This window comes from Schistocerca nitens, chromosome 4 (genome assembly GCF_023898315.1).
Source record: "Schistocerca nitens isolate TAMUIC-IGC-003100 chromosome 4, iqSchNite1.1, whole genome shotgun sequence".
In the NCBI taxonomy this organism is placed as follows: Eukaryota; Metazoa; Arthropoda; class Insecta; order Orthoptera; family Acrididae; genus Schistocerca; species Schistocerca nitens.
The window spans coordinates 940,236,403-940,813,118 of NC_064617.1; the positions used below are offsets into that span (position 1 = coordinate 940,236,403).

The 576,716-nt window shown below is 42.6% G+C and overlaps 2 protein-coding genes and 4 non-coding genes across 6 annotated transcripts; 2 read left to right on the top strand and 4 right to left on the bottom strand.

Moving 5' to 3' along the window:
* Positions 1 to 36,131: 36,131 nt before the first annotated feature.
* On the bottom strand, positions 36,132 to 36,205 carry Trnas-cga (transfer RNA serine (anticodon CGA)). The gene has a single exon. It is a non-coding gene; the product is annotated as a tRNA-Ser (tRNA).
* A 1,134-nt stretch (positions 36,206 to 37,339) lies between these two features.
* Trnas-cga (transfer RNA serine (anticodon CGA)) lies at positions 37,340 to 37,413 on the bottom strand. The gene has a single exon. It is a non-coding gene; the product is annotated as a tRNA-Ser (tRNA).
* An 833-nt stretch (positions 37,414 to 38,246) lies between these two features.
* Positions 38,247 to 38,320, top strand: Trnas-cga (transfer RNA serine (anticodon CGA)). The gene has a single exon. It is a non-coding gene; the product is annotated as a tRNA-Ser (tRNA).
* Positions 38,321 to 108,231: 69,911 nt separating this feature from the next.
* Positions 108,232 to 445,082, bottom strand: LOC126252696 (homeobox protein EMX1-like). The gene is made up of 3 exons (XM_049953599.1): positions 444,138 to 445,082; positions 176,499 to 176,671; positions 108,232 to 111,075 (listed from the first exon to the last, which is right to left on the bottom strand). The coding sequence occupies exons 1-3, from the start codon at positions 444,799 to 444,801 to the stop codon at positions 110,746 to 110,748; spliced, it is 1,167 nt and encodes a 388-aa protein (XP_049809556.1). The 5' UTR covers positions 444,802 to 445,082; the 3' UTR covers positions 108,232 to 110,745.
* Trnat-cgu (transfer RNA threonine (anticodon CGU)) lies at positions 377,491 to 377,565 on the top strand. The gene has a single exon. It is a non-coding gene; the product is annotated as a tRNA-Thr (tRNA).
* A 38,430-nt stretch (positions 445,083 to 483,512) lies between the features above and the next one.
* On the bottom strand, positions 483,513 to 484,295 carry LOC126252697 (eggshell protein-like). The gene is made up of 2 exons (XM_049953600.1): positions 484,155 to 484,295; positions 483,513 to 483,815 (listed from the first exon to the last, which is right to left on the bottom strand). The coding sequence occupies exons 1-2, from the start codon at positions 484,293 to 484,295 to the stop codon at positions 483,513 to 483,515; spliced, it is 444 nt and encodes a 147-aa protein (XP_049809557.1).
* Positions 484,296 to 576,716: the final 92,421 nt, after the last annotated feature.

A 576,716-nucleotide genomic window follows, 5' to 3' on the forward strand; every position in this document is an offset into this window, starting at 1 on the left:
ATTCTATGTATCCTGAAACTGGGTCAAAATTTTTCAATCTTTTTTTTTCGATTTCCATGTTTATTGCACGAAATAATAGAAATAAAAAACCGAATGTCGGTTATTTCAGTAAACGGTCACTTTGAGCGCTTTTAACAGTCAGGTAAAACTGGCCTGAGATAAACGATATGACCGAAAAGCGATTCTTTCAGAGATAACTGCCATGCCTATTCCAGGAACGAGAACGCGCGCGATGGGTTGGCTGTCGTGTTCCAGTTCTTAGCGACTGCTCTCGCCATTCGCATGTGCCTCTACAATATGTTTCCAAACCGACTTACCAACTTTGAAAATACTTATCGCTAACCGTGCGACAGCATCCTTTCCTAATATGCTCCCAAATAGCGCGCATATAACGGGATTTTCCAGTGTTCATACCTCGGGTTCTATTGGCGACAAGAAAAGTAAGGTCTTTTAGAATAGTACTGCGCGGTGTGGGATCCTTACCAAATAGGATTGACAGTGTACATCGATAGAGTTCAAAGAAGTGTAACATGTTTTGTATTACGTCGAAGTAGGGGAGCGACTGTCACTGAAATAAAACAGGGTTTGGGGTGGACGCCATTAAAACAAAGTAAAAAAAATGTGTGTGTATTGCTAAGGGACCAGACTGCTGAGGTCATCGGTCCCTAGACTTACACACTACTTAAACTAACTTATCCTAAGAACAGCACACACTCCCATGCCCGAGGGAGGACTCGAACCTCCGGCGGGAGGAAAACAAAGTCATCTTCTCAAGAAATTCCAATCACCGACATTCTCCTCCGAATGTGAAAATGTTTTGTTGATGCCGACCTCGATAGGAAGAAGCGATCTTCATAATAAAATAAGAGAAATCAGGGTTCGCACAGAAACATATAGGTGTTCGTTCTTTCCGCGCGCTATACGAGATTGGAATAATAGAGAATTGGAAGGTGGTTCGACGAACCGTCTGTCAGGCACTTAAATGTGATTTTCAGAGAATCCTTGTAGGTGTAGAAGTAGAAGTGTTTACACACTCCTTGTACTAGGGGCCATTTGTACACCCAGCAGAAAGATTGTCCTAGTATCACTGCCCTACAATACGGAAAGATCGTCCTAGTGATGCTATACTATTGTACAGGATCAAAGTATGGATATTACACATTTCCACCTGCTTAGACAATTTATTTATTTATTTATTGCAAATTTGAAGACCTGTTATTTGATATTTTAAAAGAGGTGGTACATACTACAATTTGCGTTTGTCATCTCCAAAGGGATCTTTCATTTAAAGTAGGGGACGCAAACATCAAATGAGCACATGTTACACGCTATATTGGAGTGCACAGAGATGAGAAATTGAATTTCAGACAGTACAGACTACTTCCACCAGTCATACGGATATACCAATGGGCGCTCTTCCAGTAAGTATTCAGCTTCGCAGCTAGCTCGTGGCCACACAGACTGACCCTGGTCACCAACAAAAGCATCAGTCAGACGAGGGCCGTGTGCAGCCTTCTGCACCATCTCGGTGGATGCACTGTGTGTGGTGCTCGGAATATACCCCGTAGATATCACGATTAAATACAGAGCTGCAAGGTACTCGTTAAAGATGGTGAGACTAGATAAGGTACGCAGAATAAATGATGTACCGATAAAGGGTTGGCGTTTGGATACATGGCAAGGCGAGTGGGATGTAAGTGATAAGGGACGTAGATTGCTCAGCTTCCTCCCTGACATAAGGGACCGGTTAAGAATGAAACATATCAATCCCAGCAGCAGTGTGGTACGTTTCTTAACCGGACACGGACCTTATCCCATGCACTCCAACCGCGTGAGTCTGAGACAGACACCTCTTTGCACATGTGGAGAAGAAGGTTCCCCAGAATGGTCTTCTTCTGCGGGCAATACGCGAACAATACACATACGCTACACAGAATCAGACATGCATATATACGCGGCAATAACAGACGAAGAACAATGGGCACAACTAAATGCATTGACAAGCAGTATTTAAAAAACAACACATGAAGAGTACCTGTGGACACGACATAACAGACATGCCTATGTGCAATGTAACAAGTCTCCAGAGTGTGGACAGCGATACCCACAGTGACAGCGAAAACTGAGACTCTGAAGAGGAACAGGAGGGAAATGGGCTGTAACAGAAAATAAAACACCTAGAATTGTATATCAGACATGACAGGCCAAAATGCAATGAAAAATTCTAGATATCAGTCAAATAATAGTTAAGGATAACGGATACTAGAGTAAATGTAGTGTAAGGTGCTGCCAATGAAACCAAGAAAGCAACCAAAGTTGTATATGTATGAGTATCTGATATTAAGGCATAAGATTAGCGACACTGTTTCTCTACTACTATCTAAAGAGTATTTCGTTGTAACAGTCGGTCAACAGCTTGAAGGTGTTCACCGCCAGGCACAGTCGCTGATGGTATTAACTGTTCTCTCCTCTATGCTATCATCTTTTTACTTTCTTCTTAAAACAAAAAAATTTTATTTATATTTAAATTATCATTACTTTAAAACAACATTAGTCTTTTTAAAATGATGTAGATAAACAAAACAAAAAACTGTAAAAATTGAAAAAAGGGAAATTGCTTAGGAAAATGTAGCGAATCGGCTGATTCTTTTTGCGTTTGATGTGGTCTGCAGTGGGTTTGGTGGAACTTACAGAGGCATCATTAGTTCATGGTCGATTCCTCAGAAAAGCCCAAGGAAAGTGTTTCTTTTCACCGTCACCAGCGTACCAAAACCCAGCCGAGGATTTCAAGACGGGCTATGCACAACAAAAGGCTGAAATTTTTACGATATATTCCAAAGATCCCGATCTCGAATAAAATTGAAAAAAATTTTGATTTCTTTATTCGTTTCCAAGATATAGATGTTCAAATTTATCCGACTTGTAGACGTAAAATACGGTGTGAGGCGAAATCGTAGTCTATAAAGTGAGGTAGCACGGGGAAATATGCTGTAAAGTGTCTCTGTTATCGTCTGAGAACTCCATTTGGAGTACTGCAGCACTTGCAATTTTTTTGCACTTAAAATACTGTGTAAAATTAATTCTGAGTTATTTTAGTTTCACATAGGCCTGGCAAACGGAACTCTTCCCTCCAGATGTTGATTCTACAGCTCCTTCACTCCGCCCCAGGTCAAGAAGCACAGCAACACAATGGGACACAGACTGCCATCATCCTCCATCTCACAAAGAAGTTTACTGTCATCAGTCAGCAACTCTCATAAAAGTAAAACTAAAGAACCTTTTTTCTAATACAAAATTCTTATGTACACACTTAACATGCTATTCCTGGTAAACAAAACGTAGTATCCTAAATAATCATTAATAACCACAGTAAAAATACATATGCTACTTTACTGATCTCAATGCATGTGGCACTTTTTGCACCAATTCATTTACAGTTTCCCATATACTCCTCCACTTCTTTTGCTGTTTTCCTTGGGTTTATTCGTACTACCAATGAGATGGACTCCAGAGCGCATCTGAATGGTCTTAGGTGTAGAAGATGTGCTATTGTCGACATCATCAGCCACTGTTGACTAATTTTGGCTGGTGATGTGGTTTCTGTTATGTGATAAGGATCTTGGTTCCTTGGCACAAATCCTTTTGTCTTGTTTTTCAGTGTATAAGCACTAGACATCACCCACAGTCTACTCTATGCTGCTGTAAGCCTACTGCACATTAACACTCCTGTGTCTCCAGTGCCTTGATGTTTGGCCTCTGTACTCACTTGCCTATCTCTCTCATTGTTCTCTCGAAGTCACCTGTCCTTGTCTCTTTTTGCTTCAATGATATCAAATGGTAGTGGCAGTTTCTCCAACACACCCTCTTGTATGGTGACAACCATTTACTATTGTGGACATTTGAATTTGCTGCACACAATAAACGTAAAAGATACTTGTCCTAATCTTTGTGGCAAGAGTTCACATAGTAACTCTGCATTCTCCTGATCGTCTGAAGCACTTCTTCCATCTTCCATTCGACTGAGGGTGAAATCGACTAGTTCTTAATTTCTTCACACATAATAAATTACACAATTCCTTCATTCAGTCTGACATGAAATTCGCCCTTTGATCTTTAACCATCGTTTTCGGTACTCAAAATAATTTTGTATCCACATGCCAAGAGAAATGATTAATCAGTCTCAGCATTAACTCTAAATTGAAGTCTGGTTAAATGACATAATACATCTGAGTTTTAAAGCTTACCTCATTAGTCTGCTGGATGGGTCCTCCAACCCTAACAACCATTTCAAAGCATAGTGATAGGTCGCCACAATGAATTCTTCCCATAAAGGTAACATCGAAAATAAATGGCTCTGAGCACTATGGGACTTAACATCTGAGGTCATCAGTCCCCTAGAACTTAGAACTGCTTAAACCTAACTAACCTAAGCACATCCCACACCTCCATGCCCGCGGCAGGATTCGAACCTGCGACCGTAGCAGTCTCGCGGTTCCAGACTGAAGCGCCTAGAACCGCACGGCAACCGCGGCCGGCATCATCGAAAATACATTACTCCATGTATGAATCTAAGCATTTCTTTCTCTGAGCTCATCTAGTATCTCTCAGCCCTACTAAGTTGTTTAGATGCAAAGGCAATAAAGTGTTAAAAAATTAGAAAGCCGCCTCGATTGCGAAAAAAGCACACAGTGTTAACCTAGGTTTCGGCTTAGATAACTACACCTTCTTCAGAACAATAAAACCCACAAGTGCCTAAGAAGACCTTTGTCAATGATCAGAAGAACACCATAGCTATACATTTATAAACGAAAAAAAGAAAAACACAAACAGTACATATGTACAAAGTCAAAACCACTACGTAACTTAATAGTGTACGTTCCACCTCACACCGGCCTATATTACTATTACTCACTTCTATTACACCATAAACCAACTGCCTATTAATGAACTCCTCCATAATCAGGTGCAAATACCAAGGTATTCTATACAGTTTGTGGTACACGAATGCTTCAACCCTTGTCGCAATTCAGGAGCAGGTATAGTGGCTAAGCCAGGGGAGGCTTGGGCCAACACTTTCATAAAATGGAAGACAGGCGCAGAACATGTCCTGACCGGTAGGGCATCCATTAGCCATAGGCAGAAAACCGCTCATAGCAAGCTATGGTGTGCTGTCCCACAGGCCAGCAGCAGAATTTTTTACGATTCCTTTTACTGATTCCCCATGGACCAGCGCCTGCTCAATTGATCTCAGCCAAGAAGAGTGCATTACTCTGATTCTGCTGATGTCCTTATTATGTTTCTTGTGGACCTTCCTGCGAGTTCGGTATCTTTTGTTGTTGTTGTGGTCTTTAGTCTTGAGACTGGTTTGATGCAGCTCTCCATGCTACTCTATCCTGTGCAAGCTCCTTCATCTCCCAGTACCTACTGCAGCCTACATCCTTCTGAATCTGCTTAATGTATTCATCTCTTGGTCTCCCTCTATGATTTTTACCCTCCACGCTGCCCTCCAATACCAAATTGGTGATCCCTCGATGTCTCAGAACATGTCCTACCAACCGATCCCTTCTTCTAGTCAAGTTGTGCCACAAGCTCCTCTTCGCCCCAGTTCTATTCAATACCTCCTCATTAGTCATGTGATCAACCCATCTAAACTTCAGCATTCTTCTGAAGCACCACATTTAGAAAGCTTCTATTCTCTTCTTGTCTAAACTATTTATTGCCCACGTTTCACTTCCATACATGGCTACACTCCATACAAATACTTTCAGAAACGAGCTCCTGACATTTAAATCTATACTCGATGTTAAAAATATTTTCTCCTTCAGAAACGCTTTCCTTTCCATTGCCAGTCTACATTTTATATCCTCTCTAGTTCGACCATCATCAGTTATTTTGCTCCCCAAATAGCAAAACTCCTTTACTACTTTAAGTGTCTCATTTCCTAATCTAATTCCCTCAGCGTCACCCGACTTAATTCGACTACATTCCATTATCCTCGTTTTGCTTTTGTTGATGTTCATCTTATACCCTCCTATCAAGACACTGTCCATTCCGTTCAACTGCTCTTCCAAGTCCTTTGCTGTCTCTGACAGAATTACAATGTCATCGGCGAACCTCAAAGTTTTTATTTCTTCTCCATGGATTTTAATGCCTACTCCAAATTTTTCTTTTGTTTCCTTTATTGCTTGCTCAATATACAGATTGAATAACATCGGGGAGAGGTTACAACCCTGTCTCACTCCCTTACCAACCACTGCTTCCCTTTCATACCCATCGACTCTTATAACTCCCATCTGGTTTCTGTACAAATTGTAAATAGCCTTTCGCTCCCTGTATTTTACCCCTGCCACCTTCAGAATTTGAAAGAGAGTATTCCAATCAACATTGTCAAAAGCTTTCTCTAAGTCTACAAATGCTAGGAACGTAGGTTTGCCTTTCCTTAATCTTTCTTCTAAGATAAGTTGTAGGGTGAGTGTTGCTTCACGTGTTCCAACATTTCTACGGAATCCAAACTGATCTTCCCCGAGGTCGGCTTCTATCAGTTTTTCCAGTCGTCTGTAAAGAATTCGCGTTAGTATTTTGCAGCTGTGACTTATTAAACTGATAGTTCGGTAATTTTCACATCTATCAACACCTGCTTTCTTTCGAATTCGAATTATTATATTCTTCTTGAAGTCTGAGGGTATTTCGCCTGTCTCATACATCTTGCTCACCAGATGGTAGAGTTTTGTCAGGGCTGGCTCTCCCAAGGCTGTCAGTAGTTCTAATGGAAAGTTGTCTGCTCCGGGGGCCTTGTTTCGCACCAGGTCTTTCAGTGCTCTGTGAAACTCTTTACGCAGTATCATATCTCCCATTTCATCTTCATCTACCTCCTCTTCCATTTCCATAATATTGTCCTCAAGTACATCGCCCTTGTATAGCCCCTCTATATACTCCTTCCACCTTTCTGCTTTCCCTTCTTTGCTTAGAACTGGGTTTCCATCTGTGCTCTTGATATTCTTACAAGTGGTTCTCTTTTCTCCAAAGGTCTCTTTAATTTTCCTGTGGGCAGTATCTATCTTACCCCTAGTGAGATAAGCCTCTACATCCTTAAATTTGTCCTCTAGCCATCCCTGCTTAGCCATTTTGCACTTCCTGTCGATCTCATTTTTGAGGCGTTTGTATTCCTTTTTGCCTACTTCATTTACTGCATTTTTATATTTTCTCCTTTCATCAGTTAAATTCAATATTTCTTCTGTTACCCAAGGGTTTCTACTACCCTTCGTCTTTTTACCTATTTGATCCTCTGCTGCCTTCACTATTTCATCCCTCAAAGCTACCCATTCTTCTTCTACTGTATTTCTTTCCCCCAGTGCTGTCAATTGTTCCCTTATGCTCTCCCTGAAACTCTGTACAACCTATGGTTCTTTCAGTTTATCCAGGTCCCATCTCCTCCAATTCCCACCTTTTTGCAGTTTCTTCAGTTTTAATCTACAGTTCATAACCAATAGATTGTGGTCAGAGTCCACATCTGCCCCTGGAAATGTCTTACAATTTAAAACCTGGTTCCTAAATCTCTGTATTACCATTATATAATCTATCTGATACCTTTTAGTATCTCCAGGGTTCTTCCATGTATACAACCTTCTTTCATGATTCTTGAACCAAGTGTTGGCTATGATTCAGTTGTGCTCTGTGCTAAATTCTACCAGGCGGCAATCGACGCAAAGAATGACGCAAGAATAGCTTGCATTGACGCATTAGCAGCATGGAAAGAGGCATTAGTTGCGAAGAAACGCGTGAAGCAGCCAAAAAACGCAGTGTGTCCAACTAAGAAGGTGCTAGCCACACTAGAGGAACATAGGAAGAAAATGGTAAAAGAAACACAGGAAGAAATATCGTAAAATTCGCTGACGGAAAGTAAACTAGAGCAACAGCATGAAGGACTGACAGAACAGCGAATGGAGCAGCAAGAGAACAGGGGAGGATCGTATTCTGATATAACAAAATCTGTACATACAACAGAGTCGCCAGTGTGCCGATCATGTGTTGCGTGACCACCACAAATAAGCATACCACCAGTCGCATAACTGTGTACCACTACAGAGATGTGTGTCACACATACGTGACAAAAACAGTGCTGGAAGATTTATCTCTCACTAGCGTGGTGGTGTCACACACTAAATTGAAGAACTATATGTCTCTCAAGCAAGGGAAACAATGAACAGAAATAATGATATGGGATTCGACCATAAACATTTTTATCACTGTTCAGAATTTTCAGAACCATCTAAACAGGCCAAATCCTCCTTCTTGTTGTAAGATGGCAAGAACTATACCCCTTACATGAAGTCATTAAAGATCACCAAACTCACATTGAGCGAACAGTTGGGCTGAACAAAAATGACTGACAAGGCACAATGCATCTTGAACAGGGTATAGTATGGACGTATTGGAATAATTAATGTTGGGTGATGGTTTTAAAGTAATTCACATGACATGGAAACTTTATGGAAATGCGTCCATTTACTGGAGGCTAGTTTATCCCAGGGAAGTATTCACAGTTGACCACGGCCGGGTGGTGGCGTGCGGCTGGGGAGCGGTGAAGGGAAGCGACAATAGGCAGCTTAGGGCGGCTCAAGCTCTGAGAAAGTGGTAACGGGGCGCGGCCTCCAGCCGCCTTAAGATGAGTGACAGTGAGGGGGTGGTTGACCACATGCTGGTGTACCGGGAAGCAGACGGAGAACTTGTACGCCTGTCGATAAATGACCCTCGTCCCGTTTTCAGTGAAAAATGCGAGAAAGCCGCGCAAAGCTACGGTGGAGCGGTCAACAAGAGGCCGAAATATGCCTGTTCGTGACTACAGCAATTTCGCACTGAATTCACGGTCCGCAGAGTCTGAAGTAAATCAATTGAAGAGCGATGGAGTGAAATACGCCAGCCTCCGATGGAAACGTAGGACTGAGGAATTTGAAGTACTCTCCTGGGAGTGAGAATTTCGGAAAAATTGGTGTTTTATGCAGATGCTAACCTTGATGGGTGGTCTGGGAGGAGCTAAGTAGCAGAAGTTGAGAGGAAGGGAAATTTTGTGGGAATTTGTTAACTTCCCAGAGCAGACATTGGTCAGTGTGTGGAAGTAACCAATAATTAACACGACTTGCGCTGCAATTGGCGTAAGTGATTTTGCTGGAAGGGAACCTGAGGCGAAGAGCAGACTGGGAGAAGTCTCTGTAGTGGTCTTCCATTCCCAGCTTGCCTAGAGTGCGGACGTGGCGTTCTTTACTCAGCTTGCCTGACAAAGATTGAGCATCTCTGCAGTTTAGGACTTAGCAAATGGAACGATTGAGCTTGGAGATAGAAAGTTTTGGTTCAGGTATGTACTGAGCAAGACAGCTAGGAGTGAATACAGCACCACGAGGCCAGCCGACGTCCTCACAACGACGCCTCCCCGCCACGCTCAATTCGGTGATATTGCGCCCGCTCTGGCTTGAGTTAGGCCACTGATTAATTTGTTGGATCACGTCGGCAAAGTTTCCACGAGGGTTTCATGGGCTGTGTATTGTAGAATTTTTCTCGGACTTCGCATTATGCCTGGGTCAGTCGATAGGAATTAATTTTGATTTATCGCGCTTTACTCCACGTAAACGCAATTTATTCCCACTGCCTGTTAGGAGAGTCATGTAATGTGATGATTGAAGGTTGTGAGTTAAAATAAATTTGTGCTAATCGACTGCATCTGTTTTCAATCAAGTAGTTGAAATCCCGAGTCACTTGCTTAATTAACTTTATGTTCAACATTTGCATCTGGTGTTCAATAGCTGATAACATCAACGTGCACCCCTTTTTAATTAAAAGGGATCAATTCTGCATCAATTAATGACAACACTGCCACCACAGTTCAATCAGGAGTCATAGGGTCTTATTACTTTCTTTGCGTTATCCGATATTGCGGCAGCTTTGCACTCTTTGTCGATCTGTTAGTCAATTAGCTGGGATGAACACACGCCAAAACCAGATAAGTGACGGGTGGGGTGTTGCAGTGTCTATTGGGATACAAACTCGAATTTGTCTGTGGACGTGTGATAACAGAAACGGTGAATCGTGGGGGGGGGGGGGGGGGAGGGGGCGCACAGCCATGGGCAACAGCAAGCAGAGGTACCGCCATTGGAGACAAGGAGCAACTGGATTAACTTTCACGGACGGAGTAACAGTCAGTGTTTCGAATGGGACCAGAGAGAACCAGATAGGAGGCAACAGCCGATAAAAATTGTAAATACAGCCTCCGAATCCAGCAGTTATATACCATAATAGACACCTGTTCCGTGATTAACAGAGAGAAGTGATGTGGATTCAAATTAGGATATGATTACTTTGTTTAGGCTTAGATTTTTGCTAAATAAGAATCTAACCTAGGTGGCTGCCTTTCACTTGCAGCTTGTGTCATCTGAGGGTTGCAGTAATTATTGTGATATCATTCAGCTCAAAAGTCTTGCTTGGTTGTTTTAAGATCGCTGCTTTGAGGAACAAGACGGGAGAATGTGGTGCAGACTCTACGGAGCAATTTTTGTGGTAAAATTAAGTGACAAGGTTAGGTGGAGGTGTGCTTCATGTCACTGTCACTCCTATTTGTCTGATAGTGTCGGAATACTTTTTATCATCCTACTCCAAGTTTGGAGTGTTCATGTTGCTTACCATCTATTCACTTGTTGTTAGCTTCATTGATTCTCGCTTGCGTTGCTGTGATTGGCCATGCCCGAGCTGCATATTTGCGGATGTTGTGTTTTCGCTGGAGTTCATATTGTGTCCACACAGTGGATGGGTATCTAAGAGGATCTGAGCTGTTGAGCTAGATTCCTGCTAGTGTAACGTAGGGTCCCTTCGTAGTGTGTTTGAAAGCCCCTCGGTGCAGTACATGCGCAAGACAGTTTCTTTTTTGAGGATAATTAATTGATATCACGAACAGTGCAAGTCATTCAGAGGGGCGATGCACCATTCAGAATAAAATGACTAGGTAAACCAAAAATAGTTATCTTACAAACCACACATTATGAACGACAGGAATGTATTTTATCATGTACCAACTACCTGTGAAGACCTGAGCGCACCATATCACAATTTTGTATGAGACGGAGTCTGCCGCCTGTTATTAACACTCAACCATGAGTTTCAGAAAGCCAAATATGCGTGTGGAATAACACAAAAAAATGCACATGAGTTACCACAACCCTCAGAATAATCTAGCCTCACGGCAGGCATATGTATCTATTACTCCAACGCATAAAAATATAGTTTATCATTACGAATTTTTTAGTCTATAACAATACTCTGGTGTGTCTAGCATCACACGTTATACGTTTATGTAATCTTGATATTACTTTGTAATTTTTGCTATAATTTTTTGTTTTTTATGTGTGACAATATGTACATGGGTTGTGATGCTGATGACCGACCGCGTGCAACACCAAAGTAAAAGTATTAATCAAGACAGTTTTTGAATACCCTAGTAGGGTATCTGGACAGATACACCACCTATGTCCATGTCATTCATGTCTTTGGAAATAAATGTCCATTCGTGAGGATGGTATGGATTTGGTGTGAAATACTGTGATAGCAAAGAGAATGTAAGATTTTTTTTTACTTGGAAAAGTATGTCAAGTCAATAGAACGGTACAGATATTTCTATTTCCACAACAGGCAGCAGGTCGTATTTACGATACTTCGTTCATTGTCGAATGTCGTCAAATCGAAAGGATGATTTGGAATGTGTTATAACACCAACATCAGAATCCACGAGTGGAAATATCAGTTTCCTCTATATTTTTTTTTCGAGTTTTCATGTAAAGGTCTTAACAGACGAGATACGTTTCTAGTTACTCAGTGGTTTACAGCACCCTCCACCTCGCTAAAGTTCTGGGTTTCTAGAGTAATAATTTCCAATATATATCTTCAGAACTATACTGCGCAAGCGACTGCTACGTGCTTGATATCTTGAAGTATCGCGAAAATGGTATGATATTCTGGTAAACCATGTGAAAATACATATGTTTTTGTAATCCCAGAGTCTGGAGATGCGTGTACAAAGCAAGCAAGCAAGCACGGTAGGGCCAGAACCAGTGAAGCATTTATGCCAAGGGGAACCAACCCAACCTTTGTACAACACTTCGAAGACTGACCTCATCTTCTGAGGGTGCTCTGGTCATGCGTAAGACCAGTGTATGTGCAGCAGCAGATGACTTGTGACCTACCGAACTCGTGGCAAATACACTACTGGCCATTAAAATTGCTACACCAAGTAGAAATGCAGATGATAAACGGGTATTCATTGGACAGATATAATATACTAGAACTGACATGTGATTATATTTTCACGCAATTTGGGTGCATAGATCCTGAGAAATCAGTACCCAGAACAACCACCTCTGGCCGTAATAACGGCCTTGATACGCCTGGGCATTGGGTCAAACAGAGCTTGGATGGCGTGTACAGGTACAGCTGCCCATGCATCTTCAACACGATACCACAGTTCATCAAGAGTAGTGACTGGCGTATTGTGACGAGCCAGTTGGTCAGCCACCATTGACCAGACGTTTTCAATTGGTGAGAGATCTGGAGAATGTGCTGGCCAGGGCACCAGTCGAACATATTCTGTATCCAGAAAGGCCCGTACAGGATCTGCAACATGCGGTCGTGCATTTATTGACTCAGGGATCGAGACGGGGCTGCACGATCCGTTACAGCCATGCGCATAAGATGCCTTTCATCTCGACTGCTAGTGATACGAGGCCGTTGGGATCCAGCACGGCGTTCCGTATTATTCTCCTGAACCCACAGATTCCATATTCTGCTAACAATTTGTATCTCGACTAACGCGAATAGCAATGTCGCGATACGATAAACCGCAATCGCGACAGGCTACAATACGGCCTTTATCAAAGTCGGAAAAGTGATTGTACGCATTTCTCCTCCTTACAGGAGGCATCAAAGTAACGTTTCACCAGGCAACGCCGGTCAACTGCTTTTTGTGTATGAGAAATCGGTTGGAAACTTTCCTCATGTCAGCACTTTGTAGGTGTCGCCAACCTTGTGTGAATGCTCTGAAAAGCTAATGATTTGCATATCACAGCATCTTCTTCCTGTCGTGGTGTAGAAATTTTAATGGCCAGTAGTGTATTTAGTGCTATGAGGACTATGTACGGTCCACGTGTTTATGCTGTCTGTGTCTGCAGTATATGTATGAGTGTCTGATGGTCTATAGCTGAATGCAGGATGCAGAAGTGATGATTTTGTATCGAGCAAGATATGAACTGTGTGTTTACAACATCGGTATGGTATGTGGTGATATATCGCCGGGTTGGAGATCAGTTTCATGCTGAAATATTCAAGCTTTCGTCGTTAGTGGCAGAACAGTGTAATTGAGGAAGTGTGTTTACGTATTTGACGACCTGTAGACCACTTTTGCAGGGTTTAACTATCAGTGCAATATGGCGATCTGTGCAAAATAGTTTTGCCAGAAAAAAAGGTGGGCAGTGCTCTCACACCGGCAGCATCAGTAATTTGGCAGATAAATTCAGTAAGCACCAATTAGAATGCTCCATTCATGCACAAGGCATCCTTCGTGCTGGGACATAGTAACGTCTACAGACCAGTTTGAACATGATGAGGGCAAGGTATCTACAGAATATTCTGAGAGTAATTGATGTCTTCTTTCTTCAAGTGTTCAAAGGCAAGTGGAATCAGACAATCCATCTCTGGTGGAACGCTGTCCTTCATCTGCCATTGAGACATTAGGATATATGCAGACCAGCAGCTGTAGGACCGAAAATTCCAGCCATTTTCCTCTTTTGCAGCACAGTGCTTCGAAATCTGTTTGCGTAATTGCTTTGATTTTTCCACCTTTGCTTAGGCAGTGCTCTCTTTCCAAACAACAAGAATGATTTTATGATTAACGGTCTTTTCGCAAGCATGCACAGACATGATGAAGGATTTTGGCAGTGAGAAAGTTTACCCTTTCGGAGACGTTTGTTGAAAGCAGAATGTTATGGTATCTGGGACGGACAGGCTGTACCATTAGCACCACCAGGAACAATGCAATCTGTGTTATTCTGGGCTATTTTAATAAATAGGTTCTGTTGGGACAAGAATTTCCATGCAGACAAGCTGTGACAGCACAAAAGCTTCTACAACAACAAAAGCGACCGCTAATTATTCCTGCGACACTTTACGATTTCCCGAAGGGAGACTTGTCTCTTATTTATATAGACATGTGACGTCAGTATAACAGGTACAATCTTTTAGCTGCCCCTGTGAGGGTGAACCGCTACGCAAACATCTCGCTCGGTACTGGATCCGCAGCTGTGAAAGCAATGTCAGCCACGGTGGCTAGGTAAACACGTTGTGGTCAGATGCATCTCGCATGTGGGACGAGATGTCCTGTTAGGATCACTAGGAAGAATGCATCCAGCCATCATCCGGCCTTGGAACTCTGTAGGGAAAAGTTCTCTGATATGTCATGGTCGAATTTCTTAATAATAGTCCGAAAGCGTTTTTACACACAATGATTGTTTGTGCACTGTATTATTTCGACTGTTTAAGCGTTGTGAGAGTGTCAGGTGGTCTTCTTGGCCGCACCCGGAACAGGTCCGAGGCTTACCATCGTATATAAAGATTGCAAGACATCCGCCTATCTGTAAGTATGACGGGACATGGCTTCGGAGATCACTGGTGACCTGCCGGACGCCGTGTTATGTACATGACTGTGCCGTATGGTCGGAGTGCCGCGACGAATTCTGAGCAGGAAGTACGAATGGCAATTCGAAAATGCGTATCGTGCGCATTCCTAAGACCGCGTGGTCGACAGTTACCGCGCCCACACTGCCATCAGCATGACAGACGCGGAGCCCCTGTTTGGTCCCACGAAGGATGCCTTCGCAAGCCGCGTCGTGAATGATTTTAACATAGACCGTGCTCATCACGATCGACAAATGTATCCCGATAATATCGGTCGCCGAGATTTTCACTTCCTCTCGCAGAAAACGGTCCACCTCGAGTGCTTTGGGTCGGGCATAATTATTAGAGAAAGTAAGTCGGAGAGTAGACTTACTGTAATGGTTCGCCGTGTATCGTAGACGGTAAGCCGGCACTTACGTAAGGGCCGTCAGAATGTAAACAAGGCGAGCTTGCGCTCCGCACACGAAAAATGTGGACGTGTCCGCTCTGTTGCCCTGCCGAAGGCAGACTGACGGGAAACCCCGTTGAACCAATTCTCCAAAATAATGAATAATCTTCAACTTCTCATCTCTGAAAGATATTTTCTTGTTGAGAAGCCGGCCCCTGAGCCCGAGCTGTTCTAGGCGCTTCAGTCTGGAACCGCGCTGCTGCTACGGTCGCAGGTTCGAATCCTGCCTCGGGCATGGATCTGTGTGATGTCCTCAGGTTAGTTAGGTTTAAGTAGTTCTAAGTCTAGGGGAATTATGACCTCAGATGTTAAGTCTCATAGTGGTTAGAGCAACAATCTTGTTGACAATCTGAATTTGTTCCAGAAGTCCACCCCTGCAACTGGCCGAACAGCTTGCTGAAAGCATCTTCGCAGTTAACAGGAAATGGCGTGAAATCTGGACTACGAATACCCACATCTGAAGTGCAACATATGAAGCTTAGTGGAATATTAAACCTTTGTGCCGGACCGAAACTCGAACTCGGGACCTTTGCCTTTCGGGGGCAAGTGCTCTGCCGACTGAGCTACTCAAGCACGACTCATGACCCGTCCTCCGCCAGAACCACATTTCCTCTTTTCCAGACTCAGTGGGTAGAGCAAAGGTGTCGTGTTTCAGTCTCGGTTCAGTATACAGTTGTAATCTGCCAGGAATTTTCTCAGCAGCGCACAATCCTCTGCAGAGTGAAAAATTCATTGTGCGACTTGTTATTGATTTTCTGTGAAGACTCTCGTGGCATGAGCAAAAGAATATAACCACATCCAAACAGGACATCAAGTGTCCGTAGGCAACCTGAACAAATGGGGTAAACAGTCCAGCCCAAGCTGTGATTTTGTAGCAGCGAAGCAGACCATTCGACACATTGTAGAGGAGTGTAAATTGAGAGTCTATCTGGGCGATCCAAACCTCTTTTTCGTGGCTACAAAAGTCTCGACGGGGTAAGGAGAGTGGGTATTAGCATATAACAACTGTTTGTTAGATTAATGTATCATTCGTAATTATTTATTTTTGCATTAGAGATTATATTTCATGTGTAGCACTATACGCTAGATAAGTGAGCCTTTGAGTGACAGACAGGGCACATGCTGTCTCTTCTGTGTAGAAAAAATGCAGCTATTGACATGATTTGTCTAGCCACTACTAGACTGTTCTACCGGTCATGATTGGTAGCTAACCATATTGATCATACCAAGAAACATTGTTTAAAATTAAAAACTGAAGTTATTTTATGTTATGTATTGTGTGAACCTCTAATGACAATATGGTTGTGAAAAATCTTGTTGTTTGTAAAAGAATCTAAGCTTTTCAAAGCTTGTTGAAGATTTTAGTTTATGTAACATTGTTCCGGCGTAACCGCAAGCGCCGGCACGAAGACGAGGAACGCAAGATGAGAGAAGGCGGTGAGACGACGTCAGCCAATAGTGCATTGACCAGGTCGTCACCACGATTGGAACGGGATCTAGACGAAGTGAATATAAGAGGTGCTCCTGCCAGCCTCGGCTGGACAGTATTAGGACAGCAGTGATGTGTGACTCATATCAATTGCTTACATGCACCTTGTATACAGCAAAGGACTTAGAATGTTCGCATGTCGCCCATCGCTTGCGACATCAATGTAAATCAGAGTTAAGTAATGTCAATCTGCTTTATTGAAGTAAAACTACTAATGTTATTTGCTCGAATTGTCTTATAGCATTCCGAGAATGCGGCATCCTTTAGGCACCCTATACGAGACGAGTGGGCAGGATTCCACAAACATTATCAGTAAAACACACACGAAAAGTGTCGGAAAGTCACTGGCACAATTGGGCATTAAGGACTTTGAAGAAAGAATCTGCGGGAATATGGACACATGTAATGTACGTCTTAATAGAAAGTGGTGCTAATAATGTGGCTGTTATCTGATGTGGGCTCACAATATTTACTGTGGTGGCTGGACGTTTGCGGGAATGATTCAAAAGAACTTAAATCACAAGAGCTCACTGTAACACAGAAAAAAGATCACTTACGCATGAGGACATACAACTGGTATGTTATGTAATTTGCTGTAAGCGAAGGATTTCCTAGTTATTCAACAAGTGAACTGTCTTAAATATTCATAAAAGCCTCCAGAGTGGTTAAAGTAAATAGCTCTGCTCTCTCAAAGACTAATTGTGAATAATTATAATAAAAATTGTTTATGAGAAATTTACCGAGTTGCAGTACATTAATAGAGACTAGTTTCAGATTTTCTACGAGAAGAAGGAGTTTAATTGTCATGATTTAAATATGGAAACGAGAGCTTGTTCATTTAAAAAGAGAATCTTGTTCACTTAATAAGCTTTACTCCAATTAGGAAACTTACGACTCGTGGCTCAAAAGTAAATGCATGTTACACTCGCTTAAAGTGTTAAAGTGACTGCAGATTCTTGAACACCTGTTCTTGATACAGTGCTTTCTAGATATAATAATTAGACAAAGTTGTTTGCTATTAAAATCGAAGTTTGTCTGAAGCTTAAGTTAGTACTGCTTATTGCAATGACACGGTTGTCAATCGTTTTCCGTAATGTTACATTTGCTGCCATTCTTTTTTTTTATATTGTTAGCACTAGGATACGTCGAATCGACTGATAGTGAATTAACATTCAATTCACTTTACATGTGACTCAATCACTAGAATATTATTTCAGAGATTATTTAGTGATTATGTATTTTGTCTTGATTTATTTCAACACTCATTGCCAATGGTATTGTGGCTAACAGTAGATTATTTACTTTTCTTTGACTGTGATTGTTACAGTTAAGAATGTATCCAGTCAGGGGTACTTATATATTAGCTTTTCTTTATTGACTAAAAGCTTTAGAGAAACAGTAAATTTTGGACTTAACAAATAAAAATTGACGCTCTTAACTGTTTCCAAAATAATTTACCTAAATTATTAATGTTGTGTATGGATGAGTAATGACTGCCCCAATTATAATCCGATTGTCTTAGGCTTCAATTACATTTTAAAAATATAAGAGGATAAAATACAGAGCTACTATAAATAATTCATTCGTTTTCGAGGTTCTATATTTACCAAGGTATTACATATGCAAAAGTGATTGATGCACGAATAGGAGCTAAGCTCACTTTGTTCCACATCTAAAGAAGTCCGTGCACGGTGTACGTAGTAATAGTGAAGCGTTACAGGTTTTGCGTAAGGTAGAAAAAGATACGATAATGCGTGTGATGGAGGAGGCAGAAATATATACCCATCCAAGGGACCAATCTCATTGAGTTCTAAATGAACAAAGAGTCCTGTGAAATGAGAAATTTCTGAACAGCTTTGCATCTATTATGAGACGAGGCATAGCAGGGTCAAAGGACGCTTAGTCGTCACTATGGTGAGATGTGTGGCATAATATGGTGGACCATATAGCCATATGATGAGAAGTTGTGGTAGTTTTACATTTTTATTTTATTACACGGCTATAAGAGCTGAGTTTATTGCGTTTTAGTTAGTCGACTTGAAAATTATACATCTACCACTTTTATTTTAATTTGACCTGTCTTATCACTCCTAAGTTCACATTCGTGTTTCCCGATGCGCATCATTTAAATATGTCGAATACACTGTCTTTGTAGGTCTGTGTATACTCCCTCTCCTCTCCCCCCCCCCCCCCCCCTGCCGAAAACTCATTAACCACGAGGCCTGGACGGTGTCTTGACAAACGCAGACACAGCACCTGAAAAGCTACAGACGTTTTCCATGCTGCCCAGCAGAAAAAGATCGGTGCGCAATCAAGACTGGGCGATCATTTAAACGCTGTCAGACTGGAGACATTCCAGGAACAGCTTTGGTATGAAATTTGGTACCGATGCTAAGACCCTAACTTATATCGATATCTCGATAACGATGGAACTAAGACAAGGACTGCTTTTTTTATATAATTTTAAGTTCTCTTCGAAACAAATGGATTTATTTATAATGGAAGACGTAATACAGAAATTACGTTATGTCTGCACGAACCAACTTCAGTATAAAATCAAATACGGACGCAAGCAGTAGACAACAACTGTTCCAACTGTAAACAAATTACAGGTTTTCATATGAATCATGCGCTACACGTAGAATACGTGATATGAGTACGAAGCATTCTAATGAGTTTTCTTTAACACAAAAGCTATCGTTTATAAGAACCTTTTTAAAGACACATTCATTTATAATCAAGACTAGAATTGTACTATGTTTGTTTTACCCGTCTAGATCATAAAATCAAATATACATTTAGGCGGTAAAGCAGAAATACTCCAAACAAGAATTAAAATATAGGCCTTCATGCTACGCATTCGTGTCTCTATTACAAACAAAACTACTTTAAACTGGGGAACAATCAAGAATGGGTGCCGCAAGGTTCGGTCTAGGGTCCCCTGCTGTTCTTAATATATATTAATGACTTGCCATTTTATATTCACGAAGATGCAAAGCTGGTACTTTTTGCCGATGATACAAGTATAGCTATCACACCCAACAGACAAGAATTAACTGGTGAAATTGCAAACGATGTTTTTCAGAAAATCATTAAGTGGTTCTCTGCAAACGGGCTCTCATTAAACTTAAAAAAAAAAACAGTATATACAGTTCCACACAGTAAATGGAATGACACCATTAATAAATATAGACTTCGATCAGAAATCGGTAGCTAAGGTAGAATATTCAAAATTTCTGGGTGTATGCATTGATGAGGGGTTGAACTGGAAAAAACACACTGAGGATCTGCGGAAACGTTTGAGTTCAGCTACTTATGCTATTAGGGTCATTGTAAATTTTGGCGATATACATCTCAGTAAATTAGCTTACCACGCCTATTTTCATTCTCTACTTTCGTATGGCATCATATTCTGGGCTAACTCAATCATTGAGTAAAAGACTGTTCATTGCACAAAAGCGCGTAATCAGAATAATTGCTGGAGCTCATCCAAATTCATCCTGCAGACACTTATTTAAAGAGTAGAGATCTTCGCTGTAGCCTTACAATATATAGATTCACTTATGAAATTTGTTATATTATCCGAATGAATTCATAAGTAATAGCAGTGTACATGGCTACAACACTAATAGAAAGGAAGATCTTCACTACTCAAGGTTAAATCTAAATTTGGCTCAGAAGGGGGTAAATTATGCTGCCACAAAAGTCTTTGGTCACTTACCCAATAGCATCAAAAGCCTGACAGATAGCCATATAGCATTTAAAAGGAAATTAAAAGAATTTCTTAGTGGCAACTCCTTCTGCTCATTAGATGAATTTTTGGATATAGTAAGTGGGTAATTTCCTCAACCCCCACAAAAAAATTAAAAATATTAAGTGTCATGTAATATTTTGTGTAATGTAATATCTTGTATAGACACTTTTATTAACCTGACACGTTCCACATCATTACGAAGTGTCGTATTCATGATCTATGGAACAAGTACTAATCTAATCTAATCTAGCATTAAAACTGTACCACCAGTATGGAAAGAAAATACCGAAATTTAACTTATCGTGCATGCATAGAATGGTATGGCCAATAGATGTTGCAGACTCTTATTGTTCCTGTAAGTTGTTTCGCCTTAATTATTTGAAATGCAACGTCAGTGGCCTGAAATATATATTATTGACACTTCCCATTAAACCAGTCAAGCGATATAAACATAACCAAGAGAACTTGCTGGCGTGAATATAAAACACAAACATGTCTACTGCATCACCCCATTTACTACGCGATATTACGAAGCAATAAGCAAACAACGAGAAGATCATAAAACATTTAAGGAGAAAACAAAGACCGACAACTTCTCAATTACAACACCCACACGCTACACACTCTGCTACCAGCGACGCTGTTGGTAGGTTGGAAATGTTTTACGCTTGACAGTGCTCGTAAATTTTCAGAGGTGTTTTTTTTTCGATTTTGTTTATTTATTTTTGAGTATTGTGTCGTAGTACTGGCTAGACTTGGTAATGAACATTCCCCCAACCTGAAATCTTGGCTGTGGTCCCAGATTTATGTGTAGCGTATTCGAAGTCGAGGTTAGGTTCCAAGGTGATAATTTGGTTGATGCTAAGGCGACGAATGTGAATGCGAAGTAAAAGTCGTGGTAACAGTCTGTGTCCGTTCAGGCTATATTTAAAGCACTTAGTCGTATTTAACGTACTTTTCGATGTAAAAAGTAAAATTGCCAGAAAATGTCAGATAACCTATTAGTTTGGTGCAAAAGTTCGTAGCGTTTTTGTTTTGCGTGTTGGTATTCCAGTTATTGTGGGTTTTTTTTTGTTTGTTTGTACTTAACTGTTGCTGTTCTGAGTTTACATTTTGTCATTCGGAGACAGTGAACGGAGCTGTGGACGCTAGAAAACGGAGTTCCAAGTGGAGAAATCGGTTTTAAGAATGAAAACATGACCCAGGTTGGTTTTATTCTTTTTAATATCTATGCTAGTGGCCTGTTTCAATCTTTCGTCATTTTCAAGCACGTTTCCGACATATCCTACTGCTTCAGTTCAATAAAGGGGTGACAGCAACGGAGGAAGCCAGAAACATTTGCACCGTATATGGGGACAATACCATTCGTGAGAACTTGGATAGAAAATGGTTTCCTCGTTTTTAAAAGGATCGTTATGACATTAATGACTCTCGACGTTCAGGAAGATGATTCAAATAGCTCTAAGCACTATGGGACTTAACATCTGAGATCATCAGTCCCCTAGACTTAGAACTACTTAAACCTAACCAACCTAAGGACATCACACACATCCATGCCCGAGGCAGGATTCGAACCTGCGACTGTAGCAGCAGTGCGGTTCCGGACTGAAGCGCCAAGAACCGCTCGGCCACAGCGACCTGCTGTTCAGGAAGATCTTCGATGTTTGGTGAATCAGTCCACAGTAATCCACGTCATTGTACTAGAGAACTGGCAAATGCTATGAACTGTGATCATTACTCCATCGTGTGACATTTGCGTGTGAATAGGAAGTTTCAAAAATCGAGTGTATGGGAACCGCACTCTCCAAGACAAAATCACAAAAATCAACGGGTGGCCATTTGCGCTTCTCTGCTTTGCTCGTCGTCAATTGGCGACTTGAAATGGTGTCTTTATGCTAACATAACTAAAATAAAGGAATGGCTGAGCCCAAACAAAGCAGCAACTCCCCGTACATAGACCTGTGCGCATTCACGAAAGATAATGTTGTGCATCTGGTGGAACAGTGACGGTATACTGTACTAGGAATTGCTTCCCCGAAGTGTAACCTTCTCTGCTGTTATTTATTTCAACAACTTAGTGTCTTGCAGACGCAGTCCAAGAACAACGACCAGGAAGACCACGTGAAGTGGTGCTACTCCACGTTAACGCCCACCCACGTTCTGCTAGACTGACGAAAAACACTGAATAGGAGTCAGGTTGGGAAGTCGTTCCGCACCCACGTCATTCGTCTGATGCTGCACCCTCAGATTTTCACCTTTTCCGCTCTCTACCAAACAACCTTCAAGCAACTTCCTCTTCGGAAGAAAATGGGCTCAGAACATGGCTGAACGAGTTCTTCGCCTAGAAACGACGTTTTTTCAACGAGGGGCGTTTGAAAAGTCCGTACAAGAATAAAAACTACTTAAGTGTTTGTGGTAAACCTTTTTTATTTTTCCACATAGTCTCGTATTAGACTTTTAGACTTATACACTTCGTCCAACGCTGTTCTAATTTGTTGATCCCTTCCGAATAATAGGAATTGTCCAAGTCTGCAAATTCTGGAGAATAGGGGGGATGTGAAACGAGTTGGAATCCTATTTCCATTAATTTTGCGACCACAACTGCTGAGGTGTGTGCTGGTGCATTGTCGTGATGGAGAAGGACTTTTTGCGGTCCAATCGCCGGCGTTTTTCTTGCAGCTAGGTTTCAAACGGTAAAATAACGATGAATAATATTCACCGGTAATAGTTTTATCCTTTTTCCAGATTGTCGATGAGGATTATCCCTTGCGAATCCCAAAAGACACGCCATAGCTTTTCCGGCCGAAGGAATGGTCTTCGCCTTTTTTGGTGCGGATTCTCCCTTGGTAACTCATTGTTTAGATTGTTGTGTGGTCTCAGGAGTATAATATGTATCCATGTTTCATTCACAATGTCGAAACGACGATTAAAGTCCTGCGGATTTTTACTGAACAGGTGCAAACCATCCTTGCAACACTTCACACGATTCCGTTTTTGGTCAAGCGTAAGCAATCGCGAAACCCATCTTGCGGATAGCTTTCTCATGTCCAAATGTTTATGCAGAATATTGTGTATCCGTTCATTCGAGATACCCACAGCACTAGCAATCTCATGCACCTTAACTCTTCTGTCATTCATCACCATATCATGGATTTTATCAATGATTTCTGGAGTCGTAACCTCCACATGGCGTCCAGAGCGTTCAGCATCACTTGTGCCCATATGGCCACTCCGAAAATTTTGAAACCACTTATAAACTGTTGTAATCGAAGGTGCTGAGTCGCCTTAATGTTTATCAAGCTTCTATTTAGTCTCGTGTAAGGCGTTTAGACTTTCATAAAGTAATGCTTAATCACCGCACGAAATTCTTTTTCGTCCATTTATTGACACTCACTCGACTTCCTTGATGCACACGAATACCAAACACAAAGAAATAGACCAATATGGCTGAAACTTGGGAAACTTGGTGTGAGTTCTGCTGCTAACTAAACATGACCTCGACACGCGCCGATGTGCCATCTCTCGGACTTCGCACGGACTTTTCAAACGCCCCTCGTACACTCGCGGAATAGTACAGTTATACTAGTGTTGGCAGACTGTTGTAAAAAGTGAACGAGAATACGTTATTTGAATAAAATCTCTGGCACGTGCAGCTGTTCTTTATAGAAAAATACTACTAACCCCATATGTTAAATAACGGCCTAGTTTCTATCATATTATCTACATACAGCGTACAGAAAGTACGAGAAATGCAACGTGTACCCCACCTACCTAACTTTTACCATACTGCTTTAGGAAAGTGATGTCCGTGTACTGTCCTTCATATCTTGTAAGTACACTACTGGGCATAAAAATTGCTACACCAAGAAGAAATGCAGATGATAAATGGGTATTCATTGGACAAATATATTATACTAGAAATGACATGTGATTACATTTTCACGCAATTTGTGTGCATAGATCCTGAGAAATCAGTTCCTACAACTACCACCTCTAGTCGTAATAACGGCCTTGATACGCCTGGGCATTGAGTCAAACAGAGCTTGGATGGCGTGTACAGGAACAGCTGCCCATGAACCTTCAACAGCATACCACAGTTCATCAAGAGTAGTGACTGGCGTATTGTGACGAGCCAGTTGCTCGGCCACCATTGACCAGACATTTTCAATTGGTGAGAGATCTGGAGAATGTGCTGGCCAGGGCAGCAGTCGAACATTTTCTGTATCCACAAAGGTCCGTACAGGACCTGCAACTTTCGGCCGTGCATTATCCTGCTGAAATGTAGGGTTCCGCAGGGATCGAATGAAGGGTAGAGCCACGGGTCGTAACACATCTGATATGTAACGTCCACTGTTCAAAGTGCCGTCAATGCGAACAAGAAGTGACCGAGACTTGTAAGCAATGGCACCCTATACCATCAAGCCGGGTGATACGCCAGTATGGCGATGACGAATGCACGCTTCCAATGTGCGTTCACCGCGATGTCGCCAAACACGGATGCGACCATCATGATGCTGTAAACAGAACCTGGATTCATCCGAAAAAATGACGATTTGCCATTCGTGCACCCAGGTTCGTCGTTGAGTTCACCATCGCAGGCGCTCCTGTCTGTGATGCAGCGTCAAGGGTAACCGCAGCCACAGTCTCTGAGCTTATAGTCCATGCTGCTGCAAACGTCGTCGAACTGTTCGTGCAGATGGTTATTCTCTTGCAAACGTTCCCATTTGTTGACTCAGGGATCGAGACGTGGCTGCACGATCCGTTACAGCCATGCGGATAAGATGCCTGCCATCTCGCCTGCTAGTTTTACGAGGCCGTTGGGATCCAGCACGGCGTTCCGTATTACCCTCCTGAACCCACCGATTCCATATTCTGCTAACAGTCATTGTATCTCGACCAACGCGAGCAGCAATGTCGCGATACGATAAACCGCAATGCGATAGGCTACAATCCGACCTTTATCAATGTCGGAAACGTGATGGTACGCATTTGTCCTCCTTACACGAAGCAACACAACATCGTTTCACCAGGCATCGCCGGTCACCTGCTGCATGTGTATGAGAAATCTGTTGGAAACTTTCCTCATGTCAGCACGTTGCAGGTGTCGCCACCGGCGCCAACCTTGTATGAATGCTCTGAAAAGGTAATCATTTGCATATCACAGCATCTTCGTGGTGTAGCAATTTTAATGGTTCAAATGGCTCTGAGCACTATGGGACTTAACATCTATGGTCATCAGTCCCAGCAATTTTAATGGCCAGTAGTGTATGAAAAAAGGTCGAGTTGGTCTAGTTCGCAAGCCCCTAGTGTGGGATGACTTAAGTCCATTTGCGACTCGCAGACCGCACCATGTAGGACCACTCCCGCTGTCGTGTTCTGTGGACCAGGGAGCGGGCTTCCCATGCGCTGTGGTACGGACCGGCAGCTGCCCGCTGCCCACTCCCGACCGGCCATCCCGTCCTGCAGGTGCGTGAGACTGCCGCGTAAAACTCTCGCCGCCTGGAGATTAGTATTTATGCGCTCGCCCCGAGCGCCGAATGGCCCGTAATCGCCGTCCAGATTGCGTCGCCTTAATGCAAGTGTAAATACGGACACGCCCCGCAGCCCATTGACACGGATGACTTACGGCATCTTTTATGTATTTATAAATAATCAACTTGTCTAATAACAAATTATACTCCCGAGGGAGAAGAAAAGGGCATCTCGTCCGAGGAGCGGTCCCATAAAATTACCGGACGTTATTTCATAAATGGTGGAAGCCGTCACGTATTAAAGTGTCTAGGCTGCAGGGCTGTCCATCAGATCGGCGCCACGTTTCCACGCCTCTTTTTTTTACCTCTGGTGTATAGAGTCTGCTACAGTCACCCGAGGCGATAAGTATAGCCCTGCGGTACGTGGAGTAGTGAAAACATGATGTAGAATAGTCGATCAAGCCTCCCTGCTGCTATTTGTAGAGGCGCTAATGGCAAGGTCTGTATACTCACTGACCATCTTTGGCGTAATGTTGTCGTTAGTACTTGAATCTGCTCGTCTGTTGGTATCCGTACCAGACAGTACTGTCAGAACAAATAGAGAAGATCCGAAGAAGGGTAGAGCTTTCGCTTACAGATCCGTTCAGTAAGGACGAAAACGTCACGGAGATGTTCAGTGAGCTCCAGTGGTAGGCACTACAAGAGAGGCGTTCACGGTTTTATCTACTGCATCCTACGACTGCAGTATCAACGCGTCACAATTAAAAAATTATAAGCTTATATAAATACACTCCTGGAAATGGAAAAAAGAACACATTGACACCGGTATGTCAGACCCACCATACTTCCTCCGGACACTGCGAGAGGGCTGTACAAGCAATGATCACACGCACGGCACAGCGGACACACCAGGAACCGCGGTGTTGGCCGTCGAATGGCGCTAGCTGCGCAGCATTTGTGCACCGCCGCCGTCAGTGTCAGCCAGTTTGCCGTGGCATACGGAGCTCCATCGCAGTCTTTAACACTGGTAGCATGCCGCGACAGCGTGGACGTGAACCGTATGTGCAGTTGACGGACTTTGAGCGAGGGCGTATAGTGGGCATGCGGGAGGCCGGGTGGACGTACCGCCGAATTGCTCAACACGTGGGGCGTGAGGTCTCCACAGTACATCGATGTTGTCGCCAGTGGTCGGCGGAAGGTGCACGTGCCCGTCGACCTGGGACCGGACCGCAGCGACGCACGAATGCACGCCAAGACCGTAGGATCCTACGCAGTGCCGTAGGGGACCGCACCGCCACTTCCCAGCAAATTAGGGACACTGTTGCTCCTGGGGTATCGGCGAGGACCATTCGCAACCGTCTCCATGAAGCTGGGCTACGGTCCCGCACATCGTTAGGCCGTCTTCCGCTCACGCCCCAACATCATGCAGACGGCCTCCAGTGGTGTCGCGACAGGCGTGAATGGAGGGACGAATGGAGACGTGTCGTCTTCAGCGATGAGAGTCGCTTCTGCCTTGGTGCCAATGATGGTCGTATGCGTGTTTGGCGCCATGCAGGTGAGCGCCACAATCAGGACTGCATACGACCGAGGCACACAGGGCCAACACCCGGCATCATGGTGTGGGGAGCGATCTCCTACACTGGCCGTACACCACTGGTGATCGCCGAGGGGACACTGAATAGTGCACGGTACATCCAAACCGTCATCGAACCCATCGTTCTACCATTCCTAGACCGGCAAGGGAACTTGCTGTTCCAACAGGACAATGCACGTCCGCATGTATCCCGTGCCACCCAACGTGCTCTAGAAGGTGTAAGTCAACTACCCTGGCCAGCAAGATCTCCGGATCTGTCCCCCATTGAGCATGTTTGGGACTGGATGAAGCGTCGTCTCACGCGGTGTGCACGTCCAGCACGAACGCTGGTCCAACTGAGGCGCCAGGTGGAAATGGCATGGCAAGCCGTTCCACAGGACTACATCCAGCATCTCTACGATCGTCTCCATGGGAGAATAGCAGCCTGCATTGCTGCGAAAGTTGGATATACACTGTACTAGTGCCGACATTGTGCATGCTCTGTTGCCTGTGTCTATGTGCCTGTGGTTCTGTCAGTGTGATCATGTGATGTATCTGACCCCAGGAATGTGTCAATTAAGTTTCCCCTTCCTGGGACAATGAATTCACGGTGTTCTTATTTCAATTTCCAGGAGTGTATCTATGTGTAAAAATTTGTGGTGTCACAAAATGCAATGATCATTAAGCTGCGTTGTAAGTAAAGCAGGTGGTAGACTTCTGTTCATTGGTAGTAGAGTAGGTAAATGCCCTCAGTCTACCCGTGCGACGCATCATAGAGTATTGGTGAAGTACTTGGGACCCGTACCAGATAGGTTTAACAAGGCAAACTGAACGTAGACAAAGAAGGGCAACTCCAGTTGTCACACGTTTGTTTGACCCACGGGAAAGTTCACGGAAATGATGAAAAGGCTGAACTTGGAACTGATGAAAAGCCTGAACTGGAAATCTCTTCATGTTAGACGCTAACTGTCATGGGAAAATTTGCTCACAGTGTTTCAAGGATCCGTTTTTAATGAGGAATTTGGAACTATACACAATCTCTTACATATCGCTCGCGTAGGCACGGCGAAGGTTAGTGTAATCACCACGCTTACAGGGACATTTAACCAGTCATACGCAAAAGGAACGGCGGGAAGAAATTCTAAAGCGTGGTACAATAGGAAATACTCTCTGCCGTGCTCTTCACAGACGTTTTCTGAGTACGGATGTGGATGTCAATTCCAGATCGTGTTCTGTGTCTAATGCATCCACACAGATCGCTTTACTCACGCGCAATATGCTGCGATCGGGTAGGTTGCGTCGTTATGTGTTCCAGTATCGCAATGGACATGTTACCAGACTGCCGTCTGATAATCAGTAAACTAGCATACAGAGTTTCTTCAAAGGTATCTAATTGGGGTTGAAGACTGAATAATAAATTATTAATAAAACTGCCGTAACGTAATAGAACCTACTACGTTGTAGTCGACGGCCAATATTAAACAGGAATGAAATTAACATGAAGTGTGCTTGCTGCAAGCAACGGTTGTAGGACCTCTCGTGTTCTGAAAATATGTAAATCATTCATCAGAAACGTTAACAGCACTCACCATCATAATGTTCTCTAACATTGCTGACGCCTGCAGAGAGAGTCACCGTTGTAGGAACATAAGGTAAGTGTTGAAAGATTTGGACAAAATGTCCACTTGGTTTAATGAAAAGCAGCTTCTTTTAAATGTAGATGATAGCTATTAACAAAGAAAAGGATCAGCACACTCATCTTCCCCTTCGCATGTTGTGTCCTCACGTCAAGTTTTCTATCAGTGCAACGCTGTTGGAAGAAGTGGCTCTTGGTTGGTTTGGTGCGCATTTCCAACCTTTTTTTTTTCCTTTGGGGTACATCGAAGTACGTTTCAGACTTCCGCGACACCCGTAAGTGGATTTTTCCCCATATGCAGAAGAGCAAGCACATAAACTGCACTCGTTCTTTTAGTATCGTGCGAGTAATCACGTATAATGACAGGCGATTTCTTGGAAATTGGGCTCCTTGGGCGACTTGCCGATAATCTTTTTTATTTTCTAGGTATTTTAATAGAATATTGGAAGACATCAAAAATCTCACGACACGTCGGTTGAAAAACAGTCGTCAAGGGAAGCAGCCGCACACGGTCGCACTGTTTCACTCAAGTGCGACATTTATGCTTCTAAAATACATGACTATTAAATTATAGGAAGTCAGTAATTAATAATATTAGGAGACAAATGAGAAACTCTGTGAAGTTCCGTTTAAAAAATTCAATTCGACAGCAGTAAATGTCGGCAGTTTTTTGCACAGAGTAGTCTAGCATAATATTGCTCAAGAGATACCAGATTAAAGATGCAGTCCGTTTGTAAGTAGGCTGTTTAGGTTTTTATGTTGGTAACGCCACGTAGCGCTCTGTTGTCTTGTGACAGCCAGAGCGAGAGCACCAGCAGCAGCGAGTACTGTTTGTATAAAGCGTTTATTTTGCATTTTGTTTACGACCTTCCACTAAGGAAGGGATTCTATTTGTGTTTATCTGCTCTGCATAGAAACTAACAGTTCTTGATCGTTAGGAGAGAAATTTATTTTGTACTTATTTGCTGCGCTTAGGTTTTAAATAGTTTTTCTGGGAAAACCTAGCGTAGTTTTCGCGTCTCGTATTTCAGTGAGTGTTTCTTGATTATCAGAGTAGCTCATCAGAAGATTATCTTGGGAATTTGTCACCGTATAGAGTAGGGTAAACATAGTCATGTGTAGGGACTGTGGTTGTTGTGAGCGGACGCAAGGAGAATTGGCCACTCTTCGGGGGCAGGTGGAGGCTCTGTCTGTTAGGCTCATCGAGCTCGAGGCGCAGGCGTCGGCTCGTAGTGGCGTTGGGGCAACTGTGGTGAGACCTATGCCTACTTCGGTGGCCTTGGAATCACAAGGAACCCCTGATGTCGCTGCGTCTTCCGGCAGTGAGCATCTTACCGGTCAGCCATCACTCCAGGGTGAATGGCGGACAGTGGTGGGCTCGCGCGAGCCTGGCCGAAAGACGAAGGTGGGATCTGGCCGCGTGGCAGCTGCCTTACCCCTTTCCAACAGGTACGGGGTGCTTCCTAGTGGTGATGACATCGTTTCCGAGCCACCACAGGATGCCTCGCCTGTTGGGCCAGTGGCCGATTCTCCGGCAAGGTCCCGACAGTCACAGAGGGCGGGCCTATTAGTTATAGGGAGCTCCAACGTTAGGCGGGTTATGGAGCCCCTCAGGAAAATAGCGGGTAGGTCGGGGAAGAATGCCAGTGTGCACTCGGTGTGCTTGCCGGGGGGTCTCGTCCGTAATGTGGAGGAGGCCCTTCCGGCAGCTATTGAACGCACTGGGTGTGACCGGCTGCAGATAGTAGCACATGTCGGAACGAATGACGCCTGCCGCTTGGGTTCTGAGGCCATCCTTGGTTCCTTCCAGCGGCTGGCTGATTTGGTGAAGACAACCAGCATCGCACGCGGAGTGCAAGCTGAGCTTCATAAAGTAATGTTTAATCAGCACACAAAATTCTTTTTCGTCCATTTTTTGACAATCACTCGACTTCCTTGATTCACACGAATGCCAAACATAAAAAAATAGACCAATATGGCTGAAACTTGGTGTGCATTATTTCGAAAGATGCTACTGGCTAAGCATGACTCCGATTCGCGCCGGTGGTGCCATCTCTTGGACTTTGCACAGACTTTTCAAATGCCCGTCGTACCTCCATGTGTATATGTACTATCGCAGGCGTATACGAACTTTTCTAAGTTTGAGGAGAGAGTTGATGACAGTTTCATTCAAAATTTAGGTGAATTATCATGTTTCAAGAATGAAATTAAATAGATCGATGAGTGTTCTTTTGAGAGTTTCACTGAGGTGCCACATCATGTTTTAAAGAATCCTGTGGTGATCTGGTGACGTATCACGTGCAACCGAGAATGCCAATGCAACTCCCACATTGAGAAAGGGCGGCTGTAAACTTCACCGTTCATCACCAACTCTCTCAGCAATCGTTCAATCGACGGAGAGCTGGGTGCTGTCAGACGGTGTCAGCTATGTCAACGAAATGTTTCGTTGTAGTATGGGAAACGTCGAAACAAGGCCCCGGCAGTAGACAACATTCCATTACAACTACTGACAGCCTTGAGAGAGCCAGTCCTGACAAAACTCTACCATCTGGTGAGCAAGATGTATGAGACAGGCGAAATACGCTCAGACTTCAAGAAGAATATAATAATTCCAGTCCCAAAGAAAGAAGGTATTGACAGATGTGAAAATTACCGAACTATCAGTTTAATAAGCCACGGATGCAAAATACTAACGGGAATTCTTTACAGACGAATGGAAAAACTGGTAGAAGCCGACCTTGGGGAAGATCACTTTGGATTCCGTAGAAATGTTGGAATACGTGAGGGAATACTGACGCTACGACTTATTATAGAAAACAGATTATAGAAAACAAACCTACGTAGACTTAGAGAAAGTTTTTGACAATGTTGACTGAAATACTCCCTTTCAAATTCTGAAGGCGGCACTGGTAAAATACAGGGAGTGAAAGGCTATTTACAATTTTTACAGAAACCAGATGGCAGTTATAAGAGTCGAGGGACATGAAAGGGAGGCATTGGTTGGGAGGGCGTGAGACAGGGTTGTAACCTCTCCCCGATGTTATTCAATTTGTATATTGAGCAAGCAGTGAAGGAAACAAAAGAAAAATTCGAAGTAGGTATTAAAATGCATGGAGAAGAAATAAAAACTTTGAGGTTCGCCGATGACATTGTAACTCTGTCAGAGAGAGCAAAGGACTTGGAAGGGCAGTTGAACGGAATGGACAGTGTCTTGAAAGGAGGATATAAGATGAACATCAACAAAAGCAAAACGAGGATAATGGAATGTGGTCGAATTAAATCAAGTGATGCTCAGGGAATTGATTAGGAAATGAGACACTTAAAGTAGTAAACGAGTTTTGCTATTTGGGGAGCAAAATAACTGATGATGGTCCAAGTAGAGAGGATATAAAATGTAGACTGGCAATGGGAGGGAAAGCGTTTCTGAAGAAGAGGAATTTGTTAACATCGAGTATAGATTTAAGTGTCAGGAAGTCGTTTCTGAAAGTATTTGTATCAAGTGTAGCCATGTATGGATGTGAAACATGGACGATAAATAGTTTGGACAAGAAGAGAATAGAAGCTTTCGAAATGTGGTGCTACAGAAGAATGCTGAAGATTAGATGGATAGATCACATAACTTATATGTATTGAATAGAATTGGGGAGAAGAGGAGTTTGTGGCACAACTTGACTAGAAGAAGGGATCGGTTGGTAGGACATGTTCTGGGGCATCAAGGGATCACCAATTTAGTATTGGAAGGCAGTGTGGAGGGTAAAAATCGTAGAGGGAGACCAAGAGATGAATACACTAAGCAGATGCAGAAGGATGTAGGCTGCAGTTGGTACTAGGAGATGAAGAAGCTTGCGCAGGATAGAGTAGCATGGCGAGCTGCATCAAACCAGTCTCAGGACCACAACAACGACAACATGGGGAATGTCTGCTTAGTTGGTCTGGAGAAGTCCTTTGTTTATTACAGCAGCAACTGGCCGTCTTGCACCTCTAGCTGACGTATTTCTGAGGGTCTCCCATGTCTTCGACAGCTTAGTGGAATTGTCTATCAGAATTTAGGAATGACTGTCACTATCTTTTCTTGCCCTCTTTGATAGCACTACGGAATTTCGCTCTCGCAATCCGAATGGCTGCGAGCTTTTCAGCTGCTGGTGTGAGGTAGAGCCTACGCAGGACCGTGCGCTCCACGAAGGGACGGGCTGTGTTCTTATAGGTCCATAGGACTTAGGAGTGGACGCATCGGCGACACGTCAGATCATGTTGGTGACGTGATCCATCCATTTCTGGAGGCTGTCGCTACGTTCAAATGCAGCAGACTGGCTGTAAAACATCCAGTTTGCTTTCCTGAGCGCCTATCTTGGCGGTTTTCTTTCTGGATCTACTCTTTCTGCTAAATGTCGCTAGAATGTAAAGCACCGAACACTCCCCGCAGAGCAGTGTGCTTGAGTGATGAGGAATATAAGGAAAGATCGAAGCAGAGAACCATCCAATAGGAGTGCTGAAGTGCATGTTCTCGCCCTCGTTCAGAAGACAAAACTTTTCTGGTAACTAGAGCCTCTCAAAACTTCGGTCCTGGGTGCAGCTAGCCACATAGCACATCGTGTGTATTAAAATTCTCCCCAGTTACATTGTCATCTCTGTAGAGGATATAACGCTTTGGCACAGGAACGTCAGATGGCTTGAGAAATGCTTGCACAAAATTCTTGAGGGTATTTTTGTTCTGTAGTTGCAACTACAAAAATGCGTGATTTTTCAGCCAGACGCGTTTCGCTTTGTTGAGGTAAAGCATCATCAGTGGCCTGTAATTAATTAATTTACATTTTGATTTGCTTTTAGATCGAAAATCAGTTCGTTAACAATAGGTGCATTTGTACTTACGGTGATTTTTCGTCTGATTTCTCGCTTACATCGGGAAATGCCGTCTGCTAGTACATCGTTGTTTTTATGTATTAGACAATGATCTAATTTTTAGATATTCTGCAGCACAATGCATTTCTTATGTTTTTCACAACACACTTTTATGCACACCATTGTATTCTGTTTGTTTTTGTAATTCAAGTATGTGTTGTTGTTTGTGTTTTGTAGTGTTGCCAACATAACCTTTCCACTACTTTGTCTTTGACCTACAACTTTTTTTAAAAAATTCAGACTATTGTATGTGTGTAATTTTACGTAATTATGTTTCTGTGTGTTTATGTACTGTGTAAGAGTAGAGAAGGAATAGCGATGGAAGGTTTCTTTTTTAGGGGAGGGGAAACCATGATGAGTGGTCATAAGTATATAGCAGTGTGATGGAGCGTGAGTTAGAGGAGAAGGTGAGGAGCGAGAAGTGAAAATGAAACTGTGAGTGAGTGGGGGGGGGGGGGGGGGGAATTATGAAAAGGAGTAACGAGATGGGATATATGAAACGGAGTAACGAGGAAATTTGGGATGGACTGTGTTGAGCAGTAGTTCCGTAAGATCTTCTCCTCTGTAGCACAGAGCAAACGCAACGAAAATGTGAAGAGTTTATTTTGCCTTTGTTCTTTTATTTTGTTGCGGATTTGCATTCATGGAGAATGAAATAACGAAAAAGGAATTGCGTTACCGTTGCAAGCAAGGGGGCTATGGACTGTGTGTTTTTCAATGTTTTGAACTGTATCACCCGTAAGGTTATTGAAATGTGTACCGTTCACATCATTGCAATGATACATTGATCTCAATAAACAAATAAACAACCAAAGAAACGATGAGGATTAAAAAAAGTATTTCGGGTGGGAGAGAGGAAAAAGGGGATGAAGAGTTGAATTTTGTCCATTTTCATCTAAATACTCGAGAGTGATTACAAAAATCTGTATAACAGTGAAAGAAGCATTAAGAAAGCAAATGTGATCCCGCTAGAGAAGAATTTTTTTTATTTTTCTGGTGACGTTATCGTTTTTATTCACAAATTAAAAATTTTAGTTTGTGTACAATAATTTTTTGATCCGTACTATAATTTTGCGGTCCTGAACACGTCATTCCACCTTTTCAAACTGCCAACATTGATAACGGGTAGTGGCTTTAAAGGAGTAGGTAGGTTTAAGATATTTGAAGAATAGCTGCCGAAATCGTATCATTTTAGCGAAGGTTTTTGTTTGCTTTCGAGGAATTTCGAAAACTCAGTCTGGAAACACTGTGGAAGTGTACGGTAACAGAGCACCATCATATGACACATTGGTTATATGGCTTAAACGCTTCCAGCGTAGTCAAAAAGGACTGAAAGACGAAGAACGAGGACCGAGCGAGGTGGCGCAGTGGTTAGACACTGGACTCGCATTCGGGAGGACGACGGTTCAATCCCGCGTCCGGCCATCCTGATTTAGGTTTTCCGTGATTTCCCTAAATCGCTCCAGGCAAATGCCGGGATGGTTCCTTTCAAAGGGCACGGCCGACTTCCTTCTCCATCCTTCCCTAATCCGATGAGACCGATGACCACGCTGTCTGGTCTCCTTCCCCAAAACCAACCAACGAAGAACGAGGTGGCAGACAGTCTCACTGTAGACAACTTCGACCTGCAAAAGGACGCCTCAGTGCTCGAGGACGAGCGTATTGCAGTTCAGGCGACAGTGGAAAAAGTGACAATGAGTCTTGGATTTCTTTGCAACGTCATGCACGGCATTTTGAACGTGAGAAAGGTCGGCGCCTGCCCTCTTACACGATTGCTCGCATCCATCCAAAAAGCCTGGCGAACCGATACAGCAGCGGAAACGTTGAAGCTGTGTGAGTGTAGGGCATAAGACTTCTTTAGCCGCCTAACTATCGTAGACAATTGGTGGAAGTGTTGGCTGGATCAGTGCGACCCTAACACAAAGGAACAAAGGGAAGAGTAAGCAACTGATTCATCAGTGTCGACAAAGGCAAAGACCAGCTGTCATCGGGCAAGTTGTTCCTGGTTACTTTTTAGGACTGGCATGAGATGGCGCTAACACATTACCCTTGAAGGTCAACTGTCCCTGGAGCATCCTACTGAAATCTTCTGACGAGGCTATAAGAGGCTATTAAGGCAAAATATCGTGAAACTTCCTGGCAGATTAAAACTGTGTGCGCCGACCGAGACTCGAACTCGGGACCTTTGCCTTTCGCGGGCAAGTGCTCTACCAACTGAGCTACCGAAGCACGACTCACGCCCGGCCCTCACAGCTTTACTTCTGCCAGTATCTCGTCTCCTGCCTTCCAAACTTTACAGAAGCTCTCCTGCGAACCATGCAGAACTAGCACTCCTGAAAGAAAGGATATTGCGGAGACATGGCTTAGCCACAGCCTGGGGGATGTTTCCAGAATGAGATTTTCACTCTGCAGCGGAGTGTGCGCTGATATGAAACTTCCTGGCAGATTAAAACTGTGTGCGCCGACCGAGACTCCAACTCGGGACCTTTGCCTTTCGCGGGCAAGTGCTCTACCAACTGAGCTACCGAAGCACGACTCACGCCCGGCCCTCACAGCTTTACTTCTGCCAGTATCTCGTCTCCTGCCTTCCAAACTTTACAGAAACTCTCCTGCGAACCATGCAGAACTAGCACTCCTGAAAGAAAGGATATTGCGGAGACATGGCTTAGCCACAGCCTGGGGGATGTTTCCAGAATGAGATTTTCACTCTGCAGCGGAGTGTGCGCTGATATGAAACTTCCTGGCAGATTAAAACTGTGTGCGCCGACCGAGACTCCAACTCGGGACCTTTGCCTTTCGCGGGCAAGTGCTCTACCAACTGAGCTACCGAAGCACGACTCACGCCCGGCCCTCACAGCTTTACTTCTGCCAGTATCTCGTCTCCTGCCTTCCAAACTTTACAGAAGCTCTCCTGCGAACCATGCAGAACTAGCACTCCTGAAAGAAAGGATATTGCGGAGACATGGCTTAGCCACAGCCTGGGGGATGTTTCCAGAATGAGATTTTCACTCTGCAGCGGAGTGTGCGCTGATATGAAACTTCCTGGCAGATTAAAACTGTGTGCGCCGACCGAGACTCCAACTCGGGACCTTTGCCTTTCGCGGGCAAGTGCTCTACCAACTGAGCTACCGAAGCACGACTCACGCCCGGCCCTCACAGCTTTACTTCTGCCAGTATTTCGTCTCCTGCCTTCCAAACTTTACAGAAGCTCTCCTGCGAACCATGCAGAACTAGCACTCCTGAAAGAAAGGATATTGCGGAGACATGGCTTAGCCACAGCCTGGGGGATGTTTCCAGAATGAGATTTTCACTCTGCAGCGAAGTGTGCGCTGATATGAAACTTCCTGGCAGATTAAAACTGTGTGCGCCGACCGAGACTCGAACTCGGGACCTTTGCCTTTCGCGGGCAAGTGCTCTACCAACTGAGCTACCGAAGCACGACTCACGCCCGGCCCTCACAGCTTCATATCAGCGCACACTCCGCTGCAGAGTGAAAATCTCATTCTGGAAACATCCCCCAGGCTGTGGCTAAGCCATGTCTCCGCAATATCCTTTCTTTCAGGAGTGCTAGTTCTGCATGGTTCGCAGGAGAGCTTCTGTAAAGTTTGGAAGGCAGGAGACGAGATACTGGCAGAAGTAAAGCTGTGAGGGCCGGGCGTGAGTCGTGCTTCGGTAGCTCAGTTGGTAGAGCACTTGCCCGCGAAAGGCAAAGGTCCCGAGTTGGAGTCTCGGTCGGCGCACACAGTTTTAATCTGCCAGGAAGTTTCATATCAGCGCACACTCCGCTGCAGAGTGAAAATCTCATTCTGGAAACATCCCCCAGGCTGTGGCTAAGCCATGTCTCCGCAATATCCTTTCTTTCAGGAGTGCTAGTTCTGCATGGTTCGCAGGAGAGCTTCTGTAAAGTTTGGAAGGCAGGAGACGAGATACTGGCAGAAGTAAAGCTGTGAGGGCCGGGCGTGAGTCGTGCTTCGGTAGCTCAGTTGGTAGAGCACTTGCCCGCGAAAGGCAAAGGTCCCGAGTTGGAGTCTCGGTCGGCGCACACAGTTTTAATCTGCCAGGAAGTTTCATATCAGCGCACACTCAGCTGCAGAGTGAAAATCTCATTCTGGAAACATCCCCCAGGCTGTGGCTAAGCCATGTCTCTGCAATATCCTTTCTTTCAGGAGTGCTAGTTCTGCATGGTTCGCAGGAGAGCTTCTGTAAAGTTTGGAAGGCAGGAGACGAGATACTGGCAGAAGTAAAGCTGTGAGGGCCGGGCGTGTGTCGTGCTTCGGTAGCTCAGTTGGTAGAGCACTTGCCCGCGAAAGGCAAAGGTCCCGAGTTCGAGTCTCGGTCGGCGCACACAGTTTTAATCTGCCAGGAAGTTTCATATCAGCGCACACTCCGCTGCAGAGTGAAAATCTCATTCTGAAAATATCGTGAAATGCTGTCTAAGGGAGTGTTTTCTACTCTATAGGGACGTCCAGGCCCATTCTTCACTGGCCGCTGCTTCTTTGGACTGTCAAATGTTACCCAATCTGCATCCACATCTACATGGTTACTCTGCAATTCACACTTAAGTTTCTGGCAGAGGGTTCATGGAACCATTTTCATACTACTTCTCTACCAGTCCACTCTCGAATGGCGCGTGGGAAAAAGGAACACCTAAATCTTTCCGTTTGAGCTCTGATTTCTCAAATTTTTTTATGATGGTCTTTTCTCCCTACGTAGGTGGGTGTCAACAAAATATTTTCTCATTTGGAAGAGAAAGTTGGTGATTGAAATTTCGTAAATACATCTCGCCGCAAAGAAAACCGCCTTTGTTTCAGTGACTGCCACCCCAACCCGCGTATCATATCAGTGACACTCTCTCCCCTATTGCACGATAACACGAAACGAGCTGCCCTTCTTTGCACTTTTTCGATGTCCTCCGTCAATCGTACCTGGTAAGGATCTCATACCGCACAGCAATATTCCAGCAGAGGACGGACAAGTCTAATGTAGGCTGTCTGTTTAGTGGGTTTGTCGCATCTTCTAAGTGTTCTGCCAACAAAGCGCAGTCTTTGTTTCGCCATCCCCACAATATTATCTTTGTGGTCTTTCCAATTTAAGTTGCTCGTAATTGTAATTCCTAGGTATTTAGTCGAATTGGCAGCCCTTAGATTTGTGCGATTTAACGTAGACCCAAAATTTATCGGATTTCTTTTAGTACCCATGTGGATGACCTCGCACTATTCTTTGTTTAGTGGCAATTGACACTTTTCCCACCATACAGAAATTCTCTCTAGATCATTTTGTAATTAGAATTGGTCGTCTGATAATTTTACTGGACGGTAAATTACAGCGTCATCTGCAAACAGTCGAAGGGGCCTGCTCAGATTATCACCTAGATCATTTATGTAAATCAGTAACAGCAGAGAACCTATGACACTACCTTGCGGAATGCCAGATATCACTTCCGTTCTACTCGATGGTTTACCGTCTATCACTACGAACTGTGACCTCTCTGAGAGGAAATCACGATGCCAGTCACACAACTGAGACGATACTCCATATGCATGCAATTTGATTAATAGTCGCTTGTGAGGAACGGTATCAAAAGCCTTCTGGAAATCTAGGAATATTGAATCAATCTGAGATCCCTTGTCGACAGCACTCATTACTTAGTGGGAATAAAGAACTAGCTGTGTAGCACAAGAACGATATTTTCTGAATCCTTGTTGGGTTATGTATCAATAAGACATTTTCTTCAAGGTGATTCGTAATCTTAGGGTACAGTATATGCTCTAAAATCCTACTGCAAATTGAGGTCAGTGATATGGGTCTGTAATTCAATGGGTTACTCCTATTTCCTTCCTTGAATATTGGTGTAACCTGTGCTACTTTCCAGACTTTAGGAACAGTCCTTTCGTCAAGTGAGCGATTGTATATGACTGCTAAGTACAAAAAAAAAAAAGTACAAATGTGTGTGAAATCTTATGGGACTTAACTGCTAAGTTCATCAGTCCCTAAGCTTACACACTACTTAACCTAAATTATCCTAAGGACAAACACACACCCATGCCCGAGGGAGGGCTCGAACCTCCGTCGGGACCAGCCGCACAGTCCATGGCTGCAGCGCCTAAGACCGCTCGGCTAATCCCGCGCGGCTGATTGCTAAGAAAGGCGCTATTGTGTCTGCATACTCTGAAAGGAACCTCATTGGTATACCATCTGGACCGGAAGACTTGCCTTTCTTAAGTGATCTGAGTTGTTTCGCAACACCTAAGGTATCTACTTTTATGTCACTCATGCTAACAGCTGTTCTGGTTTCGTCTTATTTCGTATTCTCCTGACATGGCAGCCAGTGGCTTCATACTGTTTCTTCGTGTCAAGCATTTCCAGAATGACGACGAGGTGAACAGCGGAATAGAATGTTTCCTGTACACACAAAATGCACATTTCTACAACTGTGGTCTGCGCCAAACCATCCATCGTTGGGAAGAATGTGTCACGTTGGTAGGTAAATCGGTAGAAAAGGATTAATCCATTACCAAGTTTCATGTTCACAGGTTGTTTCTTTTCGAGGTGATAAGTACCTCTCACTACTCCTGGTACATCCTCGGGTGCACAACCTGACGTAACACTTTTAAGTAGGCTGTTTAGGTTTTTATGTTGGTAGCGCTCTGTATGAAAATCACTGACTGTGCTGTGTGCAGTCTGTGGCTGGTCTGCATTGTTGGAATTAGCTATTGTAGTGTTGGGCAGTTGGCTGTTAACATCGCCTAGCGTTGCGCAGTTGGAGGTGAGACGCCAGCAGTGGTGGATGTGGGGAGTGAGATGGCGGAGTTTTGAGAGCGGATGATCTAGACGTGTGTCCATCAGAGACAGTAAATTTGTAAGACTGGATGTCATGAACTGCTATACATATTATGACTTTTGAACACTATTAAGGTAAATACATTGTTTGTTCTTTATCAAAATCTTTCATTTGCTAACTATGCCTATCAGTAGTTAGTGACTTCAGTAGTTAGAATCTTTTATTTAGCTGACAGTATTGGCGCTCGAGAGCAGTGAAAGACCTGAGTCGAAACAAGGCCCCGGGAGTAGACAACATTCCATTAGAACTACTGACGGCCTTGGAAGAGCCAGTCATGACAAAACTCTACCATCTGGTGAGCAAGATGTATGAGACAGGCGAAATACCGTCAGACTTCAAGAAGAATATAATAATTCCAATCCCAAAGAAAGCAGGTGTTGACAGATGTGAAAATTACCGAACTATCAGTTTAATAAGTCACAGCTGCAAAGTACTAACGCGAATTCTTTACAGACGAATGGAAAAACTGGTAGAAGTCGACCTCGGGGAAGATCAGTTTGGATTCTATAGAAATGTTGGAACACGTGAGGCAATACTAACCCTACGACTTATCTTAGAAGAAAGATTAAGGAAAGGCAAACCGACGTTTCTAGCATTTGTAGACTTAGAGAAAGCTTTTGACAATGTTGACTGGAACAGTCTCTTTCAAATTCTGAAGGTGGTAGGAGTAAAATAAAGGGAGCGAAAAGCTATTTACAATTTGTACAGAAACCAGATGGCAGTTATAAGAGTCGAGGGACATGAAAGGGAGGTATTGGTTGGGAGGGAGTGAGACAGGGTTGTAGCCTCTCCCCAATGTTATTCAATCTGTATATTGAGCAAGCAGTGAAGGAAACAAAAGAAAAATTCGAAGTAGGTATTAAAATGCATGGAGAAGAAATAAAAACTTTGAGGTTCGCCGATGACATTGTAATTCTGTCAGAGACAGCAAAGGACTTGGAAGAGCAGTTGAACGGAATGGACAGTGTCTTGAAAGGAGGATATAAGATGAACATCAACAAAAGCAAAACGAGGATAATGGAATGTGGTCGAATTAAATCAAGTGATGCTGAGGGAATTAGATTAGGAAATTGAGACACTTAAAGTAGTAAACGAGTTTTGCTATTTGGGGAGCAAAATAACTGATGATGGTCGAAGTAGAGAGGATATAAAATGTAGACTGGCAATGGGAGGGAAAGCGTTTCTGAAGAAGAGGAATTTGTTAACATCGAGTATAGGAAGTCGTCAGGAAGTCGCTTCTGAAAGTATTTGTATGGAGTGTAGCCATGTATGGATGTGAAACATGGACGATAAATAATTTGGACAAGAAGAGAATAGAAGCTTTCGAAATGTGGTGCTAGAGAAGAATGCTGAAGATTAGATGGGTAGATCACGTAACTAATGAGGAGGTACTGAATAGAATTGGGGAGAAGAGGAGTATGTGGCACAACTTGACAAGAAGAAGGGATCGGTTGGTAGGGCATGTTCTGAGGCATCAAGGGATCACAAATTTAGCATTGGAGGGCAGCGTGGAGGGTAAAAATGGTAGAGAGAGACCAAGAGATGAATACACTAAGCAGATTCAGAAGGATGTAGGTAGCAGTAAGTACTGGGAGATGAAGAAGCTTGCACAGGATAGAGTAGCATGGAGAGCTGCATCAAACCAGTCTCAGGACTGAAGACGACAGCAACAACATTGGCGCTCGCTGTATTGCAGTAGTACGAGTAACGAACATTATTGTGAGGTAAGTGATTCATGAAAGGTATAGGTTATTGTTATTTAGGGCCATTCTTTTGTAGGGATTTTTGAAAGTCAGATTGCGTTTCGCTAAAAATATTGTGTCAGTTTCCAAGCACCGTCATTTATAATTTTTCTAAGGGGACGTTTCATACACCCACAGCGTCGACTGTGGCTGCGCGGAGACTTTTCGCCGAATAATGTATGCTCCACTGGAGGTCTGGAGAGTCATTTTCTACGGACAAGACGCGTGACGGTGCTGACCACACGTAATGCGCGAGTGTTATATTTGTCTGACACCCCGTCACGAGGATTTCCTCCCGGGCAGCGAATCAGGGGAGGGGTGGGCTCGGGGGGCGCGAGGGAGGCGACGTAACGAGCTGCGGGCAACGTGACACCGGTGCGATGCGCGGAGTTTATCAGGTAATTGCGTGGCAGCGGGCACGCTGACGGACGAGCTGCGGCTAGGAATGTGACGCGCGCGAGGGCTGTCCAGGGCGGCGCGGCGCCGCCAGCAGGTAGCCCGGCGCTGCGCGGCGCGCCCTCGTGGGAAGCGGCGTGGGCGCCCGCAGACGGCCGCTCCGCTGCGATGGGGCGTTTTTGCAGCGCGCGGCCGGCTCGCCCGCTAAGGAGCGCGACAGGGGGCTGCGATTTCAATACGGGATCGCGGGCTGATTGCTGGCCTGTTGCGGTTTTGCTCTCGCTCCCACACGAGTACGCCTACCCAGTTGTCTAATGAGAGTCGTTCCGCCCGGTATTTACCGGTGACTGCAACACAGCTCGACACTGTTCATCAGTCACAGTGGCTCCTTTACAACTCTCATTAGCACCAGAGACCTGAATTATTTTTCACTTTATGTGAACGTTCCTTCTTCTCCCTTTCGGCCTGCCGGAGTGGCCGTGCGGTTCTAGGCGCTGCAGTCTGGAACCGGGCGACCGCTACGCTCGCAGGTTCGAATCCTGCCTCGGGCATGGCTGTGTGTGATGTCCTTAGGTTAGTTAGGTTTAATTAGTTCTAAGTACTAGACGACTGATGACCTCAGAAGTTAAGTCGCATAGTGCTCAGAGCCATTTAAACCATTTTTCTCACTGTCCCCCTCTCTTCCACCCCTACCCCACCCTGACGAACGTGGATGCATGAAAACTACGCCCAGTGAAAATTTCATCCATACAAGCGTTTCTGAAGAAGAGAAATTTGTTAACATCGAGTATGGATTTAAGTGTCAGGAAGTCTTTTCTGAAATTATTTGTATCGAGTGTAGCTATGTATGGAAGTGAAACATGGACGATAAATAATATATAAGAAACTATACAGCCTCGATTGCGGTAACGAAACCAACCTTTATCTAGGTTTCAGCCCAAATAATTGAGCCTTCTTCAGAAGATATACCTGAATCTATAATTTGTCTGAGAGGTCATGGTCTAGAAATAAAAACTAAAACAGCCTGAATAAGCGTGGTCACATTTTAAAAATGCGGTACCACTAGACCATGCCATCTTAGACAAATTATAGATTCAGGTATATCTTCTGAAGAAGGCTCAATTATTTGGACTGAAAGCTAGGTAAAGGTTGCTTTCATTACCACAATCGAGGCTGATAGTTTCTTATATATTAGATTGTCACGATTGCTGACTGGGTTGCAATGTTGAAAGTACAAAAACACGGACGATAAATAGTTTAGACAAGAAGAGAACAGAACCTTTCGAAATGTGGCGCTGCAGAAGAATGCTGAGGATGAGATGGGTAGATCACTAACTAATGGGGAGGTCCTGAATAGAATTGAGGAGAAGACGAATTTGTCGCACAACTTGACTAGAGGAAGGTATCGGTTAGTAGGACGCGTTCTGAGGCGTCATGTAACCACCAATTTGGTACTGGAGAGAAGCGTGGAGGGTAAAAATCGTAGAGGCTGACCAAGATATGATTACACTAAGCAGATTCAGAAGGATGTAGGTTGCAGTAGTTACTCGGAGATCAAGAGGCTTGCACACGATAGAGTAGCATGGAGAGCTGCTTCAAACCAGCCTATCGAGATGACTGGGTGTTTGCGTGGTCCTCATCGTTTCGTCCTCATTTATAAACGTGGCGAGATTGGACTGAGCAAAGGTTGGGACTTTGTACAGGTGCTGATAACCGCGCAGTTGAGCGCTCCAGAAACCAAACATCATCATCATCGAACCAGTCTCTGGACTGAAGACCGCAACAACACAACCAGAATCTCGTAACTATTAAACGTAACTCCAGCTTGTAGTTATGAAGTGTGGGACTGCGTCTGGTTGATGAATTGTAACGATAACAATTCAACAGCTTTTTATTTAGGCTATCAGTTCCGACTTCTATATATAGCCATCTTCAGCACTGGTAATGTGACCGACAAAAAGCATCCCGTCATACATGTGTATGAGCCTGGTTACCGTAGCAGACTTCACGAGAAATGTACGCTCTTGTTACATGTGTCAATGGCACACATTGCTCGTGAAGTCCGCTACAGAAACCAGGCGCAGATACAGGTTCCGTGTTATATACATGTACGATGGGATGCTTTTTGTCGGTCAGGCCCTCAAGATAACTCTACTGAGGAGCCTGAACTGGTAGCCTAAGTAAAGAGCTATAAAAATAATGGCTGTTGGAATATTATTGTTACAATTTACCAACTACCTATTGAAACGTCCCCATTTGAACAATTATACATGACTGTGCTTCAACTGACACACAATATTTTTAGCGCAACGCAATCTGACTTTCAATAATCCCTACAAAAGAATGGCCCTGACTAACATTAACCTATACCTTTCACAAATCACTTACCTCACAAAAATCTTCGTTACTCGAACTACTGAAATACAGGGAGAGCCACTACTGCCAGCTAAATAAAAGATTCAAACTACGGCAGGCACTAACTACTGATAGGCATAGTTAGCAAATGAAAGATTTTGATAGAGAACAAACAATGTATTTACCTTAATAGTGTTGAAAAGTCATAATGTAAACAGCAGTTCATGACATCCAGTCTTACAAATTTCAAAACTCCGCCATTTCTCTCCCCACATCCACCACTGCTGGCAGCTCACCTCCAACTGCGCAACGCTACGTGCTGTTAACATCCAGCTGCCCAACACTACAATGTCAGACAACAATGCAAACTAGCCACAGACTGCACACAGCACAGCCACTGATTCTCATACAGAGCGCTACGAAAAGTTGCCAATAAGAAAACATAAACAGCCTACTTACATAGCCCCCATGCTCCCCACAAAAAATTTTACAAATTGTTTTGGGCAGTGGCCAATAATGATTTGATAAAATTTTTCATAATTACAATAACAAACATATCAAATGCACACACTTATCGATACAACGTTAGTCAAAAGCTAAAATTTTCTCACAGTCCATAAAGACAGTACTGATCGTTCATCACAGTAAAATTGCAGTGTTTTTCTCAAAGTCTGAGCAGTAGAAGAAAATGCACACGGAAATAGTGGATTTCCATGCAGTCTTGAAGAAGTAGTATTGTCCTTCCAATGAAAAGACAGTGCTGACTCTTGACATGCAGACAGGTAATGGGCCACAACAGAGCAAACCCACCGCAGAGTCAGTCGAAGTTTTGAAGAATATTGGTAGGTAGGTCATCACAGAGTAGACCCACCGTAGTCCTGGTAGAGATTACGGTATTGGTGGGCCACCAGAGGTGCAGACCCACTGCAGTCCTTGTAGAGATGGCCAGCAGCCATCTGCTGCGACTGTGCATGTGCACAATCACCTTCGAAGAGTCTTGCGGAGAATATAGCAAATCCGTAAACCACCACTTGTGCACTCACACAGTTTTTGGAATTGTCCTTAGAACCAGCAATGCTGTTATCCAGTCCCTTGCTGAATTCTTAACACATGTGCAAACACTAACAGTCCCTACTTCTCACATATTGTCCATATACTATGAATAACAGAAATGCGTGCAGTGAAATGTAACTTACAAGTTACTTAATTTGATGACCTGGTGACAATTAAAATTTTATAACATAAAAATACAATAACAAAGGTACAAAATACATAATTAAAGAACATAATAGTACAGATAACATTTGTAGTAAAACAGGCTTTACAAAAGAATAGAAATAAACATGCACATCAGTGTTACAAGAATTATGACATAAATACATACATAAAGATCAGAATAACTTTTGAAAAATCAACTTCACATATGAGCAACAAAACAGAACAGATAAATAATGTCTAAACATCTTTAAAAAGTAAATAACATAGTATTAGAAAAATTCTACAATATAACTCATATCAGCTAAACACATAAAGACAGGAAGAACACAAATATACAAGAGTACACAAACACATAGCGGAATAACAGAAAGGGAAAGGACAGGGTTTGTTTTACTGCAGTATCTTGCAAACAAAACTTTCTTTACTTCTTGGAGATCTCCCTTCGTTCTTCATTATTTGAAAAAGTGCTATCTATACCTGTTTTGCCGGCCGGAGTGGCCGAGCGGTTAAAGGCGCTACAGTCTGGAAACGCACGACCGCTACGGTCGCAGGTTCGAATCCTGCCTCGGGCATGGATGTGCGTGATGTCCTTAGGTTAGTTAGGTTTAAGTAGTTCTAAGTTCTAGGGGACTTATGACCACAGCAGTTGAGTCCCATAGTGCTCAGAGCCATTTGAACCATTTTTGATACCTGCTTTCTGTACTTTTTTCGTACAACTTCTCAATGCATTTCTTCCAATTCATCACAACTCGTTCTCTTATATAGCCTACCCCATCTTAAACTAACTTAAATCTACTGAGCTCAGATGCTAAACTAAGTGACGGGGCAATGCAGCAGCACAAAACAATTACCACAAACAGCAATGACAAAAAAAAATGGAAATTGTCAAAGCAAGCTGCAGTAAATCTAAATTACCAAGCAATGCAACATTACAACTAATATGAGCCAATGTGCAGGAACAAGAAAAATAAATCAGTAGTAAAACTAGCTTAACAGAGTAATACAAAGTGAAATTTAGTAGCACTATGCCTGGCAAACAGCCGCAGCAAATGCAATAACTTATATCTAAACATGACAAAGCTCAAGCAGAAAAAATATTACAGTAAAAATGGCCATGTCTAATACCTATGTCACATCTTAACACTACAGTGATGCATCACTGTAACTTGCTCTAGCAGACAAGTTACCAAGTCACTGACAAAAATTATGTATGCAATTCCTGTGAAGTGGAAATGTCTTATTGTGCTCCCTCATTTTTTTGGAGTACATCCATCATAAAGTTATTTTTTACTGGATCTGTAGGCATAAAATATCTATATTAGTACATCTATAAAATTTTATTTTAACCAATGCTGCAGTGCAGCTAGGAACTAGATATTAAACAAAATAGGCAAAGCAAGGAGTGAAACGTCATTCACTAGCCATATGGTATTTCATAATGCAATAAACAATCTTTCACTAGCAAGACAATAGACACGAAATGTTTCTCATCATTTCATTTCAGTAAATATCATAAATTAAGAACCCTACAGTGTAATCATGTTTTGAAGTTTGAGGGTGTCGTATTTACGATGCTTTCTACAAAGGAATATCAATAGCGAGGATAATGGCTTCTTTTTTTTCTCCACCTGTGCCTATGGCTTCTTTCCAGGCGTCTGTATCGCAGCTGGCTGCCCACGACGCATTACGTGAAGGTGGTCACTTAACTTTCTTACCGAAATATTTACGACAGCAGTTTCCACTACAGTGACAGTCTCACATAAAAATATTTCACCGGTCAATAATTTGCGTTACAAATCTGTAGAAACAAAATCCTATTGATATAACAGTGTCCAAAAAATTTTCGTTGGCATTGTAAAACATTCACGCATTTACATACATTTCATAACTCTTAAAGTACGATTCTTGGTTTCCAACATCCTTTTTCACAAACCATAGTCCCTAACCACTACTCATTATTCCTTACCTTATTCGTCGACACTTCTTCAATATTTCATCATAACAGACACATAGCATACTAAAATAACTCATATAGCATCAGCTTATTGATCATAAACATACCGCAACAGCATAATACACATAGTCATCGTAATAATAACATCATAACAGATCAATCACATCTCAAAATCGTCGTAGCTTCCTCCAGTAATTTCAAAACCTAAAAAAATTCCCTGCTCATTTAAAAAGTGTCATCTACCTCTCCAGGTTCGAATCCTGGCAGGGTCGCCATATGAAACGTCCCCTTTTGAACAATTATACATGACTGTGCTTAAACTGACACACAATATTTTTAGCGCAACGCAATCTGACTTTCAAAAATCCCTACAAAAGAATGGCTCTGACTAACATTAACCTATACCTTTCACAAATCACTTACCTCACAAAAATCTTCGTTACTCGAACTACTGCAATACAGCGAGAGCCACTACTGCCAGCTAAATAAAAGATTCAAACTACGGAAGGCACTAACTAATGACAGGCATAGTTAGCAAATGAAAGATTTTGATAGAGAACAAACAATGTATTTACCTTAATAGTGTTGAAAAGTCATAATGTAAATAGCAGTTCATGATATCCAGTCTTACAAATTTAAAAACTCCGCCATTTCTCTCCCCACATCCACCAATGCTGGTGGCTCACCTCCAACTGCGCAACGCTACGCGCTGTTAACATCCAGCTGCCCAACACTACAATGGCAGACAACAATGCAAACAAGCCACAGACTGCACACAGCACAGCCACTGATTCTCATACACAGCGCTACGTAAGGTTGCCAATAAGAAAACATAAACAGCCTACTTACACTATGTGATGGCCTACTTGCACCCTGAAAGTCCTCCTCCACCAGAAACGCTCCTAGCGCCCCCAATGAGCTGTCGTGCGGCTCTTTCCTAGCCGCCTCGACGCCGGCAGTCAGATGACCAGCTATGTAAACATTCTGCTGCCGGAGAAAGAGTGCCACCAATGGTCTAGATAACATTCTACTGTATGCCGCCTTACTTACGCGCGCTGCTCTGGTTATACTTGTGTTGATGTCTAAATTCAGTTTTTCCGCCCCGGTAGCTTAGTGGTCGCCGGCACGGTAGCTCAGCGTGTTCGGTCAGAGGGTTAGCTACCCTCTGCAATAAAAAATACTGAGTGAACGGATCAACGTAGAACCTGAATGGGTGTCATCCGACGTCCGCCCCAAAACGACGAACAATATAGAACAAAATGAGTTCACAAAATAAAAAAAGTGGTCAGTGCGACCAGCTGTCATGCCATTGGGACCGGGTTCGATTCGCGGCTGGGTCGGAGATTTTCTCCGCTCAGGGACTGGGTGTTTGTGTTGTCTTCAAACGAGATGGCAACACGAATGGCATACCGGCCCTTCAATTAACCATGCCAAATCCGAGCCCAACCATGCCGACCCTGCAAAAATGCTGGACAAAGGTACAAGAAAAAGAAGAAGATACTCTGTACCGGTATGAAAAATCATGTTATCCATTATATTACTTATAATCCGTCTTGATTGCAATTTTTTTTATTCATATGACCGGTTTCGGTTCATTCAGAACCATCTTCACATCTGATATTTCAGTTACAGGAATAACCCGTCCAAAATTCAGCAAATTTCACATGCTGCGTCACCGGTCATATGAATAAAAAAAAATTTGCAATCAAGACAGATTATAAGTAATATTATAAAATCACTGATTGCTGTTATCCCATCAGACATTAGGTATGTTTTTGCAATGTTATCCATTGTCACGTTAGTTTAATTTTGTTTTTTGTGTAAGTTATTTTATAATGTATTCTCTGTTCTGTTGAAGAATATCTTACTTAATATACAATCTTATATTGTCCACTTAGCTTCCACTTCACAATTGTGGCAAAGATATACAGAATTATAATACTCTTAAGCAAATTGTTTTCATGTTTTGAAGTGATATACAGAGGATGCACTAGGCGTGGAAGGAGAAACTATATAAAAATGGCTCTGAGCACTATGGGGCTTAACTTCTGAGGTCATCAGTCCCCTAGAACTTAGAACTACTTAAACCTAACTAACTGAAGGACATCACACATACCCATGCCCGAGGCACGACTCGAACCTGCGACCGTAGCGGTCGCGCGGTTCCAGACTGTAGCACCTAGAACCGCTCGGCCACTCCGGCAGGTCAGAAACTATATACAGTTATGGCAATGACAGAGCATCTTGCGTACATCACATGCACCATATGATGAACCACGGGTGTGGACCATATTTTATTTTATACTAGCTGAGAATGGAGGAATTGTCTGGGTATTTGTTTTGTAAGTAGGCTGTTTAGGTTTTTATGTTGGTAACGCCACGTAGCGCTCTGTATGAAAATCACTGACTGTGGTGTGTGCAATCTGTCGCTGGTTGGCATGGTTGGAATATTCGCTAGTGCAGTGTTGGGCAGTTCGATGTGAACAGTACGTAGCGTTGCGCAGTTGGAGGTGAGCCGCCAGCAGTGGTGGATGTGGGGAGAGACATGCCAGAGTTTTGAGAGGTTACTATGAGCGGACGATCTGGACAGGGGGTCCGCCAGAAAAAGGAAATTTGTAAAGATGTTTGTCATGAATTGATAGATATATATCATGACTTTTGAACATTATTAAGACAATACACTGTTTGTTCTCTATCGAAATCTTTCATTTGCTAACTATGCCTATCAATAGTTAGTTTTATTTAGCTGGCAGTATTGGCGCTCGCTGTATTGCAGTAGTTCGAGTAACGAAGATTTTTGTGAGGTAAGTGATTCATGAAAGGTATAAATTATTGTTAAAAAAAAGGTTCAAATGGCTCTGAGCAGTATGGGACTTAACTTCTGAGGCCACCAGTCCCCTATAACTTAGAACTACTTAAACCTAACTAATCTAAGGGCATCACACACATCCATGCCCGAGGCAGGATTCGAACCTGCGACCGTAGCGGTCTCGCGGTTCCAGACTGTAGCTCCTAGAACCGCTCGGCCACCCAGGCCGGTGGTTATTGTTAGTCAGGGCCATTCTTTTGTACGGATTTTTGAAGGTCAGTTTGGGTTGCGCTAAAAATATTGTGTGTCAGTTTAGTGATGATCAGATAAGTAAAGAGAAAACTGAAACAGTACGTTGCGTTTTGCTTAGCTGTTTGAAAATGAAACAACGTAGAAGTTTACCAACACAGTCATTCATAATTTTTCTAAGGGGACGTTTCAATTTATTCCAATCTTCTATTAGTCCACACCTCTTCCCGCCTCTCTCTTTCCAACTTCTCCTTCACCCTCTCTCTGTCCATCTCCTACTCTCCCTCTCTCAGTCCATATACTCCCCCTCTCTGTCTATCTCCTGATCCTCCTTCTCTGTTTGTCCATCGCCTCATCACCCCTCTCTCCGTTCACCTTCTCCGTCCGTTACCCCTTTACTGCCGCCACCACCAACCCAATGGGAACCTGGTGGTTTTTACCTCCATCGTATTCCTTTCGAATAATACACTACTGGCCATTAAAATTGCTACATTACGAAGATGACGTGCTACAGACGCGACATTTAACCGACAGGAAGAAGATGCTGTGATCTGCAAATGATTAGCTTTTCAGAGCATTCACACAAGGTTGGCGCCGGTGGCGACACCTACAACTTGCTGACATGAGGAAAGTTTCCAACCGATTTCTCATACACAAACAGCAGCTGACCGGCGTTGCCTGCTGAAACATTGTTGTGATGCCTCGTGTAAAGAGGAGAAATACGTACCATCACTTTTCCGACCTTGATAAAGGACGGATTATAGCCGATCGCGATTCCGGTTTATCGTATCGCGACATTGCTGCTCGCGTTGGTCGAGATCCAATGACTGTTAGCAGAATATGGAATCGGTGGGTTCATGAGGGTAATACGGAACGCCGTGCTGGATCCCAATGGCCTCGTATCACTAGCAGTCGAGATGACAGGCATCTTATCCGCATGGCTGTAACGGATCGTGCAGCCACGTCTCGATCCCTGAGTCAACAGATGGGGGACGTTTCCAAGACAACAACAATCTGCACGAACAGTTTGACGACGTTTGCAGCAGCATGGACTATCAACTCGGAGACCATGGCTGCGGTTACCCTTGACGCTGCATCACAGACAGGAGCGCCTGCGATGGTGTACTCAACGACGAAGCTGGAGCACGAATGGCAAAAAGTCATTTTTTTGGATGAATCCAGGTTCTGTTTACAGCATCATGATGGTCGCATCCGTGTTTGGAGACATCGCGGTGAACGCACATAGAAGCGTTTATTCCTCATCGCCCTACTGGTGTATCACCCGGCGTGATGGTATGGGGTGCCACTGGTTATACGTCTCGGTCACCTCTTGTTCGCATTGACAGCACTTTGAACAGTGAATGTGTGACGCCCATGGCTCTACCTTCATTCGATCCCTGCGAATCCCTACATTTCAGCAGGATAATGCACGACCGCATGTTGCAGGTCCTGTACGGGCCTTTCTGGATACAGAAAATGATCGACTGCTGCCTGGCCAGCACTTTCTGCAGATCTCTCACCAATTGAAAACGTCTAGTCAATGGTGGCCGAGCAACTGGCTCGTCACAATACACCAGTCACTACTCTCGATGAACTGTGGTATCGTGTTGAAGCTGCATGGGCAGCTGTACCTGTACACGCCATCCGAGCTTTGTTTGACTCAATGCCCAGGCGTATCAAGGCCGTTATTACGGCCAGAGGTGGTTGTTCTGGGTAGTGATTTCTCAGGATCTATGCACCCAAATTGCGTGAAAATGTAATCACATGTCAGTTCTAGTATAATATATTTGTCCAATGAATACCCGTTTATCATCTGCATTTCTTCTTGATGTAGCAATTATAATGGCCAGTGGTGTATGTGTACCTAGTTTGGTTGAATTCGATTCATATGCTTAGGGCCACATGTTAAACATATGTGTTTGTAACATATAAGCCTAATGCGCAGATAAATATTTGATTCTTCGCTGTTATACACCATACGAGTCTAGAGAGTATGTTAAATGTAAGTGTGGTATGCAGCCATGTCGCTTGATCTTAGGTCCTGAAACAGGTTGAAAAAATAATTGACTCACTGCAGCACTAATTCCCACGACCTAGGTGACGCACTGAACAGTATAAATAAGGCACAAACTGCACTTCTCACTTTTAAAAGTATTTTAAGTCAATCAAATGTAGGAAATGTGTACCAATTCTCCAACATGTTTACATCATCTTTTCTCATCCACACCCTCACACCCAATGGCAGTGCGTAACCTCATTCCTTTAGTATTTTTATACAAGAAAATAAGCCATTAGGCTAACACGTTTCGTTGAAATTGCTCCAGGTTTTCCTGAGTTGTGCTTCAGTGTCATCCCCTTCTCATTCTCACCTCTATGGAATGTAGAAAAAAAGCTAGTAGAAGCCGACCTCGGGGGAGATCAGTTTGGATTCCGTAGAAATATTGGAACACGTGAGGCAATACTGACCCTACGACTTATCTTAGAAGCTAGATTAAGGAAAAGCAAACCTACGTTTCTAGCATTTGTAGACTTAGAGAAAGCTTTTGACAATGTTTCCTGGAATACTCTCTTTCAAATTCTGAAGGTGGCTGGGGTAAAATACAGGGAGCGAAAGGCTATTTACAATTTGTACAGAAACCAGATGGCAGTTATAAGAGTCGAGGGGCATGAAAGGGAAGCAATGGTTGGGAAGGGAGTGAGACAGGGTTGTAGCCTCTCCCCGATGTTATTGAATCTGTATATTGAGCAAGCAGTAAAGGAAACAAAAGAAAAATTCGGAGTAGTTATTAAAATTCATGGAGAAGAAATAAAAACTTTGAGGTTCGCCGATGGCATTGTAATTCTGTCAGAGACAGCAAAGGACTTGGAAGAGCATTTGAACGGAATGGACAGTGTCTTGAAAGGAGGATATAAGATGAACATCAACAAAAGCAAAACGAGGATAATGGAATGTAGTCGAATTAAGTCGGGTGATGCCGTGGGAATTAGATTAGGAAATGAGACACTTAAAGTAGTAAAGGAGTTTTGCTATTTGGGGAGGAAAATAACTGATGATGGTCGAAGTAGAGAGGATATAAAATGTAGACTGGCAAGGAAAGCGTTTCTGAAGAAGAGAAATTTGTTAACATCGAGTATAGATTTAAGTGTCAGGAAGTCGTGTCTGAAAGTATTTGTATGGAGTGTAGCCATGTATGGAAGTGAAACATGGATGATAAATAGTTTGGACAAGAAGAGAATAGAAGCTTTCGAAATGTAGTGCTACCGACGAATGCCGAAGATTAGATGGGTAGATCACATAACTAATGAGGAGGTATTGAATAGGATTGGGGAGAAGAGAAATTTGTGGCAGAACTTGAGTAGAAGAAGGGATCGGTTGGTAGGACATGTTCTGAGGCATCAAGGGATCACCAATTTAGTATTGGAGGGCAGCGTGGAGGGTAAAAATCATAGAGGGAGACCAAGAGATGAATACACTAAGCAGATTCAGAAGGATGTAGGTTGCAGTAGTTACTGGGAGATGAAGAAGCTTGCACAGGATAAAGTAGCATGGAGAGCTGCATCAAACCAGTCTCAGGACTGAAGACCACAACAACAACAACAACATGGGATGTTGGTGTTTCTTAACTCCACTGCGCCCCTTTCCAGATAGTAAGTAATTATTAAACCCCGATTCTTTAAATAATCGAATTCCCCCGTATAAAACATCTTCAAACTTGTGATTACTTCTGATTACAGTAGTATAATGGCTAACAGTCGAAAAGCGTAATGGATAATGTAATGGCTATGTCTCAAACAAAAATTATATATGTTTTCATGCTTCGTTGAATTAAAATTTAGTCTTGAGAAACTCGTTTGAAACTTGTCTGCTGTTGCAGTTGCATATATTTGAAATTGGCATGAATTTGAGTAACTACAGCACATTGCTCAGTTACTGATTAATTCACTGTTAATGGCGCGCCTTCGGCATCACAATTTCACATTTAGAATTGTGGAGCTGTTGTGTTCGAACACCCATTGAGTAGTATTGGGATTCATGTCTCGATGGCAGACGTCACGTTTGCACATTGCCACGGGCACTTGACAGAAATGTCTTCACTACTCGTTTAGCTTCAGCTGCACGCCCTGCATACTCGCGTTCTTTCGTAACGAACAGCACAGACGCCCACAGAATGTAAGCGGACAGGTTCACGTTACACACATCACCAGTGGTTTACTGTCTTTTGTTATTCACGAAGCGTCTTACCGTTGCGAGCTAACCGCAGTGCTGTGCTGCGAATCACAACGGTAACCAGCAGCCGAATTACTCGGTCGGAATTGGAACATGTCAGGAGTAATGGCAGGTTTTCCTTACAATTTATCATCACCGCAGTTCCTCGTTCTTCGCTACAGAAAGATCTTTTCAAGACATTTACACACATCAAGAGCAAACATCAGACATGTCTTTGTGCTGTTGCTTCCTCTCTCCCACGAGGTTGTCGATTAAGATACACCAAATGACTCCTACCAACCAGTTTCCACCATTTTTTCCGTTTGTATTCCCCGGTCTACGTAATTCTTGAGATTAGTTTGATGTCCTTTCTGAATTTGTTTGGTTACTAAAAACTACAAGGGTAACTCTCTAAACTCTTTATTCCCTTTGTAAACGTACTCGTTTCTTATGAACTTGAGTAGTCAATCACAGGTAATCTTTTGCAGAAGTGCTTTCTTTTGTTGTTAATGCTCCCTACACTGATATTGTTTGTGTCAGACACAAAGGCTCGTGAGCTTGTACGAATGTGATGAACTGTATGCTTGTCTTCGAAAGTTCACTGCACAGTCCAGAAATTTAATAATATACAGGGTGTCCATAAAGTCCCTTTGCAGCTTCAAAATTTTATTACAACGGCAGTTGTTGAAATATTTTAACAAAATTTCTTTTATTGTAATCACTGTTTACTAAAGTTTTTATATATACTAAAATTTTGTGTTTCAGATACTCTGTTGATGGAAGGAACTGAACTTCTATAAAATGGCAACTCCTCAAGAGAAGGCACAAAGTGTGTCCTGGTTTATTGAGGCAAAATCGGATGTTCAGACTCAACGATACTTCAGAACGAAGTATGGAAGAGATCCACCACCGCGCCTTCCAATCCGTGCATGGCACAAAAAATTTATCGAGATAGGGATATTGTTGGATATAGGGAGAAGCGGGCGACCAAGAACATCCGAGGAAAACATCGATCGGATTTTAAACGTCTCCACTTGTTCACCTACGAAGTCCATCCGCACTGCTGCCAGACAGTTGCTACTACCACGTTCAGCTGTGCATAAGGTCCTCCACAAGAACTTACTGTTGTACGCTTACAAAGTGCAACTGTTACAGACACTTGAGCCAAATAACAAGCCAAAACGAACAGAGTTTGCATGCTGGAACGCCTTTCGGAGGATGAAGCATTCCTCAAGCTCAAAATGGCTCTATGGTTCAAATGGCTCTGAGCACTATGGGACTCAACTGCTGAGGTCATTAGTCCCCTAGAACTTAGAACTAGTTAAACCTAACTAACCTAAGGACATCACAAACATCCATGCCCGAGGCAGGATTCGAACCTGCGACCGTAGCGGTCTTGCGGTTCCAGACTGCAGCGCCTTTAACCGCACGGCCACTTGGCCGGCAAAATGGCTCTGAGCACTTGCCATCTGAGGTCATCAGTCCCCTAGACTTAGAACTACTTAAACTCAAATAACCTAAGGACATCACACACATCCATGCTAGAGGCAGGATTCGAACCTGCGACCGTAGCAGCAGCGCGATTCCGGACTGAAGCGCCTAGAACCGCTCGGTCACAACGGCCGGCCATTCGTCAAGCGAGTTTGTTTCAGTGACGAGGCAACTTTCCATGTTTCTGGGACATTAAACAGACACAATGGGGAACTGAACACCCCCATTTGACTAGGGAGCTTCACCGGGATAGTCCAAAAGTGAATGTGTTGTGTGGAATCATGTGCAACCGAATAATTGGTCCATTTTTCTTCAACGAGTCAACAATTACTGCACATGTTTGCTTCGACCTTCTGACCGAATAAGTAGCACCACAAGTGATTATGTTACAACCAACTATCGTTTCCCAGCAAGATGGTGCACCACCACATTAGGGACTGCATGTTCGTCGGTTCCTCAATGAAATATTTCCAGGCAGATGGATTGGGAGGGATGGGCCAATTCCTTGGCCACCGCGTTCGCCAGATATCACTCCCTTGGACTTTTTTGTGGGGGTATGTAAAAGATACCGTCTATCAAACACAGATACGGGACATTGCTGGCTTACGGAACATGACATAACTAAAATTAAAACTAGAAGCAAAGGATTCGTAATGCCATTGCCACCATTGATGACGCTATGCTACAGCGAACATGGGAAGAAATCGAGTACCGTCTTGATGTGCTTCGTGCAACTAAAGGCGCCCATATAAAGGTGTATTAAACACTGTCAAAAAAACTTTTATAAACACTGATTACAATAAAACAGATGTTGTTAAAATATTGCAACAACTTTCGTTGTAAAAAACATTTTGAAGTGGCAAAGGGACTTTATGGACACCCTGTATTTTAATGTAGTTTTGTTCTTTTTAATTTTCGTGTTTGATATTCACAATTACTTCGTTTATTCTTAAAAGTCAATATCGCAATTTTGGCCATTGAGCCGTTTTCGAGCGGAGCACAAATATATTTTCCATGCGCTGAAGCACCAATATTTTCTTCTACTCCGTTTGAAAATGACTGAAGTCTAAAATTGTAATAACGGATTCTTTAAATAAATTTAAAAGTGAAAGACGAAGATGATGTCTTCCAAAAAAATTGTTCCTTAGTGCTCACAATATTGTGATCCACTTAGAAATACTGATAGTTGCCTCAAACTTTTGTCTCCAAGACTTTTTGTTAAGCATGTGGTTGTCCGGAATAATTGACAACATTAACTAAATGTGTATTGTTGTGATGTGTTGGTATGGATGATTATGGAAACGGAAGTGTGAGTATGAGTGAAAGTGTGCAGACACTTCTCTTCAAGAGTACCAAGTCGAGCTGCCGTCCCCGATGGTCTGTCACATGTCCTAGTCCCACGAGACGCTGCGTAGTCGTCTGTTCTGTAACGCTATACACTGCTGCGCAGTCTGCACTCTCCCGCCTCTCTCCTCGACAGTGCAACACAGATGGTGATGACATCTTTCACCATCGTGAATCCAACTAACTGTGCATCGAGAGTCACAAAAATAACCTGCGTTATGACCTACCGCTACGAATGCAGATATTTCGAAGCAAGGTTGGTGAATTCAAGATATTCCACAAAAAAATTAAACTACAAAGCTCTGGAGTATGTGAGCAGAAGAATGAGTGAGACAGTAAAGTGAGACAATGACGAATTTCCTGACCGAATGAAAATGAACTAGGCAACCAATTGATCCTTTAGCTATCCTCAATACATTTGTTGACTAAATAGCCCATGGATGTTCTGCCGGTTTTCTGTGTTCAATAGGCACGACATTTCGGTGAGCAGCACTGTCGCCATAGTGTGATGACGAACAGTTCGATATACATGTGTGGGTTGTTCTGCAGCCAACCCATTTGCTTCACAATAGGTAACAATCGAAGGAAGGAGAATGAATCATATTTTTAGATAGGTTATGTGTTTTCATATATCAGAGAGGGGTGTGATACATGGTATAACTATATGATTATGCAACCTGACACGACAGAATATAGGGCCGCATTAGGCCATTATCTGTGTGCACATGTTCAACAAAAAAATAGTCATTGGCGATGTGTCAGAATAAGCAAAACTGAAATGAATACTGCTCCAGATTAAATGGTTCTTGTTTTTGTTGTTGTCGTCTTCAGTCCAGAGACTGGTTTGATGTAGGTCTCCATGCTACTGTACCCTGTGCAAACCTCTTCATCTCCGAATAACTACTACAGCTTACATCCTTCCGAATCTGCTTAGTGTATTCATCTCTTGGTCTCCCTCTACGATTTTACCCTCCACGCTTCCCCCCAATAGCAAATTGGTGATCCCTTGATGCCTCAGACCGTGTCCTGTCAACCGACTCTATCTTCTAGTCAAGTTGTGCCACAAATTCCTCTTCTCCTCAATTCTATTCAGTACCTCCTCATTAGTTATGTGATCTACCCATCTAGTCTGCACCATTCTTCTGTAGCACCACACTTCGAGACCTATTCTCTTCTTGTCTACACTGTTTATGGTCCATGTTTCACTTCCATATATGGCTACACTCCGTATGACTACTTTCAGAAAATACTCCCAGATACTCGATGTTAATAAATTTATCTTCTTCAGAAACGCTCTCCTTGCCGTAGCCAGTCTACATAATGCCCTCCCTACTTCGACCATCTTCAGCTATTTTGCTCCCCAAATAGCAAACCTTTGCGACTGATGGTCTGTGGGATATGTTCCTCCTGTAGTACAGGCATTAACACTTTACACTGGTCTGTGTAATGGATCAACACCTGTATATTTAATAGTATCGCCACATATGCTCGATGATTGCTTGCATACGATATTTGTTTTCGATATATCGGAAGAGACAGATGCAGAAAAAATCTTATCGAGTTCTACATTGTATGAAGTTAGCGAAGATTTTATACTTCATAATTTTTTTCTGTTGGATGGTACACAATAATGATAGAATGTTGGGGTGATAGACATAAATGGACCCAGAGGGATGCAGATCTGCTTCATACTGCGGTACCTGGATGATGTTGAGTCTATCTAATTTTGCCGATAAGGAACATCACTGTAACTGTTTGTACTGTCTTTTATACTACCTTGTGTTGCTGCAGTTGGCTTCGTTTGGCGCTGACCTTACATATTGTACACAGTTGGCGGAGCAATGATATCGTGTTCCCATTTCCACCAAATGGTCAAAACAGGGTCCTATCGCATTAAGTCAGCTTAGCTTGTTTCCACACGGATTGCATAATGTCGTAGTTATAGCTCTCGCAGTTGTAGCTGGTTTAGTATGTGGTTGAATGGGAAGACTTGATTCCAAATCACAGACAGCATTTCTACCATAAAGTGTAAGAATAAAGATATGAAGAACCTGTGTACATTTCTTATGCTCAATCAGCACGCCATCTATCATATATGATAATTCTCAATCAACCATCATCTATAATCCGGTGCATATATCACAGAACCTCTGACATGGCATCAGGATAGAATGCGTTGCAAATACTGAAGAAATATCTAGCGGCGGCATGAGGCAGCTACAAATACTGGCTTCATACCACGTTCGTTCGCCGAATCTTTTTCTAAATTTGGTGATTTTATTGCGAGCTTACACTGTCGGCGACGTATAACCGCACTTTTGGTCTATTAATACACACTCTGCTGAATACCGTCTATAATCAGTGCCCTGGTATTTGCGTGGAAAAACCCATTCATTCGGAGGTAATGCCATATCTCGATTTTTAAAGCTTGTATAGTTTTAAAACGGATATCATTAGCGATACTTGTGAGCGTCTGTAGAACCAAGATCGATTGCAATAGTAACATGGTCGTTGCAATCGTGTTTTTATCGTCGGGTGGCTTGTAAGACGATTACGCCTCTTCTTCCAAGACACAGTGGTACCACTCACAGCAAAACTTATATGTCCACCAATCGTTGATTTTCCGACAGTATTGTTTCGTATCGCCAGCATCCAGTTATTGGCGAAGTATTACGCTTAGCAGTAGGGGATGCGTGTTAGATTCGCCTTGAGCATCAGGTTTATAAAGTATGTGTGTGGTGTACAGACAAGTGCAAAGAAAATGAATATGTCCTGTCGTAAGGGAAGGTGTGGATTTGATGTGGAAAAATGCGATAGCTGCAAAGAAAATGAAAAATTTCTTTTATTTGGAGAAGTATGTGAAGTCACAAGAACAATTTCTAATTCCAGAGCCACAGCCGTCAGGAGGGGGTATTTCCAATACTTTCCTCATTAGCAAATGTCGACCGATTGGGGCTGCAATCGTTATATTTAATTGTAAGTACAGTGATCAAATATGCATGTGACTGATTCCCTAGGACAATTCTGTCTGGGGGTGCGTGGTGGCAGTGGTGGATATGGTTCACATTTCTGGCTAACGGCAGGAGCCATCCAAGTGGAAAGGCTGACTGGGGTACAGGAATAAAGCTGATCTAAGCATGTTATCCTCTAGACACTTGAATAGCAAACTAATAGCATGTGTTGAGCAGCCTTCATGATCGCATTTGTTCTCAGTGAACATTTGAGGAGATTCAATATGAACGTGTGTATGTGCTGGTGCATGATTCCCTCCCATGTAAATTGTCTGGTTGACTGCTTCTGCGCATTTCCCATCTTTATTTGGTTCCCGTGAGATCACCGAAGTTAAGCGCTGTCGGGCGTGGCCGGCGCTTGGATGGGTCACCATCCCGCCGCCACGTGCTGTTGCCATTTTTCGGGGTGCACTCAGCCTCGTGATGCCAATTGAGGAGCTACTCGACCGATTAGTAGCGGCTTCGGTCAAAGAATACCGTCCTAACGGTCGGGAGTGCGGTGTGCTGACCACACGCCCCTCCTTATCCGCATCCTCCTCGGAAGATGACACGGCGGCCGGACGGTCCCGGAAGGGCCACTTGTGGCCTAAAGACGGAGCTTTTTTTTTTTTTTTTTACGTAAAGGTCTCCGCAGACGAGATAAGTTTCTCTTTCTCCATGGTTGCAGCACGTTCAACCTCGCTGCTCCTCGCTAAAGTTTCGGGTCTCTAGAGAAATTATTTGCAGTCTATATCTTCGGAATTATAGTTTGCAAGCGATACTGTTACAAAAGCGATATTGCTATGTGCTTCATATCGAGAAGTATCGCGTAAATTGTCTGACATTCTGGTAAACCATTGTAATATAAATATGTTCTTGTAATCCCAGAGTCTGGAGACGAGTGTAGAAAGCAAGCAAGCAAACAGGTCTGGGTCAGAAACAGTAATGCCTTTGTGCTGAGGGGAACCGACCCAGCCTTCCAGTGTTGCGAGGAGTGTATACAGTGCATGTTCTTATGGTATCTGTCTTCGTGGTATATGTCGATATGATATGTGGTGATATAGCCAGGTTGAAGATCGACTTCACGCTCAAATATTCTAGCATTCCTCAACAATGGAAAAGTAGTGTAATTTAGGAAATGTCTTTCCGTATTTCACGAACTGAGAACCTCTTCTGCAAGGTTTAACTGTCAGTGCAACACGGCGATCTGTACAAATCTTTTTTGCTGCTGAAAGTCTCGTCTGCAGGAAATATAGCATACAGTGCTCCCATACGGGCAGCAGCACAAGTCTGGTGGGTAAATTCAGTAATAGCTAATCGGAATGCTCCATTTATTCACAAGACATGCTTTATGCTGGGACATAGGAGCCTCTACGGACTGGTTCAAACAAGATGGGGCCCAGGTGTCTATGAAAAGTTCTGAGAGTAACGTGATGTCTTCTTTGTTACAGTGTTCAAAGACAAGTTGAAGCGGACCATCCATCTCTGGTACGGTGCTGTACCTCATCCGCCATTGTGGCATTAGGACATGTCCAGATCAGCAGCTGTAGGACATCGAAAATTCCAGCCATTTTTCTCTTCTGTAGGACAGTGCTTAGAATTCTGTTTGCATAATTGTTCTGAGTTTCGCGTCTGTGCCTAGACAGTGCTCTGTTTCCAAATAACAAGAATGTTTTTATGGTTAACATTGTTTCCCCAAGCATGTACAGACATGGTGAAGGCTTTCAGCGATGAGAACATGATCTAACGTTTACCGTTTCTGAAACGTATGATGAAAGGCGTAAGTTGCGATCTCCAGGAAGGGTAACATGTGATGGACGGGTGTGCCTCATTAGGACCATCAGAAAGAATGTATTCGGTGTTATTCTGAACTATTTTCGTAAACAGGTCCTGTCAGGACAAGAAAATCCATGCAGACAAGTTGCGACATCACAAAGGCTCATACATCAACAAAAGCAACCGTTAACTATTTCTGCAGCATTTTACGATTTCCAGAAAGGGACTGATATGTAATGGACGGGCTGTCCCGTTAGGATCGCTAGGAGGAATGCATCCTGTATTATACTGGGATATTTTCGTAAACAGTTTCTGAGAGCACTGCAAAATATTTCTGTAGCTCTACCAGAGGGCTGTTATTTACATAGACATGAGACGTCAGTATAACACTGACAACCTTATAGCTACAGTTGCGAGGGTGAGTCACTAGGCAAACATCTCGCTGGACCTGCAGGTACGAAGGCTATGCATCATCGAGCCAGCAACAGTACCTAGGTAAACATGTGCGCACAGCCACAAGCGTCTCACATGTGTGACAGTCTGGGTTGGCGTGCACACCCCACATATGCGGTATCATTCCACCTTGGAACTCTGTCGGTAACAAGTCGCTGATAAATCGTGGTCGAATTTTTTAACGATAGTTCGAAAGTGTTTTTACATCCAGTGAGTGCTGTTTAAGCGATGTGAGAGTGTTTGCACAGTGTTATGCATGCACTACTTTTTGACAGTTTTATGCTTAATGAATGTGTCTGTGCACCAGTGAACTGCATTATTATGGGACATATCTGTTGGCTGCGCAATACATTATTTTGACAGATTATAATTAGTGAGCATGTTTGCAAAGCGTTATACATGCATTATCTTGACAATTTACGAGTTGATTGGGTGTCTGTACATCAGTGTACGGCATTATTTCGATAATCTACGAGTAGTTTGCAGGTCTGTAGGCTATGTATAGTGATCCAAGGCACATAAGGGCGAGTGTTTTGCATCAGCGTAATAAATAAAAGAACTACGTGAAATCCACCCCTTAACTGAAAATAAATAAAATACGCCCCTTCCTCTCCAGCAGCTGGGCACAGACTGATTCCTTTCCTCACCATTTAACCCCAGACCGCCATCTTGGATTAGGGGAAAGGGGGAGGGATGACAGTGCCCTCTGGTGGCGGTACTGTGTACTAGGTAGATGGACTGCAGAGCTCATGGTGAACACACTGGGTGGAGCTATTGCCTAAGACAACTCAAATTGTTTAAGTAAACACTGCACAGAAAATAAAGACTTGTGTTCATCCTATCCAGCAGCCCAGCACAGACTAAATCCTTTTCCTGCCAATTCTAAGGAAAAGGTTGTGGTTGGATGACTTAGGTTAGTGGAGGTAGCCCAAGTGACCTTTTTCTCGCCATTTCCTTGTGGCAAGGAGGGGAGGGGAAGGGAGAGTGTTAGTTTAGTGCAGGTTGTCCAACTTAATTATTTTCTCACCAAAATTTGAACTTCCCACCATGAAGTCATTGCGATTCTTCCACATCTATCGCCTCCATCGTGGATCCGCCATCTTGAATAAATTTGGAACAATGCAACAGGTGGTGTGCTTTCCTTGTCCCACTACTAACGACCATCACTTGCTTGCAGGCAGAATATGCTTTCAGTGCTGAAGACCATGGCGCGCCATTCCATCTTCCAAGTGATCCTCTTATGGCACCTGTCAAACAGTGTACGTCGATGCTACGGCATGAATGGAAGACGTGCTAGAGGAGAGCGTGTCCTTAATCCCGCTGCTAGTAATCGGTTCGCAGCAGTTCTCGTTGATATATCTGGGCTCCGAAGCCATCTGTCTGTGCTGTGGTAGCGGCACGATCTGACACTGCTGCCCTTACAATACGACGATCCTGGCGGGCATCTTTGCTGCATGGACGTCCAGAACCTCATTTAGGGTGTGAGAATGTTCACGTGGCCATTGATATCAGCATCGTTGCACAACTGATGCAACACTTCCAAATCGTGTGGCAATCCTCCGGAAGGACCATCCCGCCACTCGGAAGGCCACAGTTTGACCCCTTTCAGAGTCGCTCAGTTGGCTGTAGGAAGCACAATTGTGTCTCCGTGGCATGGTTACCTTCTTGCTTCATATGTTTGCACCACAATGAACCTTCTGGCTGTGAGGATTCCCAACTAATGGTACTTATTAAAGGGTAGACACAGACGGCGCTCTGGTAACGTGTTACTATGCCATCTTTTGGCAGACGACGTTGAAACCATTATCAGTACATTTAAATTCCCCCAGGCGGCATATGGCGTCATCAGATCAAAAACGACGTCGTCTTTACAGGTACACTGACTTTATTTCCAGTGTATATTCTAAGTCTCTGATATACACTGAAACGCCAAAGACACTGATATAGGCATGCTTATTCAAATGTAGAGATATGTAATTAGGCAGAATACGGCACTGCCTATATAAAGCAACAAGTGACTGGCGCAGTTGTTAGATCGGTTACTGCTGCTTCAACGGCAGATTATCAATATTGAAGTGAGTTTGAACGTGGTGTTGTAGTGGGTGCACGAGCGATGGGACATAGCATCTCCGAGGTAGTGATGAAGCGGGTATTTTCCAGTATGACCATTTCACGAGTGTACCGTGAATATCAGGAATCTGGTAAAACATCAAATCTCCGACATCGCTGCGGTCGGAAAAACATCCTGCAAGAACGGGACCAACGACGACTGAAGAGAACCGTTCAGTGCGACAGAAGTGCGACCCTTCCGCAAATTGCTGCAGATTATTGCTGGGCCATCAATAGGTGTCAGTTTTCCAACCATTCAACGAAACATCATCGATGTGGGCTTTTGGAGCCGACGGACCGCTTGTGTACCTTTGATGACTGCACGAGACAAAGCCTGGGCCCGTCAACACCGACATTGGCTGTTGATGGCTGAAAACATGTTGCCTGGTGGGACGAGTCTGGTTTCAAATTGTATCGAGCGGATCGACATGTACGGGTATGGAGACAACCCCATGACTCCATGGACTCTGCATGTCAGCAGGGGATTGTTCAAGCTGATGGAGTCTCTGTGATGGTGTGGGGCGTGGAGTGATATGGGACCCTGATACGTCTAGATACCACTCTGATAGGCGACACATACGTAAGTATGCTGTCTGATCTTCTGCATCCATTCATGTCAAATCTGCAAACCGACGGGCTTGAGTATTTCCAGCAGGACAATGCGACAACCCAAACGTCCAGAATTGCTGCAGAGTGGCTTCAGGAACACTCTGCTGAGTTTAAACACTTCCGCTAGCCACCAAACTCCCCAGACATGAAAATTATTGAGCATATTCAGGATGCCTTGCAACGAGCTTTTCAGAAGAGATCTCCACCCCCTTGTACTCTTACGGATTTTAAGGACAGCCCTGCAGGATTCATGGTGTCAATTCTCTCCGCACTACATCAGATATTACCTCGAAGAAAACGGTCTATTGACACAAAGTCAACATGGGTTTAGAAAACATCGTTCCAGTGGAACACATCTAGCTCTTTATTCACATGAAGTGTTGATGGCTACTGGCAAGGGATTTCAGATCGATTCCGTATTTCTGGATTTCCGGAAGGCTTTTGACACTGTATCACATAAGCGGCTCGTAGTGAAATTGTGTGCTTATGGAATATCGTCTCAGTTATGTGACTGGATTTGTGATTTCCTGTCAGAGAGGCCACAGTTCGTAGTAATTGACTGAAAGTCATCGAGTAAAACGGAAGTGATTTCTGGCGCCAAGATAGTGTTATAGGCCCTTTGCTGTTCCTTATCTATATAAACGATTTGGGAGACAATCTGAGCAGCCGTCTTCGGTTGTTTTACAGATGACGCTGTCGCTTATCGACTAATAAAGTCATCAAAAGATCAAAACAAACTGCAAAACGATTTAGAACAAAAATCGGAATGGTGAAAAAAGTGGCAGTTGTCCCCAAATAACGGAAAGTGTGAGGTCATCCACATGAGTGCTAAAAGGAACTCGTTTTACTTCGGTTACACGATAAATCAGTCTAAACTAAAAGCCGTATATTCAACTAAATACCTAGGTATTACAATTACGCACAACTTATAGTGTACTGAACACATAGAAAATGTTGTGCGGATGGCTAACCAAAGACTGCGTTTTATTGGCAGGACTCTTAGAAAATGTAACAGACGTACTAAGAAGACTGCCTACACTACGCTTGTCAGTCCTCTTTTAGAATACTGTTGCGCGGTGTGGGATCCTTGCCAGAAAGGACTGACTGAGTACATCGTAAAAGTTCAAAGAAAGGCAGCACGTTTTGTATTATCGCGAAATATGGGAGAGAGCGTCACAGAAATGGTACAGGATTTGGGCTGGAAATCATTAAAAGAAAGGCGTTTTTCGTTGCGACGGAATCTTCTCACGAAATTCCAATCACCAACTTTATCCTCCAAATGCGAAAATATTTTGTTGACACCGACCTACATAGGGAGGAACGATCACCACGATAAAATAAGGGAAATCAGATCTCTTACGGAAAGATGTGGGTGTTCATTCTTTCCGCGCGCTATACGAGATTGGAATAATAGAGAATTGTGAAGGTGGTTCGATGAACCCTCTGCCAGGCACTTACATGTGATTTGCAGAGTATCCATGTAGATGTAGACACTAGTCGAATCCATGCCACGTCGTGCAGCGGCATTTATGTGTGCTCGCGGGGCGGTACATGATATTAGGCAGGTGTTGCAGTTTCTTTGGCTCTTCAGTGTATTTCCTTAGTTTGTGAAATCGTTTGGTTTCACTGTTGCAGTCATCAGTGGACGTTGTCAGAGACAAATTATCCAGCCGACCAAGCGCACTTTTCGTTACCCCCTTGGCCATAAGCTGACTATTCTATTCTGAGTCACCGAAACTGCATCATCTGCGCCCCCAATGCTACAGGCACGGAGTACATGAGGCACTCCGCTATCTTCAGGATGTTTCTCCGAGATAAATTAAGCTGTCCCTCTGACAGGTCAAAAACGTAATAATCGGACGTGAAATGTAACTACCAAATGATGTTTGTAGAAACAATGAAGCAATATTTTCTGTGGCATCTTGTAATCCAGACTGTCCACGAGTGACTGTCTTTCCGAAATGAGTGGCAGTTTTTACCCATGCCATTAGTTTCTAAACCGCACGACAGGCATCCAACTACAGAAGGGTCTGCCATTTTAGACTGAGCGGCACAATAACAACAAACTCTCTTAGTCGTCTGCACTCCAAATACGAATTCCTAAAATATCGTCATGAGCAGCACGATATAATGCTGCCGATCTGCGAATTCCATTTGGGCTGCTCCTGGTTTCCACTTCCCAAACAAAGATCGAAACTCTACTATGACCGTTATGTCAGCGATTTCCAAACAGATTTGTTGCAGCTCAGGCCGGCGTCATAAAAATAATACTTCGACTTTAATATGGGTGTATTAGACCAAAATATTAACTGTTCGCTAGCTCCACTACATTTCACGTGAGGCATAAATTTTGTGATGCCTTGTGGTTACTTCTAGGTGTATTTTGTCGTACAGTGTCGTTATAAACCTAATACTTTAAAAGTAATGGGGGTATTTTAGTGTGAAACATGACCTGTTTACTTGCACCATTACAATTAGTGCGAGCCATAAATCCTATGCTTTTCTTGTAATTACTTCAAGGTGTGCTTCGTCGCAAACTGTGTTTCACAGCAAAAACTAAACTGCCGAGTTAAAACAAGTTCCACGGCTCGTTGCTTCAGTCGTTCTAATGTCTCTTTATCATCCTGTCGTGAAGCAACTTTCATGTCTTTAAGTCTCTTGTTTCATTTGTTAACATTCCCTAATGGTTTCACGTGGTACACGGAGGCAGTGAAAAATCTATATTTTATAGTAAAAGTCCGTCAGATTCCTGAATTCGACTTTTTGGGTTTTTATTTCCAATTCGTATTTCGGAACGAAATCTTCATTGCCACGGTTTCCAAGACTCACTTCAGAATCTCCGTCATAGCATGGTGAAGCAGTCGCACCTGAGGAACATACGTTATCAAACAAACTGCAAAAAACATGAGCGGTAGTAAAAACCAAATTATAGCGCTATAAAATACCTGCCTGTTGTTGCAAGAACTTGCTTCACTGATGATCGGCGGTGAAACATATTTCGTCATCAAACTGAAGCATGAAAAACAGGAAATAAATATTCCATGTGCGGAAATATATTTATTTGAAGTAATTTTAACTCTAGATACGATACATTTGAAGGAGCAGAAGAAACTACGATGAAATAAGAGCTTACAATGTGTAGGATACTTTAACCCGCAGTTTCTTGAAAGTATAGAGAACTCCACAGCATTTGCCGTCTGTCTTTTCGTTACATACGCTTTCTAGATCTCAATATTAACATTAGAAATGACAGACATCTAATGATGTATACAGGGTGAGTTAGCTGCAACCCACAACTCCTTCCAAAACCTTGCACAAGATTTTCATATTCTCTCGCTCGCTACACACGAACTATTAGTCCCAAAGAAAGACTGAACATGACCTTTTTGTAGGAAATTTAATGTAGCTAAATTTTGTACTGGGATATGTTTTCGCTGGTGGCTACAGTTTGCGAGCCATTCAAGAAAGACGCGTTTGAAGTTCACTATTGTGTATCTTTCTTGAATAATTCGAAAACTACGGCCTCTAGCGAAAACGTGTCCCAGTACAAAAAAGGGCTGCATTAAATTTTCTACAAAAAGGTTTCGTTTTTTTCTGTAGGACTAATGGTTTGCGCTTAGCGAGCTGGAGAATGTGAATATCTTTGGCTTGGTATCTGAATACAGATACAGTCTTTGACAAGTAATGATCACACTGCTACCGCGTTTGGAACTATGGTGTGCTAAAAGTCTCTGATTAAATTACCACCACATGCACAACACATGATTGTTAGGGAAGGTAGGAATGGAGGAAGGAATAAGATGCTTTATTACGATATATCACTTAATCTGCTGAAGGATATTCATTTTTACACACACACACACACACACACACACACTCAAACAAACACACACGAGGAGTCACCAAAGACAGTAAAAGTGAGTGAGAAACGGAACATGGCTAAAGGCAATGACAAAGTCAATATTTCTAAAATAAACAAAATTATTTGTTATTTATTTTATTACATGTCAGATTTCTCTCACTTTAAACAGCATTTAAATTGTCAGTATTACTTATTGAAATGCATTTTGGCACTACTGACTGTTATTTCATAAGTCTAAACTGTTCTTTGATACTGAATTTATTACGACAAATGTGCTTTATCGTAGCTAAAATAGGAGTGCAACACACAGTACATGAGGAAAGGGAAGGTGCACATTTAATGCAAACTGCGATGTGTCTGCACGGAAAGAATAGCACTCCCACCTCTTCCTGGGAACAAATTTTACACAAGCGATCGCAGTCACTTGCTGTTGCGATGATGAAGCGCTTACTGCTTTCGCGTTAACAAATGTTACAGGTTCCTGAAGACTTGCGGGAAATTCAGTATTAGGTGCATCCTTCGCTGTAATTAACCCATTTTGTTCTGATACGTAGCGTTTACAAAACCTTTATCCTTTACATAAATCACAAACAAACACTCAGGAAACCACAGAGCTTGTTCAACCCATGGATGTCTGATTCTTCTCAATGGTTCAAGCCTCTACAACGGAGACACATGGTTTTATCTTTGTGAGCAATATAAACGGATCCGACTTCACTGAGTTCGTCTGGACGCTGCTTAACAGTTAACGACGAATCACTGAAGGACGCTAGCTCATTTGATATGTCTTATTTAGGCTGACCTAACCGTATGTTTCCTATATCTTGTATTGAACTGCACAATGGTGTTGGTTCAGGAGATGAATGGCGGCATATTTCCATTCTAGATGAGGATGTCTCCCACATCACGTGTTGAACTGCACACATTTTATATTCAGTTCCAGATTTCCTCATACTCAGCGAAATATAATAGCATGCACAGACGTCAGCAGATCAGGACATCGACTAAGCAATTTAAGACTTGTTCCTTAATGAAAACAAGTTGAGGTTTATCAATTCAATTATATGGAGGGAAAACTGTATTCCCTCTGTAATATGTTGGTGCCTGGAAATTTACTGTGGTATATAAATCAGAGAGATGATTATGATGAAACAGATATGGAAATGTTGTACATAATAGTATTCGCCATCTGAGACAGAAAGTGGTAGTGGAAGGGATTCTTCTCTGGAATTCCGTGTCTGCACCAGTTTCCAAGAAATCATGTGTACCGTCACTCTATCTCCACTTCAGCAAGCTCTTAGAGGATGCATGCTGCATTAAAAATTCACCATAGCGGACCAGATAAAAATGTCTACAATTATCGCATGAAATTCTAAAGAGACACATTTTATCAAGAAAGCAAGATATACTACTAATGTGTTTTGGAAACAATGTTGCCTCCTTTCATTTGGATGGTGAGTGCGGCACTCTTCTATATTTAAGAGAGGTAGCGTTAGCTATCTTGTTAGTTGCTTGGACGTCAAGCGAGTAGCAGTGTTAGCACAGATCACAATTAATTACCTCATACTACTGATTACCAGCACCAAGGTAAATCATACTTTGAATCACTTAGTCGTTTATCAAGGATTTTAAACTGCTGAGTAAAGGCAGTCACTCTGTAAATTGACGCCCGCATCTCGTGGTCGTGCGGTAGCGTTCTCGCTTCTCACGCCCGGGTTCGATTCCCGGCGGAGTCAGGGATTTTCTCTGCCTCGTGATGGCTGGGTGTTGTGTGCTGTCCTTAGGTTAGTTCGGTTTAAGTAGTTCTAAGTTCTAGGGGACTTATGACCACAGCAGTTGAGTCCCATAGTGCTCAGAGCCATTTGACCAATTTTTTTGTAAATTGACCCAATCATTAGTATGCAGGTGAATGGTGACCTCCTAGGGAGAATGATGGTACCTTAACAAGGGAACGGTGTCGACCCAAAGAGGAATGGTTCCCACCCACGGTGAATGGTGACCAACCATGGGAATAGTGGCCACCTAATAGGGCCACCCAAAGAGCAATAGTGACCACCTAGGCAAAAAGGTAGCCACCAAAAGGCGGAATGGTGGACACCTAGGAGAATGTTAGCCACTTAGTAGGGGAATGATGGCCACGTAGGAGGAATTGTGGTTACCTAGAAGGATTAGTGACCACTCAAAGACAGGAATGGTAGCCATCTGATAGGGTAATAGCGACTGCCTAGAGGGAATGATGATCACCCAAATGGGTGGGGTGGTGATTACCTAGGGGGGTGGTAGCCATCCAAAGGGGGAATGGTGGCCACCCTGTGAAATGACCATCATTGTCTCAAAAGAGTTCATTTTATAGATTGTGTTTCACAGTTCATATTACAAACTTCTAGAGGTTGTTGGGGGAGTGGGGCTTAGCAGATCAAATCTTACATGGGAACCCATATCCAGAAACGTCATCCAACGACGCTACTGAGCGTCAAAGTATAAGCTCCGGCGCCTGCAAAAGTATGTGTATAGAGGGTGATTTCGTGACGATGTTACAGACTTTCAAGGATGATGGAGAAGGATAAATGTATCAATTTGTGGTAAGGGTCCATGGTTCAGAAACGAAAGAGTCGAAAGTTACAAGCGTAGATTATTCTGATATCTCTGACACTGGAATACATGTACCAGTACTGCTGTTGCTAAGAATGTAGGGTATGCAATTTTCCAAGGGGGTGGTGTAAATCTAGACAAGAAAAAATGTCTAGCAAAATGGGCCCTGAAGTGCACACCTGAGGAGCTATGAACGCTTGTTCATCTTCACTAGTGTGAAACACATCTGTATTGAGCAAGTGCTCATAGCCCTTAAAGATTGCATTTTAGTGCCCAGGTTTACTGTTTTTCTTGTTTTGGTCCATACTACCACCTTTGAAAGTTACCTATCCTACAATCTTAGCAATAACAGTACCGGTACATTTATTCCGGTGTCAGACATATGAAAACGGTTTTTGTTTATAACTTTCGACTCTTTCGTTTTCAGTAAAAGGATGCTTGCCTCAGATTAATACACTTATGATTCTCCATCATTCTTGAAAGTTTGTAACATTTTCATGGAATCATCCTGTATATAAATATGTTTACAGGCGTCGGCGCCTGTAACTTTGACGTTCTTTAGCGTCGTTGGCTGACGTACCCGGACATGGATTCCTATGCAATAGCTGATCTATTAAATCCCTCTACTACCTCTGGAAGTGCGTAACATGAATTGTGAAACACCCTGTACATGTTTCGGATGGGCAGACTGTATATAAGGAAGACGGACAAAGCTAAGTGGACTGCAGCAGATCTGAATATGGCAGAACAAGCTGTTGCTGAAGGTTTATAAATCAGAAAGGCTAATGAAAACTTTAAAATACCTCGTAGCACACTGTCGATCAGATTAAGCAGTGGAAATGAATCTGTCCCGAGCTTAGGAAGGAAATGTATACACCATGTTACAACGGCTCAAGCTATGGTGTGTGTAAAGAATTAGCTTTCCACCCTACTCTGTGAGTAAAACTGTAAAAAATAACAGTATTTCTAAAGTCTCTTACCTTTAATTAAGGGAGATATATTATTCTCAGTTTCATACCCTAACCCAGCTTTCCTAATGTTGCATACAAATCTTGCCAGTTTTCGTTGGAGGAGAAGGAGATGCGAGCACTTCAACTTTCCATCAGACTCACTGACTAAAAATGTAAAATAACAAGATTTCTGTAGCCTCTTACCTTTACTTAACAGAGTCATTACTAAAATATTATTATCAATTTAAAACCAAACTCCATCTGTGCCTACAAAGTCTTGTCAGGTTTGACAGAGGAGAGGAAGATGTGGTTCAAGAATCGTTCTCTATTGGAAGACAGTGTCCAACAAAACGTTTGCAGATTCTAACCCGTATAAACTAGTACAGCAGTTAGTATCCCTGCTGGCTTCGAAAGCGTTGGCTAATAATTTACATGATAAGGAAATACTATCTATGGAAAAGGAAGTCTGAGAAGCATTATTGTCTGAAGTTGAAGAGAAAAATAAAGTGAAGATGCATGTGAGAACATCTACACTCGTAGGATGATTGGGGCGGGAGGGAGGGGGGGGGGCGTGTAACTCTTGCTATAAAATGTCGAGGGGTGTTTTGACAATGCTCGTCTGTGTAAAATTTGTTTCCAATCCACCGCTATTCATTTTGTGCAGACACATCACTGTTTGTCTTAAATCTACACCTCCGCTTTCCTCATTTACTGTGTGTCAGAAGCCTTTCCTACTTGTAGTCAGAGCAAATTTGTCATAATAAATTCAGTACGGATAAACATTTTTGTCATATAAAATGAGGTGTTAAGATACATTTCTGTACTTCGCTAACTGTGAAATGTAAATCACTATTGTTAAATGAATGTAATTTTTTTTGTCTACACATACTACCAGGCTTACATCCTTGTGTAACACTTATAAGCGCTGTTTACTTTTAAAGTTTTTTATGAGTAGTGCCAATAGACATGCTGAAAAAAAAATACAGACAATTTATATGCTGTGTAAAATGTGATAAATCTCACATATAATACAATAAATGATCAATTGTCTTTGGAGATGTACATCTCTCACAGTTACCGTCTTTGGGCGCCTCTCGTGTGTTGTGTGTGCGTGTGTGTGTGTGTGTGTGTGTGTGTGTGTGTGTGTGTGTGCGTGTGTTTGTGTGTGTATTTGTGTGTACAAAAAAATTCATGTCGTTCTGCAGTGTGAGTGATATATCGTAATAATCCACCTTAATCCTCCTTAATTCTAACACCTTCCTTCCTTCAGTCCTCTCTTCCCTAACAACACCGTGTTGAGCATGTGGTGCCATTGTTATTGGATGTTGCTGTTGTTGATTAAAGGCTTTTGGCGCACCATAGTTCTGAATGCAGCAGCAGTTTTTTAAACACTTGTGATCGACTATATTTTGTCTTGTGAAGTATTATTTTCGCTCTCATCCTCAACTGACGACGAAAAAAAAAGTTGGGCAATGAAGTAAACGCGTCATCACGCGTAATACACTTTACATATTTAGATACTGTTGCAATGTAAACATTACATTTTCTCCCATTGCCAGTGCATTTTGAATACTCTGGATTTGACAAGCATCACAGATGAAATAAAATAGTTTGATACTTGCAACGTTTTGTTATTAACCTCAATTAGGTCCCAATCATTTACAGTAACTACTATCGATTATATTTTACTAGTGATACACGATGTTCCCTCTCCCCTCCCCTGACACGTACTTTAGAGTTTGCTGTCGCACTGTATAGACGGACATGTGTGGAAAATAACCAGATATATATACTGGCATGATCGACAAAAAATGGCACTTTTCGCGTTGTCGACGTACTTCGCAGATTTTTTACTGGTACCACATATGTGGAAAATAATTAATTTAAGGCTTTGTTGTGTCTTAAACCAACTGTAGATCTTAGATCGAACTTTGGACACCTGTTGGTGATATGAGAACTGTTCACAGTACAGAGGACGGACATGTGACGCTTTTTAAACAGTGGAGCCATCTGCTGGTGATGGTAAGCAAGAGGATTATAAATCAGATGCTGATTTTATTTCCCTGTTTCAAGGTTTAAGGAATAGCATTTAAGGTAGAACTCACGTTCGAAAATTTCGTCTTCTTAATTTGTTATTTATATTTTTAAGCAAATGTTGGTTTTTAATTATTTATAGAGAATATGTTATAAACTAGTTGCAATATGCCATAGGAAACAACATACAGTTTCGAATGAAATTTAATAATGTAACTGCTGAGCTAGTCCATAAACGATTTCTTTAAAGTCAGTAGTGAAAACGTACCATTTTTGACACAATTCAGATACTTTGATGTATTTTTTGATAAATATTTCAGATACGTTGAGAACAACCCAGATGGAACTGCACCGTAATAGTAATACTAGTCTCTAATTAGAGGATGGGAGAGGGAGGTGTATATTTTTGGTTTGATAAATAGTTCAAGTCGTTCGGATGTTTTTGCGTACAGCCCAGATGGAGCAACATTGTAATTGACTCTTTCATTTTTAATATTAGGCTCTGTTTAGAGGAGAGGAGAGGGAGGTGCAATTCTAGGCCATGTGTGCGTGTACCATTTTACGTAGATAATATATATCTTTGAGCTTCAAGTCGAGATTACTTAGTTTTTTTTACTGCATATTTGACACCATTTTCTGAAACTATGTTCTAATTTGATGGAAAGAGAAGAGGGACATGGGGTATAAAACACAGTTGGTCTGTTTCCACAGTCCTGGATTTTTTGATTGACTGGAGATAAAACGGGGAAAGGAAAATAGTGTGACTTCATGTGTCTCTCGGAAATAATGTAATTTAATACCATGTTTACACATCTTTTTAATACTATACTCGGTTTGGTTGGTGTTTTAACTTTATCGTTAAAACAACTGGGATGTTTCTCCAATCTTGTATTTTTAAAATGCACTCCTGTACTTTGATTGGCATAGATAAGGATGTGAGAGAGTTCTTAAAATCCTGGGCTGTTTTCTAATATTACCTCTGATTGGTTGGAGATAAAGAGGAGGCGTGTAGGGTATAAACCACACAAATGGTCTATTACCATCATCCTGGACTTTTTTGTGTAGTTAGAGATACGGAGAGAGGGGAAGGGGGAAGGATTTTAAATTTTCCATTAACGAAGTTGGGATATTTACCCCACCTTAGCTTTTTTCAATACTGCACTATAATTGGCTGGACATAAGGGGCACTGCACTATGATTGGCTGGAGGTAGGTGGAGGGGAAGGTATTTTAAATGTGTTGTTGACGCAATAGGACTATTTCCGCTATCTTGTGAAACGTCCCCTTTGAAAAATTTATACAAGACTGTGCTTAAACTGACGCACAATATTTTTAGCGCAACGCAATCTGACTTTCAATAATCTCTACAAGAGAATGGCCCTGACTAACATTAACCTGTACTTTTCACAAATCACTTACCTCACAAAAATCTTCGCTACTCAAGCTACTGCAATACAGCAAGCGCCACTACTGCCAGCTAAATAAAAGATTCAAACTATAGAAGGCACTAACTACTGACAGGGATAGTTAGCAAATGAAAGATATTAATAGAGAACAAACGTTGTATTTACCTTAATAGTCATCATATATATATATATATATATATATATATATATATATATATATATATATATATAGCAGTTCATGACAAATTTCAAAACTCCGCCATCTCTCTCCCCACATCCACCACTGCTGGCGGCTCACATCCAACTGCGCAACGCTACACGCTGTTCACAGCCAGCTGCCTAACACTACAATGGCGAGTATTACAATAATGCAAAGCAGCCACAGACTGCACACAGCACAGCCAGTGATTTTCATACAGAGGTGGCGTTACTAATAAAAAAGCCTAAACAGCCTACTTACATAGCCCCCATGCTCCCCACAAAAAATTTTACAAATTGTGTTGGACAGTGGCCAATACAGATTTGAAGAAATTCTTCATAATTACAATAACAAAGATATCAAATGCACACACTTATTGATACAATGTTGGTCAAAAGCTAAAATTTTCTCACAGTCCATAAAGATAGTTCTGATCATTCATCATAATAGTAATTACAGTTTTTTTTCACAAAGTGTCATTAGTAAAAGAAATTGCACACAGAAGTAGTGGATTTCCATGCAGTCTTGAAGAAGTCGTGTTGTCCTTCCAACGGAAAGACAGTGCTGACTCTTGACATGCTGACAGGTAATGGGCCACAACAGAGCAAACCCACAGCGGAGTCAATCGAAGTTTTGGAGAATATCGTTTGGTAGGTCATCACAGAGCAGACCCACTGCAGTCCTGGTAGAGATTACGGTATTCGTGGGCCACCAGAGGTGCAGACCCACTGCAGTCCTTGTAGAAATAATGGTACTGATGGATCATCAAAGATGTAGACCCACTGTAGTCCTTGTAGAAATAATGGTATTGGTGGGTCATCAAAGATGCAGACCCACTGTAGTCCTTGTAGAGATGGCCAGAAGCCATCTGTTGTGACTATGCAGGTGCACAATCACCATTGAAGAGTCTTGTGGATAATATAGCAAGTCCATAACCACCACTTGTGCACTCACAAAGTTTTTGGAATTGTCCTTAGAACCAGCAACGCTGTTATCCAGTCCCTTGCTGAATTATTAACACACGTGCAAACACTATCAGTCCCTACTTCTCACATATTGTCCATATACTATGACCAACAGAAACGTGTGCAGTGAAATGTAACTTACAAGTTACTTAATTTGATGACCTGGTGTCAATTACAATTTTATAACAGAAGAATACAATTACAAAGGTACAAAATACATCATTAAAGAACATAACAATACAGATATCATTTGTAGTACAGGTTTTACAATAGAATAGAAATAAACATATACATCAGTGTTACAGGAATTATGACATAAGTAAATACATAAAATATCAGAATAACTTTTGGAACATCAACTTCACACATAAACATTAAAACAAAACAGAATAAACAATGTCTAAGCATATTTACAAGGTAAATAACATATTATTAATGCCAATTATATTTGAGGATAACAGTATTCCTCATCATAGTGAATGTATCTTAGTATTAGAAAAATTCTACAATATAAGTCTTATCAGATAAACATATAAATACAGGAAAAACATAAATACACAAGGGAACACAAACACATAGTGGGATAACACAAGGAAAGGACAGGGTTTCTTTTACTGCAGTATTTTGCAAACAAAACTTTCTTTACTTCTCGGAGATCTCCCTTCGTTCCTCACTATTTCCAAAAAGTCCTATCTATACCTGTTTTCTGTATTCTAACCATATTTCTTTCAAAATAATTATGGCTCCTTGTACAATACTCATTTTGGCCCAAATCTTTTTTTATATACCTTGTCAATGCATTGCTTCCAATTCATCATAGTTAGGTTCTTATATAGTCTACCCCCTCTTAAGCTAACTTAAATCTACTGAGCTCAGATGCTAAACTAAGGGACGAGGCAATGCAGTAGCACAAAACAATTAACACAAACAGCAATGATCAAAAATACAAATGGCGGAGCAAGCAACATAAATTACAACTAACATAAGGCAATGAGCAGCAAACAAGAAAAATAAATCTGGCTTAGCAGAGTAACACAAATTAAAATTCAGTAGCACTATGCCTGGCAAACAGCAGCAGCAAAAAAAAACTTATCTCTAAACATGACATAGCTCAAGCAGAAAAAATATTACACTAAAAATGGCCATGTCTAATACCTATGTCACATCTTAACACTAGAGTGATGCATCACGATAACTTACTCTACCAAAAAAATTACCAAGTAGTTGAAAAGAAAATTATGTATGCAGTTCCTGTTACTAGTCCCTTCTTATTGTTCTTTCCATTCCAAGAGCTCCTTTTTCGAAGAATGTGGATCATAAAGTAATTATTTAATAGATCTGTTGACAGAAAGTGTTCACATTAGCAAATGCATTTAATTTTATTTTATGAAACCAATGCTGCAAGACAGCTGGAAACCAGATATCAAATGAAATAAGCAATTACGCAAACCAAAGCATAAAAATATCATTCAATTGTCATGTGACATTTCATAAGTTAGTAGACATTCTCTCAACTCTCGTAGAAAGACGCTTGTCATAATCAGGTGTGCAGATGTAAAAATATTTCTCGTCGTTTCATTAGGCATTTCTGTAAATATCATAAATTAAGAGCTCCACAGTGTCAACATATGTTTTCAAGTTCGACCGTGTCGTTTTTGCGATGCTCTCTACAAAGGAACGTCAATAGCGAGGATAATGGCCTCCCCATTTTTTTTTTCTACCTGTGCCGCTGAAAAGGGCTCGCAATAATGGCTTTTTCTCCAGGCGTCTGACACACCTGGCCACTCACAACAAATTACTTCACGGTCACTTACCTTTCTTAACGAAATATTTACGACAGCAGTTTTCGCTACAGCGACAGTCTCATATAAAAATTTCATAGGTCAAGAATTTGCGTTACAAATCTGTAGAAACAAAATCGTATGAAAATATTTTCGCCGGCATTGTGATACATTCACGCATTTACACACATTTCATAACTCTTAAAGTACGATTCTCGGTTTACAACATCCTTTTTCACCAGTAAGAGTCCCTACCTTCTATTCATTATTCATATACATATAAACACGTAATCACATTCCTTATATAGCATCATCTTATTGATCATAAACATACCTCAGCAGCATAATACACATCGTCGTCGTAAAAATAACATCATAACACCTCAGTCAACTCTCAAAATGGTCGTAGCTTCCTCCAATAGTTTCAAAACCTAGAAAAATTCTCTGCTCATTTCAATAGTGTCATCTACCTCAAACGTACTTTAAAAATCATGATCCCATACCAAATACATCATTCAAAGCTCTCATAGTACCACAATGGCTCCGAAAAAATATGAGCAGTTCACAAAGTACTGACAAAATACAAATTCATAAGTGTGAAATTATTCAACTGTGTAATTACGTAAACATCTGTCACTAATGTAGTAAAAAAAAATGTTTATCTCTCAGTTACATGATCAGATAGCTGTGTAATTTGTGTGTTAGAGAAATATGGTACCGATGTGTAAAGTTGTATAAGCAAATACCATATTAGCTAGGGGTCCTTGTGCGTGACAAACACATGGTACACAAAGTAGGCGTGTACCCCCCTGAGGATTAATGTAATTATACCCTCAGGTGTTACAGATTACAGCAATGGAATGAAATGTATCACGGAAAACTTTCTTTGTAATTAAAAAAATCTTTAAAAACTAAGTGTCTTAAGTATAAGATTAATCACTCAAATACGTGTCCTGTAGCGCTAAACTGTGCGTCATGTTGTAAGATAATTCTGTGGAAGTGTCGTAGTTATCGTCCTCCGAAAGCTAAGTTCTGCAGAAGTCAATGTACTTACCTCATGATACATAAAAGTGAAATGCTTTGTGTATAGATATCGTAGTTATTACGCTTATTGGCGTGATGAAGAAAGTACTGTACAGTAACGTATTGTTGTGCCACGAAAAAGGCTGTCTCATTGTTGCTATACCACAAAAGTTACTACTAAAACATGTTTTACTTTCCAGAACAATACAGAAAAACTGTGCAGATATAAAACAGAAACACTGCAACAGCAACATTGTAAACTGTCACTCATTAGTAGCGTCGTGATAAAAATCGTGTAGCTGTCACATAAACTAACCACTGTGTCATCTGGTATCTCACTGAAAGTACTTTAAATCCAGAATGTATTTTCAAGTAAACCAAAATGTTGCATTAAAATCTCATTAGCAGTACTGGTAAATGTTCTAAGTATGTGAGCCTTATAGTCGTTACGTAATCATGCAACTAACAAGCAAGAATGTACAAATAACAACACAGTGTCGTCTGTTCACTATAACAATGCATTCGTAATTTCTGTTTAAATAAGTTCTCTAGGTTCTTGACTGGATATTTAACTTCAAACATTGTTGCATGGTAACAGTTTCTTAAGTCTTACAATGCATACTAGAAATGTGAAAAGTTTTATGGCAAAGACAAAGTTAAAAAGCAGATTATCTCTCAATAAACGGTTTTACGTGTGAAATGTGGTGTAAACCTTTACTCTTCCTAGTACGCAGAGTTTCAACTTCAACGCAATTATCATGTGGTATACGTCGGATTCTGTAATGTCCATTGTGAACTAGAAAGAATTTGTGACTCAGGTGTTTCTTCTTATGTGACAATGAATGAGCTTTAATGAGAACTTTCTGACCAATATACAATTTCTTTGGATTTGCTTTACCGTGTAGTTTTCTCCTTTTGTCTGCTGCAGATTTTATATTTTTAAGAGCCAAATCAATTATATCTTTGTGTCGAAGTTTATGTGTATTCGGGAAAGGTACAAGCTCTCTGATTCTGTTCGGTGGTTCTTCATTCTTTAGTACAAGAGTAGGTGGTAAAGCAGTGGAATCATGAGGCATTTCATTCAGCACGTTTTGAAATAAGTGTAAATATCTGTCCCAATGCTGATGCTTTCTGTGACAATAAAGTCTGCAAAGCTTATTGATTTCTTTCATAATCCGTTCGGAGGGGTTACAATGTGGTGAGTACAATGAAATAAAAACAGGTTTGATTTTATGGTTGCGAAGCATGCGTGACCAAACAGCAGATCTGAATTGCGGTCCGTTATCTGAAATGACTTTAGCAACGTGGCCAACTTCACATAAGAAATTTTTAACAAAGGCGTTGGATACAGATCGTCCAGTGGCTTTACGTAACGGAGTGAAAGAAACAAATTTGGAAGTAAGTTCAACAGCAACTAGAACGTACGAAAATCCATTCGATGTTCTGACAAGGGGTCCCAATAGATCAACTGCAACAAATTCTTTTAATTTAGAAGGAATGATAGGAAACAACGGAGCACGATGTGAGATAGTAGATGGTTTCGCCTTTTGACAAAGTTTACAAATAGACAAGACTCTTCGAATTCTCTTTTCCATATTGTTAAAATAACAAGTCGTTCGAAGAATATGATAACATTTTCGTGGACCAAAATGTGCGTAGCTGAAATGAATGTACCAAATGAGCTTATTAACAAAATCGTCAGGAATGCAAAGTGCCCATAGCTTGTCATCAACAGTGCAGCGTTTGAACAGTATGTTGTTTCTAACCAGATAATAATGCCGAATCTGTGTGTGTGTCTTTTCATGCCATTTGCTTTCGATGTCTTTCCAAATCGGATCTTTATCTTGTTCATGAGCAATGTCCTTTAAAGATGTGGTGATGAAGTTTTCAAAGGCGACTTTCTGAATGTAAAGAATACTGAAATTTTTCTCGAGGTTACCTTCTATGTTACTTTTCTCAAGCCCAGCTGGTGCGCGTGACAGTGCGTCCGCAACAATGTTCTCCTTGCTGGGAATGTAGACTATTGTGAAGCGGAATTCTTGCAGAAACAATGCCCAACGTTTTAACCTGTCATGATTTAATTTTGAAGACATAAGAAATTGTAATACACGATGATCACTGTATACTTTTACGTGCTTACCAGAAAGAAAGAAACGGAATTTGTTAAATGCCCAAACGATAGCTAAAGCTTCTAATTCAGTAACGGAATAATTTTTTTCAGATTTTGTTAGCACTCGGCTAGCAAAAGCAATGGTTTTCTGAACAGTAGTGTCATTTTCTATGGCTTCTTGAAATAAATGGGCACCAAGTCCGACTTTAGAAGAATCCGTGCTAAGGCAGAAATCTTGTGATAGATCTGGATGAGCTAGTATTGGCGCGTTAAGAAGCGATTCTTTCAAAGAATTGAATTCCAATTGTGCTTGTTCGTCCCAGTTCCAAATTGTGTTTTTTCCAGTGAGAGAACAAAGTTTTGGTGTAACAAGAATTTGCATATTCAGAAAACGACGGTAAAAATTTACGAGACCTAGAAAACTGCGGACTTGTCTTTTTGTGGATGGAACTGGAATGGCTCTGATTACTTCTAACTTTTCAGGATCCGGCTGAATGCCTTCAGAAGAAATAATATGTCCCAAAAACCTCACCTTTGACCTACCGAATTGAGACTTTTCCAAGTTAACTGTAATTCCAGATTCTGCAAAAATACGTAACAAACTGTTGAGGATGCGATTATGTTGTTCCCATGAAGCTTCTGCTATTAGAATATCGTCCACATATAAGGTGATGTGACGTTTTAAGAACTCAGGTAATATGGAATTTAGCCCGCGAATGAATGCTGCTGAAGAAATGTTCAAACCAAAGGGAAGTTTCCGAAACTGATAACAAACACCGAAACAAAGGAAAGCTGTGTATTTTCTACATTCTGGATGAAGTTCGATCTGATAAAAGCTGGATCTGAGATCAATGGAAGACAACACTTTTACACCATTAAAATTTTGAAGAAGTTCTTCCAATGTTTGCGGCCTGTCTGTTTCAGGAATAATGATAGTATTGATTTGTCTCGAATCTAAGACAAGCCTGATCGATCCATTTTTCTTCTCAACAATATGTAATGGATTGTTGTATGAGCTTACTGCAGGCTCAATAATGCCCTCGTGAAGCATAGATTGTATTTCTGTTCTAACACGGTCCCTATAATGTGCTGGAATTACATATGGTCTAACACAAAATTTCGTATGCTCACGAACACGAAATTGGTATTGAAATCCCTTGATTGTTCCTGTTTTGGGAGTAAAAACTGTGGAATGACTAGTAAAATCTCAAAAAGGTCCTGCCTATCAATGTCATTACAGTTCTCAATTGTTTGAATTTTATTTTGAATTAACTCATTAGTATCAAATATGTCGTCGATATCATCCCTGTCAGTACTTGCAGAGTGATTGTTAGTGTCTAGTTATTATTTCTTTCATCGCGGAATTGCGACGGATGTGATCTGTAATTGTTGTGCTCCTGCGTTCCGCGATTGTCAGTGTCAATTTCCAGTTCTTGTAACAGTCCTTGAAAAGCTTCAATGTCGTCTTTGCAACGTCCTGCCAAAATAATATGTCGTAAATGTTCAGGTAATTTGATTAAGCAAATGCGGATGAGTTCTGAGGGGCTGTATGGGTTTGAAAGATACTGATTCTTATGAAACATGTCTTCAAAATATTTGACAAGACTGGAAAATTCAGATTGTTCAAAGTGTTTCATCATCATGATGCTATGTTTTACTCGGTCTTGTGTAGCTTGAGACCAATATGCTGAGAGGAAGGCATGGTAAAATTCTCCTTCACTGTGACAATCGTGAATGACCGATCGCATTCTTACAGCTGGTTCATTCTCCAAGTAGCCACACACAAATTCTAATCTGTGTTCTAATGACCAGTTGGGAGGAAAACAATGAGAGAATTGATGGAGCCATGCTATTGGATGAATGTCGTTGACAGAATTCTTAAATGTTTTGAATTTACGTGTAGTAATGAACAGCTTATAGTCAAAATCATCATGTCGGCGAGTCGCATGTCGGTCATTATTACGTCGTTTCGGCGGTTCCACCTCAAAATTCGGTGCACCTTGCCAATTTCTTTCATAATTTCCGAAATGCGCTGTGTTGTTATTTTGTGTCTGTTCCGTATTTCTATGTCCCTCTTCCTGTACTGGAGCGCGAGTGTCCTCTGAAATATGTAATTCTTGTATTACTTGTGCCAAATGATCTTGTACTTCCCGGATTTCTCTTTTGTACTGTGTATTGATTTGATTTTGATTTTGTTTGAATTTTCTAATTTGTTCATACTCTTCTGTGTCAGTGAAGGCTACAGGTCTTGTGTCATTCAGATCATCATCTACCTTTGTAGATAAGTTAGTGACCTGATCCGAAAGTTCGGCTACTTTCTCCGATAGTGAACACATTTCCTCAGTGTGTTTTTCTGAACCAAGTTTCAGAGTGTCCATTTGTGTTGAAATCGAATCTACTGTGTCCTTCAAGTTTTCCTGAGTTTTTGCAAGTTGCGTAACCGAATCGGTAGATGCAACTGAGTCAAATTTAGCTTGCAAGGTCTCATGATTTTCATGAACAGTAGTTTGCAGTTCTTTTATGGCTGCTTCGTGATTCTGTAGTGCATTTTCATGACGCGAAAAAATAGGTTGGAAATGCTCACAAATTTGTGTTTTTACGTCATTACAGACTTTTTGACATTTCGATTCAATGTGATGTAACTCAGTAGTTAAATCCTCACGTGTTTGTTCAAGAGTTTGCTCCAATGAGTCTAACTTTTGAAGATTTTGTTCCATTGCGTCTAACTTTTTAAGATTTTGTTCCATTGTGTCTAACTTTTGAAGATTTTGTTCCATTGTGTCTAACTTTTGTAGCTTTTGCTGTGTTTGACTCTGATTTTGTTCCATTTGTTTCTGATTTTGTTCAAGCGTTGTGTCTAACTTTTGTAGCCTTTGTCCCATTTGTTGCATTAACTGTAATAACAATGCACTGGTGTCTGAAACACGTTCCTCAGTGCTTTTCGGCAGTGAAGTTGCACCGGCAACATTCACATTTTGACAAGCAGAAAATGTGTCTTGACTTATTTGAGAAAACGGTGAGGACCCAAAACCTGAATCTACAGTATTTGCAAAATTGTGTCCTGTCATTTCGGATTCCTGAGGCGAGCTGTTGCCGACCGCTCGATCGATAATGCTTCCCTCTTCACTAATTGTTTCACTGTCCACGCCATTGTTTGCCGCCCACTCCATTTCCCTATGCACAGTTACCAAATTACTACTTTGAATATTAGTTAATTCATTACACGGTGGCGCTAACACACTGCTTTCGTCTTCGCTGTCATTTCTCAATTTACTTTGGAGCCTAGTGTTACGTTTTTCACACGCCATTATTGTCACAATATTTCACACGACAACACAGAAAAACACAATTTGAAGAGCAAAAATAGGGGAACACATTAACAAAGCACTGAAAATAATATCTAGTTAATTGCAGCTGCGAAATACTTGGTGCAAATCTACATGCATGCCACAACTGTTTTACTGTACAACAATGAAAAACTACAACTACAATGGAAATTCCCTCTATAATTACGCGCTGGCAATAAACAAAAACTACACTAATTACACAAACTACAAGAAAAAAAATCAGAAGATTCCAGTGAGGTATCCTCGGCTAAGGGTCGACATATGAAACGTCCCCTTTGAAAAATTTATACAAGACTGTGCTTAAACTGACGCACAATATTTTTAGCGCAACGCAATCTGACTTTCAATAATCTCTACAAGAGAATGGCCCTGACTAACATTAACCTGTACTTTTCACAAATCACTTACCTCACAAAAATCTTCGCTACTCAAGCTACTGCAATACAGAAAGCGCCACTACTGCCAGCTAAATAAAAGATTCAAACTATGGAAGGCACTAACTACTGATAGGGATAGTTAGCAAATAAAAGATATTAATAGAGAACAAACGTTGTATTTACCTTAATAGTCATCATATATATATATATAGCAGTTCATGACAAATTTCAAAACTCCACCATCTCTCTCCCCACATCCACCACTGCTGGCGGCTCACCTGCAACTGTGCAACGCTACACGCTGTTCACAGCCAGTTGCCTAACACTACAATGGCGAGTATTACAACAATGCAAAGCAGCCACAGACTGCACACAGCACAGCCAGTGATTTTCATACAGAGGTGGCGTTACTAATAAAAAAACCTAAACAGCCTACTTACACTTGGATTTATAATACTGTGATATGATTGGCTGAAACCAGGGGGAGCACGGCTTCCTACTGATAAGGGTGATACCATGGATGATGTCATGGGTTCAAGGTCATCGCTAATCTCATGCATGACCATCGTGGTCACATCACTGTAACATGACGTCAAGGTCAAGTTCAAGTGAAAGGTCAAGACCCTTGCTCCTGAATGCAGGCAACATACAAATCAAAAGTCAGTTTCTGTCCGCAATCCTCACAGTAATCATACCTTAAGTAGGATGTAGATCTCATTTGACGCAGTCCTGGTGGAGAAAAATTAAAGCTTTAGGGCTATGTCCCGATTATAAACAAATGAACACTGATCTAGGTAAATAATTATACTGGGTGTTTGGTTTGGCTTTCCTCCCTCCCGAAGAAGTTGGCGGTGCTTTTGTTGAAGATTTAAGGAGCATTAAACCCGGACGTAAAAATGTTACGTGTTTTGCTGATTGTTTGACAAAGAACTTCATAGACAGAATGTCAGTTTATGCTTAACCATTACGGATATTTTAGAACCGTGACTGTATATTGAATGTAAATGAGTTATACAGAACTGCAACCAGTCACTTTTTTGAATAATTATGTTTTATTCCATGAACCGGTTTTCGAGCCTTTTAAGGTTCATCTTCAGATGGTTTCAGGAAGTTACATCATTACTGGTAGTAGCATAATGCTGGGTGCTGGCTCTATGGCACAAATATGGGTCACACTTTAATGTATCGCCATGACTATAGCTTATCTGTCGATATCGAGTGGCGGAGGGTACCTTGAGTACCTCTATCGGTTCTCCCTTCTATTCCAGTCTCGTATTGTTCGAGGAAAGAAAGATTGTCGGTATGCCTCTGTGTGGGCTCTAATCTCTCTGAGTTTATCCTCATGGTCTCTTCGTGAGATATACGCAGGAGGGAGCAATATACTGCTTGACTCCTCGGTGAAGGTAAGTTCTCGAAACTTCAACAAAAGCCCGTACCGAGCTACTGAGCGTCTCTCTTGCAGAGTCTTCCACTGGAGTTTATCTATCATCTCCGTAACGCTTTCGCGATTACTAAATGATCCTGTAACGAAGCGCGTTGCTCTCCGTTGGCTCTTCTCTATCTCTTCTATCAATCCTATTTGGTACGGATCCCACACCGGTGAGCAGTATTCAAGCAGTGGGCGAACAAGTGTACTGTAACCTACTTCCCTTGGTTTCGGACTGCATTTCCTTAGGATTCTTTCAATGAATCTCAGTCTGGCACCTGCTTTACCGACGATTAATTTTATATGGTCATTCCATTTTAAATCACTCCTAATGCCCACTCCCAGATAATTTATGGTATTAACTGCTTCCAGTTGCCGACCTGCTGTATTGTAGCTAAATGATAAAGGATCTTTCTTTCTATGTATTCGCAGCACATTACACTTGTCTACATTGAGATTTAATTGCCATTCCCTGCACGATGCGTCAATTCGTTGCAGATCCTCCTGCATTTCAGAACAATTTTCCATTGCTACAACCTCTCGATGTACTACAGCATCATCCGCAAAAAGCCTCAGTGAACTTCCAACGTTGCCCACAAGGTCATTTATACATATTGTGAATGGCAACGGTCCAACGACACTCCCCTGCGGCACACCTGAAATCACTCTTACTTCGGAAGACTTCTCTCCATTGAGAATGACATGCTGCGTTCTGTTATCTAGGAACTCTTCAATCCAATCACACAACTGGTCGGTTGGTCTGTACCTCGAAGTACATGTGGCAACAGCAACCATTAATCCTTATTTTTCCCTAGGCAGCAGGTCAAATGAGGCAGTGTTGACACATGGAGACAAACTGGTTCGTCTACACTGATAGGTGTTGTCTACTTAGTGGTACAGTTACGACTCTACAGAAAACATCAGGTCATAAAGTTTGTGGTGTGTCTGTGGGATGACTGTTCGACGCAGAGAAAAAACTAACACCCTGATGCTTGTACATGGTAAGCTACCACATACCAAAAAATATCTGCACTTGTACCAGTTACACTCTCTATGGCGAGTTCTACATCTTTAAGTGGTCTATACTGTAGTATATTAAAACTATGTGGAAGATATTGTTAATTCCTTAGTTCAGAGTTTCATAGCGAATAAAATACAGTATATTTTAGATCTAGTTATATAACGTGTGGACAGTCATGCACTATCTTTTACCTTGTAATGGTAGCAGATATTCTACCGTGAAACATGTAATATTTGCAAATGAACTGCCTTTCTTTAATGTCCTAACATTTTCCCTTTCTTGAAAATGAAACTCTGTGTTTGTTGTTAATAGCTTCTATTTCAGAATCTTATTTAACTTGTAACTGGTTTTTAAAATGAGTTCAACTTCTTCGTAATTTGATTTCACTTACTGATTACTGGCGTATAGTAGATTAATAATGTAACGCTACAGTAACTACAGTACTGACGAGATTTTCACAACTGCAACACTTTTAAATTTCAACAGACTTTTTGTTCCTAGGTACGTGGCCGTCTTGTATCTTGGAACAGTTTTTCATATTTGGAAAAACCCTACTTTTCCAGAGCACTAATTTCAGAAAAAGACTACAGCACGCACAGAGTGAATGCAATCATTGAAAAATGGAATAAGATAATATAATACAACTTCTGTCACAGCACTGGCTGGCAACGAAAGCCTCAAAAGTGTTCCAAGGTAAAACTCTCTCCCCTATCCAATAAAGCTGAAAGAAAGAAACTTGTTGATAAAAGCTGCAATACCAAAAATGTTCCTTTTTCCAAATATCCAAATTAATCGTTTCGTAGAATAGAATACGATTAACTTCATCGAAGTGCAAAAGTAATCACCATAAACCACACGTTAGGATGGTGTTTGTAACTTCACCAGATGTTTCCGGAATTAGATTTCTGATTTTTTAGTAATGAGGATGTATTTAGTATGACCTGATTCTTTAGTACATTGGTATTTCTGAATTGTCTTTCGCTTTGTTAATTTATCTTAGTAAACTCTGAAGAATCGTTGTACTGTTGATATTGTAAAACAATAATTGTTGACACAGGATAAAACATGTCTCAGAATGGAGGTCTGGACGATACTGGGCCCCGTGAACCACAGGCCTCACAGTACCTGGGGAGAATTGAGTGCCTTAGCGATACAGGTAGTCATACGGTAGGTGAAACCACTACTCCAAGTGAAGGGAAGAATTAGCTTTGTTTGAATTAGTCTTTTCTACAGAAATAATCATAGAGCTTCACTAGTGACACCATATGGGTCCCCATCACATTCTCCACATATTAGGAACATAATTGAACTATTACTGCTGCTAAGGAAAACTGATACATGTAGATGAGTATAAATAGTGTATTTACGATATTATTTATCTTTGATGAATACTTCTCGGGTTATCTGCGGAGTGGTGGCGTCGTCTTGTTGCAACGTTTCAATGAGTTTCGTACCCATCATCTTCTGGCGAAGAAGATGATGGGTACGAAACTCATTGAAACGTTGCGATAAGAAGAAGCCACGACTCGGCTGATAACCCGAGAAGTATTCATCAGTGGAATACGCCGAGAAAGACTGAAATCGCATTTATTTATGGTCACACATCCAAGTGCTAGCCCAGCCCGACAGCCCTTAACATCGGCGAGCTGACGGGAACCACTGCGGTAAGGCCGTTAGCTATTAAATTAATAATTTTCACACCTGTCAGCACCTGCTTTCGATAGAATTGGGATTATTATATTCTTCTTGAAGTCTGAGAGTATTTCTCCTGTCTTGTACACCTTGCTCACCAGATGGAGTGGTTTTGCCGTGGCTGGTTCTCCCAATGCTATATGTAGCTCTAACGGAATGTTGTCTACTCCCGGGGCCTTGTTTCGATCTAGGTCTTTCAGTGCTTTGACAAATTCTTGATGCAGTATCATATCTCCCTTCTCATCTTCACCTATGTCCTTTTCCATTTCCATAATATTGCCCACAAGTGCATCTCCGTATACTCCCCCCACCTTTCTGCTTTCCCTCTTCTTAGTACTGGTTTTCCGTCTGAGCTCTTGACATTCGTATAGGTGGTTCTCTTTTCTCCAAAGGTCTACCTAATTTTGCTGTAGGTAGTATCTCTCTTACCTCTAGTAACATATGCTTTTACATTTGCATTTGTTCTCTAGTCTTTCCTGCTTAGCCATTTTGTACTTCCCGTTTGTATTCTCTTTCGCCTGCTGCATTTATTGAATTTTTATATTTTCTCCTTTCATCGATTCAGTTCAATATCTCTTTTGTTATCCAGGGATTTCTACTAGCCGTCTTCGGCTACCTGCCTGATCCTCTGTTGCTTACATTATTTCATCTCTCAAAGCTACCTATTCTTCTTCTATCCTTTTATCCTTTCCCCTGTTCTTGTCAATCGTTCCCTCTACAACCTCTGGTTCTTTCACTTTATCCAGGTCCCATATCTTCAAATTCCTGCCTTTTTGCAGTTTCTTCAGTTTTAATCTGCTGTTTATAACCAATAAATTGTGGTCAGAGTCCACATCTGCCCTGTAAATGTTTTGCAATTTAAAACCTGGTTCCTAAATCTCTGTCTAACCATTATATAATCTATCTGAAACCTTCCGGTGTCTCCAGGTCTCTTCCACGTATACAACCATCTCTCATGATTCTTAAGCCAAGTGTTAGTTAGGATTAAATTATACACTGTGCAAGATTCTACCAGGCGGCTTCCTCTTTCATTCCTTTCCCCCAGTCCTTATTCACCTACTACTTTTACTACTTTTCCTTCTCTTCCTTTTCCTACTACCGAATTCCAGTCCGCCATGACTATTAAATTTTCGGCTCCCTTAACCATCTAAATAATTTTTTTTTATCTCAGCATGCATTTCCTCAATCTCCTCCTCACCTGTAGAGCTAGTTGGCACGTAAACTTGCACTGGTGTGGTGGGTGTGGGCTTCGTGTCAATCTTGGCTACAATAATACGTTCACCATGCTGTTCATGGTAGCTTATCCGAGTTCCTATTTTTTATTCATTGTTAAACCTACTCCTATATTACCCCCATCTGATTTTGTATTTATAACCATGTATTTACCTGACCAGAAGTCCTGTGCCTCCTGCCACCGAACTTCATTAATTCTCACTATATCTAACTTAAACCAATCCATTTCTCTTTTTAAATTTTCTAAGCTACCTGCCCAATTAAGGGATCAGACATTCCACGCCACGATCCGTAGAACGCCAGTTTTGTTTCTCCTGATAACGACATCCTCTTGAGTAGTCCCCGCCCGGAGACCCGGATGAGGGACTATGTTACCTCCGGAATATTTTACCCAAGAGGTTGCCATCATCATTTAACCATGCAGTACAGCTGCAAGCCCTCAGGAAAAATTACGACTGTAGTTTCCCCTGGCTTTCAGCCGTTCGCATAGCAGCACAGCAAGGTCGTTTTGGTTGATGTTACAAGGCCAGATGAGTCAATCACCCAGACTTTAGCCACTGTAACTACTGAAAAGGCTGCTGCCTCTCTTCAGGAACCACACGTTTGTCTGGCCTCTCAACAGATACCTCTCCGTTGTGGTTGCACCTACGGTACGGCTGTCTGTGTAGCTGAGACACGCAAGCCTCTCCACCAACGGCAAGGTCCATGATTCATGGGGGAGGGGGGATGTAGATTACGGTAGTTATCTGAAGAATCTTGCACGGGATAGGGTAGCATGGAGAGCTGCATCAAACCAGTCTTCGGACTGAAGATCACAACAACAACAACAACAAATAAATTCACCACAGGTACCCAATATTCCATCCAGTCCTCGGACTGAAGACACAAGAACAACAAATAAATTCAGTCACAGGTACACAATATTTCATTTAGAGGGATTTGAGAAATTCGTAAAATTCACATTTTTTTCCTGTCACTCATAGTTGTCAGTGCCTTGCTCTGAATCTAATAACTCACACTACATTTAAGTTTTCTGTAAATGAACTGTGTTAACTTATGGTATAGTTTACGACCAACATAATTTCCCCTGAAATAAAATAAATTCTGACGTAAAGACTTTTCTAAATTGTTTAATATTTTTGCCTTCGTTATTAATTAATACGTAAGTTTTTTTTATTTTAATTTTCAATACTTAGCGAAAACACGTTCCTTGTTCTGATAAATTTGCTTAACATTCGAATGATTCGTTGCATTCGATACGTAATATTTTCCAATGACTGTATCTTTTACTAGAGAATCTTTACCTATCACAAAGTGCTTTGAATTCGTTCCTAGCCGGCCTATTTCTCTCTACGTGTTAAGTCGAATATGAGAATCGTTACATTTCTTCAACAAAGTGTCAGCTTATTTGTTTTGAAATGTAATCAGACGAAATCACAAAGGGTTCTTTTAACAGAAATTGATTCCTTGGTGGAATTGATGTATTTTTATATGCTTATTGAATTTACTTTTCAAAATCATTTTGAGCTAACTTCTCTGTTGAAGCACTTAAAAATTTAAAAAAGATTCTTTTCTTGGTGAGGTTTGTGGCATTGTATAATGACTCAAACAGCAATAATAACAAAAAAATAAAGTAACCGTACGCTGTAGTAGTCAAGCTCCTGAAATTCTGCCGTTTAAACTGCAGGAAAGTTTGAGCAACCTAAGTAAAGAAAGTGCGTAATTTGTTACAATTTCCATCCAGTTCAAATAATAACGCAGAGATATATGTCTGATATTTTAGTTGTAGAAGATGCATGCTAGTTGTAAACCTGGTACGGCTAATCACGCGCTGACTTGTAATTTTTGACTTGTTCATATACATGAAAACGCAAAAGTCTACATCTATTATTCAAAGCATAGTGTAATAAATTCTTAGTATTCTTAAGAAAAATAGGTCCAAAGATGTGAAAATTGCGTATTACCATTTATACTTTGTTTATTTGGAAAACTGGGATAAAGTGACAGGAAAGAAGTAATAATTCTAGCTGAGCAACCACTACATCCCGTAAACAGCCTATTCTTTACCATTAGAGGCAAATGTATGTTTCTGACTCCATTACATAACAGGTGATTCAAAAAGAAAGAATTGATTTCAGTTGTTTATTACATACCAATTATAAAAAATCGAAACACATTGCGCATGTCACTAAATAAAGGAAGGTTCAAAGTTTTGACTCGCGGTTTTTTTGTTTGTAGCAAGATGGCGACTACACTAGAAAAAATTTATTTCTGTGTTGGAATTTGCGCGAAGTCAATCCCTTGTTCAAGTGCAACATGGATTACGCCGTCGATTCAGCAAGGAGCCGCTTCTGCACAAGCATATTTACGAGGGGCGTTCAGAAAGTAAGCTCCGATCGGTCGCGAAATGGAAACGACTATGAAAATCCGATAAAGCTTTGCACAGATGTGTTGGGTAGTGTCTCTAGTATAACCCCAGTTCGCATCACGTCGCTCTTCTCATTTCTGAGCTCGCAGTGAGTGCGTAAAGATGTCTAGAAAATTGTGTCTGCCGACAAGTACGAGGGCCTGGTGAGAAATTTCGCCTGAAGCTATGCAGCTAACATTACATAACTGTCGTGCTGTTTCTTCTTCAAGACAATTCTCAGCCGCATTCTGCAGGGGCAATGAAGATGCTCCTGCATCGTTTTCAAATGGAAATGTGAGATTACCCACAATACAGTCCGCAATTGTCTCCCCCTCAGTTTCATCTCTGGTCACATGAACCGCTGTCTTTGAAGACAACATTTTGACACAGACAACGAGGTGTAGGCCAGCGTGGAGAATTGGCGGAAAGCACTGGCGGGTGCCTTCTATGATGAGGCTATTGAAAAGTTGGTACAACGCTATCACAAAAGTTTAAGTCAGAACGGCGACTACGTAGAGAAGTAGCTGAAAGGTGTAGCTAATTGTTACAAGTAAAACATTTCTGATGTTCACTGTGGTTTCAATTTGGCAATCAATCGGAGCTTACTTTCTGAACAGGCCTCGTATTTCTGGAATATAAAATTCTTGGACTTCGGTCGCATTTGCAAAGGGAGGAGCAATCGTCGGCCACGCACATCTGATGAAAATGTCGAGCGTATCCGAGATGCGTTCACACGGAGCCCTCGCAAGTTCACAAGACGGGCAGGCCAGAAACTTCAACTTCCTCAAACAATGATGTGGCATATGAAGCGTTACAAGTTACAGTTACTACAGCAACTGCGTCCCAGCGACCGTAACAGAAGGTACGAATTTTGCATTCCATTTCTCCAGGATATGGCGCAGCACACTTTTTTCCGAACAAGTCATCTTTTCGGACGAATCGACGTTTAATTCATCGCATAAAGTAAACCACAATAATGTAAAAATAGGTGGTTACCAAAACCTCGCGTCGTCGTCAAACGTGATATAGACTCACAAGGGGAGGCCACGACGTTTGGAACGCGGATTTACTGCAAACTTCGTACACTCGTAGTACTCCTTGAGGACAACAAAATGTGTAAGCAGTAGCGCGTACTTCTCAAGCGTTATTGAGAAAATCGCAAGATAATTTCGGTCGTCGAATATATATCTATGCTTGGCCATTTTAACCATTTCACCTGCACGGTAGCTCAGCGTGTTCGGTCATAGGGTTTAGCTACCCTCTGTAATAAAAAACTGAGTAAACGGACCAACGAACAACTTGAACGAGTGTCATCGGACGTCCGCCACGAACAAATTCAACGAACAATATAGAAGAAAATGAGATTTTAAAAAAGCATGTTCGGTCAGAGCGTTTGCTACCCTTCGTAATAAAAAAACTGACCGAACGGATCATCGAACAAACTGAATGGGTGTCATTGGACGTCCGCCCTGAACAAATTCAACGAACAATAGAGAACCAAAAAAAAATTTTTTTTAAGTGTTTGGTGTTCAATCCGCTGGATTGCTGGACCGAGTTCCGGTCGTCAGTTTTTTTTTTATTTTCAACACACTCATTTTCTTTATTATTTATATTACAATTGATATAATGGGGAAAATACGTGTAATCGGATGAACTTTTATTAATTTTACACTGTTACTTGGCAGTCTACTAATTTTTATTATCACAAATAATGTAATATTCATAACTATCGACTAGTAAACGACCAAACGCATAAAGTGATAGTGAAAATGTATGCTTGTCCGTGATTTGAGAGATCCCTTATACCTGGAAGGAGCCCGAAACGAGTTGTTACCTCCAAGTTTTGACCGGCACAGACGGCTTTCGAAAGATGTACAAATAATTGTCGCTTTCGACATTACGAGTACAAGTAGCAGGATGGTATTTTTCGTAACATTGAAAACATAAAGTTAAACGGCACCAGCTGCATTGAATAAATGCTATGTTTCTGCATAGGCAAGGTCTTTTGGCGTTTTCCGTGGAAAAACAAACCTCGTTAACATTTTCAAAAGCCTCTCTTCCAGACGATAGTTAAGAACCAAATCATGCACAACGCAGTATTTCCTTAAAAATCGGCGCTGATCATTGGTTATGCAGTATCGAGGGTATTTTAATAGCGTCTTCCGAGAAGCAATTCCTCGTTCTCTTTCGATTAAATGCGAACAGTTTTGAAGACACGGACAAGCATACATTTTCAGTGTCACTTTATGCGTTTGGTCGTTTACTAGTCGATAGTTATGAATATTATATTATTTGTGATAATAAAAATTAGTAGACTGCCAGCAATCATTGTAAATTTAATAAAAGTCCATCCGATTACACGTATTATTTCCATTATATCAGTTGTAATATAAATAGTAAAGAAAATGACTGTGTTGAAAATAAAAAAAATGACGAACGGAACTCGATTCAGCGATCCAGCGGCTTGAACGCCAACCACTTCAAATAAATAAAAAAAAAATTGTTCTATATTGTTCGCTGCATTTGTTCAGGGTGGACGTCCGATGACTACCGTTTTTGTTGTTTTTTTTTTTTATCTGCTGCGGGCGGACGTCGAAAGACACCCGTTTCAGTTCGTTGTTGATCCATTAACTCAGTTTTTCTTTTATTACAGAGGGCAGCTAACCCTCTGACCGAACACGCTGAGCTACCGTACCGGCTAATGTTCGATTGTTAGCTATGTTACACCCGTTCAGTTTGTTCGTCCATACGTTCGCTCAGTTTTTTTTATTATAAAGGGAAGCTAATGCTCTGACCGAACACGCTGAGCTACAGTGCCGGCACCACTCGGCCGCAGCCGCTTCATGGTTAAAATGGCCACGCACAGATATACGAGTATATTTGACGACCGAAATTATCTTGCGATTTTCTCAGTAACGCTTGAGAAGTACGCGCCACTGCTTACACATTTTGTTGTCCGCATGGAGTACTACGAGTGTACGAAGTTTACAGTAAATCGGCGTTCCAAACGTCGTGGCCTCCCTTTGTCAGTGGTATTAAACGAGTTTGTGCCGTTTCTGTTCACAAAATTTATGGAGCTTTCTTTTTGTGGAGGAAACTGTAGCAGGAGTGTCACATCTGGATATACTGCAGGACTGGTCGTTTCCTCAACTTCACGAAGGTTTCAATGATTTCATTTTTATGCATGACGGCTCTCCGCCTTACTTTCACCTTCAGATGCACAACACCATCCCACAACGCTGGATTGGAAGAGGCGTCCAACAAGATCTTGTTCATTGCTTTTGGCCTCCCAGGTCACCAGACCTCACAACTTGGGATTTTTTCTAAGGGGTACATAAAAGACAAAGTCTTTTTCCCACCTGTGTCAGCTACTCTTCAAGAGCTTTAAATCGAATTGTTCAAAGCTGTCGATTCAATAAAGAGGAACCTGTTGATTCGCGTGCAGAATGAAATGGACTACCGTTTCGATCATTATCGAGCAAAGCATGGTGCTGATGTTGAGTATATGGTATAGTGTCCATGCGGACATAAAACTTTGAACCTTCCTTTATCCAGTGACATGAGCTATGTGTTCCTTTCTTTCACAGTTTATCTGTAATGAACAACTCAGAACTGTTCATTCTTTTTGAATCACCGTGTATAAGTGTATTTAAAACAAGTAAGGAAATACAAACCAGCAATGTAGAGAACAAATCGGATTATTGAGTTAAAAACTTTCTTGTACTGTCAACGATTTGTTACGAAATTTTTGCGAAAATTACGTGACATGGAAATTACCCATCTCCTACCTCGAGTAATTGGAAAGGAGAGAAAGAAGAGTCCCTATTTTTTGTTTGTTTTTGCCTTTGCAGTTGGTAGCGGTAATGATACTGCTGGGAGTACAAACAGAAAGGACGTGTCAATTACCAGTTGACAATAACCGGTGACCACTAGGCACGACCACTGTGATATTCTACATCTACATTCCTAAATAATATCGTATTTTCGTTGCTGTTACAGATACTACAAATCTCACAGAAAGTTTATTATGTATGGTTCGTTTATAGGTTTATAGTTACATAATTATGTGCTGTTGAACAACGTCATATAGAAGGATATCTCCAAAGTGTTTTCGCTGTGTCAAGGCAAAACTTTACTTGTGCAATCAAAATTGAATGCGATATAGAAAGAAATTTGTTAAACTTCAGATCTTTATTAATAAAACACAAATTCTATAGCATGATTTTCTTTATTCAGAACGTGCGACATTTATCAGTAATCATTGATGGTGGTCGAAAAATTCTTTTGTGGTAGATTAACCTACGGTGAGGTCCACAATAACATAATTTGGCAAAATTCCAAGCGTACGAAAATTCTCTCGAATTCTCCAGTCCATAATTTCAACTTCATTCAGCAGTTTTTATATAACCACACTTACGTTGTAAACCGCGACACAGGGGGAAAATATCTCCAGATCTATGAAAAAGTTACAGCATAAAGGAAGCTGCAGCACAGAAAACGATTAAAATTTCTCTTCCAGGTAAACATCGTTTTCAACAACAGCCGAAACGCTGGGTAATTTTCCATGTTTCACTGTCGTCACATGCATGCAAAATTTTGTCCAAAATTTCGCATGACATAAAAGCCTAGGAATTCCGACTGATTTCTTTCAACGACGATTCTTTATCACATAAGTATAACAGCAATGTAAAAGTGTCCGCCCCTGGTAGCTGAGTGGTCAGCGCGACGGAATGTCATACCTAACGGCCCGGGTTCGATTCCCGAGTGGGTCGGAGGTTTTCTCCGCTCAAGGACTGGGAGCTGTGTTCCTCCTTATCATCATCATTTCATCCCCGTCGACACGTAAGTCGCCGTCGTGGCGTCAACTCCAAAGACTTGCACCAGGCGAACGGTCTACCCAGCGAGCGGCCCTAGCCACACGGCATTTGCAATGTAAAAGTAATAGTAGTAAGAATCTATGAACCTTATAATTTGCACGAGGTGCAAAGAGGACACTTGCCCCCCTTCTCCCTCCCCTAGAGGCGCCCCCATCGCACCCCCCACTCCTTCCCTAAGAAATTATTCGTGTATTGAGTGAATAACCATTAAATTCTCTACTATGTAACAAGTTTTTAAGTGTCACGTATAAAATTTTGTTCTTACTGTTTGACATGTCTGCAAGCTGAACACTCACTTATATAAGGAACGACAGTTTCCGAACAGAGCCCGCCAAAAAAAAAAAAAAAAAAAAAAAAAAAAAAAAAAAAAAAAAAAAAAAAAAAACGTTTCTAAGGTTTCATTTAAACTATTGTTTCCAACGTATTGGTCAGTGAGGAAAATTCGTACCTAGATCCAAAATGACAATCGAAGAGGAGTAATTGACTTCCGGAAGCAGTATTTACTGCCCAGTAATGATAAAAAAAACTAATGTAATGGCGATAAGTAACTGCATAATTACAATACTTCTTTCTGTGCTGCCATCTGCTGGCCAAATAGGTCCAAGTGGCAACTCAGTTTTGGATTGTGATGTCAATTTGGAGAAAACAAAGAGATAGATGACTTGCAATCTAAGATCTGCTGAAAGGTTTTTGAAAGATGCTTCTGAACTGTCTGCTTCCGATTGCCGAATATTTTTCATACGAGAGAGAACTTTACTGAGAAAATGGAAGCATTTCTGAATAACCTCTTGCACCATAGCAATGTTGTAAAAGTAAACTCTGATTTTTCAATGGAAGCTGTTGTAAGAAAGAAGATGGTATGGTCATCTGGAAAGTTAAGTCTGACGATGAGAAAAGCACAAGCTCTCAGAGTTACAATGTATGCTCTATTGAACCTACTCACCCCCTCTTGACGTGCTCCACAAGAGCATAAACGATGTCTTGAAGTAAACATTTATAAAGGCATGATGCTGTTCTGATGTCTCAAATAACTCGAATCATTTGCACTTTTAGACTGTAAAGAGTGAGCTGTGAGTAAATCTAGTCTTCGCCATACATGATAATCTGTACTTTACACAATTTATAGTAACCGATATCATTCCGCGTTCGTTCTACTGTAGGTAAAACCTTGTACTGTGCAAACTAAAATTCTTGGGTAGTAATTGAATATACACACTGGCGTGATTTAGCAAATCTACAAAATTAGTTTTATTACTACTTTCGTATATACTGTCTTGAAGTATCACACTCGAAGAAACAAACCTGAAAAAACTGAGTCCAGAGTGCTTATACCGTTTATACGTTTTGTATGCTTTGATGAATGGCACTGGGCAGCAATCGAAAAGAACACCTACACCGTGCACCACGAAGTATCATCACTCTTTGAAAGAGACAGAGGTGGAATATAACAATCAATTTTTTCCTTAATGAAACGTACCATACATAAATATATTGTTAACTGAATCTTCCGTCGCTTCTTGGTTGAGCAACTTCGCATTTATAAATGATAAGCATGAAATTGTGACTGTTCTTCAGTGTTAATTTATTACGTTATTTTATTTTCGGTTCACAATGCCATCACAGACTATATATGACTACCGTCATCAGTGAGTATACATTACAGATGAACAACGATTTCAGTGATAACTGGTTAAATAAAAAAATTAACACTTTCGAACAGCCTCTCATTTACAAATAACATATATTTAAAAGTAAGACTTCAGTTCACAGAATCAGTACTAGAAATAAGAATGTTGTTGTGGTCTTCAGTCCAGAGACTGGTTTGATGCGGCTCTCCACGCTACTCTATCCTGTGCAAGCTTCTTCATCTCCCAGTACCTACTGCACCCTACATCCTTCTGAATCTGTTTAGTGTATTCATCTCTTGGTCTCCCTCTACGATTTTTACCCTCCACGCTGCCCTCCAATACTAAATTAGTGATCCCTTGATGCCTCAGAATATGTCCTACCAACCGACCCCTTCTTCTAGTCAAGTTGTGCCACAAATTTCTCTTCTCCCCAATTCTGTTCAATACCTCCTCATTAGCTATATGATCTACCCATCTAATCTTCAGCATTCTTCTGTAGCACCACATTTCGAAAGCTTCTATTCTCTTCTTGTCCAAAATATTTATCGTCCATGTTTCACCTCCATACATGGCTACACTCCATACAAATACTTTCAGAAACGACTTCCTGACACTTAAATCTATACTCGATGTTAACAAATTTCTCTTCTTAAGAAACGCTTTCCTTGCCATTGGCAGTCTACATTTTGTATCCTCTCCACTTCGACCCTCGTGAGTTATTTTGCTCCCCAAATAGCAGAACTCATACACTACTTTAAGTGACTCATTTCCTAATCTAATTCCCGCAGCATCACCCGATTTAATTCGACTACATTCCATTATCCTCATTTTGCTTTTGTTGATGTTCATCTTATATCCTCCTTTCAAAACACTGTCCACTCCGTTCAGATGACCTACATATAAAGGTTTAAAGTCACTTACTTTGATCCACGAAGTTGTCCATTTTGCGAAACACACAGTTTCAATACTTTGTAGCTGTGAAAAAAAGATTGACTAATAATAACGTGCAGTTCAAGAGAAGCCTTTAAGGAGTTATTGGTGGCCAGCTTCCTCCTCTCCATCGACGAATTTATAGTAGAACCAGTAGATGTATATATAATCAGTAGTGTCAAATAAAATGAGTGTTACATGAAATGAGACTTCTGTACGTTTTCTGTGTGTTAATCTGATCTGTATGGAGTAATTGTTGTAAACTGTTTTCTGTTCGATAATGCTTAACTACAATAACCTAAGATCTGTTTTATGTCTTCAGTGAACTAACATTTAAATGTTAGTGACAGATTTGTTAGTAATTTTAGAATGAAAGTATGATTCAGTTTCTTGACGTGTTGCACATTCTTGAGAACCATTTTACTTAGGATCTTTGGAGGAAACACTACCATATATATTCTTTCGCAAAAAGGTATTATGTATTTTGTTTTTATGACCTACATCCTTGAGGATCTTGTCACAGTGTATCTAGCTATCTAACTAATTAATCACAGTCTGCTAAAACAATATTCCAGTCAAATGATTAACGCCCTGTCTGTGCTGTCTACATTTGCTGTTAATGCCACAAACTGGCAGGCTACTGAAAAAGAAAGTAACTATTGAATGTTAACTGTGATATTCCTAATAATAGCGTTGTTGCTTAGCACATAGAAATAAGAGTTTCTGAAGCTCAGTAACTAACAAGGGGAGGCCACGGGGCTGGGATCACGGATTTGCTTCAAGCTTTGTATAAGTTTAGTACGCCATTAAAACAACGTACTGCGCAAGTAGTAAGGCGCAACAGTCTGACAATTCCGATAAAATCGGAAGAGAACTTTTACGTGTCTGTTATGTACATTATGTATGTGTGCAAAGGTGCCGACTGGAAGAATTCATTGTGGTCATGTGGTTAGCGTTTGCGCATGGCAAGAATGTCAGGGAGAAGGCGACAATTCGAATCCATAAAACGCTTGTTTTCTTTTTAAAATATATATTTCCTTCACTGTTCTCTTTATTTAATTTGTATCACGCTTGAGAGATAGTACAATGAAAAAAAACCTGTATATTTGCATGAAGTTTCAATTTATATTTTCCATGTTTGTACGATAAATAACACCTTGCAACCTGTGAAGTACAGAGCACATCCGACAAGTAATTCTACATTACTCTTTTGGCCTGGCACACTGTGACTTACTGTATTACTGATTGTGAATAACATCATTCGCATCATTACACTGGCCAACAAAAAAACAATTTTTAATGTTTCTTGCAGTTCATGAGTCAATTCCCACTAATTTTGGGTTGAGAAAAATGAATATGACCATGAAAAATTTTTCTTGGCTCTAGTTTCTGTGGTACACACTAGGTGGAAGTATTTCATATTAACTGATTAAGAGAAAAAGTTACACTTTAATTGCATATGCTAACAACACTGAAAGTGTACTTGAATTTCTTAAAACAGTAGTTACATTTTAAGAGTTCTAAATTGCTGGAAGAATATTTCGCAGATAGTTGGGTCTGAAGAGAATCATGTGGTGGCTGCATGAGATCGTCGTCTTTTATCTTGCCGCTTGTAATGGAATTCCAGAGCATCCCTACACTGAGGGCAACAGTAATCCACAAGCACCGCTTCATTCCAAAAGCCCTGATATCTTTGTTCCATAATAGAAATGTCCTGATGGAATCTTTCTCCATGTTCATCACTGACAGCTACACAACTAGGAGGGAAAATGTTTAGGTGGGAGTGGAGAAAATGGATTTTAAGGGATGTGTTGCATCCAAGGCTATGATATTTTTGCAGGAGCACTGTCACCAACTGAGTATAGTTAACACCTCTTTTGGTGCCTAAAAATCCAGTTACAACTCCCCTGAAGGCTTCCCAAACTTTTTTTTCTTTCCTCTCCAAAATTTGGTCAAAGGCAGGAACCTTTACAAGTTCTCGAATTTATGGCCCGACAAAAATACCTCCTTAACTTCGGCATCACTTAATTTTGGAAATTTCTCTCTTATGTACTTAAAGGCCCATCTTCTTGGTTCATGCATATAACAAAATATATGTGAAGCCCAAGGCTTAACCTGGTCATCTACTTTCATACCGAAATAATGCTGTTAGGCAGTCTTCACATGAGGCATCAGATTGCATTTCTGTGATGAAAATGTTATTTCACTACAAATGTAACAAAAGTTATTCACCTTATTTATACATTTTCGTGACATTTTGACAAACGTTACACTACAAAAGCACTCTCAGACCAGAAATTCTCCTTCAATTACAGCAGAAACTATATGAAATTCAGAGTTGCAGCAACAATATCTATGTTCATCACTTACAAACAGCTTAAGAGCATTTGTGTTTTGTTATTGGACAGATGTGCCAACTCTGAAAACAAACTTTCCCCCAAACTGAAAACGTTGACTATAAAAATGAAATGTCATTTTATCTCTAGAGCAAGAGCTAATCTGTCATTTTTATGGTGATTTTTTAATTCAACAGATGAAAATACATGGGAATTAACTATTTTTGAGACAAAAACATTTTCATGTCCTTCGTCCTTGAAAATTTAATTTCAAATAGTAAGTAGTCAAATAAAATATGAAATTGAATACAACTTCATGAAAGCGCTTGTGTGATTTTTTTATTGTATTACCTCTCAAATGTCGTATAAATTAAATAATGATACCAGTGATGAAAAAAATATAGATTAAAAATTAAGTTTTCTTGGGATTCGAACTCTCGCCTCGTTGCCGACACTCCTGCCATGCACGAACGCCAACCACATGACCACAATTAGTTTATGCGGCCGACTCCTTTGCACAGATATATAATTTACATAATAAACGTGTAAAATTTCTCTTGCAATTTCCTCGGAATTGCCAGAGTTGTGTACCTTACTACTTTCATATTATGTTGTTTTAATGGCTTACTAAAGGTGTAGAAATTTTGAAGTAAATCTGTAATCCCAAAGTCGTCACCTCCCCTTGTAAGAACACTTACAGGGTTCCTCACGCGACTTTTATCGGACGCAAACCTGTAACACACATAAGAACGCTTTTTTACTTTTCTTTCCGCTCTTTCGAAATACTTACATTTTTAGATACAGAAATCTTCTTTCTTGTTGCTGAGCTAAATTTTTTCGGCCTGCTGCGAACACTAGATAGCTTTAACAGTTTCAATTATGAAATACAAAATCCTTAACATTGTAAATGATCAGCTAACGTGTGTCTGACAACTGCAAACTTTTGAAACATTTTCCACGTGATTAGGATAATGATATGCAGAGAACATGTTGTGTAAGTAGGCTGTTTATGTTTTCTTATTGGCAATGTTACGTAGCGCTCTGTATGAAAATCACTGGCTGTGCTGTGTGCAGTCTGTGGCTAGTTTGCATTGTTGTCTGCCATTGTGATGTTGGGCAGCTGGATGTGAACAGCGCGTAGCGTTGCGCAGTTGGAGGTGAGCCGCCAGCAGTGGTGGATGTGGGGAGAGAGATGCTGAGTTTTGAAATTTGTAAGACTGAATGTCATGAACTGCTATATGTATTATGACTATTAAGGTAAATACATCATTTGTTCTCTATCAAAATCTTTCATTTGCTAACTATGCCTATCAGTAGTTAGTGCCTTCCGTAGTTTGAATCTTTTATTTAGCTGGCAGTAGTGGCGCTCGCTGTATTGCAGTAGTTCGAGTAACGAAGATTTTTGTGAGGTAAGTGATTTGTGAAAGGTATAGGTTAATGTTAGTCAGGACCATTCTTTTGTAGGGATTATTGAAAGTCAGTTTGCGTTGCGCTAAAAAATATTGTGTGTCAGTTTAAGCACAGTCATTTATAATTGTTCGAAAGGGGACGTTTCAGTTGTACAATGTTGACAACTAGTTGAGTTTCCGCTTCAGTCGGCAATCACTTACAGTTGCATCGTATCCTATTGTCTGTTCAATTATTACTGCAGATGTTGACAATATGTCGCGCTAAATAACGATAAAATCATGTACGTACTACGTAATTGTGTAGATATTGTTATATTTCAGGCTTCGGCTGTGTTTCAAATGTAAACTCACGAGGCTCGTTGACATTTATATTAAGCTACTATTCGAAAATTTTATTAACAGTTTGGAACTGCAAGTCCTACATTCGAGACTTCTCCTGGAAATCGAATTTTTACGGAAAAAGGATTACGGAAATTTTACTATGTGTTTGAAAATGATTTGCCGGCCGGAGTGGACAAGCGGTTCTAGGCGCTACAGTCTGGAACCGCACGACCGCTACGGTCGCAGGTTGAATCCTGCCTCGGGTATGGATGTGTGTGATGTCCTTAGGTAAGTTAGGTTAAGTAGTTCTACCTTCTAGGAGACTGATGACCTCAGCAGTTAAGTCCCATAGTGCTCAGAGCCATTTGAACCACTTGAAATTTATTTCTGAACGATTAAGTTCAACTCATGGTGACAGAGCAGCAGTCTTGCCTACAGCAGAGGTCAAAAAGAATTTAGACTTGCTATTCGCTCGTTTAACAGGATCATTTTTCTGCTGCTGCGAATAGTAGTCTATTCGAAGCACTGTGACATCTCTTCGGTCAGTTAATTGCAATAAGTTATAAATATTTTTAACAGTTTACGTACACTCTAGTGTATATCTCTACATTCCTAAGGAGTAACAAACTGCAATACACTCTGAAGTCAATTCTAACTTTACGCATTGTGTTCGAGTGTCGTATTTTAAATCACTTCTGACATTAACTGCAGGTCATATTCTTTCTTGAAAACCGGTAGGCAACTAAGAGGCAATGCACGGAAATTGCAACTGCAATATTTGCATTTAACTTTTCTTCGAAAGATCATGAATCTGTTATATTTATACTGTAGTTACACAGCGTTATTTTGTAATGAAGTATAAAGCTTATTTCTCCGATTCGTTCATTACATCACGCTTGTGAACAAGTTTTTAATGAATGTACAAGGAACTCTAATTCACTTTAGTTGTTTCATTCTGTAAAATGTAGGCTTCGGTAATATAAGCCTGTCAAATAGTTATAACCAGGTGATGTACATCTTGTAATTTCTATAAAGGCACACTCGTCTTTATCTTCACGACAACAGAGATTATTACGTTCATTGGCGTGGGCATACCTTTACATCAACATGCAGTTATGCCACATTATTAGCCCCCAGAAAGTAAGTAACTGACATTGTACTTTCCAGGTAACAATAGTAAAAGCTGAAATTTTTACATTCAGTACTAAAGTCTGAGTTACTGCTCAGTCACTGACAATAAATAAAAAAGGGTATAAGTCCTATTTTCTTCTCAAATCTGCATCATCGATTTTTTCGCTGTACCAGAGGCGAAATATCAATGCTATATAATAATGAATCGACAGAGCAACGCAAATATTGTGAGATTACACTTCACACCATCTTTTACTCTACAGATAATGAGTAGAGGATGTTCAGCAATATAACTGCGACAAGAAAACGCAGATAGCACCAGATTCATCTCTGAGCATCAGTGCAGCGTCCATACGAGATGCTAAGCAATTATCTAATCGACATCATATGTCTTCCTTCACAGTTTATACCAATAGAACCGTAAGCTAATTTACTGTGTGTGTGTGTGTGTGTGTGTGTGTTTGTTCAAAGTCACTTTCTTCTCCGCTGGATGTGAAATGGTGTTTCTTATTGGTTACACATTCTTGAATGTTGGACGTAATTCCTTCGAGGGCAGGTGCACACTTTTTGGCAGCCTTTTGCAAGCTGATAATTATGAAACTTTAGGACGGGAGATGCAAGAAATATTCTAAATATGTTTAAAGAAATGACACATCTTAACCGAAGTTACAACTTTATTTTACAAATCTTGGAAGAGAGAGTATGCGACATGTTTTTGGCACATTGCAACCGCTCCAGAACGGCGGTTGTTCTATCAGGAGACACACAAAAGTGGGCGCACAGTGTCGTGTGCATAGGAGGTGTACCATTTATAGGTCCAGGCGATATTTCCTGGCCTAGGAGCAAACATTAGCGTTTACAACTCACAGTACCTCGCTCATGTATAAAGCTACGCCACAGCCGAAGCTGTTTTTGACAGATTTCTCTTGTCCGGTGTAGTGGCACCATTTACTTTATACAGATAATATTTTGATTAAGCACTGTTTACCAGTAATTTTATGTGAGCAATGGAGTAGGTTTCTTGTTTTTTTATGATGTGCTTGCCCAAGCGTCTAGTTGCTATTACCATAATTGATTCACTTTTTCCAAAAGTGACTTGCTTTTAATGATGACAGTTGCTGGCATTAAGGCTAATAAATATTTTGTATTATGACACATTTGCAAGGTTTCAGTTTCAGTAGTTAATATCTTTGTCCATTAATAGAAACGTTAACCTTTTACAGACGAAAGAGTCTTCGTGAGATACATTTATACACGATCACGGTGATATCTAACATGACAAAACACACATATAATTTCCACCTACATTAAATATATTTATACAATACTCTTAAATTTATACTGATATCAGTTTATGTACACGCATGATTCATAAATACTTTCTTTTGTTAAAAGTTCTGTGGCCCTGAAATAAACCACAAATACCGAGAAAACGAGCTGAGAAAAGTTCATTTCCGTAATACTGTTCGTAAGATAAAACTGCTGGAAGGTTAAAATCCTACTGACGTACGTGTACTTCGTGGATAGTTCAGGTCCCTTCGCTCAGAAGAAACTCACTAGCATCACATACACCGCACAGTAATCCACAGTACGACGTCAGCAGATTTTCCCGTAGAGTATATGTTCGTAGTGTTTTGAGCAGCCTGATTATTAAGCAGGCCAAGAAAGTAACGGAATATATGACACATGATTGCTTCAATAGTTTTACAGGTCTTCTCACTACTGAATTTGTACAGTTCTTTGGCAGATTGTCGTTCAAAATTGATTACACTCTTTTTTCTTGTAATTTGGTTGTCGAGTCTGTTCTACTCTGTAAGCAACTAAATGAAGCTACCACCTAGATAATTTTTCAGAACGGAGACTGGAAGACAGATTATTAGACATGTCTGTCCAGATGAAAACGGAGGCTAATGTGAACTTGCTGAAACCTAGATATGTTTTTTTTTATAAACAGTTTCGTCAATTTAGTTTCCATGAGAGTTCCAGTTTCCATAATTACCTACATGTGGTAATTTAAGACCCAGAAAATTTTTTAATTGGATGTTATAAACGTGTTGCTTTGCGTGTTGCTAAATTTTGTCTGTTGTTAACTTTCATCAGTTACTAAAATTGCCGTGCCATTGGTATTTCGCTTAATTTTTCGTAGGGACAGAAGAAAACTATAAAGTGCGTCCTTACACAGAAAAAGTTCGTCATCTCCGAGGGAGAAAAGGAATTGTCTTGCATGCTCAGGAGTTTCGAGCTGGATTATTGCAGGCTTGTTATGGAAATAGACACAAATGATGAAAAATGTCGCAGCGTCTTCCGTCTGAAATGTTTCTGAAAGCTTCCGACAAGCCAAATAAAACGCAATGATTTTGGGACATGTGCAATTTGAAATTTTAAAACGTACTTCAGTGGTGAATTATAATAGCCAAGCGACCATTGGCCGACAGATGACTGTAAGTGTACGTTTCTCACTCTAGAAAGCAACACTTTAGAACGCCATGACTCAAAACCATATCATATAGGAGCCAGGTTGATGACAGGTTTGTCTTTATCGTCATCTGACACGTAGAGAAAAATATACAGAAAGCATAGCGTTTTAGACGTAAATGTCAGAGAATTTGATCAGAGAACTGGAGGAGCTAGGGAAATTGTTTGCAGAACCTGAACGTCAGGTTATCAACTCTTTCCTGTATACGTTTGGCTTTACGAATCGCATCTGCCTCCTCATCCCCTAAATACTTTTTCTGTCATTGTTTATGTTATTCTGAACAGGAGATGAAAGGAAACTTAATATTTTGTAAGACCACATGGCAGTCAGCTACAGTGGTATATATGAGTAAATTGGTAACGCGCCAGATAAGTACAGTAATATTTCGTCAATTAATTAAGGTGGTACAGACAAAGTGCTCCGAAATTACAGCAAATGCTGGCATACTTCGAACTATCTTATGACACGAATGCACTGGACAGATAACGAATGAGATCCGCTGATTTCAAGAAGAAGAGTCTGGCAATTGTTTCGAGTCCACCGCACAAATGTTATCCGCCAATAGTTGTAACAGTCACCACTGTGCACTCCGCACGTGAAGCGCCGTCCCGGGGATTCCGGCAGGCAGTGCGCCTCAGCCAATGACGAACCAGCCCGCCAGTGTTGCCACCCGCGAGGTCCTGCCCGCCAGGTCTCAGGTCTCAGAGCCCGAACTGCAGCTGTCGGAGTGGTGATGGTGGTAGCCCTGCTGCTGCTGGTGCTGCAGAGGACCTTCCGGCGAGTCCTGCTGCGGCTGCTGCTGCTGCTGCTGCTGTGGCTGGGCCTGCTGCGGCTGGGCGGACGCCGGGGGCGGCGTCGACGTCTGCCGCTGGGCGCCGGGCGCGGGCTGCGTCTCCTGCTTCCACTTGCTGACGTGGTGCGAGTTCTTGTTTGAGGCGGCTGCCGCCTGCTGCTGCGCCTTCGCCTCCTCCTCCTGCTGCATTCGCTTGTGCTTCGTGCGCCGGTTCTGGAACCACACCTTCACCTGCAACAGCCGGAAACGCCCACGTTTCAATACCAGCCGCTCATCTAGCGTACGATTATTACAAGAGACTCACGAATGTGTACTAGCAGTCGGCCTTAAGGGGGGCAGGACGTCAAACGGATCGACTTGGAGCAGGAGAGGCACCACAGGGCATTTTAATTACCACTGTGTATACTTTCACAAATAAATTCTTACAACTTTGTCAGCATGTGCAGGAAGAATTCAAGATTCACATTCATAGCAATGAAAGTTCAAAAACATAACCAAATAATTTTTGTACAAGTGAAATTTCATAATTTTTTCACTTACTATTGGCTGCATTTGTTGCTATAAGTACACTTTTCTTCATAACTAAGAGAGATTCTTTGATGAATTTTGCGTAGCATACAAACCATACTTACAGGTGTATGAAATTCTAGAATTTATTTAATTTATGGAAAAATGAATGAGCTGTTACGTTTTAAACTTCGTGTTTAGAAGAAACTCAAATTTTATAATTATTTATCTCAACTTTTATCACAGATTTTAATAGATCTGGAAAATTCTAGAGTTTTACACTAAGGAGTTCGTGTTTAACAAGCAGTGCAAAATTCGTGGAAGAATCTCTCTTCCTTATGAAGAAAAGTGTACCTATAGCAACAAATGAAGCCAATAGTAAGTGAAAAAGTTATGAAATTTCACATGTAAAAAAACTTATTTCCTCATATTTTTTGGCTTTTACTGCTACGTGTGTGAACCCTGGTCATGTTGACAACGTTTTATGAATTTATTTGTAAAAGTATAGACAGTGGAATTTAAAATGTCCTGTGGTGTCTCTCCTGCTCCAAGTCGGCCCGTTTGACGTCCTACCCCCCCTTAACCAGTGACGTAGTGAAGACGCTACAAATGACGTAAACAACTTAGCTACTGTAACTTATTGGCACAGGTGATATTTTAAAACAAACATAAACAACACAGTTTTGATTACGAGGAGCTACTACATCGGGAAGAAAAGTGGTTTAGATTACAAATACTATAATCAATCACATATACTGGGTGATTTAGCTACCCCTACCGTAGTCGTTATAAGCAAGCCGCAATGCTGTATCTGGCCTTCAAAACCACGCGCTAGATTTTCATATTCTCTCTCTCGTTAGCCCTATAGAAACACATGAGCAGCATCTTTCCTGTAGGAAATTTATTCTATTCAAATTTTGTATTGGGATATGTTTTCGTTGATTGCCATAGTTTCCGAATCGTTCGAGAAAACGGTACAAATACGACCTTCAAACGCACCTCTTCTTCCACACTCATGGCCCATCGGTGAGTGTTTCTAGTATCTTTTCATGGAGAATGAGATTTTCACTCTGCAGCGGAATGTACGCTGATATGAAACTTCCTGGCAGATTAAAACTGTGTGCCGGACCGAGACTCGAACTCAGGACCTTTGCCTTTCGCGGGCAAGTACTCTACCAACTGAGTTTGGAAGGTAGGAGCCGAGGTATTGGCAGAAGTAAAGCTGTGAGGACGGGGGCACAGACGGCACGGTAGCTCAGCGTGTTCGGTGAGAGAGTTAGCTGCCCTCTGTAATAAAAAAACTGAGATAATGGATCAACGACGAACTAAAACGGGTGTCTTGCGACGTCCGCCTCGAGTAGATACAACGAATAAAATGAGATTAATATAAAAAAGAAGTTGGTATAGCACTTGCCTGCGAAAGGCAAAGGTCCCGAGTTCGAGTCTCGGTCCGGCACACAGTTTTAATCTGCCAGGAAATTTCATTTACAAAAGTCGTTTGATTTTCTTTACCCTCACGGGAGCTTTTAAATTAATAATGTTAACGAAATAACCGAATATGTTGTGGGCGTACTATCCCAAACATTGGAGACCAAGAAAGATCGAATATCGGGAGTTGTTCGTTTAATCGGAAATTTTTGCACAGTGGTAGGAGGGAGTGCAACAACAACATACTAGAAATCCTGACTGGTAAGGGAGGAGTGTGAGGGTGGACGTGCGTTTGGAGATCAGTTTTGTACGTTTGTCTTGCAACCTTGGATCTCCATCTAAAACCTACCGCAATTCAAAATTTAACTACCTTAAATTTCCTACGAAAAGGTCTTGTTCATTTTTTTCTGTAGGAGTAATAATGTGAACGTAGCGAGCAAGAGAATATGAAATTCTCGCGCGTGGTTTTTGAAGGCCAAGTACAGCGTAGTGGGCTGCCTAAAAGTAAATCGGTAGGGGCAGCCGAATGACGCTGTATAAGGGGCAAGCAAGAAAAAACCGGGCCGAAGGCTGTGAAATGAAAACCACTGAAAGGTTCGTAATGTCACTGTCTACGAGAAAGTAGTGGTCGCTAAAGTGAGCCCAGGCCACAAGCTCGCCACTAGTGGGAGATAGCCGGCCCCTGGTGGCCGAGCGGTTCTAGGCGCTTCAGTCTGGAACAGCGCGACCGCTACGGTCGCAGGTTGGAATCCTGCCTCGGGCATGAATGTGTGTGATGTCCTTAGGTTAGTTAGGTTTAAGTAGTTCTAAGTTGTAGGGGACTGATGACCTCAGATGTTAAGTCCCATAGTGCTCAGAGCCATTTGAACCATTTTTTGAGTGGGAGATAGGCGCACACCCACCTGTCGACATAGCGGGCATGTGCACTCTTCGGTCGTCTCCTGCACTCAAAAAAATGTTCAAATGTGTGTGAAATCTTATGGGACTTAACTGCTAAGGTCATCAGTCCCTACGCTTACACACTACGTAACCTAAATTATCCTAAGGACAAACACACACACACCCATGCCCGAGGGAGGACTCGAACCTCCGCCGGGACCAGCCGCACAGTCCATGACTGCAGCACCTTAGACGGCTCCTCTCCTGCACTCAGTAGTGCTGCAAACATAGAAATGAAGGCTTAAAAATAAGAGAAAATAGGTGTAGTGCTTTTGCTTACAGTGGAAGGAGTGCAGGGAACGTAAATTCGTCGAAGAATGGCCCAAGTGACCATGTCTGCGAAGAGCACTGCATGTCTGTTGCAGAGGTGAAGGCGCAACACAAGCGATTCTAGGAAGGATGTATATCTTTGGCCGATGACGCACGATCTGGAACGCCACACTACGTTCCTAATACCATTGTCCAGTACGAGGTGCACTCAAGTTCTAAGGCCTCCGATTTTTTTTTCTCCAGACTGGAAAGAGATAGAAACATGCGCATTGTTTTAAAATGAGGCTGCGTTCATTGTCAATACGTCCCAGAGATGGCAGCACCGTACGACAGTTGGAATTTTACCGCCTGCGGCGAGAATGAGAACTTAAATACTCAAAATGGCGACGTTTTCCTTACTTGAACAACGTGCAATCATTCGTTTTCTGAATTTGTGTGGTGTGAAACCAACTGAAATTCATCGACAGTTGAAGGAGACGTGTGGTGATGGAGTTATGGATGTGTCGAAAGTGCGTTCGTGGGTGCAACAGTTTAATGAAGGCAGAACATCGTGTGACAACAAACCGAAACAACCTCGGGCTCGCACAAGCCGGTCTGACGACACGATCGAGAAAGTGGAGAGAATTGTTTTGGGGGATCGCCGAATGACTGTTGAACAGATCGCCTCCAGAGTTGGCATTTCTGTGGGTTCTGTGCACACAATCCTGCATGACGACCTGAAAATGCGAAAAGTGTCATCCAGGTGGGTACCGAGCGAGGTGGCGCAGTGGTTAGCACACTGGACTCGCATTCGGGAGGACGACGGTTCAATCCCGTCTCCGGCCATCCTGATTTAGGTTTTCCGTGATTTCCCTAAATCGCTTCAGGCAAATGCCGGGATGGTTCCTTTGAAAGGGCACGGCCGATTTCCTTCCCCATCCTTCCCTCACCCGAGCTTGCGCTCCGTCTCTAATGACCTCGTTGTCGACGGGACGCTAAACACTAATCTCCTCCCTCCTCCTCCAGGTGGGTGCCACGAATGCAGACGGACGACCACACGGCTGCCCGTGTGGCATGTTGCCAAGCAATGTTGACGCGCAACGACAGCATGAATGGGACTTTCTTTTCGTCGGTTGTGACAATGGATGAGACGTGGATGCCATTTTTCAATTCAGAAACAAAGCGCCAGTCAGCTCAATGGAAGCACACAGATTCACCACCACCAAAAAAATTTCGGGTAACCGCCAGTGCTGAAAAAATGATGGTGTCCATGTTCTGGGACAGCGAGGGCGTAATCCTTACCCATTGCGTTCAAAAGGGCACTACGGTAACAGGTGCATCCTACGAAAATGTTTTGAAGAACAAATTCCTTCCTGCACTGCAACAAAAACGTCCGGGAAGGGCTGCGCGTGTGCTGTTTCACCAAGACAACGCACCCGCACATCGAGCTAACGTTACGCAACAGTTTCTTCGTGATAACAACTTTGAAGTGATTCCTCATGCTCCCTACTCACCTGACCTGGCTCCTAGTGACTTTTGGGTTTTTCCAACAATGAAAGACACTCTCCGTGGCCGCACATTCACCAGCCGTGCTGCTATTGCCTCAGCGATTTTCCAGTGGTCAAAACAGACTCCTAAAGAAGCCTTCGCCGCTGCCATGGAATCATGGCGTCAGCGTTGTGAAAAATGTGTACGTCTGCAGGGCGGTTACGTCGAGAAGTAACGCCAGTTTGCCGGCCGACGTGGCCGTGCGGTTAAAGGCACTGCAGTCTGGAACCGCAAGACCGCTACGGTCGCAGGTTCGAATCCTGCCTCGGGCATGGATGTTTGTGATGTCCTTAGGTTAGTTAGGTTTAACTAGTTCTAAGTTCTAGGGGACTAATGACCTCAGCAGTTGAGTCCCATAGTGCTCAGAGCCATTTGAACGCCAGTTTCATCGATTTCGGGTGAGTAGTTAATTAGAAAAAAAATCGGAGGCCTTAGAACTTGAATGCACCTCGAACATGGAGGGCCTCATTATCGAAGACCGACGAGTTACGGCGGCAGCCATTGCGTCTGAATTGCAAAGGACATGCAGTGCTCTCTGTACACTTGTGCCATTTTTCGATGAATTTCCGTTCTCCGCCCTCCTTCCGGTGTTAGGAAACGCACTATACCCCTCACTCTCTTCCTGAAGCCTCCATTTTTCTGTTTTCAGCACTTCTGAGTGCAGTGGACAGTCGACGCGCACACGGACTCCCTCCGTCGTCACGTGCTACTTCGCCCATGTGGCTCTAGCATCGACTCTGGGGTCTCAGCGCTCTTTAAGGGGCAATGGTATCAGATCCATTCACTTGTTTTCATTTTAAACCCCCCATTTCGTTTCATTCTGAGTGTCCCTCATAAACGAGAGAAACGTTTTTTGGAAAGAAATCGGATCGAGTATTGTAAAAACAAGTCCTACTACTGTAGTGGCCATCATGACACACGGGACGAACTACCATCGCAAATAAATCTTGGCTATTATTAGAAAATAAACTTTAGCTATATAGTTCGAGTAGAGGCTGTGATACGAGTTTTGAATATAACCTATGTAGATTACATTTAAGTAGCAAACCGTAAAAGCGTTTGACAAGAAACACTATTTGTCGCGAGTAGCGTAAAAACAGCTCTGCGATTTAGAGGAGATCACGATACACTGTAAGAAGTAAAACATATATGCCTATAATAAGGAAATAGAAGGTAGTACAGGAAAAAAAAAACACTTCAGTTTAAGTGGAGATTGCGATACACGTTTGCGAACATTTGTATGTATCAGCAGTAAATGGAAACGGTTATCACGCAAGAACCATAACTATTTATCGGAAAGAATAAGAACCGAGTACCGTAAAAAAGGTATTTATGTAAAGAATAAAAAGACTGTTAAATTTTGTAAATACCAATATGCCACTGCACAAAGCTGGCAGCCAGTGTTGCAAATTCCTTTCGACAAATACATCCTCTTACAAGAATGTAAATCCACCGACAAAGGGAGGGAGTTCTGCAATACACACACACAGGACAAATATTTTGATCATCGTTTGCTTAATTGTAGCACATACTCAGATGTAGGAGAAGGCGCTCTAAAACGCACTCCACATTATTCAAAGGGAGAAAAAAAAACAATAAACTGGAAGTATATGTAAGGAATAAACCGCAAAGTAGAAAATACTATAATAGTCGACTTCTATAGGAGTCACTTGAAGGACAGTATTATATAAACATAAATCCAAAAATAGTTCAAATGGCTCTAAGCACTATGGGACTTAACATCTGAGGATTTAGAGCTACCTAAACCTGAGTAACCTAAGGACATCACATACATCCATGACCGAGGCAGGTTTCGAACCTGCGACCATAGCAGCATCGCGGTTCCGGACTGAAGCGCCTAGAACCGCTCGGCCACAGCGTCTGGTCTAAGAGTTCCCAAATAAATGCAGCAAGTTTTTAATGTAATTTTGTCTCTGGGACACATTGACAGTGGCGACAGGCGGTAAATGTCCAAAACGAAAGTTCCCTATGGCTTCAACTGATTTCCAGAGACGTCTTCGAGGAACCTGCATTCTTGTTACGTCCTCATTCCATGCGTATGTTGCACCAGTTCTCAAAATAATCCGGTTTTCTCTTATCCAAACCACAAAATCCGTGTATCACCGTCACGTCGAACAACGCTGCCTTAGGCACCGAAACTTTTCTCAGCCGTGTCTATTTAAACGTGTTTATTTCTGACAAGCGTACAAGTTTTCGTGTGTACACGGAAATCAGGCTAGCGCATTGAATTAGGGGGTCCTAAATATCGCGAGTATCGCAGCCAAGCGAAAAATGCTCGGGCGCCGAACATTAACTGCATCCTTCTCCTCTCGACGGGGCAAAATACAATAAAAAAAGTAGCAGCGAGAATACGAGACACGCAATTCCTCAATCGAAAGTTTGCCACCCGTGACAGCTTTTATAGCAGATTTCCTTCCATGTCGCGGCTCAAAAAGCTGAAGTTCGTCGGCAAGAACGGGGCCGCTTCGAGATACAACGTTAACAGAGAAAGAAAAGGGGGGGGGGAACTAAATAAATAAAAAGAGCGGGGAGGAAAGAATGACAGAGAGACATCCCAGCAGGAAAGTTCTTTTGAATTTTTATTTGACTACATAAAAGTGGGGGCCCCCCGGGCGGCGGCGCGTTTACAAACCATTAAGCAGCAGAATGATGGCGCCGCGCGACAATGGACTCCCGTCTCCGCCAGGCCCACACTCCTCTCGCTATTATTACACAAATTTTTGCTCGATACCGCGCACACCACTCGCCCCTATTCCTCCCATTACTCCCGCGGCGCGGATGCACCGGAGGAAAAGGGGAAAAAAAAGAAGAAACGAAGGGCCGTTTCGCGCGCGGGTGTCCGTCAAACATGGCAGCGCGCGAGGGCGAAAAACAGGAACAGACAAATGAAAGAGACTGCTGCTGCTGTACTGCCTTGAGAAGTGGGAGGGAGAGGGCGCCGACCGTCGGGTGGGATAGTCCACGGCGCTTCGGGCGCCAGCTATCGCAGCCCGAGTTTTATGGATTGCCCGCGCGCCGCTAATGATATGTGGAGAGAGTGCGGTGCGGATTTATCTAACGATTTAATGGCGGCGCAATTACTGGACGCGAAGCGCGCGCAGTTGGGTTATGGCGCCTTGTTAGCGCCCAACGGGACCTGCCGACGCCACCGCCCCCGCCGACTCGCATTAACTCTCGCGCCGAACTCTACGCCCTGCTCCATGCTATACGCGCTGCCCGGGTAAGGAATCGGCAATTAATACACTGGTGTCCAAAATTATTTTACTACAAAATAGTATAAACAGGTGACAGTTACGTAGAAACAATGTAAAGAATACAAAACGTAAGCAATTGCAACATGCACAACTGTAGACAGAAACGTTATTCGTTTTTTCCATCTAAAAGGATTTGCACACACATTGTGACAACTGGTTAATGTGCCCAGTACGGGGTGTGACCACCTGTGGCAGTAAGTAAGGGACCTTCTTCTTCGACATCTTGGCCAAGTACAGAGCTTCTTTTCCGAAATCGAAATATTTATAACTTTTGGGAAACGAAAGCAATACCGACGATTATGTCTGTATGTAATTAGTTCTGCCAAGTATAAATATTGATCCCTCTCTCTGTAGGGTAGCTTCCTTTCACGCTTACTGATTGCGATAGAAACAGTCCATCGCCATGGGAGCGAGAAGAAAGGAACGATGTAAAGAGAACGCGAATGTACGCAAATCATTTCTTTTTGATTACAGCATTTGTGCCTACTTTAATTACTACAACTGCATACCCAAAAGACAATAAGGAAAGAAGAAATGGGTATGTGAATGTTTGAAAAGAAGAACGACATGCTCCATATTAATTTACTCTCTAAAATGCGATATCTCTTGCAGCGAAACATTAGTTAATAAAGTGTAGCGTGACAATGTTCAAAACATGACTGAAAATACGTTCACCAAATAGAGATTAGAACACCTATGATTGACATGTCATCTAAACTCGACGTACAACTTTAAAATGTTAGAAATAAGGTAATGAAGTAATACAGAATGCTGTGCTTGTAACGTATGTTGTTGTTCTACATTGTTTAGCTCTGGCATTTACAGGGTCACAGAGAAAGCATCCTAGGTTTTGGAGGGAAAACCGTAATTGTAATGATCTGCACTACAACAGAAACAAGAAGCACAACTTAAAAAACGACTTCCGTAATTGTTATAAATGCTTTTTTTAAATTATTTTGAACAATTAGTTCACGAGGCCATTCAAATTGTAAATGGTTACGAAGACACACTTGACCTCTTAGCCACATATAAACCTGAGCATCACGACGGATACAGGGATTAGTGAACACAAAGTCGTAGCGAGGCTCAATTCCGTAACAAAGAAATTCATCAAAACTAAATGCGAAATATATCTATTTATAAAAGCAACTAAAAATTCGTTGACGTCTTTCTAAGAGACAGTCTCCAATCCTTCCAAAATATGTAAGAGAAGACCATATGTGGCTTAAGTTCAAAGAAATAGTATCAACAGCACTCGAGAGATTCATACCAAATAAATTAATAAGAGACGGAACTGATCCCCGATGGTACACAAAACACGACGGAAAGCTGCTGCAGGATCATCGAAAAAGGCAAGTATAATTCAGACGAACGCAAAATGTCCGTTTTACTGAAGCTCGAAATTTGGTGCGGATTTCAATGCGAGATGCATTTAATAGTTTCCACAACGAAAGTCTCTCTAGAAAAGTGGCGGAAAATCCAAAGAGATTCTCGTCCTGTGTTAAGTAAACCAGCTGCTGCCTGACGATAGCGAGAATGACGACTCTGAGGCACAACAACAGATCCGAAGACAAGATCAAGAGGAATACCGGAGCAACCAGTGGTATATCCCTTCTCCGAAGAAGAAGTAGCCGCTCAGATAAATGCTCTTAAAAGAGGCAAGGCTCCTGGCCCAGACGGCATCACTGCAGAGGTGGTGCAATTCCTGGCCCCCCAGCTGGTAGCACCTCTCACAAAGTTATACGAGTGCTTGCGGCTCGGGAAATTCCCCCAAATATGGAAAAAGACCACAGTAGTAATAATTAAGAAGGACCCAGACAAAGACCCCCAAGAAGCCAAGTCCTTCAGGCCCATCTGTTTACTGGACACACTGGGGAAGTTTTTGAGAGGTTGCTGGCAGACAGACTGGCAGCACACCGAGTGTTGTGCGGGATGAGCGACAGACAGTTCGGCTTCAGGTCCGGGAGATCGGCGTCTGACGCCATCGCCATGGCTGCGGAGGTCTGTGCCTCAACCCCGCACAAATACGTGGTCGGCATCATGGTGGATATCAGTGGCGCCTTTGACAACCTGTGGTGGCCCTCGCTCTTCTCCCGCTTGCGAGAGAAGGAGTGCCCGGGGTCCGCTATATGGCTGTCTCAGGAGCTATTGTGAGAACAGGGAGGTTTGGCTATCGTCCCCTAGCGGGAGAGTAAGTAAAAATATGACCAAGGGGTGTCCGCAGGGATCTGTCCTGGGGCCACTCTTCTGGGATATTAACATGGAACCCCTCTTGGACGTCCTACAAAACAGCGATGATGTGCTAGAGGACATAGCCTACGCGGACGACCTCCTCCTGCTGGTTGGCGGCCGTAGCCGCGAAGACTTAGAGCCAAAAATTGAGAGGGCCATATCAATCCTGAGTACATGGTGCCACATGACCAAAATGAAAATCTCACCAACCAAGTCCATGTACTTACTCCTGAAAAGACGATTAGTCAGGAATCCAAACGTAAGAATAGATGGCTCACCAGTTCTTCGACGCCATGAGGCGCGATACCTGGGAGTAGTCGTCGATGAGAGGTGGACTTATACATCACACATTGACACTGTCACACAGAAATCATTAGAAACACTAAACAATCTAATAGCGATTGGACATAACGATTCCACCTGCGACCAGAATTAATCAAAGTATATAATAACAGCATTCTGACATTAGTCGTAGGATATGGGTCAGGAGTCTGGGCCCACAGACTCACGAGGGTCATGCCTGCCATGGCTGTGAGAAGAGTGCAGCGGAACATGCTTCTCAGATCGGTAGGGGCATATAGAACAACCCCAGCGGGAGCGCTGACAGTACTAATGTGGCTCTGTCCGCTCGATATAAAGATCAGAGAGCAAGCGACGTGGTATTGGGTTAAAAAGGGAAACAGGGATAAGATAATTGATCTAATAGGGATTCACGTGGGAATGAAGAAACGAACAGAACGTACGAACTGCTGCCCAATATCAGGGAGAGACTGCAATTAAAACACTTCACACCGTTACGAGGACTGCTGCACTTTCTCACAGGTCATGGACCCTACCCGACATACCTATGCCGGTTCGGGAAACGGGCTACACCAGCATGTGACTGTGGGGCGACACCAGGCACCCCAGAACACGTGGTGTACGAGTGCCACCTCTTCGACGACGTAGCGGCGCAATTACGCCACCAGCTACCCGACCACGACGCGTACCACCTGCTCAGGCATGAGGACCAATCCTGAACAAGCTAGATCTCACTTAAAGTGATAAAGGAATTTCTTAGGAACAACGACTAAGATTTCATCGCAACCGATCTGACTGCGAGCACCTGTCCCGTTTCCGCCGAGGCGTGGACTTGGCCAGCCGCCTCACCGCTCGAATCCGCCACGTCTGGGATTAGGGGGAGGGTGCGCCCTATGACCGATCTACACACTCACCGATTTTGACACTAGGTTAAGTTAGGATAGATGGAGGATAGGCAACACTAGCATAGTACTGCAGCGATCAACAACTCCGGCCAGCCCGGTTCCAGGGGCACGTTCACCGGTATTAGCTCGGTGAACACGGCCAACATCGTAGGTTTATACGAGGCTATCCACAAAGTACATTACGTTTTCGTTTGTGTCCGTTAGGGGCGGGGCTAGGGCGGCCATCTTGGTGTCATGGCATTCCGCCGCTCAGTCGGCATCCTGCCGTGCTGGTGAGAGGTTCGTGCTGTACTCCGTTGAGTTACTGTGACAGTTTGAAATGTCAGCGTTAATTGAAAATGCCGCGAAGTGTGAAGTGCGTGCTGTAATAAGGTTTCTGACTGCAAAAAACTGTACACCGATAGAAATCTATCGGCAGCTTTGTGAAGTGTATGGGGCAACATAATCACGACGAAGAGCGAAGTGGAAGACCCAGCATAGTGACTGCCGAACTTGTCGAAAAAGCCGATGCCGCGGTGCGTGAAAACCGTAATTTCACAATAACGCAACTCTCTATGAGTTTTCCACAAATTTCACGAAGTTTGTTGCACGAAATCATTACCGAAAAGCTTGGTTACCACAAGTTTTGTGCAAGATGGATACCAAAAATCTTGACAGAGATTCACAAAAATCAGCGAATGGCTGCAGCGTTAACGTTTTTGGACGCTTAAGAGAAAGATAGCAACTCATTACTCGATCGCATCGTTACTGGTGACGAAACATGGGTTAAGCATGTGAACTGCGAGACAAAATTGCAGTCAATGCAGTGGGGGCACACAAATTCCCCCCAAAAACCCAAGAAATGCATGCAGGCAATGTCGGCAAGGAAGGTGATGGCGACTGTCTTTTGGGACAGAAAAGGTGTGATTTTTGTGGATTTCCTGGAAAGAGGCACTACAATAAACTCTCAAAGGTATTGCCAAACTCTGCACAACCTCAGAAGAGCAATACAAAACAAGCGCAGGGGAAAGTTGGGCTCAAAGATCTTGCTGATTCACGACAACGCCTGGACCCACACGGCAAATGCCACTCGTGAAGTTCTCGAATCTTTTAAGTGGGAGTTGTTTCCTCATCCGCCGTACAGTCCCGACCTGGCACCGAGCGACTTCCACTTATTCCCAGCAATGAAGAAGTGGTTGGCTGTGCAGCGTTTTGATGACGACGCACAGCTTCAAGAAGAGGTAACCACGTGGTTGAAGGCGCAGGCGGCCGAATTTTACGACGAAGGAATTTCCAAGCTCGTCCATCGCTACGATAAGTGCCTTAATTTAAATGGCAACTATGTAGATGGTTCAAATGGCTCTGAGCACTATGGGACTCAACTTCTGTGGTCATCAGTCCCCTAGAGCTTAGAACTACTTAAACCTAACTAACCTAAGGACAACACACACATCCATGCCCGAGGCAGGATTCGAACCTGCGACCATAGCGGCCTCGCGTTCCAGACTGTGGCGCCTAGAAACGCACGGCCACTCTGGCCGGCAACTATGTAGAAAAGTAGTATTTAAGTGCGGCTTTCATCTGTATATAATAAAACAAATTTCCAATACTTTAGTTATTTTTAATTCCAAAACGTAATGTACTTTGTGGATAGCCCTCGTACAACGCTTGCACGTCTGTAACGTTGCAGGTAGATTAGCGTAAGTAGAAATAGAACAACATAGTAAAGACATAATAGTAGTGCCCATAGTGAGAGCAAAGTAACTAACATAGAATAAGCTGTAGTAATAACACTTGAATTGTATCAATTAGGGCCCACTAATTGCATAAGGTGGTGGGTTGTTATTTATCATATACAGGGTGAGTCACCTAACGTTACCGCTGGATATATTTCGTAAACCACATCAAATACTGACGGACCGATTCCACAGACCGAACGTGAGGAGAGGGGCTAGTGTAATTGTTTAATACAAACCATACAAAAATGCACGGAAGTATGTTTTTTAACACAAACCTACGTTTTTTTAAATGGAACCCCGTTAGTTTTGTTAGCACATCTGAACATATAAACAAATACGTAATCAGTGCCGTTTGTTGCATTGTAAAATGTTAATTAGATCCGGAGATATTGTAACCTAAAGTTGACGCTTGAGTACCACTCCTCCGCTGTTCGATCGTGTGTATCGGAGAGCACTGCAACATACATCGCGTTTCTACAGAATGATCTGCCAACGTTGCTCGAAAATGTCCCACTGGAAACGCGTCGACGTATGTGGTATCAGCATGATGCTGCACCTGCACATTCCGCAATTAACACTAGGCTGACCCTTGACAGGATGTTCGATGGGCGTTTAATAGGACGTGGAGGACGCATAAATTGGCCAGCCCGTTCTCCTGATCTTACACCTCCGGACTTCTTTCTGTGGGGTACGTTGAAGGAGAATGTGTACCGTGATGTGCCTACAACCCCAGAGGATATGAAACAACGTATTGTGGCAGCCTGCGGCGACATTACACCAGATGTACTGCGGCGTGTACGACATTCATTACGCCAGAGATTGCAATTGTGTGCAGCAAATGATGGCCACCACATTGAACATCTATTGGCCTGACATGTCGGGACACACTCTATTCCACTCCGTAATTGAAAACGGAAACAACGTATATACGTGTACCTCACCCCTCGTGGTAATGTACATGTGCGTCAGTGAAAAGACCAATAAAAAGGTGTTAGCATGTGGACGTAATGTGCTGTTCCAGTCTCTTCTGTACCTAAGGTCCATCACCGTTCCCTTTGAATCCCTACGTAATTCGGTGCTCTCCGATACACACGATCGAACAGCGGAGGAGTGGTACTCAAGCGTCAACTTTAGGTTACAATATCTCCGGATCTAATTAACATTTTACAATGCAACAAACGGCACTGATTACGTATTTGTTTATATGTTCAGATATGCTAACAAAACTAACGGGGTTCCATTTAAAAAAACGTAGGTTTGTGTTAAAAAACATACTTCCGTGCATTTTTGTATGGCTTGTATTAACCAATTACACTAGCCCCTCTCCTCACGTTCGGTCTGTGGAATCGGTTCGTCAGTATTTGATGTGGTTTACGAAATATATCCAGCGGTAACGTTAGGTGACTCACCCTGTATATTGAAGAATAAAGATTAAAAAAAAAAAAAAAACAGCAGAAAGGCTCAGTAAGTACCTTTACTGCGCGACAGTGATGACGAGGAGGAGGGGGAGCCGAGGGCCCCGACACTTCGGAGCAGGTAAAATCGTGGCATACGTCCGGCGTGGCAAGTGTCCGCACACCACGGGCAACGCGTGGCGATTTCTATAGGCGCCAGGTCCAGCCGTTGTAGGAGCTGTTAGGGGCCCCAGTAGAGGCACACGCGCCCAGCACGGAGCAGCGTCGCTTCTAATTTGGCCGGGCGCGGTCGGCAGTAACAGGCGCCACTAAAAGTTAACAACCGTCGTGCCGCGGACACGCGTTTAACAAACGGATGGCCGCTACCGATACCGATAGCCGGGCCTGCGGTCCCGCCGGCGATGGCAGATAGGCCACGGCCGTCCCTGCCGGAGCGCCAAAATCCCCGGCCCACATCTGCGCTCTTATCTGCGCGCCAGCGCCGCATCTGTTCTCTAATTCAATTAGAGAAGTCAGCCGGAGCGCGCTATCGGCGCAGGCCTACTCCGCGACTCAATGACAACTGCGCACCACACACTGCCGGGATACGGATCGGCTGCGGCCGTTCCGTCTTATTTACTCGCTGCTCGACGAGCAGGCGCGCCGGCGATACGGCGAGAATGCCGGGCGATAACCGCAGCTCTCGGGAGCTGCCGTTCTTGCAGGGCGGGGAAGCACGCCCGTAATGAGGCGGAGCAGCGTTTGCGAGTAACTCCACAGTCCGTGAACAGATCGCCAGCCCGAGATAGCGACCCCCGCCCCAGCTGCAGAAGTAGCTGAGGCGTTAGTCAGCCTCGTAACGGAAGGTGCCGGATCCGACTTCCGTTCCTGTCGTCCTCGGTTACGTTTCTGAATTCCCTAACTGTCAGTTTATTATATACCAAACAGTTTCTCGTACTTAATTTCTAGGGAGCTGAGTTAAGTAATGAATTTAATGTATTACGATCAAAGTACAATACAAACGCGAATTGTTTACAGACGAATGGAAAAACTGGTGGAAGCCGACCACGGGGGAGATCAGTTTGGATTCCGTAGAAATGTTGGAACACGTGAGGCAATACTGAACTTACGACTTATCTTAGAAGAAAGATTAAGGAAAGGCAAACCTACGTTTCTAGCATTTGTAGATTTAGAGAAAGCTTTTGACAATGTTGACTGGAATACTCTCTTTCAAATTCTAAAGGTGGCAGGGGTAAAATAAACGGAGCGAAAGGCTATTTACAATTTGTACAGAAACCAGATGACAGTTATAAGAGTCGAGGGGCATGAAAGAGAAGCAGTGGTTGGGAAGGGAGTGAGACAGGGTTGTAGCCTCTCCCCGATGTTACTCAATCTGTATAATGAGCAAGCAGTAAAGGAAACAAAAGAAAAATTCGGAGTAGGTATTAAAATCCAGGGAGAAGAAATAAAAACTTTGAGGTTCGCCGATGACATTGTGATTGTATCAGAGACCTTGAAAGGAGGATGTAAGATGAACATCAACAAAAGCAAAACGAGGATAATGGAATGTAGTCGAATTAAGTCGGGTGATGCTGAGGGAATTAGATTAGGAAATGAGACACTTAAAGTAGTAAAGGAGTTTTGCTATTTGGGGAGCAAAATAACTGATGATGGTCGAAGTAGACAGGATATAAAATGTAGACTGGCAATGGCAAGGAAAGCGTTTCTGAAGAAGAGAAATTTGTTAACATCGAGTATAGATTTAAGTGTTAGGAACTCATTTCTGAAAGTATTTCTGTGGAGTGTAGCCCTGTATGGAAGTGAAACATGGACGATAACCAGTTTGGACAAGAAGAGAATAGAAGCTTTCGAAATGTGGTGCTACAGAAGAGTGCTGAAGATTCGATGAGTAGATCACATAACTAATGAGGAGGTATTGAATAGAATTGGGGAGAAGAGGACTTTGTGGCACAACTTGACAAGAAGAAGGGATCGGTTGGTAGGACATGTTCTGAGGCATCAAAGGATCACAAATTTAGCATTGGAGGGCAGCGTGGAGGTTAAAAATTGTACAGGGAGACCGAGAGATGAATACACTAAGCAGATTCGGAAGGATGTAGGATGCAGTATGTACTGGGAGATGAAGAAGTTTGCACAGGATAGAGTAGCATGGAGAGCTGCACCAAACCAGTCTCAGGACTGAAGACTATAACAACAACAACGATCAAAGTAAGTAACGCAAAACATTTTTTTCTCTGCCAATTTCGGTCGAAAAAATGCGAAATTTGTTGTGGGCCATGGTGGAATATCCTGGCTTAAGCCCCTATACTTTCCTGAAGTTCCGGCGCTGTACGTAGCCTTCAAAACAGCGTATGTAGGGGAGGTGCGTTCCAGGCAGAGCTGTCATGAGGTTTGTTTTGACGGAAAATCAGAGCATCGCAGATATTCATAGGGCTTGCAGAATGTATACGCAGACCTGGCAGTGAACAAAAGCACGGCAAGTCGTTGGGCGAGGCGTCTGTCATCATCGCAAACACGTCGCGCAAACCTTGTCAGTTCTACCGCGTGCCGAGCGGCCGCATACACTTGTGACTCTACAATGCTGGAACGTATGGACACGCTCTTCGAGGCGAACCCGCTCTTATTCCTCACCGCCCAACACAAGACCATAAAGACCAACGAAGGACAATCTTTGCGGAATTGCTTGGGTGTTACGAGACTCATCGTGACAATTTTTGGTCGAACACCGTTGCAGGCAATAGAACATTGGTTCATCTCTCCGAACAGGAGAAAAACGGCAATCCATGGAGTTGTGCCACGCCACCCTTCTCCGAAGAAAAAGTTCAATGCCACACCCTCCCTTGGTTAAGTCACGGCGAGGTCTTCTGGGACTCTGCACGGGTTATTCTGTTTGATGTCCTCCCTCATGGGGCAACGATCAACTCCGAAGTGTATTGTGCTACCCTCAGGAAACTGAAAAAACGACTTCAGCGTATTCGACGCCACAAAAATGCGAACGAACTTCACCACGAGAACGCGAGGCCTTATATACGTCTGGGCTCCCGAGAGGAGCTCACAAAACTTCACTGGACTGTTCTTCTTCATCCACCCTACAGCCTGGATTTCGCACCTTCCGGCTTCCATCTGTTTGGCCAAATGAAGGATGCAGTCCGCGGATAGCAGTGCGTGGATGATGGGAGGTTATTGATGCAGCAAGACGTTGGCTTCGACGTCGACCAGTAGGGAGGAATAATATGGGCAAACAGGCCCTCAAAAAATGTTCAGATGTGTGTGAAACCCTATGGGACTTAACTGCTAAGGTCATCAGTCCCTAACCTTACACACTACTTAACCTAAATTATCCTAAGGACAAACACACACACCCATGCCCGAGGGAGGACTCGAACCTCCGCCGGGACCAGCCGCACAGTCCATGACTGCTGCGCCTGAGACCGCTCGGCTAATCCCGCGCGGCAGAGGCCCTCGTAGTGAGTTGGTATAATGCCGTCGCATTGAAATTATGTTATAAATAGGGTCTTGTAGCCAAAAGAGAGGGAACTATATAGTGACTAGAATCCTTAATAAAACCGCCCTGCTTTCGGAGAAAAAAAAAGTGTTGCATTACGCACTGAACGACCCTTGTGCTAAATGAAACTACATAAGTGTGTCTATTTTGTGTGTTGAAATGTCACCGAGCGAGGTCACAGGAGAGAAGTGTCGTACACTCCCTTTGTAATGAGTCTGAGTAACGTCGGTCGCGGTAAGCTTACGAGGTGGCTTCAACAAAAAAATTAAAAAAAACATGGGGAGCTAATGATGCAGAAAGCATGTTTGAAGAGAGGTTCTGTAATCCTGGGCTTGAACAGTAGGGAGATTAATCTCGTGCTAGGTTTAACGACTGGCTATGGGAACTTGAAGAGACATCTGCACAGGATGCGAATACAGAAAGAAACCGCGAAGTGCAGACTACTTGATAAGGTGGATGGGATGAAAACGTACTACTTTCAATCTTTTAATGCGAAGGACGAGAGGCCAAAAGACACACAATATTTGGGTGATTAATTCCTGAAGAAACTGGCTGACAGAGACCTAGTAAAGGGTACTGGTTAGTTTTACTAGAATTACAGGGACAGATACTGCACAATAAACTTAGTTTCGCTACGGAGCTAAGACAACCGTTCATCTACACTACATGCACACTCTGCCATCCACCGTATGATGTACTGCGGAGATTATCCTGTACCACTATTACTACCGCGCGGAGTGGCCACGCGGTTTGAGGCGCCATGTCACGGATTGCGCAGCCCCTCCCGCCGGAGGTTCGAGTCCTTCCTCGGGCCTGTGTGTGTGTGTGTGTGTGTGTGTGTGTGTGTGTGTGGTGTGTTGTTCTTAGCTTAAGTTTAAGTAGTGTGTAAGTCTAGGGACCGATGAGCTCAGCAGTTTGGTCTCCTAGGAATTCACACGCACGCACACACACACACACACACACACACGCGCGCGCGCGCGCGCGCGCGTGCGCGCGCGCACACACACAATATGTTACTCATTTCCTTTCCCATTCCATTCGTAAATCGAGCGAGGTACAAACTACTGTCTGTATGCCACTGTACGAACCCCGATTTCTCTCGTCTTCGCGGTTCGTAAGCGAAGTATATGTTTCCGGCAGTAGAATCGTTCTGCAGTCAGCTGGAAATGCCTGTTCCCATAATTTTCTCAGTAGAGTTTCGTGCTTGGTCTCTCTGGTTAAATTAAATCAGGTCACACATTATTATTAACCGAGCGAAGTTGTCACAATGGACACGCATTCCACATTTAGGTTTTCCGTGTTTTCCCTGAATAGCTTAAGGCAAAAGAGAGGAGGGGATGGATACTTTGAAAATGATACAGGCGATTTCCTTCCCCATCCGCAACAAAATAGTTCGATCTTGAACTCCGTCTCTAATGACCTCGTTGACGACAAGACGTTAAACTCTAATGTTCCTTCATGTTAAACATTATTATGCAACGGGACTTAATGGAAAACCAGAACACAACTGCGCGGTAGTTACTATTATGAATATAGTGTATAGTTCCCGAATCTATGTGTCTACTCATAACACATCAATTTTTCTTTATTTACTTCTTTCCTGTCTATACAATTTTCAGAGTCGTGGAACTGCATAATGTTCTATACTACAGATCTTAGTTGTGATTAAAAGAGCAGAATATAAAAACGTTAAGTGTGGTATTACGACGAAGAAAAGGAATTTTGTGTCGCAAATGAAATACCTCGTCGTATGATAATTGAGTTCATCAGCATCTGTTACACTACCAGTGGGACACTCCAAATATATGTAGAGGAATCTTTTCAGATTCACGCAGCCATATAAATTTCGTGTGCGCACATGCTGTTTCAAAATAAGGAGAGGTATTTGCGAGAGATCTAGTTTTATTATAGCAACTACAATGTGTTGTATGTAGGCTGTTTAGGTTTTTATATTGGTAACGCCACGTAGCGCTCTGTATGAAAATCACTGGCTGTGCTGTGTGCAGTCTGTGGCTGGTTGGCATTGTTGCAATATTCGTTATTGTAGTGTTGGCCTGTTGGATGTGAACAGCGCGTGGCGTTGCGCAGTTGGAGGTGAGCCGCCAGCAGTGGTGGATGTGGGGAGAGAGATGGCGGAGTTTTGAGGGCGGATGATCTGGACGTGTGTCCATGAGAGACAGTAAATTTGTAGGACTGGATGTCATGAACTTATCAGTAGTTAGTGCCTTCAGTGGTTTGAATCTTTTATTTAGCTGGCAGTATTGGCGCTCGCTGTATTGCAGTAGTTCGAGTAACGAAGATTTTTGTGAGGTAAGTGATTCATGAAAGGTATAGATTATTGTTAGTCAGGGCCATTCTTTTGTAGGGATTATTGAAAGTCAGATTGCGTTGCGCTAAAAATATTGTGTGTCAGTTTAGTGATGATCAGAATAAGTAAAGAGAGAAATGTCTGAGTACGTTTTGCTCAGCTCAAATAACGTAGAGGTTTATCAGCACAGTAATTCATAAATTTTTCTAAGGGTACGTTTCAGTATCAATTAGTACTGTGCATTCTTAACATTTCCTAATGTCCATAGTCGAAAATTAAGATTAGTCCACCCCGGAATGAAGTGATGTTGACAATTTTTCCAGGCCACGTTTCTATAACAGCGACTGTGCGGTTGAGAAATGGGGCACAAAGACAGATGCTCCCCGGCCACGGAAGTTAGCCGCCGGACTCGACGTTCTCTCGGACAGAATTCATCTGGCAGAGTAACTTCCGGCGTGACGCAGTCTTGCCAACTACAGCTTCCGGCTGGCGATCGCGGCACAAATGATCCAGAAGACAACCTCCCTCCCTCCCGCCAGAGGTCGTACCCCTACCACTCGGCTGTCTTCCTTCCGGCGACATAGCACTTCCACTATGCCGGCCCCGAAGGCCCATCTTCTCGGTCGAGTGAGTAAAAACTTTTAACAGAGCAATTTGGCGACCCTACAACGCCAGCGAGATCCATTAGCCGGCTGGAAGCGGAGCAGTTCTTGCGCCAGACTGCGATGCCCCGTTTCCGCCTGCCGGCCTTATAATGGAGCTCGCCATCCCATAAGTCACTCCGTTGGCCACAGATACCGCAGCCTTTCCAGCAGTCTTACGCTTGATACGTCTACGGCCATTTAGCACAGTAATCTTCCACTAGAATTCCACAATGACGCCAGCTCTGAAAGTAGCCGAGTTATTCAACTAATCAATAGCCTACATCTATACCGGCGAGCCAACGTACTGTCCGTGGCGGAACGTACGTCTCGGGCCACTATTATTTCCCCTTTCCCTGTTCTATTCGCAGCTGGTGTGTGGGAAGGACGACTGTATGAGTTCCAGCATCTCTCATTTTTGCGACGTGTATTTCTCGAAACATACACTACTGGCCATTAAAATTGCTACACCACGAAGATGACGTGCTACAGACGCGAAATTTAACCGACAGGAAGAAGATGCTGTGATATGCAAATGATTAGATTTTCAGAGCATTCACACAATGTTGGCGCCGGTGGCGACACCTACAACGTCCTGACATGAGGAAAGTTTCCAACTGATTTCTCACACACAAACAGCAGTTGACCGGTGTTGCCTGGTGAAACGTTGTTGTGATACCTCGTGTAAGGAGGAGAAATGCGTACCATCATGTTTCCGACTGTGATAAAGGTCGGATTGTAGCCTATCGCGATTGTGGTTTATCGTATCGCGACATTGCTGCTCGCGTTGATCGAGATCCAATGACTGTTACCAGAATATGGAATTGGTGGGTTCAAAAGGTAATACAAAACGCCATGCTGGTTCCCAACGGCCTCGTATCACTAGCAGTCGAGATGACAGGCATCTTATCCTCATGGCTGTAACGGATCGTGCAGCCACGTCTCGATCCCTGAGTCAACAGATGGGAACGTTTGCAAGACAACAACCATCTGCACGAACAGTTCGATGACGTTTGCAGCAGAATGGACTATCAGCTCGGAGACCATGGCTGCGGTTACCCTTGACGCTGCACCATAGGAGCATCTGCGATGGTGTACACAACGACGAACCTGGGTGCATGAATGACAAAACGTCATTCTTTGGATGAATCCAGGTTCTGTTTACAGCATCATGATGGTCGCATCCGTGTTTGACGACATCGCGGGGAACGCACATTGGATGCGTGTATTCGTCATCGCCATACTGGCATATCACCCGGCGTGATGGTATAGGGTACCATTGGTTACACGTCTCGGTCACCTCTTGTTCGCATTGACGGCACTTTTAACAGTGGACGTTACATTTCAGATGTGTTACGTCCCGTGGCTCTATCCTTCATTCGATCCCAGCGAAACCCTACATTTCAGCAGGATAATGCACGACCGCACGTTGCAGGTACTGTACGGTCCTTTCTAGATACAGAAACTGTTTGACTGCTGCCCGGGCAAGCACATTCTCCAGATCTCTCACCACTTGAAAACGTCTGGTCAATGGTGACCGAGCAACTGGCTCGTCACAATACGCGTCACTACTCTTGATGAACTGTGGTATCGTGTTGAAGCTGCATGGGCAGCTGTACCTGTACAAGCCATCCAAGTTATGTTTGACTCAATGCCCAGGCGTATCAGGGTCGTTATTACTGCCAGAGGTGGTTGTTCTGGGTACCGATTTCTCAGGATCTATGCACCCAAATTGGGTGAAAACGTAATCTCATGTCAGTTCTAGTATAATATATTTGTCCCATGAATACCCGTTTATCATCTGTATTTGTTCTTGGTGTAGCAATTTTAATGGCCAGTAGTGTAATATGTTGCCCGAATCCGACATTACACTTTGGTTTACACAGACCGTGTGTCCCTACTAACACTCGTGAGGAGCATTTTCGCTTATGATTCGGTACATATTTCCTGTTTAGTTTTTGCAATATGTAAGTGAAGTCAGTCCAAACAAATACTGCTCATCACATCTATCATACGACACATTCTGTCGACCGAAAGTGCCGGTTTCTTTCACTTTAAAACGAAATTATTTTTTCAATTAAATTATAAAACTGTCAAAATTTCACGGAAGATTGTTTTGGTTTAAATGGCGACCATTTTCGGACTTCAGTCCATTATCACGCCACGCTCTTAAATTATACTACAACAGCATAATGTGTGTACGCTAGCCACATTGCTTGTACATGGTGTTTCAAAAATGACCGGTATATTTGAAACGGCAATAAAAACTAAACGAGCAGCGATAGAAATACACCGTTTGTTGCAATATGCTTGGGACAACAGTACATTTTCAGGCAGACAAACTTTCGAAATTACGGTAGTTACAATTTTCAACAACAGATGGCACTGCAAGTGATGTGAAAGATATAGAAGACAACGCAGTCTATGGGTGCGCCATTCTGTACGTCGTCTTTCTGCTGTAAGCGTGTGCTGTTCACAACGTGCAAGTGTGCTGTAGACAACATGGTTTATTCCTTAGAACAGAGGATTTTTCTGGTGTTGGAATTCCACCGCCTAGAACAAAGTGTTGTTGCAACAAGACGAAGTTTTCAACGGAGGTTTAATGTAACCAAAGGACCGAAAAGCGATACAATAAAGGATCTGTTTGAAAAATTTCAACGGACTGGGAACGTGACGGATGAACGTGCTGGAAAGGTAGGGCGACCGCGTACGGCAACCACAGAGGGCAACGCGCAGCTAGTGCAGCAGGTGATCCGACAGCGGCCTCGGGTTTCCGTTCGCCGTGTTGCAGCTGCGGTACAAATGACGCCAACGTCCACGTATCGTCTCATGCGCCAGAGTTTACACCTCTATCCATACAAAATTCAAACGCGGCAACCCCTCAGCGCCGCTACCATTGCTGCACGAGAGACATTCGCTAACGATATAGTGCACAGGATTGATGACGGCGATATGCATGTGGGCAGCATTTGGTTTACTGACGAAGCTTATTTTTACCTGGACGGCTTCGTCAATAAACAGAACTGGCGCATATGGGGACCCGAATAGCCCCATGTTGCAGTCCCATCGTCCCTGCATCCTCAAAAAGTACTGGTCTGGGCCGCCATTTCTTCCAAAGGAATCATTGGCCCATTTTTCAGATCCGAAACGATTACTGCATCACGCTATCTGGACATTCTTCGTGAATTTGTGGCGGTACAAACTGCCTTAGACGACACTGCGAACACCTCGTGGTTTATGCAAGATGGTGCCCGGCCACATCGCACGGCCGACGTCTTTAATTTCCTGAACGAATATTTCGATGATCGTGTGATTGCTTTGGGCTATCCGAAACATACAGGAGGCGGCGTGGATTGGCCTCCCTATTCGCCAGACATGAACCCCTGTGACTTCTTTCTGTGGGGACACTTGAAAGACCAGGTGTACCGCCAGAATCCAGAAACAATTGAACAGCTGAAGCAGTACATCTCATCTGCATGTGAAGCCATTCCGCCAGACACGTTGTCAAAGGTTTCGGGTAATTTCATTCAGAGACTACGCCATATTATTGCTAGCATGGTGGATATGTGGAAAATATCGTACTATAGAGTTTCCCAGACCGCAGCGCCATCTGTTGTTGAAAATTGTAACTACTGTAATTTCGAAAGTTTGTCTGCCTGAAAATTTACTGTTGTCCCAAGCATATTGCAACAAACGGTGTATTTCTATCGCTGCTCGTTTAGTTTTTATTGCCGTTTCAAATATACCGGTCATTTTTGAAACACCCTGTATGAGTGGCTAAGTGCAAGATACTATTTGCATACGACACTCCAATGCCGTGTGCCCAGCGTACACACATTACGGTGTTATGGTATGACTTCAGCGCCTATCATGGCTGGGAAGCGTCAGCGAATATTTCGCCTCTAACAAGTTGTTCCGTGACACGTAATCTATCACTCGTAGACATTTGATGCGTAGACTTTGAAGCACCTGTATATAGTATCCAGCACTGCCGGTTTCCTATAGGCAACAGTATCGTCTGCGAAAAGCCTCCCTGTATGATCTAGTAGATAATGTCCGAAACTCCATGAATATTTTCACAGTCGATGCTGTTGTTTATAGAAAAGGCCTTCGCAGACGACGCAGTTATTTAAGACGAAGTTGCAACGCTAGAGTAATAGCGAAACGCAGTAGGACCTGTGGTGGGTTCTTGATTGGCGCAGAGACTGAAGTAAAAAGTATTGCATGTAAACTACTCGAATACGCAATGGTGAAAAATCACTGCACACAGTAGCAGCAGTCGACCATCTGGGAGTAAGCGGACGGAGATAGAAGTGCCGCAAGTGGAATGGCCACATCAAAGTAAGTGTAATGTAAGCAGATGCCAGAAAGATTCGTTGGAAGAATCTTAAGGAAACATTGCTCATACACAAAAGAAGTGACTTACAACACACTTGTAAGACCGAATCTTGAATATTGCTCGTCAGTCTGCGACACTTACCAAGCTGGATTAATAGAAGAGACAGGAAATATCCAGCGAAGAGCGGCACGTTGAAGCTCAACAAACTCCATTAGCAGAGGCTACAAGGTAGGAATTGTGTATCACGGGGGAGTAGACTGTTGAAACTCGATGGAAAAGCAAAAACTTTTGTTGGCAGCACTCTGCCATTTAAGATGAACGCTCACGGACCAATTTGAGGAAGCTGTGTGGAGTACTGGAAAGTAAGACATGGCGGTACACTGAGACCTGAAGATGGTTAATGAGCGATTTCTAAGTCACACAGTTTTATCGCCCATGAAGTTTCATTTCACCGCTTTATCAGCAAGTTTTTCAAAGCAACAAAAATGACCTCCAAACTGACCGTAAAGTACGATCCAGTTTACATTTGTCAGTCTTCTTGCGGTGTTTTCCGTAACCACACGAATCCCAAACAGTAGGGTAAAGCGTAGTAGGTTCAGTCAGCCAAATTTCGGAAGATTTTAGTCTCCCCAGCCCTAACAGTTTTTAAACTGCATGTTGATGCTGTGCCAGCTCTGAAGTAGGAACTACATTTGACTTCCTCACTTTAGTATTGCAACAATGGCGAGTGTTCTTTTGTAATTGACCCTCTGTCATCTATTTCCACGGCCATATTGATTCAAATGGCTCTGAGCACTATGGGACTCAACTTCTGAGGTCATTAGTCCCCTAGAACTTAGAACTAGTTAAACCTAACTAACCTAAGGACATCACAAACATCCATGCCCGAGGCAGGATTCGAACCTGCGACCGTAGCGGTCTTGCGGTTCCAGACTGCAGCGCCTTTAACCGCACGGCCACTTCGGCCGGCCCATATTGATTCCTGTTACCATTTAGATACTTGAAAATAAGATGTTAGGATGTGTGCGCCATCTAGTTTCTGTAATATACACTTTGTTCGACGTGCTTTCCTGTTTTCACTGTGTGCGCGTTGCGTTTCCGAGGCAGAAGTACGCAAACGTGGATGGAGGGACGTGGAAGACGACCCGAAAAACACACTCGACTTAGTTGACAGCCGATTTACCAAACCCAGAATCATTAATTCAGCGGCCGGATACGATCTGTGTCTGGCATACGTCCCCATCTCGATTTTATCGCACTCTATACCAACAGGGCACCTTTAACGTTTCTTACACAAAAAATATAGCTTGTTCGCAAGTATCTTTTCTTATTACGTCACGATGCGTCTACACACTCCGTTGTTCACACATATAAGTGAAGAGACTTCACCTCAGGGAACCGTCCGGGCAGCTTAGTGTACGTTTCTTCACTACGCCTACAGTTCTGTCTTACTAACTCTACTGTCCAATGTCGAAATTTGGGAAAATCTTCATCATCCACATATTTTTTCCATCTTACTGATTGAAAATGATTAATGTAAAATAATATTGCCATTCTGCTGTGGAGTGATCGCTTTGATGAACCTTCCCGTTTAGAAGCGTCAGAACGTTCCTCGCGGGTACTGAAGCCAACGAAAAGTGAGAGCAACCGTAGTGTATTCGTAGCAATGTACGAATTTTGAGAGTACGTCGAACAATTGCGGACTTGCAACGTGGAGTCGTGAGGTATGTTGTTCTACGCACTTTCGTAAATATATTCACAATTTGTGAAGAATAATGCCTCTGTCGTTAGCATTCCTACATCATTTTCCATTGTTAGCATTCAGTATTTCTGCAAATGGTTGTAAATTTTGTTTGTACAGTCTATAGTCATTACTTTATGACTTACTAGAAGTAACTGATCTACTCTTTTGTACCTTGTGTGTTGTCATCACCTTCCGTGGGTAGGTATTACACTTAGAGGTCAGACATGTTTGTATCGTTCTCAATATAATTTACTGTCAGATTGTGAGCAGGATAAAAGTTCCGTTTTGATCCCGAGGTTCCATATTTTATAACCTCCAGGGGTTTCCACTTGCTTCCCTTGTCGCCTACTTGTAAGTGACGTAACGTATTGACTCAAGGACCTTTGAAATCACGTTCTTATTTATTTGACCATCGGGTCTCTGCACTGAATCGTTCAGAAATAAATGTCTTTAAAAATTCAAACTGATCAGTTAAAACTGAGATGTCGATAATATTTGATCGCCTATGGTTAGAAATAATTTGGCACTTCTCTTTCCGGAATGAGGATGTAATAGGAAATTTATGAGTATTTTGGAGCATGCTTTAGGTTTTCTCCCAGTGGCGGTGGCGATTTTTCAAGCAGCTCTAATGTTAAATTTGCGCTGACCGTCGTTCATTTGAAAGCTGACTTCTGCAGGGACACTCTTTGTGGCCAAGCCTCGCCAAATGTGATGCACAAATAAATTTTAATTTTTGATAAAAGCTTAGACAACCTGCGGAACCTTGGTTTTAAAATTCGACGCTAAGTAAAATCTGCCAGCACCATCTCAACGCCCAATGTTTGCAGGTGAAAATTTTGCACTCGTGTTCGACCATTAGTATATCTTCTAGCCGTTATGGATCTCTTGACGGGAGGCCGGAAGCTTATTGAACGACGGCTGGCGTGAGGGTGGCGGATAGAGAGGTAATCTTTTGTGAAAATGATGAAAAATAAATTCTGGATGTGCCCTCCGCGTGGCGCGAGGTAATTGCAGCGGCGGTGCCGCCCTCGCTGTATCAATATTATTTTTCAATCGCCAGAGCCGCCGCCTGCTTCGCTTCGCGTGATGTGTGCGTGCGTGCGTGCGTGTGTGTGTGTGTGTGTGTCTGTGTGCACCACACGGATGTTCCCCGTATCGCGTCTCTAACACGCTTGCCGTACCTTCGTTTTCTTGCTACGGCGTATTGCTTGTTCTCACCCGCCGGGTTTTCTCTGTTTAACGCTGAAAATGTTCCATGGGCGTTACCAATGCATTCCAGTGTGTGCATAATAGTAAAGTGGCCATCAAGCGGAGTGCTACTATGAAAATCACTTTCGGAACTTTCGCACCCTTTTTGTTGACTAGAAAGTCGGCTTACCAAAACAGCTATTTATTTACTTGCACCTTTATTTTAACTAGCCAGAGCTTTAGAACACTTAAGAATGAGACAGAAGGGATGGATAACATTCCATCAGAATTTCTAAAAATTATGAGACTGGCGTTATACCATCAGACCTTCGGGAAAACATCATTCGCACAATTCCGCTGACTGTAGGAGCCGTGAAGTGTGAAAATTATGGCACAATCAGCATAATAGCTCATGCATCCAAGTTGCTGACAAAAATAATATACAAAAGGACGGGAAAGAAAACTGAGGATCTGTTAGGAGACAAGCAGTTTGGCTTTAGGAAAGGTAAAAGCACCAGAGAGGCACCGCCGCCGTTGCGGTTGATAATGGAAGCAAGACTGAAGAAAAATCAAGACACGTTCATAGGATTTGATGACCTGGGAAAAGCTTTCGACAATGTCAAATGGTGCAAGATGTTCGAAATTCTGAGAAAATAGGGGTAAGCCATAGGGAAACGGTTAATATACAATATTTACAAGGGCTAAGAGGGAACGATAAGATTGGAAGACCAAGAACGAGCCGGCCGAAGTGGCCGAGCGGTTCTAGGCGCTTCAGTCTGGAACCGCGCGACCGCTACGGTCGCAGGTTCGAATCCTGCCTCGGGCATGGATGTGTGTGATGTCCTTAAGTTAGTTAGGTTTAAGTAGTTCTAAGTTATAGGGGCATGATGACCTCAGATGTTAAGTCCCACTGTGCTCAGAGCCATTTGAAGCAACCAAGAACGAAGTGCTCGGATTCGAAAGGGTGCAAGACAAGGATGTAGTCTTTCGCCCAAAGGTTCGAGAGTGGAATTCAAATTCAAGGTGAAAGGATATCAGTGATAAGATTCCCTCATTGCAATGCTATTCTCTGTGAAAGTGAAGAAGATCTACAAGATTTGCTGAATGGAATGAATAGTCTATGAGTACAGGATATGGTTTCAGGGTAAACTGAAAAACGGCGGAAGTAATGAGAAATACTGCAAATGAGAACGGCGAGAAACTCAACATCACGACAGGTGATCAGGAAATAGATGAAGTTAAGGAATTCTGCTACTTAGGCAGCAAAATAATCCATGACGGACGGAACAAAAAGGACATAAAAAGCAAATTAGCACTGGTAAAAAGTGCATTCCTGATCAGGAGAAGTCTACTGGTGTCAAATATAGGCCTTAATTTGAGGAAGAAATTTCTGAGAATGTACGTTTGAAGCACGGCATTGTATGGTAGAGAAACATCGGCTGTGGGAAAATCGGAAAAGAAGAGACTCGAAGCATCTGAGATGTGATGCTAAAGAAGAATGTTGAAAATTAGGTGGTATGATAAGGTAAGGAATGAGGAGGTTCTCCGGAGAATCGGCGAAGAAAGGACTATATGGACAACAGTGACAAGAAGAAGAGACATGATGATAAGAAGATTAAGATATCACGGAATAACTTCCATGGTATAGAGGGAGCTATAGAGGATAAAAACTGTAGAGGAAGACAGAGATTGGAATACATCCATCGAATAATTGAGGACGTAGGTTGCAAGTGCTAAAGTGCTACTGTGAGAGGAACGGATTGGAACAGGAGTGGTATTCGTGGCGGGGCACATCAAACCAGTGAGAAGACTGATGATAGTAAAATTATGTCGGATACAATTCCGGAAGAACCGAGAGTCCATGCGCGACTGGAAGAAGAAACAGGAGAAATGAAAAATTTCTGCGCCACGTTTTTTAGCACAAAAGACAATGATAGCAGTGAAGCTACAAATAATTAGTGAAAATCAGAGGCTGATTCTAAAAGTAACAGAAACAAGTCGTAATCATGGTCTCAAAATGAAACGTGAGTATGGTTATTTGGCCGGGATTCTCTAGGGGGGAGATCGGCAGCCTGATGCAAGTCTTGTTATTTGACGCCACTTCGACCACTTGTGAGTCGATAGTGATGAACTGATGATGAGAACAACACACGCATACCCAGTGCGGAGCGGAGAAAACCCCTACCCGGCCGGGAATCCCAACCAGGACCCTGAACCCTGTAATCGAGAGTCATCAACACTAACGAAAAGACCACGAGTTGATAATGTCTCAAAACATTTATGCTCCCAAAAGACAATTTTCAAGTTCCACTTCAGTATCTGACTGTGGCATTCACAGAATAATACGTCGTGAAGGATGTGCCGGTCGCCAAGAAAGTTGTAGATGAATTTTATGCATAATGGATGCAGCTGAAGTCCTTAACTGTTTCTTTATAGAGTGTAGAATAAGAACCACTACCAGTCACAACAGAAAGTGATTTTATTGAATGGTTCTGTAAGTAGGCTGTTTAGGTTTTTATGTTGGTAACGCGACGTAGCGCTCTACATGAAAATCACTGACTGTGCTGTGTGAAGTCTGTGGCTGGTTTGCATTGTTGGAATTTGCTATTGTAGTGTCGGGCAGTTGGCTGTTAACAGCGCGTAGCGTTGCGCAGTTGGAGGTGAGCCGCCAGCAGTGGTGGATGTGGGGAGTGAGATGGTGGAGTTTTGAGACCGGATGATCTGGACGTGTGTCCATCAGAGACAGTAAATTCGTAAGACTGGATGTCATGAACTGATATATTATGACTTTTGAACACTATTAAGGTAAATACATTGTTTGTTCTCTATCAAAATCTTTCATTTGCCAACTATGCCTATCAGTAGTTAGTGCCTTCAGTAGTTAGAATCTTTTATTTAGCTGGCAGTATTGGCGCTCACTGTATTGCAGTAATTCGAGTAACGAAGATTTTTGTGAGGTAAGTGATTCATGAAAGGTATAGGTTTTTGTTAGTCAGGGCCATTCTTTTGTAGGGATTGTTGAAGGTCAGATTGCGTTGCGCTAAAAATATTGTGTGTCAGTTTAAGCACAGTCACTTATAATTTTTCTAAGGGGCGTTTCAGTTAAATGGCTCTGAGCACTATGGGACTTAACATCTGAGGTCACCAGTCCCCTACGCTTAGAACTACTTAAACCTAACTAACCTAAGGACATCACACACATCCATGCCCTAGGCAGGATTCGAACCTGCGACCGCAGCAGTCACGCGGTTCCGCACTGAAACGCCTAGAACAGCTCGGTCACCGCGGCCGGCATTTATTGAATGCACGACCGATTTTGGGCTTATGCCCATCTTCAAGTGTTTTACTTTCTGTTACATGTTTCGATGATCAATGCTGGAGACAACTGTGTAAATAAAAAAAAACGGATAATGTGATGACGACTAAATAGTACCAACAGAAAAAACTAGAAGCTATCAAGCGACCTGTGTTGTAACGTACTATAGTCTTACGTATAGCCGAAGTATCCATGTCGTTTCAACATTACATTCACCACATTTTTTACAAAACTATCTCGATTTTTTACGCTTTAACTGTATTTTACACATCATGAGAAATATTTACTACTATGTACAATACATAATATTAATATTAAATAATACGCATTTTAAGGTATTCACTTGAGTGCCTTAGTTTAATAAACATTTTTTCTGCTCTTTTTCTATACTATCCCTATCAAAATATGGAAAGTAAAGAGTGTGCAGCAGACGAGATTTGTTTCACAGTAACGATGCTGAACAAGTACTCGTAGTATTTTAAAGCCCACGTTTACTATACTCTTTTTACTTCGAATGATCATTCCTGTCTCATTCCTGAATACTGACAATTCTTCCTGAGACATAATTTACATCCGAATGTCACTACAGACACTCCATATCAAATAAAACCCGAACCTATTGGAACAAAAAAAGGACCACACCTAGACGATTTCTAATCTTGAGAAAAAACTGCCAGATGTGTTACAATCATTAACACAAACAATTCATAACAAGAAGGGAAGCACACTGTTGAAGGAAATTTACTTATTACCTGACACGTATTGCCACTCTGCCCCACTGCACGCAAAACACAAAAGCGTTGCAGTTCTTCCGGGGGAAGGTTGTACACACTTGCCGAACAGCCCACATCTTGTCAAATCGTAAATGTATTCAGTGGCATGTAACGTTGCTTCTTGTATAATCGCCGTAGTTCACCAACGGCCGGCCGAAGTGGCCGAGCGTTTCTAGGCGCTACAGTCTGGAACCGCGAGACCGCTACGGTCGCAGGTTCGAATCCTGCCTCGGGCATGGATGTGTGTGATGTCCTTAGGTTAGTTAGGTTTAAGTAGTTCTAAGTTCTAGGGGACTGATGACCAAAGAAGTTAAGTCCCATAGTGCTCAGAGCCATTTGAACCATTTGTCACCAACGCAGAATTCATTGCAACGTATTGCTTACATTGGAAATGTTTAGAGTCTTTGGAACGTAGGCACCATTATTGACACGAAGAGGAAAAACAGAAGAAAATGGTGACTGAATTCCACACTCAAATTAGAAGCTGGCGACCGAATAGTAGCGGGGTCAGACCGCCGAGGGAGGGGGTCGCGGGTTCGATGTTTCGGCGTCCACCAACAATGCTAGCCACCGCAATTAGCATGCGTAATTCAATGATTGCGGACCAAATTACTAAACTACAGGCTTCCGAGAAACCGACAGGCAGAGCGGCTGCCCTCGCCCTTCTAAAATTATCGTGCACTCACTAGCTAGTTAATTAAATCAGCAACTTCCCGAGACTATACAATAGATGGAAAGTCGTGCAATTTTCTGACGTTATTTCGCAGGGCCGAGGCTACTTTAACGTGATAATTGTCCGGTCGACAAGCATTCACGAGATAACTAACTCGCCATTTCGGCAGAGTTTCTTTGAAATCTTCGGTTAACATGTTTTGTGAGAGCACGAAACCGTGTACGGTTCGTCAGGGGCGCCCGATTTGATAATTGGCTGCCATCAAATCAGGCGGAGCGACCGGTAGCTGTCTTAGTTAAGAAAACATTCCGACTTTCGCGCGCGGAATGATTTAGGAATGACGATCTCCAGCGGGGAAAAACATTCCAAGCTCTTGGGCTCAAGCAATGTCAGGTCGACAATATAACAACAGCCTGTAAACATCACGAAGTTTACGAATGATTGATGTGAGGACTAAATGTTTTCCCACAGCGGAGATCGCGGTATGAATCACGACTCGGGCAAGGAAGTGGGTATCAAATGCGTATCCTATAAAGTGGCAGAATATAGGCTAATGACGGAGAACGGTCATTTGATATCTACTTCTGAGTAAAGCCCTTCAATTATACCCACCCGCGTTGCTCTGCGTGTTTTCCTGTATCTCCAATGAGATGATAGCCTCGGACATTTCTTGTCTCTTAGACTCTAGCAAAGTGCTTCCTAAGTACATGTAATATCCATTCACCTTACAACATGCCTCAACCACTTCGACTCCACTGTCATTTCTGCCATAATTACGTCTCCCATGCTAGTCAGTTCCTGATCTATTTGTCTATTTTCCTGACTCTCTTAATAATTCTCAACATGCAAATTAATCGTAGTCTCATCAACACGAGTCAAAATTAGTAATATGCACTGATCACAAAAATTACGTTCCAGAACTCGAAAGCTTATTTTCGAAAACTCTTTTTTACTTTAAATTACAAGGGACACTCCAGGGCACTTTGGTGAATTTTTTTTTTCCACCACTTTGGCCAATTAGGCTAGAGATTCCCTTTTATTTGTTCGGTACTTTTTCCTTTAATATTCTTCCATCTGTTCACCATCTCTCTCTTTTTCCTTTATTCAGCTTCGGTTGTCATATATAAGATGGTTTCGTAATAAGTGGTTCAAGCTTTCAGGAATAGTGGAGAATGGTAAATGTATCGATATGAGGTAAGGGACCTTGGTCCGAAAACGACAGAGCCGAAAGTTATAAACGAAAATCGCTGTGATACTTCTGACTCTTCTACTGTACGACTGCTTCACACTCATTTTCTTACTGCTTCTGCCTTCCTATCCTTATAAATTTACCTTTCCTTCTCAAAATCTCTCTTTCGGCTGCTTCTTATGCTTATACGTTGCAAACTTCTAAAGCTATTTTTTTTCGGATCGATGTTTTTGCAAATTTCTGTTCCCAGAGATACTTGAAAACCCGTTTTGTCAGCCTAAGTCATTCACCGTTTATAAATGTCTAAAAATACGATTCTCCCTACACTTATTATTTCTATATCTTCATAATTTCATGGATGCTTATTAATTTTCAGCCTCTTTGCTTCTTATTGATTCTAAAAATTTTCCTCGCGAATCTTCTCTTTAAATGCGAGCATTTTTGGTTAAGCTTTACCATGACTGTCATTGATAATGAATGAAATAAGAATTCACTGTTAGCAGTCACTGTTTATTTATTACCTCAACACGTTTCGAAAATTTAAACCTCCATCATCGGGTGGAATCATGTGGATCCATAAGGGATAAATGTGTTGTGTTACGAATTTGGAGTAATTTTTGGTACTGTCTAGAGGAGAAAACTATATTTCAGAACGTGGCTCATAGCTTTTGAGAGGTCTTCGACTAAAGAATGAGCGGAAATATAAATGTGTAAAATAAATAAAATAAAATATTTCCAGTGCTCGCAGTCTTATTTCCTCGTCGTTATACATCACGTAGCTAAATCATCACTCTTTGTAAGCACTAATTTAACAAAGATTGAATCCACATCTAGAATCTATTAAATTCAAAGAAGATACAACAAAAAAATAATACTATTTCGGAGTGCGAAGAACATATTACAAAAGAAAAACGTTGTTTCAGAGCAAGTTTCAAAGCATTTCGAAGTTCTTCGGTAGTGTAGATGAATAGAAATGTAAGCCTAAATATTTCCAGCGGTCACTGATTCTTTTCTATCAAATTTCTCTTCTAGACAGTGTCACAGGTTATATTGCATACATGCAGCATTAATACATATAAATCTATCTGATGATTGAGATCCAAACCCTTGAAACACGTTGTGGTACTAAACAATCAGTGACTGGTGACAGTAAACTTGTTGTTTCATTCGATATCTTGTCTCTAATATTCCTAGTTCGTCAAATTTATAATTCTGTACTAAGCATTCATCCGCACAGAGGCATTCTGGTTTCACTGTCGTCTTATAATACGTTATTTTTACATTTTTTGATATATACTTTTGATTGTAAATATTTTTTGTTATTTTTATGCCCTTTCGTGCAATCTTTCATTTATGGCAGATTACTGTAACCCATTTTCTTGAATTATCTTTGCTAGATAGTTGAATGTTTTGATCTCTTGCATTTGACCACTATCTGTATGCAAGTGTTTGGTGCAACCTTTATGTTAATGATAAGTTTAGTTTCTCTGTAGAGATTCTCAAAACTGCTGTACTAGGCATCTGCCCCAAGAGATTGACCTGAATTTTCTGCATCTTCTATATTTTCAGACATGTCAGCAAAATCGCCTGAAGATGCCAGGCAGATTACTTCGATACACTGCTTCTTTCTTTCCAGTTTTGTTGGACGTCCATTTAATTTTTCATACCAAATTTTTACGTTTTTCCTAAAATACAATTGATGAGAACTGGAGATAAGCCATTACATTGTGTTGGCCCTGTATTCATTTTAAAGGGCTTGGAAACTTCGCGCATGAACTTTGTTTCTGAGACTGTACCCTTAGGTGGTTTCACGGATAAGATTAAATAGTTTACTTTTAACGCCAAATTATCGGATTACTTTGTCCACAGTTCCCTATCGACACAGTCAAAAGTCTTCTTGAAATCGGTAAATGTTACAAATATGTCTCCAGTGTTTAATAGTTCGTAACGGATTATAGATTGAATACATGTTTACAGTACGATCTGGCTTTTCTGAAGGTCCCTTGATTTACGCTTAGTTGTCACTCGGGAATTTTTACAGTTTTGTTCAGTAAAATTTTTGAAAATACTATACAGGCAACAGGCAGGAGAGATATTCGAGTGCAGCTATTGACATCGTTTTGTCATGTTTTTATGAGGAGGACCGTGCTTAGCTCTTTAGCTGTTCAAGAACTTTGAATACAAAAACTCAACTGTTTCTAGGCTCCATTGTTGATTTTTAATAAATATTTTGACGGTTTGGGTGTAAAAAAAAAGTTTGAAAATATGTACAGTCAGCACTTTGGAAAATAGTAGTAAAAATTGACAATCAAGTCATACAGTTTATTGTCAGGTCTGTCTTTGAACATGACCCATTAACTTGGAGTCCTTTTGGTGTATTGAAGATTCTATGAGATTTTGGAATTGGAGCCAGATGATATTGACTTCTTGCCGGCCGCGGTGGTCTCGCGGTTCTAGGCGCGCAGTCCGGAACCGTGCGACTGCTACGGTCGCAGGTTCGAATCCTGCCTCGGGCATGGATGTGTGTGATGTCCTTAGGTTAGTTAGGTTTAAGTAGTTCTAAGTTCTAGGGGACTTATGACCACAGCAGTTGAGTCCCATAGTGCTCAGAGCCATTTGAACCATTTTTTTTGTTGACTTCTTGCTCCTGTATTTCGGCTGTCAACTGGGTAGACTTTTCCAAGTGAATTTTGCTGTCGTCAATGTAAGTAAATACATGTCTGTTTGACACCCTGGGCTTGAGAAGACAGTTCAGAGGTTTTGTCAATTTGCGCGCTAAGTGGTAAGCTAAGTTTGCACACATTAGTACACTCATTGAGCAGATACGAAGGTCGGACGTACGACAAATGTTATTTGAATTTTCCGCTAAATGAATGAGCTTTTTTTCCAGTGACACTAGAAAGCAACACTATTTTGGCACACACTAAATGCCTCAGGAGACGCAGCAATTTGGTAGCAACACTTGATGAATCAAACTCCCAACATCACCATGTCCCCCACTTAAGCATTTGTTTATATTTCCGATGTAGATAAATACATGAGTCGGTCACATGGCGAAGGCTGCATGCGTTCCATAAGCGAAGCTAAAAGTGTGTTTGCTACGCATATAAATGCGAAAATTGGAGCTACTGGTTACAGTTATTAGATAAGCTAAACGTAAATGTGGAATTTGAGGAAGGAAGTACCTATAGTAACTGCAGTTTTCCGTAGAGTAGCTACGATTATATTGATGAAGATAGAGCTGTATTCCGTGAAGTGAAGATGAATGAAAGCCCAAAAAGCGTATTGGGATAAATGAAACTGTATAAAAAGGTGGACGTTGCGGTATTTCGTCAAGTAATTTAACCCATAGTCATGGAGCTTAACTACTATTAAGATCTATTATGGATAAAATTAATTTTTACCGACAACGTTTCCGCTAACGAACCACGAAGACTGGCTAGAGATCTGAAATGAGATGCTAGAAAAAAAAGGGTTCAAATGGCTCTGAGACTGTGGGACTTAACTTCTGAGGTCATCAGTCCCCTAGAACTTAGAACTACTTAAACCTAACTAACCTTAGGACATCAAACTCATCCATGCCCGAAGCAGGACTCGAACCTGCGACCGTAGCGGTCACGTGGTTCCAGACTGTAGCGCCTAGAACCGCTCAGCCACCCCGGCCGGCAGATGCTAGAAACTGCCATGATTACCGCTATACGCCCTTCCTGAATAAATGCCGAGGAAAAGGAAAAAATATGCACGTAATACACTAACAGTATGTTTACTCGGAAAAGGTATATCGGTTGTAATGTTGGTTGGTTGTTGTGGCGGAGGAGTGCAAACAGCGAGGTCATCTGTCCCATCGGACTAGGGAAGTTTGGGGATGGAAGTCGGCTGTGCCCTTTCAAAGGAACCATCTCGGCATTTGCCTGAAGCGATTTAGGGAAATCACGGAAAACCTAAACCATCTCGCTCGGTGTGTGATGTTCATACGGTCAAGAATTTTAATCCCGATCGTCATATACAAGGTGGTTTCGTGATAGTGTTACAAACTTTCAGGAATGGTGGAGAAGGTAAGGGACCCTGGTCAGGAAACGATCGAACCGGAAGTTACAAGCGAAAATCGTTCTCATATCTGTGACAGTGGACCTCTCCTAGTACAAGCTCTTTGCTTTCCACATTTTGGGAGGAGATAGCATGGACCAAAACATAAGAAAGTCCAGTAAACATGGTCTCTAAAGTGCAAACCTTAAGGGTTATGACCACTTGTTCATCTTTGCTACTATGAAAGACATGTTCTACTGAACAAGTGCTGGCCGGTGTGGCCGAGCAGTTCTAGGCGCTTCAGTCTGGAACCGCGCGACCGCTACGGTCGCAGGTTCGAATCCTGCCTCGGGCATGGATGTGTGTGATGTCCTTAGGTTAGTTAGGATTAAGTAGTTCTAAGTTCTAGGGGAATGATGACCTCAGTAGTCAAGTCCCATAGTGCTCAGAGCCATTTGAACCATTTTTTTACTGAACAAGTGCTCATAGCTCTTAAGGTATGCATTTTAGTGTCCACGTTTACTCTTCAATATTTTCTTGTTTTGGTCCATACTGCCTTCTTCAAAATGGGAAAGTAAGGAGCTTGCAGTAGAAGAGGACCACTGTCAGAGGAATCAGAACAATGTTCGCTTATATGTGATCCCTTACCTCAAATTGATACATTCTCCATCATCTCTTAAAGTTTGTAACATCTTCACGAGTCATCCTGTCTATGTGATGAAGAAATTATATGGGGTAGCTCTACTAATCTTGTAAGCCAAGAGGAAAGAGAGCATCTTACGTAATGAAAAGCGTGGAGCGATGGTGCAGGGCCGCTAAGAGAGAATCCAGTTTTAATAGAGCTCAGGGATAATTAGTTTGCAGCATAATGGTCCCCGCGGCAGTGTCTGCCCACCCCAGCCGCCGTCGCTCGGCGATTCACGGCTGGTCGTCGAGAGGAGAAGCAGCGGCGGCGGGGCAGGGATTAGCATAAAGTGGCTGCAGCGGGCGCCGCAAAGCAAACAGCCGCCTGCCCGCCGAGCCCGAGTAGCAATTTCCAGCTACATGCGGCCCCCGGCACGCATAAAAGCCGGCCGCCGAGGGTAAACACGCGTCGCCATTGGCCCGCTCGCGCCCCTCCACCGCGCGCTGCGCCCGCCTATTGGCCGGCCCACCGTGGGCCCGTGGTGGGGGGGAACCAGGCGGGAGCTCGGACGCGGAGGGGGGCCATCGCCCCCTCCTCGAGCGCCCGCTGGATTATGCTCGCGACACGCTCTCTAATGGCATATAATGTGCACGCGCTTTGTGCGTAATGGCGCCCCGGCGAGATAACGACCAGATGCGCCACGCACAGCCGAGCGGCGTCAATTCGCGTCCGCGTCGCGGCGTGCGTTTAACGCACTCTGCCCGGGTCGCCGGCTTAGTGGGGGTCGGCAACCGGAAAACGGATCCCGTCCGCTTAAATCACTGCCTCGTTACGCCAGAACACTCCTCTCTCTCCTCTGCCCTGTTGCCGCCCCACCACACGGAGCCATCCGGCGCGTAGGTTACCACCGCTGCAACCGAAACACGTGTGGCTCTGCCGGTACGTAAAGACGTCAATTCGCACGGACCTTTTCCATGTAGACAACATTAAGCACACAAATAAACATCGATTTTCTGCAATGGTCATACATTACTTTCGTCCACTACATGTTTCAACGGCCACACCATCATCACCGAATGAATTTTGTTCGGCTTTACAAAAGTCATTTCGTTTGCAAGAAACACGTGGACATTTTATTGACCTAAAACTTTCGTCTAGTGAACTGTGAACTAGGATACATAGAATGCCTTTCAAAAATGGGTAGAGGACTGAAATGTATATCAGTTTTTCAGGAGAAGTTATTGTATGTCCGTATACACCCCTGGTACCACGATGGCTGACATCTATTACCTGCTTATGAAATTCGACCACAGGAGTTTTTCGTTCCCAGTTGGAATTAATCTAACTCCGTTCTGTGACTGCACTAATCCTATAAAAGGTGACATCTCTCGTACCATTTCTGTATGTGTAACGTGGAAGAGAAAGAGAGAGCTTAATCGTTTTCGCGATACTTACGTCGTCTCAAAGTAGAGTTTCCCACGGGAGTCACCATTCTGCTATAATAATGAGCTTTTTAAGTGTTTACAAATTGTCTATATAGAATATCTCTCCAGTAATAACGCAGCACTGGCAACTTTGTTAGTAGTCGTTTCATGTTAATACAATTATTTCTAGTTAGGCATCGAATATCTGCATCGCTATTGTTCCTCTTCATTCTAATCATGTTTCTTAAAGTTGTGGTTCTAGAAGACCTCCCTGTTAAACACACGATAAAACTATGTGTACTATGTTTGTTAACCGCATACTTCTGTCTTTATATTTTCGTGCCAAAACATCACTGTTAACGGTTAATATCGTTATATGTTCCTCTATCTTTAAATTTACCAAACCTATATTTCTCTGTTGTACACAGCATATATCATTCTACAATAGTTTTAAAAAAGCCCTTTGTTAAATTTGTATCTTCTCATATTATGTCATCAATTTGTGCTTTGTACGGTTATTTAGCTGGCTGAATGGGCGTTATATGCCAAAGGCCAAATAAAATTAGAAATAATAAACAGCCGTTTTAGATGGTGATTTAATGACGAGGTTCGACGTCGTATTGGACGGTGTGCCACTGCGGTCGAAATTCGTAGCATGCGTAAATAAAGTGCGACTGATGAAAAACGGTGTCGGTTATCCGTGAATTATTAATCTCGCAACCTGTATAAGCTATATATTGTGGATGTGATATCACAAAACTAATAAATTTAGTCAACATACTACATGTTGTTGTTGTGGTCTTCAGTCCTGAGACTGGTTTGATGCAGCTCTCCATTCTACTCTATCCTGTGCAAGCTTCTTCATCTCCCAGTACCTACTGCAACCTACATCCTTCTGAATCTGCTTAGTGTATTGATCTCTTGGTCTCCCTCTACGATTTTTACCCTCCACGCTGCCCTCCAAAGCTAAATTTGTGATCCCTTGATGCCTCAAAACATGTCCTACCAACCGATCCCTTCTTCTAGTCAAGTTGTGCCACAAACTTCTCTTCTCCCCAATCCTATTCAATACCTCCTCATTAGTTACGTGATCTACCCACCTTATCTTCAGCATTCTTCTGTAGCACCACATTTCGAAAGCTTCTATTCTCTTCTTGTCCAAACTGGTTATCGTCCATGTTTCACTTCCATACATGGCTACACTCCATACAAATACTTTCAGAAACGACTTCCTGACACTTAAATCTATACTCGATGTTAACAAATTTCTCTTCCTCAGAAACAATTTCCTTGCCATTGCCAGTCTACATTTTATATCCTCTCTACTTCGACCATCATCAGTTATTTTACTCCCTAAATAGCAAAACTCCTTTACTACTTTAAGTGTCTCATTTCCTAATCTCATCCCCTCAGCATCACCCGATTTAATTTGACTACATTCCATTATCCTCGTTTTGCTTTTGTTGATGTTCATCTTATATCCACCTTTCAAGACACTGTCCATTCCGTTCAACTGCTCTTCCAAGTCCTTTGCTGTCTCTGACAGAATACAATGTCATCGTCGAACCTCAAAGTTTTTACTTCTTCTCCATGAATTTTAATACCTACTCCGAATTTTTCTTTTGTTTCCTTCACTGCTTGCTCAATATACAGATTGAATAACATCGGGGAGAGGCTACAACCCTGTCTCACTCCTTTCCCAACCACTGCTTCCCTTTCATGCCCCTCGACTCTTATAACTGCCATCTGGTTTCTGTACAAATTGTAAATAGCCTTTCGCTCCCTGTATTTTACCCCTGCCACCTTCAGAATTTGAAAGAGAGTATTCCAGTTAACGTTGTCAAAAGCTTTCTCTAAGTCTACAAATGCTAGAAACGTAGGTTTGCCTTTTCTTAATCTTTCTTCTAAGATAAGTCGTAAGGTTAGTATTGCCTCACGTGTTCCAACATTTCTACGGAAACCAAACTGATCTTCCCCGAGGTCCGCTTCTACCAGTTTTTCCATTCGTCTGTACAGAATTCGCGTTAGTATTTTGCAGCTGTGACTTATTAAACTGATAGTTCGGTAATTTTCACATCTGTCAACACCTACATACTACATACTGGTACAATAAAACGATTCGTGTTACGCGTCTCCTTAGATTGTTGAGCACGAAGTTTATCGCGACGATATCCTTGTATAAAACATTCTCAATTTTCTTGCCGCTTCGAATCAGACTAAAACTAGAGCTTTCGACTATCACCTCCACCGCCTGCTGCAGGAGCGACTGCTTTTTGTTTCATCTGTTGTAATTTGATTCCCTCACCTATGATGGAAAGAGGGAAAAGATCGCCATGCAGCGTTTACAGAATACAAATTCATAGTTTCTAAAAAATGAAAATATAAAATATATACATGTTTTTGAGGTTATTATAACAGGTGTTGGTACACTGAAGGTTTTGAGTAAGAGATGGTTTTTTTTTTATTATCATTATTTTTTTAATACAGCCAACCGATGATAGTATTTGTAACACGGAGCACCTCACTTTCTTAAAATTGTAGGAAATAATCAGTGATGGTTAGTGTCGCTGGAGAGATAGTGTTTTGGAAAGTGGTTGCGGCTTTTGTGGTGGCCTTTTATTGCCCTAAGACGGCATCACTACAATTATGTCAATGTCTGCAGTGGTGGTGTCTTTGCTCTTGTAGATTACAGCTGGACGATCAGAACAATATTATTTCAAGAGGAAACTCCCAGCGTCAATGGTCTTCCTATAGCGTTTGCATTTTATCCAGGCCTGGGTAACGGTAACGAACACTGTACATTAAAAGATGCATCTCAACTGTCTTTCTTTCTACAATGCTCGCCAATATTAGCGGCATTCTGTTGGAAAATCATATGTACGTAGCTGCCGTAATGCATTTTGGTTATTTCTCAGTAACAGACTAATTTCAAGGAATCGTTTCCACCAGGATCCCATTTTAAAATAGTTTGTTACTAGGTGCTAAAGCAATGGAGTGCTGTCTGGAAACGATTTTGTATGTTAAATGTATAGAGGCTGCGGTGCCTACCCGGGAAAGGTCAAGAAACTGATTGCTGGCACTTACGTAGTATTTGGTGAGTTTTAAAAATGTCCCTGACTTCACAATATCTATGCCTAGTGTGACATAAACAAAAAGAAACAAGTTACTACAGTTTTAATAAAAATGCATCTAGGATCAACCTAGAGAGACAGTGCGACTAAGTTCACTTTCGGACCTTTCTGTAGCCACACCACAATTAAACGCCGATAGAGATTAGATGCATTATCCGGAATGTGACTTTTAATAGTTGAACGTATTTATTAAGCACTTTCCCATTCCGAAGTTAGTTACTATGTACCGTTTGAGTAACGAATTATTTTGTCTACAATACGGTTTCATTTCGCAGCAAAAAGTTTTTGAGAATGTAAGAAGAGAACATTCACATCGCCAACTATGCGTTGAACACAGGCTGTATGTTAAGACTCGTACTTTAAAAAGAAAGTCGGCTACGTTCGTCGTGAAATACACACTTAACCGCCAAGACAGTCTTCTGACACACGCCAAAAACAAAACACATTACTTCTTTCTATATAACAGGCCTACAGAATGAACAGAACAGAATGAAAGGAATGAGATCTTTAATATCTTATTGTAGTGAATAGGAAGAATTACCATTTTTGCACTGTCATTTTTGGAGCGTATGTAAATATTTATTCGCTCGTTTGTTAATGAACATTGAGCGATACGTCTAGGGTATGCGTTTCTACCGAGCACTTGATCATGTGGGAAGGGGTGGGGGATGAGGTTTGGAGGTTCTTGGAGATGGGGATAGCGAAGACAGGATCAGACTAATCACCGAGCACACAGAGGCGTTTAAGCGATTATTCGCTTAAGCAATTATTCTTCCCGCGCTGCTGCATACGTGAAAGGAATCAGAAGAAACCCTAATAACAGGTGCTGTGGGGAGAACCCTCTACCAAGCACCTCACAGTGCTTTACAGAGCATGAATATCGAAGACATGGTCATGAAAGGCTGAGGGCCGTCTCGGATTGGTAAACGATGCGAAAGGAAGTTGTAGGACTGGGATTTAGTGTGTGTGTGTATGTGTGTGTGTGTGTGTGTGTGTGTGTGTGTGTGTGTGTGTGTGTGTGGATAGAGAGAGAGAGAGAGGGAGGGAGGAAGGGAGGAGAGAGTGAGAGAGGGAGAGACAGAGTGAGAGAAGACAGTCTTACAACTTTTCTTCTCGCCACGCACGTACACTCATCATACATAAATTCAGTTGTCTCGTTTGTTTAGTTGAAATCACAAAGGTAGAAAATATGGTGTTCCTCTTGTTCGCTGTTGCGAAACATTACTCTTCCCTCCTTACCAGCATAACATGAAAAAAATAATCTTACGACGAAGCATACACCAGACATGTTCGACCCTATTAGCTAGCATTTCCAATGGAATATTACCATGTACATAAATAAAAGTAATGTATTCATTTGAATTTCATATTTTATTGTTTCTCGTTCATAAACATGTACTTTTATTCATATTTTGAAATATACGTCAGTCGTATGATTGGTCCTTAGCTTAATTTGTACTTACGTGAATAATGTTATTATTATTATTTCATTCACTATCGTATGAAGTTAGTTCAACGGCCTCTTGCATGCAAATTCACGCGTTCAAATCCACTTGATTTCGGTAATTAATATTTCCGGACATAAAAATCCTTCACACGCCACACGTTTAGGGAACAGTCTCTACATGAACCTCGAGGTACCTCTCACTCATTGCAAAATGTAAACGTGAGACTTGGAGTGCAAGTTGTTGTTTGTGTTATAGACACAAAAATAAAAACTGGCGGAAACCACTGTCCGTTAACAAAGTATTCGTGTGTCAGGCAGTAGTAGTCCATTGCTACTGTTTCTTGCATTCCCAGCATTCGAACACTTCGTTAGTTTGCTATTATTCTGCTGCCCTTTTTAATAATTAGACCTTGCAAAATGAGGCTAATGGTACTTGGTGAATCCCCCATGCATCATTTCGTAATTTCTGCACGATTTATGAACATAATCCGCACCAAAATACTCGTCGGAGACTTTTCCATATTTTAATGTAGGCTTTCTGTGTTCACCGTGCACTTTTAGTTTTTAGAACGAATAGTGCGTTACAAATGGCGCAGTGTGCTGAATACGATGCCTTGACATCAGGCTACGCTACAGATAAAACTGTTACCGTAACCTTCACTTCACATTCACATGTTGTGTTGGCTACTCACAACCAAATAATCACATTGTAACCTAACCTAGATGTAGGGTTACGCTACGTATGAGTCTGTTACCACAACAAAAGTTCAAAGCGGAAGAGTGTGGCATTTCGTATTTTAATTCATGTTTTCTTTCTTACGAGTAATAAAATATAATTAATAAAGAGGCTAAATGCTTGAGACAGTAAAGAAACAGAGCAAATAACTATAACTAGAGACATGACAGCAGAATACGTCATAACAGGCTTAAAATTTTTCTTTTGTAGAAGCATAAATGTAACGAAACAATGTAAAATCATTCATTCCTCTTGTGATTCCTGTTGAGACAGATGTTCGTATGCTTCGTTACTGATTCATGAACGTGTACTCAAGACGGAAATTTAATTTCAAAGCAAAGTATTATTGAGAATCTTGTCATTATTTAGATATCCTGAAGTCAATGTTTCATTTTCAAATAATTAGTAAAAGTGGCCTTCAGCATTTTAGTAACTAAAGCTTTTGTGGGAGAAATATTTCGTCTACTCACTGACAATCAGTGAGTCATTCTATCTGCCAAACGCAGTCTGCACCTCTTCCAAATTACATCAAAGGTGTCCGATAGTTTTTTTACAGGCGACGCGGTGACTAATATTTCATAATTTCAAAGAAATACCACAAACCGAGATTACTCGAACGTTGACTGGGAGTGGACTTGCTGCAAATAAAAGATAACAACTTCTATAATTCAATGTAAACAATTACAGTGTGGAAGCAAGTATTCAAACTTGGAGAGACATTTTTTTTAATCCAGCGAGTTTTAAGATATCTGGAGGTCGTATTTATACATAAAACAAATGAGATTGTACCATGTATTCACGCTCCTGACATCTGTTGATCTTATGGTGAATCATTTCTATCTATATCTGTAGCCCCACACTGTATATATGAACATTCACGAAAAGCTCTCGGATATTAATTTTCATAAGGGCCTAACGCACAAAGCATAAACTTGTGGTTCTGCGCTGCTCAACTGTTACCTAGGGTTAACGACTAGATTTAGTGTCTGCATCATTTAAGTGGCAGTAATACTTATACTTTGTAATCGGAGGTGCATCGGCAGTTTTAGTTGAAACTGAAGCCCACAGATGTGCTTAATGAAAAATAAATATAATCTTAAATATTGATCAATATTTCACAACATGAAATGGGTACATAATTTTTTGTAGGAAGTATAGGATGTTGAGATTTCGTTAACAAACAATTCAGACCTATGTGACTAGTGGTTTGTCTACATACAGGGTGACACAGAAAAATGGGAACATTTCCACAATCCAGTAAAACTAGAAGTGATGAAGGAAAGAAATTGCAGTCATAGTGATTGAAACCTTACAACTTTGCCATTTACGAAACATTGACGCATCTATCATTTTTTTTTTAATTACGGCCTTTAGATGGCGTCCTCGTGTACGAATACATTTGTGAAATCTGCTGTTGGGATTCCTCATTGCCGGCCGCTGGTGGCCGAGCGGTTCTGGCGCTACAGTCTCGAACCGCGCGACCGCTACGGTCGCAGGTTCGAATCCTGCCTCGGGCATGGATGTGTGTGTTGTCCTTAGGTTAGTTAGGTTTAAGTAGTTCTAAGTTCTAGGGGACTTATGACCTCAGCAGTTGAGTCCCATAGTGCTCAGAGCCCTTTGAACCATTTGATTCGTCATTGACCGCTGCAACATCTCAGCTGGGATACTGTAAATTGCATCCCGAATTCTCTGCTTTAATTCATCCAGGGTTCTTGGTCGAGTCGTGTAGACTATGCTCTTGCGGTAGCCCCACAACAAAGAAATCACAAACGGATAAATCTGGCCTCCTATAGGGCCAGGGAATGTTACCGAATCGTGAGTTCGCATGGTTGCCAAACAATTCTCGCACTATGCCATTGATTGCCGTGCAGTGTGTGATGTTGCTCCGTCGTGTTGAAACCAGGCTTCTTGAACGTTTCGAAAGTTCTTCAATGCAGGGGTAACAAAAGTTCGTAACATCTCCACGTAAAGATCGACATTGGCAGTTATTGTGTTTCCCTGTTCATTTGCGGAAAAATACGGTCCGATAATCCCATGTGATGAAACACCACACCATACTGTCACTTTACTAGCGTGTACAGGGCGATCATGAACGTCATTAGGATTTGTGTTTGCCAGTAAAGCTAGTTCTGTTTATTCACATAAGCTGTGAGATCAAAATGTGCCTCATCTGACATCCACAACTTGTTTAGAAATTCTCCGTCACTGTTTATTTTCGTTATCAACAAAAGGCTCTGAGCACTATGGGACTTAATCCCCTAGAACTTCGAACTACTTAAACCTAACTAACCTAAGCACACCACACACATCCATGCCCGAGGCAGGATTCGAACCTGCGGCCGTAGCGGTCGCGCGGTTCCGGACTGAAGCGCCTAGAACCGCTTAGCCTTTCGTTATCATTTGTTGACAGAATCCTGATCGTAAACGGTAATCGTTGTCCTTCAATTGTTGCGCCATCTGTTGTTTGTACGCATGAAATTTTATATCAAGATGAAGAATTCTGCGAACACTGTCCTGGGACATTCCAGCCACTGCTGCTGGCTTACGAATTGAACTCCGTGCTCTCCGTAAGACAGTCTCGCGTACATCATCAATGTTCGCTGGAGAACGCACACTTCTTGGTCTTCCTGTTGATTTCTTCTTGAGGGCAGATCCATTCTCTTCAAAGTTATTAATCCAACATTTTATCCGGTGTTTCGACGGAACGGCATCATGACGTCCTAAATTATAAAAACGTCGAAACTCCCTCTGTGCCGCTACCAAACTATCAGTTTTTATAAAGCATTTTTGTGGCTAACGCACGCTGTTGTCTGTTCCACTAATCCATGATTACTGAAATGGCGGACTGTTTACTCGCTAACTGTCACGAACCTCCAGTGCTGCCACCTACCCATGGCTGCCACTACTCATTTCAAACATTCCCGTTAGTCCATGTCAACCTGTGTTTGATTTTCACAAACATCTGTTTTTCTCAGAGCTTTGTTCCTATGCTTCGGGCCCTCGAGGTTCTCAGTGCCTCAGTTAGTGTTAGAGTCTCTTTTCGCTATCTAATTTCCTTCGTAAATACATATGTCTATTGTTGTAATTACTGCGCCAACTACCAATAAAAGCTTCCGACAGATAAATGAGCCAGGGTAATTACTAAAATATGTAAAAGTCACTCCTTACGACACAGTGCGTGGGATTCCGCAAGGGCGCAGAGAGGCGCTCCCTCCCTCTAGAACGTGGAGTACAGAGTTTTTATTCGTTACATAATTCACATACACTTCGACAACTGAACGAATAGTCTTCAGTTCTCTGGGAGATAATAAGTTCTTGTGAGACGAACATTATTTAGTTCCTGTCGTGTGACACCTGACCAACTCTATTACTTTAAAAATGGCAATTTTACAATCTTGTACCCCCACCCAGACAAATTTTTGCGGACGCCCGTGTGTGTTTGTAGGTGTGTGTGGGGGGGGGGAGGGGGGAGGGGAGGGGAGGGGAAGTGGATACTCTCCCGGCACAGGATGCCCCCTGCACCGCGAGCATACGAATGTCAACAGACGTCGGTGCGTGCGGTACGCCCGCAGCAGATCAAAAGCAATTTCGCTGAGCAAATAGAGCGCCTTGTCTTGTGTTTTCCCTTTTTCTGCGGCCCCTCCTGTTTGCAGCCACTCCAGCCTGAGCCGTGCTGCGCGGATTTGCGACGCGACACACACGTGCTCTGCCATGTGGAACATACGTGACCAATACGTTCTATATTTTACTTTATTTGCACTGCACTTTTGTAACGAGCGGGATATTTTTTAGTGTAGACATTCTTTCTTTCCACAAAGGCTGGAATCGCTTGCAGTTTTATTTCCAGGAACATGAAGCACGTTTCCGTGTAGTAAACAATACCCTACGATACGTCTGTCTGACTAAGAACTTGAAATTTCTCGCAACGTAAATTATATCCCAGGTCTCTTGCAATACATAAATTTCTGGTCTCTTCTTTCCTGTTTACATAATTTTCTGTAGATTCATTAATACGGCTGGTATCATTAACAATTCATATCGCCAGTTGTGGAACAATGGTGATCTTCAGTTGTATCTGATTATAGCCACATAGTCTCCCTTATAGTTTTCCTCGTGTCAGCGTCACTCCTTCGGAGTGGTGTGTTTATAAGTGTTTCTTTATCTGTTATGAATTTTTTTAGCAGTTCAGGAGGGATAAAAATTATAAAATATTCACATCACCGGATTCGGCACATAATTTCTGTCGACCGATGTGGAATATTCACAAAAAAATTTCCGCCCGAATCTGAAGAAAATATGTAGTCGTGTACACATGGATGTCGACAATGATAATCACAATTTTACGATTATGTAAGAACATTTTACTGTTCGATACGATAGAAAGTATGATACTCTTTATCATTTTGTACAATGAAATGTAATTACAAACTCGTAAAACTGCGTTTATCAAAGTCGACGTTTCGTAGTGAATGTTTCACATCTGTCAATGGCAATAATGTCCCAAAGACGATAATACGAATACAGAATGTAAAAAAAAAGTGTTCCATATTTTGAGAAGTGGTACTATGGACCAAATCAACACAAAAATTTCCGGCAAATATGCGCTCTAAAATGTATACCTTAACCCTAGAACAAAGACTAAAGAGCTGAAAATGTTACACAGTTACTCAAACTATTGTAAATTTTATAATTCTTAATGTTACTCAAAGGCAGTCATAATTTATTTGTTGTTGTCGAAGTCATAATTTATTGTTTGTGCACTGGCCTCCAAAGATATGTCACATACAAAATAGCTGCAAAATGTCCTGTTTGACACTCTACACTGACAATATCAGATTGGCGGGAATCACGAATTTGTACCATCTGCAGACGTAAAATTTTACGAGGATTTAGAAATATAGGGCTAAATGCTAGTGTGAAACACAGTTCTTCTACTGCAACATCTTTGCTATTTGGAACGACGCTTAGACTGCAGTAAACAAATGACGACACATTCATCTGTTATTGCCCATGGATACAGTACGCAGTGACATGTGTTGTTGCTGAAAACATATTCACAGTTATGGGTAAGTGCAGCACATACATCAGTTCTAATGGAAACAGTGTTTGGGTAAGTTTATGAATTGCTTTTACATTGTAGTTTTATCTTTGTATGTAGCAGCATAATGAAAATTATTCCACACGGGAAATTGCACACTTTTTCGTTCGGCAGACTACAAGAGATGATGTCTGCCATTTCCCGTGTGGAATAAGGGACTTCGAGTATGCTTGTTAGCTTATCAAACAGCAAACTGGTTTCATTGGAACTAATGCATGCGCTACACTTACCCAGCGCTGTGAATGCGGTTTATAGTAATAACCGTAACAAATCGTTACTGCATGCTGTATCCACGGACAATAACAGAGCAATCTGTTCTCACTTGTTTACTGCACTCTGCAGGTCGTTGGTAAGAGCAGAGAGATTGCAGCAAAAGAAATATTTCGCAGTAGTGAAGATGAACAAGCGCTCAGGTCTCTTCAAGTATGCAATTTACAGCCCATGTTTACTGGACATTTTTATGTTGTTTTTGTCCATACCACCACTTATCAAAATATGGAATACTTTTTAACACCCTGTATACTACAATAATGTATACTAACTTCATAAAAAACACTAAAAACTAAAGTGAGTCGCACGGCCTCCTAGTAACATTATGTCAATGCTTAATTTTTAAAAAAATCAACGAACTTAGCAAACTGAAACTGATTCATTCAATTTTCTACACTACCCTGCGTCGCGTATGCAAAAAACACAGAGGTTTAAAGTATCGTTTATGGAGTTGCCCTATCAACAGTCTAGACAAAGCAAACTACGTTACAAACGGTTTACAAATTAAAAAGTATAAATAGAAACGAAACTAGGAAACTGTAGATTAACTTTTTATGGTTGTGGTTCATAGTCATGTAGAACTTTTTGAAAGATATCATATTCGCCATTGATTGCAGAAGTTATTTATTTTTACTACTGCAATTTCGGTCTTACGGCCATAATCAAGTGGTAACTGTTAACGGGTACTTTAGCACATGCCAACACGTATACATGTCACAGACGTGTCTGAGCCTTTTAAAACTATTAACATCCGTAAAACAAATCCTAATAAACCAATGCTCTTCGTTTAGATGTAAACCGAGCTGGCTGACGCGAAGTTCCCTTTGCAAGTTACCTTGATAATGGCCTTAAGGCAGAAATGGAAATAGTGAAAATAAATAATTTCTACTGTCAGTGACGAATTTGATGCCTTTCAAATAGGAAACAATAGGCCTAGCTGTCAGTCTACGCACTACGTTCCCTTAACATTGTAGATTCAGACCTATGATATTAATAATAATGTAATTTCTTTTCATTAGCCACAGCTCAAGATTGCTACTACCGGCTCTATTAAAAACGATTCATTATGAAACAATTTTCGGGCAAGTCTTCAATTTCGGTGGCTGTATAGAAAATACTGCTGTTTACACATTCGTGTGCAGAAATATTTTTCGTCTGAAGTAACATCCGTTCATGAACAGACTTCTAGTGTAGTTCACTTATCACGCTCGTTGGTCATTTAGAAAGAAAATTTGGAATTTATCTGGTTCCACAATGTACGCCTATGTAATTTGTCGGAAATCATCGTTCACAATGAAGGTTGCCTCTTGTTCTAGTTTTTAAAATATATCTCCGTCCTTCAAACCGACAGTCCCCACTAGTTTCCATTTTTCTGTTTTTATCCTCAGGTACCTTACATTCGTTACATAATTCCACACTCGTAAAGAAAAATTTTGTACAACTTCCTGGCAGTGGCACTGGGGAACAATCAACGGCGCTGCCTATGACATAGGGAAACAATCAACGGCGCTGCCTCTACATAACAATAAGAGAGTTAGCATACAAACGACGCATTTATGTTCCGACGCACCGAGAAATAACTGAAAACGTAGGTGTCAATTTCTACAAATTTTATCGTGGCAGCTAACTTACGACAGTGAGACAGTCGGCCTTTCTAACGAACAACAATAAAGGCACTATTTACCAGCTAAAGTAAAACAGCGTCGTTTACTCATATCTCGAATAGCTGTGCTAACAATAATAATAACCCTAAAAATAAACATGAGACAACAGCAAGCGAAGCTTTAAAAAATTAGAATTCCTGAAGCTTGTTTCAAGTTGAAATAGATGAACCAAGTGGAAATATTACACAGGAATCATTGTCGAGCAATGCATTAAAGTCGAGAATGGCAGATATTTCGGTTGTGATGTCTTTCTTATTTCTGACAGCAAAAAATTCCCGCTCTCTTTCACAATGGAGATAAACACTTCTTCATCATGGCCGTTACTTAGATATTTTATTTCATTATCGTCACTGCTTCTATAAAAAATGTTGCGAGTAGGTGTTGTTATGTCAATACAAAGACATGCATACGGTAACAACAATGCGAAACTACGCACAGACGATGATAAACAATCTTTCGTGTAACATGCGCATAACGATATTGCACCAAATTTTATCATTGATAAAGAACTACCGGGAACGGAGCTTATGTTTCCCTGTAGACCAGACGTTAGTCTTTGTTGCGTTTCAGATTTTTCAGAAAGGAAGAGGACCTAAAAATTATATACCTACTTTCATTATTCCCACTTGGATATTCCACATCTCGCAACTTACGAGGTTGCTTTTGTACTTGTTACTGTGATGTCCTCTTAAGTAAATAAATAAAAAATTTATAACAGTTTCAGTTAGGAATATAAACCATCCCAAAATTATATGCTTACCAATACAGAGAAGAGGAAGAGTAGTCCTCTCGCACAGTCAAGTGGAAACAATTTGCTTAGCATATCACAGTTCCGATTTTAGAAAAGTTTCCCAACTGGAATGCTGTTTATACATTCAAGCCTTCAAAAACAGTGTATCTCCAGTTGGTATTTTCTATGACCTTTCCAAGGTGTTTGATTGTGTAGATCCTGATACTCTCCCAGAAAAACTCATGTTTTATGGAATTGATGGCTTTACACACAACGAGTTTGAATTAGTTTAATAAACAGAATACCAAAAGTTGTGTTGAATAATTCAGACACTGGTGGAAAGATAGAAAATTTTAAAGAGTGGAAAAAAAAGGAGTTCCACAGGGTTCAATTTTGGGTCCACTCCTATTCCTCACATATGTGAATGACCCTCCACCTAACATTATACAAGCAAATTTGGCACTTTTTGCAGACGATACTAGCGTTATAATAAATCCCATTAGAGAAAAAACAACAAAGAAGTTGGTAAAGGATATTTTCCAAATAATTATTAAGTCGTTCTCCGAAAACGGACTCTCTCTAAGGTTTGTAGAATCACTCTACATTCATTTCTGTACAACAGATGGAGTTATAACAACTATTGATGCAGCACACGAACAGGAGGCAATAAATAGGGAAGAATATTCCAAATTTTTGGGTGTACTGTTGATGAAAACTTGAACGAGAAGAAGTACATTACTGAGATTCTCGAACAAATAAGTTCAACTACTTTTGCTCTTCGTAGAATTTCTAATCTTGGAAACAAACGTATCAACCTCCTGACATAGCTTGCATATTTCCACCCAATAATGTCTTACGGAATACTTTTCTGGGGTAACGTATGACATAGAAAGAAAATACTGATTGTACAAAAGCGAGTAGTAAGAATAATATTTGGTATTCACCCACGGACGTCATGTAGGTACCTCTTCAAGGAGGTAGGCATTTTAACTGCGCCGTCACAATACATATACTCACTAATGAAATTCAACATAAATAGGCCATCACAATTTGAGAAGAACAGTGGTGTAGATACCTACAACATTAGAGATAAGAATGACCTTTATTACCCATTGTTAAAGCGGACAGTGGCACTGAAAGGAGTTCCACATGCAGCAACAAAAATGTTTCGTCATTTGCCCATAACATAAAAATATGTGATTGGTAACAAAGCAAGTTTTAAATGTAATTTAAAATCATTTCTCCTGTACAACTCATTCTACTCCACTGGTGAATTTCTACCTAAAAACGGGTTGTCAGCAAAAAAAGAAAAAAATTAACACTATTCATGTACACATATCCTGTAAACTAACTCGTTCCACGTCATTCCGATAACAGAATTGTTCATATCATCTATGGAAGATGTAACTAACTAACTGTATATTCTGTTTTCTTTCTTTTATATTCAATTCGCCAATTCGACAGTCTCTTCAGAGGCATCTTCTAATATCTGAATAATTGGAAAGGCTCAACGAGGATGGCACAATAGTGCAGAAACTTTCTACAGAGTAAAAAACAAAATAAAAGACCCTGTTCTGCATTTATGGTTTATTTAAACGCGGAAATACTGACGACGATGCCGTGGTATCTCATAGAGGGTGTCCCGCTTATCTTGACGAATAATTTCTTGTGTATTGAAAAAAAAAATGTATCAAGCAAAAGCCGTTTAGCTACCAGACGCGAACCAGCATGACTGCCGTTCTTGTAACTTTGTTCGCTACGACGATATGAACAATAGTGCGTTTGTTTTAAATTGCGCCCTATTTTTCTTATTTGATAATCGTCTTCTTCTCGTCAAGGCCCGTTCAGAAACGAATCACAGTGTATTATTCACGTAAACATGAAGTTATTAAAAACGTAACAAAGAGCTGACCTTGAATTTCCCGTACCAGCATTCAGTGTAAGTAGCTGAAGTAATGTAACTAGTCTACAAGCTGGAGCCGCGCGGAATTAGCCGAGCGGTCTGGGGCGCTGCAGTCATGGCCTGTGCGGCTGGTCCCGGCGGAGGTTCGAGTCCTCCCTCGGGCATGGGTGTGCGTGTTTTTCCTTAGGATAATTTAGGTTAAGTAGTGTGTAAGCTTAGGGACTGATGACCTTAGCAGTTAAGTCCCATAAGATTTCACACACATTCTTGAACATACAAGCTGGAGCTGACAGTAAACAAATGGAGACACAGGGAAAATGTGCACGTGTCGTTCAGTCAGCGGTCTTCAGCTGAAGATTTGTGTGAGAGCATCAACGAAGAGAAGGTAGGAATGCTACTCATCTACGTATACTTATGTTAACAGAACAACAATTGGGTTTCTATTTGTTTATTGTCACCTCCAGCGCGTGGCCCAGTTTTCTGGATACCCGCACTTTCTGCTAGTGCAGGAGAGCGAAAGTCAGCTTTGTGCTGCATTTGTAACAACATAATGTATACGTCAATGATGCACTGTGATACGCTCACGAACAGGCCTTGAGGAGAGGATGTGTATCGCCGAATACGTACTATAGGTCGCTCTTTAGAGAAGACGTACAGCTTGTAAGGGTACTTGAATTACGTAACCATTACGGCAGCTCAACTCAACCTCTCGATACCAGCAATATTCTACTGTGTTTCTGTAAAGTAGTTAACATATTTCTGAGACAACATTCAGATTCGATTTCATTAATATAGAGGTACTTTGATACATCGATATGTTTATGTTGCAATGATATTATTCTTATGTGTATTCTTTCTTTCGTCTCTATTATCTTTGACGTACTTGTAACTGATTTTTGGGCGCGTAAGCGATTATTAGTTAGTTAGAGAGTTAGAGACTGTAAAGTCAAGTCTTGGACGTCATGTTGAAAAGACGCATATTGTAGTCAGCTTATAAAATGTGAACTTTAACAGTGAGGAAGATGTTTTCAAGTATGTTTTGTATTGTGAAGTGATGTTTTGTGTGTTACGTGGTATTGCAACAAAAGCAATAAAAAGGAAGTGTAACATAAATTCGGAGTGATGATTACTTTTTTACATCACCATTGTCCTGCAAAAGTGTAATCTTCAAGAATGGTTTGTGAAGCGCATCTACAAAACTTTTGAATATAGCAGAATAAAACGTAGGCCTCTTTGCATCCGAGCTTGGAATCATCACCACCTAGATTTTCGACGATTGAACCATGATTTTACAACGAGACCAGCGTGGGAAACACAAAAAGATGAGTGCGTAGTTTATTCATTATTACATGAAATGACTTTATTAACTGTGCTCTAATGACACCTGCCACATAATAACTTTGTTGTTGCCCGAAAATGCAGTATTTAGCAGCGTGAGCAACACCACAATCATTATTAAATTTTGACCTTTGTTGTTGTGGTAGGGTTGTTAGAAGCTGTTAATATCTTCGTAAAGAACAAAGTTGTTAGAAAGGGAGTCATGCTTGTGAATGTCCCTCTGGTAGTTAACCAAGATTTGCTTGATAATTTTTTGTATTTTTCTTCTGGAACAAAAGTTGTTGTTGCCCGAAAATGCAGTATTTAACAGCGTGAGCAACACCACAATCATTATTAAATTCTGACCTTTGTTGTGGTAGGGTTGTTAGAAGCTGTTAATATCTTCGTAACGAACAAAGTTGTATGAAAGGGAGTCATACTTGCAAACGTCCCTCTCGTAATTAACCAACATTTGGTTGATAATTTTTTTTGTATTTTTCTTCTGGAACAAAAGTTATTTGGGTGGTCAAGATAAATGGCTCACGCTGTAGGCCCTATATGGAAAGCTGTCGAGGAAGCTAAAGCATCCGTGAACGGAATATTTCACGCACCACATTTTTTTTTTTTTTTTCCTTCGACACGCCGTGATGCGCTGCCTCCCCAGGCGGTGCGGTAACGGGAGCCGAGAAGTCAACGGCCCAAGTGACAGACGACGGACATCGGCGGCGCATAGGCGGACGCTGCCGGGTGGGGTGGGCTGGATGTATATGTATATATAGCATACTATACGCGCTGCCATTGGTCGCGCCCGCTAACTCCCCTGGCAGACAAGGGCGAGATGTTTATAATCCGGGCTGGGGGAGAGCCGACCCTCGCCGATCGCTGCAGCGCCCTGTGGGGAGGGAGGGCTTCCCAGCCGATGCTGCTGGTACGGCGGGTGGGGATCCATCTGCAGCGTCAACAAATGCCCATCAGCGTTCTGGCGCAACGCTAACTATTTTCTCGTTTGTGATATCAAAGTAACACGAAATCTAAATTTGGTATCTACTTTTTCTCTGTGAGATGTATAATGATGATTATTTGTTCCCCATCAACAGGACTGGTACAAATAATTTACTGTAATAAACTGCCTGCGGTGGCAACGGCCTTGCCGCAGTGGATACACCGGTTCCCGTGAGATCACCGATGTTAAGCGCTGTCGGGCGTGGTCGGCACTTGGATGGATGACCATCCGGGCCGCCATGCGCTTTTGTCATTTTTCGGGGTGCACTCAGCCTCGTGATGCCAATTGAGGAGCTACTCGACCGAATAGTAGCGGCTTCGGTCAAGAATACCATCATAACGACCGGGAGAGCGGTGTGCTGACCCCACGCCCCTCCTACGCGCATCCTCCACTGAGGATGACACGGCGGTCGGATGGTCCCGGTAGGCCACTCGTGGCCTGAAGACGGAGTGCTTTAAACTGCCTGCGGTAACGTTCGCTTGAACCTGTTGTTGTTGTCATCGACTGGCATGTTCAGGGTACTGTATTTGTACTGACAGGGCGTACTTCGTTCATGTTTTGCCGCTATCAATATTCTCTACAAGATCACATATGTGAGGTAATTCAGCTGCCACTACCGATGTCGCATTACGCAACCCGCAGTGTTACATCTGGGCTTCCAAAACCACGCACGGGATTTTCATGTGCTCTCGTTTGCTAATTATTAGCCTTACACATAAAAATGAGCAAATGTAATGTAAAAATGGTTCAAATGGCTCTGAGCACTATGGGACTCAACTGCTGTGGTCATAAGTCCCCTAGAACTTAGAACTACTTAAACCTAACTAACCTAAGGACAGCACACAACACCCAGCCATCACGAGGCAGAGAAAATCTCTGACCCCGCCGGGAATCGAACCCGGGAACCCGGGCGTGGGAAGCGAGAACGCTACCGCACGACCACGAGATGCGGGCAAATGTAATGTAGTTACATTTTGTACCGTAATAGGCTTTTGCTGGAGGCCACGATTTTCGACTCATTCAAGAGAAACGCACAAAAGTGACCTTCAAACGCTCTTCCACCCCCATTCTCATCCATGACCGGTCAGGATCTCTAGTATGTTTCTGCCACTACACAAATTTCCGACTACACGAACTACTACCGATATTCAACCTTTTTTGGTCTCTATTGACTGGACTAATACGCCACCAGCATAGCCGGTTATTTCGTTAACATTATTAATTTAAATGTGCTAGTGAGGTAGTGAAATAAAAACTACTTTTGTAAACGTTACCCTAAAAGTAATTACGTTGATAATTCTACCAAAACTTAACTTTTACAGGCACAGTAGTTTTGCAGTCAGAAGGTTTAGCGAATACGGCACAATTTTCTATTTTTGTTGCTAAAATTCGCAAATTTGTTAGGTAAAATTTACACGAACGTCAGTTTTACAACTTGTAAGTGCTCCATTATGCTGATGGCGTAATAAGGCCAGGCAAGGTAAATTAAAAAAAAGGTCGATTGTGCGGAATAAAGCGTGCAGTCGCAAATGTTTGTTCCGTGATAGTCAGTAGTGCCATGAACAACTTACTAGAAATCCTGACTGGTGAGGGCGTAGAGTGAGAGTGGGGTTGCGTTTGAAGGTCACTTTTGTACGTTTTTCTTGAATAACCCGAAAACTTCGGCCCCTAATGGCAACGTATCCCTATCAAAAATATAACAACATGAAATTTCCTATTAAAAGGTCCTGTACATTTTTTTCTGTAGGACTAATAGTTTGCGCGTAGCAAGCCAGAGAATACAAAAATCAGGCGCGTACAGACGATCGAAAAACTTCGAAGTCGATTTTCACGACAATTTTTCAGAGTTGCATCGAACTGTTTTGCATATTGATACTTGATCTCGGAACTTCACATACCACAAAAAAAAATCCTACTGCCGTGTGGTCTCCTTGCGATATTCATTGGAAGAATCATAAGGAAATGTAATTGAGCCCCGAAAGTAATAGCTTACAAGACCGAATCTTGAATATTGTTCATCATTCTGGGGTCCTTACCAGGTTGCATTAATAAAAGAACGGCACATTTCGCCGCAGGCTGGGTTGCTGATGAAATTTTGAGCACGTACTTTCCTAGAAGACAAGAGTAACATATTATTTCCTTACGTGTCACGAAATGAACACAATGAGGAAACCAGAGATTTTGCAGCTCATGTGGAGGTTTACTGGCAGTCCTCCTTTCCATTCACGATTCACGAACGGAACAAGGAAGGGGTCAAAATGATTCTGGTACGGTACAAGGAATACTGTCCGTCACACACCTTAAGGTAGCTTGCAGAGTATAGCAGAGTACATGTAGGTGTGGCGAGGTGTAATTATATAGTTTCAGTTATCTCCTTGAAAAATTGTTACATGTCAGTAATCCTGGAACACGCTGAAATACCTGCGGCACAGTGTCGTAGCAGGGTTCTACAGAACCCAAAACAAAATAGCGTAGCCAAATGATGAGGCGAACTGTCGTGCATAACTGTACATTTGAAGTGGAACAAGGCTGTAAACATTAACGCGGAAGTGTACGGCAACAAGGCATCATCGCGTGACAAACTGTTTAGGTGGTTCAGATGCTTCGAATGTGGTCACACAAGTCTGAATGGTGAAGTGGGAAATAGCAGACCACCTCTCCGTGAAGAACCAGGATTCGCTAGAGAAGTTTAGGCCCCGGTTCTTGAAGACCAACGTCTCGCAATCAGAGACATTTGGAAAACTGAAGATAGGTCTTGGATCAGTTCTGAAGATCTGGCACGACATTTTGCACACGACGGATGGCAGCCCTCTGGGTTCCGTGACTGATCACACACCTCAGGTCATTCTACTCAGCACACAGTCACACTTGCTGCTTCCTTGGGCAATCAAATTTTGTGTCATCGTCCGTGTTCTGCTGCGCTGGATTCATTAGTTTGTTTGTATTTCTTCGGATGAAGAAACCATTGCGTGGTCGTCATTCTCGGAATGAGGACGAGTTGATTTCTGTGGCGGAACATATAGGCCTACTGAATAGGCAAAACGCAGATTTCTACAATCAAGCTCTTGATAAGTCATCCTGCGTTGGCACAAATACGAGGGTGGTTTGATAAGTCTGGTAAATTTCCATGAAAGAATGAAACATTTTTGTTGCGCTTCATGGTTGGTAAGCTTGTCTATTCCAAGGATCGTATAAAGAATTTCAACACTGTTCGGCATATACTTCATTGTTGACAGGCATCTGAATTGGTCAATGTGTCGACTGCGATTGAAAATGGAGAAAACCGAGTGTCGTACTGTTGTTAAATATTTTCATTTGAAGGGTTGAACTGCAGCACAAATCAAAACGGAACTGGATGAAGTGCACCATCACTGAAGACCATTTACTTTTGGATTAATGAATTTAAGCGTGGTCGGACAAGCACCGAAGACAAAGCGCACTCTGGCCGTCCAGGTAAGATCTCCACAAAGAAAACCATTGACAGAGTCCATGAGACGGTAATGTAAGACCACCGAATAAAAATTGGTGAGATTGCTGAAACTGTAGGCATCTCAGCTGAGCGAGTACATAATACCCTGCACAAAGAATTGTCTATGAAGCAGCTACATGCGAGTTGGGTGCCGCGATTGCTCACAGTCGAGCAAAACCGGAATCAGCATAACATTTCAACACAATGTCTGGCGAAGTTTAATAGCAATCCTCAAGATTTTTGCGCTGATTTGTGACTGTTGATGAAACACCAGACTCAAAACGGCAGTCAGAAAATGGACAAAGGCTGGTGAAAATGCATCGAAGAAGACAAAGAACATTTTGTCAGCTGTTGAGATGATGGCCACTGTCTTCGGGGATTCTCAAGGTATAATCCTTATAGATTACTTGGAAAAAGGCAGAACCATAGCTCGATGACGATGATAATGTCTGGTTTGTGGGGCGCTCAACTGCGCGGTTATCAGCGCCCGTACAAATTCCCAACCTTTGCTCAGTCCAATCTCACCACTTTCGTGAATGATGATGAAATGATGAGGACAACACAAACACCCAGTCATCTCGAGGCAGGTGAAAATCCCTGACCCCGCCGGGAAGCGAACCCGGGACCCCGTGCTCGGGAAGCGAGAACGCGACCGCGAAACCAACAGCTGCGGACTCATAGTTCGACCCTGTTATGGTTCACTGTTGGATCGTCTGAGAGAGGGCCAGGGTTGGAACGTAAAAAGTGCTCCTTCAGCAGGGTAATACATCACCCCACAAATCATCGATAACAGTGTGGAAACTACACAAACTGGACTTTGAATTGGTTCCTTATCCACCATATTCACCAAACGTAGCCCCAACTGACTTCTTCCTGTTCCCTAACTTAAAATATTGGTTTGCTGGGAAGAAATTTTCATCAAGTGAGGACGCGATAGTTGAAGTCAACGCGCATTTTGCAGAGTTTGACAGAACCTATTTTCCGATAGGATGAAAAAGTTGGACGATCGCTAGACCAAGTGTATATCCCTCAAACGCGACAATGTCAATTACGAAACAAACATTTTTATTACTTTTTTGCCAGTTTCATCAAATCACTCTCGTATGTCGCTCTGGAGGATGAATATGTAGAGAAAATCCAACACTACCAAGGATTTTTTAGCGGTGTTAATTAACACTCTATGACTACCCATTATAGTTGTAGGGAGCATGGAAACTGGGAAACGATGAGTGAATATTCCTTTCCATTCAGGTTCTGTCCATAGAAAAGCAATGGCAGAGAGCATACCGGCCCAAGTGCTGGTTACAAATGGAGATGTAGCCACGACGGCGGTGAGCCCGCGTTCGCACCTAGCGTGGTCCCCCGCGGCCCAGCTGCGCCACGACTGCTGGCTGCGCCATTGTAATGCGATCCGATTCGCCGTGGGCTCCCCGCGGGGACGGGCCTTTGTCTCAATCCCCGGAGCCGTGTTCGAAATTCAAATGCTAATCTCGCCCATTCTTCTTGGCCGGCAAACAAATATAAATCTCTTTAATAATAATACTTGTAGTAATAACAGCAACACGGAGAGAGGCAGGGCACAAAAAGGAAGGGCCGCTCCTTACTTCATCAGATGTGATTAATGCGTCGTTAAGCACCGTGGCGGGGGGAATGGCGGCCATGATGGGGACATCTGCCGCTGCACCGGGGCACGAGGTTAATGGCGGACGTGCGCTGCCGCCCTTAATCCGATTTCGTATCGTATCGGTTACGCTGCCCTTCGCACCCTGCCAGTCACCTCCCCTAGCCGCTAAGTACCTCGCCTCCTATTCCCTCGAGCATAGACCTACCATTCTCTCTCTCTGTATCACGGCGTCATTCAGATCGCTTACGACCCGTTCAAAGGCAACTCCTTAACGGTGGACATGTGCTTATGCACTAAAAATGGCATGTTGTATCAACGATGCGAGAGACGCGGTGGTAGAGACACTAGATTAGTACTCTTGAACAAGTGGATGAACTTCGGTACGTCGGAAGTAGAATAGATAATGGAGGAAGACGGCTTAGTAGATACATATTAATTTTTCTAGATAAATTGAATACGGCGTTGATGGTTTAATGAACCAATCGATAATGTTACACGTCGCGCAGAATTAGCCGAGCGGTCTGAGGCGCTGCAGCCATGGACTGTGCGGCTGGTCCCGGCGGAGGTTCGAGTCCTCCCTCGGGCATAGGTGTGTGTGTTTGTCCTTAGGATAATTTAGGTTAAGTAGTGTGTAAGCTTAGGGACTGATGGCCTTAGCAATTAAGTCCCATAAGATTTCACACCCATTTGAACATTTTTGATAATGTTACATCCAACCAAAAGAATGCAGAAAGTTGTACTTATTAATTCAACCAATATGGTTGGAGGACGTAGATCTGACTAGGGAGAAATCACGTGTATGGGGTTCCTCAAGTCTCAATCTCTGGTCCACTATTCTTCTTCGTATACGTAAACAATTTTCTAATGCACAACAAGCATAATGAGTTCTTTTTGATGATGACATTAGTATTGCAATCAATCCAAGAATATATACAGAAACAGAAGAAATGATAAAAAATGTTCTTAAAAGTATCATTGACTGGTTTTCTGTAAGTGGTCTCACCCTCAATTTTAAAAAGACATAACATATTCAGTTGTGCATATTTAGGGTACCGGTACTACACCAGTGATAAGTGTAACACACGGTGAGGAAATAATAAATACGATGAAAATTTCAAAATTGTTAGGTATCCGTAATGCTGAGAATTAAAACTGGAAAAAGCAGATTTTGGATTCCCTAAAACACTTTAGTTCAGCCACATTTGCATTTAGAATCATTGCAATTCTTTAAGAGAGACAGATCGGTAAGCTGACATGTTTTGCACGTTTTCATTCAGTAACGCCCTATACAATAATGTTCTGGGCTAACTCATCTTTAAGTATGAAAGTCTTCGTTGCTCAAAAAGTCCTGTAACGGCTCACCAACAACCATATTGTACACGTCTGTTTAACGAGTTAGGCATTGCAATTATTACTTCACAGTATACTTATAGCCTCATGAAGTTTTTTTGTATATAATCCACTCCAGTTGAAAAGGAACAATGATGTACAGGAAAAATGACATTCATCAAAGTGAGCCACCGTTGCAAATGGTCTTCGTCAGAGTGGTAAATATACCGGCACCATGAAGTGCACATCCACAGCGAACGAAATGTTAGTCTACAAACAACATGACTCGAACATTTCGTAAAGTCTTACCGAACACAGCGAATATTCGAACAAAAGATAAGAAGCAAGGTACAGTGCAGATATTAAGCAAGAACAAAGCTACAGATTTGTTGCTAGAGATGTGCAGGTTTGCGCAACACTGAGATAGTGCTCAGAAGATGAGCAGAAATCGGCACAGCAGGAATAGGAGAGAGGGGTAGGGCAAGAGCGGTAAAGGGAGCAAATACAGATAGACCAAGAACCAACTGCTACCAAGAATAATATGGTTTGACAAAAATTGTGCAAGATCTGTGAGAACTGGGAATGGACCACAGAGACATTTCTCGTTCCTGCACCCTTCTTTACTTTCTTGTCATCCAAAGCGTCTTACGTATTGCCGGAGGCAGCTGACGTCACAAAAAAGTGATATGTGTTTGCTACCGAGGAAAGCTGCCACATGTCGGTACGCACACGACACTCAAGTTCGGTGAGTTCCTGCTTTTAGCTGACGTGGAACCAGCGAAGAATTATATGTTCTCATTGGCTACAGGGATACAGTTTCTGCGCCAAAACTTGTAGCTTCAATACTATTCATTAAACAAACAAGACATCAAATATGAATTTGTCAAAGGGTGAAACGTCTCTTTTCAATGTATTCATTAGGACATATAAACTTATTAAAATAGTCTGTTATACCCTTTGAATAATAAGAAATGATATGAAGACCCTGGTTGACTTCGTGCGTTTGTCGAGTTGTCACGAACAATGCCGCAATAAGTATTCGGCGCCGGTAGCACTGTGGTTGGGTGCTACTGGTAGTCGGCGAGCAATGGAGACTAATTACATGTTAGTAGAGTTTTTGTTGTTTATTGTACATGAAAATTATTCAAATGGTTCAAATGGCTCTGAGCACTATGGGACTTAACATCTGAGGTCATCAGTCCTCAAGAACTTAGAACTACTTAAACCTATCTAACCTAAGGACATCACACACATCCATGTCCGAGGCAGGATAACCTGCGACCGTAGCGGTCGCGCGGTTCCAGACTGTAGCGCCTAGAACCGCTCGGCCAGCCCGTGAGAATTTCAGAAAACGATTGCGGCAGTGTGTGGATTGTGAAGGTAGACATTTGCCAGATATACTGTTTAAACCATGTAATTAGAAACTGCAATTATTGTCCAAATGAGGAAAATATAAATGTAAGTTATTAAGTGTTCATTACTTTTTTGTTTCATTCCCAAATCAGCAATTTACCGCTCTCCACCCTGTACTTCCAGAACAGAAGATAGCTTTCGTCAAAAGTTAGGCGATCTCTAAAGCAGGTTATAGTAGGTCGATACTGAGTGGACAGTGCAGAACACAAGCAGGAAGGTACGTGGTGTGAGCAGAGATAGGGCGACCGCTCACCTGCGTCTCGGTGAGGCTGAGGGACTGCGCCAGCTGCTTGCGCTCGGCGCCTACCACGTAGTGGTTCTTCTCGAAGGCGTGCTCCAGCTTGAGCAGCTGGCTGGGGCTGAACGCCGTCCGGATGCGCTTCGGCTTGCGGAACGGCTGCAGCAGGAAGCCGGGGATGTCGGGGCCTGTGGGCAGCCAAAACACCGGTGTGCTCAGCCCGCTGCGAGACCGCGCAAAGAGGAAGTGGGCGCGACACAGTTCCAAATCTGTACCTGCACTCAAATACCACCAACTTTTTTAAAATTATGCTAAATATATTTCCCTCTCAGCTGTGATATTTATACCAACCTTCAAACTGTGCTGCAGTCTATATAGGCAACAAAGGGAAAAACACTTACCCTATCACAACTCCCGCCATCTGGTTCTAAATGACCTGTTACAGCTCTTTTTAAACCTCTGTACTCCGGATTCCATTGTTCTACCAAGAGGTGACCGAAGAACCCATAAATACAGGGTGGCGCACGAAATGTGTTACCATTTTGTTTTTGAATATAAACTTTATTGTCAATACAATCTGAAAGGAACATATACTACACTGAAGAGCCGTCCATGGAGATTTGTTCTAACTCAGCACATGCTCAATATGTCCACCATTTCGTTTCCTAACTTCCTTCAAACGAACACTGAAGTTAGTGATTACACTACGGTACATGTCTTCCGTAGTTTCTCTGCAAGCTTGAAGAATAAGTCTTCTGAGCTCCATTAAATCACGAGGGCGTTTCAGGAAACTTTTTTCCTTTAGGTACCCCCAAAGAAAAAAGTCACATGGATTGAGGTCTGGACTATTGGAGTTTTTACACGAGCATTTCGACATGCGGATCTTTTCACTCAGGTTTCCAGGTCGCTTCAATGCGGACAAAATTGGCCCCCCAATAGTCCAGACCTCAATCTATGTGGCTTTTTTCTTTGGGGGTACCTAAAGGAAAAAATTTTCCCGAAACGTCCACGTGATTTAATGGAGCTCAGAAGTCTCATTCTTCAAGCTTGCAGAGAAATTACGGAAGACATGTACCGTAGGGTAATCACTAACTTCAGTGTTCGTTTGAAGGAAGTTAGGAAACGAAATGGTGGACATATTGAGCATGTGCTGAATTAGAACAAATCTCCATGGAGGGCTCTTCATTGTAGTAGATGTTCCTTTCAGACTGTATTGACAATAAAGTTTATATTCAAAAACAAAATGGTAACACATTTAGTGCGCCACCCTGTATGATTTCGGAAACATAGACCTAAATATCATTTTCAGATATATGTAAAGGACTCTCTGAGAAATCGAGAATCTACAAGCTATGAGAACAAAGTTTTTGGCTACAATGCTCTTGTAAGAAATATTTCCGGACTTCTTGCCGTGGAAATTCCCAGTAAAGCCTCGTGCTTTTGACGATTACCACCATCGTCTTCCTCAGGAATAACTGACGAAGACTATGTTGGTAATCCTCGAAAGCTCAAGGTTTCACCAAGAATTTTTGCAGTAAGAAGTCTGAGAATATTTTATACATCTAAAAGCTATACTTCTCTTAAGAAACTGGGAAAGACAAAAGCGATAGCTCAAAATTTGTCCAGACGAGTACAGGAAACCTGCAGCCCCTGCCTAAATTACTGGGCCATCTAAGCACATACTTCAGCCTTATTCAAACCTCCATTGCCACTTGTGTTGTTTCCGTGTATCAGTTCCAAATACTTCATTGATTTCATCCCAATCGATCCATTCATTTCATTCAAGTATATTTAATTCTGGGTGTCCTATTTATATTTATTGGCCTAATTAATATTTCGTCCAAAATAAAAATTTAAAAAAAAATGTAGCAAGCCAATGTCGTTTAGATACTACAGGGAGATTAACCAGCATCATTGCTTTTCTTGTTTGCTCGTTATGAAGACATGAACAGCAGTAAGTCTTTTTAAATACCAAACTATATTTTTTATTAGATAATCCTTCATCTCTCCTCAAGAGCTCCTCAAAAACGTATCGCAGTGTACTATTCGCGTAAACATGACGTCATTAAAAACGCATCACAAAACTGGCATTGACTCTTATGTACTAGGACACACTGCAATCACCCTGGGTACTATAACTGGTCCACTGCTGTCACCAGACAAATGGAAACACAATTACTATTGTCCCACCTTACATTCCTCATAGGTGAGTAGCATTCCTCTTTCTATTCGTTGATGTAGGCACACAAACCTTCAACTGAAGACTGTTGACCGGTGTTCATTTTCCATATTTTTCTATTTGCTTACTGTCACTTCCACCAAGTGGACGAGTTACTTTACGCCGTGTAGTACAGGAGAGTCAGGCAGTTTTGTTTTGGGTTTGTAATAAAGTGGCAGTGTAAACCACCGAAGCCTTTCCCCCAATGCTGGTAATCCCACTAACTCTACGGGAGATCCCCTGGTAGCTGTGTTCGAGGATCGTATCCAGGAACATCAGTGAAAGTGTAAGTAGGTTGCGGAGGCGTGCTCAGATAAACTAAATGTTAAAGTGCTTCTCACGATTCCGCGTTAAAGTGCCGGTGCGTAATAAATTTTGAATTTTCACCCCGCGTTCATTACATTCCACGGACAGCATTCCGAACGCTTTTGCTTTTATTTTATGGCCCTGCTTCTTCATTAATTTCACCCTTTCTTGACCCATTCAATTTATTCTGCTGCATTTGAGTCATTTCAGTGACAAAAAAGTAAGCCGATTATTGAACGAAAACCTGCACGTACCAGTATCACTGCTAGGTTTCGCAAATTGTGGGTTCATTGGTCTCTCTTCGATCACTTTAACCTAGATTTACGTGGGCAGTAGTAAAGTTCAGTAACCACCTGGAAAAAATTAAGTTATGTAATTGGTTTATCGTTTGTTTGCCGGTTCCTATCTGAATTCCTAGCACACAATGAAATCGTCAAGCCACAGCTTCCAACCTGACAGCGCTATTGGCGAAAAGAAATTACCGCACGATACTCGATCACATAAACGGGTTGCACCATTTTCTTTTGGAGTCCCCCTGGTGGTGTTCTACGGTAGTGTGACGCAGAGTTTTCAGTGTGCGTCAGGGGTGCAGATTAGTTATTGGCTAATTTCGCCTCTTTGGGCACTTCCAAGCTGCCTGGTAATAAACACATTATCAAAAGTCCAGCAGTTTCAATAACACAGGAAAAAATTAAACCAAAAATATACGTACAGAAAAATGTACACAGCTCTATTAGTTGCGCCATAATAAGAAATTGTAATCATATACCATCTTACAGCTATTCCACACATTTGTATAGAGCAAGCAATATCTTTATTTTTCCTTGTTGTTATTTCATCCCCCTTCGCCCCGAAAGGCCAGTAGTGGATAGCCAGTAGCACAACATTCCACTCTTCAGCTAAGCTAATTAAAAAAATATAGAATGTGAAACAAAATTTGTGTTTTTCTATTTTAAATTAAAAATCAAAGACAGCTAAAAAACGAAAATATTTACATTTTAAACACACATCACAGAGAGGTGAAATTCTTATGATAAGAAACAGTCAAGCACCACACTTTCACTTAAAATGTGAAGGAACTGCATTGGGTGAGAAGCATTGTCAGACGAGAGAGTGTGTTCCATAGGATGGAGGGAGTGTGGGTAAAGAGGTGGGACCTGTTGAGTAGGGAAATTTTGGAAAAGATAGATAGGGGGTGAGGTAGATGGAGGAAATACGGACAGTGGGAAAGAAATACGGTGAGGAGGAGTGTGGAGTGTGGGGAGGATGGGGGAAAAGGAGAGGGATGGATGAAGAGGGAAAAGGAGAGAGAAGCGCTGATGTAGAGTGGGACTGATGGGGACGAGTTAAAGTTGGTAGGAGCGGATCTCACTGTCTGAGAGAAGGAGTTGGTTGAAGTTGCGTTGAGATAGGATATGGATTGTATATGGGTGTAGAGATGTAGGGGTGTGTTTTTGAAGACGTGGCAACATACCGCGGTTAGTGATCAAAGGAGAGACAACGAGGTTATTGGAACCTAGTTTGCGAGTGCTACAGGAGATGCGGAGGTGTTCTGTGTGGTTGAGGAGGGGTGGGAATTTTGTAAGATGGTAGAGGATCCATGTGGAGGAAGGTAGACGGATGTGGAAGGCAAGGCGGAGTGCGTGGCGTTGGAAGATTTGGAGGAAGAGGAAGAGTATGTGATAGCATCGTAATAAGGGTTTTTAAAGACAATTGTAGTTACGAGCACAACCTCTATATACAGCGCTGTTTAGCATAATTCACATAAGAAACGCGAAAATATGAATTTCAGATTATATTTCCGTGAAATTGTGTTACAACTTAATGACTCAGACGTTAAGTCTGTACGTAAAAATGGAAAAATGAGAGCGTTATGAGCGTCTTGTCACTGTGTCAGCGTTCATCACACTAAAATGTGTTGGTATAATATTTAAAATGAAATTACACATGCCGTCGTCAATGTCTTAAAATCAAATGCTGTACATGTCAACAAAAGTAACAGCACGATTGCGTCCTCAAAGAAATAAAAAGTTATACAAAAAGAAATACACACTTGGTCGAAGACATTACTATATAGCCTACGGCTAATCTAAAAGTTACAAATGGACACTTGGTCGAAGACATTACTATATAGTCTATGTCCAATTTAAAAGTTTTACAAAATATCTCGTGTGTGGAACATAAACAATGCGTGGCTACAATTAAAGTGCAACTTCTCATGATTGTCTAGTGGGGGCTGTAATTGTATGACAGCGCAACTTGGTGACTGCGTTACTGTGGAACCGATCTATGCTGGAAAAAATTGGTTCCAGTTTTGGTCAACATGTGCAAATCTGTCTGCGTCTGCACCGCTAATATTGAACAAACTGTGTAAGCGGCGGCTAAAAATAAAATCAACATTATGCTTTTCTCAATTGTTTGATTTTTTCTGTCCACATCCCGTTCCCAATCCATTACATGTGGAAACATTTCTATACGTCTTTCTTGTATTCGCAGCGCCAGATTTGCGCCCGGTGGCCGAAACTGGAATTTTTTTTCCACCGTAAATCGATTATACTCTAACGATTAGAATGTGTACCAAGTTTCGCTGTTATACGATAATTAAAATCACACGGTGGACCACTGTCACTAGCTGCACTTCAATTATAATTTGTAACCAACCAGTATATCAGAAAAGTGTGAAGCTTAAAACTGAAGGAGACTGGAGAGTGTACATGTCTTTCTTTATTGTGTGCGACAGGAGCAAGGAGCTAGCAACTTTACAATAAAGACCATTGTACAATAAAACTACTAGAGCATAGCTCTATGACAAAACTGTTATATTATATGTCTTGACCGAACGTCTGAGTCTTTCAGATCTTCTGCCGCCTGCAGTTAATACTCCTACAGCCGCTGAGACCCTTTCCTATGAGGGTGCATTGTTATTTTGAAAATTATTATCTCTTGAAATTGTAGTGAAATTTACAAGCTAAATTATTAAAACAAAAAACCACATGTGAAAGCAGAGCAAAAGAATTAAAGTGGTTTTCATATATCTAAAATTTTATATTAAAAAATATCCAGTACTATTTTCGGCAGGCTGGACCGTTATAAAATCAGATAATTACACCTTATTACTTAACTTTTTGTTTCCGAGTTAATAATTTAAAATTTTATGAATTACATAACACAAATTAGCGACGATATTTTGGGGAAGGGAAAGAATTTTCTCTTCTAAATTCACAGATAAAATGACACAGGAAGTGCAGCTGCCAACAGTTCGTTTCTATAGTCAAACCTAACGACATGCTAACCTCTCTCTGTTGCCAAGACAATATATCTGTTAACCTCATCACTGCTTACAGGAGCTGCAACTCATTACTTGCGGTTGTGACAGTTATCTTTCTTTCTTCTACAGGGTCACTTTAGCTCCATTACCCTTGACATCGCTTCAACATCCTTACAGCGACATTACTATGCAGAAAAATGCTACAAATAATGCATCAATTTAACCACCTTTGGGAGATAGAATGGTGATGTCCGTGGCAGCCCGAGAAAGACGGGTCATAAGAAAGAAACGTTCAATCTCTCTTACACTATGTCTGGTGTGGTTAATAAATTCAGTCACAATGGCAGATGTTGAACGTTTCTTTTGTCACTGCTACAAAAAAAAAAAATAAGTAGACTAACGGCTTTCCGACGATCCGCTCTTAACGGAAACGCTTATACAATAGATCATTTGCTAATTTCGCTGTGAAGTTTTACGTGGCTGGGAACCCGTTAACAATGGGGCACTCAATTTACGAGTTGTCGACAGCCCCTGAATACCGCAAGAGGAACGCATTATGTATCACGCAAAAGCGGAGGGTACTACCGACTCGGGGGTACGATTTCTATCGCGCCGGTAACAAGTAGGTTACATAATTATCTGATGCCGGCGAATGGTTTGTATCACCATTACTACGGGGAAATGAATGGCGCGGGCGCGTGACAGCCGGCTGTTTGCCAACACCGCCGCTAGGGGCGCTGGCGAGCGAGGCGCCCAGATTCCTATCTTACCGACGAAAACACATCCGACCATCTGACATACATTAACATTTACCGTATCGCACCCACATAAACGTTTATGGACGTGTGTCGAACGAGCCAATCAGGGCGGCGCGACACCGCCCGGCCGAAACAAAACACTCGCGAGGCACGTGCGCGCGCAACAAATGTCACCGGGACCGTACCAGGATGTTGCCGGCGGCGGGGGCGGTCTGCGCACCCCATCAGGATGCTATCAGCGGCGCAAGGACGACGCGATCCTGAGGAATGGGCGTGAAGGTGTCAACTGCCGAGCCGGGGAACCGTCGCGCCAGCACTGCAGCGTGGACATGTGCTCTGGCGTAGTGGACAGTGAGAAAGCGTGCCGTTTTAGAATCATGTTAATGAAGCTTATATGCTTTTTATTACAGTTACGGACCACAGAAACATTCATTGCTCAAGTTACTAGCTTTGCTCGGTAAATACCATCTTCAGACGTGAACAGACCAGTATGCTAATCACATCAAGTCGGCATATTGAAGCATCCCCAAATCTCTTGTGGTTCCCTTTTTAGGTACTCCACGTCGACGTCTGCTCGTAGATACGTATCGTCGGTAGGTTTTCCGGCTTTACTTCCCGACGTGACAGCGACGACTCTCCGATGAGGTGCGGGCCTTGTGTTTTGCTATTACTGCGAGTCTTGTAAACATCGCTTTTATTTAGTAAAATGGTTCAAATGGCTCTGAGCACTATAGGACTTAACATCTGTGGTCATCAGTCCCCTAGAACTTAGAACTACTTAAACCTAACTAACCTAAGGACATCACACACATCCATGCCCGAGGCAGGATTCGAACCTGCGACCGTAGCAGTCACGCGGTTCCGGACTGAAGCGCCTAGAACCGCTCGGCCACCATGGCCGGCTTTTATTTAGTAATTTGCCCGGCTAAAACTCTCCCCTTTTATGATTAAGACAGCCTGCGCCACCTTTCGCATGGAGTGGGGACGTCAAAGAGTCACAAAAGTTCATATTAAGCAGTCCGTAAAACACGTAAACGTTCACTTCAGTTAGCGTGTTAGTTAATGCCTACGCTTTCCGCTAGATGGTGCTGACTTACTGCTGAATAGCTTTGGTTTCGTAAAACCTTCACTGATTAGTACTACGTGAATGAAATAAGTACAACACTCTTGTATTTCACTTTCACTCTATATTCGAGGTTTAAGATGGTGATGGATGATGGTCTATTTAAAAGGTTCCTAGCCTGGAGGAATCTAAATAGTCCGCAAATTCCGATATGCACGCGCTCTACGTCCAGATTCGCAACTAACGGCACACGACACTTTCAAAAGTCCACACGTTAATATGTGAATACCGGTACCTCTGAATTCACTCTTATCAGCAGATAATTTGAGTTTCTGTCGTCTATATGCCCGTAGAGTTTCAATCTAGCACTATAGTCCTAAAACCCCCTTAATACTCCGTTGCTACCAACAGTCAGAGATCGTACAGTACATCACTTTTCAAAAAATGGTTCAAATGGCTCTGAGCACTATGGGACTTTACATCTATGGTCATCAATCCCCTAGAACTTAGAACTACTTAAACCTAACTAACCTAAGGACACCACACAACACCCATGCATCACGAGGCAGAGAAAATCCCTGACCCCACCGGGAATCGAACCCGGGAACCCGGGTGCGGGAAGCGAGAATGCTACCGCACGACCACGAGCTACGGACTACATTACTTTTAATCTCCGTAATATTCTAACAGTTTATCGTGAATCTTAACACGATAAAGTCCAATCTAATTATTGTCTCGCTGACTGACACGGGTTCCCCGCCCTTTAACGAAACAATCAAGGAAAAAAGGCGGCAATAATGACGATCAGGCCTTTTTATAGGTTTTTCATCACAAGAGTTTAACGTCACTGCCTTCTCCATGACGGAGCTTCCGTGGCTTTGCTGTACTTAGACATTAAACTACTTGCTGATATACTATAATTTTGATCTGCAATTACCGAACTCTGATTCTACACTATTTTCCCCCCTAAAAATTCTATTCTTAATTTTGAATTATTCTTTCTATAGCTTTTATCACTGTAAACTGAACCGAGATGTTACAATATGCAAAATTGTTACAGCCACAGTTCTAAGACTGAACCATTTTTACATATGCCGACTCGATACGATTTGCATACCGTGTCTGCTCTGGTCTGAAGATGTTCACTAGCGACCGAGATTAATAAACACTTTTGTAGTCTATAACTGGTATAAAAAGTATATAAACATATTCCCGGATTACTTGAAAATTCAGCTGCGACTATGCTGCAACTCGTGATGTTAATGAAGGACATAGGTAACGGTCGCCAATTCTAATATTACTAACTGATTTTATACCAGGTGGTTATAATGAAAGTGACTGTGTTCTCAGTGTTGTAGTGCGGGCTGTATACATCGCAGGACGCTGAAACATTGTAGGTATGTTCATTAATCTATGTGTTCGTGGAGTATGATCAGCAAAATGCTGCAACCGTAACATGGTATGGCCGATACTGCTCGCAGGACATCCGGTGTCATCACAGGGATATGCTATCCTCCAGATCAGTAAGAGTCCGGATACGTCCCTGACAGACACGATCTTTCACATATCCCCACAGCCAGAAATCACATGCCTTCAGGTCTGCGGTTCTGGAAGGCCACAAGTCTTGAAATTGCCTAGAGATGATGAGGTCATTACTGCAGGTTTCTCGAAGCAAATCTTTCACCTGGCAAGCGACGTGAATTGTCTCCACATCTTGTGGTGGGTATACTGTTCCGTTCTTGCAAAGCTGGAATCATTTGTTGCACAGAGAGGTCCTTCTAACGCGCAGATGTCACTGTACAGCTAACGTGCCCGCAAGGTGTCATCTCCTACAAGAAAAACGAGCCGAAAATGAAGGGGCTTATGGAATCACATCAGACAGTCACATTAGTTGAGTGCAGTGGATGTTCCTGTCCAACATGTGCGACAATTTCGTGTATTCACGGTACCATGCAGAGTAAAATGTGCCTCGTCTGTCCAAAGGATGTTCCCCACCCACATGTCATCTACTTCCAAGCGTGGCAAAACACGAAGGGCAAGGTCAGGGAGTTGTAGCCTATCTTGGGGCTTCATTTGGTGCATATTCTGAATTTTGTATGGATACGAGTGTAAAATGCGCCGAAAAATCTTTTGAATTGTTGACCAAGGGAGAGTCTATTCCCGTTACACAGCTCGAGCACTGGCTACAGAATGTGACGCACGTGCTGCACGGTCGGCTATAGCGACAGCAACTTCATCAACAACTGTCATGGAAGTGGGCTGCCTCCCTCTCCCTGCTGCACCACTAAAGTCATTTGTTTCTTCAGATTTCTTGATCTCATTCCTTAGCCCATTTATTAACACGGGGCCTCTTAGCAGCTCTTTCTGTCGGCGATATTCCCGCAACGTTCCCTGCTGCCGTTCTGATAAAATAACTTTATCAACAGTGTAAGCCCTTTCTTCTCTACAGCCATTGCGTTTCGTACGGAATACTTCAATCCTCTTAACCCTTTACACCAACAGTCACTTCACAAAAGAAAGGAGAACTTGTCGTCAAGCGATAAACGTTATACTCATGTCGAAATAGGAAACATTCCATATTCTAACAGCTTACAACGCCATTTTTTCATTTGTTGGCAGAAAGTAGAACTATATGTTTCCAGCATACTGCGTGAGAGCAGTGATTAATGAATATGCCTACTATGTTTCAGCGTCCTGCAATGTGTACAGCCCGCACTGAAGCACTTGGAGCACCGTCAGTTTAATTATACCCAACCGGTACGATATTGTTGCCTGACTTCATTTTGAATTATACTAGTGAAATTTTATCTTTCGTGAAACAAAAGGCAAAAGATATCAAAAAACTCAGAGAAACGAAATTTACTCAACGTCTCTTAGAAACGGTTGCGATTTATTTAGGAAGAGATAGCATACAACAATAAGGTTCTTTCTTTATGCACCTGCTCTATGTTTTTATTGAAATAAAGAAAAAATACTAAACACTGTAACGTAAACATTCAGTTGTAGCAATGTCACGTATAACAAAATAATAAGATCAATGTTTTTTGCAATGCTCAGCAGAATATAAAAATTCTCCAATGTCTTTCATCTTCATTCACAAAATGGCGACCTAATCGTAACATATATTCCCGTCTTGCCAGGTTAATTGATCAAAAGACAACGATCTTCACTTTACGCTACAACATCGAAGTCAGGGGACAAAGCGATGGTAGATGTTCAGATTGCCTGTGCAGCACCTCTATTGCAGTAGTCAAACATAGCTAGACCAGAGACAGAATTTTCTTCCTGTTAACTATCGTATCTTAGAGACACTACAGATACATTGTCCTACGTTTCGCGCACTATCCATGGATCATATCTATCCCTCCTTCTCCTAATAATTTGCAAACATGTGATGAAACCACTGGTGCGTCTACGACATCCTGAAGGTAATGTGCATCTTGAAGGTAATGTGGAAATACACTCTCCGGGAACGAGTAATAGGTAACTGTGCTTGTAACACCATAGCTCTAATGCTCTACTGATTTATTTTGCTTTTGTTTTATTTAAAATTACATCGTTGATCTTCTGTAAATGTGAGTGATTGAACCGATAACACAAAATTGTATACTCCTTTCTTTGTTTAAAACTTCGATGTTGTGGCTTGATTCTATGCAAAGTAGTGCATCTGTCATTTAAATTCTTTGTCCCATTTGGAGGGAACAAAACTTACTGTATATAATTGTAATTTTGTATGATTAATTTTTTGTAGAGATGACAATATGTGCAAATGTTCTGTTTTATTTAATGCATTTGGTTGCTGTTATGTAAACTGCTGATCCTCACTTAGGGCTCTTAGTTATTCTGTATGTAAAAGTTGTTGTGGTTCCTCCCGGGAACGGAACTGTGTAGCGCGCGCAAAGTGTGGTTGGCCTAGGACGAAAAGGTGGAACTGATAGTCAGTCGAGGACGAGCTACGAGTCGGAGACGAACTACGAGTCGGGGACGAGCTACCAAACTGTGCACTGTGTAATAGAAGATGCGTATTGTGCTGGTTCCGAGAGAGGCTTTTTCTGCTACTTTCCAATGCCTCGGATGGATGGATAAATAGCTGGAACTATTCTGGAATTTGTATCTATCATCGCCACCAAGAAATGACAGAGTCCAGCAATTCTACCTGCAATTCCACCTACCAACATGCAGTTGCCACCACATTGCGCAATCATTGCATAGGAATACTACAATGATGTACAGTGAAGGATCAGCTTAATGGATGTGTTAGTGTGCTCAAGTATAAGGTAATTTATATCTGAATTTAAGTACTTACCTTGATTTTTTCCTTATCATAACACCTTTCAGGTTCCTCTCCATTTGAACTAAAGTGATTACCGGGTGTCCCTACTGAAAGAACATTAAAGACCAGTTTTTTTTTATTAATGCCTCTTGAACAGAGTAAAGAGAAAGTTAAAGTTAATGTGGCAAGAGAGTGAGTTAAAGTTAATGATGCTTGCTGAAAATAATTTTCCTAGTAAAACTGCTTATTAATGTGTTGTTGCCAACTTCAAATTAAAAGTTCTTAAGACTGAGGCTTATAAAGTTTTGCTTAGTAAATGATCACATTACTGCTTGTAAATCGCAGAAGGTGAGTCAGTATCTTACATATATGTTAATTTTGTGTCTCACTGTAGTAAAAGTAGAAAGCTGCAGTTGTGAAACGTTATATACTCATTTTGCTAAGTGTTTGTCTCTCTGTATTAGAAGTGCATATTAATAGTATAAAAGGATCCACAGTTTGTCTATGGTGTTAATGCTCGGTAACAAGTAACGGAAAGACCAGTAATTATAAAAACCATAATTTCTTTAAAGCCTGAAAGTAATAGTGTGTTTCGGTATATCTTATAATTTTGCAAATAGTTTCTGCTGCTCTAACTGTTAGTTTCAATCTTACCGTAAACATATGTATGTGTCAGAGTTCATTGCACTCGCGTGTGACAAAGTATAGGTTGTGTTTATTCGTTAAAATTACTAATAACTATTTTCTTAAACGAGAATGTTAATCATTCTCTTGCCTAGTTAGGCTGGCGACCGTTTTCTTTATCAGTTGAACAGTGCAGATAGGCAAAATTTTGTTCGTACTGTTCAAATATTTACGTAATTCTGATTTTCACTTCCGATAAGCCACCTCCGTTAGGTACAACACAGTCAACATAACAAAATTCCTCTCAGGGGGTAACACTGCTCTGTTGCTTTATACCATTATTACTCCAACAAAATAATTCTGATTTGCAAATTGCCTCCAGTTTTGAGGTTATGGTATAGCATTGGCAGACAGGAGTGTTATACGCTTAATGAATCCTGTATTATACAAAATGCCTCAAACATTCGTACACAAAATTATACAGACGGTAAAGAATTCTTCATTGAGTGCTCTGAAACAATTTAACGAATAGTTAGCTTGTCTTCTGTTCAGCTTCCCCACATAATCCATGATTCACATTCATGCAATGCTGTGCTCAGAAATTTCTTCCTTTTCCTGTGGGTCATCAGTCATCTGGTTGGTTTGATTCGGATCGCCCATCTCTTCATCCCAGAGTAGCACATAGACTCATCCTCAATTATACGCTGATTCTGTTCTACTCTCTCTCTCTGTCTTCCCCCATAGTTTCTACCTCTACAGCTCCCTATACACCATGAGAGTTATTTCCTTATGTCTTAACACATGTCCAACCATCCTTTCCCTTCTTCTTGTCAATGTTTTCCACATATATCCAACCTCGCTGATTCTGCAGAGCGCATCATTCCTTACCTTATCAGTTCCCTTAATTTTCAACTTACTTCTGTGGCACCAAATCTCAAACGCTTCGACTCTCTTCCGTTTCGCTTTCTCCAGAATCCATGATTCACTACTAAACAGTTTGAGCACAGCATACAATACGAGCACTTCGCCCTTGTTCTTCCATTCTTACTATTCCTGGTTAAAATCAACAGTCGAGATCGCAATAATATTTGTTCATTTACCGGTTTCAGTTTATGTTAAAGCCACCTTCAGAATTTTTTGACTTACGGCTGGCGCGGGCGTCTCGTCGGTTTTTTCATGTCGGTTTTGACAGTGGTATCACGAGAAAACCGACGATCCGATAGCACCAGCCGTAAGTTCAAAAAATTCTGAAGGTGGCTTTAACATAAGCCGAAACCCGTAAATGAACAAATATTATTGCGAACTCGACAGTAATTGTAACCTAAATATTGCAACAGATCGCTGCACTCCATAGAGAATGTTGTATAAATTTGTGACTTAGCGTTCCTCCTTTGCTCTTACACATATTGTACATAACCGACCTTCCCTACAGCTTACATCTATTTTTCTGAGAATTTTGAATATCTTATAATACTGTAGTTTACATTCTCGAGCGCTTTTCCTAGATCGACAGATCTTCTGAAGATGCCAATAAGACTTACAATACAAATGAAATAAAACACAAGACGCTGAGCGGCCAACAGACACACAAATAATCCTGAGAAATAGGAATAAGAAATAAATGCATTCATTCATAAAGAAAGACGTATAAGAAAGGGTGCGTATGGGGATACAGAGAAGACGCAAGTGGTATGAAGTAGTCGAAAAAATATCTCCGCCACCTGTTCCTTGTTCCAGAGGCTTTGATGAAATTTTTCTTGCTGTTTTCCGATTAACTGTGTAGTTATGTTCCAGTCTCTTACTGTCGGAAGAAGGCTTTGACACTAGAACATAGATTTTACACGGGATTTACGCACTGTTACATACGCACTGTTGTCTTCATTGAGTGCCAGTTCGTCTTATTATTCAGTGAATTCAAGAAATAGACGAATCAGATCACTAAGATATTTTATGAATGGAACGTGGGGGAATTAAGAAGTATTTGTTATACTGTCATTACACGTTACATCGTTCTTACTCAACTGTCTGCTAACTGTGTATGGTTGTTGGCTTCTGCTCCTTGTCCACTATCACTTAACACGGTAAGTACGCTAGTGAGACGTCCGCATCTTTTCAGCGTTGTCTTCAACTTCAACTGCTTTCGCTGTACTACGTCAATACTCTCTTCTATAACAATTCAGAATAGTCCTCCTTTGAAATTTTCTGTGCTAACATGCACCTAAACTATTTTACTCGTTTTCGGGTTAGTCTTCCGAGGCAGCATTGCTCTTTTTGTAGCGTGTTCTTATCTACTTTTGTAAATCAGTTCATTTTCGAGTATCTGCTTTGTAGACTAGCATATTTAGCGTGAAACTTCTAGGTTTCATGTCTCTTTGGGGTTGCAGTAAACGGTGTGTACATTTATTATGTTCAAGTTGCCAGACTTGTTCTCATTTCTCTGATAACGATCGTCTGCTTGGAAGCATGTACGGGTTCAGACAAGTGCAGTCTGTCCTTGACTTTCTGCGTCGTCAGATGCGATCTTTCTCCACCAGGTAACGCAACATCATTCCGTCCGCATATCATTGCAGACCATTACAATCTTGAGTCACGTTAATGGCCTTGTTAGAGGTTATCTCGAAACAACCTAGTATAAACAAAAATTAAAAAGTGTTCTCTATGTCTCTGTTCATGTACGTTCCCGTCCGTTTTGAACTGAGGACACAAACAGTAAAAATGAGACAGCTACGGAATGAGTTTGCTCTGTGTGTTCAGAAACACCATCCCTACTTTCTGTCCAGAAGAAAGGTTTCAGTTTCCTGTATCTACCTCCTATTCTACACACAATGTGGTATCGTTTCGCGTTTGTGTGCTGCAGATAAATCACAAGCCAATAAAGTGTTCGAAGAACAAGGGAATACGCCTGCACTTAACAGCAGGTCGTTGGCGCAGGGCATTCTTGCGGCTCTATAGAGACGTTACCGCTGCAGATAACAGACGTTCCAATAACTGTTTGCATTGATCAACGCCGAGTAGGCGTCGGTTTCGTCAGACTCGATGTGAGCGTCTGGAAACGGAAGGAAAAAATGAAGCGATCAGATCAGAATACAAGATACACAGAAAACGTCTCACGTTACTGTATGGAGAGAAAAACATGAACGCAGTACAGGTATTCTTCTTCACCAACTTCAATTCAACACTGTTACGATACAAAACATGTAAAAACCACACTGATGTGACGGGTGTCATGGAGTATCTCCTAATATCGTGTCGGACCTCCGTTTGGCCGGCGTAGTACAGTAGCTTGATCTGGCATGGACTCCAAAAGTCATTGGACGTCTCCTGCATAAATACTGAGCCGTGTTGCCTCTACAGCCGTCCATACTTGCGATAGTGTTGCCAATGCAGGACTTTGTGGGAACTGATCCATTGTTTCCGTTCCATGCTAGGCGATCTGGCTGACCAAATCATTCGCTCGAATTGTCCATAATATTCTTCAAACCAATCGCAGTTGTCGCCCGGTGAGATCGCATATTATCATCCACAAAAATTCCATTGTTGTTTGGGAACATAAAGTCCATGAATGGGTGCGAAAGGCCTCCAAGTAGTCGGACGTAACCATTTCCAGTCAATGATCGGTTCAGTTGGACCACGGGATCCATCCCATTCCATGTAAACATAGCACAGGCCATCATAAAACCACGACTGGCTTGCACAGTGCCTTGTTGACAACTTGGATCCATGGCTTTGCGGGGTCAGCTCCACACTCGATCCGTACCATTAGCTCTTACCAACTGAAATCGGAACTCATCTGATCAGGCCACGCTTGTCCAATCGTCTATGGCCCAACCTATATGGTCACGAGCCCAAGAGAGGCGCTATAGGCGATGTCGCGCAGTTGTCCGTTCGTCTGCTCCCATAGACCACTAACGCCGGATTTCACCGCACTGCTCTAACGTATACGTTCGCCGTACGTCCCACACTGATTTGTGCGGTTATTTCACGCAGTGTTGCTAGTCTGTTAGCACTGACACCTCCACACAAACGGCGCTGCTCTCAGTCGTTAAGTTAAGACCGTCGGCCACTGGGTAGTGTTTCGGTGAGAGATAATGCCTGAAATTTGGTATTCTCGGCACACTCTTGACGCTGTGGATCTCGTAATACTGAATTCCCTAAAGATTTCTGAAATTGAATGTCCCATACGTCTCGCTCCAACTATCATTCCGCGTTCAAAGTCTGTTAATTCGTCGTGTGGCCATAATCACGTCGGAAATGTTTCCACATGAACCACCCGAGTAAAATCCTGTGTACGCGATACTAACGCCATCTGCATATGTGCATTTCGCTAGCCCATTACTATTGTCACCTCACTGTGTAGCTCTTGAACAGGTTGCTTCACTAAATAATTTGAATATCGACAAACTCTATCAATGGCAGCGGTCTAAGGTTCTCATATTTCTCATTGTACAGTGACTGTAATCATGCAGCCACAAAATGCGGGGAAAAACGTAATAAAACTTATGTGGGGTTATAAAATGTAAGGTTCCTTTTTGCAGTCATAAATTCCATGTTCTTAATTTACGTGCACAGCACATCATGTTGCATACTATTCGTTAATACAAGCGCTGGTGATGACGATGAATTCGCTCAAATGTCTGTCCGGCTACTTAGATTTAAGTGTCTCAGTGACTTCGTTTAAGAGACTTCAGTTTGCGTCTCTAATTAAGTTACAACTGAAACTTCCTGGCCTTTAACGAAAGACGAATCCTTCGACGGCTCCTTAAAAAAAGTTACTGACAATTTTATTATACGACTGAAATGACAACATTTTCCGGCATGGCCTGTAATTATAATTTATTTACTTTTAAAGTATTTTTGAGAATGAGAGCACTTACCGGCTTCCAACAAACTACACAAATAATTTCAAACTTTTACGAAACATTTTCTCGCTGTCATCCCCCAAAAAATGATTGAAAGAAAAAACTGTATCGCTTACTACGTTTCCGCTGTTCGTGCAGTAAAACTTTAGCATCAGGTATGGCGTTTTAATTTATCACATCTTTACTACTGACTCTATTGGCAAGACCGTTTGCAGACAGTATCCACATATACCAGTGACTGCACCTACAAAATAATTTTGTAATTATTACATTATTGTGCGACAGATAGTTCAGGAGAGATGATGTCATAGACAGATGCGTCGAAAACTAGCTCTTACTAAAAATGGCGCGCTGTGAAACTTCAATATCGGGCATGGAATTTTAGTTAATTAGCCCTTTATCACTAACTCTATTCATGATACACTTTTCAGACAGCTACATATGTTACTGAACCTACCTGCAAAATTATATCATTGTACGTTACATAGTTCAGAGGATATGGGGTCATAGACATCGATATGTGTGAAAAACTTACTTTTCCTTAAAATTCAGCGCAAATTATCTGGGCTATGTTCATCCAGTGTTTCATAATGAGAGCACTTGGCGACGCCCAACAAACTATAGCCCTAGGTACACTAAAGGTGGGAAAATGTTACATTGCTACTAGATAATCGTAAAGTTTAGTTCAAATGGTTCAAAGGGCTCTGAGCAGTATGGAACTTAACTTCTGAGGTAATCAGTCCCTAGAACTTAGAACTACTTAAACCTAACTAAACTAAGGACAACACACACATCCATGCCCGAGGCAGGATTCGAACCTGCGACCGTAGCGGTCTCGCGGTTCCAGACTGTAGCGCCTAGAACCGCTCGGCCACCCCGGCCGGCCGAGAGTTTAGTGATCTAGAGTTAAACTAATCTCAAACCTTTTCCAAACTTCTTCTCGCTTGCATGTTTTATATCAAATATTTAACGCAGTAACTCATTTGTAAAGTAACCAAACGGGCGGAGTTCAATTCCTTAAAGAATCGTCAGTTTACGGGTCGACTCCAATAATCATTTTTTAAAGATAAATATCGATACCTCAAGTTAGTAATACTTTTCTTTCGACAGTTTTACAAGCACAGTAGTTTTTTTACGATACTTTTCATGAGTCAAATATCGACACTTGTCGTTCTACGCCTGTACCCAGGAGTGGTAGAGTTGAGAGTGGTAGTGGAGGAAGGCGGGAGGGGGGAGAGACAGTCTAAAACAACACTACAGCCGACACCTAGAGCTTAGTGAACGGTACATATCTTGCACACTAGGTTCCTCTTCGACGACCCTCTCCGGTTTCGAGTCCCACGTGCTGCGCAGTCTCGCCGCGGTCGCGCCTGGGGGCTGACCGGCGGGTAATTGTTTGATTGTCGTGTGCCGGCTCGCTCACGGCGCACAAACAGCGCACGCACGGACGCACGCGATGCCGCCTCGCCTGCACGCTCGGCCCATCGGCTCGGACGGCGAAAAACACTTAATAAGCCGCTATCAAATAATTTCCCCTCGTCCGCGCTACACCGGCACAGGCTACCGGAGAGAACTTTTGTCTGGCGCGTAATTGCGGTGCGCCGGACAACCAGTTCCTCCGTAATTAAATAATTGTCTCTGCTTTAGGGAAGAAATGAATACACTAATTGGCGTTTGGTTTACCGCACGTAATTAGCGCCGTGTTGATACTTTATCTCCAGTCTGTCTGAAACCAAACACACACGGCTGCTCACGCTACACCTTTTTGCTGCATGTGATACCTCTCCTTCGGAAGCCAAGATATACTTCGTCACTTATTAACAAAGTAGAGGAAATATTCTTTGTCCCCTTATTGGCTGTTTCCTGTACTACTGGTTCTGTCTGCTACCATTCATTCTGTGCGTCATATGTCATGTCATCAAGGACGTAGATTCAAATGTACGCCATGATATTAAGCAAACAGAAGAGACGAGAGACGTCGGAATTTGTGTTTTTATCAGAACGACTGCTCGATAGTTTCTCTAAAGTAGTCCATGAGGACAATACACGGGTATTCATAAACACTACTGGCCATTAAAATTCCTACACCAAGAAAAAATGCTGATCATAAACGGGTATTCATTGGACAAATATATTATACTAGAACTGACATGTGATTACATTTTCACGCAATTTGGGTGCATGGATCCTGAGAAATTAGTACCCAGAACAACCACCTCTGGCCGTAATAACGCCTTTGATAAGCCTGGGCATTGAGTCAAACAGAGCTTGGATGGCGTGTACAGGAACAGCTGCCCATGCAGCTTCAACACGATACCACAGTTCATCAAGAGTAGTAACTGGCGTATTCTGACGAGCCAGTTGCTCGGCCATCATTCACCAGACGTTTTCAGTTGATGAGAGATCTAGAGAATGAGCTGACCAGGCCAGCAGTCGAACATTTTCTGTATCCAGAAACGCCCGTACAGGACCTGCACCATGCGGTCGTGCATTATCCTGCTGAAATGTAGGATTTCGCAGGGATCGAATGAAGGGTAGAGCCACGGGTCGTAACACATCTCAAATGTAACATCCACTGTTCAAAGTGCCGTCAATGCGAACAAGAGGTGACCGAGACGTGTAACCAATGGCACCCCATACCATCACGCCGGGTGATACGCCAGTATGGCGATGACGAATACACGCTTCCATGTGCGTTCACCGCGATGTCGCCAAACAGGGATACGACCGTCATGATGCTGTAAACAGAACCTGGATTCATCCGAAAAAATGACGTTTTGCCATTCGTGCACCCAGGTTCATCATTGAGTACACCATCGCAGGCGCTCCTGTCTGTGATGCAGCGTCAAGGGTAACCGCACCCATGGTCTCCGAGCTGACAGTCCATGCTGCTGCATAGGTCATCGACATCTCGGTGCACATGGTTGTTGTCTTGCAAACGTCCCCATGTGTTGACTCAGGGATCGAGACGTGGCTGCACGATCCGTTACAACCATGCGGATAAGATGCTTATCGTCTCGACTGCTAGTCATACGAGGCCGTAGGGATCCAGCACGGCGTTCCGTATTACCCTCCTCAATCCTCCGATTCCAAATTCTCCTAACAGTCATTAGATCTCGACCAACGCGAGCAGCAATGTTGCGATACGATAAACCGCAATCGCGAAAGGCTACATCCGACCTATATCAAAGTCGGAAACGTGATGGTACGCATTTCTCCTCCTTACACGAGGATTCATAACAACGTTTCACCAGGCAACGCCGATCAACTGTTGTTTGTGTATGAGAAATCGGTTGGAAACTTTCCTCATGTCAGCACGTTGTAGGTGTCGCCAACGGCGCCAACCTTGTGTGAAGGCTCTGAAAAGCTAATCAATTGCATATCACAGTATCGTCTTCCTGTCGGTTAAATTGCGCGTCTGTAGCACGTCATATTTGTGGTGTAGCAATTTTAATGGCCAGTAGTGTATTCACCCGTGTGCTTTGCTAGCGTATCAGGATCGCTCTAAATGATGGAATTGAGAGGGTACGAAATTTTCTGACATTTTTTTGCTAAGAATCTCAAAGAAAAGGAAAATATTTGATTAATAGGACAATCTCATACAAGCTTGATGTATAAATGAACAAGCATATGTAATTGTGCGTTTGGGTAAAGCTGAGTAGGTAGGTCATTTCGAGGGTTACTGCTGTCTTTATTACAAATGAAGGTTTATTACGGAGCACGTTCTGTTCTGGTTGTTCTACCTATGTGCCTGAGATATTCCTTATGGGCTTCGTGCGTCAACAAGAACTGTCTTTAGCTCTGTACTTGACGTCACCGCACGTGCAGCTAAAGTGACTTTTGCGCCGTACGCGGCTCCACGGAATATCAACGACTCGAACATTTTCACAGCAATAATGTCACCATATGTGGTATAAAATATTTTCGGACTTCTTGCGGCTTCGATTCAGGTGAAACGTCGAGTTTTCGACGATTGTGTTCCGAAAGGCTTAAGATTCAGCGATTATTAACACTATGGTTTATGCAAAATTCTACCAAGTGGCGTGGCGTACTCTTTTTTTCTTCTCTCTCTCTCTCTCTCTCCTCGTCGATGCTCTTCTAATATGTTTGCTTCTTTTCTTTTCTTTACTACTCAGTTCAAGTCCACCATCACAAATTTTCATTTCCCTTTCATTCGCGACAAGAAATTTTGAATGCCTTTTTCATTTAATTCAAGGTTGATTAGGTAATTAGAGGGACATAACGGCGCAGATTTCTTGGGCAATGTTTTTATTCAAAGTATTTCGAATGAGAGTGGTTCAAAAAATGGTTCAAATGGCTCTGAGCACCATGGGACTTAACTTCGAAGGTCATCAGTCGCCTAGAACTTAGAACTACTTAAACCTAACTAACCCAAGGACATCACACACATCCATGCCCGAGGCAGGATTCGAACCTGCGACCGTAGCGGTCGCGCGGTTTCAGACTGTAGCGCCTAGAACCGCTCGGCCCCCCGGCCGCGAATGAGAGTGTACTGTGCTCTTTCTACGTTTATTTCTTTTCGTTTAACATGGTGTTGGGATGGCTTGTTTTCTGGGCTATTTTGATGTGCGTGGGAAAACACAGCGCATTGAATATGTGACAGATCAGGCGGAGAATGCTACAAAAAAGCGGTCGTGTTCCGTCAGTGCTGCCTGGAGCCTTAGGTGCTCGTGTTTGTAAAGTCGGGACGCCGTGGGGTTGCCTCTTATTGTGTGTTTACTTTACAACCTGGTCTCTGCCCAGTGACTGAACTGTGGCCACAAAGCCACGCTAGCAGCAGTGGATCGTTGCTTTCTCATGTTTTAGTGGGAGCTTTTTGCCGATAACCATTGCTCGCTTTCCGAAAGGATCACGGCTTGCATAAAATAGCGGTCTGGCCTCGGGAGTTGCTTTCCGGATTCAGAAGACCTCTGACGCGAAGACAGTGCTAGGCACCAAAATGTGCAATTGGTAAATTACTGACACCATGCAGACTGAGCTGCGGCGGACGTTTTTCAGAAGCAGTAAGGTGTTTTGTCGTGTGATTGGCGTTGTACCAGGACACGTTGTCTTGGTGGGATTTAGTATGCTGGAAGGATCCACGCTATTGGATCAACGTGTATGCATTTTTGGCTATTAGCGGGCATGCAGTGTTTGATGAGAAATGATAACAGGACAATGGAATCAATAGAAATTTGAGGCGTCAGTGGTTACGAGGAGAGCGGATCAGAGAAGATGTGGTGCTGTGCGCATCATGTGCATAACAGTCGTTTATGTTGGAGACCGAGATCAGCGCACAACTTGACAAATTGGGCGCAGCGTTGCGGCAGCAGCATGGCGCCCTCGGCTTCTCCATGGCAGGGACCTCTTCACAACAACGGTGCTCAGCACTTCAGCACGGTTGACCGTGAATAATTGCGGTGAACACAAGTGGCAGCATTGGCGTAATTGGGGGATGTCTTGGTCTGCACTTCCAGATATTTTTACCATCGCCTGTCTCAGGTCCGCTGTTTCTGCACTGAATGTTTGAGCTTTTTGGTTGACCAGCAGGCACACAGTAATTATTTTAGTTTCAGGTTAATGAACTTTGAGATTAGTCTTGAGATAGATACGGGCGTCAGGAGCACATGCTTTTATTATTCATTCAAGTAACTCTACGAATCAATAGAAATACAATAAACAGAGATTATGTGTATAGAGTTTACAAACCACTCCACCGTCTTTCATAATCTGCTGGCTATTCAAATTGCTACACCACGAAGATGACGCGCTACAGACGCGAAATTTAACCGACAGGAAGACGATGCTGTGATATGCAAATGATTAGCTTTTCAGAGCATTCACACAAGATTGGCGCCGGTGGCGACACCTACAACGTGCTGACACGAGGAAAGTCTCCAACCGATTTCTCATACACGAACAGCAGTTGACCGGCGTTACCTGCTGAAACGTTGTTGTGATGCCTCGTGTAAGAAGGAGAAATGCGTACCATCACGTTTCCGACTTTGATAAAGGTCGGATTGTACCCTATCGCCATTGCCGTTTATCGTATCGCGACATTGCTCCTCGCGTTGGTCGAGATCCAATGACTGTTAGCAGAATATGGAATCGGTGGGTTCAGGAGGGTAATACGGAACGCCGTGCTGGATCCCTACGGCCTCGTATGACTAGCAGTCGAGACGATAGGCATCTTATCCGCATGGTTGTAACGGATCGTGCAGCCACGTCTCGATCCCTGAGTCAACAGATGGGGACGTTTGCAAGACAACAACCATCTGCACGAACTGTTCGACGACGTTTGCAGCAGCATGGACTATTAGCTCGGAGACCATGGCTGCGATTACCCTTGACGCTGCATCACAGACTGGAGCGCCTGCGATGGTGTCCTCAACGACGAACCTTGGTGTAAGAATGGCAAAACGTCGTTTTTTCGGATGAATCCAGGTTCTGTTTACAGCATCATGATGGTCGCATCCGTGTTTGGCGACATCGCGGTGAACGCACATTGGAAGCGTGTATTCGTCATCGCCATACTGGCCTATCATCCGGCGTGATGGTATGGGGTGCCATTGGTTACACGTCTCGGTCACCTCTTGTTCGCATTAACGGCACTTTGAACAGTGGACGTTACATTTGAGATGTGTTACGATCCGTGGCTCTACCCTTCATTCGATCCCTGCGAAACCCTACATTCCAGCAGGATAATGCACGACCGCATGTTGCAAGTCCTTTTCTGGACACAGAAAATGTTCGACTGCTGCCCTGGCCAGCACATTCTCCAGATCTCTCACCAATTGGAAACGTCTGGTGAATGATGGCCGAGCAACTGGCTCGTCACAATACTCCAGTCACTACTCTTGATGAACTGTAGTATCGTGTTGAAGCTGCCACCCAAGCTCTGTTTGACTCAATGCCGAGGCGTATCAAGGCCGTTATTAAGGGCAGAGGTGGTTGTTCTGGTTACTGATTTCTCAGGATCCATGCACCCAAATTGCGTGAAAATGTAAACACATGTCAGTTCTAGTATAATATATTTGTCCAATGAATCCCCGTTTATCATCTGCATTTCTTCTTGGTGTAACAATGACTGTTTCTGTTAGGCCTTACAAAATCGCGTTATCTATTTTAGTTTTGTATAATAAAATTCATAGCTAAAGATGTTAAAGGCGTGGCCGGCTTGCAGTAGTCTGGATCGGGGTAAATTTCGCATGCAGGGGGCTTCATGCCTTAACTATCTCAATAATTTCCATTATCTCGTCATGCATCCTTTTCGGTCCTTTCATCATCTGCGGAGCTAACTGACGTATAACCTGTGAACGGCTACGGAGGTCTTGAGGGTGGACGTCGCCCTTCCCCGGAAGCCGCCGCGCGCCTTCTCGGTCTCGGTCCCGGCCCCATTAATCGCGCACGCCGTCGGTCATTAGGGGGCGCGCATTGTTCGGCCGCTATCGGACGATCGGCCACGGGGGGCCGCCGCGGTACAGCGCCGCTCGCCGCCTCCGCAGCAACGCGAGCCGCCACCTCCACCACCACCACATCTGGAGCTCCTCAAAGCCCTCGTCACTGCGAGCTCTTTCAGCCGGCATGAGGCCAACGAGGCTATCGCCAACGACACCCATAGCGGCGATTCCTTCTCAACACCAGCACATTCGGAAATAATAGGCGTGTTTTTTAAGTAAGTACCGTTTTGAAATTTAAAAAAGTCGTGCTAAGATATCTCAATAATTTTATTTTTACATGAAAACCTGTACCTTAATCTACTTTTCTACATAATTTCCGTCAATATTGAGGCACTTGTCATAATTTGTATGATTATAAGATAGCGGAACTAACACTGGTAGCAGTTACTTCTGTAAAATATCTGGGAGTATGCGTGCGGAACGATTTGAAGTGGAATGATCATATAAAATTAATTGTTGGTAAGGCGGGTGCCAGGTTGAAATTCATTGGGAGAGTCATTAGAAAATGTAGTCCATCAACAAAGGAGGTGGCTTACAAAACACTCGTTCGACCTATATTTGAGTATTTCTCATCAGTGTGGGATCCGTACCAGATCGGGTTGACGGAGGAGATAGAGAAGATCCAAAGAAGAGGCGCGTTTCGTCACAGGGTTATTTGGTAACCGTGATAGCGTTACGGAGATGTTTAGCAAACTCAAGTGGCAGACTCTGCAAGAGAGGCGCTCTGCATCGCGGTGTAGCTTGCTGTCTAGGTTTCGAGAGGGTGCGTTTCTGGATGAGGGATCGAATATATTGCTTCCCACTACTTATACGTCCCGAGGAGATCACGAATGTAAAATTAGAGAGATTCGAGCGCGCACGGAGGCTTTCCGGCAGTCGTTCATCCCGCGAACCATACGCGAGTGGAACAGGAAAGGGAGGTAATGACCGTGGAACGTAAAGTGCCCTCCGCCACACACCGTTGGGTGGCTTGCGGAGTATAAATGTAGATGTAGATGTAGATGAACGTTGTACCAGTTTTTGAATGCCCTCCTCATAGAAGTCTGCCGCGTGACTTGTTAACCACTGCATCACCACTATCTTGAAGACGCTGGCCGCCCAGGTGTTTCTTCAAGTGCAGGAACAGATGGTAGTCACTGGGCGCAAGTTCGGGGCTGTACGGATAATTATCTAGAGTTTCCCATCGAAAAGATGTGATGAGATCTTTGGTCTGATTCGCCACATGCGGACAGGTATTGTCTTGCAGCAAAACGACGCCCCTGCTCAACTTCCATGGATTGTTGCTTTGATCCTGGTGTGACGTAGGCGACCCATGTTTCATCGCCCGTAAGAATTTGGCTTGAGCAATCGTCACCGTCGTTGTGGTACCGCTCAAGGAAAGTCAATGCACTGCCTAAACGTTTGGTTTTGTTCACATCCGTCAACATTTTCGGTGCCCAACGTGCGCACAATTTTCGGTAATTCAAGTTCTCGGTCACAATGCCATATAAAACACTACGAGAAACATTAGGAAAGTCATCCCGAAAGGAGGAAATCGTAAAGCGTCTATTTTCTCTCACCTTATCGTCCACTTCCTGCACCAAACTTTCATTAACGACCGAAGGACGCCCACTTCGTTGTTCATTACGCACATTTGTGCAGCCATCTTTAAATGCTCTCACCCACATTCTTACCATTCCATCACTCATAATGTTTTTTCTCTGTAAACTGCACTGACCTCACGATGAATATCGATCGCTTTTAGGCCTTTAGCACTAAGAAATCTTATAACAGCCCGTACTTCACAGTCGGCGGGACCCACGATTATCGGAGGCATTTTAAACACTCTGTACACAACGCAAACAAGTAAGAATCAGACTGTAATGGGGTCAGTGCATAGATTAAGGTACAGGCTTTCATGTGAAAATAAAATTATTTAGAAGTCTTAGCATGTCTTTTTTTAAATTTCAAAACGGTACTTATTTAAAAAGACGCCTCGTACTTTTTCGAATTTAGTTACATGCGCGCCAGTGTGTCAAATATATCACATCTTCTTAACAAGTAGATGTAAGAAATCGTGACATAAGACGGCACATGGAAACACCGCTGAAGGAAGGGAACCACCACAGATGAGATGGAGAGCACCGAGACGAAACATTCATAAAACGTTTCCATCCTCGCGGATGGACTCACGATGCTATCTGACTGTCAATGATACATTCAAAAGACAAAAAGAACGACCAACAACGAAGGAACTACGCGAATTCATCACGAATTGATATTTATATAGGTATCGACTGAAATTGCAAAATTGTGAACTGGCCGATGGATAAATGTGTGACGCTGCAGTGCAATTTCACCGCGCAGCTTGCAGTGATAGTAAACAGGAGGTATATTGATACCAGGGCATAAAGTCTTCGCGAATTTCACTGCGTGCACTCAGCTGGACAGTATGCCTGGCAGACGGGAGCGTGTACAATATACGCAGATGTCAGCATTTGAGGAAGGACGGGTTCAAAGAAAGCGGTTGGAGAAGTCGGGAAATCGCTCGACATTTGAATAGGAGCGAAGCCACTATTCGACGATGTTGACAGGAATCGATGAACTATGGCTGAACACAGTGTCAAGAATGAAGCCGCCGACCTGGAGAGAAAACAGAATGTGGCGACTGAGCAGTCGTCAGAAAGGCACTCACTGCTCTGGATTCATCATCATCATCGATCCTACGTACAACTGATGCTGCAGTGACAACAAGGACTATTAATAGCCAGCTCACAGAAAGGGGATGGGCTCAATCCGTCCCTTGTGCCGACTACCATTGACCTCTGCACACCGACAAGCTCGTTTGCGGAGGGGTCGCATATTTCTCAGATTTCAGTGACATGAGAGATTGAAACCTGGGAGTGAAGCCCCTATAGAGCTGATGGCAAAACACAATTTCGTTTTCAGTTCAGTCGCACACTTTCACAGCTAAACACATTGTTTCGACGTTTAAGACATCATCACGTAGCTAGCTAGTCCTATTGTGGCTCTTGAACCGTAGATAAAGCCATGATAATACGTGTCCCAAACGCACTAGACTATTTTCTATTAGATCTGTCCAACTATATGGATTGTACCCAATAGAAGACGTATAAGGAAATTACATAGCGTTGAACATCTTTGCTGTTAGATCTGTCCAACTGTACGGATTGTACACAACAGAAGACATACAATGAAATTGTATCGTGGTGAGCATCTTAGAGACAACTGTCCAGCACTAGACACTTGAGACTGTCTGCCTATTTCACCGGTACATCATTCGGTGCACACACTGTAGCTGTCTCCTGCGGTTGTTCGACGATTCAGACTGATGACACACATCACTAGAACGATTATTGCCGATAGTGGTTCAAATGGTTCAAATGGCTCTGAGCACTATGCGACTTAACTTCTGTGGTCATCAGTCGCCTAGAACTTAGAACTAATTAAACCTAACTAACCTAAGGACATCACACACACCCATGCCCGAGGCAGGATTCGAACCTGCGACCGTAGCGGTCACGCGGTTCCAGACTGAAGCGCCTTTAACCGCACGGCCACACCGGCCGGCTGCCGATAGTGGACGGAGCTCAAACAGAAAGACTACAAGAAGCGAGTGCTTGCGGATTTCCTAAAGAGCCGTCTCGAACATTTGGAAAAATTATGAAAAATTCAGTTTTGATTTCTTATGCTGATTTAAAGGCTCTTTTACTTCAGAAAATGTAAGAGCAGTAACACGAAATCTTATTTTAAACATCAGCTGTATCTGCCGAAATAGGCTCTTCCTTCTCCCACTTCCACCATACAGCCTTACAACGTACAGACGTTCAACAAGTCTCCGTCACTATACAATTAAATCTGAATGGCACCCAATCTAAACCTTGCACCATTTCAGGAATCGTTCGGAAGAAAAGCAGTAAGGAAATCTAAGTATGCGGAAGTTATGATGATCAGTATATATAACGATATATTCTTTATTTCAGTCGGACCAGAAACATTTTGATCCACATGTATCGTTCACTCTCGACCATTTACAGATGCTACAAAAACCTTCTTTTCGCTGTACAGAGTAACGCAATGTAGACAGTTCGAACACTTATCAAATCTCTATTAATCTGAAAAAGAGAATGTGGCGAATCCATGTGCAGTTGAGTGCTGTCATGAGAAAAACAGGTATTCTGCGGTCACGTCTGTCTGCACGTCATTGCCGACAGTTGTTTTCATCGACAGGCTGTCCATCAAAGACAGGCTCCATCTACTGAAGTAGATCAGTCTTGAAGATAAAGCGCTTGATTCTAAATATGCACTCGTTAATTAAAATGTACCTTGTTACACTTTACAGACTTTGCCTGTAGTAGAAATTTAAAATATTTTCTTATTCGGTTTTTAAATGATAGCTTTCACTTGTTATGTGCTGCAGTCTTTTCCTCAAATTACAAAAATTACTCCAGAAAATTAAGTTTCTTCCAAATGTGAAAATATATTCCAAAGTACAACGTGGTCATGTACCAAGAAACAAATATACGCCGCGCGGGATTAGCCGAGCGGTCTTAGGCGCTGCAGTCATGGACTGTGCGGCTGGTCCCGGCGGAGGTTCGAGTCCTCCCTTGGGCATGGGTGTGTGAGTTTGTCCTTAGGATAATTTAGGTTAAGTAGTGTGTAAGCTTAGGGACTGATGACCTTAGCAGTTAAGTCCCATAAGATTTCACACATATTTGAACATTTTTGAACAAATATGCGATTAAAATTTAGAAGCGTAACAATCGAGAAAATCTTGCCATTACTCTCTTTAATAGTCTGTCTGCTACGTTATTACTTTAATACGCACCAGTAATCAGTAAGTGAAACCATATGAAGCAGAAGTACCATCAAAGAGGAGTTGCAGGTTGAATACATTTTGAAAGAGAATCTATTGGAAACCAACACAGATTTCTATTTGCAAGTCCGATAAAATTATTAAGACATTACAGAAGCTCAGTCCGTTTGAAAGTATCACATGTTCCATGGTGAAAGAACTTTTGTTTTCGCGGATGATGCTGTAGTATACAAAAGTTGCAGCATTAGAAAATTGCAGCGAAATGCTGGGAGATCTTTAGCGGATAGGCACTTGGTGCAGGGAGTGGCAACTGACCCTTAACATAGACAAATGTAATGTATTGCGAATACATAGAAAGAAGGATCCTTTATTGCATAATTATATTATAGCGGAACAAACACTGGTAGCAGTTACTTCTGTAAAATATCTGGGAGTATGCGTACGGAACGATTTGAAGTGGAATGATCATATAAAATTAATTGTTGGTAAGGCGGGTGCCAGGTTGAGATTCATTGGGAGAGTCCTTAGAAAATGTAGTCCATCAACAAAGGAGGTGGCTTACAAAACACTCGTTCGACCTATACTTGAGTATTTCTCATCAGTGTGGGATCCGTACCAAGTAGGGTTGACAGAGGAGATAGAGAAGATCCAAAGAAGAGCGGCGCGTTTCGTCACAGGGTTATTTGGTAAGCGTGATAGCGTTACGGAGATGTTTAGCAAACTCAAGTGGCAGACTCTGCAAGAGAGGCGCTCTGCATCGCGGTGTAGCTTGCTGTCCAGGTTTCGAGAGGGTGCGTTTGTGGATGAGGTATCGAATATATTGCTTCCCCCTACTTATACCTCCCGAGGAGATCACGAATGTAAAATTAGATACATTCGAGCGTGCACGGAGGCTTTCCGGCAGTCATTCTTCCCGCGAACCATACGCGAGTGGAACAGGAAAGGGAGGTAATGACAGTGGCACGTGAAGTGCCCTCCGCCACACACCGTTGGGTGGCTAGCGGAGTATAAATGTAGCTGAATGTAGATGAAGATGGCCATGACCGACGATGTATGGCTTAATTGTACGTAAATGATCTTAAAAATATAGAGCATTTTAGTCGCTGTAAAATTCTGTACCTAAAGAATTGATGATATATTCCAAATAGCTGTAATATATTGCACAGCATTTAAATGCGTAGAATGCGAAATATTTACAAATGCTGTGGAATACACAACCTCATGTCTGGCGACAACAAAAACTGTAGAAAATGGCGTAAATTGGTATTGGCGGTCTCTAGCGCGCATGCCTTCTTGCGAATCTAAAACTAGACACTACAGTGAAGTACGGACCATAAGACAGCGTGCTTTCGTAGGTACACTATCTTCTAGGTACAATTCTCCTCTGCTCTTCTGCAACTTTATGCACAGTGTATTTCAAATAACTCATTATTGAATTCTGGATGCAATTGTTAAAAACTGGAAATACAAATAAACTCACTGCCTTGTGAGATAGCCTTTACGGGCTCAGTGTATTCTAACAAGTCATTTTTTTTCTTCTTCAGACGAATAAAGTTACCATAGCAGCAGCAGTCCAGATCAGGGTGCAATTTTCATTTCCTTTGAGTCGCCTTCGTAATAGTATTCACCCCCAGACTTGCTGCTTTTTGGTACGAGCAGACGGAATGTTGGGGGGCTCTAGCACACAATGGACGCTGAAACGCCGTTCAGAAATTCTGGAAGGGTCCCAGGTTAGCCGACTCAAACAAGAAATACGACTTTATACGCATACAATACTACAGTCCATAAAAACTGCGGGCTTATGTGTCAGACGTGCTTCAAATAGGAGTATGGTCCGACTCGACGAGCGGACACATTGTTCGGACGAACGGGAAAAAGTCCAGCGCTCATAAAATGAGAGCCCTGACACGCTTCCCCAGAGCAAAACAATGGTACCCTCTAAGAGGGTAATAACCGGATCCCTCCCTCTACGGCTGTAATATCCATCGTTACTTACACCCGCAGCGCCCGCTGTTGGGAATGCTGGTCACACGTCGTTCCTGGAAAATTCGGGAGCGCCCGACAGCTGCGGAATACAGAAGCTGCTGCTATTGCCACCTAAAGTGATGTGTTTACGACGTGCATTAGCGTGATGTCGACATCTGGATGTTTCCTGGAAGGTCAGTTAGCGGCCACTTCTTCACCTCTCTCATGAGGGGCGCTACAGGTACTGTGAACGTGAGAGGAGAAGCGGGTCATCATCTTCAGTAATGACATGAACATTAAGCTCTTCTAGACTGCCTTCAAGTTGCTGCAGCACTGCTCGTTAAGGTGTATTATTTTCACTTTATTTTAGTTTGTGGTCCGTCGTTTGATGAAACAGCGTAAATTTGGCAGTATAAAAGTGTCCTGATCGGATCTCACTTGGTTTAAAAGCTTTCATGGCACGTAACTTCTCTTTTCCCTCTAGCAACTAAGGATGTACACCAGAAATGCCTGGACGTTTCGCTTTCCAGATTCCACATTAAACTGTAATTGTCTTCCACTTTGTACCTGTAGAAGTTGGCAATAGTGGTTGTTCTGTTTCAACTACTGTAGGGGACGTGTTACATTATATTGGAACCAACAAGGACTTCTTTTTGACGTTCCGTCAGCTCTTAGATAATTAATGAAAAAGCAAAAGACGGTCATGGATGGCGTGGCAAATGGTCCACCGCCTTTTTAATGCTCCGAACCCCAGAATTGGCCTTAAATGATGTAGGGAAACCTTGGAAAGTCTAAATCACATGACTGTACGGAGTCTGAACCATATTCCTCCCGAAAACTAATCATGTCTGTTGGTGCAGTGAAAGCCTCGGAATTTTCTTTGAATATTTCAGGAGCAATTGGACTTCAGAAACTGAAATCAACCTTTGCTGCCCAATGGCTTCTGGACCCGATGGCACTAAGCGAATAAAGGGTATAAACCAGCGAGTTCAAAAGTAAATGAACTTTCGAGCGATGAAGACATTTGAGCAGAGGTTCAAATATCCACGAGTTAGAACTGCAAAATTTCGCAATCTGCTCCTTCGTTTTCGTCCCTCATAGACCTGTTGATCAACGATTCTGCAAAAAAAAAAAAAAAAAAAAAAAAAAAAAAAAAAAAAAAAAAAAAGGTTCAAATGGATCTAAGCGCTATAGGACTCGACAAAAAGAAGGACCGGTTGGTAGGACATGGTTTGAGGCATCAAGGGATCACAAATTTAGCTTTGGAGGGCAGCGTGGAGGGTAAAAATCGTAGAGGGAGACCAAGCGATGAATACACTAAGCAGATTCAGAAGGATGTAGGTTGCAGTAAGTACTGGGAGATGAAGAAGCTTGCACAGGATAGAGTAGCACAGGACTGAAGACCACAACAACAACAACAACAACCTAAGGATATCACACACAGCCATGCCCGAGGCAGGATTCGAACCTGCGACCATAGCAGCAGCGTGGTTCCGGACTGAAGCGCCTAGAACCGCTCAGCAACGATTCTGCAGTTTCTGCGTTGCTACTAACATTTGTGGAAAAAAGGTTGCTATAATTATCACTCAACAGGAAAAAAACTGTTCTAAAGAGACAGTGTAAATATCAGTAATTTCTATCTAAACTATGCAATATCTTTTATTGCGTTGATAGCTGCAGCTATAATACATATAATTTTGCAAAAATTTCTCCTTTCTTGTGGCTTACAGGAGGTAGCTAGTAGTTTACAAAGATTCTCTCGCCATCTGAAGCCCAGTGTACACATAAATGAACCTTCTTGGTACAATGAAAAAAAAGAGAGTACCAAAAACGAAATCTAGTTATCGGCTAGTCACGACGTACTAGCATATCAGCTGTAGTGCAAATCGCAAAATCTTGCATTAGTTAAGAAGGTGAGCGTAGATATATTTACAGATAGAACTGTGCTTTTTCAGAAGATAAGAAGGCTGATTTCGAGTCCCACGTTTCTGTCTGAAACTGACAGATGTAGCAGCTAAACCTCTGGACCTGATGTTTCGTTTTTCCTAGGAATGCCATCTATTATCTGGATGGAAGTTGATGTTCTTCAAGCAGGGCGCGAGAAACGAGTCTCGCAGCCAGTTCTGGCGTCTAAAGTGTCTCGCGCTGCCGGACAGCTAACGAATTACGACCGCGGGGGCGGACAGGCGATGGAGTCGTGACTGCGGACTGCCCCGTCTTCGCACCTGCTGGACAGGTCAGAAGCGTAGTCTCAATATGGCGATGAAGTCTCACTTCTCTCTGCACGTCATTCTTATACGTCATGCTGCATTTGTAAAGATAGGTGCAATATTCCGCCATCGACAAGACATTGTCTGAAAACTTTTCTCACGTGTTATTTAGAAACTACTATGGCACGCTTTTGGCTTCCTACTACATACGGCACACAATGTCAACCAGAACGTATAAAAGTTGTCGGTATCTGACTTCCCCGAGGCACGCAGCAGGATGCTTGAAAACAACTGATACTTTGTGCAGACTGTACGATGCCTGTTCTTCTTCCACAAAACCAGTTCATTTCAGATTGCGCTACTGTTTGCTGTATTTTTAAAATTTATTTGTATAAGCTTTATAACTGAGATTGTTTCGGGATACATTTTCGTCTAATTTACAGTGAGCTCCTTTCATTTGTTCCATGTCTACGGAAATTCATTTACGCCTCCGTTGCAGTATGTCTCTTCTAGTTTCAACTGCTACAAAAAAAAGTAAGAAACCGTATAGTAGTTAGCCGAGTACAATTTCTCTTTGTTCTGCAGCTGTTCACGAGCGGTGTTTCTACAAAACAGAGAAGTATTCTTCTAGTCAATGTCTTTCACGCCTATTCTGAGGAGAATCTAATCATTTCTTATCAATCCACTTAATTTTTAACATCCGTCTTTGGCACCAGATGTAAAAGCTTGGATTCCCTCCTTTTTCTGATTTCCCACAGTCCATGATTGTCTTCTACACAACGTTGTGCAACAAACTTACAATTTTAGACCTTTCTCCCTCTCAGTAAGGCCTATGCATCGCACTAGTACCCTTCTTTCGTTCAAGAATAGCCTCTTTCCCTGTGCTAGTTTACTGTTTACGTTCTCCTTGCTTCGTGCGTCGTGCGTTATTTTTCTTCCTAGGTACACTACGTTATCAAAAGTATCCGGACACGTGGCTGAAAATGACTTACAAGTTCGTAGCGCCCTCCCTGTAGGCAAAACACTGACAAGAAGGAGGGGCAGGATGTGAGGACATCTGTCAGGACGTTACGGAATAACTTTCAAGATACTAGAGCGATCTGCAGAGCTTAAAAACTCTAGAGGCTCTTAGACGAAAACGTTGGCACAGTAGAGGAATTCGTGGTGGGCTGCATCAAATCGGTAAGAAGACTGATGACTATATATAATTCTCCTAAAATTTTAAGTATTCTGCACCATTTTACTTTGTCGAACTCTCTGTCTAGTACGAGAAATTCTATAATAATAATGACAATAATAGTTTCATGTAGCCTAATGGCCTGGTGCAAGTCTTTCAGTTGGATGCCACTTCGGCGTCTCGTGTGTACATAACCTATCCCCATTGTCCAACCGGGGAAAGGAGTCCTACAGTTTAACGTGCGGTCCGAAACCACGTGTCGTTTCTGGCAACTCACGTGGTTGAGAGGTGAAGGTCAGTTTAAAACTTAGACTGTAAAAATCTTTGTCCGGCAGGGATTCGATCCCGCGACTCCTCGGCTTCCAGGCATGCGCTTACCGCTAATGCACCAGGCACGACGAGGCATTATATGAAGGTGTCTTGATTTTAATCAAGTCTTGCTTCTATTATCGAGTGCGACTCAGAAATACCTCTCTCGTGCCTTTATGTTTTGTAAAGACAAAGTGATCTCGATTCCCGGCCCTGTGACCGAACGGTTCTAGGCGCTTCAGTCTGGCACCGCGCGACCACTACGGTCGCAGGTTCGAATCCTGCCTCGGGCATGGATGTGTGTGACGTCCTTATGTTAGTTAGGTTTAAGTAGTTCTAAGTTCTAGGGGACTGATGACCTCAGATGTTAAGTCCCATAGTGCTCAGAGCCATTTAAACAATTTTTCGATCTTCATTCAGTAGGATATGAATATTCTTTTCCACTGTCATGTGCCTTACTCATATCAGCAACTTTGAAAATATTTAAAATTCGGTATTTATTCTGACACAACTGAATCGTTTCGATGAAGATTCTTGCTGTAGTTAGCACAGGCCGCACGAAATGGTGTATAGAGTGAAGGCACTCGGTTGTGTCACAGCTGCGTCACTCGAGGTAAAGTCCGGGTTCGGTGCTCGGGTGGGAAGCACGGCAGAGGCGACGGACACGCTCTGATGGAGAGCTGAGCGGCCGCGGGCGGGCAGTGACAGAATGCTCGCCTTGTACTGGGGCACAGGTGGGGCCGATGGAGACGCAACGCCCATCTCTGGCCGAGAACCCGGGATTCTGACCGTGAATGCACTCAGTCATCCACAGTATCAGCTACCCCATCGTACTTGTGTTACACCAGTCCATTAACCTCACAGTGTAGCCTCGACAGTGGTTGACAGCTGCTAAGAGACTGGTTTCATAACGGGGCTGAGCAATTTTTTCAGTAAATCCATTATGAATGACGAAATGCGACTGTGACAAAAATTTGCGATTTATTTGGGTGGAGCTGTGCAACCTGTCGCTTTTTTTCAAATTTTTGATACAATTTATTGTATCGTACATAGTTTTCCAGCCACTGTAGGCTAATCATCACAACGTATCGTTCCAGGAACATTATCTTGAACACGTGCCGCTAGTCTCTGTGGTAGCTATGAGGCTACAGCCTCGTGATATCTATGGCAAATCCGTTCCTGTAACGTACATTTTCAGGTTACACGCATACGTACACAGTATTTAGCTGCATTTCGTTTTACATTTATTAGCAGTAAGTAAACACCGTCCGCAGCTAGTGGTCTCGCGGTAGCGTTCTCGCTTCCCGAGCACGGGGTCCCGGGTTCGATTCCCGGCTGGGTCAGGGATTTTCACCTGCCTCGAGATGACTGGGAGTTGTTGTGTCGTCTTCATCATCATCATTCATCCCCATTACGGTCGGAAGAAGGCATTGGCAAACCACCTCCGCTAGGACCTTGCCTAGTACAGTGGTGCGGGGCTCCCGCATCGTTCCCAACGCTCCTCGGAGTATGGGACCTCATCATCATCAAGTAAACACCGAAGGGAAGGATGTCACTGACAAGGGGACCTCCCCATCGCACCCCCCCTCAGATTTAGTTATAAGTTGGCACAGTGGATAGGCCTCGAAAAACTGAACACAGATCAATCGAGAGAACAGGAAGAAGTTGTGTGGAACTATGAAAAAAATAAGCAAAATATACAAACTGAGTAGTCCATGCGCAAGATAGGCAACATCAAGGATAGTATGAGCTCAGGAGTGCCGTGGTCCCGTGGTTAGTGTGAGCAGCTGTGGAACAAGAGGTCCTTGGTTCAAGTCTTCCCTTGAGTGAAAAGTTTATTTACGCGAAGTTATGATCTGTCCGTTCGTTCATTGACGTCTCTGTTCACTATAATAAGTTTAGTGTCTGTGTTTGGCGACCGCACCGCAAAACCGTGCGATTAGTAGACGAAAGGACGTGCCTCTCCAATGGTAAACGAAAACATTTGATCGCAAGGTCATAGGTCAACCGATTCCTCCACAGGAAAACACGTCTGATATACGACACTGGTGACGGCATGTGCGTCACATGATAGGAATATGTTGTGGACCCACCTAACTTGTACACTTGGCGGATGGGTAAAAAGATTCTTCTACCTTGCCCGATTTAGGTTTTCTTGTGGATGTGATAATCACTCCCAAAAAAGTGATGAAAACATAAGAGTTTGTCACATAAACTGCAACAAATGAATGCAACAGTTTCACAGTCGCACAGTTTTCCCTGTTCTCTGTCAAAACATTTGTTTTTACCGTTTTCAAATTTTTCCGTGTGTAGACCGTCAAATCCTGCATATGTCCAAGCAAATCTGAACATGTCCTAGAATTTTGGAGAGTGAAGTTGATTATGTGTGAGTGCCTGAACTTTGATAATTGACACACGATCACGTAAACAATACTGCTCTGTGTACCTGTGCAGCTACGCAAAATAATCGTCTGAAAATAAAAAATTAAACTTTTCACTGGAGGGAAGACTTGAAGCAAGGTCCTCTCGTTCCGCAGCTGCTCACGCTAACCACAGGACCATGGGGCTCTTGAACTCACACTCACCTTGATGTTGCCTATCTTGCGCATGGACTACTCAGTTTGTATATTTTGCTTATTTTTTTCATAGTTCCACACAACTTCTTCCTGTTTTCTCGATTGATCTGTGTTCAGTTTTTCAAGGCCTATCCACTGTGCCAACTTATAACTAAATCTGAGGTGGGTGCGATAGGGAGGTTCCCTTGTATGACGATATTGCTTTCATATCTACATGTGTACCACGTAAGTAACTGCGCGGTGCGTGGCTGAGGGTTTATCATGTAGGTCCGTCAGAAGGAGTTACTCTCCTTCGTAGCAGTTAAAGGGATGATGCCCAGGAAAAAAGATACTCCTCTGCATACGCCAGAGGTGCTCCGACTTTGTACTCATGCTGGGGTGAAGTATAATTCTGATGAAATAGTCTATTTCTTGAGTCGTACTGAGGTGACAAATCATGGGACAGCGATGATATACGGTGCATTGACAGAGTTGTCATTTGTACTCTGGTGATTAATGTGAGAAGGTTTCCGACATCATTATGGTCGCGCGACGGGAGTTAACAGACTTTTAACACAGAATAGTTGTTGGGGCTAAACGCTTGGGACATTCTGTTTTGGAAATCGTTAGTAAATACAATATTCCGAGATTCACAGTGTCAAGAGTGTGCGGAGAATACCAAATTTCAGGCATTACCTTTCACCACGGACAATGGCCGACGGTCTTCACTTAACGATCTAGAGGAGAGGCGTTTGCATAGACTTGTCAGTGCTAACAGACAAGCAACAGTGCATGGAATAGCTGCAGAAATCAATGTGGGACACAGCTGCGAAATTTGGTGTTAATGGGCTATGGCAGCAGACGACCGGCGCGAGTGCCTTTGGCTAACAATACAACATCGCCTGCAGCGGCTCTCCTGGGTTCGTGACCATATCGGTTGGACCCTAGACGACTAGAAAACCGTGATCTGCTCAGACGAGTCCCGATTTCAGCTGATAAGAGCTGATGGTAGGGGTTGTAGAGCGCAGACTTCATGAAGCCATGGACTCAAGCAAGCTGGTAATGGCTCCGTGGTAGTGTGGGTGTGTTTACATGGAACTGACTGGGTCCTCTGGTCCAATTGAACCGATCGTTGACGGGAAATTATTGTGGTCGGTTACCTGAAGACCATTTGCAGCCATTCACGGACTTCATGTTCCAAAACAACGACGGAAGTTTTAATAAATTACAATGCCCCATGTCACTGTGCCACAATTCTTCGCGATTGGTTTGAAGGCCATTCTGGACAATTCGAGGGAATGATTTGGCCACTCAGATCGCCCGGCGTGAATCCCATCGAATATTTATGGGACACAATCGAGGGGTCAGTTCGCAACCAACACTTTCGCAATAAAAATAAATAAATAAATAAGGTCGTGTGACTAGGGCCTCCCGTCGGGTAGACCGTCCGCCGGGTGCAATTCTTTCGATTTGACGCCACTTCGGCGACTTGCGCGTCGATGGGGATGAAATGATGATGATGAGGACAAAACAACACCCAGTCCCTAAGCGGAGAAAATCTCCGACACAGCCCTGGAATCGATCCCAGGCCCTTAGGTTTGACATTCCGTCGCGCTGGCCACTCAGCTACGGGGGGCGGGCACTTTCGCACTTATGAACGGCTATAGAGGCATCATGGCTCAATATTTCTGTAGCGGACTTCCAAAAACTTATTGAGTCATTCCACGCCGAGTTGCTGCAAAGCGCCGGGCGAAAGGAGGTCCGACATGATGCTAGGAGGCATATATATATACAGGGTGAGTCACCTAACGTTACCGCTGGAAATATTTCGTAAACCACATCAAATACTGACGAAACGATTCCACAGACCGAACTTGAGGAAAGGGGCTAGTGTAATTGGTTAATACAAACCATAAAAATATACACGGAAAAATGTTTTTTAACACAAACCTACGTTTCTTTAAATGGAACCACGTTAGTTTTGATAGCACATCTGAACATATAAACAAATACCTAATCAGTGCCGTTTGTTGCATTGTAAAATGTTAATTACGTCCGGAGATATTCTAACCTAAAGTTGACGCTTGAGTACCACTCCTCCGCTGTTCGATCGTGTGTATCGGAGAGCACTGCAACATACATCGCGTTTCTACAGAATGATCTGCCAACGTTGTTCGAAAATGTCCCACTGGAAACGCGTCGACGTATGTGGTATCAGAATGATGGTGCACCTGCACATTCCGCAATTAACACTAGGCTGACCCTTGACAGGATGTTCGATAGGCGTTTAATAGGACGCGGAGGACGCATAAATTGGCCAGCCCGTTCTCCTGATCTTACACCTCTGGACTTCTTTCTGTGGGGTGCGTTAAAGGAGAATGTGTACCGTGATGTGCCTACAACCCAAGAGGATATGAAACAACGTATTGTGGCAGCCTGCGGCGACATTACACCAGATGTACTGCGGCGTGTACGACATTCATTACGCCAGAGATTGCAATTGTGTGCAGCAAATGGTGGCCACCACATGGAACATCTATTGGCCTGACATGTCGGGACACACTCTATTCCACTCCGTAATTGAAAACGGAAACCACGTGTGTACGTGTACCTCGCCCCTCATGGTAATGTACATGTGCGTCAGTGAAAAAGACCAATAAAAACGTGTTAGCATGTGGACGTAATGTGCTGTTCCAGTCTATTCTGTACCTAAGGTCCATCACCGTTCCCTTTGGATCCCTACGTGATTCGGTGCTCTCCGATACACACGATCGAACAGCGGAGGAGTGGTACTCAAGCGTCAACTTTAGGTTAGAATATCTCCGGATGTAATTAACATTTTACAATGCAACAAACGGCACTGATTACGTATTTGTTTATATGTTCAGATGTGCTAACAAAAATAACGGCGTTCCATTTAAAAAAAACGTAGGTTTGTGTTAAAAAACATACTTCCGTGCATTTTTTATGGTTTGTATTAACCAATTACACTAGCCCCTCTCCTCACGTTCGGTCTGTGGAATCGGTTCGTCAGTCTTTGATGAGGTTTACGAAATATATCCAGAGGTAACGTTAGGTGACTCACCCTGTATAGTACAGAGTGCTTCCGTATCGGCTAGCGCTTATTTATTGAACATATTACAACCACTGTCTGCCCCTACAGTTTTTACCCTCTACAGCTCCCTCAAGTATCATGAACGTTATTCCTTGGTGTCTTGAAACATGATGGGTCATTCTGTCCCTTGTTCTTGCCAGCGTTTCCCACATATTCCTTTGCTCGCTAATTTTGGCGAGAATCACCTTATTTCTTACTAGTCCATTTCTTCGGGATCTTCCTGCAACACCACAAATGGTTCAAATGGCTCTGAGCACTATGGGACTTAACATCTGACCAGTCGGGCTTGTTGGTCTAAAGGTGCATGCCTGGAAACTAAAAAGGTCACGGGGCGGAATGCTCGGCAAATATAGAATTTTTTGAGACTGCTTTTATGCTAGCCTCCATCTCTCAATGATTTGAAGGCTTGCCTGCGACAACACGTGGTTCAGATTCCATGTTAAAGATAGGTTCCCCTTCTCTGGTAGTAAATAAAAGTAATTCTTCCGTACTGGCACCTGTCACATTTCTACCATTCGGTTACCACTCCTACGAGCATTGATTACCAGATACAAGAACTGATTCCGACAGATTGTTAGCTGATTAACAAACCATCTCAAATAAAAGCGACAATCCAGAATGAATTTTCATTCTGTAGCGGCGTGAGCGCCGATATGAAGTGTCATGGCACATTGAAACTGTGTGCGGGATTGGGAGTCGAACCCCGGACCTTTCCCTTTGAGGAAAGTGTGTGGTAGAGCACTAACCAGCGAAAGGTAAAGGTTGCTTGTCCGAGTCTCGGTCGGGCAGACAGTTTTAATCTGCCAAGAAGTTTCATGTCAGCGCACTCGCAGCAGGCGATTGAAAATTCATTCTGGAAATAGTCCTAAAGGCTGCGCCTAAGTGGTCTCCGTAATATCCTTTCTTCCAGGAGTGCCTGTCACGCAAATTACGTAGGAAAACAACTGTGGAGTTTGGAAGGAAGGAGATTGGTAGAAGTAAAGTTGTGAATAGAGGCTGTGAATCGTGCCCGGGTAGCTCAGTTGATAGAGCATTTTGTCCACGAAAGACAAACGTCCCGGGCCGACCGGGGTGGCCGAGTGGTTCCAGGCGCTACAGTCTGGAACCGCGCGACCGCTACGGTCGCAAAAAAATGGTTCAAATGGCTCTGAGCACTATGGGACTTAGCTTCTGAGGTGATCAGTCCCCTAGAACTAAGAACTACTTAAACCTAACTAACCCAAGAACATCACACACACCCATGCCCGAGGCAGGATTCGAACCTGCGACCGTAGGGGTCGCGCGGTTCCAGAGTGTAGCGCCTAGAACCGCTCGGCCACCTCGGCCGGCGCTACAGTCGCAGGTTCGAATCCTGCCTCGGGCATGGATGTGTGTGACGTCCTTAGGTTAGTTAGGTTTAAGTAATTCGAAGTTCTAGGGGACTGATGACCTTAGAAGTTAAGTCCCATAGTGCTCAGAGCCATTTGAACCATTTTGGAAGGCAGGAGATGAGATACTGGTGGAAGCAGAGTTGTGAATAGAGGTTGTGACTCGTGCCCGGGTAGCTCAGTTGGTAGAGCAACTTGCCCACGAAAGACAAACGTCCCGGTTTCGAGTGCACGTCCGGCACACAGTTTTAATATGTCAGGAAGTTTCAAAAGTAGCATTGTTCCTGTCTTAGCCATTCCAGAGCGTAATAACAATTAGCTACCAGACTGTGCATCTCAGCATCGTATCTGGTACTTAGGCGTCACGTGCTTGTTCAACTATTCCACTCAGATCCTTTTACGTTCTGGAGAACTACAGCATCCATGGCGAACACTCCAACGTCGTCTGCCACTTTGAAGAACAGCTTGGTCTTCTTCGCAACTGGCTCTGTGACGAAGTTGACGGGAGGTCCTCTCTTTGTGTCCCTGACTGCCCGCCTGAAGTGCTGCACGCACACGATGCCTCGGTCACGGCGCTTTACAGCAGCCGCCTACACGGGCAGCGGAAGCACAAAGCGGCAGAGACCACCTCTGGACGGACCCGGCTGCTCGAGCCGACAAAAGGCAGGCGCTTCGCTTGACGGGACGGGCCTGCTCTCCGCAGTCCAAACACGCCGACACCGTCCCAGCGCAACTGACCCCAGCCTGGAGAGATTCATCCACTTCACTTCCTGTGAGTGACGCCTCCAAACAACAACACAAACGAACCGCCAAACTTTCTCCTTTGTGGTGCCGTTTTATGAACACTTTACCTGCTGGGAAAATGCGCAGTAGGTTAGTCAAATAGGGCAGCATTACAGTAACATCAGGTGCTCAGCCACCAACCACAGCAAGGAGCAGGTTTTCTCGGGAATCAGTACCTATGGCTCTTACATGTGGTATGAAGGCCGACTGGCGCATGACTCAGTGCCGATAACAGAACTGGAATTGGTAGACGAATAAATTTCAATCGAAAATTGTACCTATTCGGTGGATCTCCTTCCAGTATAAAATTGCTTATATGGCTGCAGATACAACACAAGCATCCAGCACAGGGAAATGCGTCAAGAGAATGTATTCAACGTGGGACATCACGTCAAAAGACAGCGAAATAACGGAAGAATCTGCCTGTTTGTACCTGTGATAAAATTATAAAAATAATGTTGTTGTTGTGGTCTTCAGTCCTGAGACTGGTTTGATGCAGCTCTCCATGCTACTCTATCCTGTGCAAGCTTCTTCATCTCCCAGTACCTACTGCAACCTACATCCTTCTGAATCTGCTTAGTGTATTCATCTCTTGGTCTCCCTCTACGATTTTTACCCTCCACGCTGCCCTCCAATGCTAAATTTGTGATCCCTTGATGCCTCAAAACATGTCCTACCAACCGATCCCTTCTTCTAGTCAAGTTGTGCCACAAACTTCTCTTCTCCCCAATCCTATTCAATACCTCCTCATTAGTTACGTGATCTACCCACCTTATCTTCAGCATTCTTCTGTAGCACCACATTTCGAAAGCTTCTATTCTCTTCTTGTCCAAACTGGTTATCGTCAATGTTTCACTTCCATACATGGCTACACTCCATACAAATACTTTCAGAAACGACTTCCTGACACTTAAATCTATACTCGATGTTAACAAATTTCTCTTCTTCAGAAACGCTTTCCTTGCCATTGCCAGTCTACATTTTATATCCTCTCTACTTCGACCATCATCAGTTATTTTACTCCCTAAATAGCAAAACTCCTTTACTACTTTAAGTGTCTCATTTCCTAATCTAATCCCCTCAGCATCACCCGATTTAATTTGACTACATTCCATTATCCTCGTTTTGCTTTTGTTGATGTTCATCTTATATCCTCCTTTCAAGACACTGTCCATTCCGTTCAACTGCTCTTCCAAGTCCTTTGCTGTCTCTGACAGAATTACAATGTCATCGGCGAATCTCAAAGTTTTTACTTCTTCTCCATGAATTTTAATACCTACTCCGAATTTTTCTTTTGTTTCCTTTACTGCTTGCTCAATATACAGATTGAATAACATCGGGGAGAGGCTACAACCCTGTCTCACTCCTTTCCCAACCACTGCTTCCCTTTCATGCCCCTCGACTCTTATAACTGCCATCTGGTTTCTGTACAAATTGTAAATAGCCTTTCGTTCTCTGTATTTTACCCCTGCCACCTTCAGAATTTGAAAGAGAGTATTCCAGTTAACGTTGTCAAAAGCTTTCTCTAAGTCTACAAATGCTAGAAACGTAGGTTTGCCTTTTCTTAATCTTTCTTCTAAGATAAGTCGTAAGGTTAGTATTGCCTCACGTGTTCCAACATTTCTACGGAATCCAAACTGATCTTCCCCGAGGTCGGCTTCTACGAGTTTTTCCATTCGTCTGTAAAGAATTCGCGTTAGTATTTTGCAGCTGTGACTTATTAAACTGATAGTTCGGTAATTTTCACATCTGTCAACACCTGCTTTCTTTGGGATTGGAATTATTATATTCTTCTTGAAGTCTGTGGGTATTTCGCCTGTCTCATACATCTTGCTTACCAGATGGTAGAGTTTTGTCATGACTGGCTCTCCCAAGGCCATCAGTAATTCTAATGGAATGTTGTCTACTCCCGGGGCCTTGTTTCGACTCAGGTCTTTCAGTGCTCTGTCAAACTCTTCACGCAGTATCTTATCTCCCATTTCATCTTCATCTACATCCCCTTCCATTTCCATAATACTGTCCTCAAGTACATCGCCCTTGTATAAACCCTCTATATACTCCTTCCACCTTTCTGCCTTCCCTTCTTTGCTTAGAACTGGGTTGCCATCTGAGCTCTTGATATTCATACAAGTGGTTCTCTTCTCTCCAAAGGTCTCTTTAATTTTCCTGTAGGCAGTATCTATCTTACCCCTAGTGAGACAAGCCTCTACATCCTTACATTTGTCCTCTAGCCATCCCTGCTTAGCCATTTTGCACTTCCTGTCGATCTCATTTTTTAGACGTTTGTATTCCCTTTTGCCTGCTTCATTTACTGCATTTTTATATTTTCTCCTTTCATCAATTAAATTCAATATATCTTCTGTTACCCAAGGATTTCTATTAGCCCTCGTCTTTTTACCTACTTGATCCTCTGCTGCCTTCACTACTTCATCCCTCAGAGCTACCCATTCTTCTTCTACTGTATTTCTTTCCCCCATTCCTGTCAATTGTTCCCTTATGCTCTCCCTGAAACTCTGTACAGCCTCTGGTTCTTTCAGTTTATCCAGGTCCCATCTCCTTAAATTCCCACCTTTTTGCAGTTTCTTCAGTTTCAATCTGCAGCTCATAACCAATAGATTGTGGTCAGAATCCACATCTGCCCCTGGAAATGTCTTACAATTTAAAACCTGGTTCCTAAATCTCTGTCTTACCATTATATAATCTATCTGATACCTATTAGTATCTCCAGGATTCTTCCAGGTATACAACCTTCTTTTATGATTCTTGAACCAAGTGTTAGCTATGATTAAGTTATGCTCTGTGCAAAATTCTACAAGGCGGCTTCCTCTTTAATTTCTTCCCCCCAATCCATATTCACCTACTATGTTTCCTTCTCTCCCTTTTCCTACTGACGAATTCCATTCACCCATGACTATTAAATTTTCGTCTCCCTTCACTACCTGAATAATTTCTTTTATCTCGTCATACATTTCATCAATTTCTTCATCATCTGCAGAGCTAGTTGGCATATAAACTTGTACTACTGTAGTAGGCATGGGCTTTGTGTCTATCTTGGCGACAATAATGCGTTCACTATGCTGTTTGTAGTAGCTAACCCGCACTCCTATTTGTTTATTCATTATTAAACCTACTCCTGCATTACCCCTATTTGATTTTGTATTTATAACCCTGTAATCACCTGACCAAAAGTCTTGTTCCTCCTGCCACCGAACTTCACTAATTCCCACTATACCTAACTTTAACCTATCCATTTCCCTTTTTAAATTTTCTAACCTACCTGCCCGATTAAGGGATCTGACATTCCACGCTCCGATCTGTAGAATGCCAGTTTTCTTTCTCCTGATAACGACGTCCTCTTGAGTAGTCCCCGCCCGGAGATCCGAATGGGGGACTATTTTACCTCCGGAATATTTTACCCAAGAGGACGCCATCATCATTTAATCATACAGTAAAGCTGCATGTCCTCGGGAAAAATTACGGCTGTAGTTTCCCCTTGCTTTCAGCCGTTCGCAGTACCAGCACAGCAAGGCCGAATATGACAACTGAAATCAGGAAAATGTATGTTCATTTTCATAATTAAGACTTTCAAATATTTACGTTTTCTGTACAGCTAAACTAATGAAACTAAACAGAACCGTCTTTTTACAAGCAGCTAATGTCGCTTTTTAGGCATTTACCTGCCGTATAAAGGACTACTGTGAAGAAAGATGTGGAAACGTCTCGCCGCAACGAAGAACACCTTCGTTTAAACGACTGTCATCGCAACTCGCGTATCATATCCGTGAAACATTTACATCTACATGTCCGTCAGTACTCTGCAGTTCACATCTAAATGCTTGTCAAAGGGTTCGCAGAATCACTGTCAGATTATTTGTCGACCGTTCAACTATATTTGAACTTTTTCGATGTCGTCCGTCAATCCTATGTAGTAAAGATTACATACCAAGCAGTAATACTGTAAAACAGGAGTGTAGGTAGTCTGTTCCACAGATTTGCTTCATCTTCTAAGTGTTCTGTCAGTAACACCCGTTCTTTTTTTTCGCCTTCCCCACATTACATTTTATATAATGATTCGAGATTAAGTTGTTCGTGACTGTAATCCCTAGGTATTTATTTGAATCGACAAACTTTAAATTCGTGTGATTTAACGTGTAATGTCCGCCCAGATAGCTGAGTGGTCAGTGTGACGGATTGCCGTCCTAGAGGCCCGGGTTCGATTCCCGGCTGGATCGAAGATTTTCTCCGCTCACGGACTGGGTGTTGTGTTGTCTTCATCATCGTTTCATCCCCATCCGGCGCGCAGGTCGCCCAATGTGGCGTCGAATGTAATAACACCTACCCTGTAAGGGGCCTCCCGGTCAATGACGACAAACACTCATTTCCATTTCCATCGTGTAATCAAATTAAATTGAGTGTTTACACAGTTTGGATTTATCGCCTCAGTAACATGACGAAAGCTGCTTACGTAGATGCTAAACGCCGTTTTAAAAATGTACGATAATGAACTGCGGCGTGCAGTGTTGGAATCGGCCGATTCATTTTACTCATACGGCAGAGATACGGTTCTGTTTACAACAATAACTACCGTTTCCCTGTGATCTGAAGTGTTACACGCCACGCCCGTGCAGAGAAAGTGTAGGAGACGAAGCGCACCAAATGTGTTATTGCCGAGTTGTCACAGTATGCTCACAGGAGAAAAGCGACCACTGCGCAAGCATCTTTAGAGAACAATGGATGCTATTTTGCGGTCTAAGAGAGGAAGAGAGCGGAGCTTTGCAATCCTTTCTGGGAAACAGCTGCCGCGATGGCCTCTTCAGCTGATTGTCAGCAGTAAAATGTCTGGCAAATGAGAAGCATCGCGGGGGAGGTGCTGTCGCTCACGTAATGCTATGACTCGTTGACAACAACACAGACTATTTTGGGTGGAATTTACGCCAAGTGAAAATAGCCGAGGAAAATTGCCAACAGCGACCGCTAGTTAGCACCCCGTTAAAGGGAATGGAGACGGCTGAAAATAAGTTCATGGAGTTGGTCGTCAGAGCATAAAAGGGAAGTTATGCGAAGCACCGTCTCTGTGGAAGGCCACGAGTGTTCATTAATAACGCTGTTCTCACTATATCCACGGCAGATCACCAGCAAATGGTACCACCGGGTTTAGCAGCTTTCGTAACGGTGGAAGCCGGTAGGGATGTCAGCTGCCCAGAGTTTCACGGCGGAAAATATGTTCTACTTATTCCCATTTTATTTCTATTGCCAAACATGTGCATCTATTCGTATTCAATTCATTTGTTGTCGATTTCGAAGTCATAGTGCCTTATATTTACTGCGCGGCTGGTCCCGGCGGAGGTTCCAATCCTCCGTCGGGCATGGGTGTGTGTGTTTGTCCTTAGAATAATTTAGGTTAAGTAGTGTGTAAGATTAGGGACTGATGACCTTAGCAGTTAAGTCCCATAAGATTTCACACAATGCCTTATATCTCAGCACAAAAAGCGGAAACAGATGTGGAGAAAATCAGTGCATACGAAGTATGATCAAAAAGTAACGGAGATTTTTGTTTTTCTAAAAGAATCTTTATTTATTCATCAAGATCAAATTGGACCTGTCCAAAGTAATGCCCCTCAGATATAATAAACTGTGTTTTTTCTAATCTTGGAAGCACTTCTGGAACTCAATTTTCGTTATGATGTTCAGCTCGTTCAGCGATTCTGTTTTTATCTCTTCAGTGGTAGCAGAACGACGACCTTTCACGGTTCTCTTCAGCTCGGGAACAGAAAGAAGTCAAAGGGGGCCATGTCCGGCGAATGCGGTGGCGGAGGCAACATAACGGTTTTGTTTTTGCCAAAGAAACACGAATAAGCATTCATGTGTGAGCGGGAACATTATAGTGATGCAATTTCCACGATTGATTTTACCACAGTTCTGGTTGTTCTCTTCGCATTTTTTCACGCAAACGGCGCATAACTTAGCCTGCATTACCGATGGAGGGCACCACGAACTTGTGAGCCATTTTCAGCCAGGTATCGGGATAATTTTGATAACATAGTGTATATATTGTAATATCTCTTTATATTCTACTACTTATCCCTGCATAATTCTATGAGTAAATTACCTTTCCTACTTGACCATCTATATACTCGCAGAATCGATGCGCAAAGTAGTACAGTACTATTACTGTTCCATGAGCGCATAATTACTCTATGTAATATTCTCTCTGGTGTGTTGAGAGGCCGCACTGAATAATTGCAATTTTGCTATCGAGATTACTGGAAGAAAGAGATTGAACATATATTGTATGCTACTCAAGAAAATATATACTGAGCATTTACATCAAAGGGTTGTAAGGAATTTCATTATATATGTATTCTGTAATTGGAAATTTGCACGGAAGTGTCTTTTTGTTGGTAATCAGAAGGGAACTTCCGATGAATTGGAAACGAACCTGCAATTATTAGATCCAAGAGCTTCATTATTTCATCGGATGATTACACTCTATCAAAGCAAACTTTCCGCTTGATCTGAGGTTTCCCGACTGACTACGCAACGCAAGAAAACCAAAACATTTTATTTACACAGGATTGCTGATCGTTTCGAATCATCGAGACTGCGGAGAAGGAGAGTCATCATCCGATTCTGATTAAACAAGTAAAACTTAATTATAACTTTCTTGAGGACTGTGATGACTGTGATATGGCTGCTTATGAATGAAATCATTAATAAAATACTAATAACTAACTTTCCCCCTCACCAGCAACCAGCATAAACACAAATATTAATTAAAATTATAGTATCAGTTTGTGATCTTTTCCACAACCTTTCAGTCCTCATACACCCCCTAACCAGCTGAGGGGACGAAATTTGGGCCTCCTAGGACACCGCACTCTCGGCAGTTGTCGGGTTTCTTGAATTTGGAACCGCTAGTAATAGGTCGACTACCTCCTGAGTTGGTCGCACACGGCCGAGTGGATCCCGTATTAGTCCTCCCACCGAAGAAAAATCCCTAGGAGTAGCGGAAGTCGAACTCGGGTCCCCCGCATGGCGGTCAGCTTCGAAGGCGGATACAAGAGTGCATAAACAAACCTCAATTCAAAAGGCCCAAGCAGAAAGGAGGTGTTTGAGATACCTATGGTAGCTGTTGACCAGACTCCGAAATTATGTCGGTGAAGTTCGGGTTCACATCGTATTTTGACTGCGGCATAGAATTCTCAGACGTATAGGATGAATACCTGCTGTTCCAAGTCAGGCCGCTTCACACCTCGGCGGTGCTCCTGCTTCCATTTGTAGCGCTCTAATTCGGACAATTTGGCTGCAGCTCCTCCGTCTCTGTCCCTCTCTCCCTCTCTTCATCACTTTCCCTCTCCCCCTGCGCCGGCAGAGACCCGCCCACGGAGCAGACGAGCTCTCGGCAGTTTCCGTGGCGCCGCCCCTTCGCGTCTAATGCAATAATAATTACAGACGTCGTAAACGCCGGCCTCACCTCGGCCGGGACGAATGCTATCCGCCTGGCGCTTCGCAGCGGACGGTGCAATAAAGTGCAATTAAGGGTCCGGCCGCAATTAACACATCAATACGGGCGGGACTGCGGAGAAAGAGCCGGAGGTGGCTCGGACCCCCTAATGGTAACGGCCATTTGCCGGCGCCCGGTATTATGCCGCAAGACGGGTAGGAGGCCGGTCGAAAATGCGATTTTAATTGCTATCTGCAGCGGCGGATCTGCGCGCGCGGCGCCTAATTAAATACGCCATTGTTGCCGCTGATGGGCAGGCTGCGCCACCGTCACCATTAACAGATTTAGCGGGAGGGGGGGGGGAAGGGGGGACGGACGGAGCTCAGAAGCTGCGAACGGCGGGCGATGACCACGGCTGGCCATGGGCGAAAGAGCTCGCACCACGCGTCGGGTGAACAATGAAAGGGTACGTTAGAGATGGAAAGAGAAGCTGTATCGGTACTTCATGAGGAATCACCGTCGACGAGAAAAAATGTGTGCCGGACCGGGCCTCGAACCCTCGATCTCTTGCTCGCCAAATGGGAAAGGGAGTCGGCCGGGCAGCGTGCTGAGATAGTCCGCGCATTTACGACAAACACTGTGTGCGGGTGGCCAAGTAACATGAGATCCTTAGTTCGAGTCCCGCGTAAATTCCTGATGCAGCTGATATCAAAAATGGCTCTGAGCACTATGGGACTCAACTGCTGTGGTCATAAGTCCCCTAGAACTTAGAACTACTTAAACCTAACTAACCTAAGGACATCACACAACACCCAGCCATCACGAGGCAGAGAAAATCCCTGACCCCGCCGGGAATCGAACCCGGGAACCCGGGCGTGGGAAGCGAGAACGCTACCGCACGACCACGAGATGCGGGCGCAGCTGATATCATTAGTGCCTTTCCTTTCCTTTTATTTGGATCTGAAGATGATCTAAAGTGATCGAAACATTAATCTGATTAAAAATGTGCTACCGAGGCACAAAAATAAATGAGAATTACCTTAAACAACTTTAAGTATTAAGAAATCTTTACTTGAGATATTTATCTGTAATGTAGATTTGTACGGAAGTGGAGGGTGGACGATAAAAGAGTTCGGACAGGGGAACAGAAGCTTTTGAAATGTATTTCTGTAAAGTAATGTTAAGGATTAGGTGGGTAAATCGGATAACCAATGAAGAGATACTTAATACATGGCACAGTAAAGAAACTCTTGGCCCGTCTTGACTTAAATAAACGATCAGCTGATGGGACACTTATGAGGCATCAAGAAATCGTCAATTTCGTGATGGATGGAAGTGTGCATCGTCTGTCACAAAACCACATTGCAATTTTACAGACATGAGATGAAACACTGGTACAGTATTATCGCGATAACACTTTGCTGATCGCAGTGGGACTGTGGGAGCAATATCCTCGCGAGAGCGTTCAAGTGAAAGCAAATAAATATTCTCTGGAGACGAAGATTACAAATGATTTCAACTCCGAAGTCATTAATAAAGGTTATGAACAATAGTGAGTCTATTGCGCCGCGCCGAGCCGCATGACTGCAGCCCGAGTCTGCAACTTCACGAAGTGCTGCGTTGTGCCTGTTGCAGCCCTATCTGCACGGCAGAAACAGCAGCTCCGCTCCAGGAAGTGTACACACCGTGACGTTTACCGAACACAAACTGTCAAAGCTGGTCTCAGTAGACAACTGAATAGGCAGATATAGCTTAACTGCGTTCAAATACAGTTATCTAATTATGACTTGTCTCTGTTCGTTCTTGACGTAATAATGTCCATTACAAAACTTCATCTCAGTACATGAAAATTCTGTATTTCATTTCCCAACACCTGTCTGCTACCAGATTCATCACGATATGCTGTTGTTGTGGTCTTCAGTTCGAAGACTGGTTTGATGCACGTCTTCATGCTACTCTGTTCTGTGCAAGTCTTCTCATCTCTGCGTAAATACAGCACCTACTTATTGCACTCAGGCTTCAAGCTTTGGTCTCCTCTACAACCCCCCCCCCCCTCCCCCCCGCGATCATCACTCACTCACACGCACTTTGTCTTCGATTACCAAATTTACGATTTCTTGATGCTTCAAGACGTGTCCTGTCAATCAATCCCTTCTTTCAGTCAAAATGCATCATAATTTTTTTTTCCCAAAGTCAATTCAGTACCGTCTTATTAGCTGTTCGATCTATCCATTTAATCTTCAGCATTCTTTGCAATAACACATTTCTCTCTTCTTGCATGCGCTGTTCATTGTACACATCTTACTTGCACATAAGACTACACTCCATTCAAATACCGTCAGAAAAGATACCCCAGCATTTACATTTATATTGGAAATTAACATATAGATGTATATTCAAAATAAACTGCAGGTACTCTTAGCCACTAAACTGAACTAAGAGAATCTTTAGCAGCAAATTTCGTGAGAATGGACTGCATTTTACCAACAAAAATACTACATCTCTAGGAATTCGAGGCTACAATACAGCACATTCGAGCTAGTCTCATTCACTGGCTAAAAAAACAACTTCAAAAACCAGTGAAATGTCATAAATACGCAGAATTTACTTGTGAGTCTCTTAAAACACACTCTGTGATAAAACTGGAAACGAGCATCATAAAACTTTAGATAACTGCACATTTAAACAATATAACTACTTCTACTGTCCACTACTCATATGTTCTCCATAACTGACATAATTTGTAAGCAGGTATTTTATAAATAGCTAAAAGAATTTTGTAATTTACGTATCACATTACCAATTGTATTAATGTGCTGCACAAGATAATATTTTGAGAAACAACGCACTCTTTAAATTTAGCATTTCATCAAAAAGATGGTGCATGTCCCTCTTAGCTTGTAAATGTTCCATTCGAAGTCTTAAACTTCAAATATTTTGAAGATTCAGCCTCAGTTGCACAAATTTTCTGGTCTTTACCAACGTACTTGCCGCTGCCAACCGACCGCGTGGTGAAGAGATGCCGGGGCTGGACTTCAGTTAAGTAGTTTTAAATCGACATGGTACCACGGTACTATAGGTTTTAATTTTAATGTTGACTGTGCCTTACTCAGGCATGTTACAGTAATTTTATGCTTCTGAAGAAAGCTAGATTAATTTAGCCAAAACCTGGTAAAGACCAGAAAATTAGTGCAACTGAGACTGAATCTTCAAAATATTAGTCTATCACAGTTGCTGACGGGGCTGCAATATGCTAAAAATTCCCAAACTTCAGTATGATGATATTTTTTCATCTCTGGATTTATAAATTTTTACTTGGCATAGTTGTCCAAATTCTGCGAGAATTAAAGTGAAACACTTAGTATTTATCAAATATATGCATATACAAGAATATTTAACTTCTTGATATTATATTTCAGTATCTTTTCGAAATTAAGACAGGCTGATGACAAGAGAACCAGATAAAAGAGGCGAATTACGTTTTCATCACCCCACGGTAGCGCCAGGAGCCAAGAATGGATTACAGAAGTTTTCTTGCGCGTTGACGGAACAAATAGATTTCTATCGGTTTCGTAAATTGTTTCCCTCAGAGAAACTTAGGACCAATCTGTAGGAGAAATTCACAATCAGTAGCTACTGAACAAAGTTGGGACTTGGTGTGGGTGCGTCAGAAACCGTCCTCCCCTTTGGGTGGCCTTTCTGAACCCCTGGGAACGCCAGGAGTTACTCCACGAGGGAAAGTTATTAAGAATAAATTACTAAATTGTAGACTATGGAAGTTAGAATGGGATGAGAAAATAGGCAGTCAGGAACACACACGAAGGCAAGTTCGAAAGAGAGGCATAAATTTAGTAGCTACCTCTCCTCAATCGCCTCTGCATATAATTGCCTTTCTCCGTAGACCTCAAATTTAAATTCGTTTCTTTCAATACACGGTCAAGCGCGGTTACGTCATCGGAAGCGAGATGGAACTGGAACTGGCTGTAAATCAAAGAATAATTAACGAAGACACCGACCGATTTATTTTACGGGCGGTCGCCGTTGTCGTTGCATGATGAGTGAAATAGTCCCCCATTATGTGAAGATGATCAGGACCGCTCTCTAGTCGGCCCTCACAACCCAGCCTTCGCCTAACGGAAACGTTGAGAGAGACGTGCTTCGTAAAGGAGGTCGGTTGTGCTCCGGATTCCATTCCAGATGGTGTTGTATAGCAATCACCGTGTTATAGCAATGAACAGTGACCCTGCCAAGCTATGAAAGATAAAAGTCATCATTAAATACAGACATTTTAGGTAGAGCCAAATCGCGACTGTTAAAATGTCAGTTGGTATACAAAGAACTTGCACTTGTTACCTCATAGTATACAGACTAAAATGAATAACGGAAGTACTCTACACTCGCCGTAGAAAGTTACAAGCAAAGTACTGTTGTTAATTTCTCTCGCAGAATGGTAAATCATCTACAGTGCCTCATGTCTTCATCCCATTAGGTACTTGACTGCTGAACGAACAATGTAGATCGCTCTGTAAAAACCTCAGGTGGACTGTAATTTTGACAAAACCTCGTAAAGTAAAAGTAGTGACTAGTACCCAGAATGTATTATGGCAGCATTTCGATAGCTTTTTTCTAGTGTCAGAACTGGTACCCCGACACACGAAGCCGGCCGAAATGGCCGAGCGGTTCTAGACGCTACAGTCTGGAACCGCGAGACCACTACGGTCGCAGGTTCGAATCCTGCCTCGGGTATGGATGTGTGTGATGTCCTTAGGTTAGTTAGGTTTAAGTAGTTCTAAGTTCTAGGGGAGTGATGACCAAAGAAGTTAAGTCCCATAGTGCTCAGAGCCATTTGAACCATTTTTGAACCACACAGGAACTTGAGACATTTTAATTTATCATTAGTTTATAAGTTGCAAATTGTACTTCCTTATGATGCCGATAGCTAACGTCTGCTTCACATAAATTAAAATGCACAATTAAAAACGTCATCGTTGCCTTGCGTGTCAATAAGAAAAATATGTCAGAGTCAGTGCCGAAGAACATTGCCCCTTCTCTAAATAAACATCGAATTTATTTATTTATTTACTCGTCAAGTTCCGTAGGACCAAATTGAGGAGCAAATCTCCAAGGTCATGGAACGTGTCAGTACATGAAATATAACATAAGCGTAATAACAGACAAAAATAAATGTTCATGAACCTTAAAAAAGTCAGTCAATAAGTTTAAGTAAACGCTATCAGCAATACAATAAAAATCAGCTTAATTTTTCAAGGAACTCCTCGATAGAATAGAAGGAGTGACCCATGAGGAAACTCTTCGGTTTCGATTTGAAAGCGCATGGATTACTGCTAAGATTTTTGAATTCGAGTGGCGGCTGATTGAAAATGGATGCAGCAGTATACTGCACACCTTTTTGCACAAGAGTTATGGAAATCCGATCCAAATGCAGGTTTGATTTCTGCCGAGTATTAACCGAGTGAAAGTGAATCTCTCACCTATCAAACCGTCATTTATTTATTCAGTGTATTTTAGAAAACGGTTCACACCAATTAAAGTGAGACCCATTAGTATTCAGATCTAAAATAGCTCTTTGGGGTCGATCGCATACAACACTTCGGTGAGATCTGGTGTTTAACAGTGACATTGACATGCCATTTGTCGATCAGGAACTGTATGTCGCCGCATCATCTTATTATCAAACGACTACCCTGGTCTCCGATGGTTCACATATTTGCAGATTCCATAGGAGAGTGCGGGGGAGGGGGGGGGGGGGCTGCGGGCTCAATCGGTGTCGTAGTTCGCCGCGAAGGAGAAATATCCCAACTTTTGTCCAATGTACTTGCGAAATGTAACACCGAAATTAATGCTAAGTTGATAAATGGAGGAAGAAAAACTGAGAATTTCCGATGTCTGCCTGTAGTTATGAACAAGTTCGTGCCATTGAAAGGAGGAAAGAAAGATTGGTGTTTAATGTCCCGTCGAGAACGACGACTTCAGAGGCGAAGATTGGATTGCCGATGCTCTAGCAGGAGTTCGGCAATGATCGTTTCAGGCAATGCGAATACTGAGTTTTAAATGCCAGTAAAAGATGGCAGGCGTGCGCTGTCAAAAAACGAGTGCGCATGCGTGAGAAAGACTGGACGTGAACGTTGTGTTCAGAAGCTGGCAAAAGTCGGCTGCTGCGAGTATGGACGCTGTATTTTATGAAAACTTTGATCGTGGTTCTGTCTCCCCCAGACAACAAGATTAGTTACGTGATAAAAAATTCAAACTGTCATAAAGAAGCATCGATCGAAAATATTCGACAGCTGTGTCTAGTGTATGGCACGGAGTCACAACAAAGCTGGTGCAACATGTTGTTGACAGTAATTTTCTGAAACTGTCGAAATAACGTAGGTGAACAGCACAGAGGGCAACGGAGCAAGTGCGACAGCGCGTTATGGAGCACCGTCGATTCATGAGTAACGATATTAGCATTCATATCCAGTGGAAACTACAGTCAGCACTCAGAGCAAGAGATATGAAATGGTGAGAAGAGGTAGTCACTGACGTGATTTTCGTCCACATACGACCCAGCGCGTAACACATTTTCTGAAGGCATTAAGTTGGAAGGCTTTCCGCCATCCATCCTAAAGCATTGGTCATCCTCCTGCGAATTTCAGGCTTTTGTTAGACCTGACCAGTGAACAAGTTAACACTTATACATACAGTGAAAGAAAGCTTTTCTGTCAGATACAAGGAACAGAAGAGACGCTTTTGGTCTGAGGGAAAGACACAAGTCAGCAGCGTACCTCGTGTACGAAACAGACCATCCCTTAGAAGGAACAGAAGACAACTTAGGAACCCCGTACATTGAAAAGAGAGGAGGAAGACCCACTGGCAGAGTTAGAAATAGCCATTGACAAAAAATAATGCGACAGTTTTCTTATGGTGCAAATGAAAGGCAACGGAACGAGGGTTTTAAAAATTATCGAATTTATTTCAACAGAGGTGTACACTTACATCTATGTACCACTTCGTTGGTGTACTTGCTAGAGGCTAGCGGTCATAGATATCAGCATGCAAGTAGTATCTTTGTAAATGAGGGGAATATTATGAGACCAATGAAATGGCATTGTGGTTCAGTCACTACACAACGGAACCTCGCGCACAGCACCACAAAACTGCGACCGGACTCCAGGAGAAGCGCCACCTGGACACTGCTGGAGCCCACAGCTTGTGAAATGGAGACGACCTGGTTCACGGTTGCGGAGTGTGAGGGGAATGACAAGACCGGAAGCGGACGATTTCAATTTAAGACGAGAATCCTCGGTCCAAAGCGTTTTCGTTATTATGATTGCGTTGTTGAGAGTTTTTAGTATGTTAACCACTTTAGTTGAGTGGTGACAACCTGATAGTGCGAGAATGATCTCTGTAACCATGGTTTTGAATTGTTTAAAGACTGGCTGAAGTGGTTACATGCTACTACTTATTACTAAATGGCAGGAGGAAAACTACAGTGACACAAAGAAGGGAAAGGACGTTCTCATTGCGTCAGCAATCTTGCTTCCGTAGGCGCATGTGTTTACACGGGGCTCCACAACTGCTGTGTCCGTTCGAAAAAATGCTTCCACGCGATTTTACGATAAAGTGTTTTCTGACTAGCCCTTTCGCAATAGGAGTACACTGATTGCTACTATCATTTACTCAAAAGGCACAGCGATCGTCTTTTAAAGCCGACTATTTAAGTGCTCTACTGTTGTTTTTAATGCGATCATTTACAGTAAGCGCAAAAGTGCGATGTAATCTTTGCACCTCTGACCCTTAGCACTTTGTATTTGAGTGCCAATTTACACGTCCATTTTAGCGCAGAACAAGTGCTCGCGAAGTTTCGTTGACTGCCTGAGCTCTCTACCCGCGTACTACTGCGGCATGTTGCACACAAGCGAGGGCAAGTATACAGGTTGTAACCGGTATACATCTACATCTACATCTACATGGATACTCTGCAAATCATACTTAAGTGCCTGGCAGAGGGTTCATCGAACCACCTTCGCAATAATTCTCTATTATTCCATTCTCGAAGAGCGAGCGGCAAAAATGAGCACCTATATCTTTCCAAGCGAGCTCTCGTTTCCCTTATTTTATTATGATGATCGTTTCTCCCTATTTCGCATTTGTGGAAGAGAGTTGGTGATTGAAATTTTGTGAGAAGATCCCACTGCAACGAGAAACGCCTTTGTTTTAATTATGTCCATCCCACATTCTCTATCATGTCCGTGACGCTCTCTCCCCTACTTCTCGATAATGCAGAATGTGATGCCCTTCTTTGAACTTTCTCGATGTACTCCATTAACCCTGTCTAGTAAGCATTCCATACCGCGCAGCAGTACTCCAAAAGAGGACGAACACGCGGAATAGGCAATCTCCTTAGTAGATCTGTTTCATTTTCTAAGCGTTCTGCCAATAAAACGCAGTCTTTGGTTCGATTTCACCTGAACATTTTATATGTGTTATATCCAATTCAAGTTGTTCGTAATTGTAATTCCTAGGTATTTAGCTGAATTGACGGCCTTTAGATTTGATTGATTTATCGTGTAACCGAAGTTTCGTGGATTCGTTTTGGCACTCACGCGGATGACCCCACGTTTTTCATTCTTTAGGGTCAATTACCAATTCTCACATCACACAAATATCTTGTATAAATCGTTTAGCAATTTCTTTTGATCTTGTTATGGCTCTAATAGCCGGTAAACGCCAGCGTCATATGCAAACAACCTAAGACTGCTACTCATATTGCCTCCTAAATCGTTTATATAGATATGGAACAGTATAGGACCTATAACACTACCTTGGGGAACACCAGAAATCACTTCTGTTTTACTCAATGACTTTCTGTCTGACAGGAAATCACGTATCCAGTAGCATAACTGAAACGACATTGTGTGAGTAAAGAGCTAGCTGTGTTTCACAAGAACGATATTTTCTAAATGCGTGTTGACTGGGTGTCAATAGACCGTTCTCTTCCAGGTAATTCATAATGTTCGGACGCAGTATACGTTCCGAAAGCATGCTGCGTTCATGCTATAGGCCTGTAATTTAGAGGATTACTCGTATTGCCGGCCGCGGTGGTCTCGCGGTTCGAGGCGCGCAGTCCGGAACCGTGCGACTGCTACGGTCGCAGGTTCGAATCCTGCCTCGGGCATGGATGTGTGTGATGTCCTTAGGTTAGTTAGGTTTAAGTAGTTCTAAGTTCTAGGGGACTGATAACCACAGCAGTTGAGTCCCATAGTGCTCAGAGCCATTTGAACCATTTTTGATCACTCGTATTGCCTTTCTTGAATACCGGTGTGATCTGTGCAATTTCCAATCTTTTGGCACGGATCTTTCGTCGAACGAGCGATTGTATATGATTATGGAGCTACTGCATCAGTATAATCTGAAAGGAACCTAAATGGTATATAGTCTGGGCCGGACGACGAGCTTTTATTAAGTGATTGAAGTTGCTTCACCACTCCGAGGGTATCTAAGTTACTCATGCTGGCAGCTGTTCTTGATTCGAATTCTGCAATATTTAGTTCGTCTTCTTTGGTGAACGAATTTCGGAAGGCTGTGTTTAGTAAATCTGCGTTGGCAGCACTGTCGTCGATAGTATCTCCATTGCTATCACGCAGACAAGGCATTTATTGTGGCTTGCCGCTAGCATACAAGTGCAAACAAGTGTCCACATAAGTGCAGACATTCCTATTAGTGACTGGAGGCGGAGTACTGAACAACATTACATCAGTATTTACGTCAATCGCAGACTAATAATTATAGCCATTACATGTCGTATATTTTCAGGTTGGTTAGTAGCGAAAAAAGTGGTTCAAGTAAAACATTCATATTTCTTTACGTAGTACACGAATATGTAGTAAAAAATAGGGGTTCCTACTTTAAAAAACGCAGTTGATATCCGTTTGACCTATGGCAGCGCCATCTAGCGGGCCAACCATAGCGCCATCTGGTTTCCCGCTTCAAGCTAGACGAGTTTCGTTCTTTGTAGTTTTTTCGTTTGATGCTTATTTCGTGAGATATTTGGCCCGGTCACTATCAATGGACCACCCTGTATATGTGATACCTGCATATTGTTCGAACCTACTGGTAAAAAAATCTAGCAGCCCGCCTCTGAATTGCTTCAACGTCTTCCTTTAATCCGATGTGGTGCGGATCTAAAAAGTGGAAGAGTACTCAATAATGGGTCGCACTAGTGTCCTATATGCGGTCGCCTTTACAGCTGAATCACACTTTCCTAAAATTATCCCAATGAACCAAAGTCGACCAGTTACCTACCATACTACAATCCTTAAATGTTCATTCCATTTCATATTGTTATGCAAACATACTTAATCGACTTGGCTGTGTCGAGTAGCTCACCAGTAATTCTGTACTCCAATATTATGTTTACCAAGGATAATCGCCAAAAAAGCGTATGTTTTGGGAAGATATTTTATTTTGACAAGCAATTTCGGCCCCTATGCACTTCACGTACAGACAATAGGATATGTCGATACTTGCATACAGGAGCCATCAGTATCTGGATTCCGTGAATTCGTTTTTGGAGTGTGTACTTCGACCACTTCACAACAACTGAGCACACTGCTGCTTACCCTGTCCGCCAGATCATTTATATAGACAGAAAATATCAACGATCCTCTCACACTCGCCCGCGGCATTCCCGACACACCAAGCAAGACAGCAATGCAAAAACTGCACGTGGCACTGTAGTAAGGAGGGAACCCTAACCGAGCGCTGAGCAGTCTCGCACGCTGTCACCTATGCTATGAGAACAACTGACACTAATTGTTGAATGCCACCATTTAAAAGTGGAATAATACGAGGGTCACTCCAAAACAAGTCCATCTTTTATTCTACATGTTTGAAAGTTTTACAGTGTGTAGATACATCCTTTAGGAACAATATTTTCATTTCTCCACATAATTTACATCCCTCTCAGCTGCCTTACGCCATCTTGGAACCAGCGCCTGTATACCCGCACGGTAAAATTCTGGACCAACCTGTTGGAACCACTGTTTGGCACGTGTACAAGGGAGTTGTCATCTTCAAACCTTGTTCCAGGAAGCGAGTCTTTCAGTTTTCCAAAGACATGATAGTCACATGGAGCCAGGTCAGGACTGTAAGGTGGGTGTTTCAGCGTTGTCCATCCGAGTTTTGTGATCGCTTCCATGGTTTTTTCAATGACATGTGGCCGTGCATTGTCGTGCAACAGCAAAACGTCCTGCTTTTGCCGATGTGGTCGAACACGACTCAGTCGAGCTTGAAGTTTCTTCAGTGTCATCACATATGCATCAGAATTTATGGTGGTTCCACTTGGCATGATGTCCACAAGCAAGAGTCCTTCGGAATCGAAAAACACCGTAGCCATAACTTTTCCAGCAGAAGGTGTGGTTTTGAATTTTTTTTTCTTGGGTGAATTTGCATGATGCCACTCCATTGATTGCCTCTTCGTCTCTGGTGAAAAATGATGGAGCCATGTTTCAGCACCTGTCACAATTCTTCCAAGAAATTCATCTTCACCATTCTCGTGCTGTTCCAAAAGTTCGCTGCATACCGTTTTTCTTCTTTCTTTGTGAGCCACTGACAACATCCTGGGAACCCACCTGGCACAAACCTTTTTTAACTCCAACACTTTCAGTATTCTGCAAGCACTTCATTCCCCTATACCAGCGTAGCGTGACAATTCGTTCACTGTGATGCGTGTGTCAGCAGTCACCAATTCGTTAACTCTCTGCACATTGTCTGGAGAACCGCTTTCATCGCGTAACCTGATTGCCCACCGACTAACTGTACTGCGATCGACAGCAGCACCTCCATACACCTTTTTCAACCTCTTGTGGATGTTTCCCACTGTCTCGTTTTCACAGCACAGGAATTCTATGACAGCACGTTGCTTCTGACGAACGTCAAGTGTAGCAGCCGTCTCGAAGACATGCTGTGACGGTGCCACTCACGGGAACAGGTTGAACTAAGTTTGAAAACAAGCGGGAAGGATTATCTACACATTGTAAAACTTTCACACGTGCAGAACGACAACTGTATTTTTACAAAAATAGGGTGCATTTCTTTTGGAGTGACCCTCGTAAAATATAACATACTTCTATTTTTGGGGTGGTTAGAGAAGAAATACTGAGAAGTAAAAAGTTTTCGATGGTGCTGAGCCACAGTCAAACAGTATTTTTTGAGGGAATACACCGCAATTTGACTGTACATTATTGTATTTTCATGCTGTACAATCTACATTGCGGCTTTTACTCCGTTATCTAGTACAGACCATTAAAACGTCATGTCAGCGCAAATGATGTGGCTTACTTGACCAGATTTGAAGTGTAGAGGTATAACAAGTAAGGACACTGTACTCAATAATGGTGCAAAAGTCGAAATCTAGAGGCCGGCCGAAGTGGCCGTGCGGTTAAAGGCGCTGCAGTCTGGAACCGCAAGACCGCTACGTCGCAGGTTCGAATCCTGCCTCGGGCATGGATGTTTGTGATGTCCTTAGGTTAGTTAGGTTTCACTAGTTCTAAGTTCTAGGGGACTAATGACCTCAGCAGTTGAGTCCCATAGTGCTCAGAGCCATTTTTTTTCGAAATCTAGATTGTACGGAAGCAAAATACAATGCAGTCAAATGGCGGCGTATTCCTGCAAAAAGTCTTTTATATTTTCCACGGTATAACACTCTCCGCTAATGATGTGCGCTTTGTGCCGTGTCCAACAACGCGTGACTTTTACCATTCACTTCAGCGCGCGCTTTGTTGCGCCTTTTAACGAATGTATTTATGGGCACTTGGGTTTTCAGAAGTACTACAGGCACAGTAAACTTTAGACCACAAATGCACCGGATCGCACTTTAGGAGGTGCTTTTGAAAGCGCCGTTCCCCGCGACTGTGGGACGGCAATTTGCGATACAATTTTTAGCGGTGGCTTCGGCACAGCCGGTGCGATCAGTCGGTGAACGGCCCAGCTGGAGCGGGCAGGGTAGGGTTTCACCTGCCGCGCCGCTGCAGGAAGCGACCGCCACCGTGGACAGCCGAGTCCACAGTCCGCAGGCACCCTGTGCGTAATTACGGGCCGCTCCCTCGCCTAATGATCGTTTACGCAGCCGGGTAATTTAATGTCGGCCAGGGAGCCGGCACCGGGATAATGATCGCCATCACGATAGGCCGCATTAAGGATGCGCCGCGGGTAAATATGTTGTAGTTTTTATCTGGGCCGAATATTTTAACTATAATTGGTGTTAACTCGAGCCGCTTAGCTCTGGCCCCCTCGGCTGTGCCAAAAAACTCGAGCCCGGCTTCCCCTCCCTTCTTCCCTCTCCCCCCCCCCCCCCCCCAGTGGCCTTATTGTTCGTCCTCACGTCCGCCCCTGCCTGGCTTCTCCATCGGCGCCTCCGTCAAAGGCCGCGGGTTGGCGGGCGCGAGCAGTCAGAGCAACTGACGTGACGGGGTTTCCGGATCCCCGCTTTTTAAAAGCGTGTTTTGATGGCCAATTGTTACCGAGGGCGCTTTGTGCAGCAGTGGCTGCCAACACGCTTACTTGGCCTACACTGGAAACCCACTCTTTTATCCACTGTATCCGTGGGAAAGGGCGATGCTGCAGTCACTCCAAAGTGAGTGAGTGGAGCAGAATGATCTCGCAATACACTATGCCTGGCAGAAAAGGAGGCACTTACGAATGTATAGTAGCAGAAGCAGCCTGTGTGTGTGTGTGTGTGTGTGTGTGTGATTCGACGCATGAGAACGTAGAAAGCAATAACACGATCAAAATCCTGAAATGAGAGTATGAAGAGTTAAAATCAAGGCGGATAACAAGGAGCTGATATTAAGAGAGATGCAGTGTGACCATTATTGAACTATATGAAATAAAATTGTCCTAACTTCAGAAGGGTTTGCCTTAGGACGATCAAACTGCACAATTGACGGAGGGCATGATGGGAATTCGTATGGTATGAATGGTCTGGTTTGACGACGAAGCGCACTTTAATTTGTGGGTGGGTTCGTCAATAAACAAAATTGGGGGACTGAGAATCCGCATTTCGAGCTCGAGAAGTCTCTTCACCCTCAGCGAGTGACTATGTGGTGTGCGATGTCCAGTCACGGAATAATCGGTGCGATATTCCTTGATGGCACGGTGACTACCGAACCGATTTTTAAAAAAATGGTCCAAATGGCTCTGAGCACTGTGGGACTTAACTGCTGAGGTCAGCAGTCCCCTAGAACTTAGAACTACTTAAACCTAACTAACCTAAGGACATCACACACATCCATGCTCCAGGCAGGATTCGAACCTACGACCGTATCGTTCGCGCGGTTCCAGACTGTAGCGCCTAGAACCGCTCGGCCACTCCGGCCAGCTAAATCAGGATTGCCGGACGCAGATTTGAACAGTCGTACTCCCGTTCAGTGTGCTAAACACTGCGACACCTCGTTACTGTCTATTTTGTTCGGTAGTTCATGTTGACTTCTAGTGCTTTTACTTATGTAGTTTTATTCTACATGCGGCTATGACGTGAAGATATACGTCCAGGGTATGAAACCGGTCGTTATTCAGTGAAAATATAATAAACAGTTATTACCGATTTGGACTTTCACTCAATTTTAATCTAGGCTACTTTACCATCTCTGATTTTAACTTGTTTGATTGACTTTCAAATTATGTTCGACTACAGGTGAACTCCGTGTACAAAGTGTCCACGTAACGTGCCTGCGTTTTAAGCTGCAATTGTGAACCTTTATCTACTGAATGACAAAGATTGAGAAATGGATGATGAGGTGGTAAATTTCGTTAATGCTGATTCCTTTAAAAGGTGTATTGGCAAATTTTGGGAAGTCACTTTACAAAAGCATTCCGCACAATACTCAAGAAATTCAAAGAAATAATATTACAACGTATGTATGTTCATTGTAGATTACCAAAGATTGCACTAATTCAGTTCATCTTTACTGAACTGTTCCTAATATTAACTAATTAAGAAGAGGGGAAAGAACTGTGTTGGATACCAAGTTGTTATAATGGCGTGTAAACAGCAGCTCGCGCGCAATTAAAACAAACAAAATTAATTATTACCTTATCTTTCTCTCTCGCTGTAAGGATATCGAAAACCATATTATGGAACCAATTTCCTCAATAAATATAAATTTTGACCATTCTTGTCATTCCGCTCTCTCGGCCGTGGCTCACTTCACGATTACCCAGTGCGGGCTAATTGTCTCTGCGACCAACATCCGTGTCAAGCGGCCGACACAGAGATGTTACTGCAGATGGGCGGTGTCGCAGATGACACTGCACGCTGTCTGAGAAGCAAAGTACGCGCGACCACCCTCTGTGTAACCCTTTTATACGGCGGAGGTTCGAATCCTCCCTCGGGCATGGGTGTGTGTGTTTGTCCTTAAGATAATTTAGGTTAAGTAGTGTGTAAACTTAGGCACTGATGACCTTAGCAGTTAAGTCCCATACGATTTCTCACATATTTGAAAATTTTTAACCCTTTTATAAGGGAAGTTGACAGTAAACAAATACCAACACCTCTTTCAGTCAATTTGGATATGTTGCACAGAAGAGTGATTTTTCACACCAATTTAAGCCATGCATTGCTAAACCGGTTTCTGATTTCTGAAACGAACGAATGCCGACGGCACACTCGTTCCCGAAATTACAAATCGTGTTGGCAATGCAGGGCTTAAACGGCGCACACTTACTGGTGTGCTTTGTGATGAGGAGATAAGATAGCGAACGGAATCAAGTCGAAAATATATCGCTCTGAGGTCCACCCAGTAGCTTTGTACGATTCAGAATGCTGACCTGCAGCAAAAGAATCACAGAAACGGCTTGCTGTAGTAGAAAACAAAATCCTTCGATGGCCATCTGGCATGACGCTCAATGGTCATGGGACCAAGGATGAAATTCATAGGTGGTACGGAGTGGCAACTATTATTTAGAAGACGGGGGAAAGGCGTCTTTGGTAGTAGGTCAAGAAACAATGGCAAAAATCGAGTTTTCGTTGAAAGTCGACGGTAAATGACCTGTTGGGAGAGTAAGACAACGTTCGATGTATACCCTCCATGTAGACCTCGAGATAGCGGCTCCCCACCCTGACCAAGCTCAAGATCGCGTCAAGCAGAGACAGAGCGTCAAAAGGGCGGAACAGGAACAAGAAAAAGAAGAAGAAAAAGAAACTCCTACTTGGGTTCAAAAATGGTTCAAATGGCTCTGAGCACTATGGGACTTAACTTCTGAGGTCATCAGTCCCCTAGAACTTAGAACTACTTAAACCTAACTAACCTAAGGACATCACAAACATCCATGCCCGAGGCAGGATTCGAACCTGCGACCGTAGCGGTCGCGCGGCTCCAGACTGTAGCGCCTAGAACCGCTCGGCCACACCGGCCGGCTCCTACTTGGGATTCGAACTAAAAATAAACAAGTTAAAAATGAACAGGTTTAAGCATAGCACACTGGTGAAAATCATTTTGTTGAACAAATCTGGATATGAGACAGTAATGTAAAAGAATGCTCCTATCCTAGTTCGTGTGACGAAAGAACGGCGCTGAAGTTAAAGCGATCTTGGCGTAGACGCTTCGTGCTTTTACAACAACCCATCACGTAGCGCGATTTAGTATACGTCTCTATGGTAACGGCTCCGTATTTCCGCTGCTCTATAGACATCTGTTGTTTTCGGCCACACACATTCTTTTAAAATGGGATGTCCATTGGTGGCAAAAATTCGACCAAGATCTTTTGTGATATTCTAATTACTTAATAACACTGAAGCAAAATGCTAATAACTTTTGATGGGAGAACACTAACGTTTCGACTAACGACTCTGGGCAAAAATTTAAGAATGTGAGGTTGATAAGGATAAGGAAATATCCTTATATGTGTATGGATCAGGTGAAAACATTCGAAAATGCAAAAGTGTGTGTGTGTGTGTATGTGTGTGTGTGTGTCTGTGTGTGTGTGTACTGAACAAGTTTCAATGCGTTTCGACTGCCAAAGAGGTGAGGAACCTACCGTCATATGAAGCAGCCCATTCCTTTGAAAAATATCAGGTTGCAAGGGTGACACTTCAAAAGCAGTCACGTCGGAAAAGGGCTAATAAAAGGGGAGTGTTCGAGTGCCCCCACTGGAGCTACACAATTGCTCTTCTGATGGGAAGCTACCGCTAAATGCATATGAATCAGTGATGATTAACAGTTTTTGTGCTGGCTAAGGCGAGCAGAAATCTTCATAGCAAAGAAGCGAAGGGATACGTCGAGAATGTCTGTCATTTACTTCATAACGGCTGTCTTCTTTATAAAAAATACAGATTTCTCCCCTGCGCTCCCTAAAGCATCGCTCTGTACAGAAAATAAAAAATGGAAAATTGAAGAAACGGACATTCTGCATGTTGGATTTCGAATGTTGTAGAAAAAGGAAATAAAATGAGGCCATCCGCCGGCCGGGGTGGCCGTGCGGTTCTAGGCGCTTCAGTCTGGAACCGCGCGATCGATACGGTCGCAGGTTCGAATCCTGCCTCGAGCATGGATGTGTGTGATATCCTTAGGTTAGTTAGGTTTAAGTAGTTCTAAGTTCTAGGGAACTGATGATCTCAGCTGTTAAGTCCCATAGTGCTCAGAGCCATTTGAACCATCTGAGGCCATCCAGAACTCAAAGACTTACAAAATTGGTCTAGTAACGCACGGTAAATGAGATGCCGATGATTTCTGAAGATAACTCAGCATTTAGGAACAAGAGGTTCTACAATGCCCATGTTCTGCAAGAAGAGATAGATTCACACACCAAATTTAAACTCAGTGAAACATCAAAAAGAATCTCAAACGCTTATACCGAGTATGTAAGCTGAAGTCTGAATAGAACTATACTTGGTGTAAAGGAAACTAGCGAACATCGAGTGTAGAAAAATTAACAACAGAAAGTTTCATTTGGAAATACGGAAAAGCTCTCCAAGAAAAGCTAGGTAATAGTAAAAAATTATTGCAGTAATACATGCTTGGGACAGATGAAACTGAAATTTTGGATACATTATGGCTACATTATGGTCTCAGACCTTGCGTCACGAATATCATGCTCGCCATCTTCGAAGCTGATATTGATCGCTAGTGGGAGAAAATGGAGGAGAACTGGGAAAATAGGTGTTGAGAGCTGTCTTAATAGAGAGCAGCGGATGGGCTACACAAAACAACGGAGCTTACCACTACTTCTTCTTGAGACGATGTTGTCAGACAACCTGGAAATTTATTTAATACGGAGCAAGGCTAGAGATGCAGTGCTGGTCTACCCTAAATAAGGTTTACAGGACTGCAATAGTCAACACGTCAGAAGAAACATGTAGAAAACTTAGCGTCTACGTACTCGGCGATCCATCAACGGTGTCTCTTCCTCGAATTTCAGCTGTGAGCGCTGCGTCGATCAGGCCGTATGACGGAATTGCAGCCCGTGTTGTGACTATACACGTTCACAGTAATCTAATCGCCAACACATCTATACAGCCGCAATTCTTTCTATCCATGTCAACAAGGTCGTTTGGTTCTGTACATCTCAAAAATGCGACAGACTACTAAAAATCCTTGAAAGCCACGCATTTTACCCTGGTTATCATATCTGCTTAATTCCCTCAACATTCGTCTTCCACCAGCTGATCAATTTTTCCTCTGCCCTTCTTGAAGTATATTGAATCGTACCTACCCTAAACGCAAGCATCACGCCTCTTATTACGCCGCAGCTCAGATATCTGTTTCGTTAATACGTCACACATCCCTAACCTTAGCGCATCACATCGTCCGGGTCCACGCAACTCTAATCAATTACTACCTGTTGTTCTCAACGTGAATGTTGGTTATAATACCAAACTGCTTTATTAGGCATGCACTTCTACCACTGAACTGACTTACCCCGGTTATTGTGCTACTTAAACATCGAATAACAGCACTGCTTGATAATTTTCCAACAATCAAATGTGAAAGAAGCGATAAGTAACGGGAGAAACATTCTAGGATCGAAGGAAGAATGAACAAACATTCAGATTTGTAACCACTTACGAGTCTAGCTACCATCAAACAACCAGACAATGAAATCAATTTGTATGTCTACTCACACCACAAAATGGGAAATACCTTTCTTTCATTTCCTACATCATGACTCCTCCCCATTTGTTTCAACTTCAGAACCATGCTCAACTTTCCCATCTCCATCGCACCACCTAACGATTCATCACATAATGACAAACAGTCCCCTTTGTGTCCCATCGTCACACTCTGTCCAGTCCTCGAAATCGTTCCCCTCAGTCTCATTCTATTCTGATGTTTCGTCCCTCTGCATTCCTCATCATACACCTCCACGTATCCTTATCATACAATCAAAAATATAATCACCCATCACTGATTTTATCTTTCGAAAATAACATAGTATGAGCATTACAACTGAACGTACGCCACCAATAAAAAGGCATCCACAGCATTTAGTCACAAATTCGCAAAAATTTCAAATAATATATTTCATTGACATTTTCGACGTATTATAATCACATTTTATTTTAAATTTTAATTACATATCATGATGTATTTCGACGCAATGGATACTTGGATAGGGTCCGTAGCTGCATAACCCATTCCGCTGGGGAAGAAGATCCACCGTAAAGCTACAATGTTTCTTCAAACTTCATTCGCAGTCCGATGGAAACACAAATTTCTGAAACAGGTCTGCGAATAAAGTCTAACAAAAATTGCAGCTATTCGCTAGATGTTCTTCCACTTAATACCATAAAAAAACGCAGTGCACGAAGCTATTTGTCTCCACTAATGGGAATAAATTCACTGCAAAGTAACAAATAGGACGTTTTTCCACTAGCAGTTAACGTCATCGCCCGAATATGATGAATAGATGCTCCGTAGAAACGTTGCAATTCTTCCGTGATTTCTTGCAAAATACGTTCAGGTGTTTCAACGAAATTTCTAACCTTGTGAGTATCAAACCTTGACATTTGTCTAACCGATCGGGAAAGTCACTACCTTCTCCACTACTTTTCAGTTCAAGGAAAATTTTATTGGAGACTGCGTAGCTGATAGGCTGTTTTGGGAATAGAGTGCAATTTTAGTTTGGCAATGGAATGAGACGAGTATAAGCTCTCTTTCTCTCCTATTACATTTAGCGCCTACATCCAGGAAATTATAGACCAAGTCCGTACGGATCAAACTTGACAGACATAAGATAGACATGCTGCGGTACGTAGATTATATTTCTGTGGCCACAGAGACGAAAGAAGATCTAGAGAAGCTCCTCAGAAAAAGGAGTTGTTAATCAGTAAGGTATGAGAATAAAAAGAGAAAGACTAAAGTGATGGTATACAGTAGTGAAGAAGAATACGAACCTCTAAGAATGACTATTAGAAGAAAGGAGACGGAAGTGCGATCAAGAAAGCGCTTATTTGGAATGTGGCCTTATATGGAAAAAAGAGAAGAGAGGATAATGTTGATTAACAGCTGGAGAGAGCGAGTTAACAATGAAGAGGTTCTAAGAAGAATATAGGAAACCAGATTTCTGGATGCACACTCACAGAAGATGACACAAACTCGTAGCATACATTTTAAGACACAATAACATCATTCGTAATTCTGAATGGAGAGAAGTCGTCAGACGTAAAAGTAACTTCGAATATGCCCGAAGGGTGTGTTGTGGAACCACTACTTTTGACAATATAAGAGGTGATTCAGCTGCCCTTACCGGTTGGTGTCAAGCAACTCGCAATGCCTTCAAATACCACGCACAATATCTTTATATTCTCTCGCTCGGTACATGCAAACGATTAATCCTACAGAATGAAATGAACAGGACCTTTCTGTACCAGAGTTAACGTAGCTAAATTTTCAGCTGGGATGCGTATTCGCTAGAGTCCATAGTTTTCGAATTACTTGAGAAAAATTCTCGAAAGTCACCTTCGAACGTGCCTATCTTGAACAATTCCAAAACCGTGGCCTCCAGCGAAAACGTGTCACAGTACAAAATTTAACTACATTTAAGTCCCTACAAAAAGATAGCGTTCATTTTTCCTGTAGGAGTAACCGTTTGCGAGCAGCCAGCAAGAGAATATGAAAATGTCGTGTGTGGTTTTTGGAGGCATTTCGAGTTGCATAGAACACATCGTAGGGGCCTCTGACTCACCCTGTATATAAATGACTTGATAAATAACTTCGCAAGTTCCATGAGCCTTTTCGCAGATGATGCTGTTGTATACAGAGAGGTCGCAAGGCTAGAAAATTGTAGCAAAATACAGGAAGACCTGCAGAGCACCGACGCTTTGTGCATGGAGTGGCAATTGACCGTCAAAATAAACACATGTAAGGTATCGGGAATACATAAGCATAAATAGCCTCCACTTTATAATTATACCATTGCACAGCAATCACTGCAAGCAGTTACTTGCATAAAATATTTAAGACTACGTGTATGGAGTGATTTTAAGTCAAACGACCACATAAAGTTAATCGCAGCAAGCCGGATGTCAGACTGAGATTCATTCGAAGAATACTCAGGAAATGGAAGTAGCTTACAGAACTGTCGTTCGACCAACTTTTGAATACTGCTCGTCAATCTGGTATCCCCAACAGGCAGGACTGGTAAAGGAAATAGACAAGATCCAAAGAAGAGTAGCACATATGCTTACAGGTTCACTTAGTTTGCTGGAAAGCGTTAGGGAGAAGCTCAATTAACTCAAATGGCAGACGTTGCAAGGGAGGCGTTCTGCATCACAATATGATCTACTGTTAAAATTCGGAGAATGTATTTTACATTGAAACGTCAACCAATATTTTGCTTCTTGCTACGTATGTCTCGCGATGAGGCCATGAAGGTAAAATCAGAGGGATTCGAGCCCACACAGACGCTTACCGGCAATCATTCTCGCAAAGAATACGCATGTAGAGCAAAGAAAGGGGGAAATGACAGTAGCACACAAAATATCCACCGCTTGCGAAGAATAGATGTAGATGTTGATTAACGATACAACGATCTATTGAGGGAAGCCATTGCCAGGAACGTCCAACGATGTCATACGTGGAGCATATTATGAGTGTAGTGTGATGCGCTACATATGCGGAAATGAAGAGGAAGGCAGACAGTAAAGTGGAATGCCGTACTGCTGCAAATCAACCTCTTGGTTGAACACTAATGACGAAGAAAGAATAAGAAGCACAGAATAAGCTGATACTATAGCTCAAGGCTTAGCAATCACATACAACCGCTCGATCGTCGAAAGACCCGTACCTATATGGAAATCTGTAGAAGTCACACCAGTACCCAAGAAAGAAAATAGGAATAATCCACTGTATTACGGATCAGTCTCACTAACGTCGATTTGCTGTAGCATTTTGGAATGTGCTAGAACATCGTGAATTACTTAGAAGAAAACGACTTACTGACAAACAGCTAACACGGTAACAAAAAATATCGTTCTTGTGAAACACAACTAGCTTTTTATTCTGATGAAGTAAGGATTGCCATCGACACGGGATGTCAAACTGATTCCATATTTTTAGATTTCCAGAAAGTTTATTACAAGCAACTTACAATAAAATTGCGTGCCTGTGGAGTATCCTCTCAGTTGCGCAACTGCACTGATAATAGTCTCAATAACGAAACAGAATTAAGACATCGAACTTTACTGGCCACTTCTGACTACTTTAATTTTTGAAGTCAGGTGTCTCGGCAGCTGTCTAGTTCATTAGCTGATTACAGTTTTTTTGGGTTGATATCCAAGTTAACTCCCACAGCCAGTCCACATGTAGTTGAACTGATCCATTTAATGTGTACACTGTTTTAACGGTTCAGAAATAAGTAGCAATTATTAAAATTTTTGCATTAGCAACATTATTAAATTGGTATCACCCAGGTCCAATTTTTGTGTAATACTGAGAGCCGAGTCTAATGGTGCGCGTGGTGACCGCAATTCCTCAGAAGAGAACTTGCAACGCGGTTCTGTTATCTTCCGTATTGCCCGCGTCACTTGACTTCCTTAATTGCGTCAGTACCCGGATGGTAGCCACCACAAACGCTCCGACAACACACAGGCCGCCTTGCAGCCTGTGTTGTCAGCTGCTACGATTGTCTGTTGCTGATAAACACAGATAAGCGTGTCGGCTTTTGGTAAGTTTGACCGTCAGCATAATCTTCTTCCTTTCGATCACTGCTGGCCTCCAAAATATAATTAAAATTTTTTTCATGTATTTCAGTGTATGTGTATTAGTTTTCATCACTAACTTTTGTTTTATTCTTCAGTCACTCCAGAGCCCAATACATTGCTGGATAACACTTACGAGGAGCATTATCTGTTGCTTGAGATAGGTCGACAGGAACATATCTTAAGCGGTAAAGTAATGACAGTTCGTGATTTCAACATTGGTCATTCCCGTTTTTGGCAGTTGGTCCATGTTACATAGGGACTGTCTCCATCCATTTTTCGTTTTAGTTACAGCTAATGTTTTTTTAATCAAGTATCAGTTTCTCATTCCTAATTTTTATCCTTCGTTTTCTAGACTGGACTTCCATCATCGATGATAGTTTTTATCAGTTGAGGAGGGCTTAGCCACACCAACTGTTACTCTGTGGCAGTCTGTAACTCTCCATAACGTATGACACAGCATTTGCAAGTAACTTTCTTTTGGCATGAAATTACAAATCTTATTTATTAAATACGTATAGGGTCGATCTTTCCTAACTAGATGCGTAGTGTTTTCTTCCTTGTTTAAGTCTACCCACTCATTACTTAAATCTATCTCGGATAACTTCATTTCAACATTATCAAAAAATGGTTCAAATGGATCTAAGCACTATGGGACTTATAACATCTAAGGTCATCAGTTCCCTAGACTTAGAACTACTTAAACCTAACCTAAGGACACCACACACATCCATGCCCGAAGCAGGATTCGAACCTGGGACTATAGTAGCCGCGTGGTTCCGGACTGAAGCGCCTAGAACCGCTCGACCACAGCGGCCGGCTCACCATTATCAATGCAGTACTTTACAAATTTTTTTACAGATATACAACAGAAGACTTAACTGAAGAATTGCGAAACCGGTCGTGTGGGTCTCTAATCGACGCAAGTAAATACGGCTACAGCGTACTGTTGGATTTTAAATTCACTTTTGTGTTTTAATAGTTTTGGCACTTGTATCTTAACACCTGTTGTACTCTAGGAATTGTCAATCAATTACACTACTGTGCATTAAAATTGCTACACCACGAAGATGACGTGCTACAGACGCGAACTTTTACCGACAGGAAGAAGATGCTGTGATATGCAAATGATTAGCTTTTCAGAGCATTCACACAAGGTTGGCGCCGGTGGCGACACCTACAACGTGCTGACATGAGTAAGTTTCCAACCGATTTCTCATACACAAGCAGCAGTTGACCGTCGTTGCCTGGTGAAACGTTGTTGTGATGCCTCGTGTAAGGAGGAGAAATGCGTACCATCACGTTTCCGACTTTGATAAAGGTCGGATTGTAGCCTTTCGCGATTACGGTTTACCGTATCGCGACATTGCTGCTCGCGTTGGTCGAGATTCAATGACTGTTAGCAGAATATGGAATCAATGGGTTCAGGAGGGTAATACGGAACGCCGTGCTGGATCCCAACGGCCTCGTATCACTGGCAGTCGAGATGACAGGCATCTTACCCGCTGTAACGGATCGTGCAGCCACGTCTCGATATGGGGACGTTTGGAAGACAATAAACCATCTACAGGAACAGTTCGACGACGTTTGCAGCAGCATGGACTATCAGCTCGGAGACCGTGGCTGCGGTTACCCTTGACGCTGCATCACAGACAGGAGCGCCTGCGATGGTGTACTCAACGACGAACCTGGGTGCACGAATGCCAAAACGTCATTTTTCCGGATGAATCCAGGTTCTGTTTACAGCATCATGATGGTCGTATCCGTGTTTGGCGACATCGCGATGAACGCACACTGGAAGCGTGTATTCGTCATCGCCATAGTGGCGTATCACCCGGCGTGATGGTATGCGGTGTCATTGGTCACACGTCTCGGTCACTTCTTGTTCGCACTGACGGCACTTTGAACAGTGGACGTTACATTTCAGATGTGTTACGACCCGTGGCTCTACCCTTCATTCGATCCCTGCGAAACCCTACATTTCAGCAGGATAATGCACGACCGCATGTTGCAGCTCCTGTGCGGGCATTTCTGGATACAGAAAATGTTCGAGTGCTGGCCTGGCCAGCACATTCTCCAGATCACTCACCAACTGAAAACGTCTGGTCAATGGTGGCCGAGCAACTGGTTCGTCACAAAACGCCAGTCACTACTCTTGATGAATTGTGGTATTGTGTTGAAGCTGTATGGGCAGCTGTACCTGTACACGCCATCCAAGCTCTGTTTGACTCAATGCCCAGGCGTATCAAGGCCATAGGTGGTTGTTCTGGGTACTGATTTCTCAGGATCTATGCACCCAAATTGCGTGAAAATGTAATCACATGTCGGTTCTAGTGTAATGTATTTGTCCAATGAATACCCGTTTATCATCTGCATTTCTTATTGGTGTAGCAATTTTAATGGCCAGTAGTGTATGTAGAAATAAAAACGTGTACTGCCAAAACTATCAGGACAAACCGACGGATATAGTAGTCAAGTTGGCTGGAATGTCGCTACTGGGCCACCATTCGCTTCGACAGTCTCGAAATCGCGAACACTAGTCGCGTAGCCAACAAGTGCAGCTTAAATTCGTCGTTGACCCACAACCTGTTTTTCACGCGCGCCAGGGCCGTACCGTGTGAGGGCCGCTGCGGAGCCGCCCGTCGTACGTGGCGCAACTCGCAAAATGCCGCGGACGGCCCGTGATGTCCCCGATGTGTTGGCGGAGCAGGCTCTAGCTATGCGGGCCGGAGCGACTCGGTAAGGGCGTGGCCGCCGCAGTCGTCGGTCATCACCGCCTTCCAGCAACGGCGCGCTGCGGCCCGGCCCTTTACGCGCAAATGGCCTACGAAAAAACCTACTAATATCGCACATTAAAATATCAATAGCCGCGTTATGCTGCGCGGATACGTGCTTTAATTGCCCGAGCGAGCAGCCGTTAACATGATAAATAGTTGCCCAATTAGTTTGTCGTGAGCGTTGCCTCCCCCGGGGTTCCGATAGCGCTTATGTGCTTTTGTTCCCTTAATGCGGCACTTAGCGGCGGGAACCGATGCTATCGCCGACGCCTGTATTTACTTTTATGCTCGAAAATAACTCAGCTCTTTTTTAATGGCGACCTGTTCTCGCGTCGGCGGACATTCCGATTGGATGGAAGCAATTACTGGCGGTAAGCGCGGTGCCAGCAGTCTATATAGATGCGGGCGCGATTTCAATAAGCGGAACCACAGCTCGGAGACAGGCGTGTCCCGGGAAAAAAAGAGGAAAGGAAAGGAAAAATGGATTCGCCCACCCGTCTAATCTGCCGTGACGCATTGTTATATCAGATATCAGTTAATTTATATTAATTATCGCCGGACGGTATCGACGCGGCTTTGGCATTTTAATTTAAAAATTAATTAAAAATAAATAAACTGTTAGCACGTGTATATCAATGCCGGCCAGAAGGAAATGATGAAAATGGGGTGGGATGTTTCTGTTTGTTGACTCATTTTACAGAACCAATTAATTCCGGCCATTGTCCCGAAATCTAATTACACGGGGCGCGAAGTAAGAGGTCATATCTGCAGTGCGGGGGAGAAAATTACAAAACAGAGGCGAAAAGACCAGGAAATTGTTTGTGAAATCGCCACTCGTGATAATCGTTTGTGTGAGAAAAGACTCGTCTTAACAAAAAGGTAGCTCTTCCTTCGCAGTACATGGACATTATCACACACGCGATCGTAGCCTTGTTCTCCTGTCTGTCTTGCGAAAACATGCTGGACTCGAATTCACAACGATCGTCGTCTAACTTTCCGCACGGCCACCTACAGCTTCGTTTTCTGCAATTTTCTTCACTCGTTTCGAGAAATTACGGCCACGTGGACTGATTTATTTACATGGTGTCCCACAAAGGACTATCCGATTTTAAAATTTACTACTCGTAACAAGAAAACACAGATTGATAGAAGAACGCAAGAAATGGTATGTTTATTGTGTTTATCTTAGAGAGGATATAAAATGTAGACTCGCAATGGCAAGGAAAGCGTTTCTGAAGAAGAGAAATTTGTTAACACCGAGTATAGATTTAAGTGTCAGGAAGTCGTTTCTGAAAGTATTTGTATGGAGTGTAGCCATTTATAGAAGTGAAACATGGACAACAAATAGTTTGGACAAGAAAAGAATAGAAGCTTTCGAAATGTGGTGCTACAGAAGAATGTTGAAGATTAAGTGGGTAGATCACGTAACTAACGAGGAGGTATTGTATAGGATTGGGGAGAAGAGGAATTTGTGGCACAACTTGACTAGAAGAAGGGATCGGTTGGTAGGTCATGTCCTGAGGCATCAAGGGATCACAAATTTAGCATTGGAGGGCATTGTGGAGGGTAAAAATCGTAGAGGGAGACCAAGAGATGAATACACTAAGCGGATTCAGAAGGATGTAGGTTGGAGTAGGCACTGGGAGATGAAGAAGCTTGCACAGGATAGATTAGCATGGAGAGCTGCATCAAACCAGTCTCAGGACTGAAGACCAAAACAACAACAACATTGTGAAATCTGTGATAAGACCATTTTACAAAGTTTTCGAAGCAATAGCTACAAAAGCTGCTAACAGATAGCGCTGTTATCGCAATATTCGGTGCCTATAAATACTACTCCGAAACGCAGAGGGATCAGTTCCACTGTTGAAAGGAAAAAGGTGGTTGAAATCATGTATTCCATTGAATACTGTGTGTTGTGGTACTGCAATATCACAGATACGATCACAGTGTTACGGCGACACGGCGCAATTTTTCAAACATGATTTAATGCTCCCTGAGGATCCGATATGAAAACCCTTCGCAAGATCTTCGTCATTTCCAGGCAGTTTGGCTCATAATCTAGACAATGTTGACCCTAGGCCAACTGCAGTTGAAAATGTTGTCACCGTTTCTGGACCTATTCAGCTCTCTCCGAAGAAATCCGTTCGAAGAATTACAGCAAAGTGATCCAGCACACATACAATATTCACAAACAGTATACACATTCTCCTTTCAATACACGAAGTCATTAGATGATATCCGTACCGACTCTGCGCCAAAAGGCTGATTTTTCGATCCAGATTCTCGCAATAGTTGATGATGTAGGATTTGCTGTTGGCTGCATATGGTTCACAGATGCAGCACACTTCGAGCTGAATGCATTTGAGACCTATTGGTCAGTTTTATTAAACTGACGATTTTGGTTTTCCGAAACTCCCTTTCTTGTGAATGGCAACCACCGCACTCTCTGAAAGTTACTGTTTGTCACCATTTTCCTGCGAGAATCGATAACTAGTGGACGTTACGTTGCGATTTTGGGATAATATGTCGCCACACAGCAAGAGTTTGAGAAGACCGACCGAGCACCGGGCGGTTGACACAAGATGGGCCTCTACCGCATCGCGTCGAACATATCTTTCGCTTTCTTGATGAATACTTCTGGTACAGACTGGTTGCCTTGGTTATCTCAAATTTAATGGCGCAGGCTCGGATTGGCCTTCATATTCACCCGATCTGGCTCCTTGTAACTGCTTTTTGTGTGGCACATTGAAAACCTCTGTCTGCTGTAACTATCGTGCCAGGCTGGACGAGGTTTAATCGTCGATATGTGTGGCAACTGAAACCATTTCCGTTGACACACTACATAATGTTGTGACGAATTTCAGTGTTCGCTTGCGCCACCTCTCTACTCCGAAAGGTGGACATTTTAAAAATATTGCGAAGCGATAGGAATGACTGCTTGTAGAGGTCTAACTGATTTATGCAATTGCAAACAAGCTGTACAGTGTACAGCGCCATCTGTTAGCGGTCTTTTTAATCACTGTATAAAATTCTTATAGGTTTTGCACTATAATTGCCGCTTTTTGCATTCTTCTGCAGCTCGTTGTTTTTTTATGTTATTTAATTTTAAAATTTGGGAGAGCTTCATCATGTAGTACAGTGACTGAATAACACAGTTAGAGAACAGTTTCAGAACCATACATACCATCCTCTAGCGCCCTACAGACACATATATACTAGTATCTACCATAACACCTGCGTCGGCAGCCATTCTACACCTGCTAATGAACGAATGCCTCCAGAGTTCTACATGAATCTCGATCTTCAGCTATAGGCAGTCATATTGGCTCTGTATATTTACCAATGTTACCTACATAATTTCAGTTAGGTTACCTTCGCGTTCTTTCCTTACCTCCTGCAATCACTAATTTATAACTTAACACAGAGCTAATTCGTAACAATCACCCGCATGCGCCTACACTGATACGATGATGCCACAGGCAAAACAAATCGTGCGCGACAAACATGTACCACTCCACCACGACATTACTGCACTTCGCCTTTAGTGACCGCTATCGGAAACAAGCCGTAAGTTGCAGTAAACGAGCGCAGTGGTGACTGAGGAAAGCGCATAGCACTGTGAATGATTTCACGATAAGAGTGCAAGTGTTTCAGCGTGTCCTCCTGAAATATCGTGATAAAATTTTAAGGTTGAATAACAAGTACACTGTTTTTGTTCTACTGATTTTTGTTTCAGTTCAAACCACCTTTCGGCATATTGGGCCATCTTCAGGAAACAACCAACTAGCGTCTGTAAGGGACAATAGTTCATAGGTAACCAAATATTATAAGCAACGATACAATCCACATGCGTAGAGTGTTATGCATCTAACTTAACGTTGAAATTACACTTTATGCCGTGGACAGCCGGCCGCGGTGGTCTCGCGGTTCTAGGCGCGCAGTCCGGAACCGTGCGACTGCTACGGTCGCAGGTTCGAATCCTGCCAAGGGCATGGATGTGTGTGATGTCCTTAGGTTAGTTAGGTTTAAGTAGTTCTAAGTTCTAGGGGACTGATAACCACAGCAGTTGAGTCCCATAGTGCTCAGAGCCATTTGAACCATTTGCGCCATGCCGTGGACAACATTAAGCAGAGTAAATAATTAAACTACACAATATTACAGGTTAAATGGTTAAAATGCTAACGTTTGCTAAGTCTTAACATACGCGGAGAAACTGTTAAACTGAGCACTCTTCATTTATATTTTTTCATATCGTAAATTGCTCTTTAGGCAATGGATAATATTATACACTATAATTAAAGTACACATTGTTATAGCTTCCGTAAATAAAAATATATCATGATAAAAGTTCACTCCCTGGTGCAATAATATCGTGTTCAACTGATATTAGTCGACCACAGTTTCATTGAACCTAAGAATGATGGCGCTTCGGTCAACTTATCGTGAGTTTTCATCGTGATATTTCACGGTGAGAGGCTGAACCACTTGATGGGACAAGCGCAAATGTCTCAAAATCATTCGCAATGCGATGTGTTTTCCTTACTCTCCGCTGTACTTGTTTACTGCAACTCACTGCGCATTTCCGATAAGGTCGTACGGGTGAATGGCTGGGAGACCCCGAAAGGCAGTTCCAGCCTTCTAATTGGAAAGGTTTTCCCCATCCTTCGCGCCCGTAGGCACCTTTCCTTCACCAAGTATGAGAGGTGTGTACGTTAAGTGTATCTGATAAGTGTAGGTAAATGGAAATGCTGTGTGGCGAGGGCTTCCAGTCGGGTAGACCATTCGCCTGGTGCAAGTCTTTCGAGTTGACGCCACTTCGGCGACTTGCGTGTCGATGGGGACGGAACGATGATGATAAGGAGAAAACAGCACCCAGTCCCTGAGCGGACAAAATCTCCGACCCTGCCGGGAATCGAACCCGGGCCGTTAGGTATGACATTCCGTCGCGCTGACCACTAAGCGAACGTAAGTGTGGGTGACTGTGATAAGTGTGTGTGTACTAGTGCGACGTGTTCGTGTTGGAGACGATGAGCGAAGGGAGAGGGTGGAGCTGGTGCCGGCACATAGGCTATTCCTCTGGAAGAGCACCGACAGAGCTGCCGAGCTTAATGTCACTATCCAACGGAGGAATCACCTTCAACAATGTCGCAGTCCTTCACTTCCGGAGACACCGCGGCGAGTTTTCGAACGGAATCCAAGACATTTGGCGCAAAGACTGGTGATCGGGGACTCCACACCACTCCCCCCCCCCCCCTTCCCTGTCCCCTCCATCGTAACTGCAAAGGAAAACGACAACAGCTCGCGGTGTACCTGGACGGTCACCCATCCCAGTACTGGCCAAGCCCGACAGTACTTAACTTCGGTGATCTGACGGAAACCGGTACAGCTACCTTTTTTTAAAAAATTTCATAAAAACAGTAACAAAAATGGCTAGCTTACAATGAAACGATAGAAATAAGGTGACAGATGATTGCAATTATAAATTACATTATTCAAAGAATGAGGAATCATATTCAGTCTTTAGCAGTAGCACACATTTAGCACCTCCACTGTCACCTTCAACCTCCACTGTCACCTTCAACCGGTGTCAGTTCAGCATGCACATTTTTTTCTTCTGTAGCCTGACGTTCCTCATCATCATTTCCCAGACCCCAATTAATCATTCAGTAAATCCTTGATGTGTGTTCCTTCCAGGGTAAATTACGTGGACAGAAGAACAGTCCCGAATAGCGACATCACAAAATCCTTCACTGCCTTGCTACTTTTGTCAGTTCCAGCCTTCTAAACGCATCCTTAGGGAGTTCAAGATCTTCCTTTATACCAGACACCAGATGTTTGCCGTCATATTCTTGTATCGGCTGTACTACTGATTTATTTTTCATATATGACTTGCAGGTGAGGTTAGGGTCGGGAACGTGACCCAACCCATCCCCTCTCTACGAGGAATCCAGTTCCTAACCTATACCAAATCTGTTGAAGGCAATGCGGAGCATGTTACCATATTTCTTATTGTGATTCTGATACTTAAGTGTTTTCTCGAATTCATTTTCCATATACATCTTGTATTTAATATGTTCATCGCTCCCAATATTGTTAAAAACGTAACTTGTATATTTCCCCATTAACCAAATCACTGCGTTATTTTTTGCCTGGCGGTAGTAACTTTCTTCTGGTCTGAAGAAAATGTTAGTCGGTACATGCTTTGCTGTAATTGTTGTTATTTGAGCAATTTCTTCGCTCGTCCAGTTCCAGTTGATAATCCGATCTCCACATGTGTAACGATGAGGCACACCATCAACGAGGTCGAATTTGCTGCAGAGGTTAGTGTAACTTAAACCGATGGCAAAGAGACTGTAAGTAGGCTGTTTAGGTTTTTATATTGGTAACGCCACTTAGCGCTCTGTATGAAAATCACTGGCTGTTCTGTGTGCAGTCTGTGGCTGGTTTGCATTGTTGTTCGCTATTGTAGTGTTGGGCAGTTGGCTGTTAACAGCGCGTAGCGTTGCGCAGTTGGAGGTGAGCCGCCAGCAGTGGTGGACGTGGGGAGAGAAATGGCGGAGTTTTGAGAGCGGATGATCTGCACGTGTGTCCATCAGAGACAGTAAATTTGTATGACTGGATGTCATGAACTGCTATATATATATTATGACTTTTGAACACTATTAAGGTAAATACATTGTTTGTTCTCTATCAAAATCTTTCATTTGCTAACTATGCATATCAGTAGTTAGTGCCTTCAGTAGTTTGAATCTTTTATTTAGCTGGCAGTAGTGGCGCTCGCTGTATTACAGTAGTTCGACTAACGAAGATTTTTGTGATGTAAGTGATTCATGAAAGGTACAGGTTATTGTTAGTCAGGGCCATTCTTTTGTACGGATTACTGAAAGTTAGATTGCGTTGCGCTAAAAGTACTGTGTGTCAGTTTAAGCACAGTCATGTATAATTTTTCTAAGGGGACATTTCATATGGCGACCCTGCCAGGATTCGAACCTGGAATCGTTTCAAGACGCTCATTAGTGCTGATGATGTTATTGACTACCTTGTACCACTCGGAACGTCCATTGATCAGCAAAAATATCGTGGTCGGGCTATACAGAAATGATCTCTCCGATGTGGGCTCAATCATTGTTTATGCATTATTAGTTTCATAGTTATTAGCAATTCTAATGTGACGGTACTTTGTGAGACAAGGATTTTCCACCGACGAGGGAATAGACGTTTTCACGTCGACACCGCACGACTCGGACTAATACAACATGCGAAATTACAAAACTCGCTTTGATTTTCGAACATTGTACGAAACGTTATCGGACGAGAACGTGTAGTAGCGCGTTGCTCTGAAATATGAAGTAATTTACCTGTAGGTACAGGTCGTCGAACGCCCGTTCTACAGACGGACAGTGGACTGCAGTTGCACAGCGTAACGCTTCCGCGCGGCACGCAGTGTTTGGCGGCTGGCAGGCGCTGGGAGCACGTCGCGGCAGTTAGGCGGTTGACACCGGTGGTAAACGGCTCTTGTTAGGCGCTGGCAGCGCCGCGCGGCCTTTTACAGCCGAAACGTGAGGCGATTACCGCCGTCCGCGGGTCACTGGCGCGCCCAGCTCCCGGATCGGCAATATCCTGTAATAACTGTTCTTATCACCGCTCCTCGTATTGTCTTTTCCCTCCGTTTCTCGCTCTCTCGCGCTCCCTTCTTTCTCCTCCATTACCCACACAGTTGCTGCCTCGGCACCCGGTCTTATCCATCCACACACACACACACCAGAACCACTCGTCGCTACGCCGGCGGTGCTTCACGGAACCCTCTCGCCCGCCGCGCGGAGCCAATAACGTGAATCCGTAATGCGGAAACGAGCGCCAGCCCGCCTTGGGTAATTCGGTACACTGCCGTCTGAGATTCGGTCCGAATGAGCCCGATAGCATCGTGGAACCATTTACCGTTTTATCGACACGGAGAACCGGAACGGCGCGAAAGTAAATTACCCGTCATTAGAGCGTGTGCGCGTTGCAGCGGATATGACATTATTAGGTGCTGCGTGCTCCGCGCATTCATTACGACGCCCGGTCCGCTTTACAACTCCCACTTTGGCCCTCGTAGGGGCGACCGCAGCATCCGCAGGCGCCGGGGGGCAACCGGCGTCCCAGCTCGTCAGCCCGGGGCCCGATTCACGCTGATGGCCGCTTCGTGCGGCGCGGCGGACCAGTTCCGACAAAACTGCGAGAGATCGGCTACACCGGGCGCTGCAGGCGAGCCCCAACGAGCTGCTTTATAGCACGCAACCGTAGCTTCAATTTAACAGCCTGTTTCCCCGACACGTATCGCCCGCAGAGGAACGTGTTTGTACTGTTAAAGTCCAAACAGAGCAAAAAGCGCTGTAAACTGCCACTTATCGTCTCACTTAGGCGTCGTTTAGCTACGTACTTCATGGAAGTATTCTACACTTACGCGACCTTCGATACATACTCGTCTATACAGGGTACTCAAGAACGAAACATTTATATAAATCGATGGTAGTAGGTACCATTCGGACGGGAAAATGTCACACAAATACCGGGCGATCAAAAAGTCAGTATAAATTTGAAAACTGAATAAACCACGGAATAATGTAGATAGAGAGGTAAAAATTGACGCACATGCTTGGAATGACATGGGGTTTTATTAGAACCACCCCATATTGCTAGACGCGATCTCTTGCGCGCGTCGTTTGGTGATGATCGTGTGCTCAGCCACCACTTTCGTCATGCTTGGCCTCCCAGGTCCCCAGACCTCAGTCCGTGCGATTATTGGCTTTGGGGTTACCTGAAGTCGCAAGTGTATCGTGATCGACCGATATCTCTAGGGATGCTGAAAGACAACATCCGACGCCAATGCCTCGCCATAACTCTGGACATGCTTTACAGTGCTGTTCACAACAGTATTCCTCGACTACAGCTATTGTTGAGGAATGATGGTGGACATATTGAGCATTTCCTGTAAAGAACATCATCTTTGCTTTGTCTTACTTTGTCATGCTAATTATTGCTATTCTGATCAGATGAAGCGCCATCTGTCGGTCATTTTCTGAACTTTTGTATTTTTTTGGTTCTAATAAAGCATTCCAAGCATGTGTGTCATTTTGTACCTCTCTATCTACATTATTCCGTGATTTATTCAGTTTTCAAATTTATACTGACTTTTTGATCAGCTGGTATATGATCCATTGCATTCTCTCCTCGATGGGCACCACAGTATCAACAAATGTAATAAACCACCTTGATTAAATGCAAGTTTAAAATATAAAACTATACTGAATTTAACGTTTTCATATACATATATGTAGAAGAGGAACGAACACATAAAATTATTCACGGGTAAGGCAGATGTCAATGAGATCACTGGAAGAATCCTCAGGACGTCTAGGCCAGAAATAAAGGAGGTAGCTTATAAAACACTCGATATTACTCGTCGGTCTGAGATCCGTTCCACATAGGATTCATAGAGGAAACCAAAAAAAATTGTTCATATGGCTCTGAGCACTATGAGACTTAACTTCTGAGGTCATCAGTCCCATAGACCTTAACTACTTAAACCTAACTAACATAAGGACATCACACACATCCATTTACGAGGCAAGATTCGAACATGCGACCGTAGCGGTCGCGCGGTTCCAGACTGTACCGCCTAGAACCTTTCGGCCACCACGGCCGGCTAGAGGAACCAGAGAAGCTACAAAGAATAGCAGCACATTTCGTTTCAGATACATTTAGTGATCATCATCATTTCCTTCCAAGGATTGGGTGTCGCCGGCCGCGGTGGTCTCGCGGTTCTAGGCGCGCAGTCCGGAACCGTGCGACTGCTACGGTCGCAGGTTCGAATCCTGCCTCGGGCATGGATGTGTGTGATGTCCTTAGGTTGGTTAGGTTTAAGTAGTTCTAAGTTCTAGGGGACTGATAACCACAGCAGTTGAGTCCCATAGTGCTCAGAGCCATTTGAACCATTTTTGATTGGGTGTCTTAGTCACCTGTTCCGGTCTCTATCATGCGTCCATCCATCTCTTACGAGGTCTACTTAGTTCTCTCTCGTCTGTTGGGCGACAGTTATTATCTTTTTTGGCAATCTGTTTTCTGTCGTTCTATCAACCTGATCCTTCCATTTCATTCTGCCCTGTTCTATCTCATCATTAACTGAAAATATTTTTAAATATCTTGTCATTAACTGAAAAGATTTTTAATCTAATCATATTGTTTCATTCCTTGTTTTATCTATTTTATTACAGCCTCTTACAAATCTCGTGAACTTTATCTCTGCTGCCTGTATACGGGATTTTTCTCGGTTTGTTACTGTCCATGATTCGGTACCATATACAAGAGTAGGTACAGCCACTAATTGATAGAATTTCACCTGTGTTTCTTTCGTTGCTTTTCTTCGCAAAGTTCATTCAGTAAGCGCGAAAGCGTCAGGGAGGTGCTCTGTTAACTCCAGTGGCAGGAGCTGTAAGAGAGGCGCCCTGCATCACAGTTTAGTTTACTGTTAAACTTCCAAGAGCGTACGTTGCTACAAAACTAACATATTTATTTCTCCTACGTATATCTCGCAAAAGGGACCGCGAATATAAAATCATATAGGTTCACTGTTCGAGCGCACACAGAGACTTACCAGCAATCTTTCTTCCCGCGAACCATTCGCGACTGGAACAGGAAAAAAAAAGGAAAGTGCTTCTGGTAACAAAGTAGTCTCCACCATGCATCTTAACATGGCTTCCGGAGTACAGATACAGATGAATTACGTTTTAGCTCGTGTACAGTGAGGACTGTGCTATGTACGGATTTTACATTAATGTTGTGTTATTTATGTCTTTTACCCTTACTAGACTGATGTAGCCACATCTATAATAAGTGAGACAATATTTCTTAGAAAATATTACATCCATTACAGTCGTAGAGGCTCTTATGTTTTGACTTTCACTGAATTCTGATGTGTTATTACATTCGTAGATGCACTTGAGAATGAGCAAGTCTCGAAACTCGCTAGTAGCGCTTAATGAAGTGCTATTTTAAAATAACAGCCTGGTGGGAACGATGTCGTTCTTCAGAAATGGTTTCAGAACAAAGTTATTTGAAACTTACAATGTTTACCATGCTTTCCACTTAAATGCGCAGCCGAAATTACTGAAACTATTGTCATCTGGTTCTTTGAAAATGGCCGGCCGGTGTGGCCGAGCGGTTCTAGGCGCTTCAGTCTGGAACCGCGCGACCGCTACGGTCGCAGGTTCGAATCCTGCCTCGGGCATGGATGTGTGTGATGTCCTTAGGTTAGTTAGGTTTAAGTAGTTCTAAGTTCTAGGGGACTGATGACCTCAGATGTTAAGTCCCATAGCGCTCAGAGCCATTTGAACCATTTGATAATGTCTCATAACCCAGTTAACGTTAAAGGCGCTGCAGTCTGGATCCGCAAGACCGCTACGGTCGCAGGTTCGAATCCTGCCTCGGGCATGGATGTTTGTGATGTCCTTAGGTTAGTTAGGTTTAACTAGTTCTAAGTTCTAGGGGACTAATGACCTCAGCAGTTGAGTCCCATAGCGCTCAGAGCCATTTGAACCATTTGATAATGTCTCATAACCCAGTTAACGTGCAGCTCTGTGCCACTGATGTTCAGCACAGGTATTGTAGCAACTGAAGTCATAAAATCTGTAAACGAGTCCTCGACCATGTTTGCCACTTTATTCATAGATGTCCGTACTGACCGCACATTACTATAGAGTTCGCAGCGATCAGATTCGGCTTACTGCCACCCACAGATCTTTAAAAATGGTCCAAATGGCTCTGAGCACTATGGGACTTAACATCTATGGTCATCAGTCCCCTAGAACTTAGAACTACTTAAACCTAACTAACCTAAGGACAGCACACAACACCCAGTCATCACGAGGCAGAGAAAATCCCTGACCCCGCCGGGAATCGAACCCGGGAACAGATCTTTATGAGTATACTAGAACGAATATCAACGTCATATAATTAGCACAAGGAGGTACCTGAGCAAGTACCAGCGGTTGCCTGAGAGTGTCCTGTACTAACGAATACAGTTATTGTAGACAGCCGCCTTAGAAACGGTAAACGTTGTCTCCAGTTCCTGTGGAATTAGTTCGAGTGCCTTTAGGATTTTTCTAGTGCAGCGCTACCCTGTCTACAAAAAAGATTATCCATTTTCTAGAATTGCTCAAACAACTATTGTGTTGAATATGGAGACCGTCATACACACATCTAAGACCTTTAACTTCCCGGTTCTCACCTACGCAGATTTTGCGAGGAGGTCCACTTCTCCGAGGGTTGATCACTCTCCAGATCCTTGACGCAATCCGCACTGCTCTTCGCATCCGACTAGCTTCATCCATTTCGTCAAACAGTAGAATACCTTCGCCTATGTCTGGAGTGTGCCTCTGACCAGACTACCACTGACGCCATGACACCGCCAAGGACGGCTGCTCTGGTGTCCAGAAAGAGTCGACTGGAGAGCAGAATGTCACTCTCTTGTCTTCAGTGATGAGAGTCGTTTCTGTCTGTATGCGAGTGATGGACGAACACGTGTAGAGCATAGACCTGGTGAGCGACGTATTCCGGATGGAAAAAAATGGTTCAAATGGCTCTGAGCACTATGGGACTCAACTGCTGAGGTCATTAGTCCCCTAGAACTTAGAACTAGTTAAACCTAACTAACCTAAGGACATCACAAACATCCATGCCCGAGGCAGGATTCGAACCTGCGACCGTATCGGTCTTGCGGTTCCAGACTGCAGCGCCTATAACCGCACGGCCACTTCGACCGGCTTCCGGATGGACACACAGGTCGCAACCCAGGCTTCATTGTGGAGAACAATTACTTACAACTTGCTGGCGCATTTGGTATTTCTGCAGAGCAAAGTAACCAGTGGCACATGTTTTTATTCTAGTTGCTACTGTCATTTGTTCGAGAGGAATGTGAAGTGATTTTCAGCAGGACAATGCGTTTCTGCAAACGACAGCTGTGAGGCAACGTGTTCTGCATGCTGCACAGCAACTGCCCCTGCCAGCAACATTATCAAATCTCTCTCCAATTCAGCACGTATGGAACATGGTGAAGCGGGAACTTGGTATTTCTCCGGTGCCTGCAAGAAGCACTACCAAATTGCAACAAAAGGTGCAAGGTGCTTCGAAGAGTCTATCGCAGGGCGCCATTCGGCAACTTTACAACCGCTTGAATGCGAGAATATTCGGCTGCGTTGCATCCTTTACTGTGACATGAGTTTTTCATTTGGTCTGAATTTGTTATGACATATTTCTACAATAACGACCTACGAGTCACCTCACTTGTCAATAAAGTGACCTTGTCTTTGACGGTGTTGCAATTTTTTTTCGGCAGTGTATTTACCAACACGTCGCTGTTTTTTGAACAGTGTTTCAGATTCTCCTCCTTCCTCCCCTCTCCCCTTTCCTCGCGCACTGACCGACCGTGACTTCTTTGAGCGCACCACTTAGTATTTCGTTTTGTGCTTTCGTCTGTAGTGAGCATGAAAAAAAAAAAAAAAAAAAAGAAAGAAACAGGAGGCAGCTGACTAACTGGTGTTTGCATAATGCCCGTCTACACTATCGGTAATTCAGTCGATGGAAATACGAAATACGACTCTCAAGTAGTTTAGTATGTGTACCTTTATTTTCTTGCCGCTCGTGTGTGCATAGCTATTTCTTAGCAACAGTTGTATTTCTGCTGTGTGTGTGTTCAATCGATGTGACCCGAAAAGGGCTTATAATAGCCTAAACTTGGTGCTTTAGGTGCAAAAGAACGTATTTTTGAGTACAGTTGCACCAGTGAACCAATTCCATTCATAACGCATTCTAAATAAATATTGAATTGTGAAAGTTTGTTCATCTTTTTATGTCCCGAGTTTTAGATCCTTGTCCCGACAATTTTTTAAAGCACCAGTCCCTAAGTCAAGATTTTCTGCGGGTTGGATCTGGCAACACCAATCTTGAAAATTTCATTTCTGTACTAAACAACTTCGTCATTAGTAGCTGTCTTCTTTTACTGAAAATTCGTTTATCTGTTGCAATTCGTTTACTGGTTTCCATGTGGCTGCTAATGTCTTCCGTTATTAAGGTGTCTAAATAACAAAATTATGACATTTTACTATTGCTCTCAACTCCGATGTCCGGTGTGCTCCTCGGTTTTGATTTTCTGAAAACCGGGAGCTTTTCTCCAGAGCGAAACAAGGGCGTGTATGGCGTGTCGCTACCAATCCTTGTGTAGTGGTCTGTTAAGGCAGCCAGTCCACAGAGACGGGTAGCCGAAAGGGCACACGTACACACACGCCGACTGGCGCGAAGTCTGGAACAGGATACGTGATGAATGTGATAAAGAAAAGAACGTAGCTACTAGAACACTTAACTTTTATATCGTCCTTTGGTATACAGCATTCTTGATGATACAAGTGAGACTCTTTAGATTCATGAAGTAACTAATGGCGCCTTGCTAGGTCGTAGCCATGGACTTAGCTGAAGGCTATTCTAACTGTCTCTCGGCAAATGAGAGAAAGGCTTCGTCAGTGTAGTCGCTAGCAAAGTCGTCGTACAACTGGGGCGAGTGCTAGTAAGTCTCTCGAGACCTGCCGTGTGGTGGCGCTCGATCTGCGATCCTGACAGTGGCGACACGCGGGTCCGACATGTACTAATGGACCGCGGCCGATTTAAGCTACCTCCTAGCAAGTGTGGTGTCTGGCGGTGACACCACACCTTGTCCTGGTGGCGGAGCCAATGCTTCATTGTTTCTATCACCTCTTCATCGTCCTCAAAATGTCTTCCACGAATGGCGTCCTTTAATGGCCCAAACAAGTGGAAATCCGAGGGGGCTAGTTCAGGACTATGGGTGTATGGGGTATTACTGTTCAACTCTATTTTGCGATGTGTTCAGCAGTTGTGTACGGCTGAGCGTTATCGTGTTGCAGCAAAACATGTCCTGGGTTGCTGTGGCGCCGAAGTCGCCGGAAGCGCGTCTTGAGTTTTGTTAATGCGTTGACATATGCTTCTGAATTAAAGGTACCGCCTCTTGCCATCACATCAGTGAGAATCACACCAGAACACGGTGATCATGACCTTACCGGTGGAAGTAGTAGCTTTGAATTTTTTCTTCTGTGGGGAGTGGGAATGGTGCAATTCCTTCGACTGTCGTTTTGATTGGGGCTCAAAATGGTGAACCCAGGTTTCATCATCTATCACAATCTGGGACAAGAAGGCCTCCCTCTCAGCTTAAAAACGTTGCAGAAGACTAAGAGAAATGTTTTTTTCTGCGCGATTCCTGATCCACCGCTAGACACCGCGAGTCCCATCTTGCACACGCTTTTGAATATCCGAGAGTGCGGATAATAGCATGCACACTTCCTTTGTTGTTTGGCAGATGCAGCGTCAACTGCCACGTCGTAACGCGTCTGTTCTCGCGAATGACAACATCAGCCCGCTGCAACAGGTCAGGTGTGGCAATCGTGCAGTGTCTCCCCGACCACTGCAAATCGTGGAGCTCCCCCGAAACGCCTTCTGATGACCTCACCCTCTGTACCCAGTGATTAATTGTACTTCTGTCGACAGCAGACGCTCCATAGACTTTATAAAAGCGTTTGTGAATATTCCCCACATTTTCTTTCTCTGCGGTGAGAAATTCAATGACGGCACGTTGCTTGTAGCGTACATTGCCTACAGACGCCATTTTGAGACTGTACTGCAGCTACGCTATCTGTCGGAAGTGACGGAAACTTTTCGCGCTCACTCATGATACTTTAAATAATATATACGTAACGTTTTGCATTCGTAGCATTGTTTTCGGCTGACAAAAATAATGCGGTGCATTACTGTTGTGTACATAGTTCCGCGTAGTCAGCGCGTACACAACTTTCCCACGAGAGCGCGCCCCGCTAAGCACAACAGCGCAGGCGCAGCGCTCGTCCGTCTCCGCAATACGAGATGGCGCTGTATTAGAGACGGACCAAATTCTGCTTCCGCCGATCCGCGTATTAATATGTAACGCAGCCAATGAGATTGCTGTTAACGTAGAACCTTTTCTCCTCGCGGATCACACTCGCGCAGTGATACCTGAACGCGCGAGGTATTATAACGAGTGTGCAGACCTCCGATTACTCAGTTCGCATTTATCTGCATTAGTCTGCATTTGTCTGTACCAGTCTATAGTCAAGTTTCAGTCTGTACCTAATAAGATTATCATATTCCTGTACATAGCCATGAAGAGAAATGTATAGACACTTTGTAAAGTATCAGAGGTATGTGAGAATAAGATTAACGTACCAAGACCAAAGGAACTTCAGATTGTCAGTTGCAAACAGCATCCAGAATCAAGTTACGTAATGTCTATATTTTTTTATTATTTTAATAAATGTGTGTGAAAATTAATCAAGTTCTGTTTAAAGTTGGTCATCGTCAATCTGCTACTCTAAGCGTGCAAGTGGCATTTCTATCGTCTGACCTAACGGCAGAAGATAAACATGCCACGATGGGACCACGAGACATATTGCTGACACTCGCCTACTTCGTTAGAGCGACAAGTCAAATGATCTGACGGTGTGTGTACCGAAGGTCTTACAGTACGCACATCACAATTACATTCTGGGCAACCCTCGTAATATTACACTCAGCAGACCTTACACATAGTGACGAACTTTGTCTACGAACAACAGGTGTAGAGGCGGCAGCAGCGGCGCCAGTCACCACAGACCGCCCCGCGAGGCCATCGACGCGGAATTTCCGCGTCGTCCGGGCTGCGAGGCAGGTGCGCCGAATGGTGGGCGTAGCGCCGAGCAACCTCACGACTCGCCGGCCATTAAAACGAGCACAAAGTCTGGGCGCGCCCCACACCTCGCGACCTCTCGCCGCTCCGGAGATTCTCCGCGATATTCCGCCGCTCACTTGTCCCCTAAAACTGTTGCGCCAGCCAGTTGCACCAACCTTTACACATTGTTGCGGTTGTGAATATCAGACGTCGGCAATCTCAAGATATTACATCTGGAAAACGATAAAAACGGGAAAAATCTATTTTGCTGAAGTGCAAAATCAAATTCGTTATTTTTATATTTTCTGTTGTTCTTTAGTTGCTTCTATGTTCTTCTTCTTGCTGCGTATAGGATAACTATAGATCACGATATCCAGCTATTGTGTTTGGACTGGGTTTAGATGTAGCTGATCATCCTCTAGATGTGTTGTTCGTTCCTCATCTTTGTCCAGACGGCACCTGTCTTGTTGGTGGTTTGTTCTGGAACCTCATTTGCTCAAACATTATCCTGTGATACGTCCTTACTTTTAAATCTCCTTCTGTACCCGCCAATTCCTGCAGATATTTTTTCACTTCCGTTAACCAAGGCGACTTGGTCTTCCTCCTCTACCAGAATGCGAGAAGCTGATTACTCAACCTGGTCGGATGCATCCTGTTAAACGCGTCCATAAAAGGCTAGAGGTCTCTTCCTAACAACGTCAGTGACTTGATCACAGTATTTATAGCGCCTCTGGTTTGGTCTTCTTTTATATTAGGTACCTTCCTCGCTTAGTCCCAGTTGTTGTTGCTGTGGTCTTCAGTCCTGAGACTGGTTTGATGCAGCTCTCCATGCTACTCTATCCTGTGCAAGCTTCTTCATCTCCCAATACCTAATGCAACCTACATCCTTCTGAATCTGCTTAGTGTATTCATCTCTTGGTCTCCCTCTACGATTTTTACCCTCCACGCTGCCCTCCAGTACTAAATTGGTGATCCCTTGATGCCTCAGAACATGTCGTACCAACCGATCCCTTCTTCTAGTCAAGTTGTGCCACAAACTTCCCTTCTCGCCAATCCTATTCAATACTTCCCCCCATGAACCATGGACCTTGCCGTTGGTGGGGAGGCTTGCGTGCCTCAGTGATACAGATGGCTGTACCGTAGGTGCAACAACAACGGAGGGGTATCTGTTGAGAGGCCAGACAAACGTGTGGTCCCTGAAGAGGGGCAGCAGCCTTTTCAGTAGTTGCAGGGGCAACAGTCTGGATGATTGACAGATCTGGCCCTCTAACACTAACCAAAACAGCCTTGGTGTGCTGGTACTGCGAACGGCTGAAAGCAAGGGGAAACTACAGCCGTAATTTTTCCCGAGGGCATGCAGCTTTACTGTATGGTTAAATGATGAAGGCGTCCTCTTGGGTAAAATATTCCGGAGGTAAAATAGTCCCCCATTCGGATCTCCAGGCGCGGACTACTCAAGAGGATGTCGTTATCAGGAGAAAGAAAACTGGCGTTCTACGGATCGGAGCGTGGAATGTCAGATCCCTTAATCGGGCAGGTAGGTTAGAAAATTTAAAAAGGGAAATGGATAGGTTAAAGTTAGAGATAGTGGGAATTAGTGAAGTTCGGTGGCAGGAGGAACAAGACTTCTGGTCAGGTGATTACAGGGTTATAAACACAAAATCAAATAAGGGTAATGCAGGAGTAGGTTTAATAATCAATAGGAAAATAGGAATGCGGGTAAGCTACTACAAACAGCATAGTTAGTCCCAGTATCTTTCACATTATCTTTCTCTCTTGGATTGAAAGTCTGTTTGTGAGACCCCTCCTGTTGAGTACTGGACTCTGTGCATCAAATTAGGTTTCCGGGCGGGTGACTATCTGCTAGCGCTCCGTTTTTGTGACGCGGGAGAGAAAGTTTTGTTATAGATGTCTTCGTCAGCAGGTATGGCACAGTCAGCTTGTTTAATCGAATTGATGATGCTATTTTTTTTGGAAAGATTGGGTTCCAACCATTCTCCCAGGTATTTAAATCTGTTGGTTTTCTTGGCGTGCGAGGAGAAGCATTGATCGTGATTCACTGAGTTCTTCGAGTGAGATATTTTGTCGTTTGTTGTCTGAGAATATCCAGCTGATTCACTGAAGTTTCTATTGAATTAGATAGAAGCGCCAGATCGTCAGAAAATGTCAGGGAATCAACATCGAGCCCACTCCGCTTTCGCCCCAGAGAGACCGTTCAGAAGTGCCTTTCTAGCCTACTCCTTACGCCACTCTCTTATTACGTTTTCCATTGCACAATTACTCCTGCTTGATTTCAGAACTACGTGACTGTGTTCTTTGGTCTCGTGAGTAGTGAGCACTGCAGAAAAACGCACCAGCCATCCACGCGGTATTGTTGCAGATCTGATTCATCAACTCCGGGTCAGACGAAGCCAATTGTAGCACATCTTTACTAATTAATAAATTAGAGGTAGATTAACCAATGTTAAGAGGCCTCTTCTTTTATTCAAACTTCTCGAAACTTAAAGGCATGTGAAAACGATTTCTTGCACTCATTTCTCTTATGTGACCATACTGTCTTGGCAACTACTAAAAATGCGCGTTGATTTCACATATTCATAGAAAACACCAGGACATATTTTTAGCCAGGAGAACGCAGGCGTAAATTAACATTAGGGATATGTTACCGTGTGTTACGCCAAGAAATGTGTAGTACTGTAAGCTAAGTAGACACAGATCAGAAACACCAGCGCCAAATGAGGAACACCCAGGAAACTTGCCTGCAGAAGACACTTCCAGCAGTAAGCTGAAACGAAACAAAAGTGCCACCACAGGCGCTATTCAGACGAAGAGTACGAAACGTATATGGCAAAATAAATTGTTAGTAGTAGCAAAGACAGATTTTAAATATTTTTCATACTTGATTTCGTACTCACTTATTTCTTCTTACAAGCTTGTAAAGTCTAATACATTACACTTCGACTTCAGTGTAATCGATAATGCCACCAGTTACCGTAACAATCCCGAACACTATAGACTTCACACTAATATTGGTCGTTTCAGTTATTTTGAAATTTCATCGCCTTACCGTACTCTAATTTCCCCAAGCTATGACTGTCTTACAAGCACCAATCACTTTTCCAGTTAATCATATAAGTACGATTTTGCTAAAAATATTCGAGGCTGTCAAGAGTAATACTTAATTTTTCATGCCACCTTTCTTGTCAGGAAACACTACCGAGGGAGGTGGCGCAGTGGCTAGCACACTGGACTCGCATTCGGGAGGACGACGGTTCAATCCCGCGTCCGGCCATCCTGATTTAGGTTTTCCGTGCTTTCCCTAAATCGCTCCAGGTAAATTCCGGGATGGTTCCTTTGAAAGGGCACGGCTGACTTCCTTCCCTAATCCGATGAGACCGATGACCTCGCTGTCTGGTCTCCTCCCCGAAAGAATCCAATCCAATCAGGAAACACTGTTTTCTCACCTACACATTTTTCCCCGCGTAATAAGTTACATTGTACATGAGGTTTGGTTAATATATCTCGAGGTCTTCCATTCTTACCACCACGAGTTCATCCAGGTTCATAAATCGTGAGGCCAACCGAAACGAAACACAGCACTGCTATGCAATGTGTACCTGCGACAAAGGAGCTAGTAAACAAGCTATGAGACGCCGTTAATTGCGCCTGTACTCGTATGTGTTGGGCAGACTGGGCGATAAACAAGCTGACATGGAATAGTGTACGCGCCCATTGATCAGTTTACAAGCCGGGTGTGGCAACCAGTTGCGGTCTAAGCGCTTGTTCACTCGTTCGTGACAAGGAGGACGTACGATTCTGGAGAAATAATACGTCCTTATAAATCGTCATAAAAGTTTGTTCGCATCGTTCAGAGATTCATAAGAAACTTAGGGTTGCCACCAGCGATTCAAAGAAACAACTAATTCACTACAATGTATAGTACATGTGGACGACAGTTGCTTATTAGTGTGAAGATTCTTTTAACAACTGATGCTGTGGTGAACATTGTGTAACAAAACTGTACGTCCAGACTTTCTGGACACATATGTCACACACAGAAGAAGACATTGTCATATGGACATAGGGCCAGAAATGCTTTACTTACATTTTAGAACTTCGTTTGTACAGCACATTGTGTTTATATGTTGGGTTTGTAATACATAACAGCGAAAAACTGATACGGGTGAAATTATTTAGAGACGAACTGTTTGGTGGCACTTGCCTGTGACTCTAGGCGTCTTTTTATTGAATTCACCGAATCTAGGACGACAAGATTTCACAGAAATAGCTGGGTCTACTAACGAGGTATGCTTCATACTAACTACTACAGTAAATTGATAGAGTAGTTTTCAACAAAAAAATCCTCAAGAATTAATGCATCTAAACGGAAAAAAAATATATTTTAGAAGCTCGGCCTACTCCCTTTCGCAAAGAGCAAATGACTGGATTACAGGCAACGTTCAATGTATACGAACGCCACAGAGTATTTACACCCTGCTGCCTCTCAGGTGTAGAATCAGCGAACATGTCTGAAGAAAAGTTGTTCCCCATTATGAGATCTATAACCGCTAGACGTTTGACACAAAAAATTTTAAACACCCTGTCCACAGGGTGATTCAGCTACCCCTATCGATTCGTTTTATGCAACCTACACTACGTCTGTATCAGGAACGGTATCCAGACAGCCGATAGCCACGTAATCGACATACGTTCCGCTCAGTGCTTTGGGCGACCGTTAATATACTGTAGAAAGTACAAGTAAGGATTGACTGTAAATTACATAATACTTTTGGACCATGATATTCCTTATTTCTGCCACATCTATCTAAGTGTCTCCAAGCTTTTTTGTGCAATTAACGATGTTGTCGTAAGTGTTTTGTATGTATCTGTAAGTTTATTCCGTTTATACTATTTAATTTTTCGTAAATGATTCAGAATCACTCTCTTATAAAGTGTTTTTCACCACCAGAAACAACGAAATTAACATGAGATATCAAAATTGGCAGTGTGGAAGTAACAACTTTCTAGGTTGGGTTGTTTGGGGGAGGAGACCAAACAGCGAGGTCATCGGTCTCATCGAATTAGGGAAGGACGGGGAAGGAAGTCGGCCGTGCCTTTTCAAAGGAACCATCCTGGCATTTGCCTGGAGCGATTTAGGGAAATCACGGAAAACCTAAATCAGAATGGCCGGACGCGGCATTGAACCATCGTCCCCCGAATGACCAACTTTCTGCTATAGAGCCTCTGAACCATTTACGAAAAATTGAGTACCATAAACGAAATAAACTTATCCAAAACATGTATGACTACATCGCTAATTGTACAAAGAAATGTGGGAGGCACTTGGATAAGTATGGCAGAAGTAATTTTTAGCTTGGCCCAAAAATACCGTGCAATTCATGACCAGGGTTTACATTATTTTTTACAGTATCATTCAATTTGCTAACAGTAGCCCAGAGCTCTGAGAGGGAACTTATATCGATTACGTGGCTATCTAAATACCGTTCATGATACAAAGGTAGTGCGGGTTGCATAAAAGTAATCGCCACATGCAGTTGAATCACACACTACATGGGATCCACATAGGACGTAAGACCTGTTTTATTTCACCAGTCATTCTACATACCGTGTGTGTGTGTGTGTGTGTGTGTGTGTGTGTGTGTGTGTGTCTGTCGTCTATTGTTGACGAAAGCCAAACTGGCCGAAAGCTCTATTTGTGACATTTTTGTTGTTGTGCCTATCTGCAACTCAGCGTCTCCGCTATATGGTAACAACTTTCCTTTCCAGAATTTTATTACATTCCATCCTGGATTTTCCATTGTTTGATTCTCTTTCTGTCTGTTACTTGCGAATAAAATTTATAGCAAAACTGAAATCGTCATTGCTTAATTCAGGTTTTATTTGAAAATTGTGAAACAGAGATACTTTGTAGTCAAAATTATGGAAACAATGCAGATTTATCGCCAGCCGGAGTGGGCGAGCGGTTCTAGGCGCTACAGTCAGGAACCGCGCGACCGCTACAGTCGCAGGTTCGAATCCTGCCTCGGGCATGGATGTGTGTGATGTCCTTAGGTTGGTTAGGTTTAAGTAGTTCTAAGTTCTAGGGGACTGATGACCTCAGAAGTTAAGTCCCATAGTGCTCAGAGCCATTTGAACCATTTTTTTTAAAGGGACAAAATAACTGAGAACTGTGGCGTCTGTTGTAACCCAGGAAACGCAATTACGGCAACAGGTAAAATAAAAAAAAAAAAAAACGCCAAACAAAGACAAATCAAACATCCCTTCACTACTTCGTCGAACTCCTGTTATTCATATACAAATCCCACAAAAAAAGTAAAATAAAATAAAATAAAAAATAAAAATAATGTGTGTGAAATCTTATGTGACTTAACTGCTAAGGTCATCAGTCCTTAAGCTTACACGCTACTTAACCTTAATTATCCTAAGGACAAACATACACACCCATGCCTGAGGGAGGACTCGAACCTCCCCCGGGAGCAGCCGTACAGTCAATGACTGCAGCGCCACAGACCTCTCGGCTAATCCCGCGCGGCCAACTCCCGCATTTATCAGTTACAGGTAACTCTTGCCTTTGATCATGACAATGAATGTTCTACTGAGAAAAAAATAACAACAATAATTGTGTAGATTTTTTTGCATCAAAAGTAATTGCTTTGCACAGAAGTTACGCGATACACTAATTTTTGTTACATTGTTGTGGTCTTCAGTCCTGAGACTGGTTTGATGCAGCTCTCCATGCTACTCTATCCTGTGCAAGCTTCTTCATCTCCCAGTACCTACTGCAACCTACATCCTTCTGAATCTGCTTAGTGTATTGATCTCTTGGTCTCCTTCTACGATTTTTACCCTCCACGCTGCCCTCCAATGCTAAATTTGTGATCCCTTGATGCCTCAAAACATGTCCTACCAACCGATCCCTTCTTTTAGACAAGTTGTGCCACAAACTTCTCTTCTCCCCAATCCTATTCAATACCTCCTCATTAGTTACGTGATCTACCCACCTTATCTTGAGCATTCTTCTGTAGCACCACATTTCGAAAGCTTCTATTCTCTTCTTGTCCAAACTAGTTATCGTCCATGTCTCACTTCCATACATGGCTACACTCCATACAAATACTTTCAGAAACGACTTCCTAACACCTAAATCTATACTCGATGTTAACAAATTTCTCTTCTTGAGAAACGCTTTCCTTGCCATTGCCAGTCTACATTTTATATCCTCTCTACTTCGACCATCATCGGTTATTTTACTCCCTAAATAGCAAAACTCCTTTACTACTTTAAGTGTCTCATTTCCTAATCTAATTCCCTCAGCATCACCCGATTTAATTTGACTACATTCCATTATCCTCGTTTTGCTTTTGTTGATGTTCATCTTATATCCTCCTTTCAAGACACTGTCCATTCCGTTCAACTGCTCTTCCAAGTCCTTTGCTCTCTCTGACAGAGTTACAATGTCATCGACGAACCTCAAAGTTTTTATTTCTTCTCCATGCATTTTAATACCTACTTCGAATTTTTCTTTTGTTTCCTTCACTGCTTGCTCAATATACAGATTGAATAACATTGGGGAGAGGCTACAACCCTGTCTCACTCCTTTCCCAACCACTGCTTCCCTTTCATGCCCCTCGACTCTTATAACTGCCATCTGGTTTCTGTACAAATTGTAAATAGCCTTTCGCTCCCTGTATTTTACCCCTGCCACCTTCAGAATTTGAAAGAGAGTATTCCAGTCAACATTGTCAAAAGCTTTCTCTAAGTCTACAAATGCTAGAAACGTAGGTTTGCCTTTTCTTAATCTTTCTTCCAAGATAAGTCGTAAGGTCAGTATTGCCTCACGTGTTCCAACATTTCTACGGAATCCAAACTGATCTTCCCCGAGGTCGGCTTCTACCAGTTTTTCCATTCGTCTGTAAAGAATTCGCGTTAGTATTTTGCAGCTGTGACTTATTAAACTGATAGTTCGGTAATTTTCACATCTGTCAACACCTGCTTTCTTTGGGATTGGAATTATTATATTCTTCTTGAAGTCTGAGGGTATTTCGCCTGTCTCATACATCGTGCTCACTAGATGGTAGAGTTTTGTCATGACTGGCTCTCCCGAGGCCATCAGTAGTTCTAGTGGAATATTGTCTACTCCCGGGGCCTTGTTTCGACTCAGGTCTTTCAGTGCTCTGTCAAACTCTTCACGCAGTATCTTATCTCCCATTTCGTCTTCATCTACATCCTCTTCCATTTCCATAATATTGTCCTCGAGTACATCTCCCTTGTATAAACCCTCTATATACTCCTTCCACCTTTCTGCCTTCCCTTCTTTGCTTAGAACTGGGTTGCCATCTGAGCTCTTGATATTCATACAAGTGGTTCTCTTCTCTCCAAAGGTGTCTTTAATTTTCCTGTAGGTAGTATCTATCTTACCCCTAGTGAGACAAGTCTCTACATCCTTACATTTGTCCTCTAGCCATCCCTGCTTAGCCATTTTGCACTTCCTGTCGATTTCATTTTTGAGACGTTTGTATTCCTTTTTGCCTGCTTCATTTACTGCATTTTTATATTTTCTCCTTTCATCAATTAAATTCAATATTTCTTCTGTTACCCAAGGATTTCTATTAGCCCTCGTCTTTTTACCTACTTGATCGTCTGCTGCCTTCACCACTTCATCCCTCAGAGCTACCCATTCTTCTTCTACTGTATTTCTTTCCCCCATTCCTGTCAATTGTCCCCTTATGCTCTCCCTGAAACTCTCTACAACCTCTGGTTCTTTCAGTTTATCCAGGTCCCATCTCCTTAAATTCCCACCTTTTTGCAGTTTCTTCAGTTTCAATCTGCAGTTCATAACCAATAGATTGTGGTCAGAATCCACATCTGCCCCAGGAAATGTCTTACAATTTAAAACCTGGTTCCTAAATCTCTGTCTTACCATTATATAATCTATCTGAAACCTGTCAGTATCTCCTGGCTTCTTGCATGTATACAGCCTCCTTTCATGATTCTTGAACCAAGTGTTAGCTATGATTAAGTTATGCTCTGTGCAAAATTCTACAAGGCGGCTTCCTCTTTCATTCCTTCCCCCCAATCCATATTCACCTACTATGTTTCCTTCTCTCCCTTTTCCTACTGACGAATTCCAGTCACCCATGACTATTAAATTTTCGTCTCCTTTCACTACCTGAATAATTTCTTTTATCTCGTCATACATTTCATCTATTTCTTCTTCATCTGCAGAGCTAGTTGGCATATAAACTTGTACTACTGTAGTAGGCATGGGCTTTGTGTCTATCTTGGCCACAATAATGCGTTCACTATGCTGATTTTAGTAGCTAACCCGCACTCCTATTTTTTTATTCATTATTAAACCTACTCCTGCATTACCCCTATTTGATTTTGTATTTATAACCCTGTAATCACCTGACCAAAAGTCTTGTTCTTCCTGCCACCGAACTTCACTAATTCCCACTATATCTAACTTTAACCTATCCATTTCTCTTTTCAAATTTTCTAACCTACCTGCCCGATTAAGTGATCTGACATTCCACGCTCCGATCCGTAGAACGCCAGTTTTCTTTCTCCTGATAACGACGTCCTCTTGGGTAGTCCCCGCCCGGAGATCCGAATGGGGGACTATTTTACCTCCGGAATATTTTACCCAAGAGGACGCCATCATCATTTAATCATACAGTAGAGCTGCATGTCCTCGGGAAAAATTACGGCTGTAGTTTCCCCTTGCTTTCAGCCGTTCGCAGTACCAGCACAGCAAGGCCGTTTTGGTTAATGTTACAAGGCCAGATCAGTCAATCATCCAGACTGTTGCCCCTGCAACTACTGAAAAGGCTGCTGCCCCTCTTCAGGAACCACATGTTTGTCTGGCCTCTCAACAGATACCCCTCCGTTGTGGTTGCACCTACGGTACGGCCATCTGTATCGCTGAGGCACGCAAGCCTCCCCACCAACGGCAAGGTCCATGGTTCATGGGGGGTTTTGTTACATATAAAATCCAATTTATACTGTGTAAAGATATAAAATGCACAAGCACTAACACAGAATGATGTATGTGCGGCTCTAATTACGTGTAAAAGTGATAGCCAAGCGCGATAACGCTTAACTTCGGTAATCTGAATGGAACCAGTGGCAAGGCCGTTGGCACCGCTATAGAAAGGTAACGGATCAATTATTTTATCTAACAGTAATCAACCAGATACAACCAATCTCTTTGAAAGATGTGTCTCGAGTGGTGGTAGTTTGATTCTGTATCCATTTGTGATGCACGGCAGAAAGGTGAAGATTCCAGAGGATCGCGCTGTCCTGCGCGTCAGCGATGCTACGCGATGCGTGATGTGGCTAAGGCAGGCGCAGGGCCCGAGTCTCTCGTATCAGGCGCACGAGTGTTCGTTTCCCGGCGGGGCCGAGATTTATATCTCCTGCGTTGCGTGCGCCTCTCCCTCTCGAAGCGTAATTGCTATGCACGTGCGTGCGCGCGCGCGCGGAGGTCCGTCCGTGACGCGGTGTGTAGGGCTGAGGGAGGGCAGCGAGGGGAAGGGACGAATTCCCGGCGTGTCGTACAAGGAATTAATTCCGGGCACGCGCTCTTAATCGCAGCCCCGATATGAGCCATTGTGTGAGCCGACGCGACGCAGCCAGCCGCCCCTGCGCTGCGTGAGTGCGTGCGGCTTGCGTGCCCGTGTCAACGTCCGTAATGGCGAGACCCGAAAGTCAGCTCCGCGCCAGGATTCTGGCCCGTAAAGTAGATAAGGGGAAAGGAAAGGAGGCGTTTACGGCGTGCCCTGACCTGAGACGGGACTTCAGAGCGCCCAGCTACTACAGCCACTACGGCGCGTTTCCTCACAGGGTTATTTGGTAAGCGTGATAGCGTTACGGAGATGTTTAGCAAGCTCAAGTGGCAGACTCTGCTAGAGAGGCGCTCTGCATCGCGGTGTAGCTTACTGTCCAGGTTTCGAGAGGGTGCGTTTCTGGATGAGGTATCGAATATATTGCTTCCTCCTACTTATACCTCCCGAGGAGATCACGAATGTAAAATTAGAGAGATTCGAGAGGGCACGGAGGCTTTCCGGCAGTCGTTCTTCCCGCGAACCATACGCGACTGGAACAGGAAAGGGAGGTAATGACAATGGCACGTAAAGTGCCCTCCGCCACACACCGTTGGGTGGCTTGCAGAGTATAAATATAGATGTAGATGTAGATGTACAAGGGACGAAGGATTCCTTTCCAGCGCAGAACGAGTAACGAGTCCGTTATGGCCGTTTTACACGAGGGAACACAAGCGGAAGTCCAACAGCGAACGAGAAGTCTCCCTGGTGTAAACGCTAAGGGCACATGAGCAAACGGCATTCGATCGTGTTACGTTCGCATTCGCTTGTGTTCGCTCCTGTTCTGCTGGTTTCCGGTCTTTTAGTGCACCACCGAAGGAAATCTGCTTCCTCTTTGTTTCGGCCCTAGTAATATAGAAAGCTTTCGTCGTTACTTATGATGCTGTTCTTGAGATGAGTTGCGTCAGTGCTGAAGTGGTCAGAAGAGACTGTAATGTTGCTGATAGAAGAATATCCTCACTTTGTGACACTCTGTCATTGCATGGTCTCGATTCCTCCTCTCCCGTCAAGCCAGTCTGGCAATCGGACAACTTACAGATAACTCACTAACTACCGGGTGTCTTTCTCCTAAGAGCCATCCGTCACATTTTCTCTGATGTTTTGGAATATGTATGCAATTTCTTTTTTGTATTGTGTAGTTGAAGTCAGCCCAAACAATTACTGTCCGCCATGTCTTTCATTCGACTCCCAGTGTCAACAGAAAGCATCGGTTTGTTTCCCATTACAAAGTAAAGTATTTTTAAATCGGAATTTGACATGCATATTGATAGAGCGCTGCCAAATTACTCTAGTCGGATACCCTTTTCTTTTCGGTGCGTACTAACAGGGGCAGTAAACACGAAGAACGAACAGCAATCCAGCACCGACTCGGTAGCGCTGCGTGGTTAGGCGGTAGCAGTTATCACGGGCCAGGGCAGGGTTGTAGCTGCTGGAGTACTGATTAATTTTCGAGTTTTACCATCGCTTTTTAACACATATCGATAAAAGAAATATCGTACTATATTAATTTAGGACCCCTCTACGTTTCTAGCATTCGTAGACTTAGATAAAGATTTTGACAATGTTGACTGGAATACTCTCTTTCAAATTCAGAACGTGACAGGGGTAAAATACAGGGAGCGAAAGGCTATTTAGAATTTGTTCAGAAACCAGATGGCAGTTATAAGAGTCCAGGGGCATGACAGGGAAGCAGTGGTTGAGAAGGGAGTGAGACAAGGTTGTAGCCTCTCCCCGATGTTATTCAATCTGTATATTGAGCAAGCAGTAAAGGAAACGGAAGAAAAATTCGGAGTAGGTATTAAAATCCATGGAGAAGAAATAAAAACTTTAAAGTTCGCCGATGACATTGTAGTTCTGTCAGAGATATCAAAGGACTTGGAAACGCAGTTGAACGGAATGGACAGTGTCTTGAAGGGAGGATATAAGATGAACATCAACAAAATCAAAACGAGGATAATGGAATGTAGTCGAATTAAATCGGGTGATGCTGAGGGTATTAGATTAGGAAATGAGACACTTAAAGTAGTAAAGGAATTTTGCTATTTGGGGAGCAAAATAACTGATGATGGTCGAAGTAGAGAGGATATAAAATGTAGACTGGCAATGGCAAGGAAGGCGTTTCTGAAGAACAGTTTTGATTTAAGTGTCAAGAAGTAGTTTCTCAAAGTATTTGTATGGAGTGTAGCCATGTATGGAGGTGAAACATGGACAACAAATAGTTTGGACAAGAAAAGAATAGAAGCTTTCGAAATGTGGTGCTACAGAAGAATGTTGAAGATTAGGTGGGTAGATCACGTAACTAATGAGGAGGTATTGAACAGAATTGGGGAGAAGAGGAGTTTGTGGCACAACTTGACTAGAAGAAGGGATCGGTTGGTAGGACATGTTCTGAGGCATCAAGGGATCACCAATTTAGTACTGGAGGGCAGCGTGAAGGGTAAAAATCGTAGAGGGAGACCAAGAGATGAATACACTAAGCAGATTCAGAAGGATGTAGGTTGCAGTAGGTACTGGGAGATGAAGAAGCTTGCACAGGACAGAGTAGCATGGACAGCTGCATCAATCCAGTCTCAGGACTGAAGACCACAACAACAACTATCGAATGGTCACGTAAAAAAAAAATCATTCTGTTTGTAACAGGAGACAAACCGACGCTTTGCTTCTACACTGGGCGTCGCGTAAAAGACGTGATCAGTACTGTTTGTTAGCGATGACTCCACTACACAATAAATGAACTAAATTGCAAATATCTACTGAAACGGCGGAGAGATACCCTGTATAAACACCACCATCGTACAGTGACTTGCGGCGTATAGATGTAGAGGTAGTGGAGTTATTTGGATCGCACTAGGAATGATATAAAGTGTGGATACGTGTGAAATATGTATTCCAGTTTATCGCATAGGAAAGTCATGTCGCATTCCAGCCATCAAGTATCGAGTGAGCCACCGCTGCGCCACTTTGATCGCGACTGTACAGGAGAACATTGCCCTTACCAATTGCTTTGTGTGTGGAAAGTGGCTCCCTCAATTACGCGAAATAGACTATATACGCCCTTAGCAAGAAGGGGGAGGGGGCTAGAAGCAGAGTGTAACTGGGAATGTGTGCAGTGCGAGGTGGTGCTGGGAGTGAGGTGCTAAAGGGCAGAGCGGCTGTCGTGCATCGTCGGCGGACACGGAGGAGACGAGAGGAGGGAAGAGGCAAACCGGTCCTGGGGGCGGCCTGTGGATCCGCGGGCTGAAGCCGGGCGCCGTTGCGCAACCCGCCAGCCAGCAGCCGGCTGCCTTCTTCCGTCTTCCCGCGGCCCAGCCATGGCACCGCTGGCTGCACGCTCCCTCATAGCCTGCCCCACCGCTGCAAGCCGCGTACGTCCCTCCCCCCAAAGGCTCCACTATCGTGTTTTGTATGGATCTACTCAGTCCCGCACTGTCGCTTGCTACAAAAAGTGCGCACTTACAGTCTATTCAGTATGTCGTCCTGAACGGGGAGACTTCAACAGAAACAAGAGCAACTTCAGGTGTGCTTCAGGGCAGCGTAATAGGTCCGCTGCTTTTTACGATTTGCATAAACGTTCTCGTTGATGGTACTGACAGCGGCATTAGACTGTTTTCCGATGATGCTGTACTCTACAGGAAAGTAGTATCACACGAAAGTTGTGAACAAATCAATGAGGATTTGCAGAAAATAAGTGCGAGTTTTAATGACTGGCAGTTATCTCTCAACATTAGTAAGTGTAACCTACTCTGTATAACAAGGCGAAAATCCCCATTAATGTATGAGTATAAAATAAATGATCAGTCTTTGGAAGCGGTAACATCAGTCAAGTATCTGGGTGTGACTATTCGAAATGCCCTCAAATGGAATGATCAGATTATACAAGTAACGGGCAAAGCGGTTTATTGCTACAATCCTGAAGCGATGCAGTCCTTCAACAAAGGAAATAGCTTACAATACGTTAGTTCGTCCAGTCTTAGAATATTGTACGTCCTCCGCGCCGTCTGAGGCGCTGAAGTCATGGACTGTGCGGCTGATCCCACCGAGTCCTCCCTCGGCCATGGGTGTGTGTGTTTGTCCTTAGGATAATTTAGGTTAAGTAGTGTGTAAGCTTAGGGACTGATGACCTTAGCAGTTAAGTCCCAATAAGATTTCACACACATTTGAACATTTGAACCAAACTGGGAGGTCATCGGTCCCATCGGATTAGGGAAGGATGGGAAAGGAAGTCGGCCGTGCCATTTTTAAAGGAACCATCCCGGCATCGCCTTAAGCGATTTAGGGAAATGGGGAAGGCAATGGCAAACCACCTCCGCTAGGGCCTTGCCTAGTACAGCAATGCGGGTCTCCCGCATCGTCCCCTACGCTCTGTCAAGGAGTATGGGACTTCATCATCATCATCATCATCACGGAAAACCTAAATCAGGATGGGTATATATGTTGGAAGTATTTTCATATGCTGACAAAATTTACACATGATTGATTAATTTCTTCCAATTTATGCAGGTTCTCAAACCCTTGTATGTATCTAACAAGTAAACCTACACAAGGGATAAGCTTCGATTTTGATCGGTTTTAAGTATATGGTAGTGCAGATCAAAATAAGAGACATGTTTTTTCACACATGCCCATAAGACCGTTAAGGGGTCAAACATCCCCTGAAGAAAATTGAGTTTAATATTTCTGAATGAATACCGTCGAAACGGTAAAACATATAAAAAAATCTTCAAACAAATGTACTATGGTTTTTAATGTACGTTTCAATGGTTCTCTCTCATATATGTCGAAAAAGTGATCTTTTTTAAATCCACTCCCTCCCACCTCCTCCCCACACTACTTTGTATTTCATTTCGACGTTTGACTGGCAGCGAAACATACAGCATCGTTCATACTACATTCAGTCACAAGTGATGAAGAGCTATTCCAAGGACACATTTGTCGGAAATAAGCTAAGAACGTCTCTATAGCACTGTACATGCACCCGATATGTGTCCATTTTAACGCCAGTTTTCGTTTTGGGTTCTTTAATAAGTCTTTCCCATTTAAATATATTCTAAATGTATGTTCTACATAAATGTGTTGTTCTACATATATTTTTTCTTTTAATTGTATGAAATATAAAATATCTTGTGTTGTAATGGCGTATTCTTTTTACATTTTTCAAATTTAATTATGTTATATTTCAAGCTGTTTGTACATTATTGTTTAATATTATTGCAGATCTGTACAATAATGAGGAACCGCAGAATTGATTGGGTCAAAAAAATACTGACTAGGGCAGGGATTTTGAAAAAAAAGGCTTTTTCTACAAATATGGGTGCGCAGTTGTAACATACATTAAAAACGAAAGAATATTTATTTGTAGTTTTTTTACACCTGTTACCGTTTCAGTGGTATTCTTTCAGAAATATTGAACTGGATGAGACAGTTTCCTACACAATCGCATTGCAGTCTAATTAATTATAACAGATTCGACGATATAAGTTAGTGCAAGAGAAAACCTAAAAAAATATTGTTGGCTGTCACTTCTTTTATTTTCCCAGTATTCGAGCACTGGTCTTATTTTTTTTTATTTTATTTATTTATTCATTTTTTTGTGCAGTGTGTGTTTTTCTTTTATTATAAGATTGCGAAAAGATGTCGTAGATATTTTAGTCGCCGGTAAAATGCAGAAGCGTAAATAAATAAAAATTGAAAATTATAATGAACTTGCAGGTGGTGCAAACCGCTTCCCGTATTTACTCTAACAATTTCATAGTTCCAAATGCTTTGTTATTTCGTAACGCTTCTGTGCCGTCTACAGTGTCATTGTAACGTAATTAACTGGTACAGAGATTCTACAATAGGAACAAGTGCATTAGAAAACGTAAGAACAAGAAAAAATTGATAGCTGTCACCTCTTATGCCGTTACCGAAAAAAGTAAATAAAGTGGAACGTGCGCTATTAAACTTTGGCGATAAAGCACAATACCATTGCCGTTCACACCTATACTGCAACTTCAGCTCCTACGATCAAATTGTTAAGGTGTCTGTAAAACGAGTATACAGAGTTTGACGGAACTTCCGAAGGTGATCTGTCTCCATCAGCGAAGTAATGAACAATCATAATGCGCTATGCGCTATACTGACCAAAATACGCCGACCCAGAATCACGTGACTCGAAGTGCAGCAGATGTTGCGGACACAACTTTCGTTGCGCACATCCGAATGTTCACTCCATAGATACATTACTGGCCATTAGAATTGCTACACCACGAAGATGACGTGCTACAGACGCGAAATTTGACCGACAGGAAGAAGATGCTGTGATATGCAAATGATTAGCATTTCAGAGCATTCATACAAGGTTGGCGCCGGTGGCGACACCTACAACGTGCTGACATCAGGAAAGTTTCCAACCGATTTCTCATACACAAACTGCAGTTGACCGGCGTTGCCTGGTGAAACGTTGTTGTGATGCATCGTGTAAGGAGGAGAAATGCGTACCATCACGTTTCCAACTTTGATAAAGGTGGGATTGTAACCTATCGCGATTGTGCTTTATCTTATCGCGACATTGCTGTCCGCTTTGGTCGAGATCCAATGACTGTTAGCAGAATATGGAATCGGTGGGTTCAGGAGGGTAATACGGAACGCCGTGCTGGATCCGAACGGCCTCGTATCACTAGCAGTCGAGGTGACAGGCATCTTATTCGCATGGCTGTAACGGATCGTGCAGCCACGTCTCGATCCCCGAGTCAACAGATGGGGACGTTGGCAAGACAACAACCATCTGCACGAACAGTTCGACGGCGTTTGCAGCAGCATGGACTATCAGCTCGGAGAACATTGCTGAGGTTACCCTTGACGCCGCATCACGGACTGGAGCGCCTGCGATGGTGTACTCAACGACGAACCTGGGTGCACGAATGGCTAAACGTCATTTTTTCGGATGAATCCAGGTTTTGTTTACAGCATCATGATGGTTGCATCCGTGTTTGGCGACATCGCGGTGAACGCACATTGTAAGCGTATATTTGTCATCGCCATACTGGCGTATCACCCGGCATGATGGTATGGAGTGCACTTCTCGGTCACCTCTTGTTCGCATTGACGGCACTTTGAACAGTGGACGTTACATTTCAGATGTGTGACGACCCGTGGCTCTACCCTTCATTCGATCCCTGCGAAACCCCACATTTCAGCAGGATAATGCACGCCGCATATTGCAGGTCCTGTACGGGCCTTTCTGGATACAGAAAATGTTCGACAGCTGCCAGTCACTACTGTTGATGAACTGTGGTATCGTGTTGAAGCTGCATGGACAGCTGTACCTGTACACGCCATCCAAGCTCTGTTTGACTCAATGCCCAGCGTATCAAGGCCGTTACTACGGCCAGAGGTGGTTGTTCTGGGTACTGATTTCTCAGGATCTATGCAGCCAAATTGCGTGAAAATGTAATCACACGTCAGTTCTAGTATAATATATTCGTCCAATGAATACTCGTTTATCATCTGCATTTCTTCTTGGTGTAGCAATTTTAATGGCCAGTAGTGTACTTGTATTTGTAGGCTATGGTGGAGCCGTCCGCCATGTGGGGGAACGGAGCGGCGGTGGCGCCAGTGTCGCGAGGCGGGCATGCGCGCCGGCCGCCGGTGGAGTGGGGTGGAGTGGAGTGGCCACGGCAGAGTAAGGCCCGCAGGGAGAGATTGGGATGCGCGGCGCGGCGGGCCGCTAAACGGCGTGTCGGCCGCGGGTCGCGCGGCAGCTGCTAATGGCCGCCATTAGCGCGACGGCCGCCATGCCCGGCACGTCGGCGCTGGCGATGCGCACACTTGCAGCGCCGGCACGTCGCCCGCGGCCGCCAAAATCACCGTACCGGCTGGATGTTCGGGCCGCCGAACGTGCAGGGGATCGCCTCCACAGGCGGCAGTCACTGCTCCCGTCGAAGAGATGGTTAAAATGAAACAATAATGTTACTCGAAGTCCACCACTGCAGCTGCGCGGTCATCTCGGCGGATTCCTAACCAGAGGGCCCCCGGGTTCGATTCCCAGCCGGGTCGGAAATCTTTCTCTTCTGGGTCACTGGGTGTTGTGCTGTCCATACGCTCTTATCGTCATAGCTGACATTCTACTGTTGAGATGTCTGTACGGGCACAAGTTGAAAAATAATGAATTGAAAAAAAAAGACTTCCCTCGAATGTGTTAATTGCTGTAGTATACAGACAAGTTGCAGCATGTGCAGTTGAGTGCTGTCAAGAGAGAAACAGGTGTCTGCGGTCACGTCTGTCTGCACGTCATTGCCGACTGGTGTTTTCATCGAAAGGCTGTCCACTGAAGACAGGCTCCATCTACTGAAGTAGATCAGTCTTGAAGATAAAGCGCTTGATTCTAAATATGCACTGGTTAATTAAATTGTACCTTGTTACACTTTGCAGACTTTGGTCCGTAGTAGAAATTTAAAATATATTCTTATTCAGTTTTTAAATGATAACATTCACTTGTTATGTGCTGCAGTCATTTCCTGAAATTACCAGAAAATTACGGTGTTTCTACGTGTGAAAATATGTTCCAAAGTACAACGTGGTCATATACCAAGAAACAAATGTACGCCGCGCGGGATTAGCCGAGCGGTGTAAGGCGCTGCAGTCATGGACTGTGCGGCTGGTCCCGGCGGAGGTTCGAGTCCTCCCTTGGGCATGGGTGTGTGTGTTTGTCCTTAGGATAATTTAGGTTAAGTAGTGTGTAAGCTTAGGGACTGATGACCTTAGCAGTTAAGTCCCATAAGATTTCACACATATTCGAACATTTTTGAACAAATATGCGATTAAAATTTAGAAGCGTAACAATCGAGAAAATCTTGTCGTTAGTATATTTAATAGTCTGTCTACTACATTATTACTTTAATACCTACCGGTGATCAGTAAGAGAAACCAAATAAAGCAGAAGTACTATTAAAAACGAGTTGCAGGTTGAGTACATTTTGAAAGAGAATGTATTGGAAGTTAATACAGATTTACATTTGCAAGTCAGATAAAATTATTAAGACATTACAGAAGCTCAGTCCGTTTGAATGTATCACATGTTGCATGGTGAAAGAACTTTTGTTTTAGCGCATGATGCTGTAGTATACACAGAAGCTGCAGCATTAGAAAATTGCAGCGAAATGCAGGAAGATCTGCAGCGGATAGGCACTTTGTGCAGGGAGTGGCAACTGACCGTTAACATAGACAAATGTAATGTATTGCGAATACATAGAAAGAAGGATCCTTTATTGTATGATTATCTGATAGCGGAACAAACACAGGTAGCAGTTACTTATGTAAAATATCTGGGAGTATGCGTACTGAACGATTTGAAGTGGAATGATCATATAAAATTAATTGTTGGTAAGGCGGGTGCCACATTGAGATTCATTGGGAGAGTCCTTAGAAAATGTAGTCCATCAACAAAGGAGGTGGCTTACAAAACACTCGTTCGACCTATACTTGAGTATTACTCATCAGTGTGGAATCCGTACCGGGTCGGGTTGACACAGGAGTTACAGAAGATCCAAAGAAGAGCGGCGCGTTTCGTCACAGGGTTATTTGGTAAGCGTGATAGCGTTACGGAGATGTTTAGCAAACTCAAGTGGCAGACTCTGCAAGAGAGGCGGTCTGCATCGCGGTGTAGCTTGCTCGCCAGGTTTCGAGAAGGTGCGTTTCTGGATGAGGTATCGAATATATTGCTTCCCCCTACTTATACCTCCCGAGGAGATCACGAATGTAAAATTAGAGAGATTAGAGCGCGCACGGAGGCTTTCCGGCAGTCGTTCTTCCCGCGAGCCATACGCGACAGGAAGAGGAAAGGGAGGTAATGCAGCAGCACGTGAAGTGCCCTCCGCCACACACCGTTGGGTGGCTTTTGGAGTATAAATGTAGATGTAGATGTGTACTCTCAACAACAGTCATTACGAATTGAACTTGGGATTTTTGTTACAAGTTGGCATTAAATTATAATCGATCGGTTTGTGTTTGTGTGCAGTGGGAATATTATTTTCCCACTTGAGTCATAAAAAAGACAATAGCGGACAGCCTAGCCTTTAAGGACGCCATATCAACAGTAAAGGGAAGACGCAGAAAAAAAGAAGAAAAATATATAGCCAAAAGTGTCGGTTGAGGATCGTCTACAGTGAAAAAATGGCTCTCAGCACTATGGCACTTAATATCTGAGGTCATCAGTCCCCTAGACTTAGAACTACTTAAACCTAACTAACCTAAGGACATCACACACATCCATGGCCGAGGCAGGATTCGAACCTGCCACCGAAGAACCCGCGTGGTTCCGGACTGAAGCGCCTAGAACCGCTCGACCACAGCGGCCGGCCGTCTACAGTGAAACAAAGACATTGCATTTCATTAGAGATTAGGATAGGAAGAAACAGGAGCAGCGAAGGAATAATATAAAGGATGGAGACGTTGACGTCATCATTATGCATGGATACATGTCGTATCAAGGGAACCCCAATTTAGTATTGGAGGGCAGCGTGGAGGGTAAAAGTCGTAGAGGGAGACCAAAAGATGAATATACTAAGCAGATTCAGAAGGATGTAGGCTGCAGTACATACTGGGAGATGAAGCAGCTTGCACAGGATAGAGTAGCATGGAGAACCGCATCAAACCAGTCTCAGGACTGAAGACCACAACAACAACAACATCTCGAAAGGAAGTTTGCATCGTAATTCAGAATAACACAGGCACAGCAATATCGTAACTATCCGCCGACACCAGGCAAGTGACTTCCAATTAAAATGTCTCACCAACACAGGAATATACACAATGCTTGTACGAGTACAGGTTGTAGACGCATGGCTGTCGACATATGAAAGTTTGGGTCTGGCTGTGAGTTGTGCACAGATAACCAAATGGTAAGGCTGCCACACGTGGTAAGTGGTAAATCTGGGTTCGATTCCCCATCTGACACAGATTTTTCATTGTGGTCACTCCATTCTACAGCTGATGGTTGTACATATTTGCAACTGCAAATACGTTTTATGTACTTAAGATTATGAGTTAGAGATCAGAAACGGGGCGAGTACGAGTCTAGTGTTGCGGGTTGCTTACTCCACAAATCAAGGCGCCCTCTGTGACATCAGTGCTAACGGGCTTCCTTCGTTCCCTCTGTAGTTCCGCAAGTATGAAGAACCTGAGGACTGTGGCGCTGTGGTCGCTTCATACTCGTCGATTCGTTGTCTCTTAGTGAAGCATGCAAGTGTCTAAGTCTAGTCGTGCCTAATTGGTAGTACGGAAGAGGAGCACACGATGTTGCTGCTGTGAAGTAGCACTGACAAGTCAGTGAGATGGGAAAAATGAGATGTAACATAAAAACAAAGCGCTCCAAGAGCCATGTTCATATAACATACACTGAAGAGCCAAAGAGACTGGTATAGGCATGCATATTCAAATACAGAGATATGTAAACAGTTAGAATATGGAGCTGCGCTCGGCAACGCCTATATAAGACAAATGTCTGGTGCAGTTGTTGGATTGATCACTGCTGCTACAATGGCAGATTATCAAGATTTAAGAGGGGAAGCTACATTAGGAGGTTCAAAAAATCCGATTTTTTATTGCATAAATCGTTAGCTTAACTATCCAAGAATACGCTGTCAAAATTTCAAAGCAAAATTCGCATCCGTTTAGATTTTATGTTCCACCCCGATAGCTGAGTGGTCAGCGCGTCAGTCTGCCACGCCACGGGGCCCGGGTTCGATTCCCGGCAGGGTCGGAGATTTTCTCCACTCAGGAACTGGGTGTTGTGTTGCCCTCATTATCATTTCATCACCATCAGTGGAAGGCAACGGTAAACCACCACTGGAATCACTTCCCTAGACGCTCGTGTGGTGGACCTCTCCGACGAGGCTTCCCCCATGACAAGACCTTCCGTAAGGCAGAACAAAAAGTTTTTTTAGATTTTATGAGTCATAGAACGAAGTGCATATCGGGTACAGAAGGAAATTCTTCCAATTCAAGGGATGAATTACTGGAGAGATGTTTAGGTGGCCACAAACAAAATGAGCATGAAAGTTTTAATTCCACTATTTGGCGGTTAGCTCCTATACACTTGCTTCCGGACTAAAAGTCGTTGAACTGGCATCGTATTTAGCAGCGAGCTTATTCAATGAAGGAAATTCATCCCTCCTGATGATGATGAACGAGGCAGAGATTGTAGTAGGCACGCAAAGCTTCAACTGTGCGGAACAAATGGATAACCAGCGCGTGAGCCGGCAGAATCGATGTAGTTCATTGGAATCGAAGGAAGGTCGGAAAGCACTGCTGCAAGCGCAAAACGAAGCCTATGAGGAAGAAGAAGGATTAATACATGGTGCTGAGATCGCAGATTAATAGGTAAGCATTTTGCATTATTGTTCCGTGAATTTCTAGATTCCGAGAATTTATTTTTCAAACGCTTTTACCTCGAATTGACTTTTTTCACATTTTTGTGCAGTCTAACTCAAAAAGCATGGAACCGATCATTATGAAAATTGATAGTATGATTCTTTATAAAATTACGAATTATATGAACCAACTTGTCAGATGATATCATGATTTTAAGGTAGAGAAAAAAATCGTGAAATTCTAAGTAAATTGTTCCAACGCCTGCAATCTTTTTTATTTTCATTATTCTCGCCTGCATTGAGGTTCATATTCTTAGAAAATAACTTATTAATGTAAAATCCAAACCTTTGCGATTTCACATGAAAATCGGAATGGCTACACTGCTCGCAATTGGAGAATTATACTCAGAACCTTCAGCGGACATCACAGCGTAACTTAGTTATTTAGTTATTGTTGGCTTAAATTATTCAAAAAAGTTACCAAAAACTGTTCGAAAATGAATGAAATGATGTCGAAATTTTGTTAAATTGTAATTAATTCTTCCTACCTAAAAAATTCCCAAAACATCAAACTTAAGTGAGTTTGAACGTGGTGTTATACTCGGCGTATGAGCGATGGGACACAGCACATCAGAGGTAGCGATGAAGTGGGGATTTTCCCGTACGACCATGTCACGAGTGTACCGTGAATACCAGCAATCCGGTAAAACATCATACCCCCGACATCGCTGCGGCAGGAAAAAGATCCTGCAAGAACGGAACTAACGACGACTGACGAGAATCGTTCATCGTGACAGAAGTACAACCCTTCCGCAAATTGCTGCAGAATTCAATGCTGGGGAATCAACAAGTGTCAGCAAGCGAACCACTCAACGAAACATCATCGATATGGGCTTTCGGAGCCGAAGGCCCACTCGTGTACCCCTGATGACAGCGAGACACAAGGCTTTACGCCTCGCCTGGGCCCGTTAACACCGACATTGGACTGTCGATGATTAGAAGCATGTTGTCTGGTCAGAGGAGTCTCGTTTAAAATTGTATCGAGCGAATAGACGTGTACGGGTATGGTTCAAATGACTCTGAGCACTATGGGACTTAACTGCTGTGGTCAACAGTGCCTTAGAACTTACAACTACGTAAACCTAACTAAGCTAAGGACATCACACAATCCATGCCCGAGGCAGAATTCGAACCTACGACCGTAGCGGTTCCAGACTGGAGCGTCTAGAACCGCTCGGCCACTCCGGCCGGCTGTACGGGTATGGAGACAACCTCATGAATCTATGGAACCTGCATGTCAACAAGGGATTGTTAAAGCTGGTGGAGGCTCAGTAATAGTGTGGGACGTATTCAGTTGGAGTGATACGGGACCTCCGATACGTCCTGATACGAGTCCGGCACGTGATACATACGTATGCATCGTGTCTGATCACCTGCATCCACTCATGTCCATCGTGCATTCCGACGGACTTGGGCAATTCCATCAGGGCAGTACGACACCCCAAACGTCCAGAATTGCTACACACTCTTCTGAGTTTAAATAATTCCGCTGTCCCATGAACATTATTGAGCATATGTGGGATGCCTTGCAGCGTGCTTTTCGAAAGAGTTCTCTACCCGCTCGTACACTTACGGATTTATGGACAGCCCTGCAGTATTTATGGTGTCATTTCCCTCCAGCACTACTTGTGACATTAGTAGAGTCCACGCTACGTCGTGCTGAAGCACTTCTGCGTGCTCGCGGGAGCTCTACACGATATTAGGCAGGTGTACCAGTTTCCTTGGCTCTTCAGTGTAACTTCTTCGTCCATATGTGAGGAATGTGTCCTGCAATTTGTGCTGTACATTTTTGTTACGCCTTGTATATGTTTTTTTGCTGTGTTTCTATAGTAATACTTTCCGCGTCCAAAGAGCTCAACAACCAGTAAAATGGATAAATTCACATCAGTCACCACGAGCATCCCTAGTTGCTAATTTCTGCACATGCGTGTTCATCTGTTTCGCACAGTTGTTCTTGAGAGGTTGAGTTGACGTTTCTCCCGTTCTCTAACCAGGGTCCAAATTCGGGCGCTTTGTAGAATGGTTAGCCACGATGAGTTCTGAGCCTCGGAGGGCGCCATTGGAGATGAAGGTGGTGATAACGCTCGTAGGGCCGGTGGTAGTACTAGGTGGAGGCCGGGCAGGAGATACTCCGGGCTTGTCGCCGCTGAGGCCCGTAAAGCGAGTCCGCGAGCTGGCGATCTCCCGTCAAACGCCACCTCCCCCTCACGTTCACGTTCGCGTTCTCTCCGGGCTCCGCAAGTGGGCTGCCGCGACAGCTGAATTACTTGGCCGGCGCAGGCCGGGGCGCCGACGCGTTGCGCGGCTAGCGACACGCACTCCGAAATACTTCTCGCCGGCGAGGCGGCAGCCGGACGCGCCGCTAACGGTGTGGACTGGCGCGTCACGCGACCGCAACTGCTGTCCCAGCAAGGAGGAGCATGAGGAGGGGGAGGACAAGCGCCGTGGCCGAGCCAGAGCAGCGCGAACGCGGCCAGCCGCGACTCTAGATCCGTCCCAGCACGAGTTACACGATGAGCGAGCGAGTGAGTGAGTGTTAGGTCAGCCCGCACCTCAGCTGTACTTTTGTCAGCTTAACGCGAAATATACTGTATGGGCAAAATAAAACTGGCCCGGAAAATATTTTACGCTCCTTAAGATGGGCAACCCAAAGCATCCACGATGTAAGGTGGGTTGCCTACCCTACAGAGTACGAAATACACTATTGGCCATTAAAATTGCTACACCACGAAGGGGACGTGCTACAGGCGCGAAATTTAACTGACAGGAAGAAGATGCTGTGATATGCAAATGATTAGCATTTCAGAGCATTCATACAAGGTTGGCGCCGGTGGCGACACCTACAACGTGCTGACATCAGGAAAGTTTCCAACCGATTTCTCATACACAAACTGCAGTTGACCGGCGTTGCCTGGTGAAACGTTGTTGTGATGCCTCGTGTAAGGAGGAGAAATGCGTACCATCACGTTTCCGACTTTGACAAAGGTCGGATTGTAGCATATCGCGATTGCGGTTTATCGTATCGCGACATTGCTGCTCGCGTTGGTCGAGATCCAATGACTGTTAGCAGAATATGGAATCGGTGGGTTCAGGAGGGTAATACGGAAAGCCGTGCTGGATCCCAACGGCCTCGTATCACTAGCAGTCAAGATGACAGGCATCTTATCCGCACGGCTGTAACGCATCGTGCAGCCACGTCTCGATCCCTGAGTCAACAGATGGGGACGTTTGCAAGACGACAACCATATGCATGAACAGTTCGACGACGATTGCAGCAGCATGGACTATCAGCTCGGAGACCATGGCTGCGGTTACCCTTGACGCTGCATCACAGACAGGAGCGCCTGCGATGGTGTACTCAACGACGAACCTGGGTGCACGAATGGCAAAACGTCAATTTTTCGGATGAATCCAGGTTCTGTTTACAGCATCACGATGGTCGCATCCGTGTTTGGCGACATCGCGGGGAACGCACATTGAAAGCGTGTATTCGTCATCGCCATACTGGCGTATCACCCGGCGTGATGGTATGGGGTGCCATTGGTTACACGTCTCGGTCACCTCTTGTTCGCATTGACGGCACTTTGAACAGTGGACGTTACATTTCCGATGTGTTACGACCTGTGGGTTTACCCTTCATTCGATCCCTGCGAAACCCTACATTTCAGCAGCATAATGCACGATCGCATATTGCAGGTCCTGTACGGGCCTTTCTGAATACAGAAAATGTTCGACTGCTGCCCTGGCCAGCACATTCTCCAGATCTCTCACCAATTGAAAACGTCTAGTCAATGGTGGCCGACCAACTGGCTCGTCACAATACGCCAGTCCCTACTCGTGATGAACTGTGGTATCGTGTTTAAGCTGCATGGGCAGCTGCTGTACCTGTACACGCCATCCAAGCTATGTTTGACGCAATGGCCAGGCGTATCAAGGCCGTTATTACGGCCAGAGGTGGTTGTTCTGGGTACTAATTTCTCTGGATCTATGCACCCAAATTGCGTGAAAATGTAATCACATGTCAGTTCTAGTGTAATATATTTGTCCAATGGATACCCGTTTATCATCTGCATTTCTTCTTGGTGTAGCAATTTTAATGGCCAGTACTGTATTTCTCGGGTATGTTTTATTTTTACTGTCCCATTCATCCGATTACGAGTCACATTGCCGTTAGTTTCGGTCAGGACTTGAGCGACAGTGAAACGGTTGTGGTATCTCTTTCTTCAATGTCAACGGTGAGAGAGGGAAAAACTCTACGACTCCTTAACGACCGGTTAGTGAAACGGACTGGATTGCCGGATACAAAGGGCCTATAATAGTGGTACGAAGATCTCGAGTTAATCGGTTATTGACAGTGTCTGAATGAAATTTATTTCTTGAAACACTTCTCCTTATCAGAAGAGATGTATTACAATTAGCTAGCTTGCTACTTAAGTATGCAGCAGAGGCAAAGTCGGTTCATCTTTGTTCTAATTCTATCAAATCTTTGCTACTTCTCCTAGAGAGTCGTTCAACTACACACTATGACCTCTGTTAGATGGTCCATTACTACTTTGTTGAATACCTATTCCTTCAGATCGCAGACGGCTAGTCCCTCGTAGACTGCTTGTATATAGTTTTTCTTCTCTGAATTCAGAATTATGACTCAAGCAGCGTTACTTCATCACTCCCCGACTGTCATTTTGCACGCCGGCAACTTTCACAATGATTACTGACTTCTCTCTCATACATGCGGCTCTCATATCACCCCTGAACTACCACAGAGCTTCCTCAACTTTTCCAAACTAAATATATCTAACCTCACTACTGGGTGCGTTATCTGGCGTCATAACGGCTGTGAAAGGTATACTTACTGTTCATCGCCAGTTCCCTGATGGCTTTACTTAGCATGACCAGGCAGCGTATCTGCCCAGCTGACGACCTGTTTGCGTCGTAGTGTATACAGTTCTGAGTAACGTATGTCCTTTTGTACGTCTTGCAACCTATATGAGGGGTTATCATAGACCAATAGCCAAAAAACGTCCTCCTCTTCCCTCGACTCCCAATTTTCGGAAAGAGGAAAACTCTCCGGAGAGGATGATTCAATGCTGTTGCAAATGTAACAGACCAAAATATCGCTTATTTCAGCGAAAAAACAGCGGACTGCAGCGAAAACTTCCCACTCTTGGCGTACACAATGGACATTAATTAACAAGAGGCTGGTACTTGCCTGGTACAGTGTCACGGTGGATGGTCAACGTCTTCTCACCAAGCGAGGTAGAGGGAGACTCTTTCAATTGGAGACACCAAAAACTTGCAGCGAACGCAACTGACTTTCTCACAATGGTCGGATAGCGCCACGGTCTTTTGAAGTCTGTACGGAAAAGGTAAAAATGCCATGTTCAGTTATTCACTGGAGCAAGCTTTTTGCTTCATGGCGGTCTCTGCAGTCAGCGAGGACAGGCACCAGCTCTAGCCAACAAAAGCATGTAGTGGGCTGTGGCCCCACTTCCAGCAAACTACTCAGCTCGCCATGGATGCTCGCCCCTCGTAAAGAGACGCACTGACAACCTCCTGCCGAAAAACACTAACTATAGGCAACACTGCGACAAGAACGCAAAAATTTTCTGCCAAGCAAACATGCCCCGTTCTCTCAACAAAGCAACCTCGAAACAGTGACAGAAAATGGTTCAAATGGCCCTGAGCACTATGAGACTTAACTTCTGAGGTCATCAGTCACCTAGAACTTAGAACTAATTAAACCTAACTAACCTAAGGACATCACACACATCCATGCCCGAGGCAGGATTCGAACCTGCGACCGTAGCGGTTACCCGGTTCCAGACTGTAGCGCCTAGAACCGCACGGCCACTTCGGCCGGCACAGTGACAGAAAAATAAAACAATATCACGCAGCAAGATGTGACATTCGTGTCACAAATTTGGGTAACTATTTTCTTGTTTGCTTGCAAGTCCAATCTGCATTCCCGGTACCTACTAAAACTCCAGTACTACAGTACCGTAGCACGCCGTCACAGGAGACTAAACAAAATGGCGCAGTCTGTAGCCTAAAGGCACATGTGGCTGTGTCCTGTGCAGAATGAGCTGGGCCGCTGTCGTGGAGCAAAAACACCCCCTTATAAAGCTTCGAAACACACTTCGTCTTGACAGCCTATGGTAAACTCGTCAGGTCATTTCCGTATGGGATATATACACCATAACATTATATTATCACTTCAGTATTACAAATTTAAATGTTTATGGGTACGCTTTTTAAATTAAATGTAATTTAAGAAGTGTAAAAAATTTCTAACGTTTGCACATTCTTGAGGACCATCTCACTTAGGATCTGTGAAAGAAACATCAGCATATCTGTCTTTAAGTAAAAAAATGTATTATGTAGTTTTGTTTGTGTCATACGGAACTACCGAACTGTGTATCTAATCTAATCGAGCTGTCATCAAAAATAACATTTTAGTCTTCATTAAAACTTGAGCTTGCAGTGAGCGAAAGTTCCGTTGAATCAATTTCCCCTTGATAGTAGTCATACAGCAAAAGGAGATGGGTTTGTGTGGAGTTTTGGAAGGACTGATTAGGATCCAGTATGAGGACGATGGCTTGGATCTGTGTGGCATATTGAGTTGGCACTGTAGATAGGACGCAACTGTTACTGTGGTATCGTCCAGAGATTGCAGTTCCGTGCCAAAGTTGGCAACGCAAATCGATGCCTCATACCTTAGCGAGGGTTTGCTGCAATCTGCAATGCCGGCGTTCCAGGAGACAACACCTCCCTCTCAGAAAGAGCATTCCCCTCATACTGAGGTTAATATAGTGTTGAGCATGCAAGAGTTCTGCCCAGTTCGAGATCTCAGCTACTGCAGTCAGCATAATCGTCTAGGATCAACGACCAGTTAAAGTTTCAGATGAACTTGTAATGTTGCTAGTGTTGAACATTGTACCTCAAGAGTACAGTTTGGAAATTAGTGCATCAAGTGATGCTTTGCTAGCCTATGACAGCAGTAAATCACCAGTACTCCGGCGGTAAAGAAGTGTGTCAAAATTAATTAAATGATTTATTCATTTACGTAATAAAGTGACCTAATATTTCATGTGTTCTAGTGTGATGAACCTTCTCCCAGAGCAATCAAGGAGTCAACTGTTATGACCGGACGAAAGTAGTTTCACCTGGTCACACCAATTACTGTTTGAATTCCGGACCGACATCCACAGTTTTAAAATCTAGTAAATACCCAACGGAGCGTACGCTAAGCCGACGTGGAAAAGATTTCGTCTTAATGTGGTCAGTTCAAGTAAGTACCTTTCACGATGAAGTGTTTAGCAGCGCTGAAGTTTGACGCACAACACCTGGGTTCGATTCCCTGTGAACCTCTAGGACAATTCTGAGATGGTGACCCGTTTAGCCTACTGAGGCGAACTGAGAAACTTCCTGAGTAATTAAGCAGCGAAATTAGCACGTAGGCACACTGAGTGGGCCGGCCGGTGTGGCCGAGTGGTTGTAGGCGCTTCAGTCTGCAAACGCGCGACCGCAACGGTCGCAGGTTCGAATCCTGCCTCGGGCATGGATGTGTGTGATGTCCTTAGGTTAGTTAGGTTTAAGTAGTTCAAAGTTCTAGGGGACTGATGACCGCAGATGTTAAGTCCCATAGTGCTCAGATCCATTTTGAACGACACTGAGTGGTGCCAAATCGAAAGGTCTGCACCACGTTCAAAACTATGCGATTTTATTTTAGTAATACTCTCAATTGGCTCAAATGGCTCTGAGCACTATGGGACTTAACATCTATGGTCATCAGTCCCCTAGAACTTAGAACTACTTAAACCTAACTAACCTAAGGACATCACACAACACCCAGTCATCACGAGGCAGAGAAAATCCCCGACCCCGCCGGGAATCGAACCCGGGAACCCGTACTCTCAATTATTGGATCGTTACAAGTTAAGCACTAGAAACGAAAGACAAAGATGGTCGAACGAAACGATTATGGTCTTATATAAGGAACTCGTCGGACCTCTTTGGAAAATCTGTTTTCGATGTTTCTACATGGAACTCTTGCTACGGCGAATCGCTTAGTACACTTCCCAGCGATGTGGCTGTATTGAGCTAGGCGCTCATTATTACTGTAGCAGGCCAGACACATTATACCTACCGAATAGAAGATTATTCTGGCGATATTTGCTTGTACTTCTACATTCTCAGTAGTTATTCAGTGAATACCAGCAGAAATTAAAGATTGGTTTCGTATCCAACAATCTTTATTATTTTAAGTATTACAGCTTTCTTGATTTCTGAGGTGTAGGCCTGCGTCCAAGTTCAGTAACGTTTAACTTCCAACAGTCGGCTACATTCACAGTTTCTTCTTTTGCCGGTCGTGGAACAGCATTCCTCATCTTCGTTTGGGTACTTTCAGCTGTCCTTGACAAAAGAAAAGAATGTAAACGTCTTCCGCTGAACAAAGGAACTCATTTATAATGGAAGTTAACTCGGTAAGCTCCATTAATTTGGTCGTGGAAAGTGGAACAGCAGTTAAGGGTGCTGATTTATAGCTGCGAGAGTAAATGGAAGTCAGACAGCGAAAGTACGCACCTTAATGCAGCCTATTATACAAAGACTCGGGTTATTGACTATTATGTCAGTATTTACGCCCATAAAGGGGAACTTTAATTTCCTTTTGATGGCGGACTAAAGCTTACGGTTTAACATTAAAATTTACAGCCCTTAAGTCACCTTTCCTGAAAGCGTTGTCGGTTAGTGCCCGCTATAACGGAAAGATTTCGCACGTTAATGTCGCACAACAATCGGTGCGCTGTCGATGGTGAAACTTATCGAACTCACGCGCCGCCGTTAAGTCGACAGTCTTGCCTCGGTACAGCTCCTTTTAGACCCTGTCATGATCTCACGCTCCACTTAATTAGCAAACCGAGTTATTTTTTTGAGTCGTGAGACGTGAGTCCGGATATGCAGTCGCTTTATATTCGAAACAATTTCCGAGACTTGATAAGACGGCAGTGACAAATTTGCTGGCTTCTGATGTAGCAATAACAGACTCTACACTGAGAGCTGCGTAATGGCATTTTCAGGAGTAATTTAGAACAAACGACTCTTTAAAAATTGAGCTGTAATACCGTTTGAGGACTTTTATTACAATTCTGTTACCATCTGACACCACTTAAACATTAATGGACACCGCAGCACACTTAAAAATGTACAATGAATGCTACAGGCCGTCACAATACAAACTTGAACTGGCCAATTTCGACTCTTAGGTCATTTTCCAGTACATACTCATAAGCCGTTCCTTAGATGCCTTACGTGTTGTGGCATACAATCGAAACCCCAATCCGTATGTTCATTCATACGTGCAATAATACATCTGCATAGCAATGTGCGATCGAAAACGTCGTACCTTTTTTCGATTGTAAGGGAAATAGGCAGGGCATATTCATAAGCGTACTGCTTAGGAATAAATGCTGGAAAATAACTTAACAGTCGAAAATGGCTAATTGCACGACACGTAAAGAATAACTGCGGAAAATGTTTTCTTTCAGAACAGTCTTATGAGCAGAAAGAAAGATCCTGGTAGAAAGGAAACAATCTGAAAATTCTATGTGTGTCACATACGTATTTAATTTCTTTGAGTATTTTTGAGCGGAAACGGTATGACTTATTAACTTATTGATTCTATTTAAAACAGAAATGTGATCAAGTAATTACATTTAGTGATATGTCTCTGGTTTCTTCTTGATTCGGGAACGGAAATTAATACCCAAACTTTTTTTTCAGATTCAGCGTCTTCTATCAGTTTACACTCGAAGTACAACCTTGAGCAGGCAGTTTCTAAATTCCTCCATATAATTCCTAGCTCGTGCAAAAGGTACTGACTAGATGATGGTCTGAATGTGAAACCATAACCGGGGCTACGGGAAAAAACTTTCAAAATTGTGTATTCCACGGTTTCCCAAACTGTGTTCCGCGGGAAGTGAATAAATGCGCCGCGAATAACGGTTAATAACGCGAGTTCTTTTCGACATTTTTTAAAAATGATTTATGTCTTACAAAATATCAAATTTCTGTACTCACTGAATAAAACAAGCTTTTCTCATTCTTCAAATTTTTTAAAAATTTTATTATACTTCAAAATAAACAAGATGTTCAGTCAAGGAGCCAGGAGTCTCAAAGTGTTCCTCCGGAGGAAAAGTTTGGGAACCTCTGGTGTATTCCACCCGGCCGCGTCAGCTGGGCGGAGGAGCGAGAATAATAAACGGTGTCTATGATGAATATACATTTGTAAACAATTGACTAGTGCAGTGACAACACTCACCGGTCGTCGCTGTTGCAGTAGTGGAATGCGATGCGAACTGTGTCTCAATACTGCGATATAGGGAATTTATGTTGCGGGCTATTGTAAGTGAGGATGAACTCTGGGAACCACAAACATATCCGCAGTGGCTCATGGAGGGAGGGTATGAGATACTGCCGATGGTGATCCGTCCGTTGGATGAGGTCAAGCTTCGGAGTTTCCCTTGGCGCTATTTGAGTGGCGTAGATCATGTTCAGGTACCTTCTCCCTTCCTTTAATTCCATAACCGGTAACACTTCACCCCTCACCCCCTCCAACCCTCGCTTCCTCACAACCTTTCGTCTCAGTCATGAGTTTCACTGCCCGAATATCGAACTTCAGTTCTCGCTGTGAATCGCTCACAGGTTCGCAACAATCATTTCACCATAGTTAAAATAAATTTGTATAAACGGTAGAAGGAAATTATAATACAAAAGTTTGCTGTTTGAAAGAGCTAAGACAGTCATTCAGTTAAGACCAAAACAGTTGGACTTCTATCACAGGAGGGACGATATCTACAATACAGGCTATCCTTATCGTGGGAGGGGACAGGCTGTGTTATGTATGACATTTACAAATAGCTCATTTGACTATGGGGAACTTGATGATAACAGTTATTTTACTTTTAGACGTTTAGTTGCTTTAGAGTCTTCAAGAAGTATCCATGTCACTCCCACCTTCAATTAAGTCGTCATCTCGGTGTTCCCTTACCCCGTGGACTCTAAACAAAGAACTCTCTCGGCCCAACCATTCACCAGGCGACTTCTCGTGTCGACCTCCGTCTCCTTTTTCATTACAGTCATAATTATCTCTTCCGCTTTAGGGTGCCCTAGAATCCATTTGTTAGTTTTCCTGTCTGTCCTAGTAGTTTCCAACACACATCACTCCTCCGCCCGTCCAAAAAACCTCAGATTTTGAATGGTTTTCGCATTAAAGATCACTTTATCTGCTGTAAGTCAGAACCGGTAACACACTGATTCTAAGTCTTCGGATGCATAGGAAACTTTTTTGGAAACCCTAAGACCAAAATATTTTCCGGTGGGAATTTTTATTCAAGTATATATTTCTTTTGCTGCCTGTCCATTCATTGAATTCAACTGGCTAAACACAGAAAGTCATTAACTGTTCGATGATTTAATTGTCATTGTACAATTCTATTTTATATGTTTTGGTTGTTCGCTGTCTAATTTTCAGCCACAACTTCAATCTGTTCGTCGTCGTCTTCTTACACAAGGTATCTGACTGATCAGTCTTCACAAATTTTAAGGCCACTAGTTTACTGATCTACTTTTCGGGTTGGAGATCAAGATGTTCATGGATGCTCATTTATTACACGTTCTATTCACATGTTATTTCCACTTACCTCTATATTCACTTATTACCGCATTTCGAACGTTTTATATTTTTATTGAATCTCCTCTTTTGCAGCCATTCACTCTCCTCAAGAATCTCATCTGCAGTGGAGATGAGATTGTCGAGGACAGTGTATTTTGCTGTAATCTTTCTTTTCATTTATCCAAGCCGCGCGGACTAGGGCGACTTGTCACTGTCCGCGTGGCTCCCCCCGTCGGAGGTTCAAGTCCTGCCTTGCGCATGGGTGTGTGTGTTGTCCTTAGCGTAAGTTAGTTTAAGTTAGATTAAGTAGTGCGTAAGCTTAGGGTCCGATGACCTCAGCAGTTTGGTCCCATAAGACCTTACCACAAATTTCCAAAATTTCCATTTATCCAGCTCTCGCTTCCGCACAACAGTAACGACGTCACCATAGTTTTGTAAAACTTAATTTAGTATCTTTTCGGGTTTAGTTTATAATGTTCTGTTTTTTGTTCTACACACCTGACGGAAAATTCATAGTGTTCTACACATTCCTTGCAATTTGTGTCGCTTTCCATTTATATCATTACCATAATTCTAACTCGTTCTTGCAGAGTAGATATTTAAAATTTGGCAAATCATTTCGTTGTCGATTACTATTTTCAACCTTACTGGGTATTTACCTAATAAGTTTTTCAATCGTGCTTCATTAATTTGTTGTATTCTTCTTTGAAATTTATCTGCAGTGGGACTTAACTTCTGAGGTCATCAGTCCCCTAGAACTTAGAACTACTTAAACCTAACTAACCTAAGGACATCACACACATCCATGCCCGAGGCAGGATTCGAACCTGCGACCGTAGCGGTCGCGCGGTTCCAGACTGTAGAGCCTAGAACCGCTCGGCCACTCCGGCCGGCAGATTCTAATGCCTAGATAGAATTTACGTAAGGTAATTAAAATATGATGATTCGATAGCTTTGGTTGTAAGTAACAACCATCTTCAGATCATGCGCATAGTAAATGCGGTTTGAACACAAGGTAGATGTACCAGTAATAATCATCATTCAGTAACATACATTTGTATAGGAGGCAACATGAACAAGAAATTTGTTGCTAACAGCAACAACAAAACTGAGCCACGCTGTACAACACACTTGTACGAGATTCAGGTTGAAGAAACTGATTGTATCAGTAAATCACATCAATAATCAATTCGCAGTTGTATGAAGCAATTTCAGCGAATTGCCGCGCGGGATTAGCTGAGTCGTCTACGGCGCAGCAGTCATGGACTGTGGGGCTGGTCCCGGCGGAGGTTCGAGTCCTCCCTAGGGCATGGGTGTGTGTGTTTGTCCTTAGGATGATTTAGGTTAAGTAGTGTGTAAGCTTAGGGACTGACGACCTTAGCAGTTAAGTCACATAAGATTTCACACACATTTGAAAATTCAGCGAATTGAGAATGGCTCTACACTCTGGTTGATAAAATCGTCGTCAATCATAAAATATAAAATAACTATCGATACAGCAAGTAACTCGCCGACAGCGAAATAAAACGTCTGCTCGTATTTCTAGTCGGACTGACTTGACTATCCACATTCAATGTCAAAACATAACGCTGAGGGTACCATATATGGCTAAGGATAGATTTAAATGATAGCAGCAAAGTAGTTGAAAGAGTGTAGAATAAAAATGAAAAATACAGAGGTAGAAAGGTATGAAGGCTGTCTACTGTTCGACTGAACCTGTTGAGTTAACAGATCTGACAGACGACAGGTATTTTAAATTACCTCGTGTCGAACCAGACCTATTCTTGGAGTTCTTGGCGAGAAAAAGGAGTCTTCACTCAAGTTACTTCCATGAGATCCTTAGAGAAAGGGACAGACAGTTGGCTTTATTCCCTATATCGTAACGCGCACAGAGCGATACGTTGTTACGCGAAAGCCGAAGCGACTCCAAAGTGATGTCACCGGAATAAAGTCGCAGCGACCACCCGACAAGCAAAAAAGAGAAACATATGGGTCTGGGGCGAGCTTGAGACGCGTGACGGAGTGCGCGACCAGGCAGTGCTCGCCTTAAGCAGGCTGTTGGGTGTGGGACGGCGCACAGAGTCGCTCCGCGTAGCATTGTGATGTGATGGCTGCGCGCGCATAAGCGACGCGATACGGACCGGCCGCTGCGCCACAAATCAATGTCTCCGCGTCGCCGGCTGAGGTCTCACTCACCGCGGCCCTCAGGAGCAGTTCGCCCGGAGTCGCTGGAAGCGTGACGGGGTGGGCTCCGCGAACCGCGCGAAAGCGCAGCCGGGAACAAAGGGGCGATTTACCTGCGTAAAAAGGTCACCGCAGCAACGTGAAAGTCACTCGCTCTGTTTTAGTGCGCGAGGCATACGGAATAGGCTTTTGTGTTTTCCGGGTGACTCGAATAGCAACAGAATCGGGAAGCTTCGGCGAATGCTGGCAGGGCACAGAGAGAAGGAACTGTTGTTTTCCTTGTAACATAACTGGATGACTCAGGGGGAAATTAGGAATACTACGACAGCGGTTCGGAAAGCTCACGCACGCCTGCGTCACTTTGCAGTGATGAAACGATTCCTCACTAAAAGAAATTAAATTATTGTTTTGTACGATTTAGCCACGGAGGTCGCTTGTGGATGAGTACATAGTGGATTTAGTTTCTAAAAAGAGAATGCGGCGATTCTTATCCACATCAGGATTGAATGCGAGACGGATGTTGGTGCCAGCCGCTGCGGCCGAGCGTTTCTAGGCGTTTCAGTCCGGAACCGCGCGACCGCTACGGTCGCAGGTTCGAATCCTGCCTCGGCCATGGATGTGTGTGATGTCCTTAGGTTAGTTAGGTTTAAGTAGTTATAAGTCTAGGGGACTGATGACCTAAGATGCTAAGTCCCATACTGCTCAGAGCCATTTGAACCAATTGACCCATCTGATGAATCATCATCATCATCATTTATTGCCTTATCGGGCCTTTAAGGCCTACAGCAAGAAGAACAAACGGAAAATTAAAGAAAAAATGACTTACAAAAGTACACTATACAGTAGTAAAAAGTTACATATATACATTACAGCTTAAAGAAAAACGAAAAATAAACAGGGCATTCAATCAAAGGTTTAAAAGGCAAGAGGGATACATTACAGAAACAAAAAACACACACGCAGTGTCTGTCAATTACACGAGAGGAGGGAGCTGTTGCAGATGGCAGTCCATCTCATCCGGTCGTTGGCGTCCTCCTCCACGGCTGCTGGTTCCACTTCTTTCAGGATCGTTGTTATCCTATCCTTCCATCGAGTTCTTGGGCGTCCTCTAGGGCGTTTTCCTGTGGGTTGAGAGTGGAGGACTCTGTTTGGAAGGGATCCGTCTGCCCGTAGGAATGGGAAAGAAAATATCGTCTGAATGGAAAAAGAGAATAGAAGTGAAGCCAAGACGTATGCAAATCACTGTTGAAATAGGAATTAAAATGTGAGAGGACGATCTGTCAGAGGGCGACATCTCGCAATGAACAGGTCTAATAAATGATGAGGAGGTAATAAACGTAAGTGGCAAAACAGAAATGTATGGCATAAGGGTTCGGCTGATAGGACTCATCCAAAGGCATGAACGAATCGTCAGTCTAGTAGCAGAGGGAAGTGTGAGGGGGGAGCGGAGGGAGAAATTGTAGAGGGGGACCAAGGAATGAACACAGTAAGCATGTTGAAATGGACGTACGCTACAGCTGTTATTCGCAGGTGAAGAGGCTTTCACCGAATAGATCACGCTTCGGACTGAAGACCACAACAATAACATGTAAACCTTCGTTCGTCATGACATCAAGGTTCTGTCAAGTCATGAGCTGGGTGACGAAAGCGAGAATTTGTCTTTGGTCTGCCATCCTTTCTCAAAAAACAAGTCTTTTCACATGCTCCATCCAGCTCCTAACTGTTTCTGGCGTCAGCGTCTTGTGTGGTCGCACCTGCCGGACACCATTCCCCCATTGCGTTATTCCCGGCTACGATATTCAGTTTATCGCTACGCTGTTCTATTTTCCGCTGCTGAAAAAGATTGAGAGAGAAGACACTCTAGTGCAGAGCAGGTGTAGCAGTAAATTACGTGCTGCTATATAACATCTGCTGCGGCACACTTTACGCAATCATCTTGCGGGAAAGATGCAGAGAGTGTCTGCCCGATGAATCCGGAGAGGGTGATACGTTAGCCGCGCGCTGCGCTTTCAATACGCTGCCCGCTCGGACTTATTTATCCTCGGTGGGCGCTGCTGCTACAGCCGCTTCCTCGCCGCGGAGCGATGATGGCCGGATAGCCGCGCTCAGTGGAGCGTGTAACACTTACACCGTCCATCTGCTAGCCGCCGGCTGCACGCACACGGGCGAGTCACTAGCGACCGTCTCGGCTCGCCCACACTGCCCGACCCATTTGCATCGCTTAAACCCGGCCTGCCGCTCAAAATATCAATTGGAAACTTACTAATGGTCGCAAATAATCTGCCTATTCAATCTGTAGCTACTGAAACGGAAATTATCTTTCTGCTATCGCGAACGCTTTACACAACTGGCCATTAAAATTGCTACACCAAGAAGAAATGCAGATGATAAACGGGTATTCATCGGACAAATATATTATACTAGAACTGACATGTGATTACATTTTCACGCAATTTGGGTGCATAGATCCTGAGGAATCAGTGCCCAGAACAACCACCTCTGGCCGTAATAACAGCCTTCATACGCCTGGGCATTGAGTGAAACAGAGCTTGGATGGCGTGTACAGGTACAGCTGCCCATGCAGCTTCAACACGATACCACAGTTCATCAAGAGTAGTGACTGGCGTATTGTGATGAGCCAGTTGCTCGGCCACCATTGACTAGACGTTTTCAGTTGGTGAGAGATCTGGAGAAAGTGCTGGCCAGGCCAGCAGTCGAACACTTTCTGTATCCAGAAAGGCCCGTACAGTACCTGCAACATACGATCGTGCATTATCCTGCTGAAATGTGGGGTTTCGCAGGGATCGAATGAAGGGTAGAGCCACGGGTCGCAACACATTTGAAATGTAACGTCCACTGTTCAAAGTGCCGTCAATGCGAACAAGAGGTGACCGAGACGTGTAACCAATGGCACCCCATACCATCACGCCGGGTGATATGCCAGTATGGCGATGACGAATACCCGCTGCAATGTGCGTTCACCGCGATGTCGCCAAACACGGATGAGACCATCATGATGCTGTAAACAGAACCTGGATTCATCCGAAAAAATGACGTTTTGCCATTCGTGCACCCAGGTTCGTCGTTGAGTACACTATCGCAGGCGCTCCTGTCTGTGATGCAGCGTCAAGGGTAACCGCAGCCATGGTCTCCGAGCTGATAGTCCATGCTGCTGCAAACGTCGTCGAACTGTTCATGCAGATGGTTGTCGTCTTGCAAACGTCCCCATCTGTTGACTCAGGGATCGAGACGTGGCTGCACGATGCGTTACAGCCGTGCGGATAAGATGCCTGTCATCTTGACTGCTAGTGATACGAGGCCGTTGGGATCCAGCACGGCGTTCCGTATTACCCACCTGAACCCACCGAGTCCATATTCTGCTAACAGTCATTGGATCTCAACCAACGCGAGCAGCAATGTCGCGATACGATAAACCGTAATCGCGAAAGGCTACAATCCGACCTTTGTCAAAGTCGGAAACGTGATAGTACGCATTTCTCCTCCTTACACGAGTCATCATAACAACGTTTCACCAGGCAACGCCGGTCAACTGCTATTTGTGTATGAGAAATCGGTTGGAAACTTTCCTGATGTCAGCACGTCGTAGGTGTCGCCACCGGCGCCAACCTTGTATGAATGCTCTGAAATGCTAATCATTTGCATATCACAGCATCTTCTTCCTGTCGGTTACATTTCGCGTCTGTAGCACGTCTTCTTCGTGTTGTAGCAATTTTAATGGCCAATAGTGTACATAATCAAAGCTGATACACGTCTCAAAACTGAACGCTTGTTGCACCACTAAATCCGTAACACAGTTTATTTTCATTCCAAAAATTACAACTATATCTATACTCAGCAAGTCATTTTACGATATGTGGCGGAGGGTACTTCTGTGTCACATCCGCTTGCGCCGTTCGCGAATGGCTGTGCGAAGAGTGACTGCTGCTAAACTTCTGTATTAGCTCTGGTTTCTCGAATTTTCTGGTTATGGTCATTACGCGAGATATGTGTGAAAGGAAATAATACGATGCTTGACTCTTCCTGGAACGTACTCTCTTGGAATTTCAGTGCACAACACACCTCTCATAGAGTCTGCCACTGGAGTTTATAGAGCATCTCTGTAATGTTCTCGCACCGACTAAACGAATCCATGCCGAAACACACCGCTTTCTCGTTGTATTTTATCTACGTCCTCTAGTAATCCAACCTGGAAATTGGAAATTTGTTGTAAGATCTTATGGGACCAAACTGCTGACGTCGTCGGTCTCTAAGCTTACACACTGCTTACTCCAACTTAAACAAAGGACAGCACACTCACCCACGCCCGAGGGAGGACTCGAATCTCCAACGGGGTGAGCAGCGCGAACCGTGACAGGACGCCCCAGACCGCGCGGCTACCCCACGCAATCGAACCTCGTAAATGCCCCTGACTGATGAGTAATCCTTAAGATTCGGTCGAGCAAGTGTTAAGTAAGCCACTTCTTTCGTGGATGAGACTGATGAGCAGTACTCAAGAATCGGTCGAGTTTTACAAGCCACTTGTTTCGTGGTGATGATGTTTGGATTGTGGGGCGCTCAACTGCGCGGTTTTCAGCTCCAGTACAAATTCCCAAACTTTACTCAGCCCAGTCTTGCCATTGCATGAATGATGATGAAATGATGAGGACAACACAAACACCCAGTCGTCTCGAGGCAGGTGAAAATCCCTGGCCCTGCCGGGAATCGATCCCGGGACCCCGTGTTCGGGAAGCGAGAGCCACTTGTTTGGTGGATGAATTACATTTTCTTGTGTCCTCCTGGCTACCTCCTGCAGCTCGGCCACCAACCATTCAGTCGTGTCCTTGGGTTGCCGCAGCTCCGGTCACTCCCTCTGGAGAGCAGACGGAAATACTCCATCAACAGACAGGCCATCTTGTTCCCAGGTGAATCTCCGATAGCCACCACGGTACCATCTGGCGCCAGCCTCGCCGCCAGAGGCATAAGCATCGCCGCAAAGTGCGCTGCCATCGTGGCACAACTTCGCTTCTGCAAGCCACACGCCTCTGATGGTAGCCTGCCCGGCAACTCTGCATCCAGTGGTTATACCACCTGTGATTAGCAGCTCATCTGTTGGACTTCACATCGCCAAGCCAACGAGGAGTATTTCAAGACAGTGTCCTCGAGCTACCGCCTCAATGGACCTCACCTCAACCGCCCTCTACCGTATTGCTGGAAAATGTCTTCACTGTGCTCAAGATCATTGCCTCACTGGACTCTATCTGCTGTCAGTTCTCGAGCAACCTACTACTCTTCGTTGACCATGGCCTCACAGACTTCCATTGCAACTCAAGTGATTGACTTTCAGCATGAACAAAGTAGTCCCAAGGAAACGCCACCTCGCTGGACCTCTCATCTTCGCCATCCTCATTGTCACACTGGTCTCTATCTTCATCCAACCTTGAGCAGCTTTCCGTTAGCGCTGACCACGGCTTTCTATTGAGTAAGAACATTCCAGTGCGACATAAGTGAAAGACTTTCAGCACGAATCAAGTACTGTGGATTGAAGTCCCAAGGAAACTGTGTTGTGGTAGTCTATTCCTTAGACTTCATAAACACGCAATTGTGCTTTGCACCTAGGCATTTCAGCTGCAGCGTGTTCTCCCCCTCACTCAAGAACACAACAGTATTGGTGATGATCAAAGTTTGTATAGTTTAGACACAGTTGGCAGCACCACAGATCGACAATTCAGAGGATAACTGGCTCAGGGATTATGTCCCAACAGTGACTGGCTTCCAAACCGTCAGACTTTTCATGTGTTTGTGCTTGTCCAGAGTAGGTGTTCCATTCCACTGCACCGCACTCCGATCGACCTTCCACAGCAATGGCATCTCGTTGTCTCTGCTGTCACACGCACCCATCCTAGGAATCACCTCTCTGACTCTGTGTTGCCTCCTCCCTATGGATGCTACATCTCCTTTGAGATGTCTGCACCACCTCTTCCTCAGGGAGAAGGGGTGCTGCGTCCCTGACTGTCACCTGCAACACAGCCAGTACCCTTACTGTACTGTGGGTTGCTGCAGCTCCAGCCTGCTAACGACACTTCCTCTAGAGATTAGATGATCAACACCCTGGGTTGTTTTCAACCGAACCTCCAGCAGCCACCAAGGTACAACGTGGTGCCATCCTGACTACCAGAGGAGTAAGCATTGCCGCAACTGGTGCTTCCATTGCAGCCTTACCACACTTACGCGGGCCACACGCCTCTGCCAGTATCCTTCCACTGGGTTAGTATTTAGGTCGCCACCCGACCACTACTCAGGCCTTTCATACTCTGCCACTATACCAGCTGCGCCTAGCATCTCATCAGAGTTTACATCGCCAAGCCAACCAGGAGTACTCTACCAAAGCGTCCATGGACTTTAACTGTGCTCAAGCTACTGCCTCGCTAGACCTCCTCTCAACCATCCTTACGCTCCTGCCTCTCTGGACCTCATCTTCACCATCGTTATGAGCCATCTTCAGTCCAGTCGCGAGCAGCCTACTGCTCTCCGCCGACAACAGCCTCACAGACTTCATTTGTGTGATATAAGTGATTGAGTTTCAGTGTGAACCAAGGGAACTGTATTATTATATCCTGTTCCTTAGACTTAATAAACTTACTGTTCTTTGTTCCCTAGCCATTTCAATCGCAGCATGTTCCTCCCCTCGGTCACGAACATTACACATGTCTTTAAGATTCTTCCTATGAATCTCAACCTGGTATTTGCTTTTCAAAAATTCAAATGGTTCAAATGGCTCTGAGCTCTATGGGACTTAACTTCTGAGGTCATCAGCCCCCTAGAACTTAGAACTACTTAAACCTAACTAACCTAAGGACATCACACACATCCATGCCCGAGGCAGGATTCGGACCTGCGACTATAGCTGTCGCGCGGTTCCAGACTGTAGTGCCTAGAACCGCTCAGCCACCCCGGCCGGCATTTGCTTTTACTACAAGATTCTACATTAGTATTATGCATGGATACTCCCTGGAAGTTTGTGTTAGTTTCTGTTTCCAGTGACCTGTCACCAATGATGTAATCACACAGTAGTAGATCTCTTCACACATTTATGTGTAATATGTTACATTATTTACTTTCACGGTCCGTTGCCACTTCCTGCGCCAGTTATTATTCTCTGTAGGTCTTCCCGCAACTCACTACAGTCTTCTTGCGTTTCTACTTTCTTATGGACAACAACATCATCATCATCTGCGAACAGCCACATGGAACTTCCAACTTTTCCCATAGCTGCAACAAAGTTCTGACTCCTGACACAAATCTGTTCCGATACTCGGTAAGCTCGTATTTTTTCATTGAACGACAATGTGGAGCTGTATCAAATGCCTTCCCAAAGTCAAGGAACACAGCAATCACCTGGACATCAATGTCCACGGTGGTCTGGACTTCATAGACGAGCAGAACGAGTTGAGTTTCGCGAGATCTCTGGTTAAGAAATCCATTTTGATTGTTAAAGAAGAGACTTTTGCTCACACAAATGTTACAATACCTGAGGATGAAACATGTTTCTGTGGTGTCGTACACTGTCGACAGCACGCCAGGCAGTCAACTTCACGAGGTTGCCAGTAACTCACGTGGTCACACGCCATTCCGCGGCCGCCTCGAAGAGACACCCTCTGCTGCATGAGCGAGTAGCGCCGCCACCGAACCGCAATGAGAAGACACCGCACCGATCCCACACCAGTTGGACGGCGGAATTCACCCGCCGCCTTCGAGGCCTACTAGTTAGCCCCACCCCGCTGTGAACTACGACGAACTTGCTTGTGTCAAGGAACTGTTGGAATACGAGTGGATTTGCTGAATTGAATTTAAGTAATCAAATAGTACCATACACATTACGTGTGTTCTCATTATTTTGGTCTGTGTCTCGACACCCACCTATTCCTCAGAATCCACACTTGGACCGACCCAACAGTTTCATGAATCTACAAGACTGACCTCAGCGATGGAAATGAAGTGAGAGTTTGGCGTCATTGGCCGTGAGGCCCCTTACGGGGCAGGTCCGGCCGCCTTGGTGCAGGACTTATTACATTCGACGCCACATTTGGCGACCTGCGCGCCGGATGGGGATGAAATGATGATGAAGACAACACAGCACCCAGTCCCTGAGAGGAGAAAATCCCCGACCCAGCCGGGAATCGACCTCGGACCCCTTAGGACGGCAGTCCTTCATGCTGACCATTGAGCTATCGGGCGGAAACCTCGGCGATATAGATCAATAATTAAGTGCACCTGTAACACATCCGTAACATTGTTAACTTCCATTCCAAAAACGGGATATGTTTAAGGTAGAATCCAATGTACTGGAACTAAGACGCGAGACTGTCCCAACTGGAAACATGGGTTAGCAGAGTTTTGGTTCTGGTGTCTACATTACAATGAAAGGAATTCTCTTGAATCCATTGAAAAGGACCATGAGATTTGGGGTTGCATTTGTTTTACTTTTGGAACAACAGTGTCACGTATAGTTGTATGTACATGACGAGTGACTATACGCCATTTAGTGTGAATGTTCTTACAATTCATGAATTGATCTGGTCAGAAAAGAATATTTTAAAGGTTTGAACACACATGAAGTGAATCAGTTCAGCTGAATTAGCCTTTAGACACAAAATATTTCAGTACTCTAATTAGTAGACGAGATAGAAATCTAGCAACATCGTGTTATTCAGAGTTATATTCAAACTGTACCGTTGCTCTCATTAACGAAGTGAAAAGAAGCCATTTTGTGATCTATGATAACGGTGTTTTGAACATACTTCCTGGTGCACGCTGTAGTACATTTTCCTAATCAGCCCGACTGCAATGGCCATCGTCATACATTATTTGGCTAGAAACGTCAGGGAATACATTCATAAAACTGATAGGTATGTCATTAACAGTATAGGACCTCATTTTGCTTCTTTTACAGCGTTTAATCTTTGAGGATGCGAACGAAACGTATTTGAATACATATAAACCGTAATTTGTTTCCATTCTACTGGTAACATGGAGAAGAGCTGCTATCAGATTTCTAGAAATATATCGGTTGTCAGTAATTCCACTCATTGATCACCGATCGTCTAATCAAAAAGAGATCATTCTGCGTATTTATTGAAACACGTTACATTTTCTTATGTTGAGGGTCAACTGCAAGATTCCTTGCACCAAGCGTCGAACGTTTTATTGCCTTTCGTTACAGTTTTATGAACCTGCAGCTTTACTATGTAAATCACACTAGCATCACAAAGTATCCGACATTAAGAGCATTTATTTCTATGTTATTTTAATTTTTTTAATGCATATGGAGCTGTGTGGCTACTTTCATAGGGAATCGAAGTTAAACGGATATGCCAGAAGTTATGCTGTGCAGGGTTCTTAGTGCTAACACTTTGTGCTTATCTTCCTCCAAGCGTAGGTGTCAGAACTATATCGTGCCAGCATCTGTAGCCGTCTCTTATTTTGTGCAGTGATGTGTTTGCTAGACTATGCATGCGTATGGTATGAAGGTTACAACGTCACTGTAATGAATTACGATGCTGAAGTAGCGGAATAGGAATTTCATGACAGCATTTAATGTGCCTCAGTTCCGCTTTTTTTGTCTATTGTACTTTTCTATTGACTTTGATAAGCAAGAAGGGCAGTGTGATCGTCAAACGATGGAGGATATGGTATACCGTTACCGCTCACAGATGACCATGTATGAAGGCGATGCAGCTTACGTCTGCTGGGACGATCTGGAAAAGCCATTTGAAAAACGAGATACGAGTGAGTACAGAAGAGATGGTGGAAAATTCTCATCGAACAGGCACGCAATCAACATCTACAGCGCCGGCCGAGGTGGCCGAGCGGTTCTAGGCGCTGCAGTCTGGAACCGCGCGACCGCTACGGTCGCAGGTTCGAATCCTGCCTAGGGCATGGATGTGTGTGATGTTTTTATGTTAGTTAGGGGACTGCTGACCTCAGATGTTAAGTCCCATAGTGCTCAGAACCATTTGAACATCTAAAGCGAAAATATCAGATTCGGTAACTGCTGGTGGAGAATACGGTGTTATTTTAGAAATACTTTGCATATACCACAAAGTGCTGGAGAGAAGCATACTCGACTTCCGGTCGGGCTGCATCAAGTTGCACGTCGCGTATGCTTTCTGAATGATAGAGACTCATGTGTCCCTTCCACAGATTTCTGTAGAGCATGACCTGCTTCTGTTGGGTTCGACGTTTGCAGGGTGTTAAACAATAAAACGTTGAAAACATCGCCGGACGCTGCCGATAGAGCACCGGAGTCAACCGAGAACACGGTAGCAGTCGTCCGCACGTACTGTGGGAAGAACTGGACGACAAAGGCGAGACGCCGAACTGACTGCATTGTGTCGCCGGTTGGCTCGTTTTCCGGTGCCGTCTGCGTGGACAGGAGGCGCTGATTTACACTTCCTGCGCCGCTTCCGACAAAAGGCGTCAGGGCGCTGGAGGCGCAGACGTTTACGACGGCCTAGCCTTGAACTTCCGCCGCGCTGCGTAGCGCCACGCAACGCGTCCACGCAGCATCCGGTTGCGTAACTACTTCTAGACACGCCGGGGACCGCGCCGCGCATTCCGCAACCCTGCAGTGCCACTGTTCTACACGGAGCGCGGACGTTTACGACACCAAATAAAACTACAAATTACAGCAGACAGGCACGATATATTAACACCTCCACTACACGTTTCGTAGGATTACTCTTCAATCATCAGGTGTTGTACATAAGAGTTTTGAGTAATCAGAGGGACTACCTGTGAGCCATAGAAATGATACTGGAGAGCGCTGCTTTCTCAGGAAACGTTGACGAGCACGTCTGCGTCAAACTACGGGGGGCGTTTGAAAAGTCCGTGCAAATTCCGAGAGATGGCACCACCGGCGTGTATCGAGGTCATGTTTAGTTAGTAGCATCTTTGGAAAGAACGCACACCAAGTTTCAGCCATACTAGTCTATTTCTTTGTGACTGGCATTCGTGTGAATCAAGGAAGTCGAGTGATTGTCAAAAAATGGAAGAAAAAGAATTTCGTGTGATGATTAAACCTTACTTTATGAAAGGCAAAACGCCTCAGGAGACTAAAGAGAAGCTTGATAAACATTACGGTGACTCTTCACTTTCGATTAGAACAGTTTATAAGTGGTTTCAAAATTTTCTGAGTGGCTGTATGGGTACAAGTGATGCTGAACGTTCTGGACGCCCGGTGGAGGTTACGACTCCAGAAATCATTGATAAAATTCATGATATGGTGATGGATGACAGAAGAGTTAAGGTGCGTGAGATTGCTAGTGCTGTGGGCACCTCGAATGAACGGGTAAATAATATTTTGCATAAACATTTGGACATGAGAAAGCTATCCGCAAGATGGGTTCCGCGATTGATCACGCTTGACCAAAAACGGAATCGTGTGAAGTGTTGCAAGGATGGTTTGCAGCTTTTCAGGAAGAATCCGCAGGACTTTAAGCGTCGTTTCGTCACTGTGGATGAAACACTGATACATTACTATACTCCTGAGACCAAACAACAATCTAAACAATGGGTTACCAAGGGAGAATCTACACCAAAAAATGCGAAGACCATTCCTTCAGCCAGAAAGGTTGTAGCGACCGTCTTTTGGGATTCGAAAGGGATAATCCTTATCGACTATCTGGAAAAGGGTAAAACTGTTACAGGTGCATATTACTCATCGTTATTGGACCGTTGAAAAACCGAACTGCAAGAAAAACGCCGGTGATTGGACCGCAAAAAAAGTCCTTTTCCATCACGACTATGCACCAGCACACACCTCAGCAGATGTGATCGCAAAATTAATGGACATAGGATTCCAGCTCGTTTCACATCCCCCCCCCCCCCCCATTCTCCAGACTTGGCTCCCTCGGATTGTTCCCCAGTTTGAAGAAATGGCTGGTGGGACAAAGATTTTATACAAACGAGGAGGTGACTGCAGCAACTAATAGGTATTATTCGGAAGGGATCAAGAAATTAGAACAGCGTTGGACGAAACGTATAAGTCTAAAAGGAGACTATGTCGAAAAATAAAAAAGGTTTACCCCAAACACGTAAGCAGTTTTTATTTTTGCACGGACTCTTCAAACGCCCCTACCGTGCTCTGCACAACTTACAGAAGACATAGATTAAGTAATATAATATATTAATGACCAAGGGAGAGCAAATGAAAGTGCGAGAACGCGTTGCCAAAGGTCTCCCAGTCGCACACAGAAAGCTGAACGCCACATGGCGTGCGGGTCGGAGTGACTCTAGCGCCAAATGGGGCCCGCCCCGCAGCACTACACAGTTCGTGGAACGAGAAAATACAATGTATGCCTATGCATTGTAGTTGTGTTCTTTATTACATCACCAGAAGAGAACATGTGGGTGACCTCACACGCGGAAGAATCAGCTGGAAACTGGAAGAAGGACGAAGTATGATGAATGAAGCTCAGAAGTTTGGTATTGCTGCAGCAGTGTTTCACCTGCATTGGAAGCGTTTCGAACCACTGGCACTGCTCCCCCAATGGAGAGCAGTTGGTCCGCCACCGGCGAACTACAGCAGTAGATGACCGGTACATTGTGCAGCAAGAAAGATGGAACTCACGTCACCCAGCGGCTGCAACTGCAACCCCATTTAACTGGATTACAACGCGCATATCGTCACTCTCCACAGTGGAACAGTGACTTTACGGGGACTGTCTGTGCCCCGCCACCAGTACGTTGCAGAACAATTAATTTTTTCACGGAGATCTCCCTATGTTGTTCTTGCTGTCGTAGTAGGGGAGAGTCGGGCAGTATTGGAGAGCTTACAGTACATGCCACTACTCTGATTTCCCTTTCCGCCTGCAAATGGCAAAAATGCACAGTGAGCAGAAGGATGCTTGTGTATCCATGTGCCCTGGAGTCGGATATCTTCTTCCTCTCATCACTGCTTTCTCTGCTCTGAATGCTTGATCGTGTTGCTGTAGCTCTTAAAGCACAAAAGATATTTTGAGGGCTGTGGTACCCGCTTTTAAGGTAACTGACCAATTTCGTTGCTGTATTTCGGCTATCTGTGTTATGTAAGGAATGACATCTAACAAACTTTCCATTGTAGTTTCTGTAGAATAACATACAATATGATCAGATCCCACCCCGTGTTTGTCGTGCAGTACCGGTCACCAGAATCTCTTTCAGTATCGTCCAGAAGTTGTCGCAATTTTAAAATTATATCTTCTTCTTCTTACTTCTATTCAGACTGAAATGGAAGAAAAAGAGGAAAAATTAGGAGGAAAATGGAATCAAGAATGCACGAAAATGACTGTGAGCAAGGTTATGTCCAACAAGACGACCGTGAGTGAGGCCGCTGAAGCCTTTTAGTGATTAGAAAAGAAAAGGATTGCCACCGAAGAGAAGAGATTAAAAGCAGAAAAAATAACGTGTGAAAGAGAACTGAATCAAGCTGAACTTAGGTCGGGTGCTCCAAAATAAAATACGCACAAAAAACGTGACCATGGAAAGCGAATTACATAGCGACGAAGAAAACTGGAATTTACTGGAAATAATGAGTCAACAGAAGAGACTGAAAATTGCATTATATAAATTGAGTCATTTGAAGAAGGCTGGGCGCTGTGTTCCAAGTGTAGAAACTGGGCACTTGTTGGATGTGTGGACTAGGAGAATATTTTGTGTTTTATTTCCTATTTCTGTAAAACAGTGAGCTAAACATTGGTGAAATGAGCTGAAATAGTAATAATAAGTTGTTATTCAGAAAGTATCAGTGCAGTGTATCATTAACTTATATTACCACAGAAAAGACCATGGCCGTCCGGAACCGAACTGCTGCTACGGTCGCAGGTTCGAATCTTGCCTCGGGTTAGGTTTAAGTAGTTCTAAGTCTAGAGGACTGGTGACCTCAGATGTTAAGTCCCATACTGCTTCGAGCGATTTGAACTATTTGACAATGGCCGATACTGCAAGACACTTTCTCCAAGCCTTGCAATTATAGCTCTTTCATTTTCGATGTAATTAAATATAATAAATAAAAATCACTACACATTGACAGTCACAGGCCACGTTTTGAGGTAAGAGAACAGTAAATTAATATTCCGATTAACCACCACATTACACAGTGAAGTCCAAAAAATCTAAGCCGGCCGATACTCCACGATTGTCCCCTATCGAAGTACAGTTCTACGCACTAACTTTTTTGTCGAAACCGTCAAATTCCATAACTTCCATTTTCAATATCACTTTTTTGGAGAATCAAAACACGTGCTCACATCTAGAGATTCTGTCAACAAGGAATACAGTCGATACGGAAGTACGACAATGTTTTGCGGTCATTTTATGAGCCGGTACAAAATTTATGTTATTCCTGGCTTCTTCACTGTTAGTCAGATCAGTAACTAAAAAACTACAGTACATTCGATAAGACAATTTTAGATTGTTTTCGAATGTCTTTTCTCCCTTTACGCATACCGCAGGTGTAGCACTACATGCAGCCTCTTGCTCCTGCTCTCCTTTCGCTCCTAAACACACGTGAGAGCACCGTCCCACAAAGAATGAAACAACAAGTGATCACACGATATTGTACGGAAACACTGAACATTCGTCTGGCGCTGACCTGGTGCCCTGGTAACAGTGTGCATGGGGCAACAAAGCTACGAGGCGAGCGAATCACAGCGCTAAGCGCCGGCGAACCGCAGGGACTGGCCCTGACGTTTTTATATGAAGATAGTAACTGTTCTCGAATAGTAACAGCTGAAAATGTGTGCCCCGAGCGGGACTCGAACCCAGGATCTCCTGCTTACATGGCAGACGCTCTATCCATCTGAGCCACCGAGGACACAGATGAATAGCGCGTCTGCAGGGACTTATGTCTTGCACGCTTCGCGTAAGACCCACATTTCCAACTGTCCACAATCTACATACGTAATGTTGTTGTTGTTGTTGTTGTTGTGGTCTTCAGTCCTGAGACTGGTTTGCTGCAGCTCTCCATGCTACTCTATCCTGTGCAAGCTTCTTCATCTCCCAGTACCTACTGCAACCTACATCCTTCTGAATCTGTTTAGCGTATTCATCTCTTGGTCTCCCTCTACGATTTTTACCCTCCACAATGCCCTACAATACTAAATTGGTGATCCCTTGATGCCTCAGAACATGTCCTACCAACCTATCCCTTCTTCTAGTTAAGTTGTGCCACAAACTTCTCTTCTCCCCAATCGTATTCAATACCTCCTCATTAGTTATGTGATCTACCCATCTAATCTTCAGCATTCTTCTGTAGCACATTTCGAAAGCTTCTATTCTCTTCTTATCCAAACTATTTATCGTCCATGTTTCACTTCCATACATGGCTACACTTCATACAAATACTTTCAGAAACGACTTCCTGACACTTAAATCAATACTCGATGTTAACAAATTTCTCTTCTTCAGAAACGCTTTCCTTGCCATTGCCAGTCTACATTTGATATCCTCTCTACTTCGACCATCATCAGTTATTTTGCTCCCCAAATAGCAAAACTCCTTTACTACTTTTAAGTGTCTCATTTCCTAATCTCATTCCCTCAGCATCACCCGACTTAATTCGACTACATTCCATTATCCTTGTTTTGCTTTTGTTGATGTTCATCTTATACCCTCCTTTCATGACACTGTCCATTCCGTTCAACTGCTCTTCCAAGTCCTTTGCTGTCTCTGACAGAATTACAATGTCATCGGCGAACCTCAAAGTTTTTATTTCTTCTCCACGGATTTTAATACCTACTCCGAATTTTTCTTTTGATTACTTCACTGCTTGCTCAATATAGAGATTGAATAATATCGGGGAGAGGCTACAACCCTGTCTTCTACCAGTTCTTCCATTCGTCTGTAGAGAATACGCGTTAGTATTTTGCATCCGTGACTTATTAAACTGATTGTTCGGTAATTTTCACATCTGTCAGTACCTGCTTTCTTTGGGATTGAAATTATTATATTCTTCTTGAAGTCTGAGGGTATTTCCTGTCTCATACATCTTGCTCACCAGATGGTAGAGTTTTGTCAGGACTGGCTCTCCCAAGGCCGTCAGTAGTTCTAATGGAATGTTGTCTACTCCCGGGGCCTTGTACGTAATGTATCTAATAGATATTTGCCCTTCCACTCATTACTCGCGCACACTAAGGTAACGATTCCCGTAAGAGTATGGGCAAACTGTGCGCATTCGCACAGACGAAGGTCAATGGCTGGGTAGCATTTAACTATTTATATGAAGATTCCCGGTCGGGGCACACATTTTAAGCTGTCCCCATCGAGGTATATCAACAACACCTGTCGGCAGCTGAGGGTTTTAATTAATTATCATTTATTTTGGCTCTGACGTCGTCCAAGCCTTTCCGCATTACTTTAGGTTTGACCAACGATGATGCTTTCGTGTAGACAACAGCGGGCAATGTCGTCGTTTCTGCGCGCTCCCCGACGAGGCTAGAAACCAGAGACTACGTTCGAGTGTCGTGTGCTGAGGCTCGACGACGTATGGTGTCAAATATAGCGGTTCCGGAGAAGGCGGTGGTGAGTTTCAGCGGAATTCTATTTGCAAGCGCGTCTCATTTCCGGCCAACGGGCCGTAATTGGAAGGCTCAAAGAGAGCGTTTTAGGCGGCCGTGTGCGGGCTAATAGGTACGCGTGCAAGGCCCGCGTCGCACGCCGGGGTGAGCACCGCCGCTAAATATACCGTGTCTCGGGCACCTGTCCGGCGCGACGCGTAACCACGGGCTGGCGGCGGCGGCTCGGCTGGCGCACGCGGCCCGCTCGTAGCTCTGACAAAGGACTGCCGCGCCGGCGGGCGACAGATGCTCCGCCGCGCTCAACGACGCCGCCTCTTGTACTCATTTGTCCGCCGCCCTCTGCGACGCGCATGGCAGAGATCACTGTATTTTCTTTCCTTGCAAACTCGTCGGAAAAACTGAGCGGATGGACCAATAAACTGAGCGCCATGTGTCAGAAAAAAGGGGATATGAACCTGAGTGGGAAAAAAAGAAATCCAAAAGAGTAATAGAATATGTGATGAGCAGTGGAACCACTCGGTACAAGAGAAGGTAGGAAGTAAGAAGAAAGCTTATAATAAATAGTTGAACTCAAGATCAGACAATGATTGGCTGGAATACAGAGAGCGGAGAGAAGATGCACAGAAAACAATAATTAAGGCAAAAAACGAAGCCTGGCAGAAAACCGGTTAAGAGATAGAAAAAAGCATGGGGAATACACGAGCAGATAAAGCCTGGTAGGTATTAAATACAATGAGAACACAGAATAAAGATAAATCAAATATAAACCTCATTAGCATGCAGGAATGGGTACAACACTACCAAGGACTACTAACTGAGAACAGAGCTGCATTCACTGAGAACCCACCAGGCATTGAAATCAGTAATGATAATTTACCACCGATAACCCCAAAGGAAGTCCAAAATGCAATTAATGCCATGAAAAACACTAAGTCGCCAGGTCCAGGATTAATGTGTATAGAACTGGTTAAAGCAGCACCGTCTAAACTCTTTGAGATATTGGCAGTGATTTTTGACAAATGCCTCAGAGGTGACGAAGCCCCAAAGGAGTGGAAAAAGGCAACAAATACATCAATATTTAAGAAGGGCAACAGGAGGAATTGTGCAAACTATCGTGGTACTAGTGTGATGCCATCCATGGCGAGAGTCTATGGCCGTATCCTAAAAAAGGGCATAGAAGAAGAAATAACCGAATCTGAAGAACAAAATGGATTCAGATCTGGTCGCTCCTGTACTGATGGAGTGGCTCAAATGGCTCTGAGCACTATGGGACTCAACTGCTGAGGTCATTAGTCCCCTAGAACTTAGAACTAGTTAAACCTAACTAACCTAAGGACATCACAAACATCCATGCCCGAGGCAGGATTCGAACCTGCGACCGTAGCGGTCTTGCGGTTCCAGACTGCAGCGCCTTTAACCGCACGGCCACATCGGCCGGCCCTGATGGAGTATTTACCCTCAAAAACCTAGTGGAGAAAAAGACAGCAAGGGGCCTTACAACTCACCTTGTCTTTGAAGACCTCCAGAAAGCTTATGACACAGTTCCACAGAACGAGCTATGGACGAGTCTAATTGATAATGATGTGTCACCGAGCTATGTGAAAGCTGTCAGACTCCTCTACCAAGGTTGTACGGTAATGGTTAAAGTGAGAAATCAACTATCTCAAGAGTTTGAGGTGACAAACGGACTACGCCAGGGATGCACACTTGCCCCTACACTCTTTAAGATCTACCTAGAGGAGGCACCAAAATCATGGAATAGGAAATGCGGAGGAATGGGTGTCCCTATAGACGACGAGATCTTGTTCACTCTATTTTTTGCTGACGACCAAGTGTTAGTAGCTGGAGATGAGGAAGATGCAAATTACATGCTCTGCAAATTAAGAGAAGAATATGAAAAATGGGGTCTTGTCATAAACGTATCTGGAACAGAACATCAGAAAGTGGAAGAAAATACTGTTAACGACTTACAGCTCGGTTCTGATACTGTTAAAGGGTGTCATAATTTTAAGTACTTGGGAGTGACACTTTCGTCCAGTGGTAGAAGTATGGATGAGGTAAACAATAAAATAGGCCAGGGCAAGCGAGCCATAAAACAACTAAATGGTATTCTCTGGAACAAAAACATAACGCGCAGAACAAAACATACCATCTACCACACAATTATTGAAAGTATCACAACATACGGTGCAGAGTTGTGGGAAGTAACTCAGAGGCAGAAAGATCGCCTGCTGGCTGTCCAGGTGGATTTCTGGAGACGGAGTTGTGGATACTCCAGATTTGGCCACATTAGAAATGATAGGATCAGAGAGGTTATGAATGTCAAAAGCACAATCCTAGACTACATAGAAAGGAAGCGCCTACTCTGGTATGGTCACTTACAGCGTATGCCAGACACAAGATGGCCAAAACGGGTATGGCAATGGACTCCACATCAAACAAGAAAGCGCGGTAGACCTGCGAGATGCTGGAAAGACGACGTCAACGAAGCAATGGCGGCGAGAGGTCTTAACGAAGGAGACTGGAATGACCGTGAACGATGGAGATTGGGATTCGAGAGGCGGCGGCAGCCGTAGAAACCTCGCACATACAGGGTGTTTCAAAAATTACCGGTATATTTGAAACGGCAATAAAAACTAAACGAGCAGCGATAGAAATACACCGTTTGTTGCAATATGCTTGGGACAACAGTACATTTTCAGGCGGACAAACTTTCGAAATTACAGTAGTTACAATTATCAACAACAGATGGCGCTGCAAGTGATGTGAAAGATATAGACGACAACGCAGTCTGTAGGTGCGCCATTCTGTACGTCGTCTTTCTGCTGTAAGCGTGTGCTGTTCACAACGTGCAAGTGTGCTGTAGACAACATGGTTTATTCCTTAGAACAGAGGATTTTTCTGGTGTTGGAATTCCACCGCCTACAACACAGTGTTGTTGCAACAAGACGAAGTTTTCAACGGAGGTTTAATGTAACCAAAGGACCGAAAAGCGATACAATAAAGGATCTGTTTGAAACACTTCAACGGACTGGGAACGTGACGGATGAACGTGCTGGAAAGGTAGGGCGACCGCGTACAGCAACCACAGAGGGCAACGCGCAGCTAGTGCAGCAGGTGATCCAACAGCGGCCTCGGGTTTCCGTTCGCCGTGTTGCAGCTGCGGTCCAAATGACGCCAACGTCCACGTATCGTCTCATGCGCCAGAGTTTACACCTCTATCCATACAAAATTCAAACGCGGCAACCCCTCAGCGCCGCTACCATTGCTGCACGAGAGACATTCGCTAACGATATAGTGCACAGGATTGATGACGGCGATATGCATGTGGGCAGCATTTGGTGTACTGACGAAGCTTATTTTTACCTGGACGGCTTCGTCAATAAACAGAACTGGCGCATATGGGGAACCGAAAAGCCCCATGTTGCATTCCCATCGTCCCTGCATCCTCAAAAAGTACTGGTCTGGGCCGCCATTTCTTCCAAAGGAATCATTGGCCCATTTTTCAGATCCGAAACGATTACTGCATCACGCTATCTGGACATTCTTCGTGAATTTGTGGCGGTACAAACTGCCTTAGACGACACTGCGAACACCTCGTGGTTTATGCAAGATGGTGCCCGGCCACATCGCACGGCCGACGGCTTTAATTTCCTGAATGAATATTTCGATGATCGTGTGATTGCTTTGGGCTATCCGAAACATACAGGAGGCGGCGTAGATTGGCCTCCCTATTCGCCAGACATGAACCCCTGTGACGTCTTTCTGTGGAGACACTTGAAAGACCAGGTGTACCGCCAGAATCCAGAAACAATTGAACAGCTGAAGCAGTACATCTCATCTGCATGTGAAGCCATTCCGCCAGACACGTTGTCAAAGGTTTCGGGTAATTTCATTCAGAGACTACGCCATATTATTGCTACGCATGGTGGATATGTGGAAAATATCGTACTATAGAGTTTCCCAGACCGCAGCGCCATCTGTTGTTGAAAATTGTAACTACTGTAATTTCGAAAGTTTGTCTGCCTGAAAATGTGCTGTTGTCCCAAGCATATTGCAACAAACGGTGTATTTCTATCGCTGCTCGTTTAGTTTTTATTGCCGTTTCAAATATACCGGTCATTTTTGAAACACCCTGTATATATATATATATATATATATATATATATATATATATATATATATATATATATATATATATATATATATATATATATATATATATATGCACCTGAGTGTAGAGAGAGCTGTCATAAAGCGCTACTTGGCGAGCACAAACTGAGACGCAACAGGTCACAGAAAAGGCTGTCACATGTGAAGATATGCAGTGTAGGGTAGACAAGAGTAAAGTTCGTCCCGGCAGGTCGCTGCAGAAGTGCGAAAATGAGCTAAGTCTGTTTTTTACTAATTAGATATAACTTTCCTAATGTTTTATTTGAATATTGTACAATGTAGGGGTTGCGAAGAAGAATCAGCTCATTTCACGTTTACCCTATTGCATTTAGGCTTCATTTTCGCGTAGAAATAATTGTAGGAATTGGTCCCCAAAATTGTAAGTAGGCTGTTTAGGTTTCAATGTTGGTAACGCCACGTAGCGCTCTGTACGAAAATCACTGACTGTACTGTGTGCAGTCTGTGGCTGGTTGGCATTGTTGGAATATTTGCTATTGTAGTGTTGGGCAGCTTGATCTGAACAGCGCGTAGCGTTGCACGGTTGGAGGTGAGCCGCCAGCAGTGGTGGATGTGGGGAGAGAGATGACGGAGTTTTGAGAGCAGATGATCTGGAAGTGTGTCCATCAGAAAGAGTAAATTTGTAACACTGGATGTCATGAACTGATATATATATTTATATTATTACTTTTGAGCACTATTAAGGTAAATACATTGTTTGTTCTGTATCAAAACCTTTCATTTGCTAAGTATGCCTATCGGTAGTTAGTGCTTTGAGTAGTTAGTATCTTTTATTTAGCTGGCAGTTCTGGCGCTCGCTGTATTGCAGTACTTCGAGTAACGAAGATTTTTGTGAGGTAAGTGATTCATGAAAGGTATGGGTTATTGTTAGTCAGGGTCATTCTTTTGTAGGGATTATTGAAAGTCAGATTGCGTTGCGCTAAAAATATTGTGTGTCAGTTTAGTGATGATCAGAATAAGTAAAGAGAGAAATGTCTGAGTATGTTCAGTTTTGCTCACCTGTTTGAAAATCAAATAACGCAAGAGGTTTATAAGGACAGTCATTTATAATTTTTCTAAGGGGACGTTTCAAAACCAACACTGGTGCATTTGTCAGAAATTTCTGAAATGGAGAAAATCCTCGCAAGTATTCTCGGGTACCTAATATTATTTGGTGGGAACCTAGGTAGCCTAAGTAAATGAAATCTTTGAGGTTACCCTACTACTTCTCCTTTCGTAGAGAAGAAAGTATCACTTTTGTACAATTATTTTTACGCATTATGTTCAAATTTACGGGACACATCGTTTCACCATTGTGTTGGGTAACTCGGCAACAATACAACAATGTTACAAATGATTATTTCAAGTGTTTTTATTACGAAGTCACCCGTTTTTCTCCATGTTTATCTCAAATGGGACAAAGTCCCACACTGCGAGACTTTACTCCACTTTGAATGGTAAAACCCCGCAGTTCTTATTTTAGCTGCACTGCAAATTTCTCTGTAATTAACAATCAGACAGAGCTTGAACATGGTTGGGTTATAGCTGGCAATCCGGCCTCTGACTTCAATTTGAAATTACAGGGGAAAAAAACCCTGTTTGGCCACAATATAAGAAAAACTCAAAATTGCCGTACTTTACCCTCACCTACCCTACACTATATGATCGAAAGTACCCGAACACCTCTATGTGATGCGGAATTGACCACTAGATGTCACGAGAGGCGGGCTCACCAGCATCAAAAGAGGCAGAGAGTATTCCATTGGCATTAGAGAGGTAGTGTGGGTCGGTCTGGATTGCTTACTGGCCTCGAAAGTGGACAACTCACCCTGAGTACATATGCATCACGGAAATTTTAACCCTTCTACAGCTGTCCAAATCTAATGCTTGTGATGTGACTGGGACGTGGAAATGTGAAGGACCAATCACAACTAAACCAAATCAAATGGTTCAAATGGCTCTGAGCACATCTGAGGTCATCAGTCCCCTGGAACTTAGAACTACTTAAACCTAACTAACCTAAGGACATCACAGACATCCATGCCCGAGGCAGGATTCGAACCTGCGACCGTAGCAGCCGCGCGGTTTCGGACTGAAGCGCCAAGAACCACTCCTCCACAGCGGCCGACTCGAACCTTTAAGCTTGCTTCTTGTTCATAATCCTCATTGCTTCCCAACACCACGTGTAGTGATGCAGTGAGTAAGACGCTGGACTCGGATACGGACGGTGCTGTATATGACTGATCCAGTGATGAGGGGTCTAGCTACAGTATCAGTAAGTATAGCTCAGTGGGGTGGCTCCTGGAGAAAGCAGCGACATTGATGCACCTTGCACCTTAGCCAAAAAACCGGAAGAATCTGCCCGTATAGGCGCGGCTGTTGCTAATGACACATCAGTTGTTGTCTGGCGCTTCTCTGGATATCAGTTATGTGCACGTGAGCCTCCTACGATCTTGGATTTGGGTAGTGTTATTCTGCTAGACGTCGAAGAGTTCCTGCCTGCCCGCATCTCGTGGTCGTGCGGTAGCGTTCTCGCTTCCCACGCCCGGGTTCCCGGGTTCGATTCCCGGCGGGGTCAGGGATTTTCTCTGCCTCGTGATGGCTGGGTGTTGTGTGCTGTCCTTAGGTTAGTTAGGTTTAAGTACTTCTAAGTTCTAGGGGACTGATGACCATAGATGTTAAGTCCCATAGTGCTCAGAGCCATTTGAACCATTTTAGTTCCTGCCTGCTGTTTCCATGTTGTCTCTGACTGTAAACTATCTTCATCCCCTCCACCTGACTTCCCATCTGGCTCTGTGAGGCTCTATTATAAGCGGGTGGGTGCGAGCTATAGACCAAATAAAGTGTAGGTTTAGCATCCATAACATAAGGAACTGGGAAACGTTTTTATTTAGTCATTGTAATTTTGATTTCCATGTGTCGTTACGGTTTCTTCTGGAAATCTGAAGTGCATTTCCGTCCACGTTTTGGCCAAATGAACCTGTGTTCCGTCTCTAGAGACCTCTACCTTGGCTGTACGTTATCCTACAAACTTCATGGCTTCGTCTTCTCACTTAGAAAATACTGCAGTTCCTCTCCTTCCCGATTTTTATTCAAATGAGCTTGCGTTCATCTTAGTGCCTCTGAGGTCGACAAGTTGTCAAACCATAATCTTCCTTCCTTTCTCGCTTCTTTTTCCTCGCACAATCTCTTGCGAAGGCACCTTCAGCTTTCCTTAAGCGTACACCTTCGAATGATCTTCAAGCTCCCTATTTTGCAGGTGACGTTGTTACACCGCGACTTACTTCCAAACAAACCGGACAGCCACTCAGTAAATACGATCCCGCTTACATACACGAGGGCAACAGTCGTTCTACGAGAAATCAGCGCCGTATTGTATTTTTAAGTACCCATCGCCCCCAGATGCTCTCGGGTTGCGGGTCGCCGCAAAGCTGCCGCATGACCGGAGTCGAAGAGCGCACGGCAACGCGCCGGCAGAATTAATTTCGTCGCAGTTGTTTGTTATACTGCTAACAGCGCCGCGGGCGCGGCTTTTGTTTGGTGGCATTTTAATGAGATGTGTCGGATGATGAGCTGCATAATAACTCCAGTAAATGTTGATTTATGAGCGGCCATTGGGGCGGCTCATTTCCAAAATGCATAAACGCGTCACTCACTCGTGATTAGGCGGGAGGATTAATTAAAGCGTAACACGGCGGAAACGCGCACTACTCTGGCGCCAAGGACACGCCTCCATTAACTGCTCGTGTACAGCATTAAGCCATTCGCGGCCCTGCTCAGCCAAAATATAAGCGCCGAAGCCACTCACAGCCAGCAGCGACTACTGGGCTGGAATTACGGAGGTCGGAGCTGTCCACTCGTCTAGCGGGCAAGTATACTCTAAGGCAAAAAAAAAAAAAAAACGGCGCACCACAAAGGAATTATCCGAATGGAATGGAAATCGGTAGACAAACATCTACAGACAAACAAACGATTATAATTTCAGAAGAATTGTATGATTTATTCAAGAGAAAGAGCTTGAAAAATTGCTGAAGGCAAGGCCTCCAGTCCGAATTGGATACCAGTCAGGTTCCTCTCAGAGTGTGCTGATAAAATAGCTCCATATTTAGTCCGCAGCTCGTGGTCGTGTGGTAGCGTTCTCGCTTCCCGCGCCCCGGTTCCGGGGTTCGATTCCCGGCGGGGTCAGGGATTTTCTCTGCCTCGTGATGACTGGGTGTTGTGTGATATCCTTAGGTTAGTTAGATTTAAGTAGTTCTAGGGGACTGATGACCATAGATGTAAAGTCCCATAGTGCTCAGAGTCATTTCAACCTTTTTTTGAGCTCCATATTTAGCAATTATATACAACCACTCGCTCACAGAAAGATCCGTACCTAAAGATTGGAAAATTGCTCAAGTCAAACCAACACCCAAAAAGGGAAGTAGGAGTAATCCGCTGAATTGCAGGCCTTTATCAGTAACGTCGATTTGCAGTAGGGTATTGGAACATATACTGTATTCAAACATTATGAAGTACCTCGAAGAAAACGATTTATTGACACACAGACTGCACAGTTTCAGAAAATATCGTTCTTGTGAAACACAACTAGCTCTTTATACTCATGAAGTAATAAGTCCTATCGACAGGGGATGTCAAATTGATTCCATAGTTTTAGATTTGCAGAAGGCTTTCGACACCGTCCCTCACAAGCGTCTTCTAACCAAGCTGCGTGCCTACGGAGTATCGCCTCAGTTGTGCGACTGGAGTCGTGATTTCCTGTCAGAAAGGTCACAGTTCGTAGTAATAGATGGAAAGTCATTGAGTAAAATGGAAGTAATATCCGGCGTTCCCCAAGGATGTGCTATAGGCCCTCTATTGTTCCTCATCTATATTAACGACATAGGAGACAATCTGAGTAGCTGTCTTAGATTGTTTGCAGACGATGCTGTCATTTACCGTCTTGTAATCAGATGATCAAAACGACTTGCAAAATGATTTAGATAAGATATCTGTATGGTGCGAAAATTGGCAAATGACCCTGAATAAGGAAAAGTGTGAAGTTATTCACATGAGTACTAAAAGAAGTCAGCTAAATTTCGATTACGCGATAAGTCATACAAATCTGAAGGCTGTACATTCAACTAAATACTTAGGGATTACAATTACAAATAACATAAATTGGAACGATCACATAGGTAATATTGTGGGTAGAGCAAACCAAAGACTGCGATTCATTGGCAGAACACTTAGAAGGTGCAACAGGTCTACTAAAGAGACTGCTTACATCACGCTTGTCCGCCCTATTCTGGAGTATTGCTGTGCGATGTGGGATCCTCATCAGGTGGGACTGACGGATGACATCGAAAAAATACAAAGAAGGGCAGCCCGTTTTGTATTATCGCGAAATAGGGGAGATAGTGTCACATACATGATACGTAATCATTACGCAATCATTAAAAGAAGGACGTTTTTCGTTGCGACGGGATCTCCTCATGATATTTCAATCGCCAGTTTTCTCCTCCGATTGCGAAAACATTCTGTTGGCACCCACCTACATAGGGAGAAATGATCATCACGATAAAATAAGAGAAATTAGGGCTCGCACAGAAAAATTTAAGTGCTCGTTTTTCCCGCGTGCCGTTCGAGAGTGGAACGGTAGAGAGACAGCTTGAAGATGGTTCATTGAACCCTCTGCCAGGCACTTTATTGTGAATAGCAGAGTAATCACGTAGATGTAGATGGTAGATGAAGTCAAGAAGACATTGTCTACCACTGTCCCTTCTACAAGCATTTATTCGCCTTGGCAATGATGTCCTCTTGAGGGATATCGTGCCAAATACTGTCCAACTATGGCTTTAGATCGTCAAGATCCAGAGCTGGTTGTAGGGCCCTGCCCATTATGCTACAAATGCTCTCAACTGGGGAGCGAAGTAGGGTTTTGCAAGCACGAAGATAAGAGTAGAAACTCACCGTGTGCAAGTGGGCATTTCTTACTGAAATGTATGTCCAGGATAGGGGACAGAACGGGCACTGAGTATCGTCGATGTATGGCTGCGCTGTAAGTTTGCCGCGGATGATAACCAAAGCGGTCCTGTCATGAAACGAAATGGCAACTCCAATTGTCAGGCCACATGGCGGGCGCCTGTCAGGTTGGTATCCCACTGCTGTCGAGGGTTCCACACATGTGCTCCCTGGTCACCGGGGCTCATCTCGAAGTGGGACTGACCACTCAACACAATTCTACTCCAGTCAATGAGATCCCAAGCCGAAGACGTCTGCCATACGACCCGACAACCAGGAGTGATGGTTTGGGGTGCCATTTCTTTTCACAGCAAAACCCTTTGGTTCACGTACGCGACACCCTTGCATCACAGTGGTACGTCGACGATATTCTGGGCCCCGTTTTGTTGCCCATCGTGGCCCTGATACGTCGAGAGTTTCTACTGCTTGTCTCCATGCCTGCCAAACCCTACCTCGGCCAGCAAGGTCACAGGACCTCCCCCCAATTGAGAAGGTTTGGAGCATTATGGGTAGCACCCTCCGACTAGCTCAGGATTTTTACGATCTAACACTCCAATTGCATAGAATTTGGCACGATATAGCTCATGAGGACATCCAGGAAACATATCAATCAGTGCCAAGCCGAATAACTGCTTGCATAAGAGTCAGAGGTAGACCAAAGCGTTATCGACTTGCTCAATTTGTGAAGCTCCTTTTATGAAATAAACCATCCACTTTTCCTGAAAATGTAATCATTTGCTTGTCTACACATATACATCACATCTACCGATTTCTGTGCCATTCAAATAACTCGTTAGTGGTAATTTTTTAGTGTACTTGTATTCCTGGACAAGATCCCATTGGAGATGGTATTCTCTTGGCTTCGTTTCCCCCGATTTGCGAACAGTTGATTGGGTGATTCACAAAACTAGTTTAAATGGCTCTGAGCACTATGGGACTTAACATCTGAGGTCATCAGTCCCCTAGAACGTAGAACTACTCAAACCTAACTAACCTAAGGACATCACAGACATCCATGCCCGAGGCAGGATTCGAACCTGCGACCGTAGCGGTCGCGCGGTTCCAGACTGAAGCGCCTAGAGCAGCTCGGCCACTGCGGCTGGCTGGTGATTTACAGTTTAATTTTTCATTTTGTGACTTGGTACCTTCCCCATACACAACTTTTTTTGCAAGGATGAAAATTACTTTGAAGCTTTGAGCAACCTTGAATGAAATCGAAACCTGAGAATCTGCAGCACGATAGTTAAGCAGTGATACTCCAAGGCACTCACCTACCCTAGGTCGCTGGTTCTGATACTGATGGCGCCACACAAAACCAGCGTCTGAAGAACATTTCTGTTTTACAAGTACTCTTCAAACGCTGGGGCGCCTCTTTTCACCGTCACTGCCAGGTCACGTCGCTGACCGCAACGGCGGTGACTCGCAGTGCTAATGCGCGGCGTGATTAAGCGCCCGCATTGACGCCGGAGCTTCCGGCGACTTTCGCAAGCAGGGAGCCCCCGTGTTTTACAAGAGGCCGACGTCATCGCCGCGAAGAGGCGTCGCGCGGGCTGACTCGCCGCATGCGATTACGGAGCGGAGGCGACGCGGCCAGCGTCCGCTGCATTCAGATTCGGCGCAGGAAGCTGTTTACCTTGGCTAACTCCTCCATCGCTGCTCAACACCGCCGGCTTAAATTACACCTTGCCATAGCCCCGCTGGGACAATAGCCCAGCGAACAATGAATGTCGCAGGCAGAACGCTGCGATCCGTCGCTCGCCAACGAGACTTCTTGTACGGAATCCTCGATTTAAATCCTGCGCTGCCTGCCCAGCTCTCTGAGCTGGACGACATTTCTTCGGAATGGGAACACCGTACACGTACGTTCCTTGAATTTCCTTCACGATGCAGTTGTTGTTGTTGTGGTCTTCAGTCCTGAGACTGGTTTGATGCAGCTCTCCATGCTACTCTATCCTGTGCAAGCTTCTTCATCCCCCAGTACCTACTGCAACCTACATCCTTCTGAATCTGCTTAGTGTATTGATCTCTTGGTCTCCCTCTACGATTTTTACCCTCCACGCTGCCATCCAATGCTAAATTTGTGATCCCTTGATGCCTCAAAACATGTCCTACCAACCGATCCCTTCTTCTAGTCAAGTTGTGCCACAAACTTCTCTTCTCCCCAATCCTATTCAATACCTCCTCATTAGTTACGTGATCTACCCACCTTATCATCAACATTCTTCTGTAGCACCACATTTCGAAAGCTTCTATTCTCTTCTTGTCCAAACTGGTTATCGTCCATGTTTCACTTCCATACATGGCTACACTCCATACAAATACTTTTAGAAACAACTTCCTGACACTTAAATCTATACTCGATGTTAACAAATTTCTCTTCTTCAGAAACGATTTCCTTGCCATTGCCAGTCTACATTTTATATCCTCTCTACTTCGACCATCATCAGTTATTTTACTCCCTAAATAGCAAAACTCCTTTACTACTTTAAGTGTCTCATTTCCTAATCTAATCCCCTCAGCATCACCCGATTTAATTTGACTACAATCCATTATCCTCGTTTTGCTTTTGTTGATGTTCATCTTATATCCTCCTTTCAAGACACTGTCCATTCCGTTCAACTGCTCTTCCAAGTCCTTTGCTGTCTCTGACAGAATTACAATGTCATCGGCGAACCTCAAAGTTTTTCCTTCTTCTCCATGAATTTTAATACCTACTCCGAATTTTTCTTTTGTTTCCTTTACTGCTTGCTCAATATACAGATTGAATAACATCGGGGAGAGGCTACAACCCTGTCTCACCCCTTTCCCAACCACTGCTTCCCTTTCATGCCCCTCGACTCTTATAACTGCCATCTGGTTTCTGTACAAATTGTAAATATCCTTTCGCTCCCTGTATTTTACCCCTGCCACCTTCATAATTTGAAAGAGAGTATGCCAGTTAACGTTGTCAAAAGCTTTCTCTAAGTCTACAAATGCTAGAAACGTAGGTTTGCCTTTTCTTAATCTTTCTTCTAAGATAAGTCGTAAGGTTAGTATTAACTCACGTGTTCCAACATTTCTACGGAATCCAAACTGATCTTCCCCGAGGTCCGCTTCTACCAGTTTTTCCATTCGTCTGTAAAGAATTCGCGTTAGTATTTTGCAGCCGTGACTTATTAAACTGATAGTTCGGTAATTTTCACATCTGTCAACACCTGCTTTCTTTGGGATTGGAATTATTATATTCTTCTTGAAGTCTGTGGGTATTTCGCCTGTCTCGTACATCTTGCTCACCAGATGGTAGAGTTTTGTCATGAGTGGCTCTCCCAAGGCCATCAGTAGTTCTAATGGAATGTTGTCTACTCCCGGGGCCTTGTTTCGACTCAGGTCTTTCAGTGCTCTGTCAAACTCTTCACGCAGTATCTTATCTCCCATTTCATCTTCATCTACATCCTCTTCCATTTCCATAATATTGTCCTCAAGTACATCGCCCTTGTATAAACCCTCTATAAACTCCTTCCACCTTTCTGCCTTCCCTTCTTTGCTTAGAAATGGGTTGCCATCTGAGCTCTTGATATTCATACAAGTGGTTCTCTTCTCTCCAAAGGTCTCTTTAATTTTCCTGTAGGCAGTATCTATCTTACCCCTAGTGAGACAAGCCTCTACATCCTTACATTTGTCCTCTAGCCATCCCTGCTTAGCCATTTTGCACTTCCTGTCGATCTCATTTTTGAGACGTTTGTATTCCTTTTTGCCTGCTTCATTTACTGCATTTTTATATTTTCTCCTTTCATCAATTAAATTCAATATTTCTTCTGATACCCAAGGATTTCTATTAGCCCTCGTCTTTTTACCTACTTGATCCTCTGCTGCCTTCAGTACTTCATCCCGCAGAGCTACACATTCTTCTTCTACTGTATTTCTTTCCCCCATTCCTGTCAATTGTTCCCTTATGCTCTCCCTGAAACTCTCTACAACCTCTGGTTCTTTCAGTTTATCCAGGTCCCATCTCCCTAAATTCCCACTCTTTTGCAGTTTCTTCAGTTTCAACCTGCAGTTCATAACCAATAGATTGTGGTCAGAATCCACATCTGCCCCTGGAAATGTCCTACAATTTAAAACCTGGTTCCTAAATCTCTGTCTTATCATTATATAATCTATCTGATACCTTTTAGTATCTCCAGGATTCTTCCAGGTATACAACCTTCTTTTATGATTCTTGAACCAAGTGTTAGCTATGATTAAGTTATGCTCTGTGCAAAATTCTACAAGGCGGCTTCCTCTTTCATTTCTTCCCCCCAATCCATATTCACCTACTATGTTTCCTTCTCTCCCTTTTCCTACTGACGAATTCCAGTCACCCATGACTATTAAATTTTCGTCTCCCTTCACTACCTGAATAATTTCTTTTATCTCGTCATACATTTCATCAATTTCTTCATCATCTGCAGAGCTAGTTGGCATATAAACTTGTACTATTGTAGTAGGCATGGGCTTTGTGTCTATCTTGGCCACAATAATGCGTTCACTATGCTGTTTGTAGTAGCTAACCCGGACTTCTATTTTTTATTCATTATTAAACCTACTCCTGCATTACCCCTATTTGATTTTGTATTTATAACCCTGTAATCACCTGACCAAAAGTCTTGTTCCTCCTGCCACCGAACTTCACTAATTCCCACTATATCTAACTTTAACCTATCCATTTCCGTTTTTAAATTTTCTAACCTACCTGCCCGATTAAGGGATCTGACATTCCACGCTCCGATCCGTAGAATGCCAGTTTTCTTTCTCCTGATAACGACGTCCTCTTGAGTAGTCCCCGCCCGGAGATCCGAATGGGAGACTATTTTACCTCCGGAATATTTTACCCAAGAGGACGCCATCATCATATAATCATGCAGTAAAGCTGCATGTCCTCGGGAAAAATTACGGCTGTAGTTTCCCCTTGCTTTCAGCCGTCCGCAGTACCAGCACAGCCAGGCCGTTTTGGTGCAGTATGCGTAAAGAATACTGGAATTTAACGATTCGCTAGCAGTGAAGGCGTGAAGGCATGTAGACTAGTTCGATACAAGAAAGATTCATGGAGATATTCGCAGTTCGAATATAATAAATTCCCTTGAGAGAGAATAGCTTTGTCCTCAAATTAACACCGTTTTATAAATCTTCGCTCATGCGAAAATCAACTTTTCCTTTTCTCAAGTGATATCCTGGGGCAACAAGCGGATGCCATATTCTTCGATTTCCGTAAATCATTGGACACGGTGCCACATTGCAGACTGTTAACGAATACAAGCATACGAAATAAATTACGGTGCCAGATATGTGAGTGGTTCGAACACTTCTTATTTGACGGAGCCCAGTATGTTGTGCTTGAAGGTGGATGTTCATCAGAGACAAAAGTACCGTCAGTAGTGCCCCAGTGGCGTAATATGACCACTTACGCACAAATGATTTGACGGACCGGGTAAGGAACAGTCTGCGTCTGTTTACTGATAATGTTGTGTTGTCGTTGAGTGACTTAGGAGGAAACAAGATGACTTAGCCAAAATTTCTAGTTGGTGTGATGAATGCAGCTAGCTCTAGATGTAAAAGAAAAACAAAATAAGATAATGCAGATGAGTAGGAAGAAACAAACAATAATGTTCGAATACAGCATTAATTGTGCGCTGCTTGACAGTCACGTCTATTAAATGTCTGGGTGCAACGTTGGCAAAGCAATATGAAATGCAATGAGCATGTAAGAACTGTAGTGGGGAAGGCAAATGGTTGATCTCGGGTTATTGGGAGGATTTTAGGAAAGTATGTTCATCTGTAAAGGAGACCGTATACAGGACACTGTCCGCACCAGGTCGGATTAAAGGAAGACGTCGAAGCAATTCAGAGCCGGGCTGCTAGATTTATTACCAGTAGGTTCCAACAACACGCAAATGCTACATAGATGCTTCGGGAACTCAAATGGGAATCAATGGGGAGACTGTAACGTTCTTTTCGAGGAGCACTATTGAGAAAAATATAGAGAACCGTCATTTCAAGCTGACAGCGGAACGATTTTACTGCAGCCAGCGAAGGACAACGAATATTAGAGATATTAGGGCTAGTACTAAGGTCTACAGACAGTCGTTTTTCCTCGCTCTATTTGCGAGTGGAACAGGAAAGGAAATGACTGTTAGTGGTACAGAATAGCCTACACCACCATACGGCGGCTCGTGGAGTGTGTATGTAGACGTAGATGAAGATGAAGCAGGAATAGGCAATGACTTTATCGAACAAAGCACCAAATTATTCTTCTTAACTGACTCAGAGAAACCAGAAGAACAGTAAATCTCGTGAAACGCAACTGTCTTTTTAATCACACCCAGTAATAAGTGCTAACGATAGGGGATCTGAAACCGATTCTACATTTATAGGTTTCCTGAAGGCGTTTCTCATAAGCAGTTTCTAATTAAGATGCGTGCCAACGGAGTATCGTCTCATTTGTGAGACTGGATTCGCAGTTTCCGGTCAGAAATATCACAGTTCGTAGTGAATGACGGAAAGTCACTGAGTGAAACAGAATTGATATCGGTGAAACCACAGCCAAGGGTGTTTGCAAACGATATTGTCGTATACGTTCCAGTAAAGTCATAAGATTATTATTATGATTATGATTATCGGAAGATCAAAACTAACTGCAAACTGGGTCAAACAAGATATCTGTATGGTGCAATAAGTATCAATTGACCCTAAACAATAAAATGTGTGAGGTTATCCGATAAATCACACAAGTTTAAAGCCTGTCAATTTAACTAAATACCTAGGGATTGCAATTACGAATAACATAAACTGGAATCATTAGATAGAACATTTGTGAGGGAAGTTGAACCAAAGACTGTGTTTTATTGGCAGAACACTCAGAGGATGCTACAAATCTGCTAAAGCGACTGCCTATACAACGCTTGTCTGTCCTCTGCTGGATTATTGCGGCGCTTACGGCATCTTTACTACATACAAATGATGGAGCACATCGAAAAAGTTTAAAGAAGGGCAGCTCGTTATGTAATATAGCGAAATAGGGGACAGAGTGTCACAAATATGAGAGACGCGTTGTAGTGGCAGTCGTCAAAACAAAGACGTTCTTTTTTGCGACAAGATATTTTCATTAAATTTTTCTTACCAGCTTTCTCCTCCGAATGCAGAAATTTTTGTTGGCTTCCAACTACACAGGAACAAATGATCATCATTATAGAATAAGAGTAACCACACGGAAAGATTTAGGTGTTCATTTTCTCCGCGTGCTATTCAAGTTTGGAATGGTCGAGGAATAGTTTGTAAGTGGTTCTATGAACGATCTGTCAAGCAACTGAGTGTGAATCGCAGTGTAGTCATGTAGATGTTGATGTGGATGTATAAGGGTGTTTAAGCTCCATTGCATCACAGTAATACATGTGTGTGTCTGTGTGTCAAATAAAAGTCCGTATGGGTGCTATCCTCATCCAACCGAGGATTTTATCTTGCTCCCAACTTGACATCTTTCATTTCTGGAAAAACCAACATGCACCATGTTTTGTTTTTAGAGTTAATAATAGGGGCTCTCCGAAAACTGTAACAAGTGTATTATATCTCCTGGCAAAACATCCCAGTTGAAGGGTGTGGCCAATGTACAAAACTATTTAATAAGGATTCGTCCTCATCTGCGAGGGAGACCTTCAGAGACAGAAAACCGGAAACTTCAAGCTCAAGGGATCAATTTACAGGTGCATTGTTAAAAAGAAAAGTGGCTCTAAGCACTATGGGACTTAACATCTGAGGTCATCAGTCCCCTAGAACTTAGAACTACTTAAACCTAACTAACCTAAGGATATCACTCACATCCATGCCCAAGGCAGGATTCGAACCTGCGACCGTAGCTGCAGCGCGGTTCCGGACTGAAGCGCCTAGAACCGCTCGGCCACCGCGGCCGGCTTTTAACCATGTCCTCTCTCGATTTCATATGTTCCTATGAGGACGCGTTACATGTGCAGTTACTTTTTCGTCTATTTTCCATTTTATATGGCTTTATGACGGGTGAATTACATACCCAACTACTTTTACGTAAGTTTCAAGTACTTTTATGTTCTTTGTCCGCGTACTCGTACGAATTGAGCCGTGCCACTTCCTCTGTTTGTTTCTAATGGATTTGTTTCTTCTTTTAAAGAGAATCTGATGATGCGGCAAACGGGTGAAACGCGTAGTTGATATTAAATAACTTTGCAACCAAACTGTTTTTATTCTGAAAAATGCACAAGCGTGTAATTTCACATTCGCCAGTTACCATCATTCTCATCCATCCATTTTCGCAAACAATACCCAGAGCTGTCGACCTGCCGTCTTTTACTGTAAAGAAAAACTTTTCCTGGAAGCGTGGTTCGCCACCGTATTTGGAAATAACTCTCACGGTGGCATCGCGCCGACGTACAGTATTTATAGCTTCCATTACCATTCGTGTCTCGTTGGGGATTCAATACGTCGGCCACGATTTCCCTTCAGTGCATGAAATATCCGTGGGAAAACGGCGCCGGATATATTATACGGCGGCGGGCGCGGCGCTTTTGGTATTCACGGAGACGGACAAGCCGTAGCCGCTACAGCGTGTATCGCCTCAGCGCCGGCCGCCCCTCATGCAGATCGGTGGCGCTGCTCCACCGACCGTAGCGCTCCCGGCGGCAGCCCCGCGAGTTACGGAGCGCGACGCGCGCTTGTTTCTGCGCTCTGAGGTCATCCGCCGTAGCTAATCACGACAGATGTACGTAAAGTTGGCGGCTGCCGCCTGGCTCGTCCCATAGCAAGCATCCTTCCAAAGTTTTGTGGGGGCGTTCGTGCAGTTGGCTTACCAATGCGATGTCACTCACACTTTTAGGCTACACATAGCCATTCAGCGAACTTGCCGGGGAACATTGACGTTTTGTTGTTCGTAAGCTGCATCACTCTCTACATGATAGTATACAAAGCACTTCTACCAAATGAAACTATTTGGTTCCAGAAACCGTTTCAAAACATCTATGATGTATATATGCTGACTGCAGTGACGAACGAAAATTTGTAACCGAGGCCGGGGTTCGAACCAATGTCTGTCGCTCAGTAGGCAGATGCGCTAACCACTTTGTCACCTTGGCACAGTGGATTTTCACAACTGCACGGACTACCTTAGCATACCTAACTAGTCAGGCTCTCTAACTGTATTGGAACAGCACCTCAGCGTCAAATGAAACCCAGGCATAGGAGCTTTAATCAAATGTGGTTCCAGAGACCATTTCGAGTCTCAAACATCTGTGATGCATATATGCAAACTGAGCGACGAATGAAAATTTGTACCAAGGCTAGGATCTGAACCTAGGTCTCCTGCACACTGGACATTGCATGTTGTACCACCATACAGCGAGACCTTCAGAGGTGGTGGTCCAGATTTCTGTACACACCGGTACCTCTAATACCCAGTAGCATGTCCTCTTGCATTGATGCATGCCTGTATTCGTCATGCCATACTATCCACAAGTTCATAAAGGCACTGTAGGTCCAGATTGTCCCACTCCTCAACGGCGATTCGGCGTAGATCCCTCAGAGTAGTTGGTGGGTCACGTATTCCATAAAAAGCGCGTTTCAACCTATCCCAGGCATGTTCGATAGGGTTCATGTCTGGAGAACATGCTGGCCACTCTAGTCGAGCGATGCCGGTACAAATTTTTACTCGTTGCTTGAGTCTGTTTGAGTCTTGAAGAGGTCTCTGGAACCATATAGTTTCATTTCATTAAAGCACTTACGCCTGTGTTTCGGGCAGGATCCACCGTTTCATTCGAATCTGAGGTACTATCCCAATACGGTTGAAGAGCTTGTGCATGTTGTTTGAAATGACTCGTTAATATTCAAAGCAGAACAGATGTGGATTCGCGGAGTGAGGGAGAAAGGAGAAATGATTAACAAACCCCATTCACCACCCACCCCTATCCTTTCAAATAACAGTTTACTAAAAACATTTATACAAGGTGTTTCACAATTCCTATTACAGGCTGCTAGGGACTATAGCATTCCGAACAAACAACGATCTAAAGACGAAAATTCGATATGGAAAAAAACCAAAATTCCTGCTTTTGCCTATCCAGGCATATACAATATTTCGTGCAACTACTGCACTAAATTCTACATTGGTCAAATAGGACGAAACTTTAGCATTAGATTTAAAGAACACACAAGAAATTGTGACAGCAATCAGTCAAAGCTCGTCCCTACATCTAAAAAACCAAAATCACAAAGCAGAACATATCGAAAATGCATTGAAAGTTCTACGCAAAATACCAAATGGACATGCTATGAGCATTTTGGAAGTATTAGTGATATATACGCACTCGAAAAATCATTCAAACTGTATTCTCAGTGAACAAATCGATCCTAAACATAAAAATTATCTAGATAATTTTATTGACATTTTCGAAATGGAGAACGGAGAAAACACACAGTAAACGACAACAAAAAATTACCGTAGTTACAAACCATAACAAAATTATAATATCAGTGAAACACAACTAACATCACTGACCAACAAAGATTGCACCGCAAACATGAAGCATCGACCAGGATAAACTGTCAATCTAGCTGTCTAGAGTATTTCATGTTAAAATTCTATACAAATAGAAATTAAGTGACGTAACTGTCTAGCAACAAATAGACAGTGGACAGTTTACTCATTGATATAACACGGGCGTCTATTCCCACCATACGTAAGTATAAGGGAACGTAAACTGACCTTTATGTACAACTCTTATGAGCGTAGGTAGACTCAGCAACTGTGACGTCTACAGGTTTACCTGAGAAGGGAGCTATAGCCGAAACAAGCTTGTGGTAAGGAAGAACCACTACTAACTAAACTATTTGCAGCTATACTGGAATAATTTCTTATAAAATGTCGTATTATGACGTATTCTTTGCTACGGGCCCTACCGAAAAGAAAATTAGTGGATAAAGTTTTTATCAGGTACCCATACCTGGAAATGTACCGTTTGGATGTAAAGTAGATTTGAAGATCGGATCACTTTCAAATCTCCCGCGTCCCAGCACGCCCACGGCGGAGACGAGGAGCGCTGACCTGTGATTTCTACAGAAGTGGGCGGCAGGGGCAATGTTTCGAGCACTCTTCTACGTGACGAAAGACATCTGCTTCTAAGACGGCAGTGAGGCGCGTCAGTGGAGCATCACAGTCTGTCCTCCTAGTTGCGAAAGTGCCAGTTTCACGCACCTGTTGTTGTAGTCGCACGGAAACGGCATGCCATATCGTAATTACACCATGGACTGACGGCGGCGCCCTCTTGTCAGGCTGTGTGCGAAACGTGAAGTGGGAGACTTGAAAGTTATCCGATCTTCAAACTTGTTTTATAAGCAAACAGAACATTTTCGAGCAAGGGCTAGCTCTTTATCTACGAAGTCCCCTCTTCAGCTTCTAGAAACCTATGATAAAAACTGTCAAACACCCTGTACTTTTATATACAGAGGGTCCAGAAAACTGTGGACACTCTTTGATACCCAATATTGACGGAATAAAATGGCATGCCATTACAATTCTTGCATCAGGGGAAGGTTATTTATATGTTCAAGTGACTCCCATTAGCAACCAAACAATGTCGATGCCGCCGAACTGTTGGCCGAACCACGGCCAGTGTTGCCGCACAGGACGCCTCGATGGTTTCTCGTGGATCGTTCAGTTGATCAATCTCATTTTTCAAGGTCCCTCATAGGTAGAAGTCAAGAGGTGTAAGGCCTGGAGACCGTGCTGGCTACTCAACAGCTCCACATCGACGTATTCATCGTCCAGGTAGATTTTCGTCCAAGTATGCTCTGACATTTCTATGGTAGTGAGGCGGAGTGCCGTCTTGTTGTAGATAAAATCTTTCATTCCCAAACACCTCTGGGATGAAACTTCCTGCCGGATTAAAACTGTGTACCGGACCGAGACTCGAACTCAGGACTTTTGCCTTTCGCGGGCAAGTGCTCTACCAGCTAAGCTACCCAAGCACGACTCAAGACCCGTCCTCACAGCTTCAATTTGCCGGTACCTCGTCTCCTACCTTCCAAACTTCGGCGCACTCTCCGCTGCAGAGAGTAAATCTCATTCTGAGACCTCTAGGATGGTAGGTAAAACCGGTTTGCAGCATGTGAAGATTCTCCTCACCAGTTACGGTACCTTTTCATCTCTTGCAACCTGAGTTCTCAATTATTTGATGGATGTATTGCAATCATTGTCTTCCTCCCTAGTTTTTACCCTCTACGGCTCCCTCCTGTACCATAAAAGTTATTCCCTGAAATCTTAACAGGCGTCCTGCGAACCTGTCCCTCCTTCTTGTGTTTTCCGTATATTCCTTCGCTCGCCGATTCTGCGGAGGAGTTCCTCATTTTTTACCTTATCACTCCAACTAATTATCAACGTTCTTCTGTAGCACCACATCTCATATTCTTCGATTCACTTTTCCGGTTTCCCACAGTCCATGTTTCACTACCATACAATACTGTGCTCCGAACTACATTCTAAGAAATTTCATCCTCAAATTAAGGCCTATGTTTCTAGGCCAGGAGTGCCCTTTTAGACAGAATTCCTTAAATTCATCTACTTCCTGATCATCAATTCTGATATTAAGTTTCTCGCTACTCTCACTTCTGCTACATCTCATTATTTCCGTCTTCCTTCGATTTACTCTCAAATCAATATTTTGTACTCATTGCACTGTTCATTCCATTCAGCAGATCCTGTAATTCTTCTTCACTTTCACTGAGTATAGCAAACTCATCAGCGAATATTGTCATTGATATCCTTCCACATTGCTTCTGCACAGTAATCCCAATCTCGAACGTTCCTTTTATTTCCTTCATTACTTCTTCTATGTATAGGTTGACACTATGAGCGGAAAACTACACCCTTGCCTTGCACCCTTTCTAATCCGAGCAATTTGTTCTTGGTCTTCCATTCTTAGTTTCCTCTTCGTACTTCATATTGTATATTATCCAATTTTCGCTGTAACTTACGTTATTGTTCTCAGAATTTCAAACATCTTGCAGCATTTCACATTGTCGAACGCTTTTCCCAGGTGGACAGATCCTATGATTTTTCTTCTGTCTTACTTCGGTTATCAGCATCAGAAGTGCCTCTCTGGTGGCTGCACATTTTCTAAAGGAAAACTGATCATCATCTAACACACCTTCACTTTTCTATTCTTCTGTATACTATTCCTATAGCAACTTGGATGCTTGAGCTGTGAAGCTGACTGCGATAATTCTCGTTCTTGTCGGCTCGTCGCTCTATCACGCCGGTGATCATTACGTTTGAGCTTATCAGTGTATAGCCTGATGGGCTAAAGATGGCTGCCGCCGGCAAGCTGGCCATACTCTCCCTATGCAGACCTTTAACCAGAGAGGCTACGCGCTCCCTTAGCCTCGACGAACGGACCTGTCTTCAATTGCGCAGGCAGCCGCCAGTCAGGTATAGCGCCTACGGGGCACCGTGCGACTACCCGCCACACACGCACTCAGCGTCTGCGCCGACGCCAGACGCGCTGGCCGTGACGTAACAGCAACGGAAGCTGCACGCGGCAACTTTGATGTGGACGTACTGGGCATCTCGAAAAAACTCGCGTTGCAGAAATTGCTTTAATGCCCTCGTCGCGGTTTCTAAAGGGAGTCCAGTGCGGACGTCGGGAAAATAGCCGGAAAATTAAAGGAGAGCTGGATGCCGGGCTGGCCGGCGCCGCTCGCTGGAGACGTCTGTCCGTAAATCAGCGCGGCTTATCCGCGATTACAGCACTATGCAATATGCATTAGCAGTAAGTACGGCTAATAACGCATTCATCCATCACGGCGCATGCTGCATTCACTTCGTAAATAAGTGAAACCGGTTTCCGCGACGTGTACTCCATCATCGGCAACGGACACAGAAAGCAAGGTGAGCTCCGGGTACAGAGAGAAAGAAGGCAGCGATTCGCGACTGCTACCAACGTGGCATCAAAACGTTTCCCAGTTATGAGTTACGAGAATTTACATGGTCTGCAAAGCGTGCTTTCTGGCGTAGTATTAATTGAGCCTCACTTGTACACGTAAGAAACTGACTGGCTCGCTTTTGCAGAGTTCAAGGCGGCAATCTCTCTGTTAGCCATCGAACCACAGGGATGGCAATAAAGCCTGTGAGAGAAGAACAAGACTTATTCAAGTCCCCTAACCAAGTTCAATGCATTAATGAGCAGGCAGCGAGAAAGATACTGCACAACAAGCATCCAGCTAAGTACCTCGGTTCTTTACTGTCAGAAGAGTAAAATGACAAAACAAGACAGTAATTTTTCACGTGTGAATAGAGTGATTTTAACACCGTATAATTAGGAAATGGCTCAGTTGGATAGCGACTAGGATAGAACAGGAAATGCTTGTGCTGAAGCAAACACTGTGACGTTAGTCTGAAATTATTCAGAGAATCACTCAACATCCAGGCCAGAAAGGCAACGTGAGAGGGTGACTTTCGTACCTCCAATATTGAGCTCATTGTCTTAATGACTTACATGTCGAAGAAGCCATGAATTAAGGGGCGAAAACAATTTCAGAATTGGAAGAAAAGTACACGGGATGTAAACACCAAAGGTACTCTGGCGATGTAATCATTCTGGCCAGAGGCGACTAAGAGTTAGACGTGCCGTTGAATGGAATGGGCTGGCCACCTATAACAGAACTGACCACAATGAGAAAGTCATAGAAATTACAACTAATACAGAGGTTTGCAGACAGTCGTTCATCCCATGCAATCTCCGCAAATACAAGTGGGAAGGGGGGAAATTGTAGTGATACAAGAAGTACCCTTCGCTACACACCGTAAGATGGCTTGCGTAGCATGTGTGCATATGTAGATGTTGATGCAAAGTCTAACGATAAACAAGAGGTATAAAAACTGCGAAACGTATTGGAAGCGGAGTAGTGAGGTGATAATGCATCAAAATAGGGGAAAGAAAGGGTCTTATAAATCAACTCCGCTTTCCATGCAGCAATTAACAGACGATGAAAAAAAATGGTTCAAATGGCTCTGAGCACTATGGGACTTAACTACTGAGGTCATCAGTGCCCTAGAACTTAGAACTACTTAAACCTAACTAACCTAAGGACATCACACACATCCATTCCCGAGGCAGGATTCGAACCTGCGACCGTAGCGGTCTCGCGGTTCCAGACTGTAGCGCCTAGAACCGCACGGCCACTCAGGCCGGCAGACGACGAAAGAATGAAGCCAAACATTGAGAAATGACAATGGTATGTCTGACCACTGTCCACGCTCACAGTACTCCTCGTTCGATTCCCGGCGGGGTCAGGGATTTTCTCTGCCTCGTGATGGCTGGGTGTTGTGTGATGTCCTTAGGTTAGTTAGGTTTAAGTAGTTCTAAGTTCTAGGGGACTGACGACCATAGATGTTTAGTCCCATAGTGCTCAGAGCCATTTGAACCATTTTGAAGTACTCCTCGTCCACAACTGAATAAACTGAAATAACGAAAGAAAGAACTGAGCTTGTATACCTAGCTGTATAAAGAATTTTATTAGAATAATTGCAGTGGAAACCGCCTCGTAATTCGAGTAGCGAGTCACGAGATACTAAAGTTTTAATTCTGCTTGTTAATCTAAATTCACAAGTGCCAGAAGCAAGCAGCGTTCGCCATGGTCGCGGATTGGGCTAGTGGTGGCCGAGGTAGCATGAGTGGTGGTGGCCGAGATAACGAAAGTCAGCGGGACTCAGGCCAGGCCACGGCATCTGGGAGATTCGAGGACAGGTGGATGGTTGCGGACTGCGTCCTAAGCGAAAGTACCGTATAGTTTGCAGCAGCGGACACCCCTTCTTTCCGAATGGGTGGAAGAGTCCGAGGTGACGTTATATGTTTGAGGAAAAGGACTTGATAAAATTACGAATTGTAATGGTTATGAGAGAGGTAAAATTCTGAGAGATACCGCTCTGCGGGAGTATGACTCAGAGCTATCGACGGGAGGCATTCTAATAGCAGAAACATGAGCAGTGCTTAAAGGTGGTCATGGGATGTCATTGCAGCCCCAGCTGAGCTGCAGTGGGGAAGCCGCGCCGTTGTTCGGGAGAACGCTTCTGGAGCCTGAGGCGAGCAGATGTGTGCAAGGCGGCTCCACAATTATGGCAGAATACACTTTGTTTTCGTGCATATTACGTAAATAACGTATCTGTATGTCAAGTCGCGTAGAAAGTGACTTTATTTAGTGATTATAAGTATTTTTGACTGGCGATATTTCGCGGACTTGGACGTTGTCAGACAGGGAGCAATGCTAACGCCAATCGTGACGCCATTACTAAAACGCATGTAGGTAAGTTGGGCGTCTGTTCTATTCGAATGTATGCTGCCTCAGTGTTGCGAATTTATCGTTGCTGATGATCATTTGGTTGTGACAGGAAGAGGATTCGATTATTTTGGGTTTGTTGAGAAAGTGCCAGCATTTCTTAAATCATGCTGGCAAGACCCGCTTGGCAGCTACAGGTTTCAGACAGAGTAGAATTGTGGGACATTATCATTTGCGTTCTGGTGCAAGTAACTTTATCTCCCCAGAGTATTATTTACGTAGCACATTCGTTCTCAGAATTTACAGGACTGTGTGTAGCATACTGTGAGCTCTCCCCTAGATAAGTTTGGATGATATACATATGGTGTCTAATGTCTGTTTTTTGGGACATCTCCGAAAGAAGACATTATTTTGATCCCAGAGCCACTATGAATCATGACACAAAAGAATTAATGACATTACCTGCCAGTGGGAATTGATTTAAATCAATGGGGAAAGTTGAAAGTTTGTGCTGGAACTGGGGCATCGGCCTACTAGACAAATGCGCCGACCACTGCACCATCCGAACAAAGTGGTCATCGCAACTGCGTCAGACCCAAAGTCTCAACTTATCCACACTCGACTGACATCAAATTAAGATCAGGTAAGTCTGAGAGGCGTAGATGATACGGTTGGGCTTCGAAGACACAAAACCAAGAAGGTAGGTCTGCTATGCACTATATCCAAGCATCCCTGCTAGATTATAGCTTCCTGATAGAGGCAGTTGGTACGTTATTCGTTAGAGTTTGGACCATCGCTATTCTCTCTCATAACATACGAAAGTGTTTTAATTTGTTTGACACGGAAAAGGTAACAAGCCAAATTCACGTAAGATATGAGAGAGAAGGGTGAATAGGGTACAATATTATAAACAAATTCTTATGCCATTTAATTGTAAAAGGAGTTGAAAGAACCAGAGGTTTTCCAGAGCTGCAAAGGGAGCATTTGGCATTAGGAATATAGTGGCAGACAAATGGGTACCTTTGAGGGATGATACAGTGAAGGCAGGAGATGATTACAGATAAAAATACCAGGCCTAGGAGTAATCCTCGCATATCACAGGAGATACTGAATTTAATTGATGACAGGGGAAAATTTAAAAATGCGGTAAATGAAGCGGGCGAAAGGCAATACTGATGCCCAAAAAAACGTGAGACTACAAAAGGTGCAAAACGGGTAAGTAGGAACGGGTAAGTAGGAACACCATAAATACAGGCATGTATAATTAGCGAAAAGATAAGTACCGCCTACAGAAAAATTGAAGATGCCTTTGGACAAAGAAGAAACAGTTTTATGAATGTCAGAGGTCAGTACTAAGCAAAGAAGGTGAGAGGTGCAAGAGATATATAGAGGGGCTACTCAAGGGAAATTGATTGTAGAAAGGAAAGACGAAGCAGCTGAAGATGAGATGGGAGATACTATACTACGACAAGAACCAGACAGAGCACTGAAAGACCTAATTCATAACGAGGCCCCTGGAATGGACGACGTTCTCTCATAATTACTGATATCCCTGGGAGAGCCAGCCATGACAAAACTATTCACCCTGGTGTACAAGATGCATGAGACTTGCGAAATCCCACAGCCTTCAAGAAAAATATAAAAAGTCCAGTTTCAAAGAAAACAGGTACCGACCGGTGTGAACTATCAGATTAATAAATTATGTTCGCAGAATAATTACACGAATTATTTACAGAAGAATGGAAAGACTGAAAGAAATCGACCTCGGGGAAGATCAGTTTGGATTCCGGAGAAATGAAGGAATTCGTGAGGCAATACTTGGCTTAAGACTTATCTTGGAAGATAGTTCAAAGAAAGTCAAACCCATGTGTACGTAGAGAAAGCTTTTGACAATGTTGACTGGTTATACTCTCTGAAATTGTGAAAGTGGGAGTAAAAGATTATATGCAACTTGTACAGAAACCAGGCGGCAGTTGTAGAGTTCAGGCTACCCTCGTGACGTACGCGCCGCGGCCCGTCTTTCTACTGGGCCTCGCGCTGCTGGCTATGAGATCACTGACGCTCGCTTCCTCGCATAATATGGTCATGTTCTCGTCCTGTGCCCGTTTCAGGCTCGCGATGGCCGGATCCCAGGCTGTGTTGAGCTGCAAACCGCAGTCCTTATCAATGGTTTTTACAGTTATGTTTATTCCTATATTTCTACATTTTTGTTATTTTTGTTGCTAATTATAATTATCTTCATAATAATAGATTAGATGAACGTTACTGAACCGGGAGTATGGATGGAAATTGAGGACGTTCTGTGTTTTTTTTTTTAATTTGTAGTTGCTGTTAGGATGTAAGAGAGGGGCTGTAGGTCCTCATCTACATCTACATCTACATGATTACTCTGCAATTCACATTTAAGTGCTTGGCAGAGGGTTCATTGAACCACAATGATACTATCTCTCTACCATTCCACTCCGGAACAGCGCACGGGAAAAACGAACACCTAAACCTTTCTGTTCGAGCTCTGATTTCTCTTAGTTTATTTTGATGATCATTCCTACCTATGTAGGTTGGGCTCAACAAAATATTTTCGCATTCGGAAGAGAAAGTTAGTGACTGAAATTTCGTAAATAGATCTCGTCGCGACGAAAAACGACTTTGCTTTAATGACTTCCATCCCAACTCGCGTATCGTATCTGCCACACTCTGTCCCCTATTACGTGATAATACAAATCGAGCTGCCCTTTTTTGCACCCTTTCGATGTCCTCCGCCAATCCCACCTGGTAAGGTTCCCACACCGCGCAGCAATATTCTAACAGAGGACGAACGAGTGTAGTGTAAGCTGTCTCTTTAGTGGACTTGTTGCATCTTCTAAGTGTCCTGCCATTGAAACGCAACATTTGGCTCTCCTTCCCCACAATATTATCTATGTGGTCTTTCCAACTGAAGTTGATCGTAATTTTAACATCCAGGTACTTAGATGAATTGAAAGCCTTAAGAATTGTACTATTTATCGAGTAATCGAATTCCAACGGATTTCTTTTGGAACTCCTGTGGATCACCTCACACTTTTCGTTATTTAGCGTCAACTGCCACCTGCCACACCATACAGCAATCTTTTCTAAATCGCTTTGCAACTGATACTGGTCTTCAGATGACCTTACTAGACGGTAAATTACAGCATCATTTGCGAACAACCTAAGAGAACTGCTCAGATTGTCACCCAGGTCATTTATATAGATCAAGAACAGCAGAGGTTCCAGGACGCTTCCCTGAGGAACACCTGATATCACTTCAGTTTTACTCCATGATTTGCCGTCTATTACTACGAACTGCGACCTTCCTGACAGGAAATCACGAATTCAGTCGCACAACTGAGACGATACCCCATAGGCCCGCAGCTTGATTAGAAGTCGCTTGTGAGGAACGGTGTCAAATGCTTTCCGGAAATCTAGAAATACGGAATCAACTTGAGTTCCCCTGTCGATAGCGGCCATTACTTCGTGCGAATAAAGAGCTAGCTGCGTTTCACAAGAACGATGTTTTCTGAAACCATGCTGATTACGTATCAATAGATCGTTCCCTTCGAGGTGATTCATAATGTTTGAATACAATATATGCTCCAAAACCCTACTGCAAACCGACGTCAATGATATAGGTCTGTAGTTCGAAGGATTACTCATACTACCCTTCTTAAACACTGGTGCAACCTGCGCAATCTTCCAATCAATAGGTACGGATCTATCAGTGATCGAGCGGTTGTATATGATTGCTAAGTAGGGAGCTATTGTATCAGCGTAATCTGAAAGGAACCTAATCGGTATACAATCTGGACCTGAAGACTTGCCCGTATCAAGCGATTTCAGTTGCTTCGCAACCCCTAAGGTATCTACTTCTAAGAAACTCATGCTAGCAGCTGTTCGTGTTTCAAATTCTGGAATATTCCATTCGTCTTCCCTGGTGAAGGAATTTCGGAAAACTGCGTTCAATAACTCCGCTTTCGCGGCACAGTCGTCGGTAACAGTACCATCGGCAATGCGCAGCAAAGGTATTGACTGCGTCTTGCCGTTTGTGTACTTTACATACGACCAGGATTTCTTCGGATTTCGTACCAAATTTCGATACAATGTTTCGTTGTGGAACCTATTAAAGGCATCTCGCGTTGAAGTCCGTGCCAAATTTCGCGCGTCTGTAAATTTTAGCCAATCTTCTGGATTTTGCGTTCTTCTGAACTTCGCATGCTTCCGCAACAGCGTTCGGACCTGTTTTGTGTACCATGGGGGATCAGTTCCATCTCTTACCAATTTATGAAGTATGAATCTCTCAATTGCTGTTGCTACTATATCTTTGAATTTGAGCCACATCGCGTCTACATTTCGGAAGGAATGGAGATTGTCTCTTGGGAAGGCTTCTAGTGACACTTTATCCGCTTTTTTAAATAAAATTATTTTGCGTTTGTTTCTGGTGGATTTGGAAGAAACGGTATTGAGCCTAGCTACAACGACCTTGTGATCACTAATCCCTGTATCAGTCATGATGCTCTCTATTAGCTCTGGATTGTTTGTTGCTAAGAGGCCAAGTGTGTTTTCGAATGGTTCAAATGGCTCTGAGCACTATGGGACTCAACTGCTGAGGTCATTAGTCCCCTAGAACTTAGAACTAGTTAAACCTAACTAACCGAAGGACATCACAAACATCCATGCCCGAGGCAGGATTCGAACCTGCGACCGTAGCGGTCTTGCGGATCCAGACTGCAGCGCCTTTAACCGCACGGCCACGTCGGCCGGCCAAGTGTGTTTTCGCAACCATTTACAATTCGCGTGGGTTCGTGGACTAACTGCTCGAAATAATTTTCGGAGAAAGCATTTAGGACAATCTCGGAAGATGTTTTCTGCCTACCACCGGTTTTGAACAAGTATTTTTGCCAACATATCGAGGGAAGGTTGAAGCCGCCACCAACTATAACCGTATGAGTGGGGTATTTATTTGTTACGAGACTCAAATTTTCTCTGAACTGTTCAGCAACTATATCATCGGAGTCTGGGGGTCGGTAGAAGGAGCCAATTATTAACTTTGTTCGGCTGTTAAGTATAACCTCCACCCATACCAATTCGCACGGAGTATCTACTTCGACTTCACTACAAGATAAACCACTACTGACAGACACAAACACTCCACCACCAATTCTACCTAATCTATCTTTCCTGAACACCGTCTGAGACTTTGTAAAAATTTCCGCAGAACTTATTTCAGGCTTTAGCCAGCTTTCTGTACCTATAACGATTTCAGCTTCTGTGCTTTCTATTAGCGCTTGAAGCTCAGGAACTTTCCCAGCACAACTACAACAATTTACAACTACAATTCCGACTGTACCTTGATCCAAGCACGTCCTGTATTTGCCATGCACCCTTTGAGATTGCAGCCCACCCCGTACTTTCCCGAGGTCTTGTAACCTAAAAAAACCGCCCAGTCCACGCCTCTGCTACCCGTGTAGCCGTCAGCTGAGTGTAGTGAACTCCTGACATATTCAGTGGAACCCGAAACCCCACCACCCTATGGCGCAAGTCAAGGAATCTGCAGCCAACACGATCGCAAAACCGTCTGAGCCTCTGATTCGGACCCTCCACCCGGCTCTGCACCAAAGGTCCGCAGTCGGTTCTGTCAACGATGCTGCGGATGGTGAGCTCTGTCTTCATCTCGTAAGCAAGACCGGCAGCCGCTGGAATCCAGAGAGAATTTCCTCGTATCCTAAGCGACACACGTCATTAGTGCCGACATGTGCCACCACCTTCAGCTGGCTGCACCCTGTGCTCTTCATGGCATCCGGAAGGACCCTTTCCACATCAGGAATGACTCCACCCGGAATGCACACTGGATTTCTTCCCCTCCTTAGCCGCCAAGCACGTTCTGTGCTTTTTTTAAAAAAAAAATTGTAGTTGCTGTTAGGATGTAAGAGAGGGGCTGTAGGTCCTAATCTGGCGAGGTAAAATTAAAAAAAAGTAAATAAAATAACGTTTGCTCCTTCGCGTTAGCGTAGTCACTCCATGCAGACCCTTGAGCGGCCGTCCCGAGCAGTGCGTGGTGTGGCGCGAGCGACAGCGCCGAATCAGGGAGTTAGCGCGGCCGTTGGCCGGCGCGTCCGTTTGTTTTGCGCGCGGCGCAAATTGGCTGGCAGCCCGTATTTCACGGCGCCGGCCGTCCGGCCGCGGGCGAAGACGGCACCGAGGCTGCCCGGCGCCGCGTCGCTCGCGCCAGCACTTTATGGCGCCAGCAAATAAGGCCCTGCCCCGCGCGGGACGTAAATTACGCCTGTTAGCTATAGGCGCGCGCCCGTCTCGAATGCGATAATTTTCTGCGCCTCCGCCACGTTATTAGGCTTTGTTCTCGTGACTCGGAGCTGTGAGGTTCCAGCGGGCACCTCGCCACTCGTCGACTTCGTCGCCTTCTATTTAGCGCCGTTCCAAAGATAGTTCTCATTCGCTTCTCGTGTTAGTAACGCTACAAATGCAGCTTTCGGAGAGTGGGACGAAACACTAACAGCGCAACGGATCCGTGACGAAGGCTCAAATGGTTCAAATGGCTCTGAGCACTTGGGACTTAACTTCTGAGGTCATCAGTCCCCTAGAACGTAGAACTACCTAAGCCAATCTAACCTAAGGACATCACACACATCCATGCCCGAGGCAGGATTCGAACCTGAGACCGTAGCGGTTCTGAAGTGCCTAGAACCGCTCGGCCACTTCGGCCGGCCGTGACGAAGGAGGACTCTTCAGTTACAGACTCTAATACGTCCTACAACCTCAACAATTTCATGTCCACGTAATACGTTAAAACACAGCTAATACGCTTTAGCAAACGTGCACACACATTAGATAAACGAATCGTAAAACATAAAAAAAAACATGCCAGTAGTTAATGAACAAAGAAAGAGCATATGGACTATCAGACCAATTGTGTGATTGAATTGAAGAGTTCATAGATAACACTACGCAGCATGTCATTCTCAATGGAGAGAAGTCTTCCGAAGTAATAGTGATTTCAGGTGTGCCGCAGGGGAGTGTCGTAGGACCGTTTGCTATTCACAATATACATAAATGACCTTGTGGATAACATCGGAAGTTCACTGAGGCTTTTTTCCGATGATGCTGTGGTACATCGAGAAGTTTTAACAATGGAAAATTGTACTGAAATGCAGGAGGATCTGCAGCGAATTGGCGCATGGTGCAGGGAATGGCAATTGAATCTCAATGTGGGCAAGTGTAATGTGCTGCGAATACATTGAAAGAAAGATCCCTTATCACTTAGCTACAATATAGCAGGGCAGCAACTGGAAGCAGTTAATTCCATAAATTATCTGGGAGTACGCATTAGAAGTGATTTAAAATGGAATGATCATATAAAGTTGATCGTCGGTAAAGCAGATGCCAGACTGAGATTCATTGGAAAAATCCTAAGGAAATGCAATCCGAAAACAAAGGAAGTAGGTTACAGTACGCTTGTTCGCCCACTGCTTGAATACTGCTCAGCGGTGTGGGATCCGTGCCAGATAGGGTTGTTAGAAGAGATAGAGAAGATGCAACGGAGAGCAGCACGCTTCGTTACAGGATCATTTAGTAAGCGCGAAAGCGTTACGGAGATGATAGATAAACTCCAGTGGAAGACTCTGCAGGAGAGACGCTCAGTAGCTCAGTACGGGCTTTTGTTGAAGTTTCGAGAACATACCTTCACCGAAGAGTCACGCAATATATTGCTCCCTCCTACGTATGTCTCGCAAAGAGACCATGAGGATAAAATCAGAGAGATTAGAGCCCACACAGAGGCATGCCGACAATCCTTCTTTCCACGAACAATGGGAGACTAGAATAGAAGGGAGAACCGATAGAGGTACTCAAGGTACCCTCCTCCACACATCATCAGGTGGCTTGCGGAGTATGGAAGTGGATGTAGATGTAGATGTACTTCTGGTCCTATACAGCGTGGTCAGAAAGTGTGTGAAATGCTTGTAGGGATGTTGCAGGGCAGGTTGTACTGAGATATGAATGTTACAAAAAAAAAAAAAATCGATACGTTGCGCCGTTTCCGAGTTATTTAGCACTGAAGTTAGCCAATCAGATCGTCGCGCGCGTAAATTCAAGTTTCAGCTAACGAATCAAAGCACTCGTTCGGCAACACCGCCCCTGGCAGGCCGCTTGAATGTGAGCGCGCGACGCCCCGATTGGCTAAATTCTATGCTAAATAACTCCGAAACGGAGCAACGTATCGAATTTATTTCTTGACATTTATGTCTCAGTACAACCTGCCCTGTTACATCCCTACAAGCATTTCACACATTTTCTGACCACCCTGTATACAAACAAATAAATGCGGTAAATGTTCCTGTCCACAAGCACATTAAAGTTGATAAACGCAATAAAAGCGACCCAAGATTTATTGCTAACCGTGTGAACACATAGACACTGACTATAATCGAACCACACGCAAAGCTGAGTCGCGTACATAATCACTGAAAATGCGACATAAATATACACAGTGATTCAGCTGCTCCTACCATTGCTGTTTTATGCAACCCGCAGTGTTATACCTGGCCTTCAAAACCCACGAGAGAGATTTTCATATTCTGTCGGTCGCTACGTGCAAACTATTAGTCCTACAGAAAAAAAAATTAACGGGAACTTTTTGTAGGAAATTTAATGTATTTAAATTTTCCACTGGGATACATTTTCTCTAGATGCCATGGTTTTCGGGTTATTTAAGAAGTGACTTTCAAACGAATCCCCCCCTATGAATAACCAGCACTTCTGCAATGACCGAGCAACGCTACTGCACGGCGGTAGTACTCAGCGCGGGTCAGTGCTGTACTGTCGCATCTGCAGTACTGGTTATTCTTCGTGTTTTAATGTCTCTGTTAAAACATATCTATAAAACAAATATCGCCGCGTGTGATTAGCCGTGCGGTCTAGGGCGCTGCAGTCTTGGACTGTGCGGCTGGTTCTGGCGGAGGTTCGAGTCCTCTCTCGGGCATGGGTGTGTGTTTGTCCTTAGGATAATTTAGGTTAAGTAGTGTGTAAGATTAGGGACTGATGACCTTAGCAGTTAAGTCCCATAAGATTTCACACGCATTTGAACATTTTTTGAACAAATATCGTGCTAGACTAATTTGGGACCGCTCTGTTGAATGTGCACGTATGATTTTGCTTTAAAAATCATGTTGTTCGTAATTGGATGCAAACAGGCGCTTTCCGTCGACACTGTGCGTCGCATAAAAGATGTGATAAGTGGAAATTGTTTGGACTGATTCCAACTACACATTGCAAAACTGAAATTTCAGATTATGTCCCGAAACACCAGAGGAAAAGCCTTAGTCGATTCTTAGGAGAGATACCCAGTAGATTGTTTATTCTACTGTATATTCTTCTAAAAAAGTCTAGACTCTTACCTTTATAGTCAGTTTCTTTCATAATGGCGACGGTACTGCCATTATCTGCTCTAACAATGATGGCTTCATTAGTTTTCAGGTTATTATACAATCAGCACCACTAACAACAAACTCAAAACTAATCAAGCCACTACTATCAGAGCAGATAAGTGTATTACTGACGTTGTTATGAAAGAAACGAACTATGAAGTTAAGATTCTAGAATTTTTTAACAATAACGCGAAGTAGAATGACCTATATATTCAATCAAATGGCGGAACTCTCTTTTAAAAATGTTACGTGACTGTGGCTGAAAACCACGGTGAAAATAATTATGAGTATCTACCTGGTACACTGGATCGGGTCGTTCTTTCTTGATGGTGCAATTCCACAACTAATAAATTTTCCAGTACACCGTATCCTAAGACGCTGTATGATGAACAGATATGTGCATACGCCTTGTGACAATAATAAAAATATGAGCGATTAAGTTTGTGTGGTTTTCTTACTGGGATGGCAACGACATTTTATTTCATACCAACATATGCTATGATGCGGTGGGACTCGGCGGAAGCCGGCCGGGGTGGCCTAGCGGTTCTAGGCGCTACAGTCTCTAACTGCACGACCGCTACGGTCGCAGGTTCGAATCCTGCCTCGGGCATGGATGTGTATGATGTCCTTAGGTTAGTTACGTTTAAGTGGTTCTAAATTCTAGGGGTCTGATAACCTCAGAAGTTAAGTCCCATAGTGCTCAGAGCCATTTGATCCGTTTGGACTCGGCGGATCCAATGACGCGCTCCCGCTGTGCCACACCTTAGGTTGCTACGACTAGGAGCTCCCTCTGCTGCCGCGATATAGGATGCCGGCGTCAGCTACACGGCCCAGTATCAGTCAGAGTCTTCGAAGTATTCAGTCTTAGTCAGCCTTCGACAGTTTTCTCGTGCATTACTAGCGGGAGCCCCACACTGCACGACGCTCCTTAGTTTAATAGCTGGACTTTATTGCTTTTTGTTCTTTTATAAAGTTTCTTCGCAAAGCCTGTAGACAGCAGTAAGTTAAGTAAAACTTCTGTTTACTGTATTTATGTGTTCACTAATCATTTCTGTTTACGTGTAGATTCCCTACGGCGACAGATGTAACACTACCCTGTAGCTCATCTCTCCTTACCGGTATGTACGAAGAACACAACACACAGCGGATCGACAAAGGTATGTCTCCGTCCGAGACTATCGATCCGCCCACTTGGGATTAAGAGGGGTCAGAAAGCGAGTCCCGCAGCAACGCGAGCAGGCGCTAATCGGCTTTTAATTGACTCCCCCGCGCTCGCCATGCGCCGCCCGAGGCACGCGTGTCCCCGCGCGGGGGAAGGCGTTTAGCGCTATCGCGGCCGGCTATCGGCTCCGTACGGACGCCGACAGCCGAGGGGAGCGCCGACCGCACAGTAATTGGAGCGGAAGCGTGAAATTCCCATTACACGCGCCTCCGCCGGCTCGCCGTGTCGGCAGCGGGGCTGCGAACCCCTGACTCGAATTAAATTAAGCGAAACTTCCCACTTATAACAGGCTAAGCAAAGACGCGTACGTTAATTACGAGCTCTACGGGAAATCTACGCAGAGATTGGGTTCAAATGCAGTGAAAGTAAATCAGTATGGCGTTGGTAGACATTAAATCTTCACGTAGAGTACAAAGACGCCCACAAGAGACGATGCTTCCACAATTTTCTTTATAAATTTTCCATATACTTAATCTTTTGTTCAGGGACTATTCGGACTCGGAGGTTTCTCATTCGACTCCTACCTCGGCTGTGGGTGTATGTTTACAATGAGCCATCAGCGTTTTTGTTCTGTGTAGATATAGAATACAAAATGAAAAGTAAGGAAATCAATACTACAACTAAAGTGGTAAACTACCGCAGGCTGGCGTAGACTATCGTAGGTAAGCGTAGACTACTGTAGTGTTCCTAGTAGCTTTGGTCAGTTGAGATCCAAACTGCGTTACCTGTACGTTAGGTGTGTTGCATATCTATCGGGCGTTACCTCGTTTCGATCACTTTGTTTGTGTATTCAGTCAGTGTCTTACCAGATTCCCTTAGAAACTGGAAGCAGTGAACTCCCTAGAAAGTGAGTGAAGATGTATAAAGGGCCGTATAACCTACGGAACATTTTTGTTCTACATAGTCATTGTTCTGTCTGTACTTAAAAATAAAGAGCATCTACAACAAAATTAAAATCGTCAGTGATTAATTCTGGTTTTATTCGAACATTGTTGTATTGTATTGTGAAACAATAGGATGTTGTTGTAAAAATAAAAAAAATACGGATTTATGCTAATGCGTTAGAAAACGCAATTTCCTAAAAAAAAGTACTGAAATTTAAAAAAAACGCAAAAGAAAAACATATCAAACATAGCTTCAATACTTCGTCGAGTTTACATAAAAAAATGGTTCAAATGGCTCTGAGCACTATGGGACTCAACATCTTAGGTCATAAGTCCCCTGGAACTTAGAACTACTTAAACCTAACTAACCTAAGGACATCACACACACCCATGCCCGAGGCAAGATTCGAACTTGCGACCGTAGCAGTCCCGCAGTTCCGGACTGCAGCGCCAGAACCGCTAGACCACCGCGGCCGGCGTTTACATAAAAGATTCTTTTGTTACTCACGAACAACTTTCGCATTTATTAGTGATAACTGCAAGCGCTGGTCTATGATCATGATGAAGAACATTCTATTGAGCACGAAATAACGACACTAATTATATATACCTCTTTTGTTTCTGCATACGTAAACCGTACTTGCACCTACAGCAGTTGCTTATGTGACATAAAAGAGCAGAAGTTACGTGGTCAACTGATTTTCATTACTTATAAAATGCAAAATGGCTCTGAGCACTATGGGACTCAACATCTTAGGTCATAAGTCCCCTAGAACTTAGAACTACGTAAACCTAACTAACCTAAGGACATCACACACACCCATGCCCGAGGCAGGATTCGAACCTGCGACTGTAGCAGCCTCGCGGTTCCGGACTGCACCGCCAGAACCGCGGCCGCCTATAAAATGCATGTTTATTTTGTAATGATATAAAATACACAGTGGACTAACGCTGTACAGTTCTACTTACTTGCAAAAACAAACCATCAAACAAAAAACAAAGACAAGTTGTCGAGTCCCAGCTTTTCTCACACACATTCATTTATGTCTCTTACCCTACCAATACTACTGGTAGACCTACCGTTTACTACGTCATTTACCAGTATAGGTTCAGTCTGGAACTGCGCGACCGCTACGGTTGCAAGTTAGAATCCTGCCTCGGGCATGGATGTCTGTGCTGTCCTTAGGTTAGTTAGGTTTAAATAGTTCTACGTTCTAGGGGACTGATGACCTATGATGATAAGTCCCATAGTGCTCAAAGCCATTTGAACCAGTACCAAAACTACCAAAACGTAGTTTTGGTAGAGCCCAATTCTACAAACAACCAAAAAGCATATGTCCAACCGAGGTCACTAAAGCACGCCTACTATTTTATTATATTTAATGTTATCGTGTCGCTTGATCCACACAGCCTACATTTAATATTACTTCACGAGATTTTCGTTTTCCTAGGCGGCTTTCGCAATGTCCGTTAACAGTGGGTTAATTTTCTTGAGAAGGGCTGGTGTCTGCATATCTTGGAGCCAGGTTGTACAATCCAAAAATGTTCCAATAGATCACCCATTTCCAGCACAGCAGCAAATAGTTTTTGGCGAAATCAGGTCTCTCTGTTTTACGCCTCTTCCGGTGAAATATGATTCGGTGAGCTTCCCAGTGGTGATGAATGCAGCCCTGTTACGGTCTGTGTGGCTAATGCGTGGTTAAATATGTTGCTGTTCAAAGACGCGCTGACAGACTATCGCGCCAGAATATGGCAATCGCATAAATTCAACAGCTGTTGGAAGAAGCCGGTGGTATGCTACCTGCGACGTGAAACAGTGTATCGTAATGACTGCGTAGGATTTCGCCAGACATTTTACCCGGCGTTGCGCTAAGTGTCGCGCCGGCTTTTGCGGAGAAATGCAGCCGGCGCGCGATCGTGCCGTGTTGTCTCTTGTGGGGGAGCGTAAACGTGTGGGTAACGAAGCGGAGCGAAGCACAAAAGGAGGACGCAAGCAGCGGGCGCGCGACGTCCGCTGCGCCAGTTTAAGAGGCGGCCGGACAGGCGTGAAACCGCCGGCCGCGAAGCGACAGCAATGCGCGACAGGCCGAAATGCGCAGTCTGTCCACAAAGCGGACAGCGCGACAGCGCCGTAGCGTCGCCGTTAACGGCACACAAAACAACAGCCGGGGCAACGGACTACGTTTTCAATGAAATTTGACGCAAGCAAGCAGAGACACTAAAAGAGAAGATACAGGCTGACATTTATTGACCTGTATGAAAAATAAACGTAAATTAGTTACAAACTTGTATGAATATCAAGAGCTCAGGGGAAAGCAGAAAGGTGGAAGGAGTGTATAGACGGTCTATACAAGGGCGATGTACTTGAGGACAACATTAGGGAAATGGAAGAGGATGTAGATGAAGATGAAATGGGAGATATGATACTGCGTGAAGCGTTTGACAGAGCACTGAAAGATCTAAGTCGAAACAAGGCCCCAGGAGTAGACAACATTCCATTAGAACTACTGATAGTCTTGGGAGAGGCAGCACTGACAAAACGCTACAATCTGGCGAGCAAGATGTATGAGACAGGTGAAATACCCTCGGACTTCAGGAAGAATATAATAATTCCAATCCCAAAGAAAGCAGGTGTTGACAGGTGTGATGATTACCGAACTATCAGTTTAATAAGTCACGGCTGCAAAATACTAACGCGAATTCTTTACAGACGCATGGAAAAACTGGTACAAGCCGATCTCGGGGAAGATCAGTTTGGATTCCGTAGAAATATTGGAACACGGGAGGCAATACTGACCCTACGACTTATCTTACGAAACAGATTAAGGAAAGGCAAACCTACGTTTCTAGCATTTGTAGACTTAGAAAAAGCTTTTGACAATGTTCAAATTCTGAAGGTGGTAAGGGTAAAATACAGGGAGCGAAAGGCTACTTATAATTTGTACCGAAACCAGATGGCAATTATAAGAGTCGAGGGACATGAAAGGGAAGCAGTGGTTGGGAAGGGAGTGAGACAGGGTTGTAGCTTCTCCCCGAGGTTATTCAATCTGCATATTGAGCAAGAAGTAAGCAAAAGAAAAATTCGGAGTAGGTATTAAAATCAATGGAGAAGAAATAAAAACTTTAAGGTTCGCCGATGACATTGTAATTCTGTTAGAGACAGCAAAGGACTTGGAAGAGCAGTTGAACGGAATGGATAGCGTCTTGAAAGGAGAATATATCTACAAAAGCAAAACGAGGATGATGGAATGTAGTCGAATTAAGTCGGATGATGCTGAGGGAATTAGATTAGGAAATGAGACACTTAAAGTAGTAAAGGAGTTTTGCTATTTGGGGACCAAACTAACTGATGATGGTCGAAGTCGGAAGGATATAAAATGTAGACTGGCAATGGCAAGGAAAGCGTTTCAGAATAAGAGAAATTTGTTAAGATCGAGTATAGATTTAAGTGTCAGGAAGTCGTTTCTGAAAGTATTTGTATGGAGTGTATGGAAGTGAAACGTGGACGTTAAATAGTTTAGACAAGAACAGAATCGAAGCTTTCGAAATGTGGTGCTACAAAAGAATACTGAAGATTAGATGGGTAGATCACATAACTAATGAGGAGGTATTGAATAGAATTGGGGAGAAGAGGAGTTTGTGGCACAACTTGACTAGAAGAAGGGATCGGTTGGTAGGACATGTTCTGAGGCATCAAGGGATCACCAGTTTAGTATTGGAGGGTAGCGTGAAGAGTAAAAATCGTAGAGGGAGACCAAGAGATGAATACACTAAGCAGATTCAGAAGGATGTAGGCTGCAGTACGTACTGGGAGATGAAGCAGCTGGCACAGGATAGAGTAGCATGGAGAGATGCATCAAACCAGTCTCAGGACTGAAGACCACAACAACAACTTCAACAGTTACAAACTACGGCATGCACTCGCTTTTTCGACACGTGAACGTCATTGTATATATTCGGAATTAGGTGATGACATATTCGATATGCTTGCCACCATTGGCAATGATGTGGCGTAGACGAATAGCGGAATTCTGGATAATCCACTGAAGTTTCGGAACATCGATGCTGTCGATGGCATCCTAAATGGCTGTTTTCAACTCAGCAATGATTTTGGGGTTATTGTTGTATAACTTGTCTTTAATACAGCTCCACAAAGAGGAGTTGCAAGTGTTCAGATCCGGAGAATATGGAGCCCAATCGAGGCCCATGCCAGTGGCCTCTGGGTACCCCACAGCCAGAATGGGGTCCCCAAATCCCTCCTCCAGGACATCACTCTCCTGCTTCGGTGGGGCCGATCTCCTTCTTGCATGAACCACGTCTTGTCGAAATCAAGGTCACTTTGGATAATGGGGATAAAATCATCTTCCCAAACATTCAGGCCGGCAGGTGTGGCCGAGCGGATCTAGGTGCTTCAGTCTGGGACGGCGAGACCGCTACGGACGCTGGTTCGAATCCTGCCTCGGGCATGGATGTGTGTGATCTAAATCTACATCTACATCCATACTCCGCAAACCACCTGACGATGTGTGGCGGAGGGTACCTTGAGTACCTCTATCGCTTCTCCCTTCTGTTCGTTTCGTATTGTTCGTGGATAAATGGTTCAAATGGCTCTGAGCACTATGGGACTTAACATCTGAGGTCATCAGTCCCCTAGAACTTAGAACTACTTAAACCTAACTAACCTAAGGACATCACACACATCCATGCCCGAGGCAGGATTCGAACCTGGGACCGTAGTGGTCGCGCGGTTCCAGACTGAAGCGCCTAGAACCGTTCGACCACACCGGCCATTCGTGGAAAGAATTATTGTCGGTATGCCTCTGTGTTGGCTCTAATCTCTCTGATTCTATCCTCATGGTCTCTTCGCGAGATATACGTAGTAGGGAGCAATATACCGCTTGACTCCTCGGTGAAGGTATGTTCTCGAAACTTCAACAAAATCCCGTACCGAGCTACTGAGCGTCTCTCTTGCAGAGTCTTCCACTGGAGTTTATCTATCACCTCCGTAACGCTTTCGCGATTACTAAATGATCCTGTAACGAAGGGCGCTGCTCTCCGTTGCATCTTCTCTATCTCTTCTATCAACCCTATCTGGTACGGATCCCACATCGGTGAGCAGTATTCGAGCAGTGGGCGAACAAGTGTACTGTAACCTGCTTCCTTTGTTTTCGGACTGTATTTCCTTAGGATTCTTGCGATGAATCTCAGTCTGTCATCTGCTTTACTGACGATTTATGGGTGATGTCCTTGGGTTGGTTAGGTTTAAGTAGTTCTACGTTCTAGGGGACTGATGACCTTAGATGTTAAGTCCCATAGTGCTCAGAGCCATTTGAACCATTTTGAACCAAACATTCACGTACCGTTCGGTAGTCACCGTGCCATCGAGGAATATCGCACCGATTATTCCGTGACTGGACACTGCACACCACACAGTAACCAGTTGAGAGTGAAGATACTTTTCGATCGCGAAATGCGGGTTCTCAGACCCCTATATGCGCTAATTTTTCTTACTAGCGATCCCATGCAAACCAAACCTTAATGCGCATACTAATTCCCATCACCCCCGCGACCAACCGTGCAGTTTGAACGTGCTAACGGAAACCGTTCAGAAGTTATGGCGATTTTATTTCATGTAGTTCAATACGTGTCACTCAGTACATTATGCTGTTTACATTAGGCATCAGACATACCTACCTCTCGTCTCTGACGTTAAATTATAGCTTTGTAATGTCTTTGCTTACTATCAGTGCATGTAGAAATCGTGTTGTTAGTGTAATATCAAGTTGTTCAATGTGTAAGTGCAAATGATGAACCACTTTTAGCACCATGCATTCGTCGCTGTGTGTTCACGGCGGAGCTGAGAATCATGTTCCTCGCTGTGGGGCAGCGCGCAGATTCTTGCTTCCCTTCATCTGGCGGCACTGCCATTCCTGTTTCTAGCCATGGGACAGCGGTCGCGTTGAGTCCCCCTAGACTACCACATTGCACAACAGATTTAAAGTGAAACCTCATAATTCCCTCGCGCTGCCACGCATAATTTTGAAATTTGGCTCAAAGTTGCCTACAACCTTCCTCTATAATGATGCAAAACCGTGGTGCCTCGGGTTCGGCGACGCCTCAAACAGCAAGGTGCCGACACATTCGAAAGAAAGGCAACAGCTCGGAACGTCATGTGAGCTGTAAGTTGGATTAATAATAATATGATGATAATGATGATGAGGTCCCATACTCCGAGGACCGTAGGGGATGATGCGGGAGAGCCGCATACTGGCACCAAATTTCGCCACAATTCTGCACATTTCCACTGTGGACTTGTCACAGGATTTTAAGGTCGTCACAGCCCCTCTTACCTACCCTTCATCCCTCCTTTTGATATCACCTGCGCTGGAGGTAAGAACAGTGACACCCAGTGTTGAACTTGTGAGGTTTTCTAATAGGTGACGGAGGAAAACATTTCAGACACACCGCTGCTCAGAATCTACATGAGAAGGTAGCCGGCATAAAGGGCTTCAATGAAACTACCCGTTTCCCTTGGGCGTTGATAGCTACACATTTTGCGGTTGGAAACGACAGTTCCTAGAGCGATGAGTAGCAGGTAGATGTTTTTGACAACATTGCACTCTGCTGACGCCCTCGGACGTTTCGATCCTTCTCTAAGTACATTGTGGGGCTGCATCCCCACTGAATGTGGCAACCCTTTGGAGCGCATCACGACCGGAATTTTTGCCCTATCTACAGGTTGGAACCACTAGAAACTGTTAGAAACCACTCAACGAAATTTGAATGTGAACCGAAACAGCAAAGGGTACTTAAACTAAGTGTACTTACGCTCTTTCAACTCTCTCGTTTTCCGCCTTCCTGTGGCGTGATTACTCACGATTGTAACATTAAAAACTGCGTGAATAAAACGGCAAAGTGTCCCTGTAAGACACCCCAGTTCGGCAACACTCTGGGTGCCACTCACGCACCTTTGTTGAGCACGTTATAAATGTATCTTCAGAAATTTCGACACGAAATCAGCTTAGTAGCTGCTCCAGCGCCTAAGGGCTAGGCAACCCCTTTCGACACACCTACGATGTGGTTTGCCTACATTCAGGCGCTAGAGAAGCGGCCAGGCTGAATTGGTGTCGACGTTTCTAACAATTACATTAGTAACGTGCTCAACAAAGCTGCATGGGTGGTGCTGAGGGCGTTGCCGAATTCGGCGGGGGGACGGGGGCGGGTATTAGACGAATCCTTTGCCTTTTTATTTAAGTGCTTGCAAATGTTGCAGTCCTGCTTGCTCACGCCAAGGCAGGGCAGAATTATGGTGAAATTTGTTGTCAATGTGACAGCATTAACCTATCTTACAGATCACATGAAATTCTGAGCAGTGACCATTTTTCGTATGTGGCAACATCTTGCTGTTTTAACCGTCGCTGAGCTGGAGGTTGACGTCGCAGAGTGCCACACTTTTGCACCACCATAGTGGAAGATTGTAGGCACCTTTGAAAATAATATCAAATTTATGCGTCTCAAATGGAAACAATTGCGGGTTTTCGAATAAGTTACCCTTTAACTTTGTTATAGAGTGTATATTGCTCTTTTATTTTGAAATTTAAGTCCACAGAATAGAATTTTACACTCAATTAATCATCAAGAATGTCATATTTGATTTGTTCAGAAAGCTCTCTCGTTGAAGGGTCACACAAAAATGTATTCACAGCTGATAGGTAATACATCATACGTCATTGTATTCCTGGCAGCGTAAATTGGTCGAGTCGAGCAGGAGCCATTTGTGATACACTTCGCCCGATGGGAGATCTAGCAGGGACCACAGGTAGTACACGTTAGCGAGGACGCGTTAAGAAACGTGCAATATAATGATACTGGTATATTTATTCAGTATAATATTTCGTGCAACGCGGAAAAAATACAAGCCTTCAAAGCAACTAGGACATACTCACCATAAGTACACGTGCTATACGTTTATCATACAATTTCAGCGGTAATTTATTCTCGATTTCGTTTCCTTTCCGAAAACGCAACATTTTGAAATGTTTTCATCATAGGGTACTATGGGATTCAAAGCACTCAACACCTCAAGAAAGCCGGTCGGAGTGACCGTGCGGTTCTAGGCGCTACAGTCTGGAACCGAGCGACAGCTACGGGCGCAGGTTCGAATCCTGCCTCGGTCATGGTTGTGTGTGATGTCCTTAGGTTAGTTAGGTTTAATTAGTTCTAAGTTCTAGGCGACTGATGACCTCAGAAGTTAAGTCGCATAGTGCTCAGAAGACAAGGCTGTAGCCTTTCGCCCCTACTCTTCAATCTGTACATCGAGGAAGCAATGATGGAAATAAAAGAATGGTTCAGGAGTGGAATTAAAATACAAGGTGAAAGGATATCAATGATACGATTCGCTGATGACATTGCTATCCTGAGTGAAAGTGAAGAAGAATTAAATGATCTACTGAACGGAATGAACAGTCTAATGAGTACACAGTATGGTTTGAGAGTAAATCGGAGAAAGACGAAGGTAACGAGAAGTAGTAGAAATGAGAACAGCGAGAAACTTAACATCAGGATTGATGGTCACGAAGCCAATGAAGTTAAGGAATTCTGCTACCTAGGCAGTAAAATAACCAATGACGGACGGAGCAAGGAGGACATCAAAAGCAGACTCGCTATGGCAAAAAAGGCATTTCTGGCCAAGAGAAGTCTACTAATATCAAATACCGGCCTTAATTTGAGGAAGAAATTTCTGAGGATGTACGTCTGGAGTGCAGCATTGTATGGTAGTGAAACATGGACTGTGGGAAAACCGGAATAGAAGAAAATCGAAGCGTTTGAGATGTGGTGCTATAGACGAATGTTGAAAATTATGTGGACTGATAAGGTAAGGAATGAGGAGGTTCTACGCAGAATCGGAGAGGAGAGAAATATGTGGAAAACACTGATAAGGAGAAGGGACAGGATGATAGGACATCTGCTAAGACATGAGGGAATGACTTCCATGGTACTAGAGGGAGCTGTAGAGGGAAAAAACTGTAGAGGAAAACAGAGATTGGAATACGTCAATCAAATAATTGAGGACGTAGGTTGCAAGTGCTACTCTGGGATGAAGAGGTTAGCACAGGAAAGGAATTCGTGGCGGGCCGCATCAAACCAGTCAGTAGACTGATGACCAAAAAAAAAAGAAAAAGAGTGCTCAGAAAATGCAGAGGAGTTGCCGGACAGGGACTCGAATCCGAGACTTTTGGCTTTCGCTGGCAAATGCTCTACCATCAGAGCTAGCGTGGCACGACTCGCGACCCATCCTCACAGCTTTAGTTCCGTCGGTACCTCATCTCCTGCTTTCCAAACGTCACAGAAGGTACTGGCGGAAGAAAAGATTTGAGGACCGGTCGTCAGTCGTGCTCGGGTGGCTCAGGTGGTAGAGTACTTGCCCGCAAAATGCAAAGGTCCCGGGCTCGAGTCCTGGTCTGCCACACAGTTTTAATCTGCTAGGAAGTTTCAATCAACACCTGATTAACAGATTGTCCTGTAAATGCTCGGCATCTTTGGGCATTTTCTTTATAAGCACATCAAGTCCATGTGGTCACAGTGATGGCAACACGTGATAGCTTATACACTCATGATGTACGCGACTAACGACAGCTAATATTATATGGGTTTTGCTACACATGTGGCCAACGAATGACGTACATTTTGTACAACTGCTCGCAGTGGTGACACCACGTTGTAGGGTGTACATTCCTGAGGTATGCAGTCAGCGACAGCTAGTATTATATGCGTTTTAGATACATACACCAATGCATCAAAGTACTCTTTTGTTCTGTAGAGGACCTGAAGATGGCGTAAATGTTGGGCCGAAACTAGTCGTTTGAAATAAATTTCTTTGATCATACGGTCTTGGTAGTCTGTTTTCTTTATTTGTGTCGCCAGCCGCTATCCCACGTCCGCGACAACGTTGGACTTCCAAAAGCTTTGACTGTGGAACGGTGAGAAAGAAAGCGGTCGTGTCTTTTTCAAGGAAGCCATCCCAGTTGATTTAGGGAAACAGCGTTGGCTGTAGTCTGTGCATAAATGACTGTAAACACCTATTTCAACCAACGGCACTTGGTTACACTTTCCAGTGCTCTCTCTTACTGGACCCCCCTCCCCCTGTCTCTCTCTCTCTGTCACCTTTCTATCTCAGACTACATAAACTGCTGTCGAGGATAATCCTCTCCACAATGAGCATCTACACCCCGCTACGCGTAGTAAGAATAAGGCTCAACTTTTCCAATGGGAAATTTTCGACCACCCACCCTACAGAACAGAGCTCAAATTCAACGACAATTATCTTTCCCTGTACTTGAAATAGTGATATGGTTGACAATGGTTTGGACGTTGTCAACTTGTTCAAGTCCCAAGTGGAGAACTTCTATGTAGAGATGTTCAGGTAACTATTACAACGGTGCGAAAACTATTAAGAAGTCAACGGTTATTACATGGAAAAATGAAGTGGGTTTACGGAAAACTAAAACCACCAACAGATTTTTCTAAAAAAATATATATTTTTATGGTCGAACAGCTCTTACTTTTCGAATATACCTCGTATTTATAATTATAGAGCATTTTGCACAGCATTCACAGAGTGTCACCAACATAATATAATATGGCAGTAAAGTTTCGACGTGTAATAGTCTATAACTTGCCTATAGACTTTTGATACGATGTGTCGAAACCTGTACATAACCGTCATGGGATCGATATTTGCGTACGGCTTTTCCTCAGTTAGAGTATCCGTTTGCTCACCTGGAATGGATTGTCTTCTTATAAATCGATTTCTTGACTAAAGCTTTTAGATCAACATAGCGCTCATCTCGATTACGGAAGCGGTCAACTAGCTATGCATTTACTGTTTCCTCAGCGTAGCAGGACGATTCTCAGGGGATCCAGCTAATTGCGAAAAGGTCTAAGGCAGTCTCGACCTAAGAAACATTGTTTCAGCAGAAAGATCTTCAATTTCTAGAGGAAAAGCTTTCTGATATCCCACGGCACCAGCAGCAGCAATTCAAGACTAAATTGTAAAATCAAGAAGTATTCAGCACCCTGCTAAAACGAACTTTTCGTACGCTAACAACATTGGATAGAAATAGTTGAATAAAGGGGATTATAAAGTATTGCAGTTGCTCCCTTCATGTCATCGGTATGATGAATCGTACTAGGAGATAAGGTATTACATGTCCTCTCACAATTAAGGATCTTTATCGTCGATACTGGGAAGAGTCAGAATAAGCGGCATCCATGCCGCGATGAATGCAGAATGAACCATTGTTCAGGAGACACACTGAGAGCTGTTGGAGTTAATGACGCGCTCTTTCCCAACTGTTTATGTCATTCCAGCACGTAAAAAGAAATTGGATAACACCATATAGAAGACCTGAAGTCATTAGTTATGTCAAGTCGGTTGTGCGAGTCAACGCAGGTACACCACAAGCACCGTACATAGCGTGGTGGAGAGTCTATCGACACCTTTTAATGTTCTCTTCTCCTCTTCATTTCACGTACGGCACGATGGGAAAGTAGCTGTCTGTGTGTCTCAGTACGCGCATTAATGTGTTTTGTCTTGTTCTTTGAAGAAATACACGACGAAGGCAGTGTATTTATGCCTGTTGTATTGGAAATTCCACATCTCTAAATCCTGACGGCGTTTTTAGATTAAAAAGCATCTTCCTTCCAATTTATTGTTCAGATCAACTTGACACCTACGAGGAACAGCTAGCACGAGTCTCAGATGAAAATACAAGTTCGCCCTGTAAACTGTAGTCTTGCTTTAGCCAACTCAACAATTTCTACTCGCAACTTTATTCCTACATATTTAACCTACGTGGCTGACTTCACAAACTTCTCACAGGTCTTATAAACGAATGCATTTCGCAAATATCATCGTGTCACATCAGAACGCTGGGTTACATCAGACGCCACAGTTCTCAGTTATTTTGTCCCTTTAAAAATAATGGTTCAAATGGCTCTGAGCACTATGGGACTTAACTTCTAAGGTCATCAGTCCCCTAGAACTTAGAACTACTTAAACCTAACTAACCTAAGGACTTCACACACATCCATGCCCGAGGCAGGATTCGAACCTGCGACCGTAGCTGTCCCTTTAAAAATCGTTCCATCCACCTGAGTTAGAGACGCTACGTCACCGCTCTCTTACGACGTCACAAAAAGTTTAGCTAAAGACGAAAGTCATGAAACTGAATGTAATGTACTCGTGCGAAACTGAAAGGCAAGTGTTCTGGTTTCGAAATTTCGTAAAGGATTGTGCTGATAGCGACTTCCAATATTGTTTAAGTTGAAATTCATTATATCATTAGGTCATTCGTATTATTTTGAACTCTTAGCACGTTTCCACCTGGTAATTTTCTGATCTTCTTTTTTGCCGATTTTATTGGATTCTAACAGAAATCTATCTTGCTGGTTACTAAGCGAATTACATTTATTTAGTATCGATACTGCATTGTTAGACTTGTAGGACTATCTTGTTACTGCTCCGCCATTATGTAGCTCAAGCGAGTAGTTACTGCGTGTTACAGCCGGATGATTCATTTACCATAACATTTTATAGATTTATAGAAGATACTTGGAGTAATAATTAAAATTCTGTTTTGGGTAATTTTCAAAGAAGAAGTTTATATAAACGTAATTTTCGAACGAGTGAATTTGTAGGCAAAAGCAGTTAAACTTTAGAAAGTAATTATTTCGAAATCGTGTGTCACATTCTAAACACTGATCTCGTTCAGAATAGAGGTATTGAATACTGAATATATTGAATGTTAGATAGTTAGAAGACAATTTCCGTCTTTTATTTACTCGTGAGACAGTAAACGTAACTGGTCGTTAAAAATACCATTCAGTTGTAACTCAGTTGTCAATGAAAATCACAATGATTAGTACACAGAAAACGCTCTTGTGTCACTTTAATGACAGTAAATTTGAATTGCCGCTTTGACTCAAGTTTCAGAGAAATGAAAAAAGTTCGGATAGTATTTGTGTGTTTCATTTCACCGTCACCTGTTACATGACAACAATAAAGCAAATATTTACGTTCGCGTTGAACGCTTGCTCTCAACGACAAACGATTTTGGCTCACGTGACATTCAGATATCGTGAAACTAGTTCCATTAAAAGTTGTGGCAAAAATTTCGTATGATTAACAAGCGAGGACCAGCGTATGAACGTCTGATATTTTTCAATGACTTTGGTCGCCACATCTAGAACGTGACTGCTGAAGGAGCGTGCCTTAACAGTGAAGTTCATAACAAAACGCTAGCGTGCACGTAACTAACCTGGGCTCTATGCAGTGCAGTGAAGACTATGCACACAGGTAAGTGTTGCAAAGTGTCCACTATTTTTTCTTTACTTAGGTTTCAAAAACTTCGTTGTTGAACTGTGTATCAAGCAGACTGCACTCGGAGAGTTCTTTATTCCCACTATTAGCTAGAGTAATTCTAAGCATTTTGCAGCCAAAAACTCAGTTCAAAAAATCAGTACTGGGAAAAAGAAATTTTACTTCAGAGTCAGATGCAATCACCTTACGTATATTATTAGTTACTAATAAGATACAGTTTAAGAAGAACCTGAAGGAAATGTTAGTGGGCAACGACTCCTCCGTTGATAACTTTCTCGACAGAACCAAGTGATGTAGTGATAATAATCCGCACAATGTGACTGCTTTGCAATATTGAACTTCTGCACATTGTAAGTGCAGCAACATGACCAGTAATACTCAGTTAACTTCTAAAGGCTACGTCCTTTCGCTGCAACCACTCTTCTCCGTTTTGTACTGTCCTCTTAATTTCTTGATAATTTTGACATTTTGTTGCCTCCAGTCGAATTTCTGCTATTTGGTTTCTTGCTCCCTCCCCCTTTTGCCTTTATTTCTTGCCAGTGTATTTGTTAAAAGCTTACTGCCATTAAATAAAGGTCAAAAAGTTTGTTTCACTTTCTCGAATAGTCGCTATCCGATATCTTTGATCACTGATTTGTTTCAAAACACAATCATTGCCTTTTCTTTCTGTCCATGAATTATTACTAGTTAGTCTTCTCCGAAGTCATGTATAAGTCGCTTCTACTCGATTTCTGTCTGTGATCCTAAGTGCTTTCTTTACAGCCTCACAGGAGCGTATTCCAGATGGACGCCTTGACAAACAAAATATTTTCTATAGCTCTAAACAACTTGTTGACCAATAGCTACTTTCTTTCATTAAAAGCTGGTTTTGCTGCTGCAGTTTCTTAACTGATTTCCATGGGGCGTATGTTATCTTCTTTAATTAAAGTGCCTATATAAATAACAAAATTTATCACCTTTTTCTGTTTTATTTCTTTCAACTTCGATATTAGTTCATTGTTAATTTTCTGTCATAATTTCCGTTTATTACCATTAATTTTAAGGTTTCTCAGAATTGTTGCAAGTTCAGACGGTACGCGTGCTGTGTACGTACAAATAGTAGGTATATTCTGCATATGTTCTTCAGTGTGGTGTAAACGTAACAAAGAGTGTGCATTCCCAAAGAGAGCCCAGCTTGTGTTCCTGATAGTTGGCTAAACTGATCAGCTCAGCCCTGACATAGTTGTGTACATTGTGGTATCAGAAACACATCGTACAAGTTGGGTGAAGAAATCCCGGACATCCGAGGTGAAACAGTTAAGAAAAACTTTTCAGCTTTCTTCTTCATGTAATTCTAGTACTCTGTTGCATAAGTTATTCACAGAATACCCGAGCAAAAATGGGTCAAATGGCTCTGAGCAGTAAGGAACTTAACACCTGACGTCATCAGTCCCCTAGAACTTAGAACTACTTAAACCTAACTAACCTAAGGATAACACACATCCATGCCCGAGGCAGGATTCGAACCTGCGACCTTAGCAGTCGCGCGGTTCCGGACTGAAGCGCCTAGAACCGCTCGACCACCGCGGCCGGCAATAAGAGAGCAATAGCCTTTAATTCTTGACTGCATTTTGAAAGGCTGGCTTTTAGTCTGCATCCACACGTTTTGCAAATGTGACGTGTGCTACCAACTGTTGACTTTGCTTGGAGGCGTTATTAATGTACGAAAGGGCGTACATATAATGTTCCAAAAGAGTGAGTGGATACTCTTTACTGCACAACTGCTAATTTGTAGCTACCTTCTTCCGTGTGCTGTGAAGTGTAAGGGATAGGTTTTGTTTCTGAATGACTTGAAATTATGTACTAAAACTGAACACGAAGCTTATCTTTACTGAAGAGCTGCTCAATAAGGCCAGTCAACGAATCGAAAATGAAGAAAACAAACGAAAGGTTTCCACTGCTCTTGGTACGAAGGAGTCTAGAATAAGAAAACAACTGAAAGCTTTGAGTATAGAACAAAGCTTTTAGTGGTGGATCGTTAAACGTCCAATAGACAAATACACAGGCAATGTTCAAAATATTACGATTATAGGTTGCGTTTTCTTTTAGAAAACTATACCAACATCACGGGGACGTTTACAAAGGATTTTCCCAGATAATCTGAAAAAAAAGAATAAGCAACCGCGTCAGAGGTCTTAATTGTAGGTTATACAGTACCAGCACGAAGCAGCTCATGCACGTGGCATACGAGTACACAGACGCTAACAAACTTGATCACCGATTCAATATGGACACAAAGGTAGCTAGACAGTATGGGTTCAAGATTTCTGCAAAAGGCACCAGCTTTACACTTTGGACTCCAGAGAAGTGTTGTGTAGGTAGGAGTATTGGTTTCAATAAACCCCAAAATGAGAGATTTTTTTAAAAAAATTGATGCAGGCAGTAGAAGAGAAAAAGTACCTTGCTCATCGTAGCTGTAACATGGCTGAGAATGAATATTTTCTGTTCCTAACAAGATCAGAAAGAATGAGATTTTCACTCTGCAGCGGAGTGTGCGCTGATATGAAACTTCCTGGCAGATTAAAACTGTGTGCCCGACCGAGACTCGAACTCGGGACCTTTGCCAGGAAGTTTCATATCAGCGCACACTCCGCTGCAGAGTGAAAATCTCATTCTGGAAACATCCCCCAGGCTGTGGCTAAGCCATGTCTCCGCAATATCCTTTCTTTCAGGAGTGCTAGTTCTGCAAGGTTCGCAGGAGAGCTTCTGTAAAGTTTGGAAGGTAGGAGACGAGGTACTGGCAGAAGTAAAGCTGTGAGTACCGGGCGTGAGTCGTGCTTCGGTAGCTCAGTTGGTAGAGCACTTGCCCGCGTAAGGCAAAGGTCCCGAGTTCGAGTCTCGGTCGGGCACACAGTTTTAATCTGCCAGGAAGTTTCAAGATCCGAAAGGTAATATGTCCAAAAGGAAAGAGGCCAAATTGTCGCAGCTGTCTATGCAACGAATCATGTCGATTTCTTCATACCATCAGTCATCATCTTTCCATAACAGAGGATGAAGCCCTCGCTCTTCAGAGATGCACCCGAAGGAACTCTCCTCATGATCTCAGTCAGTGGGTTCATAAACTCTGATTTCTTCGTTGACTGGCTAAATTATTTCAGTGACTATGCCAAACCAACTAAAGATAATCCAGTCCTCTTGATACTCGATAATCAAACGTTCATATTACAGTCTTCAAGCTGTTGTCAGGTGTCAGGGTCATCACATAAATTTGTTATCCTTACCACCACACGCCAGTCATGAACTTCACCCCCTAGACTGTGGATTCTTTGGACCATTGAAAACTGGTGGCGCAGATGAAGCTGACAAATGGATGCATAACCACCTAGGGCCTGCAATATTCAACAGGCCCTCGCCTGTACAAGTTGTAGATAATCTTTTGCTCCCTGCTTTTTACCATTGCTATGTTCAGAATTTCAAATATGTATTCTATTCTACATAATAATTTTCCGTGAAGTTCCATGTTCGTGAGACTGTGGCTACTATCTAATGCAGTCTAATATAAACAGGTTGCAGTTGTCGCCACCTTGCTCTCGAAACAGCTCCATCTGGATCGTTTCGCTTCAGAAGTTTCAATAGAGATATACCAACACTTGTTGGCTTGCAGAGGCCGTTCTGGCAGCTAAGTTGTCGGACATTTCACGCAGATAAAAACAAAAGGAAAGACCGCTCGAGTAAAACGAGCTGGCCGGTACCGCACCGGCGCGCCGTACCTCGGTCGCATGCCACGGGCACAACTGCCGGCGGAGGCTGCGCGCCCGGTTGCTCGGACACGAACAGCGCACGGCGCCTCTGCACGGGATACTTATCTGCCTCTGCATTTAAATTTTAATGAATAAATTACGGCGGATAATCGGGCGCATCTGGAGACTTCTGGGCGCGTAAACTGCCCCCTCCGGGGAAAGAAGTAGTAGCAGATGGGCTTCCTTTATATGACGTCTCTATACGGGTAGGCAGCGCATTACCTCAACCGATACAACACTTGTACTGTTTCGAAATACTCTTCCTCTGCGTTGAACTGAAAAAAATCCTTCACAGCTTCGAAATTAATGAAAGCTAATTCCCTTACGGTGTAATCAAAACACTTCTGAACCTACGGTAAATTATCATCTGAATGAATGTACGCAGCAGCTGTTGAGCGTTACGTGAAACAGGTTACCTGTTACTCTCTAGCGACCCTTCAACTTTTGCGGAACCGGGTACACTCAAGCATATATTTTATTTTTTAATTCATTTACCGGGTGATCAAAAAGTCAGTATAAATTTGAAAACTGAATAAATCATGGAATAATGTAGATAGAGAGGTACAAATTGATACGCATGCTTGGAATGACATGGGATTTTATAGAACCAAAAGTTCAAAAACTGTCCGACAGATGGCGCTTCATCTGATCAGAATAACAATAATTAGCAAAACAAAGTAAGACAAAGCAAAGATGATGTTCTTTACAGGAAATACTCAATACGTCCACCATCATTCCTCAACAATAGCTGTAGTCGAGGAATAATGTTGTGAACAGCACTGTACAGCATGTCCGGAGTTATGGTGAGGCATTGGCGTAGGATGTTGTCTTTCAGCGTCCCTAGAGATGTCGGTCGATCACGATACACTTGCGACTTCAGATAACCCCAAAGCCAATAATCGCACGGACTGAGGTCTGGGGACCTGGGAGGCCAAGTATAACAAAAGTGGCGGCTGAGCACACGATCATCACCAAACGACGCGCGCAAGAGATGTTTCACGCGCCTAGCAATATGGTTTTTTTTTTCGTTCTAATAAAACCCCTTGTCATTCCAAGCATGTGTGTCAATTTTTACCTCTCTATCTACATTATTCCGTGGTTTATTCAGTTTTCAAATTTATACTGACTTTTTGATCATCCGGTATTCTTTTTTTCACTACCTTAACCCTTACATTTTTTGCTGTCTGCCCATAGAATCTGTACGCTATCTATTAGGCACATAAGTGGGTGGATAAAAATTTGGAAACACAAAAAAAGCACAACTAGTACCAGTTGACCTGACGACAGCGAGTATAGATTTAAGTGACATGAAGTCTTTTCTGAAAGTATTTGTATGGGGTGTAGCCATGAATGGAAATGAAACATGGACGACAGATGGTATGGACAAGAAGAGAATAGAAGCTTTCGAAATGTGGTTCTAAGGAATAATGCTGAAGATTAGATGGGTAGATCACGTAACTAATGAGGAGGTACTGAATAGAATTGGGGAGAAGAGGAATTTGTGGCACAACTTGACTAGAAGAAGGGAACGGTTGGCGGGACACTTTCTGAGGCATCAAGGGATCGCCAATTTAGTACTGGAGGGAAGGGTTCAGGGTAAAAATCGTAGAGAGAGAACGAGAGATGAATACACTAAGCAGATTCAGAAGGATATAGGTTGCAGTAGTTACTCGGAGATGAAGAGGCTTGCACAGGATAGAGTAGCATGGAGAGCTACATGCCTAATTCGGTGTAGTAAAATCCTAGGCATTCAAACCTGCTTCCAGTCGCATCGTAATAGATAAATGCAGCTTCTGTATGGTTTCAAAGGGACTCTTATGCCATTCTTCTTGCAAAATATTGTTACGATCAGGTACTGATGATGTAGGTGGAGACCGATAATGCATCTTTCTCTCCAAAATTGGCCACGAAGGCTCGATAACAGTGAGATCTGGTGACTGTTGTAGACAAGCGAAGATTCGAAAATTCAGCCTGATGCTCACAAAACCAGTCCTGCACGATGCGAGCTCTGTGAACACAGCATCAACAACGGCGATCAAACATTACACCATGCGATAGACCCGGTTAGCCAAAATGATCACATAGTCTTGATAATAAAGGCGACCTTGCAGTGACCATGAGACCCATGGAATACTAAGAATTTAGAAAGAAGGTCAGCGTTGGCCGTAATATTGATGGTTTATTGACAGCAAAATCGATTTTCAATCACATAGTGATCATCTTCAGTGCTGTGGTGTACAAATTAAACTCATAGGCACTGGTGTCAACTTATTATTATTATTGTTATTGTGATCGTTTCATAGCTTTGGTTACTGATAGTAATTTGACATCAGTGCCTATGTGTTTAATTTGCACACCACAGCACAGAAGATGATCACTATGTGATTGAAAATCGATTTTGCTGTCAATAAACCATCGATATTACAGCCAACGCTGACCTTCTTTCTAATTTCACGTATATGGTCGTTGGGCACACAGCTCTTTATGGAGACGCCAATCAATACTAAGAATTGCTGCCCAATTCATTACCTAAGCCCAAACATGTTTCATTCTTGGGACGTAAAGTAGTCAAGAAGTTGGAAACCGTGTGAAACAAGACTCATCCGACCAAATGCCTCTCTTCCAATGTTCCATACTCCAGGTTTTATTGCTTCGACGTCACGTTCTCCTTTTACAGGCATTTGCATCACTGATAGCTGGTTTGGAATTCTCCATCACCCTGCAATTCCCTGCTTATGGGGCTCCCTTCGTGTTGTTTTGGTGCTGACAGGGTTCGCCAGTGCGACATTAAGTTCTGCAGTAGCTTTTGCACCTTTTTCCTCTTATTTTTCGTAACAATCCTCTTCAATAACCGGATGATTTTTTCCGCATTCCCCGTATGAGGTACAAATCTTCGATACGATGCCTCTTGAAACACCAAGCACTTGGCCTCCCTTGGTTACGGAAGCACTCAACATATTGTCTTATCTCCGACATAATACACTCACAACTATACAGAACACTGATACTTGCAACGTATTGAGGACATTGCACAAGTGCCGTTCGTCGTCAGATATAACAGCGGCAGCTGCGGGCATTTCTAGAATCTGCACTTATGTTCTAGCATGTATTTCCCGCGGTGTTTCCGTATTTTTCTCCAACTCCTGAATTATAGGACGAATGAACGTGTCAACGACTGCATAGCGCGCTGCTCGATACATCTCTTGCTTAAAGGTACCAGTACATCACAGCCGCTTTGACGCTCTATGCGACGGCTGCGATCTTACCGATCGTTCACTCTTTTTGCCTTGACCTGTTCAATGGCTCCCAGAGCTAAGCAACATCTCCTCATCTCATGTAAAACGACAGCAAGATTTCACTAAATTGTGACCAAAGAAGAATCTGTTTCCTCCCCACACACGATATATCGTTCACCAAGGTCCTACAAACCGACTAAAATCTCACCAAACAAGCTAAACAACCGCAATGAGTGTGTAAGTCAGCGACTTCAATGCTGTGGCTGCCTGGAAGCTTCACTCCAGTAAAGCTTCTTGCGAGTCGAAAACCCAGTTACCATTCCCCTGGCCTTTTCTCGCATCACCTGGTAAAAACTGAATCGGATAAGGTGTGGAGCAGGGAGAACAGCTGTTTCTCTCTATAGCTGTGGGTCCGGAGACTGTCCCAAGCAGCCAGTGAGATGGTGCACGGGCTTCAGGACTGCCCCTTGCGTGCGTGCGTCGGATCTCGGTCGAAGTACACGAAGTGTGCTCTAAAGCAGTTGGGTGATTAGGAAACCTAGACACTGATCTCTGAGTTTTTTCTTGTTTATTTAACTGGCTGTTCATAATTTCTTTGATTGTAATTGTTAATGAACGGTAGTGTGGGCTTTCTGAATCATGGGGCTATGTGGATAGAAGTAAGAAAATATTCTATTGCTCAGCCCATGTGCGCAACTGGGACGTCATTGGGTTACAGAACCGCTGCTACACAAGCCGTGCACAAGCGGCAAGAAACTTTTTCTAAATATATTTAATCCACCCAGTAATCACCCAGAAGGAAATAGAAGAGGCAAGACGGCATTGCTTATAAAAATCCGCCTTGCAATATTAAATCTGTTTGAAATAAGGTCTACTGTTGAAATACATGAGTGCTAGTTATAAATATTTCCGTTAGCAGTTCTATAGCATCCATCAGATCGGTTAACAGAACACCTAGCAACATCTATAGCAAATTTGAGAAACTGCTTTACATTTAGAAAATAATAGGGAGGGGGATATTGTCAATCAGTCTTGTAGGGCTGTTTCAATCGGAATATAATATGCATTATTTATTCCGTATTAAAGTATTTATATAGCCTAATAATACACAATAATCACTCAGCCTACATTATAATTTCTTTTTTTTTCTTTTTTTTTGGTAAATTTTTCAACTTCGCCTGGAAACGTGGGGCTAGTGTAGGAAATTCTGCGAACGGATATGAGTGCACGGCAATTTTCTGCTTCAATCCCAACAAAATACCATGACACAATTCCTTTCCTTCGTCCAAATACTTGAATGATGAGTCCCGCTCTGTCACCACAGAATCTTAGGTAAATCCAGGCTCTGCAACTCCTTCTAATTCCCCAAGAAATTCGGAAAGTGGGAGCCCAGCAACATCATCATCATAATTTTCTTCTGTTTTGTCAATCCGAACGAAAACCACCGGTACCATAAGTGCAAAGAGAGAGAAAACTCCAACTTGTCATCTGATTTCGCAGGTTCATCTCAGTCTTACAAGAGAGAAGAGAAAATTGCAATTTGAAAACTCACAAAGAAAGATGGTGAAGAGTTGCAGAAATACGCTGGAGTTCAAGAGAAACTTCAGATCCAGAAATTATTAATCTTCATCATCAACAATGTTCAAATATTTGTGAATTCCTAAGGGACCAAACTGCTGAGGTTATCGGTCACTTGACTTACACACTACGTAAACTAACTTATGTTAAGAACAACACACACAACCGTGAGTGAGGGAGGACTCGAACCTCCGGTGGGAGGGGCCGCGCAGTCCGTGACATGGCGCCTCAAGCCGCGGGCCACTCCGCGCGGCTTCTTCATCATCACCGGAAGCTGAGTCGGGGAAATAAAAAATACCTTGTGGTTCCTGCAACATCCAATATTTGACGCTAGACATGTGACGAAAGGTTAATGGATCAGGTGTGGTAAGTGCAAGGTATCATTTCACGAAATTTGTATGGGAGCCGCTGGTCGTAACCAGTTCCGCTGTGGAAATTGTATGTAACATCTTCTGAAACAATTAAAAAGTGTAACCTTCCATACTGACCATAATTGTGTGACAGTTTACAATGATTCGCGTAGCCCCATTTGCGATTGAAATAGCACCACAAATTTTTAGTTTTTCCGTTGTTCTAACATTTTAAATTTTGCTATTTACAATGAAGAAAAATAGATCTTGAAACAATGTACTTTTACTACAAAAATCCTATAACTATAATCAAGTCACCATTACAATTTAACATGTACTAGCCCTTGGGCCCAAAAAGTTGAAATGATTCATTTAGCTCCACCTTACCGTACTTATGACTTGTCTAATAGTATCAAACGCTAAATAAATAAACTCCATTGTACTGGTCTTAATTCGTTCTTCACTGTAAATGATCGTTGCAACTTTTCATGAAACGTTTCAAGGTATCGAAACAACGTGCTCAACAAGAGATAAGGCACAAAGATGTGTGTAGGCCTATACTACTATATGGTTCATGCTAATAATTTTTTTTTGTCCAGCGAGTTAGTGAAATAACTATTCCTTTCAATGAAATCACCTTTGCCCTTGAAAGCTCTTGAAGTGAGAGATGTTACCGTCACTGTCTCGTCACTAGGGTGAAATTCTTGGTCAAAATAGTTGTGCTGCAACTGTAAGCTACGTCCAAGGGAATAATTCATCTATTTATGAATTTCAAAGTAATCGTTTTACAACAGGGCTGAAACTGCGCTACGATTGATGATATCGGTTTCACAATATGCACATTTAGCTGCTGTTCCTTCTCAACTTCTCACAGTTCGCGTTATCTTTGTACCCCTCCTCTCAAGAGCTATCGAATGTATGTCAAAAATATCGTCTCAGACAAAATATAGCTCAATTGTTTCACATTTCGGCACAGAAAAAAAGTACACATATTATCCGGACCATAAAATACACTTTGCCCTTTGGACTACCACCTGTCGAAAATTTTGTTTAATCTTTATCGCTAGTGATGATTACATTATTTGAAATGTCATGATTACGGGGCCTACAGAGAACTATTTCCTCGTAGTATACTTTAATATCTCTCAGGCCACACCAGACAGTGTGGTCAGTCATGCGCTGGATGACAATACACCAAACGGCTGAGAGAAACAACACGTTCAGGTTAAAGGCCACTTCCACATGATAACGTTCAGAAACTACTGCTCTCTAAGCACCTGTCTAGAAGGCATTCGTCCAAATGTAAGCCGTGCGACATTCTCTAAGAGTCTGGTTATTGATGCTGTTACGTTCCAAAATATTTAAAATTTACGCCCGATCGTGTCTGGTAGCTACTTGTGTAACATTCTCGAACAGGACGATCAAAGAAGTAGATCACTGATACCAAAGTCTCAGCTATATTTTCGATCTCTTATTTTTCGCGTCTTAAAATTCAACAAAAATTGAGTTTCTGCAGTATGTAACCATTACGCACCGCAGACGATCTCGTACACTTTAAATGTAATGCAGCTTATGCAGTGATGTGGGATTCCCATTTAATTTGGCTGGTTCCCACTGTCTCCGATACGTCCACCTCATATTGGAACTATTCACTGTATTAAAATTTTAAGCAGATACGTAACGACAAGTGCTTACCCATTTGTCCTCCATATGTAACCTACAGAAAAGAGATGCAATATAATCTTTAACTCTCAAATACCAGATAAGATACAGCATTAGTTAATCATCTAACTGTACTTACTTCTTCAAAAGAACGGGGTTTTTTCTCCATTAGTAACACATGGCTACTAGCCTTAGTATTTGGGCCCGCATCTCGTGGTCGTGCGGTAGCGTTCTCGCTTCCCACGCCCGGGTTCCCGGGTTCGATTCCCGGCGGGATCAGGGATTTTTTCTGCCTCGTGATGGCTGGGTGTTGTGTGATGTCCTTAGGTTAGTTAGGTTTAAGTAGTTCTAAGTTCTAGGGGACTGATGACCATAGATGTTAAGTCCCATAGTGCTCAGAGCCATTTGAACCTTGGTATTTGGAAGTGTCAAGCAGCCTGGGAAACCGCCAACAGGTGGCAGATGAGAAAGTAGGGACAGCAAATGTAACCTCCGCTGAGACAGTCTCCGCCATTTCCCGACTGCAGCAGCAGGCAGGGCACAGGTATGGAAGTTTTTTTCAGTCAAAAGCAAATTGCTGAGCTCCCTGTTAATCCAGAAATAGTCACACCGCTACAAAAGCTCCACAAACCCTACATAAGTGTGTGCCGTTGCTGCTCCTATATCCTCCAAATCACCTTTAATACCATTTCTAAGTTGCCAGCCAGGCTGTTTCCAGCTCCTCATTACATAAAAATCTCTGATCTCTGCACGAGACCCCTATGTTCTCAGTTAGCTGGCTAAGCTTGTAACCTGGTATTCTACACCTAGATTTTCCTGTAGCAATTGGGTACACCTCTCCCGTAACTGCAGCCTAACTAGACCTAGACTCTTTTCTTGCTACATGACTTTTCTACCTGCATAACCTTAAAGTCGTTCATACGAGTCTGCTGCTCTCTATTTGGGTCAAAAATTGGTTGAGACTCTTCTCCTAGTTCAATTAACGAGTCAAACTGATTGCTAACTGGCATTTGAAATGTGATTTCCGAAGTTTTCTCCTTGGCGTATTACGTGTCATCTTCTCCAGGCTCCCAGTCTCTCCCCCCCCCCCCCCCCTTCAACTTGTCTAATTTAAAATACCTCGTTTCTAATTCATCCAAAAGGCCACAAATCTTTCTTCCCTGTTCCACGATTTTCTTGTCTCGACTACATTGTCTACAGCTTCATGGAAGACCTTCATCTGACACCTTTTTGTCTTCCACACTGTACTCTCCTTCACTGAAACACTAACCCACAACCCTGGCAAGTTTCTCCCATGCCAGTTGACCCACGCCAACATCTACATTTGTCACACATGTCACTACTCTTACAGTAAACTAAAGGGCACCACTGCACGTTTAAACTGTCATAAAGTAATAATCAGTAAAAAAATATCTTTCGGTGAGTTGTGCAGCTAACTTGCAGGCGTCAGGCGGACGTAGAATAGCACGACGAGTGTTCACTGAAAGTAGGTAGCAGAACACACGAAGTGGATTAAAACTTATAAGCCTGATATTTTCTAAAAACAGTCTTAAAACGAGGAAATGAGAAAATTGTGGAAATCACTGTAACGAATTCAAAACTGCACGTAACGATGAGACTACGGGCAGATGTTAACACTAGCTTGTAAACACACTACTGATATTCACTGAACGTAAGTTTTAAATCACGGCAAACACGAAACCAATGGAAACTCCAAAAAGCACGATGTTTGTAACAACAGTATTAAACAGACACTATCCGGAAATTATGGAAAGCACTGCAGTGCATCCAAAACAACTTATGTCGTTTATGTCTGGGAGCTTGAGTGCCGTCTTCCGCCATGACTGGCAACTCCAGTAATTATTGAAAGTCGCCTGTCAAAAATGGTTCAAATGGCTCTGAGCACTATGGGAATTAACATCTGAGGTCATCAGTCCCCTAGAACTTAGAACTACTTAAACCTAACTAACCTAAGGACATCACACACATCCATGCCCGAGGCAGGATTCGAACCTGCGACCGTAGCGGTCTCGCGGTTCCAAACAAAGTCGCCTGTCGAAGACCTTTTTTGTAATCAGGAGGAAGTAGATGTTTTTCATGTGAGTCCAATCAGTCTGACTTTTCTCAATGGCAGACTTAATAAAAATCTCAGATTATGACGCAGAGTGACACGAATCACGGCTTGCGCCTGAATGGGAGGGGGAAGGAAAGATTAACTGAGCAACCCGCACGAAGTTTAAGGGGGGAGGGGGGGGGCAGAAGCATACAAAACAAAATCCCTGTGATTACTGGAGTCGAAGGGGCAAAATTTTAGGTTAGAGTTCGGTTATAGACAGTGAAAGAAATTAGAGCAGATCAGGACCATAATATATGCATAAAAGTCTCCAGAAGAATAAATTTAATTTTTTTTTTTCACCAGAACACTGGAGGGTTGAAAAACAAGATACATGAGCATCTTTTATGCCTAGGAGCTGTGGAAAATTCTGAAGTGATAGATGTTCTGCGCCTCTCTGAACACCATATAACCACGGGTATGCATAAGCTAAATATTAAAGACTAGCATCATTTTCGTGCAGAGTTACCATGGAAAAAAGAGGAGTTGCAACATGTAAACATGGGACACAAAGTCAAAAATATTGAAACAAATAGTTTTTGTGTTGATCAGAACCTGTGCTTGTGCGTTGCTACTGTAGATTGGACCTGTGATAATTGAAACAATCTACAGATCACCTCACTTTCCGCTATTTATGATAAACCTAGATGCATTTTTGAGTCGCCTGTCAGACAAAATGAAACGGTTAATAGCTTGTGGAGATATCAACGTAGATTCCTTAAAAGATACAGACAGTAAAAGTGACGTATAATCATTATTTCCGTGTTTCAATATAATTTCAGTAGTCAATTTTGCAACTTGTGTATTTCTTATAGACAGTGCTCAGACTGAAACAATTAATGTTTAACCAACTGTTAATAGACTACCTGAAGCCATTAAAATATTCAGAAGCATGCACATTCTGACATAAATAAATAATGCAGACAGTAAGATTAGAGCTGTACGGAAATTGTCTAACAGGATACAGACCAGCCAGTCAGTGCACAAGGTACCATAACATTTCAACAAATGACAATCTTGAGACTGATAAGCAAGTTGTAAGCACTTTTAATAATCACTTTCGAAATGTTGCATCGAAAACAGGATTAATTGGATCATGAAGAAACAACAGGATATATTAAGAATTCTAACAAACAAAAGCTCATGTAGTGTTGATGGGATTTCAAGCAGAATTCTGAAAAGTTGTTCCAACTTAATAATTAACGTCGTTAGTGATATTTACGATACAACATTGACACAAGTAATATTTTCAGACAGGTTAAAATATGAAACTGTATTCCTAACAGAAGTAACAAACATACTTAAACAATTATCGTCCAAGTTTCTTAGCGACACCTTTATCCAAAACATTCCAAAAGGTAATGTACTCAGGAGCAATCTCACACTTAAGTGGAAACAATTTCTTTAGCATAGCACAGTTTGGATTCCAGAAGGGTTGCTCGATTGAGAATGGTATTTATACACCACCCTCTCAAACAGTATAAGTCTTAAACAATAAAATATCGCAATTTGGTATTTTTTGCGATTATTCCAAGGCGTTTGACAGTGGAATTGAAGGCTTAATGCAAAGCTGCTTTGCATTATACTTAACAAACATAATGCAAGAGGTTGTACTGAATAATTCAAACAATGACGGAAGATTAAAAAATTTTAGTAACTTCGGAGTAATCACACAGGGAGTCAAATGAGGTTAAATTTGGGTCCACTCCTATTCTTTATATATGCTGATAGCCTTCCACTTAACATTCAACAAGCAGAATTGGTACTTTTTGCAATATACTAGTGTTATAATAAATCCCATTAGAGAGAAAGCACCAGAAGAGACGGTAAATGATATTTTCCAAGGAATTACAGAGTGGTTCTCAGAAAATGCACTCTCCTTATATTTTGAGAAAAACACACTACAAAAACTGGCTCTGAGGACTATGGGACTTAACATCTGTGGTTATCAGTCCCCTAGAACTTAGAACTACTTAAACCTAACTAACCTAAGGACATCACACACATCCATGCCCGAGTCAGGATTCGAACCTGCGACCGTAGCAGTCAAAAACACACTACATTCAGCTCTGTATATCATGTAGTCATACCAGCAATTGATCTAGCACATGAGTGGGTGTCAGTAACTACGACATTAAGCTCCCAATTTTTGGTGTGCAGTTTGATGAAAACTTGAACTGGGAGAGGCATATTACTGAGCTCCTCAGTACTTTTGCTGGTCATATAATTGCTAGTCTCTTGACGTATTTTCTGTACTTCCGCTCAATAATGTCATATGGAATGATTTTCTGGCGTAACTCATCACTTACAAGGAAAGTATTGATTATACAAAAACGATCAGTAGGAACAAAATGTGGTGTTCACCCATCATTTAGTTACCTCTTCAAGGACCTAGGCATTTTAACTGCTCCGTTACAACACACATATTCGCTAATGAAATTCGTCGCAAATAACCCATCGCGATTTGAGAGGAACTGTAAAGTCCATACTTCCAGCACTAGAGGGGAAAATGACCTCTATTGCCTATTATTAAAGTTTTCAGTGGCTCAGACAGGAATTAAGTATACAGCAACAAAAAGTTTTGATCATTTTCACAATAACATAAAATGTCTGATAGGTAGCAAAGCAAGCTCTAAATCTAATTTAAAATTATTTCTCCTGAACAACTCCGTTAGTGAATTTTTACTTATTAAAAACTGGTGGACAGCGAGGTAAAAACCTTGTTTTTAAGTGTAGCACTAATCACGTGTACATGTACTGTAAAGTGACTCGTTCCGCATCCTTTCGATGAAAGAACTGCTCAAATTATCTATGGAACATGGAACTAACTGTTCAGATCTCAGTATTTTTGTTGCAACCTGGTTCACCACCACAACATATCCACAACATATTCTATGAATCATAATATTTAACCACACGGATAGCCACTGGTTAGATTAAAACATTATTTTATCTTGCTTTCACTACTTAGCAACAATTTTCAAACTGAAATGCACATCAGGTGTAATGCAAATATAAAGCAACCACTGGGTGTTCAGGCGTAATAATAGAAAGAGGAATTACAAAAGTATAGGTCATCACATGGACATACATAATTGCGATTACGATCAGTTATTTCCATGTTAAGAGAAGACGTGAATGTGCCTCTTCGAATCTTGTGCCCGGAATAAAGAAATACTCACTGAAGAGTTAGTGACTTCGCAGCCAGACTCATGGCACGCTGGTAGTGAGACAAAGAGAATTACAGTTGGGAAAATTAGAGATGGATTTACCATTTCCAGCACTTCCCTTACCACCACGGGAAACTTCCAGATAACGTCTGTCGGAAGCAGGGTATGTGAGATATTTTTAATTTAATTCTGGGGCAATGCGTCCGACAAAATGCATGAGAGCCCAATGTATAGAGAATATTTAGGTATATTTGTTAACGTCTGCGCAGGCTAAAGTTGATGATTTGCTCGACATGTGCAGTGTGGCTGCCGGGTGTGTGTGAATGTGATTTCACTATTTTTTTCTTATCTGCAAATATTCCTGTAAAATATTTGTAGAGAATGCTTAGCCTCTCCGCGAAGATTATCATCAGGATCGGCTGAGGTTTGAGAGAAATTAGAAAAGATCATGTCTTTGCATAAAGAATCGGCCATAGGAATCTGAAAAAATGGTTCAAATGGCTCTGAGCACTATGGGACTCAACATCTGTGGTCATAAGTCCCCTAGAACTTAGAACTACTTAAACCTAACTAACCTAAGGACATCACACACATCCATGCCCGAGGCAGGATTCGAACCTGCGACCGCAGCAGTCGCGCGGTTCCTGACTGACCGCCTAGAACCGCTAGACCACCGCGGCCGGCTTAGGAATCTGAGTGATTCAAACTAAACTGAAAGTAATTTTCTCTGTATGGAATTAATAGGTGGCGCCTGGTGTCTTAAGAGTCCAACATCTGATCGTTGCACCACTTCGTTCGGTCTATTAATAGGAGGTGCTACAGGAAATGCTAATTAGCTTCTCTGGACTGGATATGTGAGCTACATTTGCTCGTATATGAATCAGCGAAGAGAATTCTAGGAAATCACGGAGCATTCGTTTAGATCAGCGGTGATCAACCTGGTCCCTACCGCCCACTAGTGGGCGCTCTAGCTTTCGTGGCGGGCGACAGATGGAATGGATTTTAAAACCATTTTCATTAGCTTTTCATGAAATTTTGATATCAAGTATTTGGTAAATAATTATTATTAAATACTTTAACTTGCCGTAACTCTGCGTTACAAATTTTATACAGTTAGGCAACTTCTGTAACTTGTAAGTCGCCATTACTGAGGAACTGGTGGGCGATTGGGAAATTTTTCTACTAACGAAGAAACGAAAGTGGACGGCCGGTAAAAAAAGGTTTAGATAAATGTGTGACATCACCTGCAAAGGCGAGCGGGCTAAACTAGCAAGACCGCATCTGCCCTGCTCTGCCACGTATAGAGATTAATCAGCATCTCCCACTTCGTCTACTAACGAGCTAGGGAAAAAATTGTCTCATTTCTATCCCAGGCCCTTTCCTCCAAGCTCTCAGTCTCATTCCTCTAAATATAGTGTAGTGACATTGGAGTAGACGTGGTTAAACACCAGTGCATTCCCGTGCTTCGAGCTGCTCGGTGCTCAGACATTCTGCGCCCAATGAACGATGTTAACTGAGATCGACATGTCCCTCTCCATCAGTTACCGCCGATCCTGTCTTCATTAAAACTTTTTCTGTGGGTTAGTTCCTTTTCTAGAAAACTACGTACTCAAGATCTCGAAGATAAATCATAAACTAGAACCGTCGACGTATTTCACCCTAGGCTTTCCTGTGGTGTAACATAATTGTGCCCGCCCGCGTGCCTTTATTATGTCACTGGGCTGTCACCACAGCCTTCTAGAGATGGTATTCCGGTTGCTTCTCTATCGTTCTTAGACAAACACACACTTGCTTCATCTAATCTGCCCAGTTACGATAGTAAAGTATACACAACAAATTGAACGATTCGCACATATATTACGCTCCTGGAATTTCTGTCTGCCAATAAGCAGAAAACGGAAGTAAAGCAATCCCTACTGAAGGTCAACGAGCACCAGAGAACAGACGTGGAGGGAAAAATTTAATAGCCTTCCTGACTTTCCATGTTGAGGGAAGTGCGTGCCGGAGCATACAAGTACACCAATATAGAACAGTGACTCCGCCTTAGCTCATAAACCAGTGCATTCCACACCTCTTTCCTCGGGAACAGAAACAAAGCTACAGCGATGACAGCGCGTACTAATATTAACAAACCATTACACTGTGCCACGTTGCTACACAGCAGAACGAAGAAATTGTAATGTGCTTTGCCTTATGTGTCATCGCGATGACGTTTTTCTATATTGCACGTGAAAATAAGAGCAGGAGCAATTGCACGCAAGGTATTCTCGCTTACGAATGCGATGCATTTGATATGGAGGTGGAAGGCTGCAGGGCAGCGATAAGTAGGTGTCTGAGCTGGTCGTTAAAGGTTGCTCCGTAACTGCAGTTTAAAGGAAGGCCAGCAGTTTTATAGCAGACGTTTAAGGGAATGACTTCTGAAAGTATTCCAAACTTTGAAATTTGTGTTTTGGCGAGGGACGCTGGTCGTATTCTTGACACGATTACTATCGGCAAACTCGAAATGGTAGAGCAGTGTTTGGCGACACCTTTACGCTTAGGCAGGAATAAAACGTTCGCCAGATCGCACGCAAACCTATTTCATTTGCCTGACGTTCGAGTGTGGGCGAATAATCGGACACAGAATACCAGACAGCAGTAACATCCATTATCGCGACAAAGAAGCGAAGTAGCTATGTGGCACCAAAAGTGTTATATTTCTAAACGAGAGGAGCGTAGGTGCTGCTGATGGGCATTGCGGGTTAGCGACACCGAGTTCCGTTAGATATCTGAGTATCTCGTGCCTGAATCAGACAGACTCCTGTGATTTACTGACACCCCTAAATGTCTTTCAGCACTGGAAAATCGTGTTTCACGTCGGCCAGCAGCACAATGTGTTGGATCTCCCACGTAACAGTAGAACCTGGACAGCCGTGAAGAAGCGTGCGAGCAGTGTCGGCGGCCGTAACTGCCGTTAAAACACTGGCATTGAGAGCACTATTAATTTACTGCTCCTGTCAGTATGGTGCCCCATTGTTGAGTGGTCTTCAACAGCGCTACCTGAAGTTGGTGTATTACTGGGCCGTGGAGAAAAGCGATGTCCCTCTGTAAAGGCAGTTCCAGCACAGTAATTTTCTCCACAGCTTGCTTGATTAATTTTGTGATAAAAACATACTAACGTTTTCTGTGCACAGTGTGTTACAGATCTTTTAAATTTCGTCAAAAATATGTTCCACCTTGCAGGAAGTACCGTTATTCCGGTTTGTTTCCTGGTTAACCGTTTCATGGTTAAAATTAACTTTGCATATATTTGAAAAATAAAAGTCCAAACACTGTCTTCTTTTACGGTAAATAATACACTTTCGCTACCAAAAATTTTTTTAGCTGATGATTCTGAAAATAGGTGAAGGGGCACACAAGTATCCTACGAACCTAACTAAATCCATATTTTCATGTGAACACAGGATTTCTCAGTTACATTTTTAATTTTAAAATGAATATCAGGATGAAAATATGGAAAATGTATAACAAATCAGTACCAAAACACATTTGTTCTCCTGACAGTGGAAAACATGACATATCCCACGCAAGTTTCTGAAGATGGGTCTGACATACCACACAGCAATGTTTTTTACACACTATGAAGTTTTCTGAGGCATATACGCCAGCCACACTACACTCAAATAATCTAGGAACCAGCAGAATTACTGAGGTGTGTAGTAATGTTTCAGAAGAATGTCTATGATGCACATTAGTTACTTCAGACTTTTTTGGAACGGAAAAGACGGTAATCTGACCTGATTTACGTGAAACAGGAGCACTGTACCAACTATAAATACACGCCGCCCCCATTGGATCGCTCACAGTCTTCTATAAATCCATCCTGCGGTCTGTAATATTTTTCTCCAAGTTCCGAAAGCATCTCACTACATGCTAGCATTAGAGAGATCTTAGATACAGATGTCTGCGTTTTACTTTAGTGGAACGTATGTGTCCCATCAACCGCGAAAGGGTTAATACTATGAGGCGTCATCTCACTTTCTTTAAGCGACACAGTAGTCGTTTCCAGCACTATAAGACCTTTTACGAGGAACACGAATTTTCGTAGTACGATTAGTTACTATTACTAATAGCCTATAAATGATATTGAATGTCATGTATATCGAGCTCTGTGACTCTCGTAAGAAATGGATTGATCGGCTGATATACAACTGAATCTGATGCACTCAAAGTGACAACTGACTATTTTGAAACACTAAAGTAATACATTATTTACTTTGCGGCTTTGATAAAAGAGCCTGGATAAATACTCGAGCCAGGCACTGGGTACAAGTATCACAGAGTATGGTCTATCGTTATCTTCGTCTTGATTCGTAGCGTCAATACTTCTAGCTTTCACAGCCACAAGCTGTAGAATTTTTCTCGCGAAATACTGCTACGCTAACAGAAGAAATAGCAATTTTTCCACCTTAACAAGCTAAACTGATATCGATATCTTGTTTATTTGAGTTTAGGCACACTTTACTTTCCTTCACAAATCTCAAAACTGGCGTATGTGCAGATACTTTTTCTAAATAGAAGACAAATAGCACAGACACTCATAGTGGGCGCATTTGAGGTAATGATTGCCGTCCACTTAAACTGGTGTATTTCTGAAGCTGTAGAATAAAAATTAATACCATATTACCACATAAATAAATGGATTTCCGTAGAGGAGAAACAGATTTAGTTCGCTTTGCTACAAATAACTGTCTTGATTGTCACTGAAGTAAGTCCGCTGAGAACAAACATTGTCGCGGCATAGGTTTGCCTGCTAGAATAACGAATGAAATGGCGAAACACAAGCCGTAAGGAAATTTGGTTACCGTTACGTTCTATCTAACATGCTTGTGTGATGTAAGTGTCACAAAAATATCTATGGTAATCTTTAAGTAGTCGCTTTGATCAACAGATAGGAGGTCTGTACTGGAAGCAATCTAGTGTTCGGGCAGAGGATCATTTCGTGTGTCTGTCTCCAAACCGGTAGCAGCTGCCTTCGCCTCATCTGACTTCAACAATCGGTACTGTGCTTATGGGTGACTCTGCTATGTAATTCTAATAACCTTACATTAGCTTTGGTTAGAAAACTAAATTTGTGACTGGTTTTCCAAGTCACTTAATTGTACACACTCCGGGTTTGGGAAGCTATAAATCATCTACCGGGTCTTGCCATCTTATTGCCGCCACAAAAACATTTTACTTGGTGTGTTAATGAAGCGGACACATTCTCTATAGCCGTAAATACACACCTTTTCCTCTTTTTATGTTTACTTTTCGACCAAATGCGGGCTGGCTCGTTTGTTGCACAAGCTTCTTTTCCTTCCAGCCAGATTCTAGCAAACGGCGTTTGAGGAATTGGAATTCTGAGTTGAAGTGTAAGAGATAGTATTTTAGTGCCTTAATTGCCATATAACCAAGGGAAATCTCAAGATACTTTTCTCGGTACTGGAGAACTTTGATTTTTTATTTTCTTTTATTTTTATATTATTCTAATGCTGGGGGAAACACAAGCCCAGTCCAAAATGTGTAATCCTTGACCATAGTGTGCCTCTTTATCAGAAGAAAAGCAAGCTTGGAGACTTTCTCTATGTGAACTGCTGAAGACCGTAATTGAAAAATGTGTCGGACGTAGCTGAGTCTTCATTGACACCAGTTCCATTTTCACCATCTTCTTCTTCATTTGTTAGGACTACTACAGGACTTATTTATGGACTTGGCTTTTTTCTTCTCCAAGAACAAATTCATCTCTTTCCTTTTTCTCAACGACTTTCCTGTAGAGGTCTTCAGTATCCTTTTCTATGTGTGTGAAATCGTATGGGACTTAACTGCTACGGTCATCAGTCCCTAAGCTTACACACTACTTAACCTAAATTACCCTAAGGACAAACACACACACCCATGCCCGAAGGAGGACTCGAACCTCCGCCGGGACCAGCCGCACAGTCCATGACTGCAGCGCCAGGGACCAACGCTCGGCTAATCTCGCGCGGCTATCCTGTTCCCTTGTCTGCTCCACTAGTGGTCCTGTGTCCTTTTGCTACATCAATCTCTTTCATCTCGGTTGTGTTTGTTGGGGTGTACTTATTTCACCAGTTTTCCTTCCCTCCAACCTTGGTTTCCATCTCAGACCAGTCTCTCCAGAGCCCAACAACCTACTCTAAAAGTGCTATAATTCGCCTACACGTTTAATCTAGTTCATCAATTCAAATATCAGCCAAGTTATTACAGATATCGTTATCCTGCTTTTATTCGGGTAAATCAAGTCCTCGTGTAGTGAAGTTCTAAATATAAGGACAATGTAAAAGCCGATGTCGCAACAGTATTTGCTCTCTGCCGACTTACTTCAGTACCAACAAAGACAGTTTCCTTGCACCTAAGCAACCTAAAACTATTTCTCCTCAACAAAAATCCCTTTATTTTTGTGGGTGTATGGTATTAATTTCTATTCCTTAGTTCCGGAAATCATTATCTCAAATAGTTCACTGTATGTGTCTGTACAACTTGTTAAAAATTTTTTGTATTTGTGGGGATCCACAGCCTCCAGATGTTTAATAAACGTAAATATGGTCCGTAGTAAACTGTAAAGTGATTTTTATTTAATCGTGTGATTAGCTAATTTCGACTACTTGTCATTGTCAAGCGTCTGTAAAACCAACATGAAAAAACAGGACATTGTCTGCATACATCGCCATGTATAAATCATTGTCATACACGGCGAAGTATGCAGACAATGTAGTGATTTTCCATGTTGGTTTTACAGGTACTTGACAATGACAAGCAGTCGAAGTTAGCTAATCGTACGGTTAATTAAAAATCATTTTACAGTTTATTATGGACCGTGTTTACGTTTATTGTACTATTGTCTTGTATTTAGAAGACTTATCTGTACGTATGCCAGTTTTGAGATTTATGAAAGAAAATAAAGCGTGTCTACAATCCAAGAAAAACACTTTTCTTTATATTTATGATACCTATTTAGGAATCACCAGCCAGATAAATCTAAGGACACAGGAGTGTTTCGGTATGATATATCATCTGTCCGTTGTTGAGCAGAAGAGAACATTTTGAAGAGATCCAACTGAGGAACTTCCAAAATCTGCAATTACATATAAAAACATTAAGGAATTGGATAATATGGCACCGAATGAGAGGTCATTGGACATACGAAACAGAATAAGGCATGGGTATATCTGAAAAAAAGAAAGAGTGCAGAGCACTTGCTGAGAGAAATGAGTGACTTGGCTACTGTAGTTTCTGAAAGCAAATTTGAGTATTTTCTCGGTAACGATTTTCCGAGAAAATACCATTCGGGTAAGAAAGACTGAAGGCATCATGGTTTTGTACCCTAACGACATCCAACCTAAACGAGGCAGAATCGTTACTGACTAATTGGAATAATGAAGGCCGCGCCCCATTAATTAGATTCCTCGGCGGCATTCCGAGGCAAATAACTCTGGTTTCATTGCCGCAGCCTAATAGTCGCAGCGAAATTTACGTTTCATTAATAATTAATGATTATTACAGATATCGCGGCAGTAAATTTTCGGAAACGTGCTTTTTTACGAGCAGCGTGTGAGGCCAGTTAGCTACCTGAGTTCTGTGGCGCCATTTTGACGATATAACCCCGTTGCACGACAATGGAAATAACCGGAGGCTGAACGGCTTCATTCGTTACGGCGGCCAAAGTCGATGCCGAAGACATCGTTAGTCTCAGTGGAGTGCTGTAGCAGCGGTCACTAAAAGTCGTCTTAGCCGTGTCAGGCACCAGGAGAGGCGTGGCACCTGAGCGCAGTTCCGAGGATCTTTCGAATCGCTAAACGAGTCCCTTCAGTGCCTGCCTGCCTCTATTTGACAAATTCTGCGTCACGAGTAACTCGAAGAGCTGAAAAACTGTGCTTTTTCGGTCACATACATTCTCAACGTTCTTCTTCCTCAACTGTTAGGTAAATAGAGTTCGTCTAACGTTTTTTCCACTTATTAAGTCATATCGTTAGTCATTTTGAAATATTCATAAATTACTTATCAACAGCTTTACTCGCAGCCCTGGCCTCTTCTCTAGCAGTTTTCCGTCCATATTATCTAGACAACTTAAGTAGTGTTCACCAGATACTGTTTCATCCGTGGCAAGACAGTTAATCAGAAAAACCACATTTATAAGTTGGTCGTATCCCATGCAGAAGATGAAGTCACCTTAGACTTTTATGGGGCAATTTCGTTGGTTTGATTCTCGGTTTGTTTCTGGCGTGACTCATGTCCCATCAACAGTAATAAGTCGAGCGAATGCTTTTTTTATTTTAAATGGACAGACATTACCGATAGAATCGTTTTCACATTTTATTTTGTTCTGTATTCGAGAAATGCATTACCGAAGTTGCTCAGTGTCTCGTAGTTAAGTCATGTAGAGTACTCTGGACATTCTTTGCTGGTACACCTGTGGCTTCATCTGTACAATGTCTCTAACTGCTGATCATCCAGAGCCATATTCCGCATTTCATCAATGTTTTCATCCGTAGTTCCAGTTTCTGAAACGTAAGCAAGAAGATCATCTACACAAGACGCAATGTTGTGAAGCAAAATGAAAGAATAAGAAACCCTTAATCTTTCACAAAATTTTTATAAATTTTCCCTCCCTATAAATTATGGATGAAAAAGAGTTTTACGAGGGAATAGTACTCCATTTATTTCGCACGCTTTCTTCAGAAAGTCGCACCAACAAAAGAATTCTGCAGATCAGGTTGTTGCTTGATGTAGGATATTGCACAAACTGTTCCAACATATTAAAACCAAATTACATAGACATATATTTGTTATTCACTTAAAACTTCCGGGCTGATAGGCCGTGGTCGACGTACAAAACTCTCCCCTGACGTTTCGTTTCCGACTGCGGGAGACATCCTCCGAGGTAAAATGGCGAACTGTACGTCGACCACGGCCTATCAGCGCGGAAGTTGTCATTGAAGACAATACCGGCCGTGAAAGCCTGCACTGTATGATCATCTATTTGTTATCTCTGTGCCAGGCCGGAATTTCCATCTTACTCTCGCAGATTTTCGTCATCTGCAGTTGACTTTTTATAAATTTCAGTTTTTTAGACAGAAGCACATAGGTTATGAACGAGTGGCAGCTTAGAAATTAATGACAAAGCAAATGAATGAAATTAGTTTGCCAATATCTATTTTCAGTGAATTGCACAGGTTGCCTAACGAATCTCAGAGTCATCAGCCTACTTAGAGCATACAAGAATTCATTGTAATCCACATTGTTATGATATTACGTTTCTTAATAATAAGAAACACAAAGTACCCTTCCATCAGGCAACAAACACAGTTACTGTACTTGCGAACACGTATATTCAAGCCTTCAGCATTCTTAGTTCCCTACAAATGACTTGTCGATATATATATATATATATATATATATATATATATATATATATATATATATATATATATATTGTGTGTCTGATTCAAAGACGGGGATGTCAATGACCACCAAGGGCTTTGCTCGTTTGCGAATATCGAGACCAGCTGCTTTAATAAATTAGGAGATGAAATTGTACGCAAGCCACGCAATTGAAGGTAAATCGAAGGGATTACCCCTGGCTGGAAGCCATGTGGGAGACAATGATACACACTCTTTTGAAAATGTGCCCAAGAGACTACGCGGTTCTCGTCCAGTGAAGGAATTACTATCGACAACGTATGCGCTCAGTCCATTAGATTCTGCGATTTAAGCAAGGAGTTTTCGCACGATCTCTCGAATTTTTTCCACAGCTGCTTCTGGGAGCGCCTTTGGCCGCTTGGAGACGGTAACTCTGACAGTGTTTTGTGACCTTTAGTTGTGGAAGGAAATGGTGGTGGAAATGGTTTTCCATCTCGTCGACATCATTAAAAGACGTACCTCAACTCAGTTGAAGAATACTGTCGGCACGAACAGACTGTCCTCTGTTGTGGGAACTAACTCGAAATTCATCTCAAGCAATTTACAGCAACAGCGGTAATTCTAAATCAGGAAGGGTCAGACGGGTATCTAAAACACGGTCTTCTACAATACGTCTTCCGTGTGTTAACCGTTCTCCCACTTTTCTGAGCTACAACCACCTACTACAGGAAACTTATGGTATATAACTTCAATAGAAATAATGAATTTCATTTGATTGGAAATCTCTCTGAAATTTGTCATTGCTATATACCAATGATTTACACCTACCTGCTCAAAGGTGGATTTTTATTTATGTTCTTCATTCCCTTCTCTGAGGATCAGAGGGTGCTGTTTGAGATTCGGACCGTTACACATTGCGAGATTCTCAGTACGCTTCGAGCGGGGCAGAGGGAATCCCAAATAGGAATACTTAGGATTCGTCTGATAAACGTTACGAAGATGATAGATAAACTCCAGTGGAAGACTCTGCAAGAGGACAGTAGCTCAGTACGGACTTTTGTTGAAGTTTTGAGAACATAGCTTCACCGAGGAATCAAGCAGTATATTGCTCCCTCCTACATATATCTCGCGAAGAGACCATGAGGATAAAATCAGAGTGATTAGAGCGCACACAGAGGCATACCGACAATCTTTCTTTCCACGAATAATACGAGATTGGAATGGAAGGGAGAACCGATAGAGGTACTCAAGGTACCCGCCACACACTTCAGGTGGCTTCCGGACTATGGATGTAGATGTAGATAACCAAGGAAACAACATGTTTGGAACAGGGGGCTAGAATTATTTCCGGGATGCTGTCATCCCTGACGAAGTATAACATTGTGTAAGCTGCAAACATCGCTTAATTTTTAAAGTTAAAAATGTATATTCGACTGAAAGTGACTCTCAGTTTCGTAGAAGTTTCGCGCCGTGTTCAGATGGTGCGGTTCAGACATATAACCGACGAGGCGAACAAACCTAGAAGTCGCTGCCGCCTGTCCAATTTTCTTGTTGTGAACTCCTTGACACGAATTCCGGCCACGCCCCCCGGTACGCAAATGCCCCACTAATGAGTTCGCAGCGCTCACGTGAGGTCGCCGATGCCTTTTTAATGTCCGGAAGGCCTGAGCGGCAATTATTGTAATTACATTATAAATATGCCGGCCGGTAGGAGTCGGAATGTTCGTAGGGGCTAAGCGACTCGTAATTGCGAGATCCGCCACGGAAAAACGTTTTCGAAAGTCCGCTAATCTGCAAGAAACTTGTAATTTGCCGTCTTATCTTGATGATACTGTCAAACAAATAAGAAACGAACCGAGCCGCTCGGCGTAACCAAGTTTCTCTCTGCGAATTACGCCGTCCCTTCGAGAACGACTGGTCATCATGTTGGACCAGTGGTGGTCCATTAAGACAAGAAGTCCAGTGTTTAATAATACGAAACAGTACATAATTACCTGCTGGAAAAAATGGGACTACTGTTTTTATTAAGGTGGAGTTCCAAAAAATAAATTATAATCTTCTTTTTTTAGGAATGAGACCATCTAATTTAGAATGATCTATTATTGAATACTTCTTAACGTTAAATTTCAATGTAGGTATTCTTTTAGAAGTCAAGATTGTCCATCGTCTTCTTGTAAAATGCTTTGGTCCCGGGACGGAACTACAACAGTATCTAGTCGTAAGTGACCTCGTCCGTTGCAGAACTTTGTGATTGTCTTTCTGCTCACCGTTAAAAATACTGTCTTTCAGTTAACACGAGGTTTCAACGTCATCGGATTGAAAATGTGTCGATTTGCCTCCCTTACACTAATATTTTATCTTCATACCTTGCTTCCGTCTCTCGAGTGAATCGAAGACCATCGCTGTTCGAAACTCATTTTTAGTGCCATCAAAAGCTGCCATTTGTCAGACGAAGCAACATAAGCTCTTAAAACCGCCGGTCTAAGATCAACACGCGCCTGTTAAATCTCTCATGAAGATAATGTAAGCAACACGTTGAACAAAACATTTATACTGACTGTTAAGCTGCAACAAATTTCGATGTTCTTAAGTGCTTTCCCCGTAGTCCGTGGCTTGTTTTACAGGCAAAGACTAAGCTGGAAAGTTTAGTAATTCTTCGTGTGATACAGAGCTCTTGCAAAGGTGCAAAGTTGAATGTACGCCGCGGCCAGAAAGCAAAAAAAAAAAAAAAAAAAAAAAAAATCATTTACTCAGTGATCTCGAAGATATGCTTTGTTTGCAGTAATAACCATTTTGAAGAAAAGTACAATAAATGAATGCGTATTTCTAAACCATTTAGCTCCCTTTGTAATTAAGGTCCATTAAATAAATTACATTTTTACGTAGTATTTCTCTCCACGTTGCAGTGCTGATCTCCAGTGAAATAAATATGGTTCTTGCAGAACAGCTTTCTGTGGGACCGCTTTAAAATTACTCTCTCTCCATTATCCGATGCTGCAGTGTAATATGTTCTGGAGAGATAAAGATAGGATAGTCTGTCAGCTGCATAGCTCTGAATCGCAGTTCGCTGTTCAACGAATTGCTCTCGCGCGTAAGCGTGGAAACAGTTCGGAATTCGTTTCTGCCGCTGTGAACATCTTTACAAACAGCACTCAGCCAGCCGGCCGCTGCGACCGAGCGGTTCTAGGCATTTCAGTCTGGAACCGCGCTGCTGCTACGGTCGCAGGTTCGAATCCTACCTCGGGCATGGATGTGTGTCATGTCCTTAGGTTAGTTAGGTTTAAGTAGTTCTAAGTCTAGGGGACTGATGACCTCAGATGTTAAGTCCCATAGTGCTTAGAGCCATTTGAACCATTTTTTGAGCACTCAGCCTGGCTAAGATCTCTACCCTCGCCAGTTGTCGGGCCCTAGAAGAACGTACATCGGCTACCCGCTGTAACACCATACCTTTCCTTGTTTATCAGGTGACATAGATACTGCAGGACACATTGTTCATTTAAATGAAAGCGTGGTGTCTGCTCTTTCGGACATGTCCAAACAGACGGCACTCATCGATTCGCCTCGATGGGAAATGAATCTACAACCTTCAATGCGGATGCATGTTTACGTTCTACATTTAAGGGAAATCTCGAATTAGTGAGCATGGCGACATGGACGAGGAATGGGATAGGTGCGAAAGTGAGTCGGCCAGGAACTGCGCAGAGGCAGTCCACGCATTTGCAGTAAGCACAGAGTGTGGATGGCGTAGCTGTTAACGCAACTGCCTAGTAAACAGGAGATCCCGGGTTCGGGTCCTGGTTCGGCAAACATCTTCACTCGTCGCCGCTGATTCCGCATAAGTCCCGACGCAGCTGATACTATTAGTTCCTTCCCTTTCCTTTCTCCTCCCTCCACCCTTAATGAACATAATACACATTGTTCATGTCCTAATCAAATTGCCAGTCGAACTGAATGCTGGCAGCCGGAGGTGAAATTCCTGAAATGACCATTACCATTCACCATGCACACGTTCATGACAGAAAAAAGGGTCTGTTGGATAGAAGAGGCGAAATTCACACGTGAAAACATTTCCTCAGGTCGCAATACTTTGTCGTAGAGCATCATGTGGATACAGCTATTGCGAATCCAATGATAAAGATACAAAATAATTTATGGAAGTAGGGTGATTAAGAGCTCATCGTCCCGTGGACACCGCGATTATTCGATACGGAGCACAAGCTCAGAGAACTAAAGGATGGGGATGGAAATTAATTGTCCGCAGCTCGTGGTCGTGCGGTAGCGTTCTCGCTTCCCACGCCCGGGTTCCCGGGTTCGATTCCCGGCGGGGTCAGGGATTTTCTCTGCCTCGTAATGACTGGGTGTTGTGTGATGTCCTTAGGTTAGTTCGGTTTAAGTAGTTCTAAGTTCCAGGGGACTGATGACCATAGATGTTAAGTCCCATAGTGCTCAGAGCCATTTTTTGGAAATTAATTGTCTCTGCCCTCTTCCAAGAAACCATCCGGCATCTGCCTGGAGCTATTCAGAGAAAACACGGGAAGCCTAAATCGGGATGGCAGAATAGGTTTTGCAAACTCATTGTCTGCGAAATGTTCCAGAGATTATGTTGTGCAAAATGGTAAACGCAAAGAATTCCACATCGTGTAATAATATTTTTTTTTTCTATTGCTTCTTATTTTCAGATATGGTCAACACGCACTAGCTGAGTGCCAGAAACCGGTTACGAAATTAAATTTCTTCTATGAAACTGGTCGCTAACTATTTCGATATATAATAAGCAGAATGTTTTGTTTTGCGAAAGGCAAAATAAACTGCACTGAAAGCGTTTTCTGGATCGTTATCATAGTTGGAACAAAATATTAGTGTCTTCTGTAATACTTTTTTGTGACACCAATGATCTTGCTTCGGCCTTTTCTTTTCTCTTGCAAACCAGTGAAGAGCTCCCGTCGTCCACACAACGCACAATCGCCTGGCTGCACGTGCCGACTGTCGCCATTCCATTTTCATTATGGTTATAATTACGTCTTCCACTACAGTCGCTTTCCTGGTTAATTTGTTTATTTTCCTATCTCTAGTAGTAAATCAAATCGTGCATCTCTCCACTGTTTATTGGACAACCCTTACTGTTTGACTGATTTACACTTTAAAAGCCCAAGTAAACGCAAACTTTGTTCACAGGCTCTGGCAGGCCCACCGGCACCGACCGACCGCCGTGTCATCTTTTTCCAAAGGCGTCATTGGGTGCCGTATGGAGGGACGTCGGCTCAGCACACCGCGCTCAAGTCTCTTGACCTGAAACCTCTACAACTCGGTCAAGCAGCTACTCAAATAGCATCACAACCCTCAGTATACGCCGTTGCAGTCCACCAATCAAGGAGTAAAGTATGTAACCATAAAAATATCCGACCATTTCCTTTGTGAATCAAATGTGTTACTAGAGAAAGAAAAAAGTTCAAAAATACTTCTAGTTGACGAAGAGCTTCAATTCTGTAGTCACTTCTGAATAGTTAATATCACTAAACAGTTATGAAATTTTATTGCAGAATAAGATTAAAGTAAATTTTATATACTGTAAATAGACTTCACGCAGCCAAGTTTTCACAGGGATAATGTATCTGATTTCCAAACCTTCTAATAAGCTCCACTTCATAGCTAGTTGTTACAACTATGGCCCACGAGACTTGAAAAAAACATCTACATGTTTCTAATGTCTCCTACCGCGTTTTTCTGTCTATATTGAAGACTGAGCTCAGGAACTAATGTTGGGATTTTGATACACTTTTCAGTAACAGATAGACTGATTCACGAGGAAGGTTTGTGTATGTAATCGAGGCGCTGAGCGTACAAGTGGTATAAGCGACATTTCACAAGAAACAGATCTAAATGCATAATTGGAAAGTTAAAATGTGGATCTCTTCCGAGCACACGAAATAAAAGTGATTTCCTGCATAACGCTGCACTCTGTCATGATGAAGCTTAAGCTCTAAGGCAATGCCTGAACTGCATTTGGAATACAACTAGTATAAGTGTAATGGTAGACAGAAGAAGAGTTGTTGCTATCTTTAATAAAGGTTCGGGTATGTATTTTTTTGAAAGTACAAAAATAGACCAATGTCTATGCTTTTGAGAATACCTACAGTAGTATTTAATGCACGCTTAAATAGGCCATATTTCGAAATACGTCGAGTGCATCTTGATGCAAAATCGGCATATTGCCACAACAGATAATGAGGTCCTTGAACCTGGTCATGCATATTTGAAATGTGATAAAGACTTTGGTCTCTCTGAAAAGGCAAAGAAACCCTTTAAAAATGTATTTGTTCCACAAGAAAGGATGGAAGCAATGAAGCAGAAAATTTTTCGTAGAGGATTTGAAAACAGGGAACTCTCTTCCAATTAAAGCTATGGATGCCATAACAAAGAATAAAGTTGCTGAAGATACAAAGGAAACAAAATACAACGGAGAAATGCCAGGTAGATCTAAACCAGCAAATAAAATCTTCTAAAACTGTGGTGAGAGTATTCACTAAATCGTGATCTTGAGTTTATAGAAGCGGGTTTTAGGAGTCTCATCAATTCCTCTTCTACAGCCTTTACATCAAGATAAGCTTGAAATAAAATTTGAGAAATGGAATAATCTTTAGGAGATGACGAACTATTTCTCCACTTTATCACGAATTCTATAACAATATATCCCATTCCCAGACAATAGTTACAATGGGTGTAAAAAGAAGGAGTGGGGAAAGAACAGTATATGGTGGAAGAGAAGAACGAGGAAGGCTGAAAAATGCACAACACAATAGTGCAGCATCATGAGTGTTGCCCCGGGTGTACAGTCTTCAAGTCATACCACAGAAGTAAATGACTGTCATTCTATAGTCAGTGACTGTGAGGGGATTATAGAAAGTGACCATAAATAATCTCTCGTATGCGTTGGACCCACACCAATATATTTTAGTTTTGGAATTTTAATTTTATTTGCTACTTACTTTTTGGTTTTCATATTGTTACATTAATTTCGTTATAAATATTCGCATATATTTGTTTTATAATGAACATGTACATAACGTGTCTTGTACAAAAACGTCTTCAAAATGTAGCACAGTAAATAAAATGGTTTCACACTTGTACCTGTTTTACTCTAAGACGCAAGGAGTGTAAGTATTTGTAACATGCTATAAAAATAATTCAGGAGCACTACAATCTCTAACCATTCTGATGTTTCGAAAAGTGACTCACATAATTTATAAATAGTTGTTAAACTTTGGCACTCATTTACTCAGTTTGCTTCAGTAAACATATGTACCACTTGCACTCTCAGCCCCTCAACTTATAATTACAGTTATGATGAGTGTGTAAAGTATGTATTGTAACCTGTTCCTATTCAATCGTCGTTTGAATTGCATCTCATAGTGATGATGGGAGGTACGAGCTGGTCAGCTACAGTGGAGGTGGTATCTGGCGGGGAAAAAAGTAAACAGTAGCCGCAACTCCAAACAGCAGCGAAACTTGACCAGGATCTACGCACGTCTATACATATTATAAATTAAAGGCTTCAGCAGTGTTTTCCTGTATGTATAAGAAGTTTTGATAAGACTTTCACTAGTAGATATAATAAATCAAGAGAAAGTTTTGTATAAGCAGTTCACTACCACGGCGCCAATCTTCCAGCTGTAGTTACTTAGCGCTACCCGTACGAAGCCGGCCAGGTCGCTAGTAACTAACTAAATAACCATCCTAAGATTCTCAATGAAGTGATATAAATTACGCTACGCGATGTGTGTTTACCAAGTTACCCAAGTAGTCCTGTGCGGTTGGTCCCGGCGGAGGTTCGAGTCCTCCCTCGGGCATGGGTGTGTGTGTTTGTCCTTAGGATGATTTAGGTTAAGTAGTGTGTAAGCTTAGGGACTGATGACCTTAGCAGTTAAGTCCCATAATATTTCACACACATTTGAACCTTTTGAACCCAAGTAGTCAGTTGTAGGGGGAAGTCGGGTAACATGGCGAGCGCAAGCTTTACACCATTTTCGTGATAATAATAGTGGCTGATGGGGGCTTGAATCTCGAAAGAATCGTTGTACAACTGTCCAGGATGAAGTAATAGTTGTAAAACCTTCGTTTCCCTATGTTTGAGCCTAAAAAAAAACGTGTTTGTTGGAAAAAGTTTTCATCTTACCTCAATGTGGGGATTGGGTGACGAATAAAATCGAATTAGATTACGAAATGATTTCCTTCAACAACAAATTGTTGACACAATTTTAAAGGGGAATAGCTTATGATGACTCACAAAATGAATCACAAGAAATATAGCGACCTAATCAACGAAACAAAATAAAACCGATGTGAGATAAGAAGAACAGTTTGGTAACGCACCTCTAGGAGCCTTTCCTTTACACCAACATCACTATCACAAAATCACAATCACTCAATAATTCTTCGGTTAATAACAAAATCAGTCGCAATATCGTATTTTCATGTTTGGCTCTAATTTCTTACCAGTCGGTACGGGTAACATAGGCCCGCTAGTTGCACGTAAGACTGTGTAAACATAATTTGCCTTTTCCTTGTTCACCACAAATAACGCACTTTACTCCGTCATAAAAATTTTCAAAAGTTTCCAGTGTCTCAGGCATCAATCGTTTCACGAGTCCAGCTGACGTCTCGATGGCGCCTTCTTTTTAGGTTTTTTTTTTTTTTTTTTTTTTTTAGAAAATAAGTTGCCGACCACCTTCTTACTCTTTGTCCGGTTCAGTCTTAGCGGACATCGGTAATGTTTATTAGGGTTGTTTGCTTGTTTCATTGTCCTCTAAGTGCCGCTTTTGTTTGTATTTATATTAGCAAAACACCCCGTATCCAGAAGTTTCGACGCTAGAAAATTGTAGTGCAGTGCAGGAAGATCTGCAGAGGGAAGGCCCTTGGTTCAGAGATTGTTGGCAGTTGACCACCAACATAAACAAATTTAACATATTGCATATAAATACACAGAAATACCCATTATTTTTTGATTGCAAGATTTCAGAACAGTTACTAGAAATAGTCACATCCCTTAAGTATCTTGGAGTACATTTTCCGCAGCAATTCAAAGACGAATGACCACATAAAATTAACCGTAGGATAGGCAGACACTAGAATGAGATTGATTGGAACAATCCTAAAAAATGTAATCCATCCACGAAAGATGTAGTTTACAAAAACCTCTTTCGACCGCTACTTTATTGCCGGTCTGGGACCTTTTACGGATAGGACTGATAGAAAAATGAAATATCCTAACAAGAGCAGGCGCGAACCGTCACAGGCCCGTTTAGTAAGTACGAAATCCTCACGAAGATGCTCATCCAACTCCTGAGGCACACGTTACAAGAGAGGCGTAGTGTAACTTTAAAATTAGGGTAGTAAACATTCCTAGGAGAGTTGCATTGCTTCTTTCTGTGTATATCTTGGGAAAAATAACGTTAAGGTAACATTAGACTGGAGTGCACACGGAGGCTTACCAGCAATCGCTCTTCTGGCGCAATATTATTGACAGGAATGGCAAAGCGTGGATGCGTTAGTGGTACATAACGTAGCCTCAGACATACTCCATAAGGCAGCTAGCGGAATATAGATGTAGGTCTATATGTAGATGTAGGTGTACTTCACGAATGTCTTATGAAGAAATTATATACTTACTGCAGCAACGCTATCGCTTAAGAAGCGCCTGGAATACATAATCAGCATGCAGAGGGCTTTGCTTTCGCTTTTGGCTAACAACACTATCGGCAGAATGATAAATTTGGGCTAGCCATTGTGAGTCTCTGACATTGTAAGCACAGGCCCTTCGTCTACCATCACCTTAGTGAGTTACAAAATTCGTCATCTAATCCTCTTCGTCATTTTAGCCCGAAAATCCCCTACTGAAGAACATAGTGAGGAAAATTAACGCAGACAGTAAAATGTATAACAAGACATACTGAAACAATTATCTGTGTCACTCACTTTTATTTTCATCCGAGACGCTTACATCATCTTCAAGTGATTTTTTTTGCTATATGAAGCCTGTTATTTTTTCCTGTGTGAAACCTGTTGTTTGCCCTAACCTTCATTTCACTGCCTTGCCTCCATTTCGCTACACATGTTTCATTTATTATCATAATATCATGCTGAAGTCGTGTATTATAGCCGGCCGAAGTGGCCGTGCGGTTAAAGGTGCTGCAGTCTGGAACCGCAAGACCGCTACGGTCGCAGGTTCGAATCCTGCCTCGGGCATGGATGTTTGTGATGTCCTTAGGTTAGTTAGGTTTAACTAGTTCTAAGTTCTAGGGGACTAATGACCTCAGCAGTTGAGTCCCATAGTGCTCAGAGCCATTTGAACCATTTTTTTCGTGTATTATAAATAACTGGCGACCAGGCTCGGCTTCGCGAGGATAGCACTATCTACCACCAGATGACATGTCTGGCGCAGAAGTAATAAATCATATCGGTCTGCTATTAAAAACCATACCAAAACCCCCTCAGTAGGTCCTGAGATTACCGCTTCACATACAGACAGGAAAACGCAACGAGGCGCTTTAATGTGTAAAATGTAACTTATAAACAGCAAAAAGAACACTGAGGGTCGTTATGTGTTATGTAAATAGCTTTGTTATTGTCAATAATGTATGGCGTATGGTAACATGAATCACATTATAACTTATTTGTTGTAAAATAAAGAAGGGAACAGGTAAATGGCGACGACTAAGAAAATAGCACCCAAGACGTTGTCGTGGTTTGCCAGCGTTAATCGGAGACAAAGGTATTGTCAGCATTGCCTCAGGAAAGTTTTACAGGACCGGTCTTGTTCTCCATAGGCTATATGTACATAAATTATCTGAAGGATCGGAAGAGCAGCAATCTGCCACTCTTCGTCAATGCCTCTGTAATAGGCAGAATGTCGTCTTTGAGTGACTGTAGGAACATACAGGATGCTATGTAAAGAATTTACATTTGGTGCGATGTATAATAATTTGCTTTTAATGTGGAAAAATGTAAGTTAATACAGATGAGAGGGAAAAACCACCATTTAATGCTCGAATACAGTATTCGTTGTATGCTGCTAGACACAATAATGTTGCACTACGTTGCCTGTGTTGTTCTGATGTACTTTGCAGTATCCTTTAGACACACATGCATGTCTGAAGGAATCCCTCACACATGCATGCATGTCTGAAGGAGTAGGCACTGCAGCGATCGACAGCCCTATGAAATACAAGAATCATATTCGTATTTGCATAATGCAGCCAAAGGTTAGCAATATTTGCAAATGCGAATATGATTCTGGTATACAACAATGTCGATGAAATGTCTATAATTACTGTCAAAATGCGACATGAAATGGAACAGGCATGTAAAGTCGGCTGTAGGGAAAATGAATGGTTGACTTCGGTTTATTGTAAGAGTTTTAGAAAAGTGTAGTTCATCTGTAACGGAAAACGCGTATTGAAACTAGTGCTATCCATTCTTGAGTATTGTTCGAGTATTTTGGATGCCTACCAGGTGGAATTAAAGGAGTACATCGAAGGATTTCAGAGGCGTAGTATGTATGTAGATGTAGAAAGACAATTAAATTGACTGATGCAGATAACTGTTTTAATTTCTCTTTCGTGTCATAAGGAGTCACAGTTTCCAAACCAGATTTCAACATGGAGGACATAAAGTAATTTATGTTTTTTTTTTTTTTTTTTACCTGTATGGAGAATTTAAATTCAAGGAGAAGAAATAATAACTTTGCTGTTTGCTGATGACACTGTAATTCTGTCGCGACGGCTAAGGGCTGCGAAGAGCAGTTGAAGGAAATGGATAATGTCTTGAAAAGACAATAAAAGTAAAACATGGGTAATGGAATGTAGTCGAACGAAAATCAGGCGATGTTGAGGGAATTAGATTAGGAAATAAGATACTGAAGGTAGTAGATGACTTGTGCTATTTGGGTAGCAAAATAGCTGATGAGGCGCCGAAGTAGGGAAGACATGAAATGTAGATTGTCAATAGCAACAAAATTGTTTCTCAAAAAGAGGAGTTTGTCACTATGTGATATCAATTTGAGTGTTAGAAAGTCTTTTGTGAAGGTACTTTTCTGGAGTGCAGAGTCGTATGGAAGTGAAACGTGTACGACAGGCAGTTCAGACAAAAAGGAGATACAATCTTTTAAAATGTGGTGCTACAGAGACGGTGCCACGCAATGACTTTGTCAAGCGCAAACGCACCTGCCGAAGCCACAGCCCCTGTCCAGACCACTCCACACCACAAAGGAAGCGAGAGTAATAAAATTAATCCTCTAAGTCTGAAGACAAATTCAAAATCTCAGTAAAATATCGAGTAAGTTGATACCAAACATTGACTACTAAACTAATTTTCCCAGGTCCTCAGACACTACTGCGGTATTGTCTAAATAGTGGATTATCGGTTGGAGTTAGATTAGATTTACTTTCATTCCAATTGATCCATAGTGAGTAGGTCTTCCTGGATGTAGAACATGTCAGAAAAACAACAATACATCACAAATATTTACAACTCAAACAAATAAGGTAATGTACCATTACACAGGTTCCAAGTGGAATGATCGTCATTTTTTAATGAACACTGTGTGAAAGAAATCATTTTACAAATACTAATGCATTGAATTTAAAATAACAATTTTTTTAAAATTTATTTATAAGGTAATAAACGTGTAATACAACTACTATAATACTTATTTACAATGAACACATTACTGCACTGAAATGGTGCAGAAGTCAGTTTGTACTTACACACACACACACATACACAAACATACACGCGCACACACACACACACACACACACACACACACATACACATACACACTTATTTACAATGAACACATTACTTCACTGAAATGGTGCAGAAGTTAGTTTGTACTTACACAGACACACACACACACACACACACACATACACATTTACAATGAACACATTACTGCACTGAAATTGTGCAGAAGTTATATTGTACTTATATATATACACACACAGACAAATCAGTTGGTTCTACTGAGAAATTCATCAATGGAGTAGAAGGAGTTGGCCACCAATAAATCCTTTAGGCTTCTCTTAAACTGAATTTCATTGTTTGTTAAGCTATTTATGGCTGCTGGCAAGTTATTGAAAATGTGTTTTCCTGAATAATGCACGCCTTTTTGTACAAGATTAAGTGACTTTAAATCCTTGTGAAGATTATTCTTATTTCTAGTATTGATTCCATGAATTGAGCTGTTGGTTTGAAAAAGTGATATATTTTTAATGACAAATTTCATTAAAGTGGGCGGGATAATTTCCGCAATCACCATTTATTTAGCATAGAAAACTCTTAAGATGGCGAAATCTAGCTTGGTTTCCTGGCCGTTATTTTGTTTTATCGTTGACGCCTCGTGGTAGCAGGCGCTTACAAAATCTCACGCTTTCTGGGAATCTGCGCAATTTCGGTCCAACCAACTGGAAGGCAAGAACTTGGCCGATCCAGTCGGCCAGAACAGCAGGGACAGCTACACCTCCAACTGCTGTTGGTTGGCTACAAGGACCTTCTCGTATAACGCGGAGGTGCACTGCAGTTCGTCGACCGAGTATTTTAGTAATCCGGAGAACAGCTCTCCAGCTCCCTCGTCAATATCAACTCATTTTTGCGCTCTCGCTTGCGACTGGTCTCTATTCTGAAGACGTTATTGTTTGTGTGAAGTTTTATTCTCTTGACTCGTCCGACAGCAAGTCCATTGCATTTTGAGAGCGATAGTTTAGGCAACATGGGACAAGGCCACCTCTCTTTTACGTGTCCATTTCTAAATAGATGCATTCCCAGATAACATGGTGTGACACAGTTCCGTTAGAACTGCGTGTTTGAAATTCAAAACTAGAATACTATCTTAGGGTGAGTTACGGTATTACGACCCTTGAAGTTTCAGCAAAAGCCGTGTACAAACTCAAGAGGTAGCATCGCTGCAGCAGGCGTTCCGGCCAAAAATGGTACAGGGCGTCTGATACTCGTCGGAAAATGGCGGTGGAGCAGCGAGGCAACGTTACTAAGCTTTGTGTTTGTAGGCGAGAATTGGTCGAATTCGACCAACTACCGAGAGGGGCAGGTCCATGGCCGCTCCTCCGCGACAACGTCCCACCCCACAAAGCGAAGATCGTGGGCTATTTTTTGGTCAGGATCACCCACCGTCTTCGTCGGATTTGCCCACAGCTGACTTCTGGTTGCTCTCCAAATTAAAGTTGGCAACGAAATGACACCGATATGACGCAATGAAGGACACCCAAGAAAACTGCACTGCAATATTAAATGTAGTTCCAAAAAAGGACTTCAGCTGTGTATTGATTCAGGGGAAGACTATTTTGAATAAATATAGTGATTTTGTGTACACACTACATGGCTTATTTTTCACAGTCACAGTCCTAACGGAAGTGGGACACACTGTGTACACTTTCATTGGTCTGTATCGTCTCTGCTGTCCAGTTTTGTGAATCAGCTTCTCACGATGCGACGAAACGCGTGCTGTAAGAAACGACGTCCGGCACCTGGGACAGAAGATCAACAGATGAGTGGGAACAATGACGGTCAGTACATCTCCGAAGGTCATACCTTCCATCTTTCGATAATCTGCATTAATTTAGTCTCTTAAGAGGAGAGGCGACAGAGACCCCAGCTACATACAGCTACAGTTATACACCCAACCAACACACACTAAAATGGGTAGATCGAATAACAAATGAGGAGGAACTGAATCGAAATGGGAAAAAGAAATTTATGGTAGAATTTGACTAAAAATAGTGATAGAGTTGATAAGACGCACCGTGAGGCATCATGAATTGCCTGTTTGGTAGTGGGAGGAAGTTGGTGTAAGGGCAAGCAGCCAACAGGCATTCAGAAAATATCGTTCATGGGAAACACAACTAGCTCCTTATTCTCACGAAGTAACGAGTGCTACTGATAGAGGATGCCACACTAATTCCATATTCTTAGATTTCTAAAAGGCCTTTGACACAGTTTCGCGTAAGTGACTTCTAATCAAATTGTGTGCCGCCGGCCGGTGTGGCCGAGCGGTTCTAGGCGCTTCAGTCTGGTACCGCGCGATCGCTACGGTCGCAGGTTCGAATGCTGCCTCGGGCATGGATGTTTGTGATGTCCTTAGGTTAGTTAGGTTTAAGTAGTTCTAAGTTCTAGGGGACTGATGACCTTAGATGTTAATTCCCATAGTGCTGAGAGCCATTTTTGAATTGTGTGCCTATGGACTACCATCTCAGCTGTGCGACTGGATTCGTGATTTCCTGTCAGAACGGTGACAGTTCGTAGCAACTGACGGAAAGTCATCGAGTAAAACAGAAATAATATCTGCGCTCCCCAAGGAAGTGTTATACGCTCTCTGCAGCTCCTCATCTCCATAAGCGATTTAGGAGACGATGTGAGTAGCCCTCTAAGACTGTTTCCAGATGACGCTATCATTTACCGTCTTATAAAGTCATCAGGTGATCGAAACAAATTGCAAAACGATTTAGACAAGATAACCGTATGGTGCGAAAAGTGGCAATTGACCCTAAATAATTGAAGTCACGCACTTAAATACTAAATGGAATCCTCTAAATTTCTAATTGTTGGATGTGAGGTCCGCCAGTTATGCAAAACACCGTTTTTTCTCAGTACCCCAACATGTTTCAGCACCATTGTGTCATCATCAGTGGGTTTTCCTTTTTATTTATTCTTTATACGAGGCCTGTTCAGAAAGTAAGCTCCGATTGATTGCCAAATTGAAACCACAGTGAACATCAGAAATGTTTTACTTGTAACAATTAGCTACACCTTTCAGCTACGTCTCTACGTAGTCGCCGTTCTGACTTAGACTTTTGTCATAGCGTTGTACCAACTTTTCAATAGCCTCATCATAGAAGGCAGCCGCCAGTGCTTTCCGCCAATTCTCCACGCTGGCCTACACCTCGTTGTCTGTGTCAAAATGTTGTCTTCAAAGACAGCGGTTCATGTGACCAGAGATGAAACTCAGGGGGAGACAATTGCAGACTGTATTGTGGGTAATCTCACATTTCCATTTGAAAACGATGCAGGAGCATCTTCATTGCCCCTGCAGAATGCGGCTGAGAATTGTCTTGAAGAAGAAACAGCACGACAGTTATGTAATGTTAGCTGCATAGCTTCAGGCGAAATTTCTCACCAGGCCCTCGTACTTGGCGGCAGACACTATTTTCTAGACATCTTTACGCACTCACTGCGAGCTCAGAAATGAGAAGAGCGACGTGATGCAAACTGGGGTTATACTAGAGACACTACCCAACACATCTGTGCAAAGCTTTATCGGATTTTCATAGTCGTTTCCATTTCGCGACCGATCGGAGCTTACTTTCTGAACGCCCCTCGTATTTGGTGTGCATGAATTTTCTGGATCAGTTGTGTGTTAATTAATACAGCTAGCTTGTCATCTGCACCCAAACGACGTTGCGGACCTCACATCCAACAATTTAAACTGCAAACACGGCCAATACAAGGAGCTGCAAAACAAAATGATGAATACCTCTAAATTTCGCTTACACGATAAATCACACAAATCTAAAGCCCGTAAATTCAACTAAATTCTTGAGAATTACAATTGCGAATTACTTCAGTTGGGAGGATCATGTAGATAATGTTGTGAGTAAAGCAAACCAAAGACTTAGAAAGTGTTACAGGTCTACTAAAGAGACTGCTTACACTACGCCAGTCCGCCCTCTTCTGGAGTACTGCTGTGCGGTGTGGGATCTGCATCAGACAAGATCGACAGAGGACATCGAAAAAGTTCGAAGAAGGGCATTTCGTTTTTACCGCTGGGAAAGAGGGAGCATAGTGCAATGGATATAATACGCGAATTGGGGAGGTAATCATTAAAGCAAAGGTGTTTCTTGTTGCGGCAGGATCTTGTCCTGAAATTTCGATCACCAGCTTTCTCCTCAAAGCGTGAAAATACCGGGTGATCAAAAAGTCGATACAAATTTGAAAATTGAATAAATCACGGAATAATGTAGATAGAGAGGTACAAATTGACACACATGCTACGAATGATATGGGGTTTTATTAGAACCAAAGAAAATACAAAAGTTCAAAAACTGTCACACAGATGGCGCTTCTTCTGATCAGAATAGCAATAATTAGCATAACAAAGTAAGACAAAGCAAAGATGATGTTCTTTACAGGAAATGCTCAATATGTCCACCATCATCCCTCAACAATAGTGGTAGTCGAGGAATAATGTTGTGAACAGCACTGTAAAGCACGTCCGGAGTTATGGTGAGGCACTGGCGTCGGATGTTGTCTTTCAGCATCCCTAGAGATGTCGGTCGATCACGATACACTTGCGACTTCAGGTAACCCAAAAGCCAATAATCGCACGGACTGAGGTCTGGGGACCTGGGAGGTCAAGCGTGACGAAACTGGCGGCTGAGCACACGATCATCACCAAACGACGCGCGCAAGAGATCTTTCACGCGTCTAGCAATATGGAGTGGACGCCATCCTGCATAAACATCGTACGTTCCAGCAGGTGTTTATCAGCCAGGCTAGGGATGATGCGATTCTGTAACATATCGCCGTACCTCTCACCCGTCACGGTAGCAGTTACAAAACCAGAATCACGCATTTCCTCGAAGAAAAAAGGCCCGATAACTTTTTTTTTGGTTCTAATAAAACCCCATGTCATTCCAAGCATGTGTGTCAATTTTTACTTCTCTATCTACATTATTCCGTGGTTTATTAAGTTTTCAAATTTATACTGACTTTTTGATCACCCGGTATTTTGTTGGCGCTCAGCTACACAAGAAGGAATGTTCAGCGTAATACAATAAGACAACTCAGAGGTTGCACGGAATGATTTAAGATTTCGTTTTTCGTGCGCCCTATTCGAGTGTGGAACGGTAGATAAATAGATACAGGGTGGTTCTGCCAGTGCACTTCATTGTGAATTGCAGAGTAATATAGATGTGAATGTAGAGGGGAGGGGAAGGAAAACTTGTAGAGGAAGTCCAAAGCTAGAAAACAGTAAGCAGTTGCATATGAATCTAGGTTTGCAGTAGGCATGCAGAGATGAAGACGAGTGCACAGGACAGAGCATCTTGGAGAGCTGTTTCGGATCACTCTTCGCCCTGAAGACCACAACAATGACAAAAACAACTTGCGAGAGCCAAGCTCCAATAGAAATAATTACACTACTGGTCATTAAAATTGCTACACCACGAAGACGACGTGCTACAGACGCGAAATGTAACCGACAGGAAGAAGATGGTGTGATATGCAAATGATTAGATTTTCAGAGCATTCACACAAGGTTGGAGCCGGTGGCGACACCTAAAACGTGCTGACATCAGGAAAATTTCCAGCCGATATCTCATCCACAAACAGCAGTCGACCGGCGTTGCCTGGTGAAACGTTGTTGTGATGCCTCATGTAAGGAGGAGAAATGCGTACCATCACGTTTCCGACTTTGATAGAGGTCGGATTGTAGCCTATCGCGATTGCGGTTTATCGTATCGCGACATTGCTGCTCGCGTTGGTCGAGATCCAATGACTGTTAGCAGAATATGGAATCGGTGGGTTCAGGAGGGTAATACGGAACGCCGCGCTGGATCCCAGCGGCCTCGTATCACTAGATGACAGGCATCTTAGCCGCATGGCTGTAACGGATCGTGCAGCCACGTCTCGATCCCTGAGTCAACAAATGGGAAACGTTTACATGACAACAACCATCTGCACGGACAGTTCGACGACGTTTGCAGCAGCATGGACTGTCAGCTCGGAGACCATGGCTGCGGTTACCCTTGACGCTGCATAACAGACAGGAGCGCCTGCGATGGTGTACTCAACGACGAACCTGGGTGCACGAATGACAAAACATCATTTTTTCGGATGAATCCAGGTTCTGTTTACAGCATCATGATGGTCGCATCCGTGTTTGGCGACATCGCAGTGCACGCGCATTGGAAGCGTGTATTCGTCATCGCCATACTGGCGTATCACCCGGCATGACGGTATGGGGTGCCATTGGTTACACGTCTCGGTCACCTCTTGTTCGCATTGACGGCTCTTTGAACAGTGGACGTTACATTTCAGATGTGTTACGACCCGTGGCTCTACCCTTCATTCGATCCCTGCGAAACCCTACATTTTAGCAGGGTAATGCACGACCGAAAGTTGCAGGTCCTGTACGGGCCTTTCTGGATACAGAAAATGTCTGACTTCTGCCCTGGCCAGCACAATCTCCAGATCTCTCACCAATTGAAAATGTCTGGTCAATGGTGGCGGAGCAATTGGCTCGTCACAATACGCCAGTCACTACTCTTGATGAACTGTGGTATCGTATTGAAGCTGCATGGGCAGCTGTACTTGTACACGCGATCCAAGCTCTGTTTGACTCAATGCCCAGGCGTATCAAGGCCGTTATTACGGCCAGAGGTGGTTGTTCTGGGTACTGATTTGTCAGGATCTATGCACCCAAATTGCGTGAAAATTTAATCACATGTCAGTTCTAGTATAATATATTTGTCCAATGAATACCCGTTTATCATCTGCATTTCTTCTTGGTGTAGCAATTTTAATGACCAGCAGTGTACTAACTTGGTGTGTCCTTTACATTAGCGATGAGACCAGGCTCATGGTGGCGAGCCCTGAGGGGATCTGCTGTAGAGCAAACACGTCGCTGGAGTGGACACAGCGCGGCGTTTAACGAGTTGGGTGGCTTCGCGCCCGGCCGCTCCGTCAGCGCCCAGGGCGCGCTCAAAGCCCTTTGCAGTGTCGGCAGCCGCGGGGGCGGTTCACAAATCACAACAGCGCCGGCCCGCGCCGGCCTCGTCACGGGCCGCATAAATCATCAGATGCGTGGGTGGAGGAGAGCCCGGGGGGCGGGGAACGGGGGGTGGGGGGGTTGGCCATAGGGGAGGGGGGACATTGCTTGAAACGGGGGCCTCCTGGAGCCTTCGCCGCGTACCAATACCCTTCCTGCCACGCATTTCCACAGCGGATCTTCCCTGTCAGCGGTCACCATTTACGCACAGTAGTTACCAGTTCCTCGCTCAAGCTTTTCAGACGACAATGGACCACTTAAACAACGGTCTGATTTAGGGGTAGGAAAATCCGATCGGTTAACACCGATATCGGTATCTTAGTTCCGAATAAACGGTATTTTTCGGTATTTGTTTGGTTTCGGTTATAACACGTATCTTTCTTTCTTTCTTTACCGATTAACGAGTATAAAACCGATGTATCAATTTGCCACAGCAATCGTGCTAAAAATTTTTGTTTTAGATTTTAAAAAAAGTTTTGTAAGACTTCTGAAAGACATATCGTGACTGAATGATACTGCCTCTGATGAAGGGAGTCAACTTACAAATCAACACATTAAAGAACGAGTATTTACGAACAGATTGGAAAATAAAAAAATGTTCAAATGTGGGTGAAATCTGCTAAGGTCATCAGTCCCTAAGCTTACACACTACTTAACCTAAATTATCCTAAGGACAAACACACACATCCATGCCCCAGGAAGGACCCGAACCTCCGCCGGGACCAGCTGCACAGTCCATGACTGTAGCGCATTAGACCGATCGGCTAATCCCGCGCGGCTGGAAAATAAATATTCACTACCAATTCATTATTGAAATTTTAACTGTTATCATCCAATTTTACGGATAAATTTTATATTTTGCCACAATCTAAATTGTTCATTTGAATTTTGATAAATAACATTTTTGGATTTTCAACAAAAAATCCTCTTCATAAAGAAGGATATATATTTGACTGATAAGCGGTTTCTTCATTCGAAACAGTTGAAAAGAACGCTACAAATCTTACATGAAAGCTCATTATCTGTCTGACATTTCTATGAAACAATAAAAAAGGAAGTTATGGCATGAATAATAAATTAAAAATTTACTAATTCTTTCCTAGTTTATAATACAAAGAGAAATTAGTTGATCTCCTTCCTGTGTCTACATAATACGCCTCTCTGTGTTTGTAGTCCTTAGAAACGGTCTACCCAACACGAAAAATAGAGTTCTCCAACCATATTTTTCGCCTTTTAGCAGTGAAAATTAGCAATACCTAGATAGTGGTAAGATCCTTGATTAAAACGTAATTTTTAACAGAGATTTAAAAATTAGAAATAAAATGATAACTTGATTCGAGATTTCCTATCGGAAAGGTCACAGATCGCAGTAATCAACGGAAAGTCACAAAAAGATTATAAACAATTGAAACTGAAACCATAACGACACAAAGAAAACATTGTGGGGAACGCTTATCAGAGACTACATTTCATTGGCACCACACTTAGGACATGCAACAGATTTACTTAACAGATTGCCTACGCTACAATTGACCGTCTTCTTCTGGTGTATTCCTGAGCGTTATGGGATCCTTACTCGGTAGGATTGACGGAGGACGCCGAAAACGTTCAAAGAAGGGCAGCTCATTTTATATTATCGCGAGGCAGGGGAGACAGTATTACGGATGTGGCGTGTGAGATGACGTATCAATCATTAACACAAAGGCATTTTTCGTCACGCGAGGTCTGTTCTTCCCCGAAAGCGAAAATTGTTGACTCCTACTTACAAAGGGAGAAATGACCATCGATAAAATAATCCAAATCAGGAATATTTAGGTGACCATTTTTCCCACGCGCTGTTCGAGAATCGAACGGTTGAGAAAGAGCCTGCAATTGGTTTTACGAACTCTGTCAAACAGTCATGTGTGACTTGCAGAGTAGTCACGCAGATGTAGACATATGAAGAAACGGTGTCAGTCTGTTTCGCACAAAACAATGATTGCTCCAGGTCCCCTTGCCCCAGAAATGTCCCTACTTTTGTGTGCCGATATCAGTAGTGTTAATTTAATGTAATATCAATTCATTTAGTCTGAACGAATGAGTGTCCTGTAACATAAATATAATTGTTATTAATATGGGTAATAAAATAAAGTGTGACTGTAAACAGTGGAACGAATCAGTATTCATATAGATAACATAGTTTGAAAATACATGTGCGTCCTGGAAACCACTTTTAAAAGTGTTCATGAAGTGCGTGTAAACATGAAAGCACTCTTGAGAAAATGATTTTAAAATCTTTTAACAACAATAACCGTAAGAAGTTAGCAATTACCATATTCCCAAAAGACTTCGGATGCTTCTGCGTGTAATACTGATAAAAAAGTTAAAACGTTTTTTCCCAAAGTGACAACCTACAATGGAATAGATATTTACGTAAAATGGAAAGAAAATAAATGAAATCAAGGTCTAGAACACACCAAAACCGACGATAGGGGTGAATATGTACAGTGTTTAATACCACCGTAAAAAAGGATGAACAGACAGTTTTCAATAATTAAAGAAAAATGTGAAAATTATAAACAGAAATGTGAAAATCAAAATTATACGTTATTATTGGACTTGTGTCCAACTTTAAACTTATAATTAGGTTTGGGACCTAGCTAATGATTTTATAACATAAAAAAGTAAAAAATTGTTGTTTCCATTCACCCTGCAGAGAGGTGTCAACGGAAACAGGAGTGTTCATCTTATTATTTTTTCTATTTATGGGTATTTGGGGTGAATAGGAAAACGTTAAAATCCGTTTTGGCTCTCGGAGAGTACGAAACAAAATTTATCTGGTTCAAAATACGATTCAATACAAAAACTAAAATCACTGCATGAATTGTTACATCTCTAATTACTTTCTTGTGGTTAACTTAGTTTGTTGTTTAGACGAATCATTCAGTCACTGACATCATGTTTAAAAGTGATCTCTTCGAATACAACTAGAACCCCCAGCATTAACGCCCGCATCTCGTGGTCGTGCGGTAGCGTTCTCGCTTCCCACGCCCGGGTTCCCGGGTTCGATTCCCGGCGGGGTCAGGGATTTTCTCTGCCTCGTGATGGCTGGGTGTTGTGTGATGTCCTTAAGTTAGTTAGGTTTAAGTAGTTCTAAGTTCTAGGGGACTGATGACCATAGATGTTAAGTCCCATAGTGCTCAGAGCCATTTGAACCATTTGAACCCAGCATTAACGAAGAACTTTCGAACAACATTCTCCTTGAAATTTTCTGGCAGATTAAAACTGTGCGCCGAACCGATACTCGAACTCGGAGACTCGAGCCTCGGTGCGGCGCACAGTTTCAATCTGCCAAGAAGTTTCGTATCAGCGCACACTCCGCTGCAGAGTGAAAATTTCATTCTGTGAACACCCTCCCTCACTAAAAAATGGCTCCTCATTTGTTAAAATAAACGTGTTTAATCGACTTTGTTTTTCCAAAAAAACAACATCATAACCATTGCTTTGTAAATAAGAGTATATAACAATTTTTACATAAATTAAATCTAAATGACTGTTTACGTTTTTCCATATGTTTTAATCAACGCTAATCTCCTGGCTGGTTCATTTCCGTCAAATTCTCGGTCCTCTGCAGAAACACTGATGATTCCTGTTCTATTCACGCCACAAATTCAAAATACACAACCTTATAGTGTCTGTTAGCCGAAACACTATTCAGATTAAAGTATACTTTAAAACAGAACTTTTAGTTAATGAGATTGGATTGCACATTTGCTTAATATGTACTTAAATTTAAAGAACGCAATTTAAATTGGTCCTTACAAATAAAGTTTGAAGTAAGAAAATTCAGCACCACATCCGATGTTTTTCACAGAGTGAACAAAACATCAACTGATGATGTCGTCAGTTTTGAAATTCACAATTTTCCTGTTAGAGTGGTTCACCATCAACCTAGAGAAACAAATCTTCGAATTATATTTCCATTTGTTTTCTGACACGATCTCATAGAATTTTTTCGGAAGTTTCGTTTGTATTCATCCGTTTGTTGCTACTTACACCATTTTATGGCAACTATTTTGGTTCTGAAGACTCTTTTGGGACAACGCAAGTGTGTTAACAGAATCCAAAAATCAAAATCCAGTGACAGATCCGTGGAAATGGAGACACTAAAGCAGACGGTATCGCCTACGCGTAGTACTCATTTACATCACATGCTGGTCTAGTGTTGCTATTGCCATTTACATTTTTCTGGTGTATTTTTTCGCCGTAGTACCCCTCTCCTTAATTTATCATTCTGATTTTCAACAAGTGAAACTCTCTAGATTCGAATCCATTCTAATGTCCTCTGTTTCTTTTTCGCACTGCATATCTTGTCGATCATTGCAGTAGCCTCACAAACAATACTGCTAAAAAGAAAACAACTTCTCTTTGGTTAGTAGTAGCAACAACAGAGACGGTGGTAACTACTAAAAACTAGTAAATATAAATTTAGCAAGATTTTTCGCACAAGAAAATGGTGTGTATCAAAAAGTAGTTATATAAGGAAATGGATCGCAACGATTTTCGTTAGTCAACCATACGTACATCAAACATCAAGTCTAATCTATTGATATAAGTTCAAGAGCTTGCTGTTACCAATCACAGACTCTTATAGAGTTATTTACGAGTATGAGAACTGTCATTAATTTAATATCAGGTCATGAAGTACCTGCTTATAATACTTGTGATGTTCATTTTGAAAGGAAACCTTATGTGTAATTTCTTGGTACTGGGTGTACTTCTGATGACATGCAATTTTTACGTTTAAAGCAATTTTAGTCGCTCTAGAGCAATGGTGCTTTACCGTTACACTAGAAAATGGCATTGGCTGAAAAAGTCCGTTTTCGATTTAAAATCACGTATCTCAACAGTTGTTAATAACAATAACAACATTAATAATCACTAAATTGCTCCGTGCAAGAAACACGAAGACATGAGGCTGATTAATAACAGTAATATTACGGTAGAAATTTTCGTTGAATATTCTGAAAAGAAAATGATTCAAGGCCGTATAAATGCAAGAACGAGAGCATGAAGAAGTATAGTTTTGGCTTATGTTACATACAAACAGTAGAAACAAAAATTTGAATGAAATACATTACTTCACTGTGCTGAGAAAATTACAGATACTGATTGGACTTCTTTGTTCGCTTCCTCGAAATGAGAGCGATATAGTACCCTAAGAAATTCTGAACAGAACCTCAACGGACGTTAAACGTATTGTATATCTAATAAAACATAACACTGGCCGATATTCATGAATTTCTACATAAAATGAACACAACCGAACCTACGGCAAAGTCTGCACATTTTACAGATTTCTAATCTACACAGTACAACGTCAATAAGAGCATAAAAAATTGTGATCAAAAATCTTCTTGCTTTGGATGATTAATCGTCTAACGGTGAAAAGTGCCAAAAAAGAAGACTTAGTATCTGTGACAGTACTCACCAATCAAACTATTAAACAAATTTTATCTAAGGAGTGCACAGAAAATTCACCTGGAAAAATCTCTTGTAAGAATCTATATTTTACCGCAAGACCGCTACGGTCGCAGGTTCGAATCCTGCCTCGGGCATGGATGTTTGTGATGTCCTTAGGTTAGTTAGGTTTAACTAGTTCTAAGTTCTAGGGGACTAATGACCTCAGCAGTTGAGTCCCATAGTGCTCAGAGCCATTTGAACCATTTTTTGAATCTATATTTTATATTAGATGGCTATACATTACATTCGGATTTCCATAATTAAAAAGAAGGCATATATTCACAAATCTTGTCAAATAGTACAAGAGCGTTAAAAGTCACATGAGCAACAAACAACTAATGTTGCAAGTGGATTAAGCTTGCTTTATCTTCACGATTTCCACCTCAACTACATCGCAAAAGTGGCAATTATGTTGCTTGTATGACGTTTTTACCTGAAACGGTAGCTGTACAGTACCCCTACGTGATTTCTTAGGTGTTAAAAATTTGATCGTCAGCTCGCCAAGAAACCCGAAGACACAGTCTGACGACTTCGCATGCACAAACTGGCATTTCCTTTTCCAATCGGCAATCAAACGGTTCATTTTTTCACAAATAAAGTAACACGACAAAAAACCTTAACCAACATTCACTAACCTTTCGCAGTGGTTCGATACGGAATTGAACTTTGGGTCAAAAATTACGTGTTAGGTTGTTATGTGGCTTTTAAGAGTAATAGTTAAAGTGTTACACAGTTTACGGCAGTAAAATGTTTTCGGGTACCTACCGCTTCTAAGGGTCTCTATCTAAAAGACCGTTTTCATCGGCTGGACTAGATGTTAATAGCAAAAATCTCACGATTTACACACTTGTCAAAACCGTATTTGACGTGTTGCTTCGGAGTAGGATGCATTATTCGTATCCTCGGAGCAGGATACATTATTTTTACGAAAGCGGCAGTAGTATATTGATATGACACTGCAAGAAGTGATTAGTCTCATATGATGACTACAGCCAGCTATTAGGGATTGTTTTCAGTAAGTTGTTTCGGCCCAGTTCTAGCATTTAATTTCCAACAAGGAGTACCAGTCGAATTGAAAATGAATTCTGTCTACGAATTCCAAGTTCTCGCTGGTTCTGTAAGACGGGTTGTCTTGTAGTTTCTATAATAATTCCTAAAAAAAAGCTGAACAGTAACTACAAAAAAAAGTCCGTAATATGAGGTTCGTCCTTCACACACTCCTCAGTCCAATGCAATGCACATCCTAGTGTCAAAGCTGCAGACAGAGGGCTACGAGGGAGTACTTTGCATGTCTTCTGCAAGTAAGTCTTCATTGTCATCATGTTGATGGATTAATCTCCTACAACTCGTTACGGGTCTAGAATCAAAAGAGTCGTCACTTCGCCTTTCAGTTTATTGTCCCTTCAGACAAGTGTTTTATAGCGGCTTCCGCTGTCCAGCTTCACGACACATTTTCGCATAATGCAACTATTTTACAACCGCTTGTCTACACTGTCAGCTGGCCATATCCTTCTGCAAGATCTGTTGCCGTGTGATGTTTACAAGACGACGCTTCAGCACTGCCGTCAGCAGTGAGCTCCCTATGACATCTCCATCAGCAACCGCGACGACTTCGGTCCTGTAGCTCTTATTTCCCCTAATTTAAGAACTATGCCTCCTCTGTGAATAGAGGCGAGGTTCTGTTTCACGCGATGAAACTTCTTTCGTGAGATCCCAAGTATACGAATGTATGACTCATACTAGCAACTCATCACAGAATTGAATTTTCCGAGAACTCTCTTCTGCTCTTGTGGTGCTCGTGCGTGCAGTGCAGCTCTAAACCTTCCTTTCATCTTTGTCAAGTTCCTCTCTGTCGGCCGCGCAGATAACACTGAACGAGGTGGCATTCTGAACAATAACAGGACTCGTTCTCCTTTCCATCTATTCAACCACTACGTTAAAAAACGAAGCAGAGAAATTTGTTGATATTAACTACAAGAATTGAAACTCATGTTTATCATTGCTCAGTTCTCAATAAGGGAATTACAAATCTAAGATATGCTTTGCAATTAACTAAACGCCGGCCGGGGTGGCCGAGCGGTTCTAGGCGCTACAGTCTGGAACCGCGCGACCGCTACGGTCGCAGGTTCGAATCCTGCCTCGGGCATGGATGTGTGTGATGTCCTTAGGTTAGCTAGGTTTAAGTAGTGCTACGTTCTAGGGGACTGATGACCTCAGCAGTTAAGTCCCATAGTGCTCAGAGCCATTTGAACCATTCACTAAACGATAATGTATCACTTCTGCAAGGTGTGACAGCTATGTTAGCGATATGTGCATGATGTTTACGCAAGTGAATGCGGAAAATGCATACGTCATTTCGTTCTTTTATGCAATAGGTAACTGCTCCTAGGACAATGTTACTGACAGACACGTGCAGACACAGCACAAATACATATTACTTTACTAGAGGCTGCAGATGGTCAGCACACACAAATTTTGACTCTAAATTAATAATTTCGCTGCGAAAGTTGATAATAATCTGATTAAACCTCTAAGATCTTAAAAACCGAGATGATATGTGATATGCTTGGTTTTATAGGGACAAGCAACTACAGAAATAGCTTCACGAACATCAAATCCACATGACTCATTTCAGTGACCAGTGAAATCAGTAAACAACATTGTAATTTTATAAGGGGCAGTCAAATGAAAACAAGACAGATGGGAATAAAGTAACTAAACTGTTTGTTAGTTCAAAAGTAGTCGTTACAAACGTTAATTTCTTTACATCACTGTCATATAAGACGGTAAATGCGTTCACTGAAAAGTGTTTGCAATTGCCTACGGACGCATGATTATTACTCAGGCTTGCGCTTCTTCGTCCAGAGCAAATCGACGACGTAGAAATTCGTACTTCAGAGCTCCAAAAATATGGAAGTCGCATGGGGGGAGATCGGGGCTTAATGGAGGATGTGTACGGAATTTCCAGCGAAACTTCTGCAGGATACTCGAAACAACCCGTCCACATGTTTCAAAGATTGTTACGACCAAACTGCAGAAGCTTCATCTTCTTTTACCTTTGATCGGTCGTCATTCATATGAATCGCAGAAGGTAGGTTACTTTCTGGCACATCGCCGGAACTTAACACAAATGTCACAGGCTAAATCTTTCTCGTCATCTCCGTTGCGCGACGTGGGCTACATAATAAACAACGTCCCATGCGTATTTATTTATTTATTTATTTAATGCTGTTGTTATTTAGACGGTTCTGATGAAAATTAAGGAGAAGGGAGGCACCGCTGTAGTTAAAGTAATGAGAATATCCCGCCATTCATCTACTAACGTGGATTGGGAGAGTAACAATGAAACCAATGAAAACCGAAACTAATTAGCTGTTCGTACTTGGAGCCCATATTTCTCCGAGGTAAACGTCCATTACGTTAGCGAGTGTGACTATTGTTACGAGTATAACCAAAAATAAAGTAGCTTAGAGAAGGTCGTGGCAGACGGTAATGTGTGACACGATTGTAGACTGTAGCTTAGAGAAGGTCGTGGCAGACGGTAATGTGTGACACGACTGTAGACCCCGAGTCAAAAGTGAACGGAAAATCAGAAACGGTAACATTTTGTTGTCTGCACGTTTCCTTGAAAATTCTGTATTAGAACAATAAAATATTGATTGTGGTGAGAACATTAACGGTGAAATAATCGAGGGCGTCTCCTGCCTTTGCGAAGGTGCAAGCTCCTAAATCACTTGTGGTGCATCCTCTTTTTTTCCTATTTGTCCTTTCCGTGGCTGTTTTGTTACATTCTAGCAAACGCTTGTAATTTTGTGCAAAATAAAATGTAAATCGACAAAAAACTAGAATGACAATGTACTGAAATTAGCATGTTGACCACACAGCCACAACAGGTAACTCATTTTAATAAATTATCGTAGCGCAGACCGCGCTTTTTTGGCGTCACTAAAGCGGTCATCGGCATTAGGGTCGATTTGCACCTCAATGTTTTTCCTAAGCACGGTCCTATTAGCAGTTTGGTGCCTTCTTTCAATCTGCGAGCCATAGTTCTGGTGCAAGGTGAACGTCACTTTGAACATAATAAAATGTTTACGTTGTTCAGGCCATAAAGTTCTTCCATCTATAATTTTACGAAACTAAGAAGCTCTATCCTCACTTTACTCTTCGACTTCCTTTCACATTCTCTTTATGCTTACGTTACGACATGGAGACAAATAAATAAGTTAGATAAGTAAATTAACTAAAATAATAATCTGAATGAAATAAAAGTAACGTTTTAAGCATACGATTTTCCACTTATTGTGATAAAATAAAATAACTTTGATTGAAAACGAGCCAAATATACTTTTTATTTTTGATTTTCCAACACTTTCTCGTGATAATTGTGGAACAATACTAGTCACGATCTAGTTCCCGTTCTTACTTCATGACGGTGCGGTAGTTCTTGCATTTTACTGGTAGCCAGCAATGCTCATTACTGTCCGTTCTTAAGTACACAATTTTATACATGAACTAAATATTTTCTGCGATATATATGTCTGATGTGACTTTCGTAAAAACTGCATCTTCCGTCTTAGACTACAGACAGATTTCGGAATAATGGAGCGGGAATTCGTAGTTGTACGGTCACAGAACTAATCACAGAAGATTGCTGCTTATGGAAAGCTTTCGAAGAATTACTCTGAGCAGACCATGCGTTACAGCTCATTTAACCGTGTTCACGTTTCCATTTTCTTATTTCACCGTCATTATCAAATTTGTAGGTGCAATATCCACAACCATGACATCGAATTACGTAGTCACATGAATACAGAACGAAGTTAAGTTTGAGTTCGATATCTAATAGATTCTAGCTAACCTAATGACGATCTTTACGAGGTGCGCTCTTGTAGAACAGTGTAACGGTAGGAAAGTAACCGCTCTGAAAGGCGTTCAAAGTTATCAGTCTACTACAAGAAGTTGTTACCCACTCGCACTGTCGCCGTGTCGTGAAGCATTATTAAGATGCTTCCGTAGCGGACAGCCTGCGTAGTCTCCACCCAACTCAAATATTTTATGATTAATTCACTGATGTCACAGATTACGTTATAGGAATTTTAATTTGGAAGGCTACCCACTCGAAGGTTTCACGGACTGGGATGACGCTTATCTACAAAGCGGGACATTTGCTGTAATCTCTTATCAGCGACAGCTCCCGACATTAGTGGGTGCCGGTCAGTTTCTCTAACAACACCAGCTGACGCGTTTCACTCTCTTGCACGGCCCGAGCAGCAGAATGCCCGCTAAGCGCTGCCGATTTCTCTTTCTACGAATCTCTGCCCGCCGTAAGTCCCCGCCTGTTGAACTGCCGGCACTGGTTGTCACCCACCGACTGTCGTAAATTCTTCCCGGAAAATCCAACACATTGTTCTAACAGCGGTCACAGCGTCAACTCATTACATTTTTCCCAGTTAGTCCGCTACTTTATGAATAATTTTAATTCTATGAAGGTTGATAAAAATGAGAGCGAAACGGTTACGGAATGTGTCCTTTTACTGATCAGAAAGTTAGATGAGTTTTATCGGCCACAGTATCAGCTACAAGGCTGCGCTATCCGTTTACGACTGGCCTTCAGTATACCTCAAGCTATTACCATTATTTAATTACCCTATCTTGGTGGAAATCACTTCAAGTAGTTGCGTTACGTTAATATTTCTGCCTTGCTACGAAGTTCTACGGAAAAAAAACAGTGCATAGTGTAATACATGGATTTCTGTGAAGAAATGAGATTCGAAAAATGATACCAATTTCTTCCCGTTACTTTAATCTCTGTCACTTTTATGCACAAGAAACACTTGTTATTTATTTAACCGTTTTATTTTTGGGTGGTAAATTTCTTAATTACACGTATTTTAAAATTATAAGAAAAACAAAAGACTGTTGTTTATAAATATCGTCAAACAGATCTCGATTATTACCATACTAACAAACAATTCGAGTCGCTACGCTGTATCAAACAAAAACAGCATTACCTAGGTCTACACCATCCATAGTACCTACATCCTGAAATCCAGTTATAGTAACAGATGAGTGATACAAACAACGTGTAATAAATTATTCTTCACTAGTTAAAATACTATTATTTGTTCGTGGTATTTCTTCAATAAGTATTTGGTTCACAACTGCCGAAATATCGTTCTTAGTTATATTCACCTGAAGCCATACCTTAGAGAACTGTCAAGATAAAAACAACCGCAGAACGTATTCATGGAAACATTATGCAGAAACCTCAAACGAAAACAAGGAGGAGATTTACGCCAACAAAAGTCTATGCTGAAGGGTGTAGGACGAGTAATACGCCCAGTTTCACTGGCTGAAGGTAGTTTCTTTACTCGAGCACATTTGTGTCTCTTCAGGAGATTTATAAGTTATATGTGTTGTTTGGTGGAAGATGACTGGAAAATAGTTACAAGACTTAGTGTTGCTTTCGTGTTGTTAATATTAAAAGAATGTACGCTGTCACCTCTCCTCCGTTTGACGAGTATATTCCGGTGCTGAAAATTTCTCTCCTCGTCTGGAAACGAAATGGCTAGCATCTCGTCGAGTGCCACCGTAAGGCAAATAAAGAATAATTAAATTTTATTAGGTTTAGAAAGCAACAGCAGCACAATAAACCGGTTTTAGATGTCACAGAAAGGGTTTGAGCATCCTTACCGGGCTTTACCGTCGCAGTAAGAAGAGAACGCATAAGCCAAATATGCATGTGTCACAAATATAAAATTTTGTATTCATAATTGGAAGCAACTAGTTTAAAATGTTATAATGCTCATCCGGTTTTTGTTTTTCTTTACTCTCCCTTTGCCGACAGAGACAATAGCTCTTACGGTTACCTCTCATGTTTTCTTATAAATAGTAAACAACTTGTGTATTGTACTTGTGAATGAGGAAACAGTGCTACAACTAAAAAAGGTGCATAAGACCTATCCATCTGTATCACAGCGAGTTGTTAATAATCCATTCATATCTCGTCTCTAACATCTTGTAACAGGTCATCGAGAGATAACAAAATTTTTCTTTCGCAGAACAAGTGCCTAATCCCACCAACCTGCTACTGATCAGGAAGTCACAGACTTCGAAATGCATTGTGCGCGAAAAATAAAATTAAATGTGATTTCCACCAGATTTCTTACCCCAAATCGTCTCCAAAGCAACTAAGCTGGTACAATACATCATCCCTAAATATGTAATTTCTAAAGGGATACTAAATCCCAAAATCATATCAATGTGGTCAGTCAGTCAGGGTTATGAAGAAAAAGTGTCTTCTTGTTTCTGTAGGGGCACAACCTGCTCCTTTCAGAGAAACGTCACACAACAATAATTATACTGCGTGTAGGAAAAAAGTTTTCGCTTTCGCAGAGCTTTTAAATTTCTACCCGCATGTCTTCCTGTTACTGAGTTGCAGTACCTAAAGCTACGTCGTAGTCACATCCGCTCTGATTTCTCATTGTGATCTCACAGCAAAAATCTATTAGTGCTGGACGTGATTGTCACACAGGAAAACTCTCAGTCAATCGTCATGTTACTATTCAAACAACTTAAACATGTCACTATACTCATTTCAAACGTTATAGGTCACGTAGCAAAAGTCTAATATCATCTCGGACAGGCTACGTTCATAAAACAATAAACTACTGCTGTGACAATCTTCCACATTTTTATTATCAGATGTCCACGACCAGAGTCTACAGTGACAACTCTAAAAATACTTCACGCTAAAGAGAAAATATATGACATGAAAAAAAATAAAAATCATATAATCAAACTTTCAATTCTGAGTACTTTCAGCTGCAAACCATTCAGTGAATTAAACGCGCGATATAGAGAGGCAGCTTCGTCGGTACACGGACTGTTAACCAAGTAATTCTATACCTGTTCCATTAGGCTCGTTCTGCTTCAAATAAATTACCTCCGGAAGGAACCCGCATTAGCTGATCAAGGAACACAACTTCATCCGACCCCGCGAGATTTCAGCTACTAACGACCTCTACTCCCAAGGGTCGATGACTAACAATTTCCATATTCGAAACGTCGGAAAAAAATCACGGACTGCTCAATTCTCGTTGCGTTCGCACCTTTCTCACAGTATTTACACTTTTTCCACCCCGAAAATAATGGTTATAATCACGTTATTATGTTACCATTAGCAACTTTAATTTTTCTAATGAACTTAATAATTACATCCGAAAAAACTGCATGTTTGACATTAGCAAGAATCACAAGAATATGGCTAACACACAGTTAAAAAGAACGATGTTGTAATTTATTGCAAATGATACCATTTCCACAGGAAAGCGCAGTCACTTACTTCGATACATCATGAAATCTATTTTCGTTTTGCCAAATACTCTCATTGCGGGTCTGTGTGAATCAGCATACCTATTATTATCTTTGTCATTTCGATACAACACGAACAGAAAACACTTAGTTCAGTAAACAGATAGATTAACTGACAGTTGGGAAGTGTTAAATGGCTGAGAAAATATGATGAACGGTGACAAAAAACAGAGAAGTGAATAATCACAGGGGACTCTAGCTCTTATCAATAATTAGAGTATTTATGAGTCGTTTCGGAAGAAGTTAACAAACGATCAACGAGTAACAACACAGTCCACTTTTGGGGTATTAGCAAAATTGTTTCTGCGTAAGAGACCAGCCCCGAATCGTTGGCCACAGACAGATAATAATGTTTGGTTTTCTGCACCGAGGACAACCGCGCAGTGTGTTTTTCATACTGTCGTATTTGACCCCCAGTCACATTGCGATGCACAGCATCACATCTGCTGCACAGTACAGTTATATGATGAACCACAATCCTACGGAGAATTACAATCGAGGATATAGGAAACAGACAAGATAATTTATCTATCGATTTCAGGCTAAATGGTACAGACAATTACAAAGGAAAAGAGCAGTCAACACGTTGAGCAAAAAGATTAATGTATTTCTCCTTCCATCTATACGATGAACCGACAGCGAACACGTTGGTGGAATATAGATATGGAAATTAAGTAAAAAGTTATTAGCCTTGCTATCACATCTCATTATATCATCAACAACGTAATCATATAGAAAGTAGTTATTTGGCTTGCTTCTTTAGGGCGACGTCATAAGATAAAAAATTAAATGTGTTGAAACTGGCTGACAACCAAATAACGAATAGGTGTCTCTTGTAATAACAGCCCAGTAGGATAAGAGGCATCAAAGTCATCTGGTCGGTAATACTGTTCAAGTTTTCAGGGGCTGGTGGTTGCTGAGGCTCTGCCATAGAAGCAGTTACGAGAGTTTAATTTTAATATTATTTGTATGACATACTCTGCAGCAGCGGTAGTCAACCTGGTCCCTGACACACGCTGGAGAACTTTTTAGCTTTCACGGTGGGCGGTAGGCGATAGGGCTTCTGAAACCTTTTCATTGGTTTTCCTTAAATATTTGACATAAAGTATTTGATAGGTAACCGTTATTATACGCTTTAAATTGCTGTAATTCTGCTTTATAATTTTTATAAAGTAAAGTTACTTCCCTACTTTATCAACCACCATTACTATGGATCCAGCGGACGGCTATAAAATTTTACTATGAGAAGAAATACAAAAGTGGGTGGTGGGTTAAAAAGGTTGACTACCCCTGCTCTACACTGATCAGTTTTCATCTTTATATTCTACAATTCCCTTCAGCCATAGATACGACGTATTAGAGTTCCGTTCAAATATTTATGATACTTTTTATAATCTGTGGGGATGTGTTAAATTCTTCAGCACAAGCATCTGTCCACAGGGTTAATTTCAAAGACTCTCTAGAAATATAATTTCGCTTCACAGTTTTTTATACTCCGATTCTGAGTCTCGGGAACGACCGAAAACCACCATCAAAGAGCGACAATGTATTGCTTATCTGTTAAGAAAACAATAACAGTTCAGGACATTGAAGACAGACGAGGAGAAAAATTAACTGTATCACTTGAGATGAGATTTCTGTGAAATGTGGTCTTTAAGATGCCGAAGAAATTCTAGCGCTTGGAATGTTATGCTGAGAAGACGGAATTACGTATTCGAATTGACTGAATTTGAAGTGTAAGAATACTTCTTCGTCCTCCACGTGTAGCGTTGCTACTTTATATGTGAATGTGAAAGACTGAGCAAACAGGACATTCAGAAATATAACAAAAGTATCTCAGATCACTTACAGGAAAGCACACGAAATCTGTAGGAAGTTATTGAACAGGGAGCCAGGTAAGTTAAGAGAAATATTGATCGTTTCCCGTTTGACAATGACAGTTGCAACTGTTGGCGCGTCGATTGTGTACTAAACAAAAATGTTTGAATAGTCATGTTTCAATTTCCTCGCTATCTACGTAATTAATTTAAAACGCTAAGTTGATGAACGTTCCTACACTGCATAACAAAAAAACTGTGTAACTTTGCCGCAAATGTCTTCATCTATCTGAATTGAGTCAATCCGGATCCACATTTATTTTCATTTTTGCGAGCTGTGTGAAAGTATTATATAAGAAACATGATCCGAGAGTGCACTAGGAACAGTCTAAGACTGTGTCTACTTTGTAACCGCAAGCTAGAAGAAAAGGTAAAAATTTAAAAGTGGCAGATACTAAATTAGATCGGCTGTAAGACAAAAATAAGCAACTGTCAGTTAATGAGCCATTTAAATAAATGTGACAAACGGCCGAAGAAATTTATGGGACGTGATGTAAATTTTGCTTCAGGCTGTTCTTTCTCACTAAGTACGTGGTATTATAACGTAAAGCTGCCATATTTGTTTGGAACAATGTGAGAACGAAATAAAAATGGAAGATGTACCAAAAAGTTATGAAAAACGGTAGCATATGGAAAGGAAGCCTTGAGTAAAGTACAAAATTACTGACAAAAAGAGCAGCGGAAATTTATCTGAGAAAGAGATTGTGAAATTCTTTCTTTGGTGTGGCGATTCAGAAATTTTGACAACAGAGACAAAAGAGGGGGAAGATGTGGAAAGCTTTGACAAGTGGCATCGCAGAATAACGGGAATAATAAATGGGTGGAAACGGCAAGGAATGATGAAGTGTTTGAAAGGGTGAAGGAAACTAATTCTCCTGGAGAATAAAGATGGAAGTAGACTAGGAGGGACATATTCTAAAGAAAAATTGTTTGCAGAACGTTGCCGTTGGAAGGAACATAGATAGAAAAAGAAACGGAGGTAGAAGTAGATATCGTGGATTTGAGGATATCTAAGCAATAGCAAAATAAACAACAAAGAACAGGAAATCCCGGTGAAATGTTTTGCGAATATTTATATGTGAAGACGATTGTCATAAGCGTTTTCCGTTGTAAAATCAAGTCTAGAATTTGAATCGCATGTTCTTTATCCCAGCTTCAAAGAAAAGTACCTTGAAATATTATTCACTTATTAATTATGTCGCTTACTTAAGCGGTTATGATCACACAGTAAACACAGAAACACGTAATAAGAACGTAGTATAGCATGAATTTTAACAATACGAGCGTAATTACACACTTTTATAACTTCTTTACATTAATAATACTACAGTCTACTGAGATATGCATTCTCTTTTCGACTTAATGTCGTTAGTTACGACTAGGTCATATTTTCCAACTATTCGTCTGCAGTCATTAACGGAGAATATCATTAGTTGCTTTTACGATAAGGAATCGATAGTAATTAATCATTACTGGTTTAATTCAATGAATTATTCCTGTGCGTAGGTAAATAACATCCATTATTTTTTGTGTACATCTTCATGGCGCGCTAGATCAATCCATATGAATCGTTGAAACAAATTTATCGGATGACAATGGAAGTTGTATTTGTTGACAGTAAACAAATTTATCGGATGACAATGGAAGCTGTATTTGTTGACAGTAGCATCTGTGTGAACAATGTGTTTACTGTTTCCTTGCGATGGACGTCAGAAACTTTTTTATCAAGGGTAAAAAATGTGAAACTACTAATTACTAACTATTTGTCTACAAACCAATGGATCTTGATACTCTTTGATTACTAATAACGACCCTCTATAGCAACGGACTGACGCTGGTTTCAGAGAAACTTGAAATTTATCGTGGAACGCAAATAGCTTATGTTAATGAGGATTACATGACTTCTAATTGCGTGTCTCCAGCTTACGGAAATAAATAACTCTCCGCAATTAGCATTTTATTTTCCGACAAAACGCCATTCAACATCGCCGATGTAAACCATACCCTGACATCATAATTACACTGATCGATGAAGACACTTAGAAGACGCTTATCTACATTTACAAAAGTTTCAAAATGCGCTAGCCGGACAATGGGCCTGATGGAACACCTATTGTCTGTGAATGTTTGCGACGAAGTATTAATAACTGTGTCACTCCCCTCTTAAGAGTACAAGAACTGAACAAAATAATTGTTTTCGCTGAAATACTCATTTTAAAAAAAAAACTTTCTTCTGTGGGATGTATCTCATTGTTTATTGCTCTTCAGTTTGAGTTCTACAACAAATGTCAACTATTTTTCCTACGAAATTGAAATTAGAATTATAGTTACATAGCGACGGACCAAGGATGGAGAGTAAGTTCCAGAAAACTAAACGTTAAAGAGATTTTTCTGTGAACAAGTGCCTCAAGCAAACAGTCTACGATAGGGTCTTTGCAGCAATACTGGAATTTCTCCTTTGCAACATGTTTTCCGTTGTGCTTATCTTTTTCTGTACTAAAATGCCGACGACCTTATAAGTGTTTATTGTAGCGTTTTTCGGGAAAATGGAATTACCCTCACAAACGGCACGATAATGTTAGTTTAGAAAATATATTTAAGTAGATTCTAGTACAATACAAATAGGAAACAATTTTCATCAAGACGAAACACCTATGATGTTTATTTCAATGTTTTAAATAGATGTGCGACATAATAACTATGTAGATGAGAGCGTAGCATTACAGCTACCGTTTTCGTTCTAAGAAAAGTAAACAACACATGCAAATCTTCAGGAAGTTCGTTTTCTTTTTCATTACATGTTAAACTTGTTTGGAGTCATAATCACATCACGTACACTTTTTCTTGTATTAATATTTGATTTCTAGGATGAATAAACAGATGTACCACTTACGCTGTGTTAAAAAATAAAGTTGCAATGAACTTTTTTATATCAACATTAACGCCTTTATACTGATCAGTAGCTTGCGAACGTCAGAAAATAGAGGAAAAATACTAAATTGGTTTAGATGGCAGTAAAATAGGATGAACGCCACTGGAAATTTATTGTCACGGAGTGTTTTACTTACAAGTAGCACATCTTAACGGCTAGCATCATCATGAATAAAATATACCACGTACTTGCAGTGAACCGAGTAATTCAATACGTCACTTGGCGTGAATGTGTTCGCAAATCACCGTGTTCCGTGAAGAAATGCGAAACGACAAACAACTATCCAATGAATGAAGTTATCCGTTTCATCACCAATGCTGAGTTCTCATTACATGGTCCGCCTGCTTAGCTGAATGGGAACGTGTTTGCCTACCATGCAGGGGGCCCGGGTTGGATTCCCAGCCGGGTTGGAGACTTTCTCCGCTCAAGATGGACTGTGTGTTGTGTTGTCCTCAATATAATTTCATCATCATCGGCATGCAAGTCGCTCAACGTGGCGTCGGCTGAAATAAGACTTGCAACTCGGAGGCCAAACTGCCCCGAATGGGGCCTCCCGGCCATCAATGCCACACGATAATTTCATTTCTCATTACATGCATATTAGCAGATAAAGGATTACGGTCGTTTCTTATCGATGAGAAAGTACTGTCGGGATTTTTACAAGTAGATCACTAATTGTTTCTTCAAAAAACGAGAAGAACCACACAGTAGTAGATGTAAAATTTACTAAAAATTGTGAATGACTAGGCGAGAGCAGAATTATTGGAACAGCAGATTCTATATTAACAGACTCTACCTTGTTTAATTGTACACTACTTCCTTCCAATAGTGGAGTACATTCCTGATTAAAGAAATCAGCGGAAAGCGTGAGTTATTATGAGGCGATTATAATATCTTCATTTTCGCATACACACAAAATGACTAACAGCTTAGAATGCAGACAAATTATCGAGAGCTATCTACTCATCGATGGTAATACACAAATGATTTTCTTGTACGAAATTCCGAGATGTTGTTTTGCGGATGGTTGGCTAAAATTAATGTCGCCTAAAACTGTTTTCCCAAAACACTCTCCCAGCTGTTCACTTGTCGTCAAGCAATATGAAGCCAGTAATGACAAATTTATTTTGATTCAGTGGTCAAACATCTCTCTACATTCGCAATTCCTAGTAGCTTCTAGTCCACATCGCACATTCCTACCCAACACTGCGATGAACATTTTTAATAATTTCAACTAGTTATTTTACGATCAGTAAAGGATTCGCTTGGTTAATGTTATCGTATGTTATCCAAAATACTTTAACGCTAGACACGTTTCTAGTCATGTACGCTTTTATACCGTGTAACGTGAAGATGTATGTTTGGCATACTTCCTTTAACATAGCGCAGCTGTTTCTTTGTATGACAGTGGGTATTAATGTTTATATTGTCTTGTTATGCTTTAGGAAAATACGACCTGTTTGTGTAACAGAAGATCAATCAGTATGCCAGTGACAAAAATTTAGACATTTGTAGAAAAACAAGTCTCATAATTTTAGATTTATAAGGCGAAACGAGTAAAGGGTACAACAACATCGCATATGTCACCTGAACAGCAAATGAAAGCAATAAGTGTTTAAACACGCTTTGGAGGGGTAGATAAGGCGAAACTTCAGAAATACGGCAATTTAAACATTATTATACCGAGTATTACCAGCTGCAAACACGGCTTAAGATAAAGACTCCTTCATATGAAAGAAAAAAAAAATCAACATAATCCAACATACACGGACACACTTGTCCGCAAATATTTTATACGAGACAAAAGTCAATACTCGGACATCACTACGGAACCTCGATGTACATTCTTACCATACACTAAATGTAATTGTGCTACACTTTTGTGCGGAAATCACTTTTTCTAAAGTAGCATGTTCTTCTGTAGTACCTAAAGAAATTCGATAAACGATTTAAAACAATACAGGTTATCCAAGTTCACGTGCGATAACACCACGGGCAACTCCAGGATATCTGGAGAATGTAACCGTACAGAAATCACGTAAGCGAAGCTAGGAAAATTCTTTTCTACCACGTAGATGTATATTTAGACAATGAATAATGACATTGGAACGGTTTCTAGGTTCTACTGTGATAAAAGAAGGGGAAAAGATAAGTAATTAATCATACACACACGCTCGCTCGTTTTTTTGTAATCGATCATTACTATTTAAGCTCACTCTACGTCCGTCATTCTTATAATGCGTTAGATGTCGTTGTCGCAAAAAAAACAACGTACGTGAATAATTATGTTTTTGAAAAACCGTAATGTTGCAGAATAGCTGTATGTCACTTTATTAAAAATGCCTGTCTAAGTCAAACAATAGACCACCTTCTGGTATGAGAATGATATTAATTACAGGACACGCGTCCAATCACGATCCATTGTATGTAGATCAGTGTAATGTATTACTTGTATAAAAATTATAGAATGCGGGAAAACAACTGATTTATACATCAGATAACACATTAACAGGCCGAAGCGCTTGTCTAGACTGAATGGCATATTATAAACGATTGTGTGCGGTACTTTCCTTCCCGTTACAACTGACGGCCAAACCAGTACAGTAGAGGTTACCCGCTTGTATTTGGCAGAACAGTAGGGTGGTGTAAGAAAGAGAAAGAAAAAAGAGATAGAGTTTAACGTAACGTTCACGACGAAGTAATTGCAGACGAAAATAAAAAATGAATCACACATACACAGAGAGAGAGAGAGGGAGAGAGAGAATGTTCGAGTTTCGGTCATCAACGACCATCATATATCATACGAATGGAAGAACTTCTGAACGAAAAAAGATTGGTCCTAATTGTCATGGTCATACTCTGTCCAAAAACTTACAGAATCCCGTGTACCTAAACCTACAACACGTTTGCGTGTCTGTTGCGTTCGACTATTCAGATTCGATACAAGTGCAGAAGTGAAAATAATGAACTCAGACTACATATTAGTGAACTTATGTAGAAGGGATGATACCTTTAGCTGTATTTTCTAGGTCTTAATTTATATGCAATCGATTTCGGTGTTACAATGCACTATCTTTAGGCCCCTCTATGATACCAGGTGTTCATGTGAATACCGGGTAGTCATTCCAGCAGGGGATAGAAAAAATTGGCGTTCACTACACTGAACTTTCTTATTCCTACTTCTGATGTTCAGCATAGCGGACATTCATTTTATAGACAGTCTACGAGAAGTACAATGGTGATTACCAAGTAGCCACATGGCATGGTATGATAGAGGGGTCTGAAGATAGTGTAATGTAACACCGAAATCGACTGCAAACAAAATGAGGACTTTTTCATTTTATCCATTAGAAAATGTCGATTAATGCCTGCGAATTTAAATAAACAATGGTTTTGTTTAAGCAACAAATCCTTCTGCTGCAAGTCCCGATTTTATTTTCATTTATTTCGTGCACAACAAGTTTAGGGACGTAGGTCCTAGTTTCAAAAACGTTTTCGTGTATTATGTCATTTATGCGTGATAGTTTCGATGTGTGAGGTGCTACAATTTTGTGTCACCGTGCTGTATAAGAATGCCCAATTCCGTAATTAGTGATCGATCTTTCCGTAGAGTTAATAGTGAATGTGGAGGAAGAAACGTTTACTTACTACAGTAAAAACATAAATAAAATTATTTCAGATCGATTATCAAAGGTTCAAATAAAACAATTATCAGCGTCTGTCAGTCTTTTTATTTCATTCCAATATGCGTTTCGAGAAGTTAAACTCTCATCTTTAGGTGGAACAATGATATTATGTTACATTTTTGCTAGCTGGATACGACCAGTTGTTTCTTGTGGTTTCATTTTGGTACAAATACGCGTAACAGGTTCATTATTAGCGTAATATGGCATCAGTATCATAAATTTTAAATGGTTATAGCGTTACTTACAATTTATTCCAGTGCAGAGAACCCCGTGGGTCGTCGGTTAATTAAGTTAAAAATGTATATCTATGACGAACCGCAGGGTCCTGTGCTCTGCAACAGATTGTAGCTCTATCACTGTTTAAAATTCATAATTCTAGTGCAATATTACGTAAACAATTGCCTGTTATAACCTTTTGAACAGATAAGAAAAAACAACAAACAACTGGCTTCATTCAGCTAGCAAAAAAAAAAAAAAAAAAAAGAAAAGACAATATGATTGTTCCACCTGAAGATGAGATTGGGATGACATAAGAAGAGTGTCTGGTGGAGATAATTGTTTTATTTCAACATTTATTGTCATACACAGGCCCAGTTCCTTACGACAGTCCAACACGGACGACATGAGATCAATCATTAATATTACAAAACTGAGTGTGTTTATACCGGGTGATAAAAAAGTCAGTGTAAATTTGAAAACTGAATAAACCACGGAATAATGTAGATAGAGAGGTAAAAATTTACACACATGCTTGGAATGACATGGGGTTTTATTAGAACAAAAAAAAACTATTGCTAGGCGCGTGAAAGATCTCTTGCGCGTGTCGTTTGGTGATGATCGTGTGCTCAGCCGCCACTTTAGTCATGCTTGGCCTCCCAGGTCCCCAGACCTCAGTCCGTGCGATTATTGGCTTTGGGGTTACCTGAAGTCGCAAGTGTATCGTGATCGACCGATATCTCTAGGGATGCTGAAAGACAACATCCGACGCCAATGCCTCGCCATAACTCCGGACATGCTTTACAGTGCTGTTCACAACATTATTCCTAGACTACAGCTATTGTTGAGGAATGATGGACATATTGAGCATTTCCTGTAAAGAACATCATCTTTGCTTTCTCTTACTTTGTTACGCTAATTATTGCTGTTCTGATCATGAAGCGACATCTGTCGGACATTTTTTGAACGTTTGTATTTTTTTTGTTCTGATACAACCCCAAGTCATTCCAAGCATGTGTGTCAATTTGTACCTCTCTATCTACATTATTCCGTGATTTATTCAGTTTTCAACTTTATACTGACTTTTTGATCACCCGGTATATTCCAGGCAAGAGGAACGTGCAGCATGTGACACATCGAAAAAAGAATGAGATTTCCACTCTACAGCGGAGTGTGCGCTGATAATAAAACTTCCTGGCAGATTGAAACTGTGTGCCTGACCGAGACTCGAACTCGGGACCTTTGCCTTTCGCGGGCAAGTGCTCTACCAACTGATTGGGTAGCTCAGTTGGTAGAGCACTTGCCCGCGAAAGGCAACGGTCCCGAGTTTGAGTCTCGGTCCGACACACAGTTTCAATCTGCCAGGAAGTTTTACATCGAAAAAATTCACACAAATAGGATAAATACCTGTACACGAGAAACACGCTTTGAAACGGGTCGTGTAAGAAAGAAATGAAAATAAAATCGTGACTGGCAGCAGATAAAATTATTTTGCAAACAAACACAAAGCCGATGGTGTCATCCCTACTACGTAATGATACAGTCACAGCTGGCGTCCCACACTCTGTTGGAAGACGCTGAGAGGTTCTGCTGGGCCAGAAACGTCCTGTCAGGTGTTAGGAACACATCGCACTTGTACTGGTGTCATACACGTCACTCGTACAGGAGAGTCGTATCCGGAAAGCACATGTTCATTCTTGGCGGCTATCTACGTAATACGAGACAAGTTGTGGCGACACTGCGGCGGACGGTACCTGCGGGGAAGCGGTGCGGGAAGATGCGGCCGTGCCTGGACAGCAGCCAGGGGTAGAGCGGGTAGGTGTCGCGGGGCGGCACGGCGGGTGGGTGGTGCGGCGCGGCGAGGTGCGGGGGCGGCGGCGGCGGCCCCGGCTGGTGGCCGTGGTGCTGGCCGTGGTGCGCCAGCGCCGCCGCCAGCCCGGCCGCCTGGAAGTGCGCCGCGGCCAGCGCCAGCGGGTGGTGCGGGGGTGGCGGCGCGTGCCCGTGCGGGTGGCCGTGCCCGTGGCCGTGGCCGTGGCCGTGGGCGTGCAGGTGCGGCTCCAGGTACAGCGTCTTGAGGCCCTCGAGGCCCGCGGGCGCCAGCGCGCTCGGCCGCACCAGCTGCGGGGGCGGCGCGGGCGGCGAGGGCGCGGGCGATGCGCCCGCCGACGCCGGCGACGACGTGGCCGGCGACGCGGAGCGCCCGAAGCGCGGGGGTGGCGACGCCGAGCTGCCGCCCCCGCCGCCGTCTCCGACGCCGCCGTGGCCGGGCGACGAGCCGGCCGGGCTCGCCGGCTGCTGCTGCTGTTGCTGCTGCTGGTGGTGGTGCGTCGTTCCGCCGCCGACGATGCTGTCGATGCTGAAGCCGATCTTGGGCTTGGACGGCACGGCCACCACTGGCGTCGGTGCGAGAGGCATCATGGCCGCGGAACGGGACGACTCGGGCCGAGCTCTACTCTCCGTACGGCCTTCAGCACCGCTCCCGCATGCTACGCCGCTCCGTGTCCACAGCTCGCACACTGCCAGTTCACCGTACAGAATGCCGCTTCAACTGCACGCCGCACTGAACACGTACGCACCCATCGGTACCAGTCGCGAGAACACACCACTAGCTGGAGAGCGGGCGCATGATTCCGGGCGAATTGCGGGTCCACGCCGATACGCGCAGCTGTGCGAGGAGCTGCCGTGCTGCTCGTTTTGCGCGCCCGTCCGCGACTGACGGCCCCGCCGCGCCACCGCCTCCGTCCTGCCCCCTCCACCCGTCCCGCTACTCGTCCCCGATTGGCCCATTACCTCTCGCCCTGCCCCTGATGAGCCGCTAATGGCGCGGCGCCATTGGCCCGCCGCCACTTAGCGCTACGGGGTGGCCGCTCCTCCTCCTATTTACACCACTCCCACTGCCGGCGCGGGGGCGGAGCTCCGCTTGGCGCTAGCTTTAATTTCGTTGGCAGTCCCGCGCCGTGCGTGACCTGCGCCACGTGCTCCGCCGCCAGCCCCGCCTCTCGGCACGTCCGAGACTGCCGTCCGAACTTCGCACCTCCTTAATTCGCGCCGCTAACGCGCCTAATTACTCCGCTCGTGAGCCTCACAAAATCTGCAACTTCTCTTCTGCGACGGCAGCGCGGTGCGGCGGCTGCCGCGTGAAGCTCCGTCAACATGGCGGGAGCGTCGTGTATCGTCGGCGGGCATCTCTCGGCCGTATTTCACAGCCGGCGCATCCGCCCGCAGAGTGCGCCAGCGTGTGTAGCGTGTACGCAGTGTGTTTTACTCGAGAAACCCGCTATTGAGAAGAAGGATGGCGTGCCGGCCCCTGTCTTTTACCTTTAATATTTATCGGAGTGGCGAAAAGAAAAAGGAAGAGCAGTGTCCTCCGCCACGCGTGTAATGATACTTTAGAAGCGTTCCGGCGAGACAGCGGCTCGGCTGCGTCCGTTCTTCCCCCCGGGCGCGATCTGATAGCGGCGGTAAGATTGCCGGGGCATTATACTCTCAGCACACAACACCTTGCCACGATTGTTTTACCGCCCGGCAGCTTATCTCCGATGTGAGAAACGGCCTCTTGCCTCTGCGGCACTTTCGGGCCGTCTGTGAATTTAACTTCTCCTTTGGGCTTCCCTGACCCCTTTTCATTGTCAGCTCTACGCAACAAAAATTCCATTCCAGAATGGTTTGATAGACAATGCTGTCAACTACTTGCTTATTAATAGACTACTCTTCTTGGTAGGTTTGTCTGGTGCACAAGTGACACTAATGATGCCTAGTTGGCGACTTCACTTGAAAAATGCATTTCCAGTCTCGATTTTAATTCATTTATTACGATCGCAGTGTTGCCGATTCATTGGTTCTGAACCGTTCTTCCGCCACGTGCAGCAATTTTTAACAAAAACAAACTCTATGCTGTGTACCGAGCATATCATTGCGACATGCTTTTAAAAAAGTTGGTGGAGATGTTCCGTGTTAGCAACTAAATGAAAGGAAGTTTGTTTTTTGCCATACGCGTTTCGTTTGTTTTACGTATGAAACTTATCCAGCGGCGCGTAATACATGCTTGTTTTTATGTATATAACAAATGCATTACGTATTTGTTACAGCTGTATTAATATGTTACGTTTCCTCATGTCGCTCTCGTGATTTTCAGGTTAGAAACAACTGTTGCAGCACAAGTTTCGTGAGATTGGATCATCGTTTCGTGTTACTTACGATTTCCAATGTTATCAGCTCAAGTGTTCCATCCTGTAGATGAGTTCTCTAGGTCTTCATACTCCAGATGACCGGTTTTCGGCGTATTCTCGCCCACACCTGAAAAACAGGACAGTGATATATATATATATATATATATATATATATATATATATATATATATATATATATATATATAGTGCAGGCCACTGGATATGCTTCATAAGTAAATGAAGCGAAACGCGTATGGAAAAAACAAAACTGCCTTTCGTTTAGTTGCAAAGACGACAAATACCCCCATGAATTTTGAAGTAACAGAGGAACAACAGAAAACGGAAAAAAATATTAGCGAAATGATTGCAATCAGTCGCAGATTTCAGAAAAGCGTTTGGCAATTTGGTGATACACGACTACAAGTGCAACTTGAGTCAAAGTCTACTGCACGAGGACAAATAGCACAGACCTATAAATAGATTATTCTTCATTTATAAATAAATAACAAATTACTATTTTCAGTTGTTGGTGCCGCGCTGCTAGCATATATTTATCGAAAATCAGACTGTGCCACTGTCAGATGCTATGAAAACTTTTGCTGTCTTTAAGAGTTTCGACTGCTAGTAAACATCATCAGACACAAGCAGTTTTTCGATTTCGGTAGCTGTGTAGATATACACATGATGTTCCATCCATCTTTATACAACATAACAAATACGGACAATGTTAAAATTCCACCCATCCAACTTTATGCAAGATACCCAATAGGGACAATGTTACAGTTCCACATAGTTATGAGTTCTTTTTTTTTAACATTATTTAGAATGGAATGGAACAATATACGCCTACATAATGTTACAGCGTATTTGTCTATTATAGGTACAAACGAAATGCGCGAAAAGAAGACAGCGAAACAAGCAAATCAACCTAACATGGCTCTGCGAGCAAGTGTTTTCCCTATATGATGCAGCTATGCACAATTGCAGTCATGCCAGTTTTACAACACTACCAATGTCTAATCTTCTCGAAATACAAGTGAGGAGTAACTTTCAAAGAGATAAACGGCCCTCATTTGATTCTGTCATCATCCCGGATACCAACAGGTAAGTAAGTACTGGTGAATAGCGTTTCGAAAAAGATGTATCGGTTGTGGCTCGTCAGTAGACCTACCAAGCCATCCCGTTGGATTTATGTGTGTGTGTGTGTGGGGGGGGGGGGGGGGGATATTTAAAAGCTTCAGTGTATTCCAGCCCTGTTTTAGTGTCGATGACCTCCGGAGTACATTGTCACTGGTTGTCAATTCATCCGGAACACACCTGAGAGTTTTGAACGTGTACGGGCATCTATGCCTACCTCCACAGGAACCGTGGCCACGTGGAATGCTTGTCGTAATGAGAGTATCCTCAATTGCATATCTGCAGCCTGAATCCTCGCTTATAAGGTGTTCATGTAGCGTGCTATGTCGTAATACGTCGTATCGAGAAAGCCACTGGTTTCCGGACTTACAACATCAGCGGAAAAGTTTCGAGACCGCATTAGTAAGAAATAGAAGAAAGTTGAGATGGTGGTTTTAATGCTTCCAGGTGTTCCACAAAGTCTCCCTCCCCAACTCCCCTCTCCCTACCCGTACTTGAGTACAACGCGCAGAACGTTTATACATCCGCATCAAACTTTCAGACAAGTCCTTCATTGGGATGCTGTTCAACAAGCGCGTCGCATTGGCGTAAATGTCGGTTATATCGTCAAAACGTTGACCACTTCACGTGAATTTCTGCAGTTTGTTGTTTTGTGGGAGGATCGCACTGATAGCGACAAGGCTCTCCACCGTGACTTCCCCCACCACCCCCACCCCCCACCCCACCCAGGAAAGAACTGTCCGCGCTTTGCGTTTCCATCAAGTCGCGGCATTTGTGCACGCGTCATTGTTTTCGTTCGAGGGTCAAGGTGTGCGGGATAAACTTCGCACAAACTTTTCTCTTCTTCAAAACATTCTGGAGAATATCTTGAACACTTGGTTTAGAGAGGTAGCTCCACTGCGATTTGTGACACGACAACGTTGACACAACCTACTCACAACTGACTGATCAACTGCACTTCCGTTATTTACAGTTGTTAGTTCAAGCTACCACCGTAGTTACTGCGCTGACGTCGCTTGTAAGCCAGGAATAAAACCATTCCCGGAACATTTTGGACGAACGGTGTACATTTATTAGAATTAATTGCTTGTATAATTGTCCTCTACCGGAGCCTCTCGTTTATTCATCTACATCTATACCTACATCTACATGGATACTCTGCAAATCACATTTAAGTGCCTGGCAGAGGGTTCATCGAACCACCTGTTATTCCAATCTCGTATAGCGCGCGGAAAGAATGAACACCTATATCTCTCCGTACGAGCTCTGATTTCCCTTATTTTATCGTGCTGATCGTTCCTCCCTATGTAGGTCAGTGTCAACAAAATATTTTCGCATTCGGAGGAGAAAGTCGGTGATTGGAATTTCGTGAGAAGATTCCGTTGCAACGAAAAACGCCTTTCTGTTAATTATTTCCAGCCCAAATACTGTATCATTTCTGTGACACTCTCTCCCATATTTCGCGATAACACAAAACATGCTGTCTTTTTTGTAACTTTTACGATGTACTCCGTCAGTCCTACCTGGTAAGGATCACACACTGGGCAGCAGTATTCTAAAAGCGGACGGACAAGCGTAGTGAGGGCAGTCTCCTTAGTAGGTTCAAATATACTCAATATCCACACACGCACTACTATTGAGAAACTACAGTACTTGTGTCTGATGATTATTAGTAACAACCGGGGGACCCGCGCGAAACTTTCGCACTTGTATAGTTTTAAATAATGACAGTTTTGGAATAAGTATAGCCATTGGGATAAGGGTAGTTGTGGGAATGAAGAGAAAACATCTTTAAAAAGAACCGAACGAAGTGAAATAATAATCACGAATTTATGACACATCCTTGTATATACATTTCCATGGGTCCACAAATGTGTTTTGCATTCAGAATGTTTACCGAGCGAGGTGGCGCAGTGGTTAGCACACTGGACTCGCATTCGGGAGGACGACGGTTCAATCCCGTCTCCAGCCATCCTGATTTAGGTTTTCCGTGATTTCCCTAAATCGTTTCAGGCAAATGCCGGGATGGTTCCTTTCGAAGGGCACGGCCGATTTCCTTCCCCATCCTTCCCTAACCCGAGCTAGCGCTCCGTCTCTAATGACCTCGTTGTCGACGGGGCGTTAAACAACACTAACCTAACCAATCGGAATGTTTGTCCCGGCTTATACGACGGGCAGAGGTCACGGGCTGTAAGCAGGATCACACAACCTGTACCTCTAAAACTCGACTAACACTGACAGTTAAAGTTAGCTCATTAGGCCGTAGTAGTAATAGGTAATCACAATTCAAGTCGGCAATGAAAATTATGTTTGTCGCTTCGGAAAGTATGTTCGTGCAGAAAATTCAATTTCTGCGACTGGCAAAGATAATTAATTACCGCATTGGTCACGGATATCATCCATGACTCCATTATCCAGTTAATAAGTACTTTAAAACTAATATAACGATATCTATAATAAGATAATCCATGACGCCCTTCTACTTATTACAGTTAAAATTCTCTTTTATCTTACAATTTTCCGCAAATAGGAAGTGAGCGCAAAATCGGAAAGCAGTGTCAGAAGTAGGTTAAAAAACCTTTTTAAAGATACCTCATCCGGCCCTGTACAAGTAGTAATGTTCAGAGAAAGGGATGTTCACTTTGAAATAACATAGATGATCGAAATTTTTAGCAATTATGATTTTTTTCATAAAAGTTGTCGATGCTACAGCAGGATTTTCGATGAGTAAATTAATATTTTAGTCATTTACTGATCTATAATTATTTGTTCTTCAGGCATTAACACATTAAGTTCAAACACAGTTTCGCTTTTAGTTTGTGTAGCGTCATAATATAATAAACAGAGATCCACCTTCTTGTCTAGGTCTATTCAAACTTGACAGGACGGGCCATCAAAACAGCCCACAAAACATATCATTAACGCAGGTCGTCAGCGTCAACGTTTCTGGGGGTAAATGTTGACATTGGTGGGAAAGTAGGGGGGAGGGTGAGATAGCGGTGTTGCCGTCTGCTGACAACGGAAGTCGCGTTCACTCAAGTTGCGGAAGTGGAGTTTGTGCTTTTGTGTCTTCCTTGTCATTTTTTATTGCAAAGGTAATTTAAGTTCTACTGTACCTGCCTATACTGTTCACATAGGCGTCACAAGGAGGGGGGGAGGAGGGAAGCAAGAAGGGTGCTTGCCCCCTCCTGGAATCGGGATAGGGAGTTTTATTTACGCTGACCGCAGCTCGTGGTCGTGCGGTAGCGTTCTCGCTTCCCACGCCCGGGTTCCCGGGTTCGATTCTCGGCGGGGCCAGGGATTCTCTCTGCCTCGTGATGACTGGGTGTTTGTGTGCTGTCCTTAGGTTAGTTCGATTTAAGTAGTTCTAAGTTCTAGGGGACTGATGACCATAGATGTTAAGTCCCATAGTGCTCAGAGCCATTTATTTACGCGAGCATTTTCGTGAATTTCTACAAATAGTTTTTGTTACTTTACTGAACTGCAGATTGCAGAACAGTTCTCGTCTCTTCTTAAACTGAGACATCAAGCTTCGTCGAGTGCAGACCAGCGCCACATGCAGTCTGCCGAATTCTGCAGTCCTGTTCCCATTGCTGCACACAATTACGCGGTAAACTTCAGACAAGAATTGCATTAGTTCAATTGTTGATTCTACCGGCAAATTTAAGGGTGATTTTGGGAGATTTCTCTCCTTTCTTCTGCTGGCGATAGGTTACATTTTACATTACCAACCCAAAACATATAGCTCTTAAAACACATTTTGTTCAACTTTAGCTACGCCGAGTAACATTAAAAAAACAGAAAACGTGAAAGTGAGGGAGTAAATGAAATAACGTGATCAGGAGTGAAGTTTTACATACAAACAATGTGTCGTACATGCAATCAAAGTTGAATACGCCTTTTATAAAATTTAGTACTTGTTTCTCCACTTCTACGAGTATTAATGTGACGTTTATCGTTCGTTATCTTTGTTGATATACAACAGGATTCGCTCAATCTTTCTGAACTTTTATAGCTGTTCCTTAATTTTGAGTTTCTGCCTTAGATCATGGGAATTGGTATAAGGTTTTTTCTGGATATTTTGTGGTTTTATTTCAATGCTCTTTGGATACCCCGGCTGTAATGGTATGAGGTGTAATTTCAGATCGTTGCATCAAAAAGGTGGCATCCATATTCACGATAGTAATATTAGAAGATAAAAAGACGTGTACTTTGCACATATTACTATTGAAACACGCTTACCGTTTACGTGGCAAAGCAGTCTGCCTTAAAATACTAAGTGGAAAAATATTAGTCGTTTGAAGTTATAAAAGTTTGGTATATTTCTTGTCAAATTTAGTGACTGGGGCACTACGCCTTTTAAAACACACAGAATCAATTATATAAAAATAGATAATTTTATAATATTTCACCCTCTCGGAAAAATACTGCGCGCGACGATGACTGTGCATAATTAAGAGTAAAAACTGATGATCCCATTTACCTCCACTGAAGAAGCAAAAATAATTTCTTAATTTTGTTGGTATTTCGAAGGAAAAAAACACAGTTGATAACTTAAAATGGAATTAATTTACTCATACTAAGTATGAAGGGGCGATGTGTATTTACTTCCTTAGGAGAAGAAAAACTTCTTAGCCAAGATCGCAATAAAAAACTGTATTGTGGATAACTGGTTTCGGTAAACTATGTTACCTGTACGAAGATCTGATGACGGTAGCATAGTTTACCGAAACAGGTTATCCACAATACAGTGTTTCATTGCGATCTTGGCTAAGAATATTTATTCTCCTAACAAATTAAAATGGAATTATTTATTACCTTTTGAATATTGCCTGATCTGTTGGAAATATATTTCCGTTCACTGAAATGTGGGGGCGACCCCCTTCCTGTTGTCTCACTTCTCAGCAGCTTACCATGCAAATTTTGTCGAAAGTATTCTGTTATGTATTTTGCTTTGGCCATTAATGTATTTTATTATTCCTAGTTTCTTAAGCCTAATGCAACATTCTACTTTTTCGTATCCCTTTTTATCGGAGGTATCTCCTACCCTTTATGCTGACGTTCCGTCCAATGTGAGCACACCGACGTTTCGGCAGTGACGTCACCTTAACGTTCTGTTTCTTTTCTGAAAGTACATTCAAAATTTCCTATTAATTTATTGTTTCTAATACCTAAATACGCTTCATCTTCAGAAACCTGTCTGGGTGTTTAAAAAGAACTGCATCCTACTAAACGGCTAGTCAGTAGTTTGCTATGCACTGAAATCACTGCAAAACAGAGCTACAAAGTCTGTGGTGGAGTACACACGAATTAGCTGCGCAGCATGGTGTTGCAGTTATTACCATATGTCACATGGAAGAGAATCATTGTTATTGTTCACCCACGAGAGACAGAAACTGAATTAATTTTTTTTCCAAATAATGGAATACGTCAACATCTTGTTAGAGGAACAAGTGACCTGTTGAGTTTGTGAGATTTGAAACCTGAAACACGTATATTTATTCGTATAGGTATTTTCGAAAGTGCTTTAACTATTAAACGTCCAAACATCTACATCTACATCCATATTCCGCACGCCACCTGACGGTGCGTGACGGAGGGTACTTTGTGTATCTCTATCGGTTCGCCCTTCTATTCCAGTCTCGTATTGTTCGTAGAAAGAAGGATGGTCGGTATGCCTATGTGTGGGCTCTAATCTCTCTGATTTTATCCTCCTCTTCGCGAGATATATGTAAGAGGGAGCAATATACTGCTTGACTCCTCGGTGAAGGTATGTTCTCGAAACTTCAACAATAACTTCGCTACTGAGCGTCTCTCCTGCAGAGTCTTCCACTGGAATTTATCTATCATCTCCGTAACGCTTTCGCGATTACTAAATTATCGTATAACGAAGCGCGCTGCTCTCCGTTAGATCTTCTCTGTTTCTTCGATCAACCCTATCTGGTACGAATCCCACACTGGTGAGCAATATTCAAGCAGTGGGTGAACAAGTGTACTGTAACCTACTTCCTTTGTTTTCGGATTGCATTTCCTTAGGATTATTCCAATGAATCTCAGTCTGGCATCTGCTTTACCGACAATCAACTTTGTATGATCATTCCATTGTAAATCATTCCTGATGCCTACTCCCAGATAATTTATAGAATTAACTGTTTCCACTTGCTGACCTGCTATATTGTAGCTAAATGATAAAGGATCTTTCTTTCCGCGTATTCGCAGCACATTACACTTGTCTACATTGAGATTCAATTGCCATTCCCTGCACCATGCAGGACCGTGTTGTATATATTTCGGTCAAAAATACGATGTACGTGGTTGTAACCAGTTAAGAGCAAAGCCCCTCGACGTTAGAATGGTATACTATCGTCTAACACAGGATCATTGTTGTGAACAAGACGGGCACAACATGTCAAGTTATTCGTGATGTTGATAACAACAGCATGAAAGTGATTGCATTTTCAAGCAGTAAGCTTACTAGGGCAAAGGAAGCCTATGATTAACAACGCTTTCGGGACTGCCGCTACGACCAGATACGGTAAAGATTTCTGGCTATTACTAAAGTTTCATTGACAATAACCGAAAAAGCACATTTCCGCGTCTGAGACTCTGGACATGTACTCGTAGCGTACGAATTGAGTTCTACAATTAGAAGCCAGTCTTGGAACCCTACGAGATTTAAGCAGTGTCATCTGGCATCTGCTCTTAATACCAGTCAAAACAGTAGCAGAAAGCTTTTCAGGTAATAGGAACATGTTTTCTGTGAGCCTGCACTGAAAAGTTACCATGTTATTTGAGGTTGCAGGCAAAGCACAACGGAAGAACAACACAGGACATGCAACCCGACAATTCTCTTTTTCTCTATAGTTTATCGTAAAGCAATCTTTTCTCTAGGTAACCTGTTTCCTTATAGATTATTTAAAATTAATTCCCATTACATTCTCAGCTGCTTTTCATTTTAGTGTATGCGAACATGTTACCGGTGCACAATTACGTTTATCATCCTATTTTATACTAGCTTTCTGCCTGTGTTTTCACCTACATACGTGTATGTCACATCTATTTCACTTACATTTAAGATACAGGGCTATTCAAAAAGAAGGAACAGATTTCAAACATTTATTATTTCCCAATTACAAAAGGTAGAAACACAATTCCAACGTTCCTGGAAAGACAAAAGTTCAAAATTTTATGCGTTCAGTGTGTGCGCCAGTGCGTTACACGACAAATATCAAAACGGTCGCTCTTTTCCTGCCACAAACGAAGAAGTTGGTCTCTCGTTATCGAATTCACAGCATCGACAATGCGGTGTTGCCGACTTCCAAGAGTGTCAGGCATAGCGAGGATAAAAAATGCGGCCTTTTACGTAACCTCACAGATCAAAGTCACAAGGAGTGAGTTCTTGATATCTGGGAGGCCACCGGCGGTGATCTTCTGCCCCTCCTAAGCACGTCCGACGTTACCTGAATGACACCACTGCAGGACTTTGGACTGAAAGAGGAAGAACAGAAGAACTTCATGGCCAGTTGCCTCCCAGGTCTCCAGACCTCACACCTTGTAACTTTTATCTGTGGGCTTACTTAAAAGCGTTTTTATCCCCCCTATGCCAGACACTCTTGAAAATCTTCGGAATGGCATTGTTGAAGCTGTGAATTCAATAAAGAGAGACCAGCTGTTTCGTGTGTGACAAGAAATGAGCCACCGTTTTTATATTTGTCGTGTAACACGTGGTGCTCACAATTAATGCATAAAAATTTGAACTTTCCTCTTTCCAGAACAGTTGGAATTGTGTTTCTATTTTTTGTACGAGGCGTGTTTTTTAAGTAAGTACAGTTTTGAAATTAAAAAAGACCTGCTAAGATATCTCAATAATTTTATTTTTACATGAAAGCCTGTACCTTAATCTACTTTTCTACATAACTTCCGTCAATATTGAGGCACTTGTCATAAAATTGTACCAGTTTTTGAATTCCCTCCTCATAGAAGTCTGCCGCCTGACTTGTTAACCACTGCATCACCACTGTTTTGACTTCGTCATCGTTTTGAAGACGCTGACCGCCCAGGTGTTTCTCCAAGTGCAGGAGCAGATGGTAGTCACTGGGCGCAGGATCGGGGCTGTACGGAGGATGACCTAGAGTTTCCCATCGAAAAGATGTGATGAGATCTTTGGTCCGATCCGCCACATGCGGACGGGCATTGTCTTAGAGCAAAACGATGCCCTTGCTCAACTTGCCACGTCTTTTGCTCTGAATTGAACGGCGCAGATTGTGTAGTGTCTTACAGTAAGCTGCTTCATTGATTGCCTCATTACGAGGCAGAAATTCCACAAGCAGTACTCCTTTTCTGTCCCAAAAAACTGTGCACATGATTTTCCGGGCAGAAATTGTTTGTTTAAACTTCACTTTTCTGGGTGAATCTGAATGCCGCCATTCCCTTGACTGTTGCTTTGATTCTGGTGTGACGTAGGCCACCCATGTTTCATCTTGAAGAAACACCTGAGCGGTCAGCGTCTTCAAGACGATGACGAAGTCAAATCAGTGGTGATGCAGTGGTTAAGTCAGGCGGCAGACTTCTACGAGGAGGGAATTCAAAAACTGGTACAACGTTATGACAAGTGCCTCAATATTGACGGAAATTATGTAGAAAAGTATATTAAGGTACAGGCTTTCATGTAAAAATAAAGTTATTGAGATATCTTAGCACGTATTTTTTTAATTTTAAAACGGTACTTACTTTAAAAAAAACACGCCTTGTAGTTTGGAAGCAATAAATGTTTGAAATCTATTCCTCCATTTTGAATATCTCTGTATTTCACACATATCTGTACACATATTTCATCCGTATCTCTAGCGAATTTCGCCCTGCAGCTGCATCTGAATTATGGGGAAACGTAATTCCGCTAGTCACTGATTGTCGTTTCGAGAAAAAGGACCGCCCTGGCAACTGCCTGATTCTTCTCTATGTTGCGCCAAGCGACTCTAGGGAGGTCGTTAAATGTATCTGTGGTATCGAGACGGCCCAGAAACGCGATGGCAAAAATTATTGGTTCGCTGCAGTATTCATACTCACGCTGCAGCTGAGGCACTGCACAACGCAAATATAAGACAGTTTGTACTTCATAATTTCAAATCATTCCAACTACTTACAGGAAATAAATACCAACAGGTCGTTTTTGGGCGTTTCTACATGTCACCCCTTACCACTGTCACACCCATAGCGGTGTAAGGGTATTTTCTCGCACAAAATTTTTATACAAATACTGGATCATATGTATAAAAAATTAGGTTGTAATTGCTCCAGACCATCCTGATTTATGTTTTTACGTCACCCCCTTTCACCCTAAACCTTCTGCCGTAGTGCTGCTAGGGGTGTCTTAGTGCCACAGTAAATTTTACGAGACAGCAGGAGACACGCGTGCCCCCCGCTACCCTCAGGGGCGAAACGGCATCGTAACTGTAACGAGTAAGTCCAGGGACCCCGCAAAATACGGATTTGATACTAACATCGCTCGTTATCGAATACAAAAAACGTATCACGTATTCCTCAACCCACCCATAGGAGTGAGTGGGGTTGTATTGCCCCACAACATTTTATACAAACAATTATACAAATAATCGGTCACGATTACACAAAATTCCATTGAAATTGCTCCTGACTTCCTGAGATATGCCTCCATGTAATTCACTTTTCATCTATACCGTTATGGGTGGCAGGTGGTTTGTAGCCCCACAGAAATCTGCGCACAACTCACCAAACGTTTCATCGTAATCGGATGAATGGAACAGAAACGTATAGAAGACGAGCAAACGAATAAATAAACAAATATTCATTTTTAAATAACTCGCACATTTTTCACTGAGTGTCGCCTCATATATTGCATTATGTTGAATTCGTCACTGGTTATACAGACAGTTTGATTTTAAATGGGATGTCTGCAAACAGCTTTTTGTCAGCCTTTGGATTACTTTAAGTCCTCTCTCCCTCAATCTTTCTATTATACCGACATTTTCTTTCTTGCCCATTGCTAAACCTGAAATCAAACTACTAGTGAGCCCCTTCCCCTACTGCCATGCCCGTTCTTCTTGCAGTGATTTCTCGTATACTCGACAGTATGCTACAGTCCACATTTTATCTGCCATACAAAGTTGTGCTGCAAACATACGGATCCACGACATTTTCATTGGCTCATTATCTGATACCAGTAGAATACCGTTGAAAAACGCTTTCCTCGCCTACCTGGGTTTACTTCCTATGCTTAGGCCACGCAGTGTGATGGCGCTTCCTAGCCAAAAGAGTCCTTTCCGTTGTTCTCCTCTCTTCTCTGTTACGCTTATACCGACACTTAGATCTCGCCCGCCGACATTCTCCTCGTTTCAGATTGTTTCTTTTCCCTCATCCCATCTCCCGGAGCAGAAATACCATGTATTCCCTTAAGATTGCCTTGGGATTGATGAAGAATCGACGAATCGTGATGCTTTTTTGTTGTTACTGATTTTCGTGCTCCTGTCCTGAAGCAGAACACTACTAATCAAGAAAGATCCTAACCTACATCCGTGTACCAATACCCTACGCAGTCGGAAAGAGAGACCCAGAATGAGAAACTGTGGAGGAGAAAACAATATTCGACCAGACAGCTGGAAGAAACGTAACCTCCAAACCGCATCTTGCGTGGCTATACTGATCTTTTTCAAGGTGCAGATAACCACAGATTCCGGAGTCCGTCAATTCTTCCACAGCTAAATGATACGCGTTTAATGCACTTGGTCCTGTACGAAACATCAGTTGCGTAAAACAGTTCTAGAACCATTTTTCTTATTGTTGTGAAAAGTGCTATTTTTCAGTGTTCGGAGGTTCACAGACTTTACGACCACAAGAAAATACTGAATGGCGTGAAATCTCTGGCCGTGAATAAAACCAAAGGATATGACTTCGCCTTCAGTAAATTTACAACGTGGACCATGATAATTCAAGCTGTAATAATAACGAGCGTATGGCATTGGTGGCCGGGAGACCCCTCGTGGGGCGGTTCGGCCGCCGCTCCACAAGTTCTTTAACGCCACTACGACGACTTGCGAATGAATGAGGATGAAACGATGATGAAAGACACAAAACACCATCTCGAGACAGAGAAAAATCCCTGACCCCGCCGGGTATCGAACCCGGGACCCCGTGCGCGTGAAGCGAGATCGCTACCGCAAGACCACGTGCCGCTGACTAATTTTTTTTCTTTATTTTGTTTTTGTTTTTTTCTTTCTGTTTATTTTTATTTTCTTTTTATTTTCTTCTTTCTTTTGTTTTTCTTTTTGTTTTTATTCTTCTTTTGTTTTTGTTTTTTTATATTTTTTCTTTTATTTTTTTATGAAACCAAAAAATGGAACCGCATCCTATTACTCACTCTCTTTCTGTAACATTCTTTCATTTTATTTCTTTTTTTTTCTGATAAGATGTTATATATACTAGTTTACAGGTCGGCATATTTTTTCAAGCTGTTTTCACCTATAACGTTCTGATGTTCAGAAGATCTTTAGCGCTGATGGCCGTCTTCAGAAAGAAAGTTACAAGACCATTGCGCAATAACTGACGCATTATCTGAAAAGTGTAGTCTACATACTTCGCGTTTCTTGTAGAATCAGTTCTATCGCGGTACGATTAACACAGTGTGCGAAGAAACGGAATAGCAACTAAGAACGTACTCCAAAGTTGAAGTTAGGGGGTCAGTAAGATTTTTCTGGGAGAAACGTCTAAACTGCACACAGATTCGCCGTGCAATTCCGGCAGTATCCTATACGGATCTAAAACAACGTCGAGTCCAGCCGCAGTGAAATGGTGCCAACAGTTTGACCAAGGTCGCACAGTCGTGGCTGATGCTAATCAGGGAGTCCAGATTCCATCCTTTTCGGCATGCCGAAATAACATCGAAGGGGAGGACGGGGAGGAAGTGCTGCAATGAGAGGGCGGCCACTCAGCGGTTCTCGAATGATTCCGTGACCAAGGAACGGATTTCTATCGACCACAAATTGAAATATTGGTAGAACGTTCCAGCACATGAGTCTAGAGTAGAGACAGTTGATGACTATGCTGAAAAATAGTGTCATGTATCTGTGTCAGACTGAAGTGTAGGGCAACGTTCAATAAAACTTACATGGCTTTGTTTGAAGTCCCTTTATATGTGAGTTCATTTTTCGCCATTACTAAATGACATTTCTTAGTAACACAAAAAACATATTCATTCCTTCTTTTGATGAATTTCTTTCAGTTTAGGGGACATAGGAGAGTTCGATTAGCTTCTGTTATATCGAGAGATCACAGTCAAAATGAGAATTTGTCCAAATGCACGTCTTTGAATCACATGACAGTGTCCTCTGAAAGTATAGGGCTCTTTTCTGGATTTTTTAATAGGACGTTAACTTACATGATGAGGTCATAGGATTTTTTTTTTAAAAAAAAGAGTTTCAACTGCGTCCTTCTCTTAATACTCCATACAAAGGTATCATGTGCAAGTTGATACAATGTTTGAATCTTGACTGTCGATGATATCGACGGTTTCAAATGCAATTTAAAGCATGCGAACATTCTACAGAAGCTACTTTACGATGCCTAATCCACTTCAGAACGTGTAGTAACACAGAAGTGATCATTTGAGCAACAGATAATAATAGTGCAAATTTCATGACACAAGAAACATAGTGCTAATACAGCGGCTTTTCTTTAATTCACCAACTAATATTTTCTCCATTTCCCTTTCCACCTTTTTTTTTACAAAAAGATGCTATAACTGTTTAAAAATTGACTTACCACAATTATATTTCATTGTTGCCACACAAAGCCGTATATGACTACTGTTGTTTATCTAGGAAAAGCGTTTGTGGAATGTTCTTAAATTCTGTATTTACAACTGCGAATATAAAATGCTTCCTGTGAAAATGTGTTAATCTTTTTATTAAATGCGGCGTTTTATATGTAACATCGGAGACGCAAGAAACATTCGACATTTATCTCCAAAAATAATCCACTAACCCTTGAAGCATATCTTTCTTACAACTTTCTAAGCATTGGCAAAACACTTCAAGTTTTCGCTCCATTGATTATTATGGCCGTTCTTCTGCGCGATAGTACATGAAAGGCAACAGGGACATTCAGTTCCAATTTGTTCATCTGGAGTTGTTGGCTCTCCTGACAGTTCTAAGCGTGAGGGCCTTGCATATTATAGACTTACATTCTATCTGATTATTTTCAGTTGTTGCGTACGCTTGGTTTTCCACTTCACTAAATATCTCACTCAGCATCAAAATTGCCTCAGCAAGTAATCGAGAAATAGGTTTCCTGTTTCTCATGTGCAAAAGTATCGAGAAATTTCAGCAAAACAACGAAAACCGAATTCTCCTATTTAGAAGCGCTGTAATAAACATGAAAAATACTAAATGAGTAGCAATCGCACATGCTTGTCTACTTCATGCATTAACGTAAGAATATATTTTTTCAGACAACGGAAAATTCTTCGGTACATCCTTCATAACAGTGCATAAATACTGATTGAAGTGCGTAGAAATTAAAGAGCACTCCATGTTCAGTATTTCTGTATAAACTACTTCATTCTAACAAAGATTCACACCCATTTAACAAATAAATTACACATGCTCGAATGCCTAAAATCATAATATTTACGTCGTACTGAATTCAATAGCGTTCACTATTAAGGATCACGAACCCTTCGAATCTCTTTAGTTAGACGCTCAAGTACTGTTGTATATTAGTCTATAACCTCACTCGTTTTTAATAAAACTGTATTTATTTTGCATGTATTGTTTCTTACTTAGCACTACTGAACAAAGTTGCCGATTCTTTAAAGCGTATTAGTTGTCGGTAGTCAGATATTCTAGTCTATCTAATTCCCAGAAGTGAAATCTATTACGTACCTGTTTTTGGAAAGAGTGGACATGGTTCCAAGTGTATGTAGACCACTCCAAAACGCACATCGTAACGAGAAAAGAATTGCACAGCACAAACATTTGCAATTTGTAGCCGATCCCCTTTTATCTTCGTCCTTTCCAAGGAACGTTTATGAGAATCTACAACGAAAACAGCATAGCGATCAACAGTGGAGGTCGGAATAGAAGAAATCTGAATGGTAATAGCTCCGCCAGAGCCATCTAGCGATATGAATTATAAGCACCAGCCAACCAACGCAGGCTGAAATACTGCAACATCGCAGTTCTCAAAGAAGAAGAAAAAAAGTGGAAGGAAAATAAATAGTAACTAAGAAATTGTTTCGTAACTCTTATAATCTCTCGTCACAAAAAAAAATTAAAGTAAACAACTTGAAGGAGAATCTGAAATGTCAGTTGTGGGTAAAGAACGTAATAAAATTACGATGACATCGATCTATTGTTCGAACTCAAATATTCATGTGAGATGGTACGTGGAACGCTTTATTAAACATGAGAACTCTGTGCAGATTACATGACCTTGCAACTTCAATTTATTTGTACTGGTGTTGCATTTTGTATCACAAATGCGTATATCGATAATCTGAACTTAAGAAATTAGACGATACCGGTAGTGCTTTAACATCACAGTATGATAACTTGAATCTGCAGCACAAAATAATTTTCTATATTCCTAAACTGAAATTTCTTACTCAAGCACACAGAATATAAAAGATATGCTGTTTGTTTGTAGACCTAGGCGATGTTGCTATTTATCATAATTACGGAACGCTTTTTACTTCTTTTTGAAAGAACGGACAACAATCATTTTTCAAACTTTTTCTTGCTTTGAACTGTAGGAACAAATGTTCCCACACCGTATGGCAGTTATTTCTGTAGCCGAATACCCGTACTAAAACCACGGTATCCAAAAATAGAAAAGAGGAATTCGTCTACACCACCAGTCTCCTATAGGGAACGAAGGAAATTTGGATTTCTTATCTCACCCAGAAGACTCCAAGTTCAGATAGGACAACGTTGGGGAAGGAAATGGACCGCACCCGGTTTTTTTTTTTCTTTTTCTTTTAAGGAACAATGCCGGTTTCACCGCAAGCTATTTATTTGAACTAACGGAAACGTAAATCTAGATGACAGTACGAAGATTTGAAGTCATCGTCTCCCGCATGCGAGCCCAGTTCCTGTAAAACGGCGGCCCACGTCCATATTATGTTTCAAAATCGCATTAACTCTGTTCTGTAGTTATTCGTGTTTTCACTGTTAAAGCTTTGTTTATTTGAAGCGATGACGAGGAATCGAAGCGTAATATTGTGTCTCCTAGCTCTGAATATATTCGTAAAACCCACTCTGCAATGCTGATAAGCAAGAGAAACACACTACTAATGGTGCTCGATGTTTCTTCTCAGAGGACAATTCTCCGAATGTCTAATATCGGTCTCAGATTTACTGGAGTTCAAGTGCCGCCATAAATACAGTAAATTTAAAACTAAAGATACATTATGAGTTTTTATTTTCTATTTTGGACGGACTAAAAACAAAATCTGAAGCGGGGTAACTCCTATAACGGATCTTTTCCATATCCATTTGAATGGGCTGTAGGATGAATAATTAGTCGATTTAGCATTCAATCTGAAGAGTAATTAAATAGGAAATTTTGCTGCCAAGTAGTGTGCACAAGATCCCATTAACATAACCACACGCGATTTAAAAGGGATGTTGCAGTCCGCGTCGTTGTGAGACCTCGTGAGACTGTTGGAATGCGATCTGGACTGCACAGAAGCAGGCAGACAGCCTTTGTCGGCAGCCTCAGGAGACTGATAGGGTGGGAAAGAAGGGGGAGGGTAGAGGAGATCTCCCCCAAATACAAACACGGCAGTTTGTCGGGCATGTTACTACTGTACGTAGTGATCAAAGTGTTCCCCATGACGTTAAGGGAACTTTTCTGGTCGTTGATCGGCAAAAGTGGTCTAATAGTGTCAATAGTGTCTAATCTAAAAACCGTAAATCCAACTAAATACCTAGGTATTACAATTACGAACAACTTAAATTGGAAGGAACACATAAAAACTGTTGTGGGGAAGGCTAACCAAAGACTGCGTTTTATTGGCAGGATACTTAGAAAATGTAACAGACATACTAAGGAGACTGTCTACACTACGCTTGTCCGTCCTCTTTTAGAATACCGCTGCTCGATGTGGAATCCTTACCAGATAGGACTGACGGAGTACATCGAAAAAGTTCAAAGAAAGGCAGCACGTTTTGTATTATCGCGAAATATGGGAGAGAGTGTCACAGAAATGATACAGGATCTGGGCTGGACATCACTAAAAGAAAGCCGTTTTTCGTTGCGACGGAATCTTCTTACGAAATTCCAAACACCAACTTTCTCCTCCGAATGCGAAAATATTTTGTTGGCACCGACCTACATAGGGAGGAACGATAAAATAAGGGAAATCAGAGCTCGTAAGGAAAGATATAGGTGTTCATTCTTTACGCGCGCTGTACAAGATTGGAATAATAGGGAATTGTGAAGGTGGTTCGATGAACTCTCTGCCAGGCGCTTAAATTTGATTTGCAGAGTATCCATGTAGATAGAGTAGATAGATAGAAATGTAGGTCTAAAACTGAGAAAGAAATTACTGAAAATGAAGAGCTCGAGCACAGTGTTGAATGGAAGTCAATCATGGGCTGTAAGAAAACTGGACGAGAAAAAATTCAAATGAAAAGAATGCGGTAATGTTTAATGTGTAATGTGTGATATAATTTCATAATCGAGTATCGATTATTGGAGAAAAGTCGATCGCGACACCAAATAACGAAGTCTTTGAACCTAACCAAAAGCATATAAATTACATTTTTAAAATACACAAGACATATTAACGACAACAGACAACAATTTTGATTGCTTCCTGCTGCAGTAGATACCATAAAATGGTTCCAAAATTGTTATTTAGATTGTTGAAACTACTTTAAAACATTACCTCGTATTTTGCTACTATGAGATCGATAACAACTTATGAGTATAATAGGATAGATTGCATGGTGGTCCAACTCATCGCAAACAAACAAAGTAAAATGTAGCGTAACATTCAGATTTCATTAAAAGACTGTTTGGGAAAGTAGTATTTATTCAGCAGATGCTGTAGAACAAGTGATCATGTTTTATACAAACAACTGCAACAGAAGTGCATTAATTGAACTAATATTACCAATATATATATATATATATATATATATATATATATATATATATATATATATATATATATATATATATGGCACTCCAGTAGGGATGTACAAACACACGTGTATTCGAATGCAACTATGTATCAAAATTTAAAACGATTCATTGAAGAACTTTCGAAGAATTGTGATTCTGGACAAACGAACCTTTACGTTTACATTTATAAAGATTCGTAAAATCATGTTTCGAAATCAACAAGAAAATTTATTTAATACGAGATGCTTTGCACATAAATTCTCAGTTGTTTAAAAATTTCACGCATTTTATTCTGCTTAGAGAGGATCGTGAAGATAATAATGAATTCAAGTATGTTTGCTACCACACTGATATATATTCAAATAAATTTAAAAAGTCACAGGTAAATGTCAGTTACGAGCGAGTCCTATGGCTGTCTACAAAATAAATGCTGAATTACAAAGAGCTGTTTTATTTAGCAAAATTTATATGTACGTAATTACAAAAACATGACAGTTAAAATGATCTTCGGAACCACAGACTTGGGATCGACTGCAGCCATCAAATTCATCACATCACGTTGATCAATTCCGCAAGCTGGGTTTGTGAATGGGACTCACCCCCGTTCCCTCGAATACTATTCCATTGTGTCAAACACTGGCCCACCTTATTCGGTAGAAAATGCAGTCTTACAGAAATATTCTGCAAGTTACGTGGACTGATAACACAGGATGCGCATAAATTCTTTCCCTGATTACTATATCTTATTGATTATTAGCAAAAGACTGTGCTAGGTATTGCTCTGCGGTTTGTTTCAAATGGTAGCTTAACTTGCAAAGATTTTTTATGGAGACGCTTCCGCATGTGCTCCATTTGTTGCCTGTAGAACGTGCAAGCAAGTGTTTCGCAACCTTTCTGAGACCATTTCTGCTGAACGGGATCAGAAGACATCCAGCACCTAGAGCAAAGATTAAGGCCTAATTGGGCATTACATTATTAATAGTTAGCGTTCCTGTTTTAAACTGACAAATGATTTATGGTACTTACGTAATGATCACACAACTGAAAGTCACACGTTTTCCTCGTTTTTCACTACACCAAAAATAGTTCGTCAGTACTACTTGTTTGGTTCTGCTTACTATTAATAATACTTTTTTGTATACTTTAAGGGAAATAAAGACGCTCCTCGAAGGAATTATCCGAATGGGACGGAAATCGGTAGATGTAATGTACACGTACAGGTAAACAAACGATTATAATTTCAGAAAAATTGGATACTTTATTCAAGATAAAGAGCTTCACAGATTGAGCAAGTCAATAACACGTTGGTCGGCCTCTGGCCCTTATGCTAGCAGTTAGCACTGACTGATGGAGTTATTGGATGTCCTGAGGGATATCGTGCTAAATTATGTCCAATTGGCGAGGTAGATTGTCAACATCCCGACCTCGTTGAAGGGCAGTGCCAGTAATGCTCCAAACGTTATCAATTGGAGAGAGATCCGGCGACTTAACTGCCGCAGTCTTGGGGATCTTCACACACATCTTCGAACGGTAATCTCATTGACTGGAGTAGAATTGTCTTCAGTGATGAGTACGGCTTCGAAATGATCCCTGATGATCAGCGAAGACGTATCTGCAGACGCGTAGGAGATCGGAGGGATACCAACCTGACGGTCGCCCGCAGGACGGCTTTTGATACCGTTCCTCAAAAGTGACTATTAATCAGATTGCGTACATATGGAGTATCGTCTCAGTCGTGTGACTGGATTCGTGATTTCCTCTCAGAGAGGTCACAGTTCGTAGTGATAGACGGTAAATCATCGAATAGAACAGAAGTGATATCTGGCGTTCTGCAAGGTAGTGTCTTACGCCCTCTGCTGTTCCTGACTTACATAAACGATCTAGGTGATAATCTGAGCAGCTCCCTCAGATTGTTTGCAGATAGCGCTGTAATTTGCCGTGTAGCAAAAGCATCAGACGAGCAATTCCAATTACAAAATGATCTAGAGAGAATTTCTGTATGGTGTGAAAAGTGACAGTTGCCACTAAACAAAGAAAAGTGCGAGGTCATCCACATGGGTACTGAAAGAAATCCGATGAATTTTTGTATAAGATAAATCGCACAAATCTAAGGGCTGTCAATTCGACTAAATACCTAGGAATTACAATTACGAGCAACTTAAACTGGAAAGACCACATAGATAATATTGTGGGGAATGCGAAACAAAGACTGCGCTTTGTTCGCAGAACACTTAGAACATGCGACAAACTCACTAAAGAGACAGCCGACATTACACTTCTCCGTCCTCTGCTGCAATACTGCTGCGCGGTGTTGGATCGTTACCAGGTAGGATTGACGGAGGACATCGAAAAAGTTCAAAGAAGGGCAGCTCGTTTCGTGTTATCGTGCAATAGGGGTGAGAGTGTCACTGATACGATACGTGAGTTGGGGTGGCAGTCACTGAAACAAAGGCGGTTTTCTCTGCTGCAAAATCTGTTTACGAAATTCCAATCACCAACTTTCTCTTCCGAATTCGAAAATATTTTGTTGACACCCTCTTACGTAGGGGGAAATGATCATCGTAATAAAATAAGAGAAATCAGAGCTAGAACGGAAAAATTTAGTTGTTCTTTTTTCCCACGCGCCATTCGAGAGTGGAATGGTAGAGAAGTAGTATGAAAATGATTCGATGAACCCTCTGCCAGGCACTTAAGTGTGAATTGCGGTGTAAACCATGTAGATGTAGATGTAGACGTAGTTGTGCGGCCCGACAACCAGGAGTGATGGTCTGGGACGCCATTTCATTTCATAGCAAAACCCCTTTGGTTGTAATCCGCGGCTCGGTTACGGCACACCCTTACGTGGACGATACACTACGCCCGGTTTTGTTGCCCTTCAAAGCAAGCCATACTGGGCTTACATTTCAGCAAGATACTGCCCGCCCGCACACGGTGAAAGTTTCGTCTGCTTATCTTCGTGCTTGTCAAACCCAAATGTTGGATAACAATTTGTCCATTTTATTTGGACTGTTGAGTTCCGTGGCCGTGGATAACGATATTTTACTATAAAATTACCAAATGTTGGAGGCCGTGGCTGTTACATGTAATAAACTGTTGATGGTGTACAGCAATTTGTGGCTGCTTGCTGTACACCATCAACATTTTATTTCATGTAACAGCCACGGTCACCAGCCATGTCTTTGTTTGACAAAATTGCATTAAGCCTGCCTCGTCAAGTAACGAGAAATAAATACCCTTTCAAGAGAGACAAAATTAGCCTAATGAAAACGTCTCTTAACGTCAAGTTCAACAAGGAATGTGTGTCACCAGAAGCAGTTCCGAAATATGTAAAAGTCAAAGTCAGCTACAAGACTAAGGCTGCCAGGTTATCGAAAGAAAATGTGAAATTTTTTGACTAAAAGCTGAGATAAAAATGTAGTCAAGAAGAAAGGAAACCTAGGCACTCTGATGTACAATTTGCATCTGCAGACAGGGAACAGGCTCTCACCTTTACAGTTCTCACACATGCTCCAGCATACGGATGATAAAGTAACTAAAGAACAACAAATAATTTCACTTAAACAGAAGAAGAAATTAGAAGCCTTAAAATCTATTAATAATTCAGGCTGAGATAAAAATAAAGAGCCAACCAACAAAAATTCTTTGACATTGTAGTTAACACCACTGACATCCACTTCAGTGTTAGTGAACTTAACCTATGAAATAAAGATCTGGAACATAATCTCTGAACAAAGCGCAACACTCCCAGTGTAAGAAACCTCATAGCCTGAACAAAACTAGCATGTGACACAGCTAAACTAGACACACGTCATTTTAAGTAAAAAAATGGACCATTAATAGCTAAAAACAGGTAACACCCACAGATGCAATGAACTAAAATATCTGAAAAATATCAACTTCAAATAATCTGAAAGTACAGAACTCATACTAAAGGCTGAGAAAGGAAGTTCTATTGTCATATTACATGAAAAGAATGTATAGAGAAAACATTAAAATTTTTCATAGCAACTAAAATACTGAAATAAAGTCTGATCCCACAACGAATTTCCAAACTAAACTCCATAAGTTTCTAATAACTGTATCTTTTTATGGAACTTACATGAAGTGCGGAGCTGCATAACAATGAATCCTCCACCACCAAAACTATGTGCATACACGAGACTGTCCTATTCGCCCGATAACTAACTCTAGAAACTACCCTGCATATTTCCTAATCTGTAAGCTGAAAGACCCCATTGCCAAATATTATACCTTTGAAAATAGCTACACCATACAGAACAGATGAACTCATAGCCTACATCGAAGACATCCCCATCCCACCTACAGCTAAGTTTACATCACTGGACATAATCTATACATGTAGATCCCTGTTAAAGAGACTATTAAGATTATAAGAAAAAATCTGCTAGGTATAAGAAAATTAGTATTGCAGAGACTTGTAAATCCACAGAAATACGCACACTTCAACAACACCTTTTACCAGCAAGTGATGACTTGGTATTGGGAAGTAGCTTGGCTGGGATATTAGCTGACATTTACATCAACCATACAGAGCAAAAATATATTTCAATTAATCAACAAAGATCAGACAAAATAATATACCACAAAAGGTATAGTTATGATACAGTCCTGCTTACCGATGGTACAAACAATGAAATTATTGCATTTGCACCAGACCTTACCATAATGTATAACAATATTAAATTGACTGTTGAGCGTGAAACAATTATGAGCATAAATTTTCTTCCTCTTAAAATTTGTTACAGTAACTATCATCATCAATTTAGCATCTACAGAGAACCGATCACCACAGAACCCAAACCTAAATATATCATTATCCCACACATAGGCGCAATATCATATCAAATTGCAAACTTACTTATAAAAGAAGAATATTAATATCATTACATCAAGAATTTACAACATCCAATGCGATTAGTGCCTAAAATTCTACATTAATCAGAAAGGCAGAAGTTTCGGGAATAGGTACAAAGAACGCCTTGATATCTTAAGGCTTGGAAACTTGAACAAATTTACATCTGCAGCCCATATTTCAGAAGAAAATCATTTCGTCAGAAAGAGTGAAAGCGAAACGAAAATATTATGTTTAGCAGAGAAACAAAACCCGTATGAACCTGTTAGAGAAAATACACACACACACACACACACACACACACACACACACACAAACACAAACACAAACACTTCCCCTGATTTTTGTTTTATTTTACACGTCTAGTTCCGTAGGACCAAATTGAGGAGCAAATCTCCAAGGTCATGCAACGCATCAGTACATGAAATTACAACCTAAAAGCCAAAAACAGATAAAATAAAATGTTTATGAACCCAAAAAAAGTCAAGCCATATGTTTAGGTCAACACCATCAACGATATAACATAGAAGTCAGCTTAATTTCTCAAGGAAATCCTCAACAGAATACAAGGGGTAACCTATGAGGAAATTCTTCAGTTTCGGTTTGAAAGTGCATGGATTACTGCTAAGATTTTTGAATTCTTGTGGTAGCTTACTGAAAATGGATGCAGCTGTATACTGCACACCTTTCGGCACAAGAGTCAAGGAAGTGTGATCCAAATGCAGATTGGATTTCTGCCTACTATTAACTGACTGAAAGTTGTTAATTCTTGGGAAAAAGCTGATAATGTTAACAAGAAACGACAGTAAAGAACATATAGATCCAGAGGCCAATGTCAGAATACCTAGACTAGTGAACAGCGGTCAACAAGAGGTTCTAGAAATTACACCATTTATTGCCTGAACTGCCCGTTTCTGGACAAAAGATATCCTTTAAAATTGGGAAGAGTTACCCCAAAATATAATACCGTACGACATAAGCAAACGAAAATAAGCAAAGTAAACTAATTTTCGTGTCGAACGATCACTCACTTCACATACCGTTCGAAAAGTAAAAATGGCAGCATTAAGTCTTTGAACAAGATCCTGAACATGGACTGTCCACGACAGTGTTCTGCCTCTCTGAACGTCTATAAATTTGAACTGTTCAGTTTCACTAATCATACGCCCGTTCTGTGAAATTAAAACGTCGGGTTTTGCTGAACAGTGTGTTAGAAACTGTAAAAACTGTGTCTTACTGAGATTTAGTGTTAGTTTTATTTTCTACGAGCCAAGAACTTATGTCATGAACTGCACTATTTGAAAGAGAGTCAATGTTGCAAACGACACCCTTTACTGCTAAGGTAGTGTCATCGTCAAACAGAAATATTTTAGAATTTCCTGTAATACTAGAGGGCATATCATTTATATAAATAATGAACAGGAGTGGCCCCAACACTGATCCCTGGGGCACCCCCCATTTGATCGCACCCCACTCAGACCACACATCACAGCCGTTCTCAAAACTGTGAATAATAACCTTTTGCTATCTGTTGTTATAGTAAGAGGTGAACCAATTGTGAGCTACTATCCTTATTCCATAATGGTCCAACTTCTGGAACAATATTTTGTGATCAACAGAATCAAACGCCTTAGTTAAATCAAAAAATATGCCTAGCGTTCGGAAGCTTTTGTTTAAACCATCCAGACTTACAGGGAAAAGAAACTATAGCATTTTCAGTTGTTAAACCACTTCTAAATTGTAATTTGATAGCAAATTCTGTGATACAAGATGACCGATTATCCTTACATACACAGCCTTTTCAATAACTTTGGCAAACACTGATGGCATAGGAATAGGTATAAAATTATCAACATTATCCCATTCTCCCTTTTTATAAAACGCCTCTACTAATGAGTACTTCAATCGTTCAGGAAACTGACAATTCTTGAAGAAAAAATTACAAATACGGCTAAGCACAGGGCTAACATGTGTAGCACGGTACCTTAATATTCTACAATGCTCTCCACCATGTCAACGAGAGTCCTTAGTCTTCAGTGATTTAATTATTGACCCAATCTCCCCCTTGTCAGTATCACAGAGGAGTATTTCAGACATCAATCTCGGAAAGGCGTTTTCCAAGAGACTTACATGATTCCCTGTAGAAACTAAGTACTCAGAAAATGATTGTTAAATATTGTGAATATATCTGACTTATCAGTAACAGAAATAGTTTTACTACGGACTAACTTTATACTGGCGATCTTGTGCTGTTGACCAATCTACTTCATTCGCAACTGACCATATGGTTTTAATTTTATCCTCTGACTTTGCTATTCTAATTGCGTACCACATACTCTTTGCCTTCCTAACAACATTTTAAGCATTTTACAACACAGTTTGTAATGTGCTACTGTAGCTTGATTGGAACTTTTTCTAGCATTTTGAAATAATTCCCACTTTGTTCTACATGATATCTTTATCCCGCTAGTCAGCCACCCAGGCTGCCTTGTACTGCTAGTACCCTGTTTAGAACTTTCTAATGGAAAGCAACTCTAAAAGAGCATGAGAATTGTGATAAGGAAAGCATTATATTTGTCATCTATGTTATAGGCTCTGTAAACACCCTGCCACTCTTGTTCCTTAACGAGGTTTAAAAAACTCTCTATCGCCGTTGAATTAGCTTTCCTACATAGTTTGTAAATATATGTGACATTTTTTTGAGTAAAAAAGCCTTTTAGTGTTAAAATTTGTGCATCATGGTCTGAAATGCCATTCACTCTTTTACTAACAGAATGCCCATCTAGTAATGAAGAGTGAATAAAAATATTGTCTATGGTTGTGCTACTGTTCCCCTGCACCCAGAATGGAAAAAACACAGTCTGCGTCAGATCATATGAGTTTAGGAGATTTACCAACATCTTTTTTCTTGCACAATCACATACAAAATTAATATTGAAGTCACCACATATAACTAATTTTTGAAGAACCCTCTGTAGCTTGACCAGAATTGCTCTGAAGTCAGAGTTAGGGGACCTATAAATAACAACAATCAGAAGTTTAGTTTCACTAAATTCAACTGCCCCTGCACGGCATTCAAATAACTGTTCAGTGCAGTGCCGGAAAACGTTTACGGACTCAAATGGAATACTGCTTTTTACGTAGATAGACACTCCCCCCCTCCGCAAAGAACCCATTGAAAACAGCCAGCTAGTCTATATTCTGATAAAGGAAGCCTCTGAATATCAAATTATGTAAATATCAATAATATCAGAGCCAACATATATAAGCAGTTCACTAGCTTTATCTCTAATACCTCTTATAGTTTGATGAAATATGCTGATTCCTTCTCTAATTGGATACCTGACCTCTGAAGGTGATTCCTTCGTTTTGCTTTAAGCATGTATATCTTTCAGCTGACTTCAGTCTAAAAAATGTGCAGCTCTAACACCAACTACTACAGGAATATTTCCATGAGTGATCCCACCATCACCCACTACACTGTCACCCATAAACTTCGCCAGCCTGCCGTTCCTATCCTGATAACGCACTTAACAAGCAGACTGTGTTGATCAATACTAGAAATAAACATAATCTTCACATGGATTTAAAGTCACTGACTCTTGTTCAAAAGGGTGTACATTATCCAGGAACACACGTTTTCAATAACTTGTCAGCAGCTATAAAAAGCTTTGCAACCAATGAAATTCACTTTAAGAGAAGCCTAAAGGATTTATTGGTGGCCAACTCCTTCTTCTCCATTGATGAATTTCTCAGTAGAACCAACTGATTTGTGTTACATACTTCTGCACATTTTCAGTGCAGTAATGTGTTCATTGTAAATAAGTGTGTGTGTGTGTGTGTAAGTACAATCTAACTTCTGCACCATTTCAGTGCAGTAATGTGTTCATTGTAAATAAGTATTATAGTAGTTCTATTACATGTTTATTACCTTATGAATAAATAAAACTTTTTTATTTTAAATTCAGTGCATTAGTGTTTGTAAAATGACTCTTTCATATAGTGTTCATAAAAAAATGACGATCCTTCCACTTGGGACCTGTGGAACGGTACATTAGATTATTTTGATTTTATCCATACTGGATGAGAGGTCGTGGTTGTGAATGTCAATGTTAAAAAATATATCGGCTCAACCACTTGTTTATAGTGTAAAACACTAAGATTGACGCGTTTCTGAAGTCAAGCTTCCATCATCAGAATAATAAAAAGTAAAAGAACCTGTTAAAACTCGCTAAAATGCGCCTGGTGCACGTTCCATTTTAGCGAGTTTTAACAGGTTCTTTTACTTTTTATTATTCTGATGATGGAAGATTGACTTCGAAACTCGTCAATCTGAGTGTTTTACACTATAAACAAGTGGTTGAGCCGATATATTTTTTAAAATTAGCTTATTTGTTTGAGTTGTAAATATTTGTCATGTATTATTGTTTTTCTGACATGTTCTACATCCTGGAGGACCTCCTCACTACGGATCAATTTCTGTACTCCATTATACAAGGGTTCGAACTTTAATAGTGACAACTATTTATTTACAATTCGTACAAAATAGGTACGTGTTTCAAAGTTTTACTGACCTTCAGAGTAGTCACCAGCATTGTGTGTAACCCGTTGCCAGCGATGTGGAAGCCGTAGGATACTCTTAGCATTGCCAGTTGTGTTGCCAGTTCGAGCGGCGCGTTCTATTGTCCGACGAATTTGTAGCAGTTCTGAAGCGAATGCTGTGAAGTGTTTCCCTCAGTTAAGAAATCGAGTTGATCTTACGACGGTTGAAGTCAGGGGAGTGTAGTAGGTGGTACAGCACTTGGCAGCCCCATCAGTCAAACAAATGAGTAACAGCTTCACTGCACGTGCTTGAGCATTCTCCTCCAAAATGATGGTCAGGTCCTGCAGAAAGTGTCATCACTTCCGTCTCAATGCTGTTCATTTTTGGAGCACAACCTACGACCAGCTTAGTTTTAGAGAGGAGTAAACGTTGTTGTTGGTGTTTAAAGAGAGAGAGAACGGAAGAGGCGAAATCCGTCCAGACACGTAGCCTATAACGTAAGCGACAGCTTCGTACCAGGTTACTGAGTAGACATTATGGTGCTTGTGCTAATTCGATTGTGTAAATTTTCGTATTCACATGCCTTTTCCATTTCTTATATACCATAATGTCCGTAGGAGTTTCAAATCTACGCTTTCACCTTTCCTGTAATCAGAAAATACGTTCATTCCGAATTACGTTTTCAGTGGTTTTGCTAAAACTTTCTAGTTGAATACCACGACCTCTCACATATTATTCTTACCTTATAGGGTTAATCTGTTATTCACAGAAACTAGCAGTCCTATTATAGCAATTTTTGTTTCTGATGTGTTTGAGTCATGTAACGTTAAAAATGTGCAGTAAATTACCTCAGGAGGTGTGTCCGTTAATGGTGACGCTCGATTTTGGAACCGATACTCATCATTTCTTTTTTCATTAAAATAGCGAATAAGTTACAAAAGTGACTTTAGACCTTTACTGTACACCCTTAAGATTGTAGTATGTATTTTTTTAAGTACAGAACTTACAGCCAGAGGACACTACACGACATCGACGAAAGGTCTTTGTGGACGCCACAATTTTCCACTTAGAACCATAATTTCAAAAACTGATGATATTGTCTAAACGTAGTACGAAAAATAAACGGTTGTTAACAAAATGGCGGCATTCTGAAATAAAAGTCAAATTTTCGACGGAAAAGTCGTTATAAAAACGTTCATCAAAAACCGAAATTAAAATATATCGCAAAAATTCTATGTTCTACTACAGAAAAAACTCCGACTCAACTTACAAAAAGGTATAGGCCTAATGTAACGGCATGCATATTTCACGAGTTATAGCTCCCGCAAACTTGAAAAATGTTGTTTTGAAGCAACAAGCTTTTGAAGAAGTTCCAACTTGCGTTTTTTTTTTTAAACTGAACAAATCTTGACATTTTTTTCGTCGACGTGGAAACCCTATCATTTTGACGAAATTATATGGATTAACTGTCTCTTACTTAACCGTCGAAGCGTTTTCTCAATATTGGAATTACTTTTCGAACCTTTCTATCAGTATAAATGCATTTACTTCTCATTTTCGAGCACTCGCGTTTTACTTCGAATAAAAAGCTAGCGAAATCACAATTTAAGCGGATGCAAGACAATTAGGAGCTTGGAGACTGCTTACCGTAAACGAATCATGTTGCGAAGAGAAATCTCGAGAATAGTATTTTAGTTGATACTATTGCCCTCTGTGATACTATGCGAAACTAACAGCATTCCTATCCCGTCGGTAACTATTATAGTGTATTACATTGGATGCATCCGAGCGATCGGTTGCGCCAGACCGCCATGCAGTAAATCACGGTTTTAGCCTATTTCAATATTTATGGCACACGGTGTGGAACTTAAAAATAGACTCCCTAAGGAATTTGGTTAAAAAAAGTCTCTGGTCTGGCCTACGAGTTTTCATTGTCGGTCTGTAGCTCCAATGTTGTATGAAAAGTAAGAGTAAGTACCGTACGTAACACAAAATATAAACGTGGTTGAAGGAGTCCGTCCCAACTTCGCGGTATCCTTCATCTATTCGCACTGGCTGGTAGGCCACTACCCCAGAACCACATCCCCCCCCGCCCACGTCTGCTTTATCAACATTCGTTGTTGGATCTGACTCTCCGCAACAGAATTAAAGCATCACTTTTTCGAAACCCCGTAATTGTCTCCCATTGCGACATGTAAGTTTAAAATTTGGCTCAAAGATGTCTAATGGTGCAGAAACGGTGCGTCCTTCGATGTCGCACTCGGGCTCGGCGATGCTTCAGGAAACAAGGTGTCGACACATGCGAAAAAAAGGCCATAGTTCATAGGCCCGTGTGAAGTGGGTTAATGATGTCACGTTGGCACCAAATTCACCACAATTCTGCCCATCTTCACCGCACGTATCACACGATGGAAATGTCGACACAGCCCCACTTACCCGCATTTCCCCCTTCTTTTGACCCCTCTGCGATGGTGGTCACAAACACGATGCCAATTTTTTAACTCACTTGGCTTTCTTATGAGTCGTCGACGAAAACATTTCAGACTCACCGCCGCTCCTAATCGACTCGGAAAGGCCTCAGGAGGTGGCATACACAGCATGAATGAAACCACCCCTTCCCTCGGGACCGTTGATTCCCACATTTTGCTGCCGACAACACAGTCTGCAATGCGATAACCAGTAGTAAAAGGTTCTTGACCATTCTTGATACTGCTGACATCTCCCTGACGTTTGAACCCTTCTCTAAGGACATTGCGACCTGCAACCCCCTTGAACATGATCTCACCTCTCTGGAGTGCAGTGTCACCTCAGTTTTTGTTCTGGTGTACAGGGTGGAAACACGAGGGACCGTTCAAAACGAATCGACGAAATATGAATGTGATCAGAAGCAGCACAGGGTCTTTATGCCTTTACAGTACACCTCTTTCACAGCCTTCTGTGGCGTGATCGTGCAAGTTGACACATTTGTGGGTAGACAGGGAAAGGCTCCCTCCCCTCCCCGCTCCCCCCATTTCGGCAGCACCCTCGGTCGCATCCACCCATATTTATTGACAATTTTAAAAATTTCCCTTTACAAAGAAAAGCTGCACAGTACCGTTTGGAGCCTGCAGGAGATAGCCACCTGACACACCTCAGATCCTAGATGCCTAACTGCAGGCGCCTAGGGATATTTCGTCGCACTGCATTGAGATCACGTTCAAACGGTTTGGTAGGTCACGATGTCTTCAGAGTAGGGTTGCAGCATCACGAAGATGTCCGCAGTATCAAAGATAGTCAAGAACGTCTTACTTTTGCCCTTCACAATGGGAACTCCCGTTTTTGACCCTCTGAGCACTATGGTACTTAACTTCTGAGGTCATCAGTCTCCTAGAACTTAGAACTACTTAAACCTAACTAATCTAAAGAAATCACACACATCCATGCCCGAGGCAGGATTCGAACCTGCGACCGTAGCGGTCACGCGGTTCCAGACTGCAGCGCCTAGAACCGCTCGGCCACTCCGGCCGGCGTGTGGGAATCAATGCCTCAAGGGAAGGGGTGGCTTCATTAAAACCATTTATGCCACCCCATTAGGCCTTTTCATTTAGATTCTGATCGACGGTGTTTCTGAAATGATTTGACGCCCATCACAGAGGCGTCAAAAGAAGGGATGATATGTGAGTAAGAATGGCTGTGACGACCTTCCTATCGTATGGTACGTCCACGGTAGCGTTAGGCAGAATTATGATGAAATTGTTTGCCATCACAAACTCACTTTGCATCTCACATGAACTTCTGAGCTCTGGCCCTTTTGTCGCATGTGTCCACACCATGCTGTCTGAACCGCCGTCGAGCCCGGGGGTTATATTGCAGGGCGCCCTGCTTCTGCACCATTACGGAGGAAAGTAGGCACCTTCGAGCGAAATTTAAAACCTACGCGTCGCAATGGGAGACAGTTACGGTGTTTCGAAAAAGTTATCCTTTAATTCTGTTGCGCAGTTTATTTTAAGGATAATGTCTAAAACTTACTAAATATGATGGAATTTCCCTAAATTTTATTCATTTCTTCCATACACATAATCAGATAAAGTATCCATGACATAAATAATATTTAACGCAATGCACTTAACCCTTTTACTATCATTTGGACCTCTGTGCCTCACGATAGTCTATCAGAGCACCAGAGGGAATTTGCTACACTTTATTGCTGCGTACCAGTGTCCCAATGGTAAAGGGAAGCCTGCTAATGGTTTGCAGGATTCTTATAATTACAGCTTGCACATGTGGGGTTGCGCTGTCTTCAACTTTCATTGTTAACCCCTTGCTCAGCTCCGTTCCGTACTGTCGCATCGCTTAGGTCATCCCTACGGGTAGGCAACCCAATGAACAGAAATGCAAAGCGGGCACCTCACTCTCGTTTCCCCAGACAATTCGTGTCAATGAATTGCATGCACGGATTGACGTTTCCGTATCAGAAACGATACCCATACTGAGCTCCTATAATGTGAGTTAAAATTTTTGAGAGATGCTTTCTTGATTGATGTACCTCTGTTTCCTGTATGTCCAACAGTTTTTGCGCAGCTTTCTTCGGAAACTCCGGAGGTACTTACGAATGTCCCTCCCTTTCCACATTGGAAAACGAAAAGGTGGGAATAATTTTTCCATATTGCTATTTTTGACTGCGATATTAATTAAAATGACCTGACATTAATGTGTTTCACACTGAAAAAAGTTGAAAAGTTACATAGCCTTAAAGATCCGACATCATTTGACTACGCGATCGGTGACCTGTACTGCAATCAGACACTACTTAACAATTGTCTAGGAATTTTTGTGCGAAGAAATTTTAAGTGGAAGAATAACACAAATCTATCAGTGGGGATGCTAGTGGCTGAATTTCAACCTGTTTTGCCACGACAGTCTTCAAAAATGGCTCTGGGCACTATGGGACTTAACTTCTGAGGTAATCAGTCCCCTACAACTTAGAACTACTTAAACCTAACTAACCTAAGGACATCACACTCATCCATGCCCGAGGCAGGATTCGAACCTGCGACCGTAGCGGTCGCCCGGTACCAGACAGTAGCGCCTAGAACCGCTCGGCCACTCCGGCCGGCTGAGTCTTCAGTATAGTGTATAAGGACTACAAGTTTCTCATGAGTTACTGATTCTAATTAATTTCGTGGTAGGTAACATGTCATTAACCTGTAATATGCAGCAGAAATCATACAAACCTCTGTATACGAAGAAGCCGGAATAATGATGACATGTTGACAACACGGTTAGGATTGGACTTGCAGACGACATGAGAACAGGATAGATTGTATTGCTAAGAATGGTTCCAGAACTCACGAGAAGTTTGAAGCAAAACATTACGATGTGGATGAAATTGAAAAGTAGGGCCTACAGAGAGATTGATGAAGACAAACACATTGTGGGTGCAAAGTCTTATTACCGCTGTGGGTTAAAGGCAATACTATTAATTATGTGTTGCTTCCCTTTGTTAGAATCCATCCTATATGTACACATAACAACTGAGTACCTTACACAGTAACGGGTGGTTTACGGTGGGAAAGGCTGTTCGCTAACGATCTCACTTACGCAGGTCAATTAAAAATATGTTGTCTGAGGTCACCGGATGATTTAAAGAACAGCCTGCAACTGCAACGGTGGTCTGTGTTGCCGGAGTGCAGCGTCCGTATTTGGTAACGCTCTGTGTGTGCCTGCAAAACAGGCAACACAGTCGCACGTGACGCCTGAGAAGCAGTTACGATTGGCTACTTACTGCCGCCTGCCACTGGACTCGATGAGAAGTCAGAGTTATTCTAATCGGAGTATAGTATCTTCCATAACTCCAAACTTTGCGATCAAAATGGTTCTAACCGAAGGAAGAAACAATCCTAAATGCTATTGAAACATGTACGTTTGAAATATGATTGAAATTACGTAAACGACAGTAATCTGAAACCAAACTGTTAGAATTGGAATGGCATGTGAACGTGTGTTTTACCTCGTCGCTTATGCGCTTTGTCCTGTGCTGAACTTTACTGACTGCGAGACTGTAAATTTAATTTAGCTGCGAGAACGTAAATTGTCAATAACTTTAAACCAAACCAAAACTGCATGAATTTACGTAGCACAAAAACTGAATCCGATGCAACACTATTGATTTGAAATTGGCCCTGGTAATAAAATAAAAATTTACACAATTTGAAAATAGTGGTCTCTCTGCTTAATAAATGCTAACCCAAATAATAAAATTTCTTAGCTTTATCTGCCCAATGGTAACGCTATTCGCACTGCTCCCTGTTAGCACTTTAAATTGTTTAGTTAGCAAACAGCTGTTCTGCAAGGCTGTTGCTTAGCATACATTTTAATTAAATCGAATATGACTGAGACAATAGCTTCTTGAGAAAAATAGTTAATCAAAAATGATGTGGATCTGGGAACTAAATGGATGTGATTGCTATACACTGTCTCTATCATCACTTATGAATACGCGCACTGCTTAAGAAATCTTGCAAATAAAAAAATCATTTCTACCTACAGCGAGTAAGTATATATTCAGTACACATCAGATACAACACGTCTTTAGACTTGAGAGGTCTCCATAGATCACTCGATTTAAAGTAACTCTAACACATTACCCATAACACCTTCAATCAGCGATCGCTGTTGAGCAGCGACGCTATTACACAATCGATACTACATTTCACCATCTCTGGTTCAATATAATATTTTCTTACAAAACCTGAACTAATTTACCCTGTGTATATACCTTTCACTGTTACCATCACAGAGCGCTTCAACGAGATATACGAAGGAAGATCGAAAAGACATAGACAATAATTTTTTTGTCTCCTGGCATTGTAGCTGGAATGTTGAAATTTTATGAGGATATAATTTCAAGTTTGCTGTACAAAGGATATTTAGCTTTTATGTGCAGCTCCAGTGAGAGAAGCCAGAACTACGAAACAAACATGGCGCGCATGTTACTGTTGTCAAGTATAAAGAGCAGCGAAATGTAGTTCGATAGTTCTAGACCAAACGGCATGCACCAAGTGGAATTCACAGGGATATGCGTGGAGTGTATGGGAACGACTGTATGGAGCGTGGCAGTGTCTCCAGGGTGTGTGCATTCTTCCAAGAGGGCTATGTGATTCGCCACGTTCCGGACGGTGGGTAACAGCTGCAATCCCACGGAAGGTCGGAGCCATTGTGGCACCCATTTTGAACGACAGGCGAGTGCAACTGCAAACCTTGTCGCAGGAGTTCAACATTTCCTACGCTTCGATGTACAATTTTGTTCATGAAACGTTGAAACTTCGTAAAGATAGTGCTCGTTGGGTGCCTGAGGACCTGACAGACAACTACAAGGGCCAGCGAATGACAGACTTGTATCACGTTATGCCACAGAGGGACATGACTTCTTGAAAGGAATTGTGACTGGTCATGAATAGTGGGCATACCATTACACGCCCGAAACAACACATGCCTCTATGGAGTGGAGACATGCTTGGTTCTCCAGTACGAAACCAATTCAGTGCGATTCAGTCGGCTAGGTAAATGGTTGTGAATTGCTGTGAAATATACATGGTGTGTTATTGGTGGATTTTGCTGCAGCCTACATTAAAACTTTGGTTAACTTGCGTCTTGTCCTTCGTGACAAACGCCACAACATTGAATCTGACGGTGATAATGGTCGCCCTCATGATGCTGCTCCTGTTCCTGAGAAAATCGCCAAATTTAGGTGGGAGGTGCTCCAGTATCCACCACAAGGTCCAGACCTTGCACCGTCGGAATTTCATCTGTTTGATCCTATGAAAAAATTCCTGGCCGGCCAGATGCGCAAGTGAAATCAGCAGTCCGCAAATGGCTATACTCCAACCGAACGGACTTCTACGAACAGGGCATATTGAAACTTGTACCACGATTAGAGAAATGCGTTGCGAAAGTTGGTGACTGAGTAGAAAAGTAGTAAGTTCATTTGTGATTTTTTTTCTGTGTTACGTATTAAACTTTTGGTAGTAAAATTACCGTGCGTTGTTTTCCAGTCTTCCCTCGTCTAACGAGGACATAGTTAGTTGTAGTTCTGCAGACTTGTTTGCAACTTTAGAGACACCACTGCAAAGCCCAGATTTTCCAGTAATACTTAATGCAGAAACACCAGTGCATTTAATCTTAGCACTGTCGAAGAAAATACAACGCCAGTATATGAATGAAATTTATTGTCTAGACATGTTGTGGAATGAATCTTCATAAACAGGTATATTTCATAGAAATTACAGTACCATGTTAATTTAGTGAGATTTAGGACAAGTATACAACAATTGTTAAGTGAAGTCGAAAGCAAGACATTTCCTACAGGAAAGTAAATTATTATATCTTCCTACCTCACGTCACGCAAATGCTATTATGACTGGTTTCGTCCTTCTATCAAGTCATCACCAGATGATGATGATGATGATGATGATGATGATGATGATGATGGCAACAACTCTAAGCAGGTAATGATACCATCTGTAGTGGCCTGAAGCTGAAATATACTTTCTTTTAGATGTTCGTTGTTCATGAAGTCACATAATGGCTAGACGCTGATTACTGTCTTCTGAACTGCTTCAGAAAAGATGACCACACCATAGTTCCCACCACTGACTATTTCATGAAAGAGAAAGTAACATACACTGATGAGCCGAAATATTATAACATGATTTGGTAAAGGAGAAATCGTTATAGCCTACAACCTGGCAACAAGAGTACAGAGGGAATGAGAGAACGAAAACAATACTACGTCCTTTCTACATCAGTCTCAGAAATGATTCTTGGCCACACCCTAACTATATTCTCGCTCCTCCTTCCACAACTGTGACATAACTTCCCCACTCCTCCTCCCACCCATCAGCCCAACATGATGGAAGCAGACCACTTGGGAGAAAGACTCCTACTGTGTCATTCATGACAGTGTCAGTGACGGTGTGGTAGGAATATTTGCCTAAAGATTTATAGTTTCAGGTAATACCATGTTTAATTTTCTTAAATTTCATCATTTTTCTAAGAATTTTGATGCAATTACTGATCAACATATTGACTGCCATGTGCCCACCAGCAGCCACAGCAGATCCTTACACATGATGCTGTATCCTGGCCTGGTGGTGAAACATCCATCACTATATGTCAGGCAGTCAGCATGTTAAGCAATGCACCTCCACCACCACCACAGCCACCACCACTACTATCACCATTTACATAGCCACCACCACAGCCACCATCAACACAGCACAGTTGCCACTGCTGCTACTGCTGACATAGCCACCACTGCCACCACTGCCCCCCCTCCTCCGCTGCCACTGGTGTCCCTGTTGCCATTGCTGCCACCATTGCCACTGGCACCATTGTTGCCAGTACCTCCACCACCACCACCACCACCACAGCCACCACAGCCACCATTGCCACTTACATAGCCATCACTACCATCACCATCACCACAGCTGCCACCATAACCACCATCAACACAATTGCCACTGCTGCTACTGCCGCCATAGCCACCACTGCCACTAATATCCCCCTCCACCTGCTGTCACTGGTGTCCTTGTTGCCATTGCTGCCACAATTGCCACAGCCACCACTACTGCCACTACCTCCACCACCACCACCACCACCATAGCCACCAACACTACCATCACCACTTTCATAGCCATCAGCCAGCCGAAGTGGTCAAGCGGTTCTAGGCGCTACAGTCTAAACTGCGTGACCACTACGGTCACAGGTTCGAATCCAGCCTCGGGCATGGATGTGTGTGATGTCCTTAGGTTAGTTAGGTTTCAGTAGTTCTAAGTTCTAGGGGACTGATGACCACAGAAGTTAAGTCCCATAGTGCTCAGAGCCATTTTTTTTTCATAGCCATCACTACTGTCACCACCACCACAGCTGCCACCTCAGCCACAATCAACACAGTTGCCACTGCTGCCACTGCTGCCACAGCCACCACTGCCACCACTGGCCCATCTCCACTTGCTGTCACTGGTGTCCCTGTTGCCATTGCTGCCACCATTGCCACTGCCACCACTGCTGCCACCACCACCGCCACCACCACCACCACCACCACCACAGCCACCACCACTACCATCACCACTTTCATAGCCATCACTTCTGTCACCAACACCACAGCTGCCACCACAGCCACAATCAACACAGTTACCACTGCTGCTACTGCTGCCATAGCCACCACTGCCACCACTGGCCCACCTCCACCTGCTGTCACTGGTGTCCCTGATGCCATTGCTGCCACCATTGCCACTGCCACCACTTCTGCCACTACCTCCACCACCATCACCACCACCACCACTATCAGCAGGAGAGAGGTTGTGCCTGTGTATATAAGAGCAGTTAGCTCTTATAGCAAGTTTGTCTCAGAATTTCGTTCACCATTAAATATCAGTTGACTTCTAGTAGGTTCGCCTTAGCACCTTATAGAGCCTGTGAAGTAACTGTAGAAGTTGAAAACGTTAAACAGGGTAGTAAGGTGATGTTCACAGAGGAGGAATGTAATCATCTGCGTAGCAAGCTGAGATATACAGGTCTTATGATGACAAAGTGAGACTACGAATATTTTTGACAACAAAGTATCCATCGTTAATATGTATGGAGGTGCTACACTCAAGTTAATATGGCAGATTCTCTGCAGTGAGTGCATTTAAAAATTTCAGGTTTTGTATATTTAAGCAGAATATTCAACGCAATATTGATTGCCGTAGAGAGATTCAGCCAATGGCGAACGCTTGTCAAGACGCTCTATGACGATGTTCTAATGTATTTGATGGCACATGAACTTCAGGATGACGACGATGAATTACTTGGCCAGTGTATAAATGCAGGTATGTGTGCTGCTTCTATTGCTCTTATAAGCTCGAATTCAATACAAATAGAGAATTTACAGATGGTGTGCCTCAGTCTATTATTGACCAGCCGAGATAACTGAGCACGTTATTGCGCTGCCTTCGGGATATGGAGAGGCAAGCGTGAATCAGATCAATTAACAATGGGAGCATATGATGCGGACGGCCAGACTGTAGGGAAATTGCGGCAGATAATTCTAGCATTTCCGAAATGTCTCTGCAGCAATGTATGCAGAAGCGCCAGCTTCCACAAAAATGATCCTTCAAACGTATCCACAGTCTTTAAGGGTTGTAATGACCTTTGTGAACAAAATAAGCTCATAGCGTTTGCCAGTGACGGTACAGGCAACAAGACCCACACGAGTCATCTCTTGGAAAAAAATATGGCCCTATGATAACCGATGGCGTCAACCCGCACCAGGCAGTCACCTTTGCAGAATGAAGTGGTACTGGTTGATGTGCGTGCGGATTTTCCGTTCCCAATATTCTGCAATTCTATGAATTTACATGTCGTTGGAGATGTAAATAGGCTGCGTCCGTCCAAATAATGTTCCATGGACATTCATTGTCCACTTCCATGCGAGCAAGAATTTCCAGAGCGAAACGTTGGCTTGATGGCAGGTCGGCAGAATGAAACTCGTCAGCACTGGTGGTTTTCTATGGATAGCAATTCAGAATCTACCTGAGACATCGGAGAAATGTAGGTACTTTTTTTTCAGGAAGAGGCACCAAGCACATAACACTGTGTTTCCTGGATTCACTAAATTCATGCACGTACTTCATACGCTTTCCGAAACTCTGCGTTAGGAAGATCTACTTCTCTCACAAGCTGCACATCCCGATGATAGCAAATTATGATCTTATGCATAGTGCTCGCAGGCATATCCAACGGTCAGGCAGTTCCCCGTACACTGCATATTTGTACACCACTGCTCAGCTCCTCCTGAAATAGCCACACTGCACTTCCGAAGAACCTGTCTTTTCGAAATCTATAATCATTTTGTCCATTTCCGCAGCAGACATGGGAAAATGCCTTTTTTCATACCCTTGAGTGCCCGGAACGTCTATACAGCTGCTGGATATCCTTAACGTTTCCCCCTCCGTCGACAATATACTGTTCCAGTTTGAAACGGGAACATTAATTATGGACGTCCTTTATATTCAAGCATACACTTCTTGCGGTGTTTCCATATTTTTGCCCAACCCCTGTAAATCCTCTGCGACATGGCTACGTTCTGAGCTTCAAGCGCTTGCAGGAGAAGTTGGTGAGATTTATAGCAACAACATTCTTCTAACTGTTACGCAGAACGTTCAGTATGATGAAGCTACTGTGTGCTGTACTTGAGAGCTATCATTATCAATATCAATGGAAAACCACGTATGGATCATTTTTATCTAACAGGTAACTTTCACAGCGCAGCACACAATCCATGAAACCTGAATTACAAACCCCCAAGTCACATACGCGTATTTTTCCATAAACTGAGTGGTTATAATGCTTATTTCATTATTGAGCACTTGGTTGGCTTTGGTTCGTCGAAGAAATGACCAGTTTAGTGTTCTGTCTGAGACATCGGGGAAATGTAGGTACTTTGTTTTCAGAAAGAGGCACCAAGTACATAACATTGCGTTTCCTGCATTCATTAAATCCACACACGCATTTCAGGTACTTTCTGAAACTCTGCGTTAGGAGGATCAACTTCTCTCACAAGCTGCACGTCCCGATGATGACAAATTTCAGCTCTTTACAAAGAAAGGGATCTTCCCATATGAATACCTCGATTCGGCGGAGAGACTCTAAAAAACCATGCTACTCAATGTATCTGCAGTCTCCAGTGGACTCACAGGGAACGCCACAACGGATGCAGGATGCGAGCACACGGAGTGTGTTTGGCAGGAATTTTTATCTCTTAGAGGACAATGGGTAACTTTGCATGGACACATACGCTTCCTTACAGACTTATGTGAGTAATTCTGGAGCGTACGTTTGGCAACATATAAGCTGCATGCTGCCTACAATTACACAATCTGACTCGCCATTCATGTTGAGCGGGTCATTCATGATGATGGAGCTGCTGAAACCCCGTCATTCTTGCACTGTCCACTGAAGTGTGTGTGTATGTGTGTGTGTGGGGGGGGGGGGGGGAGAGAGAGAGAGAGAGTGAGAGAGAGAGACAGGGTGTGAATGTTTGCAAGAAAATGTGTTTGTGCAGGTGGAATAGTATGACACACACACACACACACACACACACACACACACACACACACACAAACACTAGATATATATGTGTAAAAATATTTTTAGCTGTGAGTGACTTGATGTTATTTATGTAAAGAACATAAATGTATATAGCTATTACGTTTTCTTTTTCGTATTTTCTCACTATGTGAGTTTGTTTAACTTTATTAACTGTCTTACACTTTGATTTTTAAACGAGATGAGTGTAAATAGATATTAGCTTAGTTTATTCCCTACTGCTGGCCACACAAGTCAATTTTATTATTATTAAATTGTATGAACTGTTAAGTATGATAATTATCCCTCACTTTCCTTGTCATTGGAAGTATTTTCTTGTCTAAAATACATAAAATTAATGAAATGATGGCTATGATGGAACTGTACAACCTGAAATAATAAAACTCATAGAAACTTATAAAGATTTTTCATTAGCACATAAATTTTAATACAATTGTTTCGAAATTTATATACATATATTATCAAAATGTCTTTTGTTCATTGTAATCTCTAAATATACATTGTTAGTAATTTTTCTCCCCTTTATTGTTATTTTTCTACATTTATCCATTAATAGAGTTTAAATAATTTTTTTTATTATGCAGGAAACTCCATTTGTATTGTATTCAACTTTTTACGATCACTAACAGATGGAGGCACATTACTGGTAAATTCTGTTTGTATTAAATTCGAGCCTATAGAAGAAGAACTATCAGCACTCATACTTGCACTCGAGTGAACATCATTATACTGAACTTAATGTTCCATTGAATACATAGTCGTTTAAGAAGGAATTTTCCGAAATTCCAACCATAAGGGGTTAAATAGAGGATGAAGTTTTTTTTAAAAAAAAGTGTCGCTGTTAAGGCAGTTTTGAAGCTAGACCTCAAAAAATTTATATTTGGCTTCTCGGTCAGAAATAAAGGAATACGAGTTTCAGCAATTTTGGAAACTTTGCTCTATGGAGGTCAAACAGCAGATGAAAATATAGCATTATTAAAGAAGTATTAATGTATTTTTAAGGCTACATCTATGAACATTGGTATTTGACTTCGCGGCTACAAATAAAAAAATACGTGTTTCAGTATTTTTGGAAGCTATACTCCTAAGAGATGAAATAGAGGATGAGATTATTTATGAAAAAAATTTATTATGAAAGTATTTTTAAAGCTAAATCTATGAAAACCGTGTGTACCGTGATGTGATTACAACCCCAGAGGATATGAAACAACGTATTGTGGCAGCGTGCGGCGACATTACACCAGATGTACTGCGGCGTGTACGACATTCATTACGCCAGAGATTGCAATTGTGTGCAGCAAATGATGGCCACCACATTGAACATCTATTGGCCTGACATGTCGGGACACACTCTATTCCACTCCGTAATTGAAAACGGAAACCACGTGTGTACGTGTACCTCACCCCTCATGGTAATGTACATGAGCGTCAGTGAAAAAAACCAATAAAAAGGTATTAGCATGTGGACGTAATGTGCTGTTCCAGTCTCTTCTGTACCTAAGGTCCATCACCGTTCCCTTTGGATCCCTACGAAATTCGGTGCTCTCCGATACACACGATCGAACAGCGGAGGAGTGGTACTCAAGCGTCAACTTTAGGTTACAATATCTCCGGATGTAATTAACATTTTACAATGCAACAAACGGCACTGATTACGTATTTGTTTATATGTTCAGATGTGCTAACAAAACTAACGGGTTCCATTTAAAAAAACGTAGGTTTGTGTTAAAAAACATACTTCCGTACATTTTTTATGGTTTGTATTAACCAATTACACTAGCCCCTCTCCTCACGTTCGGTCTGTGAAATCGATTCGTCAGTATTTGATGTGGTTTACGAAATATATCCAGCGGTAACGTTAGGTGACTCACCCTGTATAAGTCCTATATAATACACTGTCGGAAAAAGTCATAATAGCAAGAAGGAGTTGTGCAACATAAACGGATGTTCGTAGGAGTGATTCTACATCTGATAGATGATGTCTTTTCCAAATTTGCACCAGCTGGTTCTGCCTCGGTGCCGGTGATGGCTGTTTGTCGGTTAGGATGCCAGTTGAGGGCCTGCAGAGTTGACACACTGGACCTACACCTTGAGTTATGGTCTGGGGTGCGGCTTCGTATGACAGCAAGAGCACACTCGTGAGTATCGCAGGCACCCTGACTGCAAAATTGTACGTCAGTCTGGCGATTCGACCTGTCCTACTGCCATTCGTGAACGGCATAACATGATAACGGTCGCCCACATACCGCTGTTGCAGTGTGCGATTTGTGCTTTTACCAGTGGGGGGGGGGGGGGGGGGATGGTTTAGGGGGTTAGTATAATTACATATGTTACTAGCTTGGACCGCGGCGTTACCCATGGTTAAACAGTTATTTATAAGTAGGTGTTAATGCCGAAACTCACTATGCACGCGTATGCACTATCAGAAAAGCCATCCCTTGTTATATTTTTAAAAGTTCATTATAGGTAAAGCTTATTTACAAAATCATCTACATACAGGTATACGACGGGAGTTCAAAAAGTAAAGGCACATTTGTGAAAAGCTGTACTTATTCTGATGATAGAAAACTGAAACATGCGTTATTTTTCTGCGTAACCTCCCTGGACTTAATGTAGCTTTCCCGACGTTTTACGAGGTTTTTTTTATTTCATCAGAAAATACGTTTTTCGGTTGCATCTGTAACCAATTTTGCACCGCAGCAATGACGTCATCACTTTCAAATCTTCCGTTAAGGGTCCAAACATGTGAAAATCACTTGGAGCCAAGTCTGTACTGTATGGTGGATGTTCCAGCACCTCGAATCTCAACCCCTTTATTGCGTCGGCTGTCCGTTTGGCAGAATGTGGGCGAGCGTTATCTTGGTGCAGGATGACACCTCTTCACAGTTTTCCACGACGTTTGGATCTGATTGCAGGTTTTAGTTTCGTACGCAACACATCACATCCACCATACAATACAGACCTGGCTCTAAAGCCTCGTTTACGCTGGGGCGACGTCTTGCAACATTGTGACATGCTACGGAAATGTGGCGTGCGTCGCCTTGTAGCATGCTACAAAAGGCAACATCTTGCGGCGTATGTTGCATGCGGCAGGTTAATTTATACCAAAGCAACAGAGCCACACCTGTGTCGGTCTTGCAGTATAAATGATGATAAAGTATCGCAGCGGCGGCCTACTTGGTACTTGCACATGCAGCTAACAACGGAAATGAAAACCAAAGGAAAAGGAAACGATGGTGGAAGAGAAGAGTATTTAAAGAAGAGTAATTTTTCTACTACAGTATCAGAAAAGGCTCCAGCACACATAAAGCAAATTCTATCGCTTCGAAATGGAATAAGAGAATATATTAAGTCTGAAAAGTGTTCCAAGGAAAACACTCCACCCTACTAAGAAGACACGGTGTTCACGAAGTATCTAAACCAACAAGAAAAGTGGGCGAATATTTCAACACTGCAAAAGATCTACGCCTGTCGATTGCCACAGCACAGTATATAAAATCCCATGCACTTGCGGTCATGTGTATATAGGAACTGTAGAAATAAGCATTAACACCAGACTTAAGGAACACAAGACTAATTGCCGACTGGAAAATATGGATAAAATGGCAGTAACTGATCATGTACTGGGACCAAGGAGCCACCAAATTCGTTTCTCCAATACTGTGGTTTTATCTGTATCTAATCATTACTAAGCCATAGAGTTCCAAAAGCGCAAATAATTTTAAAAGAAAGAGATTTGAAATCGGGCCACTTCTAGTGTTTAGTTTTACGAGGTGCATTCAAGTTCTAAGGCCTCCGATTTTTTTTCTAATTAACTACTCACCCGAAATCGATGAAACTGGCGTTACTTCTCGACGTAATCGCCCTGCAGACGTACACATTTTTCACAACGCTGACGCCATGATTCCATGGCAGCGGCGAAGGCTTCTTTAGGAGTCTGTTTTGACCACTGTAAAATCGCTGAGGCAATAGCAGTACGGCTGGTGAATGTGCGGCCACGGAGAGTGTCTTTCATTGTTTGCAAAAGCCAAAAGTCACTAGGAGCCAGGTCAGGTGATTAGGGAGCATGAGGAATCACTTCAAAGTTGTTATCACGAAGAAACTGTTGCGTAACGTTAGCTCGATGTGCGGGAGCGTTGTCTTGGTGAAACAGCACACGCGCAGCCCTTCCCGAACGTTTTTGTTGCAGTGCAGAAAGGAATTTGTTCTTCAAAACATTTTCGTAGGATGCACCTGTTACCGTAGTGCCCTTTGAAACGCAATGGGTAAGGATTACGCCCTCGCTGTCCCAGAACATGGACACCATCATTTTTTCAGCACTGGCAGTTACCCGAAATTTTTTTGGTGGCAGTGAATCTGTGTGCTTCCATTGAGCTGACTGGCGCTTTGTTTCTGGATTGAAAAATGGCATCCACGTCTCATCCATTGTCAGAACCGACGAAAAGAAAGTCCCATTCATGCTGTCATTGCGCGTCAACATTGCTTGGCAACATGCCACACGGGCAGCCGTGTGGTCGTCCGTCAGCATACGTGGCACCCACCTGGATGACACTTTTCGCATTTTCAGGTCGTCATGCAGGATTGTGTGCACAGAACCCACAGAAATGCCAACTCTGGAGGCGATCTGTTCAACAGTCATTCGGCGATCCCCCAATAAAATTCTCTCCACTTTCTCGATCATGTCGTCAGACCAGCTTGTGCGAGCCCGAGGTTGTTTCGGTTTGTTGTCACACGATGTTCTGCCTTCATTAAACTGTTGCACCCACGAACGCACTTTCGACACATCCATAACTCCATCACCACATGTCTCCTTCAACTGTCGATGAATTTCAATTGGTTTCACGCCACGCAAATTCAGAAAACGAATGATTGCACGCTGTTCAAGTAAGGAAAACGTCGCCATTTTAAGTATTTAAAACAGTTCTCATTCTCGCCGCTGGCGGTAAAATTCCATCTGCCGTACGGTGCTGCCATCTCTGGGAAGTATTGACAATGAACGCGGCCTCATTTTAAAACAATGCGCATGTTTCTATCTCTTTCCAGTCCGGAGAAAAAAAATCGGAGGCCTTAGAACTTGAATGCACCTCGTACATAAACAACGTCAGCATTTTCCCAGCACAAGCTGTACAACGCACTCGACATGACATCGGGACCTGATGACGTTACGAACCGACCGTTGTGTAGATACGTATAAACTTCTGTTTATTGAGAGTAGGTTAAATCTTTTGCTTCTATCTGAGTTTTTATAGTCTCTGATGATGGCCCCAGCATTGGAAGACTAAAAGTTAACCAGAGAATTATCCTTTTCACCACAGCCTATTGTCCGTAAGGCATAAATCAGCAAGGACCCTAATATCGGCAGTGAAAACCTGCATAGCTCTGCACCGTCACCTCATAAAAAAGGCGCTTACCGAATATCGGGATAAGTATGTGACTGCACTGGATGCAAGAGAGAAAGTAAAAGTCATTTTTAATGGGGTACATCGTTAGACGCGAGAGTAACATCCAGTCTTGCCTTAGCGAAGTGTGACAGCACCATTCATCATTCACAATAGATATAGAAGACCTTATAGACTACGTTTCTACCACCCTGAGGATTTTCAAAGACAACGTAGTTGTGTAAAACCAAATCACGTCCTGAGAAAAGTGTTACGAAGTGCAGAAACTCTTGAGGGCTATCCGTGCTTGGTGAAAAGCCTGGAAGTATCCTTCAAACACAAATACCTATAATACAAAACGTCTAAACAGATGAAATATACACTATGGTGACAAAAGTCATGGGATACCGATATGCACATATACAGGAGGCTGTGGTATCGCGTATACTAGATATAAAAAGGCAGTGCATTGGCGGATCTGTCATTTGCGCTCGGTGATTCATTTGAAAAGGTTTCCGACGTTATTATGGCCGGACCACGGTAATTAACAGACTTCGAAGGTGCAGCGTAGTTGGAGCTAGACCCATGGCACATTCCATTTCGGAAATCGTTAGGGAATTCAATATTTCGAGATCCACACTAACGTTCAGTCTTTACCTCTCACCACGGACAACGAAGTGGCTAACGCTCTCACTTAACGGCTGAGAGCAGCGCCGTTTGCGTAAAGTTGTCAGCGCTAACAGACAAGCAGCACTGCTGAAATAACCACTGAAGTCAATGTGGGATTTACGACGAACGTATTCTTTAGGAAAGTGCGGCGAAATTAGGCGTTAATGGGCTATGGCAGCAGACGATCGATGGGACTGCCTTTGCTAACAGCACGACATCTCTGCAACGCCTCTCCTGTGCTTGCGACCATATCGGTTGGAGCCTAGACACCCGGAAAATCGTGGCCTGGTCAGATAAGTCCTGATCTCAGTTGGTAAGTGTTGACGATACGGTTCGAGCGTGGTGCAGACTCCATGAAGTCTTGGACCCAAGATGTCCAGAAGGCACAGTGCGAGCTGGTGGTGGCTCCATAATGGTGTGGGCTGTGTTTGCATGGAATGGACTGGATCCTCTGGTTAAGTGAACCGATCATTGACTGGAAATGGTTATTTTCGGCTACTTGGAGACCATTTGGAGCCATTCATGGACGTCACATTCCCAAACAACGATAGAATTTTTGTGGATGATAATGCGCGATGTCATCGCGTGACAAGTGTTTGCGATTGATTTGAAGAACATTTTGCGCAATTCGAGTGAGCGATTTGCCCACCCAGATCGCCTGACATGACTCTCGACGAACATTATTATGGGACATAAATGAGAGATATGTTTATTGCCAGTTTGCTGGGTGCTAGCTCAGGTTCGTCGTTCGAACATTGCTTAATGTGCTGTGACATAGCTACAGTAATACAGATGTTCGAATGGCTGCACAAATTGCCGCTGGTCCGGACTAAACCAAATACTTTCTACCCCATGCTCCTGGCTCAAATAGGAGCCAAGCACCAATACCACCGAATTCTCGAGTCTGCGCGCAGGCTTCTTAGACATATTTGTCACAGTGCTTCCCTGCTGTAACGATTTCTACATTTGGTGATAGCACCTTGATCGGGCCGGCCGGTGTGGCCGAGCGGTTCTAGGCGCTTCAGTCTGGAACCGCGCGACCGCTACGGTCGCAGGTTCGAATCCTGCCTCGGGCATGAATGTGTGTGATGTCCTTAGGTTAGTTAGGTTTAAGTAGTTCTAAGTTCTAGGGGACTGATGACCTCAGATGTTAAGTCCCATAATGCTCAGAGCCATTTGAACCGTTTTTGAACCTTGATCGGTCAAACTCGCGTTAAACAGATTCTCAATAACTTGAACTTTTTTTTAGGTCCTTTCACTTGTATAATCTACACCAGAAGACTGCTCAGTGGTGTGTAACTCATAGTAGAACAGACTAATGAGAGATATGGAACGTGTACTTAGGTGCCAGAACGATAGATTATAGGCTTATTTGCCTTGTGGGAGTGTGCAAGTGAGTCCTAGGGAAATCCCACCATGAACACAATTCATCTAGAGGGAGTCTGCTTGGAAAGTTTTACGAGTTACTTGTATATGACGCCATGTCTCAACATTATCAGCTATGTATCACCCCCACAGAGACTGTGAATATAAGTTTGGACTGTTAACAGCACGCGTAGGGTCACCCAAGGAATCATTCTTCCCACACGCTATCCGTGAATGTAACGGGAAGAAACCCTAGTAAAAAGTAGTGTAGATACAGACGTAGTTGTAGAGGACTTTAAGAACACTGGGTACTTTTTCAGCTCCGTATTATGTGAAAATTAGCACCTCTTTCTTTCATACATTGTTTATTCTGGATATGTTTTGCAGTTTTGTAGTTTATCACAATTAACGCACAGTACTTTCTAAAGAATTTGTAAGTATTTTGCACATTTTAGGACATATTGATGTTTATAAAAAACAGTAATAAAGTAACTGATGGACAAAACTTCCTATAATGCTTCCTCAAATTCAGGGCTCTCATAGTACTAATGTGAAGTAGACCAAAGTTTTGCCAGATATTTATGACATGACGGATGAGATACTAGACCTATTTAATTCTGCACATTACGTACATTAATGAGAAAAGTTGTTATTAGAGGTTACATGTTAATTTTTTGGATATTATTCATAATTAAAAAGTTTATTTCTCTATAATGAGGCCGAAACTAGACTAAAGCTTTTGTCTACTGCGCAGGTATGGACAACTGCAAGCTACAGAAAATATAGCATGGTGCTTTATAAATTTAACGAAACCATCATCAACAGCATCTTCGACATCGTCAACCAGTTCGATCACTTGGTGATGTGGTCTCTTTGAGTCGGCGTGAAACAAAGGATCCCTGCATTTTCTTCCATTTATGACGATATTGAGCTTCCCGTTTGCTAACTGAATACAGTTGTCTTTCTTAAGTCCCATCTGTCTGGTGGTCTTTCCCTTGGTCTGTTTTGGTAAATTGGGCTCCAATCTACAGTAGTAGTTGATTTGACCGTCTGCCGTCATTTCTTCAAGCGACATGACCAACCCACAGACGTTTCGAGCTATCCTCACTTTCTGTTATGTCACTGATCTTTGTTGCTCATTTGATATCAGCTGCTATCTTTCTGTCTCTCTTTGTGTAGCCCAACATTCATCTTTCCATTCCTTTGTGGGTTACTGTTTGCTTTCTAACAACAAAATCATTTGATGTCCATGTCTGACAATCATAAATTATTACTGACAGTATACATTGGCCAGAAAGCGTTTTCTTCGGCTCAGCCGACACCTAAGCCATGCCAGCCGCTGTGGCCGAGCGGTTCTAGGCGCTTCAGTCCGGAACCACGCTGTTGCTACGGTCGCAGGTTCGAATCCTGCCTCGGGCATGGAAGTGTGTGATGTCTTTAGGTTAGTTAGGTTTAAGTAGTTTTAAGTCTAGGCGTCTGATGACCTCACATGTTAAGTCCCATAATGCTTAGAGCCATTTGAACCATTTGAACTTAAGCCTTCAAAACTGAAGAATATTTTCCATAAGCTTACCAGTCCAATTTAATACGTCGAAATATTTCAGGATTTACGAGTGATTTCATATTTAAGATTTGACCCAGATTTACATAACCAGACATACATAATCAGAGATGCTTTACAGCTGCGTACTTCCAAAAGATATAGTTCCCTCCGGTGCCCATTAAATCACTGTGGTGTTGATTTTATCGTAGTTCAGTTTAGACATACTTTAGAGAAGGACTAACGCAAGTTTGTCAACCAACATTTGATGTTCTTCCTCAGGTTATTTAATGTCTTTCCCAGAACATCTTCGTTTTCCATTTTAATTTAAACATTGTTTTTTCCAGGACTTCTGAAAACAGTTTTGGAGATATAGAGTCGCCTCGCTCTACACTATTTTCAATAGGGAATTCTGTAGTTTCTTGGACAACACTCATAAACTCTGTGGAAGTTTTGCATGTGTTGTGTAAGACTTTAATATAGCCCAATTCTTTACGTTCTTCTGTTAGAGCCTCGAATACTGCACGTTGACTAATAGTAACGAATACCTTTCCAAAATCTATAAAGCCAAGGCAAAGAGGTACATGGTACTTTTTTTTCTACTAACAGTTTCGAATAGACTATGGATATGGTCAGCTGTATTAAATCCTGTGCTGAACTGAGCTTCCTCAGTGAGTTGAGCCAGGTCGAGTGTAGTGCTTAATCTGGTAGTCAAAATTCTAGTCAAAACTAAGTACTGTAACAACTAAAACGGCTTCTGATACCAAATGTAACAGTTGTGTTACTAAATGTGACACTTCTGTCACTAAATGTAACTGGGTTTTCTCTTTTGATGCAAGTCAATTGTCAGGATGAGCATTCTAAAGCATTCTGTCAGGGTGAAAATATTAAATAAATTAACTTTTCTCTCTTAACAACATGTGGGCAGGGTGGGTTCTTCCTTGGCTCGGATATGAGGTCGAATGAAACATCATTTTTACATGAGATAACCTTTATTGAAGATTTGTACAACTGTATCTTACGGAATGTTCTGGTTCGGAGAGCGGCAGCTGTGTCGTTTGTGAAGTCTTCAGCTGTGGCAGCGGCGGCGGCGGCGGCGGCGTCTGATTACACGTAGCGGTGTGTATCTCGTGTCGCCGTCTCGCCCAGTTGACTGGAGACGCGCAGCGCGAGGTGGCCCGTTTAATTATTGCGAGCGAAATCGTGCATCGGATGATACCTTGGGTGTCGCGTCCCAGTGTTTCTCTTCTCTAAGCGGCCGCGTGTGTTCTGCGTCGGTCAGCGGAGCGGCGCGGCGGGGGAAGGCCAGTGTGGCGGACTCGAACCACGGATTCCCGCTTGCCAGTCTTCGGCTGTCAGGTCTTCATCCCAGCTCACAGGTGACTACTGATGTGAGGCCGTCTCCTTCCCGTCCTCACGAGTCACCCGGGTATGTAAAAACCAGACTCCAAATACCTTTTAACTTCTGTCTTCTGGCGCCGCGGCTGCTGCTTGCTATTCCATTACAGCGGCGGACTTGCTTCGTCTGTGCATGATGCAGGCTCTTCTTGCATGACGGTCTTCAGCACCGAAACTGACTGAAAACTACTGCTACTTTTTCGTCTTCTTCGTCTCCGTCTCCGTCTCCATCTCCCTCCGTCTTCATCTGTCTGGCCCACTGCGTCTCGCGTATTTATTCACTTCAGTTTACTGGGGGTGAACGACTTCACGGTCATTGCCTCTTCTGTCACGTTGAGAAGCTCCTCGAAGAATCTTCTTAACGTCGGTCATTGGCTCTTGGAATGTAGGCGAGGGCTTTTGATCCCATGTGACGACTGAGAAACACGTGAGCCGGTCATTGCCTCTTCTGTCACGTTGAATAGCTTCTCGAAGAATCTTCTTTACGTCGGTCATTGGCTCTTGGGATGTAGGCGAGGGCCTTTGCTCACATACGACAACTGAGAAACACGTGAGCCGGTCGGGCGATGCCCTGACGGCTGAATCGACAGCGCCCGCTTATGTGGAACTTGCTGACTTCATGGTCATTGTCTCTTCTGTTCTGCTGTTTTGCCCGCTGAATGCCAGTATGTAACTCTCTAAACTAAACCAAGTTTTTCATTTATATCCTAATTTCTAGTTCACTTTGATTTCACTGATTTATTTACTTAAGTACCACTCAACAGTACAGCATGGACAGAACGCCGAGAGGACGATAGTTCTTTATATCTTTAGTACTACCTTTCTTATGTCTTAAGATTATTTTGGCCTTGTTCAAATCTCTTGGTAACGTTCCACTGTGCAAACAAGCTGAATATATTTAAGCTAAACGCTTTATAGATACATCCATCAGTTTTAAAACTTCGACTAAGAGATCATCACTGCCTGGAGCAGTTTATTTTTAAACTTGTTTCTAGCAAGTTTGATGTCTGAGGACAGTATCTCTGGCCTTTGGGAAATATGCGTACCTATATTCTGACTGAACAATACAACTTCCTGCAAATTGTGAATGAAGATTTGAGTCATATGAAATTTTGCCTCACAACTTTCCTGAAACATTGTCTTCATCCTGCTGCATTTCTTCATCTTCAATCTTCCTCTTTGCAATCATTTTAGAACATCTTACTTTTTTATTAATTGCATATATGTCCAGATAGTTCCGCAAAAATAACTACTAAATTCCTTTCTGTAATGTGAGGTTACTAGGAAGATTAATACTTTTCTCATAAATGAATATATATAATTGCGTAGCAATAGGATTCTACATTTAAATCATCATTATGCGTAAAATTCTGTAAATAATGATATAATTTCATAATCGGTTATCAAAGCACCTTCTTTGATAACGGAAGTGACGAAATGTAAACAGTGTGATGTAGATTCCGTGGAAGTAACTGAACGACAAAATAATGGGAAAGCTTTAGCATCCGCTACAAACGGCATCACATGTAGGAGTTTCTTTCCTGAAGAACTGATGCATATGTTCCTCTAAATATTATTGACCGTGTTTGCAAACTGATTGCCCCAGAATTTTCTTTCATAGATTTTCTTGATGTGTCGCTTTGTAAGCATTTATTGCAGACTAATTAATGTCTACATCCGCAAAAATCTGGTGCACTTAGGCAACAAACTGTCACTAGAACGTAAACAAATTACCTCATCAAAGCCAAAAGAAAGAGCAGATGAAGGTTTACAGGTAATGGAAACCGGGAAAAATACAATATATCCCAAAAAGAATAGCGGAAAGCAAAAATTTGTCAGTTGTTTAGCGAAATACTAATAGTTTTCCATAACTGGAATAAACGGAGCAAGTTTAGTACGTAGTGGTCATTTTTCGTTGTAAACCACATAGAGGGAACAAGGTTGGCATTCGTGGAGATGAGAGGAACGTCCATTCAAAGCAGAAAAATTTAGTAAATATGGGCTCAAAAAAGCGTACCTGAAAGGTATGAGCATTTCTTGATATTGGATACTATAAGACAAATCTCTTCTACATAAGCCTTTTGCTTACAATAATTTGAGATTAACTTCTCACGGTTGGGATACACAGTCATATAATATTTCTTAAAAGACATCATAGTCGCCGTTGACTATAAAAAATATTTATTATTGTTGTTGTTGTTGTGGTCTTCAGTCCTGAGACTGGTTTGATGCAGCTCTCTCTGCTACTCTATCCTGTGCAAGCTTCTTCATCTCCCAGTACTTACTGCAACCTACATCCTTCTGAATCTGCTTAGTGTATTCATCTCTTGGTCTCCCTCGACGATTTTTACCCTCCACGCTGCCGGCTACACTCCATACAAATACTTTCAGAAACGACTTCCTGACACTTAATTCTATACTCGATGTTAACAAATTCCTCTTCTTCAGAAACGCTTTCCTTGCCATTGCCAGTCTACATTTTATATCCTCTCTACTTCGATCATCATCAGTTATTTTGCTCCCCAAATAGCAAAACTCCTTTACTACTTTAAGTGTCTCATTTCCTAATCTAATTCCCTCAGCATCAGCCGACGTAATTCGACTACATTCCATTATCCTCGTTTTGCTGTTGTTGATGTTCATCTTATATCCTCCTTTCAAGACACTGTCCATTCCGTTCAACTGCTCTTCCAAGTCCTTTGCTGTCTCTGACAGAATTACAATGTCATCGGCGAACCTCAACGTTTTTATTTCTTCTCCATGGACTTTAATACCTACTCCGAATTTTTCTTTTGTTTCCTTTACTGCTTGCTCAATACACAGATTGAATAACATCGGGGTCAGGCTACAACCCTGTCTCACTCCCCTCCCAACCACTGCTTGCCTTTCGTGTCCCTCGACTCTTATAACTGCCATCTGGTTTCAGTACAAATTGTAAATAGCCTTGTGCTCCCTGTATTTTACCCCTGCCACCTTTAGAATTTGAAAGAGAGTATTCCAGTCAACATTGTCAAAAGCTTTCTCTAAGTCTACAAATGCTAGAAATGTAGGTTTGCCTTTCCTTAAGCTATTTTCTAAGATAAGTCTTAGGGTCAGTATTGCCTCACGTGCTCCAACATTTCTGCGGAATCCAAACTGATCTTCGCCGAGGTCGGCTTCTACCAGTTTTTCCATTCGTCTGTAAAGAATTCGCGTTAGTATTTTGCAGCTGTGTCTTATTAAACTGACAGTTCGGTAATTTTCACATCTGTTAACACCTGTTTTCTTTGGGATTGGAATTATTATATTCTTCTTGAAGTCTGAGGGTATTTCGCCTGTCTCATACATCTTGGTCACCAGATGGTAGAGTTTTGTCAGGACTGGCTCTCCCAAGGCCGTCAGTAGTTCCAATGAAATCTTGTCTACTCCCGGGGCCTTGTTTCGACTCAGGTCTTTTAGTGCTCTCTCAAACTCTTCACGCAGTATCGTATCTCCCATTTCATCTTCATCTACATCCTCTTCCATTTCCATAATATTGTCCTCAAGTACATCGCCCTTGTATAGACCCTCTATATACTCCTTCCTCCTTTCTGCTTTCCCTTCTTTGCTTAGAACTGGGTTTCCATCTGAGCTCTTGATATTCATACAAGTGGCTGACTTTTCTCCAAAGGTCTCTTTAATTTTCCTGTAGGCAGTATCTATCTTACCCCTAGTGAGATAAGCCTCTACATCGTTACATTATTATTACGATTGCAATTTCGGCCTTATGGCCATTTTCAAGTAACATTGCAAAAGTTACATTCTGTCAGAATGTAAGACGACGACATGTACTTATGTCAGAGAGTCTTATATTCTGAAAGAATGTAACTTTTGCAGTGTTACTTGAAAATGGACATAAGTCCGAAATTTCAGTCGTAATAATAAATATTTTATATAGTCAACGGCGACTATGATGTCTTTTAAGAAATAATTGGGGAAGTTTTAGTGTGGACAAAAACGAGAAAATTATGCACGCATACCTTAAGAGCTATGTGCACTTCATCATCTTTGCTACTGTGAAATACGTCTCTTCTAATGAAGAAGTGCTCATAGCTCTTAAGGTGTGCATTTTAGGGCCCATATTTACCAGGCAAATTTTTCTTGTTTTGGTCCACACTACCTCCTCCAAAAATATGGTAAGGAAAGAGCTTGCAACAGAAAAGATATGTTTGGCGGTGTCGAAGATGAAGAGGTGCTCATAGTTCTTCAGGTATGCATTTTAGAGCGCAAGATAAATAGACTTTTTTGCTTCGAATGATCGTTCCTGTCATCTCCCTGAATATTGACCATCACTCCTGGCACGCGACGTGTGACGTTGACTACAGCGATATTATCCTACAAGGCCTCTCTCAGGAAAATTCGCGACGTCTAGAACTGGTCATGAATGCCTGCGTCCGATATATCAGTGACGTTCGACTTCTTGATCACATTTCACCAGCATATTCATACACTCTGTCTCATCTACTGCCTTATAAATGTACAGTGTCCCTCACATTTCTCCTCGTCCTTAACGCCTATGTCGGAACAACATGACAGAAACACACGTTCCCATCATAATAAAATCCTCTCTGTTCCACTGCATCGCTCAGGTACTTTCTCCAAGTCCTCTACAGTAGCGGGAGCCCGACTGTGGAATAACCTCTCTCGTTATGTTAGAGAACTTAAAAACATGTCCAGCTTCAAAAAACAGTTAATGACGTATCTACTCCAGCAACAGTAATACCTTCCTCTGTACATGAATGCACTTCACCTCTTTACTTCCCTCTTTCCCCCTCCTTCAATCTCCCTTCCCCAAAACTCGCTATACTAGTAAACATCTACTTTACACACCAAGATATTAATGTACATCTGCACAAATCTTCATTACTATTGCCAATTTTCTCATGTTTATCATTATTATTTGATTTTCTTTTTTACTGTTAATATTATTGCTTTTATCATAATTTTGTATGTATAGCACCTGCTGTAAAAATACTGCCAGCGTTTACTTCATTAGGTCATAGTCATTACTCTTTATTCATATTGTCACTAGAGTAATCTAATTTTCTTATTTAAACTATTGTCATGATGTAACTCTGATGTGTGAAATGCTGCTTGTGTGGAACACTAGTCCGATGTAAGAGAGGGCCTGATGGCCCTAATCTGATCAGGTTAAATAAATAAATAAATGTACCAATGTAATCTGGAAAGGCTACAGATTTTAGTAAAGTTATGAAAATATTAGCTTCATCCATTACTGAAAAGAACATTCTCCTTAAACCGAAATGCTACCTCCAGTTCGACAAAGATCAAGGATAGCATGGAACATGAATTTTCTTCACCTAGTTTTCGTTAACGCCGCAGCAACAAGAAACAGTCGCCTCTGCCTTAATCCGTGCGGCTCTGAACATGCTCTTCGCCGTGTTGTGAGCGTCGCGTACAGCCAACTGCCAGCTAACACAGCAGTGGCGAGCACGGTTGCGGTGTAAAGGGAAGAGAGATAAGCGGGGAGGAAGGAAGACGTTAAGTCGTTCCGACAAACCTCGGGCCGCGTACCCATCCAGCAGCAGGAGAGTGGGCGGGGGCCAGTGTCTGGATTGGATGGGTGGGGTGGGGGGGGAGGGGAAGTGGAGGGAGGGAGCGGTAACTAGCGGCGGTCACGCGATCCCGGGGTGCCCACTGAAGTCGTCTCCATCTCCGCAAGGGTGGCCGACACCCTCAGCGGCACTCTCCCACTTACAAGGTGGCACTTACCATTTGTCAGTGAGAGTCAGATTAATTCGTTAACAGTACTGGCATTATGAAGCGCCAGTTGGTCTCATATGTGATCTATTTAATTTAAAAACACAACAAGTTTCTGGAATACATGGTCCCTTTATCACGTAATGAAAAGTACTGATAATGGTGTCTTGTTTTTCCGGAACATGCTATATTTTTAAATTAAATAAATCACGCACTGGACAAGTAGTGCGTCATAACATACGTACTGACATAGTGATACATTAGTATTCTTTAATTTGGCAGTAGGAAACGATGGAGTGAGCATTGGCCTGATTAAGAACGTCGTAGACACTATTATTCCAGTTATCACAGAGGTCTTCAACCTGTCTCTTGTCAGTAGTACATATCCTACTGAGTGGAAGCAAGTTTAATTCAGCCTATACCCAAGACTGGCAACCCTAAGTCACCAGGTGACTACAGGCCGATCAACACACTACCTGCAATATCTAAAGCCCTAGAATACATCGTCCATGAACAGCTGACGGATTACCTCAAAACTCATAACATCCATGACAAATATCAGTCAGGCTTTCTAAAGCACCATAGTACAGCAACTGCATTAATCAAAGTAACTGATGACATTAAACATGCTATGGACAGACGTGAAGCTACCATCCTAACACTGCTTGACTTTAGCAAGGCTTTTGATACTGATGACTTTGATATATTACTAATTAAAATGAAACAGCTGAATTTCTCAAACAGCGCAATACACTGGTTCGACAGCTACCTCAAAAACAGAAGTCAACAAGTCATTTGTGGGTCGGAAAAGTCATCATGGAAAAACGTGCGCTCTGGAGTACCCCAAGGCTCCGTCCTTGGTCCATTACTCTTCTCACTGTACATTAATGATACTTCTTCCGTTATTCACTCCTGCAACTACCATCTATATGCCGACGACATCCAACTGTACGTAAGTGCAAGCCCCTAGAACATTGCTGACGCAGTAGCGAGTATGAACGCAGATCTTTGCTCTGTTTCTCGATGGGCAAAGAACCTAGGTCTGAAACTAAAGCCCAAGAAATCCCAGGTCATACTTATATCTCATCCAAAGTTAATCAGCCGGTACTTCCACGAAACAGTCCCTCAAATACTCCTCAATGGTACCCAACTACCATAACAAAAAACAGTAAAAGACCTTGGAATAATCTTGGATGAACACCTAAACTGCGAAGAACAAACAGCCACAGCTTGCCGGAAATCGGTCTCCTCCCTACATGCAATTCAAAAATTTAGAAAAATATTTCCAATCCATGTTAAGCAAAAATTAGTCCAAACACTAGTCTTGCCTAATCTTTACTACTGTGATGTAGTTCAACACGGCACAAATAGTGAAAATTCGAGATGCCTCGAGCTAGTGATGAATGCTTGCGTTCGATACGTGTGCAGTATACGGTTGTATGATCATATCAGTCCTTCATACTCCCAGCTGGGTTGGATACGCCCACATAAGGCACGCGACCTCCACACGATGTGCTTATTTCATCGATTTCTTAGCCACTGGTGCTCCCAGTACTTATCTTCTCACATTAAACGCCTATCATCATTCCACAACCGCAATACCAGATCCGATACGTCTAGCATCTTGGCTGTACCTTTACATAACACAAAATCTTTCTCCGTGTCATTCTCCATCTCAGCCATACGACTATGGAACGCGCTCCCCTGTGATCTGCGTCTTATCCAGAACTACTCAACATTCAAGAGGGAACTCAAAACTTACATATTAGGGACGGTATAGCCACCATTGTTGTGCCCTTCTCATCTCTTTCTTTCTCCTCTCCATGATAGCTTCGAATTTTACCATTCTATTTCCCTTCCTCTAACCTATCTACCTCTTCTATATCTCTTTCACCCCATTCTATCGTCTTATGTCTCTGCTCGATGAGAATAACTCACAAGCTGCAAGAACATAACGAGAAAATTCCCAACTAGCAATAGGACCTGCATTCATAAAAGAAAAATATGTATACTTTCATATACATAGTCATTATTATTATTATTATTATTATTATTGATTGTTATAATTATTTTTTGATTGTATACTTATGATTGTACTACTGTCATAATCTCTATCTTTTTCTTTAACATTATATGTCCTTAATGTTCTGTAGAAACTGTAATTCGTTCAATCTGAGTATGCCTGGTTAGGTGTAAGAGAGGGCCTGAAGGCCCTAATCTTGCCAGGTAAAATAATTGCATAAATAAATAAATAAAATAAATAATTTATTTAGTATATGATTCATAACAATCACAATAACACATAAAATACCAGGTGATCAAAACATCAGTATAAATTTGAAAACTAAATAAATCACGGAATAATGTAGATAGAGAGGTACAAATCGACGCACATCCTTGGAATGACATGGGGTTTTATTAGAACCAAAAAAACACAAACGTTCAAAAAATGTCCGACAGATGGCGCTTCGTCTGATCAGAATAGCAATAATTAGCATAACAAAGTAAGACAAACCAAAGATGATGTTCTTTACAGGAAATGCTCAATATGTCCACCATCATTCCTCAACAATAGCTGTAGTCGAGGAATAATGTTGTGAACAGCACTGTAATGCATGTCCGGAGTTATGGTGAGGCACTGGCGTCGGATGTTGTCTTTCGGCATCGCTAGAGATGTCGGTCGATCACGATACACTTGCGACTTCAGGTAACCCCAAAGCCAATAATCGCACGGACTGAGGTCTGGGGACCTGGGAGGCCAAGCATGACGAAAGTGGCGGCTCAGCACACGATCATCACCAAAAGACGCGCGCAAGAGATCTTTCACGCGTCTAGCACGTGTGTCAATTTTTACCTCTCTATCTACATTATACCGTGGTTTATTAAGTTTTCAAATTTATACTGACTTTTTGATTACCCGGTACAGTACCAAAGACACATTAAAATACAGTTTAGATCTATATATCTAAGCCATTGATCCAATCCACCACTTCGGAAGTAACCAGATTCGAATCTACTAGATTTCCAAGGAAGGCACGCAGGGGGCAGTCCACTGCTATGTGCTTCATTGTTTGTGGAACGTCAGCACAGCCACAGTATAGGGTGTCCACCCAACCCCATTTATGAAGAATCGAAGCACATCTTCCCACACCACATCTGAAACGGTTAAGCCTGCTTCAAGTGTGTCTTGGCAAGCTGAAACCATTGAGCCTTACTGTTGGATCTTCAACTTTGAAGATGCCCAGTGGAGTAGAAGATGTCCATTCTTTCCGCCAGCTGTCTTTGAGGTCGAAATGGTTGCTTAACAATTCCATGGCCGTTTTACATGCCGGTTTACGGGGCTTCAATCTGGATGATTCTAGCTGTCTCACATCTTCGTGAATTGGGAGTGACGAGTTATTTAGTATTTTTGACCACAGATGACCAAGATGTTTTTGTCTTCTGATGTGAGGAGGTGGTATGTTACACAATACCGGCAGCCATTGGACTGGAGTAGCAAGTAATGTTCCAGATAAGATATGCATAGTGTGACGAAGTTGGGTGTCCACAAGGTGAGTATGGCAGCAATTAAGCCATACTGCAGAACAGTACTCTGCTGAGGAATAGACGAGTGCTAGAGCAGATGTTCTCAATATATTGGCGTCAGCTCTCCATGATGTACCAGCTAGACTCTGAAGAAGGTTAATGCGGCTCTTCAGTTTTGCAGCAGATTTACGTAATTGGGCTTTATATGTTAGGGTCCTTTGCAAAGTTATACCCAGATATGTAGGCATGCCATTGAACTGTAATGCTTCCCCTCTAAAATTGGCTCTTGGTTGGTAATTTGCGAGCCTATTGCCCGGGTTCGGTTTCAAACGCCATTTCTTAAGGTATTCATCCAGGAGTGCAAGGTCTTGGTTGAGGACATTCTCTTCTTCTGCAAAATTAGTGCGTTGAACAGTGAGGTTGATATCATCCGCATATATGAATTTACGGGAGAGTGTGTTAGGCAGATCATGAGAGTATAAATTGAAAAGTGCTGGAGAGAGGACCGAACCTTGTGGTAGACCATTACTCAGTTTGTGGAATCGGCTTCTACTGTGGCATCACAATAGATAATTTTTTAACATTAAAGTTGACAAGAAGAAAGTCCCGTATACGCTTCCTTGAGCACATGGGTACTTACCGGCCTAAAAAACCAAGCAAATCCCTCTTTTCTTTACGAGTTGCGGAAATGGTAGTCTCATTGTCTCCCCGCGAAATCATGGCAGGGAAAGGGGTGTGTTATAGAGGTCAGGACCTCACCCATCAATAGTAAAAAATTTAGCAGGAACGTTTGTATTTTTAAATACATAAATTTCCAAATTTCTCAGCTAATTTTATAAGCATTTCCATTCTCAAAAATGTGGAAAAGCGATCTTTATTTTCAGTATGAATTTTATTTATCTAGATGGCGAGTTTATAAAGTTATTTGACCAACAGCGATCTAGATAAAGTTAACATTTCTCAGCTAACTTTCAGATGTGAGTGAAATTTAAAACTTACGTGGTGTATAGATTGTTCCATGAAATTTCTGGGCAAATGTCGGATATCTGTTAAGTTGCTGCCACAGTATTTCGGAGCAAAGTATTCCGCTCATCTTCAGGCGAATACTGGAGAAAGTACGATGAGCTACCATATTTAAAACTCCGTCGACATACCCTGTAGGTGTGCTGTACGTAGCTGTCAACGAGCACAGGCTGCTTAAGCCCACACGCTCCTGCTGAAAGCAGACTTAAGTCGCTTGAGCTGGACAGCAACAACAGTTTTGATATAGTTTTGCTTTTTACAAAGCTGCCTCTGGTGGACTAGCTCTGTTTCATCGGTAAAGTGCTTATGGTTCACATTACAGCGCGTTTCGAGCTCTCACTCCTCGACGTAGACTCTCTTATTTCTTCCCTATCGATTCCTGTTTCTTCTTCCATCACATCATCAGACAAGTCTAAAAATGGTTCAAATGGCTCTGAGCACTATGCGACTTAACTTCTGAGGTCATAAGTCGCCTAGAACTTAAAACTAATTAAACCTAACTAACCTAAGGACATCACACACATCCATGCCCGAGGCAGGATTCGAACCTGCGACCGTAGCGGTCACTCGGTTCCAGACTGTAGCGCCTACAACCACACGGCAACTCCGGCCGGCATCAGACAAGTCTCTCCCTCATAGAGACCTTCAGTATACTTTTTCCTATCCTTTGCTTGTAACAGTGCAGTTCCCGCTGAACTCTTAATGTTACCGCCCTTGCTTCTAATTTCATCGAAGCTTGTTTTGACTATTCTATATACTGAGTCAGTTCTTCCGACAATCATTACTTTTTCGAATTCATTGCATTTTTCAAGCAGCTATTTCGCCTTAGCTTCCCTGCACTTCTTATTTATTTCATTCCTTGTTGTTGTTGTAATGGTCTTCAGTCCTGAGACTGGTTTGATGCAGCTTTCCATCATGCTACTCTATCCTGTGCAAGCTTCTTCATCTCCCAGTACCTACTGCAACCTAAATCTTCTCAATCTGCTTAGTGTATTCATCTCTTGGTCCCCCTCTACGATTTTTACCCTCCACGCTGCCCTCCAATACTAAATTTGTGATCCCTTGATGCCTCAGAACATGTCCTACCAACCGATCCCTTCTTCTAGTCAAGTTGTGCCACAAACTCCTCTTCTCCCGAATTCTATTCAATACCACCTCATTAGTTATGTGATATACCAACCTAATCTTCAGCATTCTACTGTAGCACCACATTTCGAAAGCTTCTATTCTCTTCTTGTCCAAACTATTTATTGTCCATGTTTCACTTCCATACATGGCTACACTCCATACAAATACTCTCAGAAACGACTTCCTGACGCTTAAATCTATACTTGCCATTGCCAGTCTACATTTTATATCCTCTCTACTTCGACCATCATCAGTTATTTTGTTCCCAAAATAGCAAAACTCCTTTACTACTTTAAGTGTCTCATTTCCTAATCTAATTCCCTCAGCATTACCCGACTTAAATCGACTACATGCCATTATCCTCGTTTTCCTTTTGTTGATGTTCATCTTATATCCTCCTTTCAAGACACTGTCCATTCCGTTCAACTGCTCTTCGAAGTCCTGTTCTGTCTCTGACAGAATTACAATGTCATCGGCGAATCTTACGCTTTTATTTCTTCTCCATGGATTTTAATACCTACTCCGAATTTTTCCTTTGTTTCCTTTATTGTTTGCTCAATATACAGACTGAATAACATCGGGGAGATGCTACAACCCTGTCTCACTCCCTTCCCAACCACTGCTTCCCTTTCATGCCCCTCGACTCTTATAATTGCCATCTGGTTTCTGTACAAATTATAAGTAGCCTTTCGCTCCCTGTATTTTACCCTTGCCACCTTCAGAATTTGAAAGAGAGTATTCCATTCAACATTGTCAAAAGCTTTTTCTAAGTCTACAAATGCTAGAAACGTAGGTTTGCCTTTCCTTAATCTGTTTCGTAAGATAAGTCGTAGGGTCAGTATTGCCTCCCGTGTTCCAATATTTCTACGGAATCCAAACTGATCTTCCCCGAGATCGGCTTGTACCAGTTTTTCCATGCGTCTGTAAAGAATTCGCGTTAGTATTTTGCAGCCGTGAGTTATTAAACTGATAGTTCGGTAATCTTCACACCTGTCAACACCTGCTTTCTTTGGGATTGGAATTATTATATTCTTCTTGAAGTCTGAGGATATTTCGCCTGTCTCATACATTTTGCTCACCAGATGATAGAGTTTTGTCAGGACTGGCTCTCCCAAGGCCGTCAGTAGTTCCAATGGAATGTTGTCTACTCCCGGGGCCGTGTTTCGACTCAGGTCTTTCAGTGCTCTGTCCAACTCTTCACGCAGTATCATATCTCCCATTTCATCTTCATCTACATCCTCTTCCATTTCCATAATATTGCCCTCAAGTACCTCGCCCTTGTATAGACCCTCTATATACTCCTTGCATCTTTCTGCTTTCCCTTCTTTGCTTAGAACTGGGTTTGCATCTGAGCTCTTGAAATTCATGCAAGAGGTTCTCTTTTCTCGAAAGGTCTCTTTAATTTTCCCGTAGGCAGTATCTATCTTACTCCTAGTGAGATAAGCCTCTACACCCTTACATTTGTCCTCTAGCCATGCCTGCTCAGCCATTTTGCACTTCCTGTTGATCTCATTTTTGAGACGTTTGTATTCCTTTTTGTCTGCTTCATTTACTGAATTTTTATAGTTTCTCCTTTCATCAATTAAATTCAATATTTGTTCTGTCATCCAAGGATTTCTATTAGCCCTCGTCTTTTTATCTACTTGATCCTCTGCTGCCTTCACTACTTCATCCCTCAAAGCTACCCATTCTTCTTCTACTGTATTTCTTTCTCCCATTCTTGTCAATTGTTCCCTTATGCTCTCCCCGAAATTCTGTACAATCTCTGGTTTAGTCTGTTTATCCAGGTCCCATCTCCTTAAATTCCCACCTTTTTGCAGTTTCTTCAGTTCTAATCTACAGTTCATAACGAATAGATTGTAGTCAGAGTCCACATCTGCCCCTGGAGATGTCTTACAATTTAAAACCTGGTTCCTAAATCTCTGTCTTACCATTATATAATCTATCTGAAACCTGTCAGTGTCTCCAGCCTCCTTCATGTATACAACCTTCTTTTATGATTCTTGAACCAAGTGTTAGCTATTATTAAGATATGCTCTGTGCAAAATTCTACCAGGTGGCTTTCTCTTTCATTTCTTACCCCCAATCCATGTTTACCTACTACGTTTCCTTCTCTTCTTTTCCCTACTATAGAATTCCAGTCACCCATGACTATTAAATTTTCGTCTCCCTTCACTATCTGAATAATTTCTTTTATCTCGCCATACATTTCTTCAATTTCTTCGTCATTTGCAGAGCTAGTTGGCATATAAACTTGTACTACTGTAGTGGGCGTGGGCTTCGTGTCTATCTTTGCCACAATAATGGGTCCACTATGCAGAAATTGAAGAAATGTATGATGAAATAAAAGAAATTATTCAGATTGTGAAGGGAGACGAAAATTTAATAGTTATGGGTGACTGGAATTCGAGTGTAGGAAAAGGGAGAGAAGGAAACGTAGAAGGTGAATATGGATTGGGGCTAAGAAATGAAAGAGGAAGCCGCCTGGTAGAATTTTGCACAGAGCACAATTTAATCATAGCTAACACTTGGTTTAAGAATCATGATAGAAGGTTGTATACATGGAAGAACCCTGGAGATACTAAAAGGTATCAGATTGATTATATAATGGTAAGACAGAGATTTAGGAACCAGGTTTTAAATTGTAAGACATTTCCAGGTGCAGATGTGGACTCTGACCACAATCTATTGGTTATGACCTGTAGATTAAAACTGAAGAAACTGCAATAAGGTGGGAATTTAAGGAGATGGGACCTGGATAAACTGAAAGAACCAGAGGTTGTACAGAGTTTCAGGGAGAGCATAAGGGAACAATTGACAGGAATGGGGGAAAGAAATACAGTAGAAGAAGAATGGGTAGCTTTGAGGGATGAAGTAGTGAAGGCAGCAGAGGATCAAGTAGGTAAAAAGACGAGGGCTAGTAGAAATCCTTGGGTAACAGAAGAGATATTGTATTTAATTGATGAAAGGAGAAAATATAGAAATGCAGTAAATGAAGCAGGCAAAAAGGAATACAAACGTCTCAAAAATGAGACCGACAGGAAGTGCAAAATGGCTAAGCAGGGATGGCTAGAGGACAAATGTAAGGATGTAGAGGCTTATCTTACTAGGGGTAAGATAGATACTGCCTACAGGAAAATTAAAGAGACCTTTGGAGATAAGAGAACCACTTGTATGAACATCAAGAGCTCAGATGGAAACCCAGTTCTAAGCAAAGAAGGGAAAGCAGAAAGGTGGAAGGAGTATATAGAGGGTCTATACAAGGGCGATGTACTTGAGGACAATATTATGGAAATGGAAGAGGATGTAGATGAAGATGAAATGGGAGATACGATACTGCGGGAAGAGTTTGACAGAGCACTGAAAGACCTGAGTCGAAACAAGGCCCCCGGAGTAGACAACATTCCATTGGAACTACTGACGGCCTTGGGAGAGCCAGTCCTGACAAAACTCTACCATCTGGTGAGCAAGATGTATGAAACAGGCGAAATACCCTCAGACTTCAAGAAGAATATAATAATTCCAATCCCAAAGAAAGCAGGTGTTGACAGATGTGAGAATTACCGAACAATCAGTTTAATAAGCCACAGCTGCAAAATACTAACACGAATTCTTTACAGACGAATGGAAAAACTAGTAGAAGCCGACCTCGGGGAAGATCAGTTTGGATTCCGTAGAAATAATGGGACACGTGAGGCAATACTGACCTTACGACTTATCTTAGAAGAAAGATTAAGGAAAAGCAAACCTACGTTTCTAGCATTTGTAGACTTAGAGAAAGCTTTTGACAATGTTGACTGGAATACTCTCTTTCAAATTCTAAAGGTGGCAGGGATAAAATACAGGGAGCGAAAGGCTATTTACAATTTGTACAGAAACCAGATGGCAGTTATAAGAGTTGAGGGACATGAAAGGGAAGCAGTGGTTGGGAAGGGAGTAAGACAGGGTTGTAGCCTCTCCCCGATGTTATTCAATCTGTATATTGAGCAAGCAGTAAAGGAAACAAAAGAAAAATTCGGAGTAGGTATTAAAATCCATGGAGAAGAAATAAAAACTTTGAGGTTCGCCGATGACATTGTAATTCTGTCAGAGACAGCAAAGGACTTGGAAGAGCAGTTGAATGGAATGGATGGTGTCTTGAAGGGAGGATATAAGATGAACATCAACAAAAGCAAAACGAGGATAATGGAATGTAGTCGAATTAAGTCGGGTGATGTTGAGGGTATTAGATTAGGAAATGAGACACTTAAAGTAGTAAAGGAGTTTTGCTATTTGGGGAGCAAAATAACTGATGATGGTCGAAGTAGAGAAGATATAAAATGTAGACTGGCAATGGCAAGGAAAGCGTTTCTGAAGAAGAGAAATTTGTTAACATCGAGTATAGATTTAAGTGTCAGGAAGTCTTTTCTGAAAGTATTTGTATGGAGTGTAGCCATGTATGGAAGTGAAACATGGACGATAAATAGTTTGGAGAAGAAGAGAATAGAAGCTTTCGAAATGTGGTGCTACAGAAGAATGCTGAAGATTAGATGGGTAGATCACATAACTAATGAGGAGGTACTGAACAGGATTGGGGAGAAGAGGAGTTTGTGGCACAACTTGACCAGAAGAAGGGATCGTTTGGTAGGACATGTTCTGAGGCATCAAGGGATCACCAATTTAGTATTGGAGGGCAGCGTGGAGGGTAAAAATCGTAGGGGGAGACCAAGAGATGCATACACTAAGCAAATTCAGAAGGATGTAGGTTGCAGTAGGTACTGGGAGATGAAGAAGCTTGCACAGGATAGAGTAGCATGGAGAGCTGCATCAAACCAGTCTCAGGACTGAAGACCACAACAACAACAACACTAAAGTTTCTCCGGAATTACGCATATTTGATTTTGTATTTATAACCCTTTATTCACCTGACCAGAAGTCTTGTTCCTCCCGCCACCGAACTTCACTAACTCCCACTATATCTAACTTTAACCTGTCCGTTTCCCTTTGTAAATTTTCTAACCTACCTGCCCGATTAAGGGATCTGACATTCCGCGCTCCGATCCGTAGAACGCCAGTTTTCTTTCTCCTGATAACGACATCCTCTTGAGTAGTCTCCGCCCGGAGATCCGAATGGGGGACTATTTTACCTTCGGAATATTTTACCCAAGAGGACACCATCATCATTTAATCACACAGTAAAGCTGCATGCCCTCGGGAAAAATTACGGCTGTAGTTTCCCCTTGCTTTCAGCCGTTCGCAGTACCAGCACAGCAAGGCTGTTTTGTTAGTGTTACAAGGCCAGATCAGTCAATCATCCATACTGTTGCCCCTGCAACTACTGAAAAGGCTGCTGCCCCTCTTCAGGAACCACACGTTTGTCTGGCCTCTCAACAGATATCCCTACGTTGTGGTTGCACCTACGGTACGGCTATCTGTATCGCTGAGGCACACAAGTGACTTCGTATTCCTGACATCGTTTTCCTGAATTCCTTCTTTCGCCCATCAGTTGAAGTATTTCTTCTGTTACTCATGGTTTCCTCGCAGTTTCCTTCCATGTATCTACGTTATTCTTTCCAACTTTTGTGTTTGCTCCATTCCTCTTCAACTGAAATTTCTTCTGAGCTATTCATTATCGCAGTATCTATAGCCTTAGAGAACTTCAAGCGTATCTCTTCACATCTTAGTACTTCCGTATCCCACTTCTTTGCCACTGATTCTTCATGACTATTTTCTTAAACTGAAGCCTAATCTTCATCATTACTAAATTGTGATACGAGTCTATAACAGCTCCTGATTACGTCCTACAATCTGATATCTGATTTCGGAATCCGTGCCTGACCAAGATACAGGCTAATCCAACTGGAATCTTCCCGAACTTCTTGGCCTTTACCAAGTACGCATCCTCCTCTTGTGATTCTTGAACAGAGTATTCGCTATTACCATCTGAAATTTATTGCAGAACTCTGCCTTTCTTCTTTCTCATTCCTACTACCAAGCCTATATTCTCCCGTAATCATTTCTTCTATCCCTTTCCTGACAACCGCGTTCCAATGCGCCTCATGACTAACAGATTTTCATCTCCCTATACGGACTACACGTTGAATATCCTCATATACTTTCTGTATCTCCTCATCTTCTGCCTGCGAGGTCGGCAGGTATACCTGAACTATTGTTGTCGGCGCTGGTTTGCTGCGATTATATGAGAACAACCCTACCATTGGATTGTTCACAATAGCTCACTCTCTGCCCTACCTTCCTATTCATAACCGATCCTACTCATACCATTTTCTACTTCTGTTGATATTATCCTATACTTATGTGACCAGAAATCCTTGTCCCTTTCCAGTTCGCTTCACTGAATCCCACTTTATCTAGAATTCCCTTTTCAGATTTTCTAGCTTCCCTTCCACGTTCAGACTTTTGGCATTCCAGTCCCCGACTCTTAGAACGTTATCCGTTCATTGGTTATTCGGTATTTTTCTCATGGTCACCTCTGCCTTGGCATTCCCCTCCCGGTGATCCGAATGGGGGACTAGTCCGAAATCTTTTGCCAATGGAGAGATCATCATGGCACTTCTTCAATTACAGGCCACATGTCCTGTGGATACACATTATGTGTCTTTAATCCAGTGGTTTCCGTTGCCTTCTTCATCCTCATACCTTTCGTCATTGCCGATTCGTCCGACTTTGTGGGGGCAGTTTCCCGCCCTAAGGGCAAGAAAGTTGCTTGAACCTCTGTTCGCTCCTCCACCCTCTTTGACAAAGCTGTTGGCCGGCCGATGTGGCCGAGCGGTTCTAGGCGCTTCAGTCTGGAACCGCGCGACCGCCACGGTCGCAGGTTCGAATCCTGCCTCGAGCATGGATGTGCGTGATGTCCTAACGTTAGTTAGGTTTAAGTAGTTCTAAGTTCTAGGGGACTGATGACCTCAGATGTTAAGTCCCATAGTGCTCAGAGCCATTTGAACCATTTGAACAAAGCCGTTGGCAGAATGAAGGTGACTTCTCATGCAGGAAGTCTTCGGCCGCCTTTCCTGATGATTTTTATTCAAAATTTAAGCAGTGGCGGGGGTCTAATCCGAAACCGAGGACGTTTTGATCACTAAATTGGATTGGAAATCCATAAAGAGGAATGCGACCATTATCACAATAATTATGAAAGAGAGATGAAATGCATAAATATTGTTTTGATTATAAGTCAAAGACACTTCCCCTAGTCGATGGGTGCATTTATAGAAGTGAGAATAACGTGTACATGTGCTGCTTTGCATACCTATTTTTTAATTTTTTTAATACAGACAAGTAATGCCTTTTTGTAAGCTCAAAATTTAATGGCTCTGAGCACTATGGGACTTAACAACTGAGGTCATGAGTCCCCTAGAACTTAAAACTACTTAAACCTAACTAACCTAAGGACATCACACACATCCATGCCGGAGGCAGGATTCGAACCTGCGACCGTAGCGGTCGTGCGGTTCCAGAGTGAAGCGCCGCCTAGAACCGCTCAGTCATCTCGGCCGGCTCAAAATTTAACATTGTACAGTAAAAGAAAGGTCCTGTTATACACATTTCACACGTCGAATTCATAGTTGGGGCATGGTCTCCATAATAATTCGCTACTCAATCAACGATTTTCTCCCACAGTTCGGTATCACTTGGCGAGTATCATTTTAAAGCCTTCCATATTTATCTATTATGTCCTGGATTGCTCCCTATACTCAATACGTATGTATTATTCGTCTTGCCTTTGATATTTTTAATGGCATTTTCGCATAACAGGCATTATGTGAACTACCGTTAGGATGTTCGCTTATTTTGAGATGGAGTACTTCAGTTAGTGCAATGCTGGTTGTTGATACCAAGTTGCTTTTGGACTGAAGTATATTTTACTATGAAGCGTTTCATTTTATCTTCTTCTCACAGCAACAGAGACGATTGATCGAGAAACCTTTATTTGATGAGATGCGTGCAAGACGACATAAAGTTGTTAATTGTGGTCTTGACTACAATCAGTAAAAAAGTAGTCCGGTGTGTATATGCATATCTGGGCTTCAGTGTTTGTAAAAAATCAAAAATTATTATACAGCCTCTCACCAAGAACAGTCCTGTCAAAACAGTAATAAAACTGTAAAAGTAGTAGCATTTCTAATATTCTTCTTTAGAACGCAACAGTTTACACTCTGTTTAGAATTACTCACATTTCGACAGGAGCAATTGGAAGCGCGGAACGGAGTTGCACGGAACGTACATGTAGTCTCACATTTCATTCCGCTCGCTTAAATTCACAAATACGCTGAAGAGCCAAAGAAACTGGTACACCTGCCTAATGCCGTTTGAGGCCCCCACGAGCACGTAGAAGTGCCGCAACACGACGTGGCATAGACGTGACTAATGTCTGAAGTAGTGCTGGAGGGAACTTAAACCATGAATTCTGCAGGGCTGTCCATAAATCCGTAACATTACGAGGAGGTGAAGATCTCTTCTGAACAGCACGTTGCAAGGCATCCCAGATATGTTCAATAATGTTCATGTCAGGGGAGTTTGGGGGCCAGCGTAAATGTTTAAACTCAGACGTGAGTTCCTGGAGCCACTCTGTAGCAATTCTGGAAGTGTCACATTGCCCTGCTGGAAGTGCCCAAGTCCGTTGCAATGCTCAATGGAAATGAATGGATGCAAGTGATCAGGCAGGACGCTTACGAACGTGTCACCTATCAGTCGTATCTAGACGCATCAGGGGTCCCATATCACTGCAACTGCACACGTCCCACACCATTACAGAGCCTGCACCAGCTTGAACAGCCCCTGCTGACATGCAGGGTCCATGGATTCATGAGGTTGTCTCCATACCCGTACACGTCCATCCACTCAATACAATTAGAAACGAGATTCGTCCGACCATTCAAGATGTTTCCAGTCATCAACAGTCCAATGTCGGTGTTGATGAGCCCAGGCGAGGCGTAAAGCTTTGTCTCGTACAGTTACCAAGGATACACGAGTGGGCCTTCGGCTCCGAAAGCCCATATCGATGGTGTTTCGTTGAATGGTTTGCACTTTGACATTTTTTGATCGCCCAGCACTGAAATCTGCAGCAATTTGCGGAAGGATTGCACTTTTGTCACGTTGAAGGGTTCTCTTTAGTCGTCCTTGGTCCTGTTCTTGCAGGATCTTTCTGGCCGCAGCCAGACTCTACACACATCTGAATACATCTCAGTACCTTGTCGCGCCAATATTATGCTTTCCGCTGGAAAGCCTACTTCTTAAAGTTCTTCATACTCTGAAGGGTTAAAATGGTCTGCCAACGTTGTGCTATAAAAGACTTCCATATAACTTTGTATGAAACCAGTCGCTTGAAAAATGTTCTCGTTCTCACAATGTATGTGCTTACAAACGTTTTCCCGTAAGAAGTAACACTTAAAAATATAGAACTACATTATATGCAAATTAAACAAACATTTTAATACATAAAATCGATCCTAAAATCTCACAATATTGGATCGATGACACAACTGGCGCTGCCTGGCTATAGTCAGGGAGCAGAGCTTGTCAGTTGTGTACATGAATCAGAGATGGCGTACGCATTCGGAGGACGCTTTTCGCCCGTAATCTCTCAACTATACCCAAACGCAGTTCACTGACACGTTACAGAGCATTTAATTTGGGGCCAAAGCAGTTCTACTGAGTTTCAAGGGCTCTAATGGAAACTACCCGTGGTCTAGGGGTAGCGTCTTTGATTCATAATCAAAACGTCTTCGGTACCGGGTTCGATCCCCACCACTGCCTAAATTTTGATAAATAATCAGCATTGGCGGCCAAAGACTTCCGGCATAAGAAGTCAGCCTCATTCTGCCAACGGCCTTGTCAAAGAGGGCGGAGGAGCCTTGTCCTAGGGGTGGGAAATTGCCCCTAAAGGCGGAAGAATCAGCAATGATCAACGACATGAGGATGCAGAAGGCAATGGAAACCACTGCATTAAAGACACGTAACGTGGATACACAGGACATGTGGCCTTTATTTGAAGAAGTGTCATGATGATCTCTCCATTGGCAAAAGATTCCGGAATAGTCCCCCATTCGGATCTCCGGGAGGGGACTGCCAGGGGGGAGGTTACCATGAGAAAAAGATTGAATAATCAACGAAAGGATAACGTTCTACGAGTCGGGGCGTGGAATGTCAGAAGCTTGAACGTGGTAGGGAAACTAGAAAATCTGAAAAGGGAAATGCAAAGGCTCAATCTAGATATAGTAGGGGTCAGTGAAGTGAAGTGGAAGGAAGACAAGGATTTCTGGTCACATGAGTATCGGGTAATATCAACAGCAGCAGAAAATGGTATAACATGTGTAGGATTCGTTATGAATAGGAAGGTAGGGCAGAGGGTGTGTTACTGTGAACAGTTCAGTGACCGGGTTGTTCTAATCAGAATCGACAGCAGACCAACACTGACAACGATAGTTCAGGTATACATGCCGACGTCGCAAACTGAAGATGAACAGATAGAGAAAGTGTATGAGGATATTGAAAGGGTAATCCAGTATGTAAAGAGGGACGAAAATCTAATAGTCATGGGCGACTGTAGTGCAGTTGTAGGGGAAGGAGTAGAAGAAAAGGTTACAGGAGAATATGGGCTTGGGACAAGGAATGAAAGAGGAGAAAGACTAATTGAGTTCTGTAACAAGTTTCAGCTAGTAATAGCGAATACCCTGTTCAAGAATCACAAGAGGAGGAGGTATACTTGGAAAAGGCCGGGAGATACGGGAAGATTTCAATTAGATTACATCATGGTCAGACAGAGATTCCGAAATCAGATACTGGATTGTAAGGCGTACCCAGGAGCAGATATACACTCAGATCACAATATAGTAGTGATGAAGAGTGGGCTGAAGTTCAAGACATTAGTCAGGAAGAATCAATACGCAAAGAAGTGGGATACGGAAGTACTAAGGAATGACGAGATACGTTTGAAGTTCTCTAACGCTATAGATACAGCAATAAGGAATAGCGCAGTAGGCAGTACAGTTGAAGAGGAATGGACATCTCTAAAAAGGGCCATCACAGAAGTTGAGAAGGAAAACATAGGTACAAAGAAGGTAGCTGCGAAGAAACCATGGGTAACAGAAGAAATACTTCAGTTGATTGATGAAAGGAGGAAGTACAAACATGTTCCGGGAAAATCAGGAATACAGAAATACAAGTCGCTGAGGAATGAAATAAATAGGAAGTGCAGGGAAGCTAAGACGAAATGGCTGCAGCAAAAATGTGAAGACATCGAAAAAGATATGATTGTCGGAAACAGACTCAGCATACAGGAAAGTCAAAACAACCTTTGGTGACATTAAAAGCAACGGTGGTAACATTAAGAGTGCAACGGGAATTCCACTGTTAAATGCAGAGGAGAGAGCAGATAGGTGGAAAGAATACATTGAAAGCCTCTATGAGGGTGAAGATTTGTCTGATGTGATAGAAGAAGAAACAGGAGTCCATTTAGAAGAGATAGGGGATCCAGTATTAGAATCGGAATTTAAAAGAGCTTTGGAGGACTTACGGTCAAATAAGGCAGAAGGGATAGATAACATTCCATCAGAATTTCTAAAATCATTGGGGGAAGTGGCAACAAAACGACTATTAACGTTGGTGTGTAGAATATATGAGTCTGGCGACATACCATCTGACTTTCGGAAAAGCATCATCCACACAATTCCGAAGACGACAAGAGCTGACAAGTGCGAGAATTATCGCACAATTAGCTTAACAGCTCATGCATCGAAGCTGCTTACAAGAATAATATACAGAAGAATGGAAAAGAAAATTGAGAATGCGCTAGGTGACGATCAGTTTGGCTTTAGGAAAAGTAAAGGGACGAGAGAGGCAATTCTGACGTTACGGCTAATAATGGAAGCAAGGCTAAAGAAAAATCAAGACACTTTCATAGGATTTGTCGACCTGGAAAAAGCGTTCGACAATATAAAATGGTGCAAGCTGTTCGAGATTCTGAAAAAAGTAGGGGTAAGCTACAGGGAGAGACGGGTCATATACAATATGTACAACAACCAAGGAGGGAATAATAAGAGTGGATGATCAAGAACGAAGTGCTCGTATTAAGAAGGGTGTAAGACAAGGCTGTAGCCTTTCGCCCCTACTCTTCAATCTGTACATCGAGGAAGCAATGATGGAAATAAAAGAAAGGTTCAGGAGTGGAATTAAAATACAAGGTGAAAGGATATCAATGATACGATTCGCTGATGACATTGCTATCCTGAGTGAAAGTGAAGAAGAATTAAATGATCTGCTGAACGGAATGAACAGTCTAATGAGTACACAGTATGGTTTGAGAGTAAATCGGAGAAAGACGAAGGTAATGAGATGTAGTAGAAATGAGAACAGCGAGAAACTTAACATCAGGATTGATAGTCACGAAGTCAATGAAGTTAAGGAATTCTGCTACCTGGGCAGTAAAATAACCAATGACGGACGGAGCAAGGAGGACATCAAAAGCAGACTCGCTATGGCAGAAAAGGCATTTCTGGCCAAGAGAAGTCTACTAATATCAAATACCGGCCTTAATTTGAGGAAGAAATTTCTGAGGATGTACGTCTGGAGTACAGCATTGTATGGTAGTGAAACATGGACTGTGGGAAAACCGGAACAGAAGAGAACCGAAGCATTTGAGATGTGGTGCTATAGACGAATGTTGAAAATTAGATGGACTGATAAGGTAAGGAATGAGGAGGTTCTACGCAGAATCGGAGAGGAAAGGAATATGTGGAAAGCACTGATAAGGAGAAGGGACAGGATGATAGGATATCTGCTAAGACGTGAGGGAATGACTTCCATGGTACTAGAGGGAGCTGTAGAGGGCAAAAACTGTAGAGGAAGACAGAGATTGGAATACGTCAAGCAAATAATTGAGGTTGCAAGTGCTACTCTGAGATGAAGAGGTTAGCACAGGAAAGGAATTCGTGGCGGGCCACATCAAACCAGTCAGTAGACTGACGAAAAAAAAAAAGGGGGGGGGGGAAACTTGTGGCTTTATTATCTGAGAAATTGTTTTTTATGGAGAGATATTAGTCCCATTAACTCTACCTTTTTAATACTACTCGATGTTTGGAAGTGACGATAGTGCCCGTATTTCGCATTTAAACAGATGAAAGCGATTTGCTATTTTTCAGTCTCGAATTCACACCAATGAAAGCCTTACATCTCTGCTTGAACCTAGAGTTGAAGCCAAATGTTAGATCCTTATATGACTTGAACTGTACATCTGAATGCACTGAGCATAGGGTCTATTTCTTGATGAAAAGATTTAAGTTTAACTTTAATATAAATTTACTTACAGAATGGTTCACTGACACTGAAACCTTATTGATGGATCTGTGATTATGCGCAACAGACATTGTGAACTCTATCTGTCCCACATCTCGTGCATTCGTACAGAGTGGTACGCTGAAAACCAATACAGCTATACAGGGTGGTCCATTGATGGTGACCGGGCCAAATATCTCACGAAATAAGTTGTTGTTGTTGTTGTTGTTGTGGTCTTCAGTCAATAATAAGTGTCAAACGAAAAAACTACAGGTAATCACGCTGTAACAGCATGCGTTCTCAGAAATGATAAGTTCACAAAGGTACATGTATCACATTGGAACAACCGAAATAAAATGTTCAAACGTACCTACGTTCTGTATTTTAATTTGAAAAAACCTACCTGTTACCAACTGTTCGTCTAAAATTGTGAGCCATATGTTTGTGACTATTACAGCGCCATCTATCACAAAGCGAAAAAAGTGGTTCAACTAAAACATGTTCCAATTTAAATATGTGGTTCTAGGAATTATTGACATTCCTATGTTAACTTCTTGTTTCCATTGTTCAACTATGCCGTCAGTATATATATTAAATAAAGTGGGTGACATACAGCACCCTTTCCGTACTCGTCTGTTAATCGTTGTTGATTCTGTTTTCTCTTTATCCCACTAGCAAAAACTTTCATTATTTAAATTCAGGCTTTTTATCACTTGCATTAAAACTTTAGGATAACCTCGTCTTTGCCTTATATTCCACAGAACATACATATTCACTATATTAAAGGCTTTTCCATAATCTACAAATGAAGTGTGAGTCTCTTTTCAGTTATCTGCCGCACTATTGTAATAGTGTCACTGCATGATCGTCCTTTTCTTAAACCATTTTGTTCTTCCAGTAAAAAGGCATCAGCTATTCTTTTCAGCCCGTTGTTAATTATTCGTGCATATCATTTATAACCAGGGTTCAACAGACTTATTCTTCTGCAATTTTCACAAGCATTTCTAGTCCGTTTTTTACACGAGTAGAGTGACATTACTTCTTCCACTTTCCAATAGATGAGTGTCGTATTCCATTTTCCATCACTCTTTCAAATGCAACAGTCTTACTTCTAACATTAATCCTTTACATTTGTTAAGTTCATTCACCAGTCCCGCAATGTAAGTTGTCCGCTGGTGTTTTTTGTGAAGCGACAGGGATGATATTTTAATGACTGCACGTTCGTCTCGTCAGAAAAGTACACTATTTGCGCCCGTGGCTGATGGTATGGCAACCGCGGGTTGTTTGCTACAGCTTCAGGTCTCGTGGATGAATGGGTCCCGCACGTTCCTTGCGCGCCTCCGCCCGCTACTTCTAACGCAGCAGTCAATGCTAAGGCAATTTTGAACGGAGTATTGCAAAGGTATGTGAAGTACTTCTCTTTAGAACTTGAACTGTTCGTAACAATATTGTTCCAAAACGAGTGGTCAAAAGTCACGGGAAGGGTTATCATACACATTTGATGAGGTGCCATGTACAAAGCCCCAATGTTGTACTTAGATGTGACGTACTGCGCGGTATCTGAACAGTCGGTTACAGGCAGGAGATTAGCTTATTGGAGATCGCAAAGTAATTCGAGTTCGCGAGATAAACGGTGTCTAGCTCTAGGTGGGGTCTTTGATGTCACGGAGACAACGTTTCCACACGCGTAAAAAGCCACACAGGACGGTCAAAAGTGTATGATGAATGTAGGTCGTATCGCTTCCAGGGTCTAACTCTCATTTCTACTGGGATTGTACGGAAACAAATACACCATGTGGGCTTCAGCAGACGACGAGCGACTTCACCCCAGAGCTTTCGCATGACTTTGGGCAATCAGTGTGTTTATGCTGTCGAAAATGTCATTCTATTGTAAGTAGGCTATTTAGGTTTTTTTATTGGTAACGCCACTTCCGTATGAAAATCACTGGCTGTGCTGTGTGCAGCCTGTGGCTGCTTTGAATTGTTGTAATACTCGCCATTGTAGTGTTAGGCAGCTGGCTGTGAACAGCGCGTAGCGTTGCGCAGTTGGAGGTGAGCCGCCAGCAGTGGTGGATGTGGGGAGAGAGATGGCGGAGTTTTGTAATTTGTCATGAACTGCTATATTTATATATGATGATATCAAGGTAAATACATTGTTTGTTCTCTATTAATATCTTTCATTTGCTAACTATCCCTATCAGTAGTTAGTGCCTTCAGTAGTTTGAATCTTTTATTTAGCTGGCAGTAGTGGCGCTCGCTGTATTGCAGTAGCTTGAGTAGCGAAGATTTTTGTGAGGTAAGTGATTTGAGAAAGGTATAGTTTAATGTTAGTCAGGGCCATTCTTTCGTAGGGATTTTTTGAAAGTCAGATTGCGTTGCGCTAAAAAAATATTGTGCGTCAGTATAAGCACAGTCGTGTAAAATTGTTCAAAGGGGACGTTTCACATGGCGACCCTGCCAGGATACCTCACTGGAATCTTCTGATTTTTTCTTGTAGTTTGTGTAATTAGTGTAGATTTTGTTTATTGCTAGCGCGAAATTCTAGAGAGAATCTCCTTTGTAGTTGTAGTTTTTCATTGTTGTATAGTAAAATAGTTGTGGCATGCATGTAGATTTGCACCAAGTATTTCGCAGCTGCAATTAACTAGATATTATTTTCAGTGTTATGTTAATGTGTTCTCTTAATTTTGCTCTTCAAATTGTGTTTTTCTGTGTTGTCATGTGAAATACTGTGACAATAATGGCGTGTGAAAAACGTAATAGCCGGCCAAAGTGGCCGTGCGGTTAAAGGCGCTGCAGTCTGGAACCGCAAGACCGCTACGGTCGCAGGTTCGAATCCTGCCTCGGGCATGGATGTTTGTGATGTCCTTAGGTTAGTTAGGTTTAACTAGTTCTAAGTTCTAGGGGACTAATGACCTCAGCAGTTGAGTCCCATAGTGCTCAGAGCCATTTGAACCAAAACGTAATACTAGGCTCCAAAGTAAACTGAGAAATGACAGTAAAAATGAAAGCAGTGTGTTAGCGTCACCGAGTAATGAATTAACTGATGTTCAAAATAGTAATTTAGTAATTGTGCATAGGCAAATGGAGCGGGCGGCAAACAATGGCATTGGCAGTGAAACAATTAGTGAGCAGGGAAGCATTATCGATCGATCGGTCGGCGACAGCTCGCCTCAGGAATCCGAAATGACAGGAAACAATCTCACAAATGCTGTGGATTCAGGATTTGGGTCCTCACCGTTTTCTCAAATAAGTCAAGACACATTTTCTGCTTGTCAAAATGTGAATGTTGCCGGTGCAACTTCACTGCCGAAAAGCACTGAGGAACGTGTTTCAGACACCAGTGCATTGTTATTACAATTAATGCAACAAATGGAACAAAAGCTTGAAAAATTAGACACAATTGAACAAAATCAGAAACAAATGGAACAAAATCAGAGTCAAACACAGCACCAGTTAGACGCAATGGAACAAAATCTTCACACCACGCTTGAACAAACACGTGAAGATTTAACTACTGAGTTACATAACATCGAATCGAAATGTCAAAAAGTATGTAATGACGTAAAAACACAAATTTGTGAGCATTTTCAACCTATTTTTTCGCGGCATGAAAATGCACTACAGAATCACGAAGCAGCCATAAAAGAACTGCAAACTATTGTTCATGAAAATCATGAGACCTTGCAAGCTAAATTTGACTCAGTTGCATCTACCGATTCGGTTACGCAACTTGCAAAAACTCAGGAAAACTTAAAGGACACAGTAGATACTCTGAAACTTGGTTCAGAAAAACACACTGAGGAAATGTGTTCACTATCGGAGAAAGTAGCCGAACTTTCGGATCAGTTCACTAACTTATCTACGAAGGTAGATGATAATCTGAATGACACAAAACCGGTAGTCTTTAATGACACAGAAGAGAGCGAACAAATTAGGAAACTGAAACAAAATCTGAATCAAATTAACACGCAACACCAAAGAGAAACCCGGGAAGTACAAGATCAGCTGACACAGGTAATACAAGAATTACGTATTTCAGAGGACACTCGCGCTCCAACACGGGAAGAGGGACTTAGAAATACGGAACACCCACAAAATAATAACACAGGACACTTCGGAAATTATGAAAGAAATTGGCAAGGTACACCGAATTATGAGATGGAACCGCCGAAACGACGTAACAATGACCGCTATGCGACTCGCCGACATGATGATTTTGACTATAAGCTGTTCATTACTACACGTAAATTTAAAACATTTAAGAATTCTGCCAACGACATTCATCCACAAGCGTGGCTCCATCAATTCTCTCATTGTTTTCCTCCCAACTGGTCGTTGGAGCACAGGTTAGAATTTATGTGTGGCTACTTGGAGAATGAACCAGCTGTAAGAATGCGATCGGTCATTCACGATTGCCACAATGAAGGAGATTTTTACCATGCCTTCCTCTCAGCATATTGGTCTCAAGCTACACAAGACCGAGTAAAACATAGCATCATAATGATGAAACATTTCGAACAATCTGAATTCTCCAGTCTTGTGAAATATTTTGAAGACATGTTGCACAAAAATCAGTACCTGTCAAACCCATACAGCCCCTCAGAACTCATCCGCATTTGCTTAATCAAATTACCTGAACATTTACGACATATTATTTTGGCAGGACGTTGCAAAGACGACATTGAAGCTTTTCAGGGACTGTTACAAGAACTGGAAATTGACACTGACAATCGCGGAACGCAGGAGCACAACAATTACAGATCACATCCGTCGCAATTCCGCCATGAAAAAAATAATAACTGGACGCGACAAGGCTATTCTCACAACACAAATCGTGACCGAAACAGACACCACCCGTATAACAACCGTTGGCAGAGTAGTAATAATTACAGGGAAAGATCACCTCTCCGCGGTAATGACTATCACAGAGACAATCAGAGAAACAGGCAATATGGGAATCAAAACAATTATTATCAAGGGAGACAGAATAACTTCAGACGCAACAGTTCGGCGCACAGTTACGATTCAGGGAGAAATTCTCCACCACGTGATGGACAAGGAAGAAACTACGGAACCCACCGACATGACGACAGACGATATGATCGTAACGACAGACCTGAATTGCATCAGAACTGGCGGGATTTAAACAGGGCAGGGTCCTCTCGGCAAGGCGAATTTGTAGAAGTTAGGTCTCCAAATCCCAGTAACGACGCGCGCCAACAAAGAGACAGACAATGACTCGCACAGCAGGCAGCCGCGTGCGCCCGCTGGCTCAGGGAAAAATAACATAGCGCTAACCTTGAAAAAAAAATTCCAGTATTCTTTACCGACTTATACCGCATTCTGCACCACATTTCACATGTAAAACCGTTTATTGAAAGATAATCTGCTTTTTTTTAATGCAACATTTTGGTTTATTTGAAAATACATTCTGAATTTAAAGTGCTTTCTGAGGGATACCAGATGACACAGAGGTTAGTTTATGTGACAGCTACACGACTATATCACGACGCTACTAATGAGTGACAATTTACAATGTTGCTTTTGCGGTGTATCTGTTTTATATCTGCACAGTTTTTCTGAATTCTTCTGTAAAGTAAAACATGTTTTAGTAGTAACTTTTGTGGTATAGCAACAATGAGACAGCCTTTTTCGTAGCACAACTATACGTTACAATACAGTACTTTCTTCATCACAACAATAAGCGTAATAACTAAGATATCTATACGCAAAGCATTTCACTTTTGTTTATCATGAGGTAAGTACATTGACTTCTGCAGAACTTAGCTTTCGGAGGACGATAACTACGAGACTTCCACAGAGACTATCTTACAACATGACGCACAGTTTAGCGCTACAGGACACGTATTTGAGTGATTAATTTTGCACTTAAAACATTTATTTTTAAAGATTTTTGAATTGCAAAGAAAGTTTTCCGTGATACATTTCATTCCATTGCTGTAATCTGTAACTCCTGAGGGTATAATTACATTTATCCTCAGGGGGGTACACGCTTACTTTGTGTACCATGTGTGTGGCAACCACAAGGAACCCTAGCTAATATGGTATTTGCTTATACAACTTTACACATCGGTACCATATTTCTCCAACACATAAATTACACAGCTATCTGATTATTTGACAGAGAAATTAACATTCTTTTTACTACGTCAGTGACACATGTTTACGCAATTACACAGTTGGATAACTTCACACTTATGAAACTGTATTTTGTCTGTACTTTGTAAACTGTTCATATTTTTTCGGAACCATTGTGGTACTATGAGAGCTTTGAATGATGTATTTGGTATGGGATCATGATTTTTAAAGTACGTTTGAGGTAGATGACACCATTGAAATGAGCAGAGAATTTTTTTTAGGTTTTGATATTATTGCAGAAAGCTACGACGATTGAGAGATTTGACTGAGGTGTTATGATGTTATTTTTATGACGACGATGTGTATTATGCTGTTGAGATATGTTTATGATCAATAAGATGATGCTACCGTATATGAGGAATTTGATTATGCTACGGATTTCTAAGATGAAATATTGAAGACGTGTCGACGAATATGTATATGTGTAATAAAGTAAGGAATAATGAGTAGTGGTTAGGGAAAAAGGATGTTGGAAACCAAGAATCGTACTTTAAGAGTTATGAAATGTGTGTAAATGCGTGAATGTACCACAATGCCTACGAAAATTTTTCGGACACTGTTATATTCACACGATTTTGTTTCTACAGATTTGTAACGCAAATTCTTCACCTATGAATTTTTTATATGAGACTGTCGCTGTAGCGAAAACTGCTGTCGTAAATATTTCGTTAAGAAAGGTAAGTGACCGTGAAGTAATTCGTTGTGAGCGGCCAGGTGTGCCAGCCGCCTTGAGAAAAAGCCATTAGTGTGTGGCGCAGGTGGAGAAGAAGAAAAAAAAAAGGGGAGGCCATTATCCTCGCTATTGACGTTCCTTTGTAGAAAGCATCGCAAATGCGACACGCTCATTAATTGCAAACATATCGTACTTTCTGATATTTACTGAAATGCCTAATGAAATGACAAGAAATAGTTTGTCTACACACCTGATTATGACTACTGTCTTTCTAGATGAGATATTTTTTTTACTAACTTATGAAATACCTCATGACTACTGAATGATATTTTTATGCTTTGCTTTGTACATAGTTGCTTATTTCATTTGATATCTAGTTTCTAGCTGCACTGCAGCATTGGTAAAAATAAAATTTTATAGATGTATTAATGTAAATATTTTCTGTCTACAGATCGAGTAAATAATAATTTTTTCAAAAAAATGAGGGAGCACAAAAAAAGGGCATTTACCTTCACAGGAACTGCATACATAATTTTCTTTTCTAGTACATGGTAATCTTTTCTAGAATTAGTTTTTGTGGTGCACCACTTTAATTACATAGCCATTAAGATGTGATTATACATTTCCCTTATCTGCATTGTTGTCTTTACTGTAATATTTTTCTGCTTGAGCGTTGTCATGTTTAGATATAATTTATTGCTTTTGCTTCTGCTGTTTGCCAGGCATAGTGTTATTGAATTTGACTTTGTATTATTCTGTTAAGCCAGTTTTACTAATGATTTAATTTTATTGTTTGCTGCACATTGCCTTAGATTAGTTGTAATATTACAATTGCTTTGCTAATTTCTTAATGCTGCTTGCTTCGCAAATCTGCGTTTTTTTTCATTGCTGTTTATATTAATTGTTTTATGTGATGCTGCATTGCCTCGTTCCTTAGTTTAGCATCTGAGCTCAGTAGATTTAAGTTAGCTTAAGAGGGGGTAGACTATATAAGAAACTAACTATGATGAATTGGAAGAAATACATTGAAAATCTATAAGAAAATGGTTTGGCCAAAACAGTATTTTGAAATAGGATATGAACCAAAAAAAAGTAGGGTTTAGGGACAATAGGTTTAGGTAGGATTTTCTTGGAAATAAATGATGAAGTAAGATAATGGAAAATAAATAATAAGGTAAGAAATATGTGAACATATATATACAGAAAGCATGCTTGAATAGGATTTTTTTGGTGGAAACAAATGTGGAAATAAGATGAAAGATCTATGGAATGAAGTTTTGGGTTGGACTGCAGTACCAAAAGTTACACTGAAAATGGACCCTGTCCTTTCCATTGTGTTATCCCCCTATGTGTTTGTGTACCCTTGTGTATTTGTTTTCTTCCTGTCTCTGTGTAGTTTCATAGAATTTTTTCTTTTCTAATACTATTCACCATGATGAGGAATACTGTTATCCTCAAATATAATTGGTATTAATAATATGTTATTTACTTTGTAAAGATGTTAGACATTAGTAATTCTGTTCTGTTTTAATGCTCATGTGTGAAGTCGATGTTTCACTAGTTATTCTGATCTTTTATGTATGTACTTATGTCAAAATTCCTATAACATTGATGTATATGTTATTTCGATTCTTTTGTAAAGCCTGTATTACAAATGTTATCTGTATTGTTATGTTCTTTAATGATGTATTTTGTACCTTTGTAATTGTACTCTCATGTTATAATATTGTAATTGACACCAGTTCTTCAAATTAAGTATCATTTCACTGCACACGCTTCTGTTGATCATAGTATATGGACAATATGTGAGAAGTAGGGACTGTTAGTGTTTACACGTGTGTTAATAATTCAGCAAGGGACTGGATAACAGCATTGCTGGTTCTAAAGACGACTCCAAAAACTTTGTGAATGCACAAGTGGTGGTTATGGACTTGCTACATTATCCGCAAGACTCTTCAATGGTGATTGTGCACCTGATAGTCGCAGCAGATGGCTGCAGGCCATCTCTACAAGGACTACAGTGGGTCTGCATCTTTGATGATCCATCAATACCATTATTTCTACAAGAACTGCAGTGGGTCTGCGCCTCTGGTGGCCCACCAATACCTTAATCTCTACCAGGACTGCAGTGGTGATGACCTACCAAACGATATTCTTCAAAACGTCGACTGACTCTGCTGTGGGTTTACTCGGTTGTGGCCCATTACCTGTCAGCATGTCAAGAGTCAGCACTGTCTTTCCGTTGGAAGGACAACACTACTTCTTCAAGACTGCATGGAAATCCACTACGTCTGTGTGCATTGTCTTTTACTGCTCAGACTTTGAGAAAAACTCGGCAATTTTAGTGTGATCAGGACTGTCTTTAGGGACTGTGAGAAAATTTGAGCTTTTGACCAACATTGTATCAATAAGTGTGTGCATTTGATTTCTTTGTTATTGTAATTGTGAAAAAAATTTTAACAAATATGTATTGGCCAGTGCCCAACAAAATTTGTAGAATTTTTTGTGGGTAGCATAGGGGCTATGTAAGTAGGCTGTTTAGGTTTTTTTATTGGTAACGCCACCTCTGTATGAAAATCACTGGCTGTGCTGTGTGCAGCCTGTGGCTGCTTTGAATTGTTGTAATACTCGCCATTGTAGTGTTAGGCAGCTGGCTGTGAACAGCGCATAGCGTTGCGCAGTTGGAGGTGAGCCGCCAGCAGTGGTGGATGTGGGGAGAGAGATGGCGGAGTTTTGTAATTTGTCATGAACTGCTATATTTATATATGATGATATCAAGGTAAATACATTGTTTGTTCTCTATTAATATCTTTCATTTGCTAACTATCCCTATCAGTAGTTAGTGCCTTCAGTAGTTTGAATCTTTTATTTAGCTGGCAGTAGTGGCGCTCGCTGTATTGCAGTAGCTTGAGTAGCGAAGATTTTTGTGAGGTAAGTGATTTGAGAAAGGTATAGTTTAATGTTAGTCAGGGCCATTCTTTCGTAGGGATTTTTTGAAAGTCAGATTGCGTTGCGCTAAAAAAATATTGTGCGTCCGTATAAGCACAGTCGTGTAAAATTGTTCAAAGGGGACGTTTCACTATCACTAGTCGAGATATCGAAATCCTGCTTTTGTGATAAGGTACTTTATGTAGATTATGACATATTTCTTGTCATACTATTCATTCATTTTTGCTACTGTTCTGTTAGTTTCTGCTACCCCAAATGTGGGTAGTTTTACTGGGTTTTTGAGGGTGCGATAGCGAACATGACACCAGTCCGGTCTGTAGCAGACAACAGACAGCTTAAAATCCGTTGATGCGCTCCAAACCGACGCTGGACGGAACTCTACAGCCCGATAGAAACATATATTACTTGATCAAAATATCCGGACACGTATTAGTGGACATTACAATTGGTGTGTCTGCCCTTCACCTTTAATAAGGCTCGAACTCTGCTGGCCGCACTGTCAATGGAGAAATGGCAGCCCATTCTTCCTCAAGAGCTGAGAACAGAGAAGGTAGTGATGTTGGACGCTGGGGTCTGTCAGGGTTCAGGTCAGCACTCTGAGCAGACCAGACCACTTCAGAGATGTTATTGCCCACACGCCATTGCCTTACAGACGCTGCTTGATGGCAGAGCGCATTGTGATGTTGATACAATCAATCATCACGTCTGAACTGATCCACTACTGTGCGCAGCATCTGGGAACAGTGGATATCAGAAGCAATGAGTTCCCACTGTGCAATGCATACGTACATTCCCTTCACATGTTTATGCTAATTATTAAGCACATTTATGCGATCTGGAATGCTCAGTAGGAGCCAGGCTACATGTACATCTGACAATTACGCGTCAGCAAGGAGCATTAACGATAACATCATAGTAGGCAATGTAACGCAACCTAAGTAGGGACAAGATCGGAGATCTTACAATCGGAGACAGTGTTCCGAGACAAATTCCGGCACAATGTCCGCAAACGTGACGTCAGATCCGCCTGGCAACAGCGATCTAAGCGCCCATGGGCTGAGACTTTTGATATATATTGTAACGTCCCCTTAGAAAAATTTCTGAATTATTGTGCTGATAAACCTCTTACATTATTTGCTTTTCAAACAGCTGAACATAACTGAACGTACTCAAACATTCACTAAAGTGACACACAATATTTTTTAGCGCAAAGCAATCTGACTTTCAATAATCTCTACAAAAGAATGGCCCTGACTAACAATAACCTATACCTTTCATGAATCACTTACCTCACAAAAACCTTCGTTACTCGAACTACTGCAATACAGCGAGCGCCACTACTGCCAGCTAAATAAAAGATTCAAACCACGGAAGGCACTAACTACTGATAGGCATAGTTAGCAAATGAAAGATTTTAATAGAGAACAAACATTGTATTTACCTTAATAGTCATAATATATATATAGCAGTTCATAACATCCATTCTTACAAATATCAAAACTCCGCCATTTCTCTCCCCACATCCACCACTGCTGGCGGCTCACCTCCAACTGCGCAACGCTACGCGCTGTTCACATCCAGCTGCCCAACACTACAATGGCAGACAACAATGCAAACTAGCCACAGACTGCACACTGCACAGCCAGTGATCTTCATACAGAGCGCTACGTAACGTTGCCAATAAGAAAACATAAACAGCTTACTTTATGCGTAGGAGACGAGTGAAGTGTCCCTATTGGTCCCTACTGGCTGAGGGAGAAAGGTGGGGTCTCTCTTGTGCGTCGGGAAGACTGGGCGAGTTAGTAGCGAGGCGCCACTCAAAAACGCACGGTCGAGTAACCGGAGGCGGCTCGAAAAGAACGGCCGCGAGTAAATATAGCAGCGATAAACAAAATATAAAATTAAAGTTAAGGTATTTATTATCAGTGAACGCCACGTGTCGTGGGCAGTATCTATAACGAGTATTGAAAGTGATAAATGTGTTGTAAAGGGTTGAGTATAACGGCGTAGCCAAGGGCCGCCATACTGGAAATTGTGGCAGACATGTGATTCAAAGGATTCTTCATTAAAACGAGTATATTAAAAAACGTTGTTAACATTTAACAACTGGCATCCCGACCCACCCCACTTCAGCAGCATCACAAACCAACATTGAACCTGGCGCCTGAGCGCTACTACCGTGCGACGATGGACAAGCGAAGCAGCAAGACACCAGGTTAGTAATACAGAAACCAGAGAAGAAAGGAAGAGTCGCTTCACTCTCGCTACAGTGCCGCAGACACATTGTAACTGGACGTCGCAGTACCAACACACTTACCGTTTTATTAAACGCAATAAGGGAACCAGGGAAAACGCTCCCATATGGCACAACTATCTCCTCCATCATTCACTGTTGACAATGTAAATGAACGAAGATAACGTTCTCCAGGTATTCCTCCAGCCTAAACCCTTCCATCGGATTGTCACAGGGAGAACCGATAGAGGTACTCAAGGTACCCTCCACCACACACCATCAGGTGGCTTGGGGAGTATGGATGAAGATGTAGATACAAAGGGCCCATCATTCAAAATCACTCGTTTACCAGTCACGCACCGTTCAGTTGTGTCCCTCTTTACATCAACTCAAGCATCGCTTGGGACTGACTACAAAAAATGTGTGGCTCTGACTACAAAAAATGTGTGGCTTATGAGAAGCTGCTCGACCAATGTAACTTATTCTGCTTAACACCCAGGGATGCTGGTAGCACTCTGGAACTCACGAGTGATTCCTTCCGCAAATTTCCTGCGATTTTTTTTTTTTTTTACATGCCCTCCGCATTGCTTGACGGTCCCAGTCTGTCAGTACATGAAATCTGCGTGGGCTTGACATAGCTGCAGTTGTTCTTTCGCGTTTCCACTTCACAGTCACATCACCAACATTCGACCTGTCAAGCTCTAGAAGGGTTGAAATATCCCTCATGTGACATCCATGGCTGGTCCACGTCCGAAGTCACTTACCTCTCCTGGCCGACTCATTCTGCTGTGATTGCTTGTCTGCCGACAAAGCAATACTTCCCCGCCTCCTTTTATACCTTTTATACCTTTGTTGACTGCTATTACTTCCCGCTTGACGTCTGCCGCGCAGCGAGTGGAAACGCGCCTGCAGTGCTGTTCGGACCTGGCAGTTTTGGAGTTGGCAAGCGGCACAAGTTCAGTCGGAGCGCGGCAGCGGTGAGGTCCGGACCGCCATGACTCGCCCGACGGTTTCCGACATACATGATTGGAGTGGGGACGACTTTGGTTGGTCGTCGGTCGGTCGTCTTGCCGGACGACGTGTATTTGGCCGGCGATCGCTTATGGGTTGGCTGTGTGTGCCGACGTGTGATTCGTCTCTGTTATTGTACTCGTGCAGTCACTGCCGTTAGCATTGTCTAGTTGTTCGTGCAAGTGTTCGTTCAACTGTGTGTAGTTTCTGTGATTTTGACTGACAAGTTATTTTAAATGTTATCGGCGTTCTAGCTCTGAGGAGGCGGTCGGTTGGCGTGGAGCAGCGAGGAATTCTCGGCGAGGCGTAGTTCGGCCGGCGCCCGCTGGCGGTCTCTAAGCGGTGTTGGAGTGTGTGGGACTGTTCCCATTGCTACGAGGTCCGTGGCTCACCCACCCTGGACACCAAAGTTGAGTTTTGATTTAACCTACCAGCAAGTCAAGACTGTTCACATTGTGTCGTTTGGAGTTAGTTGTCGGCTGTTGGGATATTCCCACGAGTTACAACGTGGTTTTCAAGTTGGAAAATTCTAGCCACCCTCCGGTGGCATTTCACTGTATTTGGTTATTTGAATTGAAGTGCACCAGCGGAATCTTCTACCTTGTGGCCGTTAACGTTCCTGTTACCTGCTCTGGGCGTTGTAAATTTCAGGCAGTGTAGTTTCCTCATCGTGTTGTTGCTGTCTAGCACGGTTGTGGGCGCCAATATCTTCTACGTTGTTTCGTTGAACTTCCTGTTGTGTCCTGGTAGGGTGAAGTGGAAGTTATCTTGTTGGTGGGTCCGCTGACTGTCTGTCGGTTGGGTTGTCGTCGGATCGTGAATGGTTGGCCCGACTGCCTGTCTCACCTAAGCGAGCGTTAGTGTTTGAATTACAGGCCGACCCTCGAACATTTGCGTGAACTTGTGTGGACTGCCTTTTTTTTTTAAATTTGTTCTTATTGTAGGTACTTCTATGGCTTCTAGCTGTTTTTGTGTTTTAAATTATGATTGTTTTACTCTTAAGGCCTTCAGCCTAGTTTAAAGTACTGTTTCACGTAAGCCCTCTGGAATTTAAAAATTTTTTTCAATTTTTAAGCCTTCGGTCTTCAGCCGATTTGAATTTAACTTGTTTACTTCAGCCTAACTAAAGAACTTTTAAGATAAGACTTGCCTTTTAAATTTCTGATTATGCTTGCGTTTTAAGTTATTGGCCTTCAGCCGTTTTTAAATTAAAGTGGCTGCTTTCAGCCGGTAATTAAGTGCCAAAGATTCAAGGTGTGTGTTTAAAAAATTTTTTTGGGCTCTTGTAATGTTTGATCAAATAATATAGTCGAATATTCGAGTGTAACTGACAGCCCCTTATTTGGCCCCTTTCCACAGTTTACTCTATCTGTCCTGTCCTGCGGGTTAAGCAGGCCGTTTCACTTACCAGTTCACCTAATTTTCAACGTTCGTCTGTAGCATCGAATCACCAAGGCTTCGATTTTCTTCTGTTCTGGTTTTCCTACAGTCCATGTCTCACTGCTACACAAAGCTATGCTCGAAACGAACATTCTCGGAAAATTCTTCCTCAAGTTAACACGTGCGTTCGATGCTAGCAGACTTCTCTTGGCCAGGAATGCCTTTTTTGCCAGTGAGTCTGCTTTTGATGTCCTCCTTGCTCCGTCCTTCATAGGTTATTTTGTTGCCTAGGTAGCATAATTCCTCAACGTCGTCTGCTTCGTGATCCCCAATTCTAATGTAAAGTTTCTCCCCGTTCTCCTTTCTGTCATTAGTTTCCTCTTTTTTCGATTTACTCTCTGTCCATATCCTATATTCATTAGACTGTTCACTTAATTCAACAGAGCCTGTAATTCTTCTTCACTTTCATTGAGGATAGCAATGTCATCAGCGAATCCTATCATTGATATCGTTTCGCTCTGAATTTTAATCCCACTCTTGAAACTTTCTTTCATTTGACCCACTCCTTTTTCGATGTATAGACTGAACAGTAACGGAGAAAGACTACATCCCAGCTTTACACCATTTTTAATCCGAGTACTTTGTTCTTGGTATTCCACTCTAACTGTTCCCCCTTGTTTATCGTACATATTTTATATCACTCTTCTCCCTATTGCTTGCCCCTATTTTTCTCAGAATTTCGAACATCTTGCTGCATTTTACTTTGTCGTACGCTTCTTCCAAGTCGACAGATCCAATGAAAGAGACTCGACTTTTCTTCACTCTTGCTTTCATTAGCAACCGCAACGTCAGAACTGCCTCTCTGGTGCCTTTGCCTTTGCTAAGGCCAAACTGATCGTCATCTAACACATCCTCAATTTTCTTTTCCATTCTTCCATATATTATTCTTGTCAGAAACTTGGATTCATCAGCTGTTAAGCGTATTGCGCTGTAATTCTCCCACTTGTCGTCTCTTGCTATCTTCAAAATTGTTTGGATTATGTTTTTCTGAAAGTCTGATGGTTTATGGACAGTCCCATACATTCTACACACAAACGTGAAGTCGTTTTGTTGCCACTTCCCCCAATGATTTTAGAAATTCCGATGGAATTTTATGGATCCCTTTTGCCTTATTTGATCAAGTCTTCCAAAGCTCTTTTAAATTCTGTTCTAATACTGGATCCCCTACCTTTTCCCTGTTGACTCCTGTTTCTTCTTCTTTCACGTCATTAGACAATTCTTCCCCCTCGTAGAGGCCTTCAGTATACTCTTTCCACCTATCCGCTCCCTCTTCTGTATTTAGCAGTAGAATTTACATTGAACTCTTAATGTTGCCACCATTGCTTTTAATTTCATCGGATATTGTTTTGACTTTTCTATACGCTCAGTCCGTTCTTCCAACAATCATTTCTTTTTTGATTTCTTTACATTTTTGTTGCAGCCATTTTACCTTTGCTTCCCGGCACTTACTATTTATATAATTCCTAAGTGACTAGTATTTCCGTATTCCTGCGTTTTCTTGAACATTTTTGTACTTCCTTCTTTCATTAATCAGCTCAAATATTTTATCAATGATTTCTTCCCAATTGCCTTCCTTGGACCTACGGTTTTCTTTCCAACCTCTGTGATTGCACTCTTTAGAGATATCCATTCCTCTTCAAATGAACTGCCTACTGAGCTACTCATTATCGCAGTACCTATAGCCTTAGGGTACTTCAAACATATCTCTTCATTCCTTAGTACTTCTGCTTCCCACTTCTTTACACTCAGATTCTTCATGACTGCTCTCTTGAGCCTACTCTTCATCATTACTAAATTGTTATCTGATTCTATATCTGCTCCTGGGTACACCTTACAATCCAATATCTGATTTGTGATATAGCGTACTGAGCATAAATAGGCAGAAATACTAATTACTGCGTAAGTAAACGTTTGCTGAAAAATCACTTGGATAAGTCGCAGCCATAAGATATTTGGGAGTATGAGTACGGAGCGGTTTAAAGTGGAAAGAAAGCATAAAACTAGTAGCAGGAAAGGCTCACTGCAGCTCTTTGGAAGGACGACCAGAAAGGTAGACCCTCCACAAAGGAGATTTTTTACAAAACCATAGCTCGACCGACAGTCGAGCACTGCGCCTCAGTCTAGGGCGCTAGCTTGTTATGATGGATAAAGGAAAAAGTGATGGTCCAAAGAAGAGCAGCGCGTTTCGGAAGCGCGCATTCGTTGGTAAGCGCAAAAGTGGCCGAAGATATTCATCCAACTCCTGTCAAAGGCGCTACGGGACAGGCATTCTGCGTCACGGTGTGAGTGAATGTTATCTGTACAGTTGGAAACATTGTCCTGAAATGTGTGTAATTGAGTTTCTCCGTCACAATCTCAGAACTGATTTTTGTTTTGAAATTCTAGCTACAGATTGAGATCTAGAATCTGCGTAGCTACCCTACTTTCTAACATGAACTTATTTATGCAAATTACTTTTTAGGGATGTGATTTTAATTAATCTGAAATGTATCTGACTCACTGTCAATTAGACTGCATAAAAATTATTCACAAAAATATCTGCAATGAGTTAGTTACATAACTTAAATGTACCCTATTACAGAAACGCATGTATTGAATTTACACGAAATTTCGCTAATTAATAACTGTTCCTAATATTCTGACAATAATATCCGTTTAGGCCCTAAAACAAGTACCCACCTTGACTTTTTCTTTTAATATGGTGTGTTAGCAAATAAATTTTTTTTTATTCTCTTTGCAGCATTATTAATTATTGTTCACGCAGAAATGCAAATGTTATCGAAAATGTTTCTGTGAACAGTGGGGATATGCTTTGTGGAATATCCATAAAAGACACAGGGATGTACACTGAAATTCCTCCTACTAATACAAACAATCAACATCTCTCTCTCCGCATTTGCATACTCGGTAATGTCTGCTTCTACAAAATATTTATAGTCCAAAAAACTGTTTTCATGTATTCCTAATATAATATTATTTTGTTGTGGACTGACAAGAGCAGCCAGTCCACAATGAAGTAGCCGATAGGGCACGCGTCAACTCACGCCGTCTTGCGTTAAATCTGAAACAGGATATGTGGTAAAAGCTATAAAGAAAAGAACGGAGCTTCTCATATACTTATCTTTATTCTTGTACATCTCTATGGTGAACACAAGTGAGACTCTCTCCAGATATGGATAACTGCGCCTTGCTAGGTCGTCCGTACTACTGGGGCCGAGTTCTAGTCAGTCTCTCGAGACCTGCCATGTGGTGGCGCTCGGTCTGCGATAACACAGTGGCGACACGCGGGTCCGACATGTACTAGAGGACCGCTGCCGATTTACGCTACCACCTAGCAAGTGTGGTGTCTGACGGTGACACCACATATTTAATTAATATAAATTGTGGAACGCTACTTACAATAATGAACATATGATTTGTAGTTCTTCCTGATTGCCAACACGCAGATATCATTGGATACAATGAAATCTTTGCACAGCAATAATTGGCTCTGAGCACTATGCGACTTAACTTCTGAGGTCATCAGTCGCCTAGAACTTAGAACTAATTAAACCTAAATAACCTAAGGACATCACACACATCCATGCCCAAGGCAGGATTCGAACCTGCGACCGTAGCGGTCTCCCGGCTCCAGACTGTAGCGCCTAGAACCGCACGGCCACTCCGGCCGGCGCACAACAATAATTAATGAATTTGCACTTGCTGCTAACAAACTCAAAATAAGTTACATTTTTCTGACGTGCTGTCTCTTTACAGAATCGTCTTAAAAAATCATCCGTCACCCTAAGGTTACACATCATGGAACATCTCAAATAGAACCCTGTGCGGCACGTCCACTATCCAAGCGCTGGACCATTATTCCCTCCCATTTAAATTGTCCGGTTGACTGCTTCTGCACATTTCACGCCTTTATTTAGTTGAGGGAACATCGAATGTGGTGTGTGCATCTAGCAGGTGAAAGACAGGTTGAAGACACGTTTACTGGTTCTCTTGACATGAGAAACAACTTAGTTGACTTTGTAAATTATAGGGATGATTTGGAATCTGTTACATCACTGCCATCAGTATTCGCGAGTGGAAATATCAGTTTCCTCTATTTCTTTCGAGTTCTCACATAAAGGTCTTCGCAGAAGGGATAAGTTTCTACTTACCCAGTGGTTTACAGCACACTCCACCTCTCTAAAGTTTAGGGTTTCCAGAGAAATAATTTCCAGTATATATCTTTGGAATTACGTTGTGCAAGCAGTACTGCTATGCAAGCGATATTGCTATGTGCTTGATATCGAGAAGTATCGCGTAAATTGTATAATATTCAGGCAAACAATGTAAAAATACATGTGTTTTTGTAATGTCAGAGTCTGGAGATTGGTGTAGAAAGTAATAAAGCAAGCAGGTCGGGATCGGTGCAGTGAGGAGAATACCTACAGTGCAGGTGCTTATGCTGTCTGTCTTACCGGTGTATGTACAACTATCTGGCGGTCGATAGCAATATGCATGATGTAAAAGGGGCGATTTTGTATGGCGCCGCATACGAATTGTGTAATTACTATATCGACATGGTCCTGTTGGAGATCTGTTTCACTCTCTAATATTCATGTTTCCGTCCTCAGTGGCAGAGCAGTGTAATTGAGTAAGAGTCTTTCCCTATTTGGCGATCTGTAGGCCACTTTGCAGGGTTTATTGTTAGTGCAATATGGTGATCTGTACAAAATAGTTTTGCTGCTGAAAGTCTAGCTGGCAGAAAGAAAGAAAAGGCGGACAGTGCATCCACACTGGCAGCATCAGTAATTTGGAGGGTAAATTCAGTAAGATGCAGTCAGAATGCTCCATTCAATCATAAGACGTCCTTTGTGCTGGGGCATAGGAGCGTCTACAAACTGATTCGAACAAGACGGAGGCAAGGTACCTACGGAAAGTTCTGAGAAAGCAAGTGTTCAAAGACAAGTTGGAGTAGACCATCCACCTCTAGTGGAGATGCCGTTACTCATTCACCACTGTGACATTAGGACATCTGCAGGCCAGTAGCTGTAAGATACTGAAAATTCCCGCCATTTTTCTCTTCTGTAGGACAGTGCTTCGAATTCTGTTTGTGCAATTGTTCTGATTTTCCCCATCTGTGCTTAGACAGTGCTCTCTTTCCAAACGACAAGAATGCTTTTATGATTAAAGGTGTTTTCTTGTGTGTGCACAGACATGATGAGGGCTTTTAGCAGTGAGAATGTTTCACGTTTCTGAGACATATGTTGACAGCAAGATGTCACGATTTACACGAAGGGAACACATGATGTCTCATTAGGACCATCGGGAAGAATGCAGTCGGTGTTCTTCTGGGATATTTCCGTAAACAGGTCCTGGTCACTGTGCGAACATTTCATGGGAATTCATCAGTCACGCTGGGCAGGTAAGCACATTTGTATGGCTAGATGAAGCTCGCATGTCCTGTAAGGATCGCTAGGAATAATGTACCCTGTGCTATTCTAGGAAGCATTGGAACAGATTTCAAAAGCACGACCTGTGATGTCAGTATTCATAGGTAGAGAGGTATTGCGCCACCAATGTTAAACACTCGCATGCAGGGCACAGGCATCTCGCGTATGAGACCAATGTGTGGCTGGTGTGCATGCCTTAGAGTTCTGTAGGGAGGGCAGTCCACTAATACAGGGTGCTTGACTACAGTTCTAAAGTGATTTTATGTGCAATGAATGTTTTGTGCACTGCTTAATTTTCGGCTGTTTAAGCGTTGTGAGCTTTTGCATAGTGTTACATCTCCATTATTGACTCAAATGGCTCTGAGCACTATGGGACTTAACATCTGAGGTCATCTGTCCCCTAGAACTTAGAAATACTTAAACCTAACTAACCTAAGGACATCACACACATCCATGCCCGAGGCAGGATTCGAACCTGCGACCGTAGCAGATGCGCAGTTCCAGACTGAAGCACCTAGAACCACTCGGCCGCCCCGGCCGGCCCTCCATTATTTTTTGACAATTTTCGAGTTGTTTTCCTGTCTATCGCATTATTTTGTTAAGATGCACATTTTAGACAGTTGACAATCAGCACGTGTATTTGCAGAGCCTTTTACATGCATTATTTTGACAATTTACGAGTTGTTTGCGTGCCTGCACGTCAGTGTACTTCAGTATTTCGGTGATTCACGCGTAGTTTGCAGGCCTGCAGACTATTTACTGAGATCCCAAGCATGCCGGGGTGTTTTGTATCAGTGTAACAAATAAACTTCGTGAAATCCATCCCTAAATAAATTGTTCCAAAATAAATAAAGTACAGTCCTTCCTCTCTCAAGCAGCCCAGTACAAGCTGAGTCCTTTTCACACCATTTTTCCCACAGACCGCCATCTTCGATTACGTCACGGAAGGGGCGACAGTTGGACTCCAGACCTCATGGTGAAAACACTGGATGGAGCTACTGCCTCAGATTGCTTAAATACACCCTGCAAGCAAAATAAAGACTTACATCCATCCTATGCAGCAGCCCAGAACAGGCTGAGTCCTTTCCTAGCCAATTCCTAGGAAGAGGTATTGGTCAGATGATTTAGGTTCGTGGAGGTAGCCCAAGTGACTTATTTTCCCGCCATTGTCTTAGGTTAGTGGATGTAGCCATGGTGTGTTGCATTTTCCTGGTGGAATTTGAGCTTCCTGCTATTTTCTGGGCGAGGGCGGAGGGAAGAGGGGAGGCAAGGCGGGACAGGAGGGGGTTAGATTAGTGGAGGTAGCCCAACTGACTCATCTTCCCACTAAAATTTGAACTTCCCACCATGACGTCATTGCGACATTGACATATCTACCGCCGCTATCTTGGATCCGCCATCTTGAATGAATTTGACTACAATGGAGAGTGTGGCAGAACATACTCTGTTCCACTACTTCTACATATATCCAATTAATTGTCTGTTCCAAAAGGGAAAGTAAATGTAGTTAACATTATAGCTAATTACTGTTCACTATTTTTACATGTGTTACAGACAAGCATGGGAGGCAGTTACTACTAAAAGAATGGAAGGCATGCACAATTTACATTGAGAGAAACTCTAATGTGGATGATATTAAGACTGAAAGTCCACGTTTGCTTCATTGGAGGAACAGACACTGGTTTGGGCACCATGTTAAAACTGTCCCACTAGGCAATCACTACTGCAATGTGGCTTCACCTCTTTGTCTTACAGCCTGACTTTTCATCATATAAAGACTACATGCAACACAGCTGACAGTAGATAATGGAAGAGCCACTGGTACTGTTGCTCTTACACTGACTGGCTTTTCAGTGGAGGAACTAAATCAACTCTTCTCTTCCCTGAATCTCTCACCTGAGCTACTGATTTTCGCTGAGATCTTTGGGTTGTAAGTAGAGAAACTGATTACTTTGTTTACTTCCTGTGTCTCCCCTTCTTACTGTGGCTACTTATTCACCTCTGTAACTGTACATTTATGAAGCAAATCCTCGATCCTCTTAAATACAATGTCTACTGCCTGTGACACTTGCCTGTAGTTAAACATTTTCACCTTCCAGTACATGACATTGTTCGGTAGATATTTCATGTCTCAAATGACAAAACAACTCACTTGCTGCTAATGAAATTTTAACTTTTTCTGTCGACATATTGTTAACAATTAAGATAATTTAATTTAGTTTCAAATGTATGAAACTTTGTTTAGATTTTTCTCCTTACTTTCGTGTTAAATATTTTGCTGCCCAAGTAATATTACTACTATTTAGGTTTATGAGTTTTGTTTCATATACACTCCTGGAAATTGAAATAAGAACACCGTGAATTCATTGTCCCAGGAAGGGGAAACTTTATTGACACATTCCTGGGATCAGATACATCACATGATCACACTGACAGAACCACAGGCACATAGACACAGGCAACAGAGCATGCACAATGTCGGCACTAGTACAGTGTATATCCACCTTTCGCAGCAATGCAGGCTGCTATTCTCCCATGGAGACGATCGTAGAGATGCTTGATGTAGTGACGTGCAGACCGCGTGAGACGACGCTTCATCCAGTCCCAAACATGCTCAATGGGGGACAGATCCGGAGATCTTGCTGGCCAGGGTAGTTGACTTACACCTTCTAGAGCACGTTGGGCGGCACGGGATACATGCGGACGTGCATTGTCCTGTTGGAACAGCAAGTTCCCTTGCCGGTCTAGGAATGGTAGAACGATGGGTTCGATGACGGTTTGGATGTACCGTGCACTATTCAGTGTCCCCTCGACGATCACCAGTGGTGTACGGCCAGTGTAGGAGATCGCTCCCCACACCATGATGCCGGGTGTTGGCCCTGTGTGCCTCGGTCGTATGCAGTCCTGATTGTGGCGCTCACCTGCACGGCGCCAAACACGCATACGGCCATCATTGGCACCAAGGCAGAAGCGACTCTCATCGCTGAAGACGACACGTCTCCATTCGTCCCTCCATTCACGCCTGTCGCGACACCACTGGAGGCGGGCTGCACGATGTTGGGGCGTGAGCGGAAGACGGCCTAACGGTGTGCGGGACCGTAGCCCAGCTTCATGGAGACGGTTGCGAATGGTCCTCGCCGATACCCCAGGAGCAACAGTGTCCCTAATTTGCTGGGAAGTGGCGGTGCGGTCCCCTACGGCACTGCGTAGGATCCTACGGTCTTGGCGTGCATCCGTGCGTCGCTGCGGTCCGGTCCCAGGTCGACGGGCACGTGCACCTTCCGCCGACCACTGGCGACAACATCGATGTACTGTGGAGACCTCACGCCCCACGTGTTGAGCAATTCGGCGGTACGTCCACCCGGCCTCCCGCATGCCCACTATACGCCCTCGCTCAAAGTCCGTCAACTGCACATACGGTTCACGTCCACGCTGTCGCGGCATGCTACCAGTGTTAAAGACTGCGATGGAGCTCCGTATGCCACGGCAAACTGGCTGACACTGACGGCGGCGGTGCACAAATGCTGCGCAGCTAGCGCCATTCGACGGCCAACACCGCGGTTCCTGGTGTGTCCGCTGTGCCGTGCGTGTGATCATTGCTTGTACAGCCCTCTCGCAGTGTCCGGAGCAAGTATGGTGGGTCTGACACACCGGTGTCAATGTGTTCTTTTTTCCATTTCTAGGAGTGTATATAGCAGTTCATAACATCCATTCTTACAAATATCAAAACTCCGCCATTTCTCTCCCCACATCCACCACTGCTGGCGGCTCACCTCCAACTGCGCAACGCTACGCGATGTTCACATCCAGCTGCCCAACACTACAATGGCAGACAACAATGCAAACTAGCCACAGACTGCACACAGCACAGCCAGTGATCTTCATACAGAGCGCTACGTAACGTTGCCAATAAGAAAACATAAACAGCTTACTTTATGCGTAGGAGACGAGTGAAGTGTCCCTATTGGTCCCTACTGGCTGAGGGAGAAAGGTGGGGTCTCTCTTGTGCGTCGGGAAGACTGGGCGAGTTAGTAGCGAGGCGCCACTCAAAAACGCACGGTCGAGTAACCGGAGGCGGCTCGAAAAGAACGGCCGCGAGTAAATATAGCAGTGATAAACAAAATATAAAATTAAAGTTAAGGTATTTATTATCAGTGAACGCCACGTGTCGTGGGCAGTATCTATAACGAGTATTGAAAGTGATAAATGTGTTGTAAAGGGTTGAGTATAACGGCGTAGCCAAGGGCCGCCATACTGGAAAGTGTGGCAGACATGTGATTCAAAGGATTCTTCATTAAAACGAGTATATTAAAAAACGTTGTTAACATTTAACAACTGGCATCCCGACCCACCCCACTTCAGCAGCATCACAAACCAACATTGAACCTGGCGCCTGAGCGCTACTACCGTGCGACGATGGACAAGCGAAGCAGCAAGACACCAGGTTAGTAATACAGAAACCAGAGAAGAAAGGAAGAGTCGCTTCACTCTCGCTACAGTGCCGCAGACACATTGTAACTGGACGTCGCAGTACCAACACACTTACCGTTTTATTAAACGCAATAAGGGAACCAGGGAAAACGCTCCCATATGGCACAACTATCTCCTCCATCATTCACTGTTGACAATGTAAATGAACGAAGATAACGTTCTCCAGGTATTCCTCCAGCCTAAACCCTTCCATCGGATTGTCACAGGGAGAACCGATAGAGGTACTCAAGGTACCCTCCACCACACACCATCAGGTGGCTTGGGGAGTATGGATGAAGATGTAGATACAAAGGGCCCATCATTCAAAATCACTCGTTTACCAGTCACGCACCGTTCAGTTGTGTCCCTCTTTACATCAACTCAAGCATCGCTTGGGACTGACTACAAAAAATGTGTGGCTCTGACTACAAAAAATGTGTGGCTTATGAGAAGCTGCTCGACCAATGTAACTTATTCTGCTTAACACCCAGGGATGCTGGTAGCACTCTGGAACTCACGAGTGATTCCTTCCGCAAATTTCCTGCGATTTTTTTTTTTTTTTTTTTTTTACATGCCCTCCGCAGTGCTTGACGGTCCCAGTCTGTCAGTACATGAAATCTGCGTGGGCTTGACATAGCTGCAGTTGTTCTTTCGCGTTTCCACTTCACAGTCACATCACCAACATTCGACCTGTCAAGCTCTAGAAGGGTTGAAATGTCCCTCATGTGACATCCATGGCTGGTCCACGTCCGAAGTCACTTACCTCTCCTGGCCGACTCATTCTGCTGTGATTGCTTGTCTGCCGACAAAGCAATACTTCCCGCTTCCTTTTATACTGGCTGGCCGGCTCTCGTGACATCCACATTACGTAGGGGTGTCCGCAAACATTTGATCAGAGAGTGTGTCGACAAGCTGACGGCCTTCCCGTACTGTGATGGTATTTTTTCGAGGTTCTCTCTCTCTCTCTTTCTTTACTGTTTTTCTTTTTTATTTTTTTAATCAACCGTCTTTAGTCTTCTGACTAGTTTGTTGCGGCCCGCTACGAATTCCGCTCCTATGCCAATCTTTTTATCTCGTAATAGCAACTGCACCCCACGTCCTCAATTATTTGCTGGATGTATTGCAATCTCTGCCTTCCTCTACACTTTTTGTTCTTCACAGCTCGCTCTAGTACCATGGAAGTCATCCCTTGATGTCTTAACAATGTCCTATTATCTTTTGTACTTATTCTTGTCAGTGTTTTCCATATGTTCGTTTCCTCGTCGATTCTGTGGAGAACCTCTTTTCTTAATGAGCCGTACGTCTCTCGTGTTCGCCCCATCTCTTATTTTACATCCTGTTTTTTTTCTTTTTTTTACCATACTGCCACCCCGTTATGTTAGTTTCAATTTCTGTTGTCTCTGAGTTGCTGCTTTGCCTGCCCGTAAGCTGCAGGAGCAGCGCTTATCGATATAGCCCTGCCGTATAATCTTTGTTGACTGCTATTACTTCCCGCTTGACGTCTGCCGCGCAGCGAGTGGAAACGCGCCTGCAGTGCAGTTCGGACCTGGCAGTTTTGGAGTTGGCAAGCGGCACAAGTTCAGTCGGAGCGCGGCAGCGGTGAGGTCCGGACCGCCATGACTCGCCCGACGGTTTCCGACATACATGATTGGAGTGGGGACGACTTTGGTTGGTCGTCGGTCGGTCGTCTTGCCGGACGACGTGTATTTGGCCGGCGATCGCTTATGGGTTGGCTGTGTGTGCCGACGTGTGATTCGTCTCTGTTATTGTACTCGTACAGTCACTGCCGTTAGCATTGTCTAGTTGTTCGTGCAAGTGTTCGTTCAACTATGTGTAGTTTCTGTGATTTTGACTGACAAGTTATTTTAAATGTTGTCGGCGTTCTAGCTCTGAGGAGGCGGTCGGTTGGCGTGGAGCAGCGAGGAATTCTCGGCGAGGCGTAGTTCGGCCGGCGCCCGCTGGCGGTCTCTAAGCGGTGTTGGAGTGTGTGGGACTGTTCCCATTGCTACGAGGTCCGTGGCTCACCCACCCTGGACACCAAAGTTGAGTTTTGATTTAACCTACCAGCAAGTCAAGATTGTTCACATTGTGTCGTTTGGAGTTAGTTGTCGGCTGTTGGGATATTCCCACGAGCTACAACGTGGTTTTCAAGTTGGAAAATTCTAGCCACCCTCCGGTGGCATTTCACTGTATTTGGTTATTTGAATTGAAGTGCACCAGCGGAATCTTCTACCTTGTGGCCGTTAACGTTCCTGTTACCTGCTCTGGGCGTTGTAAATTTCAGGCAGTGTAGTTTCCTCATCGTGTTGTTGCTGTCTAGCACGGTTGTGGGCGCCAATATCTTCTACGTTGTTTCGTTGAACTTCCTGTTGTGTCCTGGTAGGGTGAAGTGGAAGTTATCTTGTCGGTGGGTCGGCTGACTGTCGGTCGGTTGGGTTGTCGTCAGATCGACAATGGTTGGGCTGACTGCCTGTCTCACCTAAGCGAGCGTTAGTGTTTGAATTACAGGCCGACCCTCGAACATTTGCGTGAACTTGTGTGGACTGCCATTTTTTTTTAATTTGTTCTTGTTGTAGGGACTTCTATGGCTTCTAGCTGTTTTTGTGTTTTAAATTATGATTGTTTTACTCTTAAGGCCTTCAGCCTAGTTTAAAGTACTGTTTCACGTAAGCCCTCTGGAATTTAAAAATTTTTTCAATTTTTAAGCCTTCGGTCTTCAGCCGATTTGAATTTAACTTGTTTACTTCAGCCTAACTAAAGAACTTTTAAGATAAGACTTGCCTTTTAAATTTCTGATTATGCTTGCGTTTTAAGTTATTGGCCTTCAGCCGTTTTTAAATTAAAGTGGCTTTCAGCCGGTAATTAAGTGCCAAAGATTCAAGGTGTGTGTTTAAAAAATTTTTTTGGGCTCTTGTAATGTTTGATCAAATAATATAGTCGAATATTCGAGTGTAACTGACAGCCCCTTATTTGGCCCCTTTCCACAGTTTACTCTATCTGTCCTGTCCTGCGGGTTAAGCAGGCCGTTTCACTTACCAGTTCACCTAATTTTCAATGTTCGTCTGTAGCATCGAATCACCAAGGCTTCGATTTTCTTCTGTTCTGGTTTTCCTACAGTCCATGTCTCACTGCTACACAACGCTATGCTCGAAACGAACATTCTCGGAAAATTCTTCCTCAAGTTAACACGTGCGTTCGATGCTAGCAGACTTCTCTTGGCCAGGAATGCCATTTTTGCCAGTGAGTCTGCTTTTGATGTCCTCCTTGCTCCGTCCTTCATAGGTTATTTTGTTGCCTAGGTAGCATAATTCCTCAACGTCGTCTGCCTCGTGATCCCCAAATCTAATGTAAAGTTTCTCCCTGTTCTCCTTTCTGTCATTAATTTCCTCTTTTTTCGATTTACTCTCTGTCCATATCCTATATTCGTTAGACTGTTCACTTAATTTAACAGAGCCTGTAATTCTTCTTCACTTTCATTGAGGATAGCAATGTCATCAGCGAATCCTATCATTGATATCGTTTCGCTCTGAATTTTAATCCCACTCTTGAAACTTTCTTTCATTTGACCCACTCCTTTTTCGATGTATAGACTGAACAGTAACGGAGAAAGACTACATCCCAGCCTTACACCATTTTTAATCCGAGTACTTTGTTCTTGGTATTCCACTCTAACTGTTCCCCCTTGTTTATTGTACATATTTTATATCACTCTTCTCCCTATTGCTAGTCCCTATTTTTCTCAGAATTTCGAACATCTTGCTGCATTTTACTTTGTCGTACGCTTCTTCCAAGTCGACAGATCCAATGAAAGAGACTCGACTTTTCTTCACTCTTGCTTTCATAAGCAACCGCAACGTCAGAACTGCCTCTCTGGTGCCTTTGCCGTTGCTAAGGCCAAACTGATCGTCATCTAACACATTCTCAATTTTCTTTTCCATTCTTCCATATATTATTATAACGCCGGAAATGCATATCCTCCTATTTCCATCTGTTGTACTATAATTTGTTTTCGTTATTTTTGTTAACTGAATATATGACATTTCTGTGTCTTTACATATTGTAATTGTTTTACTATTTGTATATATATATTTATGCATTTATGTCGATGTATAATTGGTTTGTTTCGTAAATATTATTTGTATTTTTACGCTGGGTCTTGCCTAGGGAAAACTGCTATCGAACGATTACATTGATAGGTCGTGAGAAGAATCAAAGTGTGTAGGATCTTTGGTAGTGTTAACTCTGCCGCGTGGAGCGCGGGCAGAGCAGTCGGAGTCTGGCTGGAGTAGCGAGTGGAGCAGGTGTGTTGTGTGACGCTCCCGCGAGTTGCCGCGCTTTCGGGGTTTAGCAGCATGTAATTGCGCTCGACTTGCGATGATAGTTTCTGACATGGTGTCGCGGACGGGAAGCATTAGCTGGCGCACATCAAGAGCCCGTTTTGCCTGGTGACCGTGTCGAGAAGAAGGCGCGCCAACATCCAGCTTCTGCAACAGCGACGGCCGACAATGAGTGACTGTCGCCACCTCCTCGATCGACGGCTTCAAACCTTCAATCAACCAACATGGAAGACTAAAAGCACGTAAAGTTTCAGAACTGTATGGCAGACCTCAGCTTTTCAAATTGTTCCATTTGCCTCGCAAAATTACAGCAACTTAGCATGAACCTTTGTTGCTCATTGTCCCAATTGCATTGCCAAGCAGGGTCCCTTCCTTTTCCGAAATGAACCCGAGTGTCGTTGAAATTCAAACGCCAGCATAATTCCATTTCACTGCTTTAATTTCAAAGTTCACTTTAAGTATTCATAGCTGGCTACAATAGTTAGATTACACAAGCACAAATTAATAGTGCGGGTTTTGTTACCGTATTTTAGCTTACCTGTGACTGCAGCTCAGCTTGGTACGTACTAAATTTTACTATTGTTAATTGTTCAGAATCGTTTAATTCAAGTTCAAAGTTAAATCTCTTCTTTCTAAATTGCGTAGATTCAAGTAGCTTTAGAAATGGTTGTTGAGGTAGTCCAAGACTAACTGTATTTCGACGTGCTTCAGAAAGAAAGCTCACTATTAACTTCAGTCACTAAATTAACTTTCGATTTTCCGGTTTCATTAATTCTTTTGCTAAATTAAGTTAGATTGCAGCGAAATTTATTACTTCTGACAAACTTTCAGTTTTCACACTACACGTGTCAACCTTCAGTTGCCACGCTTCTAGTGCTAATTATATGTGTAATAACCTTTCTTTTTCAGTTACTATAGTAATTGTCCTTAGGACTGGCGACCGTGATTTCCCCCAAATCTCAAATATCTAATTACCGCTAGTTGATTGTTAACGTAACGGCCGCACATTTACTTTCTTTATTAACTTTACCCCTTTTCAAAATTAATTTCCACCAGTTTCATTTGCATTTTTCCTTTCATTTAGATGTAATCCTTTCCTCCCTCTTTACCGACAGGTTAACTTCGGTGACGATTGCTTTTCCAAAATTCCCATTAGGTACACGCGGTTTCATTTTTCACTGTCATTAAGGTCGATAAGTGAGGGGGAGGTTACACGTGGCGACCGTGACAGGACAATCTTCAAATTTGAGGTTGTTCTGGACACAAATTTTGCATTGTGCAAATCTCGTAACAAAGTACTGGTTACCAAATGGTCGATACGTCAGCGAGAATATTAGTGTGAGGAATCCTAATTAGATTTGAGATTTGGCATTTATATTGAAAATTATTAAACTGAGTGAAGGCAACAATTACCAAAATTTGGTAGGCTTGGATAAGGAACAATCGGTCGAACAGTGGGAAACGCGCACCGCGGTACCCATTGTTCAGGGACAGGCGGCTAGCATGAAAGACGCGACCGCCGAAACGCAACAAAGAGCAGAAATGGAATTCCACACTTTAGAAAATGTTTCGGAGTCGGAAGTGAAAATCAAATGTGAATCCCTTGATGGCGAATACGGGGGGACAATTAAAGAGGAAGCCGCTACGGAAGTAAAACCGGTAGTTTCCGGGAATTTGACTGATTTATTGAATGTTTTGATTAACGGAATCAAGAGTCAATCGACCAAGCAAGAAGCTCAGTCTGAAAAAATTGAACGAAAGCTGGACAGTCACAACAAAGCTATTAATGTTGTTAACAACAATGTTGGAGTTGTTAACACAAAAGTTGATAAAATCAAAGAAGATATTGTTGTGATTAATAGCGAAATCGGTAATCTTAAACAGGAAATGATAGGCGTTCAGGCGGAAATTGCGAGCATAAATGCTCGTTTTTATTCCGAAATTAGCAGAATCGAGAAAAGTGTAGGAGAATCAGTTGCTCCGATCATCGAGAATAAGGTGACGGAACAAATTCAATTAGTGAAAAAAGAGGATCAAAAGAAGGTGGAAACTTTAAAGGCTTTAGTATCCGAAGTAGATACCAAAGTGACGAAGCAGGCTAATATCTGCGAAGAGAAAAAAAGGGAAGTAGAAACGCTTGCTACAACCATTTGCCAAGTAATTACGAGAGTGTCGGAATTAGAAAAGAAACTTGACGAAAAACAGAGCTATGTGCCAATCTATGCACATAGTTCGGAATTGTTGACGAAAGAGGAGCGGTTCGACCCCTTGAAAAAAGGCGGTATACACGCGACGGATTTCATTAAGAATTGTGAAAGAGTTTTACCCAGATCATGGACTAATGAGAGAAAAATTAATGCGATTATTGATGTGTTGGCTGGTGATGCCAAGCGTTGGGGCTTAAACCTCAACATTACGGACCTGACTTTTGGCGAATTTAAAAATTTGTTTCTGGCTGAATACTGGTCAGAGCAAAAACAGCAAAGTGTCTGGCGCGAATTTGTCGTATCGAGGCCTTTCGATGCAAATTCGCGCGGTTCGATGAAGGAGTTTTGTGAGGGCTGGATCCTCAAGTTGGAATATTTGCGTGATCGCCGCACGGAATCCGAAATAGTCTGGGAACTCTACAAAAAGCTTCCAGATGATACAAAACGCTACGTAGGAAGCAATTACAGGACAATAAATGATTTCCTGGAAAGAGTGGAGGACGAGGACAATTGGCGCAATAATCGCGACAGTGGTAGAGGCCGTGGTAACAACAACGGGTACCACAGCAACCACAACAACGATAACCATAGGAATAATGCATACCGCAACCGTGGCAGCAATAACAATAATGGTTCGGATCGTAATAACAATCGGTACAATGCAAATAATAACAGTAATGACGGAAACCAGTATCATACTAACGTGATACGGGCTTCACAGAATAGTAATAACGCCAGAGGGTGTGATCTGCCGCCTCAGCAGCATCCGGGGACCGTATCTGCTGGGACGAGACAGGGAAACCATTAGCGGCGCCGGTGAGGGGCCGACCGGGCGTGGAGAAATTTTGGCGGCCCAATAACAGGAGAAAACCCAGGTGTCGTCGTTATGAAAATTCCGTGTGGAATAAACAACGGCGGGAGAGTGTGCCAGTGTTAGGAGAAAGGAGTGCGCCCACAAGTAGTAGATCAGCTGTATACACGGCAGTAGGAAGTACATTCACTGTCAGTGAGAACAATTTAAGTAGTGTTCCGGAAATCGATTATAAAGTGGCAGCTGTAATACTCACAGCGGAACTGGAGATTAAGAATGATTCGCAAGTGTTGAGAGAAGATCAGATGTCGGATAAAACGTCCGTCATCGAGCGAGGGGATGCAGAGAGGGATGAGGTCTCGTTAAGGCAGTTCGGTCGCTTATACGACGAACTAAGAGATTATAGGGGCCTGTATGGGAGAAGTGTTTATGGGGAGCGCGTGCAGGATTTTCCGCGTCTCGTCCCGCAGGAAGATAGTGTTTGTGAAATGATAGAAAGTTCTGGCCCTAACCGGCAGACTTTACTAGAAATAGTTGATGTTAATGGGGAGCACGAGCAAGATTGGTCGTGTTTCGTCCCGCAAGAGTTGGATGTTGAAGTAGTAACGGAAAGTTCTGGCCCTAACCGGCAGACCTTACCGAAAGTTTCAGTGGTAGAAGTAGCCGACCCAGCCGACGCAAACCTCCAGTTTAAACATTGCGAAAGTATTAAGGAGAAAGATTGCGAAAATTTTAGTGATAGCCGGACACGATTGGTAGAAAAGCACATAGATTACAGCGTGTATGAGGTTAGAGCTGACATTGTACGGTCAGACGATGGCAGTGTGGGTTGCGCAGATCCAGAGGAAGTAATTGCAGATACTACTGGGCACATTCCTCCAGGTAGATTGGCAGATGAGATAGATCTGACCAAAGAGGAATCAACGGAGGTGACAATTAGTGAATCGATAGCAAAGCAACACTCACTAGTTGACGAGTTACAGGATAAGGTTTCGGTACTGGAGGCGAAGCTACAGACTAAGCCACAGAACAAACGTGTTGAAATTAAAACTGTATGTGAACAGAGGCTGAAAAAGCCGCCAGATAAGCCGGATTTAGGATCAAAGCCGGATGGTTTTTTCTGGAATGACCTGGATATAGACGAGGATTTACTGTGGGAAAATAAAGAAACAGTCGAGGACAAGTGTAGACAGATAGTAGTGTCGGTTAATATGCACGACCTACAACTAAACGTGTTGATTGACACCGGTGCAGAATTGAGTGCTGTATCTGGGAAAATATTTGAGTTACTGAAAGACAGACCTGGCATCGTAGTTATGCCAGTAACAGGAGTGAAAATTATCGGTGCTACTGGGAAGGCCAGTAAACCGGTCACAAAACAGATTTTTGTCAACTTCGAGATATGTGGGGCACGATTTGAACAAGAGTTTGTCGTCGTGCCAGACTTAACTACGGAAGTAATTATTGGGTTAGATAGGCTATTAAAGTACCGTGCAGTGATTAATTGCGAAAGCAAAACTTTGACATGTACGTCACAAGATAAAACAATAGTAGTTAGTTTTGACGAGGCAGGAGACGGTGTGCATAGGCAATACCAGCCTATACACATTGTTAACTGGCCGGATGGTATTGATGTAGGTATTAATTTGAACTACTGTAATGTGAGGAATCTCTGCATTGACAATAGTGTAGAAGGTGAACTGGAAGAGATAATCAAATTCCCTCCACGGATTGACATTAGTATTGGTGTGAAAAAAGATCGTTTGCGAGAAGTAATGAAGCTAAAAGCCGATGCTCGCGTACGTCGTCATGACGCTAAAGCGCGTTTTGCTAAGTTTGCAATCGGAGACTTAGTACTTGTAAAAGCTCATGAGAAATCGAGCGAGATAGACAATGAAATCTCTAAATTTAAGTTTGTTTATAATGGTCCATATAAAGTCATTGGTATACCTCACACAAATGCTTATTGCTTAGAGTATCCAAGCTCTGGAAAACTATTAGGTATACGGAACATTGTATACCTGAAATTGTACCAACCTAGGATTGATTAATACCACAGAATGGGTAATTTGTACAGTATGTAAAATAGAGTGTAAGATTTAACGATTTGCTCGATTGCCATGCTTTCACTGACCAAGGTCATTAAAGAAGTTGTAATTAATAAGTAATTAATTTTGATTAATCAATTTAATTTTAATCAATTTAATCATGATCTAATCAACTGAAAAATCCAAGCTGCTAGTTTAAGTTTTCAGCTGAGTCACAGTAGATTAAGGAATGTAAATATGATTTTGTAAATAGCTGTAAGATTCCATAAATATGTGATTTACTAGTCATTGCCGATGTACTTAGACGCTGTTTTAAGTTTCAGGCTAGTACATGCGTGTGATGATGGACAGTGTTGAGTTATCCACTGTGATAGTGTTTATGGACTCCTTGAGATTACTCGGTAGTGAGTTTTGCCGAAAGAATTCAGTGAAACGGACGTTCTGGAAATGCCGTTACAACGGCGAGAGAGATCAAGCGTGCCGCACAGGCGGGCGCAACAATACTGGCGGGGCGGAACCGCTGTCGGCTCTTGTGCCGCTGTCGGCTCTTGTGCCGCTGTCGGCATTCTTTGTACTTGCGAGTACGGAAGGCGGAGTTGTTTTTCTTCCCGGACAGCTGATACGAAAGAATTCTGTTGTCAATATTTATGTTTTTGTCGATCTGCTGTATATTATTTTCTTGTTTAGCGTTAAGTGCACACTCATGACGAGAATATTAATTATCAAAAGTTTATATAAAATACGTATTCTATATAATTAATTATTAATTTGCGTATTTTGATATACCTGTTTTCTATGACCATGTAATCTGATTAATTTTGTAAATACTATTCCATTTCTTGATACTGCTAGGAATTTAGATTTTTAGGATAACTAAACCATTTTCTATGTTTTCTATGAATTTTAATATGTTGTCAACCTGTTTTATTTTGATCAAGATGACAGAGTGGAATAAGATTAGGAGTGTCTCCACTCAATTATTATCGTCTAAAAATTGGTTTATGGTTAATTAGGTGAATGCTAAATTTTGTTGATGTTTTGAGCATATGCATTTCCGCTGTTTCTTTTTTTTTTTTTTTTTGGACATTTTCGGTGTCTGTTTACGTTACACGAACATCCTCAGACAATGTGGGGCACATGTAACGCCGGAAATGCATATCCTCCTATTTCCATCTATTGTACTATAATTTGTTTGCCTTATTTTTGTTACCTGAATATATGACATTTCTGTGTCTTTACATATTGTAATTGTTTTACTATTTGTATATATATATATTTATGCATTTATGTCGATGTATAATTGGTTTGTTTCGTAAATATTATTTGTATTTTTACGCTGGGTCTTGCCTAGGGAAAACTGCTATCGAACGATTACATCGATAGGTCGTGTGAAGAATCAAAGTGTGTAGGATCTTTGGTAGTGTTAACTCTGCCGCGTGGAGCGCGGGCAGAGCAGTCGGAGTCTGGCTGGAGTAGCGAGTGGAGCAGGTGTGTTGTGTGACGCTCCCGCGAGTTGCCGCGCTTTCGGGGTTTAGCAGAATGTAATTGCGCTCGACTTGCGATGATAGTTTCTGACATGGTGTCGCGGACGGGAAGCATTAGCTGGCGCACATCAAGAGCCCGTTTCGCCTGTTGACCGTGTCGAGAAGAAGGCGCGCCAACATCCAGCTTCTGCAACAGCGACGGCCGACAATGAGTGACTGTCGCCACCTCCTCGATCGACGGCTTCAAACCTTCAATCAACCAACATGGAAGACTAAAAGCACGTAAAGTTTCAGAACTGTATGGCAGACCTCAGCTTTTCAAATTGTTCCATTTGCCTCGCAAAATTACAGCAACTTAGCATGAACCTTTGTTGCTCATTGTCCCAATTGCATTGCCAAGCAGGGTCCCTTCCTTTTCCGAAATGAACCCGAGTGTCGTTGAAATTCAAACGCCAGCATAATTCCATTTCACTGCTTTAATTTCAAAGTTCACTTTAAGTATTCATAGCTGGCTACAATAGTTAGATTACACAAGCACAAATTAAGAGTGCGGGTTTTGTTACCGTATTTTAGCTTACCTGTGACTGCAGCTCAGCTTGGTACGTACTAAATTTTACTATTGTTAGTTGTTCAGAATCGTTTAATTCAAGTTCAAAGTTAAATCTCTTGTTTCTAAATTGCGTAGATTCAAGTAGCTTTAGAAATGATTGTTGAGGTAGTCCAAGACTAACTGTATTTCGATGTGCTTCAGAAAGAAAGCTCACTATTAACTTCAGTCACTAAATTGACTTTCGATTTTCCGGTTTCATTAATTCTTTTGCTAAATTAAATCAGAGTGCAGCGAAATTTATTACTTCTGACAAACTTTCAGTTTTCACACTACACGTGTCAACCTTCAGTTGCCACGCTTCTAGTGCTAATTATATGTGTAATAACCTTTCTTTTTCAGTTACTATAGTAATTGTCCTTAGGAGTGGCGACCGTGATTTCCCCCAAATCTCAAATATCTAATTACCGCTAGTTGATTGTTAACGTAACGGCCGCACATTTACTTTCTTTATTAACTTTACCCCTTTTCAAAATTAATTTCCACCAGTTTCATTTGCATTTTTCCTTTCATTTAGATGTAACCCTTTCCTCCCTCTTTACCGACAGGTTAATTTCGGTGACGATCGCTTTTCCAAAATTCCCATTAGGTACACGCGGTTTCATTTTTCACTGTCATTAAGATCGATAACTGAGGGGGAGGTTACATTATTCTTGTCAGAAACTTGGATTCATGAGCTGTTAAGCGTATTGCGCTGTAATTCTCCCACTTGTCGTCTCTTGCTATCTTCAAAATTGTTTGGATTATGTTTTTCTGGAAGTCTGATGGTTTATGGACAGTCCCATACATTCTACACACAAACGTGAAGTCGTTTTGTTGCCACTTCCCCCAATGATTTTAGAAATTCCGATGGAATTTTATGGATCCCTTTTGCCTTATTTGATCTTAAGTCTTCCAAAGCTCTTTTAAATTCTGTTCTAATACTGGATCCCCTACCTTTTCCCTGTTGACTCCTGTTTCTTCTTCTTTCACGTCATTAGACAATTCTTCCCCCTCGTAGAGGCCTTCAGTATACTCTTTCCACCTATCCGCTCCCTCTTCTGTATTTAGCAGTAAAATTTACATTGAACTCTTAATGTTGCCACCATTGCTTTTAATTTCATCGGATATTGTTTTGACTTTTCTATACGCTCAGTCCGTTCTTCCAACAATCATTTCTTTTTTGATTTCTTTACATTTTTGTTGCAGCCATTTTACCTTTGCTTCCCGGCACTTACTATTTATATAATTCCTAAGTGACTAGTATTTCCGTATTCCTGCGTTTTCCTGAACGTTTTTGTACTTCCTTCTTTCATTAATCAGCTCAAATATTTTATCAATGATTTCTTCCCAATTGCCTTCCTTGGACCTACGGTTTTCTTTCCAACCTCTGTGATTGCACTCTTTAGAGATATCCATTCCTCTTCAAATGAACTGCCTACTGAGCTACTCATTATCGCAGTACCTATAGCCTTAGGGTACTTCAAACATACCTCTTCATTCCTTAGTACTTCTGCATCCCACTTCTTTACACTCAGATTCTTCATGACTGCTCTCTTGAGCCTACTCTTCATCATTACTAAATTGTTATCTGATTCTATATCTGCTCCTGGGTACACCTTACAATCCAATATCTGATTTGTAATATAGCGTACTGAGCATAAATAGGCAGAAATACTAATTACTGCGTAAGTAAACGTTTGCTGAAAAATCACTTGGATAAGTCGCAGCCATAAGATATTTGGGAGTATGAGTACGGAGCGGTTTAAAGTGGAAAGAAAGCATAAAACTAGTAGCAGGAAAGGCTCACTGCAGCTCTTTGGAAGGACGACCAGAAAGGTAGACCCTCCACAAAGGAGATTTTTTACAAAACCATAGCTCGACCGACAGTCGAGCACTGCGCCTCAGTCTAGGGCGCTAGCTGGTTATGATGGATAAAGGAAAAAGTGATGGTCCAAAGAAGAGCAGCGCGTTTCGGAAGCGCGCATTCGTTGGTAAGCGCAAAAGTGGCCGAAGATATTAATCCAACTCCTGTCAATGGCGCTACGGGACAGGCATTCTGCGTCACGGTGTGAGTGAATGTTATCTGTACAGTTGGAAACATTGTCCTGAAATGTGTGTAATTGAATTTCTCCGTCACAATCTCAGAACTGATTTTTGTTTTGAAATTCTGGCTACAGATTGAGATCTAGAGTCTGCGTAGCTACCCTACTTTCTAACATGAACTTATTTATGCAAATTAGTTTTTAGGGATGTGATTTTAATTAATCTGAAATGTATCTGACTCACTGTCAATTAGACTGCATAAAAATTATTCACAAAAATATCTGCAATGAGTTAGTTACATAACTTAAATGTACCCTATTACAGAAACGCATGTGTTGAATTTACACGAAATTTCGCTAAATAATAACTGTTCCTAATATTCTGACAATAATATCCGTTTAGGCCCTAAGACAAGTACCCACCTTGACTTTTTCTTTTAATATGGTGTGTTAGCAAATAAATTTTTTTTTATTCTCTTTGAATCATTATTAATTATTGTTCACGCAGAAATGCAAATGTTATCGAAAATGTTTCTGTGAACAGTGGGGATATGCTTTGTGGAATATTCATAAAATACACAGGGATGTACACTGAAATTCCTCCTACCAATACAAACAATCAACATCTCTCTCTCCGCATTTGCATACTCGGTAATGTCTGCTTCTACAAAATATTTATAGTCCAAAAAACTGTTTTCATGTATTCCTAATATAATATTATTTAATTAATATAAATGGTGGAACGCTACTTACAATAATGAACATATGATTTGTAGTTCTTCCTGATTGCCAACACGCAGATATCATTGGATACAATGAAATCTTTGCACAGCAATAATTGGCTCTGAGCACTATGCGACTTAACTTCTGAGGTCATCAGTCGCCTAGAACTTAGAACTAATTAAACTTAAATAACCTAAGGACATCACACACATCCATGCCCAAGGCAGGATTCGAACCTGCGACCGTAGCGGTCTCCCGGCTCCAGAATGTAGCGCCTAGAACCGCACAGCCACTCCGGCCGGCGCACAACAATAATTAATGAATTTGCACTTGCTGCTAACAATCTCAAAATAAGTTACATTTTTCTGACGTGCTGTCTCTTTACAGAATCGTCTTAAAAAATCATCCGTCACCCTAAGGTTACACATCATGGAACATCTCAAATAGAACCCCGTGCGGCATGTCCACTATCCAAGCGCTGGACCATTATTCCCTCCCATGTAAATTGTCCGGTTGACTGCTTCTGCACATTTCACGCCTTTATTTAGTTGAGGGAACATCGATTGTGGTGTGTGCATCTAGCAGGTGAAAGACAGGTTGAAGACACGTTTACTGGTTCTCTTGACATGAGAAACAACTTAGTTGACTTTGTAAATTATAGGGATGATTTGGAATCTGTTACATCACTGCCATCAGTATTTGCGAGTGGAAATATCAGTTTCCTCTATTTCTTTCGAGTTCTCACATAAAGGTCTTCGCAGAAGGGATAAGTTTCTACTTACCCAGTGGTTTACAGCACACTCCACCTCTCTAAAGTTTAGGGTTTCCAGAGAAATAATTTCCAGTATATATCTTTGGAATTACGTTGTGCAAGCAGTACTGCTATGCAAGCGATATTGCTATGTGCTTGATATCGAGAAGTATCGCGTAAATTGTATAATATTCAGGCAAACCATGTAAAAATACATGTGTTTTTGTAATGTCAGAGTCTGGAGATTGGTGTAGAAAGTAATAAAGCAAGTAGGTCGGGATCGGTGCAGTGAGGAGAATACCTACGGTGCAGGTGCTTATGCTGTCTGTCTTACCGGTGTATGTACAACTATCTGGCGGTCGATAGCAATATGCATGATGTAAAAGGGGCGATTTTGTATGGCGCCGCATACGAATTGTGTAATTACTATATCGACGTGGTCCTGTTGGAGATCTGTTTCACTCTCTAATATTCATGTTTCCGTCCTCAGTGGCAGAGCAGTGTAATTGAGTAAGAGTCTTTCCATATTTGACGATCTGTAGGCCACTTTGCAGGGTTTATTGTTAGTGCAATATGGTGATCTGTACAAAATAGTTTTGCTGCTGAAAGTCTAGCTGGCAGAAAGAAAGAAAAGGCGGACAGTGCATCCACACTGGCAGCATCAGTAATTTGGAGGGTAAATTCAGTAAGATGCAGTCAGAATGCTCCATTCAATCATAAGACGTCCTTTGTGCTGGGGCATAGGAGCGTCTACAAACTGATTCGAACAAGACGGAGGCAAGGTATCTACGGAAAGTTCTGAGAAAGCAAGTGTTCAAAGACAAGTTGGAGTAGACCATCCACCTCTAGTGGAGATGCCGTTACTCATTCACCACTGTGACATTAGGACATCTGCAGGCCAGTAGCTGTAAGATACTGAAAATTCCCGTCATTTTTCTCTTCTGTAGGACAGTGCTTCGAATTCTGTTTGTGCAATTGTTCTGATTTTCCCCATCTGTGCTTAGACAGTGCTCTCTTTCCAAACGACAAGAATGCTTTTATGATTAAAGGTGTTTTCTTGTGTGTGCACAGACATGATGAGGGCTTTTAGCAGTGAGAATGTTTCACGTTTCTGAGACATATGTTGACAGCAAGATGTCACGATTTACACGAAGGGAACACATGATGTCTCATTAGGACCATCGGGAAGAATGCAATCGGTGTTCTTCTGGGATATTTCCGTAAACAGGTCCTGGTCACTGTGCGAACATTTCATGGGAATTCATCAGTCACGCTGGGCAGGTAAGCACATTTGTATGGCTAGATGAAGCTCGCATGTCCTGTAAGGATCGCTAGGAATAATGTACCCTGTGCTATTCTAGGAAGCATTGGAACAGATTTCAAAAGCACGACCTGTGATGTCAGTATTCATAGGTAGAGAGGTATTGCGCCACCAATGTTAAACACTCGCATGCAGGGCACAGGCATCTCGCGTATGAGACCAATGTGTGCCTGGTGTGCATGCCTTAGAGTTCTGTAGGGAGGGCAGTCCACTAATATAGCGTGCTTGACTACAGTTCTAAAGTGATTTTATGTGCAATGAATGTTTTGTGCGCTGCTTAATTTTCGGCTGTTTAAGCGTTGTGAGCTTTTGCATAGTGTTACATCTCCATTATTGACTCAAATGGCTCTGAGCACTATGGGACTTAACATCTGAGGTCATCTGTCCCCTAGAACTTAGAACTACTTAAACCTAACTAACCTAAGGACATCACACACATCCATGCCCGAGGCAGGATTCGAACCTGCGACCGTAGCAGATGCGCAGTTCCAGACTGAAGCACCTAGAACCACTCGGCCACTCCGGCCGGCCCTCCATTATTTTTTGACAATTTTCGAGTTGTTTTCCTGTCTATCGCATTATTTTGTTAAGATGCACATTTTAGACAGTTGACAATCAGCACGTGTATTTGCAGAGCCTTTTACATGCATTATTTTGACAATTTACGAGTTGTTTGTGTGTCTGCACGTCAGTGTACTTCAGTATTTCGGTGATTCACGAGTAGTTTGCAGGCCTGCGGACTATTTACTGAGATCCCAAGCTTGCCGGGGTGTTTTGTATCAGTGTAACAAATAAACTTCGTGAAATCCATCCCTAAATAAATTGTTCCAAAATAAATAAAGTACAGTCCTTCCTCTCTCAAGCAGCCCAGAACAAGCTGAGTCCTTTTCACACCATTTTTCCCACAGACCGCCATCTTCGATTACGTCACGGAAGGGGCGACAGTGGCCTCTGGTGATGGTACTGTGTACTAGGTCAGTTGGACTCCAGACCTCATGGTGAAAACACTGGATGGAGCTACTGCCTCAGATTGCTTAAATACACCCTGCAAGCAAAATAAAGACTTACATCCATCCTATGCAGCAGCCCAGCACAGGCTGAGTCCTTTCCTAGCCAATTCCTAGGAAGAGGTATTGGTCAGATGATTTAGGTTCGTGGAGGTAGCCCAAGTGACTTATTTTCCCGCCATTGTCTTAGGTTAGTGGATGTAGCCATGGTGTGTTGCATTTTCCTGGTGGAATTTGAGCTTCCTGCTATTTTCTGGGGGAGGGCGGAGGGAAGAGGGGAGGCAAGGTGGGACATGAGGGGGTTAGATTAGTGGAGGTAGCCCAATTGACTCATCTTCCCACTAAAATTTGAACTTCCCACCATGACGTCATTGCGACATTGACATATCTACCGCCGCTATCTTGGATCCGCCATCTTGAATGAATTTGACTACAATGGAGAGTGTGGCAGAACATACTCTGTTCCACTACTTCTACATATATCCAATTAATTGTCTGTTCCAAAAGGGAAAGTAAATGTAGTTAACATTATAGCTAATTACTGTTCACTATTTTTACATGTGTTACAGACAAGCATGGGAGGCAGTTACTACTAAAAGAATGGAAGGCATGCACAATTTACATTGAGAGAAACTCTAATGTGGATGATATTAAGACTGAAAGTCCACGTTTGCTTCATTGGAGGAACAGACACTGGTTTGGGCACCATGTTAAAACTGTCCCACTAGGCAATCACTACTGCAATGTGGCTTCACCTCTTTGTCTTACAGCCTGACTTTTCATCATATAAAGACTACATGCAACACAGCTGACAGTAGATAATGGAAGAGCCACTGGTACTGTTGCTCTTACACTGACTGGCTTTTCAGTGGAGGAACTAAATCAACTCTTCTCTTCCCTGAATCTCTCACCTGAGCTACTGATTTTCGCTGAGATCTTTGGGTTGTAAGTAGAGAAACTGATTACTTTATTTACTTCCTGTGTCTCCCCTTCTTACTGTGGCTACTTATTCACCTCTGTAACTGTACATTTATGAAGCAAATCCTCGATCCTCTTAAATACAATGTCTACTGCCTGTGACACTTGCCTGTAGTTAAACATTTTCACCTTCCAGTACATGACATTGTTCGGTAGATATTTTATGTCTCAAATGACAAAACAACTCACTTGCTGCTAAAGAAATTTTAACTTCTTCTGTCGACATACTGTTAACAATTAAGATAATTTAATTTAGTTTCAAATGTACGAAACTTTGTTTAGATTTTTCTCCTTACTTTCGTGTTAAATATTTTGCTGCCCAAGTAATATTACTACTATTTAGGTTTATGAGTTTTGTTTCATATACACTCCTGGAAATTGAAATAAGAACACCGTGAATTCATTGTCCCAGGAAGGGGAAACTTTATTGACACATTCCTGGGGTCAGATACATCACATGATCACACTGACAGAACCACAGGCACACAGACACAGGCAACAGAGCATGCACAATGTCGGCACTAGTACAGTGTATATCCACCTTTCGCAGCAATGCAGGCTGCTATTCTCCCATGGAGACGATCGTAGAGATGCTGGACGTAGTCCTGTGGAACGGCTTGCCATGCCATTCCCACCTGGCGCCTCAGTTGGACCAGCGTTCGTGCTGGACGTGCAGACCGCGTGAGGCGACGCTTCATCCAGTCCCAAACATGCTCAACGGGGGACAGATCCGGAGATCTTGCTGGCCAGGGTAGTTGACTTACACCTTCTAGAGCACGTTGGGTGGCACGGGATACATGCGGACGTGCATTGTCCTGTTGGAACAGCAAGTTCCCTTGCCGGTCTAGGAATGGTAGAACGATGGGTTCGATGACGGTTTGGATGTACCGTGCACTATTCAGTGTCCCCTCGACGATCACCAGTGGTGTACGTCCAGTGTAGGAGATCGCTCCCCACACCATGATGCCGGGTGTTGGCCCTGTGTGCCTCGGTCGTATGCAGTCCTGATTGTGGCGCTCACCTGCACGGCGCCAAACACGCATACGACCATCATTGGCACCAAGGCAGAAGCGACTCTCATCGCTGAAGACGACACGTCTCCATTCGTCCTTCCATTCACGCCTGTCGCGACACCACTGGAGGCGGGCTGCACGATGTTGGGGCGTGAGCGGAAGACGGCCTAACGGTGTGCGGGACCGTAGCCCAGCTTCATGGAGACGGTTGCGAATGGTCCTCGCCGATACCCCAGGAGCAACAGTGTCCCTAATTTGCTGGGAAGTGGCGGTGCGGTCCCCTACGGCACTGCGTAGGATCCTACGGTCTTGGCGTGCATCCGTGCGTCGCTGCGGTCCGGTCCCAGGTCGACGGGCACGTGCACCTTCCGCCGACCACTGGCGACAACATCGATGTACTGTGGAGACCTCACGCCCCACGTGTTGAGCAATTCGGCGGTACGTCCACCCGGCCTCCCGCATGCCCACTATACGCCCTCGCTCAAAGTCCGTCAACTGCACATACGGTTCACGTCCACGCTGTCGCGGCATGCTACCAGTGTTAAAGACTGCGATGGAGCTCCATATGCCACGGCAAACTGGCTGACACTGACGGCGGCGGTGCACAAATGCTGCGCAGCTAGCGCCATTCGACGGCCAACACCGCGGTTCCTGGTGTGTCCGCTGTGCCGTGCGTGTGATCATTGCTTGTACAGCCCTCTCGCAGTGTCCGGAGCAAGTATGGTGGGTCTGACACACCGGTGTCAATGTGTTCTTTTTTCCATTTCCAGGAGTGTACTACTGTTTTAGCTTACAATACTTGGTATTTTATTTTGGCTGCTTTTAGATTACCAGTTTCATGTATCTTTGGGTATTTTTAATGATGATACACCAACACCTATAGGCTTGTTTGTAATAGAATCTTTTAAGTATTACTCACTAAGGGCAAGAAACATTCTACAAAATTCTTCTTTGGTAAGGTGAGGGTTACAAAAGATTTATGCAGTAAATGAAATGTTATTATATCGCAGTTAGTTTGGCGTATTACAATTTGGCACATCTTTGCAAATATAATGAAATTTACCTGTTTGTTTAGATTATTGTCACTTCAAATATCTTTGCATGCTGGGTGCATGACTTGCACAGAGTCTCTGATTTCCAGCGGCCATATTATTAAGATAAGTATGCGCAAGCTGGTAGGTAACAGTCGAGTTGCAGCCTTGTGCTGTAGTTGTTGTATAGCTGTGGAGAGGGGGTAGTGGATCATGGCGCAGTGAGCAGCTTGGATAGTGGAGGTGCCACACAGAGTTCTATTTGAGATGTTCCATGATGTGTAACTTTAGGGTGACGGATGATTTTTAAGATGATTATATAAAGAGACAGCACTTCAGAAAAATTTAACTTATTTTGAGTTTGTTAACAGCAAGTGCGAATTCAGTAATTATTGCTTTGCAAAGATTTCATTGTATACAGCGATATCTGCGTGTTGGCAATCAGGAAGAACTACAAATCATATGTTCATTATTGTAATTAGCGTTCCACCATTTAGATTAATTAAATAATATTATATTAGGAATACAAGAAAACAGTTTTTTGGACTATAAATATTTTGCAGAAGCAGACATTGCCAAGTATGAAAATACGGAGAGAGAGATGTTGATTGTTTGTATTAGTAGGAGGAATTTCAGTGTACATCCCTGTGTCTTTTATGGATATCCCACAAAGCATATCCCCACTGTTCACAGAAACATTTTCGATAAAATTTGCATTTCTGCGTCAACAATAATTAATAATGCCCCAAAGAGAATAAAAAAAACTAATTTGCTAAAACATCATCTTGTTTTAGGGCCTAAACGGACATTTTTGTCGGAATATTAGGAACAGTTATTAATTTGTGAAATTTCATGTAAATTCTACAGATGCGTTTCTGTAATAGTTTTGTGAATTATTTTATGCAGTCTAATTGACAGCGAGTCAGACACATTCCAGATGAATTAAAATCACATTCCTAAAAAGTAATTTGCATAAATAAACTCATGTTCAAAAGCAGGGTAGCTACGCAGATTCTAGATCTGTATCTGTAACCGGAATTTCAAAACGAAAATCAGTTTTGAGACTGTGTATGAGAAATTCTGTTACACATATTTCAGCTCACAATTTCCAACTGTACAGATAACTTTCACTCACACCGTGACGCAGAATGCCTGTCCTGTATCGCCTTCCACTGGAGCTGGATGAACATCTTTGGACACTTTTGCGCTTACCAACGAATGTGCGCTTCCCAAACGCTCTGCTCTTTTTTGTACCATCGGTTTTTCTTTACCCATCATAACAGTCTAGCGTCCTAGACTGAGGCGCAGTGCTCGACTGTCGGTCGACTTATGATTTCGTAAAAAATCTCCTTTGTGGGTGGTCTACCTTCCTGTTAGTCCTTCCAAAGAATTGCAGTCAACCTTTCCTGCTACTAGTAGGGCTAGATGCAGCTCACATGTCCCGTTAGGATCGCTAGGAACAATGTACCCTGTGTTATTCTAGAAAGCATTGGAACAGATTTCTGAAGCACGACCTGTGACGTCAGTATCCACAGGTAGAGAGGCATCACACCAGCAATGGTAAACATGTGTGAGGGGCCAGAGGTGTCTCTCCTATGGGACTGGCGTGAGCATGCCGCCCGGCATGTGCGCCTTGGAGTCTTGTAGGGAGGGCAGTTCGCTGATGCCTCACGCCTGACTATAGTTCTACAGCGATTTTATGTGCAATGAGTGTTCGTGCACTGCATTATTTTCGGCTATTTAGGCGTTGTGAGTGTTGTGAGCGTTTGCAGTGCATTACACATGCATTATTTTTTGACAATTTACAAGTTGTTTTCGTGTCTATTGAATTATTTTGTGAACCAGTGTGCAGGCTTTGCAATGCATTATTCCTACAGTTTACGAGTTGTTTTCGTGTCTGTACTTCAGTGTACTTCATTATTTCGGTGATTTAGGAGTAGTGTGCATGTCAGTAGACTATTTACTGAGTCCCTAAGCATGGCAGAGTGAGTGTTTTGTATCAGTGTAACAAATAAAGTATGTGGAATCCGTCCCTAAATAAACTGTTCCAAAATAAATAAAGTACAGTCCTTCCTCTCTCCAGCAGCCCAGAGCAGGCTGAGTCCTTTTCCCATCACTTTCCCACAGACTGCCGTCTTGGATTACATCACAGAAGTGACGACAGCACCCTCAGGTGGTAGTACTGTGTACTAGGTCAGTTGGACTCCAGACCTCATGATGAAGACACTGGATGGAGCTACTGCCTCAAATTGTTTAAATAAACCCTGCATGCAAAATAAAGGCTTATGTCCATCCTATCCAGCAGCACAGAACAGGCTGTCTCCTTCCCTAGGCAATTTCTAAGTAGTGGTGGCAGCCGGATGGCTTAGGATAGTGGAGGTAGCCCAAGTGACCTATTTTCCCGCCATTTTCTTAGGTTAGTGGAGGTAGCTGTGGTGTGTTGCATTGTCCTGATGGAATTTGAACTTCTCGCCATTTTCTGGGGGATGGGGTAGGGAAGGGGGGACAGAAGGGCTTTAGGTTAGTGGAGGTGGCCCAGTTGACCTATCTTGCCGTCAAAATTTGAACTTCACACCATGACCACGTTGTGATATTGCCATATCTATCACCGCCATCTTGGATCCTCCATCTTGAATAATGGAGAGTGGGCAGGACATACTCCGTTCCACTAATTATATATATGGAACATACATATAGTTCAATGTAGTGAGGATCAGCTGTTGATCTACTTTATTAGGAAGTTAGTTGTTGGATATATGTTTATGTAGAAAAATGATGAAGTTATAAAATTACTAGTGATTGTAATTAGAATATAGGTAAACTAATTAGCTCGTTAACATCTGATAGTTAAATGAATGCAATAAATACTAAAGTAAAGTTAAAAAAATTTTGTGTCAATATTTAAGATTTATTGGTACTCTGCACATCATAAAAATAACACTATTGAAGACATTTGCAAAAAAAAATAAAATAAAAATAAAAAAAAATAAAAGAAAAGCGTAACAGGTGGAAAGGGTCCACCTGTTTTGTTACCATTTGTATATAAAGATAGTCGTAAAAGATATAAAATACAATTTAAAAACTAAGAAGTGTTTTACATAAAAATGAATTAAGACATGGTTCTGGCATTCGGTTTCAAAGCTAAAGGACGATGGAAAGAATTTCTGAAGCAACCAGTGTGGCCAACGCCTTTAGTGAGAGGTAGACAGGGGTCACCATAATTTAGTGCTACTGGTCGTGGAACAGAGTTAGTGTCGGGAGTCGTCCGCCATTGTGCCATCTCGTGCGACATTTCGTTGCAAGGCGGCAGCTCTGACCGTGGGTGTGGGTGTGGGGGGGAGGAGGCTTTCTGGCGCGCCGCCAGCCGCCGCCCGCGCTAGTTGCTAAGTTGCTAGTTCTTGGGTCGCCGCCAACTACTGTACATGCAGAGCAACAGCTTAATTGGCAGGCTCGTTCTCTTTGTAGACGGGCTCTTTGTCAGCGTAAAGACCCACAGTTTATAATTGTGTCCTCCGACGACTAATGGCATAGAGAGCAAAAAATACAACACACCGACAGCGATATATTTTAGATGAACATTTTTAACTGATTTACAATCTGTAAATGCGGACGGCATGCTCGTAAGTACTTTCATCCTTGCACAAAGCACAAAACAACACGCTATCATAAATGCTCTGCTTCCTTTGACACAACACTGAATTTACGCAACGCTGAGTTTCTCGAACGGTCAGTAACCTCAGAATTTTCCAGGAGGAGGAAAAGGGACATTTTCTCAGATCTTAGATCTAGTTTTGTATTTAACTTCATAACCTTTCGTTGATAATATGCCAGGGGTGTTCAATAAGTAATGCAACACTTTTTTTCGGCCAGTTTCGGTAAAAAAAGGGAGATTTTTTGCGAGACATCGTGGAGTATTCCTTCTTTAGCTCCTGTAGTTTAGTGAAGTTCCGACAGGTGGTAGCGCTATACGTAGCTTTCAAAGTGACGTCTGTAACGGAGGTTCGTTCTAGGCAGTGAGCTGTCATTGAATTTCTTTTGGTGAAAAGCCAGAGCAGCGCAGATATTCATAGGCACTTGCAGAATTCCTACGGAGACCTGGCAGCGAACAAAAGCACGGTGAGTCGTTGGGCGAGGTGGCGCAAACATCGATCTCCCGCTTGTCTTCCGGCCGCACACAGCTGTGACTCCTACAATGTTTGGGCGTGCAGACACTTAATTCGAGGTGATCACAATCAAACACCTCGCTGCTCAACTGAACGTCCCTTTTGGTAGTGCTGACAACACTCGTGCTCCAGTTGACGTATTCAAAGGCGTCTGGCCGCTAGGTTACTCGTCGCTTGACAGAAGAACATTAAGAGCAACGAAGGACCACATTAGCGGAATTGCTTGCACTTTAGCAGACTGACTGTGAAAATTTTTTTACGAACATCCTCACAGGCCATGAAAGATGGGTTCAACACTTCGAATAGGAAACAAAACGGCAATCCATGGAGTGGCGTCGCACCACTTCTCCTCCGAAGAAAAACTTCAAAGCCGCAACCTCAGCCGATAAAGTCACTGTGACGGGTTTCTGGGACTCTGAACGGGTTATGCTAAAGTACTCCCTCATGGTGCAACGATCAACTCGGAAGTCTATCGTGCTACCCTCACGAAACTGAAGAAATCTTTTCAGTGTGTTCGCCGCCACAAAAATACCAACGAATTTCTCGTTCTCCATGGCAACTTCGTTAGACTGTTCATCCTCATCCTTCCTATAGCCCGGAACTTGCACCTTCCGACTTCCACCTGTTTAGCTAATGAAGATGCTCTCCGCGGGAAGCTGCACATCTGCATCTACATTTACATCCATACTCCGCAAGCCACCTGACGGTGTGTGGCGGAGGGTACCTTGAGTATCTCTATCGGTTCTCCCTTCTATTCCAGTCTCGTATTGTTCGTGGAAAGAAAGATTGTCGTTATGCCTTTGTATGGGCTCTAATCTCTCTGATTTTATCCTGATGGTCTCGTCGCGAGATATACGTAGCAGGGAGCAATATACTGCTTGACTCCTCGGTGAAGGTATGTTCTCGAAACTTCAACAACAGCCCGTACCGAGCTATTGAGCGTCTCTCTTACAGAGTCTTCCATTGGAGTTTATCTATCATCTCCGTAACGCTTTCGCGATTACTAAATGATCCTGTAACGTACCGCACTGTTCTCCATTGGATCTTCTCTATCTCTTCTATCAACACTATCTGGTACGGATCCCACACCAGTAAGCAGTATTCAAGCAGTGGGCGGACAAGTGTACTGTACTCTACTTCCTTTGTTTTCGGACTGCATTTCCTTAGGATTCTTCCAATGAATCTCTGTCTGGCATCTGCTTTACAGACGATTAATTTTATATGGTCATTCCATTTTAAATCACTCCTAATGCCTACTTCCAGATAATTTATGGAATTAACTGCTTCCAATTGCTGACCTGCTATATTGTAGCTAAATGATAAAGCATCTTTCTTTCTATGTATTCGCAGCACATTACACTTGCCTACATTAAGATTCAATTGCCATTCCCTGCACCATGCGACAATGCTTCGCAGATCCCCCTGCATTTCAGTACAATTTTCCATTGAGACAACCTCTCGATATACTACAGCATCATCCGCAAAAAGCCTCAGTGAACTTCCGATGTTATCCACAAGGACATTTATACATATTGTGAATAGGAACGGTCCTACGACACTCCCCTGCGGCACACCTGAAATCACTCTTACTTCGGAAGACTTCTCTCCATTGAGAATGACATGCTGCGTTCTGTTATCTACGAACTCTTCAATCCAACCACACAATTGGTCTGATAGTCCACATGCTCTTACTTTGTTCATTAAACGACTGTGGGGAATTGTATCAAACGCCTTGCGGAACTCAAGAAACACGGCATCTACCTTGGAACCCGTGTTTTTGGCCCTCTGAGTCTCGCGGACGAATAGCGCGAGCTGGGTTTCTCACGATCTTTTTCGAATCCCATGCTGATTCCTACAGAGTAGATTTCTAGTCTCCAGAAAAGTCATTATACTTGATCATAATACGTGTACCAAAATTCTACAACTGGATGATGGTAGCAAGACGTTGGCTCTGACGTCGACCAGTAGAGTGATACCATGAGGGCATACTGTCCCTTCCCGTAAGGTGACATAAGGCCGTCGCATTGAACGGAGATTATGTTTAAAACCAGGGTTTTTAGTCGAAAGAGTGAGGAATAATAAGGTGTATTGGAATCATGAATAGGACCAACCTACTTTTAAAAAATGTGTTGCATTATTTATTGAACGCCCCTCGTACATTCGTTGTCCAGCTATTACGAAAGGTAAAGCCTACCTACCTAGTTTGTAAATAGGCAGCCCATGCTATATCGCTCCTTTTCGTCGATGTACGTGCATCAGCTTCTCCCTTTCCACCGGTGTATGCTAAGCAATCCTACTAACAAAAGCTCTCCTGTCATGCAAATTTTAGAAATTTCTTCAGCCACTGATGACTCTAAACATTAAGACCAACTGCTAAATACCGTATTCGTCCACCTCTGGTACGCAATGCGGAAGCGATTCTATGTGCCATGGCCCAGAAAGGTCCTTGTTAGGTTTCAGGACGTATGTTGCGCCGGAAGCGGATGCACAAATTACGCAATTTGAGTAAATTTTGGGGCCGCTGGTTTGTTAGCACCGAGCTGACGACCGACAACGTTCCAAATGCGTACCGTCGAGTTCAGATCAGGCGAGTTAGGTGGTCAAGACATCAATGTGAGATCCTTATCATGTTCCTCAAACCACTGTACCGCGACTCTGGCCTTTTTACATGACCATCCTGTTATAAGTTGGCATCGTTGTCTGGGAAGGCCACGAGCCTGATGAGATGTAGATGATCCGCTGTTACACTACTGGCCATTAAAATTGCTACACTAAGAAAAAATGCAGATGATAAAAGGGTATTCATTGGACAAATATATTATACTACAACTGACATATGATTACATTTTCATGCAATTTGGGTGCATAGATCCTGAGAAATCAGTACCCAGAACAACCACCTCTGGCCGTAATAACGGCATTGATACGTCTGGGCATTGAGTCAAACAGAGCTTGGATGGCGTGTACAGGTATAGCTGCCCATGCAGCTTCAACACGATACCACAGTTCATCAAGAGTAGTGACTGGCGTATTGTGACGAGCCAGTTGCTCGGCCACCATTGACCAGACGTTTTCAATTGGTGAGAGATCTGGAGAATGTGCTGGCCAGGGCAGCAGTAGAACATTTTCTGTATCCAGAAAGGCCCGTACAGGACCTGCAACATACGGTCGTGCATTATCCTGCTGAAATGTAGGGTTACGCAGAGATCGAATGAAGGGTAGAGCCACGGGTCGTAACACATCTGAAATGAAACATCCACTGTTCAATGCGAACAAGAGGTGGCCGAAACGTGTAACCAATGGCAGTAGGGCGATGACGAATACACGCTTCCAATGTGCGTTCTCCGCGATGTCGCCAAACACGGATGCGACCATCATGATGCTGTAAACAGAACCTGGAGTCATCCGAAAAAATGACGTTTTGCCATTCTTGCACCCAGGTTCGTCGTTGAGTACACCATCGCAGGCGCTCCTGTCTGTGATGCAGCGTCAAGGGTAACCACAGCCATGGTCTCCGAGCTGATAGTCCATGCTGCCACAAACGTCGCCGAACTGTTCGTGCAGATGGTTGTTGTCTTGCAAACGTCCCCATCTGTTGACTCAGGGATCGAGACGTGGCTGCACGATCTGTTACAGCCTTGCGGATAAGATGGCTGTCATCTCGACTGCTAGTGATACGGGGCCGTTGGGATCCAGCACGGCGTTCCGTATTACCCTCCTGAACCCACCGATTCCATATTCTGCTAACAGTCATTGGATCTCGACCAACGCGAGCAGCAATGTCGCGATACGATAAACCGCAATCGTGATAGGCTACAATCCGACCTTTATCAAAGTGGGAAACGTGGTGGTACGCATTTCTCCTCCTTACACGAGGCATCACAACAACGTTTCACCAGGCAACGTCGGTCAACTGCTGTTTGCGTATGAGAAATCGGTTGGAAACTTTCCTCATATCAGCACGTTGTAGGTGTCGCCACCGGCGCCAACCTTGTGTGAATACTCTGAAAAGCTAAGCATTTGCATATCACAGCATCTTATTCCTGTCGGTTAAATTTCGCGTCTGTAGCAGGTCATCTTCGTGGTGTAGCATTTTTAATGTACAGTAGTGTACATCGCTGGTTCTCTGGAACATCAGGACCAGAGCATGCTTTGTTCAGCAGGAGGTATTGTCTGAAGCTTCATTTTACAACGCCGAGGCAATACCGTTCAAGGGCCTTTATGCGAGTCAAGAGCGTCCCTCACATTTCGCGTGGAATCTTCGAATGCGATCGCACAAAAAATTTGTGAACAGTTTGCAGCTCTTGATAAAATATGAGTTTGGAAGTTTTCTGTCGAATAGTAGAGCAACTTTTGGCTCACTACGCCATTCCACTATCGACGGTTGTATAAAGTATCCTGCTGGAAGATGGCACCGTTCTTGGAGACATCAAGCGGTTCTAGGCGCTTCAGTCTGGAACCGCGCGACCGCTACGGTCAAAGGTTCGAATCCTGCCACGGGCATGGATGTGTGTGATGTCCTTGGGTTAGTTAGGTTTAAGTAGTTCTAAGTTCTAGGGGACTGATGACCTCAGCTGTTAAGTCCCATAGTGCTCAGAGCCATTTGAACCATTTTGGAGACATCAAGCATGAAGCGGTATAGGTGGTGCGAAGTAACAATCACGTACCCCACAGCTGTCGTGGTGCCTTTGATTACCACCAAAGGTCCTATGGAAGCCCAAGTGAATGTCCCCTGTAGCGTAATACTGCCTCCACTGGTTAACATCCATGCCACTAAGCACGGCTGAGGTCATCGGTCCCTAGGTTTACACACTACTCAATCTAACTTACGCTAAGAGCAACACACGCACCCATGCCCGAGGGAGGATCAAACGGGGGTGGGGTGGGGGGGGGGGGGGAAGTCGCGTGAACCATAACAAAAAAAAAGACATTGCCATCGTAAATACAATAACTATTTAATCTTAAAAATAGGTTAAACATTTATGGACACCCTTTGTTGCATCACATCGATAAAATGTTGCACGAGCTGCCACTGATAATTCCTCTCCCTTAGCTTCGGTTTTGATGTCTTCTCTGACCCCAATTTGAAGCATTTATTTGTTCCTCTAGTGCTTAATTCCACGCATTGCCTTTCTCTTTCTCCTTTAGGATTTCAGTGACGTCTTCAGATGTTGTCTTTTCGTCGAATAGTCAGTTCAATTTCGTTGTGGTCTTCAATCTGCTTGTCTCCCCTGCCCCCCTTACTTTCGAGGAACGATGGGGCAAGCGGCTTGTAAGTTTCTGGACCTCTGTGAGAGTTTGTCAGTCGGGCTACTGATAAGATTCTCCTTGCCTTCATCTCTTTGTGATTTTGCCTTCCAGTTGGATGTAGTTTTTGAAACCCATTGTCTTGGGCCGTTGGTTGAGTTCTA

Coding starts and splice junctions, on each gene's coding strand:
- LOC126252696 (XM_049953599.1), bottom strand. CDS start 444,801: ATGATGCCTCTCGCACCGACGCCAGTGGTGGCCGTGCCGTCCAAGCCC. Junction 176,672..444,137: donor CCCGCACCGCTTCCCCGCAG/GTACCGTCCGCC, acceptor GGCTGCCCACAG/GCCCCGACATCCCCGGCTTC. Junction 111,076..176,498: donor TCAGCCTCACCGAGACGCAG/GTGAGCGGTCGC, acceptor CGGCTGTTGCAG/GTGAAGGTGTGGTTCCAGAA.
- LOC126252697 (XM_049953600.1), bottom strand. CDS start 484,295: ATGGTGGCAGCAATGGCAACAGGGACACCAGTGACAGCAAGTGGAGAT. Junction 483,816..484,154: donor CAGCTGTGGTGGTGGTGACA/GTAGTGATGGCT, acceptor CAGTGACAGCAG/GTGGAGGGGGATATTAGTGG.